Here is a 576716-nt window from a genome sequence, read left to right on the forward strand (position 1 = left end):
CTGTAAATAGCAAAAGACACAACTAAAGGTTCAGATTATTTTATCTGTCAAGTTTGGTTTAAAAATATTGAACGGTTTCTGAGTTGTGCTCCGGAAACAAAATGATTACGGACGGACAGACAGACAGACGGATAGACTGACGAGGCGTTGACTATATCCCCCGCATTACATGACTGGGGGATAAATAAGAAACGCATAGGTAGTATTAACTTTTCGGATTTGAATCACAGGTGTCTATGTAATCAGTATATGTATGGTGAACACTGTCTGCAAACACTTAGAGTTTGAATCCATTGTCATTGAGCATAACTCACCAAAATGCTCCAAATTCTGTTTTCCTCAATAAATGCAATAAATTGGGTACCGGAAGAAATTCATGCGTTTCCATTTTTGCTCGCACATTCCCTGCATCATTTCCAATAAAACTCTGGGGGTTTCAATGCTCTTGCGGTAGTAGTTGACAACCTCAAATTTGATGTTAAAGTCATGCCTAGACATACTGAGGTTCAGCATTTGGAGGCTGGGGAGTCTCAGTCTGCGATTGCAAGGCAACTGAATGTGTCTCAGAGTACCATAGCAAAACTTTGGCATTGCTACCAGCAGCAAGGGTCAACATGTGATCGCCCCAGGTCAGGTTGATCCCATGTGACCACGTGCGCTCAGGACAAGTATATTCAGTTTTGACACTTGCGGAACAGCTTCACCACAGCATCCTCCATAAAATTGGTAGAGCCAGGACAATTGCTGATCAGACTGTGAGGAACCGCTTACGTGACGCTGGTATTTGTTCCAGAAAACCTTTGCGAGGACCTGTCCTTACACGTCAACACTGGCAACAACGCAGACAGTGGTGTCGTGAACATCTCCCATGGCCATTACAAAGGGGGAGACTGTAATCTTCAGTGATGAGTCACTTTACATGTTGCGAAGTCGAGACTGAAGAGCATGTGTATATTGATGTCGTAACTAACACCACGCTGCAAACTGTGTACAGGAAGTGGACAGACTGCTCTGCGACCTTAACCTTGGAACACTTGTCATTTGTGATGTACTGTTTCTCGCAGCATTGGACCGTTAATGTTCATTTAGGTTTTCTTCATGACTGCCCTGTATTACTGAACCTAAAGTGTATAGTTCTTGCATTGGACCTTTTCGAATGACGTATAAAAAAATACCTTTTTGAGCAGAACCGAGTAAAAGTACTAAACAAAAGTGACAGCAAGTTGACTTTTATTTGTGGATGAACACAGTGAAATATTTAAACAAACCAGCAGAAAATTAAAACAAGTAGATTCACATAAAACAGCTAAAGTACATGTATGACGTGAGTTTTTGTTAATCTTCTGTTACAAAATGAGAGAACAAACGTGTAACATTTAAATTCCCTTTCACAATCATAAATATATAGTACAGTATATTTTGTAACAAAAAAAGGAACAAAGGTCCATAACGCACTTGAAATTTTTCCGAATTTTTAGCAACATAATGATAAGCTGATAGAAGTAAGAATAGCAAAGGAACCAAGTACTGTGGAAGCTGTCTAATTCGGACTCGACTGGGACCGACTTTTGTGTCCAAATTATGAGGAGTCCGAATTGGACTGGTGAGAGTCAAGAGTTAGCTCCCTTGGCCAGGAGATACGCACGCACGGTACTTTTACCATGGTGTGACGTGTTTTCGGAGTAATAGCGCAAAAGATGATCATGGACATTATTGCGTATCAGTAGATTATCAAAACTGTAATTTCATCAATAAATATCACCTCATCTTTTATAAATAATTTATTGTTAGAATGCTGTGTCGTCCGTGGTTTCCAATGCAACGCACATTTCGTGTCTTGTCCATAAGCACGAGCACTAGAAGTGACGTACCATGTTTTCATGTTACTCGCTATTTTGCGGGGTAATGCCCTTGTATGGAAACGTATGTGATTCAATCTTCTCCACAGAAATCAACAAATACAATGTATCATTGGTTCAGGCATTTTGTCACTGATGAGAAAAACTGGAGTATCATCTTTTTATAACAAAATCGCATACCATCAAAATGACACTGAGTGAGTCGTGTCTGCTTGCTGAACGTCTTTGTTAATTCCTTTTGTTAATTGGTTATCATCAGACCTGATAATCCGTTTGAAGTCGGTTATCGGCTAACTACAAAGCACTTCCGTCTCAGGCAGTCCTGCTAGTCCGAGTTAGTAATATTTTCATAGTAAATTACCTTGAAGGGCGGACATTTCAGTCGGAAATCCGAGTTACATGAAGTCCGAATTAGCCTATATGATATGTAATGATAACTTACTTAACTTCTGTCGGGACCAACAATTCAGTCTGAATTATATAGAATACTGAGCTACTTAAAGTCCTAGTAAGACAGCTTCCACTGTAATTTCAAACATGCCTACATCTGTGCTGAATACCAATACAAAAACAATGGATGAGGACCATACATTTTCAGTCATGAAACTGAACTGAAGCATTGCAACTCACCTTGATGTGTAGACATTAGTCAGTGAATACACATTTCAACTTTTACATCATGCATGAAATAATTCTGAGCTTCAACATCCAAAACAATAGACCTCCATACAATGCAAGAGATGCATTGGTGTCAGTAATGACTGTATGCAAGGCAAACGGAAGAGAAAACCTCTGTGTTTCTGAAGGATGAGTTACAAAATACTTATGACATCTTGATTATATAAGAAGCCAGTGTTGTCCTCAATGTGATATGTCTTGGTCATATATAGCCAATCACTATCTTGCAGCCAGACTAAGACCCTTGTCACTTCTTGCATTTGTGTTTTTCATTGATGTCAATTTGGTCCATTTGTTCTCATCTCATCACAATAGTTTTGGAAGTGTTTGTTTCCAGACTAGAGAAAAATCGAGTCAGGCTTTCTGCTGTAATATAAAGTAAGGTGAGCAGAGGTAGGGTTCACAATCAGTTGTTTTAAAACAGTCAACACACAGTCTCTTAATTTATGAAAATTTCTGAAAGCTTTGATAAAACAAAAAAAAAAGAGTCCTCAGAAGATGACATATTCCCCGACCCCCACACATTTAAATGGACAAATCATCTGACAGTTACTTGATGTTTTCTTAGACTAAGTTTGAATTGTTTCCATGGAAGTCATGAACAAGAGTCATCAGAAGATGACATATCCCCCCCGACCCTACATATTTGAAAGGACAAATCATGAGACAGTTACCTATTGTGTTTTTAGACCAAGTCTGAATTGTTCCCATGGAATTCAAGAAAAATATAAATGCCATATATCTGTCAAGATCTGTCTCGTATATATCTGCCAAGATCTTTTGAAAATTGCTTTTCAAAATGGTTTTCAAGCTGTGCTACGGAAACGAAGTCAGCAACGTGTTCATGGAACCGAGAAAATAATAAATCATAAAAACCTGTAAAAAGGCGCCACTTTAGGGCCTGCCACACATATCTACCAAGTTTTACTGACAGATATTAAGAAGTTTTTGAGTTCTGCTCCAGAAAAGAAACATATATGCAGTAGGACATAAACTATTCCTTTCATCATGTTACATGAATTCTGTCATTCTCCTCAAACAACTCTTTCTGACAGTTTTTCTCGTCTTCGAAGGAACTTGCGGACATTCCATTCTGTATGGTTCATCATGTGAGGGCCACTGTAAATTCCAAGGACTGTCATATTGTCTGCATACTCCAGGTCTGGCAGGAGCTGGAACAGTTGCAAGGAAAACTATGATTTGAGGTGTCAACATTGTCTGGCCCACATCTCTGTATTTGTGACAAACACTCCATTATGAACAGAGTAAAACTAAGACCAAAATGTTCCATGGAAAAACAAAAAACAAATAAAAATGCCCAAAATCTGTAAATCGCAAAAAACAACCAAAGGTTCTGATTATTATATCTATCAATTTTGGTCTAAAAATATTGAACGGTTTTTGAGTTATGCTCCGTAAACAAAATGATTACAGATGGACTGACGGACGGACAGACAGACGCAGTATATATAAAGGTGGCCACTAGGAGTGTGTAGGAAGTCTGAAGACTCTCAGTTTTGCACCGTAGGCAATCCTAGTTTTAGTGTTGAATGATTTTTCAAACTCTTTCTTCTAGAGAAGTCAGTAGCTGACATACATGCCATTTTCTTGCTGCTAGCTGATACACCTCTGTCATTTGATTTGATAATTTCAAGAAAGTATCCTTTGTTAACAGCCATTCTACCTTGGGTGTCAGCAGAAAATACTGAGAGGTGGACTTTTTACAAACTGTCTGGACAACCAGCTCAAACACTTTCCTCTCGTTGATAGGATCCATACCCTGGAAAACAGGAAGTGAGAAATGTATGTATATTACAAAAACAAACAATTTAGCATACTGTCATGAAATGATAATTCACACAAAAATTCATTATTAATTGTAACCAGTACAAGCAATACATTATCAATTTTTAGGAAAATATCAATATAGAATATTAGTTCCATCATGTATCATAATAGCTTAGATAAAGACTCCTGTCAAAAGCAGTAAAACTTATCTCACAGACATTCTGTTGAAAAAGGTATAAGTTATGACCACACAATTTCACAGATGTTCTAGAGTTAAATCCTAGTCTGAGGTAATCAGAACTCCACTGTAAGACAAACCATTCACTAAGACAAAGGTTATGTCTAGACAGGTTAATTAATTGCTTTGATGAGTACACGATGCCATTTAGGAAGTGGTCAAATGCAACATATGTCATATTTGGGATTTCACTTCTTCAGTAAAGTACAAATTCTAGTACTTTTTTGGTTCAGTCCCATTCGGGATTCGAACCCACACCCTCAGAGTCAGGCACCTAATCGACAGCACACAAAGTCAGCCGCCTAACCCGCTCAGCCACCGCGACTTCCACAAAAATGAAAGTTGGACAACTGGTAGTCTAGACTGCATACTTTGTGTACCCCTCTGATAAGTGTGAATTGGCACGGCTCCCACGGCGGAAAGCTATGATTACACGATGCCATTTAGGAAGTGGTCAAATGCAACATATGTCATATTTGGGATTTCACTTCCACAGAAAAGTACAAATTCTAGTACTTTTTTGGTTGAGTCCCCTTATCAGAGGGGTACACAAAGTACGCAAACACCAGTTAAGGGTCATTAAAGATCCAGCTCAGAGTAATCACTCAAGCATCCAGTAAATGTGCCAACAAGATTAATGCCACTTAGAATAGTGTTAAAAGATTAAGTACTCCCCTTGTCTGGTCATTAAAGTTGTTCTGGTAGGACACACCCCATTTTGTTTATTAGTTAAATAGTCTCTACCTCAATCTGTCCATCAGTAGGGTTTAGACTCCCAACACAGGTCAGCTCTAGCCTTCAGGACAGAGGGTCGTACCGACTCTCTGTGGCAACCTTTGTTATTTTATCTCTTGTAAATAAAAAAAATTGTAATTAGCTTCTTGTGACTTCGGACTCTTTGATGAGTTCATTCCCCCAAGCACGCCAGTTAGATAAGGGAGATCACTGGTACCCTTACATGGACCAAGACCCGTATCAAAACAATACATTGAAAAAATATGAACTTAACAAGAAAGGCTTATGCATCACATTCTGCAGCTTACCTACATATTTGTTCGTGCAAACACATCTGTACCCAGTACATAACAAGTGTCCAAACTGACAGCAACATGGGTTCAGAAAGATTGGTACTCATGCATCCGTGCGTACAGGGTGATCATGAATGCTATCTGATTCCCTACAAAGTATTATTTGGGAAGTTTTCATTGATTTATTCATAAAATGTAACAAAAAAGAAGAAAAAGTCATAAATATTCCCAGTAATGGCAAAATAATCTTCTCAAATAACTAAAACTACTAATTATGATTTCAGTATGTCAATGTTTCGGTGTGCAATTGGCAGATTGGAAGGAGAGAACTGAAAGTTATATAAACCTAAAGTACGTTTCTCACTGTATTAGGTCATCTCTTGTTTACCCAGAATAACCGCATTTGAGGTTTTTGTTTTGGAGGGACAGGTTTTATTTTTCGCTAGAAAGACCTCTTCCAAGGTTTTACTTTTCCTAACTTTATATGCACATCAACATTCAAATGATACATGAGTGTTTGAAATCAATTGATAAATATTGTTCAAGATTAAACTCACAATACAAATGTTTTCTGAAGCAGGATTGGAACCGCATATCTCTCATCCGTAGGCTACCGCATTGCTACCAGACTGACGAAGGTGACTGGTTTGAATTATCTAGGTATATAGAACGCTTTTTGAGTTCTGCTCCGGAAACGAAGCCTGCCCCATCACTAGACTAACACCAAAATGTTCCATGGAAAAACAAAAAAAATAAAAATGTCAAAACTCTGTAAATAGCAAAAGGTACAACTATAGGTTGAGATCTTTATATCTTTCAAGTTTGGTCTAAAAATATTGAGTTATGCTCTGAAAACAAAATGATTACGGATGGACGGACAGACGAGGCGTCGACTATATCTCCCCGCATTACATGCTGGGGGGATAAAAATAATGTGCTCATCTAAATGGTAACCAAACAATGTTATTGCCACTCCAACCATCAAACTAAGAATTGACACCTTTTACCACTCCGTCCAAATAATCATGGAATTTTTTTGTAACGGCCCATTTGAGAGCAAGAAACTCTAATTTGTGCGCTGAATAATTGCGCTCTGACCGAGACAGTCCTCGGCTAGCATAGGCTATCACTCGTTTGTTACCCTCCTGTGTCTGATATAAAATTGCACCAAGGCCTTCACTGCTAGCATCAATATGCAATTTGAAGGGACGAGTAAAGTCGGCATATGCCAAAACAGGAGCGCTGCTGAGCTTGCTCACAAGTTCACTGAAGGCAGTCTGTTGCTGTGGACCCCAACTCCACTGCATATCTGTCTTACTCTTGCTGGATTTCTTTCCACAAAGTCCAGCTAACATATTTGTGAGAGGTTTGGCAATTTTGGCATAATCAGGAACAAAACGCCGGTAATATCCTGAGAAACCCAAGAAACGACGAACATTGTCTACATTTTGTGGAACTGGCCACGTCTGAAGGGTTGCAATTTTCTCAGGATGTGTAGTGATGCCATCCTCAGAAATGATGTGACCCAGATATTTCACTGAGGTCTGCAAGAATTGGCACTTCAAGGGTTTTAACTTGAGGCCATTTTCACGCAATCGTTGAAAGATTGCTCGTAATCGATCCAGATGCTCGTCAAAGGTCTTAGAAAACACAATGACGTCATCAAGATAAATTAGGCATTGCAAGAGATGCATATCGCCCATACACCGTTCCATGAGACGCTGGAAAGTTGCTGGAGCATTTGTGAGACCAAAAGGCATCGAATTACACTCGTAAAATCCTAATGGACCTACTGTAAAAGCGGTACGAGGTTTGTGCTCTTCTGCAACTTCTACTTGCCAGTATCCTGACTTTAAATCAAGACACGAAAAGTACTGAGCGCCATGTAGTGCATCAAGGGTCTCCTCTATCCTTGGTAGAGCATATGAATCGCGAATGGTGCGCTTGTTCAATTTTCTAAAATCAATGCAAAATCTCAGAGAGGAATCTTTCTTCCGTACGAGTACCACAGGAGAAGCATAGGGACTTGTAGAAGGGCGTATGACCTTAGCATCTAACATTTGTCTAAGATGATCCCTAACCTCTTGATACATAGAAGGCGGAATGCAACGATGTCTTTCCTTAAATGGTTGTTCGTCTGTGAGCTCAATCCTATGTGTCACTAAGTCTGTGTGTCCCATATCTAAATCAGACTTACTAAAAACATCCTCAAACTCAGATAGGAGAGACTTCAACTGGGAGATTTGTTTCGGGGTATAAGACGAAGAAAGAGAAGATAGATTGAACAAAGTAAGTGGTTCGGGAGATCCAGGAATAGTCGGCCCATCATCGGATGGAAGACCTTCAAGCAAATCAACTTGCTCCAAGCAGCAAAGAACTGTCTTGGATGGAATGGTGATTGCTTTAGAAGAAGGATTCGCGACTTCAACCTCAACCCTAGTTGTTGACTGACTGGACTTAAAGTTCACAATACCATTAACAAGGTTAAGAGAACCAGGAAGTGTAGGAGAAGGAGAGGCTAAGAAGTGTTTTCCTTTTTGTGGTGGCTTACCCCTGCAAATACCAGTAACAATCTGATTGCAGAAGGCAGGGATAGTAATTGAACTTGTTGTTCGCACACTTTCAACACGATCAAGATCAGCCTGAGAATTAACAAGCCACTGATGTGCCCGAGTCCATGCTGGCGAGGATAAACTCGAAATAGGTGAACCCAGTAAACGGCAAGCATAATCCATAACATTTGTACCAAGAACTAAGGGCACTTTGTGGTGATATTGTGTTGTAGGTACGATGAGAATAGGGGAGGGTACCTGTACAGCTTCACCAAGAAAGTCACTTGGAACATCAATGACTGTATTAACATACCCAAGATAGGGTAGCTTACAATCCCCAGCACATTTTAGATCTAAAAGTGACCCAAGGTCCAGAATAGGAAGATGTTTGAGATTCCGCTGATGGAAGGCTTCCGACATGCTCGAGATCTGGGATCCCGTGTCCAAGAGAACACTACAGGAAATACCTTCAACTTCCACAGTAGCTACATTAGATGGTCCCACAAGATTTGACGGGATTGGATTGGAGCTATTTTCAGAGTCCAACACTCGCTCCATAGTTTGAACTCTTAGGAGTTTAAAGAACAACCATAATGCCCTCTTTTAACACCAGGAGCCCCACAATCAAAGCAATATGTCTGACTGGAAATTGGTTGTGAGGTAGCTAAAGAACCTGAATAACCAGATGAACCAGTAACAGGACCAGAGGAACCAATAGAAGGACCTGAGGAAGTAGTGTGGGAACGAGAAGAGGAATTCCCAGAGGGTTTGGACTTATTTATGTAACTGTTTTGTTTTGTCAATGTTTTATGTTGAGAATTGCCATGGGCATGGTTTTCCAATGTCTTTACCCTTTCCCCTAGGACTCTAAGATCCTTACTCAGTTCCTTTAAGCGAGAAATCACATCATCCATCTGCTGGCTTGTTGGCTGCGATGAAGATGATTGCATCAGATGCGCTTCTCGAGGGGATGTCAACTCTTCTTCAACTCGGCGAACAGCAAGCAAGAGCTTGTTAAATTCTAGACCCGAATCAAAGTGGTGACGAGTTGCCTGCTTCAGGTCATCACGAGAAAGACCCATCCAGAAACGGCTTCGAAGCAGACCAGTAGCTGCAGTAGGAGGGAGTGTGCCAGATGTCTCAATCTTTGAGATCAACTCGCAGAGACGACAACTCCACTCAGCCACTGATTCGGTCCCAGCTTGACGAGCAGTATAAAACTTCTCCATCAGAGTCTCGCCAGGCATGACGTTTCCAAAGACCACATCTAACTGCTCAAGGGCAGTGTCCAAGGAAACAGACTCTGATAGCCCACAAAGTAAACCAGCCGCTGAACCCTTAGCAGACCTCCTCATAGCATTAAGTATTGCAGTGTCAGAATAAGAATTCTCCCTGCGACAACCAACAATCTCCAAGCGCCATTGTGAGTATCTCACCTCACCCTTAGCCCCATTTCCTGAAAAGGAAGAGAGTTTTGGACTGGGTGAATTTATAATGGGCATGTATGTTGTCTGACTAGTTTGTAAAGGAGGAGGACAACGAACACTGGGTTGATGAGAGCCTATGTGAAGTGGTGTTGGAACTGGTGCTGAAAGCTGAGGCCAGTCTGCAGTATGTACAGTGGTAGAGTATGGTGTGGTACTCTGAGGGTATGGTGTCGAAATGCCCTGAGGGTAAGGTGTTGATGTGCCCTGAGGCGGAACAAGGCGTGGAATGGGAATAGAGCCCTGCGACCTGGATAATGATGCAGGTAAATTCAGCAAGGGACTCTCCTCCAACTGCATGATTGGGAAATCATCCCCAGAACTCCTAGGAACTGTAGAGAACTGGGAGGGTCCACGAGGCAGTGGTGTGTTCCTGTAAGCTGGAGGTGGTATAGAGTGAGTCACATTCATTGGGTGCCCACCTTCAGCCCCGATACAGTAAGTATTTTGCATTTGATTGGAGATATCATCTGCTAGCCGATGCAGAACTCCAGTACGTAAGGACCTAGGAAGATGTTGCAGACATTCCATAGCTTCGACAACGTCTGGGTCTACACGTTCCAAACTGTGTTCAGCCATTGTGAAGCAGTCCAAAGCAACCAGGTAAGTGTAGTAATATTCAAGCTTAATGCACAAAGTGTAATGGTGTAATGTTGAAGTATCAAAAGTAACTGATGATAACTGAGTATGTACAATGTACATAACTAAAGGCAAAAAGAATCTCACAAGTTAAGATCCAACAATTTGCAACATTACTTTCTAAGCCTAAGAATAGTAAATGTCGTGGTGAAGATGAAGAATGTAATTCCTCCAGAAAGGATACAAGATGGGATGCAAGAGACTGGAATATATGGTTATGACTAAGTTTGGATGTATAAAGTTAATAAGTGATTATGCTATGTTGTGTCAAAGATCAAGGTACTCTGCAATGCAGAATATAAAGTGACAAACTATGCCAGATATATAATCTGAGACACAGTTAAAATGTTTTTCAGAAATGTGTGTCCTCAAGGACAAGAGTGTATTTGTACCAAGGTGTGACTGTCAGGGACAAGCGCCAAGCGAAACGCCGAAGTGAGACACCAAAGTAATATGGAATATAAACAGGAAGATGTCACCAATAAATGTAAACACCTAGGTGTAAACAGGAAAATTGAAGATACAATTGGAATGCAATCACCAAGATGTCAACAAATAAAGCATAACCACCAAGGGCAACCAATATGAACAAGGGACTGTAGTAACTCCAAGGCAGGAACAGACCAACAAACTTACCAACAGTCAAAACATCAAAAGTGATGTCAACATATATACATATCAGATGTAATCAAGATGTAGCCAAGGTGACAGTAACTCACCACACTGTGAGAATGGTATGATGAATATCAATGAATGAAGAAACAAGACAACACAAGATGTGACGTGATATTATTCGCGAAAAGCAGGGAAGGACAATCTCCAGAGCGGTAGAGAACACGCGGGAGAAAACCCCGAGAACGCCGAGAGAAACAGTCAGAGGAAGAAGAGATCAGAGAGTGAATAAGGTGCAATAACTTTACCCTTATACCAGTAAACTAATTTCTGATTGCTATACTTGATAACTGTTTGCTGCAAGTATTTACTGAAACTGTGATATAAGATGTTTTAACTTTTACAACAAATTATTTACTTGATTAGAATAAAATCTATGAAAATCAATGAAAGTTACAGCTGCAGAATCTGTAAAAGTATAGATATATGGACAATGTAAAAATATAAATCTATTCAACCTTGTAGAAATAGAAATCTGTTCAAAGTTATAGAAATAGAAATGTGATGAAAATTGTAAATAAAATGCTTGATTTTTTTTTTTTTTTTTCAGGAAGCCATTGAATGACACATAATCATGACAAGAATGATAAATCAATCAACAGTTCATTCCACATATATAGTCAGCAAAAGTTCATGGGGCACATATATGGATGTGAAGGAAACAGTTCTCCATGGATAAGTACAGTCTTAAGTATCATGTACGGTCAGCTTGCTGCTGAACGGCAGTCATATATTGTGGGCTCACAGAGTCCCTGCACAAACAGTACTTACTGCCCAAGAGGAATCGTCAATCCATGAAACACACATCCAAGAATAATCCCCAGAAAATGTCAATTTGTGCCACCTCAGAATGCAATACAAAATGTTCATCACCATATAGTCCTCCTAATAGAGTTCATCCATATAGGCTCCACTCCAATGAAGATGAGTATGGAGGTGAAAGATGAGTCTTGAAGTCAGCAGCCCCACGTTGGGCGCCAAATTGTAGCCGTGCTTGTATGGTTTGGCTCTGGGCTGTGACTCAAGAGGACAGACAATGATGATGATGATAATATGATTTATTGCAGTGCTGGATGAGGCTGTTGTTGAGCCAAGCTGAGGAAGGGAAATATGTTTCCAGCTCAACAACAGCAAGTGGAGTCATAAAATCTTTAACCAAGTAAATAATTTTTAACAAATATTAAATAGTTTTAAATATCACAGTAAGTTATGCTAAATATATTATCTAAGATATCAGAGACCAGGTAAAAGATATTGCACTATGGAATAAACTTTGAGCACATGGCATCAGCCATGTTTAAATATACACCAATTTTATAATTTAATATTTTTAACTCAATAAATATGATTATCAATTAAATAATACTTTTGTTATTATACTTTTATTATTTGAAGGACATTTTGCACCTTTTGATAGAGAATTATGAAATATAGAGGCAGATGGAAACAGATAGAAAAATGGCCATACCTGAGGAAGGGAAATATGTTTCCAGCTCAACAACAGCAAGTGGAGTGAGGTGGAAAACAGGTGGCCAAAGGAAGTAAGAGGTCAGAGGACACAATAGCCAATAAGGAAGTAGGTAGCACATCAAAGGAAGTCTTTGATGTGACCTATAAATAGAAAAGGGAAAATCCCAAAGAATGGGTTACCTGGCTAAGAATAGAGAGGAAATTAAGGGAAATCCCTGTTGACAGGGCTCCAGGAAACAGAAGGAAAAGGTTATGTTATAGAGGCGGCATTCAACGGCAAAGACTGAGACAACATGGAACAGATAATGATGTTTATGAAATATGATGTTTGATTTGATCATGATCATGATGAATTATGATTGAACTTATGAGTTTTACGAATATATATAACACTGCTACATACATAAACTAGATAAGTTATCTGAATTTACACAGCTATGTTTCGAACTATGAACAATGCCCGAATATGGCAACTATTTTTCTTAATTCACAACAGTGCAGATCCACACTGCATTTTTTTACCCTACAACTCACCGTCCAAAGCGCATATACACGACCCTTCACATGCAAAAACCGAAAATGCATGAGGTTGCGTCTTGATGTAATGTACATGTTTCTTGAAAAGGTGTGTTTTGGCTAATGTTTTTCACTTATCAGATGTATGAACTAAAGTTACTATCATTCTCTTCAAAGCACTACCACAAAATTCAGTTGAGGTTGAACTTGTTGCAATGAAAAAGAAAAAGAAACATTTTATTGAAAAATCCCAACCTACTGAAAGGCACCAGTATATAAACAGACCTATCTACGCGCCGAGTTTGGAGAAGAAATAGCTAATGGTTCTAAAGTTCTGCTTCGGAAAACAGCACAACCACCAATTTCAGTCGAAGTCAAACTTGTTGTCATGGAAACCACAAAAATTAAAATTCACACACTGGTGTAACCCCTAAAAAGCACACCTAATAATCATGGTGAACATAGCAAACAAGTGTACCAAGTTTGGTTGAGCTGTCATAAACAGTTTAGTTACAGTTGGGTCAAGAGAAGTAACTCTATCTTTGTGCTGACAGAAAAGGAAAACTTGGTGGGTCTTCAACAGCATCTGAATAAGTATGTGATATATAGAACATTACAATACCGGGATACACATGTATGACATATCCCCCGGTCCTCACATATTTGAAGGGACAAATAATCTGACAATTACTTGATGTCTTCTTTGATTAAGTTTGAATCGTTTCCATGGAAATCATGAACAAGAGTAGTAGTATATACTATGGGGTTTCTAAATCACTTCAAAATAAATAAGTATTTAATACCAATAACAAAGATCTAGACCCCCCATTTCAAAACACCAGACCCAAAATGACACAACCCGTCTCCAATTAACACAAGCTCACAGTGGAAACAGTGAGCCGACCTATTCCCTTTACTACACGAATGTCTAAATGGAGAACTGGGTCACATCACAGCAGTGTGCGCATTTGATAAAGTATTCACTGTTGTGTCTGTCCCCACTAGACTTCCTTTTTGCATCTGGGTATTTATACAGAACAACCCTATAAGTTAAGGGATTAGTGCCGTATTTTCTTCTGACTTCATTTAGGAAGACTTTAACATATATATGTAAGTCTTCTTGCATGATGTCAATCAGGAAATCCTCCATGAAGATATCTTCTTCAAATAGCAACAGTTAATTGATAGGCGTTATACCTTAATTGTTTGATTTTTTTAACAATAAGAGGCTCAATGTCAGCCAGAGATATGAGTTCAGCTCGCCACAATTCCATTATTAAACATAGGTGTGAACAAATCTCTAATAGTGTGAATAAGCAGGTGGTGTAGAGGCTTGCAGTTGGTTGGGGGGGTATGGGGGTCTCCCCTATTATATTGATTTCAGTGAAGCAGTTTAATGTGTATCTTCTATTATACCATTGTTTTTTGTAATAAATGCCTGTTGAGCTTGTTGTATCCCTTGTTTTATATACTTTTTTTTCTCATCCTCACTTATGGAATATATTTTATGAACCTTCGATCTAATTTCATTTTTAATTTTGTTGTATTTTTCTAAGTTCACCTATGATTAAACGAAACTCCTCTTCTGAGATTTTAGTGTCATTGAGTGTGGTTGAAACATGATCTTCTATCATGTTTAACTTTGATACTGCAAGTATTCTAACTTCATCATGTTTCTTTGCTTTACGATTCAATTTGCTGGATACAAATTTAAACACTGACCCAAGTGTTCCTGCCACTACAGCCGCTAATTCAAGACCTACCACCACCGGCGCGGCTACGACTGTTGTCAACAATCCAACTCCTACTGCTCCTAATCCCATACTAGCTGCCATTAGGGTGGTATCAGCGCCATCTATGTAGTTTAAGGCTCTATTGTATTTTTTATGTAGTGATGCCCAGGTATTGCGCTCTTGTTCTAGCTAACATTTTATTTCACATATCTGTTTCAGTCGAAATCTGTCTGCACTTCCCTTAATATTTCCTTCTTCATCTACGGCCGGATACAGCCCCTTTCTGTTTGTCTACAATATAGTTTATAAATTAGTTTTTAATTATATGTCATTTAATTTTTGACTGATATATTTTAAGCCTATAAGGCTTAAACGTTTGGTTATGTACATACGTTTTAAACTTAAATTTTTAGAACAATCAATGATAACACCATCGAGGCTTGTTGATGGTAGATAGCCTTTTCTATATATGATTCGGGAAATTTTATTGTCCTGTCTTTTATCCAAAGATATGGAACAGCAACTTAAAAGCTCATGATAACTGGTGCTCCCTGCGAGATATACATCTATAATTACTGTTGAGTGTGGTTTTATAGCATAATCTTTATCTAAAAAATGATCCTGTGGGTGATCGTTTATTTCATAAAAATGTAAATAACTAACATCTTCGACTGGTGCTAGCATGTTGCCAGTATGACCAGTATTTGTAACACTTGCACAAAATAAAAATCATCTGCAATGGGACTAAGGGTCGTGAAGAGGATGCCATTGTTAATAAGTTTGGAAACGAATCCATTTTGATGAAAAACATTGTAAGGGTTGGTTAGTGTTATTTTAATTATCCATTCAAGATCTGCTACTGGCATTCGTTTGTATACTCTATCTTCATAGTATAAGATGTTTGGGGTGTATTCCTCACCAGGTAAATTGAAATCCTCTACATCTTCTAGATCACCCAGTGTTACATTGAATGCCATTGTTTATATATCTGTTAGAAAATAATTTCCAACAGTTTTTCTGGTAATGCCTCATCTATGAACTTCATACCAATAAAATTGACGTGCTCGGTCAGGAAAATCTTGGTTAGAGATATAGTGTCTTCCACTGTCACTGTGACACCTTGCAGACTGGTGTGTGTGTGTCGCATACCACCCGCATGTAAATTGAGCAAATGTTATCTTTGTGTCTTTCAGCCCACCAGAGTTTGATTCCTTTCACGATCTCAATATCGCTCTGCTGTGGTTCCCCTTGGAAGACTTGCATGGCCAGCGTGGTACCATCCACTAGGTTTTCTAGGAGGGTAGTCACACCATCGAATTCAGACACCAACTGTAATACTGCCTTCTCACCAGGTTTACACGACAGCATAAAGACTAGTCTATTCGAGATTGGTGTGATGATTACACTGCGTCTTTGTGATGGGACGTAAGCCACATGCATGATTCCACTGTTTACGACTTTGTTTATGTAGCGGTCTTTGTTTTCTATGAAAACGTATGGTGAAAATAGTGTTGTGTTGAGAAGCCAGTTGATTTGAGCTGGTAACATCATCCACTTGTCGTCATCAGTGCGTATTAGATGGTATCGTTTGTTTTGTTGAAGGATTGTAGGCCTATTAAAGTTTTCTAAATCAAACAATTTACCACTGAATGAAGGGTGTATTAACCATTCATAAGCATTGTTGTGAACTATATCATATCATGGGTTGATGTCAGATCCTGATGTATCTAGGTTAAAATTACCACCAGAAGCGGCAGCAACTTCAACGCATCTGTAAATATTGTGTACAAGCTTAAAAGCGTATCTTTTACCATCTGTTCCTGTGTCATCAAACCCCTGCGAAACTCAGTTCATGAGTTCATGAAGACTTCATGAAGACTTCATGAAGTGTTTATCAACTTTAGCTTAAATCTTCATGAACTTACTTCATGAAGACACACTTCATGAAGACTTATTTCATGAAGACTTCTTCAACTTCATGAAGTTATTTCACACTTCATGAAGTTACATGTTACTTCATGAAGTTTTTGTTCATGAAGTAAGTCTAATCTTATTCACTACAAATTTCCAGAGTAAACTACATTAAAAAGAAAATACAGAATAAATATTTCAAGCTACAATACTTTTATTCATGTTAGATAAGTTTTTATGTAAACGATTACAGATGAGGCATAAACATACTTTCAACATATTTAATTAAGTTTAAATTATCTGTAAATCCTATCTCTCGTGGCATTACTAGTATTTGTCTAGTAACTTTTGTTGTTGTTTCATAATATATACAACAAACAATGCATGAAAGAACGCTAAACGATTCCGTGCCTAACAGGAGTTGTTTTAGTAACAGGGACAGTTTAAGTTAAAACTTACCTTCTTAAAATAGCTGCGTAACCAGTTGGTACTGTGGAAGTTTTCTACTTGTCTTCCTTATTCATATTTACTCCATAAAGTAAAGTTTTCCTGTCAAAATCGTCTCATTTCTTTGAATTTCTCCCGTGATTGCTCACGATCGGACATGCATGCAGATACTTTACTATCGCAAGAATGTCTTCCGCAAAGTTTATAATGAAGCAAAAACATAAAACAGTCAAAAACATTAACAGTCGACTCAGTACTAGAAATAAAAGAAATGTGGAAAAATATTTTGATAATGCCATGCTTCTGACAGCTTTCTTCACCCGCAAGTTGATCTTCTCGTTGAAAACATTCAATGCTCTCGATTTTAGAACACATTCCACTGTCACTCCCTGTCCAGCACGATATGACCCTAAAACTACGTCAGTTTAGACTAATGAAATAAAATTCACGACCGGGGACATGTGCATAAACTATTCTTCCAAGTTATGATCGACAACGGAACGTGAACTCAGAACATGTTTTTACGGGATCACCGCCGTTGACAATAATACGACATGTTTATTGACAAGTTCTATTGTAATTCTTGCCATTAATTGTTCATGAGATGAGAAATTATACACTGTTGGTATGATGAAGTAACTTTCGCGCCAAAACTCTTCCGAAATCTATTGCTACTTCAAGAACGGATAACAATAATCATCAGTTTATTTTATTTATAGACACGATTTATTTCTGATCTAAGGGTTTATATTTTCACTTAATCTTTCTTTTCTATCAAAAAATGTCTTTACTTCAAACTTGCAACATTTGATATGGAAAGACGCGACCGTTTCCTGGCATGACACCATTGCTGCTGTCTTCGAGCGCGAAAGTGAGGCAGAAGGCGCCAAATGCATCTTTGGAAACAGACAACGATTCAGGCGATGAATATCACTAATGAATTTGTAATTCGCGCATTTCATGGATAATACAACGATGGATGTCAAGAACGATGTCAAGAACTGACTCAAGATAAAGGAATCGACTAGATTAGCTGCCTATGGATGCATCCCAAGTTGATTTCCATGAGCGGTACGTAAATAACAACAATTTTGAAATTATTTTGAGTGCCGGAATATGCATATACAAACATAGGTGAAGGGATAAACAACTCTCTTTGAGGAGAATGACAGAAACATTTTTTAAACATATAGCAGTGTATCAAGTGTTGTGTTTACACAGTGTATGTCTCTTAGTCTCAGAAGGAAAATCAGTAATGTGTACTGAATGACAATGTGACCTGTGTACGATGGGACTTACATAGGGGCATGTACCGCTGGTGACTTAAAAATGTTTAGTCATTTATTTGAGTTGGAAATAGTTTCAGTTACATGAATATACGTTTTTCTATTTTATGATGTGCTGATTATTTTCAGTGTTGGGAAATGCAGATATTTTAGAACATATTTGATTATGAATGTAGACTAGTGATTTAGAAGACAGTTTTATTACTTGATATGGACTCTTTGTATTAAAAATAAATAACAAGGTCATCAGTGTAAAATTAAATTATTAAATTATTTAAAATAGTTTAATTAATCAGGTGAAAAATTATCTGAAACAAGTTATATATACTTAACATTTTGAGCAATTATTTTTTTTTAAACTACAAAGTTTCAATATTTGCTTTAGACCCTTTGAAATGGAAAGACTATGATTAAATGTTGGTTACAATGTTTTTCAGATTTCCACTGGGGGATTCTGAGGAAATGGTCCTAATCATGCAAATGTTGAAACACAAAGATGAAGTTCTCCTCGATGATTATATTCCTGAGCCAAAGTGTTCACACTTCACACTGAAGACTTGGGTTTGATTCGTCACATGAGTACAATGTATGTAGCCCTTCTCTTGGGTTCCTTGTCGTGATATTGCTGGAACTCAACTCACTCAGTCACTAACCATTCTTAAACCAATGTGGGCATCTTCAGTGAATCGTTACCATTGCTCTTCCTGAAGGTTCTTCCATCCTGTTTCTTCTGAGATGAATTGTGATGCCCCATGTACAACTTCCAGGTATATGATTATAGGCCTTGTTGTAAATTCTCTGTTGGTTGTGACTTTCATTGTCTACTTAAAATACAAATAGTCTGAAGGGATTACACTTTCTGAAATTGTATATTACAATCTACTGCATGAAATGGTGTTCCTAATAGGTTCATTTTCCTGGATACAGACTGATTGACATCCAAGCTGTAGTAAAGATAGAACAAGTATATATGGATGACAGTTTCTTTAATTCTAGAGCACAATGTTTGGATACAGGTTCTTGTGTTGTTTTTAAATAATTAATCAGAATTTTCTGCTGAAGATTTGAATAAAAAGGAAATCCCATCAAAATCTAGTTTTTTGTTTGTGTCCTCTTTTTCTGCTTGATATTTAATTTATGTTACATCTATTGGTGATGAATTTATATGTTGCCAGCCAGCTTGCATGGCATAGTCAGATTATGTGACTTGTGTTGCTGAAAAAGGCTGAAAAGGCTCTTTAGGATATCTTCATGAACACTTCAGGGGGTATTCATGAACTCTTCAGGAAGTCTTCATGAAATAAATGTCTCATTTAATGTTCATGAACTCTTCATGAAGTATCTTCATGAACTCTTCATGAAGTAGATATCTCATTTAATGCTCATGAATTCTTCATGAACTCTTCATGAAGAAACTTCATGAAGCCTTCACGAAGAATTCATGATCTTTTCCACAGGGAACCCTCTAGTATCACCTAGCTCTGATAAACTTGTATTAACACATTTTTTTATTCGCATTCCTGGTCCTTGATTACTAGCCATTTGGTATGTGCAGTGTTATGCTTAGGTACCCTATATTTACAGTATTATTTCTTATATCTAAAATCGATACTCTTAATTCGGGAACAATACTGCTTGTTGATTTTTTATACTGACACAATGAAAATGACTTGGTGCAACCTTCATTGCATTTTTCTTTTTTAACCGGGACAGCCCTCAACAACGTGGAAGGACACTCACTTTGTATATTATCCGTTGTGCTAAGCTGGTCGAGATGAAGGTATAGCTTGTGGTATGGAATTAGATCTGGTAGATCCATACCATTGATGCTCTGGCCAGGATCTATTTCAAGTGATGTCAGCCACAGCGTCTCCGCCAACCTGTTACTGAGTATCAGTCAGCAATACGACCAGAGTTGATATAATGAAATGTAATGCCGTCAGAACACTGGCAATGGTGATGCCTTGCTCACGGAACAATATTCGAATCCTGTTGGGTAAGGCTGTATCCTCATTCAGTATTCTATCGATTCTTTCTTTTATCTGTAGCTGATCTGGGATTGAAGCTGTTCACGATTTGAGGAAGCAGATTTATATTACTGTTACAAAGACCTGTAGAAAAGTAAGGTAGAACATGAAAACAACATATACTAGGGATTGGGCAGCAAAAGATCGAATAGGTTACATATCGGGTACGCCTTCACACCAGAAGAGACAACCAGACAGTCGAATAGTGAAAAAGCAATCGCTGAAGCGTACAGGAACAGGTTTTATATCCCACTTGACTTTGAGTTGTTAACCTCACACGCGCCGTTTTACCAGGCCGCATTGAGTGACAGGTTCGAATACGAACTCACATTCAATGATTACAGACAAAGTCGTGAGTACTCCAAAGGGTGATGACGGTAGTTATGAGATAGACAACATAATGTTGGAGTATGACATGGTGACTAGTCTGGATCTTGCCAGGCAGATTCGAAACCAGTACTCTGGGGAAAAAGACCTTCCTCAACGATAGGATACTGTGTCACAGTATGGTATTGCGTGACAAAAGCAATACTGTTTGGAATATCAATTTAAATGTACCAGCGCGATTGATGAAAGGAATATTGATCATACCCGTTGAGCAATACGAACCACTCGAAAGAGACATTCTTCAATCCAGAAATCACCAAAGTAGAAGTGACCATAGAGGGAGTTCCTAATCAGTTATTTAGCATACCAGCAGTGGGATGAAATATAGAAACTGCCGGCGATCAGACGAAACTCAATAGTAGACGTGACCTGTGAATTGGATCTATACTCCGTTAATATTGGTGGTTACTTAACAACAAAGTATGCGTTATGGTTGGATATGAGATCGACAGCTGATAACAGTCTACACGGTAGTGGGCATCGCATTGAAAATGGAAGTGAGGGGATAACCATTCAAATAACGAAGAGGGCTCAATCATGTGGGAAATTGAAATTATATTTATATGTAATTATGGACGCACTACTTAATATAGACAATGGGAGATTCATGCAAGCCATCTATTAGTGGGGGAACCCCTGTGGGGCAAAGCCCCACACCCCATACCAACAATAAATCTACTGGGAGGTACCAGTCTACTGCAGGGTGTAGGGTCCTCCCCAACTCATTATATGCGCTATTATATGCGGGCAGACAGGTTGTGGTAAGACTGTTTTTGTATTGGATATATTGGAGGGGTGTTATAGGGAAGTATTTGATAAAATCGTTATATTGTGCCCTACTATAAACATGAATAAAACGTACAAGGAAAGAGCTTGGGTGACGACGGACGCGGACGTACATAGAGTTGGCCCGGGGACACAGCTGCAAGAGTATTCAACCTTGTTTCACAACAAATTTAAAGGAATACCGACGTTCACCCTTGATGATTGCAGCGCTAACAGACAAAATAACAAAAAAGAGAGACATGCTGTCGTATTTAGTTTTCTCTGGCCGCCACGCAAATCACAGCATATGGGTGTTGACACAGAAATTGAACTCGGTGTTGGGTGGCATTATTTCACTGCAAGGACAGGGATTTGTTCGAGGAGTGTTTGAGAGAGAACCTGATGAGTAAACCTGAATGGGAACGGGTGAAAAAACTGCTGAAACTAAGCACGCCAAGCTAGTATTGAAAACCGACCAGCCAGTGGAGTGGTGGGTGGTGACTCCACCAATCCCCCAATATTTAGTAATGACCTGCGGTCAGCCTAGTAATGTTTTGGTAATAACCTAATAATTATTAGTAATGTTTTAGTAAATGTTAGTAATTTTTAGTATTGTTGGTTTTAGAATTTCTAGGTAGGTGTAATCTAACCTTTATCTCTGTGTGTTTAGTGCATATTGGTTATTATTTTTTAAAAATAAAAACTAAAGTAAATATAAAAATGGAGGCGGATGAATTACTAGAGCAGATGCTAGTTGCAGAGGGAAAAAAGGACATCAAGGAGCGTTATAGACTGATAATAAATTATACGCTAGATGCGAGGCACAACTCGGGTTCTTCTAGAGTTGTGACGATTAATCGATACGCAAGTTATCGCGATTCAAGAGCTGCACGATACGATACATCGATAAGATTGTCGTGTATCGATTCAACACGATACTTACATACTTAGCAGTCTACGAAAACACCCTCTCCCTTCTATTTAGATTTTCGTGGAAAATATTGCCATGGACATGCTCCGACTGAGATAATTTTCGCAAATTTATTTTCTTATCTGTGCAAAAAAGCCAGTTGTGCCAATGTTGATCCCTGCTGTTCCATTTTTTTGGAAAACACTACTTCACTGACACATGCTAACATTTTTAATAAAATGTCTTTCATGATGACGCGTTTGAATTATCTTGGGAGAAGAATACCTTCCCTGAAATGATAACATAACAGCACATTATTTCCAGTACTTTTATTTTTCTGTATACATGGACAAAATATCGTGATACGTGATACATCATATCGTATGTATCGGACTACCAGTATCGTGATACGCATTGTATCGTGGCATGGACGCATTTTACACCGGCATAGCGTCACACTTTTTACTGATCCTACCGGAACGTTGGCTCTGTTTGTGGGAGGATTTAGAGAAGGACCCATTTATCAATAATGCCTTGAGTTATATCAGTTGTGCTCTATACCACAAATATGGCATGTATCTGTCTCCGATGATGGCAGCGATTATCATGGCAAAGCATTGTAAATTTAATAAACCAAATAATAACAATAATATTATACAAGATGGTGAGTCATGCGGACAGCAAAGTTAATAGTGCTGCGGACAGCAAAGTGAAGGTGGAGAAATCCCAGGTGGATACACACCAAGTAGGGTCACCCAAGGAACCAGTGACGCAAGTCACCAAGAAGAACCCAAAAAGAGTTGAGGCTGGTAGAAAAAATGCCACAATAAGACACAATAAACAAAATATGTGGGGTCCTGTGGACAGCCGAATGCAAATCCCCATGTGGATAGCCGTAGGTGGTGTAGCAGCTGTTGTTTCATTATATGTCCTGTGGACAGCCTACTACAAACCCCCACCACAGACAGTTGCGCAAGTCACCCACACAAGTCCACTGGGGGGTGTAGTGTCCTGCGAACAGTTGACTTCATGTCCCCCTCACTACTGACCCTCATATTATGTTATAATTGAAACAATATATTATAATATATTATGTCTGGGGGGAAAACATTCGTTAAAAACGCCTACTGCGCATTAGTGGTTTCCGGGTTAGCAGTAGGGTACGCTCGGGTGACTAAAATGATTATAAAACAACCGACTATGAAACTCGACTTTGACATGCAAGACATGTTTATGCTTACTATGAACATTGGTATGGCAATGGCCACCAAGGATGTCTTGGTAAATACCTGAAGGTATTATACCTGAAAATATTTTAAAGTAATATACGAGGGGATGTCAATAAGTTTTGAGCCTTGCATAGAAAAATACAAAATATTGGTATGAACCACATTTATTTTTCAACATATAGTCCCCTTGTGAGTCAAGACACTTGTTCCATCTTTTCTGCCAGGCGCTGATGCCATCTCTGTAGAAGGTGCCATTTTGGTCCTCAAACCATGCCTCAGTAGCAGCAATAAGCTCATTATCATCCTGAAATCTACGACCATGCAAGTGTTTCTTGAGATTTGGGAACAGATGGTAGTCACTTGGTGCCAGGTCTGGAGAGTAGGGGGGATGCGGCAAGATTTCGTACCCGCATTCTTGTACAGCAGTGGCTGCGACGCGAGAGGTGTGTACTGGAGCATTGTCTTGATGTACAAGAATACCACGTGTGATCTTGCCCTGCCGCTTCTCCTTGATTGACTGTTGCACTTGCCTCAACAAGTTAGCAAAATATTCCCTATTCATTGTTCTTCCTTTTGGTAAGTAATCTATGTGAATGACTCCTTTGCTATCCCAGAAGACTGTCGCCATTACCTTCTGCACTGATCTGGAGGCTTTGAACTTGTTGGTCCTGGGAGAGGTGACATGTTTCCATTCCATGGATTCTTGTTTGCTCTCAGGATCATAGTGGAGGATCCAGGTTTCATCACAGGTTACTAGCCAAAAGTGAAAATCTTCTGGATTCTTGTTGTATCTGGTTAGCATGGAGTTGCTTATGGTTTTTTACTTCATTTCATCTGTAAGCATTCTTGGCACCCATCTGGCACACACCTTAGACATGACGAGATGTTCATGAAGAATTGTCTCGATGCATCCGTGTGAAATGCCTGTGGTCTCCTCTAACTCGTGGAGTGTGATTCGACGATTTTCCAGCACAAGTCTATGCACTCTGTCAATGTTTTCCTGACTAGTGCTTGTTGCTGGGCGACCTGGACGGGGCTATCTTCAAGACTCTCTCTTCCAAGCTTAAATTCATTGACCCATCGTTTGATGTTAGCAGATGTAGGGGAAGACTTCCCATAAGCCTTTCTTCAATGTTCTTCGCCAAGTATCCTTCAAGAACTAAAAACTTAATTACTGCTCTATACTCAATTTTATTCATTTTCACTGCTGTGAAGGGGGTCTCTTTCTGTCAATGTGAGCTGTTCAATAACTTCTGAGAGTAGGATACCAAAACTTATATATCACATCAGCTACACCCCAAGGTTCAATGTCGTACCATAGGCTACGTTGACAGCACCAGCACTGGGCTGGATTCGATCGACTGCGGCATTCCGTGGGTCAGAAAACTTATTGCAACATCTACATGTCATTTTCTCGACAGTAAGCAAACATTTTCACCAAAATCGCTGGCAAACCTACTCACTTGTCGGCCATAAGTGACCTTGACATTCAAATAACTGAACAGATCCGTGCAAACAGACTCGGGCCATCCGATTGGCCACTGCCACTGTATATTTTATTTCCCACCAATCGGATGGAACGAATATGTTTGCGCGGATCTGTTCGAATCCAGCCCAGTGCTGGTGCTGTCAACGTGTCTGGAATTAATAAAATAATTTAAAAGGTGAGTTTTCGCCTTATTTGGTGATCCATGATTTTGGCGTGAAATCGCGGAGGTAGCATTTGTGGCGTATAACTTTTGAAATAATGATCTGATTGTGACCATTTATGGCTCGTTTTGTAGGGAAATCATCTGGCGTTCGATCCGTTGGCCTCGATGTTGCCTTAAAAATATTTTACCCAGTGACATGTAACTTTGATCGAACAAGGGGTGGTCTCTTTGTTACATCCCTTTCCTTTTATATGGTACTAGGGTAGGGTCTATACACATATATGTCTTTCGAGTGCTGTTTCTAAGCGATACAAGTCCCTGTGGTTACTTCACGATTCATTGAGTCAACCACATGAGGCAGTCGTACTACCAATTCAGTATTAGGTGGGGGGACTTGCAGTTGGTTGTCTGCAGGACCCCCCACTAAGTCACGTGAGTATTGTGAGCTAAGGAGCGATTGAATCTCTCGGCTATGGCTTGACTTCTATATTCACCAGCTGCACCCCTCCATATCTCGACATTGTGTTGAGTCAACTTGCAACTCGGAAGGCCAGTTCAGCTGACTGCGTTTATATATGCATTCAAACCCACATGCAATTTGTGTCGCCTCCTTGGCGGTTAATGGTTCGGCTTCCTTGTAGCGACTGGCTACATCTACAATGGTCAGTGCATACTTGTATGTTTAACCTCTGACCCTATTGTGTGGAAGAAACAACAGGTCAGCTTGGTAGGGATATGAATACCAAATTTTCTCCTGGGTATATATCTCGGTGGTGGTAAGTATACTTGCCATATAGCTTGTTTTTTTAAACAGGCTTTGGCCTTTTCTTCAGAAACACCTGCGGCTTTAGCTAATTTTTTTATAGTGTCTGCCCCTTTCCAATATCCATGTGGACTATAGTATATTCTCTCCATTATATATATGTTATTTAAATATCTTTAGTGGGGTGACCTGCGGTCAGCTAGGGGGTATGGGGGGGTCACACCATGTGGCCGTAAGCATAGGTATTGACACCATCCGCGGCTATCAACTGTTTTGTGTCCAGTGGTGATGGAGATGTCTTTTTCAAATTCAACCCGTATATCTTATGCCCGTCACTACGGAGTATGTTCATCTGGTGTTTGAATGTTTTTTTCTCGAATAGGGCCTGCTTGTATAGGGTATGCTTGATATGTTGTTTCACCACATTCTTTTTCACACCCTTAGCCATTCTTATTTCAGCGTCGTCTGCTTTCTTGACAGAATACATCTTAGGTCTCAATCCCACGTATTCAGCAATTGGTGTGCCTGCACATTCATCTTTCATCTTGCCTATGACTTTTTTATAGGTTTAACTGTGCATGGGGTGGTCTCTAGGGTAGTCACTGGTGTCGTACATGTGTATATTGTTTTTCATATCCTCATACACATCCCCAGTTTGAATTTCCATTAGCAGGGAGTCAGTATCCGTATACAACACCTCACACGTGGGGGCACCCCCTACACCCAGATACTGCTTGTTAAACTCGTTACAGTAGAACTCATACATCAGATGTTTGGAAAGGTCTAGAATGCTCATGCCAACAAAGACCGGTTGATTAAATTTAATATGGCTCTTTTTCATATGAATAGCCGCCAAGTCATCACTGTTATGAGATTGGTGCAATTCCTCTAGGTCTTGTAAGTCCACTTCGAGTATATAACCCTTATCAGAATCAGGTGCAATACTCAAAACATCCAGCTGTCCACAGGACTCCCATTCAAATGCCCCTGTTGGTAGATATTGACTCATACCCACAGGTTGTTAGCATCGAGATAGAGTAGATGAGTTGGAGGTTTATTAGGGTTATAGCCTTCCACATACTTGTTGTTAGCTTTACGTAACGTTTAGATACCATGGAAATACCACCAAGTAACCTTTTCTCAATAAATAGATGCATATCATAATCAGTGAATAATTTTAACTCCACACCTGTTTTCTTTAGTAAGGCATCCCACGATAGTCCAGGTGATGAAGAATACCATGCCGGGTCCAACCCATATTGCTTCAAACACATTTTTCTGAATATCTCAAACACATCTGCCAGCAGCAACACGTCCGTTTTCAAATATAAATCGTGGTAATCACCTAGCATCTTACAGCCTAGTTGTTCCCATACATTTTTAGCGTGTTTGTAATTGTCTTGTGAGACAGACATGTCAGTCAGCTTGCTGTAGAAACGGTCAATGGGAGGTAACTCTGTCTCATTAAACCTAGACCAGTCATCCATATATTCATACAGGCAAAATACCCTTACGTAGCAGCAATACTCTAGTTTTCACTACTGTGTATCGATTAGTCGTCTGGGTTATTAGCCTTTACCAAGCTGTCTAGAGATGACAACAGAAACTGAACACTATCAATGAATCTTGACCCATTTAGTGAAAAGGATATATATCTCTCCATACTGTTTGGGATACAGGATATCTTGCCTTTAACCTTTGAAACAGCCTGCATAATCAAGTGTGAATCATACCCTCGTAAATTGTGAAACACCACCAGGATATGAATAAGCTTGGGGTTGATCTGAAGCTTCAAGTTACACTCATTGTGAGCCGCACCTCTGTATTTCCTTGTCACGTGACAATGGTCTCGCACTGAATCACCATTTAAAGGTTTACAGCATACATGACAGTGAGTGCTTTTCATATAGTCCTCCCTGTCTGCTTGGGTCATATGCATTGGTGGTATGGTATATAATTTTTTCCTGATCTCTCCCTCCTCATGCTGTAAATATTGGAGAAATTTCTCAGCCGCGTCTGGGCCTCTATAAATGACGGGACGATTAGCTTGGCAATCACAACAAACGACCACAAATCCAAAACCACACGCTTCGTGCTGCTGATATTTTTGTGTGAAACTTTTATCAGGGGATGGGGCTACCATATTGATTGGTTTATTGATAGCTTCAAATTCGGCATAGATAATGTATGGTACTGGCATCTGATTTTTATATATAAATTTCAAGATATTGTTGTTTTTGGTTGGCAAATCTACCAAGTAGATCGGCTCTAGAAAGCCCATGAAGGCACCTTTCACAAAAGTGTTTCTTTTCCTTGTGTTTCGTTTGATTGAACACCAATCGACTGAAATGTGTTATCAGTATATAGTGACATTGTTCACCTTTTTGTATTAGAAATACATTAGCTGCTTTTCTACCCTCCTTATACAATAAAGGACTTATCCTGTGGACTTTAAGTTTATTCCCTTCATGCCCAAATACGTTTTAAGCCAAATCTGGATTCTGATTTTCTATTTTTGTGAACTGGGGATAGGGGTTGGTTCATCTATACCATCCCAAATAATATTATCATCTACTGGATAACTGGAAATCTGCATGGATTTATCTCAGTTGGAAATTTGATAATCCTTAATGATATCCTCATAGAATTTTCCCCTTGAATATTTGGAATATTAATCGTAGCATGTTTGTCTGCAAAATATGTAGGGGTTGGTAAATGTTTCCTTCCTTCCAACGGTTCATAGTTTGCTATATCCAGGTAGATCATATTAACCTTATCAACCTCGCAACCAGACCCCCTATTGCTGTAATGGTTCTAGTGATTCACAAATTCTTTCAAATGACCTGTCAATAGAAGAGTTGATAGTATCTGGCTGTGTTGTAACTTCCTGATTACCTCTGAAGTAAACAATGGTCTGGTCAATTGTTTCATTCCCTTGCTGTTTCTCTAGTGTCATCTTTAACATGAGTTGAAATTTAATACCTTTTTAAATCATTCAGTTCTCCATTCACTTTTTCAAATACCAATTGCCTTATATCTTTAACGTCTATGTTTCTTTGAACTTCCATCTTCCACCCTCTCAAATATTTCCCTAAAGCACGCTCAGTAGGTGTGAATTGTAATTGTATTGGGGCTTGTTCATTGAGCAATTCAATGAACTCAAGACTTATTCATGCGTGAATAATTTCTCAATCCCCTTTCACGCGCTTGTAATTTTAAATCTTTCACAGCAGGAGATTTCTGATATGTTACACCTAATAAAGTTTGTAATTCAGCCTTTTTCATACGAGAGTAACCCCGCATACGAAGGCCCCTCACCCTCTTTCTGAGTTCACGCACTGTCAGCATATTTCAGGTTTCATACCTTATGTAAATCATTTCTCGAATAGGTTGTTAGCCCTCGCACTGCTGTGACCCAGTTCTCCATTTAGACATTCGTGTAGTAAAGGGAATAGGCTGCCTCACTGTGGCCACTGTGAGCTTGTGTGAATGGGAGACGGGTTGTGTCATTTTGGGTCTAGTGTTTTGAAATGGGGGTCTAGATCTTTGTTATTGGTATTAAATACTTATTTATTTTGAAGTGATTTAGAAACCCCATAGTATATACAAAACATGATCTGAAAATGATCAGCTGATTCCACCTCGCCTCGCTTCGAACTGCCATTTTGCGAATCATACTTGCAAAGTAAGCCGTCATGCCTATCCAAAGTGTGTCATAGAATCATGGAATAAACATTTTAGGACATAACACTTGATACTGTAAATCATTAAATTTTTGCGAGCATGATATTTTTGTGGAAGTTGCGAATGACTTGAGCTCGCAAAAATATCATGACTCAGTTTGCTGGTAGAATTCAATGAATAATCAGCAAACAACCTGTCCTATCCTCGCTTTATTATTCACCAGTAAATATATTTAACAATAGATCTAGACAATACATATATTAAGCAATGACAACAACGCAAAGAATGACTAATTACTAGCATTACTCGTATTCACGTGTCACCTGTCAAACAATGGATACCCGAACAAAAGTTACTCAGTCATTACGTCCGATAGTCCAGACAGGCGCCAACCACGCAGCACACATTTCTTCGAGACTGTTTGAAAGGTCGAGACCATCCCTTGGGCGTGGATAGGTTTCATGACGCTTATCTGGAGATCAACAGCTTCGCCGACACTAACTAAACTGGTCCTTCATCAGTGCAAATTTATTAGAGTCACTCCATTTAATTTAATCCCTTTGAACTGTTTTAACCTTATCTGGCCTATGCAGCAAGTGTTGTTTTAGGAAAACATCACTGACTGCATACATGCGGAAGTACTTCACTGAATGGTGTTCAAAATTCGCGGCAAACTTTAACATGTGACTGGATTTACTTCAGATAAATCTTTCAGATGCAAGTAAGCTTTGAAACTGTCAAACTAAACTATATTTTGAGAATTAGGCAAATAGCTAAAATATCGTGACGCAAACACGTCTGTTGGTAGCCACTTGCAAAAATATTATGACGCAAAAATTTCGTGATTTACAGTATATCATCGTAAAAGTGAAAAGATATTCTGTCCATGCACTGGCGTGAACGTTACCGGTGAAGGTGAAAGCCATACTGGTTAACTGTCTCTAAGTGTAATGGTAACACTTATGACTCACATCGCGCACACGACATGCGCTGTCAGTTTAAGGTTGGACCGTCCAGATCAGCACACCTAGCGGATTAGTGAAGGGAAGATAAATTCAAAAAGATCGCCCATTCTGGGAACGAAGCCCATCCCTCCATTTTGAGACTAAGTCCGAAACTCTTCCATGGAAACCAAGAAAATAATAAACCACAAGATCCTGTACATAGCAAAAGGCACCACTATAGGTTCTGATTGATATATCCACCAAGTTTTGTAGAAAAATATTGAATGGGTTTTCAGTTCTGCTCTGGTAACGAAGCCCATACCTCCATTTTGAGACTTACTCCGAAATGTTTCCATGGAAATCAAGAAAATGATAAATCACAAAAACCTGTAAATACGAAGAGGCACCACTATACGAGGGAATGTCAATAAGTTTTGAGCCTTGCATAGAAAAACACAAAATATTGGTATGAACCACATTTCTTTTTCAACATAGCCCCTTTGTGAGTCAAGACACTTGTTCCATCTTTTCTGCCAGGCGCTGATCTGTCATCAGAATAAGTCACCATTTCAAGATCTGTCTCATATATATGCCAAGATCTGTTGAAAGATATGAAATGGTTTTCGAGTCGTGCTCTGGAAATGAAGTCAGCAACATGTTCATGGAAAAGAGAAAATAATACATCATAAAAACCTGCAAATAGCAAAAGGCACCACTTTGGGGTCTGCCACACATATCTACCAAGTTTTATTGACAGACATTAAGAAGTTTTTGAGTTCTGCTCCGGAAATGGAACACACCTCTCACTTTTGAGAGAAATTTCAAGACTTTTCCATGGAAAGCGAAAAAATAATAAATCACATAAACCTGTAAGTAGCAAAAGGCACCACTTTAGGCTCTGATTGATATATCTACCAAGTTTTGCAGAAAAATATTGAACAGTTTTTGAGTTCTGCTCCGGAAACGAAGCCCATCCCTCCATTTTGAGACCAAATGTTTCCGGGGACTCAAGAAAATTTGAAATCACAAAAACCTGTAAATACCAAAGGGCACCACTTTAAGTTCTGACTGATACATCTACTAAATTTTGCAGAAAAATATTGACCAGATTTTGAGTTCTGCTCCAGAAATGAAGCCCATCCCACCATAAGATGAATACCAAAATGTTCCATGGAAAAACCAAAAAAATATAAATGCCAAAACTGTGTAAAGAGCAAAAGGCATGACCATAGGCTGAGATTACTATATCTATGAAGATTGGTCTAAAAATATTGAACAGTTTCCGAGTTATGCTCTGGAAACAAAATGATTACGGATGGACGGACGGACAGACAAGGCATCGACTATATACCCCTCATTACATGCCGGGGGGATAAAAAGTGACAAGATACTGATTTATTATAATGTATACACTTGCAGTTGAATCCCCTCAAATATTTATGAAGATGGACATGCCTATATTTGTTTTGAATGCAAACGAGGTTCAGAAGATTGATAATGGGCGTGACTCTATAAAACAGGTTGTCCAATGATATAACAGCGTAATAGTTTGTTTTACACTTGTCACTGGACAAAACTTAATGGCTTTCTCCGGAAATGAAGCCCATCCCTCCATTTTGAGACTAAGTCAGAATCGTTTCCATGGAAACCCAGAAAATAATTAATCACAAAAATCTGTAAATAGCAAAAGGCACCATTTACGCTTCTGATTGGTATATGTACCCAGTTTTGCATAAAAATAAAGAACGTATTTTGAGTTCTGCTCAAGAAACAAAGTCTATCCATCCATTTTGACACTAAGTCCGAAACGTTTCCAGGGAAACTGAGAAAATAATTAATCACAAAAACCTGTAAGTACCAAAAGGGACCACTTTAGGTTCTGACTCATGTATGTAACAAGTTTTGCAGAAAAATATTGAATGCTTTTTGAGTTCTGCTCTGGAAACGAAGCCCATTCCTACACTTTGAGACTAAGTCCAAAACGTTCCTATGGAAACCAAGAAAATAACAAGAGTCATCAGAAAATGACATATCTCCCTGGCCCCCACATATTTGAAAGGACAAATCATCTGATAGTAACTCATTGTGCTTTTAGACCAAGCCTGAATCATTTCCATGAAAAATATAAATGCCATATATCTGTCATCAGAAAAAGTCACCATTTCAAGATCTGTCTCATATATCTGCCTAGATCTTTTGAAAGATATGAAATGGTTTTCGAGTTGTGCTCCGGAAACGAAGTCCACAATGTGTTCATGGAACCGAGAAAATAATAAATCATAAAAACCTGTAAATACCCAAAGTAACCACTTTGGGGTCTGCCGCACAATTCTATGAAGTTACACTGACAGATATTAAGAAGTTTTTGAGTTCTGCTCCAGAAACAAAACACACCTCCCACTTTTGAGACTATGTCAGAAACGTTTCCATGGAAACCGACAAAATAGTAAATCACAAAAACCTGTAAATAGCAAAAGGCACCCCTTCAGGTTCTGACTGATATATCTACCAAGTTTTACAAAAAAATATACAACGGTTTTTGAGTTGTGCTCCAGCAATGAAGCCCACCCCACAATTAGACTAACACCAAAATGTTCCATGGAAAAACCCCAAAAATAAAAATGCCAAAACTCTGTAAATAGCAAAAGGTACAACTACAGGATGAAATTATTACATCTATCAAGTTTGGTCTAAAAATATAGAACGGTTTCTGAGTTATGATCGGGAAACAAAATGATTACGGACGGACAGACAAACAGTTGAAATTATTACATCTATCAAGTTTGGTCTAAAAATATTGAACGGTTTCTGAGTTATGATCGGGAAACAAACGGACGGACAGACAGACGAGGTGTTGACTATTTCCCCCTGCATTACATGCCAAATAAAAAATAAATATGCCCCACATCTGTAAACAGCAAAAGGCACAACCACAGGTTCAGATCATTGTATTTGTCAATTTTGCCCTCATTATATTGAACAGTTTTTGAGTTATGCTCTGGAAACAAAATGATTATGGATGGATGGACAGACAGACAGATGAGGCTGCACCATCCAGAGTTGCAAAAGCCTAATCAGACAAAATAATACGCTTTAAGTTATTAAAGCTTTGGTGTGTAACGGACTGGCATGACAATGCATGAATAATAGACATCAATTGTATGTCTGTCTCACCTGATTGATTTCATCCACACATCTGAAAGGAGATTTAGCTAATTCTTGTAGCGCCATCATGTAAAGAACAGTAGCCACACTCCTTTCACCTCCACTCTGATGATGAGGGGTCAGCTCTCTCAGTGGTTCACCATCACGATATTTCACTTTTATCCTGACTCCGTATTTTTCATAGTCTTCCTTAAATATATAACAAATGTATCTTTGAGGATTTGTTCCACTCTGACAATGAACTGATCCTATTATTCACTGACACAGCAGTTTCAGACATAACCATTATGTCCTTGTTTCTCATTTGACCAGGCACTGAAGTGGGAGGTGGCTTGAGAGTTCAGAGATGCATCGGTGCATCATTTGTTATGTATCTGACCTTATATGTTTCAGTACACACAGAAATTTACCTTGAGTCCTGTGGGATGGTATCAAGAAAGAGGTAATTTCCTGAAGAATTCAAAACTGTGAAGCATATTTATGAGCATGATATACTTAGATTTTCACTCAACTTGAAAGTGAGAAAGGACATTTATCTTACCTGACACTTAAGGGCTCTTCTTTTATTTTCAATGTATCTCACTTAGAAGGTACATTGCAGTATACCCCGCTGCTAATAGCAGCTCATTCGATACTTCATGGTAGTAATTCTCTATCTTGAACAGCATTGATATACATATGATATACAGAAATTAACAATGTTTTGCAAATGCAAATCGAGGGGAGGGAGAACTCTAAATCTGTTTTTCTTGTAAGCAAAATCTAGCAACAGCTACAATGAATACTGTACATGACAGGAACTGAAACACATGTTGCAGTAATTGCTACGTGTGATCTTCTAACATGTGTAAATGCTAAATGCAGATATTGGAATTAGTTTCAGGAAAAAATATCTGAACAATACACAAAATATACATCATAATACTGAAAGTGTAATCAGAAGGACAGAGTGATTGGTTTCACTCTTTCAACCGACCTTCACCTCAAAGTAATTGCCTAATAAGTGCAACAATTTTGACATGTAACATCACAACCAATGACTGATTTCTTACAAAATGACTGCCTCGCTGACAAGGCTTTTGCGAGGACTGAATTGTTTCAGGGATTGTTTGTACATTGCTACGAGAGTGTATTTTCTGTAAATTGTATTATTGATTTAGTGACAATTATTACTGGGTCTCAATGTTTAGAGTTTTGAGTGATAGTTATTATGGATCACATTTCGTATCATAAATGTTCAGTGCCATAAGTGTTTTAGTGGCAGGCCTTTAAGGTAGTGCTTTAGAGTTGCCTCCCTTGACTAGCTGTGTCTACTTTCGGGCGTCTGCAAGAAAGTTCTCAGTTGGTGGCAATATGGTCGCAAAGTGCTCGAATATTCAGGAATCAGAGACTGTATATCAGCCTGGTTATTCTGTTGACGATACACACACAGACTACTCTTGAAATAACTGGAGTACATTATTTGGCCTACTTACAGCCTGCCATTTGTCTGATCGCTTGCTGTGTAACATGCAGTATATGTGTTTCTCACTGTAAACCAAGACTTTGGTGAGCTGATATCATATTTGTGACCAATTACTTTAAGTTTGACTCAGTTGCACATAAATGTATTAGAATCCTCTACTGTGATTCTTTGTATCTTGCTCTTTGGTCAATACATGTTACTGAATATTTTAGATTTATCAGTGTTATATTTTGTTGGTTTTGAGGGGGTTTCTTATACCTTTTGTCATGGCAAATCTTTCACTTTAACAAAATAAATATGCAATGTAAGTTATCAGTTAACTACCTGTTAATTGCTATATGTTCTTTATTGTTTTCATTTGAAATAAGCAAAGAAATGGTGATAACTGCTGTTGTCATTCAACGTGATTTTGCATCACTCTTCCCCTGCATATTCTAAGTGTACTGAGCCATAGTAAGCAATAATTAGACAGTTGGACGTCGGAAAATTTTCGAAAATGCTTCGTAGTGTGAAATTGGAATTTTTCTTTGCTTACATTTCAAACAAGCACAGTCTTTCGAGCACAGCGTTCGTTTTCACACTCAGTATCTTACATTTCGTTTTGTCTAGACAGTTGGTACTGGTACAAAAACCATTTGTAATTTAATTCTGAAACATATAGGGAAATGAATGATAAATTTGTGGCAGCTGACTATGAAAATACATGATGTAATTGGCGTCTAAATAACAGCCTCCACTTACAGCTGACTATGAAAAACAGTTGATGTAATTGTAATTGAAAGTGCACTTCGGCGTTCATGTAAGTGTATTTTCGAATATATCCAACTGATTCTGGGTTCATTGGCAATGTTTCAGAATTATCATGAGCAGTTACATGAAAAGTTGATATTAGAGATCATTTATATGCTATTTTGAAATTCACTACTCCACAAATTATCAGATTTTCAATGTACAAACAAGAGCCATCAGAACATGACATATCCTCTTGGCCCCAACATATCTGAAAGGACAAATCATCTGAAGGTTACTTGATATTTTTTTAGTATTGTTTGGAGATGCTCTCAAGGCTGGGTTGGACAGTAGCACTGAGAGAATTAATCTATCTGACATTCAACATTTCTATTCCTACTGGTCACAAGTTCAAAACAGGATTTTACAACTTGAATATGTCAAAGTGCTTGGAAAAATACGACAAATAAAAAGGAATACTAACTGGATTTTCTGGAATACTGATATCAACTTCTCCAGTGCACTTCATACATGTGAAGAAATAACCAAAGTTGTCATTTATCCGATGAATTAGTTCTCTGAGAGGCCCCAGCCAGTTGCGCTTAGCCTCCTCAATTTCATGATGGTGATTATCACGTTCTCGTGTTCGTTTTTCAAGATCACATTGCAGGCGATGTATCTCTTTCTTACGTTGCTGGAACTCCCTCACAACCTGAAACAGAACTCTCAATATCAGTACTAGAACCTGTAACCCTGAGCTTTAAGGCAATGTTAAACAAAATGGAACTTTCTTATTTGTTAATATCAAAGTTTGACAAGACTAATCAGAAGAAAACATATCCCCTACACCGGCCCCCACATATTTGAAAGGACAAATCTGACAGTTACTTAATGTGTTTTTCAGTTTGAGTTTGAATTGGTTCCATGGAAATTGTGAGAAATATAAATGCCATATATCTGTAAACAGAAAAAGGCACCACTTCAAGATCTGTCTCATATATCTGCCAAGATCTGTTGAAAAGACATCAAATGGTTTTCGCGTTGTGCTCCGGAAACGAAGCACATCCCTAATTTTTTAGACTAAGTCAGAATTGTTTCAATGGAAACCAGCAAAAATAACAAGAGTCATCAGAAGTTTTTTAGATTAAATTTGAATCGCTTCCATGGAAGTCATGAAAAATATAAATGCCATATATCTGTAAACAGCAAAAGGCGCCACTTCCAGATCTGTCTCAAACATCTGCCAAGTCAGACTTGTTTCAATGGAAACCGGGAAAAATAATAATGCCAAAACATTGTAAATAGCAAAAGGCACCACTTTGTGGTCTGCTTCAAATACCTGCCAAGTTTTGCTGTAAAATATTAAATAGTTTTCTAGTTGTGCTCCAAAAACGAAGCCCATCCATCCCTCCATTTCGAGATTAAATCCGAAACATTTCCACTGAAACCGAGAAAATAAGTACCAAAATGCACCACTTTAAGTTCTGACTGATGTATGTAGCAAGTATTGCAAACAAGAGTCGTCAGAAAATGACATATCCCCCCGGCCCCTACATATTTGAAAGGACAAATCATCTGACAGTTACTTATTGTGTTTTCAGACAAAGTTTGAATTGTTTCCATGGAATTCATGAAAAATATAAATTCCATATATCTGTAATCAGAAAAAGTCACCATTTCAAGATCTGTCTCATATATCTGCCAAGATCTGTTGAAAGATATGAAATGGTTTTCGAGTTGTGCTCTGGAAAGGTAGCCAATCCCTCCCTTTCGAGACTGGGTTGTTTCCATGGAAACCAGGCAAAAAATAGAAATGGCAAAAGGCATCACTTAAAGGGATACGATTCAATTTGTGGGATACAAATTGAAACACCGACCCAAGTGTTCCTGTCACTATAGCTGCTAATTCAAGTCCAAACACCACACGTGCCGCTGCGATTGTTGTCAACAATCCTACTCCTACTGCTCCTAATCCCATGCAAGTTGCCATTTGGGTGGTCTCAGCACTTTCTATGTAGTTCAAAGCTCTATTGTATTTTATGAAGTGATGCCTGGATATCATGCTCTTGTTCTAGCTGGTGTTTTATTTTATATATCTGTTTCAACCGAAATCCGTCTACACTTCCCTTTATATTTCCTTTTTCATCTACGGCTGGATACAGACCCATTCTATTTGTCTATAATATAGTTTATAAATTATTTTTTAATTATCTATCATTTAATTTTTTATTGATATATTTTAAGCCTAAAAGGTTTATATTATTGTACAGGTAAATGGGTGAGATATTAATAGGTGTGTTTTCATCTATAATATGAACACCATTGAGGCTTATTGATTGCTTATAGCCTTATTATGATTCGAGAACATTTATTCTCATGCCTTTTAAAACAAAATATTCTAAGACCATCCAAAAATATTCTTGGCTTGGAAATTTCTAAGAGATATACGTCTATAATTAGTGTTGTGTGTGGTTTCATACCATACGAATCCAGAAAAAAATCACGTTGGTAATCAAGAAGTTGATCATCCATAAAATTTGTTCCTTCACCTTTAGCTCATCAACTGCTAAAATGCCTCTAAAACAGTTTATTCGTCGTCTTCATGGAGACTTGGCAATCCAAACCATCAACCCCCTCAGCCGCCTGGAAAAGAAGCATATCCAAGCCAGCAACCACCTCACTTTCCTGATGAGATGCAGAGACCTAAACGTCGTCCCCCACGGCCTGAAACTCTCATCACCTGACAACTCGCCAGGAGGCAGGTCCATTTTGAACACCGCCTCCAAACTACTACTGAAGGAGCACATCCACCACCATGGCAAGACCAAGGTCATAACCCTCCACAGCATCACCAGTCACCCTCAGCTCCACCCTTGACCCTGACACCTTCTCCTCCCTCCGTGCAGCTCAGTCAAACAACCTCCTTGACACAAAGACCAAGACAACTCATCTCAAGAAACTCCAACTCCTCAAACCAACTGCCGACAAAACAAAACGCCTCAGTAAGTCATTATCTGAAAAAGACTACTATAAACTTAAGTGACAAGAGCCTGATCTAAGACCAGACCAACGTCTTAGCCAAAGGACTGAAGTTTGTCCCCACCTTACCTCAATAGAACCATGATGAGTTCATCATCAACATAGAGAAAGGCCTCTAGCAGTTAGTACCCAGAGCTAACATCAACTTCCTGTGCTACCAGATTACCGACATCCTCCAAAAGTCCAAACCACAACAACCAAACATCACCAAGACCGAGAGAGAAGCCCTAAAGTACCTTTGCAACGATGACTCCATCACCATTGTGTCTCCAACGACAGCACAAGGCGCACCAGAAGAAATTACGTGACAACTAAGAGATAAGCTATCAGCTCTATCAAAAACTTTGTCATCCACAAGCCCTATATGCAAAATGTAAAAATACATAAGAATCCACCCAAAGCCAGACTCTTAGTGTGCTCACGTGACACTGTGTTCTATAACACTGCCCAACATCTGACGAAAGTTAGCCCATCTTGGCAAAACTGCTTACTCTTACATCTCAGATTCTGCAGAATTCTGTGAAAAATTAAAAACTGTCACTGATCCAGGAAACATTGTACACTATGATGTTGCTGATCTCTTTACCAGTGTTCCGATTAATGAAACCCTGCACATTCTCCGTAACCGCCTTGACACTCCTCTTGACACAAACCTTTCTTCTGACTCAATCCTGCAGCTCATCTCTCATCACCTTCACTTGCTTCACCTGGGATGATGATGCACTCTATGAGCAAATCCATGGCCTTCCTATGGGATCCCCTCTCTCTCTTATCCTTTCTGAAATCTACATGACCTCCTTTGAGCAACAACCTCTCAGCACCTCACTAATCAAACCAACCTGCTGGTTCAGGAAGGTTGCTGACACCTTTGTTATTCTCCCACACGACAACGACCCCTCTAAACTTCTTCAACATCTTAACCAACAGCACCCCCGCATCCAATTTACTGTTGAAACTGAAAACAACTCACAACTACCCTTTCTTGACGTCCTTGTCATCTGCAATTCTGAAAACACTATCCAAACCTCTGTCTATCATAAACCTACCCACACTGACCAATACCTCCACTTTGACTCTAATAACTCTCTCAGAACTAAAACCGGCGTTATCTCCAATCTCACCTGCCATGCTGTAAACTTATCCTCTCTACCCACTAAACCTGAACTAAATCATCTCAGGGACGTCTTTACCCAACTCAACAACTATCCCACTAAACTTGTTGACTGCATCATCAACTCCACTATCAACCGAGCACCTAAACCCAAAACTACTAAGTCTGACTCAGCTAATGTTTGCATCTCACTTCCTTCCATTGGCAAAACATCACTTCACATTAGCCGTCTACTCAAGCAACAAGCAGGCATTGACACATACTTCACCACAGCCACACCCATCAAAACAATCATCAGGGCAAATGGTAGGAAACATTCCACAACAAAACAAGAGCCTAAGGGTGTGGTATTCAACATCAGCTGCAACTGTGGCAGCAACTACATTGGGGAAACATCCAGACCACTAAACATTCGCATCAAAGAACACAAGACATCAACAAGCCATTTTCACCAAATTTCCTGACCACAAAATCAACTGGGACACTATCAAAACACTCTCCAGCAACAAACATGATTACAAGCAGAGAAAATTGGTAGAACCTATTCACATCCGCAGACACAACCCTTCCATAAACAGGGATCAGGGTATATTTCTACCTAACCGATTCGACACTTTAATCAAGAGATATTAATCTCTGGCTTCCGTCACTAATCCTCCATTAACTGGTCCCCTTAACGCTGTAATCCCCCACCCCACCCCTGGCTTCACACTAATTACTGGTCATATCAACAACTCTAGTTATATCCTTTGATGTTTTTGTTATCTCATGTCCTCAATTATGTTGTTGTTACCATTAATCTAATCAGCTATAGCTCATGTACCTGTATATAAACTGTTCCCATATGCTTGAAAATGGTATAAGAATCCATACCAAAACGTCGCCATTGTGAAAATAAAGAAGTCAATCATCCATAAAATTTGTTCAACCTTTAGCTCAGCAACTTAAAACAGTTCACGTTGGTAATCATATATACTGTGAATGACTAAACTGGCATTTGAGTCGACTGGAGCTAGCACGTCAGTGTGACCTGGTATTCGTAACACTTGTATAGAATTAAGAAGGGACTAAAGGACTTGAGAAGGATGCTGTTGTCAGTAATTTTGGAAACGAAATCATTTTGATTAAAAAAGATGTAAGGGTTGGTTAGTGTTACTTTAATTAACCATTCAAGTTCTGTAAAATCTGCTAGTGGCATTCGTTTGTATACGGTATCTTTAAAGTAAAAGAGGTACGGGGTGGAATCTCTTTGTGTCTCCTAGATCACCGAGTGTTACACTTGAGCTTACCATTGTTTATAAAACTGTTAGAAAATAGTTTCCAATTGTATTTCTGATAGTGTCTCATGTATGAACTTTAAACTAATAAAATTGATGTGCTCGGTTGGAAAAATCTTGGTTAGAGTTACAGTGTCTTCCACTATCACTGTGGCATCTCTCAAACTGCTGTGTGAATCACCACCCACCCAAATGTAAACTGAGCAAACGCGGCTCTGGTGTTTTTCAGCCCACCAGAGTTTGATTCCTTTCACCATCTCAATATCGCTCTGCAATGGTTCACCTAGGTAGACCTGAATGACCAGCGTGTAATTCGCGAGAGGCTTTCCAGGATGGCTGCCACACCGTCGAATTCAGTTACCAACTGTAATACTTCGTTCCCTCTGAGTTTACACGACAGCATGTGGGCTGCTCTACTCGAGACCGGTGTGATGGTTACAATGCGTCTTTGTGATGAGACGTAAGCCATGAGGAGGATTCCATTGTTTATGACTTTGTTTAGGTAGTGGTCTTTGTTTTCAATGAAAACATATGGAGAAATTAGTGTAACGTTGAGAAGCGAGTTGATTTGAGATTGTAACATCATCCACCTGTTGTCGTCAGTGTGTATTAGATACTATGGTTTGTTTTGATCAATGTTTGTTATCCTGTCAAAGTCTTCCAAATCAAGCAATTTACCACCGAACAATGGGTATATTCTCCATTCATCTGCGTCGTTGCGAACTATATCGTATCGTGTGTTGCTGTCAGATTCCGATGTATCTAGGTTAAAAGTATTACCAGATTTATCGACAACAGGGACTTCAACATGTCTGTAAATGTTGTTTATAACCTTAAAAGCGGATATTTTACCATCTATTCCTGTGTCATCAAACCCTCTAGTATCACCTAGATCTGATAAACTTGTATAAATGCATCTTTTTTTCCCTTGATTGCTAGTCATTATTATATATGCAGAGTTATGCTTAGGTAATCTATCTTTATAGGATTATTTTTTGCATCTGAAATTGACAATTTTAATTCAGAAATATTACCATTTATACTGATGTGATGAAAATGACTCTGTGCCGCCCTCATTGTACTTTTCTGTTTTAACTGGGATAGCCCTCAACCACGTGGAATGACTTTCATTTTGTATATTATCCGTTGTGCTAAGCTGATTGAGATAAATTTATATCTGGAACTAGGTCTGGTAATTTCGTACCATGCATGATCAGGCCATGGTCTAATTCATATGGATTCAGACCTAGTAAAACTTGCCCCTTGAAGTTGTCTAACACCACTCTTCCGTTTGAGTCATTTGTTTTAAGTTCAGCTCCTAAAGGTTTGAAAACTTCGTCGTTGAGAGAACATACGCTGTAGTAACCAGCGTCTATTCTGTTTGGCTGTCCATGCCAAACTCATAATATCTTTTGTTGATGTTTGTCCATCGCGGGTAGTAGGTGATATTGCATAGTGCTATTTCGAGTTGGCCAGAAGTATTATCAATGGCACATATAATTTGAATGGTCTCACCATTTGTTATATCAGGAGGCATAATGTACATACTATAATATATATTATATATAATAATAATATGTATAAACCTAAAGTACATTACCCCCAAAAAGAAAAATATAGGTGCCTCCGACTTTACACACATAAAAATCTTGGTTGATGCAGATGGGTCATATTTCAAAACCCGATTCACGGATGTGTTTGAACATTATGGGTTTTCTGTCATAAACGTGAAAACGGTACATGCATGGTTTAACAATCTGATGCAATTCTGGCAGAATCAATTCAATTTCGCTGTGTGGTGTGCGATGACTGGATGCAACTTGATTGAACTGAGTAAATCTGTGTTTATATTTGATATGTACTACCATATCAGACGTATTCTCAGAGAAATAAGCGCACCAATACCTCAGGATAAGGCATGGAATGCAAAAAACAATCCATACGATACATGGGCATACGAAGGAGTTTGTAATGAATTTCGTGTTGATCCGAAGATGGACAGGCATTTACCTGCGCCAAATCACAGATTAGGAATTCCTATTGTTCACAATCAGCCTCTGGCAGAAGCCAGCTACAATGTGGTTAAAAAATGGGTTTACAAGTCATTTCACTACTTTAAAACAAACGAGTGGGACAACCGTTTCTTTGCTGTTGATGGTGTCCAATCAACATCACATCAATCGTAAAACAGCGATGGTTGTCGGAGGTGTTGCGGTCAGCTTGTGTCTCATTTGGCTAAAAATTCCCTAGCCGCAACATACACCAGCCCAGCCACAGCGACGATGAATGCCCACAGATTTTGGCCAAGCCATGTGGCAGTTTTACCCAACATGCTGAGCAGCCACGATACAATACTTCCTAGGATACCGGACAGGGCTTCTGCAGCCTCACCAGCGAGTTTAGCCAGTTCCTCTTCAAGCGATTTCAGATGTTTTTTTATCCAGCCTCTGGTGTCACCACTCGGTGTGGGGTGTGGTGGAACCCCACTGGTGGAACCCCATCCAGTAACAGATACAATAGTACAATAGTTGATATGATGAAGCCCAGTGCCATCAGAACACTGGCAATGGTGATACCATGCTATCGGAACAAAATTCAGCCAACATGTCAATCCTGTCGGCCAAAATGGTTTCCTCGTTCAGTATTCTATTGATTGTTTCCTGAATTTTTCAACACTATGGGGGATCACCCAAACCCCCATTCTGCTGGTCATGGCTGGCTGCAACAAGTACGGATCTGGTAGTTTGCAGATCTTGCCCTACATTTGGGGGTAAGCTGTCCGCAGGACCTTTGAGTTTTGCACCACCATAATTATGTATGTTTAGTTTTTCGGGCAACGACAAACGGGACCTCGTGAATAATGTGGATCATGCTACAGTCAAGAAAACAACAAGGCGCTTAGCATAGACGAAAGTGATATATATTACCGTTACACAGACCTCTTGGAACAAGAAAACAACGTATACCAGGGTTTGGGCAGCAGAAAATCGAATAGGTTATGTGTCGGGTACGCCTTCATGCAAGATGAGTTACCCAAACTATCACATAGCGAAAAAGCAATCGCTGAAGCATATGGGTTTTACATCCCGCTTGACTTTGAGTTGTTAACCTCTCATGCACCGTTTTACCAAGCCGCACTGGGTGACTCTCGTTCAATGATTACAGCAAAGTCGTGCGTACGCTGAACAGTGACAAGGGTAGTTACGAGATTGAAAACATCTCCTTGGAGTTCGACATGGTGACTAGTCCGGATCTTGCCAAGCATATTCGAAACCACTACTCTCGAAAAATGACCATCCTCTATGATAGGATACTGCGTCACAGAATGATTCAACGTGACAAGAGCGATACAATTTGGAATATCAATTTAAACGTACTGGTGCGATCGATGAAAGGAATATTGATCATAAGAGTGGAGGAATACGGCGCAATCGAAAGAGACAGCAAGAGATTCCTCAACCCAGAAATCACAAAAGTGACCATAGAGGGAGCACACCAGCAGTGGCAAGAAAAGAGAAACTACAGCGATAAAACGAAACTCAATAGTCGACGTGGTCGGTGAATTGGATCTATACTCTGTGAATATCGGTGATTACCTAACCAGAAGTATGTGTTGTGGTTGGATATGAGATCGACATATGATAACAGTCTACACGGTAGCGGGTGTCGCATCAACAGCGGAAGCAAGGGGATAACCATTCAAATAACGAAGAAGGCTCAAAGAGCTGGGAAATTGAAATTGTATTTATATGTAATTATGGATGTGCAACTTAATATACACAATGGGAGATTCCTGCAAGTCATCTACTGACCTGCTGGTCGGGCAATTTTGTAACCCCAGGGGAGTGAGACCCCCTGCTCTCTCCCACTCACCGCATTGCGCTATTACATGTGGACAGACGGGTTGTGGTAAGACCGTTTTCTTGCTGGATTTGTTGGAGAGGTATTATAGGGAAGTATTTGATAAAATTGTTATATTGTGCCCTACTATAAACATGAATAAAACATACAAGGAAAGAGCTTGGGTCATGACTGACCTGGGAGTACAAAGAGTAGACCCGAGGACACGCCTACAAGAGTATTTAACAGTTTCACCAAAACTTTAAAGGAAACAGATGTTGTAGTAGTATAGGGAATGACAGTTCTGGACCACTTTCAAGAAATGTCTCTACAAAGCCTTATTTACTAAATAAGGCTTTGGTTGGGTCATTAGCTCTTGCTACTATTACCCCTACTACTTAACGTGTGTTGGAGGTAACACTGTGCCGTACGGTACGATCAATAATTCTTCTCTTACAAACCCCCTACCCGGCCCATCCCTCAAGTAGTATAAGTTAGGTTCGTCGGCTTTCATATCCACTTTATCTATGTTGTAAGTTTTGACTGACCATATAGGATCGGTGGCCCGCTTACGGCTATCACCCTCGTGTTCCCCCGGCTGGTATAGATACCTCACACTATAAAAAGTTGGCGGCCTATGTCATGTTTATATCGATGAAACAGTTTAACGTGAACCGCCTACGATCTCTTTGGTGTTCATAATAAAGGCTTGCTGGGCTTTTTGTATCCCCTGTTCTATGTACTTTTTTATCTCGTCCTCGCTGATAGCAGACTTACGAGACTTGGATCGAATATCTTGTTTCATTCCGTTATATTTTTTGAGTTCAGAGAGGATTGAACGAAACTCCTCTTCTGAGATCTTACTATCAGAGAGTGCCGTGGAAATACGCTCACTCACTGTGTTCAGCTTTGCTTCGGCCAGAACCCTGATCTCGAGACCTAAGATGTACTCCATACTGAAAGCCGACAATAGTGAGATCCGGAAGGCTAAGGGGGTTAAGAAGTATGTGGTGAAACAACACATCAAACACGCCAGATTCAAGGAAGCCCTGTTCAAGACCCGTACCTTTAGACATAAAATGAACACACTTAGAAGTGATGGACATAAGATATACGGACTGACTATAAACAAGACGTCCCTGTCGCCTATGGACACGAAACGTTGGATAGCTATTGATGAGATAAACACATACGCGTATGGACATGAAAAAATTTGAGGCTATTTACTACAGCCCGCGTGGGTACTGGAAAGGAGCTAGCGCAGTAGATAAGCTAGCTAAAATAGCGCGAGTACCCCCGGAGGAAGCCAAAGCGTGGCTTGAAAAACAAGCCCTGTGGCAGATCTATTTGCCGGCACCACGCTACGTGCCTAGAAGGAGGTTCGGTATTAACATACCTAATAGCGTTCACCAGGCAGACCTACTGTTCCTACCCCACGACAAGAGGTACAAGTATGCCTTAACCGTAGTGGACGTAGCCAGTCGTTACAAGGAAGCCGAACCCTTGACCACGAAAGATTCGGCCCAGGTAGCCAGAGGATTCGAACGCATATACAAACGCAGTCCGCTGACGTGGCCAACAGAGCTGCAAGTTGACCCCGGACGGGAGTTCATGGGTGCCGTGTCACAACTGCTAGCCAAACACGATACAAAGGTCAGGCGTGGCACGGCCGGAGCCCATCGCAGCCAAGCCATAGTTGAGAGATTTAATAGGACTTTGGCTGAGCGCTTGTTCGGCCATCAGTATGCTAGGGAGATGGTCACCCCTGGAAAACGATCGACTGAATGGGTCACGAGGTTACCCAAGGTGGTGTCGGCAATCAATCATGAAGTCACCCGTCTCACCGGTAAGAAACCGGCAGACGCTATCAAACTAAAATCAATAGTTGCAGAGTCGGCCGCTCCATTGCGTGGGAAGGAGAAACAGATACCAGATAGGGCCCTAGTGAGGTATCTATACCAGCCGGGGGAACACGAGGGTGATAGCCGTAAGCGGGCCACCGATCCTATATGGTCAGTCAAAACTTACAACATAGATAAAGTGGATATGAAAGCCGACGAACCTAACTTATACTACTTGAGGGATGGGCCGGGTAGGGGGTTTGTAAGAGAAGAATTATTGATCGTACCGTACGGCACAGTGTTACCTCCAACACACGTTAAGTAGTAGGGGTAATAGTAGCAAGAGCTAATGACCCAACCAAAGCCTTATTTAGTAAATAAGGCTTTGTAGAGACATTTCTTGAAAGTGGTCCAGAACTGTCATTCCCTATACTACTGTTGTTCATCCTTGATGATTGCAGCACTATCAGAGAAATAACAAAGAAGAGAGACATGCTGTCGTATTTAGCCTCCTCTGGATGGCATGCTAATCACAGCATATGGGTGTTGACGCAGAAATTCAACTCGGTGTTGAAAGACTTGAGAGAGCAGACACGATGGGAGGCATTATTTCACTGCAAGGACAGGGATTTGTTTGAGGAGTGTTTGAGAGAGAATGACGTGATGAGTAAACCGGAACGTGAACGGGTGAAAAAACAGCTCGCTGAAACTAAGCACCCCAAGCATTGCACTTTTAGTATTGTCATGTATATTTTGCGTATCGTTCAGATATTTTTTCATGAAACTGATTTCAGTATCTACATATATCCATGTTCAACATCATATATGTGGATATAAGGTATGTGTTTTTATTCTTTGAAAGCTTTTGATTGTTTGAATAATATTTACATGGGAAAGTGACTCAATAAGTGTACTATACCACATTTTAAGCCTCTACACAAGTATTGGAAGATCACATGTAGCCATTACTGAAACATGTGCTTTAGTTCCTGTGATGTACAATATTCAGTATGTTGGGACAAATATTGCAGTTTCATATGAACAGGTTAATAAACAGCGATTTAATTCCAACTTATAAGTAAAACTGATAATATTAATGAAAAGGTTTGTGCATTTTGTAGAGGCACATATATTTAAAGGAATGGTTTTGTTCATTGCATTGGTTTGTGTCGTTTTTATAGACGAAACAATTATGAATATTGATTGACCAGGTGCGAGTTTGTCAAAAATGTTGTACGATTCATTATCATTTTTTCGATAATAAAGTCAATTCAAATTCAATTAAAATATATCTGATGGCAGAATATCGAACTCAAACAATATTTATACGAAAATTGTTAAAATATATAAACCATGTCATGTCTTAATTTGGACAAGCCTTACGTCCATATTCTAATACTTCTGTACTGAAAAAGCGATCTCTTTGTACCTTTCATTGCATTACCTGCTTTTTGAAGTAGTATATTGGCATCTTTTCCTAAAAATTTTGAAACTACCAAAAGGTATTCTCTCACAAAGTGTGGAACTTTGTATTGGAATAGTTTGGTTCAATGTGAACAAAACATCACGAAAATATACTGTCCGTATCCACAGCAAATTCTTTCCATGTGATCTGAGTTACACTGACCTAATGTAAACCGTAGCGGAGTTACGCCCCCTTATCTCGTCGATGTTTGACGTCATAGAAGAAAATCGATTTTTGACATTTATTGCAGGTCATTTTTGATTTTGTGAGTATGACGTTATGCAATAGCACATACTTCCATTTCATATACACTTATGTCGTTCAGATACAAAGCTGTATTTTCTTCGCTCACACTTTCCGTAAAGATGCCAAATTAAATAAAATTGTAGCAGAGTGCTTTTATTGGTGCACGATAAAAAACAGAGAAATTTACTGTTTTTCAACACAAAAGTTTTGGACAACTTAGCAGTGTCTATTTCTCAAACCCTTGCAGTAGCCGCAGTTATATTTATACCAATGGATAGGAAGTTAAATATTCTACATATCGGTGCAATTTTATAGCCGTACACAGATCAAGGACCACGCGAGTGCAAATCTCGCACAATGTTCTCTTTTCAAACCTTACGAAAATGTGCACCTGAAAAAAAACCCTCGGCATTCAGGGGTTAAACAACTGACTATAAAGCTCGACTTTGACATGTAAGACATGTTTATGCTTACTATGAATATTGGTATCGCAATGGTCACCAAGGATGTTTGGGTAAAGCAAGGTATTGTACCAGAAAATATTTTGAAGTAATATAAAACATGGACACGGTAGCAATGATGGTTGGTGAGGCTCTCATGAATGCCGTAGCATTTTCCGGGAGTAATTTCCTGTTTCCACAAATGAGAGAGTCAGACACAGCTGAGATAGACGCGGAGAGAAAGCGACACAATATAGCCACAGAGAAACAACAGGCCGCACAGGCTGAATATGCAAAGAGGCGTTTGAATAGACTAGATTCGTCGACGAAGCTATGAAAGAACACTAAGACGGGTAAGAAACTGGAACCATTAAATGAACCAACCATGATACAGTATTACACTCCTTCAGAGGGTCAGAAAGATCGCGAATTGATCTTCGTCATAGGTGGTTTAGCAGTGACAGTGTTAATCGTGAAACAATTAAGACTAATCACACATATTAGTATATAACAAAATGAGACATGTTTGCACCTGGGTACTTATGAGGAAAACAGACATTTGTGGTAAAATGAGCCACGGCCAGGGTTACTGTTCTTATCACCGTACAGATAGTGTCAACTACACATGTTCCGTGTGTGGTATCGGGGTGAAAGGTCATTATAGTTTATGCAAAGAGCATGGCGCGGAGAGAAAGCGGTTTCAGCTTATTTACGAGAAGAAAAAGGATTACATCAAAGAACGCAAACACTCGTTAAAGATTGAGGTATGATTTGTAATTCCTCGGGTACAAATCCTCTACTCGGCCCATTTACCAGAAAGTACAAATTTGGTTCCCCGGGTTTAACATCCACTCTATCGATATTATATGTTTTCATAGACCAGATAGGATCTGTAGCACGTTTACGGGTGTCTCCCTCGTATTTACCTGGTTGATATGAATATCTAACAAGTGTGCGATCTGGTATCTTTCTTTTGAGTGGGGGAACCCCACACCCCTGTGGAACTTGCGGACGGCTTAAGGGGTGCCGCTGTGGTCTCTCACTGAATCACCATTCAAAGGTTTTACAGCAAACATGACAACGCATGCTTTGGTAATAGGCCTCCCTATCTGCCTTGGACATATTCATTGGTGTTATGCTGCTCAATTTTTTCCTGATCTCTACTTCCTCATGCTGTAAATATTGGAGAAATTTCTCAGCCGCGTCCTTACCTCTGTAAATGACTGGAGGGTTTAGTTTTACCATCACAACGAACAACAACATAACCAAAACCACATGCCTGATGTTCTTGATTCTTCTGAGTGTAACTTTGATTAGGGGATAGAGCTACTGTATCAGTTGGTTTAATAATAGCTTCAAAGTCTGCATAGATAATGTATGGTACTGGTATCTGATTTTTGTGGTTGATAAATTTTAAGATATTGTTTTCTCTTGGCAAATCTACCCGTATAGCCCTCTCCCCTACACCTCGACAATCATCCCTGTGTGAATTGAGTAGATCGGCCCTAGAAAACCCATGAAGGCACCTTTCACAAAAGTGTTTCTTTTCTTTGTGTTTCGATTGATTGTACAACAGTCGGCTGAAGTGCTTCATCCATGTGTAGTGACATTTTTCACCTTGTTGTATCATAAATAAATTGATCGTTTTACGACCATCCTTATACATTAAAGGGCTTATCCTGTGCACTATTACATTATTACCTTCGTGTCCAAATACATTTATGGCTAAGTCAGGATTCTGTTTTTCTATCCCGTTGACCTGAGATATGTGTTGGTTCATCTATACCTTCCCAATTGATCCCATCATCTACCAGGTAACTTGATAGTCAGTCTGAAATTTAGCAGATCGTACCGCTATCCTCATACAATTATCACCACGATTTTTAACATTAACCATAGCTTGTTTGGTCTTACAATATTTAGGCAGGGGTAAGTACGATATACCTCTCAATGGTCTATAGGTTGCTATATCCAAGTAGATCACATTGACCTTATCAACCACCCAACCAGACCTCATAGTGAAACGTTCTAGTGATTCACAAATTTTTTTGAATGACCTGTCAATAGAAGTGTTGATAGTATCTGGTTGTATTGTAACTTCCTGATTAACTCCGAAGTAAACAATAGTCTGGCCTGTTTCATTTCCCTGTTGTTTCTCTAGAGTCATCTTTAACGTGAGTTGAAATTTTAATACCTCTTAAATCATTCCGTTCTTCATTCACTTTATCAAATACCAATTGGCTTATATCTACAATGTCTGTTTCTTTGAACTTCCATCTTCCACCCTCTCAAATATTTCACTATAGTACGCTCAGTAGGCGTGAATTGTAATCGTATAGGAGCCTGTTCATTGAGTAATTCATTGAGCTCAGACTTTCTCATGCGTGAATAATTTCTCAATCCCCTTTGACGCGCTTACCTTTTTAAATCTTTCACATTAGGTTTTGGATGTGTTATACCTAATAAAGTTAGTAATTCAGCCTTTCTCATAAGAGAGTAACCCCGCATATCAAGGGCCTTAGCTGTGAATCTCATCCAACGCACTGTTTCTCTAATTTGTTGTCACCAGCTGAGAGCTGATGCGACAGAGAGCACTGCTGTGACCCAGTTATCAATCGATTCCCCATTTAGATAATGTATGGTACGATCGATTCCCCATTTAGACGTGTGTGCAATAAAGGGAATACAAGCCCACAGAGGTTGTCGCCCTTACACTGTGGGCTTGTGTGAACGGGAGACGGATTGTGTCATCTGGGGTTTAGTGTTTTTGACAGGGGACCGAGATCTTTGTTATTAATATTTATTACTAATTAGTTTGAACTGGTCTCATATCCCCATTACTACTACTACTTAACCAAAAAGTACACGTTGTGGCTGGATATGAGATCGACAGATGATAACACTCTACACGGTAGTGGGCATCGTATCACCAGTGAAAGCGAGGGTATAACCATTCACTGCGCTATAATATGTGGGCTGACAGGATGTGGGAAGACCTTTTTCGCGTTGGATTTGTTGGAGGGGTATTATAAGGAAGTATTTGATAAAATCATAATCCTGTGCCCTACTATAAACATGAATATAACGTACAAGGATAGAGCTTGGGTGATGATGGACCCAGACGTACACAGAGTCGATCCGGGTACACGGCTACAAGAGTATTTAACATTGTTTCACTACCAATTTAAAGGAAAACCGACGTTGTTCATCCTGGATGACTGCAGCGCTAACAGAGAGATAACAAAGAAGAGACATCCTCTCGTACCTGGCCTTCTCTGGCCAGCATGTAAATCACAGCATCTGGGTGCTGACACATTTGAAACATTTAAAGGAGCAGACACAATGGGTGGCATTATTTCACTCCAAGGACAGTGATTCGTTCGAGGAGTGTTTGAGAGAGAATGATGTCATGAGTAAATCAGAACGTGAACGGGTGAAAAAACAGCTTGCTGAAACTAAACATGCCAAGCTCGTGTTGAAAACAGACCAAGCAGTGATTACCAAGTAATATTTTAATGGTCAGTGGCCTTTGTTTTTAATAAAATTTTAGTAATGGCCTGCCTTTGTTTTAGTAATTTTAGTAATGTTTTAGTAAATTTTAGTAAATTTTAGTAAATTTTAGGAATTTTTAGTAACGTTTTAGTAATTTTAGTAATGACCTGCGGTCAGCCTTTATTTCGGTAATACTCGATTTTTGAAGTTCAAATGCAACCTAACCTTTATCACTCTGTGTTTAGTGTATGTTGGATACTATTTTTCAAAAATAAAAACTAGAGTACTATATTATAAAATGGAGTGTGAAGAATTAATAGAAGAGATGTTAGTTCCAGAGGAACAAAAGGACAACAAGTTAGACTGATAACGCAAGTCATGGGTGGGAAGGGAAAACAATATTTAGGAGAAAACATCACTGCTGACAAAATTCAGAAAATGACAGATGAGGAAACCAATAACTTATATGTTAGGTATGAGGCACAACTCGGGGCTGAGATGACAAAAGTCAGGTTCTACTATTACCCAGATTTACGCCTTCATAGCGTCACACTTTTTACCGATCCCACTGGAACGTGGACTCTATTTGTGGGAGGACTTAGAGAAGGACCCTTTTATCGATAATGCCTTGAGCTACCTCAGTTGTGCTTTGTATCACAAATATGGCATGTATCTTAAGCTTATAAACAACATTTACAGATGTGTTCCCGTTGTTGGTGGATCTGGTAGTAATTTTAACCTAGATACATCAGGATCTGACAGCAGCACAGATATGATATAGTTCGCAACAACGTGGATGAATGGAGAATACACCCATCGTTCGGTGGTAAATTGTTTGATGTAGAAGATCTTGATAGTCCAACAGAGACTTATCAAGACATACCGTACTATCTAATATGCACTAGCAGCAACAAGTGAACGATGTTACCAGCTCAAATCAACTGGCTTCTCAACATTACACTAATTTCACCATACGTTTTCATGGAAAACAAAGACCACTACCTAAACAATGGATTCCTGCTTGTGTCTTACGTCACATCACAGAGACGCAGTGTAACCATCACACCAGTCTCGAGAAGTGGAGTCCACATACTGTCATGTTAACCTGGGGAGACCGTGGTATTGCTCAATTTACGTACGGGTGGGTGGTGATTCACACACCAGTTTGTGAGATGTCACAGTGATAGTGGAAGACACTGTAACTCTAACCAAGATTTTTCCAACCGAGCACATCAATTTTATTAGTTTAAAGTTCATACATGACACTATCAGAAATACAATTGGAAACTATTTTCTAACAGTTTCATTAACATTGATAAGCTCCAATGTAACAATCGGTGATCTAGGAGACACACACAGTTTCAATTTACCCGGTTGAGGAAGGCACCCCATAGATATACAAATGAATGCCACTAGCAGATTTTACAGAGCTTGAATGGTTAATTAAAATAACACTAACCAACCCTTACATTGTTTTTAGTCAAAATGATTTCATTTCCAAAATTACTAACAATGGCTTCCTTCTCGCATCCTTTATTCCCTTTAAAGATAATTCTATACAAGTGTTAAGAATACCAGGTCACACTGGTAACATGCTAGCACCAGCCAACTCGAATGCCAGTTTAGTCCTTCAAAGTATATATGATTACCAACGTGATTTTTTTCTGGATTCATTTGGTATGAAAACACACATAACACTAATTATAGACGTACATCTCGCAGAGAATTTCGGTCAAACAATACTTTTAGTTGGAGTTTTAATATTTCGGGATAAAAAACATGAGAATAAACGTTGTCGAATCATAATAAGACAAGGCTATCCACATGAACAAGCCTCGATGGAGTTCGCATTACGGTTGACACATGTTAATAGCTTACCCATTTACCTGTACGATAATGTAGGCTTAACATACATCAATAAAAAAATTAAATGACATATAAGTAAAAACTAATTTATAAACTATATTATAGACAAACAGAATGGGGCTGTATCCAGCCGTACATAAAGAAAGAAATGTTAAAGGAAGTGTAGACGGATTTTGACTGAAACAGATATGCGAAATAAAACACCAGCTAGAACAAGAGCATGATATCCATGCTTTAAACTACATAGATGGTGCTGATACCACCCTAATGGCAACTAGCATGGGCTTAGGAGCAGTAGGAGTTGGGCTGTTGACAACAGTCATAGCCGCACCGGTGGTTATAGGACTTGAATCAGCAGCTGTAGTGACAAGAACGTTTGGGTCGGTGTTTAAATTTGTATCCCGCAAATTGAAATGTAAAGCAAAGAGACATGATGAAATTAGAATTCTTGCTGTATCAAAGTTAAACACAACAGAAGATCATGTTTCCACCACACTCAATGACAATAAAATCTCAGGAGAGGAGTTTCGTTTGATCATAGGTGAACTAGAAAAATACAACAAAATGAAGACTGAGATGAAATCAAAGGTTCGTAAAACATATTCTATAAGTCAGGATGAGAAAAAAAAGTATATAAAACAAGGGATACAACAAGCCCAACAGGCATTTATTACGAAAACAATAGAAGATACACATTAAACTGTTTTGCTGAAATTAATATAGGGGGTCCTGTGGTGGGGACACCCCACACCCTTGTGGACAGCCGACTGCAAGTCTCCCCACCACCACCTGTTTATAGAGAGTAATTGAAAGAATTTTTAAACTCCTTATTAGAGATTTTTTCACACCTATGTTAATAATGGATTTGTAGCAGGCTGAAAATATGTCTTCGACTGATACCGAGCCTCTGATTGCTAACAAACTCAAAGAATTAGAGCACGGCATCTATCTATTGACTATCGTTATTAATGAAGATGTCTTCAAAGAGTATTTTCTGACTGAATTTATTGTTGATAGTTTACATATGTGTATATCCATTTACCTACATGACAAGACAAGAATACAACACTGAGCCCATAATCGATATAGTTACTCTGAACATAGCACATGATTACAGATAAGGTTGTAACCAACTCTCAGCAGACACATCGCGCACTGTGTGACCCAGCTCTCAGCCAGTATTGATCGATTCACATGTAAACATTTGAGTAGAAAAGGAAATAGGCTGGCCCACAGTGGAGGAAGCCCCCACAGCGGGATTGTGTGAATGCACAAGGGTTGTGTCTGTTTTTTCACAGAGTTTGTGAATAATGGGGTCTAGATCACGTTATTGATATTATATAGCTTATATATTGGGTGTGGTCTAGTGCAACCATTACTTATACTACTTACCCAGGATACTGTGTTCATATGTGAACGCTGGTGGTGTTGTGGGATACCCCGTGGGGCTCTTTGTCCCCACACATTTAAACTGTAATTATTTTATAGAGTGGGGAAATCCCCCACACTCCGTTTAAACGTAGTTTCCACCACTATGTGTGAATGTTTCTTGCAGACGAAAAGTAGTTGTATAATTAGGCCCAGATGTGGTGTACCTTTGGTTTCCCCTGCAATTCTGCAGGGGATCTGGAATGTCGTCCAGAACCGCTATCACTTACACTACTCTATAAGACTTTCCTAGACAATGAATGAATGGCTCCAGCATGTTCCAGAGCCAGGGCAAAAATGAAGACCTTGCAATACAACCCAACAAGAAACAAGATGCATTCAGTCCCTGCCACCTAAAGATCTTCCAACCTGGTCATTGAGAATATGACTCAGGCTGGTTAGGGATAGGACAGAGTGTCTAAATGTACATTTTGATTTTTCTTGCGTTTAGTCCCCTTTCCGTCACACATTCTAAACATTTAGGTTTTGAAAACACTTAACCCTGCTCCTCGAAAAATGGTAAATAGTAACTATAATTATGCCATGTGTGCAAGTGGTTTATGTGCTTGTAAGTGGGCACGTCATTCCTCTCTGAAAACAGAGAGATCGTGACAGGATTTTGTGATTTGTGACAGTGCATCTTCGCAACACTGAAACACAGACATATACTGCTGACAAGAAATAAGGGAACTAACGAAATAATAGCGAATTGGAAACTGCTTTAAATATCCACTAAATCAATTTTAGGCGTCATTGAAACACAGACATATACTACCGACAAGAAATAATAATAATCCAATAAGGATAATAAGGATGTTGTGTTTGGGAGATACGCCACGATAACGGACCCTGTCACAGTCAAAGTCATCTACATTCAATTTCTTGGTTCCCTTATTTTCTGTCGGTAGTATACTATGAGGACAATGTGATGTAAATATAGGTGGTAGTTTTTAAAACAACGTTTATGATGAATAAAGAGAAATCAACTGACTGACTGATTTTTGTTTTATGTCCAGGTGGTGTTGAGATAACTGAAGTGAACATATATTTGAATGTATTATGTCATATTTATAGAATCATCGATCATGTGGACATCATTATGGTAATCACTGCATGCTAATACATAACTATAGCCACACAGATTCTGATTCACTGAAACTTACGGAATATGGTTCATGTTTTTAATAGAAACAGAAATCAGTGGGAAACCTAATTGAATTAAGTAACGGAAACCAACTGAAAGCAGAGGATAGAGCAAACCCAACGGAACCTCTTTGGAATGTGTGTAACTGAAACCCAGTGGAAACTTACCGGAATCTGGGTAACAGAAACCAACTGCAGCCTTACAGGGATCTGGGTAACGGAAACGCACTGGAGCCTTACAGGAATCTGGATAACGGAAAGGCACTGGAGCCCATACTGGAATCTGGCTAACGGAAACCCACTGGCGCCCTACCGGATTGTGGGTAATTTGTGAGAATTCCATTTTGCGGAAACTTGATTGATAAAGAAATGATCCAGGAACCTACATGTAACTTAAGTTTCCATTTTGTTTCAGTCAGGTTTCCGGTGTCTGGAAACAAAGGTACTTTTGCTGTGGAAGTTTTTGAGTTGTGCTCCGGAAACAAAACACACCAATCTGAAGTGTGTCCATGGAACCAAAGAAAATAATAAATTACAAGAACATGTAAATAGCAAAAGGCACCACTTTAGGTTCCGATTGATATATCTACCAAGTTTTGCCGAAAAATATTGAACAGTTCTGGAGTTCCGCTCTGGAAACGAAGCCCATCCCTCCATTTTCAGACTCAGCCTGAAACGTTTCCATGGAAACCAAGAAAATAAGAAATCACAAAAACCTGTAAAAAGCAAAAGGCACCACTTTGGGGTCTGCCACACATATCTACCAAGTTTTACTGACAGAAGTTTTTTACTTAGGAAGTTTTTGAGTTTGGCTCTGGAAATGAAACAAGCCTCTCACTTTTGAGAGTAAGTCTGAAATGCTTCCATGGAAACCAAGAAAACAATAAACCACACAAACCTGCAAATAGCAAAAGGCACCACTTTAGGTTCTGACTGATATATCTACCAGGAAAAATATTGCACGGTTTTTTAGTTCTGCTCGGAAACAAAGCCCATCCCTCCATTTTGAGACAAAGTCTGAACGTTTTATGGAAACCGAGAAAAGAAATAAAAGAGACCTGTACATAGCAAAAGGCACCACTTTGGGGTCTGCCACACATATCTTCCAGGTTTTGCAGAAAAATATTGAACGGTTTTTGAGTTCTGCTCCAGAAAACGAACCCCATCCCTCCATTTTGAGACTAAGTCCAAAACGTTTCCATGGAAACCGAGAAAATAAGAAATCACAAAAACCTGTACATAGCAAAAAGTGCTCCAGCAACAAAATATATGGATGGACAGACACTGACTATATCCCCCGCCCCCACCCCGCCGCATGTCCCCTCATCCCTTTTGAGACTAGGTCCCAATCACTTCCATGGACAATGGGAAAATGATAAATCACAAAAATCTGTCAATAGCAAAAGGCACCACTTTATTGTCTGCCTCACTTATTTGGTATGTTTTGCTGAAAGATATCAAGAAATTTCTGAGTTCTGCTCCGGAAAAGAAACACACCTCTCACTTTTCAGCCTAATTCCAGTGTTTATGAAAGGTGTTTAAAAGTTATAGTCCACATGTACACAACTTTTGATGCCCACATGGGGTGACCAATGTTAGAGGTGTTTAAAATGAAGATACATGACTAATACATGTATCAAGTTTAAAGCATGATATACTACCGACAGAAAATAAGGGAACCAAGAAATTGAATGTAGATGACTTTGACTGTGACAGGGTCCGTTATCGTGGCGTATCTCCCAAACACAACATCCAATGACAATGGAATTTCACATAATGCATGCCCAGCACTTGCATACAGAAGTTAACTCCTGTAAATGTACTGGAGAAGTCGCAATCACTAATGCAATAGAGATTGACACTTACTGACAGAAATGCCTCCGAGGCAGTATCTCGGTGAAGCAAAAAAATGGAGAATTGTGGGGATGATAGAAGGGAGGACATCATTATGTGATGTTGCCCATAAGCGCCAAAGATTGGCATGGGCTAGGCAGCATCAGGGACGGGCTATGCGCCACTGGCGTTACACCATGTTCTCTGATGAGTCAAGGTTTTGCCTACGATTCACAGATGGCAGAAAAGGTTGTTGGCGTTGGAGCGGGGAGCGATATGCCAGAGCAGCAATTCTTGACCATGATCGATATGGAGGTGTTAGTGTCATGGTGTGGGGTGGGATTACACATGACAGACAATCACATTTGGTCATCATGACTGGTCAGCGATACGTTGACCAAATATTGCGTCCTGTTGTGGCTCCATTGGCTAGAGTTATCGGCTGAAATTTTGTATTCTAAGATGATAATGCTAGACCACATCAAGCCCGAATTGTCTCCGCTTATCTCCGACAAGAAGGTATCCAGACATTGGGCTGGCCCTCTAAGTCCCCAGACCTGTCCCCAATTGAACATCTCTGGGACGTTCTTGGTCGAAGGGTGTACGCCAGGGACCCAGGACCCGCCCACCTGGCCCAGCTTGGTGCAGCTCTCCAAGAGGAATGGCGGGCAATACCACAGACAACCATCCGGAAATTGATTAACAGCATGCCATCAAGGTGCCGTGAATGTGTTGCCCAACATGGTGGACACACCAGATATTGAACTTGACGCCTAAAATTGATTTAGTGGATATTTAAAGCAGTTTCAGTAATTCGCTATTATTTCAGTAGTTATTATTATTTCTTGTCGGTAGTATAGCAATCACATATAAGCAAGCTATTGACTTTTATGGCAGATTTCAAAAGTTGCCCGACGCTGTTTCCCTAAAAACTGACACGTAATTAGTTGTTAGGTAATATTACGTGTAATCCAATATGCCCGCACTTATTGTCTATACTGTTGCTACAGAGGATGATGTCACTGATGACATCAGAAACCACTAAAAGCTGTGAAAGTTCAATTTCAATCAAAGTAAGCATGGACTTTTTTGAGGTCAAACACACGGTGCATAAACGTAAGAAATGTAACAAAAGGATCATCAGAACAATGTAAATATTCCTTCCTCACGATGTACTCCACAAAATAACTATCATACAATCCTTTCCCTGTTCAATACCTGGGCAGGGATGCTTTCGCTGCTCTCCACGTACTCTCAATTTTATTAGGGCACACACCATTCTCTGCTTTCACAAATTCCTTGCTAAGATTTATTGTCACATGCTCATATCCCATCTCATTGAGTCTTGCATACGCATTCCAACAATCTCAATGAAGTACTGATCCTGGTCGCACCCACTTTCTCAACACACTCCAAAGGGCATCCTCATCATGCTTCTACACAATTTCCAAAAACATCCTTTTACTTTCTTTCTCGACGAAGTTTTAAATTGAACTTTTGCCAGTAAACATGAAAATGATCTCTAAATTCGTGTAAAATGCCTCCTAACGAATATCAGCTCATTCTGTAAGACACATTGTGCGCGTTGCTAACTGCCGAAGGCGCAAGCACATACTATAGAAATATATTTCTACTTCCGGGTGCCAGCTGAAGGCAGGGCCCGTAAAGTGCAGGTGTCCCTAATAAATGATTAAGAAAGCAACCCAAATCACATTGTTTCATTCATTATCTTGCTCCAAATGGCATAACAAATTTCCCAATGTGAAGACATGCTTAATACTCAAGCTTCATGCACAGTCTAATTCTTTGGAAAACTACCCTATATTACTGTGTATAAGCCGAATTTTGAGGACCAAAAAAGTTGTTTGTAGAAGGGGGTCGGCTTATCTATGAGGCACAATTTCACGAAAGTATTTTACAGGTCGTCAGTGCCCTCTTCCAGGTTAGCGGTACACCTGCTAGGAAGTTTACGAGGTGCCAATCGGATCAGCTGTTTCCTGTCAATTCACATACTGTGATTGCTTCCTGTTGTTTCATAGATGCCACACAAGCGATAGGGGTCTGATTGCTATTGTTTTGTTGTTTGCACAAGCACTTTCAAGTGAGCGATTGTTGGAGTAGGGGCTTTCATTTGTAACATGTCATTATATCCCCCAGCTGACAGCCACAATGCGATACTGCTAAGTTTCCCTTCACCCATATATATTTTGATTTTCATGTAATTGGAAAATTATTACTATAGATTTCTCAAATAATATCTATGGTCATCTTTTCCCTAATGTCGATGGCTTTCCGCTCGGTAACGGGATAGAACTGGGGCAAATACCCCCGTTTTCGAAATTCCGTAAAAGTAACATGTGAGGTGGCGATTCGTTTGATGGTGGGTATTGTTCGAAAGCTCAAGCACCCCATCAACCTTGCTAAGAGTATTTTCCAATTTGTAAGAAGCACTCTTATTGGATAAAAACTAGTTTCCAATGACACTTATATGCCACAGTCTGCTATAAGAATCGTGAATGGTCAAAATCAAACGCGTGACCTATGGCAGCCAATCACATAACAGCAATGGATCATTAATGGCCTTTGCAAACTTATAGATTCTGACGCAAGTTTTGAGTAAAATCATGCTATTCTGAACGTGTTAGAACAACACACCACCATTCATACATGCATTACGGACCTTAGTGCATGTATTGTGCTTGGTTATGAACTTTGACATGCTTTATGCACATTATTTATCATTAAACATCGTGTCCAAGCGAGAAGTTTGAGGCGACGAAAGAAGAAATGTCACTTGAAGTATGGCACACAATATCTCAAAAAAGATGGATGTAGTAAGTAATAATGTTCATTTGACAACTTTTATGAGTACTGTTGTTCGGCTTATTCGCTTTGATTATCTCCCCAAAACATTGTTACTTTGCTCTTTGACAACTTGATGGTATGAACCCGTTGATGATGCACGTATACAAGAATTTTTTTCCAATAAAATAGGAAAAAATAGTTTATAATTCTAATTCTGTCGGATTGAACATATTTTTGCGGATATAGAACGGAAAACAAACACAGATTTTTAGAATAATGGTCAGTATAGATCTTTATTAGATATTATTCTCACTTTGCATACTTACGTTTTACATCCAAGACTGTAACTGCGAGATGCCTTGTGGTGTGGATTGACAGCGATCATACTTACGTTTTACATCCAAGAATGATGCAGGGGGTCGGCTTATGCACGAAACATACCATTTTGACACCGATTTGGGGCAGGTCAAGTTAGGGGGTCGGTTTATCTATGGGGTCGGATTATACTGTCAATGAGTCAATGGCAAAATGCCCAAGGAAATCAGCTCATGAGAGAGATATGAGGTCAATACAAACCTTGTCAACCAGCATACTTGACATGGTTTGTATATTCTGCCCTCCTGGAAGATCCAACAAGCCATCAAACACAAGGTAACCTCTTACACAGTAGAACTTCAAGCTGATATCACAATTAGAAAAGCTGTATTTGAGAAAGAAGACAAGAGGCTCTCACCCCTTGAAACAATGATAGACCTTGTTGCTGCAGAGGCCTGGTATCACAAGTCGTGCTACAATAAATACACTAAAGGAAAAAGAAAAACAATGCATGAGGGTATAACACCAGACAAATTTGAAGACCAGGAAGATAGGAATTACAAAGAAGCTGAAGAAACTGCTCTGGATCATTTATTCCACTCTATCAGGAGAGATATGTTTGAATTTGATAGTAGTGCCTCTAACAGATATGACACATTTTGTCTCGAGCAAGATAAGAGAGTTAAGTGTTCTACATATCAGGCAAACGACAAGAAAGCACATCAAGTGGAAGCTGCAACAAGAATTTGAGTCAGCTTGCGGTTCACCATCTCCAACACAGTAAAAGTTCTGTTTTCCCAGATAAACTGAGTAGAGAAAAGCTCGTAACAGAAAATCAAAACTTGAGAGGAAGACCTAGCTGAGATCGCAAAACTTTCTTCAGAAAACTCAGACTTACAGTTGGTAAAAGCAGCTAACTATCTGAGAAATGCAATAAAACTGTATCATTCACCAAGTATGTGGCCATTTATTCTTCACAAAATGAAAGAAATGTTCAAGATCCCATCACTTATGAAAACATTCTTTTGCTCAATTTTCACTGGAGAACCATCACCAAGTTCTATGTCGCAGTGTTCTGAGTGTCTCATTGATTCATTAAGTCAAGACATGGTTTATGCTGTGAGCTGTGGGGCAATAACCCCACATAAACACATCTTGCTGCCAAATGCTGTGAAGAATCCAAGCATCATCCATGCTTGCAACAGACTTGGACATGGGATTTCCTACACCACCATGGAGAAGAATGAAACATAGCTAGCACTCTCAAAACTGTCAGGGTATCACAGAAGATGGGACTCTGGGAACCTATGAAGCCACATGTCTTTACTACTTTGTCTTGGAATAATATTGACAGGCTAGAGGAAACATTGACTGGTGCTGGTATCACTCACCATGTGAATGATACTTGTGTACAACCCCTGGTTCTTGGACTTGAGACCTTAGCCTCTCCCACAACAACAAAATCAAAATCAGGAAGAAGAAGCATTGACATCCTTGAGCACCAACTACAAGTCTGTCTGCAATGCTGGCAGGGCAACAGGGCCCCCTGTTGTTCTGCAAGATGAAGACAACAGAAGAGAAGAGGTTTCTAGGGAAGCACTGGACAATACATTAATCTGGATGATATGGAGGCTTGGAGATTCACCTAATCAGGTTGTCACAAGCTGGACTGACTTCAAGATCATGACAACGAATGAACATCCTGTTGTCCCTGATGAAGTTACTTACCTTCCAACAATCAACACTCCTGCCACTGACATGTCAACTGTTACTGAGATTCTCTCCCGCTACCTGGCCATCAAAGATTGTCTCTACCTTCAAAACATTGTCATTGTATTTGATCAAGCTTTGTATGCAAAGGCAACTGAGATAGTTTGGAAGAATAAGGAAAAGTTCAAGTATGTCATACTACACATGGGAACCTTTCATACAATTATGAACTTTCTATCCATACTTGGTTAACGCTTTCAGGATGATGCAGGCTTAAGAGATATCCTCATAGAAGCTGGAACACTTGCACAAGGCTCTGTCTGTGTCAGCCACCATGGATGGATGTCATTACAACAGAGGAGTCAGAGTTCACAAGTATATGATGGCAGCACCTCTTCGTCTTGCTTGGAAAGGCTTCATTCCCTGGCTAAACACAAACTATCAGGAAGGGATACCCATCGCACTCACTGGTCTTGACATTTGTAAACCATCTCAGTGAAATATTGATCAAGAGTCTTTCAGTGCAACTATACAAGATTGTTCTGTGACCCAACTGATTGAAGATTTCAACAAGTATTTGTCATTTCTGAGGGAGGGGAATAATGATCTGTCTGCATTTTGGATGAGCTACGTGGATATGGTTGCAGGTGTTATGCTGGGTCTTGACTCGAGAATCTCGAGAGGTGACTTGGAGCTACAGATGTCTTCAAATGACCCCTTGGTGTTTTTCTGATTACAGAATCATCTATGCCAGATACCTGACTGCCCACTTTCCTGAAATGTCACTGTTGCCGTCAATGCATCCTGATGTCTACAGTCAATTTAAAGAAGGAAGAATTGCTGTTCAGTTAGCAGACAAGAACACCTTTGGAAGAATTCCTGTGGATCAAACAACTGAAGAAACTGTGAAGAAAGACACTCAAAATGCAGGAGGTACTTGCCGCTTCAGCACCACAAGTCAGGTCCAGTCAAATGATTTTACCTTATAGCAGAATATATGCACCTGTTCAGAAGTATGCTTGGACTTACATCAAGATCATTCAGTCACAGAGAGTTGCAGAAAACAAAAAATCAAAAGGATGAACAGGCAGTTTCCAAACTGGTGCATGTCATAGAAGAGATGGTAAATCCTTTTGATGTACATCAAGATCTTGGGCTAATCAACACTGCTAGTGCAACTTTAGCTCCATCTGATGTCACAAAGGATCTAATGAGAGCACAAATACCAGGGGCAGATGCTTATGATGATTTCAAGAAAGAGAGAATGTCTTTGAGAAACGTTCAAAGCAAAACTTGAAAACTTTAAGTTTTCAATCTGCAATTCAAGAAAAATGAAAACAAATGGAAGAGAAATTAAGCTGCAGACAACCGCAAACATTTTTGGCACAATGCTTATGATGGTTCAGACAAGAAAGCTGGACCATTCCAGTCGTTAACGACATTACTCAATATCACCAAGCATGCATACTGGACGGGCTACATGCCTTCACAGGATGTGACTCAGTTAACGCATTTGCTGGCCAGGGAAAACTATCAGCTATGAAACTCATAAGAAGTGACCTGCTTTGGCAAGGCACATTCAAAGAACTTGGAAGTGATATACAATTATCAAATTATCTTCAGAGTCAGCTGGAGGAGTTCACTTGCCTCTTGTATTCAGCCAAGACTAACACAAAGAAGGTGAACAAACTCAGGTATGAAATGATCGTTAGCAGAAAAGAAAAGATTGAGCCCCAACAACTGCCATATGCTGATGCCCTTCAGAAACACATTCAAAGAGCCAACTACCAAAGCACCATATGGAGGAACAGTCCTGCGCAGATATCAGTAATGCCATTACCAACTGGTCATGATGGAAACTTCAAAATGGAAGTCTTATTTTTGACTGAATGGATGGAAGTTCTGCACCTGAAAGTGTCCTGGAACTGATTTCATGTCCATGTCATAGGGATTGTTCTCTGCCTCAAAACATTATGAAGAAGATAATGAAGAAGGCCATCCTTTTTCAGGAGAAGACAGCAAAAGTGACGAGGAGTTTGCCCAGTAACAGAAGTGACTGTATAATTGTGAGTGGATGTACAAGTGATCCTGCAGCCCCCCCATGATAATAGGTGATCTACTTTCATGTTGATATTTGGTATCATTCTCTCTGAAAATGGATTTGTTTTAATCAAAAGTATCAAATGCTTACAGATTATTCTCAGTAATTTGAACTTCTTTCCACTGAAAGATATGGCATCAATCTCAGTATTCGATATTCATATAATGTCATTGAGCTGGTGTATTACCAAGCCTTTCTTGCTTTCATGTTATGTAAGCATGTATAATATTTTCTCTAATAAGCACAGGGGGTAAATTCTCACTAACAATTAATTACTCCCACTAGCGCACCAAGTGATGGATCTGGAAATCCCGGCACTTATTACAGGAAATACAGGAAATAAGTCTAAATATCCTCACTAAATATGATTATTTAACATCCGTTAAATCTTTTTTAGAAATGATTTCTTAATAACTACTGCATGGGAATTCTATTGGTTGTAGTGCTCTGAAAATCATGTTGCGGACGAGGTTTTCCGTTTTTTGGGTACCCATATTCTAGAAGTCAGGGAAAGTGTAAGCTTTGTCACCCAGCTTGTTATAATGTTTTTTTTATTAAACTAAATGTATTGAGCTTCCATAAAAATACAACAAACCTTGGCGACCTCAAATGGTGCTGATAACTCAATTTTCAAGCTGTACCTCACATGGACTATAACAGGACATTCGGTCCTGTAAGTTTCAGATGTCTGTCTGACCCATTGAAAATTCACAGGACCCACAGAATAAAATTAAACACACATTTCAGATTTAACATTCCTCATAAATGGCACTGAAATTATTAACATTATATGATGACAAACATTATAAACATAAATTTATAAACAGTGAACAAGTGTCACATGTGACAAATAAGAACTTCAGACAATATATTCAGTCAGACACTGGGGCCAGCAGGGTGGGGACTTCTGTCTGACCATTGCCAAACCTGCCATATTTGTCAGAGGGTCAGACACTATTTGTGAACACTGTGTCTGAAACATTTCCATGCAAATCATGAAAAATATAAATGCCATATATCTTGTAAAAAGCAAAAGGCACCACTTCAAGATCATGGAAACCAAGAAAATAATGAATCACAAAACCTGTAAATAGCAAAAGGCACTACTTTAGGTTCTGACTGATATATCTACCAAGTTTTGCAGGAAAATGAACAGTTTTTGAGTTATGCTCCAGAAACAAAATGGGCTGACGGACAGACAGACGAGGCATTGACTATACCCCACTGCCTTACATGCCAGTGGGATAAAAAGGCTTTCATTCAAACAGAGAAATTTCAGTCATTTAGGTATTACTACTAAAGCACTTACTATATGACAAAGGTTTGGTATGTTGTTGGCACATAGCAAGCTCACAAAGGTGTTTGATGGTGCATGTGTTTGATGCGATAGCCTATCGATATAAATAGTGGCACAGAGAGTGCTGAATACTGCTGTTAGAAACTAGTAGTAGGAAACTAACCCTCTCATCCACCTGAAAGGTACAGTCTGCTCGTGCCTGTTGCTCATGTATCTGAGCATCTATTTCATCCAGATGAGGAGGACACTGTTCAAATGCCTGAAACCAAATAAATGTTCAGGAAAATAAAAGATTTCTTGTGATTTCTGAGAACAATTACATTGAAAAGAATTAAAACAAATGGGAAATCAATAGAAAACTTTCATAAACACATAAACAAAGCATATTAGGTTTTTTCATAGAAAATGTAAAATAACTAATATATCCCCAAATAACAAAAGGCTGCGGTTAAGTGGTAATGATAAAAGTTTGATCAAGTGACATCAGACAGTTTCGTCTCTTAAGCTCTTGAACACAGCACTGATGCTAAACTGCATTCACTTATTCGTTTCCCATTTAACAGCATTAGTTTTTACCAATGTTATGAGTGGATCCATGATACAGTATCCATACATAACAAAGAGACATCACACAACAATTTAAAACCAGAGACCACAGAAAATGACAAATCCCTACTGAAAGGACAATTCATCTGACAGTAACTTCTTTTTGGACAAGTTTGAATTGTGTCCATGGAATTCATGAAAAATATCAATGCCATATATCTGTAAACAGCAAAAGGCATCATGTCAAGATCTGTCTCATATATCTGCCAAGATCTGTTGAAGGATATGAAATGCTTCTCGAGTTGTGCTCCAGTTTGAGTCCATATTGTTTCAATGGAAACCAAGAAAATTGAAAGTGCAAAAACGTTGTAAATAGCAAAGGCACCACTTTGTGGTCTGTGTCAAATATCTGCCAAGTTTTGCTGAGTTGTGATCCGGAAACAAAGCCTATCCCTCCATTTTGAGACAAAGTCCGAAACATTTCCTTGGAAACTGAGAAAATAATAAATTGCAAAAACCTGTAAATAGCAAAAGGCACCACTTTAGGTTCTGACCGATATAACTACCAAGTTTTGCAGAAAACGGTTTATGTGTTCTCCTCCGGAAACGAAGCCCATCGCACCATTTTAAGATTAAATCAGAATCGTTTCCATGGGAAATGGGAAAATGACATATCACCAAAATCTGTAAATAGCCAAAGGCATTACTCTAGGTTCTGACTGATATATCTACCAAGTTTTGTGGGAAAATATTGAACGGTTTTTGAGTTATGTTCTGGAAACAAAGCCCATCCCTCCAGTTTGAGAGTAAGTCCGAAATGTTTCCATGGAAACCAAGGAAATACTCCATATTCACGCCACGGCCATGTTGGCAACGAAAACGAGGCTCGGAACGCAAGCCTTTCGACAGCAACATTCCCATCCTGCTTGGCCTGGTCAAAGTGTCTTCGTGGTGTTCCATCTTTAACTCAACAATACGTTGACAAATGGGCATAGACAGACAGCAACATACCCAAACGAAAGCGACGAAAGGGTTATTCCTTGTATCTTGAGGGGTACTTACATGATGTTGAAGGTAAGTTTGCGAAAATATCCTATGCTTCTGTTTTCGCGCATCGGGCAACTGGTTAATAATTAATATTTAAATGCCTATAGCAGCTACGATTTGTATAGAAACGAAGGTAAGGAACCGTTTAAAATTTATGGCTAGATGTTAGAGAGGGGGCGGTGGTGATTATTTTCATGGAGGAGCATGTGCAATGTGAATGACCCAAACCCAACCCACGTACGTGCATGTATGTGTAAAACATTGATCATCCCACCCCACCCCACCCCACCCCACCCATGCATTATGAACAGTCCCTGAATATATCACCTAGGGAATTGTGGTCAAAGAAAACAATAATCAGAATAAATAGATACATTGTTTCCTAAGCATATTTTGGATATATTGAACATATCATTAGGTCTCTATGTAAGCACGTTTCTACAATAATGGAAATCGTGCACAAATTATTAGTGACAACTAAATAACAGCAAAATCCTAAGTCATCAAATATCATTAAGCATATCAACAAACAACATCTTTCCTTTCTTTATTTCTAGTTTTCCCCTCAGGTTTTGCACACTAAATGTCAGAATTACTTTCTTGTATTTGCAGTGAAGACAGAAGGCAAGGAGTGTCGCATAGAGGCAAAAAGTTTTCCAGCATTACGGAAGAATGACAGCCCTTGTAGACTGATGGTTTGTATACTACACACCAGTGTTGCTTTATGTATTTTTCTTAATGTATTTGAAGTTTCTTAACAGTTTTATTGACATTAAAAATTATTAAGAAACTGAAATGTTTCATGTTATGTTGGTTATCTCACAATGCATGCCAATTGCTTGTTGATTCAAATGTAAATATGTTGAATTGTTAGCATGTTGTCATATTTGTGGACTTCATTTAAATTAATATTATTTTTTTATTAATTTGATTTTTTTCCCAAAGCACTGCAATACAGCATGTTCATCTCGACAAATGTGACACACACTTAAGGACAGTCCATCATGGCTATCACATCAAGAGGACATGTCCAGCAAAGATGGATGCTTCACAAGAACAGCAGGAGTGAGGCTTAAATGTTGGCTATTCATAAGTATGAAGCAAAATTTCTAAGCATGACTTAGAGATGTTTGTACATGCCTGTATGCAGAACGATTGTACCTGCTTCTGTAAATATTGCTGCTTACAACTGAGGGGAGGGGGGACTACTTATCAACATTATTATGGAGTGAGTGAGTGAGTTTAGTTTTACGCCGCACTCAGCAATATTCCAGCTATATGGCGGCGGTCTGTAAATAATCGAGTCTGGACCAGACAATCCAGTGATCAACATCATGAGCATCGATCTGCGCAATTGGGAACCGATGACATGTGTCAACCAAGTCAGCGAGCCTGACCACTCGATCCCGTTAGTCGCCTCTTACGACAAGCATAGTCGCCTTTTATGGCAAGCATGGGTTGCTGAAGGCCTATTCTACCCCGGGACCTTCACGGGTCACATTATTATGGAAAGCATCAGATACCAGTATATATTTACATTATAAAGTTGTAATGTTTTGGTCACATTTTGAGCCATGGGTATTTATTCAAACACTTTCTAATTTTAGGTAACCATGTCATCCAAAGGGTCAACTCGAATTAAGAAGTGCTCTTGTGAATGCAAAGCTGGAAAATGGCACTGCTCTCACTGCCTAGCCCTCCTGTATTTGATTTGCCAATTTCAAAAGCAGGAGTTGTCCTGCATCCCTCCTGTTCAGAGTAGAACCTCTCGCCCACAGGTGTGGAACATTCCACAAAGGACTGATGATATTCAACCCAGCACTGTAGATTCTATACAGATTAACAAGGTGAAGCCTTCCACAGACAGGAAAATGAGAAAAAGAAAGCAGAAAGTAACTGAAGGTGTTATACCAAAAGTATACTGTCCAGTGCAACAGCCTATTCCTCACCAAGACTTTTGTGACAAAATCATCCAACAACTGTCTGCCATTGGGAGTGATGCACAGATTCTACGGTTAAAACCGTATCAGATTGTGACAACAGATTCACGGTTTGGTCCTGTTCCTGTGGGATCCATTCTGTCATATCAACAGAAGAAGATACCTGTACAAGAAGACATCATTCACCACACAAGTCATCCTGCTTTTCCTGATTTTCCACTGCCTCATTTGACGAGTACTTATTCAACAGTGCTGGGTCATGGAGAAACTGAAACTTTATATGGATTACTGATGAACTAACCAGGTGAGTGAACTACTTTAACTAGTGTGACAAGTTGACAGTTATTCACTCCAGGGAAAACCACTGGGTCTGTAGTTGTGAAAATTTGAATGTTGAAAAGTTTCCACATGTCCAGGGTTTTACTTATTTATAAGTCTGAAATTATATTATATGGTTTCAATGCATGACCCCAGAGTGGGGTTAGAGGGTCACATTTCATTCCTATTGCTCACGGAACCTGTACACAGGATTTTAGCCTTGTAGGGCTTTCACTTCTGGAGAAAAAGCCTCAAGCAAATTTTTGGAATATGACCACAGTGAGAAGTTGAAAATGTGAAAAGTTTGCTGTCAGATGCCTTGCAATCCTTAAGACTACTGTACCTTTGACGTGTTATGAGCTTAAAAGAAAATCATTTAGGGAGATAATTTCATTGTTTACACTTTAGTATTCAAAGTTACTAACTTTATTCTTTCTTTTTGATGTCACAGAGAAATTGAGAGTTCAACTCATATGCAGAGCCACAACAGAACATGGCATGATGTAAGGAGGCACAGGCTTACCTCATCGATATTCAAGATGTGTGTGCACAGAGGGCTGATCATCAAAAACTTGCAAGTAGACTACTGTGTTCCAAAAACATTCAAACAGCTCAAATGAAGTATGGGATTTCTGAAGAACCTAATGCAGCTAAGCTGTATGCTGAAGTGACTGGGAACAATGTGTTTAGCAGTGGTTTTGTAATAAATCCTAGTGCTTGTCATCTGGGTACCTCGCCTGACTGCAAGGTGTTTGATCCAAACAGCGATCCATGCTATGGACTCTTGGAGATCAAATGCTCTATTAAAGATAACTGTGCATTGTGTGATTTTCTGAAAGAAAATAGAGATGGCACCTTCAAACTAAAATGTACTCACAGATATTATTATCAAGTAATGGGGAAAATGGCCATAACAGGCGTGAAGTGGTGTGATTGTCTTGTGAAGTGCAAGCTTGATTTTCACAAGGAACGAATTTACTTTGATGATGACAAATGGCATCAAATGAAATGTTCTTTGGATTCATTTTTCTATCAGTATCACCTTCCAGCTATTTGTGCTGGCAGTGATTAGTTTCTCTGAAACTGAATTACTTTCTTACGGAACTTCCCCTACCACCATTTTGAGACAAATTTTACTTAAGTCCCACTTCATTGAAACATTGCCAAATTTACTGAAGTAAAAAAAAATATGCCAATTTTCGGGTGTATTTGTTGATAAACTTACAGACTGAAATAAGAAAATGCAATATTCAGGTAAATATTTCCTCAAATATTCATTTTCACAAGGCTGAATAGTTTGTGTGAGGGTGGGGTGTTTGGCCCCAAATCCCTAAAACAAGTACTATTTTCAAGCTTTTGCTACTTGTACAGAAATCATTGCAAAGTGTTAATGTAATTGAGACAAGTTTTATTTTCTCAATTGACATTCATCATCAAAATTACCTATTTCATGGTAATGTACATTTTGACTTCACTGAACAGTAATGACAGTATATTGTGTAAATTACAACAGTGTTTACGAATTATCTCAAGTACTCTGTAAAATTAAGAGCTCGCGTCATTATGTCCGCCATGCTGCTGGGCCTTAACTCATTAAGGCCGAGAGCCGCGTATATGCGGCAAATTAATTAGCTTCTCACAGCGAGAGTCGCTTATTGGGGGTAATAAAAAGCACCTCTTATTCAGCGAGAGCCGCATATTGGGGGTTACGAAAAGCACCTCTCATTCAGCGAGAGCCGCGTATTGGGGGTTTACATTTAAATTCGTACTGTACCTATAATTTCAATCAGTTTAGCAGTAATGATCAAAGATTAGCTTTTTGTACGAGAGAGGTCACTTTCTGTGTTAATCAGAAGAACTATTAATGTGTTTTGATAACAATTGCTTGCAATGTCGGGGGCTTATACAGGCAAAGGAACACATGTCTGCGAGAAAAGGGATTATGAGTTGTTGTTACAGGAGATACGTGTTTGTTACTCGTCATTGGGAGTGAATGCTAAGATACTATGTTTGCACATTGATTGAATTAACGGTGACAAGGTTACAAAACCTTCTTCTAAATTTAATCATTCATTCGTTCGTTGTAATAGTCCATATAATGAATCGTAGACATAAATAGCAATACTGTATTACACTCATCTTCATGTTGATTTGAAATAAACCAAGTTACTAATTTAGACCTAATTCATTTGCGACTATTGATTTTTAAAGTTGACAATAATATATATTCGAATATGAAGTGATAACTCTAGCATCTACTCATAATATACATATATAGTACACATCAACCATACAAAGGTAACTAGGGTATTTTGTTCAAGCTGTTTCATGCTTGTTTGAAATGTGATTTTTCAATGCAATTTACATAAGCATTGTGTAAAAAACATTTGCATTTGATCTCTGTAATTATATTATCCTGTGTAATGATCACGTGTATCAGATCCATCGTCAATAAAAGGAGGAGAATATATCAGTTACGGAATTAATGCGTATAATCATTCAATCAGACAACACTAAATGAGATATGTGAACACCTCTTTCAACCTCAAAATAACAGCCTCTGGCCGAATTCATGTCCAGGTAAACTTTTGTCCCGTGACAAGTGTAAAACAAACTAATGCGCTGTTACATCATTGGACAACCTGTTTTGTGGAATCACGCCCATTGTCAATCTTCTGAACATCGTTTGCTTTCAAAACAAATATAAGTATGTCCATCTTCATAAATATTTGGGGAGATTCAACTTCAAGTGTATACATCACAATAAATCAGTATCGTGTTACTTTTTTACATTCTATAATACATGTACTTGAATTATGGTAGTTATTCGTAACAATGTGCAGATTAAATTGAAATGTTCAGCGAACCATTATGTTTGATGTACAAGTAGTGTGCGCAAAAAGTATATGCAAATAAATACTATCTCTACTCAATGATTGGATTGGGTTATCTGGGGTAAAAATAATCGGATTGTAGCGCTTTGATCGCTTCAAAGAAAAATAAACTCGTCAAAGTGCTTGTTAGTTCTATGTGTACATTTCAGGCATCCTTACGATTATATATGTTCACGATACACAAACTTTTCATGATGGCTAGAATTGATAAAGCCAAAATATAGCATATCGATTGGTCAACGATCTTACCAATAGTCAATCTGTATCCAAGCTGTCTAGTGACCGAACGTACTCTTCAGAAATTTAGCCCACGCCCATCACCTGTCATTTCCAATGTGACAGGTATCTCATGATACGATTGGTCATAGATAACAAATCTGGGAGTATATTGAACAGTTAAGATACAAAACGACCTATTCGGGAACTTTGATGACGCCCACCCCATGACCCTTTGTCTTATGTATGTGCAAGGAATAGCAGTATACAATATGCATACATGTATGTTCGTGCGATAACGTATATTTTCTGCTTTAAATCTAGACGAACCAAAGCGACAAACTGTGAATCTGTTATATGTAAGTCACAGACTAGCTTATTAGTACTTTCCTTAAAATATTCAGTAAACACTAGCAATGTATCAGCGAAAATGCTTCTTTCATAGATTATTAGGCATGTGCGTAAATTCGTCTTTACTGCCATTGACATAGATGTTTTGAGCAATTTAATCTCACACAATGATATGAGTGGGACATCATTTGGTTTAAGTATGTCTTACATACAAAGATTCCAAACATGTGTGAAGAAAGGCACACTTACATAATCCCTTACGTTATGTGCTATTGAAAGTTTCTTGACACTTCTCTGTAATTATCACGTGTAGCAACGAATTCCTTTGATCCATCATCAGTAAAAGCAGGATAGCATATTAGTCATGGTATTGATACCCTTGCGTATCATCATTCAGACTACAGTAATAAGATTATTTAGCGCTACTATTGGTCTTGAAACAACAGTCTCCGGTAAAATTTATACGTGGCCACGCCCCTACTCCCATATTCAACGGACTGTCCCGGGACAAGCGTAAAATAAACATGTGTTGTTATTTTGTCGGACAACCCACTTGATGGTGCTATGTACGCTTCATTCTCTGTACTGTATATGCACATATGGTTGCAGTCTGGTGAACCTTGATAGCGATACGATATCAGACAATACACAAATTGTTACATGATAGTTAGAATATACAACCAAAACACAACATATCCACTGGTCAACAATACAATAAAAAATCAATGTATCCAATCTGAGTGACCAAACGTGCTCTTCAGAAATTTAGGCCACGCCCCATCACCTTGCTCTTCCTATGTGACAGGTTCTCACGATACGACTGGTCAAAGTATCAGCCAATATAATAAGTAAGTGAGATATAATGCGTTACATTCGGGATATTTTATCCCATCACATGACGGGAAGCTTTGTTTAGCATCGAGTAATGATAAATGTATCATGCAGTATGTATGTGTATGAATGGTGATGTATGTTTACAGCGTTAAGTTAAGATGAACAAAGCGACAAACTATAAATTTCTATAGGCTCCATGTTACTTACACACCTATTGATACTTTCCTTGAAATAGTCAGTAAGCATGAGCAATGTATTGGCAAAAAATGTAGACGATTATAATGCAAGTTCTTCCCTTTTTTTAAACTCTATTATAAATATTGTATTTTAATTCAGTCCATACGATGAGAGAGACAGGAGGAATTTGTATATTTGTTCATCTCGTACGTAGAAAGTCTGTGTAGGTGTCGATAAAAATGCAGCACACACTGGCGGCAGGTCTCGGATATGACAGGACACTGTCTAGTCTCACAAACAAGTACTGATTATTTAATTGTGTCGTAAAGATGTAAATGGAAAAGAGGCTGATGTGAATACATATATTACAGCATTTCATGTAATTTATTACCTGTGTCTCTCATACCCCTTTGCCAGTGTGTGCTGTATTTTTATCAACACCTACGCGGTCTTTGTACGTACGAGATGAACAAATATACAAATTCCTCCTGTCGCTCTCATCGTATGGACTGAATTAATATATGTATTCACATCGGCCTCTTTCCCATTTACATCTTTACGACATAATTAAATAATCAGTACTTGTTTGTGAGACTAGACAGTTTCCTGTCATATCCGAGACCTGCCAGGGAAATCAGGCATGATTAGCACTAATTAGCCTCGTCGCAGCAATCAGGCAGTCAGCGAGGGGTGCCAGGTGTTGGGCAGTGGAGCGGCTCCAGGGCTTAATGAGTTAAGTTCAGATAATCTAAGCTTGTACAGCTTGTAAGCTTGTAATTTGTCGTTGTAGAGAAAGTACATAGTTTGTTTGCCAGTTCATGGCTGGGTGATGATTGAATACCCGACCTGCTTTACCTTGATTACAAGATGCCATTTAGAAATTGGTCAAATGCAACATACATCATATTTGGGATTTCACTTTCTCTAATTTCTCAAATTCTAGTACTTTTTTGGTTGAGTCCCATCCGTGATTCGAACCCGCAACCTCAGAGTCAGGCACCTAATCGCCAGCACGCAAAGTCAGTCGGCTAACCCGCTCAGCCATCGCGACTTCCACAAACAATAAAATGAAAGGCATTTCACACTTATCAGAGGGGTAAACAAAGTACGCAGCTAGACTACTAGTTGTCCGACTTTCATTTTTTGTGGAAGTCGCGGTGGCTGAGTGGGTTAGTCAGCTGACTTTGTGTGCTGGCAATTTGGTGCCGGACTCTGAGGGTGCGGGGTCGAATCACACATGGGACTCAACCAAATTTTAAGTTCTTGAAGAATCACAGTTGATGTATTGCTGAAAGTTCCATACTCAAGTTGACTCCCAAAAGCGTGTCCATGACACCTGGGAATCATGATTTTCATGACTAGGGCAAAAACTGCATTTCAAATGATCTTAATCTATGTTTACACCAGAGTGTCAAAAATGTTATACAAGTAACAATTATGACAGTGTATCATTGTACATTAATTCAAATGAAATCATAATATTACATAACTGTAATTATCAAATTAAACTGTGAGTCCTTTTTTCCTGCTTTATGATGTCTTTATGTAACAGAAGTGATTGTGAGATCACCCCAACCTGGGACCACCAAGTCTGATTCTCTAACAAAGAAGTCAAGACACATTATTTTTATAAGAAATGGAAAACTGGAAAGTTCAATTTTAAAGAGAGAAAGTTCATGTCCTGTAGTGTATATCTCTCCAATACTTCATCAGTGACACATATGCTGTAATCAGTGATTAACACCTTGTATATCCAAAATAAAGGGCCACGGAAGTTTGTGAGAATAGCACATACAGTCCATATTTGGTTGATTGAAGACGCAAGGTTGAGAGGGATAACTCCGTCAAAGACATGAAACTCTTTAATTCGCATGATGGCCTTTTCCACATGAATTCTCAATCGTGCAATATCATGAGTCAACTTTACTTCATCCTCACTAAATTGTCCTTTCCTTTCCAAAAAGGGGGGAATGACAAGACTGGCATGTTTGTCCATTAATAGGTCCTGTATGATGGATCTTTTGTCAGCCATAACTTGGTCCCTGGTTCAAGCAAGTCCAGTAAACCACACTTTGCTGTAATGTCTTTATCAGAAGTGCATCCGGTGTATAGGGAACTTACAAATGAGACATAGCCACAGGGCATGATGCGTATAAGTCCCTTTAAGGTTGTGTGGCTCTTGTAGTAAGAATAGAAGTTAGAGTTGAGAACTCTTGAACTGGGCGTCTGTACTTGCAACTCTGTACAGTCAATGATAACTCTTGTCCTTGAGTAATTCTTTTTTAATTCCTGTGGCATGTTATTATCTATCTGTGTACGTGATGGCCATATCTGTAGACTACCCAACATGAAATATAAATAGTTTGCCCATGTTATCAACATACGGCTCACAGATGCTTGGGACACATTGAATTTGATGGACAAATCTAGTTCCGGCAGTCCTTGGTGAACTCTGCACAGAAACATGGAGAACTGGTCAATGAGAGGTAAGGCTTCTTCTCTGAAAGCATTTACCTTGATGTTGGCAGTGCTCGAAGACAAATGTCTCTGCATTTGATTCCATCTGACCATAGCCACTGCTGTTGGTTGCAAAGCTGAAAACACCGACTTCAAAGTATCATAGTCCTTAAACCCATTATAGAAACTTATAGTCTGGGGGTCACAACAAAAACAATCTAAGAAAAACAATTTATTCTTCGTTTCCTCAAGTTGTTGACGTAGATTATTGACTTCTTGTCTTGCTGCTTCCAGCTGATCTGCTATGGGTTGGGGCGTGACATGATAATCATGATCAGGACACACAAGTGGCACCATATCCCTCTTGGTATTGTGCTCTCAGGACTCACATGTACTTGATTCAGTGCTGTCATTCAAGATTTCTTTTGGTATGCTGGTTGTCTCTCTGAAATTAGGAGTGAAAAATGAAGAGAAACAAAAAATTTGTTCATAAAACTATGTACCTTTTCACATGAGGTCCTATATGACTTCACACTAAAAATGATAAAGCAACATTTATGATTTTTACTGCTGCAAAACTTGTTATCTTAAATTGAAAAATAGTGTATGACATGTATTGTGATATGAAACCACTGTAAAATTATTCACAGTCTGTTCAAAATAAGACTGGATAGTAAAACAGGTAAACATACCTGATGATTTTGAATAGAAGCATAAACCTCTTTTCAGAAAACTGTCAATTGTGAGTATTAAGACATACCGATGTAAATAATATAAATAACTATGATATATATGTCACTTTGGGATGATATTGTAATGTAATTTTGGAAGTGGTTTGAAATCACACATGTATTATAAAACATGCGGACATCCAACTATCAATCTATAATTGTACAATAGTCTGTAAATACCAATGATATTAACAATAATGTCAAGGGTGTATAGCAGGCACTTAGCTGGTTGATTAACTACCTCATCCCAAGATTGCTTAGACAGGGATTGAGATAGAGAACTTCGTCAATGGGCCATTTGCAGGATTATCAGACAGTTTCTGACTATAGAATGGGTCAATCAACAGCAAACTTCAAACTTAATGGGCCATTTTTTATTCTAATGTGCAAAATGGCCTATCTCCCCTGCCTTTCCCAACCCCTGCTTATAACTAACACCCCCATCCAACCCAAATGCTTAAACAATAATGTACACTATAAATTGATCTTTATAATATCAATGTAAGTAATATAGTATCAAAATGGACTCACATACGAGCTCTCTTTTGATGACTGATTTGCACAGATGGTGTTTGTGTCCAAGGAAACAAAGTGGGTAAACTCCCCGGCCTAACCACTCTCTTCCCATTCAAGGTCCTTTTGAAAGCACTTGATTCAAAGTGAGATGAACATACTCGTGTCGCATGACTAAGCTGAAAAACACAGTTGTTATGTTATTATATCGCTTTGGATTACTAACCGATGTTTTCGTTATCGAAACCAATTACAAAAATATCAATGACATGCTCAACTGATTTATTACTAATTTTGTCTACAAAGCACGAAAACTGCAGCGTAGATTTAGCTAAATGTCAGTTATATCTACTTACCTGAAAATGTGGGCCTAAGTCCCTTCTGATCTTTATGATCCACTGTTTCCGTAGCTTACTGTCTGTGGGGAACTTGTGAAACGATAAAGACTTATCCGCGTTGTATCGAGAATCATTTGTGCACTGAGGCACACAGCAGTGATACGCCACCATATTGATTGTTCTGTTTGCGTTCCCAGCCTCGCTTTCAGTTTCAAAATGGTGTCGCGTGAATAAGGCGTATAATAGCCTTTTTGCGATTTACAAAAACCTGTAAATAGCAAAAGGCACCACTTTACGTTCTGATTAATATATCTACCAAGTCTTGCAGAAAAATATTGCATGATTGTTTAGTTCTGCTCCTGAAACAAACCCACACCTCCATTTGTCTTAAACCAAAACGTTCCATGGAAAAACAAAAAATGCAAAGAATCTGTAAAAAGCAACAGGCACAACCATAGGCTGAGATTACTGTATCTATCAATTTTGGGCTATTGTACAGTTTTTGAGTTATGCCCGGGAATCAAAATGATAACGGACAGACAGACGAGGCTTCGACTATATCCCCCTGCATTACATGCCGGGGGTTATAAAAATACATAATCTCATGGACAAAAGAAGGTGAACACTTTTCATTTTTTTGACAACATTGTCCAAGTTCATAAAATCCTTATAGGCCAAAACAGTCCGCTCAGACACTTACTAATCATTCTTCTAAATGCAGCATGCTGGCTGTGTAGAAGCATTTCGGTTATTGTTCAAAATGCCTGTTGAGAAATGGTATAACAAGGCAGCTTATCTGTGGCGATACATCTAAGCTGACAGAAAACCACTAAAGTTATGCCAAGGTTAACAGTGCAAGAGTGAGTGGGCCATAGGTATGAAGCAGATGGGCACCAACAACAGCCAGGACAATATATTTTTGCCAAGACAGTGAACACATGGTACCATAATCAGGCTGTTCCAGCATTTCAGACAGACTGGCAATGTCTACATGCAGGAGGTATCAGAGCTTGACATCCCCTGTGTGGAAATCAGGAACATCATGGGCGTAGGTCACAGTAGGCAACAACTATGTTGCTGCCTGGTATGAAATTGGTAATGAGTGGCTTGTACAGTCGAAAGTCGATTCACCATGTTCCACGATGACTGTATGTTTTGCTTTGATTTTATTGGTCATTAATAAGGGTGTTCACTTTATTTTTAAAAATAACATGATGCTCAGCACTTTGATTCAGTTGATTCTGTATTTGTGACCTTTTGACATGCATGTGATAGAAACTGTGCAATAGTTACAAGATATCAAAATTGGTTATAAATTGTATAATATGTACCATTCTCTTCACAGCTGTACACATTTAACTCATTAAGCCCTGGAGCCGCTCCACTGCCCAACACCTGGCACCCCTCGCTGACTGCCTGATTGCTGCGACGAGGCTAATTTGTGCTAATCATGCCTGATTTCCCTGGCAGGTTTCGGATATGACAGGAAACTGTCTAGTCTCACAAACAAGTACTGATTATTTAATTGTGTCGTAAAGATGTAAATGGGAAAGAGGCCGATGTGAGTACATATATTACAGCATTTCATGTAATTTATTACCTGTATCTCTCATACCCCTTTGCCAGTGTGTGCTGTATTTTTATCAACACCTACGTGGTCTTTGTAGGTACGAGATGAACAAATATACAAATTCCTCCTGTCTCTCTCATCGTATGGACTGAATTATAATATATTTGTAATAGAGTTTAAAAAGAGGGGGGCTTGCATTATAATTGTCTAGTTTTTTGCCAATACATTGCTCGTGCTTACTGACTATTTCAAGGAAAGTATCAATAGGTGTGTAAGTAACATGGAACATATAGAAATTTATAGGTTGTCGCTTTGTTCATCTTAACTTAACGCTGCAAACATACATCACCATTCATACACACACATACTGCATGATACATTTATCATTACTCGATGCTAAACAAAGCTTCCCGTCATGTGAAGGGATAAAATATCCCGAATGTAACGCATTATATCTCAGTTACTCATTATATTGGCTGATACTTTGACCAATCGTATCATGAGAACCTGTCACATAGGAAGGGCAAGGTGATGGGGCGTGGCCTAAATTTCTGAAGAGCACGTTTGGACACGCAAAGTGATAGGGTAGAGATTGATTATTGGCTTTATCGTTGACCAATGACTATGTTGTGTTTCGGCTGTATCAACTATGATGCAACAATTTGTGTATTGTAAACATAACATCAGTTACTGTAATGATGTATGAAAGAAACACATAAGACATATGGGAGTAGACTGACACTATGATGAGTGTATTCGTTCTCAGATGGTGAACACACAAGTCTTAGTATTTTGGAAATGTGAAACAATAACGACTGAAATGCAACAGTTGAAGAGAATGAGTGAATTTAGTTTTACAGCGATTTTAGCTATATTCCAGCAGTATCGCACGGGCTTCACACATTGTGCCCAACAACTGACAAGAATGGTATACGGTACCATTTGTACAACACAACTAGTGCCTAAAGCATTATCGTCCTTGGAACAAGTCTTTATGGTAGGCCTCAAAACAGTCAACGCACAAAAACACATCACAGCTTGAACATCTGCATTTGATGTCTCGACGTTTGCCAGTCCGTTTCATTGTATGTAAGACATACTTAAACCAAATGATGTCCCTCTCATATCATTGTGAGAGATGAAATTGTTCAAAACATCTATGTCAATGGCAGTAAAGACGAATTTACGCACATGCCTAATAATCTATGAAAGAAGCGTTTTCGTTGATACATTGCTAGTGTATACTGAATATTTTAAGGAAAGTACTAATAAGCTAGTCTGTGACTTACATATAACAGATTCACAGTTTGTCGCTTTGGTTCATCTAGATTTAACGCAGAAAATATACGAACATATATGCATACATATTGTATAATGCTATTCCTTGCACATACATAAGACAAAGGGTCATGGGATGGGCGTCATCAAAGTTCCCGAATAGGTCGTTTTGTATCTTAACTGTTCAATATAGTCCCTGATTTGTTATCTATGACCAATCGTATCATGAGATACCTGTCACATTGGAAATGACAGGTGATGGGGCGTGGGCTAAATTTCTGAAGAGTATGTTCGGTCACTAGACAGCTTGGATACAGATTGACTATTGGTTAGATCGTTGACCAATCGATATGCTAGATTTTGGCTTTATCAACTCTAGCTATCATGAAAAGTTTTGTGTATCGTGAACATACATAATCGTAAGGATGTCTGAAATGTACACATAGGACTAACAAGCACTTTGACGAGTTTATTATTCTTTTCTACGCGCTCAAATCGCTACAATCCGATTATTTTTACCCCAGATAACCCAATCCAATCATTGAGTAGAGATAGTATTTATTTGCGTATACTTTTTGCGCACACTACTTGTACATCAAACATAATGGCTTGCTGAACATTTCAATATAATCTGTTCATTGTTATGAATAAATATCATAATTCAAGTACATGTATTATAGAATTCAAAAAAAATAACACGATACTGATTTATTGTGATGTATACACCTGTAGTTGAATCTCCCCAAATATTTATGAAGATGGACATACTTATATTTGTTTTGAAAGCAAACGAGGTTCAGAAGATTGGCAATGGGCGTGACTCCGCAAAACAGGTTGTCCAATGATGTAACAGCGCATTAGTTTGTTTTACACTTGTCACGGGACAAAAGTTTACCTCGACATGCATTCGACCAGAGGCTAGCACTGTTATTTTGAGGTTGAAAGAGGTGTTCATATATTTAGTGTTGTCTGATTGAATGATTATACGCATCAATTCCGTAACTGATATATTCTCCTCCTATTATTGACTATGGATCTGATACACGTGATCATTACACAGGATAATATAATTACAGAGATCAAATACAAACGTTTCTTACACAATGCTTATGTAAATTGCATTGAAAAATCACATTTCAAATAAGCATGAAACAGCTTGAACAAAATAGCCCAGTTACCTTTGTATGGTTTATGTGTACTATATGTGTATATTATGAGTAGATGCAAGATTTATCACTTCATATTCGATTATGTATTATTGTCAACTTTAAAAATCAATAGTTGCAAATGAATTAGGTCTAAATTAGTAACTTGGTTTATTTCAAATACGATTCATTATATGAACTATTACAATGAATGAATGAATGATTTAATTTAGAAGAAGGTTTCATAACCTTGTCACCATTAATTCAATCAATGTGCAAACATAGTATCTTACTATTCACTCCCAATGACGAGTAACAAACACGTATCTCCTGTAACAACATCTCATAATCCCTTTTCTCGAAGGCATGTGTTCATTTGCCTGTATAAGCCCCCGACATTGCAAGCAATTGTTATCAAAACACATTAATAGTTCTTCTGATTAACACAGAAAGTAACCTCTCTCGTAAGAAAGGTTAATCTTTGATCATTACTGCTAAATTGATTGAAATTATAGGTACAGTACGAATTTAAAATGTAAAACCCCCAATATGCGGCTCTCGCTGAATGAGAGGTGCTTTTCATACCCCCCAATATGCTGCTCTCGCTGAATAAGAGGTGCTTTATATTACCCCAAATACGTGGCTCTTGCTGTGAGAAGTTAATTAATTTGCCGTATATATGCACTATACCAAAGAAAATACAGTACTCGTGTAAATATTTCAATAGTTATATCCTGATTATGGTTGCCTTGAGTAGATCAGAAGATATACTTGTGGGTGCATCCTGATTGTTGTGAAATCCCTTTGCTCAGCTTTAAATGAGATATCCTTGATACGATATTCCAAGATGATCTAACAGCTGTTAAATTTTGAAACCATACCACTACAAGATACATGACTAACATCAAAAGATTTAATTGACAACAGGAGTAGAAATTAGCTTTCCTTGATATGACAAAACAAAGACTTTCAGAAGGTAAATGATCAGACATCACTTCCTCACAGAAAGGCGAAGGCAGGAATTTCTGGCATGGTGCAGGCTCTGAGAAAAAGACATATAACCAGATGTTCCAGGCAGTAGAGCCCTTTGGTGGTGGCTCAGTGATAGGGTGATTTTGTGTTTTTTGATTGGGAAGCTAGATATCATTACTTTCTGAGTCCCTTGCCGGGATATGAATTCTGGACCTTCTGATCTGAAGTTGGACGCCTTGTCCACATGACCAAAGAGGCTAACCCCATCAGCAAGTTGATAAGGGAAGGATGTCGTCTGTGGGACGATTCCACGCCCTGTTACATACTACCCTGCCAACAGAAGGAACGTCCCAGGCAGCATAGTTGGATACTTGGACCTGTTTTGCTCAAATTTGATATGCACATGCTCAGCTCCATGTTGGGCGCCAACGTTGTGGCCACAAAATTTCCGAGACCTGTGCTGGGATTCTAACCATGAACCTTCTGATCCGAAGTCTGACACCTTGTAACATGACAAAAGAGATTAACCCCCTGTCAGCAAGCTGACAAGGTAACAGTGTCATCTGTGGGATGACTCCACGACCTGTTACATTATCAACAATACTGGATAAAAGAGACAAGCCATATTTTGATAACCAGCCCCTTAACACTATGCTAGACCTCACTCTTCTCCAGCTGCAAAAGACCATTTACAGGATGCCAGGAGCATTTGAAGGAGCATGGAGCCCCGATACGAACTCCATCAAACATCTTCAGAACCTTCTTGGATGCAGGATGCAATGGCAGAACATTCTGATGCTGAGAATTTGATGCTTTCTGGCATCGTTGATATCACTTTTTGATTATTCCTCCCTGACTGAAATGTAACTGTCATTTTTAATTTTGTTTGAAATTGAGTACAATGTGTTACAGTTACCATGTAAATACATGGAAATTAAGTGTTCAAAATGTGTATTATTGGTTCATGGGCTGTCCTTTGTAATGATTTATTCAACAATTTAAACTACCTTCTTCAAATCTGGTGACAACTCTTCATTTGGTCCAGTGCCTGTAGCAACTTTGGCTCTGTCTAACAATGTCTTCGCCATTGCACGTGTTCGTTTCAAGCCCTCCTTCAACTCCTGCAGATGTCTCTATCAATGGGGAAAAAAAAATCGATTCAGAGCAAAAATAGACACACATTTAATTCAATCTATGAATCAAAGAAAGATGGCCCATACATAAGTCTCAGTGGAAAGCCTGATTATGATCAGTTAACCTGTAAAGGGGCATTAGTGCAGAGCAATTTCTGTGGACTGATTGTTTCTTTTGCTATTATTTTTCCCCAGTGAGTACCTGGATGACATGCCAGAATTCATGACTGTTTTGTGACCTCTGCTGCACCACTCGTATACGCAGTTAATAGTTTAAATATTGACCGATAACAAACATGAAGTCATTTTTACGTCATTATCATAAAAAAAATTAAACACTTTGAAGTTCAATCATCTGATAGTGGTAAAAAAACCCTGCTTGTACTGAAAAATAACAATGCCAATGTATGTCTTTATCTTTTGTGTATTAGTTTATTTTCACATTTGTATGCATTTTTAATGTTAAAACAAGAATCATCAGAAGATGACATATCCCCACAGCCCCAACAAATTTGAAAGGACAATTCATCTGACAGTTACTTGATGTCCTCTTAGACTAAGTTTGAATCGTTTCCATGGAAATCATGAAAAACATAAATGCCTTATATTTGTAAATAGCTGAAGGCACCACGTCAAGATCTGTCTCATAAATCTGCCAAGATCTATTGGAAGATATCAAATGTTTTTCGTGTTGTGCTCTGGAAACAAAGCCTATCCCTCCAGTCAGAAGTAAGTCAGAATTGTTTCAGAGGAAAAAATAAAAATGCCAAAACATTGTAAATAGCAAAAGGCACCATTTTGTGGTCTGCTTCAAATATCAGCCGGTTTTGCTGTAAGATATTAAATAGTTTTCGAGTTGTGCTCCTGAAACGAAGCCCATCTCTCCATGACTAAGTCAGAACAGTTTCCATGGAAACTGGGAAAATGATAAATCACAAAAATCTGTAAATACAAAAAGGCACCACTTTAGGGTCTCCCCTACATATCTGCCAAGTCTTGCAGAAAGATCAGTAGACGTTTTTGAGTTCTGCTCCAGAAATGAAGCTCATTCCTCCATTTTGAGATTAAGTCCAAAACGTCATTACATGCCGGGGGGATAAACATCACGAAATCCTGCCAACAGTAAAAGGCACCACTTTAGGTTCTGACTGATATATCTACCAAATTCTGCAGAAAAATACTGATGGTTTTTGAGTTCTGCTCCGGAAACGAAGCCTACCCCACCATTAGACTAAAAACAAAATGTTTCATGGAAAAAAAAAAAAAAAAAAAAAAAAAAAAAAAAATTATAAACGCTAAAAAACTGTAAATAGCAAAAGGCACAAGCATAGGTTCAGGTTATTACATCTATCAATTTTGGTCTCAAAATATTGAACGTTTTTTGAGTTATGCTCCGGAAACAAAATGATTACGGATGGACGGGCAGATGGACAGACGAGGCGTCGACATTACATGCCAGGGGTATAAAAAAGCACATGTATGCTTATACTTACAGTGAATTTATAACATGAATGTAGTATCTAAACCTTGTACAGATTGCTAACATGAATCCTATTTCACACATGCCCTATGTGCAACCTTGTGTATACTCAACCGGAAAAGTTTAGCATGCTCGTATACAAAATGACAAATCATATTATACCAAAAAATAATATGTATTTGCAAATCATACTATTGTTGCATTTCAAATATCAGCTAGAAAATCACCTCTTGCCAAGAATATCCCAAACATGCTCTCTGGGTCAAACATGCTCTCATGCATCAATGCCATGAGATTTGTCAGTGTAAACTTTTGAATTTCAGAAATGTTGGATCAGGATTATCATTTTAAAGTCTCATTTACACCCGGGTGCTAAACTTTTTTGGTTCAGTATATGCTGTCTGTAATACAGATTCTGCTGAAATCTATAACAAACAAATCAACAAATGCAAATATTAAATTTAATACTGTCTAAAGTTATCGCTACATTCATCTGTAGCTTGTAAATAAGCCTGCTCTATATCATGTGTCTTTCAACAGTCTAATATGCAAAAAAGTGTTTCAGGTTTTTGACATTGGTGTATATTCTCAATGGTCACTCAAGATAACACATGTGGCAACTAAATGTATTATGTCCACCATTTGAAGAAATTTAATTAGCCAATAATGAGCAATCAATCAATCAATCAATCAATCAATCAATCAATCAATCAACTTACTGACAATTAATGATTTGCAGAAAGGCTGTTGCTTTTACACAGGTACTTTATGAAGGGTGTAGTGAGTATAGATAAGTAAATCTACACACGTAAACACTGCATTTTGACAAATCCACTGTGGACGGTAAAGAAACTAATCAATCAGTAAGTGTTTCAGTGTTGTTATGTGAGTGTATTTTCTATAAATTATATCATTGATTAAGTGAGAATTTTTTTTTTTTAATTTATTTTTCACACAGTAGCATTGAAATGCAGCAGAGAGGGTTCGGGTGGTCCTGGCACAGTCAGGCTGGTAAAGCTTATCATCGGCTCAGGGTCCTCACCCCCTCTACACGCAGCCCAGACAGTGACTTTCCGGAGAATAAAGAGGCTCCCCAAAACTGCAGCCTTCTGCATTACCCAGATTGTTAGAAGGGCTGTGCTCCTGATGGAGAACCCAGGCACTCTCCTAATCTGAGCCAAGAGACCAGGAGGTACCAAACCAAGGGCACCGAGAACAATGGGAAGCTTGACGACAGTGTACTTGGGATGCAAACGAGTCATTTCAAAGGCAAGGTCCGCATATTTATCATGCTTTTCCTGAATCTTGCCAATCTTGCTGTCAAAAGGGACAGAAAATTCAATGATATACATATAATCATTGGCTTTATCAAAAAGGACAAGATAAGGTTTGTTGGCAGAAATTTTTCTGAGACTGTATATGGGCTGATTCCTTAGAAGTTTAAAACTGTCATTTTCCAGGATGCCCTGGACATGTTCAGGGTCGTACCATGGATGGACCTCGGGGTCAAAGCCACAGCCATGGTGGAGATGATAGTAAAATCAGTGAGCCATGCCATCATATTTTCTAAGATATACTGTTTGTGCCAAGGAAGGGCACCCACTGACAAGGTGTTGGACAGTCTCTCAGTCTAAGTAAACTTAGTCTCAGTACTTTTCGTTATACTCCACCACTGAGTCTAACAAAACCTTATGGGAGGTCGCGTCAGGTAACCTTTGAGATTGACCAATCAGAACACAACTTACCAAATCGCAAAAGTGCACATTTGCACATACCTTATGAACTTTTTATCTTGAAAAGGTTCGTGAACGATTCCGAATGTGGCCCCTGCAAAATTCAGTTCATGAGTTCATGAAGTCTTCATGAAGAGTTCATGAAGTGTTCATCAACTTTAGCTTAAATCTTCGTCAACTTCATGAAGTAATTTCACACTTCATGAAGTTTTCTTACTTCATGAAGACATATTTCATGAAGACTTCTTCAACTTCATGAAGTTATTTCACACTTCATGAAGTTATATGTTACTTCATGAAGTTTTTGTTAATGAAGTAAGTCTAGTCTTATTCACTACAAATTTCCAGAGTAAACTACATTAAAAAGAAAATACAGAATAAATATTACAAGCTACAATACTTTTATTCATGTTAGATAAGTTGTTATGTAAAGGATTACAGATGAGGCATAAACATACTTTCAACATATTTAATTAAGTTTAAATTATCTGTAAATCCTATCTCTCATGGCATTACTAGTGTTTGTCTAGTAACTTTTGTTGTTGTTTCATAATATATACAACAAACAATGCATAAAAGAACCTAAACAATTCTGTGCCTAACAGGAGTTGTTTAAGTAACATAGGGACAGTTCAAGTTAAAACTTACCTTCTTAAAATAGCTGCTTAACCAGTTGGTACTGTGGAAGTTTTCTACTTGTCTTCCTTATTCATATTTACTCCATAAAGTAAAGTTTTCCTGTCAAAATCGTCTCATTTCTTTGAATTTCTCCCGTGATTGCTCACGATCGGGTATGCATGCAGATACTTTACTATCGCAAGAACGTCTTCCGCAAAGTTCATAACAAAGCAAAAACATAAAACAGTCAAAAACATTAACAGTCGACTCGGTACTAGAAAAAAAAAGAAATGTGGAAAAATATTTTGATATCGCCACACAGCTTTCATAACCCACAAGTTGATCTTCTCGTTGAAAACATTCAATGCTCTCGATTTTAGAACACATTCCACTCTCACTCCCTGTCCAGCACAATATGACCCTAAAACTACGTCAGTTTAGACTAATGAAATATAATTTATGACCAGGGACATGTGCATTATAAACTATTCTTCCAAGTTATGATCGACAACGGAACGTGAACTTATAACATGTTTTTACGGGATCCCTGCCATTGACAATAATACGACATGTATATTGACAAGTTGTAATTTCGATATTGACATTGTAATTCTTGCCAATATTGTAATTCTTGCCATAAATTGTTCATAAGATGAGAAATTATACACTGTTGGGATGATGGAGTAACTTTCGCGCCAAAACTGCCACGCCCTTCGTTCTTCCGAAATCTATTGCGACTTTAAGAATGGATAACAATAATCATACATCTTATTTTATTTATAGACACGATTTATTCATGATCTAAGGTTTATATTTACACTTAATTTTTCTTTTCCATCAAAAAATGTCTTTACTTCAAACTTGCAACATTCGATACGGAAAGACGCGACCGTTTCCCGGCATGACGCCATTGCTGCTGTCTTCGAGTGTGAGAGCGAGGCAGAAGGCGCCAAATGCAACTTCGCCAACAGACAACGATTCAGGCGATGAATATCACTAATGAATTTGCGATTCGCGCATTTCGTGAATAATACAACGATGGATATGTAAAGAGCTGACTCAAGATAAAGGAATCAACTTGATTAACTGCCTATGGATGCATCCCAAGTCGATTTCCATGAGCGGTACGTAAATAACAACAATTTTGAAAATATTTTGAGTGCCGGAATATGCATATACAAACATTGGTGAAGGGATACTCAATTCTCTTTGAGGAGAATAACAGAAACATTTTTCCAAAAATATAGCAGTGTATCAAGTGTTGTTTTTACACAGTGTATGTCTCTTAGTCTCAGAAGGAAAACCAGTAATGTGTACTGAATGATAATGTGAACTTTGTGTACGATGGGACTTACACAGGGGCATGTAACGCTGGTGACTTAAATCTGAGCACATACAGATGGTGTCAGAGTTCAAGGTGCTAGTTTGGTGCTAAGTTTGTTTGGCTTAGATTATAAACAACAAAATAAATTCAAATGAAAAGGGAGATAATTGCTATAGGCACTTTCAGGGATGTTTCAATTTCTCTGTCATTTTTGTATTCAGTTTTGGAATAATTACCGATTATAAATTAAAAGTGAATATGCCACAATGTTTAGTCATCTATTTGGGTTGGAAATATGTTCAGTTACATGAAGATATGTTTTTCTATTTTATGATGTGCTGATTATTTTCAGTGTTGGGAAATGCAGATATTTCAGAATATATTTGATTATGAATGTAGACTAGTGAGTTAGAAGCCAGTTTTGTTACTTGATATGCACTCTTTGTTTTAAAAAAAATAAGTGTAAAATTAAATTACTAAATTATTTAAAATAGTTTAATTAATCAGGTGAAAAATTATCTGAAACAAGTTATATATACTTAACATTTTGAGCAATTATGTTTTTTTTTAACAACAAAGTTTCAGTATTTGCTTTAGACTCTTTGAAATGGAAAGATTATGATTAAATGTTGTTGGTTACAATGTTTTTCAGATTTCCACTGGGGGATTCTGAGGAAATGGTCCTAATCATGCAAATGTTGAGACACAAAGATGAAGTTCTGCTCAATGATTATATTCCTGAGCCAAAGTGTTCACTCTTCACACTGAAGACTTGGGTTTGATTTGTCACATGAGTACAATGTATGTAGCCCTTCTCTTGGGTTCCTTGTCATGACATTGCTGGAACTCAACTCACTCAGTCACTAACCATTCTTAAACCAATGTGGGCATCTTCAGTGAATCGTTACCACTGCTCTTCCTGAAGGTTCTTCCATCCTGTTTCTTCTGTGATTAATTGTGATGCCCCATGTACAACTTCCAGGTAGATGATGATAGGCCCTGTTGTAAATTCTCTGTTGGTTGTGACTCTCATTGTCTACTTAAAAACATATAGTCTGAAGGGATTACACTTTCTGAAATTGTATATTACAATCTACTGCATGAAATGGTGTTCCTGAATAAGTTCATTTTCCTGGATACAGACTGATTGACATCCAAGCTGTAGTAAAGATAGAACAAGTATATATGAATGATAGCTTCTTTAATTCTAGAGCACATTGTTTGGATACAGGTTCTTGTGTTGTTTTTAAATAATTAATCAGAATTTTCTGCTGAAGATTTGAATAAAAAGGAAATCATATCAAAATCTAGTTTTCTGTTTGTGTCCTCTTTGCTGCTTGATATTTAATTTATGTTACATCTATTGGTGATGAATTTATATGTTTCCTGCCAGCTTGCATGGCATGGTCAGATTATGTGACTTGTGTTTCAGAAAAAGGCTGAAAAGGCTCTTCAGGAAGTCTTCATGAACAGTTCAGGGGGTCTTCATGAACTCTTCATGAAGTCTTCATGAAGTAGATGTCTCATTTAATGTTCATGAATTCTTCATGAAGTTTTCATGAACTCTTCATGAAGTCCTCATGAAGAATTCATGATCTTTTCGACAGGGGATTTAGCTTGCTTCCAGGTGATGCACACGGCTTACGTACAACCATGACAACGGTGAGTAAACAGTCGCTGAAAATGGTGTTTTGGGCAATATTCAAGGATGTCATCTTGCGGAAATATTAGCTTATGGTAACCATGTCAACAGAAACCCCAAAGCGTATATACTGCAGGTAAAATAATTGTGTTATATGTGGATTTGTTTGTGGAGAGATCTGTGTCAGTGACCTGAATGTTTTGAAAGTCCCTCCGATCCCTAAATAGTAGCCGTTGTCTGATTGGTTAAATCTATTTAACTGTCTCGCGTTTGATTGGATGGTCACTGGTCGCTTAAATGTTACCTGACGTGACCTTCTACTAGGTTTTGTTAGACTCAGTGGTGGAGTGTAATGCAATACACTGAGACTAAGTTTACTTAGACTGGACAGTCTCTGCTAATTCATTGCACATTTCAAGACACATTTCATGAAGACTTCTTCAACTTCATGAAGTTATTTCACATTTCACAGTTACATGTTACTTCATGAAGTTTTTGTTCATGAAGTAAGTCTAGTCTTATTCACTACACATTTCCAGAGTAAACTACATTAAAAAGAAAATACAGAATAAATATTACAAGCTACAATACTTTTATTCATATTAGATAAGTTGTGATGTAAACGATTACAGATGAAGCATAAATATACTTTCAACATATTTAATCAAGTTTAAATTATCTGTAAATCTCGTGATTGGTTTTCTGTCTTTCTTAGACACAACCCAACATTGTCAATCAAAACACCTATGCAGCTGGCAAAGGAAAGGGCCATGGTTACAAAAGAAAAAATAGACCAATGGTTTGACCAAAGTATTTAAATAAAAATGCAGATTCGCAGTTGCTAAGCGAACCATCATGCATTTTCAATGCTGAGTTCAATGCAAAGTTCTTGCAGAGAAAGGATGCCAAAATGTATATAATTTCTCATCCTCAGACAAATCCCAGGTAACGGTTCTGGCCTGCGACAGTGCGGCTGGGACGTATGTTAGCCCTATGATAGTGTATCCCGTGAGTAGGTTTCATTATAATCCACTAGAGGGATTTGAATCTGCAGTTTTGGGCAGGAGTGAGAGTGGGTGGATGGACTCAGAGCTGTTTGCTTCTTGGCTCCACACAGTGTTCATACCACATGTCAATCGCTGTGGGGTCAAGAAGCCAGTAGTTCTGTTTGTTGATGGCCACTCCACTCACCTCACTCTTGATGGTTTTCAGGGGTGCGTGGGAATTGTCAGCCACTGCTTAAAATGTCTTTAAAGGTTTTAACCAATCCGGCCTCTTTCCATTCAACAAAGCTACAGCTACATCTAGCTTAAAACTGGCCCCAAGCAATGCGTTTCAAGACAAAACTCAGGAAACTATGTCTTCACCCTCCCATTCAGGAATATCCCCTGGCTCCCCTCATACAACACCCAACCCCTCTGATGCAACAACCAATCCCACTGATATTCCAAAGAGCAACACCACTACCCCGAATAACATTGATAGACATCTCGCTCTCCCAAAAGTCGTAAAGCGACCCAACAAGAGAGTAAGGACTCTCCTACCAAAATCTGTGTCGGGGCAGGACATCAGAGAGATGTTGCTTGAAAAACAAAGGAGAGTTATTGCTGAAAATGAGATGAAAGAAAGAAGGAAAAAAGAAAGAGAGGAGAAGAAGAAACAGCGAGTGGCTGACAAAATTGCACGCCAAGCAATTCGCAATGAGAAAAAGATGGAAAGAGAATTAAAAAAAGGAATTGCTGAACAAAAGAAAGCTTGTTTCCTGGAACAACTCGAAAGACGTGAAGCAGCTAACTTGGACAGTGACCAGGACATGTCAGATTCGCAGATTCCCTACAATGATGACGAGGACGAGGATGGTGATGTGTATGCTTTGGAGGAGGAGGAGGACATTTGTTCCGTGTGTTTGTTTGAGGACATTGAGGGCGATGAGTGGGTTGGATGCTCAGATTGTCCTCGTTGGTTCCACCAGAGCTATGTTAATCTTGACACACTAACCAACTCATTGATGCTGACTTCAAATGTCGGTTGTGCTAAACATGTGCCCAGCACATTTCGTAATTTTGTTGGAGAATGCTGAATATTTGAATGCCCATAGGTTATTACTAACTTAATGTTAGCAGTTTGTATGACAAAAAGCCCATTAACTCACACTGATTATCATTTGTTATATTTTAAACTGATGGACTATCCGTTCAAAGTTCTGTACAATCAACTGCATGCCTACAGTGGGCCGCCAGGAATGTGAATAAATACGAATAATACACATTCAGTACCAAACCAGTTGCTGTATTTTCATGTATAACCGGGTAATTGCATTTGAGCAAATATTAGCAATGATGCGTTTAATATTGTGATGGCCATCACGAAGATTGAGAAATTATTTTTTCCAGTTAAATTGCAAAATTCATAAGTTACAAAAGCTTGTATATGTTAAGGCATTACGAGATATCTTTTTATGTATTTCCCTTTTGTAATTTTTATAGTTAATGGCAGTACAGAAATTATTACCATAATTACTTTTGCGAGTATATACTAATATTATTGGCAACCTTGTTTTCACGTAATTCAGTGTTTTGAAATCTCTTTTTGGTAAGAAATCTGTCAAAGATCATAGCATGTTGTTTCAAGCATTATAATGTATTGTCATTCGTAAAATATCATAAGCTATTGCCATCACATTACGCTATTGGTTTAGAACACAGTTGTACTTTGTAAGAGTCAATGTCAACAACGTCGCCTGTCAAAACGATCTTGTTTATTTACATTTTCAAGCACTTTTGAATTGACCGCACTTCTTTATATTTCCTTGTTCTAAGCATCTAGTTTCGAAAACTGACTATCAGATATGGATTAATCTTACCTTGTCCTTCGACAAACTGTGACATAATCCCTGTGACACTTGATAATTAACCATTCTTTGGTGAATTTGTGATCTGGGCCGAGCTACGTGTTTTCGTGACGCCCGTCATTTTAACTTTGTGAAAGCCCGCCTATGTCGCAATGGGGTTACCGCTACTTTTGACTCAGATTAGTGTTTTGCATTATAAAGTTTATGTAATCTTGTGAATTACGAACAGATGAACCCTGAATTGTATTTGATGATATGTCAGCTCATCTTGCAAAGCCGATGTTAATTCTGATAACGGGAACTATGTGATTCCCACTGTTGTATTCATACGCGATGTTCTGCATTATTATTTATGAACATGTTTTCTATAAACACGACTTCCAGTGCCACTGTCAAATTGTACGAGCAACTGAGTCATGTTGTTAAACATCGTATGTGTCAGATAAGCTCCAATTGCCTCCTGACATATGTAATCTTCCTCTTTGAATTGTCCATCATAGTTCCCAGTCAACGTCACTTATTGTTATTGCGTCCCCCTGAGCAGGCAGCAAGGATGTAGCAGGATGTAGAGAGACGCAATTGTTGATCTTATGATATTGGAGGGCATTCAATGAATAAATTACGTGTAATTAATTGGTGGGTAAAAATAGTCATTTTCGTACTAGATTACCTTCTGAGGTAATGCGTCTTCCCCTTTATTTCAGTGGTTTCATGTTGTGAAAGTAGATCCCTCAAAAGAATAAGGACGTAACGGGGCGTAATATCTTGTGATTTGATTGGTCTAGAACTGACGTGACAATTTTCTCGCACCTATAAATACGATGTGATCCAATTTGGGTCATTCTGACTTTGGCAGTCTATAGGTCAGTCTCAAACTAAGGGCAGATAATTTAGCCTGAAAGTTCCCCTTGTCCTTACAATTATAATAGCTGATGCTATAAATAGACTGCACTTTTCGAACACAGACACAAATTATTATCTTAATAACCATCGAGTTATTCAGATTACCAAACAATTAAGCCATCACTATATCTACATAACAGTGACTACCACTGAAGCCACTGGTCATACTTTTATTGCCCTACCACTGGTCCATGCACATAAACCTTAAGCTTGAGAGGGATCTACTTAGTGAAAAAGAGCATAATGTGCTGAACTACATTTAAACCCATGAATAAAAAGCTATTTATTCAATGAAAAGAAGTGTTTGAAAACAAGACTGACAAGGTTTATTGAAAGTTTGAGTCCCGGCCGCCACAATATCACAGTATATCATTAATGAAATTCGAAACATAGTGAAAACTTGAGAGAGACATTTCAAACTTACAGCTATTGACAAAGCTATCGACATGAAATATCGTAGTAGTAATGAGGTAGTGTGTTTATTATACGTGTTAATCATGACAACACAAAATGAACTTTTCTCCCACTTTATTATAGGTATCACATTTTTCTTGTGAAACAGCTGCCATTCATGGCCTTGAAGATGTTAGATAGGAATGCTATCAAAATCTCAACATACCAGAAGCATATGAGATACCAAGCCTATTCATAAATGCTGAGGTAGGGCCAGAGCCAAACAGACAGATCGTACGCGATATCGTTGGAGCCATTGTTGGACAATTGACATCAGTATTTGGCCCACTGTTTATGGACAATAAAATATTAAGTATAACACCCTTTTACACGGGTAGAATGTCACACAGTGGCCCAATCAGTGGTGGAGGTCCAAAACTTAATTGTTTCTATGTAATTTGTGTTTTGCCGGAAAGGCGCATATTGCAAGAAGTTATTGAAAGTTTAAAGAATGCAGGAATTGACAGGGACAGTGTTTGGTGTTAGTTACTTCTGACTGGAATGTACTGATCTTTTCCGTGTGATCGTTTCCGACAGCGTCCGGTTACTACAGAATAAGTTATTACACTAGTAGTATGAATATCAGCTTGAATAAGGCGCGTGTACTGTCTTTACGTTGTTTAATAATACACAGCAGCTATCTCCCTTCAAATCGTATACGTTTGGTGCACATTGATGGGTTTTGCTGTGAGTTGTCCAGTTTTCAAAGGTTATATGTCTGGCTACTGCCGCTACCGCTCTACTCCAATGGAATAGAAGAGGACTGGCACAGAAAAAGTATTGGTATCCCACAATCATATACAATCATATTGAAAAGATATTTGCAACTTATACACAAATAATATTACATACATTAATACAGTCATGCACGGTTTATCCCAACACCTGTGTTTTTATTGAAATTGTCCGGATAAGCGAATTTTTGGATATCTGAACCATTACACTATTAAACCGTTTGTGCAATGACATCTTTAGCTAATTTTATGAACTGAGTGTCATGAATTTCCAAAAGCCTGGGCCTCACTCCACTGGTGTCAAGGGTAGCTCTAATGATATACGAGATAACTTTCTCACAAGTTGCAGCTATTTGGTGTACAAAAGACAACATTCAAATACAAAAATAATCAATCTCTATTTTCACTAATGACAAGCTACAGTATGGTTCACATATCAATAATATTTGAGGCTCAATTATGTTCAATATTGTTATGAAGACTAATTAAATTAATTAGGTCGAAGCCACAATGTCTCTCCTGTAATAACAGTAATTTTTATATTTTTCTTAATAATGCATTGATACATAAAGATATTGCATTGTATATTCCACCTTACCTGTTATTTTGTTACACATACTTAAAAATTCAGTTCTATGATTGTATGTTTATGAAATAAACCTGTTCTACACTGTGTCAGATGGAAAAGTGAAATCTGTTAGTACTTTTCAATACTCCTGGTATCCCCTTAACTGTCTCTCATAAAGTGATTTGAAGAGAATATTTTGATACTTCTGATTGATTTCTGGCAATGTCTTACTCTTTAGATCATAAAACTTTACTTTCTAGTCCTGTTATACCAAGGGTAGTATCTTTATGCCAAAGACACTCTATGTTACTGGAAAGAAAATATGTCACATAAATTTGAAATTTAAATTTAATTGTAATAAAAATCTGTAATAAAAGAGTCCTTTGCCTGTAAGTGTTACATGTTATATCCATATCTCCAAATAAGGTGACTAAGTATGACACGCTTATTACAGAGAAGACAATTCGATTGTATATTTGAGTTAGGACAAGAATACATCAGTGGCATTGATGATAAACTATGTTCATATCAATCAGTTTCTAAAAGTTTTGTTTTTACCATACTTGAAGTGCATAATATATAGTATATATTTTAGAACTTTGCCAATTTGTTACCCTAAAGGCATGTCAGCGTTAATGAAAGACGTTTCAGAACAAGTTGATGGAAGGAAAAGAAGCTTGAAATTCTGATTAAATTAAATTCATTGTGCTTTAATTAACAACAATGAGGAGGGGGGCAAGAATTAGCCTTGAAACGTCGTGTTAAAAGAATTAAAGAAGTTGTCATCCATAATAGTGTCTTGTATTACCTCACCAACTTCTAAATGCCTTTGAAGAATTTCAACAATTAAAGTTTTGATCATCTTCCTCAAGCTGTCAAAGTAACCAATAAAACAACAAACTTAATCTCTGTATTTGTCATACCGACCTTGCCAGTTCTGAAAAAGATACAGAAATGAATGTTTCACTGATCTTTTTGTTTTGGATTATCACCCATTAACTTTATTTAGGAAACTTATTTTCAACGCTTTGATGATTTTGCAGACTGATTATTATGCTGTCATATCGTCAGTTACACAATGTCTTTCAAATAACAGTCTTTAAAATGGATATAAGCATTCAAAGTTTCAAGAACAGACTTCTTTGTTGAGCATAAGATAATTTCATCTCATATATTAATGCACACCCGATTCAATCAGGAAGGAAAATACAAAAATGAAATATCATTAATGTTAAACTGTCTTTGCAGTAACAAAGTCCTTTAAGTAACAGCTATTTTTGAAAGATGTGAAACATAGAAAGTGTTAAGGAAAATACATGTTGTATACATAAACTTAATGGTCCTAATATGAGTGCATAGGAAATCCAGATGAACAAAGACCTACCAGATATATTAGGTATTTTCAAATTTGTATTGAATTGTCTTTGCAGTTACATAATTTGTCTTTCCAATAACATGTACATCCTTTTACAAAAATAAGTGTAGCTGCATTCACAAGAGAAAGTGTAAAACATGCTTCAGTTTCAGCATATATAAACTTTAGATCTTTATCACAATTCAGCTGTTAATGCCATTGACATTAAAGTACAAAAAATATTTGACTAATCAAGATATGTTTCTTTGAAGTAACACTGATGGTCTTTCCAATAATAGCTATTACAGAAAAGACTGTTATATGAGGGACAAACTGTGAAAGTAAATTCAGGAAAAAATAATGACTAGTCCCTTTCCCATTTCAGATAACGTCCTTGTGTTGTAATTATGGTTCCAAATGCAAAGAGAAACACATATTTTTGGAAAATTGTTTGTTTCTTTTGTTAATTGATGCTACTTAAAAGCTGCAGATACAAAATACTTGCAAATGTTTACCTTTTCAACTTGATTTTCTTTGAAAATTTTGAACTTAACACCACATATTTATCATTCTCAACCAGAAGTTGTTAATGAGCATCATAGGGAATTTCACTTTCACAGGATGAGAGATCATTAATTATTCCATACTTTTATGGAACTATTAGAGGAAAGACATTTTTCTAGTATACAAGAGAAAAAGGTTGTTTTACACTTTAAAATTCAGCTTGAAAGTCATAAACATATACCAGGAATGGGAGGGAAAAGGTCTATTCTTTTCAACTACTCCAGAGACAATATCTTCTTAAATGAAATTTAGTGCAAAGCAGACACCTGATGTCAGGTTTTTTAACCTGGATACATGAAAAAAGTGCATATCTCTTGTTGCAAAAAGGTATAAATTATGAACTATTTGGTCATTTTGTTTATAATCAAAAATTCCCATGCTAAATTAGATATTGCCAATGAAGGAGATATCAGACATTTGACACACTGATAAAATTTGAAGTTTAGTTTTAATCCTGATACATGAAAAAGCTGCATCATTTGAGAATGACTCATATATGAGTGGTCAGATTTATAGCTTATTCCTATAGAACTTGTTTTAACTACTGATAAAAGGTCTTTGTTTCATAGGTGATTTGTCTCCAAGTGAACTATTTTATGAGACCGCATTTTCTGTAAATTTTATTACTGATTATTATTGGGTCACAATGTTTAGAGTTTTGAGGGATAGTTATTATGTGTCACATTTCGTATCGTATGTGTTCAGTGCTATTAGTATTTTAGGGGCAGGCCTTTAAGGTAGTTCTTTAGCGTTACCTCCATACAAACTTACCCTACTACAAACTGTTTTAAAGGGTAAAGACTTTGGTGAGTTCATAACATAATTTTCTGAATAAAATTGATATTTGCTTCTTATCCTGACTCATGCTAATTGCTTATCTCCTTTTCCCTGGTGAAGGTAGTGGAACACCTGGAATCCCTTGAAGTTCCCTTCTAGAAAGAAGCGGACGTAAAATACACTCACCCATGTGTAGCCTCCCTTTTCCTGGGCCCTTGGCCACATGACCGGCCATGCTTGTTACTCTCTCCTTTTATATTGGCTGACATGCGAATATAGGAATTCAGCGTGCCTGAGTGGGGTGGCTGGGAGGGCTTTTGTCATGAGTCAGGATAAGTATAAAGTATCAATTTTATTCAGAAAATTACATATTTTTCCTTATCCTGACTCATGCTAATTGCTTACAGAATCTGACGGAAATGGCAGTGGGTCAGGCCATGCTGGATTCTGCTGGCTGTCAAAATTACGTCCAATAATTTTATCCCCCAAATGGGAAATTTTAACAGCAATAATATGGTCCTGCTCTTCTAATATTCATTGTAGATTCTGGGGGGATCACATCCTGTTGAACTTATCTTCAGCCGAAGGTTTTGCTGACTGGAATGTGTGACACTGAAAGTAACTAGCATCCTGCTAGTCTCTGATGCAACTAATTGTCGAGATATTGAAATCAAGACTAGTTGTGACCCTTCCTCATGTACAAGTATCATCATTACAAGTACAGGGTCATAATCACTCATGCTAGTCTGTTTAAGACGTGTGCATGGACTTTCCACCATTATACTCAGCAGAGCGTCTGGCTTCCACATGTCACATGATAAAACGGGTGAGTGAACTCAGCGATTTCAAGGAACTGTTAGTTGCTGAGCAACAATAAGAAGCCTGAACTGATGAATGCCAGAGACGCCTTCCGTGGCTATGTCTCGTAGGTAGTGGTTGGCAAACACCGTGTTTGACTTCCAAAAGCAGCCCTCCATTATAGTTGATAGCTAGCAATTCGCATGTAACGTTAGAGTAAGCGACCAAGACTCTGACTTCATGTGGGTTGGAGGCTCGCGGAGGTTCCAATCCTGCTGCTTTATTGGCTCTCAAAGTAACATATCTGATCCACACTGAGGTAGTGTTGCAGGATACTTCCAGAAGTGTCTCAGTATATATAGGGATAAACAGGCGCTTGAAACGTTGTCTTCTAGACTTGGTATGTGCGATGTATATCTTCAGTGATCTGGACATGATGATAAATCTTGAGTATCATGGGGTGCAGGGATTGAAGATAGTGCCAGTATGTGGAATTGTCAATCTGGTTGACCTGGCAGTTGATTTCTCGCAAGAAAATCCCATCGCAGACCCAGATGAGCTGTCTGATGATGACTTGCATCAAAACTCATGCAGTTGAAGTCTAGAGCATGAATTTCTGACATTCGTGCAACTTTGTAGCCAAGGCAAGTCAAAATGGCATCTTCTGAGTTGGCAGTTCAAGTGAAGTCCGATCAAGCGGCTCGTACGCATCACTTGTGAGATGTTGGAGTATGATGTTTAGATCCCATGCTGGAGCTCTAAATCTATGTCGTTGATCTTCCAACTTGATGGAGCATAAGAAAGCAAGTAGCTCGGGTACTTTAGTCAGCTTGGTCCCCATTTCCATGGCTGATGACTGAGCTGAGGGCTGCCAAGTATGTAGATAATGTAGAGCATATCAGACCTCTGGAATATCGTAGGCTACATAAATATAATGCTATCTGTGGATATGTTGTCTTCAAGCCTTTCTTCTTGGTGTATGTCTCAAACCGCTTCAACTTGTCATCATAAAGGGTGCAAGTGAATTTCTGTAAGGGTAAGGTAACTGCTTTTGCTGCGCTTGTCTAGTATCCTCTGTATTTTAAACAGGTTTTGATATGTTTCACACGTTAAGTCGGAACGCAGATGGGTTGCTGTGTGCCTGTTTCATGTGGGGATTGACTAGAAAATTTTTCCAATCTGGCAGTTGTAGTGGTGGTTGTCCTAACTCCTCTATGAGTGCTGGAAACCAATGTCGTGTTGGCCAGTAAGGCGCGAGCAAATTCAGTTGTAGCCTCCTGATCTGTTTTATTTTCTTGTTGACTTTTGGTAGCAGCACTGGAGGGGGGAAACGCGAATGCGTTTAGTCCTACCCATGGGATGCTGACATGGTCTGTTACCCAGACTAACGGATCTGGTACCAGTGATACAAAGGTTTTTTGTCCATTTGTTGAACCTTGTTGCAAAAAGGTCTATTTGCAGTGATCTGAATGTCTGGCTGATTAGTTGAAACTCCTCTCAATGCAGCATCCACTCTGTTGGTGATGGACAAATAGGATGAGATAAGGCGTCTGCCATGATGTTGCACAGTCTTGGTATGTGACATGCTTTTATTTGGAGAATCAGACTGTCGACCATGTCGAAGAGTTGAAATGCCAGGTGTAGTAGAGATGGCGATCACATTGACCCTTGCTTGTTTATGTAGAAAGCCACTGGTGAGTTGTGTGTGTGGATCATCAGTAGCTTATCTCTCAGTGTTGACGATCAGTGATAACATGCATCACCACTTTCATCTCCCACTGGTTGATGGGAAGAGCATTCTTCCTTCTTTCAGCTTCCTGCTGCAGCCTTGTTATTTAGATGGGCACCTCATCCTGTCTACAAAGAGATGGTTGTTGAATGCCAACTGTAACTTAGAAGTTTCTGCCCAGGCCCTCGACTGGGGAGTCCACCAAAGCGGGTATGATCTCAGATGTCCAGCGTCGTAAACCAGTCAAGACTTGAAACCGTGACTCAGGAATCGCTGTCACAGACGTAGCTGTAGGCGTCTTCGTCTAGTCATGTCTTGAGCTGATGTGAGCAGACCGAGTAGACGTCACTGTTGTAGTGGTAACGGAGAGAGTAGAACTTGTTCTAACATCGGCTTGACCTTTGACCCACAAAGGCCCTCTGGGACAACGATATATTTCAACGCAGTGATGAATCTAATCCCAAGGAATTCAGATTCACATAGTGAAGTCCACCTGCAGACTGAGTTGACTTCTCTCACAATGAGCTTGTATCCCGTGATGATGTGCCATTCTTCGTCTTCAGATCCTCAACCATGCTAATTATGAGCGCGTTGACATGCGAGGGGAGTCTGTTTATAGCTGGGCGCCTGTCCGATCAGAAACTGTCATTCATTGCTGCAGATCTTCTGATAGGCAACATTGGATCTGCAGTTAGAAGATGTCTATGCCGTCTGAAGAATCAAATGACACGGTAGACTGCTAATCTAGTATGTAATTGACATCTTTCCATCGTTCCAAGTGTGAAAGTTTAACGTAGACGACTTCCTGACACTGTGACAATAACATCACATTCTGTGCACGGCATGATCTCTTGGGGACCAATCAGATTGAAGACATGATGTCACCAGCAGGGTGTTGTCTATCTGGGGTCAATCAGGTTGTAGATGTGACGTCACCAGTGTAGCAGTCAACTGATCATTGTGAATTCTTGTTCAAATGGTGATGCCCTTTCTAGCACTCAGGCTTGTCCGTAACCCTGCTGTTTGGTGAGCATGTGTCTAGATGAGTGAAGCGCATGAAGAAACTTCCGCCGCTTGAAGCTGATGTAGACAGACTGTCTTCAAGGTAGATGTGATGGAATTCTTTCCCCAAAAATAATACTGTCAGCTCTTGTGATCGAAGGTGTAGTTTGCAGTGGTATCTTGTAGTCGTCTCGAAGAACTTTGTACGAGGTAGATTCAGTCCTGCACTAGTTGAGGCGAGGTGTTCAGGCATGAACTGCTGATCCCTCATCTGAGTGACGAATACTGACAGGATCATTCTCTTTTTCCTGTTGGCAGGTTTGCTGGACTTTGCGATGAGAGTCTCGTTGATGGCTCTAATCCGAAAAAAAAAAAAAAATGTGCATCGTAGTTGTGTTGAGCTGAGCAAGACTCTCCATAGATAACATCTCAGGAGTAGTAGATAACGGCGAGAACATCAACGTCGTCATCCTTCATCATGTAAGCATTAGCTTCATTAGAGTCCTTGGATGGTGAAGCTAAGTCACGTCCATTCGTGATCCATGATGTAACTTCAGAGTCCGAAAATAGGGCTTCCTCCGATGACGATGCTTGATAATGTCTATCATGCCTCCATGAGTGAAACATTCACTCCGTGTTGACGATCCCTCCCTGATATACAGGGGATGACACGCAGGACCCCAGACAAGCCAGACATTTCACTGGAATGAATCTCAGTAGACGTAGTTAACAAATTATCCGAATTTAAATCACTTGACATGACTAATGCAAGCCAATGTTGCTTGTCCCTAGCACATCTGTAAACAGACCGCGTTTAGAGAGTAAATTCTGAATCAGACAATTCTACGCAAAATTTACGATTATTAGAAAATTAAATGAGGATCAACCGCCGACAGCCGCAATCTACACAGTAGACACAATTTCATCAATTGGGACTAAGTCACAAGTGAAGAAATACATGCTTAATATGAAATAATTATGACAAATCTGGTAACATATAATGCATATACAAATCCAAATACTGTATAAGAGCAGAATTTAGTTTAAAGACCAAAATAAAGAAAGAACTTATCGTTGTATCGGGACTCTCAGGTGCCTCCAGCCACCCACGTCGGGAGATAAGGAGACAGTGACAAGCATGGCCGGTTACGTGGCCTAGGGCTTAGGAAAAGGGAGGCTACACATGGGTGAGTGTATTTTACGTCCGCTTCTTTCTAGAAGGGAACTTCAAGGGATTCCATGTGTTCCACTACCTTCACCAGGGAAGAGGAGATAAGCAATTAGCATGAGTCAGGATAAGGAAAAATTTATACTTGTGACCCATTACTTCAGATTTGACTCAGTTGCATTGCACTAACAACATCTATAGCAAATCTGTGTATCTTGCTTTTGTTTGCTCAATGCATAATATTGAAGATTTTAAACTTGTCAGTGTTCTACTTTGCTGGTTCTGAGGGGATTTCTTATACCTTTTGTCATGGCAAATTATTCACTGTAACAGTGTGTTATCGGTTAATCCTTTGATCAATGTTTGCTTTTGTAACTCAGTTGATCAACCCTCTTGCATCATCTACATGTACATATTACGTAACATGTAATACATTTGCCACATCAGACAGGACACTCCAGAAAGGAGAAATGCCAAATGTGAACCTTTCTCCAGCAATCTGAGTGGTGTTACCTAAGAAACTTTTCTTACCAAGCGCAAAGTCTTTGTTATTAGTTTACAGATTCAAATAAATCAAATCTGTGTTTTTATTGTCATAGATAATAGACCAGGGGTATAGCTACCAAATATTACACATATTATTTGCTTTGAAAGTTGTGCCAACCCTCAATAAAATCTAAATACAAAGCTTTGTAATCTATTGGACTTCCACAAAACAAATGGCTTGCTACTTGGCTGTAGACATCATATTTTTACATGAAATGGTTAACTATCAAGATGAATACTGTAAATCATGAAATTAATGCGAGCATTTTAGTAATGCGAAAAATGAGTCTGTACATGTGTCGCATTATTAAAATGACGCATTTCAGTCTGGGGGTGTACTTTTGAATAAACATCAGAAAACGGATATCTCTTCTTGTCTTTATCATGTTTTATTGTCTTCAATACAATCAATACAGAATGAAACAACAATTTAGTCATCTTGTATAACATTAATTGACAATCGAGCACTCGTTTCATTGACACTACTTGTTCATCGGCAAATTTTCTCACTAAGCAGAAGTGTTGACACTACACACTACACCAGTCAATACAGGTCACTTCCTCAAGTCAGTTATCACTGGTTACAGTAATCACTGTCAATTGTTCAAAGTCATTGAAGCACATCAGCCAGACCGGACATTCTCCAGCCACTCAGGATCGTTTCGTGATCTTTGCTCACCTTTGCAATCGCGGCCTCCATCCATTTGGCATGCAGAGGCTTCATCACACTTATTCATAAGACCACATGTGTGTCCTTTTTGGAACCTGTCAAATTGTCTGACACCTTGTTGGCGTACCAATTAATAAATTGGTTCTTCATGGCCACCTTGAATTCACCATTCACCGACAAATCCATGGGCTGTAACTCTCCCGTGCATCCTGCGGGCACAAATCTTACTTCAAAATGTTTTTTTTTCAATCGATCCAGGACATTTTCACACCTGTGCGCTGCGAAGACATAAAAAATCAATAACGATTTTTGTCTCACTCCAAGTCCAAGTTGTTTTTTAACTTTCTTTGTGTGTGGGATTAGCACATTGTCTATGTAGGTAAGCATAGTTTCCTCTGTGCTCCAATGATTGGTCGAATGAGTCACGTGCCACTCCTCTGGAAAGTTGTGATTGGCCTGACACTTGTTTGTGGTACCCTGGTAAATAACTTGCGGGGGGAGTAAGATCCCTGAAGCGGAACTGCCAAGGACTATGGTGATTTCCCGTTTGTCTTCCACTCCGACTACGTCCACTTGTTTTGCACCCTGTTGTGTTAACGTCCAGCCTGACACAGGCACAATTTTGACAACGGTCTGGTCAAAGTTTATGACAAGGTCGGCTGGAATCGACTTTGACTTGATGGTCTCCCCTACCGCTTTGATGAACTCTTCCTTCTTTTCGTCAAAATCAACTGGGAGTTTCCTTGCTGCTTTAGTGGCCTTCCTTTTCACAAACTTGTAGCGATTTAGGAATGAATTCGACCATGATCGGTCTAGCTTAATGGGACCTCCATTTTCTTCAAGCAAAGTACGGTTCTCATGTAACACAAATGCCCCTAGCAGTAGCCAAAATGATGTTTCGATTGACAATTCCACCCGCCGCTCTGATCTCCTTCACGTGTTCATATACAAGTATGTCCAACTCCCCTAGCAGTAATGGACGGCCACGTGACTTATGGTCGAGTTTGGTGATGTCTTCATCAGGCTTCACTTTACTCTTTGCAACAATGTATGCTTTCTTCATAACACGAACGGCACTTTCCCCTAAACTAACGTCTAACACCTTTCTAAAGTGCTTCGCTGCACGTGTGTTGCCATGGTCCACTGCATACTTGGCAATCTTGGCTCTTGTCTCCGGTGAATAGTGGTTGTTGATTATTTTCCTCTTCACAAATCTGCGAGATGTAATAGCATCGGAGTTGTATTCAGATATCTTCATGATTTCTTTGTTGGCTGACTCCATTCGTGAGGCTTTTTCAGGTGTCTTGGCTGTCGCTGGGTCTGGAAGGCCAACAGGCTGGCGCTTGGTCATGGTAACGAACTTCAGCATGATTTTGCCGTTGTGACATTGCACAATTACCAAGGTTTTTTATACGTTAACATGTGTCACCTCAAATTAATTTGAGCAAATCCTTTCAACAGAAGTCTTTCAAGTCGGATTACATTTTTAATTGTTGTCATAAGACAAGTAGTAGCAAGCAATCACGTGATCAAACATGGCAGTGTAATCAAAACATCATCAGCTCCATTCCATTCAATGCTTAACAAGTTCAATTCAGGTCACTACTAGTGTGTGGTAATAAGAAATGAACTTCAAAGAATCAGGGTGTCGCATTTTCTGATCAAAACAGCTACCTGAGCTCGCATTAATTTCATGACGCATTTTAGACAAGACCTTTGCACTCGCATTAAATTCATGACGCATTAATTTCATGATTTACAGTAATGGGACCAAACTACAAAAAAACTACACTGCTGGGACACTTTATTACAATCAGACAAGGAATACTAGGGATATTTTCAAATAACAGCGCAGGTGATGGGCATCCACCCTTCTCACTGTTCAGATTGAAGAAATTATGCAAATTCTGACAGCAGCCTAATTCCTGTGTCCCGTCACCGTCGAGGGAGAAGGTGCAGACCAACTTGCAGCTTGGTTTTGTAATTTGAGTTTTGGCGAGAAACATTAATTGTTCTGCATCAGTGCTCCTGTAACCTTCTCACACACAAAATTGAAATTTTACTCCTTGTACTTGATTACAATCAAACAAACTTTTTTCTAAATATGAGCACTCACAGTAGTTATATACATAAAATGTATGTTTTTGGTAATACCTATTCACACATAAAATGGGAATTATGGGGGCAGTTATGGTTCTGAGCAGGACTACATAAATCTATGCAATGTCATGTTTGACAAATGTTCAATCTGGATTAACATGTCACATATGACTTTTCTTCAGTACATTAACTATAAATGGTCAGCTGTCCTTGACCTTCAGATGTCAAAGGTGCAAATACAATGGAGAAAAATCAAAGAAAAACCTTAAACATCGTCATGTCTATGGGGCAACTTACTGACATGATTGAAAACTTAAATGTTGGAAGTACTGACCTCCGCTCCCTGTAATGATTGGCTTTGGTCTCTCAGCTCTGCTTCAAAACTTGTATACTCATAAATTGCTCCAGAATGCTTCAGACTCAGTTGAACTTTTTCTTGACTCAGTTCAAAACATTTCTGTTGATGAGAAATAACAAGATTTTATATACATCTACACTATATTGATGACAAGGGAAAATAAGTTGGAAAATATGATCACCTGTAGAGTTCCCTGTAAAGTGAAATAAAGGGAATGTTACAGGTGACCAAACTGCATGTACATAAGTTTCAAGACAAGAAAAAGTATAAATGGCCTTCAATGTTATACTATTTTTATCACTTGAGTTAATGATGAGTTAATGAGAACAAGAGTCATCAGAAGATGACATATCCCCCCCGCCCCCACATATTTGAAAGGACATATCATCCGACAGTTACTCATTGTTTTTTCAAACCAAATCAGAATTGTTTCCATGGAATTCATGAAAAATATAAATGCCATATATTTGTCATCAGAAAAAGTCACCATTTAAAGATCTGTCTCATATATCTGCCAAGATCTTTTGAAAGATATGAAATGGTTTTCAAGTTGTGCTCCGGAAACGAAGTTCACAATGTGTTCATGGAACCGAGAAAATAATACATCATAAAAACCTGTAAATTGCAAAAGGCACCACTTTGGGGTCTGCCACACATATCTACCATGTTTTATTGACAGATTTTTGGAAGTTTTTGAGTACACACCTCTCACTTTTGAGAGTAAGTCCGATACGATTCCATGGAAACCGAGAAAATAATAAATCACAAAAACCTGTACATGGCCAAAGGCACCACTTTAGGTTCTGACTGATATATCTACGAAGTTTTGCAGAAAAATAACGGTTTTTGAGTTGTGCTTCGGAAACGAAGCCCATCCCTCCATTTTGAGACTAAGTCCGAAACGTTTCCATAGAAAGGGAGAAAAGAATAAATCAGAAAAACATGTAAATAGCAAAAGGCACCACTTTGGGGTCTGCCACACATATCTACCAAGTAACACTGACAGATATTAAGAAGTTTTTGAGTTCTGCTCCAGAAACAGAACACACCTCTCACTTTTGAGAGGAAGTACGAAACGCTTCCATGGAAACAGAGAAACTAAGAAATCACAAAAACCTGTAAGTAGCAAAAGGCACCACTTTAGGTTCTGACTGATATATATGTATACCAAGTTTTGGAGAAAAATAACGGTTTTTGAGTTGTGCTCCGGAAACGAAGCCCATCCCTCCATTTTGAGATTATGTCTGAAACGTTTCCATAGAAAGGGAGAAAATAATAAATCACAAAAACCTGTACATAGCAAAAGGCACCACTTCAGCTTCTGACCGATATATCTACCAAGTTTTGCAGAAAAATATTGAAAGTTTTTTGAGTTCTGCTCCGGAAACGAAGCCCACCCCACCATAAGACTAACACGAAAATGTTCCATGGAAAAACAAAAGAAATATAAATGCCAAAAATCTGTAAATAGCCAAAGGCACAACCATAGGCTGCGATTACTATATCTGTCAAGTTTGGTCTAAAAATATTGAACATTTCTGAGTTATGCTCCGGAAACAAAATGATTACAAACGGACGGACAGAGGAGGCGTCGACTATATCTCCCCGCATTACATGCCGGGCCGATAAAAAGCGAGTTTGATACTAAATCTGTAATAGCAGTTTTATAAAACTGGTATTTCGCAGAAGTGAGTTGTATTCTGCTTATTATGCTACACATAAAGTAACAGTAACTGCCTACAGTGTGATTACTTAACTATTCATGAGTCAAGCAAGGTCTAACATCATTGTGACAGAGGTATTGTGATGTCATAACTGTAAACCCTTATGATGTCATACCTCTATCATCACTCGATGTGTTATTATACATTGTAGATTTAATAAACAGTGACATCTTCAACGGGTGAGAGATAAAAGTTAATACTTTATTACCTGTGAATGAATTTTGTGTACATCAGAGGTATATGACATAAAATCGCAATACAGACATGTACACATAAAGAATATTATGATCCATACAGTGAAACATAACTGAGTACATAAACATGTTGCACACGTGTAATAAACCCTAAAACGAATTTCATTGGTCAGTTATCCGACCATGACCTCCATGACCCCATTGGAATGTGGAACTACTTTTTTCATTCATAACTTTTTACTACAAATTTACTACGAATGTTCAGTCTCGCTACTACAAGAACAAACCAATGAAATGCTATCAAATACAAAACGTTACAATTTTTCACACATCACGTCAGCCTGCCATGTTTCCATGCTCGCGTCGCACGTCTTCAATCATTCTGTCATTGGTAGTTTGTCCGAAACAAATCTAACATCCCCATGCATGTCGTATACAAACATGAGCAAAGCCTTGTCTAGTGATGTTGTTCACACTATCTTCAGAGGTCCAATATACCGGGGGACATTCCACATCCGAGCTATTACAAACAGTCGCCGTGTTGCTCGCTCTCCTCTCAGTGACTCTTCTGACGACGAATAATTTTCCCATTAACAATGTTTCCAGTCATACAATTCTTACAGTTACTTAAGCTAGACTAAATTTCAATTCAAAATGTGTTTGTATTTTTTGTCTTCGTGCAAGAGTAGCTAGTCAATATATCACGCTCTTTTCTTAGTAGCATTACACGGGGAGTTTACGTCCTTAGTGCCGTATCACTGTATTCTTACACGACCTTGACCTTTATGTCAAGTGACAACAGCTGATTTCATTTTACATGGAGTTGTTTAGAAATAAAAAGTTAGATACAAATGGATAATAAAGAAATTAACACTCTCTCGGGAAATATGTATTTTTGCTGACACTCGTTTTGTAAAAACAATATGACACACTCGCTTGTGTATTAATCCCTATATATTTAAGACATCAAAAGATAGAGCACACTTGGAATACGCTGTCTTAGCACTCACCCGCTTTCAAAAAACAACGGTGAGGATACAAGGCTCCAGTTTATCGTTAAAATGGTAATCTTCATTTGTAAGTATGAAAGATATAGGGTAAAACTAAAAAGTACAAAACACAATAAGTAAAAAGTTCCAAAAGTTAGACATACACTCAAAATTTTCTCTAATGGAGTAAATTTCCCCAAATATGCATAAGTCACAATAATTGCTGAATAAATGCATAAACATCTGAAACCATCAATTTGTTACACTGTCACATGTAAATGGGAATGATATAACTTCAGTAGATGCACAGGAAGTAACTCTGTAATGAATGACAATATAAATAGGTTAATCAGTCCACAGGTATGGATATATTACGAATGCTTAAAAAAACTTCAGTATACCATTTCTAGCCCAAAGAAACCTAGGTATTAAACTAACGAAAGCAGTAAACATACATTTCCTACATTTAACATACAATAAAACATTCCACAATACAAAGCAAAACTAACAATAAAGGCATTTGAAAATAGTTCAATGTTTACCCTGCCACATCTAATATATTAAATACAGTCAGGCCGCGTTAGTCCGGACCCCGACAATCCGATTCCCGCGATATCCGAACAATAGCTAGCTGTAACCAATCTTGTTTACTATGTAAACTCATTACCTGTTGATTCAGTAATCCGGTGCTTCACTTTCCGTATCCGAACATTAATCAGCGGTAACAGATAAGCTAATTACACATACTTTTGCTTCATTAATCCGGCAGTACATCAAAAAGGTTGGGATAATCCCTTCACACCATGAGCCCCATTCAGTGGTAATTGTTCAGTGACACTTGCGAGTTGAAGATGTCGTTAGTTTGTGATTTTGAACAATTAGTAGGTCTCACTTTTGGTTAGTTGGAGTAATACCTGTCATGCTTACTTCCTGTATAAAACACTGATTGTGTCAAAATGAGGTGTCAAAATCACCTGATGCTTGTCAGTCATAATGGCAAGTCCCGCCCCTAGGCGTAAAAGATGTGAAATTACTGCAGCACACACACACACACACAAAAAGAGAACACCCTAAAGCCAATTTTGATCTTATGTGTAAACATTTTGGTCAAGAATTCGGACAGTCTATCTGCAAGAGCACAATTTTGGACATCGGATATGTTTTGTGATTGGCTATGATCATTTGACAGACAGATGCAATCACGTGGTTGACACGTGATCTTACTTCGTAACAATGCTGCCAGTCACAAGTATGTCAATGTCAAACTGACCAACGTGAAAGATTTCTTGCCCCCAAACACCACATCGCAGATGCAGCCAACTTGTATACGTTCGTATGTTTTTGTATTGCCATGTCATAGGGAAGTAACCCTACTGTAGTTGTGTTCATAAAAGTTCGTTTCAGTAGTCTGTACGTTTCACAATCCGAACGTTTTTGATGAAAAACAGAAGTGTTCGGATTAACGCGGCCTGACTGTACAGCAAATTATTTACACACAAACTGCCTAAATAATGGAATTGAACACATATTACAATATGCAAAGAGCTGCAAATTTGAAATACATACACTTTGTAGATTTGCAGCCCCAAAATGGAAGAGATTCCTGGCCAAGCTGCTTTCCACCTCAAAATTTCAAAAACTAGAGGCACGAGGAAGGAGATACCACAAAAAAATATCTGGGACAAACAGTGCAAGTTAAAAAGTTCCCTGGTGAAATACAGCACAGTTAAACATAAGTTATGACTCTAACTACAAGCCTAACACAACAGAATATTTAAAATTGGTTTAAAATAGATATACTAACAGGAATAAAAGATTGCTTTGCTATATAATGCAAATAAACTGGAATGCTGTCAGTTTAACATGGAAAGTTTCAGTCTTTCAGATTGTGATACTAAGCTTTACGAAGGGCTAAATTTTCCATTTCATGTTGAAGAGAACTCCAAAAATCTCATGATTTTTGTTTTTATTGTTATATTTTTACCCTTCATTACATACTGCATATTGCTTTTATCTGCAGAAATTCTTCTGGTCCTGCATGGCTTGTGTTATGTAATTTTGCAAATGTAATAAACTAGATGTAAATTGTAATATAAATGTCAATTTCATGCAAATTGTAATAAAACTTGACCTAAATTGTAATAATTTCAGTCAAGTCAAAATGTAATAAATATTTATGTAAATTGTAATAAGAACTTAAATCACTTATGAACATGTGTGGATTTGTTTTTCGTTGCATTTCATACATCATAAAAAATTGTTATTGTGGTAACTCAAGAAAGAAATGATGGATTTTGTTCAAATGTGGTACTTAGGTGTATTAGCCAGATTCACAGAAAACAGTTACCTTGAGACACCAGTGACCTTGAGACCTTTCGGGTCACAACAAAGATTCTTGGGATTAGATCGATATGAATGCACAGTTCGCGTTACAGAATGAGGTTGGGTAGTTTCAAGCCAGTAATGGTGGTTTGTGGTGGAATCTCATTCACCGGCAATCAAAGCATTCTGGCCAGGGATAGTCTCAGTCTAAAGTTGGCTTTCCTGTTGTTCCATAGCACAACCATCCCGTTCGAGGTGTTAATTTTTAGTTTGACTCCCTGCAGTTTGAAGATTTAGTAGTAATAACCATGGGATAGGAGCAGTCCCTGCTGGACGACAAACTGTCTGTTACTGTGGTCGTCGATGTTGGCCCATCGTGGGTAGAAGGTGAGATTGCAGAGGGCCACCCAAGAGTTCAACTTGTTAATGACCACATGGGACATGGGGCCACCACTCATGATTCCCGAGAGGGTGACGTACATTTTAGACATGAGACACTGTCATATACATTCAATATGTCCACAACCAAGTTTACACTGAGTTTGTTTTATCCTGAAAACAATATAAATGTCACTGTTGCCGATCTCACGCATGTGAAGATCGTGGTGGATGCCAAGACTGGTTCCCAGCTTCAAGCACGATTTATTGATGTCTTTGACAAGTATAGGTTTTCAGTAACGAACATAAAAATGATGAATGCTTGGTTTCAGAATCCAATGCCATCCTGGCAAAATCTGCAAGGATTACTGTACTTGAAACTTTCATCAGAGGTAAGTTGATTTATCAATGGCCATCCAACGATACCAATAGATGTTAGCATTTGCCCATTCCAAAGTCGACTACGTGTTTGGCGTGGGGTTGTACATGACTCTGAGTGTCATGCAAATGAGGACCCACAAAGTGGTGGGATACAACAATGAAATCGTCATTGCGACAGCCAATCACAAAGTTAGGAATCAACCCCGAGATGTCACTTAAGTCAAATTGCCACACGTACTGGTGAAACAGGGATTGCAGAGCCAACCCTGCTGCCGCCAGTTGTATACCCACAATAGCAGCAGCCTAATCCTCCGCACCTGCAGGCAAACTATTGGAAATACCTTGACCGTAAAACAGCACTCATGGTTCGGGAAATCGCAGTCAGGTTGTGCCCCGCAACCAGGACATGATGCTGCCTAAGATGCCAGCTAGGGCTTCAGTGGTTGTGCCAACAAGTTTTGTGAAAGCTTAACAGAGCGATTTCAAATGTTTCTTGATCCAATCTCTGACATTGCCACTGCCTCTCTGGAGTGGGGCGGTGGGAGTCCACCACCTGTCAATGCCAGGACCTGGGTCGATATGATGAACCAGCCATCAAAACAGCAGCAATGGTGATACCATGTTCCCAGAACAAAATTCGGATCCTGTCAGCCAACGAGGTGTTTTCTTGGAGGACTATGGTTTCGCCCACACTGCTAATCTGGAATCAAAGCTGTTCTTGATTTGAGGAAGCGGATTCCAATCGTGTCAGTCTCTCGTCTTTCCCTATGTTGTTCACCAGTTCTCCACTAACGCTTTGCAATGCCCTGTCTAGTCTTCGCAGTTCCTGAACAGGAAATTTGAAACCTGGCAAAGGCTTGTTCCAGTATGTGTCCAACAGTTTTTCGATACCGTCCTATCTTTCTCAGATTGTGTCCAACATTGCCGAGTTCGGTCCTTGCATTTTGCAGATCTTGGATGATGTTGGGTTCATGAGATCGATCTTTGGATCCGCTCTCAATCGCAGCATGCCCCTACCATCAGTAACAAACTTGGGATAGTCTTGATATGGTGGCTTGACATAATTTTTATCTTGTTTCAAACCATCGTAACAATCACTGATGGTCTGTTTTATGAGTTTGTAGCTCAAGACATTGTTTGTACTTGTCACCACAGTCTTCAAACAATGGGACTCTATCCACAGGTCCTCGGGTCAGTGCAAGGATTAAAGACTATTTTTAAAATATGAAATTTTTGACATGACATCCAACTTGAAACGCTTCACAGTAAAATATATCTAGACAAGGCCAGACACTTCAATGTACCCTACCCACCTGCTTCGCCGATTGCTATGCTACAATTGCGTGGAAACGATAAAAACTTCATCTAAACATAGGCACGGGTGATCGGCCTATCAATCACCACTCATGACACCTACCAGTTCTTTATTGTTATTTCTACAAGTCGACTGAATGCTGATTTTGACCCTCAACTAAACGATCTTGACACAAATGGCGAATGACTATAGCCAGGTGATTTTGAGTGGCAATAGTCGCAGCTACAAAATCAACAATATTTCGTTGGAGTTCAACAAAGTCATGAATCAGGAATAAGATTCACAACCAGTACTCTAGCACATTAGCCATCTTGTGCGCTCACATGCTACATCACTGAAGATCATTGTGAACAAGAGTGATTGATTAAGGGCATTTTGATCCTGCGGATGGAAGAAGAGTCAACGAAAAGTAATGAAAGCCCGAGATTAGCAAAGTCAAGGACATTGTCGAGGGCATGTCAAATCAGCTGTTCAGCTAAGGCATTCTCGTTTACCATCAGTACCACGAGATCCAAAAATTACCGGCGAAAAAGCGCTCAATGGAAATCAATGTGATCATCAAGAATCTTGGTCTTCCCACTGTGATGCTTGGAGAGTACCTGACGACCAAGTAAGCACTGTGGATCACTTCCACTGCAGCTGACGTCGCATCGACAATGGCAGTGAGGGGATTACCATCTAGATCACCAAGAAGGCTCTGGTAAATTAAACCGGTAGTAAATTAAACTTTTATTTGTGTGTGATTATGGATCCTCAGATGAATATAGACAATGGACAATTTGTGCAAGCTGTCTATTAATGATATCATGCTACCTTGTGATCCACATTGCGCCATTGAGTGCACTCCTATGGGATGTGGGAAGAACATGTTCATCTTGGACATGCTGGAAGGGTACAATCAAATCATAATCAAACGTACAGAGAGAGAGCGTGGGTAATGGATGCGGAGGTTTTTAAGATGAACCCGGGAGTGTGTTTACAGGACTGCTTGTGAGCCATACACAAGAAGTTCGAGGGAGAACTGACGCTATCCATCTTGGATGCTTACCGCACGAACAAGGAATTCATCAAAAAGAGAGACATGTTATCGTATTTAGTGTTTTCTGGTTGTCACGAAAAAAAACTTGGGCCTGAAAGACCTCAGGGACCTACACAATGAGTTACCCTGTTTCAATGCAAGGACAGGGATTCTTTCGGGGAAAGTTTGTGGGAAAACGATGTGATCACAACCAAACAAGAATGTGATCGCGTGAAAAGCAAGATTGCCCAAACTAAACATGCCAAACTCTTGCTGAAAACGACCAACATGTGGCTTATGCAGCAGCCAAACCAAGTGCACTGCTAAGCAAATTACATCAGAGGATACCGCCAAAGCCTGGCTTAAAAAAAACAAGCCATATGGCAAGTGAACCTGGCTCCCTGATACATCCTGAGAAAAAAGTGTGACATTGCCATACCCAAACCTACCGATGAAGCTGACCTGTTTCTCCCACACGACAGGGTGAGAAACAAAACGCGTAAGTACGGCCTGACAATCATGGACGTTGCCAGACGCTACAAGGAAGTGGAGCCGTTAATGACCAAAGATTTGAGTCAAGTTGCTAGGGCGTTCTATAGATGCTTTACCTGGCCGACAGAATTACAAGTCGATCTTGGACACAAGTTCATGGAAGCCGTGTTACAGTTGTTATCGAAACACAATGTCTAGGTGAGACATGGTGCAGTCGGAGCTCACTGAAGCCAAGCCATAGTTGAAAGATTTAACAGGACTTCAGTTGAGCATTTGTTCAGACTTCAGTATGCCAGAGAGATGGTCAATCCCGATAAACAATTGATGGGTGGCACACTTGATGCGAGTTGGCAAGAAGAAGAGACCCATTTTGATATCCGCAGGGTACAATCGATCTAAAGATGGGCCGATTTTTGATGGTCACCATGTTTCTCTGGAAGGTCGTCCCCAAGATCTGGAAGCACAGCACCAAAACACACCAGTCGAACGAAAGGTACATGAGAAGGCAGTAATGCCCAAACTAGTTTCCATGTTCCATCCCCACTACACGGAGTAGAAAAAAAGTGTGTACACATTTGGAAATATATTGTACTGTGTATATGATTGTACATCTCAAGCATGCATATTGCATAAAACAGAGGAAATCCACCTCGCTTGCCCTTGCAAACAAGCCCCGTGTGGAATACAATTCCTTGGAAGATCTAGAAAACAGAAACTCCTACCTTACTTGGACATATTTCTCCAGAAACAGCCAAAAAGTGGAAGAACTGTATTAGAAGTTTGTATCCAGTAGCCCATCATGGGAAGATTTTGTTCTGCACTTCTACTGGCCCTGTCTTGTAGACCTTGCAATTTCTAGCATGCAGAATCTATCGTACTTTTTCTGCATTGTTCTTTCCGGTTTGCTAATGGTGCAGAGAATTGGAGATTCGTTGTTTCGGACAGCATTGTGTCCTCCATGCTGTTCGTAAGCCACAGTATGGTTCTCTCATTGATGGTAACAAAAAGCAATCACACCGGAGAAGTCAATCAGTAATGTCTAAATACACATGCAGTTAGCATGAAATTCACGTGCTGACTCAAATGCATGCTTTTCATGCTAAAGTTCTGTCATGGTACAAGCAATTGAGGGGTATAAAAAGGTGACATGAAGTATTCTCATCGCTTTCTTATCGACGCATCAATAAGCAAACAGTGGTGAAATTGAACCTTTTTGGACATGCTGTGGTGTAGGCTTTCTGAAAACATCAGATGGCAGATTATTGGTATGCATGAAGTTGGTTTGTTCTGTCGCAGTGTTGGGTCCAGATTGAATATCAATCACACAGTCATTAGTCACCTTATAAGGTGTGGCCACTGGTTACGTCAAGCATTGGCCACAATCAGGAAGGTCGAGAATGACCACTCCCCGTCATGACCGTGCTCTAGTTTGCCTAGTGAGACGCAGGCCTATGACCAATGCCAACGATCTTTGAGAACAATGGAGAGTGGGTGTTTGTCTGTCAACCCGCACCATCCAAGGGAGGCTCAGGAGGCTGAGGACATGGTGCAGAATCCATTGGTCCAATGAAAGCCATTTTCTTCTTCATGTTACTGATGGCTGTTGGCGAGTTTGGAGAAGGCTTATCAACAGCGGATGATCCATACAGCTGAACCCTTTGGTGGTGGCTCTGTAACGGTATGGAGTGCATCTCCTATGACTAAGCTGAATCTTTTCACCATTCAAGGGACACTCAATGGTCAGATATACCAACAGGAAGTACTAGAATCTGCTGTTTGTCCGTATTTTGATAATCAACCCCTCGCCAGTCGGCCAGTATTTATGGACAAAATGCTAGGACCCATTGCTCAAGAGCTGTTATCGCATACTTGCAGAACAATGCACTTTACAGATTACCTTGGCCTGCGAGAAGCCCTGATCTCAACCCAATTGAACATTTATTTATAAAATACAGTCAAAAGTAGCAGCAGTGTTGTAGTTGATGGATTGACACTTTAGATGGTTCAGTTAACGAAATTTTGACCATGTGCTTGGTTTTCATATCATGAATGACCAGTGTGTTATGCTAAACACAATCTTATAGCATGAAAATGGGTGGTGCTTAATTAATGCTAATATGTATAAATGTTGTTTCGATGGCTTTTGTTGGCTTTGTTTCTTCTACTGACTTTTGTCGTGGTCTTTAAAGATCGCTGACTGCCGATTTCGTAGCAATTGCTTGGCGAACACATTCTTCTATAGCATCAGGCAGTGATATGATAGACTCTCTATTCCAATAGATAGAGACAGCTTTTTTCTTTTATGAAACTCCTGCTACGTTCAACGCAGAAAGAAACAGAGTCGAATACATTTTGTTTGCGGCTGTGAATTGTGCACTGTTGTCAAAAAGGTCGATTTATGGTAATTAAAGATCGAAATGAGCAGTTTTAATGAAGGGGTTTAATTTATAACGATGTCAATGAGTGATTTATGCATTTGCACCCCCTAGAGTATATGTGATCTTTAATTATGATAGTTCAGGATAAAACTATACTTTATTACAAAACACAACGGGTACAGCAAACTTTATTTCTTAAACAAATTATTTCCACTACTTGAGCTTAGCATAATTGTTCTTCCTACCCTGGTATTGACGCATAATTGTTTCAGGAGGCCACACTTCAGGAAAGCGATCTCTTGAACCATTTTCCTGGCTTTTTCAGCTTCGATGTCCATGTCAATGGTCTCAGCTTCAATCCGTTGAATGCTTTAAGAAAGAGAGTTTACACTGAATATGTTTGAAGTAAGACAGGAGATAAAAGGAATGACAACTACATTTCAATATATGCAATGGTTTGGGACACTGGAAATAGGCTTAACATATATTTTTTCATGTAAGGAACCAAATATAAAGAAAAGAAAGATGAGCTATAAGCTTAACCTCTGTGGCACCTGACCACTCCTTATAACATAAGAACAGACATGGTATAGCAGCAGAAAATAATACACTGAGAGCTTATGATTGAGGATACTAGAACTACTAGAGATAGGAAATGTAGAACAAGAGTCATCAGAAGATGACATATGTGCCCAGCTCCCACATATTTGAAAGGACAAATCATTTAACAGTTACTTGATAATGTTTCAAACTAAGTTTGAATTCTCTCCATGGAAATCATGAAATATATAACTGCCAAATATCTGTAAACAGCAAAAGGCACCACTTCAAAATCAGTCTCAAATATCTGCCAAGATCTGTTGAAAGATATGAAATGGATTTTGAGTTGTCCTCCGGATATGAAGCCCATCCATCCTTTTTGAGACTAAGTCCAAACTGTTTCCATGGAAACCGGGAAAAATAACAAGAGTCATAAGAATATGACATATCCCCCCCGGCCCGCATGTTTGAAAGACAAATCATCTGACAGTTACTTGATAATTTTTAAAACTAAGTTTGAATTCTTTCAATGGAAATCATTAGAAATATAAATGCCATTTATTTCTAAACAGCAAAAGACACCACTTCAAGATCTGTCTCATATATCTGCCAAGATCTGCTGACAGATATGAAATGGTTTTCGAGTTGTGCTCCAGAAACGAAGCCCATACTTCCCTTTCGAAACCAAGTCAGAAACGTGTTTATGGAACCCGAGAAAATGGTAAATCACACAAACCTGTAAATAGCAAAAGGCACCACTTTGGGGTCTGAAACACATGTCTACCAGGTTTTACTGACAGATATATAGAAATTTTTGCGTTCTTCCCCGGAAACGAAGCCCATCCCTCTATTGTGAGACATCCCTGTATTGTGAGACAAAGTCGAAAGCATTTCCATGGAAACTGAGAAAATAAGAAATCACAAAAACCTGTACATAACAAAAGGCACCACTTTAGGTTCTGACTGAAGTATATACCAAGTTCTGCAGGAAAATATTGAAAGGATTTTGAGTTCTGCTCTGGACAAGAAGCCCACAACTCCAAGTCTGAAACGTTTCCATAGAAACCAAGAAAATGATATATCACAAAAACCTGTAAGTACCAAAAGGCACCACTTTAGGTACTGACTGATGTATGAAACAAGTTCTGCAGAAAAACGTTAAACGGTTTTTGAGTTCTGCTCCAGAAACAAAGCCCATCCCTCCATTTAGAGACAAAGTCCTAAACATTTCCATGGAAATCGAGAAAATAATAAATCACAAAAACCTGTTAATATCAAAAGGCTCCACTTTGGGGTCTGCCACACATATCTAGCAAGTTTTGCAGAAAAATATTGAACTGTATTTAAGTTCTGCTTCAGTAACGAAGCTCACCCCACAATTAGACTAACACCAAAACTTTACATGGAAAAACACACAAAAAAATTTAAAATGCCGAAACTATGTCAATAGCAAAAGGCACAACTATAGGTTGAGATTACTATAGCTATCGAGTTTGGTCTAAAAATATTGAACAGTTTCTGAGTTATGCTTCAGAAACAAAATGATTATGGACGGACAGATGAGGCATCGACTATATCCTCCCCTATATAAAGCTGACAGATGGATGTGTTCAGTACCTTTCTTTTTTGGTATTAATCTGATACTGCAGGCGCTTCTTTTGGTCTTTCCTCTTATTAACATCTTTCTGCAAAAGAAAGGATTATAATTAGAAGTATCTTTCATGAAACTCTCTTGCGGTGCTGCCAACTGCAGTACATCATTACCATATAAAAGTAAAAACTGAACATGACTTCATCCACCACAACATTAATATAGCAATAAAATGAATAACAAGAAGATTGAGTCATCAATATCCCCTGCAATACTGTTCATGAATATATCAACAAGGTATGATTATGTCAACTGCTTTTGCAAGTATTAGCAAAGAGGAAGGAGAGCACTGAAAGGTTTTCAATTTCTGCTCCAGAAAGGAGCTAACAGCAACTTTGGTTGTTGCCCTGGAGTCACAACTAGATATGTGTATGTACAAAATGTGAAGAAACAGTGAACAATTCAATGGTTCTGTTCCAGAAAAGAGCTCTACCACCAACTAGAGTCAAATGCCAAAAATCTTTAATTTAGAATTCCAAAACTACCAAAAGTCACCAATGCACCACCAGAAATACTGAACAGTTTGAAAGATACGCTCTGGAAAAGAAAAATGTAGTAGTATATACAATGGGGGTTTTAAAACACTTTCAAGAAAAGTCTCTACAAAGCCTTATTTACTAAATAAGGCTTTGGTTGGGTCCTTAGCTCTTGCTACTATTACCCCTACTACTTAACGTGTGTTGGAGGTAACACGTGCCTATGTCACGTTTATATCGATGAAACAGTTTAACGTGAACCGCCTACGATCACTTTGGTGTTCGTAATAAAGGCTTGCTGGGCTTTTTGTATCCCCTGTTCTATGTACTTTTTTTTCTCGTCTTCGCTGATAGCAGACTTACGAGACTTGGACCGAATATCTTGTTTCATTCCGTTATATTTTGTGAGTTCAGAGAGGATTGAACGAAACTCCTCTTCTGAGATCTTACTATCAGAGAGTGCCGTGGAAATACGCTCACTCACTGTGTTGAGCTTTGCTTCGGCCAGAACCCTGATCTCGTCGTGTTTCAATGCCTTACGATGCAGTCTGCGTGATACTAACTTAAGCGCCAACCCTGCAAACCCTGCCACCCCAGCTGTTATTTCAATACCTAGCACTATAGGTGCAGCCACGATGGTAGCTAACAACCCAACGCCTGCCGCCCCTAGTCCCATGCTGGTTACCATAAGGGTAGTGTCAGCCCCGTCCACGATATTGAAAGCTCTATTATACTTCTTACATAGTGCTTTCCGCGTGTCACGGTCTTGTTCTAGTTGGCGTTTCACGTCACATAACTGCCTCAAGCGGAACCCATCTACGGTTTCCAGCGTCTTCGCTACTTCCTCTACGACTGGGTACAGACCCATCCTATAATATATATTTTGAAAGATATTTTAATTGGGTTTCAGTTAAAAGTCTATCAATGAATTTGAAGTCTACAAGTTCTAGACTACCACTCAGGGTAAGAGGTGAGAGGCTAATAGACTTTTCTGTTGTAATAAAAACCCCACTGAGGCTTATTAAGCGGGTTATAGGACCCCTGTGGGTATCCTGTTGTATAACAATACGACAATATTTGCGTGCGTGTTCATCAAACCAGTGTATTGACACCCCGGGTAAAATTTGGTGTACTCTTGAGGTGTTTTCATTGTCTGAATGCAAGAAGACTTCTATGATGAGTGTGAAAGGGGAGAATATATCAAGATATATGTTAAAAGAATAATTGATAAATGCTAATTTATTTTTTACTATAGTCTTTAACCTATTTTTTTCAGTATTAGTAGTTGCTATGAATACCCTATCCGGAATGAAATCCCCGGCCCAGATACCGTTGTTCCTAATCTTAGTGATATACCCCGCATCTGCGCCTAATGTGATATAAGGTGAGGCGAGTGTTAAGTTGATCAGCCATTTGGGCTCTTTTAAATCTGATAACGACACCAGTCTGTACACGTTGTCTTTGAAGTGCAGGATGTATAATTCATCTTCCTCACCAGGCTGATCGAATCCCTCCGTATCTCCTAGGTCGTTAAGCGTAGTGTTGGGATGACTGGTCATTATTATACTATTACGATATAATTTCCAACTGGTTTTCTGATAATAATTCAGGGGTGAACTTCATACCCATGAAGTGTATGTTGTCAGGCAGGAAGATCTTGGTTAGTGATATCTTGTTTTCCACGATCACGTTGACCCCCTGCAGACTGGTGTTGGAGCCGACACTCACCTGCACGTAAACGTTGCAAACTTGATACTGGTGTCGTTTCACCCACCCGAGTTTGATTCCCTTCACGATCTCGACATCATTCCCCGATGGTTCCCCTAGGTAGACTTTGATGATCAGTGTTGAGTTTGCCGGTAGACTCTCTAGTATACTGACCACGCCTTCGAATTCAGACACCAACTGCAATGTCACGTTTTGTATGGTCGGTTTACTCGATAGCATGTGGGCTGCCATAGTGTTGAGTGGGCTGACGACTACGCTACGTCTCAGAGTTGGGACGTAAGCCACGAGCAGGGTTCCATTGTTCACGACTTTGTTTAGGTGGTTGTCTTTGTTATCAGTAAACACGTAAGGGGAGCCGAGTCTAATATTGAGAAACCAGTCGTTATCGGGTAACAACACCCACTTGTCATCTTCGGTGAAGACGAGCATATATGGCTTGTTTTGGGCAACGGTAGTGCTCTCAACATCGTCTAAGTCGAACAGTTTACCCCCAAACGATGGGTATATTATCCAGTTATCACCGGTGTTGACAAGGGCGTACTTAGTGTTGACTGTTGCTCTTGTGGTATCTACTATATCACTTAGGGTTCCACCGGAGGGGACTTCAACGCGTTTGTAAATGTTGTTTTTCAGTTGCAAGGCGTACGATTTACCATCTACTCCGGGAGCGTCGAAACCGCGCGTGTCTCCAAGGTCGGAGATCCCGATATTGACGCATTTTTTCACTCCGGGCCCTTGTGCGCTGGTCATTTTACATGAAGCGTTAAGCTGAGGTATCCTATATTTACAGGATTATGATTTATATCTAACACCGATATTATCAGCTCAGGTATGTTGCCCTGGGTTAATCTCTTATACTGCCGTGGTGAAAACGACTCGGTTCTACCGTCGTTGTATTTCTCAGTTTTCACCGGCACTGCTCTCAGTATAGTGGAAGGGTGACCTCCTTGAATGTTGTACGTTGTGCTCACCTGACCGAGATGAATGTACAGCTCTCGGTACGGTACTAGGTCGGGTAACTTCGTGCCTGTGACGGTTGTTGTTGGTTTTATCTCGTCAGGAGACATACCGAGTATCCTCGCTAATGGTCGGCCGAGCCTCAAGGGGTTTCTTCCGTTGTTGATTAACACCACTGTGCCGTTTGAGTCGTTCATCTTGAGTTCGGCTCCCAGGGGTTTGAAGACCTCGTCGTTTAGAGAGCACACGCTGTAGTAGCCGTCAGTTATTTGGCTGCGAGTTCCACTGACGAACAGCTTATTGTTGCTGGCGTTGATGTTAGTCCATTGCGGTAGGTAGGTGATATCGCAGAGTGTGACTTCGAGTTGACCTGACGTGTTATCGATCGCGTGCGTCAGCTGAACGGCCTCACCGCTCGTTATTCCTGGAAGTGTTATGTACATGTTAGAGTATATATGCTCATTATATAAGAGTTTTAAAATGTTGTTTTACCCTAAACTGGACGTAGATTTCTCCCCCATGAAGATCGTGGTTGCTCCTGGGTTGTATTTCAATGCCCAGCTTTTAGATGTGTTCGATAAGTATAAGCTTTCGGTGACTAACGTCAAGGCAGTCCACGCTTGGTTCAACAACCCTATGCAGTTCTGGCAGAATCAATTAAACTTTGCCGTGTGGTGCGCTACAACGGGGTGTGGTGTGACATTGACCGACACTCGGCGTGGACCGCTGAGTCAGTCTGTGTTCAAGTTCCACGTGTACTACCAGGTCAGACGTATCCTTAAAGAGATCAGCGCCCCCCTCCCACAGGACAAAGCGTGGGACGCAACAAACAACCCGTACGATAGACGGGTCTATGAACGTATTTGCAATGAATTCGAAATAAACCCGAAGACGGATTGGCGTTTGCCGGGGCTGAACCACAGGTTGGGTATTCCTTACAGCGATGGGCTCACAGTAAAAGCATTTAAGAAAGATTTACTAACAAACTTTATGAAACGAAAAATGTTTAGTACTGAGAATTTTTTCCATGTATTAGATGATATTGTTCCTAAACCTACCAAATATGGACCAAAACCAGTGAAAGATGCAAGTGATGATTTAGTGAAACGAGGTATACTTAGGCAGGACTTTGCTTTGTCGAGTAATGAATGGAGGGATGATCGTATGAATTTTGAAGGTGGTGTTGCTTTCATAATCCAGAAAGTGGAGCAGTCAACCGCAGACGGGTGGAAAATGTTTATGCTGGATACGTCGAAAGGATTCACTCGTGCCGGGGTAGTCAGGTTGAACGACTTGATTCGAACGTACGTGTGGGCGCTGTTGGGTGCGCAGTCGATGACGCGTTCCAACATCCTCGGTAAGGGAACTGCTTACGACGCTCAGAAACCGTTCGTTGCCAACGTTGAGGATGCTATCAATTCTCCAGTTGATCTCCCGCGGGCCATCGACCGTTACCAAAACGTGTTAGAATACGCAAGATCGAAAGTCAATTACGTGTTCGGCGTGGGGCTGTACATGGCTCCGAGTGATATGCAACTGAGAGTAAAAAAAGTGGTGGGTTATAACAACAAAATAGTCATAGCCACGAAGGATCAAAAGTTGCGTATCAACCCCGATATCAACACCCCCTATATCCCACACATTCCACCACGTGAAACGGGTATAGTGGCGCCACCCCCGGAGTCTAAAGTTCATGTGGGGGTACCCCCCACACACCCCCATATTCAGGCCTCCAATCACATCGACTGTAAAACGGCCCTGGTGGTTGGTGGGGTAGCTTTGGGACTTATTTGGTTAAAAATTTCTTAGCCGCTACGTACACCAGACCCGCCACGGCGACGATGGCTGCCCACAGGTTTTGACTGAGCCACGTGGCAGTTTTAGCCAGAGCACCCAACAACCACGAGACGATGCTACCCAGGATGCCGGGAAGGGCTTCGGCGGCTTTACCAGCCAGTTTAGCTAGGCCTTCCCAGAGTATTTTTATCCAGTCTTTAACACCACCGGCAGGTGTGGGAGTTCCCCCGCCGCCGGCAGGCCCCACAGTACCCCCTGTCAGTGACACCACCAGGGTTGATATGATGAAACCCAATGCAGTCAGAATGCTGGCGATGGTGATCCCTTGCTCCCGGAACAATATCCGAATCCTGTCTGCTAACGTGGTGTCTCGGTGGAGGACTTGATTGATGGTTTCCCGCACACGGTTGGTCTGGGATCTAAGCTTTTCTTTGTAGCCGGACGCTGTCTCCAACCAGGTCTGCCTTTCATCTTCCAAATTACGTATTCGTTCCTCGATGGTGGCTTTCATAGACTCGTCCTCAGTTTCACCGAGTTTTTTCTTTTCATAGGCGATGTGGTCGTCTATCTCACTCATTTTGGCCGTGCTTTTCCAGAGCTGACCACGAATGGTTTGCATCAACAGGTCCAACCCCTTCAGTTCCCGAAAGGTAATTTCGAGACCCGGGAAGGGCTTGTTCTTGTAGTCGGCCAACACCTTTTCAATATCATAAGTCATGTTTTGATCCGATGTGGCGTCCCTGATGTCTTGCAGACCTTGACGGACCTTCGGAGGAAGCTTAGGTCGCGCGCCACCGTAATCTTTGAAGCCTAGTTTCTTGCTGACAAAGTCACTCCCATATCGACTGCTCAGTGTTGATAAAGCAAGCGGTTCTCTCGTGTGTTTATGCATGAGATCGATCTCCGGGTGAGCCTTCAAACGCAGCGTGCCATTGCTATCGAGGGTAAACCTGGAATAGTCTCGCCACGGCTGCTTGAGTTTGGATTTATTTTCAACTGCGTTGTAATAATCGTCGACGGCGCCCTCCATGAGTGAGCCACCTTGCGAGAATGAGGTCTCCTGGTCATCATTGAATGCCTGGGCACTATCGTCCCACATATCATCCATAGGTATGTCTTCATCCATTAGTATTAAAAATATATTTCCTTTATATAACAATGTACGGCAGAAAATTAGATCCTTTCAGAAGATTGAGAGAGCCACTAGGCGCCAGAGCCGTGCGCCAGTCGGTGACCATCACCAACAATCCCAGCAAGATAGACCAGAATCAAACTCTGCTGGTTAGATTTCCAAACCTTGGTGAGAATGACCTTATTGTACCAGGCACTGTTCGACTGGCGTTCAATATCACGTTGACCTCCGACAACGACAAACGCGAGCTAGTGCGGAACGTGGGTCGAGCTATCATCAAGAAAACGACCGTCAAGATCAGCGGTAACAAGGTGTTGAGTATCGACGACAGCGACGTGTTTCACTGCTACGAGGATCTCTGGAAAAGCGAGGGAGAACGAGTCAATGATGTGTACCAGGGCATCAGCAAATCAACCCGGTCGCGCATAGGGTATGCCTTCACGACAGACCAGCTAGACAAGCTATCGGACGGTGAAAAGGCCATCGCTCGAGCATACGGGAATCGATTCTGTGTGCCGCTCGACTTCGAGTTGCTCACGGGACACGCGCCGTTTTACCAGGCCGCGCTGGGTGATAGGCTCGAATACGAGCTCACGTTTAACGACTATAGCAAAGTAGTGCGTACGACAAACGGTGATGAGGCCAGTTATGCCATAGACAACATCTCTCTGGAGTTCGACATGGTCACTAGCCCGGAGCTGGCCAGGCAGGTTCGAAGTCAGTACTCTGGGAAGATGGCTATCCTGTACGATCGCGTACTGAGGCATAGATCAGTCGTGCGAGATAAGAGCGACACTGTGTGGAATATCAACCTGAACGTGCCGGCGCGATCGATGAAAGGTATCCTGGTCGTCCCCGTGGAGGATTACGAGCCATTCCGGAGGGACAGCGAGAAGTTTTTCAACCCCGAGATTGAAAAGGTGGAAGTGACCATCGAGGGCGTGCCCAACCAGCTGTTCAGTCATGGTATGAGACCACACCAGCAGTGGGATGAGATAAAAAAGCTACCAGTGGGGGATTACATAACAAAGGACCTGGACCTAGGCTCCGTGCAGATCGGTGAATACCTGACCACCAAGTACGCCCTATGGTTGGACATGCGATCCACGGATGATGATAAACTGCACGGTAGCGGGCGCCGTATAGATAACGGCAGCGAAGGGATAACCATCCAGATTACTAAGAAGGCTCAACCCGCTGGTAAGTTGAAATTATATCTGTACGTTATTATGGACGCGCAACTTAATATAGACAATGGGAGATTCGTGCAAGCCATCTACTGATGGGGGGTACCCCCCCACACCCCCCAACAATAAACAGTCCCCACTGCCCCACCTCCCCACTGACCCACACTGCGCCATAGTGTGCGGGCAGACTGGCTGTGGGAAGACCGTTTTCGTGTTGGATATGTTGGAGGGTTACTACAAGGATGTGTTCGATAACATCGTTATCATGTGCCCTACTCTGAGCATGAATAAAACGTACGCGCGACCTTGGGTGATGACAGACCCGGGCGTACACAAAATCGACCCTGGAACACGCCTGCAGGACTGGTTGAAAGCTCTTCACGAGAAATTTAAAGGGGAACCGACGCTGTTTATACTGGACGACTGCAGCGCTAATCGCGAGATAACAAAAAAGAGAGACATGCTATCGTACCTGGCCTTCTCCGGCCGGCATGCAAATCACAACGTCTGGGTGCTAACGCAGAAGTTCAACTCGGTGTTGAAAGACCTCAGGGAGCAGACGCGATGGGTGGCCTTATTTCACTGCAAGGACAGGGATTTGTTCGAGGAGTGTTTGAGAGAGAACGATGTGATGAGCAAATTAGAACGGGAACGGGTGAAGAAACAGCTCGCTGAAACTAAACACGCTAAGCTCGTGCTCAAGACCGACCAACCAGTAGCATATAGGGTGTGCTAAAGCTAAGCAAAGCTAAGCAAAGCTAAGCAAAGCTAAGCTAAAGCTAAGCAAATGCTAAGTATAGCTATGATATTTGAAGTGTTTGTCGTGTGCAACTTAACCTTCATTTCTCTGTGTTTTTTCTGCATCGGGTATTATATAGTTAAAACTAAATCTTACTTGTTATATTATAAGATGGAGTGTGAGGAATTGCTCGAACAATTGTTGGTACCTGGGGTAGTGGATGATGATAAGCGAGAGAAACTGGTGGCGTTGGCTGTTGGCGGCAAAGCCAAACATTACTTTGGAGACTACACTCCGGATAAAATTCACAAAATGTCAGCCGAAGAAATCAATAAGCTGTACGCTAGATACGAGTCCCGGCTCGGAGCAGAAATGACAAAGACAATCGGATCGGCTATGACCCAGATATACACCGGTATTGTGTCATACTTCCTTCCCATTCCACCAGAGCGCCGACTTTACCTGTGGGAGGACCTCGAGAAAGACCCTTTTATCGAACACGCCATGAGCTCTATCAGCTGCGGGCTGTACCACAAATATGGTATGTTGTTGGCTCCAGTGACGGCGGCGATTATCACGGCAAAGCATTGTCAATTTGAGAGAAAAAACAATAATGGTATAGATGGATGCTGCTCCCGAGGTGATACCCCCCCCAGTGAGGGAAACCCCTCCCGAGGTGAGGGAAGTGACCCCTTCACAGGAGACCAGGGAACCAGTGGGGGAAGTGACCCCAACAGTAACCAGACAGAAGAATCCTAAGAGAGTAGCTGCCGGTAAAAAACGGTGGTGTAACCAACATAAAATTATTACAGTGACCAACCAAACCCGACTGTTGTTGGCTGTAGGCGTAACTGCTGCCTTGGCTATCTCGTGGTTATATAGTGAGGGAAACCCTCACCGTGAGGTGGTACCCCCCAACAGTGAGGTAACCCCCACTGTCGACCCGCATATCATGTTATAATTTAAAATATTTTTATATATACATAATGTCTGAGGGGAAAACGTTCGTCAACGACGCATACCACGCCACAGTGGTCGCCAGTCTAGCAGTAGGGTACGCTCGGTTGACTAAAATGGTGCTTAAACAACCAACTATCAAGCTAGATTTCAACCTGCAGGATATGGGTATGCTCATAATGAACCTTGGTATGGCGATGGCCACAAAAGACATCCTAGTAAAACAAGGGATAATACCTGATAATATAATGAAATAAATATAGGATGGCCACGATAGCTATGATGGTCGGTGGGGCGTTAGTGAATGCCCTGGCATTTTCCGGGAGTAATTTCCTCTTCTCGAAACTACGAGATGATCACGCGGCTGAAATACAGGAAGAAAGGAAGCGGCACGATCTCGCTACTGAGAACTTACAAAAGGCACAGGCCGAGTACGCTAAAAAACGCCTCCAGAGGATCGATTTTATTAACGAACAACTCCAGCGTGAAAACCATGCCGTTCAAACATTCAACGATGTCGATGAAGCAATGAAAGAATACTACCTACTAACTGGTAAACGATTGGAACCGCTCAATAAACCCACACTCGCTCAGTACTACACACCATCCAAGGGACAAATGAATCGTGAACTGGGCTTCATAGTGTTGGGTATAGCAGCTACTGCGTTGGTTGCGAAGCAATTAAATTAAATACCTATATAAGTAAACATGAGACCCGCTCCATACCGATGCGAATACATACTTATGGGGAAGACCGAGGCCTGTGGTAGGAAATGCAGGAATCAGGGGTTCTGTTGTTTCCATATGGGAAGTCCTAACTACACGTGTTCTGTGTGTGGTATCGGGGTTAAAGGACACTACTGTCTATGTAAAGCTCACGGAGCGAACGTAGTCAGACATCAACTCATCTACGAGAATAAAAAGGACTACATAAAAGAACGTAGGCGACTGCTCAAGATAGACTCCAAATAAATGTTTTACTCAGCCACATATTTTTTATCAAGGGTTACCTCCCTTTACTGTGAACCAATTAGACATTGGTTATGTTAGGTGTAAACACTATGACTACTGTACGCGAGCTTAAGCGGGTCGCAAAACAGAGAGGTGTGATCGGGTATTCTCGAATGCGGAAGTCAGCATTGTTGAGATTACTAGGTTTAGAAGCCCCTCCTACGGTAAAACAATTAAAAGCTCAAGCAAAACAGCTTGGATACACGGGTTATTCAAACCTGGGGAGAGCCGGGTTAGTAGAATTGTTATCACATACCCCCGTTCCCACTGTAAAACAACTGAAAGCCGAGGCACACGATTTGGGTTTAGGTGGATATTCCCGTATGAGGAAACCACAACTTTTAGAATTATTACGACAGAATAGAGCTATTGACCTACAGTTCGTGCGCACTGAGCACGCTGTAGGCAACTATTTGAGAAGTTGGCGCATGCACGTTGATAGAAACATAGACATTACAGATATCAAGCCTCTGATAGCTGATAAGGTCAACCAGGAACTAAATAACCTAGGAAGTATCAAGTTTCAGATCACAGTGAAAATGTCGCTCGATAAGCAGGTTGGGAGTACCACTGAATATGTTCAGCCTTACTTCCGAGGTAAACAAGAGGTCGTCACACATACAGAGACCATTGACACATCAATCGATACCAGTTTTCAGCAGATACGAGAATACCTAGAACGCTACACACACTTGGGGTCCGGGTGGGCTGTAGATAAAATCGATAATGTCTATCTAGACATAGCTAACTACGTGCCATTCAGAGGCGGGTCATACCTAGCCTTGCCCCCCTACTATAGGAACAAACATGCCATAGTAAACGTTAAGAATAGAGGAAACGATTGCCTGAGGTTAGCTATCAGGTCAGCCTTATTTCCAGCTGACACTAATCCGAACAGACCTTCTAATTATCCTCAGGATGATGGGCTCAACTGGGATGGTATAGATGAACCCACCCCCATATCCCAGATCACTAAAGTAGAAAAACAGAATAATCTGGCTATAAATGTCTTTGGACACGAAGGTAACACAACAATAGTACACAGGGTCAGCGAAGTGAAGGATCGCCAAGTTATCAATATATTCATGATCCAGCGAGGTGACAAGTATCACTACACATGGATAAAACACTTTAGCAGGCTGTTGTATGACCAATCGGCACACAGAGAAAAGACCCACTTCTGTGAACGATGCCTACATGGCTTCACACGAGCTGATTTATTAGAATCCCACCGGGATGATTGTCAAGGTGTGGGGCAGACGGCCATACGAGTCGACATGCCTAAGGAAGGTGATAATATCCTAAAATTCGGTAACCACAAGAACCAAATGTCTGTGCCTTATATCATATACGCCGACTTCGAAGCCTTGGTGGTGGGGGATACCCCCAGTGGTAGCTTTACCCACAAAACACAAGAGCATAAAGCCTGTTCGTTTGGATACATTGTCGTCCGTTGTGACGGGGAAACGAAAGCTCCGGTAGTGTATAGGGGCCCTGACGCGGCTGAAAGGTTTCTAAAGTGTTTGCAGGAGGAAGAAAAAATTATTAGGAATGCATTGTATAGAATCGCTCCCATGCGTATGACCCGAGTCGACAGGCTAGCTCACGCTAGTAGCACTAACTGTCACGTGTGTGACTCACCACTTAACGGTGATTCGGTGAGAGATCACTGCCACATAACTGGTAAGTATAGAGGCGCCGCTCACAGCGCGTGCAACCTCAAGCTTAAAATCAACCCTAAGACAATAAACATCCCCGTTGTCTTTCACAACTTGAGAGGGTACGACTCACACTTGATCATGCAGGCCATCGCGAAAATCGATGGTAATATAACGTGCATCCCCAACAACATGGAGAGATACATCTCCTTCAGCTTAAACGGACTTAGGTTCATTGACTCGTTTCAGTTCCTCCTGTCGTCACTCGACAGTCTGGTCAAGGCCAACAATACCTTCCCTATCACCGATCGATACACAGACGCCGAGACTAGACCCCTGCTTATGAGGAAGGGTGTGTACCCCTATGAGTACATGGATAGTTGGGTCAAGTTCACCGAGACCAGACTACCCCCTATTGACTGCTTTTATAGCAAGCTGAATGAGGCGTCCGTCTCACGAGATGATTACTCGCACGCGACTAACGTATGGAATAAACTGGGTTGTAAGAACCTGGGTGATTATCACGACCTGTACTTGAGGACAGATGTACTGCTGTTAGCCGACGTGTTTGAGACGTTTAGGCGAACTTGTTTCAAGCAGTATAAACTCGACCCCGCATGGTATTACACCAGCCCAGGTCTGTCGTGGGACGCCTTGCTTAAAAAGACCGGAGTTAATTTGGAATTGCTCACAGATTACGACATGCACCTATTCATTGAGAAAGGCTTGCGAGGTGGGATTTCCATGGCATCCAAACGATACGCGAAAGCAAATAATCAATACGTGAAAGGTTACGATCCTAACAAGCCAACCAATCACATTCTCTACCTCGACGCAAACAACCTGTACGGCTGGGCCATGAGCCAGTATCTACCTACAGGGGGATTCGAATGGGTACCCCACGTTGACGTTATGGGGGTTGCACCAGATTCGAACAAAGGGTATATCCTCGAGGTTGACTTAGAGTATACCAAGGAATTACACACATCACACAACAGCTACCCCCTGGCCCCCGAACGTATGAGGGTTAACCCAGACTGGATGTCTGAGTACCAACATAACTTGTTAGGTGGGCGTGTGACAGACGTTGAAAAACTCGTTCCTAACTTAATGAATAAGACCAAGTACATCGTTCACTATCGCAACCTACAGCTGTACCTGTCATTGGGTATGAGGCTGACCAAAATACACAGGGTGCTCATGTTCGACCAGAGCCCATGGATGGAGCCCTACATCAGAATGAACACAGACCTACGAAAAAAAGCCACCAGTGATTTTGAGAAAAATCTCTACAAGCTCATGAACAACTCGGTGTTTGGTAAGACTATGGAGAACCTGAGGAAACGCGTGACCGTGAAGCTGGTTCGGTCGAGTGAGGAAGACAAGCTCAGGAGATTGATAGCCAGTCCGGCATTCAACCGTAGTAAGATATTCACAGACAACCTGGTTGCCCTACACATGAAGAAAAGCCACATAAAATTCAACCGGCCTGTTTACGTGGGGATGAGCATCCTCGATTTATCCAAACACCTGATGTACGACTTTTACTACAACGAGCTCAAGAAACAGTACGGCGACAGGTGTGAAGTGCTGTACACTGACACGGATTCCCTGCTGATGGAGATTCGAACCGAGGACGTGTACGAGGACATGAAAAAACACCTCGATTTATACGACACCAGCGACTACCCCAAGACCCATGCCATACACAGTACGGTAAATAAAAAGGTCCTAGGTAAGATGAAGGACGAGTGTGCTGGCACGCCCATAGCCGAGTACATAGGTTTGAGACCTAAGATGTACTCCATACTGAAAGCCGACAATAGTGAGATCCGGAAGGCTAAGGGGGTTAAGAAGTATGTGGTGAAACAACACATCAAACACGCCAGATTCAAGGAAGCCCTGTTCAAGACCCGTACCTTTAGGCATAAAATGAACACACTTAGAAGTGATGGACATAAGATATACGGACTGACTATAAACAAGACGTCCCTGTCGCCTATGGACACTAAACGTTGGATAGCTATTGATGGGATAAACACATACGCGTATGGACATGAAAAAATTTGAGGCTATTTACTACAGCCCGCGTGGGTACTGGAAAGGAGCTAGCGCAGTAGATAAGCTAGCTAAAATAGCGCGAGTACCCCCGGAGGAAGCCAAAGCGTGGCTTGAAAAACAAGCCCTGTGGCAGATCTATTTGCCGGCACCACGCTACGTGCCTAGAAGGAGGTTCGGTATTAACATACCTAATAGCGTTCACCAGGCAGACCTACTGTTCCTACCCCACGACAAGAGGTACAAGTATGCCTTAACCGTAGTGGACGTAGCCAGTCGTTACAAGGAAGCCGAACCCTTGACCACGAAAGATTCGGCCCAGGTAGCCAGAGGATTCGAACGTATATACAAACGCAGTCCGCTGACGTGGCCAACAGAGCTGCAAGTTGACCCCGGACGGGAGTTCATGGGTGCCGTGTCACAACTGCTAGCCAAACACGATACAAAGGTCAGGCGTGGCACGGCCGGAGCCCATCGCAGCCAAGCCATAGTTGAGAGATTTAATAGGGATTTGGCTGAGCGCTTGTTCGGCCATCAGTATGCTAGGGAGATGGCCACCCCTGGAAAACGATCGACTGAATGGGTCACGAGGTTACCCAAGGTGGTGTCGGCAATCAACCATGAAGTCACCCGTCTCACCGGTAAGAAACCGGCAGACGCTATCAAACTAAAATCAATAGTTGCAGAGTCGGCCGCTCCATTGCGTGGGAAGGAGAAACAGATACCAGATAGGGCCCTAGTGAGGTATCTATACCAGCCGGGGGAACACGAGGGTGATAGCCGTAAGCGGGCCACCGATCCTATATGGTCAGTCAAAACTTACAACATAGATAAAGTGGATATGAAAGCCGACGAACCTAACTTGTACTACTTGAGGGATGGGCCGGGTAGGGGGTTTGTAAGAGAAGAATTATTGATCGTACCATACGGCACAGTGTTACCTCCAACACACGTTAAGTAGTAGGGGTAATAGTAGCAAGAGCTAAGGGCCCAACCAAAGCCTTATTTACTAAATAAGGCTTTGTAGAGACTTTTCTTGAAAGTGTTTTAAAACCCCCATTGTATATACTACTAATGTGCCCACATGCATGGACAGATATAATGTACATGGATGGAGTCCATTTTAACATCCCCTGCAAAACATGTTTAGGGTATAATTTTTGGGGCTTCTTGACACAAGGTAGAAAACTTCTTGTTATTCATGGTGTTTTTATTATTTATTATTCTGTCAGAATTTGTACCACTTGTACACATCACTGCCTGACAGAATCTGTCGAAAAATTTCATGTGGATGTGTACCCAGATGAAGTTGTTTCTGCAGAAATCTCAAAGCTCTTGGCCCAATAGTAAAGGGCACATAATTCAAAATTAATTTGAAAATTTCCATTTCCAAAGCAATAATCTCCGGAACTACATGTCCAATGAATACCACATTTGTGGGACAGCTCTGGAATCCAGTTACCTTCAATATCAACTGCAGGACCAATGGGGCTAAGAGGCACTGTTGGGCCACTATATTGGATTCAAAGAAACTTGACGTTTTTGATGGGTAGGCATTTCTGTAATCCATAACTATGAATGTATGATGTCTAGCACTTTGCACATACCTCAAATATAAATAATCTAAAGCTATGTTGTGATACATTTTATTACTTAGGGATATATAGATTTTTGCTTCTCTTGTTTATTTTTAACTCAAAAGTATTTTGAAATAAAAGCACTGGGCCTTTTCTATTTCAACTATGCAACTAGTATCTAGCAGCATGCATTAACTTGATGAGCTGAACAGTTTTCGTTCTTTGATACAAGTCAAAATATGAATTGTTTGGTGGCCATACTGGATTTTTGCAGATTCTGTTCGTATGTGGTTCCTGTTTTTCAGTCCACCACAACATTCACTTAATGATGAAAACATGCCATATAAGGTTTCCCTATGCATAGAAGTTATTGAGAAAATCTGTTCCCATTAGGGCTAGCGTGAACCGAGTCAAGCAATCATAACATTCCAGAGATGCCAACCTTAAAGTGTTGCAAATAGTAGTTTCAAGTTTGACCATAAAATTAATAGTCAACTACATAAACAAAATTATGATGGATTCTGAGTAAAAATAATGATATTATGGTCACGTGGTTAAATTGCTTCCCCCAGAACAAAATGTGTCAAGTCACAAACATATTCAAATCATCTTCACTAAAATTATGTTTGTTACTTGCAATCACTCCAGTTCAAATAGGTCATAAAATTTGATGAATGGAGGGTACTTTAAGTCCAAAAAGGTATTTCATCGTTCAAAATGTATGTTTTGCTATATATATCTGAATTTTAATGCATTTTAATCAGACAGAGATGCCAACCCTATTTTGATCCCATGTGTAATGATGTTGATGACAGAGTGTTATTTGGGGGGTTAGAAGTGTAATCTTTATCTTTATTACTGTAGAGAAACATATGTTGCCTTCTTTGCTTTCTGCAAAAGATTCTTATCTGGGATTTGTTCATAGCATTTCAACTGTTCAGCTCCCATGGGTGATTTCCAAATCATCATGGAAGAAAGTGCTTATACAGATAGATTTGGCCTAAAGTCAGTCTTGTTTTTCCTCATTTGAGAGAAAATTCTCTCACTATCAGCATTGCTGTGTGGTATTACACATATACCCAGCATCACTTGTGGCAACAATTTGTACTTCATCTGTCCTTTTGGGGTTTTAAGTAATGATACTAAATTCCAAGCCTCATCAATTCTCTCTGACTCCTCATTCAAACTGTCTACTTGATAACTGAGAAATTCTGATTCCAAACTGTCACTGACATCACCAGATTCAGCCTGCAAGGATTTGGTCAGAACTGGGAATCTAGTGATGAAATACTCCAAAGAGAGAAACTCTGTGGTAGTTCTCAATGCAATGTCTAAAACTTCAGCATGCTGAAGAAGGAAATGATTTCAGCGTGTAGTTACATGAATTCACAAAAACTGTCTGACTTCTCTCTAGAAATCTTCTACTATCTCAGATTTTATTCCTGCTTCAGTTTGGTCTTTGATGTAAGTCCTGGCTGCAGCTCCAAGAACTATCTCCTCTCTGGTTTCTTCTATTCTCAATGTCAATACTAAAAATGTCCTTACCTTCTGACACAGCTTTTGGAGTTAAGAATCTCACATAGAGATCTGTCAACACTCCTTGTAGAATCCATCTCATTTTATGGATTTGTGGAGACTCCATTTGTAAAGCCAGATTGGTTTTGTTGAAAACGGGCAAAATGTTTATCAGAAAGAGCATGTACAGTTTGGTTCTGGGGTCCTGAAAACCTGCCTGTATTCTTGTAATCCTTGACCGACTACCTTGACTTTCCTCCAGAGTCTCACTTCTACTTTGTTTCTTCTTCTGAACTTTTGATCTTGCAGCCTGTCCAGAGGAAGAACTTTCACTTTTCTCCTTTTGCTTCAAATTCTTTTGTGATCCTGATTGGTATTTAGTTGTTTCCTTTGCTGTTTCAGCATGATCATTTTTCTTTGAGTGTTGCTGCTTTATTTCTTCCTTTGTTGAATGGTTATGATTTTCTTACTTTCACTGTCTTTTAGTTTATTCTGTTTTGATTTTGGTACTGGCTGTGACATGAAATATTCTTTCAGAGGTTCCCACAGTTCTACAAGTCTCTTGACACAATCTTCCAGTGACAGCCATCTAGTTGACACATGCTTTATCACTCATTTTACTTTCATTCCATATTTCTGTTGCAGTTCTTGCACTTCATGTTTTCTTTTAGAGCTTTTGTCAAGATAAAAATAACAGTCGATCAAAAACTCTTTAATGTTGCTAGTCAAAGCTTTGGATCCCTTCTGTGCAGCTAGGTGGATTAAATGACAAGGACAGCCTTGTATGTGAACATTTGGATTTTTGTCTAAAACAAACTTTGACACACCTTTGTGGACTCCCATCATGACTGAGGCATTATCTGATCCAAATGTAATTTTCCCAAGGAATGTTTCTCTGACTCAATTCAGTGTCCATAATTCTGAAAATGTTTTCACCATTTGATTTCCCATTGCTGTCAGGCACTGATAACAAGACAGTCACAACTCTGCCAAGCTTACTGTAATGTCAAAATATCTTACAACAACTGGGTACAACTGACTACTAGTCCCATCATTGCTGCCATCGGTACAAACTAAAAATGGACCCACTTTCATATGTTCTGACAATTTCTGTGTTTTATCTTCTGCTAAAGTAATCATAACTGCAGTAGTTTTACTTCTTTCACATGCGTATTCCTTTGCTATTCGTGAATCTGGAAACATGCTCTTGAATAATTTTGTTGCATGGTCAGACGCTGCAATCGGAAGATTGTGTTCAACCAAAAACTGTGTAAAAGAGCACTTTAGCATTTGTAATGGAATTAACTTCTGTCTCTTGCTTAAAGAAAGTTGACGAACTTTTATTACTTTGATAGACTGTAGCATAATCGGTATGTCTTTTCGTTTCAACATGTCTTTTGCAGTTGTAATGGCCTCCATGAGAGATTGAAAAGTCAACTTTACACAATGTACAGAAAACATGCGTTTCACCTAATCGTGACGGTTTCAGACATGCCCATTCCTTACTATACTCCTGTCTGAACTTTTGAACTAATTTCTTTTGCTTTGTTGAAGATTCCGTGCCTTCCATGTCGAAACTCTTTCATTTTGACATCTTGATCGCGGAATCACGAACAGGAAGTACTGAGATGCAGCGAACACATGCACACAGCTCCTTACTTTGAAATGAAACATCACATGACTTTTACTATCTAACATAATGTAGGAATCGTCTGGAATGCCATGCGATGCTGAGATTGCTTAAGCATTACGGTGATTCTGCAGTTTGTTCCCTACAAGTGGTGTGTTAGCAACCTGTCGCCACTGTTATTTGGCGCATAACAGACTATCGGTGATTTTTTGCTTAAAAATCGTAGTTTTTTTAATGTGAAGCGTAATAGCGTAAAATGGGCGTGAAAATCGTAATTATTACGCCAAAAGCGTAATGTTTGGCATCTCTGTATGATGATGTAAAGTGTTTTCACAAAGTGGAAGGAGATTAGTGAAAGTTTTTTATTCAGAATTCCAAAACTACCAAAAGGCACCAGCACTCTATCAGATCTATTTATCTGATATTTTTGGTATAGAAATACTGAAAGGTTCTACAGTTCTGCTCTGGAAAAGAGCATATCCACAAAATTCAGTATTCAAAAACTATACAAAGGCACCAGCACACCACAAGATCTATCTATGTCTCTATGTTGGTGAAGGAACAGTGAACAGTTTTGATCTTCTGGTCCAGAAAAGAGCACTCCCACCAAATTCAGTCTAAGTCAAACTTGTTTCCATGGAAACGCAAAAAAAATATTTTATTCACTATTCAGAAACTACCAAAAGGCACTAGTGCACTACAAGGTCTATCTATGTGCTAAGGTTGGTGAAGAAAATTGAATTGTTTGAAATTTATGCTCTGGAAAAGACAAATGTGTACTAACACACGAACAGAGTCCATTTTAATACCCCCAGCAAAACATGTTGTGGGGGATAAGAAGCATTGGTACTGAGTTGACAAGAATTATAGCTCCTCTTGTAGACAAGCAACTGGTACATAGTTGCGTTATGCAAATGCTGGATATGATTGTTAAACTGACCAAGAACAAGCCAAGATTTTCAAAACGTGTTGATGGCAAGAAAATCAACGCCATTATGAGTGGAAAGTTAGGGATGTTGTATTTATGGAGGTTTGAAGAGCATCTGACTAACATATGAAAAAAGAAAAAAAACAAACCCCAAAACAACAACAAAAAACTGTCATGCGAAACTGGTATTTTGGAAAGTTGTGAAGAATTTGCCAGCAGATCGGAAATTTGTGATTGAGTGAGTTTAGCTTTACGCAACATTCAGCAAGATTCTAGCTATATGGCGGCGTATAGATAATTGAGTCTGGACCAGACAATCCAGTGATCAACAGCATGAGCATTGATCTGTGAATCTGGGAATTGATGACATGTTTGTCAATCAAGTGACCCTGACCATCCGATCCCGTTACCAAACTCGTACGACAAGCATAGTCATAGCCTTTTAAGGCAAGAATGGGTTGCTGAAGGCCTATTCTTCCCCGAACCTTCACCAGTCCAGATAATTTGTGGATTAGAACAGGTTACCAAATTTTCAGATGAACAAGCATTGTCACTACAGGGACATAATCCCCCACTGCAAATTATCAAATCAAACTTAAAAAGTAATGAAACTGATGGTCGTAGTTTAAGCTGAAGAAAAATGTGAACAAAAATATGACCTGTCAAACTCTCTTGACATTTTGCTCTGTACTTGTTATGCTCCTATTTATCTTTCCATTTTGGTGATTTTGGTTCTGTTTTGGTTTATATGAGTTATGTTTTGTTGATTTGTTCACTGTTTGTATGGTAGGCCTGGATATAGTCAACACCTCGTCATGATCAGTCTGTCTGTTCCATCCGGTTGTAATCATTTCATTTCTGGAGCATAAACACACAATATTTTTAAGGCTCACTTTGACCTTGACATGAATATCATGCAGGGACTGGGAAAGATCCCCTGCGAAATTCAGTTCATGAGTTCATGAAGTCTTCATGAAGACTTCATGAAGTGTTCATCAACTTAAGCTTAAATCTTCATGAACTTACTTCATGAAGACACACTTCATGAAGACTTCGTCAACTTCATGAAGTAATTTCACACTTCATGAAGTTTTCTTACTTCATGAAGACATATTTCATGAAGACTTCTTCAACTTCATAAAGTTATTTCACACTTCATGAAGTTATATGTTACTTCATGAAGTTTTTGTTAATGAAGTAAGTTTAATCTTATTCACTACAAATTTCCATAGTAAACTACATTAAAAAGAAAATACAGAATAAATATTACAAGCTACAATACTTTTATTCATGTTAGATAAGTTGTTATGTAAACGATTACAGATGAGGCATAAACATACTTTCAACATATTTAATTAAGTTTAAATTATCTGTAAATCCTATCTCTCGTGGCATTACCAGTGTTTGTCTAGTAACTTTTGTTGTTGTTTCATGATATATACAACAAACAATGCATGAAAGAACCTAAACGATTCTGTGCCTAACAGTTGTTGTTTAAGTAACATAGGGACAGTTCAAGTTAAAACTTACCTTCTTAAAATAGCTGCTTAACCAATTGGTACTGTGGAAGTTTTTTACTTGTCTTCCTTATTCATATTTACTCCATAAAGTAAAGTTTTCCTGTCAAAATCGTCTCATTTCTTTGAATTTCTCCCGTGATTGCTCACGATCGGACATGCATGCAGATACTTTACTATCGCAAGAACGTCTTCCGCAAAGTTCATAACAAAGCAAAAACATAAAACAGTCAAAAACATTAACAGTCGACTCGGTACTAGAAAAAAAAAAAGAAATGTGGAAAACTATTTTGATATTGCCACACAGCTTTCATAACCCACAAGTTGATCTTCTCGTTGAAAACATTCAATGCTCTCGATTTTAGAACACATTCCACTGTCACTCCCTGTCCAGCACAATATGACCCTAAAACTATGTCAGTTTAGACTAATGAAATAAAATTTACGACCAGGGACATGTGCATTATAAACTATTCTTCCAAGGTATGATCGACAACGGAATGTGAACTCAGAACATGTTTTTACCGGATCCCTGCCGTTGACAATAATACGACATGTATATTGACAAGTTGTAATTTCGATATTGATACCTTAATATTGTAATTCTTGCCAATACTGTAATTCTTGCCATAAATTGTTCATAAGATGAGAAATTATACACTGTTGGGATGATGGAGTAACTTTCGCACCAAAACTGCCCCGCCCTTCGTTCTTCCGAAATCTATTCCGACTTTAAGAACGGATAACAATAATCATACATCTTATTTTATTTATAGACACGATTTATTCATGATCTAAGGTTTAAATTTACACTTAATTTTTCTTTTCTATCAAAAAATGTCTTTACTTCAAACTTGCAACATTCGATACGGAAAGACGCGACCGTTTCCCAGCATGACACCATTGCTGCTGTCTTCGAGCGTGAGAGTGAGGCAGAAGGCGCCAAATGCAACTTCGCCAGTAGACAACAATTCAGGCGATGAATATCACTAATGAATTTGCGATTCGCGCATTTCGTGGATAATACAACGATGGATATGTAAAGAGCTGACTCAAGATAAAGAAAATCAACTTGATTAACTGCCTATGGATGCATCCCAAGTCGACTTCCATGAGCGGTACGTAAATAACAACAATTTTGAAAATATTTTGAGTGCCGGAATATGCATATACAAACATTGGTGAAGGGATACTCAATTCTCTTTGAGGAGAATGACAGAAACATTTTTTAAACATATAGCAGTGTATCAAGTGTTGTTTTTACACAGTGTATGTCTCTTAGTCTCAGAAGGAAAATCAGTAATGTATACTGAATGATAATGTAAACTTTGTGTACGATGGGACTTACACAGGGACATGTAACGCTGGTGACTTAAATCTGAGCACATGCAGATGGTGTCAGAGTTCAAGGTGCTAGTTTGGTGCTAAGTTTGTTTGGCTTAGATTATAAACAACAAAATAAATTCAAATGAAAAGGGAGATAATTGCTATAGGCACTTTCAGAGATTTTTGTATTCAGTTTTGGAATAATTACCGATTATAAATTAAAAGTGAATGTGCCACAATGTTTAGTCATCTATTTGGGTTGGAAATAGGTTCAGTTACATGAAGATACGTTTTTCTATTTTATGATGTGCTGATTATTTTCAGTGTTGGGAAATGCAGATATTTCAGAATATATTTGATTATGAATGTAGACTAGTGATTTAGAAACCAGTTTTGTTACTTGATATGCACTCTTTGTTTTAAAAAAAAAATAAGTGTAAAATTAACTTAATAAATTATTTAAAATAGTTTAATTAATCAGGTGAAAAATTATCTGAAACAAGTTATATATACTTAACATTTTGAGCAATTATGTTTTTTTTTAACAACAAAGTTTCAGTATTTGCTTTAGACTCTTTGAAATGGAAAGACTATGATTAAATGTTGTTGGTTACAATGTTTTTCAGATTTCCACTGGACGATTCTGAGGAAATGGTCCTAATCATGCAAATGTTGAGACACAAAGATGAAGTTCTGCTCAATGATTATATTCCTGAGCCAAAGTGTTCACTCTTCACACTGAAGACTTGGGTTTGATTTGTCACATGAGTACAATGTATGTAGCCCTTCTCTTGGGTTCCTTGTCATGACATTGCTGGAACTCAACTCACTCAGTCACTAACCATTCTTAAACCAATGTGGGCATCTTCAGTGATGTTACCACTGCTCTTCCTGAAGGTTCTTCCATCCTGTTTCTTCTGTGATTAATTGTGATGCCCCATGTACAACTTCCAGGTAGATGATTATAGGCCCTGTTGTAAATTCTCTGTTGGTTGTGACTCTCATTGTCTACTTAAAAAACATATAGTCTGAAGGGATTACACTTTCTGAAATTGTATATTACAATCTACTGCATGAAATGGTGTTCCTGAATAAGTTCATTTTCCTGGATACAGACTGATTGACATCCAAGCTGTAGTAAAGATAGAACAAGTATATATGGATGACAGCTTCTTTAATTCTAGAGCACAATGTTCTTGTGTTGTTTTTAAATAATTAATCAGAATTTTCTGCTGAAGATTTGAATAAAAAGGAAATCCCATCAAAATCTAGTTTTCAGTTTGTGTCCTCTTTGCTGCTTGATATTTAATTTATGTTACATCTATTGGTGATGAATTTATATGTTTCCTGCCAGCTTGCATGGCATGGTCAGATTATGTGACTTGTGTTGCAGAAAAAGGCTGAAAAGGCTCTTCAGGAAGTCTTCATGAACTCTTCAGGAAGTATCTTCATGAACTCTTCAGGAAGTCTTCATGAAGTAGATGTCTCATTTAATGTTCATGAATTCTTCATGAACGATCTTCATGAACTCTTCATGAATTCTTCATGAACTCTTCATGAAGTAGATGTCTCATTTAATGTTCATGAATTCTTCATGACCTCTTCATGAAGAAACTTCATGAAGTCTTCATGAAGAATTCATAATCTTTTCGACAGGGATGGGGGCCATGGGCCATTTTGCACATCCTTGTCAAAAATGGCCCATTAAAATTTCGAAGTATACTATTGATAAAAGGGCAGTGGCCCATTCTGAATTCTGAAACTGGCCCCTTGTCAAAGTTCTCTTTCCCAATCCTTGGTCATGGTGTACAAAATAGTAACAAAGAAATTGCTAAAACACTCAAGGTAAGTCTTGAAAGTGTTACGAGTGTGTATTTTCTGTATATTTTGTTATTAATTAAGTAATAATTATTATTGGGTAACAACGTTTAGTGTTTTGAATAATAATTATTATGGGTCACAATTCGTATAATAGATGGTCAGCATTTTTATGGTAGCAGGCTGTCCGGAAATTATCTGCCCTTGGTTTTCTATTTGTTACTTCCGGGAGACTGCTAGAGATTTCTACAGTGTTGGCGATAGTCGTATGTGCCCCATTGTTTGTCATGGCAAATTCTTAACTGTAACAAAATTGGGGGCTTGTCTGGGAGTGAATTCATTTGACATTTGAGACCATTTGTGAAATTTATTTCAAATTTCTGCAATTTTGCAACAAGTTAATTTTGGAACCAGCAAATTATTAAAACCTAAATATTTTAGATATTTAAATACTTACCTTGCCATAGGCCTTATGCATATCACCTCAAGCTTCGCTAAACGAGATCAGACAGTTGTTGATTTGTCATTCCCATGAATGGCTACCTCATGTATCGACGAATGTATAGGCATGGAAGTGACGTGATCTCCGTACTCGCGCAAGTGTGGGCCATCCAAAATTCACTTTTACTGAAAACTTGGTCCTTGGAGCCAAGAGTGGGGAGGAGCGTCCAGCAGTGGGAGGGAGTTACCACCCTATGGTAAGGTAAGTATTTAAGTATCTAAAATATTTAGATTTTAATACATTTTAACTTACCATAGGTCTTATGCACATGGATTCGACAGACGGATGGTGATGTCGGGCTCCAGAGGACCAATCCAACTACCAAAGCACATGCAACTAGGACCCGAGAAACTAACTGTTGTCAGGATCAGGAAGCCCTGAAGCAGGAAAACTCAAGGAACTCAATGTAAACCAACACATTCAACAATATGAAGGCAAACCATGAGATCAAATGGTAAGCATAAGTGGGTACCTATTTGGCGGCAGGCCAGGTGAACTGCTAGACAACTACCAGCGGCCAAATGAAATCAGACCCTCCACGTCCTTGTCAAATCTCGCAAGTGATGGCTGGCAAAGACTGTCGATGACTTCCTGGAACACCCTTCCATGTATATTGGGGTGGTATAGTTCCTATGGAGAGCCACGGTAGAGGCCAATGCCCTAATTCCCTGAGGGTTATTGGCTGAAGGATTAGGTAGAACTCATGTGTCCAAAGCGGCCAGGATGGTCGAACACATCATGTCAGGACTGGTCACATCATGTCAGGACTGACACCCTGGTGACATCAAGTGCAGAAAGTCTTACTAATGCTAGCTGCTATGGCCAGTGTCAGCAGAAGAACTGTTCTCCATTAAGTAAGTCAATAGTGCAGAACCTTTAACTCCCCAGTAAGCTGTAAGTGACACAAGTTGTCTACTACTTGAGAAAGTGTGGCTTCAAAGCAGTGAAGCCCTACCGCTTGGTATATGTCTCAAATCGCATCCATTATCAACGTTTATAAGGTGCAAGTAGATCCACTTAGAGCTAAGGTGACTGCCTCCAAAGCTCTAGCAGAATATCCTTAATGTTCCAAGCAGGCTTCGATACAATTCAGACATGATGTTTGAGCAATGTCTGAGTGCTCGTCTGGTGTGCGGATTGATGAGTAAGTTCTACCATTCTGGGAGTCTCAGTGAAAGTTGTTCTAGTTAGTTGATGGGAACTGGGACCATTTACTGTCTAGCCAGTAGGCATGACCCAAGTCAGACACAGCATCGTTGTCTGTCCTTCCGATGGCTTCCGGTAGGAAGACTAGATGTGGAAACGCGAAAGCGTTCATCCTTCATGCAAGATGCTTGGAGAGAATGCTGCCAACGCAAACGGATCTGGTAGTGGAGAAACAAATGTAGGTAAAGACACAAAAGCTGAAGCAAAGATCAGCGCTGGCGTTGGCGTTGTTGTCGGGGTCGGCGCAGGCATCGGCGTACATAGTGGAGACATCGGCACTGGTTTACAGACCCTGGCACTTAAGACACAATGGCTCAGATCAGTGCAAACAATAGGCAAGTCCCAATATGCAAAACAGACCAACAAAAATGGCTGCCCCCACACTGCGAGTGACACGTGCCAAAAAACAACAAAATATATCAGACATTGTGAGAAAAAAAACACAGCTGAACCACGGAATACGTAAGAGAAGAAGGCCAAGAGACTAGCAACTTCCCAGATACCTGTATAATCAAGAAAGAACGACATGGGAAACACCCACGTCGAAAGAACAACACGAGGTAGCCAGGTCATTGAATGAACTTCATCTTTGCACTTGAAAATAGGAAATAAGAACCATACCTACCATAGAAAAAGTGACTAACTTTAATTCATCAAACATGGGTGGTCTGAAAACAAACTAACGATACGTCCTCACTCGAGGACACTTGAAGTAAAAGTAAAATTTGGATGGCCTGCACTTGCGCATCACATCACTTCCATGCCTATACATTTGTCGATACATGAGGTATTCATGGGAATGGCGAATCAACGACTGTCTGATCTTGTTTAGCGAAGCTTGAGGTAATATGCATAAGACCTAGGCAAGGTAAGTTAAAAATATGGTGTTTGAACTTGAGAGGTTTGTATTGGCCCCTGACTCCTCAGTTGAGGAAATCAGATTTGTTGCAAATTTCTTCCTCATTTGACATTGCAAAGCATGCTAGGCTTGTACCCCATTTTAATGAGAAAGAAGTAGACAAATATTTTCTACATTTTGAGAAAGTTGCTGAAACTCTTAAGTGGCCTAGGGAGTCATGGACTATGTTATTGCAAACTGTTCTGAAGGGTAAAGCTCAGAATGCTTATTCAGCCTTGTCAATACAGCAAAGCACAGATTATGATCTTGTCAAGAGTACAATTTTGAAAGCTTATGCATTAGTGCCTGAGGCTTATCGTCAGAAATTCAGAAATGCTCACAATAGGGACAATGAGACTTTTGTAGGGTTTGGTAGAGAAAAGGAAACATTGTTTGATAGGTGGTGTGGGTCTAAGGAGGTCACAGATTTTGATGGTTTGAGACAGTGTTGATGTAAGATTTCAAGCAGAGTGTTCATGCTGACCTTAAGATTTATTTGGATGAACAAAAGGTTGATGACTTACATAACATAAACACATGATTATTGCTTGACTCACAAGAGTTCTTTTAAGTCTCCGGGTAAAACAAAGTTTTCTGGCCAAAAGGGCTTTTCCTCAGTTAAGTCTTCAGGACATGCTGGTTACAGTGGTGTTAGAACAGGTTAAAATTCTAGTGGCAAGCAGTCACATAATTTTCAGTCTAAGCCAAAGACTACCAGTGGTTCTGATCCTGTTTGTGCATATTGTAAGAAGCAGGTCATTTGATTTCTGCATGTTACAAACTCCAGTTTAGAAATCAGGCTACAGGTTCCCCAAGTGCTTTTGTGTCCATCGCACCTAAGCCTTTCTTGCCAGGTGGTTCTGAGGAGAGTTATGTCTGAGAGAGTCCCCACATTCTGTAGTTCGGAAGGAGTTGTTGCCCTTTGTGTCTAAGGGTTCTGTGTCACTTATGGGCTACCCCACGGCCTGTTATTATCTTGAGGGATACTGGAGCTCTTCAATCTCTGATTTTGAGGGATATTTTGCCATTTTCTGATGAGTCTTCAGCTAACTCAGATGTTTTGCTTTAGGGTATAGGTGGCAATTCTTCTGCTCCTCTCCATTTTGTGAACTTGACTTAAGATCTGATTTTAGGTGATGTGAAAGTTGGGTTCTTGACTCTCTCCCAGTTCTGGGTGTCGATTTGTTGATCGGTAATGAACTTATGGGGGCCAAAGTTCCAATTGTCACTGTTTAGCCGGACAGTTCAGTTAGTACAGAAAAGTTGGAGGATGAATTTCCGGGTATTTTTCCTTTTTGTGCTGTGACTCCTTCAATGTCAAAAGGCATTTCTTCCAAGACTTCATTGCAGAATGATACCATTTATGATTTGTCAGGAACATTCATGGATCAATCTTTGTGTGAGGCAGAGAGACGGATGACTTATCATTCAGAGAGTAGTAGCTTTTCAGGACTTCTTGATAAGTCACATAGTTGTTCAGGTGGTGAACACATTCTTTCCAGAGAGCAGCTTATTAGTGCACAGGGTGGGGATGTTAAGTGCAGAAGTTGGCTAGTAAGGCTGTTTCTTTTGAGGAGATTAGCAAGGTTCCTGTTTGTTATTACTACAAGGATGGTGTTCTGATAAGGAAATATAGGTAGCCGGATGTTCCTGCGGAGGATGATTGGAAATTGTACCATCAAACTGTGGTACCGAAATTATTTCGAAAACATGTACATGAAAGTCTCATGGCAGATCATTTGGGTGTAAACAAAACTTGTAAGAAAATTTTGGCACATTTCTTTTGGCCCAGTTTGAGAAAAGATGAGGCTGAATTTTGCAAGACCTGTCATGCATGCCAAATTGTTGGAAAACGAAATTAGAAAATTCCTTCTGCTCCCTTGACACCAATACCGGCTTTTGGGGAACCTTTCAGTAGAGTTATTGTTGATTGTGTTGGTCCACTACCTAAGACTAAGTCTGGTAATCAGAATTTACTCACAATCATGTGTGCTTCTAACATATTACCTGAAGCAATTCAGCTTCATGGATTGTTGCTCCTGTGATTGTCAAGGCCTTGATCAAGTTTTTCGCCTTAGTTGGTTTGCCAGATGTTGTTCAGTCTGATCAGGGCTCTAATTATATGTCTAAGGTGTTTCAACAAACTATGTACCAGTCAGGCATTAAGCAAGTAAGACTAGTGCTTATCATCCACAGTCACAGGGAGCTTTAGAATGGTTTCATCAAACTTTGAAGAATATGATCAAGACTGTTTTGAGACATAGAAAGATTGGGATGAGGGTGTGCATTTGTTGTTGTTTGCTGTCAGAGAGCCAGTTCAGGAAAGTTTAGGGTTTAGCCGCTTTGAACTTGTATTTGGTCACAGCGTGCGTGGGCCACTAAAACACTTAAAAGAACAATGGCTCAATGACAGATTATGTGTCTACATTTATGGACAGACTATCAAAAGCAAGTGGATTGGCCAGAAAGATATCAAGGTCCATATGTTGTTGACCAAAAGGTTAGCGACACAGACTATGTCGTCCTGACGCCTGGTCACCGTAAACAGAAGAGATTGTCATGTCAACATGATTAAGAAATATCATGGCAGGTTAGAAACCAAGCATGTCAATTGTATTGCCACACTCCCCAGTTACGGATTGTACTAAAGACAATTGTGAAAATGTTGACAACATTGATGATTGTGTTAGCAATATGAAGTTTGATGATCTTAATGTTTCAACAAAGTTGAAAAATTTTGATGTGTTAGATCACCTTGATGAGAAACTCTCACATTTATCCCGTGAGCAGAAAGTTCAAATGTCAGATTCGATTCATGAGTTCTCTCACTTATTTCCTGATGTGACTGGTCGAACTGATGTTGTTAGCCATGATATAGATGTAGGTGATGCTGTGCCTGTGAAACAACACCCATATCGGATGAATCCAGTGAAATGTGAAGTTCTGCGGAAAGAGGCGATATACTGGATAATGACATTACTGAACCCAGTCACAGTCTGTGGAGTTCACCATGTGTTCTTGTGCTGAAGAGTGGAGGTGGTTGGCGCTGTTGTGCTGACATTGGTCAAGCTCAGTATATAAGTTTGACTAACTAAAGAGCTTCTGGCAGATTCCACTTACAGACTGTGCTAAGAAAATATCGCCATTCACTACACCAGATGGACTGTATCAATACAAGGTGATGCTGTTTGGTCTGAAGAAAGTTCCAGCGAGATTCCAGAGACTCGTCAACAATGTCACATCAGGCCTTGATCGTGTCGAGGCTTACATGGATGATGTCATCAATTCGACATGGAGTGGGATAACCATCTGAAAAGGATTCGTGCTTTCTTCAAAAGACGGGAAGGCACAAGTTGAATTTTTAGGGCATGTTCTAGGGCACGGCCAGGTACAACCAGTTCATGCTCTAAAGTTGAGGCAACTGTACATTTTCCAGTACCTCAATCTAAGAGAGAACTCATGATATTCTTTGGTATGGCTGGCTATTACAGAAAGTTTTGTCAAAACTTCTCAGATGTATCTCCAAAAAGGTAAAATTTCAGTGGGATGGCAGTCGTCAGACTGCATTTGAAAAAGTCAAAGCCATACTCATGAATTCTCCAGTATAGCAGGCACCAAATTTTGAGAAACATTTAAGTTGCAAATTGATGGAAGCGATGTTGGTGCAGGTGCTGTCCTGATTCAAGAGGATGATTCAGGAATTGAACTTCCAGTTTGTTATTTTTCAAAGAAATTTGACAAACACCAAAGAAATTATTCTACCACTGAGAAAGAGACATTAGGTCTTTTGTTAGCTTTATAGTATTTTGAAGTGTACCTTGGTACCACTGCTTTGCCAATTGAAGTTTTTACTGATCACAAGTAATCGAGTGATAAAACAAAGGCAAAGACCATGTTTGTGCTGATGCACTTTCCTGGGTGTAAATGTAAATGATGACTTGATGATGCTATATGTATGTAACTGCATTTTGTCATAGCAATTTTGCAATAAGTTTATCATGTTACTCACATTAGGCCACCCTCTTTTTATTTATTGGATTACGGATCCGCACGGACTCTAATTTACAGGAAAATGAAAAAAAAAAAAAAAAAAAAAAAAATGGAAATTGTCTCCTTTTTCCCCCCTGCTGATCTTACCTTTTCATGCTGTCTGTTTTTTAAACAAAACTAAAAAAATACTTTGGTAAAATTTTCTGTCGTCTGCAAATGGTGCGTCTGACAAGTTTCAAGACTCATTGAAAAACAGTTTATCGTCAAGATGTCAGAAGTTTTCTGCTTTTGTATAAATTCAAAGGAATCAAGAATATTACGTAAAGAACTGAAAACCATCCCGGATTTGACAATCACTGTCGGCAATTACATTAATGAGGAACATAGTTTGCATGATGAAGAGTCGATTTTGTCCACATGCGCTTCAACAAGTGAGACAAATTTAACTGATTTGACAATCGACATGGCCACATGCAAATTCCAAACACTACTGCAATTTGGCAACAAACGGTACATAATTATATATCAGTTACTGACAGAAGCATCGACAGCAAAGGGAACAGTGGAGTCATACTGTCAGACGAAACTGGGACCCCTCAACCTAAGAATGTGTTTGACATAATGAAGAACATGTCAAGGCAGTATTCCCACTTGCCGGAAAAAAGGTGCGTAAATTTTATCATTTTCTTTATTTCAAAAATCAATCGATGCAGTCACCTCAGTAATTATAATTAAATATATTTTCAAGACTGAAATAAGTAGATCGTCTGCAACAAAAGTTCCGGCCAAACCTGTTTACGTAGTTTATAGAAAGTCCATGTGCTATAGTAAAGAGTTACCTCCCTTTGGGCCAACTGGTTTCGGATTACCTCCTTGCTTACATTGAGCTGTCAACACGATGTCAAGTGTCAAAAGAAAGAGAAAATGCAGGTTCCAGGAGAAATTTAGATATAAAAACAACTGTATGTGACTAGTAAAGTACGTCAATAGAGATCAGAAAGTAATGCCAAAGTCAGTCTTTACAATTTACAAATTGCTGCGGGACAGAAACGTCAAGTTTTAAGTTGGCAGTCGAGTTGTAAAATCTCTCACAGATATTTTCTGATACTTAGACCCCATCAAGAGAAAATTCAAGAAAGAGCTTTCCGTATCCCCAAAAACTTCCAGCAATTCCAGAGCTTTTATGATTGGGCAGCTGAGCATAAGAAGAAACCACAGGTTTGTATTTTGTGTTTTTAATTTTATTGTTAGAATTCATATTACAAATTAAGATTTCTGAAAATAGACTGAGTTTAAAACTGAACTGAATATTATCAGACAGTGCACATAAATATTTTTGGTTTTGATATTTTATATCTAGTAATACCAACAATTCCGTCCATCTGTCTGTCCATCCTTCCGTCCGTCCCATATTTTGTCCGACCTATTTCGGAAAAACTATTCAAATGATTCCATTGAAATATTGGTAGACATGACACACACTATAGTGAGAGGTGCAGTGCGAAGTTTGAGATGAATTCGACAAATTTTTTATTTTTCCTGATTTTATTGTTCATTTTTAAACTTGGTCATTTTCAGACATTTTTCTTTGTCCTACTGCTTAGATAAAAACTATTCAACCGATTCCATTGAAATTTTGCACACGTCACACATTTTATTGAGAGGTGCCGTGCGACGTTTGAGTGAGTGAGTGAGTGAGTGAGTTTTAGTTTTACGCCGCACTCAGCAATATTCCAGCTATATGGCGGCGGTCTGTAAATAATCGAGTCTGGACCAGACAATCCAGTGATCAACAACATGAGCATCGATCTGCGTACTTGGGAACCGATGACATGTGTCAACCAAGTCAGCGAGCCTGACCACCTGATCCCGTTCGTCGCCTCTTACGACAAGCTGAGTCACCTTTAATAGCAAGCATGGGTTGCTGAAGGCCTATTCTACCCCGGAACCTTCACGGGTGCGACGTTTGACATTAATTCAACTATTATTAAATTTTTTCCTCAATTTTTTCTCATTTTTGAACATTTTCCGACCGGTTACATGATGACAATGGAACTAATGACATTGAAATTTTGCCTATATCTCATATACCACAGGGATAGGTGCACTGTGAATTTTCAGATAACTTTGACAGTTTTTTAATTTTATTTATTTTCTTATTTTATAACTTAGTTTAACAAAAGTTTATCATACAATCATTCTGAAATTCCAATATGATCCTGCCAACATGTGACAGCATGATGTGGGCAGGTCGGGGGTATAGTGAACCATGTACACTTTTTCACTTGTTTTAAAAAGTGTTTAAATACTTTGATATACTAACACATACACATAGTAAGGTAATGAAATCATATCATCATTGATTGTTATCATCTAACAATATATGATAACAAGAGATTAGAATTTATTAAGTTTCCACTGGATTTCACATATCAAAGTATTTGAAACTTTAAACACTATTTCAAATATATATATAGGATTGATCATGTTAGGGATGTAGAACGCATTTTTTATAAAAAGTATACTTGTCAAGATTATTTTGAAAAATGATGTTTGTGTAGAACAAGCTGGTTTACCCTCCACCCAGGGTTTGTCCAGACCATCATGGCGTAACTCCTGAACCATTCAATATTATTTCACCACATTTGGTATATCAAGAGATCTAATGGTGTAGATGTGCCATTTGATATCATGATATCAATATATTTATCCACCCCTAGTAGGTGTCCTCAAAATGATTTGTTGAAATTTTAAAATTTGATACTTATATACATATCCTCTACTTTTTGATATATAGAAAAAAAATATTGCATTCTACAGCAATTGATAACATGAAATTGAATTAGAATAACATGCAGTGTTTTATGAATTTAATTATTGTTTTTCAGATTTCGACTGTAAAACTGTCAGGGACTATTGAATGATGAATTCACAGTTCAGTTCCTTCAAGCAAGATCTTGGCCAGCTTTTGTCGTCACTTTAAAAGTATCGAGGCAACCAAGACAAAACCTGCTATCATACGCAGCTTGTACAAGTTGATCACACAAGATGCTGCAGGACCAGAAACTGTAAAACAAGCAGAGTGTGATGATAGAGTTCTCAACTTTTTGTTAAACTCTGATGATCCCAAACTTTCGTTTGATCTTCGAAGCTACAATGGGAGACTGACTGATTAGATGTTCAATGATTTTTGGACGGAATTGGAAAAATGCCTGAAGGAGAAACCTGTTGTCCATGAAAGGAGGCAAAATGAATGTGGATAAATGCCATTTGTAGTTTCTGTGCCAGATCTTATTCAGCAAGTACAGGAAAGGCTACCAGAAGATTCTGCAATTCCATCAAAGTCATGGGTTTGACTCAACTTTTATCCTTCCAATCCTCACACCAAAAGTGCTATGAATTACACCGGTCGCTTAAATATGAAGTACAAAGTACAACAGCGACTTCTTCGCACAGAACACGAAGATTCTGGGTTTGCATTTCATCAATACCAAATGCTGAAAGAGATGCTGTGCAGTGTAGAGATCATGCTGTTTGCATAGCTGTTGACAAAGCAATAATTCCCGTTGGTGAACCAAACAAAGCTGTGTCCACTGGAGCACGTCCTCACAATCAAAGTATCACTTCATCATCAGAGTGCCCATTCTTAGCACTGAACCATGATTACATTGTGTGCAGTATTGTTCCACCTATGTTGTTTCACAAAGACATTCCAGAAAATCCCAATGACTCCTTTTATGATGGAAATGTCCATGTGACTGTTAAGGAGAAAATCCTTGAGCCATCTTCACCTCTCCTCAGGGAAACAAGTTCAGCTGATGGTGTGAACGGAGACAAGCCAATAATGTTTGTGTATTCTCATATGCGGTCCTGACCATAGAACCACATATGAGAGTGTTCAACTGGCAGGAGTGGCTACTTTCATTGCCTTGGATTTGGATATGTATATCGCTGTATGCACAACACCCTGTCAGTCGTCAGAAAGAATTATGAGCTCTCTGAACTTGGGTTTACAACATGTTTCCCTGTGCAGAAAGGAGATGAGTGACAACTCTGAGTTAAAAGTGAAGAGAAACATGTAGTGTACGGCACTTAAGAGTACATAAAGTTAACAGTCTAAGGGAGACAACTCTGTTGGACTTAATGCCAGCTCTAATGCTAGTGTCAACTAGAGTGATGTCCCTTGAATGTAGGGTGGTTGAATAAAACATGGCTGCTGTTAGCACATGAACTGTTGTTCTGTCACTGACTAAGGTCAATCACAGTGGATACACGACAGAATAAATGGCGACGAGGATGGGATTTTATTCACCAAGCCAAGACAAATTGGACTAAGTGTTCAGAAGGGTCCTAAAACAGGGTGAATATTGATTTGAAGTTCAATGAACTGACATTCATGAAAATGGCGGGAAACCCATGTCAAATTTCTGCAAGTGTTCAAGTGACATTGCAAGTGATCTTAGGATCAGAATAAGTGAACTAAGTGTTCCAAACCACCATAATCAGCCAAACTATGTGTTTCTGATTATAAATTCAATCCCTATCACAATAAGGACAGTTTCTGTGACTTTGAATGACAGTGGCCTAATTTCACCATGGCAAATCAAGAAGCAGCTCAAAATTATGGATTCTGTGTAATAATTCCCAAGTTCTCAGGCAGAAAAGAAGATTTTTCATCATATGCTGAAAGGTTTGAATCAAGTATGGCAGCCAACAATGTTGTTGATCAGAAAAGAAAAATCCATATCTTCATATCATCCATGGGAGATGAATTGTACAAGCTTGCTCATGATCTATTTTCCCCAAAAGAAAGTTAGCGATCAGTAGTTTGAAGATGTTGTAAGCCAACTCTCTCTTCATCTCCACCCACCTCCAAACATCATTACTGCACACTGTAACTTCAACAGAACTGTACAGAGACCAGATGAAAGTATCAGTACATTTGTTGCTAATCTGAGAAGAATTTCAGAAGATTGTGATTACGGCCAAAACTTGATGTGGTTGAGAGACAGATTTGTAGCAGGAGTACACAGTGAGACAATTAGGCGTAGATTACTGCAAGAGAACTCAACCATGACCTTTGACCTTTGACCAAGCATACCAAATAGCCTTGTCAATGGAAACAGCAAACAAGGTAGCTAAAGCCATCCAAAATCAAGGTACAAGCACAAGTTCTGTACACAAGTTGTCACAACCCAAGGGAAAGCAACAACAGAAGAAAACTCCCAAGAGGAAACCCAGTAATTACAAACCATGCATCAGGTGTAACCTACAAGACCACAAGCCTCCAGACTGTTCCTATGTAGCAGTGTGTTTGATGGTTCGGCTCTGGGCTGCTGCTCAAGACGACACAAGGCAATGGTGGTGAAGATGAAGATTTATTAAATGGAGAATGAAGCTGTTGCTGAGTCAAGTTCTGGAAAACTAAATGGTGCTTCCACCTAAGCAACAGCAAGTGAAGTCATAAAACTCCAGAACCAAGTAAATAATTTAAATATTAAATAATTCAAATTATGACAGTACTGTCAGCTAGTGTATATATCACTATTCAATATTCTGTTACAGTACCTGCATAAAGTTGTTCAAACATTCAAAAGCACATGGTCAAAGCCATGTTTACAATTTACCTTAATTAAAATGTATATTCCTAAACTTGTAGAATTATTGAATAAATGTTACTTTTAATTATATTTTGCTACTGTTTAAAAGACATTTTGCACCTTTTTATAGAGAATTATGAAGTAAAGAGGCAGATGGAAATAGATTAGAAAATTGGCCATACCTGGAAAAAGAAATGGTGCTTCCACCTCAGCAACAGTAAGTGAAGCGAGGTGGGAAACAGGTGGCCAAAGGAAGTCAGGACAGGGCACAACAGCCAATAAGAACATAGGTAGCACATCAAAGGAAGTCTTTGATGTGTCCTATTAATAGAAAAGGGAAACTCCCAAAGAATGGGTTACCTGGCTAAAAATAGAAAGGAAGTGAAGGGAAATCCTTGTTGAGAAGGTTCCAGAAACAGAAGAAAAAAGTGAAGATGTACAGATGTGGCATTCAACGGCAAGCCACCATGGAACAAATGAACATTGAACAGATAGTGATGTCTATGAAATATGTGATGAATGATTTGTATGAATTATGCTGTGAAATACAGCATTAATAACATACTGCTACATCTCAGCAACTTGTAACAACTGTAAGATCTATCCATAGTGGTTGTCGAGGGAAATGGAGCTTCACTGGTAGGCAGAAACTGGCTCAAGTACATGGAACCATGGAGTATGCTCTCCATCAAAAGTATCAGTCTGGTAGACACCACAGCTGATACACAAGATGACTTGTTGATAGAATTTTTCCAAGTGTTTGATAAGGGATTAGGCCACTTGTGGGAATGTGAAGTCTCGCTAGAAGTAGAAGACCATGCTCACCCCATATTCTGCAAGGCTCGCACAGTCCCACTGGCACTCCGGGAGAAGGTCGAGAAGGAAATCGACAGGATGGAGGAGGAAAACATCATTGAACCAGTGAAATACTCATAATGGGCAACTCCGGTCGTTCCGGTACTCAAGTCATCAGGAGAAGTTCGTCTATGCGGAGATTACAAGATGACACTCAACAAGTACTTTAAGGTGGAAACATATTCCTAGAGTCGAAGAGCTACTTGCTGAACTTAGTGGAGGGAGAGAATTCACCAAGCTGGACCTGAAACATGTGTACCAGCAACTTCAACTGGATGAGAAGTCGCGCAAGTTGACCACGATCAACATAACGAAAGGACTGTACCAGTTCGGAAGATTACCGTATGGTGTAAGTACGGCACCAACATTGTTGCAAAGAACAATCGAGATGATACTGAAGGGCATCAAAGGCGTCGTAGTCTTTATGCATGACATCTGCGTCACTGTAAGAAATCGAGCAGAGCACATGTAAAAGCTACAGGAAGCAGGACTCAAACTGAGGCCAGACAAATGCAAGTTTTTCTTGAAGCAAGTCCAATTCCTAGGGTACATTATAGATGAGAAAGGAATCCACCCAACGAAGGAAAAGGTCACAGCAATCCAGCAAGCACCAGAACCCAAAAATGTATCTGAATTGAGGTCCCACCTCGGAATGCTAAACCACTAACTTATCATCGCCCACTGCTCCGACTGTTCTCACCGACGAAAGAAACTCCAGTCATGGCGGCGTCACGAATCAAGAGATGGGGACTGATTCCTGCTCCATTCGACTACAAGATAGAGTATCAAACATCCAAGCAGAATGCGCCAGCTGATGGGTTATTGAGATAGCCACAGGCACCGCCGAAAGATGAAACCACAGAAAACAACACAGAGTTGATTCTACTGGTGAAAACATTCAACGAAGAATTGCCAATCACAGCAAAACAAGTGGCAGTAGAGACCGCAAAAGATCCGGTACTGAGATGACTTCACCTCCAGGACTGGACCACAAGATTGAAAACAAAGTCAAACATTGCCTCGACTGCCAAGAGACCGCGAATCAACCTCCCGCAGCTCCACCTACCAACTGGAAATGGCCTTCATTTCCATGGTCCTGACTTCCCATTGACTTCGCATGACCATTCCAAGGACACACATTCTTAGTGGTCGTCGACGCGCACTCCAAGTGGATGGATGTCATACCACTTCAATCAACAACATCGACTGTCACCATCAAGCACCTGAGAAAACTATTTGCTTTCTTCAGGCTACCAGAACACATCATGACTGGTAATGGGGCCCATCGTGTAATCAATGGGGCCCAGTTTACGTCAGAAGAATTCCAAGAGTTCCTCAGAATGAACAACATTCGTCACACTTGCACAGCACCAAGCATCCAGCTACGAACGGACAAGCTGAAGAAAATGAAGAATCAACCAGGTGACACCTCTGACAAGCTACAGAGACATTTGTTCTCCTACAGAACAACCCCACATGCAGCAACAGGGAAAACCCCAGCAGAATTGCTCATGCGGCGACAACTACGAACACGATTGTCAGCACCTTCAAGAGAAAGTCTGATGTCCAGCAAAGATGCACCGACTGAGAAAGCTGCACAATTCTTCAATGCAGGTGACCCAGTATTCGTGCTGAAGTTCGGAGGTCAAGGTGCCCGGTGGGTACAAGGAACTGTTCTAGAGAGACACGGTGACAGAAACTATCATGTGTCAGTAGGGCAGCAAGTCTGGAAAAGACACATAGATCAAATCAGGTAACGTCCAGCTGATTTGATCCCAGAACTCACTAAAGGTCACAGTGACGTACCTGAAATTCCAGTGACTCTAACCCCTGCAAATCAGCAAAAAAGTTGTTCATAAACCTGCAAAACCAGCATAGAAACCTGATGTCTCAGCTCCACAGAGACGATACCCACAACGAGACCGACATCCACCATAGAGGTTCGAAGTCTGAGTGTGACCTGTGAAAAAAACTCTATTTTCTAAAGTTATAGTTCTAGTGTTAAAATTCCTACAGGAAATTTGTGTTAGGTTTACAAAAAAATAAATAAAAAAAAATTGTCCAGAGACTTATAAAGATGTAGGCTTTACATCGCTTTCAGTTAATCATTTTAAAGTTCACTAAGAAAGTCAAATCCCAAATTTGACATATGTTGCAATGCAAGTTTATTGTAAAATCAAGTTTTTAAGTGTTAAAAACTTAGGGGAAAGTGGTGTAGTGTATGGCACTTATGAGTATATAAAGTTAACAGTCTAAGGGAGACAACTCCGTTAGACTTAATGCCAGCTCTAATGCTAGAGTCAACTAGAGTGATGTCCCTTGGATGCAGGGTGGTGGAATAAACATGGCTGCTGTTATCACATGAATTGTTGTTCTGTCATTGACTAAGGTCAATCACGGTGGATGTCTCTGAAGAACCTTTGCTTGGCTGCTGTGCATGATGTGCAATTGAAAACCGATATTATGGACTTGGTGGAACCAACTGTTGCATGCATAAAACAAAGATTTTCACGTTTGATTAGAAAAGGTTCTCGAGTGCAAGTACATGATGCTGCAAAAACATCAGAGTTGCAAGATGTCTTAGACTGTCTAACAGTGTTGAACAGAGGTGACTCAGACAGATGCCCAGACGGCACCAAAAATCAATAACTTCAAAGGTATGGAGGAATTCATGAACAAGCATTGCCAGCCTCCACATTACACCTTTCAGGTCTGTATATTGAACATTGAAAGAAACTATTAGACCGCCCTAAATTTCAATGCCAATTATGGGGAAGATGTGGCGCTGTGGTAGAGCGTTTGGTTTCCACATGCGGTAAGTAAGGTTCGGATGCAATGCTACACTTAAAAAAAGTGCAGTACCATCCATGGTTTCACAAGTTTGCTAGTTCCAGTTGATGCTTGCAGGTTTCACCACAGTACATACCACGTTGGTACTGCTGATTTTACTCCTGCCCTAATTCTAGGCCTTGTGTTTTAAGTGAAATGAATCTTGATATTATGGCATGTAATTATGCAGTGGTATTAATTGCCTCTCTTAAGATTTTGCTGCAACAAAATTTTCATCTAAAGTAGTCATATTAGATCTTAGTAAATGATCTTTCATTTTCTTATGATGATATATTTATTCATTTAATGTTGTTAATGTTAATGTTTCTACGAAACTTTCTTTTCCTCAAGGGGGAGTGTGTTATGAGTGTGTATTTTCTGCATACTTTGTTAGTAACTAAGTAACAATTATTATTGGGTCACAACGTTTAGTGTTTTGAATAATAATTATGATGGGTCACATTTCGTATGATAGATGGTCAGCATTTTTAAGATTTTGGTAGCAGGCTGTCCAGAAATTATCTGCCCTTGGTTTTCTATTTGTTACTTTCGGGAGACTGCTAGAGATTTCTACAGTGTTGGCGAAAGTCGTACGTGCCCCAACTTTCAGGAAATGACTGAGTACTAGAATATATATATATATATATATATATAAAGGCTAGTTGCCGTGTTGAGACTGGGACACACATCTGGAGTATATACATCATCACCAACAAATCCGTCATCGCCTGAAACTGCTGTCAGACTGATCGCTGTGTTACATTCTGCATAACTGTTTTTCTCTCGTACTAAGACTTTGGTGAGTTTGCTTTACTAGGGCTCCTTGCTGCTAAGCAGGAGACCTATTGTAATTGTTCGTCTTTGTATTTTTTACAGTTTAGAATTGAAATGCAGCAGAGAGGGTTCGGGTGATCCTGGCACAGTCAGACTGGTCAAGCTCATCATCAGCTCAGGGCCCTCGCCCCCTCTACACGCAGCCCAGACAGCGAATGGGACTTCTCCCAGGAAACACTGAATAGTCGAACCCACCAAGAACTTTCAGAGAATATGGAGGCTCCCCAACACTGCAGCCTTCTGCATTACCCAGATTGTCAGAAGGGCTGTGCTCCCAGTGGAGAAACCGGGCACTCTCTTGATCTGTGCCAAGAGACATGTTCAGGGTTCATGGATGGACCTCGAGGTCAAAGCCACAGGCATGGCGGAGACGACAGTAAAAGCAGCGAGCCATGCCATCATGTCAAGATAAGCTGTTTGTGCCAAGGAAGGGCATCCACTGACAAGGTGTTGGACAGTCTCTGTAAATTAATTGCAAAGATGACATTTCACATTGATATTTTCTTTAAGAATCACATTCTGGCGATTGCGAGTGGGAAGTAACTGGTCCTGAGCAGCAAAAAGGAAGCCCTCAGTTTCACAGCAATCCAGCCGACTTCATCCAGATGAAGGAATCGGCTGGATTGCTGTTCTGTTCCACACACTGCATATACACACGATGCAATGGCTTCTCAGATAAATTCTCCACAAAGGACCGACTCTGGGCAGACTTGGTGAAGGACTTCACCTGGTTTACTCCCATCACTGTACCGTCCAGCAGTACATTGCCATCAACAAAATCAACTTCAAATTTCAGATTGTGTCCAACAACCTTGGCACGCTTTGAATAGCTGTGGAATTCCTTGCTTTCATCATGAGTCTTGACGTGCATCGCCAGAGGATCATCCGATAAATAAATATGTGCAAAAGTACACAATAAAATTCTGTCATGAAGAGCTTCTACATTAATCAAACCCCAACCTCCTGAATTGATTGGCATTATTAAACGATTAAGAGAGGAATAAGGGTGGTTATCTGTTATCAGACATGATCCTTCTGGTCTGGCAGTCAAGACCATGGATGTCTTTTTTTGACCGATCAACTACTCCAAAGGAATAGGACAGGACTGGCACAGCAAAAGTATTGGTGGCTTTGACTTTGTTTCGAGCATTTAGCTCTGAGCTCCAGATTTTTTATACTCGGTCCGAAGTTTATCTTGAATCTGGGCACTCTGGAGCTTGTCTCGAACTTGCATTCCAAGATACGTGTAGGCCTGATCTTACACGAGATGCTCAATAACTCCTCCCCATTGTAACTTGACCGATCCATCATTACTTACCTTGCCACATTTCAAATGAAGAGTATTACATTTCTCGAGTCCAAATGTCATGTCAATATCCTTAGAAAATGAGTCGACAAGGAGAACCTGTTCTTTCAAATTGTCTCCCATTTGGCAAGGAGCTTGATGTCATCCATGAAGAGGAGATGAGTAAGAGGTGTTGGGGATCTGTGCTGAGGAGGTCCGGGATGGTATCCTTCCTCCCTATTGAGCTGAAAACTCAAAGGATTTAAAGACGGACAAAAAAGCAAAGGACTAAAGGAGTCCCCCTGAAATATTCCCCTTCTGATTGGAATAGATTCTGAAGTCTGCACCTGCCCTTGCGAGTACATCTCAAGTTGAGTCGACCAGCAACTCATTAAAGACTTTAGTAAATCAAGAAGTCGCTCAGGGAGGTCAATACACTGAAGAGACTTCAGAATCCATTCGTGAGGGACAGAGTCGTATGCCTTTTTGTAGTCTATCCACCACATGGAGAGATTGCGGTGATACGTTTTAGCCTCTTCCAAAATCATTTTCTGTACAAGAAGTTGATCCTTGCACCCCCAACATCCCTTTCTTGCCTCCTTCTGCTCTCCGTAAATTATGTCATTGGAAGAGCAGTAAGATGACACGAGGCTTGTCAAACACCCTGTGAATAATTTGTATTGAGTATTTAGACATGTGCTAGGGCGGAAGTTTGGGGGATCAGTCAAGTCTCCTTCTTTGGGAAGGAGTATTGTGCGACCTTTGCAGAACCATGGAGGAACATCACCTGTGTCCACAAGAGAATTAAAACAGTGAAATAATGGTGTTTGGACGCAGGGAAACAGTTCCCAATACCGGTTTCGAATGCCATCAGGCCCTGGAGCTGTATTAGATTTGGACTTTTTAATGACACTTTTCAGGCAATCTGGTGAGATGTAACACACAAATGACCTAGTTACTTTCTCATGCATTGCACGGTCATAATCACTGACCCATGGTGCCTCCAGGTTACAGTTGCCGGGTACAGACCACAACTGTTTCTAGAACCTTTCATTGGCATCCATGGGAGGCCGTTTATCATGCTCACCATCACCACTTGTTTTAAGTTGCCTATAGAATTGCTTCACATTATTTTTAAAAAGTTTATTTTGTTTAATAAATTTGTTTTTCTTTTCAGATTTTTTCTTTCTTTCAGTCCCGTCCCAACCTTTTAGTTTTGCCTTAAGGGAATCGACAATTTGGAGCAGTACCTTTTCTTTTGTTGTCTTGTACTGTAATTTTAATTTTCTCCAAATTGCCTTTTGTCATTTAGACATGGGATTCCCTATCATTCCCTAATGATATTACAGATTAGAATTAAAATGCAGCAGAGAGGGTTCGGGTGATCCTGGCACAGTCAGGCTGGTCAAGCTCATCATCAGCTCAGGGCCCTCGCCCCCTCTACACGCAGCCCAGACAGCGAATGGGACTTCTCCCAGGAAACACTGCCTAGTCGAACCCACCAAGAACTTTCCGGAGAATATGGAGGCTCCCCAACACTGCAGCCTTCTGCATTACCCAGATTGTCAGAAGGGCTGTGCTCCCGGTGGAGAACCCGGGCACTCTCCTGATCTGCATCAAGAGATCAGGAGGTACCAAACCAAGGGCACCGAGAACAATGGGGAGCCTGACGACATTGTACTTGGGATGCAAGCGAGACATTTCAAAGGCGAGGTCCGCATATTTATCATGCTTTTCCTGAATCTTGCCAATCACATTGCTGTCAAAAGGGACAGAAAATTCTATGATATAAATAATTTCATTGGCTTTATCAAAAAGGACAAGATCAGGTTTGTTGGCTGGAATTCGTCTCAGGCTGTATATTGGCCTATTCCAGAGAAGTTTGTAGCTGGAATTTTCCAGGACGCCCTGGACATGTTCAGGGTCGTACCATGGATGGACCTCGGAGTCAAAGCCACAGGCATGGCGGAGACGATAATAAAAGCAGCGAGCCATGCCATCATGTCTTTTAAGATATGCTGTTTGTGCCAAGGAAGGGCATCCACTGACAAGGTGTTGGACAGTCTCTGTAAATTTATTGCAAAGACGACATTTCATATTGATATTCTCTTTAAGAATCACATTCTGGCGATTGCGAGTGGGAAGTGACTGGTCCTGAGCAGCAAAAAGGAAGCCCTCAGTTTCACATTTGAGACCAGCCGACTTCATCCAGGCGAAGGAGTCGGTTGGATTGCTGTTCTGTTCCACACACTGCATGTACACTCGATGCAATGATTTCTCAGAAAGCTTCTCCACAAAGGACCAACTCTGGGCAGATTTGGTGAATGACTTCACCTGGTTTACTCCCATCACTGTACCGTCCAGCAGTACATCGCCATCAACAAAATCAACTTCAAATTTCAGATTGTGTCCAACAACCTTGGCACGCTTAAAATAGCTGTGGAATTCCTTGCTTTCATCATGAGTCTTGACGTGCATCGCCAGAGGATCATCCGATAAATAAATATGTGCAAAAGTACACAATAAAATTCTGTCATGAAGAGCTTCCACATTAATCAAACCCCGACCTCCTGAATTGATTGGCATGTATAAACGATTAAGAGAGGAACGAGGGTGGTGTGCTCTGTTATCTGACATGATCCTTCTGGTCAGACGGTCAAGACTCTGGATGTCTTGTTTTGTCCAATCAACTACTCCAAAGGAGTAGGAGAGGACTGGCACAGCAAAAGTATTGGTGGCTTTGATCTTGTTTTGAGCATTTAACTCGGAGCTCCAGATTTTCTTTAAACGAGATTTATACTCGGCCCGAAGTTTATCTTGAATCAGGGCATTCTGGAGCTTGTCTCGAACTTGCATTCCAAGGTACGTGTAGGCCTGATCTTCCACGAGATGCTCAATAACTCCTCCCCCTTGTAACTTGACCGATCCATCATTAGTTACCTTGCCACGTTTCAAATGAAGAGTATTACATTTGTCGAGTCCAAATGTCATGCCAATATCATTAGAGAAGGACTCGACAAGGAGAACCTGTTCTTTCAAATTGGTATCTCCTTTGGCAAGGAGCTCGATGTCATCCATGTAGAGGAGATGAGTAAGAGGTGTTGGGGATCTGTGCTGAGGAGGTCCGGGATGGTATCCTTCCTCCCTATTGAGCAGGAAACTCAAAGGATTTAGAGACAGACAAAAAAGCAAAGGACTGAAGGAGTCCCCCTGGAAAATTCCCCTTCTGATTGGAATAGATTCCGAAGTCTGCGCCTCTCCTTGCGAGTACATCTCAAGTTGAGTCGACCAGCAACTCATTAAAGACTTGAGTAAATCAAGTAGTCGCTCAGGGAGGTCAATACACTGAAGAGACTTCAGAATCCATTCGTGAGGGACAGTCATATGACTTTTTGTAGTCTATCCAGCACATGGAGAGGTTGCGGTGGTATGTCTTAGCCTCTTCCAAAATCATTTTCTGTACAAGAAGTTGATCCTTGCACCCCCAACATCCCTTCCTCGCCCCCTTCTGCTCTCTGTAAATTATCTCATTGGACGAGCAGTAAGATGACACGAGGTTTGTCAAACACCCTGTGAATAATTTATATTGAGTATTCAAACACGTGATAGGGCAGAAGTTTTTGGGATCAGTCAAGTCTCCCTTTTTGGGGAGGAGTATTGTGCAACCTTTGCAGAACCATGGAGGAACATCACCTGTGTCCACAAGAGAATTGAAACAGTGAAGTAATGGTGCTTGGACACAGGGAAACAGTTTCCAATACCGGTTTCGAATGCCATCAGGCCCTGGAGCTGTATTAGATTTGGACTTCTTTATAACAGTCTTCAGGCAATCTGGTGAGATGTAACAGACAAACGACCTGATTAATTTCTCATGCATTGCATGGTCATAATCACTGACCCATGGTGCCTCCAGGTTACAGTCGCCGGGTACAGACCACAACTGTTTCCAGAACCTTTCATTGGCAGCCATGGGAGGCCGTTTATCATGCTCATCAACACCACTTGTCTTGAGTTGCCTGTAAAATTGCTTTTCATTATTTCTAAATTGTTTATTTTCTTTGATAAATTTGTTTCTCTTTTCCCATTTTTTCTTTCTTTCAGTCCAGATTGCCTGATGAAGTACGCCTCTCCGTGGTGGGCCTAGATAGGGGAATTTTATTCCCTGAACCAAACGTACATCACCCAGTTAGGGCTGACCCCCCGAAGCTGGTTTCACACTGGGTTACCAACAGACAAGAAGAATATAATCTTTCAACTCCGCAGCCCAGTCAGCCTTCCTCCGGTAATGCCACAAACCATACTGGAGATGGGACTTGCCCCAGGGGAAGGCACAGAACCCGACCAAGAATATCTTGGTCAAACCATCTCAAATCCACACTACTAGAGTGTGCGACAGCGACAGGATGGCCTGATAATCCACGCATAAATGGCAAGTCGCTTAAGCTGCATTGGGACAATGCCATGCCCATGTATGCTTACCTGACTGAGCAAAATCTCCGAGATCAACTCCGGCGGCTAAAACATCTTATGCCCAGTGAGCCAGTTCAACCCACAACTGGTGCCCGTCAGGAACCTTTGCATGAGCAGGATGCTCAAGTGGCAGCAGATCCCAAACTTCTTATGGACGTCCGCGTGAACCTCTTTCCTCTTCCCGAAACAAACTCTTCCGGCGTAGAGCCAACTGGCCCCGAAATTTTGGACCCTCACTCTTCCTCTTCCTCAATTGCTGACCTTTCAGAAAACCCTGTGTATATTTTGTTTCACTCTATTTATGATGAAATATCTGTTGTACCTTTGGAAAAACGGAGGCCAATCAAACAAACCAGTCAGTCTTTTCCCAAAACTGAAATTGATTTATTAAATGACATTATTTCTATGAAACTTTCTGCGGACTGTTCATTACATGAAGTAAATTGTTGTGTCTATGCTGCTGCTCGAACCTTGGAGGAACTTCACACAGTTTCCAAAGAAAAGTCTTCTAATACTAAAAACAATAAACCAAGAAAAAACCGGTTTCAAGTAAAATTAAGAGAAACTAGAAAATATATTTCCTGGATAGAGCTGTGCCTGAAATTAAGATCATCAGGGAATCCCATGTCTAAACGACAAAAGACAATTTGGAGAAAATTAAAATTACAGTACAAAACAACAAAAGAAAAGGTACTTCTCCAAATTGTCGATTCCCTTAAGGCAAAAATAAAAATCTGCCCTAATGATATTATTATTATTATTATTATTATTTATTATTCCGCCGGATTTTGTACCAGAGCTACAAAGAGCACCAGTGGACAGAATTGCTTGAAAAAAATCAGGCAGATGCCCATCGAGGTGTAGATATTCCCCATTGAAATCTCAAGGCTGTAGGCCCAATAGTAAAGGGGAGATAAATCAAAATCAATCAAATTTTTTCAATTTCAAATTAAAATATCTCCAAAACTACTGATCCTATGAGTCCCAGATTTCTTGAGCAGATGCGCAATCAAAATGTCTAGAATTTTGCCTGGACAGGTCGAGTCGCTAAAATGCACCGTTTAACTATTTTGGATTCAAGTTTTTGGTGCTGTTTTCAAGCAAAATCCTGACTGCTTTGCTCTCAAAATCTGCTCCACTCAAACTACAAGAGCTACGGTTTTCAAACTTTCCAGACTTTGTTTCTATCTTGACAAGTCGAGTCACTAAAGTGCACCCTCAACAGTGCGTGCTTTTACTAAAAGATCAAAATGACATTTGAGACGTGCCCCAAATGAAAGAAAAAGAGTGCGAAACAAAGTTGGTCACAGCTTCAGACAGCCAACAGCGGTAATCGTGCAAAATTGCTTGAAAGAATGTACCAGTTATGGTAAGCAATATTGGCTCTCAAAACCCACAAGTTTCGGCAGATTAAGGAAATAGGCACTTCTTTATATCACCGACGGCCCATGGATACGTGAGGGAATGTTTGTGAAGTTCCAGGAGATTACCCTCACTAAGCATATGACGATTATAGCCGCTTCTTCAATCACTCTGGCGAGCTGTTTCATGGAGGCAAGTTAGAGGACTACAAACCACCACTCAGCATAGTCTGCATGTTCAAAGTTGAGTAATATATGTATAAATATATGTACTTTTGTGTATGTAATAGCAATTCCGATATTTAATGTGTGAATGGGCTGATACACCAGCAGTTTAACGAGGGGGGCCCTTCCGAGGCGCAGTTGGTGTAATCAGGGAGCCTATCTGGATAGTTGTTGTAGAGTGTCCCTGATGTAATCGCTAATACACTCGGAAGAGTATGGAAATAAACTACTTACCCCTCATTTTGAAAAAAGAGAGATAATGGTCATGTTTGTAACTGATTTTTGCAATTTAAATTGTAAACCTTTACTGGTACCAATCCCTCAAGCTGCCTAAATGCTGACTCAGTAGTTGTACATTTCATGTCTATTCTTATCCGACGCATGATTCTGCAGGTATTTCTCGTGCAGGCATGTGCATTTCTCCTCTCGTAGTGTGGTGGTATCACCGAGTTGGCGATATGTATGAGTACTTTATGCACATAAAATATGCTGGATAAAGTTTAAAATGGTACAAACGTTGTGATTACTGACAGTTAAATGTGATTCACAACTTGTAAAGTACGTTTCGGCATGCTATGTAGATGAAGAGTATAACAATGTAATGTGTGGAAAAGAGCTAGTAACAGTAAGTTTTGAATGCTTTGAAAACATACTGATCAGCAGATATTAGTAATCGAGCAGATTCAAACATCAAGCAATTTTATGAAATAAACAGGAGCAGTTTGATTTACACATTTATATGAAAAGGTGTATGAATCTTGTATTGACTCGACGGTTAGCACATGTGTTGTTTGTGCTCACTTCTTAGTTTGGGCCATGATCCATGCTTCATCACTGTCTTGGACACGTTTGAGTGTGGTCAATTGTACCTGGGTAATATTTCCAAATGAGCTATTTACATAGTCAAGTCCTGCTTCTTCCGGTAATAACTGTCGCTGCTTGAATTGTCAAACGGGCTAATAGAATTACCTCTGATAACAATATTCCACTTACATCCTAAACTGTATATGAAGGAAAAAATGTTGTTACATTTCCTTACATATATTTGGTCATGGATATTATAAACCAAACTTTCTTAGTAACACATCTATGTTGAAGTTGACCGCAGCTGTTCCAGATGCAGAGGAGCTAGACGGTGAAGAGCTTTAAACAGTAGTTTCTGGAAGCCTTATGAGATGGGCGTAATATGCTTATGTCTGCATGTTACTTTTATCAATCTTGCTGCTCAGTTCTGTACCTTCTGAAGGCAGGCATAGTTAATTGATCCAGACAGCAATGAATTACAATAATCAAGCCATAATGTCACAAAAGCATGGACAAGTGTCTCAGCTTCCGCAGTGCATACATACCACTTGATTTCAATGATAATTCGCAGGAGGTAGTAAGCAACTGTGCTTCATGTACTGTAGACAAAATGGCATCCAATAAAAGGCATTCATCACTGAAGCTGATATCATTGGCCTGAACTTAAGAGACAACTCTGTATCATCTGCATATTAGGGAAAGTTGTTCTGCTAATAAATGTTCTAGTTTTGTGACTGTTTGAACAAAGATTCCCTTTCTTTTCAGATTCATGATACCTAAGTGATATTTTTCAATGAAAGAAAAAAGGTTTTGAGTTTGAGTGCAGCTTCTAGAAACTTCCAGAAGTTCCAATCGAAGAGCATTTGACTATTAGTGATATCATTCACATTAACTAAACATTACTACTTTCAATGTTAACATGTGAGTTACAAACAGCTGAGTTGTCTTGAACGCAAGGAGCCCTCATCGTTGCTTGCAACTATATTTGTATTTTGTGACCCACTGCCTTAGATTTTGTCTAATTTGTATTGTATTTGAAATTAGTATTGTGAAACTGACTTGTGACCTTGTATAACTTGCTCTCTTGCTTAGATCTAATAATACAGAATCTGAATGTTTCAGACTTGTCTTTGTTCTGTTTTGCTGGTTCACAGGGGGTTTCTTACATCATTTGTCACGGCAAATTCTTAACTGTAACAAAAGTCCACGAATAAAGTTCAGTGAATGGTTCTTGAGATATCACGCTGACAATCTTAACATGCAGTTTAATACTGTAAATTGCGAAATTTTTGCGTCATGATATTTTTGCAAGTGGTGACCAACAGATGTTTGTTTTTACTTCACGATATTTTTGCCACTTGCCTAATTCTCAAAACATAGTTCAGTTTGACAGTTTCAAAGCTTACTTGCATCTGAAAGCTTTATCTGAAGTAAATCCAATCACATATTAAAGTTTGTCGCTAATCTTAATGTTATGCAATCAGTGATGTTTTCCTAAAAAACAACAGTTGCTGCACAGACCAGATAAGCTTAAAACAGTTCAAAGGGATTAAATCAAATGTAATTACTCTAAAAAATTGGCACTGATGAAGGACCAGTTTTGTGAGTGTTGGCAAAGCTGTAGATAAGTGTCGTGAAACCTATCCAGGCCCGCTGGATGGTCTTGGCCTTTCAAACAGTCTCTAAGAAATGTGTGTTGTGTGGTTGGAGCCTGTCTGGACTAACGAACGTACTGATTGAGTGACTTTTGAGTACGAGTAATGCAAGTAATTAGTCATTCTTCGCGTTTTTGTCATTGCTTAATATATGCATTGTCTAGATCTATTGTTAACTACTGTAAATCACTAAATTTTTGCGAGCATGATATTTTGGGGAAAATTGCGGATGACTTAAGCTCGGAAAAATATCATGACGCAATTTGCTGGCAGAATGCAATGAATAATCAGCAAACAACTTCTCCTATCTTCGCTTTATTATTCACCACTTCATATAAATTAACAATAGATCTACACAATACATATATTAAGCAATGACAACAACGCGGAAAACGACTAATTACTAGCATTACTCACGTGTCACATGTCAAACAATGGATACCTGAGCAAAAGTCACTCTATCAGTACGTCTGATACTCCAGATAGGCGCCAACCATGCAACACACATTTCTTGGAGACTGTTTGAAAGGCCGAGACCATCCATCGGCGTGGATAGCTTTCATGACACTTATCTGGAGATCAACAGCTTCGCCGACACTGACTAAACTGGTCCTTAATCAGTGCCATTTTTTTAGAGTCACTCCATTTAATTTAATCCCTTTGAACTGTTTTAAGCTTATATGGCCTATGCAGCAAGTGTTGTTTTTAGGAAAACATCACTGATTGCATACATGCTGAAGTACTCAACTCAATGGTGTTCAAGATTAGCGGTAAACTTTAATATGTGATTGGATTTACTTCAGATAAAACTCTCAGATGCAAGTAAGCTTTGAAACTGTCAAACTAAACTATGTTTTGAGAATTAGGCAAGTCGCAAAAATATTGTGACGCAAAAACGTCTGTTGGCCGCCACTTGCAAAAATATCATGACGCAAAAATTTCATGATTTACAGTATATGAACTGGTGAATAATAAAGTGAAGATAAGACTGGTTGTTTGCTGTTTCATTGCACTCTACCAGCAAATTGCGTCATAATATTTTTGCGAGTTCAAGTCATTCGCAATTTTTGCAAAAATTTAAAGATTCACAGTATAATGCAGTCTTCAAAGTGTCACTGTCTCCTTGATAATTATGTGAAGGTCACCAGAATCCACTGGGCCATGCACCTTCCCTAGGAGTTGAATACAAAGAAAATCGGTTCTTGAGATATCTCGCTGACAACGGTAGAAATGTTAAAGTTCCTTTCTGACCTTGAAAAGTTCAAAGAATCCTGTCAATGACTTTTAAAATATTCCATTTCGTACATATGCAAAACATACAGCGGGAAAGAAAAATACTTTTACATTAAATTTTAGGTACTTGTTTCTGATGACTTTATCTTTCATTCACCCTGTCTTTTAATGCAATTTCCTAGTTTTCTCCTTTAACAGATATATACTGCGAAAATGTGAAATCCAATCAAGTAAAAGACACAAATATAACTATCGTGAAAGTGAATTTTCTTCAGGAGCCTTGGGTCTAAACCAGGGCCCACTTGCACAAAACGATCTTAAGGCTACAATTATTGTAAATCCTTAAGATCGCGATCTTAGGCTTCGGCTACAATCTCCATCCACTTGGACAAAGCGATTGTAGGCGAAGATCATAGTAAGTTACTATCAAAACTTACAATTGGTCGGAACCAATTGTAAGGAGCTAAGATCATTGTAGTCAGTAGCAAAATGGCGTTCAAGTTGTTGTCAGTTTCACGCAAATAATTAGCTTTGCATTTGGGGATTGCTTTTATATTGCATAAAACCGTATGATTCGCCTCGACACTTCAACAACACGGAGAATGCAACATCGATTTAACGCCTGAAATATCGTTATTTGAGGTAGTGAACAACATCATTATCGAGTCGATATCATAGAGTACAATTCTCACCCGATTCAGTATGAACAACATACCTTTTTTATCAAAGGAAAGGATAGTAACGAAAGGTGTCTGCATGCGATTAGCAGTGGCCATGACCTTTTCAATAACTCAAGGGCAGGTAATCTTAGTTTTTATGCAAGATGGGAGTGGTTTCCCTTTGCATATTATACCGTTGCCGTAAAATCTTCCATGCCCAAATACAATGCATGTTCTGTTGTGACAGAACAGATCTCCACATGTTTCTTTTCGGTTAGTGATTTTGTCTTAGTTTATCACTGAAATAATCTACAGTTGGATAACGTGCAAAATTATTTTTTTTCTACTTGTAAAAATTGAATCTGACGAGAGACAAGAGATGTAATCTATGCATTTTAAATATAATACAAGTATTCTTCAAACGGGAAAAATACACTTGCAGGGGTATGTGAAATTTGCATAAAACGTTTTTTTAACAAAACGAAAAAAAAAAATAATCAACAAAATAGCATAAAGTAATTAATATACTGTGGATGAGCATTCAACAACACACACAAAATAATAACTTTTTCATATTTCCCTGTCATGAATTTTTCCACAACACTCCCACAGTCATGCCACATTTTCATATCTTTACAAATCTAATGCTTGTGGGATATATTTGGGATTTTACTCTAGATAACACCTATGAGATGCCAAACTATGTTCAACTGACAGCCACTGACAAATCATGGTACATTTAGGTGTTATATCATAAGGAAAGTTTATTTATGTGCTATCTTTTAATTTCGTGATTATTAGGTCAATACTCAAGACCCAATTTGTTAACGTATTTGTTTGTATTTCAATACTTGCATAAAACATGATATTTCTGTGGTTGCAGTATCACATGTTTAGTTCATAAAAAATTAGAATGTAGAAAAATTAGAGAATAACCCCTGAGGTACGAGTGATTGTACATGTTACCTTCCACGTTATCGCTTCCTTCTTCAATGTTATCATTTCCTTCAAAGATTTGTGGTTTGGGTTTTTTTTGGTTTTGTTTTGTTTTCATGAAAAATCTGCAAGGTGCTTATAGGAAGGGATGTCATTTGCGCGCAGTAACCAGTTCCACGTTTTTTTGCCCTGCATGCTATGCGCACTTGAAGACAACTGTAGACAGGAGTCGGGTTTAAGAAATTTCTAACTCCAACGTTGAAGAGTTCCATCTTAGTTAAGATTGCGATCTTAAATCCATGCTGTCTTAAGATCGTGTTTGTGCAAGTGGATTATAGCAATTGTACGGTGATTGCAAAGTTGATTGTAGGGGCCTAAGATCGATTGTAACTAAGATTGCTTTGTGCAAGCGGGCCCAGATCTTTGGTGTGACTATCGTTCTCTGCCCTTTATATTATCACAAGTAGTGAGTGAGTGTAGTTTTATGGCACTTATAGCAATATATCAGGGCAGGGGACACCAGAAATGGGCTTCACACATTGTTCCCATATTAGGGGAGCAGTGATTTTAGGAAACATGGCCAAATTAAGGAGTTTAAAGACCCCCATCTCTTGTATGGACATATAACTGCTCTTTGGAAGGCTTACTGTACCTACTTAAACTTATAAATCTCACTCGATTGTTCTCTGGTGATGCTTTTTTTCGTTATTTCCCTTCAACTTGATACAATCTCACTTCCTTGGGCAATTATCTACATAATCAGGATTTTTGCATTGTCTTAATCATTGATAAACCTGGCTCAGAAAACGTGAGATAAAATCTCACATGGGATCAAAAACATGAGAATTTTCTGAGATTTAACTGTTCATGATTGTTCAGAAGAAAAAGAATACGAGACAAATAGGACATTGTCATAATCAATTTCAAGTCAAGCAATTGCAATGAATTACTAGTCTGTAGATCTACTAACATCACCATTGGTGTCTGCATTCTGGTTGTCATCAAGGTCAACGATTTAACCCTTTCAACACCAGTCAACCAGAGGATTATACTGCCATGACACTGAGTTCCTAGCTACTCTGAGGTCATAGATGAAGTTTATGTTTATCAAGAGGAAATATCAACACATAAATCATTATTGCTACTAAATATCATACACCAGCTGAAAGGTCTAATCTTACTGTTTATAAATATGAAAGTTGTTTTTTTTCATATTGTCACGTAATACAACTATAACTTATATAAGCTAATTTTTAATGAAAACGCAGGCATACATATTTATATGTCCAGATGAACCACGGAGGAAGAAAAAACTGGAACGTTTTTTTTTCCATTTGTAACAAGTCACTTTTTCTTTCATATGTTCATTTATACACGATCAGAAAATTATTCTAGAAAGATGTCTGAAGTAATATGTATGGTTGTGTATTTCCCGATATCAGTGGCATTTCACGTAGTAGTGTGATACAACAGCGTGAGAAACCTCCCCTTTAGAATCTTCGTCTGATAATGAATAACAAGTGAGGCGATTCGTTAGATGGCGGGTATCATTTGAAAGCGCTGAACATCAACAAAATGACTGTATCCTTGCCTAGAGCATTTTCATAGTTGAAAGAAGCGGACTTATTGGATAAACATTGGTTTCTAATGACGCTTTTTAGCCTCAGTCTGAAGTAATTGGTCAAAATCAGACATTTGACCCAAGTCAGCCAATCAGATAATAGCAATGGATACTGTTTCCCCCGTAAACGAAAAAGAATGCGATGAATAAAAGTTTGAAATAGTAAATTATAATGTTAGACAATTTTTATGGGAACTGTTGTTGATTTTATTCTTCAGTTTATGTGATTTATTTAATTACATCCTCTATGCATTGTTAATTTACTCACTGAGAACATGGATGTGGACCAGTTGCCGAAGCATGTGTGTGAGAATAGTTTTTTTAAATAACATTGCAGAAAATAGTTTACAATTGTAATATTGTCGATAATATATGGCCAGTTGAAATGCAATAAGTATTGACAGGCATTATGAAGAGTGATAGATTTGATAAATGAATCATATGTTAGTTTGGTTCATAAAAATATAAATCATTTTGATACTACTACTGAGTGGTCGATTTTTCGACCTACAGTGCCTGGGGACTGATGATGTCTTGGCCAATTTTTCAGCCTACAATGTTGAATGGGTCAAATTGTTTCTTCGTTTTCATTTGTAGTCTTTAAGAATTTAAAGATTTTAATATTGAATGAGATGTTTTCTTTAGTAGCTGCCCTTTGTGAGACGTTGCAGAACACAACTTCTGAATGCGAACTATGTACACCGTCGCACAGTGCATAAACAACACAGTACTGCGAGGTTCAGAGTTTGCCATACAACTTGCAGCGCAGCTCATTTTGTGCAGCACTGTCTACGATGTTAGACGTTCCATATCACAAGTTATGTTTCGAAGATTAAAAAGAGGTAGAAAGCAACGGGAATATCTTTGACAGAACAAAATTACGACAAATCCTTTCTCAGTAAAATAGATTTAAAACCTTTATTTTTTCTTATCACACCAGTGAGCAGGATGCGATTTTTAATCGCTGCAGGCAGATTTGAGTGTGATTTTATAGCTACTGATGCGAGAAAATTGTGATATCATTGCCCAAGTCAATCCCTGCTTAAAATGTCGCTCTGACTCAGACATAATCTTGATTATCTCTGCTTATGAAATTTCAATTAACCCTTGTTTTGACGATGGATACAACTTTGTCTTGCCATCACTGAATATGATTGTAAAATATGACATTACTGACAATTTACAGCATGTAATGTCGACTTATGGTTTCAAACCCGTAACCCTTCGCTTACTGGCTTGGCGGTTTTATTCACTAGGCTATGAAGCAGGGCCCGTAAATTCCACTCATCTGCTTCTATTGACGAGTAAAATGTGTCTTGGGCAAGTGGAAATCAGAATTTGCTCATCCTAGAGGACGAGTACGTTTTCTGACCTGACTATTCTTTAAAACAATAAGTTGAAGTTTTAACATAGTCATTCCAGAGTAGTATTTTCAACTTCCCCGAATACCGCAAACTTTAAGTGTTGATTGCTTTTGGTATCCATTTTGAGGAGATTTCATGTTGCGTGGTTTTCGTAACCTAAAGGCTCCTAATATCGTGATTAGCTGCTATACAAAAACTGACCAGTGAGAAAAATCATCACAACATGAATGTTATGCTATAGAATCAGAATAAGCTTTACTATATGGAATTCCCTGTTTGTGATTACCGATTATTTATCATTGTCAACTTTTCCTCTTTCTGATATTTTTTTTTATTCTTACACAAAGGTAATTTCCAATTCAGATGAAATACTGGTTATTTTATCACGTACACTAAACTGAAAATCACATTAAACAGACGAGTTGGGAACTTTGATTTAGCCTTATGTTTTAACAACTCTGACATTTAGTAAATGCACTTGCAAGGCATAATTGATATTTTCCATGAGGTAATTTCACCAATTCATACTTTGTTGGGTTTACAGTTTCCATTACGGTGAGTTTTAATCCACTAGTCTTCTCAAATATTTCAAATCATAACTGCGCATTGTCTTTCAAAGCCAAAGGAAGTAATTAGGGCTAGTTTTGATGTTATGAGCGGCCTGTTGTTATTCACATTGAACTGTAACTGATGACAACAAGAGTCATCATCAGAGGATGAGATATCCCCCCCGGCCCCCACATGTTTAAAAGGACAAATAATCTGAGAGTTACTCATTGTTTTTTTAGACCAAGTTTCAATTGTTTCAATGGAATTCATGAAAAATATAAATGCCATATATCTGTAACCAGCAAAGTCACAAATTCAAGATCTGTCTCATATATGTGCCAAGATCTGTTGAAAGATATGAAATGGTTTTTGAGTTGTGCTCTTGGAACGAAGCCCACCCCTCCATCTTGAGACGAAGTCTGAAATGTTTCCATGGAAACCAAGAAAATTATACATCACAAAAACCTTTAAAAACCAAAAGGCACCAATTTGAAGTCTGCCACACATATCTAGAAAGTTTTACTAACAGATGTTAAGTTTTTGAGTTCTGCTCTGGAAATGAAACACACCTCTCACTTTTCAGACTAGGTCCAAAACATTTCCATGGAAACCGAGAAAATATTAAATCACAAGATCCTGTACATAGCAAAAGGCACCACTATAGGTTCTGACTGACATGTCTACCAAGTTTTGCAGAAAAATATTGTACGGTTTTTGAGGTCTGCTCTGGAAACGAAACACACGTCTGAGACTATGTCTGAAACCTTTCCATGGAAACCCAGAAAAAAATAAATCACAAAAACCTGTACATAGCAAAAGGTACCACTTTAGGTTCTGATTGATATATCTACCAAGGTTTGCAAAAAAAATATTGAACGGTTTTTGAGTTCTTCTCCGGAAACGAAGCCCACCCCACCATAAGACTAACACCAATGTTCCATGGAAAAACAAAAAATTATAAATGCCAAAAACCTGTAAGTAGCAAAAGGCACAACCACAGGCTGAGATTACTATATCTGTCACGTTTGGTCTAAAAATATTGAACGGTTTCTGAGTTATGCTCCGGAAACAAAATGATTACAGACGGACGGGGGACGGACGGACAGACGAGGCGTGGACTATATCCCCCTGCATTACATGTCGGAGGGATAAAAACAGGCTACTCACGCTGAACTGTAACTGATGATGAATCGTCTATGTTGGATATTAGGAAGTTTCTTGTTGGTCGGGGTGACGTTGAGAGGAAAAAGGAGATTATGTTTGCTAAACAAGTTGGTAACAAGAGTAATCAGAAGATGACATATCCCCCTCGGCCCCCACATATTTCAAAGGACAAATCATCCGACAGTTACTTATTGTGTTTTTAGACCAAGTCTGAATTGTTTCCATGGAATTATTGAAAAATATAAATGCCATGTATCTGTAATCAGAAAAAGTCACCACTTCAAGATCTGTCTCGTATATCTGCCAAGATCTTTTGAAAGATATGAAATGGTTTTTGAGCTGTGTTCCAGAAACAAAGTCAGCAACATTTCATGGAACCGAGAAAATAATACATCATAAATACCTGTAAATAGCAAAAGGCACCACTTTGGGGTCTGCCACACATATCTACGAAGCAACACTGACAAATATTAAGAAGTTTTGAGTTCCACTCCGGAAACGGAACACACCTCTCACTTTTGAGACTAAGCATGAAACGTTTCCATGGAAACAGAGAAAATAATAAATCAGAAAAACATGTAAATAGCAAAAGGCACCACTTTGGGGTCTGCCACACATATCTACCAAGTAACACTGACATGGAAACCCAGAAAATAATAAATCACAAAAACCTGTAAATACCAAAAGGCACCACTATAGGGCCTGCCACACATATCTACCAAGTTTTGCAGAAAAATACTGAACGGTTTTTGAGGTCTTCTCTGGAAATGAAGCCCGCACCACCGTTAGACTAACACCAAATCGTCACATGGAAAAACAAAAAAAAAATGCCAAAAGTCTGTAAATAGCAAAAGGCACAACTATAGGTTGAGATCATTATATCAAGTTTGGTCTAAAAATATTGAATGGTTTCTGAGTTATGCTCCGGAAACAAAATGATTACGGATGGACAGACGGAGAGACAGACGAGGCGTCAACTATATCCCCATGCATTCCATGCCAGGGGGATAAAAAGAAACTTAGTCAAAAGAAATGACACTCGAAAATGAAAGCTTTCTGTTCAAACAGGATTGCTGACTGAGTTTGCCAAGATGAGCACCTGCTAGAGTCCTTGAAGTGTTTCCCTTAGTTTTACCATGTTTCTCTTTTCTTTGATGTTCTACGATCTTAAATTGTGAACGAATTCAATTTTGTCATGGTCAAAGTTTGTACGTATTTAGGAGACAAAATATGTCATGTTCATTGAGGTTTTATACCAAGCAAACATTTTGAAATAAAATAATTTAAACCTGTATTCATTGTGATACATGGTCTGTTGGGCAATACAATTTTAGAAGGATGAGTGGAAAGTTCATACCACTTGCCCTGTAGTGCAGATTTTAAAATTTTTCGAGCCCTGTGAAGGATCGCTGTGAAGAATGAGATTGTTTCTCAGTATGAACAGTGTGTTTCACTGAAGACAGGTAGTGTGAGCAGCACATGATTAGCACATGCAAAGCACGTGCATTATGGATGCAAGGTGAAGTGTCAACTGCCAGTCTCATCCCGGTTTATTTCATCAGTGAATACCAAATACTGAAATTATATCTAAAGTATATGTTCAGTCGGTTTATAAGTTGGATAAAACAGAGACCATATAACAGAGGGATGGCCCTCAAGTCAAACCATCACTGCTACGACTTGTACTGCGCAGCCTATCCGAAATCTGACTGAATTGTGCGTTCACTTCAGTCATCAATTTCTCAAATTTTCATTACAAAGGTAATATTTAATTTTTCTCATTTATTCTAAGGTACATACTTGCATCCGCAACAGTGCATCTGAGGTTTACTGGGGGTGCTAAAGCATATACATGTACATGTGTTTGTATTTGATAAAATGCTGTCATATGTGATAGTTATTCTGTGAGGACAATGGCGGCAGCCATAAAATTGGCTCAAGTCCAGATTTTCAATAACAGTTACCAATTCTCGATACTAATCCTTAGTTACTGGGGTGTAATAAAAGCAGATTAGATCAAGTTTGGTTAGTGGCATTAATTAATCTGTGGCGGTCATGTAATTTGTTATTTTGACTCCTGCAATACAATGAAATAAGAATGTTTTCTGAAATATTTACTATATAACACTTGTGTTTCACATGCTTTCACAACAACAGTTTACTACTAGCATTTTCAAAATAAGTATGAGAACAATCACAGTGATTTCCTCTTTTGCATGGTACAAAATTTATATGACTATGATTGGTATTTTATGTTTTAAGATTTTCTTATGTAATTTCCACATTTGCATCATCTGCTGCACATTTCAATTACCATCTGTATCCTTACACAACATTCATTTTGTTTGTTAATATGACCCAAACATATCTTAATTCATTCTACAAAAGTCTCATGCACTTATTGGTTGAAAATAAATGTACATATTTCCATTTCTGTTCATTGTGATGATTATGCTTGTAACAAATGTCCTTATTTATGATGAATTAGTATATTGCTTTTGCCATTATTCTTCCTATTGAAGTTTACTTATGAGTTAAAATACCTTATTCAAAATTATATTTATATCATTACACTAATCATAGAAAAAAATTATCATTTCTCTTGTAGATGCCCAGGAAAAAGTTCAATGAACAGTTCTTCACCATTGCAGGTAATTAATAATGGAAGTAATATATTCAAAATTGATGTCTGTTAACTAAGGGTTCAAATCACTTTATTAAATGAAAAATTATTGATAAAAAGTTGATAATTTGCAGTTATTGGTATTTATTTATTCTTATTTGTTTATTTATTTGTATTATCTGTTATCGAAGAAATATGTTTACTGTATCAAAGTGTTTGTATAATCAATAATAAATACTGTTTGTTTTCTTATGTAAGTGCAATATTCCCATCTTGAATAACTAAACAGAGGTTTGACAACCAGCTATTGCTATTGCAATAGATATATATCAGAAACATTCAGGCAAAATATGTTAAGTCCAACAATCAAAATAGGCGTCATCACATGCATTCCAAAAGCTAACAAAAATAGACAGTTGTTAAAAAACTGGCGCCCAATTTCCCTACTAAATTCTGTGTATAAAATACTCAGTACATGTACAGCCAATAGAATTAAAAAAACTTAGAATACACTAATTCATGAAACTCAGACAGGGTTTATCCCTGGAAGATGTATTAGTGAGAACATTAGACTGTTATATGATAATATGTTTGAAGCAAAATTACAGGGTAAAAAGGGACCATTGTTACTTATTGACTTTGAAAAAGCTCTTGACACTGTCTCTAAAGAATATAATTCTAACAATAGGAAAATTTGGCTTTGGACCTAATATGAAAAAATGGATCAAAATATTAATCAGTAATCCTACATCTTGTGTTATACAAAATGGTCATCTATCTCAGTTTTTTCACAATGAAAGGGGCTGTAGACAAGGCGACCCGGTCTCTCCCTACATATTCCTTTTAGTGGCAGAAATTTTAGGAATAATGATCCGTAACAACAGTGCAATAAAAGGAATGATGTTGAATATAAAATAACATTGGATTAAAACATAAAATTGGACAATATGCAGATGATACTGAATTATTTCTTGATGGATGTGAAGAAAGCTTAAGCATAGCCTTTGACACCCTAAATAATTTCTACAAAATGTCTGGTTTAAGAATAAACGTACAGAAGACTAAAGCAATATGGATAGGCTCAATGGCAGGTAGTAACATGATATTATGTCAGGATCTTAAGCTTGATTGGCACAGTGGGGATTTTGATGTACTAGGAATAAAGCTTAATCCTAACTTAAATAACCTTTGGGTAATTAATACAAGAAAAAGACTAGAAATTATTAATAGAACTCTAGGGAATTGGAGAAAAAGAAATTTGACATTAATAGGGAAAACAACGGTTATTAAAACTTTAGCACTCTCATCATTAGTGCATATATTCACTTCACTCCCAAATCCTCCAAAGGAATTCATTGATAAATTAAACAATATATTTTATAAATTCATCTGGAATGATAAGCGCGATAAGATAAAGCGAACAACACTTACTAGAAAATATGAAGAAGGGGGACTCCGAATGGTTAATGTAGAGGTATTCATTAACTCATTAAAACTGTCAGTATTAAATAAATATCTCCAAAATAAAAACACTAGCCCTAGTACCTTTCCATTCAAGGATATATTTCTGCTTGTAGCCAACATTGAAAATTATGTGAAAATAATTAATCCCTATTGGAAAGATGTGTTGGCAGCGTGGGGACTATTTTATAGAACACATAAAACTGATTTTACAGATATTAATCAAATCTTATCTGAACCCCTTTGGTTCAACCATCAATTCCAAAATAGTAATTGTATTATAAGACATTGGTATTTTAAGGGTATTCACTCTATAAGAGACTTGTGTAATGATCAAGGTATTTTGTCATTTAATGAACTTAAGAAAACTTGCAAAATCAAAGGCACAGTTCTTGATTACTACCAGGTTCTTTCAAAATGGAAAGATACTATTAGAAATAATCTATTGATTGTTCATAATCACTATCTCAGCACAACACTGATATGTTTACTTTCAGCACCAAAGAGGTCAAGATATTTCTATGATAAGCTTATAAGTACTGAAAAATGGCAACAACTCTTTGACACTGTAATCCCATGGGAATATATTTTTAAAGATTATAGAAAATGCACAAAAGATACTAAATTGATTGACTTTCAATTTAAAATTATTCATAATATTATATACACAAAAAAAGAATTACTGAAAATGAAATTAGTTGATGATGAACTTTGCTCTTTTTGTAACTTAGTGTCTGAAAATTTGATACATATTTATTGGGAATGTGAATGTGTGAAAACATTCTGGTTGAAACTGAAAGAATATATTGACAATAAAACAACAGAAACATTTACCCTGACAAAATATACAGTCTTAATTGGTGGAAATAATACTGACTTAATGAACCATATACTTCTTGCTGGTAAAAAATACATTCATGTATCAAGTATTAAAAACACCAAGTTATCACTGGACGCATTTCTAAAAATACTGGGTGATATTTTCAAAACTGAAAAGTTTATTGCTACTAAGAATAATAAAATGTTACCATTTGACAGAAAATGGTCACCACTGCTGCCATATATCCAGTATGTATAACTTTTAGCCATATGAACTTTTGTCTTATTGTGTACTTGTGCTGTTGCATCATTTATTTGTGTAACTGTCTACTGAGTTGAATGGATAATAAAAAAACAAAACAAAACAAAAATAACAGCTATTGCAAAATTTCACTAAGTATTTAGAGCGCTTCATTGGGGTTGATGTGCAAAGGACAATTCAAGTTAAGAATCTAAATTATTGCCCAAACAAAACATATATGTTGAGGTCTATAGTATAATAATCATGCTTGAACCAAATTGTTGAGTTTCTGTGACAGAGACGCATCAACACAGTATGACTGTTGTTCGTGTTGACTTGATGTCAAACTTCAATTTAGCGTTCCAAATCTTAAATATGCAATGCTTACACAAAATCAGAACACAATTCTATCTCTGCCACTGGTTTGAATAGGAACTCACCTTGATTTCTCTCAGTTTATTCATATGAGATTCCAAGTCCTTTGACTTGCTCTGAAGACTGCTGTACTGTTCTTCCAAACCTTGCAACTTGAGCTGACATGTCTGTAACAACAAATTTAACATATAGTTCCAGCACTACATTTTTTTCAATTTGCCATCAACTTCAAGGCCTTGTATTCTGAGGGGAAGGTAACCTGCATGCCTGAAGAACTGCATGATTGTGCACCTGTCTTGATGTTTTCTAACAGACTTTAAGTCTAATGAGCTCTGGTTGCCACAAGTACAAAAATGATGGCCATCATATTCTCACCAAAGGTAACTCGGTTAAACAGCATTGATAAACACAGTGCAAGAAATAATCGACAATAAACTGAATCCCTCATAGGATACATTCCCTTTCATGAAGAACTCAAGTAGGATTAGAACAAAAACCTTATCTGTGTGCTGTGTTCCCCATATATAAAACTGAAGTGTGCTTCTCACTATATATCTGGTCATCTCTTCTCTTCCAAGAATAACTGCATTTGAGGTTTTTGTTTTGTTAGTAAGACTTCTTTCCAGGTTTTGCTTTTTGTTAGTAAGACCTATTCAGGTTTTATTTTTTGTAATTGGCTTTTCCTAACTCTACATGAACATCAACATTCATATGATATATAAGTGTTTGAAATCAGTTGAAAAATATCGTTTAAGATTACGCTCAAAGTGCAAATATATTCCAAAACAAGACAGAAACTGCAACTTTCAGATATTAGACAGACGCTCTACCACACTGCAACGTGGCCGACAAAAGAAGTGGGGATGTATTATCTATGTATAGTTACTGTCATTAAATTGATTTTACTTGAGTCTCAGCTTTTGTTATGTAGCTTCATTAAATGATCATGTACATTGTAATTATCCATCATTAGAGAAAACACTTTTCATTGGTTTTGGTAGACAATGTAAAACCGCTGGGGGAGGGAAATCCTGTGGGGCAGAGCTCATCAGCCCCGAGGAATTTCCCTCTCCCTTCAGTTTAACATTGTCGACCCAAACTGAGAAGTGTTTTCTCCTATGCACAGGTATCTCTGGTCAGCAGAATGTGTTGTTGATTATATTCATTAGTTTATTCAATTTGTTTAATTATATCCCCAGAACATCATTACTTTGCTATTTTGACAACTTTGATGAAGAGCCATTGCCAAAGAATATGTCCGAGAATTGAGTACTATGTATCATTTTGATGCCACTACTGCCTGGATGGATTTCCTGTCTATGGTGTTGAATGGGTTAATGATTACTGAAAAGAATCTTCTCACCTGTATCTGTTTCCTCAACTCATGCTGTCTCTGAGCATCCATCGACACTGCCAGAAACACAGGTTCTCTAAACAGCAGAATACTAGCAGTTTGTGAAACATGTTGGAAGCACCCACAAAAATAGAAAGGTGTTTGCAGAGAACTAGGTTTGGTGTGTCCTGGATCTACTGAAGACATAGAGCAAAGTTAAGTGTGTTCTGGATATGCTGAAAACACTAGAACTAAGTTTGGTATGTCTCAGATACAGAGTGAGTGAGCTTAGTTTTATGCTGCACTCATTAATATGACAACTCTATGGCATCAGTTTGTAAAGGATAAAGCCTGGACCAGGAAATCCAGTGATCAACAGCACAAGCATTGATCTAAATGACTGGGATATGATAACATGTATCAGTCAAGTCAGCAAGTCTGACCACCTGATCCGGTTAGTAGCCTCTTGTGACAAGCATGGATTACTTAAGATCAATTCTAACCCAGACTGATTAAGAACTAAGTTTGGTGTTTCAAAAATGAGCTAAATATACAAACCTTAGTTTGGTGTTTCTAGCAGATATCTCTTTGTTTCCATATCGAGACCTTTTAATTGTATACTGTAATGAAACAAAATATGGGTGAGAAAGGGTTCAAGAACACCTTGTGGATATGCAATTGTACAAAACTTTAGAAGTTGATGAGTCAGTGACAAAGATTACACTTAATCCATGGACTAGCTGTGACTTTTTTAAAAAAAATGTGAACGCCTGACTCTTCACGAACATGTCAACTAGTTATGACAAATGTTACATTGTTCTTCCAACTGACCTAACAAAAACATATATGAGGATACTAGCATGCTTATATCAACAATAGAGTGCTTCCACAGTTTATACTTCAATTACGTTGATACTGGAAACACAGTGGTACCTTTGATTTAAAGGAGAATGCTAATGCAAACCAAAATTTTCACATAGCAAGGCATTCTAAAAGTAACCTTCCTTATCACAATTGAACAAAAAGTTTCAAAAATTGCAATAAATACACACACAAAAAAACTTATTCTTATTTCTGCCAAATACAAAAATACCTCACAGCTAATAAGCAGTGTGTGTGTGTGTGTATGTGTGTGTGTGTGTGTGGGTGTGTGTGTGTTTTATCTTGTGACATGACAAATGAATCATCTGACTGTTACATAAACTCCAGTATGATGGGTTTTTTCCTGAAGTAAAAATCATTTCCAAGGAAATCATGAAAAATATCTGTAAATTTAATCTGTAAATGCACCACTTCAAGAACTGCCTCATGAATAAGCTAAGTTCTGTTGAAAGATACTTCAAGGTTTTTAAGTTGTCCTCTGGGAATGAAGCCCGTCCTTCCCTTTTGTGACTAAGTCTGAAATGTTTCCATGGAAACCAAGAAAATTATACATCACAAAAACCTTTAAAAACCAAAAGGCACCACTTATGCCACACATATCTAGAAAGTTTTACTAACAGATATAAAGTTTTTCTGTTGTTCTGCTCTGGAAATGAAACACACCTCTCACTTTTCAGACTAGGTCCAAAACGTTTCCATGGAAACAGAGAAAATAATAAATCACAAGATCCTGTACATAGCAAAAGGCACAACTATAGGTTCTGACTGATATATCTACCAAGTTTTGCACAAAAACATTGAATGGTTTTGGAGTTCTGCTCCGGAAACGAAGCCCATCCTTCCATTTTGAGACTATGTCCGAAACATTTCCATGGAAACTGAGAAAATAATATATCAGAAAAACCTGTAGAGAGCAAAAGGCACCACTTTGGGGTCTGCCACACATATCTACCAAGTTTTACTGACAGATATTAAGAAGTTTTTGAGTTCTCTCACTCTTTAGACTAGGTCCGCAATGTTTCAATGTACATAGCAAAAGGCATCACTTCAGGTTGTGACTGATATATCTACCAAGTTTTGCAGAAAAATATTGAACGGTTTTTGAGTTCTGCTCCGGAAACAAAACACACCTCTCACTTTGGAGACTATGTCTGAAACATTTCCATGGAAAGTGAGAAAATAATAAATAACAAAAACCTGTAAATACCAAAAGGCACCACTATAGGTTCAGATTGATATATCTACCAAGTTTTGCACAAAAACATTGAATGGTTTTTGAGTTCTGCTCTGGAAACAAAGCCCATCCCTCCGTTTTGAGACTAAGTACGAAACGTTTCCATGGAAACCGAGAAAATAAAAAATCACAAAAACCTGTAACTAGCAAAAGGCACCACTTTAGATTCTGATTGATATATCTAACAAGTTTTGCAACAAAATATTGAACGGTTTTTGAGTTGAGGCCCACCCCACCATAAGACTAAATGTCTTATGGTGGGGTGGGCCTCAACTCAAAAACTCAACTTAAAACACCAAAATGTTCCATGGAAAAACACCAAAATGTTCCATGGAAAAACACCAAAATGTTCCATGGAAAAACACCAAAATGTTCCATGGAAAAACAAAAATAATATAAATGCCAAAACTCTGTAAATAGCAAAAGGCACAATTATAGGTTGAGATCATTATATCTATCAAGTTTGGACTAAAAATATATAACGGTTTCTGAGTTATGCTCCGGAAACAAAATGATTATGGACGGACAGACAGACGAGGCGTGGACTATATAATGCGGGGGGAAAAAAAATCTGTAAATTGCAAAAGGCACCACCTCATGCTCTGTTAGTTATGTCTACCAATTGTGGTTGAAAAATATGGAGCTGAAATGAAAATGATGGACGGACGGACGGACAGATGGACAGACAGACAGACTATGTTTATGATATTGCTTCAGATAATAGAAATGATCTGCTACAAATATTACACAGGTCTAATTCTGTTGAAGATAATTAGGGTCGTCTTTGTCATTAACGAAGTAAGAAGTTTGAAGTTTCCCTGAAAGATCCAAGCCTGGTAATTCTATCATGGAATAATAATTTATACAAGAATTCATTTTTACTTTTTTCTCACTTATTTTTATGATTTGGTTTTCGTCTCTCCTTGATAACAGAACTATTCTCATGTTTGGGATTTCAGTTTTCTTTGACAACAGAATAAATGTTGTAGATAGACATTGTATCAAAACAGAAACTATGTGTGAAACATTTGACAGTGTTGGTGTATGACGAGCATACAGTTACACACTACCAATACCTGCTGCATGTTTGTTTGATTACCAATTTATGGATTTTGATGTCAATTGAAATATCAAAATACAGACTGGCAGTGGATACTTTTGCTGCAGCTCTCCATTCCAAACATTCATATAAATTTGCACTTTATCTACATTTCTTCAAATTTAGATACAGTCGAACCCCTTTTACCCGGACCCCACATATCAGGAAACCCCATCGAAATGATTTTTATGCGAAACGAAACTTATGTTCATTAATTGTACTCACTTAACCGGACCCTGCGCTTCCGGACCCGGACAGCGAATTGTCAAACCATTCCCATACATTTCCATCGAAAAATGATCCAGTTGTCCGGACGGAAAGATCTGTGCAACGTGCATGTGTATGTGTCATGTCAATACCGTTTACTACACGACTATGCGATTTCTTAATCTATCACAAAGCGTTTGGTGTGAATTGATTAAAGGGGCACTGATGCGGAGCGAATAATGTTTCTCGCCAACGGTCTAATTACGAAACCAAACTGTAATTTGGTCAGCGCCCGCTCCTTCGACCGTGACGGACAAAGGAACTGGGCTCCTGTCCATATCAGCAGAATTTTTTCACGTAAACAGTCAGGAGGCCGGATGCCCATCATATGCCATTTGTTTAAAAATATCCATGGTATTCCTTGTCCGATCGTAACCAAATATCCCAGCAGTGTAGTACTTTTAGGATGCTTGGATGGTATAGTTACTGATCCAATTTGATCCTATTTCTGCGTTTTTAACCTCGATATTTAATCATGTTACATCAAAATATGATGTCTACAGGTACGTAGCAACCCATTTGTTTCAGTACGGAAGATTGCAAAGCTTTATATTTAGGTAGTTTTGAGTGTTGGTTGAGCTGTGATAGCAAATATCATACGTAAATTTTGGTAGCTATGGTAGCTACAGTGGTTTCTTATTTATGATAATAAAAACACAGAGTTGATTTATTTGAATTCGTAAACAAAAAACGATGACTTTGCCTTTGGTAGAGAAATCTGAAAATTTTCTTACGTAAAAAACCCCTTATTTCACCTATTTACCAAAGTACACAGCAAATGCCAGTGTGTATTCCTTATGTAACGAAATTCCGTTGGTATCCTCAAAACAGTTTCGGCCCATAAGTGTTTTCAGGTTGCATGCGACACAGAGATTACATCTTCCTTGCTGTAACTCGCGCTTGATGGTGTAAACCTACACGTGTTATTTGTCATCATTCCCTTAATGATTTTTTAACAGGTATAATTAGTAGTAACACCACTTCGGTTACTCAACAAAAGGTTCCCATTTGGCATTTCTCCTGTCTGGAGTAAATACTCAACATTATAAATTAAGGTGTGTAATGGCAAATGTATTGTATGTTATGTAATATGTGCATGTAAGTGATGCAAGAGGTTTTATCAGATGAGTTACAAAAGCAAACATCGATCAAAGGATTAACCGATAACACACTGATTGATTAATTACTTTTATCTTCTAGCGGATTTGTCAAAAGGCAGAGTGTGTAGATGACAACACCCTGTCGTAAAGTGTGAGTGCAAAAACAACATCCTCCCTTCAAAGAATTAACCACCTTGCGTTGATTGATTGATTGCTCATTATTGGTTAACTAAATTACTTAGAATAGTGGACATCATACAATTAGTTGCCAGGTGTGCTATCTTGGGAGACCAATGAGAGGTTTATCAGGTTTTCACCAACGAAAGACGTGAAACGATGTGTTACTTTTTCGCAAATGAGACAGTTGTAAGACACGCGACACAGAGCAGGATTATTTACCAGCTGCAGATGAATGGAATACGATTTCTTTTACGTGGATATTGATGGATACACTCCTGAACAAGGTAGTAGCCTGACATTGTTGCTATAAAATTAGTCTGTTTTACATTCAGTATTTGCATTTTGTTTTAATGTATAGGTGTGCTATCTTGGGAGACCAATGAGAGGTTTATCTGGTGTTCACCAACGAAAGACGTGAAACGATGTGTTACTTTTTCGCAAATGAAACAGTTGTAAGACACGCGACACAGAGCAGGATTATTTACCAGCTGCAGATGAATGGAATACGATTTCTTTTACGTGGATATTGATGGATACACTTCTGAACAAGGTAGTAGCCTGACATTGTTGCTATAAAATTAGTCTGTTTTACATTCAGTATTTGCATTTTGTTTTAATGTATTTATTGTAGCATTCAGCAGAATCTGTATGACAGAAAACAGACACTAGATCACGTATGTGTGTGAAATAGGATCCACATTGGCAATCTATACAATGTATAAATGTTGCTGTTATGTTAGAAATTTACTATGAGTATAAGCAGATTGTGTGTTCTTTTGTTAATTTTCAGAATCATACAAATATGACAATAAACTAATTAGGGTTATGAGGCAAAATATAGAGACGTACATTGGCTTCGTTATTTTTCCGTCCTAATAGTTTTTTACCATTTCTACTACTGGCAGATGATTAACCTTCAAAGTGTTTCATTTGTTTTCATAATACATTTGTAATGAAGTAAAAAATGACTTCACCTCAGTTGATCTGTCTATAATTAAACTATCAGTTGCGCCTATGGACTGCGCAGCAGAGGTCACGAACCAGTCACGAATTCTGGGATATCATCCGGGTACTCACGGGAGAAAAACAATAACAAAAGTTTACACCAGTCCACGGAAATTGCTCTGCATTAGTGCCCCTTTAATTAGCCATCAAAACACTAGTGACGCGTGTCACTCAGCTTGTTCATTAGGATTTGGCGTACGTGAGAACATCTCATCAGTAACGAAAACATACGTTAAGTAGGATTAAGGGAAACTACACTGTAATTGTACTGTATGTAAAACTTATAAATCGACCCCTGCTATCTGTCGCGATGCAAGTTAAAAATAGCCAGCCACATGATCAAGTCATGTGATCCCGTCCGGATGTTTACTGTCTGTAGACAGCATAAATTCGATACGATGTCGTATGTTTTTAGGGCATTTGAAATTAACAAAAGAATATGCAATTGGCAAAATAGAAACTTTTTGTCATCGATTTTTGTTTTTCATCTAGCTTACCATCTGAGGCTCCACACGCTACACGATTACGTCCGAGACAACCTGACAAATGGTAACCTACGTTCCACCTTCCATGTATTATCGGTACACTTATATGTTATGATGATTCACTGTTATTACAACTGACTGTTGATTTATTGATAGACGTACGTGAATATTTTTTGCTTTCACTTAATTTTCACGTTTTGAATGTTTGATCCAGTTAACCGGACGTCCCGCTATCCGGACGATTTTCGAGTGAAACCAAAACGTCCGGGTAAACAGGGTTCGACTGTATATGTATAGTACAGTCAGGCCACGTTAGTACAGACCCCGACAATCTGATTCCCGCGATATCCGAACAATAACTAGCTGTAACCAATCTTGTTTACTATGTAAACTCATTACCTGTTGATTCAATAATCCGGTGCTTCACTCTCCGTATCCTTATGTTAATCAGCGGTAACAGATTAGGTAATTACACATAGTTTTGCTTCATTAATCCATTGATACATCAAAAAGGTTCGGATAATCCCTTCATGCCATGAGCCCCATTCAGTGATAAATTCCGAGTTGAAGATGTCGTTAGTTTGTGATTTTGATCAATTAGTAGGTCTCACTTTTGGTTAGTTGGAGTAATACCTGTCATCCTTACGTCCTGCATAAAACACCGATTGTGTCAAAATAAGATCAGTTGACGCTTGTCAGTCATAATGGCAAGTCCCGCCCCTAGGCGTAAAACATGTGAAATTACTGCCGCACAAAAAAAGAGAAATTTGTAGATACAAAGAGAAAACCCTTAAGCCATGATTGTATGCATTGATTGGTTATTATATGAATATTCAAGTTGTTATGTCTACAAACTGTAATAAAGTCTTTTGAAACTTGTATACGTTCGAATGTTTTTGTATTGCCATGTCAAAGGGAAGTAACTCTACTGTAGTTGTGTTCATAAACGTTTGTTTCAGAAATCCATACGTTTCACTATCCGAACGTTTTTGATGAAAAACAGAAGTGTCCGGATTAACGCGGCCTGACTGTACTCGTGTTTCATTGATGCCATTGTATTGATATTGTGTTGCGGAGATATCCATCCCAATCCTGAGGACCTAAATGTCTAAAATATTTAAAGATTGTCCACTTAAACGTCCGTAGCCTCAAAGAGAAATTAGATATTTTAAGACTATGATGTAATATACTAGGAGACTATGATGTAATATGCCTAACAGAAACTTAGTTAACTTCAGACTCAAACAACATTGGTGTAAGAATCCCTCGCTTCTTTAATGAATGATCTGGACGGAGTCAGGCTTGAGGCAATATGGATACAAATTAAATGTAAAACAAAAATCTATGTGACTGGAACATTTTATTGCGCGTTCTGAATATTGGAATTTGATAAATGAATCGATAGGTAACGCAGTTGATCTTAATATGCAGACAATCATAACTGGTGATTTTAATACTGATATTCTTAAGTGTAATAATCAAAAGTAGACTATGTAGAAAGTTATTACGGTCATTGGCAAATAATAAGAAATCCTACTAGGATAACCCCAAATAGCAAAATGTTGATCGACTTAATATTTGTATCCCACGTCGACATTGTCAGAGATTCTTGTGTATTAGAGCCTGTATGTAGTGACCACTGCCTGGAATTTCTCAGTATAATAGAAGCCGTACAGAACAATAATTCGTTTAAAAGGAAAATCTACGATTATTCCTCAACAGATGTCAATGGTATGAATGAAAGTATCAAAGGGAAAAACTCAAATACGCTTTCTTCTTCGCAGAATGTTGATAACATTACGGAAAATCTCACATCCCTAATATTGTATACAAGGGGATGTCAACAAGTTTTGAGCCTTGAGCATTTTTTATACCCAGGTCTCACAGCCTATGGTACGACGAAGTTTTGGTATCCTACTCTCAGAAGTTATTGAACAGCTCACATTGACAGAAAGAGACCCCCCTCACGGCAGAGAACATGAATAAAATTGAGTATAGTGCAGTAATTAAGTTTTTAGTTCTTGAAGGAAACTGGGCGAAGAACACTGAAGAAAGGCTTTCAGCATTTTGTCTGAAGTCTTTACCCTCATCTGCTACCATCAAACGATGGGTCAATGAATTTAAGCATGGTAGAGAGAGTCTTGAAGATGACCCCAGTCCAGGTCGCCCAACAACAAGCACTAGTCAGGAAAACATTGACAGAGCGCATAGACTTGTGCTGGAAAATCGTCGAATCACACTCCACAAGTTAGAGGAGACCACAGGCATTTCACACGGATCCATTGAGACAATTCTTCATGAATATCTCGTGTGCGCAAGATGGGTGCCAGGAATGCTTACAGATGAAATGAAGCAAACAAGGGTCACCATAAGCAACTCCATGCTAACCAAATACAACAAGAGTCCAGAAGATTTTCACTTTAGGCTCGTAACCTGTGATGAAACCTGGATCCACCACTATGATCCTGAGAGCAAACAAGAATCCATGGAATGGAAACATGTCACTTCTCCCAGGACCAAAAAGTTAAAGCCTCCAGATCAGTGCGTCATCCACATAGATTACTTACCAAACGGAAGAACAATGAATGGGGAATATTGTTGAGGCAAGCGTGACAGTCAAACAAGGAGAAGCACCGGGGCAAGATCAGATGTGGTGTTCTTGTACATCAAGACAATGCTCCAGTACACACCTCTCGCGTTACCGCCACTGCTGTCCAGGATTGCGGGTACGAAGTCTTGCCGCATCCCCCCTACTCTCCAGACCCGGCACCAAGTGATTACCATCTGTTCCCAAATCTCAAGAAACACTTGCGCAAACAAAATGGCGCCTTCTACAGAGATGGCATCAGCGCCTGGTAGAAAAGATGGAACAAGTGTCTTGACTCACAAGGGGACTATGTTGAAAAATAAATGTGGTTCATACCAATATTTTGTGTTTTTCTATGCAAGGCTCAAAACTTAGTGACATCCCCTCGTAACATGAATGAATATATCCCAAATAAAACTATAACAGTTAGAACTAAAGATCCAGCATGGATGAATAACAAAATCCGATCATTACTAAGGAAACGCAATCATATACATTTCACTGCAAAAACACGAAACCGTCCTAATGATTGGTTTAAGTTCAGAATGCTCCGTAACAAAATAGTTTCAAGTGTTAGAAATGCAAAACGTTCCTATGATGCTTAAGTTGATGAAACTATAAATAACTCTGATAATCATGGTACTAAAATGTGGTGGCGATTACTTAAGAGTTATATAAAAACAAATAACGAAACATCAGTTCCATCAATTGTAACCAACGACATCGTTTATGAATATAAACAAGATATCGCTGATGTACTCAACTCATTTTTCTCAAAGCAATCGAAAGTTGCTGATACTAACACCAATCTGCCTGATATCAAACTGCACGAAATCGGTCATGCCTGGGTAACAGTTACAATAAGTAATGGAGATGTTCGAGATATTCTGTTGAGCGTAAACACATCTAAAGCCATGGGGCCTGATGGTACTGGAAAAACTGTGTTAAAATTAAACTCTGACTCTCTAACGCCGTTGTTAACAAAGTTATTTAACCTCTCCATTCGTAATAAAATTTTCCCTTCATTTTGGAAATTAGCCTCAGTAATACCGCTCCATAAGAAAGGTGATGAATATGTGTGTTCAAATTATAGGCCTGTTGTGTCGCTAAAGTTTTTGAAAATGCGTTTTTAGATATGTCTTCAACTTCTTCAGAGATAACAATATTCTGTCAAGCTTACAATCTGGATTTATGCCTGGCAATTCTACAGTAAATCAGTTAACATATCTCAATAACTTTATGCTGGTGCAGTAGACCAATGAAAGGAAATTAGAGCCAAGTTTTACTGACAGATATTAAGAAGCTTTTGAGTTCTGCTCCAGAAACGAAAGACACCTCTCACTTTTGAGAGTAAGTGAAAAACGTTTCCACGGAAACTGAGAAAATGATAAATCACTAAAACCTGGAAATAGTGACAGGCACCACTCTGGGGTCTGCCACACATATCTAGCAACTTTTACTGACAGTTATTAAGAAGTTTTTGAGTTCTGTTCCAGAAACGAAACACACCTCTCACTTTTGAGACAAAGTCTGAATCGTTTCCATGCAAACCGAGAAACTAAGAAATCACAAAAGCCTGTAAATAGCAAAAGGCACCACCTTGGGGTCTATAAAAATGCCAAAACTCTTTAAATAGCAAAAGGCACAAGTATAGGTTGAGATTAATATATCTATTAAGTTTGGTCCAAAAATATTGAACGGTTTGTGAGTTATGCTCCAGAAACAAAATGATTACAGGCGGACGGACAGACAGACAGACGAGGCGTTGACCATATCCCCCGGCAAAATGCAAATAATTAATTTAAAACAGACTAATGTTATAGAAACAATGTCAGGATACTACCTTGTTCAGGAATGTATCCATCAATATTCACATAAAAGAACGATATTCCATTCATCTGCAGCTGGTAGATAATCCTGCTCTATGTCTTGTATCTTAAAACAGTCTAATTTGCAAAAAAGTGACACATCGTTTCAGGTCTTTCACATAGGTGATCATTGGTCACCCAAGATAGCACACCTAGCAACTAATTGCATGATGTCTGCCATTTTAAGTAATTTAGTTAACCAGTAATGAGCAATCAATCAATCAACGCAATGGTGGTTAATTCTATGAAGGGAGGATGTTGTTTTTACACTCGCACTTTATGACAGGGTGTAGTCAATAAAGATTAGTACATCTACACACACTGCCTTTTGACAAACCCGCTGTTGAAGATAAAAGTAATTAATCAATCTGCATGTTATCGGTTGATCTTTTGATCGATGTTTGGTTTTGAACTCAGCTGATAAACTCTCTTGCATCACTTACATGCACATAGTACATAACATACAACACATTTACCACTACAGACCTTAATTTATAATGTTGTGTATATAATCCAAACAGGAAAAATGCTAAATGGGAACCTTTGTTGAGTAATCTGAGTGGTGTTAACACTAATTATACCTGTTACAAATTCATTAACTGGCCATCAAGTGAATGATGACAAATAACATGTGTAGGTTTATACTATCAAACACGGATTACAGCAAGGAAGATGTAATCTCTGCGTTGCATGCAGCCTGAAAACACTTATGGGCCAAAACTGTTTTGAGGATACCAGCGAAACATCATTGTTACATAAGAAATACATACAGGCATTTGCTGTGTACTTGGGTAAATAAGTGTAATCAGTTTTTTTTTCATGAAAGAAAATATTCAGATTTCTCTACCAATGGCAAAGTCGTTGTTTTTAGTTTACAAAATCAAATAAATCGACTACCATAGCTACCAAAATTTACTTATGATTTTTACTATGACAGCTGGGACAAAAAACCCTCAGACAAAAGCCCCCTGGGACAAAAGCACCCACCATGTAGGACAAAACACCCAAAAGCTCCAAATGAATAATGAAGATTGTTTATCAGTCACAGTCAATACAGCCAATATCACTTACATGTTATGAGCACAAGCACAATCTGGGCCCATAACAATCTGAGCACTAATCTGCCTCATATCTAAATACTAAGTTGATTAATTAAGCTTCAAATACTCTTGAATTCAGTTAACCCTAATCTATAATGAAGTTTCATCCTCAATAATGTTTATAAACAAAATACTAAGTTAATCAATAAAGCCTATTAATCCCTATCCCTTATAACCTCTATTACTGATTCAACAAAAACATGTCACTTAATTTCAGCATAAAGTGTTGATAAGAGGGTGGGTGATTTCAAACAGTCAGTGTGTCACTAAATAAGGAACAGCTGAAAAAATATTCAGCTCATTAATACTAGACAGAAAAATAAACATTATCAAAAAATATCCAGATCATTTCAAACATACAGATACTAATTACAAGACAAACATAAATAAAGTAAATTTTCCTGAATTTACCTGAATTACTTGATGTGTTTTGCATTAGGAACCGAATAAATTGTCCAATTAGCGCAAACCGATTTCAATATTCTTACTATTGACATTTCATAAGTATGTGACTTTAGTTTTGTATTCTTGTATCGGCAAATATCTGCGCGACGACAAATCAAATCTGAGAAAAAATAATCGAAAACATTCCTCGTCATGTCATGACCGGTCTTACTGAAATGGTTACATGATTTAGAAACATTCATGAGTGCAAATTTACAGTGTTATGGTTCACTAATTTTTGCACAAACCCGCAAAAAGACAGTGTTAGATCACATTACACGTACGAAAAACAAACATGGCGTGCTTCGTCCAACTCCTACATAAAATATAGCTTTTTTGGTCAGAAGAAAATTTACAGAACTCTTTTGTGTGAGACCTGGTGCAAGAGGGAGAATTTCTCATTCTACAAGTGGTTCGTGTATCATTTTCCGTTTATAAGACGAGAGAAAGATGAAAATTAAGATCATGAAATCTAACTTGTTTTCTAGTAAGTGCAAAGGTCACCGGATGTGATGTCACAGACAGCGATTGCTTGATGAAATTCATTCACAATTGAATATTAACAGAAACGTTGGGGATATTTCGTCTGACAAACCCAAAATTAAGACAAATAACTGTTTAGAATAATTAATCAGAGCTCATAGCAATTTCTGGGTGTATTTTTGACTATATAATTCACACATAGCTGAAACAGTTTGATCTTGTATGCTCTCGTGACCTGGAAACAGTAGTCGATCAACACTACAGATGTAGTGAAGTTTTTCAGCATCTTTAATTTGAATTTTTGTTCACATTAAGCACATTACTTTATTGTCCACTGAATATAAAGATAGCAAAGATATAATAATTGTGATGCACGTTGATCCTAGCTTGTTTTTTTTATCTCATGGGCCGACACAAAAACGCTTACAAACATCAGCCTAAACAACAGGTGTGCGGATATGGGCGTGGCATTTGTGTTTCAAAATAACAATCATGCTTTCCTTTTTCGCAGTAGCAACTGCACGATTCATGTTTTATAAACTAAATTATATTTTCAGTTATAGCTTCACATGAAATCGGGGATGATTCAATAAATATTGGGTTCATATTACATGTATGCTGAAACCATATGTCACACTTCAGAACAAGTTGAATTACATTCATAATTTTATACAATATGAATTAACGTGGCTGCTGAATAATTATGGTAGATTTGTCAATGCTTTATGTTTCATAACTGGTTACAACTTTAAATCTTTTCACATATTTTCATATGTTAATTGATATTAATCATATGACAGGTATTTTTCCCAAATAGACATGGGCAAAGACACTCAGGATCTGTCAATGCATTAGCATCGTGTAAATAACCAAATTTTAACTAATGTCTTTCAGTGATGTGGAAAACTGACAATGTAACACAATACTTTCATACTACGGTATACTCAACTACATGTATAGAATAAAACATATGGATGGATGTTTCATATTATTCGGTGTATTTTATTTCTTTATGATATCTTGCTAAAATGTACATCAAATACAAATGGGGGATGAACTATTTTTGTTTTCAAAGTACATCTTTGTTTGGTGAATTAGTTTGAATCACACATGACTAATGTCATTTATGTTGTTGCAGTAACAGTATATTTATCAGAAAATGTTATCATTTGATAAGAAAGGAAACCATATACATATAAGTTATATTGTCTCTGGTGAAAGTAAACAGGTTTCATATTCTGTAAACAGAAATTATCCTACCTAATTGTCTCTTCCTGGGTTTAGGAGCAATGTCACAATATGATATGAATCTGTTGAACTCTCATGGATTGTTTCTGTTTGCTGAAGTGTCTGATAATGATATATTCCAATTATTTAGTGTTCAATAGCCTAGTCCATCATAAAATAAGAAATGTCAAGAACGGTCTTCTTTGAATAACAAAATGCCAAGGACTGTCTTTTGTTTCGGATCTGGAAGCATTTGATATATGTCCTTGCCACATACATATGGCAATGAAAAATTCAAAATTGAAATCTTAATAAAATAGCTCCAATTTGGACAACAAAAAAGACTCACTGTAGAGCTCAGTATGAGGAAAAAGAAATATATTTGTCTCTGGTGCCACCTTATATGATTACCTTGATGGGACAGACTAACAAAGGTTGCACCTCCTGCTCAACATTTAATTATCTGTCACTTGTAGTTTTGATATTCCATATTCAAAACATCACTACAACAAAATCATTCTGGCTCTTTTATCACATGAAAAAATGAGTCTCTTTCAATCACTGTCAGTGTAATCATTGCTCCAAGAGTTTGGATCATCAGTCTGTTTCCCAGATGAAGTCGGTTTTAAAAGTAAAAAATGAACATAGACAGTGTGCAAGTCGGTAAAAGCATGGCCATAAATATGAGGTTACATTTTGCAGTTCAGGTTGCACTAGTGCAATGTGTAAAAGCTGTATGAAACCACGGACTGAGTTACATGACATGATTTTTTTTATACAAATATGCACACACATCAAACAATTTGATCTGAAACATTACCTGCAGTAAAATTTAACTTCAAAAGCTCTGCTTTCTGAAGTAACAGCATAATTTCATTTTTGCTCCAAATTCGTACACAAAAGATGTGCTGTTTAGCTGTTTTAATGTCTAAAATAAGTACTTATTCACACAGACAATGACAGTTTTTTCTAAGCAGTCGTTAATTTTTATAAAATCCATTTATGTTACATTCTCACACTAGCTCTGGTTTTCATTTGTTTCTGCGAAAGGAAAAAAGATTTCATCTTAAATCATCCAAATTGTACTTCTTGTGACGACATACACAGAACAATATACTGTTAAAGTTATGACACATGGCAATTTATAAGTCTCCCCATGTCAGAACATTCTTTGAAAAATACCGACCGCGAAAATCATCACCTTCAGATTTGCTAAACTACAGATCAACACATCGGCGGCTATCTTGAGGAGGAAAAATACTACAAAACAAGCAACAAATGAACACAACTAAAACAATTGAAGATGATTGATAGTTAATTCTGGTGTAAAGTATGGATCTTACAGGACTTTGAATCAATTTAGAAAATGTATCAATGGTCGTTTTCCAACTCGTTTATAGTTTGCCTCCATGAGTGCCATGCTGTGTACGTGCTTCCGGTTTCATCAGGGGTGAGTACAATTAAAAATATTGTGATATTGTTTCATGATCAGCATTATATAGGTATTGAGTAGTTTTCTTTCAATGTTCAGATTCATTATTATGAAAGCATATTTTCAAACATCCTTTGTGTCTTGACACTTAGAAAAACTGTGAGTTTGGCCACGCCCGTTCGGGTCACCTATGGCTGAGAACATCATGAATGTTGGAAGGTTTATCAAACAAAATCAAAATAAACTCGCTTAATATGGTAATTTCTGTGTAAAGACAATAAAATTTACCTATTCACACCATGTAATTAATTCTATATAAAATAGTAGATATATCAAAAAGATGGCACATTTTCTTCAGCAACATGATGCATGTGGAGTATGTTTACTGCCGTTGCCATGATCGTTCCTGTTCATCCAATCGATGATGTAACATTGATATTAGTTTTGTTTATAATTATTTAAGCCGAAAGTTACCAATTTTTAGAAAATGGGAAACTTATGACCTTTCTTGTCAATGAACAAAAATATTGATTAAACTATCAAAAAATATTTTATTATGAAGAAAATACTAAACTGGGTACCACTAAACGAGGAGTGCATGAAGTCAACAATGGCTGTTATTTTCGACTGCATGCCGAGAAATCTGGCCATCACATTTTTAATTCACAGGCATTTAGTTTCAAGGTGTATAAACGTATTGAAGATCATATATTTATAAAGCTGAGAATTAGTAATTTCCATATATAATTCATATGATACGTAAATCCGACTCATTGATGAATTTTTGCAAGTTTTATTTGGAGATGTCATTATCTTGCACTCCTGTCGAATGGGTTCGACTGTAGCATTGAGAGGATTAAGCCAATCACTCAGTAGTTAAAACATGTTTGGGGGTTTTGTCCACAGGTCTTCATTTGTTTTTTTTTGTCCTTACGGGGTTTTGTCCCAAGGGGAGCTTGTCCTAGGGTTTTTTGTCCCAGGGTTTTTTGTCCTACAATCCCAAATATAAAGCTTTGCAATCTTTCAGACATACGTGAAACAAATGGCTTGCTACGTGCCTGTAGACATCATATTTTCACATGACATGATTAAATATCGAGGTGGAAAAAGGACAAAATTGGATCAGTCACTATACCACAAACTAGAACTAAGTCATATGGTGACAGATCTTTCTCTAGAGCGGGACGCTTCCTCTGGAACAACTTACCATCCTTCGCTCCGAAATACAACTATCAAATTAACTATTAAAAAGTGGCCTCAAGACGCACCTATTCACCTCTGCACATGGATAAAGTGGACTCAGTAATTTTGAGCAATTGCACTGATAAAAAGCGCTTTATAAGTGTGTGTGTGTTTGTGTGTGCGTGTGTGTGTCTGTCTGTCTGTCTGTCTACACTGCTGGGATATTTTGTTACAATCACACAAGGAATACCATGGATATTTTTAAATGGCATATGCTGGGCATCCTGCCTCCTGACTGTTTAGGGTGAAGAAAAATTCTGCTAATTTGGACAGGAGCCCAGTCCCTTTGTCCTTCAAGGTCGAGGGAGTGGGTGCTGACCACTTTGCAGTTTGGTTTCTTATTAGACCGTTGGCCAGAAACTTTATTTGCTCCACATCAGTGCCCCTTTAATGTAAGAAGTGCCTCATGATTTGCATTTGTAATTAGGGCTCCAAACCAGAACTAACGTTAAGTTGCGAAACATTTTCATAGCTTATGTGAAATGACTTACTGATATTGATAATATTTATCATGGGTACCAGTCAAACTGCTCCAGCTACAAAAAATAGCACAGCAAATTTGGTTGTTCATCCCAATTTGGTCAAATGTACTTAAAATCATTAAATACCCACTAGTTTAAAGAACTGAGCACTTTTACAGTCCGTTATCCTTGTAGGGGATTTTGCATTTTTAAGTATATAAAAACAAGAGTCATCAGAAGATGACACATCTCTCTGACCCCCACATATTTGAAAGGACAAATCATCAGACAGTTACTTATTGTGTTTTTAGACCAAGTCTGAATTGTTTCCATGGAATTCATGAAAAATATAAATGCCATATATCTGTCATCAGAAAAAGTCACCATTTCAAGATCTGTCTTGTATATCTGCCAAGATCTTTTGAAAGATATGAAATGGTTTTCGAGTTGTGCTCCGGGAAATGAAGTTGGCAACATGTTCATGGAACCGAGAAAATAGTACATCATAAAACCCTGTAAATAGCAAAAGGCACCACTTACGGGTCTGCCACACATATCTAACAAGTAACTCTGACATATATTAAGAAGTTTTTGAGTTCTGCTCTGGAAACCAAACACACCTCTCACTTTTGAGACTAAGTACGAAACGCTTCCATGGAAACCAAGAAACTAAGAAATCACAAAAAACATGTAAGTAGCAAAAGGCATCACTTTAGGTTCCAATTGATATATCTACCAAGTTTTGCAGAAAAACATTGAACGGTTTTTGAGTTATGCTTCGGAAACAAAATGATTACGGACGGACGTCGGACGAGGCATCGACTGTATCCCCCTGCATTACATACCGGTGGGATTACAAGAGTCATCAAAAGATGACATAAGTCATGAAGTCACCATTTCAAGATCTGTCTCATATATCTGCCAAGATCTTTTGAAAGATATGAAATGGTTTTCGAGTCGTGCCCTGGAAACGAAGTCAGCAACGTGTTCAGGGAACCAAGAAAATAATAAATCACATAAACCTGTGAATAGCAAAAGGCACTACTTTGGGGTCTGCCACACATATCCATCAAGTTTTACCGGTGGATATTCAGAAGTTTTTGATTTCTGCTCTGGAAATGAAAGACACCTCTCACTTTTGAGAGTAAGTGAAAAAACGTTTCCATGGAAACAGAGAAAATGATAAATCACTAACACCTGGAAATAGCAAAAGGCATCACTTTTGGTTCCAATCGATATATCTACCAAGTTTTGCAGAAACATATTGAACGGTTTTTGAGTTCTGCTCCGGAAAGAAGCCCATACCTCCATTTTGAGACAGTCCGAAATGTTTCCATGGAAACCAATAAAATGATAAATCACAAAACCTGTAAATAGCAAAAGGCACCACTCTGGGGTCTGCCACACATATCTTCCAGGTTTTACTGACAGATATTTTGAAACACAACTCTCACTTTTGAGACTAAGTCCAAAATGATTCCATGGAGACCAAGAAAATAATAAATCAGAAAAACCTTTAAATACCAAAAGGCACCGCTATAGGTTCACCAAAATGTTCCATGACACCAAAATTGACACCAATATGTTCCATGGAAAACAAAAAAAACCCATATAAATGCCAAAAATCAGTAAATAGCAAAAGGCACAACCATAGGCTGAGATTATTATATCTATCAAGTTTGGTCTAAAAATATTGAACGGTATCCGAGTTATGCTCCGGAAACAAAATGATTACGGATGGACGGACGGAGGGACGGACAGACGAGCCATCGACTTAATCACCCCGCATTACATGCCCGAGGGATAAAAAGTATGCAAGATACAATAGACTTATCAGGTTTTAAGTGATTCTTATGCATTTTATATGCACTCCCTCATTTGTAATAATTTAGTAAAAGTGATTTTTTTGGAGTAAAATACGCAAATACATGCCTTAACTGGAGCTCTGATTCTGACATTATGTTCTTCACATACAGGCTATTATTAGGAAGGCTATATTTCAGATAATGTTCCATTAGTAACTGTATATCTTTTATATAACAAATCTAATATCAACATTGACAAAAACTATGCACTTATGGCACACATGTAAATAAATTAGAGCATTCTGATTACCCCGAGACAATATGAACAAAAATCCAAGGCAATTTGACCAAATTTTCTGCTGAATTTCACAGTTAGGGCAATTCAACTAGTCTCTTGCGGGTACTAACTTATTCTCATGAAATATGCACCATTTGTAATTTTCTCCACATTACCAAAAATAAATTCATGTTACAGATTTCACATGTTATTTTCATGCCTATATTGTGACAGGCTTGGTAGGTATACAAGACATAGAAATTGTTAATGATCTGTATTCATTTGTGTGAGTCAGGGTAAACAATTAGTCAAAATCTCCAAAATGTGCATGTCTCCAATGATAGTGTAACATTTTAAGTGAATATTTCAAAGTAATCATCTAGTGTGAACATTACATTTTTGACATTAAGTACTGTCCCTTTCGTCAATATCCACTCAACTGTTATAGCTAAAGTAAGAGGACTATTGTGTCCGAGTGCTTTAACATAAGAATATTTCAGGGCAAAAGGGTACTTTATTACACTATACAAGGTGGTGGAGTGAACTGTATTTCTTTTCTCGGATGCCAAGTTTAATACAATACATTTAAGGCAGAAAACAAACAGAAAAAGCCTGTGTCGCTGAACTATAATAAAGGTCACATGCAAAGTAAAACACAACTTCTGATTCTGATACCTTTTGGTATGCAGTTACCGAAACAAATCATCAAAAATGTCAATTCAACCCATAAAGTTGAAAAAAAAAACGCGATGAAAAAAATGCCTGTGAAATCAGAGTTCAACCGATTCACTAAATTTCCCCCAGCGCAGTCGAAAAAAGTGGTTTCAACAGCTGTGCAGCGCCGCGCCCATAACGCATGCGCAGTGGATAGGTTCACGGAGCTTGAAACAGTTATAATGCATGCCCGGAGTATGAGGTCATGAGCAGTAGTTTAACCTTGGTTGTGTACACAAACAAGTAAATAATCTACGCATTACATAAAAAGACTTGTTGATTGTGGGAAAGCAGCCTCTGTCACAGAGAAAGCTCAACGTCTGGTTTATTGACACCTACATGTCTGCCTGCCTGTCTGCTAAAGACAATATGCAATACACAGTTTCAATCATTGACCACATGCAATTTAAACTTAACACCTACCAGGCTATACGCCATAAACAAAATAAATTGATTTATGACTCATGCACCTGAGTCCTGTCTCTGCCACATCATGTAATTAGGCAGGTATGATACTTAAACTAACTAAAAATGCTTTATGGTTTGACTTTATTACACAAGGTCACAACATTTCGAGGCAGTTCCTAGTCTCTTCTTGTCTTGAAAAGTTGTGACCTTGTATAATAAAGAAGCTGAGCCATAAAGCATTTTTAGTTTGATTCCAACTTCTAAATGCCTTTGAAACAAGGTATGATACTTGTACACAAGACATGTTTCTATGTCTGTGGCTTGCAAAGGAACTACCTGTACATCCATTTTTCTCAGATGACTGGATCTGACGGAAACTTGTCAGTTTCAAGTTGTGTTTGTACTTGGACGAATGACACTTTCCAGTAGTTCACCATCTCTGCTGAGATGATTTTTCATTGGATCGAACAGGAATTCAGGGAACATGTATTTATAAACCCAACAATTCTACATGCATTCTTTATGGCTAACAACTTCTTCTAGTGTTCATGATTTTGTTTGACAACGGTATCTGAATCCATACCGAAACGACGCATCAAGTACAATAAAAGAAATTGTTATCCATAAAGAATCGTACTTTCTTGTGACTTGCCATACTTCTAAAATGCCCATCGAGCAGATCATCTTTCTGAACACACTATGAGTCCTCGGCGTATAAGCAAATGAACCGGCCAAGCAGAAGCCGTTATTACACTTGAGTGCACATCCACCCGCTATGCCTGGGTTCGGTTTCCTGACTGCTTCGTTTCGAGGGGTCAGAGTAAGCCCAAGTGCAAAATGTTGCACTTTTGAATCGCAATTGTACGCTCATAATTTTGTTAATTTGTCTTTTACAAGCAGCAAAGTTGTATTAGTAATGGGGGTTTTGGCTCACCCCGCCAAATCCCTGCAAATTTGCAGTGAAAACCAGAGGTGCACCACATCTGAGATTAATTATACAACTAGTTTTCGTCTGCAAAACCATTCATGTATAGTGGGTGGAAAACCCTCAACTATGTTTAAACGAGAGTAATCAGAAGATGACATATCCCCCCGGTCCCCACTACGTTTAAACAGGGGTGTGGGGGAAACCCCACAGACTAGAAAGATCAGAAAGAATTAAAAAAGAGTGAAAGAGGTCCGTTTGTGGTCACAGTCCCCCAAGGGAGAATTTAAGAAAGATGGAAGGTGCAATCTACCAAGGGGGGACTACGTCGGTGCCTTCTCTCACTGAGAGAGTGCCCCGCTCAGCTAGGCCCTTTTCAGAGACCCAACTTACGTGATCGTGATCCCTTGCTCATGAAATTCTCAAGGGCCGCTTGTCGTTTGCGTCACGAAATTGTGCAAGGGAGTCAATCTGAGGCAACGGCGGGGTACATACTCACAATGCACAGCTACGTAACTGTACAAAATAAGCCCGCACTTCAACCGATTGAGCTACTCAGGACCGAGAGCAATAATCTCAGTTTAACGGGTCTATCCTGTTATGAACATTACGATCATGTGATAGCTCTATGGCAATGGTGGTATATTACTTCCTTGATGTGCCTCACACGATGGATAAAGTCTGTTGATCTCAGTAACTGGCTGAGAGCTGATTACACACAATGACAAACAATTAGAGAAATGTTTAACAAATATTATGAACACTCTAACATGGTTACAGAGGAATGAGTTGAAAAAGCAAGCACGTGACCTTGGATTGAGAGGGTATTCTTGTATGAGAAAACAAGAGTTACTAGATTGATTAGGTTTAAAGTATAAAAAAACACCTTCTTTGAAAGAGCTAATAAAGGAACCTCATGACCGTGGAATGCAAGGGTATTCCTGAGCCTGAGCTCACTGAATTACTAAAGTAACAACAACCTATAGAATTCACACCAACTGAGCATGCCATAGGAAAATATTTGAGAGGTTAGAAGATGGAAGTTCAAAGAAACATAGATGTTGAAGATATAAAAATAATTGGTATTTCATAAAGTAAATGAAGAACTGAAAGATTTAAGAGGTATCAAATCTCAACTCACATTAAAGATGGCACTAGAGAAACAACAGGTGAATGAAGCAACTGACCAGACCATTGTTTACTTCAGAGGTAATCAGGAAGTTACAACACAGCCAGATACTATCAACTCTTCTATAGACAGATCATTTGGGAAAATTCGAGAAACACTAGAATGTTGTACTAATAGGGGGTCTGGTTTGGTTGTTGGTAAGATTAATGTGATCTATCTGGATATTGCAAACTATGAACTGTTGAGAGGTGGATCATATTTACCCCTGCCTGAGTATTTTAAGTACATGCTATGGTTAACCTTAAAAAACATGGTAACAACTGTATGAGGACAACGATAAGATCTGCTAAACACTTTCCTGAAAGGTGCCTTCACAGGTTTTCTAGAGCCGATCTGATCAATTCACACAGGGATGATTGCCTAGGTGTAGGGGAGACAGAAGTGCGGCTAGATATGGCAACCAAAAACAACAATATCTTGAAATTTATCAACCACAAAAATCAGATGCCGGTACCATACATTATCTACGCCGACTTAGAAGCTATCATTAAACCAATTGACATAGTGGCCCAATCCCCTAATCAAAGTTTCACGCAAAAAGTTGAACAGCATGAAGCGTGTGGGTTTGGGTATGTGGTTGTTCGTTGTGATGGCCAAACTAACCCTCCCAATATTTATAGAGGCCCAGATGCGACTGGGAAAGGACAAGGTATGATAAGGGTGGTTTTTGGCCCACTAACAGAATTGGCTGAAAACATGTTATTTGTTTAGAGACAAGTTAGCTTTGCATAAAAATGCTATATTTTATATGTTCTGAGGTGTAATTTTTCTGCAGAGGGGCCCAAAATGGGTTTTATCAGTTCCCATGAAAAATAACAAGAAGTCTGAAATATCAGTGTGCCATAATGGCTTATTTACAACTGTTATTTTATTTACATACAAATTACAGCAGTTTTATGATAGGTAGTCATGCTGAAAAACATGTCAAAGTCAGTCATAATGTTTAAACTTCAAGGGGCCCAATTAGGGTTGCAAAACATTGTTAATTACTTGCCAGTTGTGTCCCCAAAACTCAGTCATTATCCACAGCATTCTTTGCAAATGTAATCCATGGGTCCATTGTACAACATGTAAGCATGATAACAATCATGTTGCACTAAGAATCACAGGGGCCTGTTTTGGGTGAAGCTTCATTTTGGGCACAGCTTCATTCTAACTAGTAAGTGTTACAAGTCTGCATTTACAACCAGTTTTAGCAAATATACAGTTAACATCTCAATCATCATATGTTATTACAATAGCCAACCATGTTGCACTAAAAATCACAGGTCTTGACCACAAAGGGGCCCATTTTAGGTGAAATTTCAATGTCAGTGCAGGTTCATATTAACACCACGCACATGTTAAAGTCAGTATTCAAAAGACTTCACAGAGTAATTATTCAGTACTTATCCACTTTAAAGATATAAAACATCCACTATTACTCTTCATTCACACAGTCATCAATCTCAGTATCTGAGTAGTATAGGGAATGACAGTTCTGGCTCACTTTCAAGAAATGTCTCTACAAAGCCTTATTTACTAAATAAGGCTTTGGTTGGGCCATTAGCTCTTGCTACTATTACCCCTACTACAAAAAAGTTGGCGGTAATTACTGTGCCTTGGTAGGAGGTAACACTGTGTCGTACGGTACGATCAATAATTCTTCTCTTACAAACCCCCTACCCGGCCCATCCCTCAAGTAGTACAAGTTAGGTTCGTCGGCTTTCATATCCACTTTATCTATGTTGTAAGTTTTGACTGACCATATAGGATCGGTGGCTCGCTTACGGCTATCGCCCTCGTGTTCCCCCGGCTGGTATAGATACCTCACTAGGGCCCTATCTGGTATCTGTTTCTCCTTCCCACGCAATGGAGCGGCCGACTCTGCAACTATTGATTTTAGTTTGATAGCGTCTGCCGGTTTCTTACCGGTGAGACGGGTGACTTCATGGTTGATTGCCGACACCACCTTGGGTAACCTCGTGACCCATTCAGTCGATCGTTTTCCAGGGGTGGTCATCTCCCTAGCATATTGATAGCCGAACAAGCGCTCAGCCAAAGTCCTATTAAATCTCTCAACTATGGCTTGGCTGCGATGGGCTCCGGCCGTGCCACGTCTGACCTTTGTATCGTGTTTGGCTAGCAGTTGTGACACAGCACCCATGAACTCCCGTCCGGGGTCAACTTGCAGCTCTGTTGGCCACGTCAGTGGGCTGCGTTTGTATATACGTTCAAATCCTCTGGCTACCTGGGCCGAATCTTTCGTGGTCAAGGGTTCGGCTTCCTTGTAACGACTGGCTACATCCACTACGGTTAAGGCATACTTGTACCTCTTATCGTGGGGTAGGAACAGTAGGTCTGCCTGGTGAATGCTATTAGGTATGTTAATACCGAACCTCCTTCTAGGCACGTAGCGTGGTGCCGGTAAATAGATCTGCCACAGGGCTTGTTTTTCAAGCCACGCTTTGGCTTCCTCCGGGGGTACTCGCGCTAGTTTAGCTAGCTTATCTACTGCGCTAGCTCCTTTCCAGTACCCACGCGGGCTGTAGTAAATAGCCTCAAATTTTTTCATGTCCATACGCGTATGTGTTTATTCCATCAATAGCTATCCAACGTTTCGTGTCCATAGGCGACAGGGACGTCTTGTTTATAGTCAGTCCGTATATCTTATGCCCATCACTTCTAAGTGTGTTCATTTTATGTCTAAAGGTACGGGTCTTGAACAGGGCTTCCTTGAATCTGGCGTGTTTGATGTGTTGTTTCACCACATACTTCTTAACCCCCTTAGCCTTCCGGATCTCACTATTGTCGGCTTTCAGTATGGAGTACATCTTAGGTCTCAAACCTATGTACTCGGCTATGGGCGTGCCAGCACACTCGTCCTTCATCTTACCTAGGACCTTTTTATGTACCGTGCTGTGTAGGGTATGGGTCTTAGGGTAGTCGCTGGTGTCGTATAAATCGAGGTGTTTTTTCATGCCCTCGTACACGTCATCGGTTCGAATTTCTAACAGCAGGGAATCCGTGTCAGTGTACAGCACTTCACACCTGTCGCCGTACTGTTTCTTGAGCTCGTTGTAGTAAAAGTCGTACATCAGGTGTTTGGATAAATCGAGGATGCTCATCCCCACGTAAACAGGTCGGTTGAATTTTATGTGGCTTTTCTTCATGTGTATGGCAACCAGGTTGTCTGTAAATATTTTATTACGGTTGAATGCCGGACTGGCTATCAATTTCCTGAGCTTGTCTTCCTCACTAGATCTAACCAGCTTCACGGTCACGCGTTTCCTCAGGTTCTCCATAGTCTTACCAAACACCGAGTTATTCATGAGCTTGTAGAGATTTTTCTCAAAATCACTGGTTGCTTTTTTTCGTAGGTCTGTGTTCATTCTGATGTAGGGCTCCATCCATGGGCTCTGGTCGAACATGAGCACCCTGTGTATTTTGGTCAGCCTCATACCCAACGACAGGTACAGCTGTAGGTTGCGATAGTGAACGATATACTTGGTCTTATTCATTAAGTTAGGCACGAGTTTTTCAACGTCTGTCACACGCCCACCTAACAAGTTATGTTGGTACTCAGACATCCAGTCTGTATTAACCCTCATACGTTCGGGTGCAAGGGGATAGCTGTTGTGCGATGTGTGTAATTCCTTGGGATACTCTAAGTCAACTTCGAGGATATAACCTTTGTTCGAATCTGGTGCAACCCCCATAACATCAACGTGGGGTACCCATTCGAATCCCCCTGTAGGTAGATACTGACTCATGGCCCAGCCGTACAGGTTGTTTGCGTCGAGGTAGAGAATGTGATTGGTTGGTTTGTTAGGATCGTAACCTTTCACGTATTGATTATTTGCTTTCGCGTATCGTTTGGATGCCATGGAAATCCCACCTCGCAAGCCTTTCTCAATGAATAGGTGCATGTCGTAATCTGTGAGCAATTCCAAATTAACTCCGGTCTTTTTAAGCAAGGCATCCCACGACAGACCTGGGCTGGTGTAATACCATGCGGGGTCGAGTTTATACTGCTTGAAACATGTCCGCCTAAACGTTTCAAACACGTCGGCTAACAGCAGTACATCTGTCCTCAAGTACAGGTCGTGATAATCACCCAGGTTCTTACAACCCAGTTTATTCCATACGTTAGTCGCGTGCGAGTAATCATCTCGTGAGACGGACGCCTCATTCAGCTTGCTATAAAAGCAGTCAATAGGGGGTAGTCTGGTCTCGGTGAACTTGGCCCAACTATCCATGTACTCATAGGGGTACACACCCTTCCTCATAAGCAGGGGTCTAGTCTCGGCGTCTGTGTATCGATCGGTGATAGGGAAGGTATTGTTGGCCTTGACCAGACTGTCGAGTGACGACAGGAGGAACTGAAACGAGTCAATGAACCTAAGTCCGTTTAAACTGAAGGAGATGTATCTCTCCATGTTGTTGGGGATGCACGTTATATTACCATCGATTTTCGCGATGGCCTGCATGATCAAGTGTGAGTCGTACCCTCTTGAAAGACAACGGGGATGTTTATTGTCTTAGGGTTGATTTTAAGCTTGAGGTTGCACGCGTTGTGAGCGGCGCCTCTATACTTACCAGTTATGTGGCAGTGATCTCTCACCGAATCACCGTTAAGTGGTGAGTCGCACACGTGACAGTTAGTGCTACTAGCGTGGGCTAGCCTGTCGGCTCGGGTCATACGCATGGGAGCGATTCTATACAATGCATTCCTAATAATTTTTTCTTCCTCCTGCAAACACTTTAGAAACCTTTCAGCCGCGTCAGGGCCCCTATACACTACCGGAGCTTTCGTTTCCCCGTCACAACGGACGACAATGTATCCAAACGAACAGGCTTTATGCTCTTGTGTCTTGTGGGTGAAGCTACCCCCACTAGGAGGTGTGGGGGAATCCCCACCCACAACTAAGGCTTCGAAGTCGGCGTATATAATATAAGGTACAGACATTTGGTTCTTGTGGTTACTGAATTTTAGGATATTTTCACCTTCCTTAGGCATGTCGACTCGTATGGCCGTCTGCCCCACACCTTGGCAATCATCCCGGTGGGATTCTAATAAATCAGCTCGACTGAAACCGTGTAGGCATCGTACACAAAAGTGTTTTTCCCCATCGTGTTTCGACTGGTCGTGCAACAACCGGCTGAGATGTTTTATCCACGTGTAGTGATACTTTTCACCTAGTTGGATCATGAATATATTGATAACTTGGCGATCCTTCACCGGGCTGACCCTGTGTACTATTGTTGTGTTACCTTCGTGCCCAAAGACATTTATAGCCAGATTATTCTGTTTTTCTACTTTAGTGATCTGGGATATGGGGGTGGGTTCATCTATACCATCCCAATTAAGCCCATCGTCTTGGGGATAACTAGAAAGCCTATCTGAATTCTTGCCAGCTGGAAATAAGGCTGACCTGATAGCTAACCTCAGGCAATCGTTTCCTCTATTCTTAACATTTACTATGGCATGTTTGTTTCTATAGTAGGGAGGCAAGGCTAGGTATGACCCGCCTCTGAACGGCACGTATTTAGCTATGTCTAGATAGACATTATCGATTTTATCTACAGCCCACCCGGACCCCAAGTGTGTATAGCGTTCTAGGTATTCTCGTATCTGCTGAAAACTTGTATCGATTGATGCGTCAATGGTCTCTGCATGTGTGACGACCTCTTGTTGACCTCGGAAGTAAGGCTGAACATACTCAGTGGCCCCTGTGGGGCCCCCAACCTGCTTATCGAGCGACATTTTCACTGTGATCTGAAACTTGATACTTCCTAGATTATTTAGTTCCTGGTTGACCTTATCAGCTATCAGAGGCTTGATATCTATAATGTCTATGTTTCTATCAACGTGCATGCGCCAACCTCTCAAATAGTTACCTACAGCGCGCTCAGTGCTCACGAACTGTAGGTCAATAGCTCTATTCTGCCGTAATAATTCTAAAAGCTGTGGTTTTCTCATACGGGAATACCCGCCTAAACCCAAATCGTGTGCCTCGGCTTTCAGTTGTTTTACAGTGGGACGTGCTACGGGGGTATGTGATAACAATGCGGTTAACCCGGCTCTCCCCAGGTTTGAATAACCCGTGTGCCCAAGCTGTTTTGCTTGAGCTTTTAATTGTTTTACCGTAGGAGGGGCTTCTAAACCTAGTAATCTCAACAATGCTGACTTCCGCATTCTAGAATACCCGATAACACCTCTCTGTTTTGCGACCCGCTTGAGCTCGCTTACAGTAGACATCGTGTTTACACCTAAGAGAACTAATGTCTAATTGGTTCACAGTAAGGGGAGGTAACTCTTAAGTGGCTATCTTGAGCAGTCGCCTACGTTCTTTTATATAGCCTTTTTTATTCTCGTAGATGAGTTGATGTCTGACTACGTTCGCTCCGTGAGCTTTACATAGACAGTAGTGTCCTTTAACCCCGATACCACACACAGAACACGTGTAGTTAGGACTTCCCATATGGAAACAACAGAACCCCTGATTCCTGCATTTCCTACCACAGGCCTCGGTCTTCCCCATAAGTATGTATTCGCATCGGTATGGAGCGGGTCTCATGTTTACTTATATAGGTGTTTTAGTTTAATTGCTTCGCAACCAACGCAGTAGCTGCTATACCCAACACTATGAAGCCCAGTTCACGATTCATTTGTCCCTTGGATGGTGTGTAGTACTGAGCGAGTGTGGGTTTATTGAGCGGTTCCAATTGTTTACCAGTTATTAGATAGTATTCTTTCATTGCTTCATCGACATCGTTGAATGTTTGAACGGCATGGTTTTCACGCTGTAGTTGTTCGTTAATAAAATCGATCCTCTGGAGACGTTTTTTAGCGTACTCAGCCTGTGCTCTTTGTAATTTCTCAGTAGCGAGATCGTGCCGCTTCCTTTCTTCCTGTATTTCAGCCGCGTGATCATCTCGTAGTTTCGAGAAGAGGAAATTACTCCCGGAAAATGCCAGGGCATTCACTAACGCCCCACCGACCATCACAGCTATCGTGGCCATCCCTATATTTATTTCATTATATTATCAGGTATTATTCCTTGTTTTACTAGGATGTCTTTTGTGGCCATCGCCATACCAAGGTTCATTATGAGCATACCCATATCCTGCAGGTTGAAATCTAGCTTGATAGTTGGTTGTTTAAGCATCATTTTAGTCAACCGAGCGTACCCTACAGCTAGACTGGCTACCACTGTGGCGTGGTATGCGTCGTTGACGAACGTTTTCCCCTCAGACATTATGTATATGATATAAAAATATTAAAATTATAACATGATATGCGGGTCTACCGTGGGGGTGGGGGGCTCACTGTTGGGTGGTGGCTCACTGTGGGAGGGTACCCCCACGTATAACCACGAGATAGCCAAGGCAGCAGTTACACCTACAGCCAACAACAGTCGGGGGTTGGTCACTTTATGTTGGTTACACCACCGTTTTTTACCGGCAGCTACTCTCTTAGGATTCTTCTGTCTGGTTACTGTTTGTGAAGGGGTCACTTCCCTCACTGTGGGGGTTTCCTCCAGTGGAGTTTCCCTCACTGTTGGGGGTGTGGGGGGTACCACCACTGGGGTTTCCTGTGCAGCATCCATCTATACTATTATTATTATTCTTTCTCTCAAATTGACAATGTTTTGCCGTGATAATCGCCGCCGTCACTGGAGCCAACAACATACCATATTTGCTGATAGAGCTCACGGCGTGTTCGATAAAAGGGTCTTTCTCGAGGTCTTCCCACAGGTAAAGTCGGCGCTCTGGTGGAATGGGAAAGAAGTATGACACAATACCGGTGTATATCTGGGTCATAGCCGATCCTATTGTTTTTGTCATTTCTGCTCCGAGCCGGGACTCGTATCTAGCGTACAGCTTATCGATTTCTTCGGCTGACATTTTGTTAATTTTATCCGGAGTGTAGTCTCCAAAGTAATGTTTGGCTTTGCCGCCAACAGCCAACGCCACCAGTTTCTCTCGCTTGGGGGAATCCCCCACACCCCCAGTGGGGGAACCCTCCAACGACAATTGTTCGAGCAATTCCTCACACTCCATCTTATAATATAACAAGTAAGATTTAGTTTTAACTATATAATACCCGATACAGGCAAAACACAGAGAAATGAAGGTTAAGTTGCACACGACAAACACTTCAAATATCATAGCTTTGCTTAGCTTTGCTTAGCTTTGCTTAGCTTTGCTTAGCTTTAGCTTAGCTTTGCTTAGCTTTAGCATACTATATATGCTACTGGTTGGTCGGTTTTTAGAACGAGCTTAGCGTGTTTAGTTTCAGCGAGCTGTTTCTTCACCCGTTCCCGTTCTAATTTACTCATCACATCGTTCTCTCTCAAACACTCCTCAAACGAATCCCTATCCTTGCAGTGAAATAAGGCCACCCATCGCGTCTGCTCCCTGAGGTCTTTCAACACCGAGTTGAACTTCTGCGTTAGCACCCAGACGCTGTGATTTGCATGCCGGCCGGAGAAGGCCAGGTACGATAGCATGTCTCTCTTTTTTGTTATCTCGCGATTAGCGCTGCAGTCGTCCAGTATGAACAGCGTCGGTTCCCCTTTAAATTTCTCGTGAAGAGCTTTCAACCAGTCCTGCAGGCGTGTTCCAGGGTCGATTTTGTGTACGTCCGGGTCCGTCATCACCCAAGGTCGCGCGTACGTTTTATTCATGCTCAGAGTAGGGCACATGATAACGATGTTATCGAACACATCCTTGTAGTAACCCTCCAACATATCCAACACGAAAACGGTCTTCCCACAGCCAGTCTGCCCGCATATGATAGCGCAGTGTGGGTCAGTGGGTAACCCCAGGGGGGTGTGGGGGTCTCCCCCATCAGTAGATGGCTTGCACGAATCTCCCATTGTCTATATTAAGTTGCGCGTCCATAATAACGTACAGATATAATTTCAACTTACCAGCGGTTTGAGCCTTCTTAGTAATCTGGATGGTTATCCCTTCGCTGCCGTTATCTATACGGCGCCCGCTACCGTGCAGTTTATCATCATCCGTGGATCGCATGTCCAACCATAGGGCGTACTTGGTGGTCAGGTATTCACCGATCTGCACTGAGCCTAGGTCCAGGTCCTTTGTTATGTAATCCCCCACTGGTAGCTTTTTTATCTCATCCCACTGCTGGTGTGGTCTCATACCATGACTGAACAGCTGGTTGGGCACGCCCTCGATGGTAACTTCCACCTTTTCAATCTCGGGGTTGAAAAACTTCTCGCTGTCCCTCCGGAATGGCTCGTAATCCTCCACGGGGACGACCAGTATACCTTTCATCGATCGCGCCGGCACGTTCAGGTTGATATTCCACACAGTGTCGCTCTTATCTCGCACGACTGATCTATGCCTCAGTACGCGATCGTACAGGATAGCCATCTTCCCAGAGTACTGGCTTCGAACCTGCCTGGCCAGCTCCGGACTAGTGACCATGTCGAACTCCAGAGAGATGTTGTCTATGGCATAACTGGCCTCATCACCGTTCGGCGTACGCACTACTTTGCTATAGTCGTTAAACGTGAGCTCGTATTCGAGCCTATCACCCAGCGCGGCCTGGTAAAACGGCGCGTGTCCCGTGAGCAACTCGAAGTCGAGCGGCACGCAGAATCGATTCCCGTATGCTAGAGCGATGGCCTTTTCACCGTCCGATAGCTTGTCTTGCTGGTCTGTCGTGAAGACGTACCCTATGCGCGCCCGGGTTGATTTGCTGATGCCCTGGTACACATCATTGACTCGTTCTCCCTCGCTTTTCCAGAGATCCCTGTAGCAGTGAAACACGTCGCTGTCGTCGATGCTCAGCACCTCGTTACCGCTGATCTTGACGGTCGTTTTCTTGATGATAGCTCGACCCACGTTCCGCACTAGCTCACGTTTGTCGTTGTCGGAGGTCAACGTGATTTTGAACGCCAGTCGAACAGTGCCTGGTACAATAAGGTCATTCTCACCAAGGTTTGGAAATCTAACCAGCAGAGTTTGATTCTGGTCTATCTTGCTGGGATTGTTGGTGATGGTCACCGACTGGCGCACGGCTCTGGCACCTAATGGCTCTCTCAATTTTCTGAAAGGATCTAATTTTCTGCCGTACATTGTTATATAAAAGAAATATATTTTTAATACTAATGGATGAAGATATAGATATGACGGAGATGCCGGGCGCTAGTGCCCAGGCATTCGATGATGAGCAGGAGACCTCATTTACTAGTTCGCCATTGAACCAAGAACTCTTGGAAACAACGGTAAATGATTATTACGAAAGTTTAAGAAGAGATAAAAACTACGTTGAACCACAGGGTCGATACCATAAGAATTTTTTTATTGATACAAAGGGTGTTCTACGTCTTAAGTCTGACCCAGGGGTTGACCTCTTTAACAAGAGCAATAAAAAACCACTGGCCTTGTCAACTCTAGCCAGCCGCCATGGTGTCGAATTTATCCGTACAAATCTAAACATGAATCATTACGGTGGTGCAATACCTAAGGCCGTTAAAGAAGATCTGCAAGCTACCAGATCCCACCTCACCACTAGAGATGAAATAACACCACAGCGTGCTACAGAAGCCTCAGACAGCATAGAAAAACTGTTGAGCACCTACTGGGACAAACCGTTACCGGGGTTTGACTTTCCGGTAAGGGAACTGCGCGGCTTAGACGAAGCCGTGAAACGCGTGCGTGGAGAACTCGTGAACAACATGGGGAAACTGAACGAAATCGACGAGCACATAGCTAGGGAAAAAACCAAACTCAACGAAACTGAAAACGATGATATGAAGCGTCGTATCAATGAACGACTACGCGATTTAGAAGACGAGAGACGTACACGATTGGAATCCGCTTCCTCGAATCGTGAACAGCTTCGATCCCAGATCAGTCGTATTCGGGAAACAATCGATAGAATACTGAACGAGGATACAACTTTAGCCAACAGGATTCGGATATTGTTCCGGGAGCAAGGGATCACCATCGTCAGCATTCTAACTGCATTGGGTTTCATCATATCAACCCTGGTGGTGTCACTGACAGGGGGAACCACTGTGGGGCCTACCGGCGGCGGGGGAACTCCCAGCGGTGGTGGGGGTGTTAAAGACTGGATTAAAAAACTCGGGGAAGGCCTAGCTAAACTGGCTGGTAAAGCCGCCGAAGCCCTTCCCGGCATACTGGGTAGCATCGTCTCGTGGTTGTTGGGCGCTCTGTCTAAAACTGCCATGTGGCTCAGTCAAAACCTGTGGGCAGCCATCGTCGCCGTGGCGGGTCTGGTGTATGTAGCGGCTAAGAAATCTTTAACCAAATAAGTCCCAAAGCTACCCCACCAACCACTAGGGCTGTTTTATTATCAATATGCTGCTGATAGGGGGGTACTCCCACATGAATATAGGGGTGTGTGGGGGACACATGAACTTTAGGCTCCGGGGGTGGCGCCACTATACCCTTTTCACGTGGTTGGGTGTGTGGGCTAGGGGGGGTGTTAATATCGGGGTTGATACCCAATTTTTGATCCTTCGTGGCTACGACTATTTTGTTGTTATAACCCACCTCTTTTTTTATTCTCAGTTGCATATCACTCGGAGCCATGTACAACCCCACGCCGAACACGTAATTGACTTTCGATCTGGCGTTTTCTAACGCTTTTTGGTAGCGGTCGATAGCCCCCGGGAGATCAACTGGAGAATTGATAGCATCCTCAACGTTGTCAACGAACTGTTCCTGAGCTTCGAAAGCAGCTCCCTTACCGATGATGTTGGAACGCGTTTGCGCCTGCGCACCCAACAGCGCCCACACGTACGTTCGAATCGGGTCGTCCAAGCGTATTGTACCAGCACGAGTGAATCCTTTCGATGTTTTTGAGATCATTTTAGTCCAGTCTGCGGTTGACTGCTCCACTTTCTGGACTGTGAAAGCAACACCACCTTTAAAGTTCATACGATCATCCCTCCATTCATTACTCGACAAAGCAAAGTCCTGGCGTAGTATATCTCGTTTCAGTAAATCATCACTGACTTCTTTCACTGGTCGCCCCCCATCATAAGGAATACCCAACCCGTAGTTCGGCCCCGGCAAACGCCAATCCGTCTTCGGGTCTATTTCGAATTCATTACAAATACGTTCGTAGGCCCGTCTATCGTACGGGTTGTTTGTTGCATCCCACGCTTTGTCCTGTGGGATGGGGGCACTGATCTCTTTAAGGATACGTCTGACCTGGTAGTACACGTGGAACTTGAACACAGACTGACTCAGCGGTCCACGCTTAGTGTCGGTCAATACCACACCACACCCTGTTGTAGCGCACCACACGGCAAAGTTGATTTGATTCTGCCAGAACTGCATAGGGTTGAAGAACCAAGCGTGGACTGCCTCAATGTTAGTCACCGAAAGCTTATACTTATCGAACACATCAAAAAGCCGGGCATTGAAATACAACCCAGGAGCAACCACGATCTTCATGGGGGAGAAATCTACATCCAGTTTAGAGTAATACACACTATGGGAATACATTTTAAAACTATTATATAATGAGTATATATACTCTAAAATGTACATAACACTTCCAGGAATAACGAGCGGTGAGGCCGTTCAGCTGACGCACGCGATCGATAACACGTCAGGTCAACTCGAAGTCGCACTCTGCGATATCACCTACCTACCGCAATGGACTAACATTAATATCAGCAACAATAAGCTGTTCGTCAGTGGAACTCGCAGTCAGATAACTGACGGTTACTACAGCGTGTGCTCTCTAAACGACGAGGTCTTCAAACCCCTGGGAGCAGAACTCAAGATGAACGACTCAAACGGCACAGTGGTGTTAATCAACAACGGAAGAACCTCCTTGAGGCTCGGCCGACCATTAGCGAGGATACTCGGTATGTCTCCTGACGAGATAAAACCAACAACAACCGTCACAGGCACGAAGTTACCCGATCTAGTACCGTACCGAGAGCTGTACATTCATCTCGGTCAGGTGAGCACAACGTACAACATTCAAGGAGGTCACCCTTCCACTATACTGAGAGCAGTGCCGGTGAAAACTGAGAAATTCAACGACGGTAGAACCGAGTCGTTTTCACCACGGCAGTATAAGAAATTAACCCAGGGCAACATACCTGAGCTGACAATATCGGTGTTAGATATAAATCATAATCCTGTAAATATAGGATACCTCAGCTTAACACTTCATGTAACATGACCAGCGCACAAGGGCCCGGAGTGAAAAAATGTGTCAATATCGGGATCTCCGACCTCGGAGACACACGTGGTTTCGACGCTCCCGGAGTAGATGGTAAATCGTACGCCTTGCAACTGAAAAACAACATTTACAAACGCGTTGAAGTCACCTCCGGTGGAGCCCTAAGTGATATGATAGATACCACAAGAGCAATAGTCAACACTAAGTACACCCTTGTCAACACCGGTGATAATAATTGGGTAATATACCCATCGTTCGGTGGTAAACTGTTCGACTTAGACGATGTTGAGAGCACTACCGTCGTCAAAAACAAACCATATATGCTCGTCTTCACCGAAGATAACAAGTGGGTGTTGTTACCCGAGAACGACTGGTTTCTCAATATTAGACTCGTCTCCCCCTACGTGTTCACTGATAACAAAGACAACCACCTAAACAAAGTCGTGAACAATGGAATTCTGCTCGTGGCTTACGTACCAACTCAGAGACGTAGTATAGTCGTCAGCCCAGTCAACACTATAGCAGCCCACATGCTATCAAGTAAACCAACCATACAAAACGTGAAATTGCAGTTGGTGTCTGAATTCGAAGGCGTGGTCAAGATACTAGAGAGTCTGCCGGCAAACTCAACACTGATCATTAAAGTCTACCTAGGGGAACCATCGGTGAATGAGGTCGAGATCGTGAAGGGGATCAAACTCGGGTGGGTGAAACGACACCAGTATCAAGTTTGCAACGTTTACGTGCGGGTGGGTGTCGGCTCCAAGACCAGTCTGCAGGGGGTCAACGTGATCGTGGAAAATAAGATATCACTAATCAATATCTTCCTGCCTGACAACATACACTTCATGGGTATGAAGTTAACCCCTGAATTATTATCAGAAAACCAGTTGGAAATTATATCGTAATAGTATAATAATGACCAGTCATCACCCCAACACTACACTTAACGACCTGGGAGATACAGAGGGATTCGATCAGCCTGGTGAGGAAGATGAATTATATATCCTGCACTTCAAAGACAACGTGTACAGACGGGTGTCGTTACTAGATTTTAAAGAGCCTAAATGGCTGATCAACTTAACACTCACCTCACCTTATATCACATTAACCGAATTGGGGCGTATCTCTAAGATTAGGAACAACGGTATCTGGCCCGGGGATTTCATTCCGGAGAGGGGATTAATAACATTTAGTAATCCTGAAATAATATCCCCACCTTTCACACTCATCATAGAAGTCTTCTTTGAGTATTCAGACAATGGAGACCCCCCAATAGTACACCAAATTTTACCCGAGGTGTTAATGAGATGGTATAGCATACACAAAGGCAAATATTGTCGTATTGTTATACAACAGGATACCACGGGCCCTATAAACCACTTAATAAGCCTCAGTGGGGTTTTTATTACAACAGAAAAATTTATTAGCCTCTCACCTATTACCCTGACTAATAGTCTAGAACTTATAGACTTTAAATTCATTAATAGATTTTTAACTGAAACCCAATTAAAATATCTTTCAAAATATATATTATAGGATGGGTCTGTACCCAGTCGTAGAGGAAGTAGCGAAGACGCTGGAAACCGTAGATGGGTTCCGCTTGAGGCAGTTATGTGATGTGAAACGTCAACTAGAACAAGACCGTGACACGCGGAAAGCACTATGTAAAAAATATAATAGAGCTTTCAATATCGTGAACGGGGCTGACACTACCCTTATGGCAACCAGCATGGGACTAGGGGCGGCAGGCGTTGGGTTGTTAACCACAATCGTGGCTGCACCTATAGTGCTAGGTATTGAAATAACGGCTGGGGTGACAGGGTTGGTAGGGTTGGCGCTTAAGTTAGTATCACGCAGACTTAATCGTAAGGTATTGAAACATGACGAGATCAGGGTTCTGGCCGAAGCAAAGCTCAACACAGTGAGTGAGCGAATTTCCACGGCACTCTCTGATAGTAAGATCTCAGAAGAGGAGTTTCGTTCAATCCTTTCTGAACTCAAAAAATATAACGGAATGAAACAAGATATTCGATCCAAGTCTCGTAAGTCTGCTATCAGCGAGGACGAGAAAAAAAAGTACATAGCACAGGGAATACAAAAAGCCCAGCAAGCCTTTATTATGAACACCAAAGAGATCGTAGGCGGTTCACGTTAAACTGTTTCATCGATATAAACATAACATAGGGACGATAGCCGTAAGCGAGCCACCGATCCTATATGGTCAGTCAAAACTTACAACATAGATAAAGTGGATATGAAAGCCGACGAACCTAACTTGTACTACTTGAGGGATGGGCCGGGTAGGGGGTTTGTAAGAGAAGAATTATTGATCGTACCGTACGACACAGTGTTACCTCCTACCAAGGCACAGTAATTACCGCCAACTTTTTTGTAGTAGGGGTAATAGTAGCAAGAGCTAATGGCCCAACCAAAGCCTTATTTAGTAAATAAGGCTTTGTAGAGACATTTCTTGAAAGTGAGCCAGAACTGTCATTCCCTATACTACTATCTGCATGATTCACTCTCAAGAACTGCAGTATTCAAAAGTGTATAAACCTAAAGTAGATCAAAATGTATAAAATATGAATTTAAAATATTGGGAACAAAGGCAACTAGACCGACTTGAAAAGGCAAATGGTCAGTGTCTTAACAAAAGATTTACATGATGTTAATTAAAGCTTGTTTCACCAGTGTTGTAACATAGATTACCAAACTTAAGAAAAAAATTACAATATTTGGATTTGATGTGAAACAGTTTAGTTAAACATTGTAGACTCAATAAACAAACTTTGAAAAAAGAAAGAAGAGTTACATGGATTTGAACCTGCATGCCTGAAAACAAAAGAAACCTCCAGTCCACTATTGCAACCATTAGGCTACATATTCCTTTGCCTCCCTGTGTGAATTTAAGCTTATATATTACACTTTACAACTATGTATGACTTGACGTCTGCTTGTGTTCATCACCTGCTAGACCTTGATACAATGTTCTTATTCTAGTTAAAACATCCTTTTCATACAGTTAAGTGTAGTCATTTTGGTTAAATGAAATCTAATATGTCATTGGAAACATCAAGGTACATAAGTTCTTGGAAAATGCATATGTTTAAACATGGCAATCCTGTTGAATGACAGTGTTATTTTGACAGTGACAGGTGACTCAAAGGTGTTTGATACACAGATGATAGAAAAACTATGATCAAATTCTTACATAATAACAAAGATTTTCACCTTTACAGTACTACTTGATCATATTTTGAAAATCTTCAGACATCTTCTTACTTTTCTAGCAGAGACCAACAACCAAACACCAATGTTTACATCTCATAAATCTGTCTTGTGAGTGCCTTATGATATTGAAAATTTTAATAACGATGTTTGACATGTGTATTTTAGAGCACAAAACCATTCAAAATATAATGTATCATGACACAGATGTGTAAATGTGATGGATTGTTTTTAAAGATGTTAGTTTATGTCAATGTTTATTTTTTTAGATGTTGTATGGGGCAATTTCATAAACCGAAAAATGTACTTTTTTAAAGATTTTGATTTGAGCAAAAGCGTGACCCACCACAAATTTTTAGGTGTACATTCTAATTTACTCGCTTCATATGTGGTGAAAAAATTGGGATGGGTCACGCTTTTGCTCACACTTTTCTATCACTCTGAAAATCAGAAAATGTAGGTTTCTAGAAGATATTGTAAAATATGTTAACTTTGAGGTCTACAAAGAGGAAAACTAACAACACTAGAAACATAAAAATGCAATTGGAGGTAACTTCAACAATTAATTTAGCTCCTTTTATGCTAAAATTATCGTGTTGTAAAATTTTGATAATCATGACATGTTGTGGGCCAATAAGGGCCTCTATCATACCTTGTCCTTTCTAAAGGATTTACAACAGGACAAGAAAGCGATCAGGAAAAAATTGTACAACAAAAAACCAATGTGTATGACACAAGCAGATTGGGTGGCCCAAAACAAAAGCACACACTGTCACATGTGCCATAAACCTTCTGTTGTCGTCTCTAGACAGCTGGATAAAGGCTAATAACCAAGACAATTTGGCTATAATTAATCAGTACATAGAAGCGAAAACTAGAGCTTTGCTGCTACGTAAGGGTACGAGATATTCAGAAAAACGTGTTTGAAACAATACGGGTTGGACCCGGCATGGCATTGTTGGAGTCCTGGGCCCTCGTGGGAGGCCCTACTGAAGAAAACAGGTGTGGAGTTAGAATTATTCACCAATTATGATATGCATCTGTTTATTGAGAAAGGGTTACTCGGGGGTATTTCTATGGTATCGAAATGCTATGCTAAAACTAACAACAAGTATGTGGAAGGCTATAACCCTAACAAAGCTACAAACCACTTACCCTACCTTGATACCAACAACCTGTATGGGTGGGCTATGAGTCAATATCTGCCCACAGGGATTCGAATGGGTGCCTGAGAATAATTTTCACTGCAGGTGTGTGGGTATTCCCCACTTCTAATAAGGGTTATATACTGGAAGTGGACTGAGAGTACCCAGCGGAATTGCATCAGTCTCCTAACAGTTATCACCTGGCATCCAAACATTTGAAGGTTAATCCTGACTTGATGTCCGACTCATAGCCCACCAACATAACTTGCTTGGGGGTATATGGGTATCCCCCATTGAAAAACTGGTACCGAACTTGATGCACAAAACAAAGTATATCGTTCACTATTGTAACTTATGATAGTCAGATGATGGAGATGTCCGTGGTGAAATGACATATCAAGCATACCCTCTACAAACAAGCCCTATTCGAGAAGAACATGTTCAAACACCAGATGAACATACTTCGTAGTGACGGGCATAAGATACCCTATATACCTGTGTGTAATGCGAGTTTTTCATGCCTAGAATGAGGGGGTCAGGAAGGGGGATCGCATTATACATGGGGTATAAGATCTTGCGTTTTCCCCAGCTGTTTCACTTTCAGTTTCCACCGACAATGTCAAACGTTTGATAGTCATCCAAACACTTCACAAGAAAACTTCGCGTCTAGTCCGAAATAACTGTTAATATCCGAAATAAAGACCATTTGTATCTCGTTTCCTTGTTTTTAACGCATATTGTCTGTAAATAAAGTTGAAATGACCATCGATCCAGATTTACAAGCCAGCTGACACGGTAAACAGACACAAGAATGAAAATTGTAAAAAAAAACCACTGAAAAATCACGCTAGGTCAAGGGGGCTGCACTTTCCAGGCATTCCCAAGAAAATCTGTTCTTCACAGACGAGTCAAGGTCTTTTAGATGATCGTCATTTTCACCTCACTTGATAATGGTAGCCATTTTCCTGCGAAATCTGGTTTACCGCGGACGCAAAGGTACGGCAATTCATTCCTTATACATTACCACTAGAATAGGTTTCTGATTGTGTTGTATACTAAGAACTGGGATTCAGAAACTCGACACATCGTGTAGGTTTCATTGGTTGGCACTCTGCGTTGGAAATATAATCTCCGCACACAGTAAGCAAACACTTCTGTGTTTCACGAGTGGGATCATCTCATATTTCATTTATCTTTTTAGCATATTACTTCCATATTTTTATATATTTAACTTAAATTATCACTGCAATCACTTTCCTTCAGAAAAGTATGAGGTTACATGTCTATGCTGAAATACACAGCCAAATAGACAAACATGTAACCAGTAACGAAAATACATTTCGTTCGCTGGAGATGGTCTCTACAGCACATGAGACCGAGCGACTGTTTTGGAGTCATAGATTCAACAAACCTTCGTAGAAAAAACGCAAGAAAACACGTATTTACTGGATGTGTGCTGGTAATGTGCTTCATTCTAGGTCGTTTTGGAGTAATACGCTCCACAAAACTTCCTGTAAAAACAACGCATGACAAAACACTTTTTTATTGGCGCCGGTGACGTAGACGTAGCCAGTCGCTACAATTGAAGCTGAATCCTTGACCTTGAAGGATGCGGCACAAGTAGCCCGCGGAGTCATGCGGATATATAAACAGTCTGCTGATCTTGCACTCTGAGTTGCAAGTTGACCCAGGCCGGGAATTCATGGGTGTCGTGTCACAGCTGTTAGCCAAACACAATGTCGAGATACGGTGGGGTGCAGCTGGGGAACATCAAAGTCAAGCCATAGTCGAGAGATTCAATTGCTCCATAGCCGAACGATTGCTTGCACACCAATGTTCACGTGATATAGAACTGGGTTCCAAATTAGGGGTGTGGGGCAAAGCCCCATCAAACAGAGAATGGGTAGTGCGACTTCCACAGGTGGTTGATTTTATGAATCACGAAGTAACAAGACTACTTGGGGGTGTGGGGGAACCCCCTATGAGACCAGACAACACAATCCATATGAAATCCGTTGTAGCAGAGACAATCACGCGATTGTTAAATATTCATATCAACCAGGTGAATACGAGGGAGACACCCGTAAACGTGCTACAGATCCTATCTGGTCCATGAAAACATACAATATCGATCGAGTGGATATCAAAGACGGGGAGTCTAACCTGTACTTCTTGGAAAATGTGTCATGTAGTATTCATTTGCAAGGAATTACAAATTATACCTTGATCTTTAACAAGCATTTAACTTTGCTGATGTAGCCTTTTTTCTTCTCATAAATAAGCCGACATCGTTTTTTATCCGCGCCATGGGCTTTACATAATCAGTAATGACCTTTCAACCCTATCTTACACACCGAGTATGTAAAGTTAGTATAGCCTGTACGGTGATAATAATAACCCTCAATGCGGCTTTTATTACCACAAATTTCAGTTTTCCCTGTAAGTACCCACTGACAAATATGAGGAGCTGTTCTTATTTTTGTGATATAATAAATTATGCACATAGTCTAATTGTTTAACTATTAACACTGTCGCCGCTAAACCAAGTGCCACGAAGACCAACTCACGATCTTTCTGACCCTCTGAAAGAGTGTCATACTGAGAAATCGTTGGCTCATTACCTATGAGAATAAATGTTGTCGAATTGTAATAAGACAACGCTATAAACCATCAATAAGCCTCGGTGAGATTCATATTATGGATGAAAACGCACCTATTAATCTCACCCATTTACCTGTAAACCTTATACGCTTAAAATATATCAATCAACAATTGAACGACAGATAATAAAATATATCAATAAAAAATTAAATCATAGATAATTAAAAACTAATTTATAAACTACATTATAGACAAACAGAATGGGGCTGTATCCAGCCGTAGATAAAGAGTGAGTGAGTTTAGTTTTACGCAATAATCAGCAGTAGTATAGGGAATGACAGTTCTGGACCACTTTCAAGAAATGTCTCTACAAAGCCTTATTTACTAAATAAGGCTTTGGTTGGGTCATTAGCTCTTGCTACTATTACCCCTACTACTTAACGTGTGTTGGAGGCAACACTGTGCCGTACGGTACGATCAATAATTCTTCTCTTACAAACCCCCTACCCGGGCCATCCCTCAAGTAGTACAAGTTAGGTTCGTCGGCTTTTATATCCACTTTATCTATGTTGTAAGTTTTGACTGACCATATAGGATCGGTGGCCCGCTTACGGCTATCACCCTCGTGTTCCCCCGGCTGGTATAGATACCTCACACTATAAAAAGTTGGCGGCCTATGTCATGTTTATATCGATGAAACAGTTTAACGTGAACCGCCTACGATCTCTTTGGTGTTCATAATAAAGGCTTGCTGGGCTTTTTGTATCCCCTGTTCTATGTACTTTTTTTTCTCGTCCTCGCTGATAGCAGACTTACGAGACTTGGATCGAATATCTTGTTTCATTTCGTTATATTTTTTGAGTTCAGAGAGGATTGAACGAAACTCCTCTTCTGAGATCTTACTATCAGAGAGTGCCGTGGAAATACGCTCACTCACTGTGTTCAGCTTTGCTTCGGCCAGAACCCTGATCTCGTCGTGTTTCAATGCCTTACGATTAAGTCTGCGTGATACTAACTTAAGCGCCAATCCTGCTAACCCTGCCACCCCAGCTGTTATTTCAATACCTAGCACTATAGGTGCAGCCACGATGGTAGCTAACAACCCAACACCTGCCGCCCCTAGTCCCATGCTGGTTGCCATAAGGGTAGTGTCAGCCCCGTCCACGATATTGAAAGCTCTATTATATTTTTTACATAGTGCTTTCCGCGTGTCACGGTCTTGTTCTAGTTGACGTTTCACATCACATAACTGCCTCAAGCGGAACCCATCTACGGTTTCCAGCGTCTTAGCTACTTCCTCTACGACTGGGTACAGACCCATCCTATAATATATATTATGAAAGATATTTTAATTGGGTTTCAGTTAATAGTCCATAAGTGAATTTGAATTCTACAAGGTCTATACCACTAGTCAGGGTAATAGGTGAGAGGTTAATAGACTTTCCTGTTGTAATCAAAACCCCACTGAGGCTTATTAAGCGGTTTATATGACCCGGGGTATCCCGTTGTATAATAATACGACAATGTTGACCTAGGTGTTCGTCATACCAGCGTACTGTCACCCCGGGTACAATTTGGTGTACTCTTGAGTTGTTTTCAGTGCTTAAATAAAAGAAGACTTCTATGATGAGTGTGGAAGGGGAATATATCTCAACAATATTTACTATATTACTCAAACGATTGCTAAATGTTAATTTTTTTTTTCCTACAGACATTAACCTATTTACGGAATTAATAGACATCATGAATCCCCTCTCCGGAATGATGAAATCCCCGATCCAGCTACCGTTGTTACTAATCTTAGAGACCCACTCATTTTCGTCCATTGTTATATAAGGTGAGGCGAGTGTTAAGTTGATATTCCATTTAGGTTCTTTAAAATCTGATAACGGCACCCGTCTGTACACGTTGTCTTTAAAGTGCAGGATATATAAGGCGTCTTCCTCACCAGGCTGATCGAATCCCTCCGTATCTCCTAGGTCGTTAAGCGTAGTGTTGGGATGATGACTGGTCATTATTATACTATTACGATATAATTTCCAACTGGTTTTCTGATAATAATTCAGGGGTGAACTTCATACCCATGAAGTGTATGTTGTCAAGCAGGAAGATATTGGTTAGTGATATCTTGTTTTCCACGATCACGTTGACCCCCTGCAGACTGGTGTTGGAGCCGACACCCACCCGCACGTAAACGTTGCAAACTTGATACTGGTGTCGTTTCACCCACCCGAGTTTGATCCCCTTCACGATCTCGACATCATTCCCCGATGGTTCCCCTAGGTAGACTTTGATGATCAGTGTTGAGTTTGCCGGTAGATCCTCTAGTATAGTGACCACACCTTCGAATTCAGACACCAACTGCAATTTCACGTTTTGTATGGCTGGTTTACTCGATAGCATGTGGGCTGCTATAGTATTGACTGGGCTGACGACTACGCTACGTCTCTGAGTTGGGACGTAAGCCACGAGCAGGGTTCCATTGTTCACGACTTTGTTTAGGTGGTTGTCTTTGTTATCAGTAAACACGTAAGGGGAGACGAGTCTAATATTGAGAAACCAGTCGTTATCGGGTAACAACACCCACTTGTCATCTTCGGTGAAGACGAGCATATATGGTTTGTTTTGGGCGACGGTAGTGCTCTCAACATCGTCTAAGTCGAACAGTTTACCCCCGAACGATGGGTATATTATCCAATTATTATTACCGGTGTTGACAAGGGCGTACTTAGTGTTGACTGTTGCTCTTGTGGTATCTACTATATCACTTAGGGTTCCACCGGAGGGGACTTCAACGCGTTTGTAAATGTTGTTTTTCAGTTGCAAGGCGTACGATTTACCATCTACTCCGGGAGCGTCGAAACCGCGCATGTCTCCAAGGTCGGAGATCCCGATATTGACACATTTTTTAACTCCGGGCCCTTGTGCGCTGGTCATTTTACATGAAGTGTTAAGCTGAGGTATTCTATATTTACAGGATTATGATTTATATCTAACACCGATATTGTCAGCTCAGGTATGTTGCCCTGGGTTAATCTCTTATACTGCCGTGGTGAAAACGACTCGGTTCTACCGTCGTTGTATTTCTCAGTTTTCACCGGCACTGCTCTCAGTATAGTGGAAGGGTGACCTCCTTGAATGTTGTACGTTGTGCTCACCTGACCGAGATGAATGTACAGCTCTCGGTACGGTACTAGGTCGGGTAACTTCGTGCCTGTGACGGTTGTTGTTGGTTTTATCTCGTCAGGAGACATACCAAGTATCCTCGCTAATGGTCGGCCGAGCCTCAAGGAGGTTCTTCCGTTGTTGATTAACACCACTGTACCGTTTGAGTCGTTCATCTTGAGTTCGGCTCCCAGGGGTTTGAAGACCTCGTCGTTTAGAGAGCACACGCTGTAGTAGCCGGCAGTTATCTGGCTGCGAGTTCCACTGACGAACAGCTTATTGTTGCTGGCGTTGATGTTAGTCCATTGCGGTAGGTAGGTGATATCGCAGAGTGCGACTTCGAGTTGGCCTGACGTGTTATCGATCGTGTGCGTCAGCTGAACGGCTTCACCGGTCGTTATTCCTGGAAGTGTTATGTACATATTATAATATATAATTTATATATTATAATATGGATTTAGCACACTTGAAAATCGTGGTGGAAGGTAGTACGGGGTTTAAAACAACCTTTATTAATATCTTTGAAAACTATATCGTGTCCGTTAATAACGCGCAGGCGGTGGTAAACTGGAATCAAAACCCAATGCAGTTTTGGCAGAACCAACTAAACTTTGCTGTGTGGTGTGCGACGACAGGGTCGGGTGTGACACCAGACTACGGTATAGACGAACTGAGTAAGGCGGTCATTTTGTTTCATATTTATTATCAAACGAGACGAATATTGAAGGAAATAAGTGCTCCTCTTCCCCAAGATAAAGCGTGGAGTATGACGAATAACCCCTATGATAAACGCGCTTATGAACGTGTTTGTGGGGAGTTTGAGATTCCAACGAATAAAGACTTTCGCCTTCCTGGTGTGAACCATGGTCTCGGTATAGTTCTCGTGTACTTCTACAGGTCCGGAACATATCAGGCCGGTTCTAAAGATGGTTCATACAACCCAAACCGTCATACATTTACAGGCCCCACAACGAATGAAAAGATCCATGTCAGCTGTATAAAGCAAACCAATCCTGATGCAGCCACAGCCTGGACTAAAATGATCTCAAAAACATCGAAAGAATTCACTCGTGCTGGTACAATACGCTTGAACGACTCGATTCGAACGTACGTGTGGGCGCTGTTGGGTGCGCAGTCGATGACGCGTTCCAACATCCTCGGTAAGGGAACTGCTTACGACGCTCAGAAACAGTTCGTTTCCAACGTTGAGGATGCTATCAATTCTCCAGTTGATCTCCCGCGGGCCATCGACCGTTACCAAAACGTGTTAGAATACGCCAGATCGAAAGTCAATTACGTGTTCGGCGTGGGGCTGTACATGGCTCCGAGTGATATGCAACTGAGAGTAAAAAAAGTGGTGGGTTATAACAACAAAATAGTCATAGCCACGAAGGATCAAAAGTTGGGTATCAACCCCGATATTAACACCCCCTATATCCCACACATCCCACCACGTGAAACGGGTATAGTGGCGCCACCCCCGGAGTCTAAAGTTCATGTGCCCCCCACACACCCCTATATTCATGTGGGGGTACCCCCCTATCAGCAGCATATTGATAATAAAACAGCCCTGGTGGTTGGTGGGGTAACTTTGGGACTTATTTGGTTAAAGATTTCTTAGCCGCTACGTACACCAGACCCGCCACGGCGACGATGGCTGCCCACATGTTTTGACTGAGCCACATGGCTGTTTTAGCCAGAGCGCCCAACAACCACGAGACGATGCTACCCAGGATACCGGGAAGGGCTTCGGCGGCTTTACCAGCCAGTTTAGCTAGGCCTTTCCCGAGTTTTTTTATCCAGTCTTTAACACCACCGCCTGTGGGAGTTCCCCCGCCGCCAGGTGTGGGGGGTGTGGGGGTTCCTCCCACCAGTGACACCACCAGGGTTGATATGATGAAACCCAATGCAGTCAGAATGCTGGCGATGGTGATCCCTTGCTCCCGGAACAATATCCGAATCCTGTCTGCTAACGTGGTGTCTCGGTAGAGGACTTGATTGATGGTTTCCCGTATACGGTTGACCTGGGATCGAAGCTTTTCTTTGAAGGAGGATGCTGTCTCCAGCCAGGTCTGCCTTTCCTCTTCCAAATTACGTATTCGTTCCTCGATGGTGGCTTTCATAGACTCGTCCTCAGTTTCACCGAGTTTGGTCTTTTCATGGGCGATGTGGTCGTCTATCACGCTAATTTTAGCCGTGCTTTTCGCGAGATGTCCGCGAATGGTTTGCATCGTCAGATCCAACCCCCGCAGTTCCCGAACGGTAAATTCGAGCCCCGGGAAGGGTTTGTTCTCGTAGTCGGCCAACACTTTTTTAATATCATAAGTCATGTTTTGATCCGATGGAGCGTCCCTGATACCTTCCAGACCTTGAACTAACTTCGGAGGATACTGCTTAGGTCGCGCGCCATCGTAATCTATGAAGCCTAGTTCATCGCGGATAAAGTCAATCCCATGTTTACTGCCTAATGTTGATAAGGCAAGCGGTTCTCTAGTGCGTTTATGCATGAGATCGATCTCCGGGCGAGACTTCAAACGCAGCGTGCCATTGCTGAGGGTAAACCTGGAATAGTTCCTTCCCAACGGCTTGAGTTTGGATTTATTTTCAACTGCGTTGTAATAATCGTCGACGGCGCCCTTAAGGAGCTCGTCACCTTGCGAGAATGAGGTCTCCTGGTCATCATCGAATGCCTGGGCACTATCGCCCGACATCTCCGTCATATCTATGTCTTCATCCATTAGTATTAAAAATATATTTCATTTATATAACAATGTACGGTAGAAAATTAGATCCTTTCAGAAGATTGAGAGAGCCATTAGGCGCCAGAGCCGTGTGACAGTCGGTGACCATCACCAACAATCCCAGCAAGATAGACCAGAATCAAACTCTGCTGGTTAGATTTCCAAACCTTGGTGAGAATGACCTCATTGTACCAGGCACTGTTCGACTGGCGTTCAATATCACGTTGACCTCCGACAACGACAAACGCGCGCTAGTGTGGAACGTGGGTCGAGCCATCATCAAGAAAACGACCGTCAAGATCAGCGGTAATGAGGTGCTGAGCATCGACGACAGCGACGTGTTTCACTGCTACAAGGATCTCTGGAAAAGCGATGGAGAACGAGTCAATGATGTGTACCAGGGTATCAGTAAATCAACCCTGGCGAGCATAGGGTATGTCTTCACGCCAGACCAGCTAGACAAGCTATCGGACGGTGAAAAGGCCATCGCTCGAGCATACGGGAATTGATTCTGCGTGCCGCTCGACTTCGAGTTGCTCACGGGACACGCGCCGTTTTACCAGGCCGCGCTGGGTGATAGGCTCGAATACGAGCTCACGTTTAACGACTATAGCAAAGTAGTGCGTACGCCGAACGGTGATGAGGCCAGTTATGCCATAGACAACATCTCTCTGGAGTTCGACATGGTCACTAGCCCGGAGCTGGCCAGGCAGGTTCGAAGCCAGTACTCTGGGAAGATGGCTATCCTGTACGATCGCGTACTGAGGCATAGATCAGTCGTGCGAGATAAGAGCGACACTGTGTGGAATATCAACCTGAACGTGCCGGCGCGATCGATGAAAGGTATCCTGGTCATCCCCGTGGAGGATTACGAGCCATTCCAGAGGAACAGCGAGAAGTTTTTCAACCCCGAGATTGAAAAGGTGGAAGTGACCATCGAGGGCGTGCCCAACCAGCTGTTCAGTCATGGTATGAGACCCCACCAGCAGTGGGATGAGATAAAAAAGCTACCAGTGGGGGCCCAACATTATATAATAAAGGACCTGGACCTCGGCTCCGTGCAGATCGGTGAATACCTGACCACCAAGTACGCCCTATGGTTGGACATGCGATCCACGGATGATGATAAACTGCACGGTAGCGGGCGCCGTATAGATAACGGCAGCGAAGGGATAACCATCCAGATTACTAAGAAGGCTCAACCCGCTGGTAAGTTGAAATTATATCTGTACGTTATTATGGACGCGCAACTTAATATAGACAATGGGAGATTCGTGCAAGCCATCTACTGATGGGGGGTACCCCCCCACACCCCCCAACAATAAACTGCCCCACCTCCCCACTGACCCACACTGCGCTATAGTGTGCGGGCAGACTGGCTGTGGGAAGACCGTTTTCGTGTTGGATATGTTGGAGGGTTACTACAAGGATGTGTTCGATAACATCGTTATCATGTGCCCTACTCTGAGCATGAATAAAACGTACGCGCGACCTTGGGTGATGACGGACCCGGACGTACACAAAATCGACCCTGGAACACGCCTGCAGGACTGGTTGAAAGCTCTTCACGAGAAATTTAAAGGGGAACCGACGCTGTTCATACTGGACGACTGCAGCGCTAATCGCGAGATAACAAAAAAGAGAGACATGCTATCGTACCTAGCCTTCTCCGGCCGGCATGCAAATCACAGCGTCTGGGTGCTAACGCAGAAGTTCAACTCGGTGTTGAAAGACCTCAGGGAGCAGACGCGATGGGTGGCCTTATTTCACTGCAAGGACAGGGATTCGTTCGAGGAATGTTTGAGAGAGAACGATGTGATGAGTAAATTAGAACGGGAACGGGTGAAGAAACAACTCGCTGAAACTAAACACGCTAAGCTCGTGCTAATGACCGACCAACCAGTAGCATATATAGTATGCTAAGCAAAGCTAAGCAAAGCTAAGCAAAGCTAAGCATATAGCTATGATATCTGAAGTATTTGTCGTGTGCAACTTAACCTTCATTTCTCTGTGTTTTGTCTGCATCGGGTATTATATAGTTAAAACTAAATCTTACTTGTTATATTATAAGATGGAGTGTGAGGAATTGCTCGAACAGTTGGGGGTCTCCCCAACGCCGCCGGCAGGCCCCACTGGGGGTGTGGGGGATTCCCCTAAGCGAGAGAAACTGGTGGCGTTGGCTGTTGGTGGCGTTGGCTGTTGGTGGCAAAGCCAAACATTACTTTGGAGACTACACTCCGGATAAAATTCACAAAATGTCAGCCGAAGAAATCGATAAGCTGTACGCTAGATACGAGTCCCGGCTCGGAGCAGAAATGACAAAGACAATAGGATCGGCTATGACCCAGATATACACCGGTATTGTATCACACTTCCTTCCCATTCCACCAGAGCGCCGACTTTACCTGTGGGAAGACCTCGAGAAAGACCCTTTTATCGAACACGCCGTGAGCTCTATCAGCTGCGGGCTGTACCACAAATATGGTATGTTGTTGGCTCCAGTGACGGCGGCGATTATCACGGCAAAACATTGCCAATTTGAGAGAAAGAATAATAATAATAGTATAGATGGATGCTGCTCCCGAGGTGACGGAAGTGACACAGGAACCAGTGAGGGAAACCCCTCCCGAGGTGATACCCCCAACAGTGAGGGAAGTGACCCCTTCAGTGGAGGTACCCCCAACAGTAACCAGACAGAAGAATCCTAAGAGAGTAGCTGCCGGTAAAAAACGGTGGTGTAACCAACATAAAGTGACCAACCCAACCCGACTGTTGTTGGCTGTAGGTGTAACTGCTGCCTTGGCTATCTCGTGGTTATACGTGGGGGTACCCTCCCACAGTGAGCCCCCCAACAGTGAGCCCCCCACCCCCACGGTAGACCCGCATATCATGTTATAATTTTAATATTTTATATCATATACATAATGTCTGAGGGGAAAACGTTCGTCAACGACGCATACCACGCCACAGTGGTCGCCAGTCTAGCCGTAGGGTACGCTCGGGTTGACTAAAATGGTGCTTAAACAACCAACTATCAAGCTAGATTTCAACCTGCAGGATATGGGTATGCTCATAATGAACCTTGGTATGGCGATGGCCACAAAAGACATCCTAGTAAAACAAGGGATAATACCTGATAATATAATGAAATAAATATAGGGATGGCCACGATAGCTATGATGGTCGGTGGGGCGTTAGTGAATGCCCTGGCATTTTCCGGGAGTAATTTCCTCTTCTTGAAACTACGAGATGATCACGCGGCTGAAATACAGGAAGAAAGGAAGCGGCACGATCTCGCTACTGAGAAATTACAAAGGGCACAGGCCGAGTACGCTAAAAAACGCCTCCAGAGGATCGATTTTATTAACGAACAACTCCAGCGTGAAAACCATGCCGTTCAAACATTCAACGATGTCGATGAAGCAATGAAAGAATACTACCTACTAACTGGTAAACAATTGGAACCGCTCAATAAACCCACACTCGCTCAGTACTACACACCATCCAAGGGACAAATGAATCGTGAACTGGGCTTCATAGTGTTGGGTATAGCAGCTACTGCGTTGGTTGCTAAGCAATTAAATTAAAATACCTATATAAGTAAACATGAGACCCGCTCCATACCGATGCGAATACATACTTATGGGGAAGACCGAGGCCTGTGGTAGGAAATGCAGGAATCAGGGGTTCTGTTGTTTCCATATGGGAAGTCCTAACTACACGTGTTCTGTGTGTGGTATCGGGGTTAAAGGACACTACTGTCTATGTAAAGCTCACGGAGCGAACGTAGTCAGACATCAACTCATCTACGAGAATAAAAAGGGCTACATAAAAGAACGTAGGCGACTGCTCAAGATAGACTCCAGTGCGTGAAAGGGTTACCTCCCTTTACTGTGAACCAATTAGACATTGGTTCTCTTAGGTGTAAACACTATGGCTACTGTACGCGAGCTGAAGAGGGTCGCAAAACAGAGAGGTGTGATCGGGTATTCTCGAATGCGGAAGTCAGCATTGTTGAGATTACTAGGTTTAGAAGCCCCTCCTACGGTAACACAATTAAAAGCTCAAGCAAAACAGCTTGGATACACGGGTTATTCAAACCTGGGGAGAGCCGGGTTAACCGCATTGTTATCACATGCCCCCGTAGCAAAACCTCCCACTGTAAAACAACTGAAAGCCGAGGCACGTGATTTGAGTTTAGCTGGGTATTCTCGTATGAGAAAACCACAGCTTGTAGAATTATTACGACAGAACAGAGCTATTGACCTACAGTTCGTGCGCACTGAGCGCGCTGTAGGCAACTATTTGAGAGGTTGGCGCATGCACGTTGATAGAAACATAGACATTACAGATATCAAGCCTCTGATAGCTGATAAGGTCAACCAGGAACTAAATAACCTAGGAAGTATCAAGTTTCAGATCACAGTGAAAATGTCGCTCGATAAGCAGGTTGGGAGTACCACTGAGTATGTTCAGCCTTACTTCCGAGGTCAACAAGAGGTCGCCACACATACAGAGACCATTGACACATCAATCGATACCAGTTTTCAGCAGATACGAGAATACCTTGAACGCTACACACACTTGGGGTCCGGGTGGGCTGTAGATAAAATCGATAATGTCTATCTAGACATAGCTAACTACGTGCCGTTCAGAGGCGGGTCATACCTAGCCTTGCCTCCCTACTATAGGAACAAACATGCCATAGTAAACGTTAAGAATAGAGGAAACGATTGCCTGAGGTTAGCTATCAGGTCAGCCTTATTTCCAGCTGGCACTCATTCAGATAGGCTTTCTAGCTATCCCCAAGACGATGGGCTCAACTGGGATGGTATAGATGAACCCACCCCCATATCCCAGATCACTAAAGTAGAAAAACAGAATAATCTGGCTATAAATGTCTTTGGACACGAAGGTAACAAAACAATAGTACACAGGGTCAGCCCGGTGAAGGATGGCCAAGTTATCAATATATTCATGATCCAACGAGGTGAAAAGTATCACTACACGTGGATAAAACATCTCAGCCGGTTGTTGCACGACCAGTCGAAACACGATGGGGAAAAACACTTTTGTGTACGATGCCTACACGGTTTCAGTCGAGCTGATTTATTAGAATCCCACCGGGAGGATTGCCAAGGTGTGGGGCAGACGGCCATACGAGTCGACATGCCTAAGGAAGGTGATAATATCCTAAAATTCAGTAACCACAAGAACCAAATGTCTGTGCCTTATATCATATACGCCGACTTCGAAGCCTTAGTTGTGGGTGGGGATTCCCCCAGTGGTAGCTTCACCCACAAGACACAAGAGCATAAAGCCTGTTCGTTTGGATACATTGTCGTCCGTTGTGACGGGGAAACGAAAGCTCCGGTAGTGTATAGGGGCCCTGACGCGGCTGAAAGGTTTCTAAAGTGTTTGCAGGAGGAAGAAAAAATTATTAGGAATGCACTGTATAAAATCGCTCCCATGCGTCTGACCCGAGTCGACAGGCTAGCTCACGCTAGTAGCACTAACTGTCACGTGTGTGACTCACCACTTAACGGTGATTCGGTGAGAGATCACTGCCACATAACTGGTAAGTATAGAGGCGCCGCTCACAACGCGTGCAACCTCAAGCTTAAAATCAACCCTAAGACAATAAACATCCCCGTTGTCTTTCACAACTTGAGAGGGTACGACTCACACTTAATCATGCAGGCCATCGCGAAAATCGATGGTAATATAACGTGCATCCCCAACAACATGGAGAGATACATCTCCTTCAGCTTAAACGGACTTAGGTTCATTGACTCGTTTCAGTTCCTCCTGTCGTCACTCGACAGTCTGGTCAAGGCCAACAATACCTTCCCTATCACCGATCGATACACAGACGCCGAGACTAGACCCCTGCTTATATGGAAGGGTGTGTACCCCTATGAGTACATGGATAGTTGGGTCAAGTTCACCGAGACCAGACTACCCCCTATTGACTGCTTTTATAGCAAGCTGAATGAGGCGTCCGTCTCACGAGATGATTACTCGCACGCGACTAACGTATGGAATAAACTGGGTTGTAAGAACCTGGGTGATTATCACGACCTGTACTTGAGGACAGATGTACTGCTGTTAGCCGACGTGTTTGAGACGTTTAGGCGGACGTGTTTCAAGCAGTATAAACTCGACCCCGCATGGTATTACACCAGCCCAGGTCTGTCGTGGGACGCCTTGCTTAAAAAGACCGGAGTTAATTTGGAATTGCTCACAGATTACGACATGCACCTATTCATTGAGAAAGGCTTGCGAGGTGGGATTTCCATGGCATCCAAACGATACGCGAAAGCAAATAATCAATACGTGAAAGGTTACGATCCTAACAAGCCAACCAATCACATTCTCTACCTCGACGCAAACAACCTGTACGGCTGGGCCATGAGCCAGTATCTACCTACAGGGGGATTCGAATGGGTACCCCACGTTGATGTTATGGGGGTTGCACCAGATTCAAACAAAGGGTATATCCTCGAGGTTGACTTAGAGTATACCAAGGAATTACACACATCACACAACAGCTACCCCCTGGCCCCCGAACGTATGAGGGTTAACCCAGACTGGATGTCTGAGTACCAACATAACTTGTTAGGTGGGCGTGTGACAGACGTTGAAAAACTCGTTCCTAACTTAATGAATAAGACCAAGTACATCGTTCACTATCGCAACCTACAGCTGTACCTGTCGTTGGGTATGAGGCTGACCAAAATACACAGGGTGCTCATGTTCGACCAGAGCCCATGGATGGAGCCCTACATCAGAATGAACACAGACCTACGAAAAAAAGCCACCAGTGATTTTGAGAAAAATCTCTACAAGCTCATGAACAACTCGGTGTTTGGTAAGACTATGGAGAACCTGAGGAAACGCGTGACCGTGAAGCTGGTTCGGTCGAGTGAGGAAGACAAGCTCAGGAGATTGATAGCCAGTCCGGCATTCAACCGTAGTAAGATATTCACAGACAACCTGGTTGCCCTACACATGAAGAAAAGCCACATAAAATTCAACCGGCCTGTTTACGTGGGGATGAGCATCCTCGATTTATCCAAACACCTGATGTACGACTTTTACTACAACGAGCTCAAGAAACAGTACGGCGACAGGTGTGAAGTGCTGTACACTGACACGGATTCCCTGCTGATGGAGATTCGAACCGAGGACGTGTACGAGGACATGAAAAAACACCTCGATTTATACGACACCAGCGACTACCCTAAGACCCATGCCATACACAGTACGGTAAATAAAAAGGTCCTAGGTAAGATGAAGGACGAGTGTGCTGGCACGCCCATAGCCGAGTACATAGGTTTGAGACCTAAGATGTACTCCATACTGAAAGCCGACAATAGTGAGATCCGGAAGGCTAAGGGGGTTAAGAAATATGTGGTGAAACAACACATCAAACACGCCAGATTCAAGGAAGCCCTGTTCAAGACCCGTACCTTTAGGCATAAAATGAACACACTTAGAAGTGATGGACATAAGATATACGGACTGACTATAAACAAGACGTCCCTGTCGCCTATGGACACGAAACGTTGGATAGCTATTGATGGTATAAACACATACGCGTATGGACATGAAAAAATTTGAGGCTATTTACTACAGCCCGTGTGGGTACTGGAAAGGAGCTAGCGCAGTAGATAAGCTAGCTAAAATAGCGCGAGTACCCCCGGAGGAAGCTTGAAAAACAAGCCCTGTGGCAGATCTATTTACCGGCACCACGCTACGTGCCTAGAAGGAGGTTCGGTATTAACATACCTAATAGCGTTCACCAGGCAGACCTACTGTTCCTACCCCACGACAAGAGGTACAAGTATGCCTTAACCGTAGTGGACGTAGCCAGTCGTTACAAGGAAGCCGAACCCTTGACCACGAAAGATTCGGCCCAGGTAGCCAGAGGATTCGAACGCATATACAAACGCAGTCCGCTGACGTGGCCAACAGAGCTGCAAGTTGACCCCGGACGGGAGTTCATGGGTGCCGTGTCACAACTGCTAGCCAAACACGATACAAAGGTCAGGCGTGGCACGGCCGGAGCCCATCGCAGCCAAGCCATAGTTGAGAGATTTAATAGGACTTTGGCTGAGCGCTTGTTCGGCCATCAGTATGCTAGGGAGATGGCCACCCCTGGAAAACGATCGACTGAATGGGTCACGAGGTTACCCAAGGTGGTGTCGGCAATCAACCATGAAGTCACCCGTCTCACCGGTAAGAAACCGGCAGACGCTATCAAACTAAAATCAATAGTTGCAGAGTCGGCCGCTCCATTGCGTGGGAAGGAGAAACAGATACCAGATAGGGCCCTAGTGAGGTATCTATACCAGCCGGGGGAACACGAGGGTGATAGCTGTAAGCGGGCCACCGATCCTATATGGTCAGTCAAAACTTACAACAAAGATAAAGTGGATATGAAAGCCGACGAACCTAACTTGTACTACTTGATGGATGGGCCGGGTAGGGGGTTTGTAAGAGAAGAATTATTGATCGTACCGTACGGCACAGTGTTACCTCCAACACACGTTAAGTAGTAGGGGTAATAGTAGCAAGAGCTAATGACCCAACCAAAGCCTTATTTAGTAAATAAGGCTTTGTAGAGACATTTCTTGAAAGTGGTCCAGAACTGTCATTCCCTATACTACTTCAGCAATATTCCAGATATATGGCGGCAGTCTGTAAATAATCCAGTCTGGACCAGACAATCGAGTGAACAACAACATGAGCATCGATCTGCGCAATTGGGAACCGATGACATGTTTCAACCAAGTCAGCGAGCCTGACCACCCGATCCCGTTAGTCGCCTCTTACGACAAGCACAGTCGCCTTTTATGGCAAGCATGGGTTGCTGAAGGCATATTCTACCCTGGGACCTTCACGGGTCTCGTAGATGAACAGACAGCTTTCGATTGAAACAGACATGTGAAATAAAACATAAGCTAGAACAAGAGCGTGACCTTCGGGCATCACTACATAAAAAAATACAATAGAGATTTAAACTACATAGATGGTGCTGATACCACCCTAACGGCAGCTAGCATGGGGTTAGGGGCAGTAGGAGTTTAGTTGTTGACATCAGTCATAGCCACACCGGTGGTGTTTGGACTTGATTTAGCAGCTGTAGTGACTGGAAAAGTTGGGTCGGTGTGACAGATAGGCAGCTGACTTTGTGTGCTGGCGATTAGGTGCCTGACTCTGAGGGTGCGGGTTCGAATCCCAGATAGGACTCAACCAAAAAGTACTACAATTTGTATTTTACTAAGAAAGTGAAATCCCAAATATGACGTAAGTTGCATCACACATACTGAATCGTAAAGCAAAGAAACACGTTGAAATTAGAATACTTGCTGTATCAAAGCTAAACACGATAAAAGATCATGTTTCCACTGCACTCACTGACAACAAGATCTCAGAAGAGGAGTTTCGTTTGATCCTAGGTGAACTAGAGAAATACAACCAAATGCAGAAGGGGAGTCGATTCAAGGTTCATAAAACATCTTCTATAAGCAAGGACGAGAAAAAAACATACATAATACAAGGGATACAAGCCCAACAGGCATATATTACGAAAACCAACTGTAAAATAGCAGATACACGTTAAACTGTTTCGCTGAAGTCAATATGGGGGATACCCCCCCAACTACCTGTTTATAGAGAGTAGTGTAGGGAATACTTGAAAGGATTTTTTTAGACTCCAAAGTCACCATCCTCAGAATACGGATGTAATCACCCTATTAGAGATTTAAAATCTATGCATAATAATGGACTTGCTGAAAATATATCTTTGACTGATGTCGAGCCTCTGATTGTTAACAAACTCAAAGAATTAGGGCACCGCATCTATCAACTGACTATTGTTATTAATGAAGATGTATTCAAAGAGTATTTTCTGACTTAATTCATTGTTGATAGTTTACATATGTGTATATCCAGCTACCTAAACAACATATGACAAGAATACGACAATGAGCACATGTTCGACATGGTACTCGGAATATAGCATGTGATTACTGAGTCCATACAATTAAGGAGGGGAACCCCTGTTTAAACGTAGTGGGGGTTTTTCCCCCACACCCCTCTTTAAACGTAGAGGGGGGTTTCCACCCACTAAACATGAATGGTTTTGCAGACGAAAACTAGTTGTATAATTAGTCTCAGATGTGGTGCACCTCTGGTTTTCACTGCAAATTTGCAGGGATTTGGCGGGGTGAGCCAAAACCCCCATTACTAATACTACTCAGCAATGTACATTATATGTCATGAATAAGTGATAATTGTGTTTTAATTATGTTCGATTTTTTAGTTGCATGTGACCTTTCACAATTCTCATACAGAGAGATGACGAAGCACTTCTTGACTTCTCCTTAAGTATTGATCAAACCTTAAACAATTTTTTAATTTGCCTTATTAATTAAGTACAAAATGTTTTGATACCTTTAACTCATTAAGGCCGAGAGCCGCATATTTACGGCAAATTAATTAGCTTCTCACAGCGAGAGCCGCGTATTGGGGGTAATAAAAAGCACCTCTTATTCAGCGAGAGCCGCATATTGGGGGTTATGAAAAGCACCTCTCATTCAGCGAGAGCCGCATCTTGGGGGTTTTACATTTTAAATTCGTACATTACCTATAATTTCAATCAATGTAGCAGTAATGATCAAAGATTAACCTTTCGTACGAGAGAAAATACTTTCTGTGTTAATAAGAAGAACTATTAATGTGCTTTGATAACAATTTCTTGCAATGTCGGGGGCTTATACAGGCAAATGAACACATGTCTGCGAGAAAAGGGATTATGAGATGTTGTTACAGGAGGTACTTGTTTGTTACTCGTCATTGGGAGTGAATACTAAGATACTATGCTTGCACATTGATTGAATTAACGGTGACAAGGTTACGAAACCTTCTTCTAAATAAAATCATTCATTCATTCATTCATTGTAATAGTTCATATAATGAATCGTAGATATAAATAGCAATATTGTATTACACTCATGTTCGTGTAGATTTGAAATAAACCAAGTTACTAATTTAGACCTAATTCATTTGCGACTATTGATTTTTAAAGTTGACAATAATACATAATCGAATATGAAGTGATAACTCTTACATCTACTCATAATATACATATATAGTACACATAAATCATACAAAGGTAACTGGGGTATTTTGTTCAAGCTGTTTCATGCTTATTTGAAATGTGACTTTTTAAATGCAGTTTACATAAGCATTGTGTAAGAAACGTTTGTATTTGATCTCTGTAATTATCTTATCCTGTGTAATGATCACGTGTATCAGATCCATCGTCAATAAAAGGAGGAGAATATATCAGTTACGGAATTGATGCGTATAATCATTCAATCAGACAACACTAAATATATGAACACCTCTTTCAACCTCAAAATAACAGCCTCTGGTCGAATGCATGTCCAGGTAAACTTTTGTCCTGTGACAAGTGTAAAACAAACTTATGCGCTGTTACGTCATTGGACAACCTGTTTTGTGGAGTCATGCCCATTGCCAATCTTCTGAAATTTGTTTGCTTTCAAAACAAATATAAGTATGCCCATCTTCATAAATATTTGGGGAGATTCAACTACAAGTGTATACATCACAATAAATCAGTATCGTGATACTTTTTTTAATTCTATAATACATGTACTTGAATTATGATATTTATTTGTAACAATGTACAGATTATATTGAAATGTTCAGCAAGCCATTATGTTTGATGTACAAGTAGTGTGCGCAAAATGTATACGCAAATAAATACTATCGCTACTCAATGATTGGATTGGGTTATCTGGGGTAAAAATAATCGGATTGTACCGCTTTGAGCGCTTAGAAAAAAAATAAACTCGTCAAAGTGCTTGTTAGTCCTACGTGTACATTTCAGGCATTCTTACGATTATGTATGTTCACGATACACAAAGTTTTTCATGATAGCTAGAGTTGATAAAGCCGAAATCTAGCATATCGATTGGTCAACGATCTAACCAATAGTCAATCCGTATCCAAGCTGTCTAGTGACCGAACGTACTCTTCAGAAATTCAGCCCACGCCCCATCACCTGTCATTTCCAATGTGACAGGTATCTCATGATACGATTGGTCATAGATAACAAATCAGGGACTATATTGAACAGTTAAGATACAAAACGTCCTATTCGGGAACTTTGATGACGCCCATCCCATGACCCTTTGTCTTATGTATGTGCAAGGAATAGCATTATACAATATGTATGCATGTATGTTCGTATATTTTCTGCATTAAATCTAGATGAACCAAAGCGACAAATTGAATATGTTATATGTAAGTCACAGATTAGCCTATTAGTACTTTCCTTAAAATATTCAGTATACACTAGCAATGTATCAGCAAAAACGCTTCTTTCATAGATTATTATGCATGTGTGTAAATTCGTCTTTACTGCCATTGACATAGATGTTTTGAACAATTTAATCTCTCACAATGATATGAGAGGGACATCATTTGGTTTAAGTATGTCTTACATACAATGAAACGGACTGGCAAACGTTGAGACATCAAATGCAGATGTTCAAGCTGTGATGTGTTTTTGTGCGTTGACTGTTTTGAGGCCTACCATAAAGACTTGTTCCGAGGACGATAACGCTTTAGGCACTAGTTGTGTTGTACAAATGGTACCGTATACCATTCTTGTCAGTTGTTGGGCACAATGTGTGAAGCCCGCGCGATACTGCTGGAAAATAGCTAAAATTGCTGTAAAACTAAATTCACTCATTCTCTTCAATTGTTGCATTTCAGTCGTTATTCTTTAACATGTCCAAAATACTAAGACATGTGTGTTCACCATCTGAGAACGAATACACTCATCATAGTGTCAGTCTACTCCCATATGTCTTATGTGTTTCTTTCATACATCATTACAGTAACTGATGTTATGTTTACAATACACTAATTGTTGCATGATAGTTGATACAACCGAAACACAACATAGCCAATGGTCAACGATAAAGCCAATAATCAATCTCTACCCTATCACTTTGAGTGTCCAAACGTGCTCTTCAGAAATTTAGGTCACGCCCCATCACCTTGCCCTTCCTATGTGACCGGTTCTCACGATACGATTGGTCAAAGTATCAGCCAATATAATGAGTAACAGATATAATGCGTTACATTTGGGATATTTTATCCCTTCACATGACGGGAAGCTTTGTTTAGCATCGAGTAATGATAAATGTATCATGCAGTATGTATGTGTATGAATGGTGATGTATGTTTACAGCGTTAAGTTCAGATGAACAAAGTGACAAACTATAAATCTTTATATGTTCCATGTTACTTATACACCTATTGATACTTTCCTTGAAATAATCAGTAAGCACGAGCAATGTATTGGCAAAAAATCTAGACGATTATAATGCAAGACCCCCTCTTTTTAAACTCTATTATAAATAATATATTATAATTCAGTCCATACGATGAGAGAGACAGGAGGAATTTGTATATATGTTCATCTCGTACGTACAAAGACCGCATAGGTGTTGATAAAAATACAGCACACACTGGCAAAGGGGTATGAGAGACACAGGTAATAAATTACATGAAATGCTGTAATATATGTATTCACATCGGCCTCTTTCCCATTTACATCTTTACGACACAATTAAATAATCAGTACTTGTTTGTGAGACTAGACAGTTTCCTGTCATATCCGAGACCTGCCAGGGAAATCAGGCATGATTAGCACTAATTAGCCTCGTCGCAGCAATCAGGCAGTCAGCGAGGGGTGCCAGGTGTTGGGCAGTGGAGTGGCTCCAGGGCTTAATGAGTTAAAGGAATTCTCATTAAGCAAAGCCAATATATCTCCTTTCCTACTGATAAACAGTTTTGAAACCTTTATTACATTTTTATTTAACTGCTTGCAAGTACATATTTCGTGAGCAAAATAACGTCCACTCTTTCACTGACAACACCTCCATTCTTTCAGCAATAATTTTATAATGGAACCTTAATTTGTGTAGCAATAACCATAATAGATGTTTGGATGTTACAATGTAATGTTCGATCTCCATGTGCTTTTCCAAAACTTGCAAAGAACAGAATTTATTTTGGCCTTATAACCTCCTTTTTGTGCAACACAAAACATGACAAGAAGCATGCGACAAGAAACGCAAATGTTTGGCATAATCTGGGGGTTGCCTACTGTGTAACAATGGGGTCGTGTTGACTCAGCCAGGATTATTGAAATGTCCTGTGGTCAAAGGGACCCGTACTTGTGACTGAGAGGGACATACAGGTCCTAGGGTCTTATGACCCGTATGATCCCTGTTTAAATTTGCTCCTTGTATGCCAAAAGCCTTCCATGCTCTAAGTAGGGAGTAGCTTGTGATGCTCAAATGGGGTTGGAACAACCAAGTGCCACCAAACAAATATCCTGGTTTTCGACGATGTAAGGCAAAAACATAATTTTCATCTTTAATATCATCTAAAGTTTTAATTTTGCCAACCTTGAGTGATAATGTTATATTCATCTATTTCACACAAAAATATGTGTTTCCTACAAAAATACCGCTGATGACATCATATCGGCAAAAGTGTAGCCACTTGCCACATCCAGGTATTTTGTATGTGTTTTTGACAATGAGCCATACTTTTCCCTCTGTACTGTGAAAGAGTGTTTTGATAACGTGGCTTCCGGTTTTATATATCACATATCACTAGCAGACGACTGATCTTGCTGCATTTCGCGTGCTATATTTTTGTTATACAGGCAACTGATTTTGCATCAGAAGTGGTATTAACGACACTGCATAATTTAACTTCAGGATTTCAATTGTCAATAAAATATCTCACAACTGGAACTGGGCATCCGCCCTACTGATGAAACTGTTTGAGCACTCCGATCGCGCACATACTTCCATGTTATAGCGCTAGCAATGCAGTCGTCGAAATCACCAGAGTGTCGAATTCAGCTCGCTTTGGGATATTAGAGATATATTAGTAGTAATACGAGTAATATAATAATATCATATAGCAGAATGAGCTGTGAGAGACAAGTTGTAGATTTGGCACAGGTATAGAAACATCCTATAACAAACACAACATAGCATAGTATGTAAACCTTGTTAGACATGTCAACATATGACGCACATAGTTCAGAGTTGTGACGATACACCCATGCCACGATATGATACGTATCACGATACTGGTAGTCCGACACATATGATACGATACGTATCACGATATTTTGTCCTTATATACAGAAAAATAAAAGTACTGGATTTAATGTGCTGTTATGTTATCATGTCAGGGAAGGTATTCTTCTGCCAAGAAACATAAAACATATCATCATGAAAGACATTTTATTAAAAATGTTTGGCATGTTTCAGTAAAGTAGTGTTTTCCCCAAAAATGGAACAGCAGGGATCAACATTGGCAAAACTGGCTTTTTTGCACATATAACAAAATAAATTTGTGAAAATTATCTCAGTCCATGTCTCATGTCCATGGCAACATATTCCACGAAAATCTTAATAGAAGCATGATAAAACTGCTAAACTCACAACATTTTCAAATATTTTGTAATAAACATTGGAAAATTGACAATTTCAAAATGTGACAGTTACTCATCATTCAAGATTCAACATTAATGAGAACTTAACCACATTAAACATAATGAAAAACCACTTGTCAAGATAAGTCAAGTTTTAAATTATTGAACTGGCATTTCACAAACATTTGTGGAATATAGCAGAACAGCTGTTCCCTTTATGTGATGCAAGGTAGGGTTCCAAAGAATTAGAAGATATATTTTCTATTTGGAATAAAATGATATTCTTGTAGGAAATCCCTAAAACCACAATATCTTTACAGCAAAAATAACAAAAAACACTGGTAAATTGACAATTTCAAAATGCAATGCTAGCTCATCAGTCACCTTAAAATTTAACTTAAGAATACGCTATCAAAGTTCAGTAGCAACTTGATATTTTCAAACATGGAAAACTTGAACATGAAACAATAAACCCTTTCACATCGATCTGCAAAAAACTTGGAGCAGGTCAAGTCAAGTTTAGAAATGGTGTTTGACATTCTTCTTCAGAAATATCGTTTTGTCTACATGTTTCCAACTGATGTTGGCTCGCTGTCCTGTAACAGTATCACCTGCAGCAGAGAAAACCCTCTCAGAAGGGACAGACGTTGCAGGAATGCACAGAATGGATTTGGCAAACTGGGACAGCATTGGGTATATATGTTCATGAAATTTCCACCAATCCAACATATTAGAATCAACATTCAAGGGCATCTCCCTCACATATTTCTCAATCTCCTCCTGTGCACTGAGTAGAGAGGACTTGGTCTGCTCTTGGTGTGGAGGAGGGTCCATCTTTACTACGTACACAACAGTTTGGACAGGCTACCTGAAGAATCAGTTTGTTTGGGAACTTGAACAGGTTCCTGCTTCACAGGAGCACCAGTGTTGGATAGATTTGGTAAGTCAGGTAGTGGTGTATCATTGATAGCCGAGGGGTCCTGAGGCTCTTCCTTCACCAGTGTTGGAACCTGGAACACATATCATGTATTGTTAAAACATTTGTTCTGTTTCCTGATTCACTGTAAGTACAAGTAAATTGACACTGAAGCTGAATGAATTAAATCAAATTCAGATATAAAGAACTTTTGAAGGCAGCAGATTCATATATACTAACATATTACTGTATTCCATTTTACATACAGTTCAATATTTCTTTAACTTGCTACTTATACTATGTTTCATTTTGAAAAAGAAATTAAAGCATATTACACAGCAAGAATACATACCTTGTGTCTGTCGCTGTACTCTGCCACAGTTGTAGCTAGATCAGCAAACACACTGCTTTTCTCTTCATCTTTAAGAAATGGTAGTGTTTTGAATCTGGGATCAGTGGCTGATGAGTGATGTAGGATCTGTTTCACTTCGGTTGAATTGTAGCGCTTCCCCAAATCGGTGAGAATGGCTTCTTTCACGTCTTTTATAAGACCGGAATCTCCTTCTTGGGGAATCATCTGGCTACGAATTAAATGTAGCATGGGAGCTACAATTGATATGGTTGGTGTCTTTTCCTCACAAAGGACTTCTGTTGCTCCCTTCAGTGGACGAAGAATTTCTAAGAGTTGTTCTAGGTTTCGTACATCACCCTCAGAGAGTGTGTTGACATCACTCTCATTTCTCTGGACATCCTTGGAGACCAGAGTCGCATATATTGCCGACTGTAACTGCAGGTAGCTCACTAACATGTCATATGTGCTATTCCAACGGGTGACGACATCCATCTTTAGCTTGGTCTTTGGAAGATCAAGACGAGCTTGGTTTGTCTTCAGGTGAGCAAGGGCCACTGTGCTTCTGTGGAAAAACGCAACTACTTTGCGAACACGACTCAGTAGAGAAGATACCTTGGAAAGCTTCATTCCTCTTTGGGTTGCAAGGTTCAATGTGTGAGCAAAGCAATATATGTGTGGTGACATGTCTCCAACCTCTGCTGCCACACGCATATTGGCTGCATTGTCAGTCACAAGAGCTGGTTGTTTGTCTCCAATTCCCCACTCCAACACAGCATCTTTCAGAACTTTACCAATATTAACTCCTGTGTGGCTTTCTTGTATGACACGAGTTTGCAGCACATATGACACTATCTTCCAATCACTGGATATGTGTTGACTGGTAATACTGACGTATCCCTGGGTTGAACAACTTGTCCATCCATCTGTCGTCAAAGCAATGTTTAAACATGTGGCGAGATCTGACAACACTGCTAGTTTTGAGGTTTCATGCAATTCTGGTATGAGTTTCTGTGACAGAGTTTTTCTATTTGGCAACTTGTACCCAGGTTCGAGGGTAGCAACGAACTTCACAAAGCCATCATTTTCTACGAGAGAAAATGGCTGTAAGTCAGTAACCATAAAATAAGCCAGAACCTTGGTAAGCATTTGAGTCTGCATACTCCCAGCAGGGAACCTGCGAGTGTTCATGAAGATATCTGGTAAAGTTGCACACTTCGATACAGTAGTTGGTATTTGATTGCTTGTAGCCAGTTTCACTTTCTTATGCCTTTGATCGCCATCTGTTGTGATGCTCGGATGGTGCCTCTTCAAATGCATAGGCATATTTGTTGTGTTACTGCTATACCCAGAAATTGTTCCACACAGCGTACAGCACACCTTACCTGTGTCTTTAGACATAAGGAAGTGTTTCCAAGCTTGGTTTTTAAAAACTGCTGGCGGTTTCATGAAATCTGAAGGTGGCAGTTCGTTCACTGCATCCGCCATTTTTTTACCTGTAAATACCAAGAGAGTTGGCGTTGCATAGCAACCTGAAACATGGCCGCCCCTCGCTGTCGACTTGTTTATCATAACGATCTTATTGACTGATTTTTTTTCAGGTATGGTATAGAGTTATTTTTAGGTATATAGGTATCGTGTTGAATCGATACATGACAATCATATTGATGTATCTTATCGTGCAGCTCTTGAATAGCGATAACTTGCGTATCGATTAATCATCACAACTCTAGCATATATATACACATTCTATAAAGAGCACTATAATAAGAACATATAGTAGATCGTGCAAGCCTTGTTAAACATGTTGCTAATAAATGACACAGGTACATACAGATATTATGGAGATGTGGCAATGTCTTAGATACAGTGTAGAATGTCCAACAAGGGATGACATGATGCTGTTCTTGCTACAAGCACAGTTGTATGCGACACACAGACTTGTGGGTGTACCTTAAGGTGGCTTGTGAAGTTCTGATATATATACCTTAAAAATTAGTATGAATTCCACCTTCCCATAGTCTTTATTAGGTGGTGTCATGGTGCTGGTTGTGAAAAAAAAGTGAAATAGAAATTACCCACCAGAAGGGATCCGTCTTTGACACTTTTAAGATAATGCTACATTTCTTATGTGGTGGTCAAATCTCATGTTATTGATGGTGATGTTCACATTAGGATCGAAGTTCCCCGCATATGTGAACTCTCAAAGGAATCCAAAAAAAGATGTCAGACACATACACTCCATAACAAGATCATTGTACAGACCAAATACATTGGTCCTGAGCTGCTTAATGATGCTCAGCAGCACACTGTAAGTAATGGGGAGTCTCTTCCTCTGATCAAGTGTTTGTGCATATCTGTATCCTCCTAATAAGGTTTGGAGTAAGGATTCAATGCACCTGTAGATATGTTGTCAAATAGTGTCCTCACGCCAGCTTGCAGATAAATGGCAGGAATCTGATTCATATGTTTCAACCACATAAGGTTTTACTTTAAGGGCACCAAAGCAGTGAGCTATGAAGTACTTTGGTATGCTTAAAGGGGCACTGATGCGGAGGGAAAAATGTTTCTCACAAAAGGTCTTATTACAAAACCAAGCTGCAAATTGGTCAGCACCCACTCCCTCCACCGTGACGGACAAAGGGACTGGGCTCCTGTCCACATTAGCAGAATTTTTCTTCACCCTAAACAGTCAGGAGGCCGGATGCCCAACATATGCCACTATTTAAAAATATACATGATATTCCTTGTCTGACTGTAACAAAATATCCCAGCAGTGTAGTTTTACTATCTGATGCCTGGATGGCATAGTGACTGATCCAATTTGATCCTATTTCTGTGTTTTTAACCTCAATATTTAATCATGTCATGTGAAAATATGTCTACAGGCACGTAGCAAGCCATTTGTTTCATATAAGTCCGAAAGATTACAAAGCTTTAAATTTAGATAGTTCTGAGGGTAACGGCCCAGCTGTCATAGTAAAAATCATACATAAATTTTGGTAGGTATGGTAGCTACCCTGCTTTATTATCTATTATAATAAAAACACACAGTTGATTTATTTGAATTCGCAAACTAAAACTGATGACTTTGCCATTGGAAGAGAAATCTGAATATTTTCTTACGTGACACAAGAGTCATCAAAAGATGACATATCCCCCTGGCCCCCACATATTTGAAAGGACAAATCATCTGACAGTTACTTGATGTTTTCTTAGATTAAGTTTGAATCGTTTCCATGGAAGTCATGAAAAATATAAATGCTATATCTGTTAACAGCAAAAGACACAACTTCAAGATCTGTCTCATATCTGCCAAGATCTGTTGAAAGATATGAAATGGTTTTCCAGTTGTGCTCTAGAAACGATTTCATCACTTTGTGGTCTGCCTCAAATATCTGCCAAGTTTTGCTGTAAGATATTGAATAGTTTTCGAGTTGTGATAAGAAATCACAAAAACCTGTATATACCAAAAGGCACCACTTTGGGGTCTGCCCTACATATCTACCAAGTTTTACCGAAAGATATTAAGAAGTTCTGCTTAGGAAATGAAACACACCTCTCACTTTTGAGACTATGTCCAAAACGTTTCCATGGAACCCAAGAAAATAACAAATCACAAAAACCTGTAAATAGCAAAAGGCACCACTTCAGGTTCTGATAGATATATCCACAAAGTTTTGCAGAAAAATATTGAGCGGTTTTTGAGTTCTCCTCTGGAAATGAACACCAAAATGTTCCATGGAAAAAAAAAAAAAAAAAAAAAAATGCCAAAACTCTGTAAATATCAAAAGGCACAACTATAGGTTGAGATTGTTATACTTATCAAGCTTGGTCTAAGAATTATGAGTTATGCTCCGGAAACAAAATGATTATGGACGGACGAATGGACAGACGAGGCGTCGACTTTATCCCCCTGCATGGATAAAAAACTGATTACACCTATTTACCTAAACACATAGCAAATGCCGGTATGTATTTCTTATGTAACAACGAAGTTCCGTCGGTATCCTCAAAGCAGTTTTGGGCCATAAGTGTTTTCAGGCTGCATGCGACAGAGATTACATCTTCCTTGCTGTAACTCGCGTTTGATAGTATAAACCTACAGGTGCTATTTGTCATCATTCACTTGATGGCCAGTTAATGAATTTATAACAGGTTTAATTAGTGGTGACACCACTCAGATTACTCAACAAAGGTTCCCATTTGGCATTTTTCCTGTCTGGATTATTATACTTCATTATAAATTAAAGTCTGATGTGCCAAATGTATTACATGTCATGTAATATGTGCATGTAAGGATTTATCAGCTGAGTTACAAAAACAAACATTGATCAAAAGATTAACAGATAACACGCAGATTGATTAATTATTTTTACCTTTGTCAAAAGGCAGTGTGTGTAGATGTACTAATGTATACTGACTACACCCTGTCATAAAGTGTGAGTGTAAAAACAACATCCTCCCTTCAAAGAATTAACCACCATTGTGTTGATTGATTGATTGCTCATTATTGGTTAACTATATTACATAAAATGGCGGACATCATGCAATTACTTGCCAGGTGTGCTATCTTGGGTGACCAATGAGAGGTTTATCAGGTTTTCACCAATGTGAAAGACCTGAAACGATGTGTTACTTTTTCGCAAATTAGACTGTTTTAAGACACATGACATAGAGCAGGATTATTTACCAGCTGCAAATGAATGGAATATCGCTCTTTATGTGGATATTGATGGATACATTCCTGACCAAGGTAGTAGCCTGACATTGTTGCTGTAACATTAGCCTGTTTTAAATTCATTATTTGCATTTTGTTTTAATTTACTTGTTGTAGCAGTTAGCAGAATCTATCAGAAAACACACACTAGATTGCGCATGGGATCAACATTGGCAGCCTATACAATGTTTAAACGTTCCAGTCATTTTAGAAATTTACTATAAGTATAAGCAGACTGTATGTTCTTTCATTAATTTTCACATACAAATATGACAAGAAACTAATTTTGGGCCTACCTTTAGAATACAGCACCACAAACTTTAAAGACACGTCATAATACTATTTTACGTAATTGCAGGTGATTTTGTTCAAAAGCATGTTCTTGAACCAATACCCTATGACGCTGGCATAGCAACAAGGTTGTAAAGCTCAGTGAGTGTGTATAAGCTCCGCTCACTGATGTTTCATATCTACCAGCCATGTCATTACACAAACCCAACGATGTTGTGAGTTTCCAGTGGTAGTTCCCGGCAGATGCGCAATTTTAAAATATTTTTTCTTTTTTGACTAATATGCTCATATTTCTTTGTATTAAGAGGTGCTGAGGTGTTATATTTTGAGTATTTATATATTTTGTATTTTTAAATTTAGTAAGAATGACTTACATTGGTCATATTGCGCCATGTTTTATTATTCACAGTTTTGGTCAATTAAAATAATCTAAACATATTCTATATTTCAGTTTCAAACGTAACTATTTGGATCAAATGAATTATAACTGTAAACTAATATACATATATATCTTTGTCATTCAGTAATTTGCACCACTACAAGGAAATATTTATTTTTCGAAGCGGTAAGACTACACTGGATTCGTCAGCCATTTTCGTGCTGATTCGGTGAGCATATGTATTAGAATTATTCCAAGGGTTAGGGTTTGGATTAGGATTAGGATTAGGTTTAGGTTTAGGTTTAGGTTTAGGTTTAGGTTTAGGGTTAGGGTTAGGGTTAGGGTCTAGGGTCTAGGGTCTAGGGTTAGGGTAAGGGACCTAATCCAAAATAGTAGGTAAATGCATGAGTACCAATTGTTTTCCTTTTCCATTTTTAATACTTTGTTCACAAAGAAAAACGGGAGACCAAAAACATCAAAAGTTAAATAAACAATGAAATGGTTTAATGTCGAAATTTTGGGCTGGGGGAAATCAGCCTCCAGCAACTTTCACCTCTAGATCTACACATTTTCCATAATGATTCGAAGTCTAACTCACACTCGTGCCATCACCAAACATGCCCATGTCTCACTCATTCCTTAGCGCGATCCACATTATCCTTACTGTGTTCCCTACAACACTTTTCTGTCATGAAAGCACACAATCATTTTTACACAAACATGTCGACCATTCATGCATGCACCATGAAATCAACGTCTGACGCCTGACGTCAACAATCGTTTTCAATTCAAACCATATTGGCTCATTCAACACAACATGGTATCTTGTAGATTAAGGAATGGGACGATCGGGCCAAATGATATCGGGACCATTCAGCAACCATCAGTAGATTGAAAGCACGAGGCACCAAGTCTACCCATAACCTTCGTAATTGTCCGTAACCAATTTGACTCTTTCCGTTCATTTCTGTGACATCACAGGAATGACTAGCTAGATTTGCACATTGTGCAACAGTGTGGACGTAGCTCAGTTGGTTACCTGTCGGGCTTACAATCCGAAGGTCGCGGGTTCGCGTCCAACGGGTTCTCACAAACTGGTTGCCTGTCTCACTGACATGTGACCTACGGCTGGGAACGTCCTTACGAGAAATTGTGGTGCTGTATTCTAAAGGTGCTCCTGATTTAGGGTTATGAGACAAAATATACAGACATACATTTGCGTATTTTTCCGTCCTAAAAGGTTTTAACCATTTCTACCACGGGCAAATGATTAACCTTCAAAGTGTTTCATTTGTTTACATAATACATTTGTAATGAAATAAAAATGACTTCACCTCAGTTGATCTGTCTATAATAAAACTCTCAATTCCGCGTACTGGAATGAACCAGCCATGAATTCTGGGATATTATCTGGGTACTCACAGGAGAAAAACAATAATAAAAGAACAACCAGTCCACGGAAACTGCTCTGCATAAGTGCCCCTTTAATTCCTTGGTGGAAGTATGTTGCTATTGATCAGTGTGAAATAAAAGCTGAACCTAATCTTAAGCCTGGAAACTTGTAGAGTTCTTGTGTGTTGGTTGACTGCTGCAGAACACAAGCCTTCAAGGTATCCAAATGTCTGTTTAGGTCCACATTACTTGTGAGCTGGGGTGGCAGGGTGTTGGATGAACAACTGCATGTGGTGCTAGGGCATGGAATTTCTGCAATCTTCTTAGACCACTTGTGTCCAAAAGGAATGGTTAATACCACAATAGGATAAACGACTCTAAAAAGGCCATAGATTGTGCTGATTCTGTAAAGTTTATAACATTGCGGGGACACAACGGTGCAAATAATGCCTCATTGAGGCATCCTTCATGTCCTACACCACAAACTGCATCAGTGAACAAGTTGAAATCCCCTGATGAAGTTATTTGTTCATCATAGAAAAAAGAATGCCACTAGTTCAGAAACTTCTCTCAAATTTGCTTCTCTATCTCCTAGATTCTTTTTAACAATTTAAATTTTATTCCTGAATCCCTGTTACAACAAAAACTAAGCAGCCAGGGGACTGCTCAGTCAGAGGATATGCAGTGGTGTAAGGAATACAGGCATAAATGTTCATGAAACAAGACAATTCATTCAAACACTCAAACACAAGATAATTTATTATTTGACAAATTAAGTATATAGTTAATTAAGTCGTCTTAAATAAGCTCTTATGTAAAAGCCATCTAGAATAAAATTCTAAATTCATTTACAGCTTTGGTTAAGTCTTTGAAGGGCTTTGGTTAACTCATTAAGCCTGAGAGCCACTTCACTGCTCAACACCTGGAGCCCTGTGCTGATTGCCTGGCTGGCTGTGGCGAGGCTAATTAGGGCTATTCACGCCTGATATCCCTGACAGGTTTCGGAGATTACAGGAAACTGTCTCATCATATGAGGAAGTCCTGATTGTTTAATGGCGTTGTAAAGGTATATGTTGAAAGAAAGCAGTTGTGAATACATATCATATATGTAACGTTTTGTATCTCAACTATTCAATTTTTGTCCCTAATTTGTTATCTATGACCAATCGTATCATGAGATATCTGTCACATAGGAAATGACAGGTGATGGGGCGTGGACTAAATTTCTGAAGAGCACGTTCGGTCACTAGACAGCTTGGATACAGATTGACTATTGGTTATATCACTGACCAATCGAGATGCTAGATTTCGGCTTTATCAACTCTAGCTTTCATGAAAAACTTTGTGTATCGTGAACATACATAATCGTAAGGATGTCTGAAATGTACACGTAGGACTAACAAGCACTTTGATGAGTTTATTTTTCTTTAAAGCGCTCGAAGCGGTACAATCTGATTATTTTTACCCCAGATAACTCAATCTAACCATTGAGTAGAGACTGTATTTATTTGCATATACTTTTTGCGCACACTACTTGTACATCAAACATAATGGCTTGCTGTACATTTCAATATAATCTGCACATTGTTACGAATAAATATCATAATTCAAGTACATGTATTATAGAATTCAATTCAGAGTCATCAGAAGATGACATATGCCCCCGGCCCCCACGTTTGAAAGGACAAATAACCTGAGAATTACTCAGATTACTTGTAGAATAAGTTTGAATTGTTTGAAAAAGTTTGAAAATTATAAATGCCATACATCTGTAACCAGCTAAGTCACAATTTCTAGATCTATCTCATATATCTGCCAAGATCTGTTGAAAGGTATGAAATGGTTTTTGAGTTGTGCTCTTGGAACGAAACCCGACCCTCAAAGTCCAAAAGGTTACCTGGGAAACCAAGAAAATAATAAATCACAAGAACCTTTAAAAACCAAAAGGCACTACTTTGGGGTCTGCCACACATATCTAGAAAGTTTTACTAACAGATATTAAGAAGTTTATGAGTTCTGCTCTGGAAATGAAACACACCTCTCACTTTTCAGACTATGTCCAAAACATTTCCATGGAAAAAAAGAAAACAGTAAATCGCAAAAACCTGTAAATACCAAAAGGCACCACTATAGGTTCTGACTGATATATCTACCAAGATTTGCACAAAAATAGTGAATGGTTTTTGAGTTCTGCTCCAGAAACCAAGCCCATCCCTCCATTTTGAGACTATGTCCGAAAAGTTTCCATGGAAACCGAATAAATCACAAAAACCTGTACATAGCAAAAGGCACCACTTTAGGTTCTGACTGATATATCTACCAAGTAGATATATTCAACGGTTTTTGAGTTCTGCTCCGGAAACGAAGCCCACCCCACCATTAGACTTTCACCAAAATGTTCCATGGAAAAACGAAGAAAATATAAATGCCAAAACTCTGTAAATAGCTAAAGGCACAACCATAGGCTGAGACTACTATATCTATCAGGTTTGGTCTAAAAATATTGAACGGTTTCTGAGTTATGCTCCGGAAACAAAACGATTACGGATGGAAGGACCGACAAGGCATCGACTATATCCGCTCTCATTACACGGGGGATAAAAAGTTACACGATACTGATTTATAGTGATGTATACCCTTGCAGTTGAATCTCCGGAAAAATGGGCATAATTATATTTGTTTTGAAAGCAAACGAGGTTCAGAAGATTGACAATCGGTGCGACTTCACAAAACAGGTTGTCCAATGATATAACAGTGCAGTAGTTTGTTTCACACTTATCATGGGACAAAACTGTACCTGGACATGCATTCTGCCAGAGGCCGAAGAGGTGTTCATAGATCTCATTTAGTGTTGTCTGATTGAATGATTACATGCATCAATTCTGTAATTCTCCTTTTATTGATGGTGGATCTGATACATGTGATCATTACACTGGATATGATAATTACAGAGATCAAATACAAACGTTTCTTACACAATGCTTATGTAAACTGCATTGAAAAATCACATTTCAACTCAACATTAAACATCTTGAACAAAATGCTCCAGTTACCTTGGTATGGTTTATGTGTACTATATATGTATATTATGAGTAGATGTAAGAGTTATCACTTATATTCGATTATGTATTATTGTCAACTTTAAAAATCAATAGACGCAAATGAGTTAGGTCTAAATTAGTAACTTGGTTTATTTCAAATCTACACGAACATGGGCGTAATACAGCATTGCTATTTATGTCTACGATTCATTATATGAACTATTACAACGAATGAATGAATGATTTAATTTAGAAGAAGGTAACCTTGTCACCATTAATTCAATCAATGTGCAAACATAGTATCTTAGTATTCACTCCCAATGACGAGTAACAAACACTTACCTCCTGTAACAACATCTCATAATCCCCTTTCTCGCAGACATGTGTTCATTTGCCTGTATAAGCCCCCAACATTGCAAGCAATTGTTATCAAAACACATTTATAGTTCTTCTGATTAACACAGAAAGTAACCTCTCTCGTAAGAAAAGCTAATCTCTGATCATTACTGAAACACTGATTGAAATAATAGGTACAGTATGAATTTAAAAAGTAAAACACATATGCGAGTCTCTCGCTGAATGAAAGGTGCTTTCTGCTAACGACCATGCGCAGCTCTCGATGAATAAGAGGTGCTTTCTACTACCCCCCCAATACGCAGCTCTCGCTGTGAGAAGCTAATTAATTTGCCGCACATACGCTTCTCTCGGCCTTAATGAGTTAATTGGTGTTTGCATTATATTATTTTAATGTAGATGGCATGTTTACCTCATCAAAGCAGTTTATCAAACTCTCTACGCAAAACCCTTGTCTTCCTGAATGGTTTGTCTTACAGTGAAGTTCTGAATACCTCAGGCTAGAATTTGTAAACCAGTAAACATAGGACAATGATTGCTACACATTTACGGAGAACACAAGATGAAGAAGTGTGAACAAAAAGATAGGAGACATACTTGTGTATCTTTGGTGTAGAAAACATGCAGTTCAGGGTTTTTCTGGATGACTCGGTTGACATTGGACTTGACCCGCTCATCTCCAACAACAATTTTATGCACCTGGTACTGCATGCATAAGAAACGCATCACTGCATCAGGACAGTCAAACAGATCTTTCAGAAAGCTGGAAAAGCCAAATTTGCTGCAAAAATAAACACAAAACATATACAAGTGTTTGTCTCTAGCATGGCAACGTCCTGTATTGCTAAAGAAAAGTGAAATACAACAAGTATATTTCAATGTTGACAAAAAAAATTTTTTTGTCACATATAAGATTATCTCACGTGTGATACAGTTTTTACTCATGGTCACTTTGCAGAATATTCTCCGTTCTCTGATGATATTTCAGGACCATAGTAGATTTGAATGTATAGATGCAGATGCATCCACTGTCAGTATCAATGCTGCATTAGGGTTGGTATAGGTCAAATTTTTTTACCCAGAACCCTACCCACTAATTATGCTAATTTTTTACATGAAATTTGTAACAATGACAATATTTTCTTACTCAGGTGAGAGGGTAAAATTTAGCGCAATGTTTAATAAAATATTGGTCTTACATACATTTGAAAATAAATCAATGTGACAAGGTGACCTTAAAGATCACCCATATTAAGTTGTGTTTGCGTAGTCCCCAATGCCAATGTAGGCTGTCACCAAATTTGAAGATTTTGAGTAGAAGAGTGCATGAGATATCGCTGTAACAAGAGTAAGAAATGTGATCAAATGTCAAGGACAGCAAAATTCACTAGTAATATAGGAAATAATTGTCAGAGATCAGGTCCCTTATAAGGGATTTTTACAATACACTACCAGTGTGAGAGTAAAAAAATATTGCTGGAATGATGGTGGAGCATCAATCGGGGTACATGCAAAATGTCACGAAAATCGATTAATTAGTATAGGCAATATTCACTTTCCAATGAGCATGAGGCTGGTCAGGCAAATGGGTAACTATCCAACATATTGCCACACTTGTTATAAAGTAGCAAGGTGTATGCCCCTAAGCCAAGAGCATGATTTTGCAAGCTCCTGGTAAAATGTGACGGTTGCTCGAATTGTGACGTCATACATAGAAAACTTCAGTATTATCGCCAAGGGACTGCCTAGTTTGATCAGTTGTTCTCAGTTTATTAACTAAAGCGTGCTATCAGACTTGGTGAGTTTGACGTTGGTTCCGAAGGGCTCGAAAATTTCATTGCTTAGCTTGCACATGTGATAACCACCGGTCAACACATTGTGTACATTACTGATTAACAGTTTGTTGTTTTTCTCTGCGCTCATGTTTGACCATCAAAGGTAATGTTGCAGGCCACAACTTTGGGCCGCCCCGACATGTTGTCGATCATGTGGTCGATCATGTGCAGCAGTGGAACAGGCTTGCCACTCGAGATTCCTTGGAGCGTTAAGTACATGTTACATATATACAAGTCCCTGTTGTATACGTTCAATATGTACACATTGGGAATGTTCTACTCTAAAATCACTGTCAATCTCGCACAATTAAAGATCATGGTGGAAGTTGAGAATGGTTCCCACTTTCGAGCATGATTTATCGATGTATAGGTTTTCCGCCAGGAACATAAAAAGCAGTGCATGCCTAGTTTCACAACCGAAAACAATTCTTTCAGAATCAATTAAATTGCACAGTGTGGTGCGCGATGACCAGTTTCTGGATGACACGTGTTGTAATGAACTGAGTTAGTTTGTATTTACATTTCACGCTTTCTACCAGGTCAGGCACATCCTGAAAGAAATTGGCACACTGCCTCAGTCGGACAAGGCATGGTACAAACGCATTTGCTGTGAAGTCGACATCAATCTGAAAACGGAGTGGTACTTGCCGTATCTAAACCTCTTGTGAAAGCCATCAAACAGCCTGTGAAAGATTGGGATTACAAATCATATCATTACATAATGAAACAATGGCGCTAACGGCGACGATGTTGCTCCTCCTCCTCCTCCCAATACGATCAAGGTTATGATTAAGCCCAAAGTTGCCAGAACGTTGGTGATGGTTGTCCTTGCTCTCAGAACAGAGTTCGGATGCTGTCGGCCCACATTGTGTCTTTGTTTGGGACTCGGTCAGAAGTATAAACAATGGGGATACGGGACCACCCCATATAACCCATGGAATAAAAAACTATCCTTCCCTCAATCATATTAATTTATATACCCCATAACACGACTACTTTTCATCTCCCCGTAAAAACAGTCTTCCTAGTGAGATGAAGACTGTTGTGTATTTATATAAGACAGGGGACTTTTTCATCATTTATTAATTCATACAAAGTATCTTTATATTTATCTTCACCCTTTTCCACAATCGCAGTTTGTAATTTGACACCAAGCGAAGTACCAATACTACCAATACATAAAGAACTAACATCAACCACCCCTGAATATTTTGAACCTCTAACAAGAAGTCTATGAATATTATTCTTATCATGTTCTATCCCATTTTCCATTAATGGATGATAACCAGATATTTTTCCTTTTATTAATATTGGCTTACTTTTATCGTATAATTTCAACTAATCAACAAATTGAGAAGAAATAGGTAATTCATGTATTTTCATTCGGAGAATAGGATCATCTAAAGGGATACCATTTTTCACAGTTGTTTTAGTTTGTGAAAACATTTGGGTATTATAAACTTTGATTCCATTCCGTGGTATTTCTGAAGATTGTTTCGCAATTTCTTTTTTAACTGCCTGAGAAAGATATCAAATAGCTTTAAATAATGAAGACTCTTGTAGGCTTTGATCTGAATCTGGAATTGCATATGTTTTTCTTATTGAAATAGTTAACCCATAGGGTCTGTCTGCTTTCGGCAAAATTCTGTTTGCTTGAATTTTATGCGTGAATCTAAGTGTAAGTAGTTTCTTTTTAAAACAGATTTTTATATAACTTCTTTCATGTCTTGTTACTGACAGATATTAAGAAGTTTTTGAGTTCTGCTCTGGAAACGAAACACCTCTCTCACTTTTGAGAGTAAGTCAAAAACGTTTCCATGGAAACTGAGTTTTTGAGTTCTGCTCCGGAAACGAAGCCCATTTTGAGACTAAGTCCGAAATGTTTCCATGGAAACCAAGACAATGATAAATCACAAAAACCTGTAAATAGCAAAAGGCACCACTCTGGGGTCTGCCATACATATCTACCAAATTTTACTGACAGAAATTTTAAGTTTTAGAGTTTTGCTCCGGAAATGAAACACACCTCTCACTTTTGACACTATGTCCGAAACTTTTCAATGGAAATCAAGAAAATAATAAATCACAAAAACCTGTAAATAGCAAAAGGCACCACTTTAGGTTCTGATTGATATATCTACTAAGATTTGCAGAAAAATACTGAACGGTTTTTGATTTCTACTCCGGAAACAAAACACACCTCTCACTTTTCAGACTATGTCCGAAACGTTTCCATGGAAACCGAGAAAATAATAAATCATAAAAACCTGTGCATACCAAAAGGCACCACTTTAGGGTTCTGATTGATATATCTACTAAGATTTGCAGAAAAATATTAAACGGTTTTTGAGTTCTGCTCCAGAAACCAAGCCCATCCCTCCATTTTGAGACTATGTCCAAAACGTTTCCATGGAAACCGAAAAAATAATAAATCACAAAAACCTGAACATGGCAAAAGGCACCACTACAGCTTCTGACTGATATATACACCATGTTTTGCAGAAAAATATAGAACGGCTTTTGAGTTCTGCTCTGGAAACGAAACACAACTCTCACTTTTGAGACTAGATCCGAAACGTTTCCATGGAAACCGAGAAAATAAGAAATCACAAGAACCTGTACATAGCAAAAGGCACCACACCCTCTGACACAATGTACAGGCGAGGATGCATTCCACAAGGAGGCCAAGAGTAGCACCAACTCCCAACATGCTACTCCGTACTTGTAATGGGTTGCTTTGAAAACCCCTTGGCTAACATGGCACAAAAACTCTTGGGAGTGCTCCTAAATAAATGTGGTTTCAGCCACAATTTTTGCTAAGCAAAAGGACGCAGTTTGGCAAGGAATTAACGCTGCCACCCCACAATTTATTTGGAGACCACAGTGATCTGGCACGGCCTTGCTTCGAAACTACCCCCACGGCCGTTAACTCATTAAGGCCGAGAGAAGCGTATATGCGGTAAATTAATTAGCTTCTCACAGCGAGAGCCGTGTATTGGGGGTAATAAAAAGCACCTCTTATTCAGCGAGAGCCGCATATTGGGGGTTATGAAAAGCACTTCTCATTCAGCGAGAGCCGCGTATTGGGGGTTTTACATTTTAAATTCGTACTGTACCTATAATTTCAATCAATTTAGCAGTAATGATCAAAGATTAGCCTTTCTTACGAGAGAGGTTACTTTCTGTGTTAATCAGAAGAACTATTAATGTGTTTTGATAACAATTGCTTGCAATGTCGGGGGCTTATACAGGCAGATGAACACATGTCTGCGAGAAAGGGGATTATGAGATGTTGTTACAGGAGGTAAGTGTTTGTTACTCGTCATTGGGAGTGAATACTAAGATACTATGTTTGCACATTGATTGAATTAACGGTGACAAGGTTACAAAGCCTTCTCCTAAATTAAATCATTCATTCATTCGTTGTAATAGTTCATATAATGAATCGTAGACATAAATAGCAATACTGTATTACACTCGTGTAGATTTGAAATAAATCAAGTTACTAATTTAGACCTAATTCATTTGCGTCTATTGATTTTTGACAATAATACATAATCAAATATTTAGTGATAGCTCTTGCATCTACTCATAATATACATATATAGTACACATAAACCATACAAAGGTAACTGGGGTATTTTGTTCAAGCTGCTTCATGCTTATTTGAAATGTGATTTTTCAATGCAATTTACATAAGCATTGTGTAAGAAACGTTTGTATTTGATCTCTGTAATTATCTTATCCTGTGTAATGATCACGTGTATCAGATCCATCATCAATAAAAGGAGGATAATATATCAGTTACGGAATTGATGCGTATAATCATCCAATCAGACAACACTAAATATATGAACACCTCTTTCAACCTCAAAATAACAGCCTCTGGTCGAATGCATGTCCAGGTAAACTTTTGTCCTGTGACAAATGTAAAACAAACTTATGCGCTGTTACGTCATTGAACAACCTGTTTTGTGGAGTCATGCCCATTGCCAATCTTCTGAAATTTGTTTGCTTTCAAAACAAATATAAGTATGCCCATCTTCATAAATATTTGGGGAGATTCAACTACAAGTGTATGCATCACAATAAATCAGTATCATGTTACTTTTTTGAATTCTATAATACATGTACTTGAATTATGATATTTATTTGTAACAATGTACAGATTATATTGAAATGTTCAGCAAGCCATTATGTTTGATGTACAAGTAGTGTGCGCAAAATGTATACGCAAATAAATACTATCGCTACTCAATGATTGGATTGGGTTATCCGGGGTAAAAATAATCGGATTGTACCGCTTTGAGCGCTTAGAAAAAAAATAAACTCGTCAAAGTGCTTGTTAGTCCTACGTGTACATTTCAGACATCCTTACGATTATGTATGTTCACGATACACAAAGTTTTTCATGATAGCTAGAGTTGATAAAACCGAAATCTAGCATATCGATTGGTCAACGATCTAACCAATAGTCAATCTGTATCCAAGCTGTCTAGTGACCGAACGTACTCTTCAGAAATTTAGCCCACGCCCCATCACCTGTCATTTCCAATGTGACAGGTATCTCATGATACGATTGGTCATATTTAACAAATCAGGGACTATATTGAACAGTTAACATACAAAACGTCCTATTCGGGAACTTTGATGACGCCCATCCCATGACCCTTTGTCTTATGTATGTGCAAGGAATAGCATTATACAATATGTATGCATGTATGTTCGTATATTTTCTGCGTTAAATCTAGATGAACCAAAGCGACAAACTGAATGTGTTATATGTAAGTCACAGACTAGCTTATTAGTACTTTCCTTAAAATATTCAGTATACACTAGCAATGTATCAGCGAAAACGCTTCTGTCATAGATTATTATGCATGTGTGTAAATTCGTCTTTACTGCCATTGACATAGATGTTTTGAACAATTTAATCTCTCACAATGATATGAGAGGGACATCATTTGGTTTAAGTATGTCTTACATACAATGAAACGGACTGGCAAACATCGAGACATCAAATGCAGATGTTCAAGCTGTGATGTGTTTTTGTGCGTTGACTCTTTTGAGGCCTACCATAAAGACTTGTTCCAAGGACGATAACGCTTTATGCACTAGTTGTGTTGTACAAATGGTACTGTATACCATTCTTGTCAGTTGTTGGGCACAATGTGTGAAGCCCAGCGATACTGCTGGAATATAGCTAAAATCGCTGTAAAACTAAATTCACTCATTCTCTTCAATTGTTGCATGTCAGTCGTTATTGTTTTACATTTCCACAATACAAAGACATGTGTGTTCACCATCAGAGAACGAATACACTCATCATAGTGTCAGTCTACACCCATATGTCTTATGTGTTTCTTTCATACACCATTACAGTAATTGATGTTATGTTTACAATACACAAATTGTTGCATGATAGTTGATACAGCCGAAACACAACACTACCATTGGTCAACGATAAAGCCAATAATCAATCTCTACCCTATCACTTTGAGTGTCCAAACGTGCTCTTCAGAAATTTAGGCCATGCCCCATCACCTTGCCCTTCCTATGTGACCGGTTCTCACGATACGATTGGTCAAAGTAACAGCCAATATAATGAGTAACAGATATAATGCGCTACATTCGGAAAACTTTATCCCATCGCATGATGGGAAGCTTTGTTTAAAGTTGAGTGTTGATAAATGTATCATGCAATATGTATGTGTATGAATGGTGTGTTTGCAGAGTTAAGTTCAGATGAACAAAGTGACAAACTATAAATCTCTATATGCTCCATGTTACTTACACACCTATTGATACTTTCCTTGAAATAGTCAGTAAGCACGAGCAATGTATTGGCAAAAAATATAGACGATGATAATGCAAGACCCGCTCTTTTTAAACTCTATTATAAATAATATATTATAATTCAGTCCATACGATGAGAGAGACTGGATAAATTTGTATATGTGTTCATCTCGTACGTACAAAGACCGCGTAGGTGTTGATAAAAATACAGCACACACTGGCAAAGGGGTATGAGAGACACAGGTAATAAATTACATGAAATGCTGTAATATATGTATTCACATCGGCCTCTTTCCCATTTACATCTTTACGACACAATTAAATAATCAGTACTTGTTTGTGAGACTAGACAGTTTCCTGTCATATCCGAGACCTGTCAGGGAAATCAGGCATGATCAGCACTAATTAGCCTCGTCGAAGCAATCAGGCAGTCAGCGAGGGGTGCCAGGTGTTGGGCAGTGGAGCGGCTCCCCCCTGCGAAACTCAGTTCATGAGTTCATGAAGTCTTCATGAAGTTCATGAAGACTTCATGAAGAGTTCATGAAGTGTTCATCAACTTTCGCTTAAATCTTCATGAACTTACTTCATGAAGACACACTTCATGAAGACTTCGTCAACTTCATGAAGTAATTTCACACTTCATGAAGTTTTCTTACTTCATGAAGACATATTTCATGAAGAGTTCTTCAACTTCATGAAGTTATTTCACACTTCATGAAGTTATATGTTCCTTCATGAAGTTTTTGTTCATGAAGTAAGTCTAGTCTTATTCACTACAAATTTCCAGAGTAAACTACATTAAAAAGAAAATACAGAATAAATATTACAAGCTACAATACTTTTATTCATGTTACATAAGTTGTTATGTAAATTATTACAGATGAGGCATAAACATACTTTCCACATATTTAATTAAGTTTAAATTATCTGTAAATCCTATCTCTCGTGGCATTACTAGTGTTTGTCTAGTAATTTTTGTTGTTTCATAATTTATGCAACAATGCATGAAAGAACGCTAAACGATTCTGTGCCTAACAGGAGTTGTTTTAGTAACATAGGGACAGTTCAAGTTAAAACTTACCTTTCTAAAATAGCTGCGTAACCAGTTGGTACTGTGGAAGTTTTCTACTTGTCTTCCTTATTCATATTTACTCCATAAAGTAAAGTTTTCCTGTCAAAATCGTCTCATTTCTTTGAATTTCTCCCGTGATTGCTCACAATCGGACATGCATGCAGATACTTTACTATCGCAAGAACGTCTTCCGCAAAGTTCATAACGAAGCAAAAACATAAAACTGTCAAAAACATTAACAGTCGACTCGGTACTAAAAAAAAAGAAACATGGAAAAATATTTTGATATCGCCATGCTTCTGACAGCTTTCATAACCCACAAGTTGATCTTTTCGTTGAAAACATTCAATGCTCTCGATTTTAGAACACATTCCACTGTCACTCCCTGTCCAGCACGATATGACCCAAAAACTACGTCAGTTTAGACTAATGAAATAAAATTTATGACCAGGGACATGAGCATTATAAACTATTCTTCCATGATCGACAATGGAACGTGAACTCAGAACATGTTTTTACGGGATCCCCGCCGTTGACAATAATACGACATGTATATTGACAAGTTCTAATTTCGATATTGATACCTAAATATTGTAATTCTTGCCATTATTTGTTCATAAGATGAGAAATTATACACTGTCGGTATGATGGAGTATCTTTCGTGCCAAAACTGCCCCGCCCTTCGTTCTTCCGAAATCTATTGCGACTTTAAGAACGGATAACAATAATCATACATCTTATTTTATTTATAGACACGATTTATTCCTGATTTAAGATTTATATTTACACTTAATTTTTCTTTTCTATCAAAAAATGTCTTTACTTCAAACTTGCAACATTCGATACCGAAAGACGCGACCGTTTCCCGGCATGACGCCATTGCTGCTGTCTTCGAGCGCGAGAGCGAGGCAGAACGCGCCAAATGCAACTTCGCCAACAGACAACGATTCAGGCAATGAATATCACTAATGAATTTGCGATTCGCGCATTTCGTGGATAATACAACGATGGATATGTCAAGAACTGACTCAAGATAAAGGAATCGACTAGATTAACTGCCTATGGATGCATCCCAAGGTGATTTCCATGAGCATTACGTAAATAACAACAATTTTGAAATTATTTTGAGTGCCGGAATATGCATAAAGAAACATTGGTGAAGGGATAAGCAACTCTCTTTGAGGAGAATGACAGAAACATTTTTTAAACATATAGCAGTGTATCAAGTGTTGTTTTTACACAGTGTATGTCTCTTAGTCTCAGAAGGAAAATCAGTGATGTGTACGGAATGATAATGTGAACTTTGTGTACGATGGGACTTACACAGGGACATGTAACGCTGGTGACTTAAATCTGAGCACATGCAGATGGTGTCAGAGTTCAAGGTGCTAGTTTGGTTTTTTTGGCTTAGATTATAAACAACAAAATAAATTCAAATGAAAAGGGAGATAATTGCCATAGGCACTTTCAGGGATGTTTCATTTTCTCTGTAGTTTTTGTATTCAGTTTTAGAATAATTACCGATTGTAAATTAAAAGTGAATGTGCCACAATGTTTAGTCATCTATTTGGGTTGGAAATAGGTTCAGTTACATGAAGATACGTTTTTCTATTTTATGATGTGCTGATTATTTTAAGTGTTGGGAAATGCAGATATTTCCGAATATATTTGATTATGAATGTAGACTAGTAATTCAGAAGCCAGTTTTGTTACTTGATATGCACTCTTTGTATTAAACAAAATAATTTAAGGTCATCAGTGTAAAATTAAATTATTAAATTATTTAAAATAGTTTAATTAATCAGGTGAAAAATTATCTGAAACAAGTTATATATACTTAACATTTTGAGCAATTTTTTTTTTAAAACAACAAAGTTTCAGTATTTGCTTTAGACTCTTTGAAATGGAAAGACTATGATTAAATGTTGTTGGTTGCAATGTTTTTCAGATTTCCACTGGGCAATTCTGAGGAAATGGGGGCGATTCTGCAAATGTTGAAACACAAAGATGAAGTTCTCCTCGATGATTATATTCCTGAGCCAAAGTGTTCACTCTTTGCACTGAAGACTTGGGTTTGATTCGTAACATGAGTACAATGTATGTAGCCCTTCTCTTGGGTTCCTTGTCGTGATATTGCTGGAACTCAACTCACTCAGTCACTAACCATTCTTAAACCAATGTGGGCATCTTCAGTGATGTTACCACTGCTCTTCCTGAAGGTTCTTCCATCCTGTGTCTTCTGAGATTAATTGTGATGCCCCATGTACAACTTCCAGGTAGATGATTAAAGGCCCTGTTGTAAATTCTCTGTTGGTTGTGACTCTCATTGTCTACTTAAAAAACATATAGTCTGAAGGGATTACACTTTCTGAAATTGTATATTACAATCTACTGCATGAAATGGTGTTCCTAATGAGTTCATTTTCCTGGATTCAGACTGATTGACATCCAAGCTGTAGTAAAGATAGAACAAGTATATATGGATGACAGCTTCTTTAATTCTGGAGCACAATGTTTGGATACAGGTTCTTGTGTTGTTTTTAAATAATTAATCAGAATTTTCTGCTGAAGATTTGAATAAAAAGGAAATCCCATCAAAATCTAGTTTTCTGTTTGTGTCCTCTTTGCTGCTTGATATTTAATTTATGTTACATCTATTGGTGATGAATTTATATGTTGCCTGCCAGCTTGCATAGCATGGTCAGATTATGTGACTTGTGTTGCAGAAAAAGGCCGAAAAAGCTCTTCAGGAAGTCTTCATGAACAGTTCAGGAAGTATCTTCATGAACTCTTCATGAAGTATCTTCATGAATTCTTCATGAACTCTTCATGAAGTTTCTTCATGAACTCTTCATGAAGTAGATGTCTCATTTAATGTTCATGAATTCTTCATGAATTCTTCATGAACTCTTCATGAAGAATTCATGAAGAATTCATGATCTTTTCGCAAGGGCCAGGGCTTAATGAGTTAAAGGAGGAGTAGCCCAGATACTCAACTAGTTTAACGTTCTCTACTTACAAAGGTGAGAAAGGACCTAGAAGCGAATGCTTCGAAAACCGTTAGGTTATCGGAATTCAACGCTTCACTGATGTGACTGATCAGAGAGTACAGGTCAATAAGCGGAGTGTCGATCATCTCTGCACGTGCACAATAATGCCTATCCAGCCATGGGTAGACAGTGCACTATGCCCTAGTTCCCTAGGAGAGAATGATCTAGGCCATTTGAACAAAGTACATACGATATGGATAATATCGACATCGCGGAGATGCTCATCTGTGTGGATCGGTCAACGACACCTGCTGCACGAGGACCAATGGACCGAATTGATGAAGGCCTTTGATGTCCGTTACTGATACAATGAGCGGCAAACACAGTATCTGACTTCCAAAAGCAACCTTCCATAATGGCTTGTAGGGAACAGTTCCTATGGAGCGCCATGGTGGAAGCAAGCGCATGTCTCATGTGGCGTTGTGGACAAAGGTGGTGGCAAATTTGCAAAGGTGTGTTTGCAGAATCATGGATCATAACCAGAAAGCCAAGGTTTTACGCGATACTCCTGCTTTGGAAGCTGTCGAAAGCGGTATGAAGAGCCTCTTGCGTAGTCTGCTGCGGTCGTTAAAGGCAGGTACAAGGATAAATCTTCAGTGTCTTCTGGATCCAGGATAGATGACAGCGGAGGAATACTGAAGGGATGATCCGACTGTCCCGGTAACAACCAACACATGCAACTCGGATATATGCGCGGTTGTAGCCAAGGCCAGAAGGAAGAAGGTCTTGAACGTGACATGCTCAAAATCTTTCTCAGTCAATGGTTCATATTCATTCGATGTAAGATGAGCCAAGACAACGGACAAATCCTAAGCCGAAGGTCAAAACTTCCGTGTTTCATCCGACAATTTATACGAACTCAACAGGGACTGGAGCTCAGGGACAGTACACAACCTTATTCCCGACACCGCATAGGCTTTGCGATCGTCCCATGGAATTGCAAGGGCGTCTAGTCCCCAGGGTAACAGATCCAGAATCGGAGACACAACCAGCGGCAGTTGATGATTGAATCCGGTGGCAAACAGGTCTATTGTCGGGTCCGTCGGTGGGAGGCAAACAGCCCTGAACACCTCTGGATGCAGCTTCCATTCCATTGGGGACAGACGCTTCAGACGTGAATGGAATGGAATGTGATTGGCTCGAACCGCTAGCTATGCTTAATGAGTCTACCAGGTTGAAAAACTGTTGAGTCCACCTCAGAAATTGGGTCGACCCCGTCGATCCCATGTGATTGATGAACTGACCGCTGCATTGTCCGACCATATCATGAAACCTCTTAGTTGCTCGTGCCAATGAGTAATCGCCAAAAGTACTGCCCTGACTTCCAAGACATTGATGTGGCACGCACGATCTGTGGAAGACCACTGCCCTGCCACTTGCTGATCGAGAAGGTGAGCTCCCCACCCATGTAGTGACACATCTACATACACGTGGTGAAACGGCACCTACGGCTCTCAACATTCGATTCTTGCAAACATTCGATTCTTGCATCCACCATAGTAGATGAGAATGAAGATCCCTGGGTAACATGATCAATTTGGACAGGTTGCCCGTCCTGATATGAGGAGCAAGAAACATTTGCATGGGTCGAAGCTGAAGTTGACCCCTGAGAGTGAGAGCCTAAGCAGACGACAGTAACCCCAAACGCTCCTGCCACTGCCGGAGTGTCCTGGGCTGAGACAAGGCAAGGGGAATCAGACGTAACATCTTGTCGAACCTCTCCCTCAGCACAAACGGTTTGCTGGGCTGAGTGTTGAATACTGCCCCAATGAACAGCACACGGCATGTAGGGATCAGTTCCGACTTCTTTAGATTCACCAACCAGCCTAACTGGCAAAGAAGCCGCATCACAAACTCCATGTGAAGTAGCAGAATGCCAGCGTCTTTCCGAGCCTGGATGCAGTCATCTATGTAAGCCTCGAACACAATCCCCCTGCCATGCAGAAATTTGGTGATCGGCCTTGTGACTCGTGTGATTAGCCACAGGGCCAAAGAAATTCCAAGAGGGAGCACAAGCCACTGGCAGTGAATGCCCTGGAACACGAATCACAGAAACTTCCGATGTGTTGGGCAAATCGGAATGTGCAAGTAGGCGTCCTGCATATCCAGACTGACCATAAAATCTGCCGGTTTGATAATAGTCTTGAGCAACGCTACAGACACCATTCGAAAATGAGGAGGGGTCTGTAGGTAGTTCTTGTTGAACACCTTCATGTTGAATATTAGTCTCAGCTTGTCTGAGTCTTTCCTCAGAACCAGAAAAATAGGGGAATAAAACCCTGGATCCACTGACATTGCCCCTAAAGACTCTATCGCCCGCTTCTCCAGTAAGGTGTCTATGGTGACTCACAACACTTGTAACTGTTGAGTCAGGTAAGACCTTTGCACCAGTGACCTGGTCAGGGGAAGCCTCCCCACAATCAGCAACTAATACTCGTTGCACAGAATGGACATCACGAATGAATCTTCTAATTCGCTGCATAAATCCCCAAATGGATGGTTACAACTGGAGGCGGAAGAACCCTGTTTTTGATGTCCTTGAGTCACTGCTTGGCTGTCTTCCTGGGGTCAGCCTGGCCAGACCCCCACTGGGTCTAGGTGCATCACCTGATCGCCTCTGTCGATTAGTACGGCCCGTTACCTCTACCTCGAAAGGATGATTTGACACTTGCATGCAAATCCGGATTGGAGGGCTCATACCGGGCGCATCAATGCTGTTTTGCAGACTCCTCTATCTGCAATCTCTAGTACTTCAAAAACTCCACTGACACCTGCAGGTGCGCGTCTTGGCTCACCCTGTTAGCCACTTCCCTAACAGCGCTGTTGAAAAACATCCTGCCTGACCATGTTTGACAGAATAGGTCCTCCCACGACAATTGCAACGGACCCCTTGACAGACATCATGATAAAAGTAGACAATGTATCATCCAAAGACGTACTACGCTGTAACTGTAGTTTGTCAGCGATCCACACAAGCAGTGAGGACGTATCAACCTCATCAAAACTCCCATCAGAACTCAAAGAACAGTCTGACGACAGAGACGGTGTAGCTGACCTCCTAAGTCTAACCAACTCATGAGACGCTGTAGTCTGTGACGTGGTTACAGGCAGCGAGATGGGAGTCGCCGGATCCTGACGCCGAAGCGCCACAGCAATACAAAATCATCAAAGTCCATGGGCTGTGACATAACTGCTTCCAATCCTGGAACCCATGAAACTGGTAAGCTAGGCACAGCAGTTGAATGTGGTACACCATATGTTGGTCCCGTAACTCCTGAATACCCCGTCGAACAGGTGCCCTCACCGGTGAAGTAAGCACATGTGGAACTGACATAGAAACAAGAGGTGCACTCCCGCACCCCACACTCCCGAAACCGCTTGCACTCAACCCAGCATGTTGAGTCACTACCCTGTGAATTGGTACGGAACCGAAACCACTCTGATGAATCGAAGCAGTGATTCCACTTGGCACACCCGTAAACAAAGTACTACTTGCCATTGGTGAATCGAAACGCCAATGCACTGGAACGAATCAGTTGGGGAATCAATGGAGTACGATCGACGCAAGGAAGCGCTGAACCATGCTGCCGAATAAGTGATGTCCCAGAACAGGTTGTCGATTCACACACCGGAGGTGAGGTGAACGCTGTCGCATTGTGAATCGCCGCAACGATTCCATGAGGTTAAGTGAACACATCATGTTGTTGAAACGCTTCCCCTTGAATCAAATCGCTACCACGCAGAGGATGGAATAACCCTCTCAAACGATTCCCTTTGTCCGACTCACTCAAACATTTTGGGATGTCGAGGCGGTAAAAGAATGCTGATCCATCGGCTGAATCGACAAGTGATCCGGAATTGTGATCCGGAACGACTGACATCGGGTGGGAAACGACTGGAGGTTGAGAAAGCACTGCCATGCATGGTGGTGACGAAACTACGCTAGCATCCCTGAAACTCCCCGAAGTCGACAGACGCAATAACTGCCTGAGATCCTCACTAAGATAAGAATCCGGTGCCTCCTGTAAAATGTCTTCATCTGCCGACCTAGATGCAGAATGCCCTGCCACCAACTTAGGGCGGTCTTTTTTTGCTTTCTTAGGCGCTGAAGAACCATCTTTGGCCTTGCGCCTATCATCTAATCCCATACACAAACTACATCTAGATGACCTCTCATACACCCCAATACAGTCAACACAAGAATTGTGCAGATCTGCCGACGAAAAGTTGCAGTTACATTCACCACAATGCTTGCATTTTTTAGAAGTACTCTTCTCTATAGAACCACCCATTGTCAGTCACAAAATCAAGCTATCAATTCTCTCGCAAAACAACATGTCCAGCCTGTAGTGTGACAAGAAAGAGAATGACAAGCAGAGGACTTCACAAGGTCGGCTGCGCATGCATGATGATTGACAGCCGTCTATTGCAGGGGCAGAGGTCGGGTGGTCAGTGGCCAAGAAGATTTGATTCAACTTAGCTAACAGCACGTTTCCACACTGGGTCAAAGAAAGGAAGAGAGATGCATAACGTGAGACAGGATAAGTTTAAAATTTGGCATGTTTAGTTTCAGCGAGCTGTTTCTCCACCTGTTCCCGGTCTAGTTTACTCATCACATCGTTCTCTCTCAAAAACTCCTCAAACAAATCCCTGTCCTTGCACTGAAATAATTCCACCCATCACGTTTGCTCCCTCAAATCTTTCAACACCGAGTCAAATTTCTGTTTCAGCACCCAGATGCTGTGATTTGCGTGCCGACCTGTAAATGCTAAATACGATAACATGTCTCGATTTTTTGTTATCTCTGTATTAGCGCTGCAGTCATCCAGGACGAACAATGTTGGTTTTCCTTTAAATTGGTTGTGAAAATTTTTTAAATACTCGTGCAGGCGTGTTCCAGGGTTGACTGTGCACGTCCTAGTCCGTCATCACCCAAGATCTATCCTTGTCAGTCTTGTTCAAGTCTACAGTAGGACATAAGATAATGATGTTATCAAATATGTATTTATACTACCCCTCCAACAAATCCAGTAAGAAAACGGTCTTACCACAACTCGTCTGCCCATACATATTAAGGAGCAGTGCGGATTGCATGGTAAATGAATAGATAGTTTGCACAAATCTCCCATTGTCCATATTAAGATGAGCGTCCATATTTACACATAAATATAATTTCAATTTACCTTTTGGTTGAGCCTTCTTCGTTATTTGAATGGTTATACCCTCCCTTCCATTATCGATGCAACGCCCACTACTGTGTAGGGTGCCATCATCTGTCAATCTCATATCCGACCATAATGCATACTTTGATGTTAAGTAGCTTCATTATTTCATCCCACTGCTGGTATGCTCTCATTCCATGGCTAAATAACTGATTGGGCACTCCGTCTATGGTCACTTCTACTTTGGTGATTTCTGGGTTGACAAATTTCTCGCTGTCTCTTTCGAATGGACCATATTCCTCCCTTTCATCTATCGTGCTGGCAAGTTCATGTTGATGTTCCATACAATGTTGCTCTTGTCACGTACTATCATTCTGTGTTGCAGTATCCTATTGTATAGGATGGTCATTTTTCCAGCGTACTGAATTCGAATCTGCCGGGCAAGAGCTGGACTAGTCACCATGTCAAACTCCAAGGATATGTTGTCGATCTCGACAGGGCACATGCCCAGTTAGCAACTCAAAATCTAGTGGGATACAAAATCTATTCCCATATGCATCAGCGATTGCTCCTTCACTATCCGGTAGTTTGGTTACCTCCTCTGCCAAGAAGGCATACCCGTTATGTGTCCTATTTGATTTGCCGATTCTCTGGTACACGCCGTTGGCACGTTCTCCCTCACTTTTCTGTAGGCCTGTGTAACAGTAATATACATCGCTGTCATCTATGCTAAGCACCTTGTTTCCGCTAATTTTTGCGGTGGTCATCTTGACCATAGCACGGCCCACATTATTCACGAGCTCCTGATGGTCGTTGTCTGAAGTCAACGTGATGTTAATCGCCAATCGTACCGTACCTGGTACTATGACGTCATTCTCACCTAAGTTTGGGAATCTAAAGAACAGTACATGGTTCTGGTCTATCCTGCTGGGGTTGTTTGTAATAGTAGCCTACTGACACACGGCTTTGATGCCTAGTGGTTCTCTTAAACTTCGAAAAGGATTTAGTTTTCTACCGTATGACATCATTACATATTAATATAATATAATTTCAAAAATATGGACAATATCCACACGGATGATTTTGGAGCTACTGCCCCTCCTGATGTTGATTACAATGAAAATACTTCGTTTACTAGTTCATCATTGAGCAACCAACTTTTGAAAACAACAGTAGACAATTATTACGATGGATTAAAAAGCGGTAAAACTATGTCAAGCCTCAGCGTCCACATTATTTCAAAGTTTAAGGATAACCTGGAGGTTGACATCATTAACAGGTGCACTAGAAAAATACTTTCCTTGTCAACTCTAGCCAGTTGCCATGGTGCCAATTTTGAGCGCAATGAACTAAACATGCAGGATTATGGTAGTACAAAACCTAAGATTCCACTGGAGGTCGTTCACGATCTGCAAGCTCTACCAAATCCAAAGTAAGTAGTAGTGGTGACATTACACAGCGTGCTACAGAAGCGTCGGACAGCATCGAAAAACTGTTGGGTATGTGCTGGGACACACCTTTGCCTGAGTGAAAATTTTCAATGAGGGAACTGTTCAGCCTAGATGAAGCTTTGAAACATGTACGCTGAGAACTCGTAAACAACATGGGGAAACTTAACGAACTCGATGAGCACATCGCTAGTGAAAAAAACAAACTCGACGAAACGGAAGACAATGTTATTAAGCGTTGTATCACGGAACGATTTTGCAATTTAGAATTACCTATGATAACAGAGTGCGTCTGCAATTGAGCACTGAGAATAGCCCACACGTACATTCTAATCGAATTGTTTAAACCGATAATACCGGCGTGAGAGTATCCTTTTAATATATCCAGTATAAAGTTTTTCCAATCATCACCTGGACCTTGTTTAAACCTCCAAACGAGTAATCCTTGCAGTCGTTGAAAGCCAAGTAACGGTCGTCCCACTCATTTGTTTTAAAGTAGTGATATGACTTTTAACCCCATTTTTTAACCACGTCATAGCTGGCTTCCGCGAGAGACTGACTGTGAATGATAGGAATTCATTATCCATGATACGGACCAGGTAAACGCCAGTCCGTCTTCGGATCAACACTGAATTCATTATAAACTCGTTCGTATGCCTGTCTATCGTACATGTTTTTTTTGCATTCCAAGCCTTTTCCTGAGGTGTTGGTGCTCTTATTTCTTTGAGAATACGTCTGATATGGTAGTACATGTGAAACGTAAACACAGATTTACTCAGTTCATCACGTCTAGTGTCTGTTAACGACAAGCCATATCCAGCTGTCACACACCAAACAGGGAAACTGAATTGATTCTGCCTGAATTGCAGTTATGAAACCATGCATGCATCGTTTTAACATTTGTGACAGAAAACCCATAATGTTCAAAACACATCCATGAATCGGGCTCTGACATACAAACCATCCACATCAACCAAGATTTTGATGTGTGTGAAGTGTGAGGCATTTATGTTGTCTTTTTGGGGGCAATGTACTTCTGGTTTATACATACTATTATATAATATATAAATATAATTTAGACTATATCGTGTACATTATGCTTCCGGTTATAACGAGCGTTGAGGCCGTTCTCTTACACACGCTATTGATAACATATCTGGTCAACTCGAAATAGCACTATGCGATAACACATACTATCTGCGATGGACAAAAACATCAACAAAGATAATAAGATGTTTGTTTGTAGAAACAGACACATAATAACCGATGGCTTCTACAGCATGTGTTCTCTCAACGACAAAGTTTTGAAACCTTCAGATGCTGAAACAAATGACTCAAACGGAACAGTGGTGTTGAGTAACGGCAGTAAAATCACATTCAGACTCGGTCGACATTCATCTTGAACAGCTTAGGACAACACATGATGTACAAAAACGTCGTTCCACGTTGTTGAGTCCTGTCCCAGTTAAAACAGAAAAATATAATGAGGGCTGCACAGAGTCATTTTCATCGCGTGAGTATAAAAAATTAATAAATGGTAATAATTCTGAATAAAAATATTAAGTTTTGATGCAAAAAATAATACTATGAACATAGAATACCTAAGCGTAACACTACATATACAAAATGGCTAGTAATCAAGGGCCAGGAATGAGAATAAAATGATGCATTAACACACAAGTTAGGTGATACTAGAGGGTTTGATGACACAGGAATAGATGGCAAAATGTACGCTTTTAACCTTATAAACAACATTTACAGGCACGTTGAAGTTCCCGTCATCGGTGGAACTGCCAATACTTTTAACCTAGATACATCAGGATCTACCAGTTACACACAATATGATACAGTTCGCAATGACTCGGATGAATGGAGAATATACCCATCGTATACCCATATACCCACATAAATTTTATTGGTTTGAAGTTCACGTCTGAGGCATGCTCAGGAAAAACAATTGGAAACTATTTTCTAACAGTTATAAACAATGGTAAGCCATCACTCCAATGTAGCACTCGGTGGTCTAGGAGAGGCAAAGCAATTCAATTCACCTGGTGAGGAAGACACCCCATACCTCCTAGACTTTAAAGACCATGCATACAAACGAATGCCACTAGCAGATTTTACAGAGCTTGAAAGGTTATTTAAAATATCACTTACCAACCTTTACATCTTTTTTAATCAAAATGATTTCGTTTCCAAAATTACTAACAATGGGATCCTTCTCACACTCCTTAATCCTTTAAAAGATAATTCTATACAAGTATTAAAAATACCAGGTCACACTGCTAACATGTAAGCTCCAGTCAACTTGAATGCCAGTTTAGTCATTCACAGTATATACAATTGCCAATGTGATATTTTCAGATTCAAATTATGGTATGAAACCACACACAACACTAATTACAGACGCATATCTCTCAGAAATTTCCAAGCCAAGCATACTTTTAGATGGTCTTAAAATATTTTGGTTTAAAAGACTCGAGAATAAAAGTTGATGAATTATAATAAGACAAGGCTATGAGAAATCAATAAGCCCTGATGTGGTTCGTATTGTAAATGAAAACACACCTATTAATATCTCATCCATTTACCTGCACAACACTCTAAATCTTATAGGCTTTAAATGTATTAATCGAAAATTAAATTACAGGTAATTAAAAAATCATTCATAAACTATATTATAGACAAATAGAATGGGGCTGTATCCAGCCGTAGATGAAGAGGGAAACATAAAGGAAAGCATGGGATTAGGAGCAGTAGGAGTTGGGTTGTTGACAACCGTAGCAGCCACACTAACGGTATAAGAAATTGAATTAGCAGCTGCAGTAACAGGAACAGCCGAGTCGGTGTTAAAATTATATCCAAAATGGAATAGTAAAGCAAAGAAACATGATGAAATTAGAATTCTTGCTGAAGCAAAGTTAAACACGATAGAAGATCAATATTTCCACCGCACACAATGATAATAAAATCTCAGAAGAAGAGTTACTAGGTGAACTAGAAAAACAGAACAAAATCAAAGAAGAGATTCGATCAAACATTCATAAAAAAAGTTCTGCTATCAGCGAGGACGAGAAAAATATATATATAAAACAAGGGATACAACAAGCCCAACAAATATATATTATGAAAACCAATGCCATAATAGAAGGTACACATTAACCTGTTTTGCTGAAGCCAATGTTTTAAATTAATTCCTGGTCTCATATAAATGCCAAAAACAGTCTTCATCTCACTAGGAAAACTGTTTTTACAGGGAAGATAAAAAATAGTCGTGTTATGGGGTTTATAAATTAATATGAGTGAGGGAAGGATAGTTTTTTTTCCATGGGTTATATGGGGGTGGTCCCGTACCCCCATTGTTTATACTACTCGGTCAATGGTTTCACACATGAGACTGATTTGGAATCAAAGGGCTTCTCAGTTGGTGGAAGTGGCTTCCATTCAAGGCGATTTTTCCTCTTGCAAGTCACGCAACCTCTCCTTGCTGCGACTTCCACTGATCTCATCATCATCATCCTCTGCTTGTTCCGGTTTTGTTTTTTTGTAAGTGATGTGGTCATCAAGCGCATTCACTATGGTGATGTTGTTGACCAGCGTTCTGCCCATGGTTTGCATGGCTTTGCCCAGCGATAACAGTCCGTGAAGGTCGTAAGGGGCTTCATTCATTGTGGACAAGATGTCGTTAAGTCAACATGTGGCATGTCTCTTATATCGTCTCAGTGCACATGATCACCATGGCACTGATTCGGTTTACACGGTTTGCAGGGAGGCAGTGGTCTGCGCTGTAAAGTATGGCCAGCAACGACAAAGCCAGGGTATTTCCCAAGAGGATGTCAATAGTGAATATGTTTGAGTGTCGTAACAATAGTTCCCAGTCATTTTCAATAGTTCTTCATCTTCAGTCATTGACTTCTGACAATGACAAGCGCGAAGTCATGCTGAACCTCGGTCATGTCATCGTCAAGAAAACCACCATCTAAATCAGCAGGAACGAGGTGCTGAGCATTGGCGACAGTGACATGTTTTTACAGTTCTGGAGAATGGAAAAAAGAAAGAACACTTGGACTACGCATACAAGGGCATCAACAGCAATACCAAAGCAGCTTGGTTGTGCGTGGGGTACAGTTTCTTGCCCGAACACCAAGTATTCGCTGTGGCTGGACATATGATCCACAGATTACAACAGCGGACGTCGCATCGGACAAGAACTACTGGGGGTGTTTTCAAATGATGGCATGTGAAGGGCATGCACCATTCCCTATATCCGGCTCTTTAGGGTGGAGAAATTCTGACAGAGTGGACAGTAGTCCAGTCCCCATGTCCGTCATGGATGAGGGAACACATGCTGACGAACTATCAGCATGTTTTCGTCACTGACAGTTGATGATGAATGTTAATCATTCTGGAGCAGTGTCATCTGCATATCCTCTATTTCTCTGTTTCAACAATCAAAATTAAGAAGGAAAACATTTCTCAAAATCCTCTAGTCACAACTACATGTGCAGACTTACAAACGAAGATTATACAACACTGGATGAAAGGCTATACCCTAACCAGGTCAATTATTTGTCATAACAACCTGTGCACTTCCAAATTAGGTTCGTGTTGGTACTGGTCCATGCCCCTGCACATGCACACATGCATCCACACATGCACACATGTATGCACTGACACTTAATTCAGATTTGTACAGAATATGTAAATGGGCGAAAAATCTAGCTAGAAAAATCTAATGTAAGCAAATCAGAAACTATTAAAACTTCTCGTAACCTGAACTGAACTTTCTACCTTGTTTGCCATCTCCAGCACAATACTCATTGTACGAATGGACAGCCTTATGCACAATATGCAGTTTGACCTATGAGAAATGATAGAGACAAACCAAACTATCTCAGCGAAATGAAGAGAATAATTATAATTATCTTGTACAACATTATGCATAAATGTGTACCTAATGTGTATTATGGGGTAACGTTAGTATTAGTCATCAGAAGATACCATATTCCCTGGCCCCAACATATTTGAAAGGACAAGTCATCTGACAGTTACTTGAACTTTTTTAAGACTAAGTTTGAATCATTTCCATGGAAATCAAGAAAAAAATAAATGCCATATATCTATAAACAGTAAAAGGCACCACTTCAAGATCTATCTCATATATCTGCCAAGATGTGTTGAAAGATATCAAATGGTTTTCGAGTTGTGCTCCGGAAACGAAGCCCATCCCTCCATTTTAAGACTAGGTCCAAATTGTTTCCATGGAAATAAGAATGCCAAAACTTAGTAAATAGCAAACCGCACCATCTTGTGGTCTGTCTCATGTCTCAAATATTTGCCAAGGTTTGCTCAAAGATATTAAATACTTTTTGAGCTGTGCTCTAAAAACGAAGCCCACCCTCCATTTTAAGACTAAGACAGAATCATCTCCATGGAAAGTGGGAAAATGATAAATCACAAAAAATGTAAACAGTAAAAGACACCACTTTAAGGTCTCCCCCACATCTCTGCTAAGGTTTGCAGAAAGATATTTAGAAGTTTTGAGTTGTGCTCCGGAGACTAAACTCATCCCTCCATTTTGAGACTAAGTCCGAATCGTTTCCATGGAAACCCAGAAAATGATAAATCACAAAAAACTGTAAATAGCAAAACGCACCATGTTGCTATCTGCCACATATAGCTACCATTTTTTTTTGCTGACAGATATTGGTAAGTCTGCCACACATATTTAAGAAGTTTTGCTAAAAGATATTAAGATGTTTTCAAGTTGTACTCCGGAAACAAAACACACCTCTCACTTTTGAGACTAAGTTCGAAACGTTACCATGGAAACCAAGAAAACAAGAATTCACAACAAGTGTCATCAGAACATGGCATATCCCCCCGGGCCCCATATATTTGAAAGGACAAATTATCTGAAAGTTACTTAATGTTTTCTTAGACTAAGTCCGCATTGTTTCCATGAAAACAAGAAAAAATAAGAATCCCAAAACTTTGTAAATAGGCACCACTTTGTGGTATGCCTAAAACATCGGCCAAGTTTTGCTGAAAGATATTAAATAGTTTTTTAGTTGTGTTCCAGAAACAAGGCCCTTTCCTCCATTTTGGGACGAATTGTTTCCATGGAAAACCAGAAAATGATAAATCACAAAAACCTGTTAAAAGCAAAAGGCACCACTTTGGGGTATGCAACACATATCTGCCAAGTCTTGCTAAAAGTTATTAGGAAGTTTCTAAGTGGAAACCAAAGAAATCATAAATAACAAAAACCTGTAAATAGCAAAAGGCACCACTTTAGGTTCTGAAAGATATTAGGAAGTTTTTGAGTTGTGCTCCGGAAATGAAGCACACCTCTCACTTCTCCAAAGATTTCCATGGAAATCGAGAAAGTAAGATATCACAATAACCTGTAAATAGCACAAGACTCATCAGAAGATGACATCCCCCCAGCCCCCACATATTTCAAAGGACAAATCATCCGACAGTTACTTATTGTGTTTTTAGACCAAGTCTGAATTGTTTCCATGGAATTCATGAAACATACAAATGCCATATATCTGTAATCAGACAAAAGTCACCATTTTAAGATGTGTCTCGTATATCTGCCAAGATCTTTTGGAAGATATGAAATGGTTTTCCAGTCAAGTCAAGTCAATCCCTCCCTTTACGAATCAGTTCCATGGAAACCGAGAAACTAAGAAAACACAAAAAACTGTAAGTAGAGAAAGGCACCACCTTAAGTTCCAGTTGATATACCTGCCAAGTTCTGCAGAAAAATATTAAATGGTTTTTAAGTTCTGCTCTGGAAACAAAGCAAATCCCTCCATTTTGAGACTAAGTCCGAACCGTTTCCATGGAAACTGAGAAAATAATAAATCACAAAAACCTGTAAATAGCAATAGGCACCACTTTAAGGTCTGCCACACATACCTACCAAGTTACACTGACAGATATTAAGAAGTTTTTGGGTTTTGCTCCAGAAACGAAACACACCTCTCACTTTTGAGACAAAGTCTGTATCATTTCCATGGAAACCGAGAAACTAAGAAATCACAAAAGCCTGTAAGTTGCAAAAGGCACCATTGCAGCTTCTGATTGGTATATCTATCAAGTTTTGCAAAATATTGAACAGTTTTTGAGTTATGCATCGCAAACGAAGTCCACACCACCATTAGACTAACACCAAAATGTTCCATGGAAAAAATAAAAATAAAATTGCCAAAACTCTGTAAATAGCAAAAGGCACAACCATAGGTTGAGATCATTATATCTATCAAGTTTGGTCTAAAAATATTAAACGGTTTCTGAGTTATACTCTGGAAACAAATGATTACAGACGGACAGACAGACGAGGCATTGACTATATCCCACGCATTACATGTCGGGGGGATAATAAAAATGCCAAAAATCTATAAATGCCAAAAGGCACAACCATGGGTTGAGATTACTGTAACCATCAATTTTGGTCTAAAAATATTGAATGGTCCGGAGACAAAATGATTACGGATGGACGAGCGGACGGACAGATGAGGAATCGAATATATCGCCCTCCTCATTACATGCCGAGGGGATAAAAAACTGTAACTAGCAAAAGGCACCACTTTAGGTTCTGAAGGACATTTTAATCAAGGTTATCTAGAACATGTGTTTCTTGTCGCATGCCCGCAGCTGGATGCATTCCATGAGGAAAGAAGCCTTGCGTATCGCATCTATCTCATTCTTTTCATCCTGAGCTCGTTGTGACCGCAGAAGTCATTTTGCTAATTTTTTTAGACACGTTGAACATTTTAGCCTTTTCTAAAATGACCCCATGCACTTTCTATTTCAAAGTCAATACCTCGAAAACTATTCAGGCAATTTTAACCAAATTTTGCATGCAACTCAGTAGTAGTAAAGACAATAGTGGTATGAGATAAGAGAATTCTTAAGGGCCCAAATGGCAAATTAAAGTATTGCAAACACAATAATAGGAACTTGTGCCTCTGTCTCAACACCATATTTGAACTGTAAGATATGATGCAGAGATGAGAACCAAACCTCCACATGTTCCTGTATTATCGGTTATCCTTGTGCACACTTCTTGCTATCCAACTACCATACTTGTTCCTTAGTAACAATTCTATTGGTTGTTCGATGCACCCAAGTGTGCTGGAGCCATAAATATCAAATCTACTGATTGCCAGGTTGTGAAATGCACCCAAGTGTGTTCCGGCCCTGTTTCTTAACTCACCTGTATTCTGCTAGTGAATGGGGAGGTTGGAATGATTCCACTGTTTCTACTGGCATCTTGACCACATTTACTTTCAGCCTCTGTTCATCTCTCATAGTTGACATGAAGAGATCCAAATCATTAGGATCTTCGCACACAAAGGCTCTCAGGTCATTGAAACTGATGTGATTTTCAACATACCTTGCATCACCAGCATTCTTCATGTTAAGCTGAAATATCAAGGAAACTGGTCAGTGTACATTGACAATAATAAGGGTAAACATCTTTGCACTAAAGAAACAGAAATTGGATGCTTTCATTCAGTGAATATATTCAGTCAAACACAAGGTCTCGGATGTGAAACTGAGGGCTTCCTTTTTGCTGCCACTCGAAATCGCCAGGACGTGACTCTTAGAGAAAATATCAATATGAAATGTCATCTTTGCAATGAATTTTACAAAGACTGTCCAACACAGTAGTAGAACGAATGGGGGTTCTAAATCACCCAATATAACTCATAATATAATAGCCTATCCTTCCCTCACTCACCTTAATTTTTAAACCCAACAACACGACCACTTTTCATCTTCAATGTAAAAGTTTATGATTAGTGATAAAAATACACACTGAGTGGTTCTGGATCACCCTATATAATCCATAATATATTTATAAGATCAATTTAAAATATTGACTTCAGTGAAACAGTTTAACGTGTACCTTCTATTATGCCGTTAGTTTTTGTAATAAATGTTTGTTAGGTTTGTTGCATACCTAGTTTTATATATTTGTTTTTCACATCCTCTTTTATTGAACTTTTTTTAATTTTTGACCTAATATCTTCTTTCATTTTGTTGTATTTTTCTAATTCACTTAGGATCAAAGAAAAACTTTCTTCTGAGGTTTATTATCATTGCGTGCAATGGAAATATGATCTTCTATCGTGTTTAACTTTGATTCAGCAAGAATTCTAATTTCATCATGTTTCTTTGCTTTACGATTTATTTTGTGGGATACAAATTTTAACAACATCCCAACTGTTCCTGTAACTATAGCTGCTAATTCAAGATCTAATACGACTAGTGCAGCTGCGATTGTTGTCAACAACCCAACTCCTACTGCTTCTAATCCCATGCTAGCTGTCATTAGTGTGGTATCAGCTGCATCTATGTACTTTAAATTTTGTATTGTTGTTTTTATGTAGTGATCCACAAATATCATGTTCTTGCTCTAGCTGACATTTTATTTCACATATCTGTTTAAGACGAAATCCATCTACACTCCCCTTTACATTAACTTCTTTATCTGTGGCTGGATATAGCCCCATTCTATAATATATTTTATAAATTATTTTTTAATTATCCATTATCAAATTTTTGATTCATATATATTTGAAGCTTATAAGGTTTAGATTACTGTACAGGTAAATGGGTGAAAATATTAATAGGTATGTATTTATCCATAATACAAAATCCATCAGGGCTTATCAATGGTTCATAGCCTTGTCTTATTATGATTTGACAACGTTTATTCTCATGTCTTTTAAACCAAATTATTCTCAGTCCACCTAAAAGTATTCTACCTCAGAAATCTCTGCAAGATATACTTCTATAATTAATGTGGTATTTGGTTTCATTCTATAATTTGAATCCGAAAAAAAAATCACGTTGGTAATCGTAAATACTGTGAATGACTAAACTGGTATTCAAGTCAACTGGAGCTAACATGTTACCAGTGTGACAGGGTATTCGTAATACTTGTATAGAATTATCTTTCAAGGGATTAAAGGAAGTGAGAACTACCCCGTTGTTAGTAATTTTGGAAACGAAATCATTTTGATTAAAATAGATGTAAGGGTTGGTTAGTGTTATTTCAATTAACCATTCAAGCTCTGTAAAATCTGCTAGTGGCATTCGTTTGTATGCATGGTCTTTAAAGTCTAGGAGGTATGGGGTGTCTTCTTCACCAGGTAAATTGAAATGCTTTGTGTCACCTAGATCACCGAGTGTCACATCAGAGTGATTGCTTACCATTGTTTATATAATTGTTTGAAAATAGTTTCAAATTGTTTTTCTGATAATGTTGCAGGTGTTACTTTCAAACCAATAAAACTTATGTTATCCGATAGAAAAATCTTGGTTACAGATATAGTGTCTTCCAAGCTAACGTGTACACCTTATATGCTTGTTCGTGCTTCATGCACAACCCTCACATAAATAGAGCAAACCTGATTCTCATGGGTTTTTTTTATCCCAAGCGAGAGTGATTCCCTTTATGATCCAAAAAGGTTCAAATCTTGGTTGACCTAGGTAGACTTGCAAGGCCAGTGTTGAATTCTCTGGGAGTTTTTACAGGAGGGTGGACATATCGTCAAATTCACTAACCAACTGCAATGCCGCGGTCACTCCGGGTTTACTCGTTAGCATGTGGGCTGCCATAGGCAGGACAGGTTTGATGATTACATTGCGTCTATTTAATGGGACGTAAGCCATGAGCAGGGTTCTGATATTTACAACTTTGTTTATGTAGTGATCTCTGTTTTCCATGAAAACGTATGGTGAACTTAGTGTTATGTTGAGAAGCCAATCGATTCGAGATGGTAACAACACCCACTTGTTGTCGTCAGTGTACATTAGAAAGTACGGTTTGTTTTTTCAATGTTTATTCTTTCAAAGTCTTCTAAATCGAATAATTTACCACCGAAAGATGGGTATATTATCATGAAATGATAATTCATACCATGAAATGATAATTCATACCAAAATTCATTATAAATTGTAACCAGTACAAGCAATATATTAGCATTGAAATACAGTAGAACACGGATATAACGAACTCCAAGGGACCAAGGGATTTAGTTCGCTATATCCGTTGTTCGTTATTCACCTTTGACCGCCATATTGGCTTATAGAGATGAAGAGACACGTATATACATGGGCTATATATTTTTATTCTTGTACATTGACATTAAAATTCTGATTTCATTGTTCAAATACATTATCTAGAACATGTTTAACAATCACAACAATTTCAACAATATAACACTTAACTGCGTTTAACATAGTCCACAATTTTGCTCTGCACGCCACGTCCAGCCGATTTCATTTTGTTGACTGCTGCACATACATCTGCTTTTAAACACGATGTGTTTCTTTTGTTAATTAATTAATGACTATCAAACAATGTTGATTCACCGCCAACGAGGTTAAACAATGTTGATTCACCACCCACAAGGTTGATGTATACCGCTAAGTTGCTGAGTTGACACTGAGCTGACACTGAGTGAGTTCGCTACTCACGTCGTTAATTGGGCTTTGGGTCAGGAAATCAGTTCGCTATAACCGTTAATTCGCTACTCACGAGTTCGTTATTCACGTATAATTTTAATGATACTATAAAGGGACCATTGACGGGACTTTTAAATTTGTTCGCTATATCCGTTTGTTCGCTATATCCGTGTTCTACTGTATTAGGAAAATATGAATATAGAATATTAGTTTCATCATGTATCAGTAATAGCTTAGACAAGACTCCTCTCAAAAGTAGCAAAGCTTATCTCACAGACATTCTGTTGAAAAAGGTATATGTTATGACCACACAATTTCATAGTTAAAATCCTAGCCTAAGGTAATCAGAACACCACTGTAAGACAAACCATTCACTAAGACAAGGGTTATGTCTAGACAGGTTAAGAAACTGCTTTGATGAGGTAAACATGCCATCACCTACAGTAAAATAACATTATGCAAACACCTGTTAAGGGTCATTAAAGATCCAGCCTAGAGTAAGCATTCAAGCATCCATTAAATGTGCCAAGATTAATGTCACTTAGATAATAGGATTAAAAGATTAAGTACTCCCCCCGTCTGGTCACTGAAGTTGTAATGGTAGGACACACCCCATTTTGTTTATTCTGTATTTCATTGGCTATTGTAGGTTACACCCATTTTTGTATCAGTCAGCAAATCAGAATCTTTGTACTGTTTAAATTGTAGTTAAATAGTTTCCAAATTCATTTGTCCATCAGTAGGGTTTAGACTCCCAACACAGGTCAGTTCTAGCCCTCAGCCCAGAGGGTCGTATCGACTCTCTGTGGCCACCTTTGTTATTTTATCTCTTGTAAATAAAATTGTAATTAGCTTCTTGTGACTTCGGACTCTTTGCTGAGTTAATTCCCCCAAGCAAACCAGCACGCCAGTTAGATAAGGGATTTCACTGGTACCCTCACTTGGACCCCAGACCCATATCATAACAATATTCTCCATTCATCCTCGTCGTTGCGAACTATATCATATCGTGTGTTGCTGATAGATCTTGATGTATCTAGGTTAAAAGTACTACCAGAATCACCACCGACGGTGGGAACTTCAACACGTTTGTAAATGTTGTTCATAACCTATAAAGCGCATATTTTACCATCTATTCCTGAGTCACCAAACCTTCTAGTATCACCTAGGTCCTGGACCTTGATTACTAGCCATTATTGTTGATGTAGTGTTACGCTTAAAGGTCACATGCAACGAAAAAATCAAACATAATTAAAACACAATTATCACTTATTCATGACATATAATATACATTGCTGCTTGTTAAAAAAAAAAATAAACAAAATTATAAGCGTACAATCGCTTTTCAAAAGTGCAATATTTTGTACTTGGGCTTACTTTCCTCGAAATGAAGCCCTTGGGAGACTGAACCCAGTCATAGCGGGTGGCTGTGCACTCAAGGGTAACGACAACTTCCGACTGGCTGGTTCATTTGCTGATACGCTGAGGGCTCATTGTGTGTACAGAAAGATGATCTGTTTGATGGGCCTTTTATAAGTATGGCTAGTCATGACATATAATATACAAAGCAGTACTTGAAACTGACAAGAGTTTGCACCAGTTTCCCTCAAATCCAGTCATCCGAAGAAATGGCTGTAGTTTGTTTGCAACCCACAGACATAAAAACTTGTCATGTGTACAAGAAGTATCACACCTGGCTAATTACATAATGTGGCAGAGACTGGACTCGGGTGCACAAGTCATAAATCAATTTATTTTGTTTATGGCGTATAGCCTGATAGGTGTTAAGTTTAAATTGCATGTGGTCAATGATTGAAGCTGTCTCTTGTATATTGTCTTCAGCAGACAGGCAAGCAGACATACAGGTGCCAATAAACCAGACATTGAGCTTTCTCTGTGACAGAGGCTGCTTACTACAATGTGTACACAACCAAGATTAGATTACTGCTCACGACCTCATACACCGCGCATGCATACTGTTTCACGCTCTGCGAATCTATTCACTGCGCATGCATTATGGGCGCAGAGCAGCACAGCTGTTGAAACCAGTTTTCCCACCTGGAGGAAATTTAGTGAATTGTTTGAACTCCGATTTCGCTGGCTTTTTTTTCATCGCGTTTTTTTTCAACTTTACAGGCTGAATTGGAACATTTCCTAAAGGTATCAGAATCTGCAAAGTTGTGTTTTACGTTGCATGTGACCTTTAACTCATTAAGGCCGAGAGCCGCATATATGCGGCAAATTAATTAGCTTCTCTCAGCGAGAGCCATGTATTGGGGGTAATAAAAAGCACCTCTTATTCAGCGAGAGCCGCATATTGGGGGTTATGAAAAGCACCTCTCATTCAGCGAGAGCCGCGTATTGGGGGTTTTACATTTTAAATTCGTGCTGTGCCTATAATTTCAATCAATGTAGCAGTAATGATCAAAGATTAACCTTTCTTACGAGAGAGGTTACTTTCTGTGTTAATCAGAAGAACTATTAATGTGTTTTGATAACAATTTCTTGCAATGTCGGGGGCTTATACAGGCAAATGAACACATGTCTGCGAGAAAAGGGATTATGAGATGTTGTTACAGGAGATACGTGTTTGTTACTCGTCATTGGGAGTGAATACTAAGATACTATGTTTGCACATTGATTGAATTAATGGTGACAAGGTTACAAAGCCTTCTCCTAAATTAAATCATTCATTCATTCGTTGTAATAGTTCATATAATGAATCATAGACATAAATAGCAATACTGTATTACACTATTTGAAATAAACCAAGTTACTAATTTAGACCTAATTCATTTGCGACTATTGATTTTTAAAGTTGACAATAATACATAATCGAATATGAAGTGATAACTCTTGCATCTACTCATAATATACATATATAGTACACATAAACCATACCAAGGTAACTGGGGTATTTTGTTCAAGCTGTTTCATGCTGATTTGAAATGTGATTTTTCAATGCAATTTACAGAAGCATTGTGTAAGAAACGTTTGTATTTGATCCCTGTAGTTATCTTATCCTGTGTAATGATCACGTGTATGAGATCCATCGTCAATAAAAGGAGGATAATATATCAGTTATGGGATTGATGCGTGTAATCATTCAATCAGACAACACTAAATATATGAACACCTCTTTCAACCTCAAAATAACAGACTCTAGTCGATTGCATGTCTAGGTAAACTTTTGTCCCGTGACAAGTGTAAAACAAACTTATGCGCTGCTACATCATTGGACAATCTGTTTTGTGGAGTCACGCCCATTGCCAATCTTCTGAACCTCGTTTGCTTTCAAAACAAATATGAGTATGCCCATCTTCATAAATATTTGGGGAGATTCAACTACAAGTGTATACATCACAATAAATCAGTATCGTGTTACTTTTTTAATTCTATAATACATGTACTTGAATTATGATATTTATTCGTAACAATGTACAGATTATATTGAAATGTTCGGCAAGCCATTATGTTTGATGTACAAGTAGTGTGCGCAAAATGTATACGCAAATAAATACTATCTCTACTCAATGATTGGATTGGGTTATCCGGGGTAAAAATATTCGGATTGTAGCGCTTTGAGCGCTTCAAAAAAAAAAATAAACTCATCAAAGTGCTTGTTAGTCCTACGTGTACATTTCAGGCATCCTCACGATTATGCATGTTCACGATACACAAACTTTTGATGTGATAGCTAGAGTTGATAAAGCCGAAATCTAGCATATCGATTGGTCAACGATCTAACCAATAGTCAATCTGTATCCAAGCTGTCTAGTGACCGAACGTACTCTTCAGAAATTTAGCCCACGCCCCATCACCTGTCATTTCCAATGTGACAGGTATCTCATGATACGATTGGTCATAGATAACAAATCAGGGACTATATTGAACAGTTAACATACAAAACGTCCTATTCGGGAACTTTGATGACGCCCATCCCATGACCCTTTGTCTTATGTATGTGCAAGGAATAGCATTATTCAATATGTATGCATGTATGTTCGTATATTTTCTGCGTTAAATCTAGATGAACCAAAGCGACAAACTGAATCTGTTATATGTAAGTCACAGGCTAGCTTATTAGTACTTTCCTGAAAATATTCAGTATACACTAGCAATGTATCAGCAAAAAACGCTTCTTTCATAGATTATTATGCATGTGCGTAAATTCGTCTTTACTGCCACTGACATAGATGTTTTGAACAATTTAATCTCTCACAATGATATGAGAGTTACATCATTTGGTTTAAGTATGTCTTACATACAATGAAACAGACTGGCAAACGTCGAGACATCAAATGCAGATGTTCAAGCTGTGATGTGTTTTTGTGCGTTGACTGTTTTGAGGCCTACCAAAAAGACTTGTTCCAAGGACGATAACGCTTTATGCACTAGTTGTGTTGTACAAATGGTACCGTAAACCATTCTTGTCAGTTGTTGGGCACAATGTGTGAAGCCCACGCGATACTGCTGGAATATAGCTAAAATCGCCGTAAAACTAAATTCACTCATTCTGTTCAATTGTTGCATTTCAGTCGTTATTCTGTTACATTTCCAAAATACTAAGACATGTGTGTTCACCATCTGAGAACGAATACACTCATCATAGTGTCAGTCTACTCCCATATGTCTTATGTGTTTCTTTCATACATCATTACAGTAACTGATGTTATGTTTACAATACACAGATTGTTGCATGATAGTTGATACAGCCGAAACACAACATAGCCATTGGTCAACGATGAAGCCAATAATCAATCTCTACCCTATCACTTTGAGTGTCCAAACGTGCTCTTCTGAAATTTAGGCCACGCCCCATCACCTTGCCCTTCCTATGTGACAGGTTCTCACGATACGATTGGTCAAAGTATCAGCCAATATAATGAGTGAGATATAAAACGTTACATTCGGAAAACTTTATCCCATCACATTTGATTAACGTTGAGTGATGATAAATGTATCATGAAATATGTATGTGTATGAATGGTGATGTATGTTTGCAGCGTTAAGTTCAGATGAACAAAGTGACAAACTATAAATCTCTATATGTTCCATGTTACTTACACACCTACTGATACTTTCCTTGAAATAGTCAGTAAGCACGAGCAATGTATTGGCAAAAAATATAAACGATTATAATGCAAGACCCCCTCTTTTTAAACTCTATTATAAATAATATATTATAATTCAGTCCATACGATGAGAGCGACTGGAGGAATTTGTATATTTGTTCATCTCGTACGTACAAAGACCGCGTAGGTGTTGATAAAAATACAGCACACACTGGCAAAGGGGTATGACAGACATAGGTAATAAATTACATGAAATGCTGTAATATATATATTCACATCGGCATCTTTCCCATTTACATCTTTACGACATAATTAAATAATCAGTACTTGTTTGTGAGACTAGACAGTTTCCTGTCACATCCGAGACCTGCCAGGGAAATCAGGCATGATTAGCACTAATTAGCCTCGTCGCAGCAATCAGGCAGTCAGCGAGGGGTGCCAGGTGTTGGGCAGTGGAGCGGCTCCAGGGGTTAATGAGTTAAGCATCCTATATTTGTAGTATTATTTTTTGTATCTAAAATTTTTAATTCAGAAATATTACGATTTAATTCTTTTTATACGGTCTCGATGAAAATGACTCAGTTTGTCCATCATTGTATTTTTCTGTTTTAACCAGGAAAGCCCCCAACAATATGGAAGGGTTTTCACGTTTTATGTTACACGTTGTGGTAAGTTGATTTAGATGAACATATAGCTCGCGATATGGAACTAGCTCTGATACTTTCCTGCCGGTGATGGTAATATTGGGTTTTATTTCTTCTGATGGTAATCCTAGTATAGTCGCCAACGGACGGCCTAGTCTCAGTGGCGTTGGACTGTTGTTAATCAACACCACTGTTCCGTTTAAGTCATTTATTTCAAGTTCAGCTCCTAAGGGTTTGAAAATTTCATCGTTGAGAGAACATACGCTGTAGTATCCATCGGTTATTAAGTGTCTGGCTCTGCTGACAAATGTCTTATTATTATTTTTATTCATGTTTGTCCATCGCGGGTAGTATGTTATATCACATAGTGCTATTTTGAGTTGGCCAGACATGTTATCAATAGTGTGTGTAAGTTGAACTGTCTCACCATTCGTCATATCAGAAAGAGTAATGTACATATCATTATCATATAATATAAATATTTTAATATGCATAAACCCAAAGTATGTTACTCAAAAAACAATAACTTAAATGCCTTGGACTTCACACATATGAAAATCTCAGTTGATGTGGATTGTTTGTTTTTCAAAACCCACTTCGTAGATGTGTTTGGAAAGTGTTATTAAAATCTAAATATTTTAGATATTTACATACTTACCTTACCATAGGGCTTATGGATATTATCTAAGCATCGCTTAGAAGAGATCAGACAATCGTTGATACGCCATTCTACGGAATGGCTACCTCATGTATCGATGAGTGTATAGGAACGGAAGTGACGCGATCTCACTAAACGCGCATGTGCGAACAATTCAAAACTTCACTTTCGCTGAAAACGAAATGAGTCGGAAGAAGTCCAGAGAGGGGAGGAAAAAACATCCATCGTTGGGTGGGCATAACCTCCCTATGGTAAGGTAAGTATGTAAATATCTAAAATATTTAGATTTTAATAAATTTTTAACTTTCCTTACCATAGGGCTTATGCATAGGTCCGAAGGACTGGAATCCCTAAACATATTCGACAGCAACATCCCGAAGGTAATGGAAAACTGTGTTTTCATAATTGCTGGAACAGAACAATTCCTGTGGAAAGCCATGGTGGACACCAAAGCTCGAATTTCATGTGGGTTGCTGGCCGACGGATGCGGTAGGTGTTGAGCATCATAAGCTGCCAGAATAGTGGCCCGTAACCACAGCACTATTGTATTCCTGGACACCTCTGCTTTTACTGACGCAGAAAATGGAGAAAAACAGTCTTTTCCGAGTCCTTCTTCTAGATGCTGACTTGGAAATGTATGGTTTCAATGCCCGCACAGGACAAAGTAGTAGTTCGTCAGAGTCCTGAGGGCTTACAATGGTTGACAACGGAGGAATAGAAAACAATCTGTCCGGTTGTCCAGGGAGCTGATTCTGTGCGACAAAATATCATAAGAGCCCTAAGTAAGCCTGAAGAAGTCTGCTCAAACTTGACATGGGTGACATCCAAAGCGTGAATTTCACTGACTCTAGCCGCAGTGGCTAGCACCAACAGAAAAACTGTCTTCTTCGAAAGGTTCTCAAAAGAAGCTTGCTCCAAGGGTTCATAAGGAGGGCCACGGAGATGGTCTAAAACGATGTTCAAATCCCAGGTAGGAGGATGAAACTTCACTTTTAGATCCTCCAACTTAAAAGCTTTTAACATGGCGAGGAGTTCTGGCATCTTGGAAACTTGCCAGTCACATTTGACTGCTAAAATGGAGTTCAGTGCTGATAAATATGTCGCAATGGTACTACCTCACAAGTGTATAGACCTTCTTAGGTATAGACAAAATTCTGCCAGAAACTGAGGAGAAGCTGATAACGGATTCTGCTTCCTAAGTGTACAAAATTTCTCAAATGACGTCCACTTGTTGTCATAAAGAGATGTCATAGATACCCAGGTGCGTAAGCGCAATGATCTTTGCCACCCGAGTAGAATAACCCTCAGATCTTAGAGCTTTCTGCAAATGGTCCAGACGTGAAGACAAAACCTTGCCGGATCGGTATGGGGGAGACGGCTGTGTGGATGACGGAGTAACTGCGACCAATCCGGTAGTGCTAGGGGGTCCCCATCGGTGAGACGACGCAAGTCGGGGAACCACGTTCTGGCCGGCCACCAGGGGACGACCAAAAGCAGATGAATCCGCCGGGTCTGTTTGATCTTGGCCACCACTGCTGGGACATGGCGTCTGTCGCCCAAGCCTGCGGATCTGGTAGACACGCACAAGGGAAGTTGATTGTTGAGTCGTGTCGCGAACAGGTCAATGAGCGGCTGACCGTGTTGTTGACACTACAGACTAAACGTCTCCAGGTGTAACATCCACTCTGTTGGCGATGGTCTGCCGGGTCTGGAGAGGGCGTCTGCTAGTATGTTTCTGCATCTTGGGATGTGAGGAACCTGAACTCGGACATTGCCATCGTCGAGAATGTTGGCCAGATGAAACATCTGCTCCAACAACCGTCGAGATCTCGTGGTGCCCTGATTCTGAATCATGCAGACGACCGTGGAATTGTTGAACGCTATCAGTAGGCTTGTGTTCGGCAAAAATGACATCCAATGCTGAACCGCGAGAATGACCAATTGAAACTCCAGGCTGTTGATGTGCTACCCGCGTTTGACGTCGGACCACAGCCCTGAGACCGTCTGACCACTGAGGTGAGCGCCCCAACCTAGAAGGGGAGCTTCGACAAAAAGTTTGTGGTCGGGTTTCAAGTCTGTCAAGGAGACGTCGACGCAAACGTTCGACTCTTGAGTCCACCATCGAAGATACCAGTGAAGATGGTCTGATAGAGGGAACTTGATGCGAAGGTTGTCGGCTCGTATGTACGGAAGGAGAAAGCACTGCAATGGCCGAAGCATCAGACAACCCCGTAGCATCAGGTCTTGAGCCGACGTGAGAAGGCCTAGCAGGGATTGCCACTCCCTGAGAGACATAGGCTGAGTGAGTCCATGCTCGGCGAAAGCAGCTATCTTGTCCCAACGCACCAGTGGGATTCTGACAAGGCTGGAGTGAGTCAGAAACAGGCCCCCGATGAACGTCAACTCCTAGGATGGCTCCATATGGGACTTCTCTTTGTTGACGATTTACCCCAGTTGTTCGATGAGATGCGTGGCAAACGCCAACTGTCTGTGTAGTCACTGAGGATCGGCACAATTGAGAAGACAGTCATCTATGTAAGGATCAAAATCGATATTCCGGAGATGGAGAAAACGGGTGATCGGCGTTGTGATACGAGTGAATAGCCACGGGGCAGTGGAAATACCAAATGGGAGTACCTTCCATTGGTAGTGACAGTTGTCGAACACAAACCGCAGGAACTTCCTGTGCCGCCAGTAAATCGGGACATGGAGATAAGCGTCCTGCAGGTCTTGACTGGCTAGCCATGACGTGGGCCCGAGCTTGGCCCACAGTTGTCCCAGAGAGATCATGTGGAAGTGCCGTGGGTCGTGAAGGTACAGCCTGTTGAACGTTGCCATGTTGTGTATCATGTGTATCTTGTGTCTTATTTGGTTATAAATACCTTAGCTTTACTGTAAAGCACATCAACCCATCCACAGTGACGATGAATGCCCATAGATTTTGACTAATCCACGTGACGGTTTTACCCAGTGTGTTGAGCACCCACGATACAATACTTCCTAGTATATCAGGTAGGGCTACTACAGCCTTACTAGCGAATTTAGCTAGGGTTTCCACAAGTGATTTGAGATGTTTTTTTATCCAGTCTCCGACGTCACCACCACTCGATGTTGGGTGTGGGGTAGTCCCACTGGGGGATCCCCCTCCAGTAACTGATACTACAATAGTTGACATAATGAAATCTAATGCTGTCAGAACGCTGACAATAGTGATACCTTGCTCACGGAATAAAATTCTAATCCTGTGTTCTATATTACTAATTACTTCTGTGATGGAACGTTTCATATCATCATCTTCCTTTTCCCTGAGTTTAACTTTTTCAATAGTTACGTGTTTGTCAAGTTTGTTCAGTTTCCCCATGTTGTTCACGAGTTCTCCAAGTACGTGGTTCAAGGCTTCATCTAGGTCGTACAGTTCCTTCATTGGAAATTCAAATTCCAGTAATGGTTTATCCCAGTGTTTAATCAACAGTTTTATAATACTGTCGGATGCTTCTGTAGCACGCTGCAGCACTACTACTTAGTTCGGATCTGGTAGTTGGCAGATCTTGAACGACCTTCGGGGGTATGGGGGAAACCCCCATTTTAGGTTTTGCATTGCACCACCATAATTCTGCATGTTTAGTTTTTGGCGGATAAAATTGGTACCATGGCGACTGGCTAGAGTTGATAAGGCAAGTGGTTTTCTAGTTCGCCTGTTAATGATGTCAATCTCCTGGTTATCCTTAAGATGTAGAATTCCCTTATTATCTATGGTAAAATTCTAATAGTCTCGACCTTGAGACTCAACATTGTTTTTATCGTTTCTAAATCCATTGTAATAATCACCTACTGTTGTTTTTAATATTTGTTTACTCAATGAGAAACTACTAAACGAAGTATCTTCATCGTAATCAATATCAGGAGGAGCAGTAGCTCCAAAATCATCCATCTCAAAATCGTCCATATTTTTGAACTTATATTATATTAATATAAATATATAATAATGTCCTACGGTAGAAAGCTAAATCCTTTCTGAAGATTAAAAGAACCTCTAGGTGTCAAAGCCGTGCATCAGTTGGTTACTATCACAAATAATCCCAGTAAGATAGACCAGAGCCAATTACTTGTGGTTAGATTCCCAAACTTAGGTGAGAAGTACCAGGGACGTTTATATCACGTTGACTTAAAAAAATAACAGACGTGACCTTGTGAATAATGTGGGTCGTACTATAGTCAAGAGAGACCACCATAAAAATTAGTGGTAATAAGGTGCTTAGTTTTGATGGTAGCGACGTGTATTATTGTTACAGGAACTCCTATACCAGGGACTCGGTAACAAAACATCGAATAGGTTACGTATCGGGTACATTTTCATGGCAGAAGAGTTAACTAAAATAACGGTTAGTGAACAAGCAATCGACAGAGCGTATGGGAACAGGTTTTGTATCCCCCTTGACTTTGAGTTACTAACTGGGCATGCACCGTTTCACCAAGCCGCACTGGGTGACAGGTTGGAATACGAACTCACATTCAATCATTACAGCAGTGTGTACACCAAATGATGACAATGGTGGTAGTTAAACAACATATCGTTGGAGTTTGACAAGGTGACTAGTGCGGATCTTGCCAGGCAGATTCGAAATCAGTACTCTGGAAAAATGACCATCCTGCATGATAGGATATTGAGAAAAAGAATGGTTGTACTCGATAAGAGCGACCCAGTATGGAATATAAATATGAATGTTCCCGCTAGATCAATGAAAGGTATTTTAAACATACCCATGAAGGAATACAAACCATTCACAAGAGACAGCAAGAAATTTTTCAACCCAGAAATCACTAAAGTAGAAGTGACCATAGAGGGAGTGCCTAATCAGTTATTTAGAAGCTACCAGCGATCAAACAAAACTCAATAGTTGATGTTGTTAGTGACCTGGATCTATACTCTGTTGATATCGGTGATTACGTAAACACAAATTATGGGTTATGGTTGAATTTAAGATCGACAGATGGTAACACTCTACACTGTAGCGGTCGTCGCATCGAAAATGGAAGCGAGGGTATAACAATTCAAACAACAAAGAAGAATCAACAATCTGGTAAATAAAAATTATATTTATATGTAATTATAGATGCGCAACTTAATATAGACAATGGGAGATTCATGCAAGCTATCTACTGGGGGTGGGTGGGGGTAATTTACCATGTACTCCACACTGCGCCATAATATGTGGGCAGCTGTGTTGTGGTAAGACTGTTTTCGTACTGGATTTGTTAGAGGGGTACTATAAATACATATTTGATAATATAGTTATATTATGCCCTACCATAAATATGAACAAGACTTACAAGGATAGATCTTGGGTAATGACAGACACAGACGTGCATAAAGTCGACCCGGGTACACGTTTACAAGAGTGTTTAAAAAATTTTCACAACCAATTTAAAGGAATACTGACGTTCATCCTGGATGACTGTAGCGCTAATAGAGATAACAAAAAAAAGAGACATGCTATCGTACCTAGCATTTTCAGGTAGACATGCAAATCACAGTATCTGGGTGCTGACACAAAAATTCAACTCGGTGTTGAAAGATTTGAGGGAGTAGACGTGATGGGTGGCATTATTTCACTCCAAGGACAGGGATTCGTTTGAGGAGTGTTTGAGAGAGAACGATGTGATGAGCAAAACAAAATGGGAACAGGTGAAAAAACAGCTCGCTGAAACTAAACATGCCAAGCTCGTGTTGAAAACTGACCAACCAGTGGATTACCAAGTAATGACCCAGCGGTTAGGCTTTGTTTTTTAATAAAATGTCAGTAATATATTAGTAATATATTAGTAATATTTTAGTAATTTTTAGTAACATTTTAGTAATTTTTAGTAATGACTGGCCTTTGTTTTTAATAAGATTACAGTAAATTTTAGTAACATTTTAGTCATTTTTAGTAAATTCTAGGATACATGTCGGTTTTTGAAGTTCAAGTCTGGTGTAACCTAACCTTTATCTCTATGTATTTAGTGTATGTTGGATATTATTTTTTAAAAATAGAAACTAGATTACTATATTATAAAATGGAGTGTGATGAATCACTAGAACAGATGTTAGTTTCAGGTGAACAAAAGGACAAGAAGAAGTGAATAGAGTGGTAACACTAGTCGTGGGTGGTAAGGGAAAGCAATATTTAGGGGACAACATCACTGCTGACAAAATTCAGAAAATGTCAGATGAAATCAATAAATTATATGCTAGGTATGAGGCACAACTCGCAGCTGAGATGACAAAAGTCAAGGGTTCTACTATTACCCAGATTTATACCAGCATAGCGTCACACTTTTCACCAATACCACCACAATGTAGACTATTTGTGGGAGGACCCATTTATCGATAATGCCTTGAGCTATATCAGTTGTGCTTTATATCACAAAACCGGTATGTATCTTGCCATGTATCAGCAATCATCATGGCAAAGCATTGTAAATTTAATAAAACAAAATATAATAATAATATTATACAAGATGGATGCTGCCCAAGAGATAACCAAAGAGGAAACACCGAAGACAAGTCCTGTAGATAGTCCCCAGGAACCAGTGACACAAGTCACCAAGAAGAACCAGAAAAGAGGTGAAGCAGGTAGAAAAAACGCCTTAGCAAGGCATAATAAACATAATTACACGTGAGGGTACCCCACACCCCTGTGGGTGAAAGTAGGAGGTGTAGTAGCCACTGCTGTTGTTTCATTATATGTCCTTTGTAGGCGACCTGAAATTCCCATACCACAACCCCAGTCAGTCAGCTGTCCGCAGGACCCCAGTGGGGGTATGGGGGTTTCCCCATTGATCCTCATATAATGTTATAATTAAAAGTATACATTTTCCTTAATACATATTACGTCTGAGGGAAATACATATTAATAAATATAATATGGCTTCAATAGCAATGATAGCTGGTGGGGCTCTTGTGAATGCACTAGCATTTTCTGGGAGTAATTTTCTATTTTCACAATCACGGCTGAGGTAGACGCGGTACGAAAACGACATGATATGGCCATAGAAAAACTACAGGCTGCACAGGCTGAATGCGCTATGAGACGAATGAAGAGACAAGATTTTATCAATACTCAACTCCAATGCAAAAATCATTCCATTAGAACTTTTCATGACGTAGATAAAGCTATGAAAGAATACTATGTGTTCACGGGTAAACAACTAGAACCATTAGGTAATGAACCAACGATTTCTCAGTATTACACTCCTTCAGAGGGGCAGAAAGATTGTGAGTTGGTATTCATGGTACTGGGGGTAGCAGCTACAGTGTTAATTGTTAAACAATTAGACTAATTGCACAAATTATTATATCAAAAATGACAACAGCACCATATACTTGTCAGTGGGTACTTATGGGGAAAACTGATATTTGTGGCAAAGGAAGCAAAGTTGAGGGTTATTGTTATTTTCACCATAAAGGTTATACTAACTACACGTGTTCTGTGTGTGGTACAGGAGTTAAAGGTCATTAGCGATTATGTAAAGCCCATGGCGTTGATAAAAAATGATTTCAGCTACTTTATGAGAAGAAAAAAAACCTATATCAGCAAAGTTAAACGTTTGTTGAAAATAAAAGTATAAATTTTTTCATCATTGTGGGATAATTTGTAATTCCTTGCAAACAAATCTTCTACGTGGCCCATTTTACAAGATGTACAGGTAAGGTTCCCTGTCTTTCATATCCACTCTATCGATACTGTACGTTTTCATAGACCATATAGGATCTGTAGCACGTTTACGGGTGTCTCCCTCATATTCACCTGGTTGATATAAATATCTAACAATTGCGCAATCTGGAATTTTTTTATTTTTTCCACGGGGTGCAGCGGCCTCCGATACAACGGATTTCATATGGATTGCTTCAACTGGTCTCTTACCTAGTAGTCTTGTTATTTCGTGATTCATAGAGTCAACCACACAAGGAAGTCGTACTACCCATTCAGTATACACTAGCAACGTATCAGTGAAAACGCTTCTTTCATAGATTACTAGGCATGTGCGTAAATTCTTTACTGCCATTGACATAGATGTTTTGAACAATTTAACCTCACACCATGATATAAGAGGGACAATTTGTTTAAGTATGTCTTACATACAAAGAATAAAAACATGTGTTAAGAAAATACACATGCACACGCCACCAAAAGTCTACAAGAGAAAGTGTAATAAAATTACGTAAAACGTTACATATATGACATGTATTCTCTCCTGCTTTCTTTCAACATATATCTTTACAACACAATTAAACAATTAAACAATCAGGACTTCCTCATATGACGAGACAGTTTCATGTAATCTCCAAAACCTACCAGGGATATCAGTCATGAATAGCCCTAATTAGTCTTGCCACAGCCAGCCAGGCAATCAGCACGGGGTTCCAGGTGTTGAGCAGTGAAGTGGCTCTCGGGCTTAATGAGTTAAACACCAAATGAATACACTTCGTAGTGATGGGTATAAGATATACGGGTTGACTTTCAATAAGACATCTCTATCACCAATGGATTCAAAACGATGGATAGGCTCCTATGGTATTAATACCTACGCTTACGGACACTCCTTGATCTCTGGGGCTGTCTGCAGGACCGGTCATAAAAATATTTAAATAACATATATATAATGGAGAAAATTTACTACAGCTCGCGAGGATATTGGAAAGGAGCAGACGCTATTAAAAAATTAGTTAAAGCTGCACATGTTTCGGAAGAAAAAGCAAAAGCCTGGTTACAGAAACAAGCTATATAGCAAGTTTCCTTACCAGCACCAAAATATATACCTAGGAGAAAATTTGGTATTCATATACCTTATCAAGTTCACAAGGCTGACTTGTTGTTTCTTCCATGATACGGTTTCTTCCACATGATAGGTAAATCCTTTAAGTATGCCCTGCCCACCCGCTATAAGGAGGCCGAACCCTTGACCGCGAAGGATGCGTCACAAGTAGCCCGCGGATTCGAACGTATGTACAAACGCAGTCAGCTGACTTGGCCTTCGGAGCTGTAAGTCGATCCAGGTAGGGAATTTATGGGTGCCGTGTCACAACTGTTAGAACACACTACCAAGGTAAGGAGGGGTGCAGCCGGAGAACATTGAAGTCAATCCATAGTCGCGAGATTCAATCGCACTATAGCCGAACGTTTGTTTTCACACAAATATTCACGTGATTTAGAATTGGGACCCCCACACAGAAATACTGAATGGGTAGTACTTACCTTAAAATATTCAGTATACACTAGCAATGTATTCAGAAAATTTTAAGGTAAGTACTAATAAGCTAATGTGTGACTTACATGGAACAGATTCACAGTTTGTCACTTTGGGTCTACTAGATTTAATGCAGAAAATATATGTTATCACACGAACATACATGTATACATATTGTATAATGCTATTCCTTGCACGTACATAAGACAAAGGGTCATGGGATGGGCGTCATCAAAGTTCCCAAATAGGACGTTTTGTATCTCAACTATTCAATTTTTGTCCCTAATTTGTTATCTATGACCAATCGTATCACAAGATATCTGTCACATAGGAAATGACAGGTGATGGGGCGTGGACTAAATTTCTGAAGAGCATTTCGGTCACTAGACAGCTTGGATACAGATTGACTATTGGTTAGATCGTTGACCAATCGAGATGCTAGATTTTGGCTTTATCAACTCTAGCTTTCATGAAAAACTTTGTGTATCGTGAACATACATAATCGTAAGGATGTCTGAAATGTACACGTAGGACTAACAAGCACTTTGACGAGTTTATTTTTCTTTAAAGCGCTCAAAGCGCTACAATCCGATTATTTTTACCCCGGATAACCCAATCCAACCATTGAGTAGAGATAGTATTTATTCGCATATACATTTTGAGCACACTACTTGCACATCAAACATAATGGCTTGCTGAACATTTCAATATAATCTGCACATTGTTATGAATAAATATCATAATTCAAGTACATGTATTATAGAATTCAAAAAAGTTACACGATACTGATTTATTGTGATGTATACACTTGCAGTTGAATCTCCCAAAATATGGGCATAAAAGATGGGCATACTAATATTTGTTTTGAAAACAAACGAATTACAGAAGATTGACAATGGGTGCGACTTCACAAAACAGGTTGTCCAATGATATAACAGTGCAGTAGTTTGTTTCACACTTATCATGGGACAAAACTTTACCTGGACATGCATTCTGCCAGAGGCCGAAGAGGTGTTCATAGATCTCATTAAGTGTTGTCTGATTGAATGATTATACTCATCAATTTCGTAACTGATATATTATCCTCCCATTATTGATGATGGATCTGATACATGTGATCATTTCACTGGATATGATAATTACAGAGATCAAATACAAACGTTTCTTACACAATGCTTATGTAAACTGCATTGAAAAATCACATTTCAACTCAACATTAAACATCTTGAACAAAATGCTCCAGTTACCTTGGTATGGTTTATTTGTACTATTTATGTATATTATGAGTAGATGCAAGAGTTATCACTTCATCTTCGATTATGTATTATTGTCAACTTTAAAAATCAATAGTCACAAATGAGTTAGGTCTAAACTAGTAACTTTGGCTATTTCAAATCTACACGAACATGGGTGTAATACAGTATTGCTATTTATGTCTATGATTCATTATATGAACTATTACAACAAATGAATGAATGATTTAATTTAGTAGGTTTTGTAACCATTAATTCAATCAATGTGCAAACATAGTATCTTAGTATTCACTCCCAATGACAAGTAACAAACACTTACCTCCTGTAACAACATCTCATAATCCACCTTCTTGCAGACATGTGTTCATTTACCTGTATAAGCCCCCGACATTGCAAGCAATTGTTATCAAAACACATTAATAGTTCTTCTGATTAACACAGAAAGTAACCTCTCTCGTAAGAAAAGCTAATATTTGATTATTACTGCTAAATTTATTGAAATAATAGGTACAGTATGATTTAAAATGTAAAATGCATATGCGAGTCTCTCGTTGAATGAAAGGTGCTTTTTATTACCCCCAATAATTAGTTTGCCGCACATACGCGTCTCTCGGCCTTTATGAGTTAAAGGACCACTAAACTCAATTTTTTGGTACTCTTTTTATCACTGCATGTGAAAGACTTCTGGTTAGTCATAAACGAAACACCATTTTTTTCTAAAAAAAACCCCTTGTGGTCAATTAATACCAAGCGCTTAAAAGTTGGTAAAACGCTGTCTGCTTCTCTCTCTCCCGCAAACGAAACCACAGACACCGTTACGTAACACTGTCGCCAGAGAACTGGGTGTGACGTAATAGAAGGAACGATTTCCAATTAATTATATATAAAATGTGTAGCAAGCTTGTCATTTTGCTGATTTCTCAACGTCACCAAAGATATGCCGAATTGTTGTGTTGCCGTCAGTTGCTCCTTGGGGTCGGGTGTTGGTGTCACCGGACCCCGTAGTTTGTGCTTAAATTGGTTGTTTGTGTGTGCAAAGCGAGCATGTGGAAGCCTGTGGTATATACTAAATCGGATGGTTCGCCCCCTACCACGCTTCCAGGATAGAAAATGGGAGTACAAGTTTCATCGAGTTTATAAAATAAAGACTGCTTACCACACATTGCTGATCAAAAGGATTTTGCACGAATATAACGCTTTCTTCCTCGGGCGCGAGGTTGATGTCAAAGTGCCAATATTATCGTAAATAATATCATACTGACCCCCACCTCGATTTACTCGAAGAGTGAAATTGTTATGTTATAAGCAATGTCATGCAAAATTCTAATGTCCATCAATAAAATACATATTTTACTACCAGTGAAAAGTAATTTTGACTTTGTAAGTCAGTGAAAAGAAACTTAAATAGCATTTATCTTCAGACAGGGTGTCGCCATTTTTTAAAATGGCACGGGCTAAAAGTCGGTTAGGATTATTGAGATTATGGTTTGTTTTCATCAAGTTAGAAAATCCAAACTACTTTTTACCAGTAGTTAAATGTGTATTTGAATCGTGGCCAAAAGGATTTTGCATGACACAACTTGTAACATAACGATTTCTTCCAAGGAAACAAGGTGGGGGTCAAAGTGACAATAATATTGCTAATTATCTTGCCCCCTACCTCGGTTCCAAAAGTGAAATTGTTATGTTATAAGCAATGTCATGCAAAATCCTATTGTGCATCAATAAGATACATAATTTACTACCAGTAGAAAGTAGTTTTGCTTTTGTAAGTCGGTGAAAACAAACTTAAATAGCATTCATCCTAAGACAGGGTGCCACCATTTTTGAAAATCATGAAGTCAAATTCATTTGAATTAATGAGATTATGGTTTGTTTTCATAAAGTTAGAAAATCGAAACTACTTTCTACCAGTAGTTAAATATGTATTTGAATGATGACTCGAAGAGTGAAATTGTTATGTTATAAGCAATGTCATGCAAAATTCTAATGTCCATCAATAAAATACATATTTTACTACCAGTGAAAAGTAATTTTGACTTTGTAAGTCAGTGAAAAGAAACTTAAATAGCATTTATCTTCAGACAGGGTGTCGCCATTTTTTAAAATGGCACGGGCTAAAAGTCGGTTAGGATTATTGAGATTATGGTTTGTTTTCATCAAGTTAGAAAATCCAAACTACTTTTTACCAGTAGTTAAATGTGTATTTGAATCGTGGCCAAAAGGATTTTGCATGACACAACTTGTAACATAACGATTTCTTCCAAGGAAACAAGGTGGGGGTCAAAGTGACAATAATATTGCTAATTATCTTGCCCCCTACCTCGGTTCCAAAAGTGAAATTGTTATGTTATAAGCAATGTCATGCAAAATCCTATTGTGCATCAATAAGATACATAATTTACTACCAGTAGAAAGTAGTTTTGCTTTTGTAAGTCGGTGAAAACAAACTTAAATAGCATTCATCCTAAGACAGGGTGCCACCATTTTTGAAAATCATGAAGTCAAATTCATTTGAATTAATGAGATTATGGTTTGTTTTCATAAAGTTAGAAAATCGAAACTACTTTCTACCAGTAGTTAAATATGTATTTGAATGATGACCAAAAGGAGTTTGCATGACATAACTTGTAACGTAACATAAGCGAGGTAGGGGGGTCAAAGTGAAAATACTGCGTGATAAATTCCTACACTTGCTAATTTACTTGGTTTGTAAACCTTCACTCACCAGTATGTAGACACTTGTCAGTATACGTCTTTATATTTGGTCTCATGATCCTAATTACTTTATAACCATACTTTTATGGATTTTGAAACTTAACAGAAAGAAGCGATCTGCGAATGTATAACAGGAATGTTATATCTAGACATTTTATAGTTTGCCTAGATGAATCATAATTTGCATGCACGCCCTAGTGTATGTTGTCCGTATCATTACAACTTAGCCACGAAAACAATGATTCTGTTGAAAGTTACGACAATTTAATAAAAACAAAATGCAAATATTAAAATTAAAACAAGTTATAGGAGCAATGTCAGGCTCTTACCTTGTTCGAGGAATGTATCCATCAATAACTACAAGAACGAGTGATATATGAACTCTTCTGCAGATTTCCCAAGTGACGTGTCTTTCAACAATCGAATATACGAAATGTATCGTTTCAGGTTTTTCACATTGCTGTATAGTCTCATTGGTCACCCAAGATAGCACACCTGGTAACTAATTGCATAATGTGTGTCATTCTTTTACAAAAGTAATTAGCTAGCCAACAGTCAATCAATGTATTGGTGGTTAATCCTTCGAAAGAAGGGTGTTGTTTTTACATAGACACAGACACGACAGAGTGTATTCAAGATAGATTAGTAAATGTTCATACATAAACAGTACCTTTTGACGAATCCCCCATTTAAATCTGCATAAAACTAATTAATCAATCAGCGTGTTATCGGTTAATCCTTTGATCGATCCAGACACAAGAAATGCCAAATGGGGGCCTTTGTCACGTAATCTAATTGGCGTTACCACTAATTATACTTGTTACAAATTCATTAACTGAGCATCAAGTGAATGATGACAAATAACGTGTAGGTTTATACCACCTAACACGGATTACAACCTAGCAACACCAAGTGATTTTGACAGAATCATCCATGAAAACAAGGGTTGTAACTCGAAAACTAGGCAAAGCGGGAGACAAAACTAAGTCATAACAGATTGTGAGAACATGTAGCTTTCATTTCTCAAAACAGCTGTCACGATTTCAGATTTGTACAAACCTGTAAACAAAATAATTTACCCCTTGAAATGTAGATGAATTCTGCACAGACCCTCATTTCTATGCGCCACTCTGGTTGAAATTTCGTTTGCGGCTGAGAATTGTGCACTGTTGACAAAAAGGTCGATTTAAGGTAATCAAAGATCGAAATGAGCAGTTTTAATGGCGGGGTTTCATTTATAACAATGTCAGCAATTGGTTTTGCATTTGTACCCTATTAGAGTATATGTGACCTTTAAACGTTTTCTTCTCAAACAGAGCCTGTTTGTATAAGGTTTGCTTAATATATCGTTTTACCACATTCTTTTTCACACCTTTAGCCTTCCTTATTTAAGCATCATCTGCTTTCTTGATAGAATACATTTTTGACCTCAATCCCAAGTATTCAGCGATTGGTGTGCATTTATCTTTCATCCTGCCTGAGACCTTTTTGTTGGCCTGGCTGTGCATGGGGTGGTCTCTCGGGTAGTCACTGGTGTCGTACAGGTGTATGTTGGTCTTCATATCCTCATACACATCTTCGGTTTGAATCCTCATACACATTAACCAGTTTTTTTTTAATCCTCCATTGTTTTTCCAAACACCGAGTTGTTCATGAGTTTGTACAGGTTTTTCTCAAAGTCGGTAGTAGCTATCTTTCTCAGATCTCAGGGACTCTGATTCAACTTTAGTATCCTATGTACTTTAGTAAGCTTCATACCTAACGATAGATACAACTGTAAGTTACGGTAGTGAACGACATACTTTGGGATTTTTCATCAAATTAGAAACCATTTTTTCTACATTTGCTAGCGGTCCATTCATCAGGTTATGTTGATACTCAGACACCCAGTCTTGGTTAACGCTCAACCTTTCAGGAGCTAAGGGGTAGCTATTGTGAGATATATGCAATTCCTCTGGGTATTCTAAGTCCACTTCGAGTATATACCGCTTGTTTGAAGTGGGGGTTACCCCCACACACCCAGTGTTTATTATAGATTAAAAATTACACTCAGGCACCCATTCGAATCCACCCGTTGGTAGATATTGGCTCATAGCCCAGCCGTACAGATTGTTGGCGACGAGGGTTTCCTAGGATTGTAGCCTTTTACACACTTGTTATTAGCTTTAGCATAACATTTTGATATCACGCAAAATACCACCACGTAATCTTTTCTCAATAAACAGATGCATGTCGTAATCAGTAAATAATTCTAATTCAATACCATTTTTTTCAGTAAGGCATCCCACGAGAGTGCAGGACTTGAATAATACCATGCTGGATCCAACTCATATTGTTTCAAAGACATTTTTCTAAATTTCTCAAAAACATTAGCTGACAATAACACATCTGTTTTCAAATATAAATCATGGTAATCACCCATATTCTTACAGTTTAGTTTTTCTCATACCTTTTTAGCGTGTTCGTAATCATCTTGTGAAACAGATGCATCAGAAAGCTTACTGTAGAATTGGTCAGTTGGAGGCAACTGTGTCTCATATAACTTAGACCAGTCATCCATATATTCATATGGGTATATTCCCGTACGTAACAAAGATCTAGTTTCTTTCTCTGTGTACCGATTAGTTATAACCAAGTCGTTTGGGTTATTAGCCTTGACCAAGCTGTCTAGAGAAGACAATAGAAACTGAACACTATCTATGAATCTCAACCTGTTTAGTGAAAAGGATATATATTTTTACATGCTGTTTGGGATACATGACATGTTACCTTTGACTTTTGAAATAGCTTGCATAATCAAGTGTGAATCACACCCATGTAAATTGTGAAATATAACTGGAATGTGAATAAATTTAGGATTTATTCGTAGCTTCAAATTACATTCATTGTGAGCTGCACCTCTGTATTTACCAGTAATGTGACACTGATCTCTAACTGAATCCCCATTCAGAGGCTTACAACAAACATGAGTGAGTGTGTGAGTTTAGTTTTACGCCACACTCAGCAATATTCGGGCTATATGGCGGCGGTCTGTAAATAATCGAGGCTGGACCAGACAATCCAGTGACCAACAACATGAGCATCTGCACAATTGGGAACCGATCACATGTCTCAACTAAGTCAGCAAGTCTGACCACCCGATCCCATTAGTTACCTCTTACGACAAGCACAGTTGCTTTTTATGGCAAGCATGGCTTGCTGAAGGCCTATTCTACCCCGGGACCTTCACGGGTCCCGTTCATTTAATCAATGTGCAAACATAGTATTTCAGTATTCACTCCCAATGACAAATAACAAACACTTACCTCCTGTAACAATAATCCCCTTTCTTGCATACATCTGTTCATTTACCTGTATAAGCTTATGACATTGCTAGCAATTGTTATCAAAACACTTGAATGCTTCTTCTGATTAACCCAGAAAGTGACCTCTCTCATGACAAAAGCTAATCTTTGATCAGTCCTACTAATTTGATTGAAATAATAGGTTCAGTACAAATTTAAAATGTAAAACGCACATGTGCATCTCTTGCTGAGAGGTGCTTTCTGCTGACGAACATGTGTGGCTCTCGCTGAATACAAGGTGCTTTTTACTACCGCCCATATGTGGCTCTCACTGTGAGAAGGTAATTAATTTGAGTCTCTCAGCCTTAATGAGTTAAAACAAAAAGATACATGAAATTTTAATTAACCTACAAGATGCTGCAAGCAACATTTGTTTGTGATGCAGACAAATTAAGACCTCAACATAAGCACATTTGAACAAAAGGTTCAGGTGTGTTTAGAATTTTTTAAGACTATGATCATCTTGTATATTAAAGGTCACATGCAACCAAAAAATGAAACATAATTAAAACACATTTATCACTTATTCATGACATATAATATACACTGCTGCTTTTAAAAAAACAAATAAACAAAATTATAAGTATACAATCGCGATACAAAATATTTTGTACTTGGGCTTACTTCCCCCAAAACGAAGCCCTCGGGAGACCGAACCCAGTCATAGCGGTGGATATGCACTCAAGTGTAACGACGGCTTCCGATTGGCTGTTTCATTTGCTGATATGCTGGGGGCTCATTGTGTGTACAGAAAGATGATCTGTTTGATGGGCATTTTAGAAGTATAGCCAGTCACAAGAAAGTAAGATTCTTTATGGATAACAACTTCTTTTGTGTACTTGATGCATCGTTTCAGTATGGATTCATATACTGTTGTCAAACAAAATCATATACACTAAAAGAAGTCGTTATCCATGAAGAATGTATATAGAGATGTTGGGTTTGGAAAATATCTGTTCTCTGAATTTGCGCTCGATCCAATAAAAAATCATGTCAGTAAAGATGATAAACTACTGGGTGGCTGGAATCTGTCATTCGTCCAAGTACAAAGCAGGACTTAAAACTGACAAGAGTTTGCACCAGTTTCTGTCAAATCCAGTCATCCGAAAAAAAATGAACGTAGTTTGTTTGCAACCCACAGACATAAAAACATGTTATATAATTGTTTCAAGCTCCGCGAACCTATTCACTACGCATGCGTTATGGACGCAGCGCAGCGCAGCGCAGCTGTTGAAACCAGTTTTCCCCCCAGGGCTGGGGGGAATTTAGTGAAACGTTTGAACTCCGATTTCGCGGGCTTTTTTTTCATTGCGTTTTTTTTCAACTTTATAGGTTGAATTGGCATTTTTTATGATTTGTTTCGATAAGTGCACACCGAAAGGTACCAGAATCTGCAAAGTTGTGTTTTACGTTGCATGCGACCTTTAAGTATTCCAAAACATAAGACAAAACAACTGAAAAAGCTGTAGGACCAGTTATTGAGCTCAGCATACTCACACATAATATCATAGGTTCATATATTTTTTTGCAAAACAGATTCTTGTTCTCCCTCAGCCACATCACAGCATCATATGTATGTCTGTGTCTCTGACGAAGTGTCTCTAGCCGCCGTCTACTGATGTCTTGTATCTGATTTAGCTCCTGTTGATTGCCTACAATCACAAATAAAGTTGTCATTCTCAAAGAATATGGTTAGTTGTTAAAAGAAGTAACACATTTTGTGACGAATTTGACAATCTTTTGTTTCCGCATTCAAAGTTACAACAAATACATGGACTTGACCTTGTATTTCCCTGCGTATGTTGTCCATCTCCATGCGTATAGTATTGCCGGAATGCTGCACCTGTGTCATCTCTTGGTTTACACCCCGCATCTCCTGAGCAAGCTTTTCAGCTTCTTGCTGTAGGATAAATAAAACAATATGAGTTCAGCTTGTCAAGTTCTCACCAATTCTTATGTCCTGTTGTCATAAATGATTAAGATAGTTTATGGATTAATCTTCTTGAATCTTTTCCACACAATAGGACATAAGTTTATTTGAACAGCACTGCCATATCCAGTTCACTGCTCTGACAACTTACAATGATAAAAGTCACATATGACGCTAACAAGAAACAAAATAATTTTGTTCTATAACTCACTGTTTTCCATGTTAACTTTGATCATGGTTTATTCAAACAAGCAAATCAAGATGTGACAACCTTGTATTATGGCATCCTGATAAATTTATCAAATAATATCATAATGCAGGCGAAACATACAGTGTCACTCCAAAAAAGTTCACCTGGATATGAAGTCAACAGAAAAGACAAAAGAAAGGCAGACACTGATCAAAATCAGTCTGCTCTTATAAGCAGTTGTCGTATACCCAAATGCTCTGGACTGATTCTTATTTTACAAAACAAGCTGCAAAATGTGTAACAATCACTGCAGCCAAATTTGTTTCTCTCTTTTAATCATTCAATAAATATCACTCCTTAATCTTACGTATCACCTGGCTTTGCAAATATTTCTCATGCAGTAGGAGCATTAGTATTATCCATTATCAGGCCTACCATACAAATGGTGAACAGATCATCCAAACTTAACTCATATACACCAAAACAGAGCAAAAATCACCAGAAACTGCCACAATATCCTCTGAAACCGAAACAAAACCCCTTAACAGAAAACTAATCATTGGAAATGGAAACAAAACTTCCATATCAGCTATAACAGCTCCTGAAAACGGTCGCCAAGCACACAAAACGGCAGTCACAGCATCCAAAAACGGCAACCATAGCATCCCGAAACGACATAAATATAATCGGCCAGTGGCAGCCATTGAGGCGAACAGGCTGTAGTCAATAATGTTTTCCGTCACCATGAAACTAATCTTGTAAATTTGATATCAGAATGTAGCGCATCAACCCCCTATTGTATTAAACTTAAAACTTCTATGTTCATATTTCACAGTGTCAGGCTTGCGATTCTACAATGAGCCACAAAAGTATACCTCATATTCAGTGTTTTCAAATGGTGTTTCAAAGTAACAGGACATTGGGTCCTGTAAGTTTGAGATGTCTGTCTGACCCACTGAAAATTCACAGGACCCACAGAACAAAATTAACCATATATTTCCGATTGAACATTTCTCATAATTGGCATTGAAATTATTAACATTATATAATGACAAACATCATAAACATAAATTTATAAACAGTGAACAAGTGTCACATGCCACAAATAACAACTTCAGACAAAGTTATTGTAATATATTCAGTCAGACACTGAGGCCAGTAGGTTGGGGACTTCTGTCTGACCATTGGCAAATCTGCTAGATTTGTCAGAGGGTCAGACACTATTCGTGAACACTGTCATATTATGTCACAGAGATTCAACTCTCTGATTAGTTGAAATTTCGTTTGCAGGACAAAATTGCCGTGGTGATTGCCTGGCTGGTTGTGGTGAGACTAATTAGGGCTATTCACGACTGATATCCCTGGTAGGTTTCGGAGATTTCAGGAAACTGTCTGGTCATACGAGCATGTCCTGATTGTTTAATTCTTTAATTGCGTTGTAAAGGTATATGTTGAAAGAAAGCAGGAGTGAATACATGTTATAAATGAAACGTTTTACGTAATTTTATTACACTTTCTCTTGTAGACTTTTGGTGGCCTGTGTATTTTCATAACACATGTTTGTATTCTTTGAATGTAAGACAGACCCGTGAAGGTCCCGGGGTAGAATAGGCCTTCAGCAACCCATGCTTGCCATTAAAGGCAACTATGCTAGTCGTAAGAGGCGACTAACGGGATCGGGTGGTCAGACTCGCTGACTTAGTTGACACTTGTCATCGGTTCCCAATTGTGCAGATCGATGCTCATGTTGTTGGTCACTGGATTGTCTGGTCCAGCCTCGATTATATACAGACCGCCGCCATATAGCTGGAATATTGCTGAGTGTGGCGTTAAACTATACTCACTCACTTACTCACTGTATGTATGACATACTTAAACAAATTGTCCCTCTCATATCATTGTGTGAGGTTAAGTTGTTCAAAACATATATGTCAATGGCATTAAAAAAGAATTTACGCACATGCATAATAATCTTCTATGAAAGAAGCGTTTTCGCTCATAAGTTGCTAGTATATACTGAATATTTTAAGGTAAGTACTAATATGCTAATGTGTGACTTGCTTTAAAGCGCTCAAAGCACTACAATCCGATTATTTTTACCCTGGATAACCCAATCCAACCATTGAGTAGAGATAGTATTTATTTGCATACACATTTTGCGCACACTACTTGTACATCAAACATAATGGCTTGCTGAACATTTCAATATAATCTGCACATTGTTATGAGTAAATATCACAATTCAGGTACATGTATTATAGAATTAAAATAAGTTGCACGATACTGATTTATTGTGATGTATACACTTACAGTTGAATGTCCCCAAATATTTAATAAGATGGACATACTAATATTTGTTTTGAAAACAAACGAATTACAGAAGATTGACAATGGACTCCACAAAATAAATGAATGAATGAATGATTTAAGTTAGGAGAAGGTTTTGTAAACTTGTCACCGTTAATTCAATCAATGTGCAAACATAGTATCTTAGTATTTACTACCAATGACGAGTAACAAACACTTACCTCCTGTAACAACATCTCATAATCTCCTTTCTCTCAGACACGTGTTCCTTTGCCAGTATAAGCCCCCGACATTGCAAGCAATTGTTATCAAAACACATTAATAGTTCTTCTGATTAACACAGAAAGTAAACTCTCTCGTAAGAAAAGCTAATCTTTGATCATTACTGATACATTGATTGAAATAATAGGTACAATACGAATTTAAAATTTAAAACCCCCAATACGCGGCTCTCGCTGAATAAGAGATGCTTTTTATAAACCCCAATACGCAGCTCTCGCTGTGAGAAGCAGATTAATTTGCACCACAAACGCGTCTCCCGGCCTTAATGAGCTAAGGAGATAATTTTATTTGTTCGTCAAGACTGGTGCAAAAGGTTATGGTTTCTTTCACACTGTCACAACTGATTGTGTGCATCCATAATCTGAATGTCTGCATTCTGTACACTGTCAGCAGTCGCAACTGAACTTGTGAACACAGACCAAGCAAATACGTTGGGAGTCCACATAACACCTGGAAACAGGTCACTTATAACCATAAACAAACAGAGGACCAATCAGTTGTTGCTAAAAGTGTACTGCTGTGTGGGACATAGGAATGCCAGAGAGTGGTGGTAGTTGTTGATAGATTTTACAGGCTATTCCTTCAGCTAGCATCATAGCTCAGTTATCCCCCTTAAGTTTTACCATTACCCAGAAGGAAAGTAGGAGAGTATGGTGCCGTGTACAAATGGGCTGTTCTGAAAAAGATATAATTCTGTCTTTAGCAGGTCATGGCTTGCCTGTCCTTAGGTGTACAGTCAAAACAATTAGTGTTCTGGAATCACCACGTTGGTAACACATCTGGTAACTTTGAGTTTGAAAAACTTGTGAAGAGGTTTTTGAATGTTTTGAAAAGAACATTGGTCTGGACAAAGCCGTCAATATGGTGGCCAATGAAGGCACATCCTGGTACTCTTTGTGCAGAATTTGCACAATGGTTACTGGTCATCAGCTACAGAAAGTTTGGAATGTCTTGAGCTGATGACCTGATCAGCCAAAATTGTTGGGAATTCGAAAGTGCATCTGCTTAAGAAATTTGGAAGTCTTGGAACCATTAGTTCTGGAGATATTTGCTGTCAAAGTTTGAAGTTTTGGAATTAGTTTTGAATTATCTGCCCTTTGTTTGGGGGCCTAGAGTCTTGGGTTTATGGCTAAATCAACTTCAAGCACTGTGGGCACCTTGGTGCTTTTATAAAAGCGATTCTGAGCACCAGTTTAAGAGTTGTGTTTGGTACAAAAATCAATGGAATAATGTGTGACTTTCGTTTTATGCTGTACTCAGCAATATTACAGCTTTATGGACCAGGCAATCCAATGATCAACAGCATAACATCATTCTCCACAACTGGGAACTGATCACATGAGTAAATCAAGTCAGCGAGTCTGACCACCCAGTCCCGTTTCACAAGAAAAAAATGATTTACAAAAATTTACAAAATTTAAATGTCATATTTACAAACATTTACGATTGTAAAGGTGGTGTTTACAAGGCTTGTAAACTTTTGTAAATTTAGGAAGGATTTTACTGCTACTTCTTTCAATTTTGAAATTTCTCAAGAATCCCCATGACTCTGTAAACTTACTAATTTATTATTTCTTTTGTTCTGTTAGAGTTCTTACTGTTGATATGCATAATGGATCTTGCTTGTGACATATTTATTCATGAAAACTGAAGGAATAAGCCATATTTTGTATAGTCCATTTGTGCTTTATATCAATGCAACTGCGTCTGGTGCGTGAAAACATGAAAGTTGATGTGTACGGCCAGCATTGATCTATATACCAAATACTTGTGCCTGTTAAAACAGATGTCTTGCCTTTGTTCGAGATCATCATCCCAAGCTCATTCCGGTGATTTTACCACTCTACTCCGTGGGAACTATATGCATTCTCTAAATAACACCTGTCACTAGACCTTTTATGTTGGTGCTCATTAACGGTGTTATGCAACTGGCGTATTCAAGAAATCTCATAAACATGTCAATAGATAATTGGTTGTGATGTCAGTACGTGTGGATTGGAGCAAATACTCAAATGAATTAATAAAAATCATTGTGTAACAAGATTTATATAATCATTAACAAGAAGTATGTTACAGAATATTTAAATGGTGCGTGTCGGTCTATCATTTGCTTGTTTATGGTCGGCGTAAATAAATTTTTAATTTATCATTCATACATAAAACATAACTTACATAACTGTACACTCTGCTTTGCATTTGGTAACTTTCGTAAATATAAGAAATTCTTAAAGTGCTACACAATCATACATCATCAGTGTCAACAGTGATAGTTCACTTCATGCACAACTGACTCAACAAGATGGGAAAAAACTTTTCCATACTCTGTCACGGTCTTCCTTTCTGCTTGAAGATGTTTTCTGTCTTAAGTCTATGGTTACTTCGGTGAGCATCCACAATTTTACCATCAAGACACCAAAAATAATTATCTTACCAATAACGTTCTCATAAATGCTCTATATTGATACAATTAGTTTGTATGTGTGGAAAGCACTTCACAAAGGTAAATAAACCAAAGTTCTAATGCACGAGGTTAATTCTTCAATCATATTTAGTATCAAATCGAAGAGGTAGGCAGATCTTAAGATGGACAGATTATTACGATCAGATAATTCACTATTTCCATAAAAGATTGTCTTCAAGCTTTACCCATGTTTGTAATTCAAATTTATACACATATGTGACAATACATGCTGCATTTAAATTTTGTATTGTATGTTGTATGGTACCGGTGTTGATATAAACTGTAAAGCTGTTCACAATCCCATTTCATTTTTTATCAATAAAAAACAAACACAATAATTAAGTAAAACAAAATGAGATGTGTAAATCATTCCCTCTGCTGGTGATGGCTGTGTGGGATTAGTTAAACGACCAAACCCAGTTGAGCAATGCCTTATAATCCTCTTACTCTTAAAATAAACAACTTCAACAAGAAAGAGGATACCACTAGTGGGATTACTTGGCTGATTTGAGTTAGTGTTTTGATAACGCTTAGTCTTGATGAACAATAGTCTATTTCAAGTACATGGTCAATTGGTAAAATTCATATTAAAGTGACATAACTTTATTTACATGTTTCACAAACCGTTGTGTACACGTGCACTGTCCATTGTATTTCTTGGTTGGAGAAGTTACAGAGAGGAAGAGTAAATCAAAGTAATTTGATGACCTTTTGAGATCTAAAATACACATATGAACACCCGATGGGAAAATGCAGTTGATCATTGCACACCAACATACGGACATTTTTGCTATCGTGAATTTGAGACTTTACATCTACAAAGCCGTTCAGAATGTCTGTCAGCGATATTACTTCAGAGGGCACATTCAGCTCAGGTGAGTATATTGCAGATAACGCAAGCATATCATTTGTAAAATCAGTAAGGCAATCCTGATGATGCCATGTGTTCCTTCAGCAGAATGGTAGTTGAGAAATTGTACATTCAAGACTACCATATCATTTAGCAGGGAGCTCAATACATAGAGTCGTAGAGTATCCCTGCCATTCAGTAAGTGTTTAGTATATTGAATCACGATATGAGAACAACAGCCCGACTAATTGGCTGATCAAAGGTTTACTACGTGTCATAAATATCCTTCCTGGGACTTAATCAGGCTATGGGGGTGGAATATATTCCCCAGTTAACACCAGCTGTTTTATGTGGTTGAACTGAAGGATTACCTGTTGCATGTAATTTCAATTATAATGTATAATTAGTTTAAGACTGATTTTGGATGGATTCTTACAGACGTAAAACGTTCTCTTTTATGTTTTAAGAGATAGGTTTCATCAAAAACAACAATGACGGAGGAATACAGACTAATCCCAGTATTCATGCATATACATATTTTGGGTTCCCATATCACACATTATTACATGGATGGAATAGTGGCTTTAATAGATATATCCCTTTCAAAATTGCTAAGGCATTTCAAAATCAAATTTAACACAAATATATTTTAAAAAATAAATTGATTGTTTATTTCTTTGTAAATGTTTGTAACGTTTTCAGACAAGATATTCTTATACGATGTTGTATTAGCAGTAATTCGACTTTATTTAAGACTTTAGTTGTAATACCTGCTAGTCATTTTGTTAGGTTTTTTCAAAATGCTAATTGCATTTTTCCCATGAATTTACTTTCACAGACAACTGTGAGGCAGGCTCTACAGAATGCTGAGTCTGTAAATCCACAACAGACGTAAGAATATACTTTAATATGATTTAAATACAGTAACTGCAAGAGTTTCAATGCATTAAACCATTCATCAAGTAAAACTTCAGGTGTTTCTACAATAACCTCGACATGAATTTATCTTCATTGTGCTGACAAAAAACTTAGAATTGTATTTTTTCAGGTTGGAAACAGGACAGAATAAGGACGCTAAGGCAGCTCTCCCTGTTATTCCGTACGCTGAGTTTCAAGGTATTGCGGTTCTGCTTAATGCTCTGTCCTATATACATCAGTGTACAATAAAAAATGAACACAACCCACTGTCATATAAATAAGAATGCTCATTTCTTGAGCTCCAAACGTGACTTTTGTTGCACAGTAAAATTATGCAACAAAATGTGATGTTCATGGGCGATTTTGTTCAACCGTTTGAATCGGGTGCATGTGTTTGGTGACGACTTCTTGTTATAATTCTGTAATCACTGTATAATATACGTCAGTTTTATTGAAACATAAAGTTTCTGTAGGGGTATTGTATTTTGTTTATTGTATTTTGTTTGTTGCAGCGGTGTTTGCAGACAAAAAAGGAAACCGTCTCAAGAAAGAAAAACAACCAAAACAAACACAATCATGTTCCAGAAGAACTACAGTAAGTAAAACATGAAAACCAATTTAACTAGCTTTCGGGAATCAAGAATTAGATGAAACTGTTTTAAGAGGATGCACTATGTAACTTAGCTTACCATCAATTAACAAGGAAGAAGGCATGTTAATTGATGAATCTTAACTGAGATGACATCAATTAACAAGACATTAGCCCTTGTTAACTAATGAACCCTTACTGACATGACTTGCTCATCAGTGAACAAGGGATTAGGCCTTGTTATGTGTTGAGGCTTTGTTCAGGTCTGGGAGATACAGTAACAATCACCCCACAGTATTAATTTGTGTGATCTTTCAAAGGAGAAAAATGGTTGTACCATACAACACCTGTGTTCTAATGCACTAAATACACAAGTATCAATAATACTTGCTATGAGATTATGAGAATAACCATTGATTCTATTTTCACATTGGTTTACCATTCACTTAATGCAAGTATAATCATACTGACTGTTTTCTTCAGAAATCGAGTCAAAGGGATGCAACAGGCAGACCTCCCCGGCCATAAGAAAGCAAAATATGAACAAGTATTAAAGAATGCACAACTACAATGCTACCGCATTGTTTTTGATTGTATATTTGATAATAATGTGCAACATATTTTCCGTAAATTTGTAAATGGAATGTTTTTGTAGGAAATTTAATCTTCCTCTTTCTTGTTGTAATCTGTAAATAAACATCTAGTGTAAGCCTGACACTGTCTATTTGTTTTGGGATAATTTAATTCGCATGAAAGACGGTAGTATTATAAAAGTGAAACAAGTTCAGCATTATAGAATACCATTTCCATCAACAGTGCAGTATTGACCATGGAGCACTATCAAGCAAACATCAAATTTATTTCAATGTTAGGATATGCTAAATTCCTTGTTCACGCATCATAAACCAAATTCAGCACATTACAACTTTCACCACCTAAACAACCCACTCCTCAGTGCGATGATGACACGGCAAGATATCAAACCAGCCTACAACTCATCAGAAACAATTTCAAAATGTTTTTTATCCAAGAAAGATGCAGTAGAGTTGCGGGGGAAATGGAAGCAGTGTGACTCGCCACACCTCAAATATGGTTCCTATGCCATGTGAATAAAATGACAATGCACAAAGTCAAACGAAGGCCATTCTGTGTTTTTACAGGGACAAGGTGCATAAGAACTTACTAGTATTTGGCGTTACGACTATTCATCACGAGATACCTCCCCCCCCAAAAAAAACATATGAAATATCAACATGTCAAATATTCAACCACTGTAAGTACTAGTAACATATATTCTCCAGCCCCCACATTCCACTCTAACAGACAACACAACACATTATATCAACACACGGCTCGTTGTGCGCTACACGGCCAAGAGATTGAGTTGATATAATGTGTTGTGTTGTCTGTTAGAGTGGAATGTGGGGGCTGGAGAAATGTTATTTCCTTCGGTTGAAGAATGAATGAGAAGGAAATTGCTTTCTCCAGGGTATGTAACTCTGGACAGGGTAGTTGTGTTGATTGGTAGATGGCGCTGCAATGTGGATATAAAAAGGTAGTGTAAGCCGAGTACGTCATTCTCGCTTCACGTGCAGCTACGGTCAGTTGGTTTTTCGAATTGACAAATTTTATAAATTTGTAACATTTACATAATTGTGTGAATAACATAATTTCCTGTATTGCAGGGATGTGTTTCCTGTTGGCTGAAGAGCCATGAGAATACTTGGCGTCAGTTATGCATGTGTATTTAGTTTCCTGACAACAAGAATTTGGACTGGTGCTGAAGAGCCATTATAATACTGCGTCTATGCAATTTTTCTCTGTAAAAAGCCAGAGAGCAGTATGTTGAGAGTGAATGAAATTATTGTTTACTTTAGGCTGTGGAGGCATTATAATACTGAGTTGATAGTCACGTCCTAGTTGGAGAAAACCGTTTCTAAGGCTGAAGAGTGCTGTGATACTTCGCTTTGATTGAATGCAATTCACGGGCTGAAGAGCCGTTGTAATACTAGGTTGTGATTGAACTGCACGTGTAACAAGGGCTGAAGAGCCGATATAAGACTGCTCTGATATTCATGTAGCATCTTTGACATTGTATTAAAGTTGGGTTTATCAATATGGCATGTTTGAACTTGTATTAATGTTGGGTTGTTTCAATACATATATATTTTGTGTATCTCTATATTTAGTTATGAAATGTGTATATATGTTTGATTCTACTCAGTTACTGTAAACCCTCCAGTCATATGCTGCTGCATCGTAGAGGGAACACGGTTCCAGAGTTTTTTTTCAAAAAGTTTATCTATGGTTTTACGTGTCGGGCTTCAGCATTGTGTAACTGTGACTTGTTAACATTCAGGGTATAAGTTTATTGTGGGTAAACTGAGATGATGATGTTGATGTTGATGTTGATGATGATGATGATTGTAGTAATAATTTCGGTCGTGTAGCGCACTGCGACGACGATGAGGATGGCGGTGATGATAATGATCATCATCATGATGATTGTAATAAATCTCTTGGCCGTGTAGCGCACAGCGAGCCAACCAATCTCATCTTCATAAACGTCATGAAACACGCCTGTAACAGGGACATCAACATTAACGAAAATCAAGCAACAGTGCTAACATGTTAAAATTTAAATCGTGTTCACCAAACAAACATCCCCTTATCCTACTAGCAACATATGCTTCTCTTGACCTTGGCAGATATATGCAATCTTTCACTTGTGGTATGTATTGCGATTGTGAACACAGTATTGGCCAGAAATTAGACGACTTCCACTCTGGAACAACAAGCGTGCCAACAGCCTTACATTCAGCCATATATCCAATAACCCTGGGTATCAAACACACAGGGGGGACAACCCAGTTCATGACTCCTCTCCAACTCACAGTGAAGCAATCTACAGCCGAACACCCTGGATTGCTATAACGGGAGTTAAAAGTAGTCAGCTTCGCACTGTAGTATGAAGCACATCGATCAACCTGGTGTGGTCCCCATTTCTTGTCAATACTCTGAAACACACCTTCACTAATCCCACAGTCGTTATGATCCTCCAGTCGACTGAGAAAATCAGCTTCTTCATTTTCATTGCGAGGGATCCACTGGATTTGCAAGTCTATGTTGTTGTCAAAACAAATATTGAAAACTTGCAACGCAATAGATTGCAGATTTGATTTCATGCTACCTCTTTTAACTATGTTTACCACATTTTGATTATCAGTGAACCACTTGACCCTTTTATGTCTTAAGCCTGAAGCTAAACTGTTCAAAACCATGTTCACTGCTTGAAGTTCACGCCATGTGGAACTATAACCACGCTCTTCTTCAGACCACTGGCCATGTGACACCACCTTGTTCACATCTACACTGAATACACTAACTTCCTCATACCTGCTGATTGAATCAAACGTCTTGACACATATCGCCAAATGTTGTCCAGCCAAAACTGTAACTGATGCTTACTGCAGTCAGTGAGTCTTATTTTACTCCTCCAAGACCTAGCAGTAACAATATCCATACTCAAAGATCTAGTCATTAATTGAGCAAGGCCACCAAGCACTAATTTCATAGAAATGATCTGCCCTATAACAGAAGCTACACTCCTCACTGGTACCAGACTCGAACTAAGACTCTGTACATGACGTATAGTAGAGACAAGCTTGTCAATTTTCCTGTTAGGCACACTCAATGACATTGTTGTAGTATCAATGCTAAAGCCTAACCACTCCAAAGATTGTGAGGGAGACCACAAGGACTTTTCTACCTTTGGTACAAAACCAGAGGCAATAATATCTTCTTTGACTGTAGAACCTAGAGCAAGTGTATGCATATTCGAATCTCCTGATAATATGCCATCATCCAAAAAAGTGACAATTCTGTAACCTTCTGCCCACCATTTCTTCACAAGCTGTCTCATAACCTTAGTAAATACGTATGGTGCCGAAGTCAAGCCAAATGGCAACACCAGAAATTTGTAGAAATGTATCCTACCAGTACTATCTGGCCAAGCAAAACCAAGAAACTCTGTATGGGACGAGGAAATGTCAAAGTGGTGATAGGCCGAATGTATGTCAAATTTAACTAAATAGTCATTCTGACGTATATAAAATAAAGCCATTTTCCAATCCTCATATTTCACACTAGACTTTAAAACATAATCATTCACTTTCGACAGATCCAAAACCAAACGTTTTTTGCCTGAGGACTGCACTGATACAGAAAGAGGGTTGACGACAACAGGGGGCGTGTCGCATTCACAAATCAATTTTTTCTTCTTCAGTTCATCAATAGTTTTTGTCACAAAACTTGCGTACTGTATTGCCGACTGGTTGTTTCTGGAAAACATATTAGGAGGTCTGGTTAAAAAAGGAATTTTATAGCCATTTTCAATTATATCTAGTACAAATTTTGAGGAACCAATAGATTTCCAAAATGCAAAACACCTTTTAAGTCGACCCTTAACCAAAATCTCCGACATTCCCTGTTCATATTCTGCATAGTTTTCAGTAAGACTTTCAGTATAAACATCACCGACTGCATCTGAACATTCGTGAAAAGTACACTTAACTAATAAGTCCTGTCTCTGCTCACTAGGCCGACTGGCCTGCTGTACTTCCGGTTTGTGTTCCTTGACTTCCGCCACAGGTATAGGGGCAGTCTCTCCGGAAGTGGGTAAACTCGCCACAGGCAAAACATGCTCCTGAACGCTGACCTCTGGTACGAAAGGGCCAGTTAACTGACTGGATATTCTGAGGACTGTTAGAAACACTAGCCAGTTGCTGCACGGGTCGAGTAACCGTTGAAGTCCTGCGAGGTGCTACTTGCATACGGGGCGTATCTTCCACGCTTCTGTCGCAATTCCTTACAGCTCTACTGTTCGCATGGAAAATTGCCCGATCATCGTCAGAACTGTCGGCAAGTTCATTAGAAACATATTGCCTCACTGTCTCCCTGCCGCCTTCAGAAGAATCCGCAATCCTGATATGTTTGTTTCTCAGTTTTAAGCGTTCAATTTCTGATCTGATCATGGCCTCAGCATCTTCCAGCATCTGGTTGTGAACAGATGCGATCGCATGTTGTAAGCTCTGAATAGTCTCTTCGTTAAAATTGTACTGGATTTTGTTACCTTCCTTCGACCAAACATAGTCCTTGTCAGCTTTAAGTTTCTTGAGATCAGTTGTAGTTTGAATTCCTCTCTAAGGGCCGATATCTCGATCTCCATATCTTGATCGAGATCCCCCCCCCCCCCCCCCCCAAAACATATGAAATATCAACATGTCCAATATTCCACCACTATAAGTACTAGTAACATATATTCCATTATATCAGTTCTGCTGTTTGTAAGAAAATAAATAAACTTACAAGCGTACAGAAGTGCAATATGTTGTACCAGGGAGCCTATATAGAGTATTGTAGAGTATCCCTGGTTGTACTTGTACTTTCATCACTCGTAACGAAGCCAGCGGTAGACCAAACCCTGTCACAGCTGGTGGATGTGCACTCAAGTGTAACGACGGCTACCGATAGTCTGCTTCATTTGCTGATACGCCGAGGGCTCATAAGGTGGGGCCCATAGTGTGTTTAGAAAGGTGATGTGTTTGATGGGCATTTTAGAAGTATGGCGAGTCACAAGAAAGTAAGATTCTTTATGGATAACAACTTTTTGTATTGTATATGATGCGTCGTTTCAGTATGGATTGATATACCATTGTCAAACAAAATCATATACACTATGTTGTTATCCATAAAGAATGTATGTAGAGATGTTGGGTTTTGTAAACCCATCTCTGAATTTGCGTTCAATCCAATCAAAAATCATCTCAGTAGAGGTGGTGAACTACTGGAAACTCATTCGTCCAAGTACAAAGCAGGACTTGAAACTGACAAGCGTTTGCACCAGTTTCCGTGAGATCCAGTCATCCAAGAAAAAAGGATGTAGTTTGTTTGCAACACATAGACATAAAACATGTCATATGCAGAGATGCCAACCCTATTTTGATCCCACGTGCAATGACGTTGATGAAAAAGTGTAATCTGGGGGGTTGGAAGTGTAATGATAAAACAGTTAAGTGAGCTCACCTTTATTTTTATTACTGTAGAGAAACATATGTTGCCTTCTTTGCTTTCTGCAAAAGATTCTTATCTGGGATTTGTTCATAGCATTTCAACTGTTCAGCTCCCATGGGTGATTTCCAAATCATCATGGAAGAAAGTGCTTATACAGATAGATTTGGCCTAAAGTCAGTCTTGTTTTTCCTCATTTGAGAGAAAATTCTCTCACTATCAGCATTGCTGTGTGGTATTACACATATACCCAGCATCACTTGTGGCAACAATTTGTACTTCATCTGTCCTTCTGGGGTTTAAGTAATGATACTAAATTCCAAGCTTCATCAATTCTCTCTGACAGTAGGATCTCCTCATTCAAACTGTCTACTTGATAACTGAAAAATTCTGATTCCAAACTGTCACTGACATCACCAGATTCAGCCTGCAAGGATTTGGTCAGAACTGGGAATCTAGTGATGAAATACTCCAAAGAGAGAAACTCTGTAGTAGTTCTCAATGCAATGTCCAAAACTTCAGCATGCTGAAGAAGGTTCTTCTCCAATGGAAACGATTTCAGCATGTAGTTACATGAATTCACAAAAAACTGTCTGACTTCTCTGTAGAAATCTTCTACTGTCTCAGATTTTATCCCTGCTTCAGTCTGGTCTTTGATATAAGACCTGGCTGCAGCTACAATAACTATCTCCTCTTTATTTCTCTGGTTTCTTCTATTTTCAATGTCAATATTAAATATGTCCTTAGCTTCTGCCACAGCTTTTGGAGTTAAGAATCTCACATAGAGATCTGTTAACACTCCTCGTAGAATCCATCTCATTTTATGGATTTGTGGAGACTCCATTTGTAAAGCCAGATTGGCTTTGTTGAAAACGGGCAAAATGTTTATCAGAAAGAGCATGTACAGTTTGGTTCTGGGGTCCTGAAAACCTGCCTGTGTTCTTGTAATCCTTGCCTCACTACCATGACCTTCCTCCAGAGTCTCACTTCAACTTTGTTTCTTCTTCTGAACTTTTGATCTTGCCGCCTGTCCAGAGGAAGAACTTTCACTTTTCTCCTTTTGCTTCAAATTCTTTTGTGATCCTGATTAGTATTTGGTTGTTTCCTTTGCTGTTTCAGCATGATCATTTTTCTTTGAGTGTTGCTGCTTTATTTCTTCCTTTGTTGAATGGTTATGATTTTCTTACTTTCACTGTCGTTTAGTTTATTCTGTTTTGATTTTGGTACTGGTTGTGTCATGAAATATTCTTTCAGAGGTTCCCACAGTTCTACAAGTCTCTTGACACAATCTTCCAGTGACAGCCATCTAGTTGATACATGCTTTATCACTCATTTAACTTTCATTCCATATTTCTGTTGCAGTTCTTGCACTTCATGTTTTCTTTTAGAGCTTTTGTCAAGATAAAAATAACTGTCTATCAAAAACTCTTCAATGTTGCAACTCAAAGCTTTGAATCCCTTTTGTGCAGCTAGGTGGATTAAATGACAAGGACAGCCTTGTATGTGAACATTTGGATTTTTGTCTAAAACAAACTTTGACACACCTTTGTGGACTCCCATCATGACTGAGGCATTATCTGATCCAAATGTAATTTTCCCAAGGAATGTTTCTGACTCAATTCAGTGTCCATAATTCTGAAAATGTTTTCACCATTCGATTTCCCATTGCTGTCAGGCATTGACAACAAGACAGTCACAACTCTGCCAAGCTTACTGTCAAAATATCTTACAACAACTGGGTACAACTGACTACTAGTCCTATCATTGCTGCCATCGGTACAAACTAAAAATGGACCCACTTTCATATGTTCTGACAATTTCTGTGTTTTACCTTCTGCTAAAGTATTCACAACAGCAGTAGTTTTACTTCTTCCACATGCGTATTCCTTTGCTATTCGCGAATCTGGAAACATGCTCTTGAATAATTTTGTTGCATGGTCAGATGCTGCAATCGGAAGATTGTGTTCAACCAAAAACTGCGTAAAGAGCACTTCAGCATTTCTAACGGAATTAACTTCTGTCTCTTGCTTAAAGAAAGTTGACAAACTTTTATTACTTTGATAGACTGTAGCATAATCGGTATGTTTTTTCGTTTCAACATGTCTTTTGCAGTCGTAATGGCCTCCATGAGAGATTGAAAAGTCAACTTTACACAATGTACAGAAAACATGCCTTTCACCTAATCGTGACGGTTTCAGACATGGCCATTCCTTACTATACTCCTGTCTGAACTTTTGAACTAATTTCTTTTGCTTTGTAGAAGATTCATTGCCTTCCATGTCGAAACTCTTTAGTTTTGACATCTTGATCGCAGAATCACGAACCGGAAGTACTGAGATGCAGCGAAAACATGCACACAGCTCCTTACTTTGATATGAAACATCACGTGACTTCTACTAACATAATGTAGGAATCGTCTGGAATGCAATGCAATGCTGAGATTGCTTAAGCATTTCGGTGATTCGGCAGTTTGTTCCCTACAAGTGGTGTGTTAGCAACCTGTCGCCACTGTTATTTTGCGCACAACAGACTACCGATGATTTTTTGATTAAAAATCATAATTTTTTTTAATGTGAAGTGTAACGTAAAATGGGCATGAAAATCTTAATTATTACACCAAAAGCGTAATGGTTGGAATCTCTGCATATGTACAAGTATCACACCTGCTTAATTACATAATGTGGCTGAAACAGGACTCGGGTGCACAAGTCATCAATCAATTTATTTTGTTTATGGCGTATAGCCTGATAGGTGTTACGTTAAAATTGCATGTGGTCAATGATTGAAGCTGTTTATTGCATATTGTCTTTAGCAGACAGGCAGCCATACATATAGGTGTCAATAAACCAGACATTAAGCTTTCTCTGTGATAGAGGTTGCTTCTTACAATCAACATGTTTTTTTTTATGTAGCGAGTAGATTATTTACTTGTTTTAGACTACTGCTCACGACCTCATACTCTGGGCATGCATACTGTTTCAAGCTCCGCAAACCTATTCACTGCGCATGCGTTATGGGGGCAGCGCAGCACAACAGTTGAAACAACTTCTTCCCCCCAGCGCTGGAATTTAGTGAATCGCTTGGACTCCAAATTCGTGGGTTTTTTTCCCATCACATTTTTTTTCCTTATTATCATCTCGAAAACGTTGGGATGGGCTTTTCTAACAAGTTACCAGTTGCCAACCTCCAACCTGTTATTTGTCCACGGCACATTTCTGTCACGGGGTTCCATTCCTGAAGGTTATTGTTTAGTTATGTTAAAAATAGCAGTATGTGTTAACTGCAACTAGCCCGTGTACAACAGGTGTAGTACCACGAAGCCCAAAATTATTCAGTCAGGTACAGTTCATTTGGCTTATGGGACTTCATGCTTCAATGATTTTATGGGATTATGGTGGATTGTTGCTTGGCTGACCACAGAAAGGAAGAATCAACAGAAACAACAAAAATCAAATATGATTGTGAAATATTTCAAAAGTTGATCTATCCCATCTGTATCACTGGTACTACTGGTAAAGGTTGGATCGACCACATGATTCATAGCAATATATACAGTCGTGTGTTATGTTATCACAACACAATCTCTGTCATTTAGCATATTATCAGAGGTGACAAGGTGATATTGTTTATGGTTATTGTTATTCACTGTTCCCAAACACAAAATAAGTGGGATAATGAGTTGGAATTCTTTTCTAAACAGCTTGCGCATAGTGAAAGAAACACCAATGCATTTTCACTCCACCGAACACTGTGGTAAGAGCATCAGTATCCTACCCCTAACAGAGTGACCACTCTCCACTGAACAGTGGTCTGTCCCACTCTCATTTCACGCCCCAATTACCTCATTAATTATGTCATGGGGTCAAACTGTAATTAGCCTTTGGGATTTATTTCGTGTGAATTTGAGGCCTTGCGGACCGTTTTACCATCACCCACCAGTTATCTCCCCTTGTGGATCTTTACAAATTGTAAATGTCTTGTAAACATCATCTTTCCAAAATTGTAAATGTCTTGTAAACATCATCTTTACAAGACATTCACAAGCTTGTAAAGGTGAACTTTTTTTCTAGTGATTTGTTGCCTCTTGCACCTGTATTCATGGGGACATGCTGAACAATTATTGCAAGTTTTATTTGAGTGAATATCAGTTTGCTACTCTCTTGTCAAATCTGTTCACTACAAGCATGAGAGAATTAAACTGAAACCTTCGTCAAGCAACTGGTCAGATATTTCTTGTCAGTTTCTAAGTCAGCTTTTGATTCAGGAGGAGCAAACACAGTACAACGCAGTACAACGACCCGGCAAACTCATGAATTTTTGCCTTGAACTCCAACCAAATAAACAGGCTTATATTTCACAAACATTATCAATATTTGCTGAAAAAGTATTTTGCTAAGGTCCAAGATTGGCATTTAAACCTAGTTTGAAATTACACGACTGGTTAGCATTCTGGGTGCCAAGAGTATACCACACTCAACAAAAACTGTGACGATACTAACAAAGTAAGTTTTTCACTCACACATCATTTATTCATCTGTACTAACGTTTTTAACATAGCCACCAAATGGAAGGGATCACAATCAAGGCAGCCAGCCAGCACAATACATTTATTCATGACTTCACAAGACAGTAGACAAAATATGACACTTATGCATACAAGCTGCACAGATGACTCGCTAACAAGTCTCAGACCTGACTGGCTCACTTTGTCATGTGTGTGATGCACGGGTATCTCAATATTCAATGGGACTCATGTTTACATCTCACAGTTAAATGCCACTGGCACACAGTACGTGCCGGACTTTAAGAAACAGACTGCACAACGTTCACCTGAAAGCTTCCATGCCAGCTGTGCATCCTATACAGCTTCAAGGAAGCTTGGAACTTGCACATTAGCATTGAGTGAGTTGAGATTCTGTCTGGACTTCCAGGATGGTCATAGATGTGTGGAGGCAGCAACACAGCCAGAGCCTGGTAGCTTAGCACAATTGATTTGGGGGTGGCTCCATTGTATGGGGTGGGATCACACTTGCAGGTCACAAGGACATAGCAGCCATTTGACGTAGTACTCTAAATGTTATCTGATACAGGGACGAAATTCTCTACGTGTAACTTAAGGTTTATTGCAGGTGCAGTTCAACCAGATTTTATTCTGCTGGAAGATAATGCCCAAACTCCAAGGGGAAAAAACCATTAAGTGAATGGTGTGGCCTGCCCTCTCAGCAAACTGAATCCAATCAAGAATACAGGGGACCAACTCCAGCATCAACTTTCACAGCTTTCAAACCAACCACTGATACTGGATGAGCTTGAGAATGCACCAAGACAAGAATGGAATAATATTGTGCAACAGAACATTGTGGATCTGGCCCTGAGTATGCAGGCTGTTCTTGGAGCAATTTATGGCTTTATACACTTTTTAATTAGACTTTAAGTCAGATCTGCACACTCTTTAATATTTAATTTGTCCTTTGAACAGGATCTTTTAACATCAGTCTATCAGTTTTAAGCAATACACCTTAAGAATCACAAAATGGTATCAACGTTCTCATTAAATATTGATGAAAAAAATTATCAGCTTTGATGGTTTAGACTCTTCAATGCATGCAAAAATGCAAATTTGGAATCAATGAAAGAACCCATGATGTCCAACTTACTTTGTCTGGTACATACCCTGACTTATGTAATGTAAAACTATAAAATTTATTCAAAACTTCATCCATTACTGTTTACCTTAATTCAGCAAAGTCATGTGTGTACTGTATTCAGACAGTTTTAGATAAACCTCTAAACGATGACGTCACTTGGCGCACTTGTATTGCCATCATTTCCGTTGAGAAGTAAAACGGAGTTGAAGTTCTGGTGCCTTGCTTGTGTTAATTTAGCTATGTCGATGAAGCATAACAATATGTGAACAGATTGGAAGATCAGACAAACTTGCCATCATTCATAGCAATGAAAATCAGTTTACCACTATTGGTGCTTCGAAATGAAAGTTAGTTGTCAGAGAGTTGACACATATATCATAGATGTAATAATTTCACAGGTTCAAAGTTATATTTGTTATAGTTTGAGTATTAAATGACAGCATATTCTTTTCATGATCTAATGTAGCAAATCATCAAGGAACATCTACCACTGAGTCGCCAAACTGTTCCAAACATAAAACATAGTTGCAAGCAACAATGAGGGCTCCTGGCCTTTTATTACAATCCAGCTATTTGTAACTCACACGTTGACATTGAAAGTAGAAATGGTTTGTTAATATGAATGATATCACTAATAGTGGAATGCTCTTCGACTGGAACTACTGGAAGTTTCTAGAAGCTGTTCTCAAAACCTTTTTTCTTAGATTGATAAAATATCACTTAGGTATCATGAATCTGAAAAGAAATGGAAGGGAAACTTCAAACAGTCACAAAACTAGAAAATTTATTAACGGAACACGTTTCCCTAATATGTAGATGATACAGAGTTGTCTCTCGGGTTTAGGCCAATGATATCAGCTTCAGTGACGAATGCCTTTTATTGGATGCCATCTTGTATACAGTACATGAAGAATCTGCTTACTACCTTCTGCGAATTATCATTGAAATCAAGTGGTATGTATGCATTGCGGAAACTAAGACCATGCTTTTGTGACATTATGGCTTAATTATTGTAATTCATTGCTGTCTGGATCAATTCAATTATGGCTGTGCAAAATTCAGAAGGTACAGAACTCAGTGGCAAGATTGATAAAAAGAACACGCAGACATAACCTGTAACCTGTAACCTGCAACTGTAACCTGGAGGCAGCATGGGTCAGTGATTATCAGTGTTCACGAATAGTGTCTGACCCTCTGACAAATCTGGCAGATTTGCCAATGGTCAGACAGATGTCCCCAACCTGCTGGCTGCAGTGTCTGACTGAATATATTGTCTGAAGTTGTTATTTGTGGCATGTGACACTTGTTCACTGTTTATAAATTTATGTTTAGAATGTTTGTCATCATATAATGCTAATAATTTCAATGCCAATTATGAGAAATGTTAAATCTGAAATGTGTGTTCAATTTTATTCTGTGGGTCCTGTGAATTTTCAGTGGGTCAGACAGACATCTGAAACTTAAAGGACCCACTGTCCTAAACACTGGATTATGACCATGCAATGCACGAAAAATTAACCATGTCGTTTGTCTGTTACATCTCACCAGATTGCCTGGAGACTGTTATAAAGAAGTCTAAATCTAATACAGCTCCAGGGCCTGATGGCATTCGAAACCGGTATTGGAAACTATTCCCTTGTGTCCAAACACCATTACTTCACTGTTTTAACCCTCTTGTGGACACAGGTGATGTTCCTCCATGGTTCTGCAAAGGTCGCACAATACTCCTTCGCAAAAAAAGAGATTTGCCAGATCCAAAAAACTTGCCAGATCCTATCACGTGTTTAAATACTCAGTACAAATTATTCACAGGGTGTTTGACAAATCTCATGTCATCTTACTGCTCTTCCAATGAGATAATTTACAGAGAGCAGAAGGTGACGAGAAAGGGGTGCAAGGATCAACTTCTTGTACAGAAAATGATTTTGGAAGAGGCTAAAACGTACCACCGCAACCTCTCCATGTGCTGGATAGACTACAAAAAAGGACTCTGTCCATCATGAATGGATTCTGAAGTCTCTTCAGTGCACTGACCTCTCTGAGTGACTACTTGATTTACTCAAGTCTTTAATGAGTTTCAGGTTGACTCAACTTGTGATGTACTCGCAGGGCAGGTGCAGACTTCAGAATCTATTCCAATCAGAAGGGGAACCTTTCAGGAGGACTTTTTACAGTCGTTTGCTGTTTTGTCTGTCTCTAAATCCTTTATCCTGCGCAATAGGGAGGAGGGTTACCATCCCCCACCTCCTCAGCACAGATCTTCAACACCTCTTACTCATCTCCTCTACATCAATCAATCAATTAATCAATCAAGTTTATTTCGTAGTAAGGCCTTAGGCCCAAGTACAATACAAAATAAATAACTGTAATTGTAAGATAGTGGCAATTGACAGTCAAGTTCATATATATAAAGAACGCAATGACAATGCTTCCTTAATGTAGGAAGAACAATTAGTTGCTGTTGAGAAGTTAGGGCATGATACTGTAGTGCGGTAGTGCTTTAAAATACTTACAGCGCAAGTCATGATACATTTTACATTCAAATAAATAGTGAAATTCATTTTCAACAAAATTATCATTACAAATATTACAAAGTCTTTGGTGCCTCAGAACTCCGTCAAATCTACCTGTATTTTTATATATTGGAAGTGCACCGATTCGTAACATTGTAATTTTACGCCTCGCATCTTTAGATTTCAAAAACGTTAAATACGGCTCAATGCAAAATACACTTTTAATACTGGAATAAACATCAAGCGATGAGCATTTGTGCATTTATGAAAATATTAATTGCTTTTGACAATCACTAACTCTTAAATAAAAATCTTTCAAAAAATGTTCTGCGTTGCCTACTCCTTGGGCTTTTCAAACAAATCCAAAACCGTAATTGAACAAGGTATTCCGGACAAAACATACCCACGTTTTGCGACAAACTTTATCTAATTTGTGCAACATAATATAGCACTGCTTTGGATTTCTATCCTTTGATAAGTGTAAAAGTTTGAACCAATACTTCATAACACGTAATAAATTATCATCACAAATATAATAGACCGATCCAGTCTGTCAATCAAAGCTGGCGCATGCGTCGATTTCGGCCAATCAGCAGGCATTGTGGATTTGTCAAACTTATTTCTGGGGTCAAACAAAGCCTCCGAAGCGATGAGCTTCGAATTATGCCGTTCACACTCGCTGTATCTATTATACATTGCTGTGATTTGATGAGTACCTTCAACAAACCTTTTGGGTGAAGACAAAAAAAAACTGAGACTGATTAAGGGATGCGATAGGCCTCACAATCAGTTAATTGTCGGTACCGTCGTTCTGGAAACCTACGTCTGCTCTAAGTTGAGAAATTGCATGAATTTCCACACTTTCGCACATGTGCAAAACCAATACCAATTAGATGACAACAACTAGCAGTTTAAGGATTTGCAAGTGTCATAAACACAGACATTTTTTGTAGCTACAAAATTGTTTTTGCTTATCGTTTTAGTCAATACTGGGCATTGGTTTGGTTAGACAATAAAGCTGAAACGAGACGGGCGAGAAGGCTGTGACACAATGTAAACAAATCTGATAGTGATCTGATTTCGGTTAGGGACAACCAACATGGCAAAACTTGTTACATTAAAAAAACAATGTGATAATATGGTTGCCTTCGATCTCAGATATTCTTAAATTTGTCACACATTTTATGATGTTGTCAAGTTTCAAAAGCACAATCTGAAGGGCTACTGTGCAGTAAACTATCTGTTAATAACGCAAAATATTTGAAGAGTAATATAAGTTATCACATCGTGTTGAGGGAAATATGGGGTTTTATCAGTCCCGAGTAAGGTTGTATTCCCCGAGCCGGAAGCGATAACGCATTTATCTAGCTGAATGTTTTCACTAAATCAAAACAAAACAACACGCATCGAATCGACTTGCTGCCATGTTGACACCAGCTGATCATTTGACCTCAATGCACCGCACGTTATTAAAGGCTTGTCGATGCACACTTTTCTCACTTCTCACGTCGTCACCGAGGCGTAGCTGGAGGATATGACTTTCGCAGCGGGAGTATAAAAGTCGTATACTTCCGCTGGCGGACCGTGATGGATGTACATGGTATTTTATCAGTCACGTGGACCAATCAAAACACGACATTCTTACATGAGGCTAGATAATATTTTTTATTCAAAGGAACAGTGTAAGCAGGTGTTTATCACGCAATATCCAAAATATGAAAAGCATTTCAAATGAGTGTCTATAAAACCATGCCTTAAATATTTCGGAATTTCCATAAAGAAATGTGGATCGAGATGAAAACTATGCGAGAAGAATAGTCTAGTGACTTTCTGGAATATTGGAGGGAATTAAACCAAATATTATTTGTTTCTAATTTTTGTTGCAATATATTTTTTTCACGTAGGAGTGGTACATTGGTACACTTTAGGAATAATACAGTCAGTAAAACTGTCATTTTAAGTACTTCAAAGGAAATGATAGCAAGATATCTTTTAAGAATCTTGCATCCTTTAGTAAACGTAGAAAGGTAATATAATAAATAGTAACATAGTCAATTATAAGTATACCTGAGTGACATATGCGATTCATGTGATTTGAAAGCAGAATCAGGCATACTTAGACAAGACTACAGACATGTCATGGCAGAGAAATAACTTGGCACTAGTTTCTTGGCTCTTTAGTAACTTAGTTTCTGCTTTTAGATGTTTTTTAAAAAAATAATATATTTGCTAATAAGATTAGTCTGAAAGTGATTACTCGTATCGTCACTCATATAAAATTTACTTCAACATCCAGAGAGTTTGAAAGAAAGGTAATGGCAACTGCTACGTTTAGGCCACACCCTGGTGAGGCATTATTCAGTCTTGTAACAGAATAACTTACAAAATCACAGTTGACTGTTCATGTATATTGAAACACACATTTAACACAGATTTTATGTGATGCTTCTTAGAAATCACCAGCTTTTGAGGAGGTTACCAATATGACTGAGCCAAAATGGTGTTTATCAAAATGGACAAATTGTTCAAGGTGTGTTGATGAATAGTTATTTGGAAAATTAGCTTCATTCTAAATTGCACACTGGTTTGCAGGATGTGAATGCTTTAGGTAGTTTTCCTAAAGTTTTGTTATGACTTTTACCACTTTTTCAAACAACTTTAATATGTTTTGATGACATTAGTAAGTATTCCAGAAAAGGAAATAGATCAGATTTCGTGTTATGTCCTCTAGGGATATGGTCTCAGATATAATAAAACAAGGATTACTAGCGTCATTGTTTAAGAGGCAATGATGTACATATGTAATTTTATTATTATTATTTATTTTTACGTACATATGTAATTTTTTGGACAAAACACTTTGAATTTTGGAGATATCCTTTGCACCTTATGTCCATTAGTAATTATCTCTGAAGAAACCTAGTTAACTGTTTTGGTAACTGTGGATCCTCTGTTCAGGGATTTTATTGTTTCTGAAAGATGGGTCAGTGTACAGGTGCAGAGTGTATCTTGGATCTTCAGTGTTATGGGGGTGTTATGTACCTGAACATAAACGCTAGCAGTTCATGAAGTCCAGGAATTATGAAACTTTGTAAATTAGGATTCCACAACAAAGTACACACATAAGAATAAATTTAATAGGATGAATAAAAAAATATATTTTCATACATTAAGTGTCATTTTAGGATGGTGTACAGATTTGAGGAGGGAAATTTTATTGAGATTTACTGAAGATTAGCTGCTGAATATTTGCTTCTCAGTATGTTTCTACTAGTGTGGAAATATTTTTCTGGTTTGTTACTCAAAGGTATAAACCCATGATTTCACATAAGTGATTGAACTAAATTTGAACATCGGAGAAGAGATCGAACTGAAGGCTCCTCGTGCAGTGTTGACAGTGCTATTTATAGATACCGAAACAATCTGCAACTTGAACATGTGGTTGGGGTCCCAGTTATTATAGAATTACAATGGGAGTCTAGAGGTAAAAAAATAATAACATACTTCAGTTTCACTTTCCTGCTAGTATCTTAGACGGACGTGAAATGCCAGATAGATTAATCATTTCGACAAAAAATACACTTCCAACACGCAGCCGCTGGCCGAGACGATTTTTCATCGGTCATATAACTCATTTTCACTCCCTAATTAAAGTCTGTCAAATAAGATATATTAAAAATAAAATATGTAATACATTCCCCTTTAAATATCATTCACAAACGACGGATACCAAAGAACCACAAAGAGAATTCATCAACACAGTTCTCAATTAAGTACGTTTCGCCGGAGGTGACGCCATTGTCAGAGGTTGTCCCCCCAACGTCAAAAAAGGAAGTGGACGGGGCTTATTGGCCCGGACTGGATCGGTCTATTCACCACATTCAACCAAGACAGCCGCGTTAGAGCATTTATAGTTTACGTCCAACACATACATATGAAACCTAATATGAAACTGTTCAATAACATGCCATTTCTGAAAACCCCATATTTCCGAAGTATACAAAATTATCAGCTTTATCTGAACATCAAAGCTTTTGAAAAGAATAGTTGGAGAAATATTTTTAAGCCTCCTCCCAAAAATCTTAACTGATTACAAGGCATCATTCGCTTTATTTACCAGATTTGGAACTGATTTAGACCATGAAATTCTAATGGAAAACAGTAAACCCAAATAATTATAATATGTAGAAACATTTAACTTGTGATCATCAAAATGCCATGATTCATATCTCCTTAATTTACCACCATTTCTAAAGACTAACACCTCTGTTTTCTCAAAATTTACGGATAAACCCCTCTTTTTACACAAGTCACACAAACATCGATCTTCTTCTGAAGACTGATGAAGGAATTTGCAAACAAACATAAGTCATCTGCATACAGAAGTAAATACAATTCCATAAACTCTGGATCAATACATACACCCCTAGCTGTCACAACTAGTAATTATACAACTGATTAAGAAACAACGCAAATAAAAGAGGACTTAAAGTACAGCCCTGTCGAACCCCACTCAAGGACTCAAAATATTCCCAAACTTTCATATTATTGAACTTAACACTAGCCTTTGTCTTTCAATACATGTCTCTAATGATATTGAACATAGTCCCATAGATACTATTAGACAACAGAACAAACCACAAAAGATCTCTATTTACTGAATCGAATGCCTTACGGAAATCAACAAATAAACAATAAAATCTACCTCCTGTTTTCGACAAATATTTCTGTAGAACGCTTTGAAAAGTAAAATATTATCTACCGTAGAATAGCCTTTACGAAAGCCACCTTGGCATTCAGGGTACAGATCTAACACGTCAAAGTCTTTCAAACGCCTGTTCATAATGGAAGTAAAGATTTTGCCACGAATATTCATATGAGAGAAACTACGATAGTTATTTACTTGGTGAATGCTTCCTTTTTTATGCAATGGAACTATAATACTAAGAGACCACTGATCTGGGAACGTACTGGACCCCAAAATGCCATTAAACAAAGTACATAAATACGACTTCAAAACAGTTGTAGTACCCTTAAACATCTCTGGTGGAATACCATCTCGACCAGCACTTTTATTAGGCTGTAAACTACAAAGAGCAAACTCCACCTCATCAATACTTATGTCCCTGTTCACAATATCATTTATATCACCATCAGTACAGGTTTCACAGACGGATTCTTGCACGTCATGATTTACAATGAAATCCTTTGTACAGGATAAAAAATCTTCAATATAAATGTCTTGAACATTTAAAACGTCTTTAAAATATTCAACCCATGACAAACAGTCAATAGATGCAACCGATTTACATGAAGCGCTACTTAAATGTCTCATATGAGACAAAAATGATTTAGCCCTTTTACCACAAGAAAAATCTGTTAATATGGAATTGGTTATTGATATTGTATATTCCTCCTTCTTATGACGACAAAGTTCTCTAATTTTGTTTCAAACCCTAGGAAACCCATGAAGATAAGAAAAATCCCCAGACAAACAAAATCTATCCAAAAGTTCATATTTATGATGTTTTAAGTTTTCACAGTCTTGATCAAACCATTGCTGCTTGTGATTATCACATCTCCTCACCAAGTTTGACTTCATTCCACAAGAGGATGCGGTTTCTTGGATAATGTCAGTCAGCATTTTTGCACCCAGAGATCGATTATCAAAGGTAATCTCATGAAACACATCAAGGGGTAGTGGGTCTAAGTTTGCTTTCAAGGCAGCGTCAAACTTGTCAGCGTGGGAAGGTCTCCATTTATATTTCTTTATCGGATTTGTATTATAAGGCTCTGAATCAACTGTCCCCTGGAGGAAACACTTTAGTTGAGAAACAATAGGCAAATGATCAAATTCCACTGATGCACAAACACAAAAATCACTGAGTTAAATAGATGAGTAGAACATAATGCATAGTCAACGAGACTATGTCCTTTATTTGCAATACATGTATATGCTCCATGTGGATCACTCTTTGATCTGACATTGAGGATGTGTATTCCATAACTGCAACATAGATTAATAAGTTCTTAATCATAACAAGGACTACACCTTTATTATTGTAATAATTGCTGTAATTATCAAAATTGTTCAAAACCAACTCCTTGTTTACATTGCTCCAAACCTCCAGAAATCCAATAATATCAAATTGTGAACAGTATTTAACCTTTAGCCTGCTGAATAATTTCAGCATAAGGAGCTGATAAGAGGGTGGGTGATTTCAAACAGTTGGTGTGTCACTAAATAAGGAACAACTGAAAAAATATTCAGCTCATTAATACTTGATAGAAAAATAAACATTATTATCAAAAAATATCCAGATAATTTCAAACGTACAGATATTAATTATAAGACAAACATAAATAAAGTAAATTTTCCTGAATTTACCTGAATTACTCGATTGACAGCCGGATGCGTTTTATATTACGTACCGTATAAATTGTCCAATTATCGCAAACCAATTTCAATATTCTTACTACTGATATTTCATAAGTATCGGATTCTAATTTCATATATTTGTATTGGCAAATATCCGCGCGACGACAAATTAAAACTTAATTCTGAAAAAAAAATAATCGAAAACGTTTGTCGTAAATAAATAATATTTTCGATGTCATGACAGGTCTTACTGAAATGGCACTATTACGTTTATTTAAACGTGTCATGTCATGAAAATAGCAGAATAAAATAGATGATTTAGAAACATTCTTGAGTGCAAATTTGAAGTGTTATGGTTCATTAATTTTTGCACAAACCCGCAAAAAGCCGGTGTTAGATCGTGTTACAAGTACCGAAAACAGACATGGCGCGCTTTGTCCAACTCCTACCACAGGAACCCGATATGTAGGTGTGTGGGATGTGTGGGATAACGTTCACCCCAGAGGTGTTTTGGTTCGATTTTCGAGTTTGTGGATGTATTAAAGTTAATAAAATGGGTGTTATGTCGTGGAAATCGGACAGGATGTGTGGGAACATGTATAATTGAGAGGTACGTGAGCATAGTTTCAAATGTCACCGAATTCTTAGCGTACATTTCAACTTGAAATCAGAACGAGTCGATGTCTGCACGACAATCCAATATGGCAGCTGCTGCTCCTTTACTTTATTAATATATTTGACATGAGTATATATCTATGATCTATGTTTAACCTACAGTGCGATATTGGGTTCCTGTGACTCCTACATAAAATATAGCTTTTTTGGTCAGAAGAAAGATTACAGAACTGTTCTGTGTAAGACCTGGCGAATGAGGGAGAATTTCTCATTCTTGTTCCATGTATCATTTTCCGTTTAGTATGACGAGAGACAGACGAAAATTTAGATCGTGAAATCTAACTTGTTTTCTAGTAAGTGCAAAGGTCACCGGATGTGATGTCACAGACAGGGATTGCCTGATGAAATTCATTCGCTATTGAATATTAACAGAAAAGTTATTTCGTCTGACAAACCCAAATTTAGCACAAATAACTGTTTAAAATAAGTAATCAGAGCTCATAGAAATTTCTTGGTGTATTTTTGACTATATAATTCGCACATAGCCGAACCAGTTTGACCTTGTATGCTCCCGTGAACCCAGAAACAGCAGTCGATCAACACTGCAGATGCAAGTTTTTCAGTATCTCTTATTTGAATTTTTGTTCATATTAGGCACATTACTTTATTGTCCACTGAATATAAAGATAGCAAAGATATAATTGTGATGCATGTCGATCCCAGCTTATTCTTTTTTTCACATGGTCCGACACAAAAACGTTTACAAACATCATTCTCAACAACAGGTGCGCGGATATGGGCGTGGCATTTGTGTTTCAAAATAACATTCATGCTTTTCTTTTTATGACGATGTAGTGTAGTAGGAACTGCAGTTTACATGTTTTATAAACTAAAATGTAATTTCAGTAATAGTTTCCCATGAAATCGGAGATGATTTGATAAATATTGCGCTCATATTACATGATTGGAAAAATTATATGTCTCACTTCAGAACAAGTTGAATTACATTCATAATTTTATGCAATAAATTAACGTTCTTGTTGAATAATTATGATAGATTTGTCAATGCTATATGTTTCATAACTGGTTACAACTTAAAATCTTTTCATATATTTTCATATGTTAATTGATATTAATAATATGACAATTATTTTTCTCTCCAAAATAGACAAGGGCAAAGACACTTAAAATCTGTCAGTGCATTAGCAACGTGTAAATAATCAAATTTTAATTAATGTCCTTCAGTAATGTGGAAAACTGACAATTTTACACAATTCTTTAATACAACTCCATGTATGCCATAAAATATATGGATACACGTTACATATTATTTTGTGTATTTTATTTCTTTTAAATATAGTGCCAAAATGTACATCAAATACAAATGGGCGATGAGCTATTTTTGTTTTCAACAGTACCTAACTTTGTTTGCTGAATTATTTTGAATCACACATGACTAATGTCATTTATGTAGTTGCAGTAACACTATATTTATCACAAAATGTTATCATTTGATAAAAAAAACCCAAACATACACATATAATAAGTTATATTGTCTCTGGTGAAAGTAAACAGGCTTCATTTTCTGTAAATATATATTATTCTACCTTATTGTCTTTTCCTGGGTTTGGGAGCAATGTCACAATATGAAATGAGTCTATTGAACTTTCAAGGATTGTTTCTGTTTGCTGAAGTGTCTGATGATGATATACTCCAATTATTTAGTGTTCAATAGCCTAAACCATCATAAAACAAGAAACATCAACAACAGTCTTCTTTGAATAACAAAATGCCAAGGACTGAGCAGTCTTTCGTTTAAGATCTGGAAGCATTTGATATATATGTCTTTGCCATATAAATATGGCAATGAAAAAAATCCAAATTGAAATCTTAATGAATAGCTCCAAACTGGACAACAAAAAACACACACTGTAGAGCTCAGTATTCGGAAAAAAGAAATCTATTTGTCCCTGGTGCCACCACATGATTACCTTAATGCCACAGACTAACACAGGTCACACCTCCTGCTCAACACTTAATTATCTGTCACCTGTAGTTTTGATATTCCATATTCAAAACATCACTTCAACAAATTATTCTAGGTCTGGTATGATAATTTCATATTACTTCATGAAATTTCATCACAAGAAAAAAATGAGTCTGTCTTTAAATCACTGTCAGTGTAATCATTGCTCCAAGAGTTTGGATCATCAGTCTGTTTCCCAGATGAAGTCTGTTTTAACTGTAAAATATGAACATAGACACTGTGCAAGTAGGTAAAAAGTATGGCCATAAACATGAGGTACATTTTGCAGTTCAGATTGCACTAGTGCAATATCTAAAAGATGTATGGAGCCACAGACTGAGCCACATGCCATGATTGTTTTTATACAAATATGCACACACGTCAAACAATTTGATCTGAAACATTACCTGCATTATACTAGGTAGAATTAACTCCGAAAGCTCTGCTGTTTGGAGTAACAAAATAATTTCAATTTTGCTCCAAATTCATGAACAAAAGATGTGATGTTTAACTGTTTTAATGTCTAAAATAAATACTGATTCACAAAGACGATGACAGTTGTTTTCTAAGCAGTAATTAATTTTTATGAAATACATTTACTGTATGTTACATTCTCACACTAGCTCTGGTTTCGTTCGTTTCTGCAAAAGGAAAAATGATTTTATTCATGACATCTTCAATCATCAAAATTGTACTTCTCGTGACGATATACAAAGACCAATATAATGTTATTGTTATGACACACTGACGATTTATAAGTCTCCCCGTGTCAGAACATTCTTTGAAAAAAATAGACCGCGAAAATCGACTTCGGATTTGCTAAACTAAAGATCAACACATCGATGGCTAACTTGAGGAGAAATACTACAACACAAGCAACAAATGACAACTGCTATTGAACACAACTAGCAGTAAATAACTGAGGATGACTGAAAGGTAATTTAGTGTATAGTATGGATCTTACAGGAATTTCAATCAATTTAGAAAATGCATCAATGGCTGTTTTCCAACTTGTTTTTATTTTACCTCCACGAGTGCCATGCTGTGTACGCGCTTCCGGTTTCATCAAGGGTGGGTACAAATACAAAATTATTGTGATATTGTTTCATGATCTGCATTATATAGGTACTGAGTCGTTTTTTTTCAACGTATATGAGTTCACATTCTGCTTATGAATGCGTATTTTCAAACATCCTTCGTGTCTTGTCACTTAGAAAAACCGCAAGGTTGGCCATGCCCTTTCGGGTCACCTCCGGCTGTCAACATTGTGAATGTTCGAAGGTTTATCAAACAAACTCAAAATAAACTCGCTAAATATGGTAATTTCTGTGCAGAGACAATAACATTTTACTATTCACACCATGTAATTAATTCCAGATAAAATAGTTGGATATATCAAAAGGATGACACATTTACTTCGGCATTACAATGCATGTGGACTTGTTCGTTTACCGCCGTTGCCACGATCGTTCCTGTTTGTCCAATCGATGATGTAACATTGAGATTGGTTTTTTAACTATTTAATCCGAAAGTTACCAATTTTTAGAAAATGGGAAACTTATGACCTTTCTCTTCGTCAAAGAACAAAAGTATTGATTAAACTATCAAAAAATATTTCATTATGAAGAAAATATTAGACTGGGTACCACTCGACGTGGTGTGCTTGAAAGTCAACAATGGCCGTTATTTTCGACTCCGTGCAGAGAAATTTGGCGATCACATTTTTAATTCGCAGGCATTTCGTTTTAAGGTACATATACATATTGAAGATTATATATTTATAAAGCTGAGAATTGGTGCATTCCACACATAATTCATATGACACGTAAATCCGACTCGTTGAATAATTATTGCAAGTTTTATTTGGAGATGTCATTATCCTGCACTCCTGTCGAATGGGTTCGAGCGCAGCATTGAGAGGATTAACAAGATCAGGCATGGACAATTTAGACTGTAGTCCTTGCATGTTCCATGTGAAAAGGGACATAACTTCAGCATGGTGAGCCCGGCCCCAGTCCCAGGTCAGTGTGGAGTCTTCATCACGACGACTGCTACCCTTCCTGGAGAACACAGCTTTATCCTCCTGACTGTTCCAGCTCACAACCTCTCCGACCTCAAAGATTAGTTTATCGAATCTAAGTTTTGATCTTCGACCCTTTTGTCTTTCGGAATCCATTATAGTATCCATTATATGTAACAATAGATCAGAAATCAAAGTTATCGACACAGAGTACTCGAAGCCAGTGTTTTTGTTGGTATCGTTGTTGTTGATGATGATAGGTGTTGTACGAGCGCTTCTTCCGTACAACCCTGAGTGAGAGAGTGAGTTTAGTTTTACGCCGCACTCAGCAATATTCCAGCTATATGGCGGCGGTCTGTAAATAATTGAGTCTGGACCAGACAATCCAGTGACCAACAACATGAGCAACGATCTGCGCACTTGGGAACTGATGACATGTGTCAACCAAGTCAGCGAGGCTGACCACCCGATCCCGTTAGTCGCCTCTTACGACAAGCATAGTCACCTTTTATGGCAAGCATGGGTTGCTGAAGGCCTATTCTACCCCGGGACCTTCACGGGTCCGTACAACCCTGAAGTGGCCAAGTGACGAATTGGTAAACACAACAGTTCATGATCATTAGTCAAATAATGTAGTTGCATGGGTGTATATCCACACTCATTTTGTGATGGAACGCAATACATGAGTTTGCGAGACAGTTACCCAGAATCCACACCGTGGACAGAACCTGTCATTTTGAGCACAGGTTGTACGTACAGATCTTTTCAACTTGTTTCAAGCCTCTGGGGTGGCTGAATGTTACTGTCCTGGATCTCCATTGTGCTATGGTGTCTCCCATCTTCTTTGAACTGGTTTTCAACATATAACGTTGTGTTTTGTGTGTTTTACACACAAAGTTGTCACAGACTGTTTACACTCACGCCCATTGCTGACGCATGCGCACTATCTATTTTATCCTCTACATGGATGAAATCGAGCTCTTTGCCAAAGGAGAGACCAAGTTCGAGACAAGCTCCAGAATGCCCAGATTCAAGATAAACTTCGGGCCGAGTATAAATCTAGTTTAAAGAAAATCTGGAGCTCAGAGCTAAATGCTCGAAACAAGGTCAAAGCCACCAATACCTTTGCTGTGCCAGTCCTCTCCTATTCCTTTGGATTAGTTGATTGGACAAAACAAGACATCCAGGGTCTTGACAGGCGGTCAACAGAGCACACCACCCTCGTTCATCTCTTAATCGTTTATATATGCCAATCAATTCGGGAGGACGGGGTTTGATTAATGAGGAAGCTCTTCATGATAGAATTTTATTGTGTACTTTTGCACATATTTATTTATCGGATGATCCTCTGGTGATGCATGTCAAGACTCACGATGAAAGCAAGGAATTCCACAGCTATTTTAAGCATGTCAAGGTTGTTGGACACAATCTGAACTTGGAAGTTGATTTTGTTGATGGCGATGTACTGCTGGACGGTACAATGATGGGAGTAAACCAGGTGAAGTCCCTCACCAAGTCTGCCCAGAGTCGGTCCTTTGTGGAGAAGCTGTCTGAGAAGCCATTGCACCGAGTGTACATGCAGTGTGTGGAACAAAACAGCAATCCAACCGACTCCTTCCCCTGGATGAGGTCGGCTGGTCTCAAATGTGAAACTGAGGGCTTCCTTTTTGCTGATCAAGACCAGTCACTTCCCACTTGCAATTGTCAGAATGTTATTCTTAAAGAAAATATCAATATGAAATGTCGTCTTTGCAATGAATTCACAGAGACTGTCCAACACCTTGTCAGTGGATGCCCTTCCTTGGCACAAACAGCATATCTTAAGAGACATGATGGCATGGCTCGCTGCTTTTACTATCGTCTCTGCCATGCCTGTGGCTTTGACCCTGAGGTCCATCCATGGTACGACCCTGAACATGTCCAGGGCGTCCTGGAAAATGATGCATTTAAACTTCTCTGGAATAGGCCAATATACAGCCTGAGACAAATTCCAGCCAACAAACCTGATCTTGTTCTTTTTGATATAGCCAATGAAATTATTTATATTATTGAATTTTCTGTCCCTTTTGACAGCAATGTGATTGGCAAGATTCAGGAAAAGCATGATAAATATGCGGACCTTGCCTTTGAAATGTCTCGCCTGCATCCCAAGTACACTGTCGTCAGGCTCCCCATTGTTCTCGGTGCCCTTGGTTTGGTACCTCCTGATCTCTTGGCGCAGATCAGGAGAGTGCCCGGTTTCTCCACCAGGAGCACAGCCCTTCTGACAATTTGGGTAATGCAGAAGGCTGCAGTGTTGGGGAGCCTCCATATTCTCCGAAAAGTTCTTGGTGGGTTCGACTAGGCAGTGTTTCCTGGGAGAAGTCCCATTCACTGTCTGGGCTGCGTGTAGAGGGGGTGAGGGCCCTGAGCTGATGATGAGCTTTACCAGCCTGACTGTGCCAGGATCACCCAAACCCTCTCTGCTGCATTTCATTTCTAATCTGTAAAACATAATAATAATAATGAAAACACAAAAAAAATACAATAGGTCTCCTGATCAGCAGCAAGGCACCCTAAATAGTTCCTGTTGTTCATCAAGGTGTTATACTATTGGCTGTTATAGTCACATAAGGACCTTGATACAGTTATTCAAGTAACCCAATATTGGATTAATGCCTTCATAAACAATGGTCTCTGCTCTATGGACTAATAGTTTAAAAAATAATGGTCTCTGCTCTAAACCACAAGGGCCCACGGCAGCTTTGCCATTGCCTGTCACACAACCTACAATACTACAACTGAATGAAGTGAAACATATAAAACACACACATGCAAAAATCGAGTGCATTATCCTGATGTGAACATCACAGAAACACAGACTCAGAAAATAATATCATCACAGACTAAAGATATACTGACTTTGTTAGTTATACATAAATATCTGATCTTACCTGATGGTCTTGCACATCATCAACTTGTGCCAGTTCACTCTCCATTGCTTGGAGTTGATTTCTCATGTCTGCAGCTCTGATGAAGACATACGGACAACAGTAAAACATCTGCTGCATAAGAATATGAAAGTAATCTCATTAGAACGCAAACAATTTCACTAAAAACAAACAGGTAGCAAGTTGTTGATATTGGGTGATTATTTCTGGTAGCAAAATAGGATTTTGAAAAGCAACTTTGCCACCTCAAAGTGGTAATTTTGAACTCTACCAAAAAAATATTGTCATCATGAAGTAGTATCTCTGCACTTCAAATAGTCAAATAAGAGTCATCAGTTTTTTCAGACTGAATCTGAATTGTTTCCATGGAAATCATGAAAAATATAAATGCCATATATCTGTAAACAGCAAAAGGCACCACTTCAAGATCTGTCGCATATATCTGCCAACAGATATGATATGCTTTTTGAGCTGTGCTCCGGAAACGGAAGACTAAGTCCAAATCGTTTCTATGGAAACCCATAAAATGACAAATCACAAAAAACTGTAAATACCAAAAGGCATCACTTTAAGGTTTCCCGCACATATCTGCTAAGTTTTGCAGAAAGACATTAGGAAGTTTTTGAGTTGTGCTCTGGAAAAGAAACACACCTCTCACTTTTGTGACAAAGTCCAAAACGTTACCATGGAAACCGAGAAAATAATGAATAAAAAAAAACCTGTAAATAGCAAAAGGCAACACTTTAGGTTCTAACTGATATATCTAGTTTCGCAGAAATATATTGAACGTTTTTTGGCGTCTGCTCCGGAAACAAAGCCTGCCCCACCATTAAACTAAGACCAAACTGTTTCAAGGACAAAAAAAAAAGAAAAAAAAAGAATAAGAATAAATATAATTGCAAGCAATGATGAGGGCTCCTTGCCTTGAATACAACTCAGTTGTTTGTAACTCACATGTTGATGTTGAAAGTAGTAATGTTTAGTTATTAATATGAATGATATCACTAATAGTCAAATGCTCTTTGACTGGAACCACTGGAAGTTTCTAGAAGCTGTTCTGAAAACCTCTTTTCTTAGATTGATAAAATATCACTTAGGTATCATGAATCTGAAAAGAAAGGGAATCTTTCTTCAAACAGTCACAAAACTAGAAAATTTATTAACGGAACACGTTTCCCTAATATGTAGATGATACAGAGTTGTCTCTCGGGTTTAGGCCAATGATATCAGCTTCAGTGACAAATGCCTTTTATTGGATGCCATCTTGTATACAGTACATGAAGCACGGTTGCTTACTACCTTCTGCAAATTATGATTAAAATCAAGTGGTATGCATGCATTGCGGAAACTAAGACACTTGTCCATGCTTTTGAGACATTATGGCTTGATTATTGTAATTCATTGCTGTCTGGATCAATTAATTATGCCTGTGCAAACTTCAGAAGGTACAGAACTCAGCAGCAAGATTGATAAAAGGAACATGCATAAATGAGCATATTGCGCTCATCTTTTAAGGCTTCCCTGAAACTGATGTTTGCGTTTAAAGCTCTTCACCGTCTAGCCCCTCTGCATCTGGAGCAGCTGCGGTCAGCTTCAACATAGATGTGTTACTAAGAAAGTACATCTGTTCAATTCGTAATGAAATGTAACGACAGTTTATCCTTCACATACAGTTTGAGATGTCAGTGGAATATTGTTATCAGAGGTAATTTTATTAGCCCGTCTGACAACTCAAGCAGCGACAGCTATTACCAGAAGAAGCAGAACTTGACTATGTAAATAGCTCATTTGGAAATACTACCCAGGTACCCCAGGTACAGTTGCCCACACTCCAACGAAGCATGGATCGTGTCCCAAACTGAGAAGTGAGCACAAACAACACAAATGCTAACCTTCGAGTTCCATACAAGATTCTTACATCTTTTCACATAAATGTGTCAATTAAACTGCTCCTGTTTATTTCATAAAATTGATTGATGTATGAATCTGTTCGGTTACTAATATCTGCTGATCAGTTTGTTTTTAAAGCATTCAAAACTTACTATTACTAGCTCTTTTCCAAATGTAGCAGGGCGTGCAGTCCCCCCCACAGATGACATCCTTACCTTGTCAGCTTGCTGACGGGGATATCCTCTTTGGTTATGTGGACAAGGCGTCCGACTTTGGATCAGAAGGTCCGTCATTCGAATCCCATCACGGGACTTTTGTGGCCGCTACACAAACATTACATTGTTATACTCTTGATCTGCACTGGATGCCGAAACGTACTTGACAAGTTGTGAATCACATTTAACTGTCAGTAATCACAAAGTTTGTACCATTTTAAACTTTATCCAGTAAGCGATAGTACTTTTAACTTTTACGATGCGCATATTTTATATGCATAAAGTACTGAAACATATCACCAACTCGGCAATACCACCACCATACTACGAGAGGAGAAACGCATGTCCTTGCACAAGAAATACATGCAAAATCATGCGTCAGATAAGAAGAGACATGAAATGTACAACTACTGAGTCAACATTTAGGCAGCTTGAGGGATGGGTCCCAGTAAAGGTTTGAAAACAATCTGAATTGCAAAAATTTTAAATATGTTAAATATCAGAATTGCCATTACATATACAAAAGCATATACATTTATACATATATTACTCAACTTATGAACGGAATTGTTGAACATGCAGACTATGGTGAGTGGTGGTGTGTAGTCCTGCGTAAAGATCTCTAACTTGTCTCCATGAAACAGCTCGAAAGAGTGAAGAAATGGCCATAATCGTCATATGCTTAGTGAGGGTAATCTCCTGTAACTTTTCACACATTTCCTCGCGTATCCCTGGGCCTTCGGTGATATAAAGAAGTGCCTATTTCCTTAATCTGGCAAAACTTGTGGGTTTTGAGAGCCAGTATTGTTTATCTTGACTGGTACATTCTTTCAAGCCTATTTGCGTGATTCTCGAAATCGGCTGCCTTGAGCTGTGACCAACTTTTTTCAGACTCTTTTCTTTCATTTGGCGCACGTCTCAAATGTAGTTTTGTTCTTTCACTAAAAGCACCCTCTTTTAGAGGCCAGAAGGTGCATTTTAGCAATGTGACATGTCAAGATAGACACAGAATCTGGAAACTTTGAAAGCCGCAGCTTTTGTAGTTTGAGTGCAGCAGATTTTGGGAGTAAAGCAGTCGGGATTTTACTTGGAAAACAGAACCAAAAACTTGAATCCAAAATAGCGGCCAAACGTTGCATTTTAGCAACTCAACCCATCCAGGTGTAATTCTAGACATTTTGATTGCGCATCTGCTCAAGGAATTTGGAACTCGTAGGATCAGTAGTTTTGGAGATATTGAAATTGAAAAAATTTAATCAATTTTGATTTATCTCCCCTTTGTTATTGCGTCGACAGCCTTGAGATTTTAATGGAGAAAATCTACATCTCAAGGGGCATCTGCCTGATTTTCTACAAGCAATTCTGTTGACTGGTGCTCTCTGTAGCTCTGGTACAAAATCCGGCGGAATAATTAAAACTACAGTACAAGACAACAAAAGAAAAGGTACTTCTCCAAATTGTCGATTCCCTTAAGGCAAAACTAAAAGTTTGGACTGAAAGAAAGAAAAAATGGGAAAAGAAAAACAAATTTATCAAACAAAATAAATTATTTACAAATAACGAAAAGCAATTCTACAGGCAACTCAAGACAAGTGGTGTTGATGAGCATGATAAACGGCCTCCCATGGCTGCCAATGAAAGGTTCTGGAAACAGTTATGGTCTATACCCGGCGACTGTAACCTGGAGGCACCATGGGTCAGTGATTATGACCATGCAATGCATGAGAAATTAACCACATCTCACCAGATTGCCTGAAGAATGTTATAAAGAAGTCCAAACCTAACACAGCTCCAGGGCCTGATGGCATTCGAAACCGGTATTGGAAACTGTTTCCCTGTGTCCAAGCACCACTCCTTTACTGTTTCAATTCTCTTGTGGACACAGGTGATGTCCCTCCGTGGTTCTGCAAAGGTCGCACAATACTCCTTCCCAAAAAAGGGGACTTGACTGATCCCAAAAACTTCCACTCTATCACATGTCTAAATACTCAATACAAATTATTGACAGGGTGTTTGACAAACCTCGTGTCATCTTACTGCTCTTCCAATGAGATAATTTAAAGAGAGCAGAAGGGGGCAAGAAAGGGATGTGGGGGGTGCAAGGATTGACTTCATGTACAGAAAATGATTTTGGAAGAGGCTAAAACACATCATCGCAACCTCTCCACATGCTGGATAGACTACAAAAAGGCATACGACTCTGTCCCTCACGAAAGGATTCTGAAGTCTCTTCATTGTATTGACCTCCCTGAGCGACTACTTGATTTACTCAAGTCTTTAATGAGTTGCTGGTTGACTCAACTTGTGATGTACTCGCAAGGGCTGGTGCAGACTTCGGAATCTATTCCAATCAGAAGGGGAATATTTCAGGGGGACTCCTTTAGTCCTTTGCTGTTTTGTCTGTCTCTAAATCCATTGAGTTTTCTGCTCAACAGGGAGGAAGGTTACCATCCCGGACCTCCTCAGCACAGATCCCCAACACCTCTTACTCATCTCTATACGGATGACATCGAGCTCCTTGCCAAAGGAGAGACCAATCAGAAAGAACAGGTTCTCCTTGTCGAGTCCTTCTCTAATGATATTGGCATGACATTTGGACTCGACAAATGTAATACTCTTCATTTGAAACCTGGCAAGGTAACTAATGATGGATCGGTCAAGTTCCAAGGGGGTGGAGTTATTGAGCATCTTGTGGAAGCTAAATGCTCGAAACAAGGTCAAAGCCACCAATACTTTTGCTGTGCCAGTCCTCTCCTATTCCTTTGGAGTAGTTGATTGGACAAAACAAGACATCCAGGGTCTTGACCGCCTGACCAGAAGGATCATGTCTGATAACAGAGCACACCACCCTCATTCATCTCTTAATCGTTTATATATGCCAATCAATTCGGGAGGACGGGGTTTGATCAATGTGGAAGCTCTTCATGATAGAATTTTATTGTGTACTTTTGCACATATTTATTTATCGGATGATCCTCTGGTGATGCACGTCAAGACTCATGATGAAAGCAAGGAATTCCACAGCTATTTCAAGCGTGTCAAGGTTGTTGGACACAATCTGAAATTTGAAGTTGATTTTGTTGATGGTGATGTACTGCTGGACGGTACAGTGATAGGAGTAAACCAGGTGAAGTCCCTCACCAAGTCTGCCCAGAGTCGGTCCTTTGTGGAGAAGCTTTCTGAGAAGCCATTGCATCGTGTGTACATGCAGTGTGTGGAACAGAACAGCAATCCAACCGACTCCTTTGCCTGGATGAAGTCGGCTGGTCTCAAATGTGAAACTGAGGGCTTCCTTTTTGCTGCTCAGGACCAGTCACTTCCCACTCGCAATCGCCAGAATGTTATTCTTAAAGAAAATATCAATATGAAATGTCGTCTTTGCAATGAATTCACAGAGACTGTCCAACACCTTGTCAGTGGATGCCCTTCCTTGGCACAAACAGCATATCTTAAAAGACATGATGGCATGGCTTGCTGCTTTTACTATCGTCTCTGCCATGCCTGTGGCTTTGACTCCGAGGTCCATCCATGGTACGACCCTGAACATGTCCAGGGCGTCCTGGAAAATGATGCTTTTAAAGATTCCAGCCAACAAACCTGATCTTGTTCTTTTTGATAAAACTAATGAAATTATTTATGTCCTTGAATTTTCTGTCCCTTTTGACAGCAATGTGATTGGCAAGATTCAGGAAAAGCATGATAGATATGCGGACCTTGCCTTTGAAATGTCTCGCCTGCATCCCAAGTACACTGTTGTCAGGCTCCCCATTGTTCTCGGTGCCCTTGGTTTGGTACCTCCTGATCTCTTGGCGCAGATCAGGAGAGTGCCCGGTTTCTCCACCAGGAGCACAGCCCTTCTGACAATCTGGGTAATGCAGAAGGCTGCAGTGTTGGAGAGCCTTCATATTCTCCGAAAAGTTCTTGGTGGGTTCGACTCAGCAGTGTTTCCTGGGAGAAGTCCCATTCACTGTCTGGGCTGCGTGTAGAGGGGGTGAGGGCCCTGAGCTGATGATGAGCTTTACCAGCCTGACTGTGCCAGGATCACCCAAACCCACTCTGCTGCATTTCATTTCTAATCTGTAAAACATAATAATAATAAAAACACGCACAATTACAATAGGTATCCTGCTTAGCAGCAAGGAGCCCTAAAAATACTAAAAATCTGTAAATAGCAAAGGCACAGCCATAGGTACAGATTATTATATCTATCAGTTTTGGTCTAAAAATTTTGAATGGTTTTTGAGCAATGCTCCAGAAACAAAATGATTACGGACAGACGGATGGATGGACAGACAGATAAGGTGTCGACTACATCCCCCCGCATTACATGCCGGGGAGATAAAAAATAAATGTACCAAAAATCTGTGAACAGCAAAAGGCACAACCAAATTGTTCAGGCTATATTTATCAACTTTGGTCTAAAAATACTGAATGGTTTTTGAGTTATGCTAAAGAAACAAAATGATTATGGATGGATGGACAGACAGACAAGGCGCTGACTACAAAACATGTATTACATGTCTGGGGGATAAAAATGACTTCGTTAAATTGCTTTAAGCCATCCATCGATCAACCATTGACATATCTAACTAATATGTCATACTGGTTGGCACCAGAAAATACTTAATCAAACCATTTCAGATGTTTTGCTTGTTCCTCTGTTGACAAACTGACCATTGATATCATGAATGTCCATCCACCTAATTGTCATCACCTGATAATAATGTGGAATCACATGATTTGATCACACATGACAATCCATGAACATGTTATTCCGAGGAAATTAATCAATTACTTGATCATTGCACTTTCTGAGTACACTGACCCTTTCCCAACTTGGCTCAAGTTTTCCTTATATATTTGTCAATTGTATGTAAGTTTTTCAACTTGCCCAGTTATGCTTACTTTCTCTTGCGGGAGTCCTCTTCCTGTTGTTTGTAGTCAAGGTCTTTTTGAACATCTGCAATCTTCAAAAACATTCATAAATAGTTCACTGCATATCATTTGAAAATACAATATGTAATTCTTTCTGTTGTGACCTTTAAGCAAGAGTGAATAAACAAAAGATGCACTAAGTATCATATTTGACACATTTAACACCCTGTCCTCACAAGCGCCCCAGATCACAATTTTGACTGAACAGAAAATACACTTTTTTAGCATACCCCTTTGGAGGTTTATTTACAGTGTACCATAACACCGCAGTGATGTGATTATGATACGTATCACAAATATTGGGTAGTGAATATGAATAAATATCCATGAACACAATATTTCCAGCACTGTGCCCTGTCAACACAATTTTGTATTGTCATGGGTGCAAAAATAGACTTTGAAAAAGATTATACATGTGCAGGAAACTTACAATAAGAAAGCAGTCGACAGAGAATTTCTGTTCCATTATTAGAAACATTTGTGTCTTAAGCAGTTGTTGTTCAGGGATAACATAAATTGTTATCATATTAGTATGACGCTTTTTTCTATTAACACAGTTAACAAAATAATTAACATAGAATGTGCACTTTGGGTACATGGGTGGATACATTTTACATAGTTTGATAAGTCAACGTTGACTTTCTACAGTACATGCCACTTTGCAAAACACAATGGCAATTAATTGTCAAACGTAACTTCTGATTCAATAACTCAGATCTCAGGGTCCAAGGATGACTAGGCGGTAATTGTTAAGAATAATCAGAAACTGATGCTATCACGGTAGGAGCGAGAGGCACACCCTAATGAATAAGGCAAGCAGGAACTGATGCTATCACGGTAGGACCGAGAGGCACACCCTAATGAATAAGGCAAGCAGGAACTGATGCTATCACGGTAGGAGCGAGAGGCACACCCTAATGAATAAGGCAAGCAGGAACTGATGCTATCACGGTAGGACCGAGAGGCACACCCTAATGAATAAGGCAAGCAGGAACTGATGCTATCACGGTAGGAGCGAGAGGCACACCCTAATGAATAAGGCAAGCTGGAACTGATGCTATCACAGTAGGAGCGAGAGGCACACCCTAATGAATATGGCAAGCAGGAACTGATGCTATCACGGTAGGAGCAAGAGGTACACCCTAATGAATATGGCAAGCAGGGACTGATGCCATTTCACATATTCTCAGAGATGTTGGTGACAAGTTACTGTCAATTAAGAATCGGGTGAAGTATCATGAAATGATAATTCATACCAAAATTCATTATTAATTGTAAGCGGTACAAGCCATACATTAGCATTCAAATATTAGGAAATATTATCAATATAGAATATTTGTTTCATCATGTATCAGTAATAGACTCCTGTCAAAAAGATTAATGCCACTTAGAATACGATTAAAAGACTTAGTACTCCCCCTGTCTGGTCATTGAAGTTGTTCTGGTAGGACACACCCCATTTTGTTTATCCTGTATTTCATTGGCTACTGTAGGTTACAACTTACACCCATTTTGTATCAGCTCTAGCCCTCAGCCCAGAGGGTTGTACCAACTCTCTGTGGCCACCCTTGTTATTCTATCTCTTGTAAACAAAATCGTTATTAGCTTCTTGTGACTTTGGACTTTTGCGGAGTTATTCCCCCAAGCAAAACAGCACGCCAGTTAGATCAGGGATTTCACTGGTACCCTCACTTGGACCTGAGACCCATATCATAACAGAAGGAAGCCTTAATCTGAACAACTGTGAGAACTTCATCAGTATTTTCCAGTGTGAAATATGCTGATGCTGGTTTGCCACATACTAACTTTGAATTCTGGCAGTGCTTCTTTGAATTCACATGTTTACAGCAATCATCTCTCCTGCTGTACGAATTGAAATGTCTGTATGGCAAAGTTTTAAAAATGCATAGTGATCCCCTAGTTTTGAACACTCTATCCCTGCAAAAACTTCATACTCAACTTTATACTTTTGACAATTTTTCTTGTTCACATTTTGTTTCCTTTGAAACTGACTATGACATGTCATCTGTGGAAAGCCATGCCATGAGTAAGTAAACAAAAACTGGTTTGTACTAAGGGATGCAACTCTTCCATGCCACGAGACACATGAATTCATGTATGAGTCATTCTCAAAATATGCAGCTTTTTCACGTATCAGGTTTAAAACATCAATATAAACATCAGATTTTATCAATGTGTCAACCATCTGCTATCTCCTTCATTAGCAATATCTAATCTAGCTTGGGATTTTTTTATTACAAACAAAAGGACCAAATACTTTACACTTTATTCCTTTTTGTAACAAGGGATATGCATTTTTTCATGTACAGGGGTGCAAAAACCTAACATCAGGGCCCGCTTGCACAGAGCAATCTTAGTTACAATCAATCTTAGGCCCCTACAATCAACTTTACAATCACCATACAATTGCTATAATCCACTTGCACAAACATGATCTTGAATTTAAGATCGCAATCTTAACTAAGATCGAACTCTTCAACGTTGGAGGTACAAATTTCTTAAACTCGACTCCTGTCTACAGTTGTCTTCAAGTGCGCATAGCATGCAGCGCAAATAAAACTGGTTACTGGACGCAAATGACACCCCTTCCTCAATCGCACCTTGCAGATTTTTCATGAAAACAAAACAAAACCCCAACCCACAAATCTTTGAAGGAAATGATAACGTTGAAGAAGGAAGCGATAACGTGGAAGGTAACATGTATAATCACTTGTACCTCAGGGGTTATTCTCTAACTTTTCTACATTCTAATTTTTTTATGAACTAGACGTGGTACTGCAACCACAGAAACATCATGTTTTATGCAAGTAATGAAATGCAAACAAATACGTTAACACATTGGGTCTTGAGTTATTGACATAATAATCATGAAATTAAAAGATAGCACATAAATAAAATTTACTTCTGACATAACGCCTAAATGTACCATGATTTGTCAGTGGCTGTCAAACTATGTTCGGCATCTTGTAGGTGTTATTTGGAGTAAAATCCCAAGTATATCCCACAAGCATTAGATTTGTAAAGATATAAAAGTGTGACATGACTGTTGGAGTGTTGTGGAAAATTCATAACAGGGAAACATGAAAACGTAACTTATTTCGTGTGTGTATGTGTTGTTGAATGCTCATCCACAGTATATTAATTACTTTATAATATTTTGTTGGTAATTATTTTTTCGTTTTGTTAAAAAAACGTTTTATGCAAATTTCACATACCCCAGCATGTGTATTTTTCCCGTTTGAAGAATACTTATTTAAAATGCATAGTTTACAACTCTTGTCTCTCGTCAGATTCAATTTTCACAACTAGAAAAAACATAATTCTGCACGTTATCCAACTGTAGATCATTTCAATGATAAACTAAGACAAAATCATTAACCGAAAAGAAACACGTGGAGATCTGTTCTTTCACAACAAAACATGCATTGTATTTAGGCATTGAGGATTTTACGGCAACGGCATAATATGCAAAGGGAAACCACTCCCATCTTGCGTAAAAACTAAGATTAGCTGCCCTTGAGTTATTGAAAAGGTCATGGCCACTGCTAATCGCATGCAGACATCTTTCGTTACTATCCTTTCCTTGTTTATCAAAAGGGCGTGGTGTTCATACTTTTTCCAACACTGAATCGGGTGAGAATTGTACTCTATGACATCGACTCGATATTTCTGTTGTTCACTACCGCTAATAACGATATTTCTGACGTTAAATCGATGTTGCATTCTCCGTGTCGCTGAAGTGTCGAGGCGAATCATACAGTTTTATGTAATGTGAAAGCAATCCCCAAACGTAAAGCTAATTATTTGCGTGAAATTGACACCAACGTGGACGCCATTTTGCTACTGACTACAATGATCTTAGCTCCTTACAACTGCTTCCGACCAATTGTAAGTTTTGATTGTAACTTACAATGATCTTAGCCTACAATTGCTTTGTGCAAGTGGATGGCGATTGTAGCCGAAGCCTAAGATCGCGATCTTAAGGATTTACAATAATTGTAGCTCTAAGATCGTTTTGTGCAAGTGGGCCCAGGTGTCTGCTGTGCACTAAAATTCATTTAAGAAGATATTGTTTCTGGAATAGTTGAAAAGAGTAGACCTTTTCTCCCATTCCTGGTAGATGTTTATGATTTTCAAGCTGAATTCTGACGTAAAAAACAACCTTTTTCTCTTGTACGGTCTTGATACTATTTTCCTGAAGAATCTGGCTCAGTAAGTTGATGAGCTTCTTCCTGTCTGATGAGTTAAGACAGAAAGTGATTTTTTCTTGGCAAGAAGGGCATGTTTTCAAGGACGTTCACTTGTGGACCCATGACACTTCCAGTTCGTCTCATGTGTGCAGTGCGTCAAAGACGAAAATAGGAATTGAATATTTTCTTACAACATAATCCAGATAGATGTTGCAGATTACACTGAATGTAAGATTTCTTGGCTATGGAATTCTTTGAAGGAGAGATCCATCATCAACTACATAAATCATGGTTTCCAGTTGTGGCAGTGGTTGGTCAAAACCCTTTCCTACTGCTGATTTTGCGCCTGCGAGTATAGTTTGTTGGCTTGTTGTAGGAGAACACATGGTTCAAATAAGGCAGAAGGAAGTGTGCTAAGTTCATACTTGAAGACATCTACAACATTCTCAGCAGGTTCTCTTGCAACTGTAACAAAATGCTGAAATAGCAGCTGGGGTTTACTTTAATTGTGTCACCATCAGTCTGTGCAGCAGATTTGTGGCCAATTGTCACTACTTGGTTCTCTCTTCTTTAAAGAATGTTCACAAACACGCATCAAATCAAGGACTCTGTGATGTTGATGTCAATTTCTTTTGCTCTGTCAGCAGCATTAACTGCACAATCAGCTGTAACCCCAGTGATAATGTTGCGAAGAGTGGGATCAGAATTAGATGGATCCTTTACTTGCGAAAAAAAATAGTTTCATTTTGTCCTGTCAGTCCCGTATTTGTCTGGCATCAGTCATATCATTGTGCTGTTCACTTGTGACATAATCTGTCTCTGTCACTTCCTGCAGGGCACTGTTGATATCAATACAAGCTGGCATGGATTACAACCACTGTACATGTTGTGATTCTGTCAACCACCTACCCCTTGTTTTCATGTTTCTCATCAATACTTGTTCAATGACCAAATCAGGCGACAGGCTAGTCCAGTATCTGTTGCTACGATGGATGACATCAATCATCTCCATATACTGTAGCCACAGCCGTGTGTGAGGAATAATGTTTTCATTGTCAGAGGCTTCTGTTGCACAGCATCAAGAAACCCATGTTAACAGACAAGATTGGAAGCGATTTCCACATGCAGCAGGTGATGAAAGAGACTGTGTTCTAGGGAGTTCTTTACTGTGGATAGTTTGATCTGTGGATGGTGACTTGCAAACGTCTTCTGATGTTCTGTCAGTATGTTCTGTTAGTATGCCATGGTCATGCCTGTCACTTCACTGGATGAACACATTCCTGTTTGACACGATGGAAGATTGAACGTCTTCACTACAAGTATAGCATTTAGTACTGCATCCAGAAGTAAATGACCCCTGACTGCTCTTGCTAATGCCTTTCCATTGAGCATGTGAACTACCATGTTTGCAGCATACACAATCTCCAGTAGTTACTATAGGCCTGGGCCCCGTTTCACAAAACTCTCGTAAGCTTAAGATCTCGTAACTTCTCTCGCAGCATTCCCACTACCTATGTTACAGTATAGGCAGTAGGAATGCTACGAGAAAAGTTACGAGATCTTAGGCTTACGAGAGTTTTGTGAAACGGGACCCAGATCTATACAGCCAAGGTAACTCATTTCCATGTGGAATCCTCCATGGCGTAGATCAAGATACATGTATTTCACTGGGCTGTCACATGGTTCACTCTTTACAATCAGCAGCTCTTTCTACCATAGTAGCTGATCAAACGTCAGAACAGGATGTACATTTTGACGCTTTGCTTGCTGGAATGTGGAGAAAATACATGTTATGTCAGTTGTACTGATATCAATCACTGGCATAAATGAGATTGATGATTTCCTTGGATGAGATCCTTGGGTTACTGTCTGCATCATTCCAGACCACCAGAGTCTGGGAGGAACAATGAACAAAGAGGCCATACGACTTTCTACAGGAGGTCCAGTTTCCAATTTGGGTCATCACAACTGATATCTTCAAGTGCATCATACATCAATGGAAGATTTGCAAAAGATGAAGACTTGAAGAAACGAATGTCAATTTTTGCCATTTCTGTTATTTTATTATTTGTTCCCTTGAGACTGTAATTCTGCTTTTGACACCAGGAGTAATAGATGCAATAATGCACATGCCATATAAAGTATTGCATTCATCCAAAGTGCTAATGCTGTTGTCAACACTGGCATCTATGTACTGAATGAAATGGCCTTGAACATCTGATTTACGATTGACAAGATCAACACCTTTGATTTGGGTGTGCAAGATCTATAATGCTTCATCTCTGAGTAACAAGGAAAGAACCCATGGTTGTGAAGGGAATCATTAAGAAATTCAGAGGCAAAACGCTGATGCATCTGAACAGCTAATCCTATCTGAAGTGGAGCTACGATGACTCATGGTCAAGTGCCCTGCATGACATTGGAAATGCTGCACATGAACAAGACCCAATCCTTTTTGTAAAACTGGGCCCTTGACAAGGGCATGATCCAAAGCCATCACGATTTATACTGCTGACATTGAGAAAGAGAGTTATCAGAACATGATATATACCCCCGGCCCCTACATATTTGAAAGGACAAAACATCTGACAGTTACTTAAAGGGGCACTGATGCAGAGCGAATAATGGTCTAATTACGAAACCAAACTGCAGATTGGTCAGAGCCTGCTCCCTCGACTGTGACGGACAAAGGGACTGGGCTCCTGTCCACCTTAGCTGAATTTCTTCAGTCAGCAGACTGGATGTCCATCATATGCCATTATTTAAAAATATCCATGGTATTCCTTTTCTGATCGTAACAAAAGATTGCAGCAGTGTAGTTTTTTTTTTCGGATGCTTGGATGGTATAGTGACTGATCCAATTTGATCCTATTTCTGTGTATTTTACTGCGATATTAAATCATTTTATGTGAAAATATGATCTCTTACAGGCACATAGCAAGCCATTAGTTTCAATCTGAAATATTGCAAAGCTTTATATACAGAGAGTTTCGAGTGTTGTCCCAGCTATGATAGCAAATATCATACGTAAATTTTGGTAGCTATGGTTGCTACCCTGGTTTACTATCTATGATAATAAAAACACACAGTTGATTTATTTGAATTCGTAAACTAAAAACAATGACTTTGCCATTGGTAGAGACATATGAAAATTTTCTTACATAAAAAAACCCCTGATTACTCCTATTTACCCAAGTACACAGCAAATGCCTGTATATATTTCTCAAGTAACAAAGTTCCGTTGGTATCCTCAAAACAGATTCGGCCCATAAGTGTTTTCAGGCTGCATGCGACACAGAGATTACATCTTCCTTGCTGTAACTCGCGTTTGATGGCATAAACCTACACGTTATTTGTCATTATTCTCTTGGTGGTCAGTTAATGAATTTATAACAGGTATAATTAGTGGTAACACCACCCATGTTACTCAACAAAGGTTCCCATTTGACATTTCTCCTGTCTGGATTATATACTCAACATTATAAATTAAGGTCTGTAGTAGCAAATCTATCGCATGTTATGTAATAAGTGATGCCACAGGGTCTAACAGCCGAGTTCCAAAAACAAACATCGATCAAAGGATTGACGGATAACACATTGATTGATTACTTTTATCTTCTACAGTGGATTTGTCAAAAGGCAGTATGTGTAGATGTACTAATCTTTACTGATTACACCCTGTCATAAAGTGCGAGTGTAAAAACAACATCCTCCCTTCAAAGAATTAACCACCATTAAGATGATTGATTGCTCATTATTGGTTAACTAATTTACTTAGAATGGTGGACATCATACAATATGTTGCCATTTGTGTTATCTTGGGTGACCAATGAGAGGTTTATCAGGTTTTCACCAGTGTGTAAGACATGAAACGATGTGTCACTTTTTCGCAAATTAGACTGTTGTAAGAAACACGTCACAGAGCAGGATTCTTTACCAGCTTGGAATATCATTCTTTTATGTGGATATTGATGGATGCATTTCTGAACAAGGTAGTAGTCTAACATTGTTGCTATAAAATTTGCCTGTTTTACATTCATTATTTGCATTTTGTTTTATTTGTTGTAGCACTCAGCAGAATCTATATGACAGAAAACACACACTAGATTGCGTATGTGTGTGTAATAGAATCCACATTGGCAGTCTATACAATGTTTAAATGTTACAGTCATGTTAGAAATTTACTATATGTATAAGCAGACCGTGTTTTCTTTTATTAATTTTCAAAATCATACAAATATGACTATAAACTAATTAGGGTTATGAGACAAAATATAGAGACGTACATTGGCTTCGTTACTGTTCCGTCCAAATAGTTTTTACCATTTCTACCACTGGCAGATGATTAACCTTCAAAGTGTTTCATTTGTTTACATAATGCATTTGTAATGAAGCAAAAATGACTTCACTTTAGTTGATCTGTCTATAATTACACTATCAATTGCACATACGGACTGTGCAGCAGAGGTCACGAACCAGTCACGAATTCTGGGATATCATGGGGGTACTCGCGGGAGAAAAACAATAACAAAAGTTTAAACCAGTAAACGGAAATTACTCCGCATCAGTGCCCCTTTAATGTTTTTTAGACTAAGTTGGAATCGTTTACATGGAAATCATGAAAAATATAAATGCCATATATCTGTAAACAACAAAAGGCAACACTTCAAGATCTGTCTCATACATCTACCAAGATCTGTTGAAAGATATCAAATGGTTTTCAAGTTGTGCTCCAGAAACGAAGCCCATACCTCCATGTTGAGACGAAGTCCAAATTGTTTCCACGGAAACTGGGAAAAATAAAAATGCCAAAACTTTGTAAATAGCAAAAGACACCACTTTGTGGTCTGCCTTAATTATCTGCCATGTTTTGCAGAAAGATATTTAGAAATATGATTGTTGTTCTACGGAAACGATGCTCATCTCTCCATTTTGAGACAGGTCAGAATCGTTGCCATGAAAACCAACAAAATAATAAATCACAAAAACCTGTAAATAGCAAAAGGCACCACTTTAGGTTCTGACTGAAATATCAACCAAGTTTTGCAGAAAAATATTGAAAGGTTTTGAGTTCTGCTCCAGAAACGAAGCCTTCACCTTTATTTTGAGACTAAGTCTGAAACGTTTCCATGGAAACCAAGAAAACTGTAAATCACAAAAATCTGCAAACAGCAAAAGGCACCACTTTGTGGTCTGCCTAAAATATCTGCCATGTTTTCCTGACAGATATTAAACAGTTTTCGAGTTGTGCTCCAGGAACTGAGGCCCATTCCTCCATTTTGCGATTAAGTCTGAATTGTTTGCATGGAAACAGAAAATGTTAAATCACAAAAAGCTGCAAATAGCAAAAGGCACCACTTTGGGGTGTGCCACACATATCTGCCAAGTTTTGCAGAAACATATCAGGAAGTTTTTGAGTTGTGCTCCGGAAACGAAACACACCCTATCAGGTTTTACTGAAAGATAATAACATGCTAGGGGGATAAAAATTAATAATGCTGAAAATCTGTAGATAGCAAAAGGCACAACCATAGATTCAGGTTATTATATCTACCAATTTTGATCTAAAAATATTAAATGGCTTTTCAGTAATGCTCTGGAAACAAACTGATTACAGATGGATGGACTGACGAGGCATCGACTATATCCCCCTGCATTATTTTGCTCAGGGAATAAAAAGGGGTTTTATTGATAGTTTTCAAAGAAAATACCCTGGATGTACAGATGCAATGTACATGGTTGCAATGTAAGTTCCCCTTAACTCATCAAGCCCTGGAGCCGCTCCACTGCCCAACACCTGGGACCCCTCACTGACTGCCTGATTGCTGCGACGAGGCAAATTAGTGCCAATCATGCCTGATTTCCCTGGCAGGTTTCGGATATGACAAGAAACTGTCTAGTTTCACAAACAAGTCCTGATTGCTTAATTGTGTCGTAAAGACGTAAATAGGAAAGAGGCTGATGTGAAAACATATATTACAGTATTTCATGTAATTTATTGCATGTGCCTCTTATACCCCTTTGCCAGTGTGTGCTGTATTTTTATCAACACCTGTGAGGTCTTTGTATAAATGAGATGAACAAATATACAAATTCATTCTGTCTCTCTCTAATCGTATTGACTGAATTATAATATATTATTAACAACAGAGTTCAAAAAGAGAGGGGACTTACATATGCATTATAATCATCGACATTTTTTTGCCAATACATTGCTCGTGTTAACTGACTATTTCAAGGAAAGTACCAATATATCTTAACTGCTGCAAAAATACATCACCATACATACACATACATATTGCATGATACATTTATCATCACTCAACGTTAAACAAAGCTTCCCAATATGCAATGGGATAAAGCTTTCCGAATGTATCTCATTCATTATACTGGCTGATATTTTGACCAATCGTATTGTGAGAACCTGTCACACAGGAAGGGCAAGGTGATGAGGCGTGGCCTAAATTTCTGAAGCGCACGTTTGGAAACGCAAAGTGATAGGGTAGAGATTGATTATTGGCTTTATCATTGACCAATGGCTATGCTGTGTTTCGGCTCTATCAACTATCATGCAACAATTTGTGTATTGTAAACATAACACCAGTTACTGTAAAGATGTATGAAAGAAACACATAAGACATATGGGAGTAGATTGACACTATGATGAGTGTATTTGTTCTCAGATGTTGAACACACATTTCTTAGTATTTTGGAAATGTAAAACAATAACGACTGAAATGTAACAATTGAAGAGAACGAGTGAATTTAGTTTTACACCGATTTTAGCTATATTCCAGCAGTATTGTGCGGGCTTCACACATTGTGCCCAACAGCTGACGAGAATGGTATATGGTACCATTTGTTCAACACAACTAGTGCATAAAGCATTATCGTCCTAGGAACAAGTCTTTATGGTAGGTCTCAAAACAGTCAACACACAAAAATACATCACAGCTTGAACATCTGCATTTGATGTCTCGATGTTTGCCAGTCTTGGAGCACTGTCAGTATCGTCCCCTCTTCTCAAACGTCGACGGCAAGTGGGACGTCCCTGCTTCATCCTTGTTAGATGTTCTCCTCCTCTTTCTCATGCCCTGGAACTGGCCGATCAGCTGTTTAGACAAGGCGATGCGGAATTGCAGCATGGTTCTTGGCTTGGTTCTCTGTGATTCTGTCATCTGGCGGTGGGACTGAGAGTCTCTCATGAGGACGAAGGCATTGGCGATGGCAACGTCAAAGGCAAACCAGAAGAGATAGTGCCACCACTTCTTACTGGTACAGTAGGTGCTCAGCTCTGTCCGGATCCGGTCTGCACGGTCAACGCCATTCATGTGGTCGTTGTAATGATTCGCGATGGCAGGACAGAGGATTTGGACCGCAGTGCCATCTTTCTTTTTTCTTGAGACAGTTGAACGAATGTCAACAGTATCGTCAGCTGTCAAAAGCAGGTTCACAACCTGAAATAGAATGTACAAAATGAGTTACAAGAAATATTGAAATTGAGAGAGCTGTTAAATGCTCAGAATATATATGAAGATGGGCGTGTCTGTATTTATACTGAATGCAAAGAAGGATTCGTAGGATAACAGATGTGCAGGTATGCATAAAACATTACAGACAAGGGCCTGGCACCATCAAGTAGGCTGTCCAATGATGTAACAGCGTATATGTTTATTTTACACTTGCCGCGGGACAAACCTTTTAACAAGGGCATGGCTACATATGCATTCTACCGGAGACAGCTGTTTCATGGCCAAAAGAGGTGCTCAATAATCTCATTACTACAATCTGATTGAATGATGATAGGTATGTGTATCAATACCGTAACTGATTCATGATCGTGTTTTTATTGTTGATGGATTAGTAGAGACTAAGTTTACTGATATGCTTGGTAATTACACCGGATAAGACAATTATGGACAGGTTCCAAGATCTTTTAGTAAGAGATTGCTATATGTACGAAATCTGCAAGCTTATATTATGCTTTTTGATTTTATTTAAACGTGAATTTAATTTTACATACCTTTTTGTAGTTCCATGCGACTGCCACCAAATCCCCCTTCTGTGTGACACACTTTGAGTGCAGTATGGAACTCAGAAAGTCCTTCCTGTTGCTCCTGACAGTGCCTCTTGCATATGTGCCAACATCAAGTAGACTCCGACATAGCTGGGGACTCATAAAATAATTGTCACAGTTCACTATGTGATGCCTGTTCTCCATGCCGGAGATCATGTCCATAACTACTCTGGAACCAAGTCCAACTTCTGCCGTACGGTTCTCCTTGCCGGTGTACACTTGAAAATCACTGACGTAACTGTACTCTGGGTCTGCCCTCATCCACATCTTGATTCCGTACTTGGTGGGCTTGGCTGGCAGGTATTGTCTATAGGCAAGTCTACCCCTGAATGCCACCATAGCTTCATCTATACTAATGTTCTGGTGAGAGTTGTACTGGGAACGGCACATGTCACGAACAGTCTCCAGCACAGGAAGAATCTTCTGCAGCTTGTCAAGTCCTTCCCACGTTGGTGCTGGAGTTTGCCACATAGAGGTACTGGGATATTTTATTCATTGTGTCCCTCTTCATGATGGCTGCTACACTGTGACCACCAAACAGATAATCCTCTGACCAGTACATATCAATGTTAGGAAGATGGTTCACAGACATGAACACTCGATCGCCCAGCCATGCTCGGAATTCTTCCTTGGTAACAGGAACCAAGTTTTCATCTCATCCGTGTCAATCTCTCGCATGCTGAGGTTGATGTCTGTTGTCGAGCCTGATGTGGGTCCGGTGAAAGCAGTCTTCGGCACTGAAGTGAGATGATCCCCTGTCTTCCATGTGTCCTGTGTGTCTTGATGCTCTTCTGTGTCACTGCTGCTGGATTCTTCAGACGTATCACTGAATAAAACGCCACTGTTGCTCAGCTCTAAATTTAGCTCAAGGTCACTGTCGCTGTCGTTCAGATTTGACATCGTGAATGATTCAATGGAAAGGCTGTAACTATGCCCTACATGATCTTTTATATGATTCGATCGTGTGTTTGATTTCTATTGGCTATATCCTACACGTCCTTAGATGTCTCCAATTCAAATTCACGTGCAAACAAGCTGACTGCATACAAACTGACTGAACTTCTTGTCCTGTTTTCACACTGGTTCTCACTAAAAAGCGCTTTGTCTTTTACACATTCACCCACCGCCTTCCGATAATGTAATGTAAACAGATCAAATATTTCATACATCTGAGCAGGAACAGGTTTACTTCAGTCTCCTCATGACCTCAAACCGCTAAACATTATATCTAATCCAGTCAGTGTGCATAGAAAGTATTTTAGTGTCCACTCTCAAGAGAACTAATAACTTCCTTCTGTAAAAAATGTCCTAATCCCCTTTCTCGTCAACATGCGTTCACTTACCACTAATAACTGTGTTCATTACACTGACTGGTCATTTGTTCCCAACAGCCAGTTGTGAGTTAACTGTCACACAGGAAGGAATGGGTGATGGGGCGTGGCCTAAATTTCTGAAGGGCACGTTTGGTTACTCAGATTGGATACATTGATTTTTGATTGTATTGTAGTAGTATAGGGAATAGGGGTTTTGGCTCACTTTCAAGAAATGTCTCTACAAAGCCTTATTTACTAAATAAGGCTTTGGTTGGGCCATTAGCTCTTGCTACTATTACCCCTACTACAAAAAGGTTGGGTGTCTATGAAACAGTTTACCGTGTGTTGGTAGGAGGTAACACTGTGCCGTACGGTACGATCAATAATTCTTCTCTTACAAACCCCCTACCCGGCCCATCCCTCAAGTAGTACAAGTTAGGTTCGTCGGCTTTCATATCCACTTTATCTATGTTGTAAGTTTTGACTGACCATATAGGATCGGTGGCTCGCTTACGGCTATCACCCTCGTGTTCCCCCGGCTGGTATAGATACCTCCCACTATAAAAAGTTGGCGGCCTATGTCATGTTTATATCGATGAAACAGTTTAACGTGAACCGCCTACGATCTCTTTGGTGTTCATAATAAAGGCTTGCTGGGCTTTTTGTATCCCCTGTTCTATGTACTTTTTTTTCTCGTCCTCGCTGATAGCAGACTTACGAGACTTGGATCGAATATCTTGTTTCATTCCGTTATATTTTTTGAGTTCAGAGAGGATTGAACGAAACTCCTCTTCTGAGATCTTACTGTCAGAGAGTGCCATGGAAATTCGCTCACTCACTGTGTTCAGCTTTGCTTCGGCCAGAACCCTGATCTCGTCGTGTTTCAATGCCTTACGATTAAGTCTGCGTGATACTAACTTAAGCGCCAATCCTGCCAACCCTGCCAACCCTGCCACCCCTGCCGTTATTTCAATACCTAGCACTATAGGTGCAGCCACGATGGTAGCTAACAACCCAACGCCTGCCGCCCCTAGTCCCATGCTGGTTGCCATAAGGGTAGTGTCAGCCCCGTCCACGATATTGAAAGCTCTATTGTACTTTTTACATAGAGCTTTCCGCGTGTCACGGTCTTGTTCTAGTTGGCGTTTCACATCACATAACTGCCTCAAGCGGAACCCATCTACGGTTTCCAGCGTCTTCGCTACTTCCTCTACGACTGGGTACAGACCCATCCTATAATGTATATTTTGAAATATATTTTAATTGGGTTTCAGTTAAAAACCTATCAATGAATTTGAAGTCTATAAGTTCTAGACTCCCACTCAGGGTAATAGGTGAGAGGCTAATACATTTTTCTGTTGTAATAACAACCCCCAGGAGGCTTATTAAGTGGTTTATAGGACCCGTGGTATCCCGTTGTATAACAATACGACAATATTCGCCTTTGTGTCTGCTAAACCAGTGTATTAACACCCCGGGTAAAATTTGGTGTACTATTGGGGGGTCTCCATTGTCTGAATACTCAAAGAAGACTTCTATGATGAGTGTGAAAGGGGAGGATATTCTATCAAGATTACTGCTAAATGTTAATTTATTTTCGAATGAAGACGATAACCCATTTTTGTAAGTTTTTATTAATCCCCTCTCCGGAATGAAATCCCCGGGCCAGATACCGTTGTTCCTAATCTTAGAGATACGCCCCAATTCGGTTAATGTGATATAAGGTGAGGTGAGTGTTAAGTTGATCAGCCATTTGGGCTCTTTAAAATCTGATAACAACACCCGTCTGTACACGTTGTCTTTGAATTGCAGGATGTATAATTCATCTTCCTCACCAGGCTGATCGAATCCCTCCGTATCTCCTAGGTCGTTAAGCGTAGTGTTGGGACGATGACTGGTCATTATTATACTATTACGATATAATTTCCAACTGGTTTTTTGATAATAATTCAGGGGTTAACTTCATACCCATGAAGTGTATGTTGTCAGGCAGGAAGATCTTGGTTAGTGATATCTTGTTTTCCACGATCACGTTGACCCCCTCCATACTGGTGTCGGCTCCAACACCCACCCGCACGTAAACGTTGCAAACTTGATACTGGTGTCGTTTCACCCACCCGAGTTTGATCCCCTTCACGATCTCGACATCATTCACCGATGGTTCCCCTAGGTAGACTTTGATGATCAGTGTTGAGTTTGCCGGTAGACTCTCTAGTATCTTGACCACGCCTTCGAATTCAGACACCAACTGCAATGTCACGTTTTGTATGGCTGGTTTACTCGATAGCATGTGGGCTGCCATAGTGTTAACTGGGCTGACGACTACGCTACGTCTCTGAGTTGGGACATAAGCCACGAGCAGGGTTCCATTGTTCACGACTTTGTTTAGGTGGTTGTCTTTGTTATCCGTAAACACGTAAGGGGAGACGAGTCTAATATTGAGAAACCAGTCGTCGTTATCGGGTAACAACACCCACTTGTCATCTTCAGTGAAGACGAGCATATATGGTTTGTTTTGGACGACGGTAGTGCTCTCAACATCGTCTAAGTCGAACAGTTTACCACCGAACGATGGGTATATTATCCAATTATTATTACCGGTGTTGACAAGGGTGTACTTAGTGTTGACTGTTGCTCTTGTGGTATCTATCATATCACTTAGGGTTCCACCGGAGGGGATTTCAACGCGTTTGTAAATGTTGTTTTTCAGTTGCAAGGCGTACGATTTACCATCTACTCCGGGAGCGTTGAAACCGCGCGTGTCTCCGAGGTCGGAGATCCCGATATTAACGCATTTTTTCACTCCGGGCCCTTGTGCGCTGGTCATTTTACATGAAGCGTTAAGCTGAGGTATCCTATATTTACAGGATTATGATTTATATCTAACACCGATATTGTCAGCTCAGGTATGTTGCCCTGGGTTAATCTCTTATACTGCCGTGGTGAAAACGACTCGGTTCTACCGTCGTTGTATTTCTCAGTTTTCACCGGCACTGCTCTCAGTATAGTGGAAGGGTGACCTCCTTGAATGTTGTACGTTGTGCTCACCTGATCGAGATGAATGTACAGCTCTCGGTACGGTACTAGATCGGGTAACTTCATGCCTGTGACGGTTGTTGTTGGTTTTATCTCGTCAGGAGACATACCGAGTATCCTCGCTAATGGTCGACCGAGCCTCAATGAGGTTCTTCCGTTGTTGATTAACACCACTGTACCGTTTGAGTCGTTCATCTTGAGTTCGGCTCCCAGGGGTTTGAAGACCTCGTCGTTTAGAGAGCACACGCTGTAGTAGCCGTCAGTTATCTGACTGCGAGTTCCACTGACGAACAGCTTATTGTTGCTGGCGTTGATGTTAGTCCATTGCGGTAGGTAGGTGATATCGCAGAGTGCGACTTCGAGTTGGCCTGACGTGTTATCGATCGCGTGCGTCAGCTGAACGGCCTCACCGCTCGTTATTCCTGGAAGTGTTATGTACATGTTAGAGTATATATGCTCATTATATAATAGTTTTAAAATGTATTCCCCTGGTGTGTTTTACCCTAAACTGGACGTAGATTTCTCCCCCATGAAGATCGTGGTTGCTCCTGGGTTGTATTTCAATGCCCAGCTTTTAGATGTGTTCGATAAGTATAAGCTTTCGGTGACTAACGTCAAGGCAGTCCACGCTTGGTTCAACAACCCTATGCAGTTCTGGCAGAATCAATTCAACTTTGCCGTGTGGTGCGCTACAACGGGGTGTGGTGTGACATTGACCGACACTCGGCGTGGACCGCTGAGTCAGTCTGTGTTCAAGTTCCACGTGTACTACCAGGTCAGACGTATCCTTAAAGAGATCAGCGCCCCCCTCCCACAGGACAAAGCGTGGGACGCAACAAACAACCCGTACGATAGACGGGTCTACGAACGTATTTGCAATGAATTCGAAATAAACCCGAAGACGGATTGGCGTTTGCCGGGCCCGAACCACGGGTTGGGTATTCCTTATGATGGCGCGCGACCAGTGAAAGAAGTCAGTGATGATTTACTGAAACGAGATATACTACGCCAGGACTTTGCTTTGTCAAGTAATGAATGGAGGGATGATCGTATGAACTTTAAAGGTGGTGTTGCTTTCACAGTCCAGAAAGTGGAGCAGTCAACCGCAGACGGGTGGAAAATGTTCATGCTGGACACGTCGAAAGGATTCACTCGTGCCGGGGTAGTCAGGTTGAACGACTCGATTCGAACGTACGTGTGGGCGCTGTTGGGTGCGCAGTCGATGACGCGTTCCAACATCCTCGGTAAGGGAACTGCTTACGACGCTCAGACACAATTCGTTTCCAACGTTGAGGATGCTATCAATTCTCCAGTTGATCTCCCGAGGGCCATCGACCGTTACCAAAACGTGTTAGAATACGCCAGATCGAAAGTCAATTACGTGTTCGGCGTGGGGTTGTACATGGCTCCGAGTGATATGCAACTGAGAATAAAAAAAGTGGTGGGTTATAACAACAAAATAGTCATAGCCACGGCGGACCAAAAGTTGGGTATCAACCCCGATATTAACACCCCCTATATCCCACACATCCCACCACGTGAAAAGGGTATAGTGGCGCCACCCCCGGAGTCTAAAGTTCATGTGCCCCCCACACACCCCCATATGCATGTGGGGGTACCCCCCTATCAGCAGCATATTGATAATAAAACGGCCCTGGTGGTTGGTGGGGTAACTTTGGGACTTATTTGGTTAAAGATTTCTTAGCAGCTACGTACACCAGACCCGCCACGGCGACGATGGCTGCCCACAGGTTTTGACTGAGCCACATGGCAGTTTTAGACAGAGCGCTCAACAACCACGAGACGATGCTACCCAGGATGCCGGGAAGGGCTTCGGCGGCTTTACCAGCCAGTTTAGCTAGGCCTTCCCCGAGTTTTTTTATCCAGTCTTTAACACCCCCACCGCCACTTGGAGTTCCCCCGCCGCCGGCAGGCCCCACAGGGGTTCCTCCCACCAGTGACACCACCAGGGTTGATATGATGAAACCCATGCAGTCAGAATACTGGCGATGGTGATCCCTTGCTCCCGGAATAATATCCGAATCCTGTTGGCTAAAGTTGTATCCTCATTCAGTATTCTATCGATTGTTTCCCGAATACGACTGATCTGGGATCGAAGCTGTTCACGATTCGAGGAAGCGGATTCCAATCGTGTACGTCTCTCGTCTTCTAAATCGCGTAGTCGTTCATTGATACGACGCTTAATATCATCGTTTTCAGTTTCGTTGAGTTTGGTTTTTTCCCTAGCGATGTGCTCGTCGATTTCGTTCAGTTTCACCATGTTGTTCACGAGTTCTCCACGCACGCGTTTCACGGCTTCGTCTAAGCCGCGCAGTTCCCTTACCGGAAAGTCAAACCCCGGTAACGGTTTGTCCCAGTAGGTGCTCAACAGTTTTTCTATGCTGTCCGAGGCTTCTGTAGCACGCTGTGGTGTCATTTCATCTCTAGTGGTGAGGTGGGATCTGGTAGCTTGCAGATCTTCAACAACGGCCTTAGGTATTGCACCAAAGTAATCATTCATGTTTAGATGTTCACGGATAAATTAGACACCATGGCGGCTGGCTAGAGTTGACAAGGCCAGTGGTTTTTTATTGCGCTTGTTAAAGAGGTCAACCTCTGGTTTAGCCTTAAGGCGTAGAACACCCTTTGTATCAATAAAAAAATTATCAAGGTATCGGCCCTGTGGATCAACGTAGTATTTATCACTTCTTAAACTTTCGTAATAATCATCTACCGTTGTTGCCAAAAGTTCTTGGTTCAATGGTGAACTAGTAAATGAGGTCTCCTGCTCATCAGATGCCTGGGCACTAGCGCCCGGCATCTCCGTCATATCTATGTCTTCATCCATTAGTATTTAAATATATTTTATTTATATATAACAATGTACGGTAGAAAATTAGATCCTTTCAGAAGATTGAGAGAGCCATTAGGAGCCAGAGCCGTGCGTCAGTCGGTGACCATCACCAATAATCCCAGCAAGATAGACCAGAATCAAACTCTGCTGGTTAGATTTCCAAACCTTGGTGAGAATGACCTCATTGTACCAGGCACTGTTCGACTGGCGTTCAATATCACGTTGACCTCCGACAACGACAAACGCGAGCTAGTGCGGAACGTGGGACGAGCCATCATCAAGAAAACGACCGTCAAGATCAGCGGTAACGAGGTGCTGAGCATCGACGACAGCGACGTGTTTCACTGCTACAAGGATCTCTGGAAAAGCGAGGGAGAACGAGTCAATGATGTGTACCAGGGCATCAGCAAATCAACCCGGTCGCGCATAGGGTATGCCTTCACGCAAGACCAGCTAGACAAGCTATCGGACGGTGAAAAGGCCATCGCTCGAGCATACGGGAATCGATTCTGCGTGCCGCTCGACTTCAAGTTGCTCACGGGACACGCGCCGTTTTACCAGGCCGCGCTGGGTGATAGGCTCGAATACGAGCTCACGTTTAACGACTATAGTAGTGCGTACGCCGAACGGTGATGAGGCCAGTTATACCATAGACAACATCTCTCTGGAGTTCGACATGGTCACTAGCCCGGAGCTGGCCAGGCAGGTTCGAAGCCAGTACTCTGGGAAGATGGCTATCCTGTACGATCGCGTACTGAGGCATAGATCAGTCGTGCGAGATAAGAGCGACACTGTGTGGAATATCAACCTGAACATGCCGGCGCGATCGATGAAAGGTATCCTGGTCATCCCCGTGGAGTATTACGATCCATTCCGGAGGGACAGCGAGAAGTTTTTCAACCCCGAGATTGAAAAGGTGGAAGTGACCATCGAGGGCGTGCCAAACCAGCTGTTCAGTCATGGTATGAGACCACACCAGCAGTGGGATGAGATAAAAAAGCTACCAGTGGGGGATTATATAACAAAGGACCTGGACCTCGGCTCCGTGCAGATCGGTGAATACCTGACCACCAAGTACGCCCTATGGTTGGACATGCGATCCACGGATGATGATAAACTGCACGGTAGCGGGCGCCGTATAGATAACGGTAGCGAAGGGATAACCATCCAGATTACTAAGAAGGCTCAACCCGCTGGTAAGTTGAAATTATATCTGTACGTTATTATGGACGCGCAACTTAATATAGACAATGGGAGATTCGTGCAAGCCATCTACTGATGGGGGGTACCCCCCCACACCCCAGGGGTACCCACAACTACCCACTGACCCACACTGCGCCATAGTGTGCGGGCAGACTGGCTGTGGGAAGACCGTTTTCGTGTTGGATATGTTGGAGGGTTACTACAAGGATGTGTTCGATAACATCGTTATCATGTGCCCTACTCTGAGCATGAATAAAACGTACGCGCGACCTTGGGTGATGACGGACCCGGACGTACACAAAATCGACCCTGGAACACGCCTGCAGGACTGGTTGAAAGCTCTTCACGAGAAATTTAAAGGGGAACCGACGCTGTTTATACTGGACGACTGCAGCGCTAATCGCGAGATAACAAAAAAGAGAGACATGCTATCGTACCTGGCCTTCTCCGGCCGGCATGCAAATCACAGCGTCTGGGTGCTAACGCAGAAGTTCAACTCGGTGTTGAAAGACCTCAGGGAGCAGACGCGATGGGTGGCCTTATTTCACTGCAAGGACAGGGATTCGTTCGAGGAGTGTTTGAGAGAGAATGATGTGATGAGCAAGTTAGAACGGGAACGTGTGAAGAAACAGCTCGCTGAAACTAAACACGCTAAGCTCGTGCTAAAGACCGACCAACCAGTAGCATATATAGTATGCTAAAGCTAAGCAAAGCTAAGCAAAGCTAAGCAAAGCTAAGCAAAGCTAAGCAAAGCTAAGCAAAGCTATGATATTTGAAGTATTTATCGTGTGCAACTTAACCTTCATTTCTCTGTGTTTTGTCTGCATCGGGTATTATATAGTTAAAACTAAATCTTACTTGTTATATTATAAGATGGAGTGTGAGGAATTGCTCGAACAGTTGGGGGGTACCCCCAGTGGGGGTGTGGGGGATTCCCCCAAGCGAGAGAAACTGGTGGCGTTGGCTGTTGGCGGCAAAGCCAAACATTACTTTGGAGACTACACTCCGGATAAAATTCACAAAATGTCAGCCGAAGAAATCGATAAGCTGTACGCTAGATACGAGTCCCGGCTCGGAGCAGAAATGACAAAGACAATAGGATCGGCTATGACCCAGATATACATCGGTATTGTGTCATACTTCCTTCCCATTCCACCAGAGCGCCGACTTTACCTGTGGGAGGACCTCGAGAAAGACCCTTTTATCGAACACGCCGTGAGCTCTATCAGCTGCGGGCTGTACCACAAATATGGTATGTTGTTGGCTCCAGTGACGGCGGCGATTATCACAGCAAAACATTGTCAATTTGAGAGAAAGAATAATAATAATAGTATAGATGGATGCTGCTCCCGAGGTGACGGAAGTGACACAGGAACCAGTGAGGGAAACCCCTCCCGAGGTGATACCCCCAACAGTGAGGGAAGTGACCCCTTCACAAACAGTAACCAGGCAGAAGAATCCTAAGAGAGTAGCTGCCGGTAAAAAACGGTGGTGTAACCAACATAAAGTGGCCAACCCAACCCGACTGTTGTTGGCTGTAGGTGTAACTGCTGCCTTGGCTATCTCGTGGTTATATACACGTGAGGGAAACCCTCATCATGAGGTGGTAACCCCCACTGTTGGGGGTGTGGGGGGTACCCCCACCGTCGACCCGCATATCATGTTATAATTTTAATATTTTATATCATATACATAATGTCTGAGGGGAAAACGTTCGTCAACGACGCATACCACGCCACAGTGGTCGCCAGTCTAGCCGTAGGGTACGCTCGGTTGACTAAAATGGTGCTTAAACAACCAACTATCAAGCTAGATTTCAACCTGCAGGATATGGGTATGCTTATAATGAACCTTGGTATGGCGATGGCCACAAAAGACATCCTAGTAAAACAAGGGATCATACCTGATAATATAATGAAATAAATATAGGGATGGCCACGATAGCTATGATGGTCGGTGGGGCGTTAGTGAATGCCCTGGCATTTTCCGGGAGTAATTTCCTCTTCTCGAAACTACGAGATGATCACGCGGCTGAAATACAGGAAGAAAGGAAGCGGCACGATCTCGCTACTGAGAAATTACAAAGAGCACAGGACGAGTACGTTAAAAAACGCCTCCAGAGGATCGATTTTATTAACGAACAACTCAAGCGTGAAAACCATGCCATTAAAACATTCTACGATGTCGATGAAGCAATGAAAGAATACTATCTACTAACTGGTAAACAATTGGAACCGCTCAATAAACCCACACTCGCTCAGTACTACACACCATCCAAGGGACAAATGAATCGTGAACTGGGCTTCATAGTGTTGGGTATAGCAGCTACTGCGTTGGTTGCGAAGCAATTAAATTAAAATACCTATATAAGTAAACATGAGACCCGCTCCATACCGATGCGAATACATACTTATGGGGAAGACCGAGGCCTGTGGTAGGAAATGCAGGAATCAGGGGTTCTGCTGTTTCCATATGGGAAGTCCTAACTACACGTGTTCTGTGTGTGGTATCGGGGTTAAAGGACACTACTGTCTATGTAAAGCTCACGGAGCGAACGTAGTCAGACATCAACTCATCTACGAGAATAAAAAAGGCTACATAAAAGAACGTAGGCGACTGCTCAAGATAGACTCCAGTGCGTGAAAGGGTTACCTCCCCTTACTGTGAACCAATTAGACATTGGTTCTCTTAGGTGTAAACACAATGTCTACTGTACGCGGGCTCAAGCGGGTCGCAAAACAGAGAGGTGTGATCGGGTATTCTCGAATGCGGAAGTCAGCATTGTTGAGATTACTAGGTTTAGAAGCCCCTCCTTCAGTAAAACAATTAAAAGCTCAAGCAAAACAGCTTGGATACACGGGTTATTCAAACCTGGGGAGAGCCGGGTTAACCGCATTATTATCACATGCCCCCGTAGCAAAACCTCCCACTGTAAAACAACTGAAAGCCGAGGCACACGATTTGGGTTTAGGTGGGTATTCCCGTATGAGAAAACCACAGCTTGTAGAATTATTACGACAGAATAGAGCTATTGACCTACAGTTCGTGCGCACTGAGCGCGCTGTAGGCAACTATTTGAGAGGTTGGCGCATGCACGTTGATAGAAACATAGACATTACAGATATCAAGCCTCTGATAGCTGATAAGGTCAACCAGGAACTAAATAACCTAGGAAGTATCAAGTTTCAGATCACAGTGAAAATGTCGCTCGATAAGCAGGTTGGGAGTACCACTGAATATGTTCAGCCTTACTTCCGAGGTCAACAAGAGGTCGCCACACATACAGAGACCATTGACGCATCAATCGATACCAGTTTTCAGCAGATACGAGAATACCTAGAACGCTACACACACTTGGGGTCCGGGTGGGCTGTAGATAAAATCGATAATGTCTATCTAGACATAGCTAACTACGTGCCGTTCAGAGGCGGGTCATACCTAGCCTTGCCTCCCTACTATAGGAACAAACATGCCATAGTAAACGTTAAGAATAGAGGAAACGATTGCCTGAGGTTAGCTATCAGGTCAGCCTTATTTCCAGCTGGCGCTAATTCAGATAGGCTTTCTAGCTATCCCCAAGACGATGGGCTCAATTGGGATGGTATAGATGAACCCACCCCCATATCCCAGATCACTAAAGTAGAAAAACAGAATAATCTGGCTATAAATGTTTTTGGGCACGAAGGTAACACAACAATAGTACACAGGGTCAGCCCGGTGAAGGATCGCCAAGTTATCAATATATTCATGATCCAGCGAGGTGACAAGTATCACTACACATGGATAAAACATTTTAGCAGGCTGTTGTATGACCAATCAGCATACAAAGGAAAGACCCACTTCTGTGAACGATGCCTACATGGCTTCACCCGAGCTGATTTATTAGAATCCCACCGGGATGATTGTCAAGGTGTGGGGCAGACGGCCATACGAGTCGACATGCCTAAGGAAGGTGATAATATCCTAAAATTCTGTAACCACAAGAACCAAATGTCTGTGCCTTATATCATATACGCCGACTTCGAAGCCTTAGTTGTGGGGGATACCCCCACACCCCCCAGTGGTGCCGCCGGCGAGGCTCCCATCACCCACAAGACACAAGAGCATAAAGCCTGTTCGTTTGGATACATTGTCGTCCGTTGTGACGGGGAAACGAAAGCTCCGGTAGTATATAGGGGGCCTGACGCGGCTGAAAGGTTTCTAAAGTGTTTGCAGGAGGAAGAAAAAATTATTAGGAATGCATTGTATAAAATCGCTCCCATGCGTCTGACCCCAGTCGACAGGCTAGCACACGCTAGTAGCACTAACTGTCACGTGTGTGAATCACCACTTAACGGTGATTCGGTGAGAGATCACTGTCACATAACTGGTAAGTATAGAGGCGCCGCTCACAACGCGTGCAACCTCAAGCTTAAAATCAACCCTAAGACAATAAACATCCCCGTTGTCTTTCACAACTTGAGAGGGTACGACTCACACTTGATCATGCAGGCCATCGCGAAAATCGATGGTAATATAACGTGCATCCCCAACAACATGGAGAGATACATCTCCTTCAGCTTAAACGGACTTAGGTTCATTGACTCGTTTCAGTTCCTCCTGTCGTCACTCGACAGTCTGGTCAAGGCCAACAATACCTTCCCTATCACCGATCGATACACAGACGCCGAGACTAGACCCCTGCTTATGAGGAAGGGTGTGTACCCCTATGAGTACATGGATAGTTGGGCCAAGTTCACCGAGACCAGACTACCCCCTATTGACTGCTTTTATAGCAAGCTGAATGAGGCGTCCGTCTCACGAGATGATTACTCGCACGCGATTAACGTATGGAATAAACTGGGTTGTAAGAACCTGGGTGATTATCACGACCTGTACTTGAGGACAGATGTACTGCTGTTAGCCGACGTGTTTGAAACGTTTAGGCAGACGTGTTTCAAGCAGTATAAACTCGACCCCGCATGGTATTACACCAGCCCAGGTCTGTCGTGGGACGCCTTGCTTAAAAAGACCGGAGTTAATTTGGAATTGCTCACAGATTACGACATGCACCTATTCATTGAGAAAGGCTTGCGAGGTGGGATTTCCATGGCATCCAAACGATACGCGAAAGCAAATAATCAATACGTGAAAGGTTACGATCCTAACAAGCCAACCAATCACATTCTCTACCTCGACGCAAACAACCTGTACGGCTGGGCCATGAGCCAGTATCTACCTACAGGGGGATTCGAATGGGTACCCCACGTTGATGTTATGGGGGTTGCACCAGATTCGAACAAAGGGTATATCCTCGAGGTTGACTTAGAGTACCCCAAGGAATTACACACATCGCACAACAGCTACCCCCTGGCCCCCGAACGTATGAGGGTTAACCCAGACTGGATGTCTGAGTACCAACATAACTTGTCAGGTGGGCGTGTGACAGACGTTGAAAAACTCGTTCCTAACTTAATGAATAAGACCAAGTACATCGTTCACTATCGCAACCTACAGCTGTACCTGTCGTTGGGTATGAGGCTGACCAAAATACACAGGGTGCTCATGTTCGACCAGAGCCCATGGATGGAACCCTACATCAGAATGAACACAGACCTACGAAAAAAAGCCACCAGTGATTTTGAGAAAAATCTCTACAAGCTCATGAACAACTCGGTGTTTGGTAAAACTATGGAGAACCTGAGGAAACGCGTGACCGTGAAGCTGGTTCGGTCGAGTGAGGAAGACAAGCTCAGGAGATTGATAGCCAGTCCGGCATTCAACCGTAGTAAGATATTCACAGACAACCTAGTTGCCTTACACATGAAGAAAAGCCACATAAAATTCAACCGGCCTGTTTACGTGGGGATGAGCATCCTCGATTTATCCAAACACCTGATGTACGACTTTTACTACAACGAGCTCAAGAAACAGTACGGTGACAGATGTGAAGTGCTGTACACTGACACGGATTCCCTGCTGATGGAGATTCGAACCGAGGACGTGTACGAGGACATGAAAAAACACCTCGATTTATACGACACCAGCGACTACCCTAAGACCCATACCATACACAGTACGGTAAATAAAAAGGTCCTAGGTAATATGAAGGACGAGTGTGCTGGCACGCCCATAGCCGAGTACATAGGTTTGAGGCCTAAGATGTACTCCATACTGAAAGCCGACAATAGTGAGATCCGGAAGGCTAAGGGGGTTAAGAAGTATGTGGTGAAACAACACATCAAACACGCCAGATTCAAGGAAGCCCTGTTCAAGACCCGTACCTTTAGGCATAAAATGAACACACTTAGAAGTGATGGGCATAAGATATACGGACTGACTATAAACAAGACGTCCCTGTCGCCTATGGACACGAAACGTTGGATAGCTATTGATGGGATAAACACATACGCGTATGGACATGAAAAAATTTGAGGCTATTTACTACAGCCCGTGTGGGTACTGGAAAGGAGCTAGCGCAGTAGATAAGCTAGCTAAAATAGCGCGAGTACCCCCGGAGGAAGCCAAAGCGTGGCTTAAAAAACAAGCCCTGTGGCAGATCTATTTGCCGGCACCACGCTACGTGCCTAGAAGGAGGTTCGGTATTAACATACCTAATAGCGTTCACCAGGCAGACCTACTGTTCCTACCCCACGACAAGAGGTACAAGTATGCCTTAACCGTAGTGGACGTAGCCAGTCGTTACAAGGAAGCCGAACCCTTGACCACGAAAGATTCGGCCCAGGTAGCCAGAGGATTCGAACGCATATACAAACGCAGCCCGCTGACGTGGCCAACAGAGCTGCAAGTTGACCCCGGACGGGAGTTCATGGGTGCCGTGTCACAACTGCTAGCCAAACACGATACAAAGGTCAGGCGTGGCACGGCCGGAGCCCATCGCAGCCAAGCCATAGTTGAGAGATTTAATAGGACTTTGGCTGAGCGCTTGTTCGGTCATCAGTATGCTAGGGAGATGGTCACCCCTGGAAAACGATCGACTGAATGGGTCACGAGGTTACCCAAGGTGGTGTCGGCAATCAACCATGAAGTCACCCGTCTCACCGGTAAGAAACCGGCAGACGCTATCAAACTAAAATCAATAGTTGCAGAGTCGGCCACTCCATTGCGTGGGAAGGAGAAACAGATACCAGATAGGGCCCTAGTGAGGTATCTATACCAGCCGGGGGAACACGAGGGTGATAGCCGTAAGCGGGCCACCGATCCTATATGGTCAGTCAAAACTTACAACATAGATAAAGTGGATATGAAAGCCGACGAACCTAACTTATACTACTTGAGGGATGGGCCGGGTAGGGGGTTTGTAAGAGAAGAATTATTGATCGTACCGTACGGCACAGTGTTACCTCCAACACACGTTAAGTAGTAGGGGTAATAGTAGCAAGAGCTAAGGGTCCAACGAAAGCCTTATTTACTAAATAAGGCTTTGTAGAGACATTTCTTGAAAGTGGTCCAGAACTGTCATTCCCTAAACTACTAAAGTGGTGCTAAATAATCTTATTACTGTAGTCTGAATGATGATACCCAAGTGTATCAATACCATGACTAATATACTATCCTGCTTTTACTGACGATGGATCAATGGAATTAGATGCTACATGTGATAATTACAGAGAGGTGTCAAGAAACTTTCAATAGCACATAAAGTAAGGGATTATGTAAGTGCACCTTTCTTGACACGTTTGGATTCTTTGCATGTAAGACATACTTAAACCAAATGATGTCCCTCTCATATCATTGTGTGAGATTAAATCGTTCAAAACATCTATGTCAATGGCAGTAAAGAAGAATTTACGCACATGCATAATAACCTTCTATGAAAGAAGCGTTTTCGCTGATACATTGCAAGTGTCTACTGAATATTTTAAGGAAAGTATTAATAAGCTAGTCTGTGACTTACATGGACATGGAACAGATACACAGTTTGTCACTTTGGTTCATCTACATTTAACGCAGAAAATATATGTTATCATACCAACATACATGTATACATATTGTATAATACTATTCCTTGCACATATATAAGACATAGGGTCATGAGATGGGACGTCATCAAAGTTCCCGACTAGAACGTTTTGTATCTCAACTCTTCAAAATAGTGGCTGATTTGTTATCTATGACCAATCGTATCATGAGATACCTGTCACATTTGAAATGACAGGTGATGGGGCATGGGCTATATTTCTGAAGAACACATTTGGTCACTAGACAGCTTGGATACAGATTGATTATTCCTAGATCGTTGACCAGTGGATATGCTGGATTTCGGCCTTATCAACTCTAGCTATCATGAAAAAGTTTGTATATTGTGAACATACATAATCGTAAGGATGCCTGAAATGTGCCTACAGGACTAACAAGCACTTTGGCGAGTATATCTTTTCCTTAAAGGGCTCAAAGCTCTACAATCCGATTATTATTATTATGATAACCCAATCCAACCACTGAGTCAAGATAGCATTTATTTGCATATACATTTTGCGCACACTACTTGTACATCAAACATAATGGCTTGCTGAACATTTCAATATAATCTGCACATTGTTACAAATAAATATCATAATTCAAGTATATGTATTATAGAATTAAAAAAAGTTACCCGATACTGATTTATAGTGATGTATACACTTGCAGTTGAATCCCCCCAAAATTTATGAAGATGGGCATACTTATATTTGTTTTGAAAGCAAACGAGGTTCAGAAGATTGATAATGGACTGACTCTACAAAACAGGTTGTCCAATGATGTAACAGCGCAGTAGTTTGTTTTACACTTGTCACGGGACAAAACTTTACCTGGACATGCATTCTGCCAGAGGCTGTTATTTTGAGGTTGAAAGAGGTGCTCAAACATCTCATTAGTGTTGTCTGATTGAATGATTATACGCATCATTTCCATAACTGATATATTATCCTCCTTTTATTGACAATGGATCTGATATACGTGATCATTACACTGGATAAGATAATTACAGAGATCAAATACAAACGTTTCTTACACAATGCACAAAGTGCATTGAAAAATCACGTTTCAAATCAACATGAAACAGCTTGAACAAAATGCTCCAGTTACCTTGGTATGGTTTATGTGTACTATATATGTATATTATGAGTAGATGCAAGAGTTATCACTTCATATTTGATTATGTATTATTGTCAACTTTAAAAATCAATAGTCACAAATGAGTTAGGTCTAAATTAGTAACCTGGTTTATTTCAAATCTATACGAACATCGGTGTAATATAGTATTGCCACTTATGTCTATGATTCATTATATAATCTTTGTAATTTTTGTAACCTTGCCACCATTAATTCAATGTGCAAACATAGTATCTTAGTATTCACTCCCAATAGCGAGTAACAAACACTTACCTCCTGTAACAACATCTCATAATCACCTTTCTCGCAGACATGTGTTCATTTGCCTGTATAAGCCCGACATTGCTAGCAATTGTTATCAAAACACTTTAATGGTTCTTCTGATTAACACAGAAAGTAACCTCTCTCGTAAAAAAAGCTTATCTTTGATCATTACTGCTAAATTGATTGAAATAATAGGTATAGTACGAATTTAAAATGTAAAACGCATATGAGTCTCTCGCTGAATGAGAGGTGCTTTCTGCTGACGACCATATGCGGCTCTTGCTGAATAAGAGATGCTTTTCATTACCCCCAATATGCGGCTCTCGCTGTGAGAAGCTAATTATTTTGACGCAGATACGCGTCTCTCGGCCTTAATGAGTTAGGTCAGCTGAATGATGAAGGGTGTCATGTCATGTACTCTGGGTTTGACCAGTTATATTTAGTCTTCCATTTTCAAAATCGAAAACACAAGACAGCTCGCTATTCTATATGACCAACATCACTGGTGTACATGTGGCCACATACTTCAGTTAACTGTTCTATTCTAGATGTTGCAAAAGTTTCTATACAGTATAAAAGTACTGTTTACACATGAACTGATGTATTGTAAAGCAAATTTGTGACAGTGAAAAGATCATTGCCATGACCTCAATAAATGATGGAACTTTGAAAATTTGTGAATTCCAGAGATTGGGAAAGGCAGGGGTCATGGGCCATTTAGCACATTGGAATAAAAAATGGCCCATGAAAATTTGGAAGTTGCCTACTGATACAAGGACTGTGGCCCATTCTAAATTCAGAAATTGGTGTATCATCCTGTAAATGGTCCAATGTCAACGTTCTCTTTCCCAATCCCTGAATTCTTAACACAACTTTACATGTAAAAGCAGCTGTTCACATACACAATATTTGCACATGCTTTTCAGCCATTTGATGCATGACTCTCATGCAATTTATGTGCATAATGTTTCTAGTTGGTTCCTGCAAGTTACTGGAGAAATTTATTTTCAATGTAACCATATATAATGAGTAGTCAATGTGGGTAAAAGTTCTTTTGACAGGTGAAGAGAAGCTACTTAAGTTGTTTAACTGTTTCTCATCTTGATATACTGCAAACTTATCAAACAGAAGGCATCATCATCTGCAGTTTGTGATGCTAAACTCAAGGCTTCTGGACAAGACTTCGTCAAGAACTCATATTACACACAAGAAGTATGTCCACCTCACAGTTTGAACATATGTGTCAAAGTGAATAATTTGGTATTCCACTGTAGATGTGTTAACATTAAAAAGAATATCCTTACATACAGTGTTTCGATGAATTTTTTACCTGGACAAACAGGAGTATGAAAAGGATGGACGGGGGGTGGGTCACCTTAGGCAAAAGGTAGAAAGAAGGGGGTTGCTACATCAGGTTGTTACCTATAGACATACACCAATATACAGTACTGCGTATTTGACTACATACATTTGTTGCATGGACTGATAAAGACAGGACTCTGCTTACCTTGTCTGTGAGGGATTCCAGTTGTTGACTGCTGTCTCGCACTTTGTTCGCACAATCTTTGATTGAAGTTGACTAAAATGAATAAGAAGACTGAGAGAAACAAGAGTCACCATAAGATGACGTATACCCCGGCCCCCACATATTTGAAAGGACAAATCATCAGACAGTTACTTGATGTTTTTTCAGATTAAGTTTGAATCGTCTCCATGGAAATCATGAAAAATATAAATGCTATATCTCTATAAACAGCGAAAGACACCACTTCAACATCTGTCTCATATATCTACCAAGAGATATTGAAAGATATCAAATGGTTTTCGAGTTGTGCTCCAATACAAAGTCAATCCCTCCCTTTACGAATCATTTCCATGGAAACCCAGGAAAAGATTAAGATATACAGTCATCAATATCCCCCGCATTACATCCAATTTCAGTCGAAGTCAAATTTGATGCCATATTTTATATTTTATTCAGAATCCCAAAACTATCTACACCACTAGACCAATCTATGTGTAAAGTTTGGTGAACAAATATTGAATGGTTTTAGAGTTCTGCGACATACAGACGGACAGGGTTCAAAGGGGATAAATAACATTATACCAAAAAGACCAAAAAGACCAAAAAAAAAAAAAAAATGCCCCAAATCTGTAAATACCAAAAGGCACAACCATAAGTTCAGTTTATTATATTTAACAATTTTGGTCTAAAAATATTTTTGAGCTCTGGAAACAAAATGTTTACGGACAGGTGAGGCGTAAAAAAAAATCACAATGAATTGTTCATACAAACTCTTTACCTTCCTTTTCATTTGTGCATCAAAGTCATCTTTTGCCCTCCTTGCCGTCTCCATTTTCTCTTGGAGTGGTTCATGTTGCGATCTTGCCTGCTTTACTTCTTCCTCCTTCTCGTCACGCAGTTTCTTCTCTTCTAAATACTGCTTTCTCTTTTCTTCATATTCCTAAACCATAAGACAGAGGGATAAAAGCTGTCTCTACTTGCTCTGCTGGTAAATCATGACACTAACCATCTACCAATCCTCCGTACACATGCCAACACTTCCTTCAAATTTCCATGCTCACTTACCACCCAGGGTCTTTTCATTTTTAGAACTCTGACTTTCTCAAGATGGATCTGACGTTCTTCAAAATTTTTCACATCCTGTTCGAGTCGTGAGTTTTTTTGCTGCTCCTGCTGAAGGCGTCCCTCAACACTCTCACAGCTTTGCTCCATCTGTCGACTATCCTTCCTAGCTTCCTTAAGCTTTTGGTGGAGCTCATACAGGTCTTCACTCACCTAAAGGCAACAAAAGTCATCAGATGATGACATATCTCCTGGCCACCACATATTTGAAAGGACAAATCATCTGACAGTTACTTGATGTTTTTTTAGTCTAAGGTCGAATCATTTCCATGGAAATCATGAAAAATATAAATGCCACATGTCTGTAAACAGCAAAAGGCACCACTTCAAGATTTGTCTCATATATCTGCCAAGATCTGATGAAAGTTTTGCAGAAAATCATGGTTTATGAGTTATGCTCCAGAAACAAAATGACTACGGATGGACGGAGAGACAGACAGACGAGGCATTGATTATATCCCCCGCATTACATGCCAGAGGCATAATAATATTTCCCTTGAAGTCAGTATGTATATATCTAAAATACTTAGATTTTACCAATTTTTTTACTTACGAGGGTTGGCTGAAAAGTTCTAAGCCTCACTGTGAAAAAAAGTTACAAAGTCCACATTTGTAATTTATTTTTCTACATAGTCCCCTTCCAAGTTCACACACTTTTGCCAGCGATGCTGCAAGGCCCGAATCCCGGTCAGGAAGAAATCTTCTTCAGCTACCCTAAAAATATCAGTCACAGCGGAAATGACGTCATCATTACTTGCAAAATGGCGACCGGCAAGTTCCTTTTTCATTTTGGGGAACAGGTGGAAGTCAGAAGGAGCCAAATCAGGTGAATAAGGAGGATGGTCAATGAGTTCAAAGCCACAATTGCGGATTGTTGACATGGCCACCACCGATTTGTGAACAGGCGCATTGTCTTGGTGGAAGAGGACACCTTTAGCGATCATCCCTCGTTTGGCTTTGATTGCTTCTCGCAACTGGTTCAGTAGATCAGCATAGTATCTGCCATTGATAGTTTGACCTTTTTCAAGATAATCAATGAGCAGAATACCCCTGGAATCCCCAAAGACTGATGCCATCACCTTTCCAGCTGACGGAACAGACTTGGGTTTCTTCGGAGCTGGTGAATCAGGATGCTTCCACTGTTTTGACTGTAGTTTTGTTTCTGGTTGAAAGTGATGTATCCAGGTCTCATCCATGGTTACAAATCGTGCCACAAAATCATCGGGATCTGCTTCAAAACAACGCAAATTGTCAAGGGACATCTGGAACCTGACACATTTCTGTTCTGCTGTCAAGAGCTTTGGCACCCATCTTGCAGAAACTTTCGTCATTCCTAATTCGTTGGTGATAATATGCTCAACCCTCTCATGAGAGATGCCCACTACACTAGCAATATGTCGAGTAGTCAATCGTCGATCATCCATCAACATATCGAGCCCTCGCGTGATGTTTTCCGGAGTGGTTGCTGTTGAAGGCCTTCCTGAGTTGGGTCATCATCAAGGCTTTGTCTGCCACGCTTAAATTCTGCAGCCCACTTCTTTACTGTGGAAAATGAAGGAGCATCATCCCCTAGAGTGGAGATCATGTCAGCATGTATCTGTGTTGGGGACATCCCTTTCGTTTGCAAGTACTTGATGACTGCCCTGTATTCAGTTTTGTCAATTTCTGATGATTTCAGAGGGTAGGTTTACCAAAAGAGCTGTAGTTGAGATAAAACTATTAGTACGTTTGTAGTTCTTGTGTCGATGATTCACTAAATGATTGTCCTCATTGGTGGCAAACACCTGTCTCTACCTGGTGGGGGAAAACCACTCAGGCTGAGAGCTTTTCAGCCAACCCTCGTACCTCTTATCATCATTCTATGCATCTTATCTGACAAAACTGGAAGGTGGGAAGTTCTCACCAATGGACATCCAAACAGTCCAGTGTATCAGACGGAAGAGTGATAACTTGGGGGTCTATAAGTCAACCAAAAACCGACTGCCTCGTAGGCACTGAGGATTGTTGTCCATAACCAGAGAGCCATTGTTTTCCTGCTGACCTCCCCTTTGGAAGCTGACGACAAGGGATGAAGAGACATTTCCTCTCCTTACGACTACAAGATGACTTGGAAATGTACTCCTGCAAAGCTCTCTCCAGACTAAGTGCATTCCTACTACAGTGGAGGAGGTGGGATGGTGAATCTCCGATCTGGTTGCCCTGGTAACTGATTCTATGACCCATAAGAGTCCCAAATGGACAGCACCATGGTGAGACTGCTCAAAGAGGATTCTCATGACATCTTGGGAGTGAATTTCACTAACTTGTGCAGCTGTGGCCAAGGCTAAAAGAAAGACTGTCTTCCAGGATAACAGGTCAAAAGATGCCTGACCTTATGGTTCATACGGGGCCCCTCGTAAGTGTTGCAAAACAATGTTGAGGTCCCAAGATGGTGGACGAAATTTCACTTTCTGGTCCTCAAACTTGCACTGAAGGTTTTCAACATAGCCTGCAACTCGAGGACCTTAGACACCTACTTATTCCTTTCCACTGCCAGCATGGAATTGATAGCTGTGAGGTACGTTGCGACGATGCCACCTTTAAAATGATGAGAATTCCATCGACAAAAATTGAGGCAAAGTCGTGAGCGTTCGCACAGGAAGGGGTAAAAAGAACCATTTAAATGTAAGCCATTTGTCATTGTAAAGCCCCCTTGACTAAACTCGATGAGCATGAGAGATGATTCTGGATGCACCAACTGAATAACTTTATGCCCTCAAAGCCCTCTGCAGATGACCCAAACACAAAGATTGAATTTCTCCGGGTCTGGCTGAAGTTAGTTGCTGTGAGGATGCCACAGCAGCTTTTTCCACCCTGGCAGTAAACTGGGTTTGCGTTGGCCAGACGTTTTAGTTGGGGGAACCAGGGTGGCCACCAGGGAGCCAATAAAAGCAGTTTCAGTTGATGGGTATGTCTTATCTTTTTGACGACCTCGTAGTAGTATCGGTGAAGTGAAGGCACAGGCACAGAGATTCTTCAAAGACTCGGAAATGGCGTCCACTGCTCACATCAATGCACCCAGGACTGGAGACACGTAAATTGGAAGGTTCTGGCTCATATCAAACAAGTCTAACATGGGCCTGTGCAAGGACACGCAAATGAGAACGTCTGGATGGAGATGGATTATTGCAATCAGAAATGTGCCTTGCTCGAACTAAAATCTGAGCCAGATCCAGTATCTCGAATAAATGGAACGTTTGACAGAGAAGACGAAGAGAGTCTGTGGTCCCCTGACTGCGTATCACCCAAACCGTCAAATTGTCTGTGATGATGAGGTGGTTGGAGCCAATAAGGTGCTCCTGCCCGTGAGACACTTCAAGGATCACTGCCTGCAGCTCCAGATGTTGATGTGCTAGACTTGCTGCTCTGCTGGCCACAGCCCTGAGGCTGTAACACCACTAAGATGAGCTCCCTAGCCCTGCAGAGAGGCATCCATAAAGAGCTAGTGGCCCAGAGAGAACACGTTCAAGACTCCTGCACAGATGTTCAGTGGGCGAGTCCACCAGTGAAGGTACTGATGTAAATGCAACTGTTGCTGAATTCTGGTTTTGAGATAGTCTCCGTCCATGAACAGTTTCAAGAAACGTTTGAGAGGACAGAGCATGAGTCTCCCCCTGATTGTTAGGTCTTGTGCCAACGTCAACAGACCGATAATGACCTGCCAATCTCTCAACTGAAGGACCTGGGTCAACATGTTGTGGACACGGTCCAATACCTTCACCCATCTGTCGGGATAGATTCTGACCTGGCCGGTGAGGAACAAACCTCCTATGAAGGTGAGCCTCTGAGAAGGCTCAAGGTGTGACTTCTCTCAACTGATCAACCAACCTAGTTGGCATCCTGGATATCTAGGCTGATAAGCAAATCTCCTGATGAGGTCTTGGACCAAAGCTGGTCCAATTAAACCATGTGAAAAGGAGGAGGTTCCACAAGGAAGATTGTTGAACATGACCATATTATGAACCATTCTAATTTTGTCTGTTTTTCTTGGGGATCAGGAGGATCGGTGAGTAAAACACCAGATTGGCTTGGTTGTCGAGGAGAAGTTGAACATGAGCATTAATTAAGCACCACCAAAACTAATTGTCGATTGTAACACAAAGGGATCAAAACAGAGAAGTCAACCAGTTATATCTAAATACACATGCAGTTAGCATGAAATTCATGTGCTGACTCAAATGCATGCTTTTCATGCTAAAGTTCTGTCATGGTACAAGCGACTACGGGGCATAAAAAGGTGAAATAAAGTATTCTCATTGCTTTTTCATTGACGCATCAATAAGTGTACAGTGCAGAAATTGAACTTTTTGGGACATGCTGAGGTGTCGGCTTTCTGAAAATATCTGATGGAACATTATTGGCATGCATGAAGCTGGTTTGTCTTGCTGCAGAAGTGGGTCCAGACTGAACATCAATCACACTGTCATCAGTCGCCTTGTAAGGAAACACGTGGCAACTGGTTACATCAAGGATCGTCCATGATTGAGAAGGCCGAAAAAGACCACTCCTCGTGATGACCGTGCCATAGTGACACGCCTAGTGACACGCAGGCCCATGACCAATGCCAAAGATCTCAGAGAACAATGGAGAGTGGGTGTTCCCCTCTTAAGCAACACCATCTGAAGGAGTCTCAGGTCTGCTGGACTCTGTGCATGTCGTCCAATCAGACGTCCCTTACTCACTGATAGACACAATGCTCAACGTTTGGCATGGTGTAATCAGTTGTTTCAAAGGCATTTAGAAGTTGGAGGAATCAAACTAAAAGTGCTTTATGGTTCAACTTCTTTATTATACAAGGTCACAACGTTTCGAGACAGATTCTAGTCTCTTCTTCAGGTGAAGTGAGGGTAAAACTAAAGGGTTGCAGTATATATACACATAACAGTAGACTGATAACAATGGGTAACAAGATATACAGGTTTCTATTAATTGATGTACAGGCTTCGATTGATAGATGTACAGGCTTCAAATTATGTACAGGCTTCAACTGATTGGTGTGCAGGCTTGTGTTGATAAGGTTAACGAGTTACAGGTAAAGATGTTTGGATAAAGATTAGTCACTGAGGATAAGGTGTTCCATGCATTAGGTAAGTAAACACCTCCGTCTCTGTTGATTGAGGGATTGTTCCGCTTGATTGCAATGGCTTCTAGGAGCTTCCGTTTTTTTAAGTCATTGGCGTTCCTAACTAATGTCCTGGTGTTGTCCCAAACAATCTTGTGATTGGGGTTGTGCATGATGTGTTCACATTCAGCAGACTTCTGATCCAAATTTTGAACTGATGTTTTGTGTTCTTTTAACCTGATAGCCAGTGGTCGACCAGTTTCACCAATATATGTCTCTTTACAACTGCATTGGATCTGGTAGATGCATCCTGCTGGGTTGTTGCATTTGGGTGTTGTTGGCCCACGTCCATTAGCTGATAGTAGCGTTTTCAGGTTGGTGTCGCTACGGAAGGTGACGTCTATTCCTGTTGTTTTCTTGATGAGACAGTAGATGCGATGACTTATCTGGCCATGGTATGGTATGTTAATTCTGATGGGGGAAGGTTCTGGTTTAGTTGACTTGGGAGTTTCTTTCAGGGTCTTGGTGATGGTGTTGCTGACTAGATGGGGTGGATACTCGTTAAGGTCTTGGAAGGTTGATTTCATGTGTTTTAAAGAAGTTTGAAGAAACTGCCCTGAAAACTGCACCATTCACCCCAAAGCATTGGTTCCGCAAAGTAGATGATGTCCTAGCTCTCCTGGACAACAACCAAGGTCCAGAGGCCCTGCTGCAACACATGAATTCCCAACACCCAAGAATTCAGTTTACAATGGAAGAAGAGACACAGCAACAGCTTCCCTTCCTGGACATTCTTCTCCACCGACGCCAACAATCCATTGCCACCAGTGTTTACCGTAAACCGACACATACGGATCAGTATATTCATCACCAGTCCAACCATCATCCCCAGATCAAGAAAGGCATAGTAGCTACCCTGGCACGAAGAGCAAAAGCGGTCTGCAGCCCAGACAGCCTCCACAGCGAATTAAAACACCTGAAATCAACCTTCCAAGACCTTAACGAGTACCCACCCCATCTAGTCAGCAACACCATCACCAAGACCCTGAAAGAAACTCCCAAGTCAACTAAACCAGAACCTTCCCCCATCAGAATTAACATACCATACCATGGCCAGATAAGTCATCGCATCTACCGTCTCATCAAGAAAACAACAGGAATAGACGTCACCTTCCGTAGCGACACCAACCTGAAAACGCTACTATCAGCTAATGGACGTGGGCCAACAACACCTAAATGCAACAACCCAGCAGGATGCATCTACCAGATCCAATGCAGTTGTAAAGAGACATATATTGGTGAAACTGGTCGACCACTGGCTATCAGGTTAAAGAACACAAAACATCAGTTCAAAATTTGGATCAGAAGTCTGCTGTATGTGAACACATCATGCACAACCCCAATCACAAGATTGTTTGGACAACACCAGGACATTAGTTAGGAACGCCAATGACTTAAAAAAACGGAAGCTCCTAGAAGCCATTGCAATCAAGCGGAACAATCCCTCAATCAACAGAGACGGAGGTGGAACCACCTTATCCTCAGTGACTATTCTTTATCCAAACATCTTTACCTTTAACTCATTAACCTAATCAAGATAAGCCTGCACACAAAAAAAGTTGAAGCCTGTACATAATTTGAAGCCTGTACATCTATCAATCGAAGCCTGTACATCAATTAATAGAAACCTGTATATCTTGTTACCCATTGTTATCAGTCTACTGTTATGTGTATATATACTGCAACCCTTTAGTTTTACCCTCACTTCACCTGAAGAAGAGACTAAAATCTGTCTCGAAACGTTGTGACCTTGTATAATAAAGAAGTTGAACCATAAAGCACTTTTAGTATGGTGTAATCAACGGCAAAACCACAATCTGAGGACATGGCGCAGGATCCATTGGTCCAGTGAAAGCCGTTTTCTTCTTTGTGTTACTGATGGATACCAACAGGTTGTACTGGAAGCTGCTGTTGTCCCGCATTTTGATAATCACCCCCTTGCCAGTCAGCCAGCATTTGAGGATAATAACGCTAGGCCCCCATCGTTCCAGAGATGTTATCGCATACTTGCAGAACAATGCAGCTGACAGATTACATTGGCCAGCACGAAGCCCTGATCTCAACCCAACTGAGCATTTATGGGACCATCTGGGGCGTCAAGTTCAAGTAAGGGAGCCATCTGTTCAAAATTTACAGGAAGTAGCCCAGGCTCTTCATGAGGAATAGCAGCGGATTTCAATGATGCGCATATGGCGTTTGATCCAGTATGGGGAGGCTTGCAGCAGTTATCCATGCGAGAGGAGGATACACCAAATACTGATGTCACCATTACTGTTGGCCTAGGAATGAACAGTGAACATTTTTAGAGAACTTTGTGTACACTCGTCCACAGACATCAGTCAGTGTGACCATTGTTTTTGGACATGATTATTGACAACGTTTTTAGTGCCCCCAAATGACCATCAATAATAACAGCCAAAAGTAGCAGCAGTGTTGGTAGTTGATGGATTGACACTTTAGATGGTTCATTTAACAAAACAATAACCATGTGTTTGGTTTCCATATCATGAGTTGTGTTAAACACGATCTTATAGCATGAAAATGGTTGCTCTGGGGTTGTAAACAGGGAATGTTCCTCGTAGATCCCCCTAATGGCTGACAAAGCAACTTTCTGGTAAACTATGGCCCTCAAGCACATGTAGAGAGAAAGCCAGATCAACGCAATGCAGCAGGATTAGCTAATACCACTTGCACGTTATCTGCCATGTCACCTAGAGTGCGAGAATGCAATCTCATCATCATCATAAGATGATCAATCCAGGAAATATTATTTTCTTTCAAGTCCTGAGAGATAACCTGTGACAGTAACAGAGTCTAAGGCAAACAGAGGACTCAACATCTCTTCAACTCAGAGTCAATAGCAGTCAACTTTAGAGTCAGGAACTCGATATGAGGAGGCAGGAGTTAGAGGAGGGACGATCTAAATCCTTGTCATGAGCCGCGGCCTGGCCTGAGAAGTCCAAAGAGTGAATAGGATAATCACTTCTGTGACCTTCAGCAGCCTTTAAGTTATGGTTTAGAGACAACTTAGAAGAACTCTTGATCAAGTGTATCTTGAATCTTCTTGGAGCAAATCAAGCCTAAAGGAGATCTACTTCTGTCAGCACCCCTGGAACCCTTATTGTCTCTTTTTGAGGACACGAGGACCTATTAGAGGTAGTGGAAGTAAGTGGAGATAGAGAAGTACACTGAATGACCATCCCAAGCGTAAAGGGACGAGACTGTTGAGGGGATGAAGACAAGACAGGAGGAGCAGGAGGGGCAGGAGGCCTCATCTGGGTGTGTTGATGTGACTAGTTAAACACTGAGTTTGTATAGTTGTATACAACACTTGGGTCAAAACCTTGAATTCGAGGGGCACCATAATACCAAAATTCTGGAACACAGGTGAGTAATTCCCTAAGTTCTGCAGCACACGAGACCGATAAAAGTCCATCTGGTTCCATAAGTCACTTCTTGGTCCTGTAGACAACTGCTGCGGTATGCCAGACTCACGTTGCAGACTGCCCTGCTGCTGTGTAGATGGGCACCACTGCCAGTAGATACATCCCCAGGGATATGTGCACTCGCCGGTGGAGGAAGAGATCAAGAGAAAATTACGCAACATAACCCCAATGCGCATGACCAAAGCAGATAGGAAGGCCCACACCAAAAGCACACATTGTCATGTGTGTTATAAACCTCTGAATGGTGATTCAGTGCGAGACCACTGTCACATGACAGGGAAATACAGAGGTGCACCTCACAATGAGTGTAACTTGAAGCTTTGTATAAACCCTAAGCTTATTCATATCCCGGTTGTGTTTTACAATTTACGAGGGTATGATTCACACTTGATTATGCAAGCCATTTCAAAGGTAGAAGGCAACATATCCTGTATCCCAAACAATATGGAGACATATATATCCTTTTCGTTAAACAGGTTGAGATTCATAGATAGTGTTCAGTTTCTGTTGCCGTCTCTAGACAGTTTGGTCAAGGCTAATAACCCAGATGACTTGGCTATAACTAATCGATACACAGAAGAGAAAACTAGAGCCTTGCTGCTACATAAAGAAATTTACCCGTATTAATATATAGACGACTGGTCTAAGTTTAATGAAACTGTTACGAGTCTGTATTTTCTGTATACTTTGTTTTTAATCCAGCAAAATTCAGGAATGACTATTTCATTGTTGTAGTCCATTATTTTATTGATTCTCAGACGCATGTCACTGGGAGCCATGTACAATCCCACACCGAACCCGTAGTCGACTTTTGACCTGGCTTATTGTAACATGTCCTGGTGTCGTTTTGTAGAACTAGGTAGATCTACCGGTGATGCAATAGCATCCTCAATATTAACCACGAACTGTTTCTGCACGTCGTAAGCTGTTCCACGACCTATGATGCAGGAGCACGTCTGCGATTGAGTGCCAAAAATAGCCCACACATACGTTCCAATTGAATTGTTTAAACAGATAACACCGACTTGAGTGTATCCTTTTGATGTATCCGGCATAAATTTTTTCCAGTCATCACCTGGTCCTTGTTTAAACCTCCAAACACAGTAATCCTTGCTGACGTCAAAAGCTTGTAACGGTCATCCCACTCATTTGTTTTAAAGTAGTGATACGACTTATATCCCCATTTTTTTATCCACATTTCTTTGAGAATACGTCTGATATGGTAGTACACATGAAATGTAAACACAGATTTACTCAGTTAATAACGTCTAGTAACTGTCAACATCAAGTCGTCGTGCACCACACAGGGAAAATGAATTAATTCTGCCACTGCCAGAAGTGCATCGGGTTGTTAAACCATGCGTGTACCGTTTTCACATTCGTGACAGAAAACCCATAATGTTCAAACACATCCAAGAATCGGGTTTTCAAATATAAACCATCCGAGCGTTGCGACCCCACACCCCTGTGGACAGGTGACTGCAGGTCAACCACAATTTTGATGTGTGTGAAGTTGGAGGCGTTTGTGGGGTACCGTACTTCGGGTTTAATCATATTATTATTATATCTAATTTATATCATAAAATGTACATTACTCTTCTGGATATAACAAACGGATAGACCGTTCAACTTAAACATGCTAAAGATAACACATCTGGCCAACTCAAAATAGCATTATGCGATGGACAAACATCAACAAAATAAAAAAAATATCATAAGATTAACATCAGTAATCATATAGAGGATGGTTACTACAACGTGTGTTCTCTCAATGATGAATTTTCAAACCCACAGGAGGTGAACTTAAAATAACTGACTCAAATGGAAGAGTGACATTTGATAACACGAAAGGAAAAGAAACGGTGGGACTCATTGAACAGTTGGCGAATACGCTAGGGATGAATCCAGCTGTAAACCTGGGGAGAACACAGTATTGCAGTTGGTTACTGAATTTGATGGTGTAACCACCGTCCTAGAAAGCCTCTCTGATAATACCACGCTGGCCATGCAAGTTGTACAAGGTTAACCACCGCAGAGCGATGTTGAGGTCATGAAAGGAATCAAACTCTGGTGGTTAAAAAACACCTGGGTCGCATTTGCTCAATTTCCGTATGGGTGGGGGGTGTTTCACACACCAGTTGGCGAGATGTCACAGTGATAGTGGAAGACACTGCAACTCTAACCAAGACTTTTGTAACCGAGCACATCAGTTTTACTGGTTTGAAGTTCATGCACTAGACATTATCAGAAAAACAATTTCAAACTATTTTATAAGATTATTGTATAAATAATGGTATCCAATGTAACACTTGGTGATCTAGGAGACACAAGTGAGTTCAATTTCCCGGGAGAGGAAGACACCCCTTACCTCTTATACTTTAAAGATAGAGTATACAAATGAATGCCACTAGCAGATTTTACACAGCTTGAATGTGTAATTAAAATAACACTAACCCACCCTTACATCATTTCAAATCAAAACAATCTCATTTCCAAAATTACTAACAATGGCTTCTTTTTCACGTCCTTTAGTCCCTTTAAAGATAATTCTGTACAAGTTTTACAAATACCAGATCAAACTGGCAACATGTTAGCCCCAGTCAACTCGGAAGCCAGTTTAGTTATTCATAATATATACGATTACCAACATGATTATTTTGTGAGACGATATTATTTTGCAGGATATTTTATAATACCACACACAACACTAATTATAGACGTATATCTTGCAGAGAGTTCCACCGATTCAATAAAACTTTTTGAAGGTCTTTCAATATATTGGGATAAAAGGCATGAGAATAAACATTGTTGAATAATAATAAAGAAAGGTTATCCACCATCAATAAAGCATGATGGGGTTGGTATTCATTATGGTGATACCTACATGATAATTTAAACCTTATAGGCGTAAAGTATTTTCTTTCAAGTTGTCAGATAATTAAAAAATAAATTTATAGACTATATTATAGACAAACAGAATGGGACTGCATCCATCCGTAGATGAAGAAGGAAATATAAAGGGAAGTGTAGATGGATTTCGGCTAAAGATATGCAAAATAAAACGCCGATACTCGGGCATCACTACATAAAAAATACAATAAAGCTTTAAACTACATAGATGGTGCTGATACCACCCTAATGGCAACTAGCATGGGGTTAGGAGCAGTAGGAGTTGGGCTGTTGACAACAGTCGTAGCCACCCCTGTGGTGTTAGGACTTGAATTAGCAGCTATAGTGACAGGAACAGTTGAGTCGGTGTTTAAATTTGTATCCCGCAAATTGAAATGTACAGCAAAGAAACACGAAATTAGAATACTTGCTGTATCAAAGTTAAACACAATAGAAGATAATGTTTCCACCGCACTCAATGACAATAAAATCTCAGAAGAGGAGTTTCGTTTGATCATTGGTGAACTAGAAAAATACAACAAAATTAAAAATGAAATTAGATCAAAGGTTCATAAAACATATTCCATAAGTGAGGATGAGAAAAAAAAGTATATAAAACAAGGGATACAACAAGCCCAACAGGCATTTATTACGAAAACAATGGTATAATAGAAGAGACACGTTAAACTGTTTCACTGAAATAAATATAGTGGGGCAACCCCACACCCCTGTGGACAGCTGACTGCAAGCCTCCACACCACCACCTGCTTATAGAGTAGTTGAAATAATTTTTAAACTCACACGATTAGAGACTTATACACACCTATATTAATAATTCATCTGTGGTGGGTTGAAAATATGTCACTGACTAATGCAGAGCCTCCGATGGTTAACAAACTAAAAAAATTAGGGTACAGCATCTATCATTTGACTATTGTTATTAATGAAGATGCAAGGATTTACCTTGACTTCTAAATTTGAGTGTCCCAGGGACACAGGGTTATAAATATTGGGTGTCCTGGGCTAAAAAATGAGTGTCCCATATGATGACAGTCACATCTGAATTGATTTTAGTTTTTTCAATGGTGTACTTTGTAATTTAATAAATAAACAAGGACATAGCTTTTTAAAGCAGTTTTCCTTTCTTTAGTTTCATTTAACTGTTAGTGCTTACACAAAGATAGTCAGACTAACTCATAATATGTATAGATTGTATTTGACTACTGAATACATGTATTACTATTGAGTCTTAAATGACAGTCTGCCTTAAAGAGTTCACATTATGACATATTTGAAAGCTTAAACTGTTGAATGTTCACTGTCACAGACTTTGACAATGTAAGTTGTAACCCAAAACATTAGCAATTAGTTAAAAAATTAGATCATATAAAAACTGACCTGTAACCTTGTTGAAAGAACTTAAAACTTCTGGTAATTACCAAGTTGCATGACACAGTTTGAGTTCACTAGATAGATGATATCATGTTGAGTGTCTAATACACACTCTATCTCTATCTTTCATGTTAGTGAATAACCTAGCAGCAGCAAGGAAGTCAAAGTCCTCAATGTTTGGACCCCAGGTTTTATGAACATCAATCGAGTCTGTTTCTAACTTTAGTTTTAACAGCATTCTGGACTGTTCACCTGATCATGGTATTGATTACATAGCCTGTGTAACTGGTCAACACCGTAAGTATTAAGATCTGCGTGATTGTCTGGGTACCTGCTTGGGTTGAGTTTTGTCAAAATACTCTAGTATATCAAGCTCATCTTCTGGAAACCTATCCTCTAACTTCTGAAGCAGACTTGTTAAGTACACATTTCTAATGTGGTTAAACCTATTTCTCACTGGTTGATTGTCAACAATATCAACACCTGTGTAAGTTTTTTCTGTCCTGGTATAGGGCCGTCTCCTATTCTCGTGGGTTTCCTATCCTCACGGTAAACACATTTTCTGGGGTCACCGATGCATGATACTTAGCAGTTGTTTACATCATTGACCAGTAACTAGAAAGTGACCCAAGTCTGTGAATTACCAAAATTTTGCAATGTAATGAATATTCGTGAGTTTTAACCAACTTCGAAAAATCGTAGCTTTCCCCCGCCCTTCCTGATAAGATTCCCCTTCCTTACACCCAATAACCTTACTTTCTCGTTGTACAGCGAGAATAGGAGACGCCTCGAAAAGTCAGCGGCGGACGACCATGTTTTTCATCGAGCTGAAGTGAGATAATACACTTGATGGATCAAGCAGTTGATTAATGCAGATGTTAGAGTGGGAATCTCTTCATTTAAAAACAACAAGCATACATACAAAAGGAACTGTTTATATTATTTTTTCAGCTGATATTCGTAAGTACCGTGAAAACAGAAGACGCCAGTATACTGGTACATTGCCAAGCTCCATCAGTACCTCATCCACCTTATTAGATCCATTCCCTATTACTCTTATTGTAGCTTTGCTTGAGGACACACTGTGTTTCAGAGTTAACAAATTTACTGTGGCCTTCTGGAGTGTTAAACTCAGTACTCCCATCACTGACAGAACATCAATGAGTAATGCTGTCATCAACACAAACAGACTGTTCCCTATGAACTTCAATAATCCATCAGCTTTTCTAGCTTTTTCCCCCTCAAGGGACAAAACAATAGCACATGAAAGACCATCTTTACAGCTGCTTCAACTGACAACCACCGCACAGAAGTAGGCTCAGTGATTTGTTTTGCTTTACCATGTAGAAGCATTTGTGGTTCACAGAGCTTGTCGTATCTAACAGATGACTCAGCATAGAACTGTGTATCATGGAGGGATATTGTTGGCAATAGTAGTGTTCCCCTAGGCACATTTAGGAGGCCGCAGCACCCTGTCCTTTGACTTTTGCGCCCTGCCCTTTGACTATTGTGCCCTGCCCTTTTTCACCTCAATCGCAGTCGTTTACTATGATGCGTGTGTATTTTCCAGATCTGAAATGCTTTTCTCAAATTCTAATCTTAAAATACAAACTGAGAAGAGTAAAAATGAACTTTAGAATTGAAATTATAAGACAATTTGACTTTTTATACATTTTGTTGTGTTTTAAATAATCCTCACCAGCATGCCCTTTGAGGTTATGAAGTGCCCTTTTCCATGAATTTACCCTGCCCTTTCTGAACCCTAGGGGGAACACTAAATAGTCAATATCTCTCGCTGCCTGTGAGACAGCCAAATTTAGGCGATGTGCAATACAATTCACTTAACCAAACGTCCATTTCTTGCTTTGAGTTTTGCACCTAGACCATTATGCCTGTCATGACTGCCGCTCCATCTGTTCCCAGGCCATAGAGACGTGAAACACTGGCATCAGAGATTCCTTTCTGTGTAAGAAAATTAACGAGTGCATTTTCTATCCCACCCGCCGTTGCATCAGTGATATGTTCATTTCCTAGAAAGGCAACCTGTGCCTCACCATTCACAACAAATTTGACATAGATAGCAAGCTTCTTCTCTACAGTAATGTCACATGTTTCATCCAGCATTATCCCAAAATATTCACTTTGATTTTTTCAATCAAATCTTTTTCTACTACCGATCTGATGCACTCTTCAAACTCCATGACCACTTGCGGCCTTTTGTTGTAGTGGTCACATTTGATCCCATTCAACACTTGCAAATGCATGAAATCTGTAAAAACATCAGCAGCGATATCACGTTTATCATGAGATAAACAGTTCTGAGCTGTTTTACACAAGACTGAATTTTCTCACTCTCCACATCACGTTGAAGATTTGCCACATTTCTGCGTGCAATTTCAAGTTGAGAACAAAGTTTTAATTTCATTACGCCATCAATGTGAGACTTTGATTCCTGGTGGCGAATTAATGTAGAGTTTTGATAACTAGTACAACTCTCATCACTGTAAATGGGTCAGAAACATTGCTTCTAAGGCAAATATCACACTGCATGCCATCATAGTTTGTCTTTCGTAACCACACGTATCAAGGAAACCACTCGTTTTTCAAAGTTCTGTTTTTCTTCTTAACTTAACTTGACACTAGTCACATCTTATCAGAATCCATTTCTGAATTCGCCCCAAGATCGGAATTCGATGGTGTACTTGCAGTTGCATCAATACTGGACTCAGCACTTCCACTGAAGAACTTTCTCAAGTCACCTTGCTTAGATTTCACCATTATGCCTAACCAAAATCTTCGATCGATAATCCGCTGACAGCCGTCATTGACTGCAGATTTCTTTGCTATTTTTAGACTAATGCCGCCTGCCCCAGAGCTTCAGCCAGGATTTCATCATAGTGTGCCACATTATAAATCACAGAAAAAGTAACACTGGAGTCATCAATATGAACATTCCCTAGAAAGAATGTATGTTGATGCATATTTTGGTCAACAGTCCTTGCATAGATGATCAACATTTTGCTAACTGTAATATCTGTAGTATCATCAATCATAACTGCAAAATGTTCTGCTTCTGATACATGTTTGTCAATATCTGATTCTATCACACAACAAATTGCTTTCTGCATATCTTCTGCAGCCTCCCAAAAAGTGTATGTAGCATTTTTTCCTGCATACAAACTTTTAAGTTGGTCACACCCTTGCATTTCACAAAATTCCATCAAAGACTTGTATTTAATAGTCGACACTCCTTCCTTTGCCAGCCAGTACACCTATCTCATAGCAGCAGTAAGTGCATCAGTTTTCTGTGCAAAAGCATTCTTAGATTGAATAGAAAAGTCATCTTTCAAGGCACTTCTCTCAACGCATGCTTATGATCAGTACAAGTCAGGTTATGCTTCAGTGTCAAAGTTCTAAAGCAGTTACTTCCAGTCGTCAGTGCATTTTCTTTATTCATCCCTTTGCACGTTTTACAGTACATTAATCCAGTAGATGTTTCATACTCTAACCACGAATATGTTTGTCAACCAAGACTCCTGAAAACGATGTTCAAACTTTTTAGATTTCTTAGCAGACGTCTCTGCACATGCACTGTTGTCGGTTTCTTCATTCGTTTCGTCCAATTCTTCTTCATTACCGGTATATGATTCGTATTTTGGTCTGCCAGTTTACAAAAATAATCAGTAATTTTTCGTTTCATAACGACTGAATCAGAGAAAACGAAGGGAAGAAATTAGAATTCAGTGTGTGTCTGTAAAGGAAGTTATGGAAGATCGCTACAGAGCATGCGCGAGCCAAATTCCATTCCTAATTGATCGATTATTTCCTTAAAGTATATTGTATGTAATTATAGACATGGAAATCGATACGGAAGTGAGATCGTTTATATATTTTAATCGGACTTTGTCATTCTTCTTAATATACAGAAATTAGTAATTTAATTATGGTTTTCAGTCAAATCTGTTCTAAATTATTTTCTGCCAACACATACACAATAGATTTAAAAATAAGCGCCAATTTATATCTTTTATATCATTTCCCTGTTCTCAGATCTAACTTAGCTACATTTTGAATTGACATTTTGATATAAAGTCAATTCCAGGATGAATGGAGGGACAGATGACGGAGTAGAGAATGGTATCAATTTTGTAATGGAAGTCATTTGCATATGTCATTTTCAGTCACAACTTTTAGGAGTAAGATAGGAAAATGATTTCATGCATGATAACTATCTGATGCCTATGTTTATAATAGCAAATGTTACAGATGCCTTTACCTGTGCATGATTATACGATATTTTGGTGGCATGTATCGGTAAACATACCTGCTGATCAATCATTTCTCCAATACTCTCAAAATCCTTAAATGAGAATATACATTAAATCATTCCACAGGAACAGGTTGGCTAACAGACTTTTCAAAATTGCCCATTTACCCACCGCTTTCTGAGTATTCTCAAGAAGCTCCTGCTGTGTCATTTTGGCAAACTCTGCAACACGATCCTGTGGAAGGAACTGGCACAGGTTGCCAACCTGAATATTCAGGTTACTGACCATGAGCTCCACCTGCAAATATCAAATACGCATGACATCTTTAGTTCAATATTACTGTCAAAGAGGGCATTGTCAGTTAATGCTTCACTTAATGCTGTTCCCTCTATATAACTGCAGCCGTTCTATTATGAAGTCTGGACCACATGTTTGTGTTGCAATTTAGAAGCCTGGACCAGAGATTCCAGTTATCATATTATATGGACTGACAAATACAAAATCATAAAAACAAAGTCTTGCAATGTAACTTTTCCAACCCTCCCACTTGTATGTCTACAGATGTAACAACAAAAAACATTCAAAATACACTTTAAACAAAATTACTTTATATATAAAGCATTGTCACTTAGGTTACATAATGATCATTTCTAGATCTGACTCATATATCTGTCAAGATATGTTGTAAGATCTCAAATGGTTTTCGAGTTGTGCTCCAGAAACGAACCTGTAAAAGGCGACTATGCTTGTCGTAAGAGGCAACTAACGGGATCGGGTGGTCAGACTAGCTGACTTGGTTGACACATGTCATCAGTTCCCAATTGCGCAGATCGATGGTCATGTTGCTGATCACTGGATTGTCTGGTCCAGACTCGATTATTTACAGACCGTCGCCATATAGCTGGAATATTGCTAAGTGCGACGTAAAACTAAATGAAAGCCCATCCACTTTGAGACTAAGTCAAAAACATTTCCATGGAAAACGAGAAAGAAATAAATCACAAAAACCTGTAAATAGTTAGTGAGTTTAGTTTTACGCCACACTCAGCTATATTCCAGTTATATGGCAACGGTCTGTAAATAATCGAGTTTGGACCAGACAATCCAGTGAACAACAACATGAGCATTGATCCACGCAATTGGGAACCGATGACATGTGTCAACCAAGTCAGCGAGCCTGACCACCAGATCCTGTTAGTCGCCTTTTATGGCAAGCACAGTCGCCTTTTATGGCAAGCATGGGTTGCTGAAGGCCTATTCTACCCCGGCAACTTCACGGGTCTGTAAATAGTAAAAGGCAACGCTTTAGGTTCTGACTGACATATCTACCAAGTTTTCCAGAAAAAACATTGAACGGTTTTTGAGTTATGCTCCAGAAATGAAGCCCTCTCCTCCCATTAGACTAAAACCAAAACATTCAACAGAAAAACAAAAACGAAAATAAAAATGCCAAAAATCTGTAAATAGCAAAACGCACAACCATAGGTACAATTTATTACATCTACCAAATTTGGTCTAAAAATATTATAAGGTTTTTGAGTAATGCTCCCCATTATATGCCAGGGATAAAAAGCCAAAGTGTGAAAAAATATGTCATGAAACAACACATCAAACACACCCATTTAAACAAGCTCTCTTCAAGAATCAAACGTTAGCACATCAAATGAATGCATTGAGAAACGATAACACAAAATCAATGAGATCACTCTAAATAAATATAACTGTTGCCCATGGATACCAAACCATGGATCGCCATTGATGGTCTCCTTACTTATGCACATAAAGTAGAAAACAAATGCAAAACTTATTTAAAACAGATTCAACATCAAACTCTCGTTCTAAACGCTGTGGCCCTGTATCAGGCGTTGGTAGGTTAGGCAGCCATCTTGCTTGCCTTGGCAATGAGGGTCTAGGTCAGAACCCAATTTTTAGGTTGGGTGGTCATCTTGCCTGCCTTAGTAGTGAGGCTCCAAATAAGAACCCCATTGCTAAGCTGATGATGTCACACTGTTTATTTATCTTGGTCATCGGGTGCCAAGTAGACATCACAAAAGTTTCCAACGCTAACCTGGCGCAAATTCCACCTGCTGGATTACAAGTCCAGTGCTCTAACTATCAGGTTGTCGGGACGGCTGACAGTCATAATGCAAATTTTACGGGTCCAGGCTGGTGAATTAGTCTGAACACCGAAAGATGGCTCCTGCTTGAGAATCATCAATTTGCATCTGATTTCACACCCTGCAGGACTGGAATTAGCCCTGTAGCATGGTAGCTGTAATAGAACCATCACCATAAATACTACTCAGTGGATGATATTAGGCACATTATTTTTATCATCAACTTACACTTTTTATGTTAGCTTTTCGCCCATTCACTGTCCACAATGATTTATCCTTAAGAATCTCTCGCTGGATGATATGGTTCTCACCCTTAGGATTGTACCTGCAACATAAAAATGTATTAGCAATGCAAGTTATACACTTAACAAAGGAATTACAGAACATTCCAACTGTCGGCATAATTAGAAAAGCATCTTTTTATGTACCCAAAGAAAAGTGATTTACTCATTAACATATGAAAAATGTAATTTTTCTGAATAAAATTGATATTTCATACCTATCCTGACTCAAGCTTAATTGCTTTTCTCCTCTTCCTGATGAAGGTAGTGGAACACCTGAAATCCCTTGAAGTTCCCTTCTAAATGAAGCGGACGTAAAATTCACACTCACCCATGTATTATCTCCCATCCTATGCATGGTCAGTTGAACAGCTATGATACTTCTTCAACCTTTCTCCATGATCAAATATCTTCATAATGAATACAAGGTCCTAATCACTCATGCTAGTCTGTTCAAGACGTGCGCATAGACTTTCCACCAAAATACTCCGCAGAGCGTCTGCTGACTTGCACAAATCACGTGACAAATCGGATGAGGTAAGTGAGCATTGTCGGGGAACTGTTAGTTGCTGAGCAGCGACAAGTGGCCTAAACTGATGAATGCCAGTGATGTCCTCTGTGGCTATGTGTCGCAGGTAATAGTCGGTAAACACCATGTTTGACTTCCAAAAACAGCCTTCCATAATAGTAGATAGCGAGCAATTTCCATAGAGGTTCCTCCGCAGACATTCGATCGGCGAGTCCTCTTTTGTTGAGATGAATCGTTGTAAGGGTCGCAACTGCAGTCTTCTTCTTCTGGTCATATCTTGCGCTGACGTGAGGAGACCTAGTAGACACTGCCACTGTCGAAGTGTTAACGGAGAGAGTACAGCTTGCATTATCATTTCTTGAATCTTGATCCACTGGCCCTCCGGAACTACAATCTGATTCAATGTAGTGATGAAACGAATCCCGAGGAATTTGATATCTTGTTGAGGTTCCAGTTCCGACTTTACATGATTCACTAACCAACCCAGTTGTGTTAGTAGTCTGAGTGTGAAGTCTAATTGTAGTCTGAGTTGATTTTTCCATTGATGTGCTTGTATGCCATCATCCAGATAAAAAGCACTGCGTAGCTCCCCGAGGTGTAGAAAATTGACGATGGGTTTGGTTACCCGTACAAATAGCCATGGGGCCGAAGATATTCCAAATGGTAGGACTGTCCATTGGTAATGCTGGCCGTTGAAAAGGAAGTGCAGATATTTCCTCGATGAATCGGGATATGCAGGTATGCATCTTGTAGAACTATGCTGGCTAGATATCTAGTCTGCTGGTCAGATGAGGAGTCCTAATTGAGGAAGATGTAAAATCTTGAAATGTTCTGGTTTTCATAGAAACTTTTTGTTGAATTCCTTCATGTTGTAAATGAGTCTGAATTTCTCTCTGGAATTCTCCTTCGGTACTAAGAAGATTGGGGAGTAAAAGCCGGACATTAGATTCTGTGGCTGTTACTTCTACTGCTCCCTTTTGCAACAGTGTTGATATATGTCTAGTTGATTGTCTCCGTAGATGATGGGAGTTGGTAGTTTTGTGAGCGGTGGTGTATCTTCCAGGGGAATCTTGTGGCCATCTCATAGAATATTCATGACAGTTGTCGTTGAGGATTCCCCAATTTTGCCAGAAGAGTTGAAGACGTCCACCCACTTGAGATGGCTGTATGGGAACGGCTGGGGGTGGAAGGCTCCAGTTATTCCGGACGGCATACAAGCACATCAACGGAAAAGTCAGCGTTTATTCCTCCACCGCACTTAGACGATCTTCCAGGAAGAAGACAATTTCTCCCTTCGATCGTTGAATTTCTTGTCCCTTGATCTTTGAACTTGAACTTGAACTTGAACTCGCTAGTGTAATGCTGATTTGTCCGTTTAAGGACAGACGTCAAAGTGTCGATGGATTTTTATCATCATAACTTCCCTTGAATCTTGAGTAACCGATCTTGCTACCTCTTCAATCTTTCCGTCAAAAACAGGGGCTTGATATAAAGACTTTATGAAGTTCTCACTCCATGATGCGGCAGACAGGAACCCCTGTCTCTGAAGTAGATTAATACCCGCAGTAGTAGAGGCTAGATGTTCGGACATAAACTGTTGATCCTTCCTCTGTGTAATAAGAGCAGACAGGATCATCCTCTCTCCCTCAATGGCAGGATTGCTGAATTTTGTGATGCGAGTCTCGTTGATGGCTGTAGATCTAGCTAATCTGAAGAAAGTTCACCTCATAGTAGTGTCAAGTTGCGCCAGTCTTGTCTTCTACTTTGTAAAATCTGCTGCGAACTGAGTTGATAACTTCATAACCTTCGTCAACATCAGGTGCTCTGATGAATGGCTCCATGTGATGAAGAGGGAAACGACGTGTGTTAAAAGGTGGCACATGTTGCTGTTGAAACTTGGTTGCTGACCTAAATGCTGTAGACAAAGTCTCAGGGATCATAGATACTGGAGCTATCGATGGAAACGTTAACATATCAATGTCATCATTCTTCTTTTTATACGTGTTGAATTCACTGGAATGGTGAAACAAGGTTTACGCCATCCCTGATCCATGATGTGACTTCTGAGTTCTAAAATAGGGCTTAGTCCGGTGACAAATCTTAATGGTGTCTAACTTCATTCTTCCTAGAGTAAGACGAATTTATAGATTGCTGACGATCCCAAATGTGTGAGTCTAAGTCCGAAGGGGAGGATGACTGCATATGGCATCTTCTACGAATAGGGGAAACTGAAGGAGACCTTCTCCGTTGACGAGTCCATCCACAAGTGTACTCACGCGAGAACGTGACATCACTTGCCCGAGTATAACTACTCATGCGAGTGCACTCACTCGGTATGGGGGTCTCCTTCTCTGTACTACGCTGTCTATGATGCCCGTGATTGCAGTCAACATCTGCTATGTCTGCTGTTGATGAAAAGGCTTCTGAGGCGTTGATGATGCTATCAGTGTCAATCTAGTTGCCAATGTCCGTTGACTGATGTCTTCACTTTGTATCATCAACGGAGACGCGTAAAAAAATTTACGTTCTTCTAAGAGGATGATCTCTTCCCCGAATGATTTCTTCATCAAAGAGGGATGATTCTGTGATGATCTTACAGATTAAGACTTCGACTTTGATGACTTCTTGGGCTGTGACGACCCTGCCTCAACAGACAGTCTCTTCTGAGTCTTGGGAGGGGCCTCGCTCAACCCTGGACACAACCTCGGAGATGCGGCTGGCATATCACTGGAATGAATCTCAGCATCAATAATTAAACCGTTACCCAATTTTATTTCACCAGATTTAGACATGGCTAATGTGAGCCGACGTTGCTAATATCTAAGTCTCAGTTGATGAAACATGAGTTAGAAAAAGACAATAGGGCAATAGGGAGATAGTGAAGCATCATTGCCGATCAGCTGGCCATGTGCATAGGAAGGGAGGTAATACATGGGTGAGTGTGAATTTTACGTTCGCTTCTTTTAGAAGGGAACTTCAAGGGATTTCAGGTGTTCCACTACCTTCGCCAGGAAGAGGAGATAAGCAATAAAGCATGAGTCAGGATAAGGAAAAATTAACACTTTTCTTTCACAAATTTGCTTAGGCATTACTGATAGATTCGCTGTTGCACTATTAGCCTCAAGCTCCTCACAATTCAAGCTCTATCTTTCCTCTTTCATGTCCATACTTGATGAAGTCTGCAGGCAGACTGGCTCTACCAAGCCATGCTGTCTTCCCAGCAAGACCAAGGCATATTGCACATACTATAGTTGACTTCCCAGTACCATTAGGACCAATGATAACATTCAAGAAAGGTCCAGTGTTGAATTCAACAGAGTCATAGGTCCTGAAAAAATAGGAGTAACCATCTACATACATCCAACCTTTCGAAATGACAGAGTATTGTATATGTTTTGCAGCAAGACCATGAAAACATAAACTCACAAAAAAATGCTAATTGAGTCCAAAACGCACAAAAACAGTAAGAGGGACTCTGAACCAGCATGTGGCAATCATTCTTGATCATTCCTTGGAAATATTAGTGATATGATTGTTATTAGGTTTAAGAAAAATTACTGTTAAACCATAAATACTGTTACAGCATTTTCAATACGGGTATCGTGACATGGTTCAGTTTCTGCAATATATTGGGTCATCCAATGTTATGTCCTTGACATAGTAGCCACCCTTGATATAAAAGAGTCAAATATACTTCCATTCTGTTTATTTCACCTAGCATAATACAATGTAAGATGGCTGCTTGTAGCAGACAATACATTTTGGAGAGCATTTTTGTGATGGATATACCTTAACAGTAGGTATAATAAGAGTCATCAGAAAATGACATATCCCCCTGACCCCACATATTTGAAAGGACAAATCATCTGACAGTTACTTATTGTGTTTTTAGACCAAGTCTGAATTGTTTCCATGGAATTCATGAAAAATACAAATGCCATATATCTGTAATCAGACAAAAATCACCATTTTAAGATCTGTCTCGTATATCTGTCCTCTTAGACTACGTTTGAATCGTTTCCATGGAAATCATGAAAAATATAAATGCCATATATCTGTAACAGCAAAAAGGCAACACTTCAAGATCTGTCTCATATAATGCCAAGATCTGTTGAAAGATATCAAATTGTTTTCAAGTTGTGCTCTGAAAACGAAGCTCCTCCCTCCATTTTCAGACTGTCCGAATCCTTTCCATGGAAAACCAGAAAATGATATATCACAAAATCCTGAAAATAGTAACAGGCACCACTGTAGCATGTGCCACACATATCTACCAAGTTTTGCTGACAGATATTGGGAAGTTTTTGAGTTCTCTCACTCTTTAGACTAGGTCCGAAATGTTTCCATGGAAACCGAGAAAATAATACATCACAAGATGCTGTACATAGCAAAAGCTCCCAAAACAAAATTACGGACAGACACACAGACAGACAGACAGACGAGGCGTCGACTGTATCCCCCATAAAAATGCACAACTGACCTTCAAGATACAAAACTCAGCTGTCAGCTGGAGATATGATGGCAATAGATGCTCAGTACCTTGCAAGGTGTTTGGCTCTGCTGTACAAATGTGCCAGGCTTGAGACAGATATCAATTTCAAACTTCAAGTGATAATAATTCTCTACATTTTATAGCCTTTGCTGAAACTCATCTCTCTCAACAAAACATTTTGGAATTCATTTTAACTAAGGCCTGTATTCCACCTGGTAGATGTGAGAAATCTATACTCATGTAGATTGAAAGAACTTGGTTTGAATTCTGCAACAATACACACACAATTCCAGATCTGAGAGCACACAATCAAGGCAAAGAGGTCTCTCTGACATGATAAAGATATTGGTCTGGCACTTAAACATGTTTGAAGTCATGATTATGATTCCAAGGCATAGATGCAAGCTATAGCAACAATTATCCATAGAGATGTCTGTAGCTTACAAAAGACTATCAGGGGAACACTTCCTCCTGTCTGCAACGAACAGGGAGTACAAAAGTCATATTATCCCGGATCGCCTCGGTGACTGCGCAAAGGGAGAAAAGCGTGCATAGCCAAGCCTTTAGTAACATGTGCTGCATTGAGGTCGATCAATCAGCTAGTCAACATGGCAGCAAGGCAATGTGAACACCTGCAAGATCTGTTCACAGACATTCAGAGTTTTGGTGTCCCCATCATGATGCACTGCCAGAGTAGACATCAGGTTCAAATATCAACTGTATAGTATGTTGTGAATTTCTAAACATTTTACATTTATTCAACTTTCCAATATCTTATCATTCACATTCATTATTACATATTGTGTCACTAAGAAAAAGTTTGACAGCATGAAATTCTGAGGCAATTAATAAAAACTTTGGGAACATGAACTTTGTAGTTTGCAACTGCTAATTAAACGAAATGATTATCTAAACAGGCCGCTATAATATTTTATGCATTAACCAAGCGAAAACATGTCACTGGTGTCACATACCAAAGTAACCACAACAGAAGAATAGTTTGTTTTGCAAAACTTTATTCCTCCCCTTAAGATATAAGTAACCCCAATACCTATACTAAACTAATTCTACAGGTGCAAATACAACTAACTAATCTAACTACCTAACCTAGCTACATAAACAGTTCGGTCTACCACTTATATTGCTAAAGTTATAATAAGTCTACTACTACCAACTACACTAAAATCCTAATACCCTCACTAATATAGATAATGATTACATATAATTCCAATTGGAACTAAACAATTGAACTGAATAACAACAAAGGAATTTGCCACTCAGAGAGAACACTTTCTCTTTATAATGTAATAAGAATGTCAGTGCACTTTGGTTCCACTTGGTGACGTCATGGTATTAGTGTGGTATGTCTCACACCCAGGCGATGGTTTCCCTCACTATAACCCATTATAACCCACTCTAACAATACCATACTACATCTATTTACAGTACCATAAACTAATTATATAAACAAAATCATCTGTGATCTTGACAACTGGGACACTAACCTACCCAAGCCAAAATCAGAATGCAAAAACGCACCATAGGACAATTCCATTCTGCACTATGCACTTTTCTTGATTGGAACTATCATACTATCTGAAAGTCGTTAACTTGTATTGCCTGCCTGAGCGGTGACAACAGCATTGCATTATTTGTACATAAAATGGGTGAGATGGTTGATGAAGGCCACAGGAACTTGCACCCAGACTCAGTGATACCTCCGAGAGTTCAAATGCAGGTGACGGCCTTGGTCGCACATCACTGAGCCTCCTCTCAATCCCATAAGTGTTCTATCATGTCTAAGTCTGGACTGAGAACAGGCCATTGATGAGTTTGTACGTAGTATTAACAGAGAAAATCTCTAGTTGCTCTGGCAGTATGGGCACGTGTTGTCCTGCTGGAAGATGAGGTTTGAATGATGACCAAAACATGGCACGAGGAAGGGTCTCTGTGTTTGATAAATGTAGGAGTCAGATGTTACACCATTTCCTCTACCTGGACTAATATTCTGGAACACCATAAGGCCTAGTTTGTGACTGAGAGCAATAGCACCCTTACATCATTATGATCGGACCTATGCAGAAGTCTCTTTCCTGGACACAATCATCTGCTAAAGGCTCGCTGTGTCATCACCACATTCTCATTCTGCCATCAGCAGTTGAGACAGAATACCTGCTTTCGTCAGAGAAGACGACTGTTCGCCACTTCTGGAGACACCAATTCTGATGATGTCTTGTCCACTGGAGATAAGCACAACGATGTCGAACAGTGAGGATCAGACCCCCGTAAGGAATGCATCAAATGTCTCTGCACTGTGTCAGCGCTGATTTGTCTCTGGTGATGGCCAATGGTTGTCCATGCAGTTAATGCAGACCTACTGAAACGATTTTGCAGGTGATGACAGATAATCTGCAGACTTTGCCTCAACGTTGTCATAAGTTGTCTTCCACTGCGATAACGGTTGGCTGTGTTGCCAGTGGATTTGACTCATTGTTGCAGGCAGTATATCGTTTGAACAAGACCATAAAAAAACTTGCAACATGTCTTGCAGTCTGGAAAGCATTCCTTCTTCCCTAGATAATCATGGCAAGTTGCTACTGTTGAAAAGTGAACGATTTGTGCATGTTCATTGGCCCTTCTTATTGGGCTGACACCTCAGTGTCTATTCTAGGACGCATGATTGTGTGATTCGCGCTAATAATGATCAAATAGCCCCTCATAAAAACAACAGAGCGCGAACAGTCGCGCACAGTAATTTGCACCCTCCCTAACTTCCAAAACACATATGACAAAAGCTTTATGTTGACAAGGAATGACTTTTTAAATCGAAGTCGGATACAGAGTCAAGTTCGAGTGACAATGTGTAAACATAACAGAGTAACCTCCCTTGGTTAAAACCACTATCGGCACTGTGGAAACGACATTCCATTCATATCAGTGTGAAAATAGATCATAATGCATGTGTACAGCACTTGCAAAACACAGTTTAGTCGATCTTTTTACAGAACATCAGTTCGTTTTAGCTTCGTTTTGGAAATCATACAATATTATCACTTGAAGACGACAAATGAATACGAAATTCTTATTTACAACGGTATGTGGTAATTTGGGGTGATTAATGGCATGCAAAAGAATGAAAATAACTGACATTTTTGCACAAAATACCATTAAGAAAGCTACAGTGTCAGCCATGTCTCCCCAGACCAATACTTCAGTCAAGGAGACATGTGAATGAAAAGGCGAGCAAAACCTCCGACTCTAAAAAAACCCAAACAAACCAAGTGTTTTCAGAAAATGGTTGAGAAAATGGCCATGGCTCTCTCAAAATGAGCTTGGTGCTATGATATGTGACTGTTGTAGCCAAAATAAAATGAGCAATAGTTTCACTGGTGGTTGCAATGACTTTCGTACATCCACACTATTTTGCAAGACGGTAATGCAGGTACTCAACCTACATTTTTCAAATCCCCCTCCTTTTTTTTTGAGGGGGCAAGAAATCACCACTAGATTTTCAGTTCTAGAATAGGCACTGATTAAATACGCACTGATTAAATACCCATCATTGTTTTAGTGACTGCGTCTTGACATGTTCTTTGTATCAAATACAGAATCTGAAACAAAATTTCCTTGAACATTGGCTACAAATGTGGAAAAATATAATTAAAATTAAGATGAAACATATCTAGCAAAAGCGAAATTCTGTTAATAATTCTAGTATATATCAATATATAAATATCATTTGGGATGAGAAAACAGGAGGAATTCTTACCTGCAAAACTTTTGGTAGGGTGACCTTTTTTTGCAGCAGCACATTTAGAATACTGCACCATTAACTTCTCGTGAAGACGTTAGAGTTATGTTAACCCAACCTAACATAGCATAACCAAACCTAACCCTGACCCTAATCACCTACAATTACGTAAAAGAGTATTATGAGGTGGTGTATTCTAAAGGCGGGCCTTTTTGCCGTTGAGATATAAAAGACCACCATACACAGTAACAGCTGTTTCAAAGTGGATAAGACCACAATCAGCTGAACAGGGCCAACTACATAAGGTTTCAGTTTGGGGGCTGCAGAGTGTGGACTGTTTCGCCGTGTAGGTTACAGTATACGTTTATGTATTTTGATGCTGTTTAGGGTACATTTCTAGATACAGAAACGTACCTGGGGTACTTTTGAAATAACACTCGCAACTTGTCAAAACGACCATCATCTGCTTGAGTGAAAAGCCAAAAATAAATATCACATGACTTGAATGGAATGTTGCCGCCATAATAAAAAAGCTATTGAACACCGAATTGGTCATTCCTTACATCCCTTTTTTTCCCATGCTGCAGAAATTGTACTAGGCTTGTGACGACTGGGTTCATTTAAAATACTACTGAGACATCACTATTCTGCGCAGAAATGACATATTTCATTGTCCCTACCATGCCATGCAGACAAGAAGAATGAATGTGCATATGATTGAATAACTTACCTGTAAATATGACATGGTGTAACATGTTTTTGGGGTAATAGCGCAAAGATGATCATGAACATTATTGCATATCAGTAGATTATCAAAACCGTAATTCGGTAAATAAATATCACCGCACCTTTTATAAATTTATTGTTAGAATGTTCTGTCGTCCTCTGGTTTCCAATGCAACATACATTTCGTGTCTTGTCCGCAAGCTCGAGTGCTAGAAATGATGTACGATGTTTTCGGGTTACTCGTTAATGCACAGGGTAACGCCCCTGTATGGAAGCACATTAGATGAATTCTTTTCCACAGAAATCAACAAATACAATGTATCATTTTAATTAAAAGCCAAGCAAACTAGTAATATTTATCTTGATTATTTTAATGGGGTTTTTGGTGAAATGTGTTAAAAATAAACTTATTTACAGGTAAGTTATTCAATCATTTGTACATTCATTCTTCTTGTCTGCATGGGCCACCATGACAAGGACAATAAAACTTATCATGCCTGCACAGTATAGTATCATCACAGTAGTATTTTAAATGAACCCAGTGGTCACATGCTTGCTGCACGAAAAAAATATATGTAAGAGATGACCAATTTGGTGTTCAATGTTTTTTTTATTATGTCGGCAACATTCCATTTGAGTCATGTAATATTTATGTTTGTCTTTTCACTTGAGCTGACGATGGACCACTTGACAATTTGCGAACGTTATTTCAAAAGTTATGATCAAATTTACAAAGGTTCTCAAAGTGCATTACATTCCATGGTAGAATTTTAATACTTTGACAGAAATTAGGCCACAACTTCCGAGAAAACTGAACATTTCAAACATTTTGTGTTGCGATTGCAATGGAAGCTTCTGCACACGAGACAGTGTTTACAGGTGGTGCTGTCATCTCCGTGCACGCAAGAAATTACGGGGAAAAGAAATACCCCGAAAACATGGTTCCCCAAAACATGGTACCGCATGATTGTATTTTTAACAATTTTCTAAAAAAAAAATACATTCAAACAATCAAGAAATATATGATCAGTTTACTTGGCTTTAAATTAAAATAACATGCTATATTTGTTGACTTCTATGGAGAAAAATGCATCACATGTGCATCTGTACAAGGGCGTGACCCTGCGCTGTAACGAGTAACCCGAAAACATGGTATAGCAACCACAGCCGCCGCTAGGGGCACTGGTGTCGCTATTTTAAGAATTGCGTACAATTTTGGGCCACGGACAGGCCGACGTTTAAGGTCCAAATACGCATATTTTGAAGAAATGCATGTGATGTTTCTTGATGGTGTTGTGTTGTACACACGTTCCAGTGCGTGTATTTTGCAGAACTAAAATCTGTCAGCGAAAGATGAAGAAACAATGGTAAGTTAAACTTTGCTCATTTTTACACGTATGTCAAACATTGTAAAAAAATTATTTTCTTGAAGTATGTGCAAATACGCTCAATATAATCATTGATTTACATGCACACAAACTTTGGTAATTTTAGGAAGTATATAACTTACTGAAATGAGACCTTAAACTTTCCTGGTGCCACTGCCACGAATCTGCGTAGCTCGTCATTTAGAGTTATCTGCCCTTGATATGAAGCGGGGAAAGTAAACAAAGTATTTTCACCGCCAAAGTTTTTATAAATAACGTTTTTGTTACTACGGTTTCCTGGATTTTCCTGTGCATGAAACAATTGTAGTGTTGACGCAATTGTATTTGAGCAAGTAACACTGAACTGAAGGAGAAATAAACAGGAATTTGTCACTCGTTTTATTTCCAAATTGCAATTTAGTAACCACAGTAACCCGAGTACATTTTTCAAAGTAAATGCATGAAAAAAAATCCCTGTGTCTCAACAAAGACAAGCTTCACTCCATGTTCATTTCAGTGTGTTCAAATAGTTATGACTAAAGTCCAGATATGTCTACTTTGTAAATGTCAAAATTTTGGAAACCAGAATGAATGTTTGAATAATACATAAAAATTTGTAAAAATGTTATGCATTGAATACATGTTTAGTATTTGAACATGAATTATTTTGGTTTCCTTTCTGACGAAAATGTATGCAAAAATACTGACAAGCAAGCCACCACACCAAAGTGTTTATAGGTCACAACCAGTCATCCCTAGTCACTTGGGTGGTAGCTTGAAAAGCACAAGATGCCTGTAAATAAAAAATCAGACATGTTACATACTGGATTGGAGTCGTTGTGTTTTAAAGATTCCTGCTTGGAGTGTTCCTTGTCTGGCAGAAAATCCTGTGGAAGATAAATATGAAACATTCTCTGTCCCCGTCTTTCTCTCTCTGATAACATTTAATGTGCAACACATGATAGATGTGGCACAGGTTTAAAGTATGTAATATGTCTCATCTCCATGTCAAGTCATAGTGGATTGTAAAATCGTGGCACCTACTATGTAATAAAATAATTTTATATGAGTATTCTGGAATCATCATGCGACTAAACATATATTTGAAAGAAAAATCAAAAGCCCATCCATTTACTAAATACTGGAATCACAAGGGTTTGAAGAACGTGGCAAAAAATAATGCATGAAGACAAAATTCACGATTCCAAGCTGATGTCATGTGTAGGTATTTATAAATTTGGTCTTAATGGTGCTGGTGTGATTGCCACTGTCTTATGTAGCTGTTTGATTGTACTCTCAAATATTTTCTGAAGATACTTCTGAAACCGATGGGAAACATCCAAGGCAGGTGCTGAAACTGAAACTTAAGACATTAGAGTGACTGAAAATGACATTTTTTACGTGTTTAATCCTCTATGTTTTATGTTTCATTTCAAGTATACTTTGAACATACGTATCAAATCCTGTAACATAATTGGATTATGGACATCTTTCAACAGTCATATGAACTATTTACTGCATTGATGACAGATCTGTGACATACTAACAACAAGCATCCATTATGTTTTAAATATGTATAAAAATGCTAAGATTTTTCATATCTGATGAAAAAGTTTAAAAAATCTAATGAGTGTCTATGCTAATATAATTTCATCTTGAATGTTAAACAGTAGTAAAGAGGATTTGGAGCACCTTTAGAATTCAGCACCACAGTTTCTCGTGAGGACGTTCCCAGTCGTAGGTTACACGTCAGTGAGACAGGCAACCAGTTTGTGAGAACCTGTCGGACGCGACCCCGCAACCTTTGGATTGTTAGCCTGACAGCTAACCGACTGAACTACATCCACATTGTTGCACAATGTGCAAATTTAGCTAGTCATTCCTGTGACGTCGTGGAAATGAATGGAAAGAGTCGAATTGGTTGCGGACAATTACGAAGGTTACGGGTAGACTTGGTGCCTCGTGCTTTCAATCTACTGATGGTTGCCGAATGGTCCCAATATCATTTGGCACGATCGTCCCATTCCGTAATCTACAAGATACCATGTTGTGTTGAATGAGCCAATATGGTTCGAACTGAAAACGATTGTTGACGTCAGGCGTCAGACGCTGATTTCATGGTGCATGCATGAATGATCGACGTGCTTGTATAAAAATGATTGTGTGCTTTCATGACAGAAAAGTGTTGTAGGGAACACAGTAAGGATAATGTGGATCGCGCTAAGGAATGAGTGAGACATGGGCATGTTTGGTGACGTCACGAGGGTGAGTTCGAATCATTATTGAAAATATGTAGATCCAGAGGTGAAAGTTGTTGGAGGCCGATTTCCCCCAGCCCAAAATTTCAACATTAAACCATTTCATCATTTATTTAACTTTTGATATATTTAGTCTCCCGTTTTTCTTTGTGAACAAAGTATTAAGAATGGAAAAGGAAAACAATTGGTACTCATGCATTTACCTACTACATTGGATTAGGCCCCTTACCCTAACCCTAAACCCTAACCCTAACCCTAACCCTAAACCAAACCCTAACCCTAACCCTTGGAACAATTCTAATAAATAGAATACGCTCACCAAATCGACACGAAAATGGCTGACGTATCCAGTGTAGTCTTACCGCTTCGAAAAATAAATATTTCCTTGTAATGGTGCAAATTACTGAATGACAAAGATATGCATGTATATTAGTTTACAGTTATAATTCATTTGATCCAAATAGTTACGTTTGAAACCGAAATATAGAATATGTTTAGATTATTTTATTTGACCAAAACTGTGAATAATAAAACATAGCACAATGAGACCAATGTAAGTCATTCTTACTAAATTCAAAAATACAAAATATATAAATACACAAAATATAACACCTCAGCACCTCTTAAGACAAAGAAATATGAGTATATTAGTCAAAAAAGAAGAAATATTTAAAACTGGTGCTTGCGAAATATTACGCATCCGCCGGGAACTACCACTTGAAACTCGCAACATCATTGGGTTTCTGTAATGACATGGCTGGTAGAGATGAAACATCAATGAGCGGAGCTTATACGCACTCGTTGAGCTTGACGACCTTGTTGCTATGCCAGCGTCATAGGGCATTGTTTCAAGAACGTGCTTTTGAACAAAATCACCTGCAATTATGTAAAATAGTAATCGTATCAATTGTAAAATAGTATTTAATAGTCTCTAAAGTTTGTGGTGCTGTATTCTAAAGGTAGGCTGAGGATTTTTTAGAAGATTTTACTCAAAAACCTTGGTAAAAGCATTATGATAAAAATTCTATTTTTTTCTTGTATATTTATTAAAAGACATGAAAAGGAAAAAGAAAACCTATTCTGAATTGATATTCACAACAATCAGTGAAACTGTACACAGGGGGGAAGAAGAAAATGCAACATGTTAATATATGTGATTATGTGACTTTTCAATGTCTCTGTTTTTGATTTAAAGGGGCACTGATGCGGAGCGAATAATGTTTCTCGCCAACGGTCTAACTACGAAACCAAACCGCAAATTGGTCAGCGCCCGCTCCTTCGACCGTGACGGACAAAGGAACTGGGCTCCTGTCCATATTAGCAGAATTTCTTCACCTAAACAGTCGGGAGGCCGGATGCCCATCATATGCCATTTGTTTAAAAATATCCATGGTATTCCTTGTCTGATCGTAACCAAATATCCCAGCAGTGTAGTTCTTTTCGGATGCTTGGATGGTATAGTTACTGATCCAATTTGATCCTATTTCAGTGTTTTTAACCTCAATATTTCATCATGTTACATGAAAATATGATGTCTACAGGCACGTAGCCATTTGTTTCAGCACGGAAGATTGCAAAGCTTTATATTTAGGTAGTTTTGAGTGCGGGTTTAGCTGTGATAGCAAATAGCATACGTACATTTTGGTAGCTATGGTAGCTACAATGGTTTATTATTTATGATAATAAAAACACACAGTTGATTTATTTGAATTCGTAAACAAAAACCGATGACTTTGCCATTGGTAGAGAAATATGAATATTTTCTTATGTAAAAAACCCTTATTTCACCTATTTACCCAAGTACACAGCAAATGCAGGTGTGTATTCCTTATGTAAATTCCCTTGGTATCCTCAAAACAGTTTCGGCTCATAAGTGTTTTCAGGCTGCATGCGACAAAGAGATTACATCTTCCTTGCTGTAACTCGCGTTTGATGGTGTAAACCTACACGTGTTATTTGTCATCATTCTCTGGATGGTCAATTAATGAATTTATAACAGGTATAATTAGTAGTAACACCACTTCGGTTACTCAACAAAGGTTCCCATTTGGCATTTCTCCTGTCTGGAGTAAATACTCAACATTATAAATTAAGGTCTGTAATGGCAAATGTATTGTATGTTGTGTAATATGTGCATGTAAGTGATGCAACAGGGTTTATCAGCTGAGTTACAAAAACAAACATCGATCAAAGGATTAACTGATAACTCACTGATTGATTAATTACTTTTATCTTCTAGCGGATTTGTCAAAAGGCAGTGTGTGTAGATGACTACACCCTGTCGTAAAGTGTAAGTGCAAAAACAACATCCTCCCTTCAAAGAATTAACCACTCTTGCGTTGATTGATTGCTCATTATTGGTTAACTAAATTACTTAGAATAGTGGACATCATACAATTAGTTGCCAGGTGTGCTATCTTGGGAGACCAATGAGAGGTTTATCTAGTTTTCACCAACGAAAGACGTGAAACGATGTGTTACTTTTTCGCAAACTAGACAGTTGTAAGACACGCGACATAGAGCAGGATTATTTACCAGCTGCAGATGAATGGAATACGATTTCTTTTACGTGGATATTGATGGATACATTCCTGAACAAGGTAGTAGCCTGACATTGTTGCTATAAAATTAGTCTGTTTTACATTCATTATTTGCATTTTGTTTTAATTTATTTGTTGTAGCATTCAGCAGAATCTGCATGACAGAAAAAACACACTAGATCGCGTATGTGTGTGAAATAGGATCCACATTGGCATTCTATACAATGTATAAATGTTGCTGTTATGTTAGAAATTTACTGTGAGTATAAGCAGATCGTGTGTTCTTTTATTAATTTTCAGAATCATACAAGTATGACAATAAACTAACTAGGGTTATGAGACAAAATATAGAGACGTACATTGGCTTCGTTATTTTTCCGTCCTAATAGTTTTTTAACATTTCTACCACTGGCAGATGATTAACCTTCAGAGTGTTTCATTTGTTTTCATAATACATTTGTAATGAAGTAAAAATGACTTCACCTCAGTTGATCTGTCTATAATTAAACTATCATTTGCGCTTACGGACTGCGCAGCAGAGGTCTCGAACCAGTCACGAATTCTGGGATATCATCCGGGTACTCACGGGAGAAAAACAATAACAAAAGTTTACACCAGTCCACGGAAATTGCTCCGCATCAGTGCCCCTTTAAGACAATGTTTTCACTCAGACATGTGCCCATAGCTTTAAAAGTTATGAATATTTTCAAAGGAAACTTTGGGGAATCGTGAATTAGCATCTGATCAATTGACTGGAACATGTTTTACATGAAAACTTATATTCCCTTGGAGCAGTTGAGTGGGCAAAAATGGTTTGTGAAAATGCAAAAATCAATCACAAGAGTGGCTTCGGTTGGGGACCTCTTTGGGCTAAAATACATAAATTTTTGTAAAAGAAATATCATTTCTTTACTTTTCAGTGGTTGCTAGAACTTAAAAAAAATAAGCAAAAAAATATTCTTTGTATCTCAAAATTTAGTCTGCGGTCCCTACATGGTAAGTTACTTTGCTAGCGCTCATGCTATGTCAAGACACGAAATGTTTGTCGCATTGGAAACCAGCGGACGACAGAACATTCTAACAATAAATTTATGAAAGTGAGGTGATATTTATTTACGGAAAACAATTTTGATAATCCTCTGATATGCAATAATGTTCATGATCATCCTTTGTGTTATTACCCCGAAAACATGTTACACCATGGTAATGCCGACAACGACCACTCCAGCCCAATTGTAAACTGCAACACAATAATTCTCCGACTTACAATATATTTTCTAATTTGATGCGCACGATGGCTCCTTCCACAAATCCCAGATCTTTCTTCACCGTCTTTTTACCAGCTGTATTGGATATATTGACGTTATTTTCGTTTTCCTCTTCCATCAAATGCCGCTTCTTACTCGAATTCATCTTCCCATTCGCGCGATAGACAGTACTCTCGTCATAATGATCTCGTGAAAAGCGAGAGTTATGACCGGGTTGCTGGGAATTTTTTTCACTTGTAGCAAGACAATTTTGTGTCTCTCATAAAGTAAATGTGGATCGTGAATGTTTTCACTGATATCTATTCAACACAGAACATAATAAATTTAGACTGGCGTGCCTGCCCTTGCGCGATTGCGGCCTTCGCACTCACAATAGACTGGTTCCCCTTGAGGGCCAGTCAAATCGCCCCAGCGACAAAACGCCCCAGCAAATTTGGTCAAATCGCCCCAGATATTTGGTCAAATCGCCCCAGGGGGGTAGTCAAAACGCTCCAGTTTATTCAAAATGGTCTGATTATATGCCATGAATGCATGGTTTTGTCAACTTCAATACTATATTCTTCACATAATATTATGTGTTATATTATTAGTGATATCCCATGCCTAGGCATGGTAAAGAATTACAACCTGAATAAACTAAAAGGTTTGTATAAAATATTTATTGTAACTGCTGTAAATGCATAGTTGTTTGTTTGTCATTGTGTAATGACAATGGTAATGACAATGGTATAATACTTACATAAAAACAGTCTAGATCTTTGTCAACATATTAATACCAATTATTTGGTAAAGAAATACAATCTGAATGAAATAAATGATTTGTATGAAATGTTTAGAGTAAATGCTGTGCATGCATAGTTGTTTGTTTGACATTGTGTAATCATATTAAGTTTGGTATAGTACTTAAAAACAGTCTACAGCTTTGTCCCCTGAGATATTATAATCCTCATAAAGAAGTTCCTCATACAGGAAATCACATGTCTTTCTTATTAAATTTTGTCTGTTCCACAGAGTCTGTGTGTCCAGCCTTCACACGTGTCACACGAGATTGCCCCTTGGCCTTCACGTACTTCCAAAAAACATTTCCTGCAGTTGGTGGTCATCTTGTCAGTTGGAAGAAATGAATGACTTACCCTTAGTCCAAATCAATTTATCCAATGCAGAGCCTCAACTCAAGATAAACACAACACTGAATATCAATTAGTTAACATGTTTTAATAGCCTGTTTATATCCACGCTATTTGACAAGACTAATTTACAAAAGAGCTAAATTATTTCGATAAGTATTATACTATACTCGTTGAGAAAACCAATGCATTTACGGCCTCACTTTTTGACAAGAGTAATTAAGAAAAAACCCAGCAAATTGTTTTCATAAGTATTATACTGTACTTGTTGAGAAAACAAGTTCCAGCTGGTTCATATGGTAGCATCTGGAGTTGCTCATTTGTGTCACAATATGATTTGAATGACGTCACCACTGTTGATGACACAAGAAAACAATTGTTTGCGATGTTTCTACGTGTTAATACGCAGTGAATAGTCTTGCAGTTTTTGGGAATCTAACACCATTTGATCATGGTTTTCAACCTATCAGATTACAGAACACAGTGACTTTTGGTTTACAATGACTAGTTAAATATTTTTCAGAAACATTACTACATAGTATTATGTGAAGGCTGTAACATGGAAGTTTTATACCGATTGTTATTCTTTACCAAATAATTGGTATTACGGTGTTGCCTAGGCATGGGATATTACTAATAATATAGCACATAATATTATGTGAAGAATATAGTATTGAAGTTGACAAAACCATGCATTTGTGGCATATTTCAGACCATTTTGAATAAACTGGAGCGTTTTGACTAACCCCCTGGGGCAATTTGACCAAATCTGGGGTGATTTGACCAAATATCTGGGGCGTTTTGTCGCTCGGGCGATTTGACTGGCACCCTTCCCGTTCGTTGCTCCGACTCGCCATGCCCGAAGACCTCAAACAGGGACCTGAGCCCAAACAGGGACCTTTGCCCCGAGAGAGATGGCTGCACCTCAGTTCGGCTCACTCCAAGTGATTTAGGAGAGTAAGTTCTGTACTACATGGTTATTATTTAATGTTTTGTGATGCCAATCCTTTTCTGAGAAAGAGAGAGAGAGAGAGAGAGAGAGAGGGGGCGGAAAAGGATCGGCATCACACAACATTAAAGAGAGAGAGAGGGGGGGAGGAAAAGGATCGGCATCACACAACATTAAAGAGAGAGAGAGAGAGAGAGAGAGAGAATATATATATGCGTCTTTCCTTGGACGATCCAGTAAGAATATGTTTACAGGTCCATGAGCAGATGAGGGAACCGGTCTATACAGGAAGCAGGCTTATATCACAATGTGCGAAGTTTAGCGCGCGCAAAGGGAACCGGGAACCAGCTTAACCTCCTCTATTGCTGCCTGATCGCCAGTTGAGAGGAGTGAGTGAGCGAGTTAATATTTAACGTCACATCGGCAATATTTCAGCCATATCGTGAGTGAGTGAGTGAACATTTAATGTCACATCGGCAATATTTCGGCCATATCGTGACTAAAACAATTTATAAATCCACCAGAAATACATGTAAATTAAAAAAAACTGTTAAGAAGGACAGATAAACCAACTAGCATAGAAGATACCCATTTCACTTCCAGAACAAACATACTTCAACAAAGATATCCATTTCTCACCTAGTATAAACGTCCACTTCAGTTCAGTTTGCCCAGATGGACCCTCAAGCTAGAAGTGATGCTTTTTGGTCTGAAAGAAAACAACGATGTGAAAATGGTTCTGAGAGTGGAAGAGAGACAAACCCCGCAAAGGCATGGTATCAACTGCAAAATACACTGTAACTGTCCCTCTGTCAAAGTCCGGACAACGTTTGAGTGAGTGAGTGAGTTAATATTTAACGTCACATCGACAAATATTTCAGCCATATCGTGACGGGAACATAACATTGAAATGGAATATAGAAGTATTATAAAAACCTGTCGACAAAAAACAGTAAAACCACTAGAATATCACAGAAAAGAATGTAAAACTAGTAATTATACCTTAAACAGTTTATCTATAGGGGACAATATAATATAAAATGGGTGAGTGAGTAAATATTTAACGTCACATCGGCAATATCTCAGCCATATTGTGACGAGAACATTTAATACTGAACTGAAATATATGTCTATTATAACACCTGTCAACGAAGGACAGTAAAACAACTAGAATATCACAGAGTAGAATATTAAACTAGTAACTATACCTATAACAATTTATCTATACAGGACAATACAAGACAAAAATGGGTTATAGATTGCTAACAACTGAAGGTAGATCACCACACTAGGGACCATAGGGACTTACAGTACCTTTGCTACCTGCATGGACCCTAGCTGGATTTACATTATCCCCTCAGCCGTCAGCAATTTGGGAAATCTAGCCATGCAAATAAAAAGGCACTTATGCTACGATTAAAAACGTAGAAAGTTTGAATTTACTTTGAATGTTTCTGGACTTACGCACCCTCACAGGGGGACAATAGTTTTACATTACTTCAACCCCATTTGAGGATACAGCCACTAACAAGCACAGTTATGAATTTAAACTTCCAATAATAAAATATTTATCTATTTACAATTCAGTCAATAAATCTAATCCTTTTAAAAATGCAATGATTAAATGAGAGCTTGTGTTATTAAAACGATCCTTCAGAGTTCGTGAATTAAAATACTGATCCCTTGTGATGGAATACTCAACACAGTCAAACAGGATATGCTTGACTGTAATTCTTCCATCACAAGGGATACAAAACGGAGGATCCTCACCTTTAAGCAAATATTTATGTGTATATCTTGTGAGTGAGTGAGTGAGTTAATATTTAACGTCACATCGGCAATATTTCAATACTGAAATGAAACATGCATACATTATAAACACCTGTCGTCAAAGGACAGTAAAACAACTAGAATATCACAGTTATAATTAATATAATTACCTTTCCTACTTGCATGGAACCTAGTTGGATTTACATCATCCCCTCAGCTGTTGGCGATTGTAGGGAAATGTAGCCAAATTAAAATCACAAAAATACTGTGTTTAAAAAAATTGGTAAGTTTAAATATGACTTTGAAGGTCTTGAGACTTTCGTACCCTCTCAGGGGGACAATAATTTTACGATACTTTAACCCCCCTTGAGGGTACAGCCACTAACAATCGCAGTTGCTAATTCATACTACCATGTTTAAAATACGAACTTTCTATTTACAGAACATATTATTCACAATTTATGTAATAATTCTATTTCCTTTAAAACAATTCAATGATTAAATGATAATTAACATTACAGATAAGATTCTTCATTGTTTTGACATTAAAATATTTATCCCTTGTGATGGCAAAATCAATACAGTCAAGCAAGACATGCTTGACTGTGATTCCTTCATCACAAGGGATACAAAACGGAGGATCCTCACCTTTAAGTAAATATTCATGAGTGTATCTAGTATGGCCAATGCTACATCGTCGTACAATGACCTCCTCAAATCTGGACTGACAACCCAAGTAGGTGTAACCAATATACGGTTTTATTTCATGTAATTTATTGATATCTTTCTGGGTGTCCCACTTCTTCTGCATCAGATCACGGATATACATTCTAATTGTAGCTGTATAGTCTGAGTATGGAACAGGAAGTGGTGTCACAGATTTGTTGACTGCCGCCTTGGCAGCAAGATCGGCCATTGTGTTCCCGGAGATTCCTGGGTAACCAACAAAAGACGATGTCACATTGGCCAGTAGCAAGATGATTATATAACTCAATAATTTCTATTAAAAGTGGATGTTTACAAGATAAGTTTTTAATAGCCTGAAGACAAGAAAGAGAGTCAGAAAAGATTATATATTGTTTATGTTTAGGATGTCTCTGAATATATTTGAGAGCTGTTAATATTGCGTTTGCTTCAGCTGTGAAAATAGAGCTGTTATCCAATAATCTAGAAGATATTGTTTTGGATCCAGTGACCGTGGCACAAGCAACTGCGCCACCATCCTTGGACCCATCAGTGTATAAGGATTTGTATGCACAGTATTTACTTTTTAATTGATTATATTCTTGTTTGTATTGTAATTCGTTAGTTTCTGATTTTCTAAACTTCGTCAATGTAAGGTCAACTTGTGGCCTAACTAACTGACAAGGAGGAGAAGAAAGAAAGACGGGAAGGAGATACGTTCTCTAACTTGATGTCAGCAGCAGAAATATACTGTTGGATTCTTATGCCTAGAGGCGGAACAAGTGAAGTTTTTTTATTATACAAAGAGGATTAAAAACACAGTTATGAGCAGTATTCATCTGAATATAACTTTGTAATATATTGTAAAGACAATGTGATACGGCGAAGCTTTAAAGAAGGCTCATCGACCTCAACGTAGAGACTATCAAGGGTAGATGTTCTGAATGATCCAAGACACAGTCTCAGACCTTGATGATGTACAGAATCTAATAGCTTCAATTTACTTTTGCAGGCCCCACCATATACAATGGATCCGTAATCAAGTTTCGATCGGACCAGAGATCTATATAAATGAAGGAGGGTAGTCTGGTCCCCACCCCATTTTGAATTAGTCACAACTTTTAACCAATCGAGTCCCTTCAGGCATTTGGCTTTGAGATACTTAATATGTGGCAGAAAGGGTAGATGCGAGTCAAAGATGAGACCAAGAAATTTAGCTTCCTTCACAACTTTGATGGGTGTGCCATTTAATAATAATTCGGGGTCTTCGTGGGGTTTGTATTTCCTACAAAAATGTATACAATTAGTTTTAGTTTTAGAAAATTTAAACCCGTTTTCAAGACACCAATTTTTAATTTTGTTTGGACAAATCTGTAACTGTCTCTCAATAGTTCGCATATTTTTACCGCGGCAAGATATATTAAAATCATCCACAAAGGGATTCATCTATTGAATCACTTAAAACCTTTGAAAGACTATTTATTTTAATACCAAATTACGTGACAGACAAAATACTGCCTTGTGGAACACCCTGATCCTGATTATAATGATCAGACAGGGTTGACCCCACGCGGACTTGAAACTGCCTGTCAGTTCAAAACTGTGATATAAAAAGAGGCAAACGACCTCGCAAACCAAAATCATGTAAATCTTTTAAAATTCCATGTTTCCATGTAGTATCATATGCTTTTTCTAGATCAAAGAATATAGATACTGCATGTTGTTTGGTAATAAAAGCATTTTTGACAAAGGATTCTAAACGTACTAAATGATCAATAGTACTTCGATTCTTCCGAAAACCACACTGAATATTTATAATGAGGTCATTGGTTTCCAGATACCAAATTAATCTGTTATTTACCATTCGTTCCATGGTTTTACAGACGCAGCTAGTTCAAGAAATCGGTCTGTAATTTGATGGATCCGTGTGATCCCGGCCAGGTTTGGGTATTGGCACGATAATTGCATTACGCCATGAAGGAGGAAACTTCCCAGACGTCCATATTTTGTCAAATATATCTAAAAGCGTCTCCAGGCATGATTCAGGCAAATGTTTCAGTAGCTGATAATGAATAGTGTCATCACCAGCTGCAGTTTCATGGGCTTGGTTCAGAGCAGTGTGGAGCTCATGCATTGAAAACACTTCATTATAGTCTTCACCGTTATCGGAATCAAAATTAACTTTTATCTTCTCCTGAAATTCAGGGACATAATTTGCCGAGGAATAAATTTTGGGCAGGAGTTTCGCCAATTCTATTTGCAATATCAGCTTTATTAGTTACCAATTTGTCACCATCTTTAAGATGGTGAACAGCAGATTTTGAGCCTTTGCCTTTTATTCGCTGAACCATGTTCCACACCTTAGACATGGGCGTGCGTGAATTAATTTTTGATACATAATTTCTCCAAGATTGGCGTTTGTTTTGCTTGTATGTACGCCGTGCCTTGGCACTAGTAATTTTTACACTGTTAAAGTTATGAACAGTAGGATGTCTGCGAAAATATTTTTCGGCTTTCTTCCTACGTGTTCGTGCTTGTTTGCATTCGTAAGTAAACCATGGTTTACGAATATTAGGAGTTGCAGAGGACTTAGGAATTGTTTGATCAGCAATTTCATTCAGTTGTGCTGAAAAAAAACTGGATGGGATCTGCTACATGACTGAAGTGCTCTGGTGTTAGTTTTTCAACACATAATTGTTTATACAAAGGCCAGTTTGGTTTCATGAAAATCCAACGAGATAAAGGAGGATTATCATCTGGTCTTATAGCTTCAAGGGCAGTAGGGAAGTGATCGCTGCCACAAAGGTCATCATGAACAGACCATTCAAATTCATTGTAAATGTTTGACTCAGTCAGAGCTAGATCAAGTGAAGAATATGACCCAGTGGCTGGATGCAAATACGTATTTGAATCATCATTAAAAACACATAAATTATTATCAGAAATAAAGTCTTCAATAACTTTTCCCTTATTGTTCGTAAGGATCACGGATGTAAGTTCTAATGCTAGCTTTATAATCAGAGTATGGAATAACAAGTGGTGTCACAGATGTGTTGAGTGCTGCCTTGGCAGCAAGATCGGCCATTGTGTTACCAGAAATGCCTACGTGGTTGGGTAACCAACATAATACGATGTCGTATTGGCCAGTAGCAAGATTATTATACAATTAAAAAATTTCAATTAAAAGTGGATGTTTGCAAGAAATATTTTTAATAGCCTGAAGGCAAGAAAGAGAGTCGGAATATATTATATATTGTTTACGTTTGGGGTGTCTTTGAATATATTTAAGAGCTCTTAATATGGCGTTAGCTTCTGCTGTACAAATAGAACTGTTATCTGGTAATCTAGACGATATTGTTCTGGATCCAATGACAGTGGCACAAGTCACAGCGCCACCGTCCCTGGACCCATCTGTAAATCTGTAAGGATTTATAATTGCTATATTTATGTTTTAATTGATTATATTCTTGTTTATACTGTAATTCATTCGTTTCTGATTTTTTAAATGTCGTTAATGTTAGGTCAACTTGTGGCCTAACCAACTGCCAAGGGGGAGAAGAAAGGTGACGGGAAGGAGCTATGGTTTCCACCTCAATGCTGACAGCAGAAATAAGTGGTTTTATTCTTAAACCAAGAGGCGGAACAAAAGAAGATTTCTTATTGTATAAATCCTAATACAGAGGATTGAAAACACAGTTATATGCAGGGTTTGACTCATTTGAACATAGTTTTGTTACATACTGTAAAGCTAATTTTATACGTCGCTGCTCAAGAGGTGGTTGATCAGTCTCGACATACAGGCTGTCAACAGGTGAAGTTCTAAAGGAGCCAAGACAAAGTGTTAGACCTTCATGATGGACTGAATCTAATAGTTTTAAGCTGCTTTTGCAGGCTCCACCATAGATAATGGAGCCATAATCAAGTTTAGAACGCACGAGAGATCGATATAGATGGAGAAGGGTAGCTTGATCCCCTCCCCATTTAGAATTTGAAACCACTGTCAGCAAGTCAAGTGCTTTCAGGCATTTAGTTTTAAGTGACTTAATATGCAGTGAAAACGTTAAGTGTGAGTCAAAAATGAGACCCAAGAACTTAGCTTCCTTCACAACTTTAATTGACGTATTAATCTAGAGATAGTTCAGGGTCTTTATGTGGTTTATATTTACGACAAAAATCTATACAGTTTGTTTTCGATTTAGAAAATTTAAAGCGGTTTTCAAGACACCATTTATTAATCTTGTTTAAACACAACTGCAGTTGCCATTCAATGGTATTCATATTTTTACCACAACAAGAAATATTAAAATCATCCACAAATAACGATCCATGAATTGAATCATTTAAAACCTTGGATAAACTGTTGATCTTAATGCTTAAAAGTGTGACTAACAAAATACTGCCTTGTGGGACATCCTCTGAACCATTCTGATTTGAAATTGCCTGTGTTTTAAAAAGTTATTGAGGCAAACGGCCACTCAATCCAAAGTCATATAAATCCTTTAAAATACCATATTTCCGAGTAGTGTCACATGCTTTTTCGAGATCAAAAAAGATAGACACAGCATGTTGTTTATTAATTAGTGCGTTTTTAACAAATGATTCTAAATGCACTAAGTGATCGACAGTACTTCTGTTTTTACGGAAACCACATTGTATGTCCGTTATAAGGTTATTCGTTTCCAAGTACCAAACAAGTCGATTATTTATAATTCGTTCCATGGTTTTGCAAACACAGCTAGTTAGTGAAATTGGTCGATAATTAGAAGGATCGGTAAGATCACGTCCAGGTTTAGCAATTGGAACAATTATAGCATCACGCCATGAAGAAGGAAATTCCCCGGATGTCCAAATACTATCAAAGATATTTAAAAGTGTCTGTAGACACGAGTCTGCTTCAGGGGTTGATAATGTATGTTATCGGCACCTGTAGCAGTATCGTGAGCTTGGCCGAGAGCTTTATGAAGCTCGTGAATAGAAAACAATTCATTATAGTCTTCCCCATTATCCGTGTCGAAATTAAGAGGTTTCTGTTCTTGTTGCAGCTGATATTTTTTAAATTGGGGATCATAGTTAGAGGAGGAAGAGTGTTTAGCTAAAGTTTCACCTAATTTATTTGCAATATCTGAAGTATCTGTTGATACTTCATTGCCATTTTTAAGGTGGTGGATGCCAGGTTTAGAGCCTTTACCTTGATTTTTTGTACCATATTCCACACATTCCATGGGCGTGCGCGAATTGATTTTGACTCATGATTCCGCCAAGATTGACGTTTACTTTGTTTAAACGTACGTCTAGCTTTCGCATTTAAGATCTTAAATTTATTGAGATTATGGACCATGGGATGGCGACGGAAATAGTGTTCAGCCTTTTTCCGTGCCTTTCTTGCTTGTTTGCAGTTGTTATCAAACCATGGTTTTCGTATGTGAGGAACATCAGAGGTATACATATATCAGCAATTATATTTAGTTCATCCGAAAAATATTTTATGGGATCAGGAGTGCCCATTAAAAGTTCCGCTTTCAATTTGTTAGTGCAAAGAGTTTCATATGAATGCCAGTCAGCTTTTTGGAAATTCAACCGTGATGATCCTCCTACTGGAATTTAACGTTCTGTGTACAGAGACAGTAACTTCAGTGTTCGCAAAAAGTGAACATTTCAAAAGAATGGTTGCTTGCTGCTGTCGTGCGCACTCTACTAAATGAGCACCACTTTTAGATTCTACAACAAGAAATCTTGCCCAAGAATTTGAAGTTTGTGGAAGAGAAATATCATCATCAGAAGACAATATCTCACCCTCCAAAAACGTCTCTTTTTCTCATTTCGGTTAGAACCAGAATAATTGTGAGCCATGATTATGTGGACGACATTCGGCAGCCCTGCTCCCCATCCACCATGGAGTGTCAACAAGGACAGTGTCTAACTGCATCGGGTCTCCAGCATGCAAACACCAGGGATACAGGAATGCTATACTCCAGCGAATATGGCATGAATAGCTATATCTGTTTACAAAGTTTCTTGTCAGGCTGGTTCTGTCCATATCAATAACTTTGAAACGTATAGAATACAGTGGTCAACATCACCAGATTGGCCCGTGAGCCACCGCCTTCTGGCACGGGACTCTAGGCAATATAACATCAGGAATAATTGTAATTTCAAAAAGCCAAGACCAAATAACATATTAAATGTGTATAATACTCCTCACTATGCGCAGGGCCTGGCATGACCAGCCCATTGATAGAACCGGGCCCATTCTACCACCTGTCTAGGTGAAGCCAGGGCCAAAGTGGTGTGTTGAGCAACAGGAACACGGTTCCAGGAACCTATTGCCCTCAACCACCAGGATCCCCTCCTCCACCGACACAGGGCCGCAACTCACCTCAAACAGGTTGGTGGACCACTATGCCCCCGGGTCCACTACGGGGCAGTTGGCGAGCTCTTGGCGTTACCCAGCACCCACCACGAGGAGGTGGCTCGCCACGGGTGCCACAGATCTTGTGCGTGTTGATGGCAGGATAACAGGTGTGCGATATTGTGACGAGATCGTGAACCCGATTGTAATCCCCTTGGCGCGTACAGCAGGTAGAATGCTCGAGTTCCAGCATGATAATGCCTGCCCTCACATTGCTCATGTTTGTTGGGACAGACTGACGGCTGCAGGTGTTCGGGTGTTGCAATGGCCAGCCAAAGGTCCTGACCTTAACCCCATCGAACATCTTTGGGATGTTCTTGGCCGCAATGTTTGGGACAGACCTGTTCAACCCAACAATTTGGATGAACTTTTCGTGGCTGTCCAGGAAGAATGGCGTAGGATTCCGATTGGTACCGTCCGTACACCCATTCGCAGCATGCCACGACGATGCCAAGCAGTTCTCCAGAGACATGGGGGACACACCCGATATTGATTTTCATCACTTGACATAAGCTTTTTCATCTGTATGAACTTTTCTCTTACTGATTCAAAGATTAAAAGTCTCAGCTATTTCATGCATTCCCTTAAATTTGTCCATGAGTATATTTAAATTATGCATCGTGGGATGGCCGCCTTGATGATGGAGGAACATCAGATGGAGTTACCGATTTTAGTATAGTAGGAAAATGGTCACTTTCACAGAGGTCATCGTGGACTGACCATTCGAATTCTTTTAGTAGTTCTGAATTTGTGAGTGACAAGTCGAGAGCAGAATAGGTCCCTGTACCAGGGTGTAAATATGTGTTGGAACCGTCATTATAAATACATAAATCATTGTCAGAACAAAAGTCCTCCAACAATTTACCTTTAGTGTTTGTAGCTACACTACCCCAGAGTGGGTTGTGCCGATTTAAATCTTCCATTATAATACAGGGCTTCGGGAGTTTATCATATAGAGCTTGAAGATCGGTTTTGGCAAACGTCGAAGACGGCGAAATGTAAAGAGAGCATAGTGTAAACGCTACATGCAACAGCCTGCATATTAGTAATAAGTGAAACAGGGCTTTGAATAACGTTTTGTCTGACTAGAATGGATGATGCGCCAGTGGCCCTATCACCCGGAGGTGCAAAACAATGATATGCATTAAAATGACGAAGGTCAAATGTATCTGTTTGTTTTAAATATGACTTTTGGGGACATATCGCTAAGGTGAAACATTTTGGACTAATAGCTGTAAATCATGTAAATTAGTCCTCAATCCTCTGCAGTTCCACTGTACAATATTATTGGAATAAACTATCTTTTGAGGGGATTTATTGGGGATCTACCCCACTCTTTTGGAGGGCGACAAGCTATGTGCCCTAGAATGGACGTTTTCAGAAACGTCCACGTCCTCGAGAGACCCATATTTGTTAAACAACTGAATTTTGTTTTGTGACCCTTTGGGGGCTCTGCCATTTTGTTGTTTTGAAGCATCAGGCTTCTGCTTAGGTTTACTTTTAACAGTTTGCTGACTATCAGCAGTCGATTGAGACTTTGACAGTGACTGAGATGATGACGATTTGTGACCAGAAAAAGACTTTGATGTACTAGGAAGTGATTCCTCAGTCTGAGATGATATAGCAGGGTACAAAAGCTGTGGAGAGTTGCAATTTATTCAAGTCAAGGTAGTTCGACAGCCAGTGGTTGATGTTGTTATGTTAGAGCTAGACTCAGATGATGCTTTTGCTACTGTATCATGACTTTCTGTAAGATCAGATCTCTTTACCAGTCTTTTTGCCTCAGAAAAAGAGACAGTTTGAGTAAATTTAATTTGTTGATCTCCATTTGCTCTTTCCAAATTGAACACTGTTTAGAAAATGAGGAATGGTCGCCTGAGCAGTTGGTGCATTTTTAAAAATCACTGTCACAATCTTTTGTTGTGTGTGTTTTCTCACCACCGTGAGCACACACAACAGACAATGTGCAAGTATTTACACCGTGTCCATATTTCTGGCATTTAAAATACCTGAGCGGGTTGGGAATGTAGGTGTCAACTTAAATGTTACAGTAGCCTGCCTTCACTGATTTGGGTGCATTTGGAGATGAAAAAGTAAACGGATGCGTATTTCATTTTATCGTCTCGTTGTTTTTCCGAGTTGAAAAACGTTTGACATAAAGCACGCCTTGATCCTACATTTCTGATACTATATCAAGGTCCGACATATCATCAAACAATCGATCACGATCTATAACGACACCTTTACTTGTGTTCAAGGTTTTTGTGAGCATAGACCGTGACCGGAATGCCCACGAAAGATGTAATGTTCATGAAGTTGGTTGATTGTTGCTTTCTCCCGCATTCAACTAGCAGCGCACCCGAACGTAAGCGTCTAATGTTTTAACATCCCCAGCAATACCTCGAATACCTTTGGATACAGCAAAGGGGTTCAGCTTTAACGGTGTCTTGTCTTGTCTCAATCACAAGGAAACGCGGCCAATACTCAATCAATGCAGGTACTGTAAGTCCTCATGGCTCACTTTCATATGGTGTCATCAAAAGTAGTTTTCTGCTTTAAAAATACATGCTAGCTAGTTTTAACTCTTGCTGTGATACACAAGTTATTTTACACTCCGTTGATGACCGGTTCTTTGTATATCTACACCATTTCTCGTCACTACATGGCTGCAATATTGCCGATGTGATGTTAAATTTTAACTCACTGTCTCACTCCTTTTTGCATTCCTTGTGATGAAAGAATCACGGCCAAGCATGTTTTGTTTGACTGTGTTGAATATTCCATCACAAGCGATAAATATTTTAAATCACGAACTATGTAGTATCTTTTTACTAATATTAGTTCTCATTTAACTATTGCATATTTAAAGGAATTAGATTTGGTAACTGATTTGTAAAAAGATAAATATTGTATAATTGGAAACTTGAATTAGTAATTAAGACTGTTACGGGCTGTACTCTCGAGGGGGGTTGACGTATTAATTATTGAAGTAAAATTATTGTCCTCCTGAGGGTACGCAAATCCCAAAACTTTTGATGTAAATTTAAGCCTACCAGGGAAATAGAGGTTCTGGGCCCCAGGGCAAAATCGCCTGCATATTCATGTAGGGGGTGTGGGGCTTTACCCCACTGAAGGTTGCTGTACCTCCAATTTAAAATATGAAAAGGACAGGGAATAGAAAATGCCTGGAACCAACTTATCACGGGAAACTTATGCTGAGATCCGATCAGCTAATTTATCCTTTCGGGAAGCAAAGAAAAATTATCACATATCACAAGCTAGATATAGGAAAATTTGAGGGGCCTCGGATAAGGGGGGTTCCTCTCACTGCCCCCCCCCCCCCCCCCCCCCCCCAGGACCGCTCCCAAGACCAAGACCTATACCAATACTATACCAATACCTGGGATTCCTGGTATAGTATTGGGATTTCTTTTCTATATGGACATTTTTTTGTAGGTATAAGTAGGTATAAAATACCGCTTATACACAAATTCCATAGGTTAAAAACCGCTTATACACAAATTCCATAGGTTAAAAACCGCTTATACACAAATTCCACAAATTCTATAGGTAACAACCGCTTTAAACTGTAGGTTCACATTTACACATTCATATAGGTTCAATCCATAAATACCACTCATAAAAGAAATTCTTGCAGTTTTAATGTATACCAAGATCACATGACTCATAGCATTATAATGATGCAAAGAATTTTTTACATTCTAAGTTCATATCCAATCACATGAAGTGTTACGTACATGTTATCCAATCAGCGGACATACCTGCTATACAATTTTATCACAAACCACAAACGTTTTACTCCTTTCATACCAGTGTCAATTCCAGCTTGCTGCAAGAAGGTACTGACAATTGTTCACCGCTTATAACTCCAGTATGGCACGGAAAACTTTAGATATGAAACATGATGCTTTTTCAACAACCAACACACATTCAGATGTGACACCCCAACTAAAAGATATACTTGATACTCAGGTCTATCTGCATGAACTTATGATGAGAACCAGCATACTGTACAAATCCATATACTTGGATATGGTAGAGAAGATGAAGGGATTGGAAGGAAAACTTCAACCTCTATCTCCTGTTTTTCTGAGATCGCTGTTGGATTATACTGATAACATAGCTTCTTCCTCACCTATGGATATCAATACTAAGAATGCAAAACTTCCGACAACATCAGTTCCAAACAAAAAGAAGAGAACCAAAAAAGAGCACAATAATCAACTGATTGTAAAGAAGTCAAAGAAGCGGAAGTCTACACAACAGCAAGACATTCAAGAAACAAAGTAAGTAATTGTCATAAATGTTTGTGTCAACCCTATGCTCATTACTCTTAGTATGTATCATGCATGTGTTTGAGATTTATATCTGTTTTCTTTCTCTTTATTGATAGGACAACCTCCATCAATGGTCAGAAACTTACTCCAACTTCATCCCAGTTACTTGATGACAAAACTCAAAGTAAAGCTACTTTACATGACTCCCAACCTGACATGGTCTTGAATGTCAATGAAGACACCTTGTTAGTTGACTGGCAACCAACGGAATCGACTGCAGTGGAACCTACAACAACTCACTCTCCACTGGATGAATGGAATCCAAATGTGTTTTATTTTGATGGCAAGTGGATGGATAATTCTTTGTTAGAAGATCCATTTGAAGAAAATAAATTAACCCCTCTACAGAGAGGCTGTCTCCACAATAATATGTTGAGACATATGAGTTGTCACAGCGGTCAAGTTCAGTGTCATGTATGCTGTATGGATCTGATGAACTGTATGTGTTATCACGATCAAGAGGGGATGGTGGATGAAGCAGTGGCACAAGACTTTGAGGGACATATTCTCACTGTTTGAATGTTGCTCAATTTATCTGGAGACAGTGAACTGTACAGACTGTAAAACACCATGCTGAGAAGAAGAAACTTTATGAAGTTGTTGAGAAAGAGAAGGAACGATGGTGACACCTTGAAGAGACCTCTGAACGCTATCCAGTGATTAATTACTTTGTATACAGATGACACTGCTGACAAACTGGAGGAAGCCTATGATTTGTTAACAGAAGAAATGGTCAAGGACATAATGTGGAATAATCGTTTGTGTCCACGGAAATGTGAACAGGCTGGAATATAGGCACATGACAGAGTGGACATTGTGAGAAACGTATTCAATTATCATCACCCATCTGGACCATTCCCAGGATTTGATTTTTATGCTGTAGAACTTTATAAGAGTTGGCATGATAAAACCTCATGATTGTCATAAGGAATGTGAATCAGTGATCAACGCTTAAATCATGTATGTTATACTTGTAGTTGGTGATGTATATATCTATGCATGTTCTGAATAAAAAGCGAAAAGTAAACTTGTTGTGTTGTATAAAGATTGATAGATGTATGTTTGCTTCACTTCATCATGAGTGCTCTGAAAGAGAAGACATTAAAGAAGCAAGAGCAAGCTTTAGAAAAGTAATTTTTTAATCCTAAAAACTCAGGTGATTTTTATGGCCCAAGCAAACTTCGTGATGAATTGAAGGAAAGCAAGCAAGATCTTATCAAGTTGAGAAATGTGAAACGGTTTGTCAACAGTCAGGATGCTTACAGCCTGCACAAACCTGTCAAGCATAGGTTTAAAAGATTACAAGTAAGAGTACAAAAGATGAATGAGGTTTTTGGAGCAGACCTTGCAGATATGAGCAGGTACATGTCAGAAAACCAGAATATCAGATATTTGTTGGTAGTTGTAGACATATTTTCAAGGTATACCTTTGTTCTTCCATTAGAGAACAAGAAGCCAACAACCGTGTTGAAAGCTTTCAAAATCATACTCAAAGAAAGAAAACCTCAAAAGCTTCGTACTGATGCTGGATCAGAGTTTCGTGGTGAATTTGATTCCTTTTTGAAGAAAGAAAACATCACTCACATCATCACACGTAATGAAAATATTAAAGCCAATTATGTGGAACGATTCAACAGAACACTCAAGGCGCTTATCACTCGCTATATGACGCATAAAAACACCAAAGAATACCTTTCTGTTTTACCTCAACTGGTGTACAACTACAACCATACTTTACATTCCTCACTGCCACATTTATCACCTGCTCAGGTCAATATAAGTAATGAATTGAAGGTATGGCAACATCTGTATGTGAAACCATTATTGAGAAAGCTTAAAAACAAACAGAAGTATCCTGTAAAGAGATTTAAATATAAGGTTGGAGATATTGTTCGCATTCCATATTTGAAAAAACCTTTCAGCAAAGAACTTGATTTACGCTGGACTCAAGAATTGTTCAAAATTGCTCATCGTTACAAAAAGCAGGAAATACCTTTGTACACAATTAAAGACTTTCATAATCAACCAATCAAAGGGTCATTTTACACACAAGAACTTCGAAGAGTGAACAAAGGAGAGGACATTGAATGGCATGTGGAAAAAATCTTGAAAAGAAAAAGGAGAAGAGGTAAAACCTATGCTCTTGTACGCTGGTTAGGCTGGCCAAGTTCTTTTGATTCTTATGTGGAAGAAAGTCAGTTGAAAGATTTGTGATGGAAAAATATATTTTTCTGAGGTCCTCCGATTCAAAACACAACTATTTTAAGGATAACAATTCCTATCATTTCCGTGTGAAGCTGAATCAAAGGCTTGTGTTTGAAGGATATTGGGTAGTTTCACTCACAGAAATTAATTTTGGAAAACTGAATGGTGTGGACAAACTCAAAGACTCATATGTCAACATATTGTGCAACTGTGTGATACATCTTTTACGGGAGATGTTCAGTTACCTTTGTTGAGACGTATTGACTTAAGAGCTGGTCCTAACTATACATTTGCAAACGAATATAATATTCATGTGGTAGTGAAAGAGTCGCCTGACATAGAAATTGTTATAAAAGCAAGTGATGAAGTGTCACAGACATTCTTGAGCGAGGACACTACAGCAACACTTCACCTGCAACGATATCCATTTGCAAGCTGAGATGGAAGACCAACCAATGTATGTACATGACTTTGAAAATTGGAAACATTACATTAAGAAACTGAGCGAGAGTAAACAACCCTATCACAATGGAAAATTATTACCTAAAGTAATACAGTCCCATGCACTTAACAGAAAAGAAGGAGGAGGACCTGCTATCGAATTACAAATAACATCCGAGACCCAAAACACAGTGGAAAAGGCAGATGCTAGAGAGAGACGACGCAAGTCCTTAAAAAGAGCTGCAGGTGGACAAATCATCACTTCTAAGAGGATACGTCAGACAGACAACACTACACTCTCTAAGACAGCTAAAGCTTTGAAGTGTACTCCTGTGGAGGAAAACGATATTTTTAGTTAACACCATGTCTCTCTTATCCAGCAACAACTTTTCCGAATATCTTCCGGATTCCTACTCTATCTTCACGCTACCTAGTTATAGCACAACTACAGAGCATTTCTATTTCAATGATGTGCGACCATTAAGTCAAATCAATGACATGTCACCATTGGAATTCAGCATCCCTAATCAAGGCAGTGAGTACATTGATTTGAAGAGAACAAGATTGCATGTGAAACTGAAAGTGGTACATGATGATGGTACACCACTGGTTGAGAATGAACATGTTGCTCCGACCAATCTGTTTTTAGCATCAATGTTTTCACAAGTTTCTGTTTCCCTAGGAAACCAATTGGTATCCAGCGCCAATAATCACTATCCCTATAAGTCCATGTTCAGGACATTGTTAGATTATGGAGCGGATGCCAAGAGTTCCCAGTTAACATCACAGTTGTTCTATAAAGATACAGGTGTCAGCAATGATGACATTGAAGACACTGATGCAGTTGCAGGTGGTAACAAGGGATTGTTGATACGAGGAGACTTTATAGTTAAAAGTAAAGAGTTGACAATGGTTGGGAATTTGTTTGAAGACGTGTTCAATATGGAACGACATATGATTAATGGTGTAAAATTGAATGTAACCTTGTATAGGTCGGATCCTAAGTTTTGTCTCATGAGTGGGGTTGCTAATACAAAATACAAAATAAATATTTTAGATGCAACTCTCAAAGTGTGTTATTTGAAAGTGAACCCAGCTTTGATCCTTGCTCATAATGCATTGTTTGAGGAGAAGACAAATGGAAAACCAAACAATGCACTGTATCCCTATGTAAAGACTGAAGTCAAATCTACCACTATTCCTGTCTCTACTGAATCATTCACGATTGAGAATATCTCAAACCCTGTTGCTCAACGATACACAGTTGGGTTTGTTGAGAGCAGCAGTATGACAGGTTCATATGATAAGAACCCATTTAACTTTCAATCAAGCATGATTAAAAAGGTGACACTGAACATAAATGGTGTCAGTCTGCCAGGGAGAGCATCCAATGCAGACGATGTGAACACTTATTATAATCTTTTTGATGGTGTCAATGTGAAGAGAGAAAGTAAAGGAAACTTCATCAGCAGAAAGGAATTTTTACTAGGGGAGTGCACTGTTTGTTTTTGAACTGGGTGACACTGAGGTAGAGCATCTCAATCTAGTAAGACGAGGAAATGTCTCACTTGAAATTCAGTTCAATGCTGCCTTAACCAAAACACTGAGTTGTCTTATCATGACAGAGAGAACCTCACTCATAGAGATTGATCAGGCTAGAAATGTATATGTCAAGTGAGTGACAATGAAAGAGTCAGAATTGTTATGTGCTATTCAATGTGATTCAGTCCTTAAAAATCATGTCATAGGTGTGTATGCCAGAGACAATTTACCTGTGCTTACATCTCAAATGTTGTTGAGAGGTGTTGGACTTATTGTGAATACAGACAAGAAAGGAAAAGAAGGTCAACACTGGATTGCAATGTATTTTAAAGACAACAGAGCGGAACTGTTTGACAGTCTTGGTGAACCTGTACACAAAGATTTTGTTAACTACCTAATGTTGTATGCTGAGTCTTATGTATCCAATCAACTCCAGTTTCAAGCTTCTGATTCCAATCTATGTGGATTGTATTGTTTATATTATTTGCTTTGTAAATTTCAAGCTTTTATGACATTAACATCTATTTCTAATCAGTTTGATTTGAAATATTTGCTGTGGAATGATATGTTCATATCTCAATATATATGTCATTATTTCAAATATTGTCACCCACCTTGTATGAATTGTATATAATCTATCATGAGAATAACCATGAAAAAAAAAAAAATAAATAAATAAAGTTAGTTTAGTTGAAGTCATGAGTTTGTGTTGTCTTTGATATAAAGATTGCTACAAAATGATATTCAAGTCATTATTCAGAAATAAATTGAGTCGTTTACATCCACCATCATGGAAGAAAAGAAATGTCTGATACCATTTCACACACCTTCGACACTGACAGTCCTTGGAGGTTCAAGTTCAGGGAAGACATATTTTGTTTCGGAGCTCTTAAAAAAGGTTTCAATGATGTATGATACACCACCTAACTTGATTGTGTATTGTTATGCTGTGTGGCAAGACATCTATGCTGATTTAGAAGGAAGTGTACACAATATCCAATTTCGTGATACTTTGCCAACAGAAGAGGAGCTGAAATCCTACTCACAAAAATCGGATAAGCAAGTGTTACTTGTCTTTGATGATAAAATGGGAGAAATTTGTAAGAGTCAACTGATTTTAAATCTGTACACAACGCTGTCACACCATCTTGGAATTTCAGTTATTTCCATACAACAAAGTGCCTATCCTAAAGGTGAATGTAGCAGAACAATTTCGTTAAATACACATTACTTTATACTTTTATCAAACCGACGCTGTTTCAATGAATATAAAATCTTAGCATCACAAATATTTCCGGGGCAAATGAAATATTTTACTGAATCATTTCAAGATGCTGTTGAGAATAAAAGATATGGTTATTTACTTGTAGATGTCAGTCCATTTACAAATGAAGATTATCCCCGTTTAAAAACTTCCATATTCAGCAATGATGCATGTATGGTGTATTCGCCACAATAAAACACATGTTGTGGCTATAACTTGATCATTTTTATACGGAGTTCAGCTTGAAAGCATTATACTAAAATGGATGTGTGTGGACGTCTTCTTGATGATGAAGTGGTAACTGACTGTGTTGAAGTATCTCCCTTCAACAAACGTTATGGACAGAAGTTTGTTGACAGAATAGCTTCATTTAAGACTTGGCCTATACAAATGAAACAGTCTCCTAAAGCCATGGCTGAAGCAGGATTTATTTACACTGGCAATTCTGATAAAGTGTACTGTTTCAAATGTAAACTTCATGCATCACAGTGGATACCAGAGGATGATCCTATGAGTGAACATTTTAGACTGTCTCCACACTGCAGCTACATTCAGATGGTTGCTGAACCTCAAGATGTCAAATCAACTTAACATAAACGTCTATAAATGAAGTTATTCTTATTGAATTTTCTCCATTTTAATCACAGACTCACAGAGTGAAGTATCATTACAATGAGTGAACTGATAAAACAACATTCAACATTTCTTCACATGTTGGAGATAAGTTCAACAAGACAAAGAAAGGCTTTGTTGGAGCATGCAACACAGAAACAGATTACAAGCATCTTAACACTTCTATTTAACATTTTAAAAGGAATCATACCACTAAATGATGGTGATAAAAGAAGACTCTCCAGACATAAGAGCTGCATTCGATCTTTGGCTCACAAGACAGTAAGTAAACATCGGAAACGTCAACTTCTGATTAACCACCAGACAATTCTACCTGTTTGTGTGAGAGCCTATTGGTTATATTCATCATTGCTAGCACGTGAAGTTGATAGTTATCATCATGAGCAAACCAATGATTCTTGTGCCCAAGGAGACCTATCAAAGGTTAGTGGCCAACAATCAGTGTTCACCTCAGACAGGAGATATGAATCATCAGAGACAAACAGCGAATCCGGAAGTGAATCAGACACTGAATCCACCAGTGAATCCTCCACAGGAGGAGAATCCAGTGACAGCGAATGATCAAAGTGATACTAGACCAAGAGAAGATAATACTTCATCTCTTCATGCTGATGAAAATGTGATGCTTCGAGTACCTGATCAACTTATTCAAGACATTTCATCTGCAAATGCTGTTGGCAAGCTCTTATCCATGTGGTTCTTTTTGAAAAACAATATTACAACTGGGAAAATTGGATTAACGCAAAATTTGCAACTAGTGTTAGAGAATGGAAAAGTGTTGTATGGAACTAACATTGTAGACTTAATTCGTTTTGTCATACTGTCTCCTCAGAGTAAATCTTCACCACCAGGATATACCAAGTTTCATAAACTTCTAAAGTTCTTGCATGTACCAAAACAACTAATGAAGAAAAGAAAAACAAAAAGACAAAAAACAGTGGTGAAAACTTTATACATGAAAAGAAAGGCAGCTCAGGGTGTACCTGGAGCAACAAAGTTGAGAGCATTAGAACCTCTATGGTAATGTGCTTCTTGAATAAATATTGAAATTTTCATTTCTCTGTGTTGTCCTCCTCTGCTCCATATGGATAAATTGTCACATCACACAGAGATCCTCTCTTCACAGATATATCATGGCAAACACACATGTTGTATACATAGCGCTGAGCACAAAACAGATAAGAATATTGGTACATTTGAATACCAAGAATTCAGTCATTATGGTATGACTTATGACAAGTGCATACCCGAGGTTTAGTCTTGTACTTCTTCTTGTGCACTTGTATCCTCACAAGACATTTGTCTTTGTGTACCATAACTTTATGGTACGTGTGTTTGAGTTTGTTGTGGCAATAAACACATTCAAAAAGTCCACAACTGTCTTCACCATTGGTATCAACTGGCAAAAATCCACTGCAGCTTCCACAGATATATGTTGTTTGTTCCATCTATGGAATAAAAAGAATAATGGGAACAGAGGTGAAAACACAATGTTCAATCTTAAAATTAGTGTTCATGTTTAGTAAATGTTACTATTATTATTATTGTCTGAAGAGAAAATGATTCAATTTATTAAAAAGAAGGATGCATACCTCGACTGCTTCATCAATGGTTTTCCCACAGACACCATATGAATCTACTCTGGTGAATAATCATAAGGAACACTATGTATTCCATCCTCTAAAATGAAGCGTTTGTTGTCTATTGCTGTCAATGCCACTTTGGTGTGATGTTGAGTATACAGTGTGTTATTATGTGATCTGATGAGATTGAAAGAACATGAAAAAGATTTATTTTGAAAAAGACACTCTCTAAACATTTCATGTCTGAGAACTTTTTTGATCACAGATTTCTTTATACCTTTGGCAGTTTTCTTTTCCACATTGTCTTTGTCTGTTTTCATTAAAAAAGAGTACATCTTACTTTTTAAACCACAGAATTCTAAGATAATTTTTCCACCTGCTTCATCCTTCATTTTTCCTGTTACCTTCTTATTATGCAGTGAATACAATCCCTTAGAATCATGAAGTGCATAATTAGAAGTGTCAAATAAATGGAGATTATGCTTCATAAATACATAAGGATCAAGAAGGAAAGTGTGTGGTGGAGCATGGATTTGCATGAACAAACTGTCTGTGTCAGTCATTAGCAAATCCATGTGTTCATGTCCATACTGGTCTTGCATGACATCATAGTAAAAGGAATAGATTTCATATTTAGCCAAATCTAAAATGCTAAATCCAACTGCAATGGGTTGATCTAAACGAACAGATAGCTTTTCCATTTCCACTGCTACCACATCCTCTGAATAAATTTTTATACTTTTGAAGTTGGATTTTGCAGCAAGTTTTTGTAACTTTGCACGCTGGGTGACTAAATGTACTGTTTTATGTTTGCGCTTATTCATACAGAACCGACCGAACACACAGTTGTTCATCAATTTGTATCGATCTTTATCGCAATCATCTTTTGCCTGTTTGCGATTCCGTAGATTGAGTTCTACATAAGGTTTAAACCATGCTTTCTGAGAGAAGCTTAATACTTTGTGTATGCGATCTAACACTAAACCATGCTTCAAATATAATTTCAAGGTTTTGAAATGAACCACATAATGGAAGCGATCTTTCAATGTGCAAAAGAGTTTTCGACCAGATGATTTTTGAGGCATATTATCAATTGGATTTTGGAAGAAATGAGCCAACTGTTCTTTGTGTTTCTCTGAAAACTCTTCAAAAGGGATATCATCATGAGCGGGAGCCATGGGGAAAGCTATGTGTTTTTTGTGTAAGTGATGAGGATACAATAAATCCACCTCCAAGATGTATCCTGTGTCACCTTGTGTATCAACATTTTGCCAAATGATAGAGTTAAACCCTTCAGGTTTCATGAACTGAAAGTTTCCAACAGGTAGGGGTTGCAGCATAACTGTAGCATATAATGAATTGACATCAAAATAAAGAAGAGTAGATGTGTCTTTTTCTGGATCAAAATTGTCACCCATGTGTTTGTTGTTGGCTTCCGCATATTTCTTGCCAATGACTGACACCCCACCTCTGATAGAATTTTCAATGAAATTGTAAGAGTCTACATCTGTAAACAGATCTAATTTTGCTCCTGTGATTTTCATAGCTGCATCTAGACAGAATCTTGGCATACTATAATAGTGTGCTGGATCAAGTCCATAGTCATTCAAACAACCGGTTCGAAATGTTTCAACAATATCTGTAAGCAGTAATACGTCTGTTTTGACATAGAGTTTTGTGAAGTCACTGATGGTTTTACATTGAAATGTTTGCCATAATTTCTGAGTATAAGCATATTCTTCATCACTGATACCTTGTTCATTGAGTGAGCTGTAAAATGCTTCCTTAGGTGGCAGTGATGTCTCCTCTAAAGTTTCCCATGATTGCATATATTCATAAGTAAAGTTTAGTTTTCTTGTGAGAAGATGTGCTTTGTCTCCAAAATGTTCATTTAGATACACAAAGGTATCTGCTCCTTTGTCTAACTGATTTTTTGTCAATTTATCTAATGAACTTTGTAAAAATTTATATGAATCAAGAAAGATGAGATTTTTGTCCACAGTAAAAGATAGAAATTGTTCAGCAGTATGAGGTATGACTTCAATTTCGCGATCACCAAATTTTTGTGCCACCTCCAACAAAAGATGTGCATCATAATGTTCCAAATTGTGAAACATGACCACCACCTTCTTTCTAAGCTGAAAATTTAGATTGCATTTGTTATGTAAAACCTGACGGAATTTGCCTGACAAGTGATCATGATCCAACACTCTATCAGTGCCCAGCAGCTCACCACATAAACCACAATGAGTTGTGTTAGCTATTATAAGGTGCTCCTGATTGGTAAGCTGCATAGGTTTAACTGAATCAAACAAATTCATGATTTCATCATATTCTTTCAAAATAGTTTCAATAAAATGTTCTGCTGCATTTTCTCCTACATAAGTTTGAATAGGTTTAGAATACTGCTTGTCAGTGCATACTATTTTGTAGGCATAAGCACAGGGGACATGCTTATTCAAAAGGTTCTTATCATTGACTTGTTCCGCTAGTAATAAACTGTCGAAGTCGGCCAAAATCAAGACCTTAGACCTTTCACTTTTGCTTTGTGATCTTAAACCAAACTGATAAACAGCCTCCTCTTTTTTAGGTAAATCAACTCTTTGTGCCTTTGTGTAACAGTAAGGTTTGTGATTTTCTAATACTCTCTCAGATGAAAATGAGCATAAACACTTTCTACAAGTATGGTGTTCACAATCGCTGTGAGTGCTTCTGATTAATCCAGACAAATTGTTGATGAGACAAAAGTGTGTATTTGGCAGACTATCAATCTCCATGACTTCCTCATGATCTTCCATCCCTAATATGCCCTCAAAATCATCTGGTTGACTTTCTTCTGACAAAAGCAATAAATCTATTTGTCTGTCAACTTGTACATTCTGTACATCACTGATGTACAGTGGATACAATGTCCCATCTTCAAATCCATACACATTGATGCTCAACTGGTTTACCTGTTCAAAACGTGGGATTTGTTTTAATGTCATGGGGAAACTAAAACCTTCCAAGTTCAACTGATTCAAATATGGAAGGTAGTGTGTCTGTCTCTGTTTATTCTGACGAGCTGGATACAATTTGACAAGAATGGATAAAGGAAAACATAAATCATTACCCTCATTTTTTATATTGGTTATACAATGAGTATGTTTTGCCAGTGCTGGTGGGAGTGGGATGTAACTACCTCCTCTAAAGGGGTTGAACTTTACTACACTGAGTTTCAAAAGGATAATTGCAGAGACATTTAATCCTGAATGAACTCCTTCATAATCATCTAATGTTTGAAGCATTTTGTTCATAGCTTGAACATATTGTTCCAGTAAATCAGTACTTTTTGTTGCAATTTGCATTTCTGATCTAAAGTAGGCTTCATGAAAATGTGAAGGAGCATCTTCACTTGGTTTCTCCATTTTGATGTGTAAACACAAACTCCATTTAATTGACTTCTTCTCTGCTATTTCAGATTCAAGAGCAACTATAACATTGTTCTGTTCACTAACAAGAAATTCCAAAACATCAGAAGCATTTCCACCTTCAAAATCGTATACTCTAGCTTCACCTTTTAAAGATTCAGAAACACATGGTTTTGAATGATCTTTGGGTTGACTAGATTGTGTAGAAGTAGAGGGTGGAGAGGTTAGAAGTGATGAATTGGGAGGTGCTACTGACACAGTTGCTGGCTTAATTTTTTTCTTAGCCTTGCCTTTGCCATGTCCTATCATATGATGACCTGATTGGCTTTTGTGCATTTGCAAGGCTTTAGATGTAGGAAAAGATTGATGACATGTTTGACAAATGTGACTGGTGTTAGCATTTGAACCGGTTGTGCTGTTTGATGTTACACAGTGATGATTTTGAAAATCAGTCTCATTTAGAAAATTGTGAAAGCAGTGTGAGCATTGACGGCAATAGATAAATCGCTTTTTGCAGGTTTTGACATGTTGATGCAAGTTATCTTTTTGATTAAAAGTCTTTTCACAAAACTGACAGGTAAATAACGAACCTGTTCTTCCACAATTTTTAATATGACGTACTAAACTGGATTTATAACTGAAGCGATAATTACAATGTCCACAAATGAAGACTGAACAAGTTGTATGATTTGACATTATTAGGTTATTTGTCCAGAATAATATGCATGACAGCGTGGATCTAAGTGAAAAAAAAGAATAAATTAAATACAATATTTTACTAAAAACAACATCTATATTGCAATCAATACATTGCTCTTTTCTATATTTCTAAGATGATTTTCAGCTGATACATTGTTAGACATGTTACACTAGTGATAACTGATGGTGAAACAATGTTGGTCTTGGTAAAGTAAAAGTAGAGTTAACTGAGAATGGTTGAATATTCAGTTTAACAAAAAACTATTTCTCATCATGATTAAAGGAACAATATAACAAATTTCAGTCAATAAGCATATGAAAAAATGACAAAGACTTACCTTTCTGTTCTCTTTCTGTTGTTTCAAATATAGAGGGATAGAATGTCTTCAAGCATATGTGATGAAAAATGGTGAAGTCCCACCTTTTATACCTTCATATATGTGATGGGTTACGAAAGAAATGCTTCGAAAGAAACCAGACAGCCTGTAGCATGGTTATGCTTGAAACGTCCTAACGGTAATGTCACCTTGAGAAAGACAAAACACCATCAAATATACTTCCATAAACCATAGAGCATGTTTTATGATGTCATTTTGCATCAACTGAAAACATGATGTCGTGACAAAAGTGTCGTGAAATTTGAATAGTTATCTCATGTGATTGTGATTAAGTAAGTTTGGTATGTAAAAGTGACTGGCAATAAAACCGGTTGAAGCTTTTTCGTAACCTTTTCCTTATGTAAATGTCACTTTAACGTGTTTGTGACGTCATATACCCGACTTTCTGTCTTTGACATGATGTAAAGTAGCTTATATAACATGAAGAATCAGCACATTTCAAGGTGAAAATCAACATTATGTCTATCACATGACGACATTAGGTTATATAAATGAATAATTAACAAATTTGAAGGTGAAAAACAACATTTCAGAATATTTCAAACATCACATGATGAAACTGTTTGAGTATAAATAGGTTTGTGGCTCTGCTTGATAGTACAACTTCTTGCATCCACTAGAAGCTACAACTATATATTCAACAAGCTATATTCATCATGAGCAGAACACCATCAGAAGTCATCTACCAATTCAATTACTTCAATGGTGTTGTATATGTGCATCTATCGAACTGGAATGCAAAAGGGATGAAAAAAACAATATCTATGACGTCGGAGGTTTTCAGAAACTTCATTGCCACTAACAACGATTACATCACTCAACTTGACAAATATGAAAACAACATTCAAAATGACGAAGATGTGCCCCAGCCTGAGTTGCCTCAGCCTGAAATGATGTCAGCAGCTCGGCAGCCTCCCTCTGCTGAGACTGGTGCACGAGTAAGGTCACATGGACCACTGGATGGACATACACAGTCAACACAACTCCTGTCTGCTGGGGTTCAGGGTGGGTTTATGCCACCTGCAGGACATGGAAGAGGGTATCAAATGAACCTCATGTCTCCGCCGCCTTATCCTAACCAACAATAGGCTGGTAAGTCATTATACATTTATAATATTTGTGATTAGGTTTAATTAATGTACTGTGACTATGAGCATTATATTACAAGTTCAAGGGACAGTTTTACCAGAAGTATTTTTGTGGTTAGATAAACGCCAAATGTCTTATTAATCAAGATTAAGTGTTTTGACTGAAAATACCACAATTTTGTGGTGTGCAAGATATTGTGCAGACTGTGGTGAAGTAATACCTGTAAGTTGGAGCATATGAGACACACCTAAATATGTTTAACACACTGTTTTCAAAACTGAGCTGATTTCATATCTGGTGAAATTTATGTTGTATAATTTCTTATCTGGTAAATGTAACAGCAACTTTGACTAAGTTAGTGTAAATCATATTTTAGTTTACGCTATAATTTTTAAATAGTTCCTTGAGATACTGTCTATGCTGAAATGTATGACATTAAGTCATTTAATTATATCTAATAGTATCTATGCAATCATTTCAGATGATGAACTTGGGAACATTGACTCACTTGGAACATTGACTCACTTGCTGTGGCTCACTCAGAAAAGAAAAAAATAAAGTTGTAAAACTTTAAATGGATGCTTTCTTATGTTTATACATATTATAAGTAATTACATGTGAGAAACTGACCATTTATGACATACAAGCAACATGAAATATTGAGATATTCGCAAAGTTAAAAATATACAAGTTCTTAATTTGATACATAATAATTGCTAAAACTACATTTTTATTTTTATGATGTATTTTTTATCTATGCGAATATCTCAATCAACATGAGACTGAACAATAATAGGTGAAAGAAAGACAAGGAGACTAAATGAACATTTATTCAAGATACAATGGATAAAATGAATACATGGGTTATTAAGATGTGTTGATCACTGACATTTATCAAAGAGATAATTCAAAACTAATTATTTCTACTTTATAGCACTTAAGCTTATATGATCTGTGATAATGTGTCTTCAGTTTTTAATAGTATGTTGTATTTGTGTAATTCATAGACTTAATTACACTCACCAATTCATACATGAAATATTGGAAATGGATCCATGCTGGGATACTACACTAGTTGGCATTGTGTGTGTGTAAGAAGATAGTGGTGGTTCTAGTTGTCAGAGTCAAAGTCAGACTCATACATGTCATCAGAATCATAGTTAGATAAGCTGGAAGCCAGGAGGGAGTGTGATGAAGACGGTTGATGGAATGCACAACCTGAAGAACGCACCAACAACATGTAAGATGTCAAGTGTAAGCAAGTTTCAAAAAGTTTCAACAACAACAAACCTCATACATGAAGTACATATTGTGGAATAAAAAATATACAAAAAGAAAATTTAATAAACATTTCTCCATTTGTACAACAATTGTTTGGAGGCTCTAACTCGTTTGATCTCATGTCATTCATGGTATCCTCATTGGAATTTACTACAAAGTGAACTGATTTAGAAGCAGATGTCTGGATGGGCTTAGATGTTGTGATTGGAGTAGCGTCGGTCGTATGCGTCGCTGTCATAACAGCTGCGTGTAGCAGCCACAGTCTATCGAGTAGTCTCACCTGCAGCTGTTGGGATAAACTGTACGTGAGGGGGATATGGAGAGCGGGTGGTGTATATTGGCGACTGTAAACGGCTTCGAAGTACGTTCATCTCCACCTCGGGTTCAAGATTATGTTGACGTCGATGAGGAAGGTGACATCTATGGATGATTTCTTGTAGACGTTGTCTATTTCTTCTTATCAACCATATCAAAGCGCTCAGCAACATGAGTGACACTATACCCAAAATTGCTGCCAATATCTGACCTGAAACGAGGTAAACTGTAAATAAGTGAAACTAAAATATGAGTATGACTTTTTTTCAAAGATATCTAAAATGTGACTAAGTATGCCTATATAACTTTAAAACTAGATATCATTCAAGTTTTACTGAAAATTTTACAAAGGTACAATGTGGTTCATGTTTTGCTGTACCTACCAGTTGTATCAATTGCAGTTCTAACACCTTCAATGTCATCACCACCATCATCATTAATGTCATAGTTGTCATCTGTATGCTGAACTGAAGGAGAGGACGAGTTGATCCATGGATAAAGTAAAGGAATTTATATGCAAATATATTTGAATATTGTTTTGTTTGTCATGATGATACCTTACTCATGATTTATCCTTTTTATATCTTTCAAAATTTGTCTTCAACTTGAACATTATATCTTACTACATAAAAGTTTATTGACAGGGCTCCTGATCTCGTATTTTTATGCATAGTCAAAATAATACAAAGTACAGCGAACCAAAATACTGTGATCAGCAGCAGCAGCAATACCTGTTATATACTTATCAGTTGAAGTTGAAATAGCTGTGGTTATGATTGAGGCTGTGGACGTTGTAGTAGGCTCCTGACTAGTGCTGATGAAGGCAATAGTTGTCCTATGTGATGCATGTTTTAAAGTAGTAGTGCGTGGTGTAGGTATCAAAGTGGTAGGTGTCCACTTAGTTATTGTGGAGGAAACATGTGTAATTATTCTTGACAGTCGTGTTGTGGTATGAAGTGTGGACATATTATATGTTGTATGTGTTAAGGTAGTAACAGAAGTAAGAGTATTATCAGTACTTGTTTGTGTAGTAGTCAAGGAAACAAATGGTTCATTGCTTGTAGATGGAATTGGAGATCTAGTAGAAGTTAACGTAGTATTAACTGTAAAACATAAACAAACAAGTAAAGTGGAAATAACAATTTAGTAAATAAAACTAACATGAAACGATAATTGAAATAATATTTTATCAATATCATGATATCAGATGTATCAGATAAATAAGTGATAAAATAAACATGGTAACTCAATTAACAAGACAAAACGTTCATGATAGTGAAGCATGAAGAACTAAAAACTAATATTTATGTGAAATCTTTTGGGTATAAATTGATTGATATATTGTCCTTGCAATGTCAAAGTGTCACTAGATGGGATTGGAATCCTCCTCAGGAGACAGAGTTGTAATGGGCGAATCATTCCTCCCTCCCTCCCTCCCTCCCTCACTTGACCTGTCTGGGATGTAGACGGGAGGGTAGAAAGATGAGTGTGTAATGTTATCCATTATCAAGTCGAGGGGCTGGGGGTTATCTTATCAGTAAAATGTGTTTTAAAACAAATTGTTCTTTGACAAGCAGTAAAAATTAAAAAGAAAGCTAGGATAGACTCCCATCAGAAAATGGAAGTGATAATTATAGTTTTAAATAAGAAATATTTGTCCTTTGACTAAAAAGTAAGAGAGTAAAATGACATAGTGCATCATCGATCTCTTCATAACATTTGACAAAATATTGGTGCAATGAAATACAAAATACCTACAGATACACTTCTTTCCATTTATGGTAATAATCCTGGAGACATCAGACTGTAAAGACAGTACACTTTCACATGAAGCCTTCCCGCCTGTGATGGTCTGTTAAATAAATTATAATTTCATATTTTGCACTATCCTTTAAAATTATCCTTTGCTTACATCTTATGAGTTAAACTAACTCATGCTTGATAATTAAAGCCAGAACATGAATATTGATTCAATCAAATGTTTAAATATCGAAGATGTGCTGCTAAGTTCTATTATGATGTTCATGTAAATGTTTTTTCAACAAATTTGATGTGATAGAAAAACATAATAAACCACACAGAATTAATTTATGGAGTGAAACAATAAGGTTACAGAAGTTAAAGGTGCATGGTTGGAGTTGTCTCTCTTTCAGCAAACAAAAAATTCGTTTTCAATCATCTACAAAGTACCTACTTTTATTTTCAGAGAGGTTCACAATATTGCTTGGATGCATAAAATCTTGAACGATACGACATAAATGTGATGAAGAAATATGTTATATCTACCATTACCAGATCACTGATAAAAAAAAATAAACAGTGACGTGTACCAATTACTAAAATGTTATTGTAAACTTGATCACTTATAGATAAATTGAGTATTGATTAAGAATAAAAAATCAAGCTGTAATAATATGAAAGATAATAAATCGTGTTGAAATTAACTTCCTACCTTCAAAACTGGAAACAGCAAGATGTCTATTCTTATATCCATGAATGATGATTGTAATATTAGATATTTTGCTTGAGTATAATTGTTTCCAGTCTGATGAATTAACATGTGCGTTGTCCCTTCACATACAATCACTTGACTAGTCTGCATAGCACAATAACGCGAGAAATATTGGGATTTAGCCTCAGCACAGGTGAAAATCGTCAACAGTATAATCCAGACATTTGACATTGTCACAAATGAATTGGAAACTTTCTGCTGAATATGAATGACAGATTCAATGTTTGTCAATGAAATTGTGAGCACGTGTATTATAGGACAACAATAGTATCCAGTGTCAAAATTCACATGTGCGATCCTAAGACAAGAAACAACCACAACGGGAAATACGCTTCACTGTGTTCCACAAAATATGAGGAATATGATTTTAAAATGGTTGAGCTGACATTAACGTCACGGAGAGTCTACGCCTGTCATGTTTCTAAATTCATCAAGTTGAAAATCGTGATACACTAGCTTTAAAACTTTCCCTCCCTATAATTCATAATGCAAAGATGACATAAATGTCATTGAGTGAAGACGGTATCACCTTTATTAAAGATAAATGACACAAAATAGCTTCAACTATGTTAACTTTACATATTTGTGAAATTTGTGTATAAGCGGTTTTTAACCTATGGAATTTGTGTATAAGCGGTTTTTAACCTATGGAATGTGTGTGTAAGCGGTATTTTATACCTACTGGTATAGTATATACCCAGAAATCTATGCCACCCAAAAGAGACTTGTCTTCGGAGGACATCAAAGAAATATGCTCCCTTCACAGTATGGTCACTCCAAGCGAGGTCAAAAAACGCTTTGGTATTGCATCCACATGGCTGTACGAGATACGGTGAGATCCTGAGGTCTTGCCTGCTGACAAGAAAACTCCAAATCCGACAGCGCCCTCTAGCGCTGGAGTATTGCCTGATGCAGGACCTTCGACCCTCTTGCTCGCTATTGAGACACCTCCAACCATCCAGAACTTCTACGATCATCTGTGGAAAACACGAAAATGGTGTCAGCTCTTGTGGAGCAAACCGCGTTGATTTTGTCGGCTCGGGCAGAGCAAACAACGAATATATTGGTCGACATCTTGTCTAAGCTGGACCAGGAAGAACTCCAAGAGGATATGGAAGACGAGGAGAACATAGAAGACATTGAGGAGGAACATTTTGATATACAGAAGCTTGGGCAGAAGGTAGAATCAATCCAGAATTTTGTACATATTTCAATGACTGCCTTTGCTCGTGTCTTGTGCACGACCTGGAAGCACTGCACATCAGCCAAACAAGATGATTCACAGTTCATGCACCCCGCCACACAGCATGGCGTGAAGGCTTCTAAGGATCCCTTCCACATGAATAAAAATGATGCATCTTACACCTCAAAATATTCTTAAGTCGTCTTTTGTTGTTCCTATCATGAAATGATAATTCATACCAAAATTCATTATTAATTGTAACCAGTACAAGCAATACATAGGCATTCAAATATTAGGAAAATGTCAATATAGAATATTAGGTTCATTATGTATCAGTAATAGCTTAGACAAAGACTCCTGTCAAAAGTTGTCAAACTTATCTCACTGACATTATATTGAAAAAGGTATAAGTTGTGACCTCACAGTTTCACAGAGTTAAAATCCTAGCCTGAGGTAATCAGAACACCACTGTAAGACAAACCATTCAGTAAGACAGGGGTTATGTCTAGACAGGTCAATAAACTGCTTTGATGAGGTAAACATGCCATCACCTACAGTAAAATTACATTATGCAAACACCAGTTAATCCAGCCCAGAGTAAGCAATCAAGCATCCAGTAAATGTGCCAACAAGATTAATGCCACTTAGAACAGGATTAAAAGGTTAAGTACTCCCCCTGTCTGGCCATTGAAGCTGTTCTGGTAGGACACACCCCATTTTGTTTATCCTGTATTTCATTGGCTACTGTAGGTTACACCCATTTTTGTATCAGTCAGCAAATCAGAATCTTTGTATTGTTTAAATTGTAGTTAAATAGTCTCCACCTTCATCTGTCAATCAGTAGGGTTTAGACTCCCAACACAGCTCAGCTCTAGCCTTCAGTCCAGAGGGTTGTACCGACTCTCTGCGACCACCCTTGTTTTTCTATTTCTTCTAAATAAAATTGTAATTAGCTTCCTGTGACTTCGGACTCTTTAATTCCCCCAAGCAGACCAGCACGCCAGTTAGATAAGGGAGTTCACTGGTACCCTCACTTCGACCCAGACCCATATCATAACATTGCCCCGGGGAGGTTTGGAAGCAGCAACTCAACTTCTCTATCCTCTTGCCTTTTTGAAATAGGGGACCGACATATTTCCCTGAGCTTACATAGAAATGGCTCATTCACAAGCCGTAAGCGTTCTATCCCCCGTCATCTTGAACTGCTTCTTGTATCTGGAAGCCATAGACTGGAAATATCTCCCCACTTGATGATTTAAGAATCAACAATAGTCTGTTCTCTTGTTCATATTTAGTTACAGCAAACTTTATACATGTATAGTTCCCTGCTGGAACATCATAAGCTTTTTTATGTTTACTGAAGGGTGGGGCTGCTGGTTCCAACCCTTTTGGTCCGCCGTAGTTCGGTAATTGGTGATGCATAATTTTCAAAATAAACCCTTGAGTGGGTTCTCATTCACCTGATTGTAGCCAGTAAATACATTGATCTTACATGTGCAATTCTTTGCTAAATTTCTAACGAGTTTTGTATATCTTAGGGCCCATCCAACACAGGCCCGATCATATAAATTTTCTATATTTAGGAAAAGTCCAGGTTTGATTAGGCATTCTGGAACGTCAAGTGGGAGACGACTCTGAGGTGTGTAGTCTATGTCTTTGTTTTTCCATGAAACACATTGCTTGCTTCCAACAGTATTGTTAGTTGCACCACATTTACATGTTGAGTTTTCTCCATCAAAGATTATAAGGCGGCTTTGGTTAAGAGTGAAGCATTTATCCCCAGACTCCGAGCATTTTGAGAGTATGGCTCTCAGTTTTCCATTAACTGTGTGAAATTGGTTTGGTTGGTAGGGGTTAACGAAATCAATTAATTCCCCGTCTTCGACATACTCACGGAAGACTCACAAATAGAGCTCTATAAATTGTTTTGGAATTTGGTATCATTCGTAGAATATGTATCCTGATTGCTCCAGGATGTGTTTCTCGCGGCCAGAGAGAAATACATGTGACACACCTACATTTTTTTCTACTTCAGAAGCGGTCCTTGTGAGGGGCAGTGAGAGGAAGCCCCCTTCATTCAAGGTCCCTCAAATTTTCCTATATCTAGCTTGTGATATGTGATATTTTTTCTTTGCTTCCCGAATGGATTAATTAGCTGATCTGATCTCAGCATAAGCTTCCCATGATGGTTTGGTTCCAGGCATTTTTTATACCGTGTCCTTTTCATATTTTAAATTGGAGGTATACCCAGTGGGGTAAAGCCCCCACACCCCCTACATGAATACGTGCATACACCTCTGTAAATTTATATGTGAACGGTATTTGGAGACGAAATGTAGTTGTATAATTAGTCTCAGATGTGGTGTACCTTTGGTTTTCCCTGCACATTTGCAGGCGATTTTGCCCTGCGGCCCAGAACCCCTATTTCCTTTACTACTACTAAAGGATCACGGCAGACAGGGCAGAGGGCATAGTCATCCTACCAAATTGACCAACTTGACGAGTACAAGAAATACCTTAGTCAATGGGAATAGTTCTGTGTAATGGCATCTAACCATCCTTTGGATGCAAATCGTGTTGTAGTTATTGAAGTTTTGACAGAATTTTATGACAAAACGTATGGTCACAGTGCTATTAACACAACCAGAAGAGCATCAGTGGTGACATTACTATCAGGTCTAGATCTGCTTATAGGCCAATACCCACGGGTAGAGAGATTTGTTCGAGAGGTATTCAGTTCCAGACCCTCTTTACTCAGATACAAACAGACCAGGGCCCACTTGCACAAAACGATCTTAACGCTACGACTATCTTAAGCCTATATAGGAGAATGGGAGTTACAATCATTGTAGCGCTAAGATCGGTTTGTGCAAGTGGGCCCTGGTATGTGATTGTTGTGTTAAGAGGGAAAAGGTCTCAACTGTAATCTGACTCTGACTAAGTGTTTAAAGGTTGACAACATGACCGGGCTGAAACCAAGGTATTGCTTGTAATGACTGACTTACTGAAGCAGTCAAAGCCTGGATTTCATTGAAAACCGATAGAGTTTGTTTGTTTTAAAAGGCAGCATGTGTGAACTCTTGAGGACTGCTGGCCAAAGATCACAAACACAATTATTAATTAGTTTCTCTAAAACATCCAAACCAGTTAGCACAGAAACAATACCAAGATGGCTAAAAACTGTCATGCATCTGGTATATAAATTTAGAGGGATCAGTGTTTTCTGAACATAGCACGAGATCTGCCTCGACCAGTGCAGCTTGCAATAGAGGTGTGCCTAGGCTTCAAATCATGGCAGCTGCTGAGTGGGCATCAGAAAGTGTTTTTGCTAGATTATATTCAGAGCCAGTTGCCCCCAAGTGCTCTTTTGGCAGCGAGGTTCTGTCATCAGTTGGTAGTGGTTAAAGTGGAATAGACTTCATGCTCCTTACTGGTTAGTCTTAAAGCACTGAAGTCAGGGAAAGAGGGTGCAAACTGGTTCAATTTTCCCATAGTATTTTGGTTTAGCCAAGTATATTTAATATACTGTTATACTAGACATTTGTATAGCGCCGATATCCAATTCATCAGTTCAACTGCTCAAGAGCGCTTTGCTTTCCCTGCGATTATTGGATGTCCATCACAACGACACATCGTATCGTCAATCTCAACTTCCTGGGGATCATACAACTCTTGCACCCCTACTAGGCGCACCGAGGTAATGTGGCTTAATCATCCTTAGTAGGTCTAACTTACTTCCTTACTTACTTACATCCTTCACAGCTGGGTGGACTGGGACACTTGGTGACAGTACTTTGTCCATTTTTACTACACGTTGCTGTACCCGCAACTAGTTGATTGCACCTATTCGTGTGGCCATCATTCGGTCATCTACAAACGGATTCGTGGGTTCTTTTAAGTGCATATGGTTGTCTACTGCACATCAGAGGTTGTGACAACACTGGAAGAGTCTGCAGACAAAGTTGACTCAAAGGTCTTTTACGTCCGGTCATAGGTGGGCTCGATCCCGGCACCTTCAACCTCGCTGGGTTACTAGCCCGGCTCCGTAGACAGCTCGCCCACCGCGTCCCCAAATCAGACTGAACTCAGGGAGAGAGGGCGCAAATTTAGTCTCTGTGAGCTATCTTCTTTGATATCAATATATGTTATCGTACAATAGTTTGTTTTTTTTGTTTTCAAAGCCTCAAATTGTTGCCACAAGCAACAGTAACAATATTCTCAGAATGTTTATCTTTACCATAATGAGCTGTACTATAACAATCATTACTGGACTGACTTACTAAATCGGTCAGTTGTTTCTTACTTCACAACATGTCTGTCCATTACTGGACTTTATGACATGTGCTCACCATATTTCCATAATATATGTTCTTGTTTTGTTGTAAAATGTTTTCCTATTGGTTCTGTGAAATTTATACTGTCGACTAACTTTAAAATCTCTGGTCTCTCATGTTACACGCCGAAGAATTTTATTTTTATAACATTATCAAGATTTGTGCGGATTTGTCCATTAGATAGCGCTGCCATTGAAGTGATAAGTAAAACAACATATTTCTCTACCCGGCGTAAGTAATAAAATTTCGGTTTACTGCAAAATCTGATGATAGTTAAGGCGAGAAGATGAAGCTGGGTCCTATTTCAATATGTTCAGTTCAAAGTTCAGGTCTTTTATTGGTTCATATTGGTTCTGCTGACTAACTGACTAAAACACATCCATTTTCAAGGTTCCAAAGTCAGACCTTGCTGATCTGGTAAAAATGACCGGAAGTGTCTACTGAGATTGCTAAGCGCACGTGTTGGTCGCCAAATACCTATGGCGTCATCAGTCAACTCCAACAGAAATATCTCTATCTGGACGGATCACCTGTATAAGCCAACATCCTTGGGTTTAAACCCTGGATTTAGAGATGTTAGCAGCAGAGATACTCGACAATGAAGCACAGATTTCAGTCACACATATCATTTATTACAGTATATATGTGAATATTGAATACATATAGATGCCATGCAGTGTACGCGTGCCCTCCTAAGGAGTTATTACACGTACAAAACTTCTGTACAGTGTAATATTCTTCATGCGAAAGGTAATACCCGATTGGAGAACAGGGAGCTTAATCAACACGAATCTGACACTGTCAGGCAATGGCAGAAGATACAATGAATGACAAAAAATGCTTCGTTGAGTATATTGGACACGGATCCATTCACAGGTTAACTGACTAAAAAACCCAGTGAAAATGTACTTTTTTCCAAAATACATCCCGGACATCCAACCCTTTCCTTCATACATAGTGAGGCTCTAATCATTTACTCTGCAGTAGCCGTATAGTCATTTGATATGAAATGCGAAATGATCATTAACATTCCAGTGTTATCGAAAATAGGGTGAATTCAGTCAGGATTTTTTTTCCATTTTACTACGTGGAAATATATTTCACGCACATGTTTTATAATTACCTCAGTCACGGAAAAGAAGATAGATGTTTGGGCTCGTGCGTGTTTCGCTTTTTGCGGCTTATGATTTACCAGAAACGTATTTCTCTTGCAGTATAAGATATATTTACACTTATCGTATTACAAATAAAAACAATTGTCCAAAATGCCAAATGATACATGTGTTATACTACTTAAAAGGAGGTACCTGAAAGCACTGATATCGACCCAGAACCCATGTCTGTATGTTGAATTCAAGACGTTGTTGATATGACCTGTTTATAAGCATGTTCTGAGCCCACCCTCCTTGTCTGTGTGCATTTTCTTGTACATTCAAATGGTCATCGTCGGTACACTGTCTATGCTGCGCCTTTAAATGTTTATACAATTTTTTAAGTGAGGACATGCAAACAGGATTGTGGTTTAGTGGCATTATATGTAATACTGTTTAACACTGATCCAACAATGCAGTGATTCAAATTTCAGTTGTATCGAATTCATCTTTGTAGTTCCTGTGTATGCATGGCTATGTGTCTGCGCAGGTCACTATTTCTGCGGAAGATCTTGGCACACACCATGCAGGAGTACTGCTTTTCATTGGAATGAGTAAGCAAGTGTGTCTTCAGGCTGCTCTGCTGACTGAAGGACTTCTCACAGCTTGGACACGAGTGACCGGGAAGACTCTGTGTATGTAGACAAAGAGAGAGAAGAAAACACGGTAAAGAAGAGCAAAGTATTAATAAGCTCATTCTACTAACCTAGCTATCTAATTGACCAATGGAGAGTTTGAGGAGAAACAATAACCGATGCATCTAAACTTGTTTGCACTATGAAAATCAATTTCTGTGTCGTGTATTCCGCATGGGGCCATTGTACTCACATAGATTTTTTATTCTGTTATCACAAGGAAGGGAAGATATTCATTTTTGAAAAAAACCCAAACAAACGAATGGTCCCATGCTGAATCCATTGGACAGAAATCAGTTTTCAAATCGGTATATTTATCTTTGATATATTTTGGACCTAATGAAAGGTCTGCATGATAGGCCCAGTTCTGACAATTTATGACCAATGGAACAGCGTCAGATATTTTTGCCGGTCCACAGATACAGCTGATTTTAAAAATACATCTCTACACCTGAAGCTTGTTCACAATAGTGGAGGATGAAACTGACGCAACACCATTAGCAGTTTGAACATATTTTACCTGAATATGAAGAGCCTTGTGAACAGCAAGTGTACGGGACTGGCAGAAGCCCTTTCCACACTCCATACACTTGAAAGGTTTCTCTTTGGAGTGGATATACCTTAAAAGCGACAGAATACATTTCTGTGTGCATCATTTCCTGTTAACATGACCTAGAAACGAAAACCCCCAAATACATTACAGAAAATGAGGGTCACGATTACGTAATCGGATTTAAAGTTAAAACAAAAGTAAAACGGCTTTGATCACAAGAGAGGAATAGCGATATATACTTACAGGATGTGTATATTTGATATTATATGTGAGTAGAAGCACGAGATTGTTTGTGATAACAAAAATGTAAATATGTACTGGTATGTAGCTGTATTGTGTCACCCTTAATTGTTCAAACAATTGACATGAACGATCTCTCAATGTATAAAGAGCATATCATTCATTGTTCAGGAATTTAACATGTACACTGGCATTCTCCTACTTTCAGAACACCATATCAGTCAATTCTTTGAATGTCATTTAGAAGTGAAAATACATAAGAATGAAGATTTTTATGGATATCAACTTCTTTATGTGAGAACACAACGTTTCGGAGTTAATGCTTACTCCTTCATCAGGTGATTGAGAAAGGGGATACAGAGGTGTATTTATATGTACAGGTAAAACAATAACAAAGTAACAAGTGGAATGAGTTAACGAAAGCTGGAAGCCAGTATGAACATGCACTGATAGGAAGCCGATAGTTATGATAACAATGATGGAAGCCAATGGTAATGCATTACAGTTGATTGGATATGTTTACATAACACAGATACGGGGTAAGGACGATGTACATGATTGGGGATAAGGATGGAAGCCAATGGTGATACATTACGCATGATAGGATGATGTACATAGCACACGATAGGGGGTGAGCATGTTTACATGAGGGTTGATGATGTACAAACACAAGTAGGTAAGGATGTACTCGGGTAGACTGGCTATACATGAATTACATAGATAGAATGTACACAGATAGATGAGATTAATTTATCAATAAGTCCCAGGCACTTGGTAGGTACACTCCTTGGTCGCGGTTGATGGCTGGTTTCTGTCTCCGGATCTCGATGGCCTCTTGCAGTTTCCTTTGGCGCCAGTTGTTGTTGTTGGTAGATAGTATCCTAGTGTCCTCCCATCGAATTGAGTGTCCAGGGTTCTTGAGAATGTGTTCAGAGATGGCCGATTTCTGGTCGAGTTTGCTGACTGAGGTCTGATGTTCCTTCAATCAACACCTACTTGTGTTTGTACATCATCAACCCTCATGTAAACATGCTCACCCCCTATCGTGTGCTATGTACATCATCCTATCATGCGTAATGTATCACCATTGGCTTCCATCCTTATCCCCAATCATGTACATCGTCCTTACCCCGTATCTGTGTTATGTAAACATATCCAATCAACTGTAATGCATTACCATTGGCTTCCATCATTGTTATCATAACTATCGGCTTCCTATCAGTGCTTGTTCATACTGGCTTCCAGCTTTCGTTAACTCATTCCACTTGTTACTTTGTTATTGTTTTACCTGTACATATAAAAACACCTCTGTATCCCCTTTCTCAATCACCTGATGAAGGAGTAAGCATTAACTCCGAAACGTTGTGTTCTCACATAAAGAAGTTGATATCCATAAAAATCTTCATTCTTACCATATCAGTCATTGTTCAAGCAGTTACCATGTACACTCTCAACTTAATTACGCCACGTCATTTGTTGTTCAAGCAGTTACCATGTACAATCTCAGCTTAAGAATATCACATCATTCATTGTTCAAACTGTTAACATGTACCACCTCCCATGTTAAGATGAATATACGTATATTGTCAATACTGTATCAGCAACAGAAAGGAATTTTTGGTACATTGTACAGCTTCATATTTGGTTGAGGACCGCGATAGAATGCAAAGCACCAGTGACCTAAAACTTCATATCCAATTACATGTGAGAACAACAGTGTTGCCTAAGAGGGACCAGGTTTCCATATTATACTGACATGAGCTATCATTTGGTAGGATATCTAAAGCCCGATGTTAACAGGTGCAATGTTGCAAACTGTCAAGTGATGACCTCGATCTGGTAAATGCATGACTACTTGAAAAAGTTTACATTCTCTTCTAATTTTAGTGTATGTAATGACTCTTTTAAAGCTTAGAAGCAACCACAAAATAAACATGAGTTAAAACACAATTATCATTTATTCATGACATGAAATCTACATTGCTGATTATGAAAATACGAAGCAAAAAAAGTTGTAAGCGTACAATCACAAATTAAAGGTGCAATATTTTGTGCTCTCGAAGCGAAGCACTGGGATACCGAACGGGTGGTCGAGCAATCAAGTGCAAAAAAACGGCTGATTCATTTCAAGATACCCTCAGGGCTTTTCGTTTATGACATATAGTCTGATAGATGTTAAGTTCATTTTGCATGTGGTCAATGATTGAAGTTGTGAATTGCATATTGTCATTAGCATACAGGTAGGCAGACATATATGTGTCAGTGAAAGAGACACTGAGTGACTGTGTCAGAGGCTGTTTATCACAATCAACATGTTTTTTCATGCAACGAACAGCTTATTTACTAGACTGTGTACACAACTAAGATTAGACTACTCCTGCTCAGGACCTTATAATCCGCTTCAAGCTGCGCGAACCTATTCATTGCACAGGCGCTATGTGCGCAGCACAACTGTTGAAACCACTTTTCACCCTAGCTGAGATGAAATTAGTGAAGTGTTTGAACTCCGATTTCACTGGGCTTATTTCATCGCGTTATTTTTCAGCTTTATAATTTGCATTTTGATCATTTGTTACTGTAAGTACAGAGAGGTATCACATTCTGCAAAGGTTTGCGTTGAGTGTACGCTTTAGAAGAAAACAGCGCCATGTTAGTCAGAAATTAGTACTCAAATCATAATACCCACTAAAAGTGTATCCCATTGTTGACACCATTCGCTCTGTGTGTGTCATTGTCTTTATCGGTCTTCTTCACACGGATACCCAGCCTGGTTCCCTGGGTCTGATGCCCCTGCTAACGCCCCGACACTGACCCAGGCAACCACTGCCACATGGCGGCGTTCACTGCAGGGAGACGCGCCATACATTTACTATAGAAAAATCCGAGGACGGGTGCCTAGAAGTTTTTCATAGCATTTTCATCGATACTATGGCAAAGTGTACGTCACCAGAACAACGGCCATCTGTACTTTCAGTGTTGGAAAACATTATTTAAGCAGTTTCGAGACACGAAAATCGTCGTTACATAGGCTATATGTAAACAATGACACACCTCCTACTTTCATCACCGACATGTGCTTTGATATTTCGTGTCAGCTCGCTATTACCACGAAATCGTACAAATAAAACATAGATCTGAACGACCACACTGATTGGAAATAGTTAGCATCTTCATTTTAGCACGTTTGATTACGAAAATATCGCCCATTACATCCCGTGTCATCCATCGCGTCAGGGTAGGTTTAGCGGATATATTTTTTGACGGCCTTGTGAAATTACAATGTAAAGCGCTTAGACTGATATGAATGAGGTTAATGACAGCTAGGGTTTGGTATTCTGATATTTAGCCTCTACAAAAGAAAATGAAACAGTTAACGTATACGCCAGTATCATTCAGAAATGTTTATGATTATAATAAACATAGTGAATCAAATTATCAATCTACAAAAATACACACACATATACAGCTCAAAAAATGAATTTGGTACTTTATATTCCTAAACTGAATACACAAAAGTAATGGTATCATTAGTATCTTAATACATTGGCATACATATAAGGGAAGAGCTTATACGATAGATAAACATTCCAATGTTACTGAATTGTTGAATTAAGGGTGATTTTTTCCTATGAAACCTGTCATGAGAACTGTATTTTTTGTGGCTTGAAGCCAGTATCAGTGTACTTTGATTATTTTGAGCATGATAACCCTGGTGTTCTTAGAGTACATCTGATACAAATCATCTGACATGAGCAATTATTCAGATAGATATCATTTAATACATAAAATAAAAAAGTTAAAGGCTGCTCTGGACTTTTTGCTTTACTTTATTATACTTTACATCAGTGCATGCCTACATAAATTAACTCACATCAGTGATTTTGCTTTTGAATTTTGAGTAATTTGCTCAGTACTTGTTAACCAGTTCATTATTGTGATTATATTTTTTTACATCTTAATTTTATGGTGTGTATCTAGAAATTATATCTTGATGTAGATACTGGGTAGTATGTTAAAACCTAAACTTATTTGTACTAAAGCACTAACTACTCTTGGTGCACACAGTAAAAAGGATGTTATGGCATTGCACACATGTCAAAAGAAAGTTGAAAATAAAATAACTTCAAGATTAATATGATATTTAATGCTATGATTGTTCCTATGGTGTGTAAGTGTGCAGAAGTATAGGAGACCTCATGCCGCAAAATTATTGAAGATGTACAGCAACAACGTGTGAAAGGTTTCTCAAAACTGCAAACAATGCTATTGTTTGAGGAGAATGTGGCAGAACCCCTCTTCAAGATAAAAAAGCTTGTGCACACCAAAAGGGCTATAAGGTATTGGTGCAGACTACTTTAACTGGATGAACCCAAACTGTCTCGCCAGGATGGGCTGCTCATTAAAATATTCTGTTTAGATTTGAATTTGAACATATGTGATTAGCACAAGGTGTGAAGATAATTATTCACTTTTCGAAACAAAGATCATTTAAAAACCTACAGCAACAATGATGTAGTTCTATCAATAGTTTGTCTGATTCCTTCTATTAACAGCATTTTAAATCACTGTTGAATGTGGAAAAGAATCTTACATTGCCTATCCCTATATATTTTAGACCACCCACGGTTCTTTTCAGGTGTAGTAGGTTTAAACTTCCAGTTGATTTTGGAAGACACACAAATGTCCCAAACACTGAATGACTGTAAATTTTGAATATTTTTGTATATTAAGGGGAAGATATTTTGTTGAATATGCATGTATTGCTTGTATGTGACCACTACCCAACCATAAGAATTTTGTATGTATCTTAAACAATTATATGTACAGTTCTGCATTATAACATTTTTTAGAGCTGAATGCAGCCTTAAACAACAAACCAACCAACATCTTTTATCTGAAAACTTTGACAGACAGACCTCTGATGCTGTAGATAACTCATGTCTATATTTATGTTAAAAAGCCAAGGGAATTGTAATAGATTGCTTCAGTGACATGCTTGTGTCATGCAATCCAGCATTGTCTGTATTAAACTGTTTATTGTGATTTTAATAACAAGAGGTAACAAAATTGAATGTATCCCTCTCCCCACCCCTCCCCAACCCCAGATATAGCTACAGTGTTTTTATGTAATAGGAAATGGACACATTATGAAATATCAATGACTGTTTTTTTACTTAACATGTCTTCAACAAACATGAGCCCCATCTTGGAGTGTTGTGTATCAGTGTCTTTTAGACAAGCACACATTCCTTTTATGAATGGGCTCTTTCAAAACAAGCTAATACACACACAGTTATGAATATTTCATATTGTATCTGTTTTCCTATTGTATACAAAACTGTAGCTATATATGGGTTGGGGAATTGGGTATATTCAATGTTATATATAATGCTCAAATATGTAATCAACCTCCCAGTAGCATCACCCAGATATTGCCATACCATGAGTACTGTTAAACTTTTGAAGATCAATGCAACTATGATGTGGCCCAGTGTTATATTGAAATTATATATACCAAATGAATACCAATAATAGATCAAATGAATACAAATAATAAATGCAAAAACATTGTTCAGTGAATCATTTATGTGTTTCAAAAGTGTTAGATCTAATTATTATTACTTATAATAATGTAACGTAAAAACCATTTTCTAGTTACAATGACTTGGCTTTCAGTTTGTTTCCAACACACATAACAGGAGAGAATAGGACCAAATCAACGAATTACACGTCATCAAATTGCCCAAAGATGAAGATGCTAACTATTTCCAATCAGTGTGGTCGTTCAGATCTATGTTTTATGTGTACGATTTCGTGGTAATAGCGAGCTGACACGAAATATCAAAGCACATGTCGGTGATGAAAGTAGGAGGTGTGTCATTGTTTACATATAGCCTATGTAACGACGATTTTCGTGTCTCGAAACTGCTTAAATAACGTTTTCCAACACTGAAAGTACAGATGGCCGTTGTTCTGGTGACGTACACTTTGCCATAGTATCGATGAAAATGCTATGAAAAACTTCTAGGCACCCGTCCTCGGATCTTTCTATAGTAAATGTATGGCGCGTCTCCCTGCAGTGAACGCCGCCATGTGGCAGTGGTTGCCTGGGTCAGTGTCGGGGCGTTAGCGCAGGCGCATCAGACCCAGGGAACCAGACTGACGGATACCTTAGTACATGGCATAAAAACCAACCGTCATTCAGACATTTTCGAGATGCGAGTCAAATTCAGTCTATTTGAGCTATAAATGCTTCACAGATATAGTATAACATCTGTGAGATATTTGTAAAGCAATTTCTAACACCTGAATAGCAGTATGACGCGATCGTATTTCACGAGATTGCATGAGATTTTATTGGAAAACTTGCTTCATGATTTGTTTTGGCCACACTTACTTGTCACGAGTTTTGTATTAACAACTGCAGCTGGTGCATCTTGTGTCTCCATTTCACAAATATACATAGCATGCCGTCCAACGTTAAGTTTTCTGATATTCATACTGTACATTATAGAACAGTCTTGGAAACTCTGCAGACAGTTTATACCTTAATGTACAGAAAATGACCATTGCCTGATGGTCCTTCCTAACGTTGCCTCCTCTAATGAGTGCATATAGGTATTTTGGTCATTATCTTTCACTTGTACAGGCATTTGTATTGCAGTTGACCATGACCTTCAAAGTGGACTTTCGGTTGGAGGATACCACCTTTCAGAATATAGAATTAAGAGATATCAATTCTGTTACCGTTATCTAAGATAATTGAATAAGCTGAGCATGGTACAGATTTAAATATCCTAGGTGAAGTGATAACAGCAATGAATACATGTGAAAGAAGCGAACAATGAAGGATGAATATGGCGAACAGGGAACGCAGGGACACACAACGGGGATGGCAGGATTGACGTGATGGCCCATTTGCTCAATCAGTAGGTTGGTGGGAAACATCTGATCTTTTCACCAAAACAAAATATGTGAGAAGCAGTCTATCTTCGCCATCATAAACCATCAACTTACAGTGTTCAAGGCTAGTTTATTCCACTAGTGCAAAGATAACTTACTTGTGATCTCGGAGATGATCCTGCCTCCTAAATGCCTTGCCGCAGACGTCACATGAGTATGGCCGCTCGTCAGTGTGAGTACGTTCGTGTATCAGGAGGTTGTACGACTTGCTGAAGTGTCGGCCACAGTATTTGCATATGAACTCCTTTTTCACTCTAAAACATTGAGATTATCTGTTTTAATTTCGGCGTCACCGTTATATGTTAACATCACAAATAACTATTCAATGTCAAGCATTATGCGTGTTAAGTTTTAACCTGCCATGACAAGTCATGTTATTGTTCCTTAAGTCCAAATGCCCAAATTACTGATTGGATTACAATGGTTAGTTGTACTAGATAGCTTATACAAACCTAGGTCCATGTCTCCGTGATTTTTTAACAAGTGATGGGTTCGAGAAAACACAGTACTTGCTACACGTCTCTTCCTTGTGACTGAAAGTATACTTGTATACTTATAGACACACACACACACAGACACATTACATGACACGGATTTTCGCAGTAGTATAGCTGGAATCCTCAGAAACAACTTTTGGTTGATCTGATAATGTATGCAGGATAACTCATCTACAGGGTAATATACTAGTAGGCATGACGTCACAGGTCAGGAAAGGTTAATGAAAGGTAGATGTTTTAATGCGTTCATGCTTTCTTGCAGAAACCCCATTATGAGATGAGAAAACAAAAGAAAAGTACAAAGATAGATATATGTATAGCGACTGCCCTGAATACTGTTAGACAACAGCAACTGTCAGCCCAGTCTGAATTAAGCGGGCTTGACAAGTGCAACCTGTTTTGATGAATATGGGGTGTGTGTTGAAAATACACCATAGCAAAATAGGAATGGATTGCATCAACATTGTTTGGGAGTTGGAATGTGCAAACCATTTAAATGTAGTTGAATAACTTTCACACAGAACGTGTCCTGTACAGGTGTAACACCATGAAAGTAGTGCACAGCTGCCATGTTTAAATGTTATCAGCATAGTTCCTTACTCGATTTTCTGTGACATGAGAAATAAATGATTTTGACCAATGTACACTAACCTTATGAATACAATTTCAGTTTTACTTCAGACTGTGCTATTTTAGAAATTCATACTTTGAAATACATTTGGATAGAAAACTGATTAGATATGTAGCAGTGGAAGAGCACGAAGCTGGCAAGTTGGGAAAGAGAAAGAAGTAATATATCAGACATGTAGAAGCAGTTAAATAAAAGCAGTAAAACATGTAAAGCAGTTATTTAAACAGTTATAATCATGCCCCGGTCATGCATAATTCCATTTCTCAGAACAGTGACTGGTTCTGTTCAAAGCGATGTCTCTCGATTGCGTCTCAGAAACAGGTTTTGTAGCATGACGTCACAATGGACATTCTTGTGGTTAAAATATGGAAAAAAACTGTGGTTTATTACTCACCAGGTGCAAGATACCGAAGTGTTATATAATTATGACAATATTACACTAGTGAAATAAGGCTAGACATATGAAATCATAACGGTTTTCAGGAGTCTAATAAACAGAGAACTAAACTCGCTTCATTGAAATACCATTTTTAGCTCGCTTTCTTTCGTTTGAAACCAAATCATAAATTTGTTCAACAGAAATGGCATTAAAGGGAAGGTCGTTTAGTATTATTTATACATCTTGCCACCCGAATCATGCAAAGAAAAGCATCCAAAAAAAATTAGCAAGGCCTATCTGCATGATTGTGTCACAAATACCGATACAGCCTGGTTCCCTGGGTCTGATGCGCCTGCGCTAACGCCCCGACACTGACCCAGGCAACCACTGCCACATGGCGGCGTTCACTGCAGGGAGACGCGCCATACATTTACTATAGAAAGATCCGAGGACGGGTGCCTAGAAGTTTTTCATAGCATTTTCATCGATACTATGGCAAAGTGTACGTCACCAGAACAACGGCCATCTGTACTTTCAGTGTTGGGAAACGTTATTTAAGCAGTTTCGAGACACGAAAATCGTCGTTACATAGGCTATATGTAAACAATGACACACCTCCTACTTTCATCACCGACATGTGCTTCGATATTTCGTGTCAGCTCGCTATTACCACGAAATCGTACACATAAAACATAGATCTGAACGACCACACTGATTGGAAATAGTTAGCATCTTCATCTTTGGGCAATTTGATGACGCGTAATTCGTTGATTTGGTCCTATTCTCTCCTGTTATGTGTGTTGGAAACAAACTGAAAGCCAAGTCATTGTAACTAGAAAATGGTTTTTACGTTACATTATTATAAGTAATAATAATTAGATCTAACACTTTTGAAACACATAAATGATTCACTCAACAATGTTTTTGCATTTATTATTTGTATTCATTTGGTATATTATTGGTATTCATTTGGTACATATGATTTCAATATAACACTGGGCCACATCATAGTTGCATTGATCTTCAAAAGTTTAACAGTACTCATGGTATGGCAATATCTGGGTGATGCTACTGGGAGGTTGATTACATATTGGAGCATTATATATAACATTGAATATACCCAATTCCCCAACCCATATATAGCTACAGTTATGTATACAATTGGAAAACTGTGTGTGTATTAGCTTGTTTTGAAAGAGCCCATTCATAAAAGGAATGTGTGCTTGTCTAAAAGACACTGATACACAACACTCCAAGATGGGGCTCATGTTTGTTGAAGACATGTTAAGTAAAAAAACAGTCATTGATATTTCATAATGTGTCCATTTCCTATTACATAAAAACACTGTAGCTATATCTGGGGTTGGGGAGGGGTGGGGAGAGGGATACATTCAATTTTGTTACCTCTTGTTATTAAAATCACAATAAACAGTTTAATACAGACAATGCTGGATTGCATGACACAAGCATGTCACTGAAGCAATCTATTACAATTCCCTTGGCTTTTTAACATAAATATAGACATGAGTTATCTACAGCATCAGAGGTCTGTCTGTCAAAGTTTTCAGATAAAAGATGTTGGTTGGTTTGTTGTTTAAGGCTGCATTCAGCTCTAAAAAATGTTATAATGCAGAACTGTACATATAATTGTTTAAGATACATACAAAATTCTTATGGTTGGGTAGTGGTCACATACAAGCAATACATGCATATTCAACAAAATATCTTCCCCTTAATATACAAAAATATTCAAAATTTACAGTCATTCAGTGTTTGGGACATTTGTGTGTCTTCCAAAATCAACTGGAAGTTTAAACCTACTACACCTGAAAAGAACCGTGGGTGGTCTAAAATATATAGGGATAGGCAATGTAAGATTCTTTTCCACATTCAACAGTGATTTAAAATGCTGTTAATAGAAGGAATCAGACAAACTATTGATAGAACTACATCATTGTTGCTGTAGGTTTTTAAATGATCTTTGTTTCGAAAAGTGAATAATTATCTTCACACCTTGTGCTAATCACATATGTTCAAATTCAAATCTAAACAGAATATTTTAATGAGCAGCCCATCCTGGCGAGACAGTTTGGGTTCATCCAGTTAAAGTAGTCTGCACCAATACCTTATAGCCCTTTTGGTGTGCACAAGCTTTTTTATCTTGAAGAGGGGTTCTGCCACATTCTCCTCAAACAATAGCATTGTTTGCAGTTTTGAGAAACCTTTCACACGTTGTTGCTGTACATCTTCAATAATTTTGCGGCATGAGGTCTCCTATACTTCTGCACACTTACACACCATAGGAACAATCATAGCATTAAATATCATATTAATCTTGAAGTTATTTTATTTTCAACTTTCTTTTGACATGTGTGCAATGCCATAACATCCTTTTTACTGTGTGCACCAAGAGTAGTTAGTGCTTTAGTACAAATAAGTTTAGGTTTTAACATACTACCCAGTATCTACATAATTTCTAGATACACACCATAAAATTAAGATGTAAAAAAAATATAATCACAATAATGAACTGGTTAACAAGTACTGAGCAAATTACTCAAAATTCAAAAGCAAAATCACTGATGTGAGTTAATTTATGTAGGCATGCACTGATGTAAAGTATAATAAAGTAAAGCAAAAAGTCCAGAGCAGCCTTTAACTTTTTTATTTTATTTATTAAATGATATCTATCTGAATAATTGCTCATGTCAGATGATTTGTATCAGATGTACTCTAAGAACACCAGGGTTATCATGCTCAAAATAATCAAAGTACACTGATACTGGCTTCAAGCCACAAAAAATACAGTTCTCATGACAGGTTTCATAGGAAAAAATCACCCTTAATTCAACAGTTCAGTAACATTGGAATGTTTATCTATCTTATAAGTTTTTCCCTTATATGTATGCCAATGTATTAACATACTAATGATACCATTACTTTTGTGTGTTCAGTTTAGGAATATAAAGTACCAAATTCATTTTTTGAGCTGTATATGTGTGTGTATTTTTGTAGATTGATAATTTGATTCACTATGTTTATTATAATCATAAACATTTCTGAATGATACTGGCGTATACGTTAACTGTTTCATTTTCTTTTGTAGAGGCTAAATATCAGAATACCAAACCCTAGCTGTCATTAACCTCATTCATATCAGTCTAAGCGCTTTACATTGTAATTTCACAAGGCCGTCAAAAAATATATCCGCTAAACCTACCCTGACGCGATGGATGACACGGGATGTAATGGGCGATATTTTCGTAATCAAACGTGCTAAAATGAAGATGCTAACTATTTCCAATCAGTGTGGTCGTTCAGATCTATGTTTTATTTGTACGATTTCGTGGTAATAGCGAGTTGACACGAAATATCAAAGCACATGTCGGTGATGAAAGTAGGAGGTGTGTCATTGTTTACATATAGCCTATGTAACGACGATTTTCGTGTCTCGAAACTGCTTAAATAATGTTTTCCAACACTGAAAGTACAGATGGCCGTTGTTCTGGTGACGTACACTTTGCCATAGTATCGATGAAAATGCTATGAAAAACTTCTAGACACCCGTCCTCGGATTTTTCTATAGTAAATGTATGGCGCGTCTCCCTGCAGTGAACGCCGCCATGTGGCAGTGGTTGCCTGGGTCAGTGTCGGGGCGTTAGCGCAGGCGCATCAGACCCAGGGAACCAGGCTGCACTTTTGGGACCAATTTTGGATATAGTTTAACATTCTTTGAATTTTTATTGTGGCTTGGGCAGCAGAGGTTGAGGAGGTCCAAAATGAGATATCATCTGCAAATTTTGCTGTAGAAATTTCGGGCCATTTGTCCGGAAAAGTCATTAATCATAAAGTTAAATAAAGTTGGGGAGATTATGCTGCCCTGTGGGGTTCCATTTTCTAATGGATAAGGGTCCGAAAGTGTGTTGTGAGTTTTGATAAGTATTTGCCTTTGATTAAGGAAACTGTGAATGAAATTTAGAATTCTCCCGTGTATGGCATTTCTTATAATTTTTTGAGGAGGCCGTTGTGCCAAACCATGTCGAAAACTTTACTAAATCAATGAAAATGGCCAAAGTGTATTGTTTTTGTTCTTGGACTACCCTTATATCTTGCTCCAAATGTAAAATATGGTCTAAAGTTGGTCCATTTGGAGTAAAACCGCTCTGTTCCTGTCTAATGAGGTTATGGGTTTGAATATGGTGTTTGAGTCTGTTGTTTATAATTGTTTCCATTGTTTTGCAGATGTGGGACGTTAGTGAAATTGGCCTAAAGGAGTCGGGGGAATTTGATGGTTTGCCTGGTTTTAGGATCGGCACCACCTTTGCTGTTTTCCCAGATGTGGGTATGGTTCCTTGGGTCCATTGCGCTAAATAGAGTTACTGTGAGAATTAATATATTAGTGCGTAGTTTGTTCAGTATGGTGTATGTGATGTGATCTGGACCCGGGGCTGAGGCTGAGTTTTTGTGTTTAAGTGCAGATTTTAATTCGTGTATGTTTATTAGTTTGTTGATTTGTAAGTGGGCGTGTGGTGATTCTGAAGGAAATGGGGGTGTTTTTCTATGATGTTTTGGAAATGTGTGTAGTTGGTGGAGCTGCTGGTTTCCGAAAAATGGGCAGCTACCGCATTTGCTTTATCTTTTTTAAGGTTAGGATGAATGATTGTTTTGGAGTTGCCCTGTATGGCTTTAAATTTGTTCCACAGTTTCCGAGTATTTGATTTGTTGAGCCTGAGGGTAGAGCAGAAATCTTGCCAATGATGTTTTTTAGCTGCCCTGATGGTTTCTTTTGTTGAATTTCGTAGTTTTTTTAGTCAAATGTAATTTTGATGGGTCCCTCTTTGATTGATTGAGGGCCCCTTTTCTTGCCTTTCTGGCATTAATAATTTCGAGGCTCCACTAGGGGACTGTGTTTGGTGCAGAGGTGGGCCGAAAGGTGGGAATGCATTTGTTTGAGATGTCTATGATGGTGTTTGTGAGGTTTGTATTAAAGGTGTCTATGTCTGGGTTTTGAATGTTGGATATATCTGCGTGTTTCCATAGTTGTGTGAATTTAGTCCAATCTGCTTTTTTAAAATTGTATTTTATTTCTGTGTTTGTGGGGGGAGTAGTGTTTGCGGGTGTTGAATGCTGGGTGAGTAGGTTATTTATGGTGGGCGGCGTGGGAGATGGTAGGGGTTGGGCGGTGGGTTTTGTGGGCGGGGAGGGGGGAGGGGGGAGGAGGGGCGACGCTAGGTGCGGGGTTTGGATGGGCGTGGGGGTGGGTGGTATGAGTATGTGGAGGTGTTTGTAGAGTGAGAAATTTTACTGGATGTAGAAAGGGATAGGAGGGAGTGGTGTGTGATTGGGATGGATGCTGGTTTGGGTAGATCGGTTTGTTTGAGGTGCTTGTTAGTGTGGAGTATCTGTTTTTGTTTTACGGGACAGGTGTTTTGGTTTGCGGAGTGCCCATGTAGGTGACAGTGTATGCAGTATGTAGGGTGAGTGTAGTGACTTTGGGTGACTTTGTATGTGAGTGCGCCAAATGTGATGTGTGCAGGAAGTGTAGTTGATTTGAAGGTGAGGAAGGTTACTTGTGTGTTTGGTTTGCTAGAGGTTGATGGTTTGGTGTTAATTGTTTTGTAGTCTATGATTTTGGGTTGTGATGTGATGGTGTTTGCTATTTGTATGTATTCTTCAATGTGTGATTGTGTTTCGCGTGTGTCGATGTGAATGACCCTCTGTGTCTGAGACTGCCACCTTGGTTTTTCCCATTTTATTGTTTTCCCATCTATGAGTGTTTGTTTGAGTGTGTTGTTTAGGTGAGTTTGATAAACCAAACAGCACTCAATTACTGGGCTGGGGCCCAACACAACCCTATCTACAACCTACTCATCACCAAATACACTAACTGTAAGAAATCAACTCTTAAATTAAATTCAAAAGGAACCCAGCTATAGCTCCACTACTCTACCACCTCACCAATCTGCTACAAGCACAACAGTTAAACACCATACAACACACACCTCCCATCACCACCTACATCCACGACAAACCCCCACCCACCACTGACACCACCCTGGCATCCATACTTCAAGATTACCCCCTAAAATCTGACATTAACATCAAAACAAACCTTTAAAAATCTCACCTCAACAATACATACCCACACCACACTTACAGCTACACCAACGCATCCATAGGAACAAATGCAATTACAGACATTTGCATCCATGTAGAACAATCACCCCCTATAACCACAAACCTACACTATACAAACCACACAGCAATCACCACAGCAGAACTTACAGCCATCGTATCAGCCCTTCACCTTGTCCCCACCCTTCCCTCCCAAAACTTCCCGATCCTGTCCGACTGCCTCAGTGCCATAACAAGCACTCACAATCACGACCAGATTTAATACACCAGATAACAGAACCGATTCTGATCATCTGAAGGTTTTATGCAGTTTTGACAATCTTCTTACGCCAGAGTTACAAAAAGAGAAACCCAAAGGAAGCACCATTAGTATTGCCCTCATTACTGTTACTAAGTACACTTACGAAAGATAGAATTTCATTTTACCAGGGGTATGTTTGCAGCAGAGAAAGCATTCATAAATTTGAGGATTTTATTTCTATGCCAGCCACATAAAGAAACGGTACATTGTCAAAATATTATCCCAGTTGATAAGTACGATAACAATGCCAAAGGTACATATAAACTTCAGTGGTGGGATCATGAGACCATAACAAGTCGGGAGAATTTCAACTGAAAAGACAATCATAATGACGTCACAAGCCCACAAGCGGGACAGGGGTCAAACGACAATGTCACAAGCTCAATAACGGGTATATCCACCATCGGCATTGAGACCAGCAGTTCATCGACGACGCATAGAGCCTATCAAACGTGCAAGGAAGGCTTGTGGGATGTCACACTAGATTCTGTCAAATTCTCTTGCAAGGTCAAGGACGTTATCTGGCGGATGAGGAAGACGGCGTAGACGTCGAGCCATTTCGTCTCAAACATGCTGTATCGTGGAGGGATCCGGTGAATTTGCAGGCTAAGGCAGTAAGTCAACGTTGTGGTGTTGCAAGAATCCATAGCAACCCTTGGCGTATGAGAGCAGGCAGTATCATGGTGGAATGGAACCCCGGGCCATGACGTTGCAGAAAAGGAATCGCCACTGGTCGAAAAAGCTGATCCCTGTAGCCCACACAAAGATAAGTTGTCCTGAACAGTCACCAGAGGAGTTCTTTAGCGTGCTGTTTCTTACACCCCAAATGATCACGGAACCACCACCAAAGCGATTTCTCTCCAAGACACTGCCCTGTACATAACGTTCTTCCACGTGTCTCTAGGCACGTTGACGTCCATCACTATGGGAAATGTTATACCTGGACTCATATGTAAAAACAACATTTCTCCATCAAAACAAGGCTCTGCAGAAATGATTTCGGCACCACATTCGGCGAGCTTGTCGATGACTTTGTGTCAGGATAGGTCGTATGGCGGGACGTCGTGGTCTGATCCCGTGATGACGTAAACATTGTCGAACTGTGCTGAGGTGAACACGGCGAAGTCCTGAGATGGTCCGGGCAGCCATCACTGCAGTCTGAAACCTGTGGCGAAGATGGGTCACCCTTTTACATCTGTCCTGTCACGTGAACGTCCAGAATGTGGTCGATCGATGACGTCATTTGTGTTCTGGTAGCGTCTCACCGGCGAAGAAATGGTGTTCTGGTGGCACTGGAAATGTGCAGCCACTTGTCGTTGAGACATTCCCCTACGGACCATCCCAATGGCCTCATGACGCGGTGCAGACGTTAGCCTTGGCATGCTTTGCATTGTAATAGCCGTTTATCTTTTTGAATGATCGCGAGGGCAGGGTTGAGCTTTCAAAAGTGACAGTATTGAGTGGCATCCATTTGCTCTGTTTCTCTTTCCCGGAATGTACGTGCAACAACGTATTGCACGTTTCAAGAACGAAACCACTGACATCACGGAGCGTGGCACGTGCATGCATGTTGGATACATGTCACTTATCTCGGAGTTTAAATCCATATGTGTCCACACAGGTTTTATAAATTTAGAGTTTAAATTTTTGTATGTACAGCTTCTTGCCTAGTATACTTTACAAACTGATGTAAATGCTGCAGTTAAGACATTAGTTGTACTTATTTACTGTGTTGAAAAGGCGGGTGCAGTTTGTAGATGGTCTTGAAGTGAACATTTTAAATCACAACCGAAATGTTTTGATGCCAAGTGCAGTCAACTTAAAAAAAATACATGCTATGAAAAAGACAAATGTTATTGTTTTCAGAAAAGGGGTATTCTTAATAAATTTGAAAAATGTACGTACTGTAATAAGGAAATAAGCATTGTGTCACGCTACAAATATTTAGGACTGATTGTATCGTCCAGATTATCATGGTCAGCAGCCTGCAAGCAGCTAGCTTTGCAAGTGTCTATAGGTATATCTCACTGGTATATCTACCAAATCTTGCAGAAAAATAATGAACGTTTTTTGAGTTTTACTCCGGAAACGAAGACCAGCCCTCCATAAGTCCAAAACATTTACATGGAAACCGAGAAAATAATAGATCACAAAGTCCTGTAAATAGCAAAAGGCACCACTACCACACATATGTACAAAGTTTTGCTGAAAGATATTAAAACGTTTTTGATTTCTGCTCCGGAAACGAAGCCCTTCCTATTATTCGACTAAGACCAAAACATTCCATGGAAAAGCAAAAATAAAATAAAAGAAAAATGCAAAAATCTGTAAATAGCAAAAGACACAACCATAGGTTCAGATAATAATATCTATCAATTTTGGTCTTAAAATATTGAACGGTTTCTGAGTTATGCTCCGGAAACAAAATGATTACGGACGGACGGACGGACGGACGGACAGACGAGGCGTCGACTATATCTCCCACATGCCGGGAGAGAATAAATTTATCTTTCCCAGTTGTTTCTAAATTTTGGATAGAAAAATAGCCCCAGTTCTCCTATATTGTTCCGAATATGGGGAGTTAAATATAATGACAAATCCACGCTTTATATTTTAAACATTTCCTAGGTGTTGGTAAGCTATTTCAGGAGAAACTGGTCGCACTGGTCTCTTTGTTGGAACACAGCTAAGGGCTGCCAAACATTGGATAAAGCTACTTCGTACGAATTCGGATAGATTTACCGTTCAATGTTATAACATGTTAAAAAGATTGGATGATAATGGGAGGAATTCTTGGGTGTCTGATATATGAAATATTCTTTTTATGTCCGGTTTTTCCCTTGTTTGGATATCTCAAAATTTTGGAAATGATAAATTATTTACTTTTATCCTTAAACACACATCTATCTATCATTTTTTACCTTGAAAACGCAAATGACACGACGTGGAAATAGGCATTTTAAAAGATTTAATGGCTTCTGATTGGGAGGCCGTTTGCCTCAATTTATAGCCAACTTATACATGTAAATGACAGGCAATTTCATGTCCGCGTGGATTCTACCTTGTCTGATCATTAAAATCAGGATCAGGCGGTATTTTGTCTGTGACCTTTATTTCGTATAAAAGGTTTTAACCGATTTAATCGATGCATCATTATTTGTGGATGATTTTAATATTTCTTGCAGTGGGAAAATATGCATACTATTGAACGACAACTACAGTTGTGTTTAAACAAAACACATAAATGTATCTAACGGCTGAAAACGGCTTGAAATTTTCTTTAAAAAATGTATACACCTTTTCCGTAAACACAAATCACATGAAGACCCAGACCTATTTCTAAATGGCACCCATCATTAAAGTTGTCAATGAGACTAGGTTCTTTGGGCTTATTTTCGATTCACATTTGACCTTTTACCGCATATTCAAGCAATTTGCCTGAAGACACTCGATTTGTGAAATGTTGTTTCTAATTCATAATGGGGAGAGGATCAAGCTACCCACCTTCAATTCACTTATATAGATCACTGGTGCGATCGAAACTTGATTATGGTTCCATCTTATATGGTGCTTCTGCCCACCACAAGGCCCCAAGACTTTGTCTTGGGTCTTTCAGAACTGCACCCGTTGACTGTCTTTACGTCGAGGCCTATGAGCCTTCTCTTAACCAACGCCGTATAAAACTATCTTTACAATTTATTGCAAGATGGTCTTCTAATGAGTCTAATCCTGCATTTAACCGTGTCTATAATCCCCTTTATGAGGATTTGTGTAACAAAACGCCTTCTGTTGTTCCGCCACTTGGACTCAGAATTAGGCCATTTGCTGTAGTGTCTATCTAATTCAGGACAGCCATCGTCCAAATATTAAACTTCAGAACTACACCCGCTGACCGTCTTTACGTCGAGGCCGATGAGCCTTCTCTTAACCAACGCCGTAGAAAACTATCTTTACAATAATATTGCAATATAGCAATAGACTATTAAATATATTATAAAACACCAGAGACATAAGCAATATATAATCTGTTCAAACTCTCTTAAGTTCCTTCAGACGATTGAAAACTTATCGTGTAAACACCTAATAACAATAGAAATTATTGAATTATATAATGATCTTGGTACTGGAAATTACGACATCGTCTTTTGTTGGTTACCCACGCATTTTTGGGAATAGAATGGCAGATCTTGCTGCCAATGCAGCACTGAACAAATCTGTTTCGCCACGATGTCGTATTGACCATACCAGATAGCCAAGTACTTGTTAAAAGGTGAAAACCCTCCGTTTTGTATCCCTTGTGATGAGAGAGTCACGGTCAAGCATATCCTGCTTGACTGTGTTGTAATTTTCGATCATAAGGGACACATATTTCACTGTAAAAACACTTAAGGATCTTTTCACCTTTTTTAATTCTCATGTAATTATTGGTCTTCTAAAACAATTGATTTCATTGATGAATTCTGATTATTACGTACTGTAAATAGATGTATTTTAATGCTTGGTACTTTAGATTAGTAACTTCGGTTGTTAGTGGCTATGCCCTCAAACGGGGTTAAAGTATTGTAAAATTATTGTCCTCCTGAGAGGGTACGTAAGTCCCAAAACTTTCAAGTCATTGTAAAATTACCAGGCTTTTTCAATTTAATATTCGTGTTGCTTTAATGTTGGCTAACATTTCTTACAATCGCTAGCAACTGAAGGAATAAAGTAAATCCAACTAGGGTCCATGCAGACCCCCTTGGTCCCTAGTCTGGTGATCAACCTTCAGTTGGTAACGGTCTATAGCCTATTATTATATTGTATAGTGATATTTTCCACGCTAGTGTTAATTCTAATTGTGATATTCTAGTTGTTTTACTGTCCTTCGTCAACGATTTTTATATATATATATTCCATTTCAGTGTTAAAAACCTCGTCACGATATGGCTGAAATATTGCCGATGTGGCGTTAAATAATAACTCACTCCCTCACTCATGGAAGTACAAAGAATTCACAGTCAGTTTGAACTTCCGCCTTTTTATCACAGCATCTTTCGTAGCATATTTGTTTTTATTGCATGGCTTGATGTGTCTAAGTTGCTAACAGATGAAGGGTTGGTGTAGATCCAGCTAGGGTCCATGCAGAAAGCAAATGTACTGTAAATCTGCATGGTCCCTTCAGTTGCTGGCAATCTAGAGCACGTGTTTTATATTGTATTGTCTGCTTTAATGAAATGTTTTAGTTTTCCATTCTAGTTTTATATCCATATCTCTGATACCCTATTATATTTATTGTCCATGGGCAACAGGTTTCACTTTTCTAGAGCGACACACAAAGTATAAAACACCACAAAATGTGTTGGAGGACACAGATTGTGTATAATTATATTAATAATCAGATACTGTATGTAGGAGGGCACACGCTGTGTATAGAGCATTACATGTTGTGTGTAGGACGGACAGACATTGTATGTCAAACATTACATACTCTGTGTAAGAGGACACACACAGTGTATGATAAATTACGTACTGCGTTTAAGATGACACGAACTGCGTATAAAACATTACATACTGCGAGTTAGAAGACACTGAGTGTGTATTATACATTACATACTACGGACACACACAGTTTACAATGCGTTACGTACTTTAGCTCGTGACAAACCAAAATTATTTCACGAGGGACATAAACTTGATACGAGGGACATAAACTTGATATGAAAGGGGGACGAGTTTTGTATCCAACATGTCACAATTTAATTCTGGACTCACAAAAGTCCAGAAACTCTCAGCACTGTGGCCACTCTCTCACAAGGGATTTGGCAAAATTAAACATGTAGCTGTTATGGATATGTGCTAAGGATGAAAAAATGAAAAAAATTTTTTTCGAAAACTCAAAATTTAAACTCGCTCGCCCATGGGCATGCCCATGGGCGAACAGTGGCCAGTGGCCAGGCCCATGGGTGAGAGTGTTTAATTTCGTCCAAAATGAATGTTTTGGAGGTTGGAAATGAATGAAAAATATTAATAAGTATCATGACACAAATTTCAGCTTGTTGGGACTTGACTCTGCTAACTGACAGTGATTTAAAAAAATCTCGCCCATGGGTGAAAAACATATTGGCCCATGGACGAGAATAATTACTTTCATTGAAAATACATGCTTTTTCCATGCTTTGCAGTTTTTAAATAAATGAAGGTGTATTTATTAGTGTTGTGACATGAAATTAATTTTATTTTGACTTAATTCGGCTAATTTAGAGTGATTTTTCAAAAAAGTCTCGCCCATGGGCGAAAAACATTTGGCCCATGGGTGAGAATATTTACTTTTCCTCAAAATACATCTTTTTCCATGTTTTGGAGGTTGTGAATGGATGAAAGTATGTTCATAAGTATCATGGCACAAATTTCAACTCATTTTGACTTAATTCCGTTAATTTAGAGCGATTTAACTAAATCTCACCCATGGGCGAAAAACATTTTGGCCCATGGGCGAGAATATTTCCTTTTACCCCAAATACATCTTTTCCAATGTTTTGGAGGATGTAAATGAATGAAAGTACATCTATGAGTATCATGACAGAAATTTCATCTCATTTTGACTTAATTCCTCTAAATGAGAGCAATTTTAAAAACTCTCGCCCATGGGCGAAAAACATTTGCTCCATGAGCAAGAATATTTCTTTTTCACTCTAAATACATCTTTTCTAATGTTTTGGAGGATATAAATGAATGAAAGTGCCATTATGAGTATCATGACACAAAATTCAACTGATTTTGACTTAATTTTGCGAATTCAGGACGATTTTTAAAAAATATGCCAGGATAATTACTTTTACTCAAAATACATCTTTTCCTGTGTTTTGGAGGTTGTAAATGAATGAGGATATATTTCTAAGTATCATGGCACAAAATTCAACTCATTTTGACTTAATTCCGCTAATTTGTAACAAGTACAAGAATGTGGACTTCCACTTAAATTTTCATAGTTTTTTTTATTATTATTGTCTTGGAGGTTGTAAATTTATGAATGAAAGTGTGTTTATAAGTATCATGACATGAAAAATGAAATCATTCCGGTCTTAATTCGACTAATGTCGCTTGTGGACGAAACTATTTTCGTTTGCTTGTTTTCTTTATTTTGCAAACATGTGGTTCAAAAATAGATGAAATTCTAATGACAATTCGGTTTAATTTCGTGAGTTTAGTTTTATGTCGCACTCAGTAATATCCCAGCAATGTGGCGGCGGTTTGTAGATAATCGAGTTTGGACCAGACAGTCCAGTGATCAACAGCATGAACATCGACGTGCACAATAGGGAACTGATGACATGTGTCAGCCAAGATCTTCACGGGTCCCGAACACAGAGCTTTACTCCCAACAACATATACAGTACACTTAGAATACTAAGCCATGAGATTCTTTTGAATTTAGCTATATATAGGTATTCTATAAATATAACAAAATTCAAGCTATATCTATGAAGTTGAAGTTATTTGTGAAAGCCCTAATCAAGAGTGGCCGAACTCCAGTGAGTATGCTGGGACACATTAATAAACAGTGTTGTGAGATCTTTTAACTGTATTGAAATATGTCTTGTCAATCCCACTGACATTCGCCAAATGTACCTACCTAATAGTTTTAAGTGTACCTACCCAGTTTAGCATGTTTCGTTTTAATAGTGTGGTCTCCAGTTTTAGTAATTCCCGTTTGCCCGTCCCGGCTTTTCTTCGTCCGAGGTTTTATGGGGTATTCTCCTTTTTGTCAGACCAGAAATAATCTACAACAGGGACAGGTCACTCGCTTGTTTTCTTTACCATTTGTACTAATTAGTATGCGCCTCGTCATGCTCCAATGCACACAGTGGCCTGGTTCGCTTCGTTTAACAGTACTTCAGCCAGTTTACTGTATCAGTCGAAATCTTACAATGAATGAATGAATGAATGAAGAGCAAGAGGTATATGTGAATGAATGAAAGAAATTATAACAGAAGTGCATATGTGAATGAATGCGAAAGAAATAATAAACGAAGGAAGTACACATGTGAATGAATGAAAGAATAAATGATACACCACTGCCATCCCTTCCAAAACCTGCTAAAGAACGCAAAGCTATCGTTGGAACACATGTGTTAACATCAGCTTGTTATTGTCTCCCTGGTCAGACATAACAATTGTTAGACAGGTTAAAACAACAAACTATCTGGTTGACTGCACAGATGCCCGTTGACGTAGTATACCCACATCACCTACTTTTCCTGCGTAACCTTCATCTACATCACCATCCTTAATATATTGAGCAGAGAGCACAGAAGGCCGTGTAGCTGTAACCACTGAACCGTGGCGTCTCTCTGCTCCCAAGTTCTCAAGTGGGGGTGTCCTTTTCTACCTCTTCCGTCAATCTTTAAAACATCTAACAAGTTCAACGCATGCATCTTTTTTACTTAAATGTGATGTTATACATAATCATAAAAGTATTTTTATGTATTGTTAAGTTGATAAATTATTATTTTATGATACATATATGTATGACATGCTGGACAGGTATAGGGCATTTTGTGTTAATTTATCATTCCCATTTTCATAATGCTTAAGAAAGACACTCATTAATCTATCACTGAGTTTTGTCATTCTTTCACTCCAGCATGGTTGCTAAATTCCCTATCATCATAGTTTATCGACTCTCCCAATTCACCTAATCCTGAGAAATCAACCAGGCATGAGATACCCACATCGCCTAATTAATTTTTCGTACCTATCTAGTGAAAAATACATAAAATGGGAGGACACCCTGTTAACTAATGGGAGTGAGCCTTGTAGGGAGTACCCTCACTCTCACAAACCCACATATTGAGGAGAAGCGGCCGTGTTTGCCTAGGATTCTTCTGGCTTTGCTAAATAAATCGTACATAGACATGTAAAATATTTTGCTTTGATTCTGTAACTACCCACATTATGATATTGAGACCATTCTGATTTATCGAATAAAATACGATTGAATAGTTTTGAGTTTGAATCTTGGCATATTTTACCGGTTTGCCGTCGGTTCCAAATGCATTCCCGTGCTTCAAATACTCAATAACACCCGGAAATTGGCCAACACATGATGTTTACCTCCTAAATAACATGTGCATACATATCATTACATCAAATACGACTATCATATAAGTAAACATGAAAAAGAGAGTTACGGTTGAAACTTTCTTTGTAGAAACACTGAACATTTGTGAGAAGGTTTTTGACAAGTTAATTAGTTTCCTGTTAACAAATTAAACATCAAGCTTTGTGTTTTATGATAAACTCGTGGACGGATTCAACTATTTTCTGGTTTTCACAGTAAATAAGTTTTTTTTTCCGTTCACCGAAGTCATCATAGACCACAGTGAAAATAGGTCAATCTTTTGTGTATTCCGTCATATTGTATAGTACTGGTTGCTTGCTAAACGAACCAGATTCTTTGAGAATCAAAATATGTTTTAAGCCCATTTCCAAAATTGAAATACAGCATGCACACAATAACTAAATTGGAAAGAATATCGTGCCGGACAAGGTTTTCCAGAGCACATGCACATAAATGTCAATGTCTTTCTAAGACTAATATGTGCAGGTCTTGCAAAAGGACAAAGCAGGTATGCTTGACAGAGTTCTTGCAAAGGAGGTTTATACACAACACCAAAACCAACTGGTCAGCTCGACGCCTTATAAAACAATCAATTCGAGATTTCCTTTGAATGTGAGATATTTGACTGCGCGTCTTGCACAATCAGTCTTTTTCATCCATATACGCTCACGAACACCTGTTCATTTCAAAGCTGGTGTCACCTTATGACCTAATGTGATCCATGGATGAATTGTGTATATGACAAGTAAAATACACTTTAAAGCGGCAGCTGTTTTACTCCAGTAAACAAGACCAGCGGACGAGACACGACTTTTTCGGCGCAAATTGTCGTAGGCGCTTTGCGGAAATTACATAAGTGAACGCGGCAGAAACAGAAAGCGTCATCGTTCCACTCAGTTTTCATTGTCTTTGCGAGTTATGCTGAGATACTCAACAAACTGAGATAAAAGTCAGAATGATGAAAAAGTGGAAATCAGTGTGTGGATTAGAACTTGAAAATCACTCATGAAGTCTCTGACAAAGTAATATCTGTTCAGGTCATGTCATTTGTTAAAAAAACAGTGAAAGTTCTATGGATATACAACTTCTTATAAGGTAACCAGCATTTCGGCGTAGCTGTTAAACTCGTTATCAAGAAATGGATGTCTACGGGGTAGTCCTGCAAGTTAAGCCTTTGTTTCGAGTCAAGGTCAAAATCGTTAGGTGTAGTGACAACGGTGTTGTTTTAAGGGATTAGACACAGGTTTTCTAAAAAAGTAAAATGTGTATCCTCAGGAAACGAAATCAGACACGTGTACCAAAATGTAAGTGAATCGATTTTAGCGAGTTCAACCTGTGACTTCAGTTAATAAAATGGACTTTCAGTTCACTCCTTCCATTAGTAATGAGTCATTTGGTTTCTTGATAAAATTGCTTGCAAGGTAAATGTTGGAAAAGACAGTTTTCATTATCATAGTAACAACTTCAGTTATGGCAAATGCGCTGCTATACTTCACGTGTCGTCCTACTTATTTTACAGGAAGACGTGTAAACGCTTATATGTTCATTTTGAGAAACCGTAAAAGGGAGAATGTATCTCGTGAAACTGAATTTTGAAAGACTGCAGATCAACAGTTCCAGCTGTCTCAACAACATAATTTCGAAAATACTTAGAGACCACAATCACGAAAGCCAAAGTAAATCTTTTCGACTGTAGCAAAAATAGTGAAAATGTATTTAAAAAATAGAAAAGTAAACGCAAAATCAGTCTTGATTACATTACGTATTCCTCATAGCCCAAGATTACACATTAATAGTATGGATACTTTAATCTATAGTTTAAACTAATCTCCTCAAGTAATCGTGACTGGATTGGCAAGCATAAACCTGCATATCAATGCCACTCCATACCAATAATATAATTACATAACATACATGATAATAACACTTCATGCTCCGCTCGTCAAACGTCAGAATAAATTTACAGTTATGAAAGCACACTAGCAGGGCCACTAGCAGTAAAAAACAAAACAAAACAAAACAAAAACAAATAAATCAATAAATCTAAACGAATAGATTGAATACTAAAAACCACCAAAATATGCACGACCCCTTTAAAAAGGTAAAGTGTAAAAGTGGCAAAAAGGTAAGATATGCCAAGATTCAAACTCAAAAATATTCAATCGTATTTTACTCGATAAATCAGAATGGTCTCAATATCATAATGTGGGTAGTTACAGAATCAAAGCACAATATTGTACATATATGTACGATAAAATGATAATTTATTAACTGAATAATACATAAAATGCTCTTATGATACGTATAACATCACATTTTAGTAAAAGGTTGCATGCGTTGAGCTTGTTAGATGTTTTAAAGATTGATGGAAGAGGTAGAAAAGGACACCTCCACTTGGGAACTTGGGAGCAGAGAGACGCCACGGTTCAGTGGTTACAGCTACACGGCCTTCTGTGCTCTCTGCTCAATATATTAAGGATGGTGATGTAGATGAAGGTTACGCAGGAAAAGTAGGTGATGTGGGTATACTACGTCAACGGGCATCTGTGCAGTCAACCAGATAGTTTGTTGTTTTAACCTGTCTAACAATTGTTATGTCTGACCAGGGAGACAATAACAAGCTGATGTTAACACATGTGATCTAACGATAGTTTTGCGTTCTTTAGCAGGTTTTGGAAGGGATGGCAGTGGTGTATCATTTATTCTTTCATCCATTCACATATGTACTTCTTTCTTTTATTATTTCTTTCGCATTCATTCACATATGCACTTCTTTTATTATTTCTTTCATTCATTCACATATACTTCTTGCTCTTCATTCATTCATTCATTGATTGTAAGATTTCGACTGATACAGTAAACTGGCTGAAGTACTGTTATACGCAGTCGAAGTTGCGATGGAAACGAACCAGGCCACTGTGTGCATTGGAGCATGACGAGGCGCATACTAATTAGTACAAATGGTAAAGAAAACAAGCGAGTGACCTGTCCCTGTTGTAGATTATTTCTGGTCTGACAAAAAGGAGAATACCCCATAAAACCTCGGACGAAGAAAAGCCGGGACGGGCAAACGGGAATTACTAAAACTGGAGACCACACTATTAAAACGAAACATGCTAAACTGGGTAGGTACACTTAAAACTATTAGGTAGGTACATTTGGCGAATGTCAGTGGGATTGACAAGACATATTTCAATACAGTTAAAAGATCTCACAACACTGTTTATTAATGTGTCCCAGCATACTCACTGGAGTTCGGCCACTCTTGATTAGGGCTTTCACAAATAACTTCAACTTCATAGATATAGCTTGAATTTTGTTATATTTATAAAATACCTAAATTCAAAAGAATCTCATGGCTTAGTATTCTAAGTGTACTGTATATGTTGCTGGAAGTAAAGCTCTGTGTTCGGGACCCGTGAAGATCTTGGCTGACACATGTCATCAGTTCCCTATTGTGCACGTCGATGTTCATGCTGTTGATCACTGGACTGTCTGGTCCAAACTCGATTATCTACAAACCGCCGCCACATTGCTGGGATATTACTGAGTGCGACATAAAACTAAACTCACGAAATTAAACCGAATTGTCATTAGAATTTCATCTATTTTTGAACCACATGTTTGCAAAATAAAGAAAACAAGCAAACGAAAATAGTTTCGTCCACAAGCGACATTAGTCGAATTAAGACCGGAATGATTTCATTTTTCATGTCATGATACTTATAAACACACTTTCATTCATAAATTTACAACCTCCAAGACAATAATAATAAAAAAATCTATGAAAATTTAAGTGGAAGTCCACATTCTTGTACTTGTTACAAATTAGCGGAATTAAGTCAAAATGAGTTGAATTTTGTGCCATGATACTTAGAAATATATCCTCATTCATTTACAACCTCCAAAACACAGGAAAAGATGTATTTTGAGTAAAAGTAATTATCCTGGCATATTTTTTAAAAATCGTCCTGAATTCGCAAAATTAAGTCAAAATCAGTTGAATTTTGTGTCATGATACTCATAATGGCACTTTCATTCATTTATATCCTCCAAAACATTAGAAAAGATGTATTTGGAGTGAAAAGGAAATATTCTTGCTCATGGAGCAAATGTTTTTCGCCCATGGGCGAGATGTTTTTGAAAGTGGTCTCAATTAGCAGAATTAAGTCAAAATGAGTTGGATTTTGTGCCATGATACTCATAAATATATCCTCATTCATTTACAACCTCCAAAGCACAGGAAAACATGTATTTTGAGTGAAGGCAAATATTCTCGCCCATGGGCCAAAATGTTTTTCTCCCATGGGCGAGAGTTTTTAAAATTGCTCTCATTTAGAGGAATTAAGTCAAAATGAGTTGAAATTTCTGTCATGATACTCATAGATGTACTTTCATTCATTTACATCCTCCAAAACATTGGAAAAGATGTATTTGGGGTAAAGGGAAATATTCTCGCCCATGGGCCAAAATGTTTTTCGCCCATGGGTGAGATTTAGTTAAATCGCTCTAAATTAACGGAATTAAGTCACAATGAGTTGAAATTTGTGCCATGATACTTATGAACATACTTTCATCCATTCACAACCTCCAAAACATGGAAAAAGATGTATTTTGAGGAAAATATCGTTAAAATAAAGCAGTATTTAGCTTTCCTAAATAGAACCATGTAACGCGGATTAATACATCATATTGGTGATTGGAATGTCAATCGCTTCACTCCAGGAAAACGTATTTCCTATACGGCGCCTAATCACAAGAAAATAAACAAATTAAGTCAGAATCAAGTCGTAATCAAAATTTTATTCTTTTCAGTTGAGGATTTGTGTTCAAAAGCAATAATGCAATTCATCAAAACACTTGCGAAGTGTAAATATTTTGAACTTGACTACGTGACCTAAATCTAGCCTGAACGTCAGTCGGCCATCACTGTCGGGCTAGTCGTCATGTGGAGAAGTGTTCCCTTAGAAGAAGATTCTGGGGAGCATTTAATTAGAAGCTACAAACTCAACAGCTAAGATGAATGTGAATAACAGAGAACTGTATGTCTCAAATAGTGGAGCTTAATGTTCTTCATCAGAGGACGAGTTACTGTAAATGATTTGGCGACGCTTTGCGCAGGATGCCAGTGACGCCTTCTCATCTCGGCTTGGAATTCCCACTTGTCGAGATTCGACGTTTATGTTGAAGGTTCCATCGAAAATTGGGTCTGAAAACACAGCCTACAACCTCGAACGAAGACGATTTCAAGCCTATTGTGTTCAGATTCTGGGAAGTGCTTTCGACCCCTACATAAGAAACCACAGGAGGCAAGGCAGTGACAATATGTTTGTGCGGGAGGACGCGAATGGATGCGGCTGACAGTGGCAGTGATAGAGATACAAGAGCACCACTCGTCTTTTGATGTTGTGTGTTACTATGCAGTCCTGACAACATACAGGCAGAAGGTATTCAATCTCTTGATAACATTCACAACTCTTCCAACCAATTGTCCCTCAATTTTGACGAAATCAATAACTTTTACGGGCGACGCCATATTTGTATACACTCATGAGAGGCCTACTAGATGTATTTGTTTACGTATTTTTATGGATTGTTTTATTTTCGTTTTTATCACAGAAACTTGAGTTATCATAGATTTGAAAATAATGCTTGTAACCACGATAAATGAAATAAATTTGATCTAATTCCATAGAAGTGTTTTCGTTTTACAAATTACTTGCTCAGGTGTGAAAACTTGAATGAAAATCATGAATAGAATGAGTGATGAAAGTAGTACCAGTAATGTCAAAGTTCACGTATTAGCCAATCAAATCACTCGAAGGTGTTATGACACATACGTGTCATGACACTTTGTTATGAAACACCTTTACGAAGTACCACGTGGGTAATAAAAGACTGTACACACTGTATCCTGGACGGATCAAGTCGTTTAGAGATGAAAACCACTTCTAAGCTAGATCTTCACAAGTCCACATTGTGACACCCCATATTTAGTATAGGACGGTGTGTGACAATGCATATTGTGTATAGGATTGTAAAAAGTATAAAGTCTGTGGATGTGACAGTACATACTGTGTATAGGACGGCAAAGTCTATGACAAAACATATTACATGTTGACCGTAGAAGCCTCTGTATGTCACAGTACATGTGTATATAACGGAAAAGTATGTGAATTTGACAGTACATATTGTGTAGAGGCCGGTAAAGTCGTTGCATAGGATGATACATTTTATTCAGTGTATTTCACAATTCATATTTAGCATTGAAAAGGTTAAGTCTGCGTTTGGACAATGGTAAGGTAAGTGTATGTGACAATACATATTGGGTTATAGGTCAATAAAGTCTGTGCATGTAACAATGCATATTGCGTTAAACGACGGTAAAGTCTGTGTTTGTGACAAAACACGTTGTGTATAGGATGGTAAAGCCTGTGTATATGACAATACATATTGTGTGTAGGACGATAACGTTTGTGTATATGGCAATACTTATTGTGTACAGGCCGGTAATATCTGTGTGTGTGACAGGGCATGTTGTGTATAGGACATTAAAGTGTGTGTGACAGTATATATTGTGCATAGGATGGAAAATCTCTCTGTGTCACAACACACATGGTGTGTAGTATGGTAGAGTAGTATGCCTGTCACAGTAGATATTACGTATAGGACGGTGAAGTCTGTCTATGTGACAATAAAGACTATGTAAAGGATGGTAAATTCTGTCTATGTCACAGTACATATTCAGCACAGGACGGTAAAGTTTGTGTATGTGACAATACATATTCTATTGAGGATGGCAAAGTTTGTGTATATGACAATACATTGTGTGTAGACAACAGTAGCCCCACTGTATATCACAGTGCATATGGTATATAGTATGGTAAAGTCTGCATATGTGACAATGCATATTGTGTATAGGATGGTAAAGTCTGTATTTGTTACAATACATATTCTGTATAGGACAGTAAAGTCTGTGTATGTGACTATAAACTTCGTGTATAGGACGGTAAAGCCTGTGTGTGTGGCTATGCATATTGAGCATCGGACTGTAAAGTCTGTGCATCTGAAAGTACATATTGAGTATGGGACCGTAAAGTCTTTTGATGTGAGAATAGATATTGTGTATAGGATGGTAAAGTTTGTGTAGATCACAGTACATGTTGTGTACATGTCTGTGAGGACGATAATGTGATGATAAATATTGTGTATAGCACGATACAATCTGTGACAAAACATAATGTGTCTAGGACGGGACGCACCGTGTGTAAGACAGTGCACTCTGTACAGGACAGTACCCACTTTTGATAAATATATAACGAACGGAATAACATAGGATCGATGTATATGTGAAACAAAACATGGGCAAAGGTTAAGCCAAGGAGATGCAAATGAATAGCACATGTACCTGGCGCCGCAGCAGTTTGCCATCACGTGACTTATTATCTGGGCATCCCTGTTCTTGGGCACTGAGTGAGTCTTGTAGTCGCTTTCTTCAGACACTGATTTAGCCAGGTGAGCGAAGTCGAATCTTGCTTTACTTTTTTCTTCGTCAAAACCTGTGTGCGAGTGGACCAAAATCGAGTAATATGTTTGTCATGGAAAAAGGAGTGAATACTTCTGCAAGTAAATACGCATTCAAGAAACATATATATCAAATAACACACTGTGTTGCGTTCAAGATATAATAGTGTGATTCCAAACAGTACGTTTCTTAGACCTGTGCCTGTTAGTGGAAGAGTATGATTAGTCGTTACTTGTAACATAAGCTTTCCATGTGAAGGAGCTTGTCCATGATGATATTTTTCACGTGTCAAGCCGTCTTATATATTACGGTCGGTAGCAATTACCAAAAGCTCTCAAACAATCCTTTTAATAATGCGTAGCTACACACGGAAGGTTTACTTGCTTTTTAGTTTTGTCACATGGTAATTTATCCTATCATTTATGTCCATACATATAACGATAAAGTTAAACAGTAGCTTTGAACCTCATTCACTACTATTTACATCCGCTGATTTGGATCCATTCCTCATTTTACTGTTTCATACCGAGACAGATTTTGAGGAATGCTATTTATGATAAAAACCCAAACATTTAAAGATCTCCAAGAAATATAACGCAACACTGCAGAATAATTCTTATTCAGAAAACTTTGTATGTTTGTATATTTGATAGTGGACTGAACGTTTGTAGAATCTTCTCCTAACTGACTGGAGGCTACCTTGCTGGGCTGCATTGCAGTGTTTGGAAGATGCTGAGAGGTCCATGGCCAAGGTGCCTGTTGAAGATGGTGGTACCCGCCAGTGAGACCAGGTGCTGACGGTGTAGCTGCTGACATACTGAGACGGCGCCGTGTAGTAACACTGTCCGTGGAGGTCCGTATGTAACGAGGGTGTTGATGGGGTAGTAGTCCAAGGGTAGATTGGCACGGGAATGCATAGGGATGGATACTGGGGAACCGGCATCGCTATCACACCTGCCATAATTCAGGCTTTGGGGAACCTTGAACAATTTCATTGTAAATAACATTATGAATCATGCATGGCAGCAACAGTTACAATATGTGCAATACACGCTCTTGTATTGATATTTTTGTTTCTCCGTTTATATGAGATCTCTACTTCTGCATTCGTTCACGATCTTACGTCTAGTATGGTGATCTACCTTCAGTTGTTGGTGATCTGTAGCCTGTGTGTATGTTACATAGTGTCCCATTACTTTTATCTGTACATGTCAGTTATAATTTTCACTGTGATAGTGTAGTTGTCTTACCGTCCTTTGATGACAGCTTTTATAATAAATATATATTGTATAAATGTCCAGTTGGTCTCGTCACGATATGGTCCCTAGTATGGTGATCTACCCTCTGTTGTTGGCGATCTATGGCCTGTTTTCATATTGTACTGTCCAAATAGTGATACTATTATTTTTTAAGTTTCCACGCTAGTTTTAATACTAACTGTGATAGTCTAGTGGTTTTACTGTCCTTCGTCGACAGGTTCTTCATAATATGCATATATATTCTTTTTGTCACGTATGTTCTCGTCACGATATGGCTGCAATGTTGCCGATGTGACGTTAAATATTTACTCACTCACTCATTCATTCTTGGTCTTACGAATGATGTCAAACCAAAACATGGCTCTCATTAACCTATTCAGACAATGATCTACTTTCCTGCCACTTCGAATTTTCTCGTGTGAAAGTGAAAATCGACATCACAAACAACTATGATTACACTAACTTCTAATTCCCCGTTTCATAAGAAAATGGTATTTACAAAAGGATTTTAATATTAATCTTTAATAACATCGTATTTCTATATTGTATGGCGAGGTGTAGGCAGCATGACCTCAACCGAGACGTCACAGGCTGGTCATGTTTGAGGAGGTCGTAAAATGATTCCCAATGCACTATTCCATGTAGTTCCGTAACGCATAATGTGACTGATATATCAGTTCCGTACCAGACCGTCAAACGTTTCTATCGTTGACATGTCAATATTAATCTTCTAGCGCCTCACGGTACAAACGGTTCCTTGGAAACCGGGAAAAATAAAAATGCCAAAACGCTGTAAATAGCAAAAGGCACCACTCCAGGTTCGGCCTCACATATCTGCCAAGTTTTACAGAAAGATATCAAATGGTTTTCGAGTTGTGCTCCGGAAACGGAGCCCAGACCTCCATTTTGAGACTAAGTCCGAATCGTTTCCATGAAAAACATAAATGGTTCCAGCTTCATTATTATTGCTAAGAGCGATGTAAACCGAATCCCACTCACTTAATGGGGTTGTTGCAGTGATTTTATTTTAGGATGAATGTTTGGATGTGGTTGAATACACCCTTTTAGGTTGCGCTTGTGCTATCACAATGCCTTATTTGTCATTAACCAACTTCCTCAGTAATAATAATTGGTTGATGTCATTAAGTTGGTTAAGACAATTCCAGTTCAGTGATGGCATAAAATATGTAATGCCTTCAGTCACTTCACAAAATGAATGTTTCCGGTATTTCACATTCAAATAGTAAGCCAAAGGAAAGTCTACATCTATCTTAAATTTCTCTAAATGTTAAGTCAAACAATGCCAAGAACATTACTGAAAACCATTTCATACTACTGAGAAACTACGAATGGTGATTAAGTTCCAGTTTGTAGTCTTTCATGTCCAGAAAGAACTGAATTGTGGGTAATATCGCTTTCTTGCTTCCTTGCTCTATCGCTTTGTCGCACAATGATATCGCTTTCTGGCCTCATGCTATCGCTTTCTCGTCTTGCGTTATCGCTTTCTCGTCTCGCGATATCGCTTTCTCCAAAATTTAAGGCAAGACACATCGGGCTTCACACATTGTACCCATGCGTAGAATCGCCTTCGGCGTGACGAGCGACCGTTTTAATAATATGGACACCCCTTTGTCTCTATGATTTAGAGCTGTAACGTCTCATACCTACAGAAAATTAGGAGACCACACTTCATACTTGTGGTCATTTAGAGAGACCATGGCTCATACATCTCGTGATTCAAGTACGCCCACACTCCTATGCACTAGAATTATCCAATGCAACCCACGACCCCCAACCCCTTCTGTCGATATGTGTGTGACTTGTACGCCCATGCCTTCTCTGTTTGTGTGTGGATTCTACGCCCATACCTTTTCTATCTGTGTGTGGATTGTACGCCATACCCTCTCTATATGCGCGTGGCTTGCACGTCCAGACCTTCTGTATCTCTGTGTGGATTGTACGCCCATACCTTCTCTATCTGTGTGTGGATTGTCCGCCCATAACCTCTCTATCTGTGTGTGGATTGTACGCCATACCCTCTCTATCTGCACGTGGCTTGTACGCATATACGTTCTCTATCTGTGTGTCGCTTGTACGCCCATACCCTTTCTATCTGCGCGTAGCTTGTACGTCCATACCTTCTCTATCTGCGTATGGCTTGTACACCACACCCTTTCTATCTGTGTGTGGATTGTACACCATACCCTCTGTATCTGCGAGTGGTTTGTACGCCCATACCCTCTCTATCTGCGCGTGGCTTGTACCCCCATACCCTCTTTATCTGCACGTGGCTTGTACACCCATACCCTCTCTATCTGTGTGTGGATTGTACGCCCATACCTTCTCTCTGTGTGTGGATTGTACGCCAATACTTTCTCTGTCTCTGTGGAGCTTGTACGCCCATAACGACTCTATTTGCGTGTGGCTTGTACGCCCACACCCTCTCCATCTATGTGTGCATTGTACGCCACACCTTTTCTATCTGTGCATGGCTTGCACGCCATACCGTCTCTGTCTCCGCGTGGCTTGTACGCCAATACCCTCTCTATCTGAACGTGGCTTGTACACACATACCATCTCTATCAGTGCGTGGCTTGTACGCCAAAACCTCTCTATCTGTGCGTGCCTTTTACGCCCATACCCTCTCTATCTGTGCGTGGAGTGTACGCCCGTGCCATCTTTATCTACGCGTGGCTTGTACGCCATACCCTCTCTATCTGCGTGTGGCTTGTACGGCCATACTCTCTCTAACTGTATGTGGATTGTACGACCATACCTTCTTTATTTGTGTGTGGATTGTACGCCACACCCTCTCTATCTACGCGTGGCTTGTACACCCATGGCTACTCTATCTGTGTGTGGATTGTACGCCCATACCCTCTCTATCTGTGCGTGGCTTGTACGCCCATAGCCTCTCTATCTGTGTGGATTGTACGCCATACGCCCTCTATCTGCTCGTGGCTTGTCCGCAAATACCCTCTCTATGTGTGCGTGGCTTGTACGCCCATACCTTCTCTATCTGTGTGTGGACTGTACGCCCATACCTTTTCTATCTGTGTGTGGATTGTACGCCATACCGTCTCTATCAGTGCCTGGTTTGTACGCCACAACCTCTCTATCTGTGCGTGCCTTTTACGCCCATACCCTCTCTATCTGTGCGTGGAGTGTACGCCCGTGCCATCTTTATCTGCGCGTGGCTTGTACGGCCATACTCTCTCTAACTGTATGTGGATTGTCCGACCATGCCTTCTTTATTTGTGTGTGGATTGTACGCCATACCCTCTCTATCTACGTGTGGCTTGTACACCCATGGCGTCTCTATCTGTGTGTGGATTGTACGCCGATACCTTCTCTGTGTGTGTGTGGATTGTACACCCACACCTTCTCTGTCTGTGTGGCCCTTGTACGCCCAAAACCTCTCTATCTCCGTGTGGCTTGTACGCCCACACCTTCTGTATCTGTGTGTGGATTGTACGCCCATACCTTTACTTTCTGTGTGTGGATTGTACGCCATACCCTCTCTATCTGCTCGTGGCTCGTACGGCCATACCCTCTCTAACTGTATGTGGATTGTACGACCATACTCTCTCTATCTGTGTGTGGATTGTACGCCCATACCTTCTTTATTTGTGTGTGGATTGTACGCCATACCCTCTCTATCTACGCATGGCTTGTACACCATAACCTCTCTATCTGCTCGTGGATTGTACGCACATACCTTCTCTGTCTGTGCGTGGATTGTTAGACCGTGCAATCTTTATCTGCGCGTGGCTTCTGCGCCCATACCCTCTCTATCTGCGCGTGGCTTGTTAGCCCATAACCTCTCTATCTGTGTGTTTTGTACACCATGCCCCCTCTATCTGCACGTGCCTTGTACACCCATACCCTCTCTATCTGTGTGTGGACTGTACGCCCAAAACTTTTCTATCTGTGTGTGGATTGTACGCCATACCCTCTCTATATGCGCGTGGCTTGTACGCCCATACCTTCTCAATCCGTGTGTGGATTGTACGACCATACCTCCTCTGTCTGTGTGGCGCTTGCACGCTCATACCCTCTGTATCTGTGTGTGGATTGTACGCCAAACCCTCTCTATGTGCGCGTGGCTTGTACGCCCATACCCTCTCTATCTGCGCATGGCTTGTACGCCCATACCTTGTGTATCTGTGTGTGGATTGTACGCCCATTCCTTTACTTTCTGTGTGTGGATTCTACGCCATACCCTCTCTATCTAAACGTGGCTTGCACGTCCACACCTTCTCTATCTGTGCGTGGATTGTACGCCATACCCTCTCTATCTGTGCGTGGCTTGTACACCCATACCCTCTCTATCTCTGCGTGGCTTGAACACCCATACCCTCTCTATCTGTGCGTGGCTTGTACGTCATACCCTTTCTATCTGGACGTGCCTTGTACGTCCATACCCTCTCTATCTACGCGTGGCTTATACGCCCATACTTTCTCTATCTGTGTGTGGATTGTACGCCATACCCTCTCTCTCTTCGCGTGGCTTGTACACCCATACCCTCTCTATCTGTCTGTGGCTTATACACCCATACCCTCTCTATCTGCTCGTGGCTGGTACGCCAATACCCTCTCTATCTGTGTGTGGATTGTACGCCCATACCTTCTCTGTCTGTGTGGCGCTTGTACGCCCATAACCTCTCTATCTGCGCGTGGCTTGTACGGCCATACCCTTTCTAACTGTATGTGGATTGTACGCCCATACCTTCTTTATTTGTGTGTGGATTGTACGCCATACCTTTTCTATCTACGCGTGGCTTGTACACCATTACCTCTCCATCTGTGCGTGGTTTGTACGCCCATACCTTCTCTATTTGTGCGTGGATTGTACGGTCATACCCTCTCTAACTGTATGTGGCTTGTAGGCCCATACCCTCTCTATCTGTGTGTGGATTGTACGCTCATACCTTCTTTATTTGTGTGTGGATTGTACGCCATACCCTCTCTATCTGCGCGTGGCTTGTACACCACTACCTCTCTATCTGCGAGTGGCTTGTACGCCCATACCTTCTCTATCTGTGCGTGGATTGTACGCCCGTACCACCTTTATCTGCGCGTGGCTTCTCCGCAGATTAGCCTCTCTATCTGCGTGTGATTGTACGCCATAACCTCTCTATCTGCGCGTGGCCTGTACGCCATACACTCTCTATCTGCACATGGGTTGTACGCCCATACCTTCTCTATCTGTGCGTGGATTGTACGCCCGTGCCATTTTTATCTGCGCGTGGCTTTTGCGCCCACACCCTCTCTTTCTGCGCGTGGCTTGTACGCCCATAACCTCTCTATCTGTGTGAATTGTACACCATACCTCCTCTATCTGCACGTGCCTTGTACACCCATTCCCTCTGTACTTGTGCGTGGCTTGTACGCCCATACCTTCTCTATCTGCTCGTGGCTGGTACGCCAATACCCTCTCTATCTGTGTGTGGATTGTACGCCAAACCCTCTCTATCTGCGCGTGGCTTGTACGCCCATGCCTTCTCAATCTTTGTGTGGATTGTACGGCCATACCTTCTCTGTCTGTGTGGCGCTTGTACGCCCATACTCTCTCTATCTGTGTGTGGCTTGTACCCCCATACACTCTCTATCTGTGCATGGCTTCTACGCCATACCCTTTCTATCTGCGCGTGGTTTGTACGTCCACACCCTCTCTATCTGCGGATGGCTTGTACAGCACACCCTCTCTATCTGTGTGTGGATTGTACACCACACCCTCTGTAACTGCGAGTGGTTTGTACGCCCACACCCTCTCTATCTGTGTGTGGATTATACGCCCATACCCTCTCTATCTGCGCGTGGCTTGTACCCCCATACCCTCTTTATCTGCGCGTGGCTTGTACACCCATAACCTCTCTATCTGTGTGTGGATTGTACACCCATACCTTCTCTCTGTGTCTGGATTGTCCGCACATACCTTCTCTATCTGTGTGTAGATTGTACGCCCAAACCTTCTCTGTCTCTGTGGAGCTTGTACGCCCAAAACAACTCTATTTGCGTGTGGCTTGTACGCCCACACCCTCTCCATCTATGTGTGCATTGTACGCCACACCTTCTCTATCTGTGCATGGCTTGCACGCCATACCGTCTCTGTCTGCACGTGGCTTGTACGCCCACACCCTCTCTATCTGAACGTGGCTTGTACACACATACCGTCTCTATCTGTGCGTGGCTTGTACACCCATGGCTACTCTATCTGTGTGTGGATTGTACGGCAATACCTTCTCTATGTGTGCGTGGATTGTACCCCCGTACCATCTTTATCTGCGCGTTACTTCCACGCCCACACCCTCTCTAACTGTGCGTGGAGTGTACGCCAAAACCTCTCTATCTGTGCGTGCCTTTTACGGCCATACCCTCTCTATCTGTGCGTGGAGTGTACGCCCGTGCCATCTTTATCTACGCGTGGCTTGTACGCCCATACCCTCTCTATCTGCGTGTGGCTTGTACGGCCATACTCTCTCTAACTGTATGTGGATTGTACGACCATACCTTCTTTATTTGTGTGTGGATTGTACGCTATACCCTCTCTATCTACGCGTGGCTTGTACACCCATGGCGTCTCTATCTGTGTGTGGATTGTACGCCGATACCTTCTCTGTCTGTGTGTGGATTGTACGCCCATACCTTCTCTGTCTGTGTGGCCCTTGTACGCCCATAACCTCTCTATCTGCGTGTGGCTTGTACGCCCATACCTTCTGTATCTGTGTGTGGATTGCACGCCCATACACTTACTTTCTGTGTGTGGATTGTACGCCATAACCTCTCTATCTGAGCGTGGCTTCTACCCCCATACCCTCTTTATCTGCGCGTGGCTTGTACACCCATACCCTCTCTATCTGTGTGTGGATTGTACACCCATACCTTCTCTCTGTGTGTGGATTGTACGCACATACCTTCTCTATCTGTGTGTGGATTGTACGCCCATACCTTCTCTGTCTCTGTGGAGCTTGTACGCCCATAACAACTCTATTTGCGTGTGGCTTGTACGCCCACACCCTCTCCATCTATGTGTGCATTGTACGCCACACCTTCTCTATCTGTGCATTGCTTGCACGCCATACCGTCTGTGTCTGCGCGTGGCTTGTACGCCCATACCCTCTCTATCTGAACGTGGCTTGTACACACATACCGTCTCTATCTGTGCATGGCTTGTACACCCATGGCTACTCTATCTGTGTGTGGATTGTACGCCCATACCTTCTCTATGTGTGCGTGGATTGTACCCCCGTACAATCTTTATCTGCGTGTTACTTGCACGCCCATACCCTCTCTATCTGTGCGTGGCTTGTAGGCCAATAGCCTCTCTATCTGTGTGGATTATACGCCATACACCCTATATCTGTGCGTGGCTTGTCCGCCCATAAACTCTTTTTGTGTGCGTGGCTTGTACGCCCATACCTTCTCTATCTGTCTGTGGACTGTACGCCCATACCTTTTCTATCTGTGTGTGGATTGTACGCCATACCCTCTCTATCTGTGCGTGGAGTGTACGCCCGTGCCATCTTTATCTGTGCGTGGGTTGTACGCCCATACCCTCTCTATCTGCGCGTGGCTTGTACGGCCATACTCTCTCTAACTGTTTGTGGATTGTACGACCATACCTTCTTTATTTGTGTGTGGATTGTACGGCATACCCTCTCTATCTACGCGTGGCTTGTACACCCATGGCGTCTCTATCTGCGTGTGGATTGTACGCCGAAACCTTCTCTGTCTGTGTGTGGATTGAACGCCGAAACCTTCTCTGTCTGTGTGTGGATTGTACGCCTATAACCTGTCTATCTGCGTGTGGCTTGTACGCCCATACCCTCTCTATCTGTGTGTGGATTGTACGCCCATACATTTACTCTCTGTGTGTGGATTGTACGCCATACCCTCTCTATCTGCGCGTGGCTCGTACGGCCATACCCTCTCTAACTGTATGTGGATTGTACGACCACACCCTCTCTATCTGTGTGTGGATTGTACGCCCATACCCTCTCTATCTGTGAGTGGATTGAACGCCATACCCTCTCTATCTGTGCGTGGCTTGTACACCCACACCCTCTCTATCTCTGCGTGGCTTGAACACCCATACCCTCTCTATCTGTGAGTGGCTTGTACGCCATACCCTTTCTATCTTGACGTGGCTTGTACGTCCACACCCTCTCTATCTACGCATGGCTTGTACGCCCACACCCTCTCTATCTGTGTGTGGATTGTACGCCATACCCTCTCTCTCTTCGCGTGGCTTGTACGCCCATACCCTCTCTCTCTGTGTGTGGCTTGTACACCCATACCCTCTCTATCTGCTCGGGGCTGGTACGTCTATACCCTCTCTATCTACGCATGGCTTGTACGCCCATACCTTCTCTATCTCTGTGTGGATTGCACGCCATACCCTCTCTCTCTTCGCGCGGCTTGTACGCCCATACCCTCTCTATCTGTGTGTGGATTGTACGCCCATACCTTCTGTATCTGTGTGTGGATTGTACGCCCATACCTTCTCTCTCTGTGTGGCACTTGTACGCCCATGACCTCTCTATCTGCGTGTGGCTTGTACACCCATACCTTCTCTATCTGCGCGTGGCTTGGACGCCCATACCCTCTCTATCTGCACCTGGCTTGGAGGACCATACCCTCTCTATCTGCGTGTGGATTGTACACCCAAACTCTCTTTATCTGCGCGTGACATGTACGCCCATCCCTTATCTATCTGCGTGTGGCTTGTACGCCCAAACCCTCTCTATCTGCGCCTGGCTTGGACGCCCATACCCTGTCTATCTGAGCGTGGCTTGTACCCCCATTACCTGTTTATCTGCGCGTGGCTTGTAAGCCCATACCTTCTGTATCTGTGTGTGGATTGTACGCCCATACCTTCTCTGTCTGTGTGGCGCTTGTACGCCCATAACCTCTCTATCTGCGCGTGGCTTGTACGGCCATACCCTTTCTAACTGTATGTGGATTGTACGCCCATACCTTCTTTATTTGTGTGTGGATTGTACGCCATACCTTTTCTATCTACGCGTGGCTTGTACACCCATGGCGTCTCCATCTCTGTGTGGATTGTACGCCGAAACCTTCTCTGTCTGTGTGTGGATTGTACGCCCATACCTTCTCTGTCTGTGTGGCCCTTGTACGCCCATAACCTCTCTATCTGCGTGTGGCTTGTACGCCCATACCTTCTGTATCTGTGTGTGGATTGCACGCCCATACACTTACTTTCTGTGTGTGGATTGTACGCCATAACCTCTCTATCTGAGCGTGGCTTCTACCCCCATACCCTCTTTATCTGCGCGTGGCTTGTACACCCATAACCTCTCTATCTGTGTGTGGATTGTACACCCATACCTTCTCTCTGTGTGTGGATTGTACGCACATACCTTCTCTATCTGTGTGTGGATTGTACGCCCATACCTTCTCTGTCTCTGTGGAGCTTGTACGCCCATAACAACTCTATTTGCGTGTGGCTTGTACGCCCACACCCTCTCCATCTATGTGTGCATTGTACGCCACACCTTCTCTATCTGTGCATTGCTTGCACGCCATACCGTCTGTGTCTGCGCGTGGCTTGTACGCCCATACCCTCTCTATCTGAACGTGGCTTGTACACACATACCGTCTCTATCTGTGCATGGCTTGTACACCCATGGCTACTCTATCTGTGTGTGGATTGTACGCCCATACCTTCTCTATGTGTGCGTGGATTGTACCCCCGTACAATCTTTATCTGCGTGTTACTTGCACGCCCATACCCTCTCTATCTGTGCGTGGCTTGTAGGCCAATAGCCTCTCTATCTGTGTGGATTATACGCCATACACCCTCTATCTGTGCGTGGCTTGTCCGCCCATAAACTCTTTTTGTGTGCGTGGCTTGTACGCCCATACCTTCTCTATCTGTCTGTGGACTGTACGCCCATACCTTTTCTATCTGTGTGTGGATTGTACGCCATACCGTCTCTATCTGTGCGTGCCTTTTACGCCCATACCCTCTCTATCTGTGCGTGGAGTGTACGCCCGTGCCATCTTTATCTGTGCGTGGGTTGTACGCCCATACCCTCTCTATCTGCGCGTGGCTTGTACGGCCATACTCTCTCTAACTGTTTGTGGATTGTACGACCATACCTTCTTTATTTGTGTGTGGATTGTACGGCATACCCTCTCTATCTACGCGTGGCTTGTACACCCATGGCGTCTCTTTCTGCGTGTGGATTGTACGCCGAAACCTTCTCTGTCTGTGTGTGGATTGAACGCCGAAACCTTCTCTGTCTGTGTGTGGATTATACGCCTGTAACCTGTCTATCTGCGTGTGGCTTGTACGCCCATACCCTCTCTATCTGTGTGTGGATTGTACGCCCATACATTTACTCTCTGTGTGTGGATTGTACGCCATACCCTCTCTATCTGCGCGTGGCTCGTACGGCCATACCCTCTCTAACTGTATGTGGATTGTACGACCACACCCTCTCTATCTGTGTGTGGATTGTACGCCCATACTTTCTTTATTTGTGTGTGGATTGTACGCCATACCCACTCTATCTACGCGTGGCTTGTACACCATAACCTCTCTATCTGCTCGTGGCTTGTACGCTTATACCTTCTCTATCTGTGCGTGGACTGTACGCCCGTGCAATCTTTATCTGCGCGTGGCTTCTGCGCCCATACCCTCTCTATCTGCGCGTGGCTTGTACGCCCATGACCTCTCTATCTGTGTGGATTGTACACCATAACCCCTCTATCTGCATGTGCCTTGTACACCCATACCCTCTCTATCTGTGCGTGGGTTGCAAGAAAATACCCTCTCTGTCTGTGTGTGGACTGTACGCCCATAACTTTTCTATCTGTGTGTGGATTGTACGCCATACCCTCTCTATCTACGCGAGGCTTGTACGCCCATACCTTCTCAATCTGTGTGTGGATTGTACGGCCATACCTTCTCTGTCTGTGTGGCGCTTGTACGCCCATACCCTCTCTATCTGTGTGTGGATTCTACGCCATACCCTCTCTATGTGCGCGTTTCTTGTACGCCCATACGCTCTCTATCTGCACGTGGCTTGTACGCCCATACCTTCTGTTTCTGTGTGTGGATTGTACGAGAATTCCTTTACTTTCTGTGTGTGGATTGTACCCCATACCCTCTCTATATGCACGTGGCTTGCACGTCCATACCTTCTCTATCTGTGTGTGGATTGTACGCCCTCACCTTCTCTATCTGTGTGTGGATTGTACGCCCATACCCTCTCTATCTGTGAGTGGATTGAACGCCATACCCTCTCTATCTGTGCGTGGCTTGTACACCCACACCCTCTCTATCTCTGCGTGGCTTGAACACCCATACCCTCTCTATCTGTGCGTGGCTTGTACGCCATACCCTTTGTATCTTGACGTGGCTTGTACGTCCATACCCTCTCTATCTACGCATGGCTTGTACGCCCACACCCTCTCTATCTGTGTGTGGATTGTACGCCATACCCTCTCTCTCTTCGCGTGGCTTGTACGCCCATACCCTCTCTATCTGTGTGTGGCTTGTACACCCATACCCTCTCTATCTGCTCGGGGCTGGTACGTCTATACCCTCTCTCTCTTCGCGCGGCTTGTACGCCCATACCCTCTCTATCTGTGTGTGGATTGTACGCCCATACCTTCTGTATCTGTGTGTGGATTGTACGCCCATACCTTCTCTCTCTGTGTGGCACTTGTACGCCCATGACCTCTCTATCTGCGTGTGGCTTGTACACCCATACCTTCTCTATCTGCGCGTGGCTTGGACGCCCATACCCTCTCTATCTGCACCTGGCTTGGAGGACCATACCCTCTCTATCTGCGTGTGGATTGTACACCCAAACTCTCTTTATCTGCGCGTGACATGTACGCCCATCCCTTATCTATCTGCGTGTGGCTTGTACGCCCAAACCCTCTCTATCTGCGCCTGGCTTGGACGCCCATACCCTGTCTATCTGAGCGTGGCTTGTACCCCCATTACCTGTTTATCTGCGCGTGGCTTGTAAGCCCATACCTTCACTATCTGCGTGTGGCTTGTACGCCCATACTCTCTCTATCTGCGCCTGGCTTCTACGCCCAAACCTTCTCTATCTGTGTGTGGATTGTACGGCTATACCTTCTCTATCTGTGTGTGGATTGTACGCCTATACCCTCTCTATCTGCGCGTGGCTTGTACACCCATACCCTCTCTATCTGTGAGTGGCTTGTACACCCATCCCCTCTCTATCTGTGTGTGGATTGTATGCCCACACCTTCTCTATCTGTGTGTGGATTGTACGCCCATACCTTCTCTATCTGTGTGTGGATTGAACGCATATATCTTCTCTATCTGCGTGTGGCTTGTACGCCCACACCCTCTCCATGTATGTGTGCATTGTACGCCACACCCTCTCTATCTGTGGATGGCTTGGACGCTATACCGTCTCTCTCTCCGCGTGGCTTGTACGCCCAGACCCTCTCTATCTGAACGTCGCTTGTACACACACACCGTCTCTATCTGCACGTGGCTTGTACACCCATGACTACTTTATCTGTGTCTGGATTGTACGCCCATACCTTCTCTATCTGTGCGTGGATTGTACGCCCATACGCTCTCTATCAGTGCGTGGCATGTACGCCATAACCTCTCTGTCTGTGCGTGGAGTGTACGCCCGTGCTATCTTTATCTGCGCGTGGCTTGTACGACCATACACTCTCTATCTGTGCGTGGGTTGTACACCCATGTCTTCTTTATCTTTGTGTTGACTCTACGCCCATACCTCTGTACCTGTGTGGATTGTACGCCCATACCTTCTCTGTTTGTGTGGCGCTTCTACGCCAATAACGTCTCTATGTGTGTGTGGCTCGTACTCCCAAACCCTCTCTATATGCGCGTGGCTTCTACGGCCACACTATCTCTCTCTATGCGTGGATTGTACGCCCATACATTCTTTATTTGTTTGTGGATTGTACGCCATACCCTCTCTATCTACACGTCGCTTATACACCCATGGCTTCTCTATCTGTGTGGGGATTATACGTCGATACCTTCTCTGTGTGTGTGTGAATTGTACGCCCATACCTTCTCTGTCTGTGTGGCGCTTCTACGCCCATAACCTCTCTCTGCGTGTGGCTTGTACACCCATACCTTCTCTATCTGCGCGTGGATTGTACGCCCATACCCTCTCTATCTGCGCCTGGCTTGGACGCCCATACCCTCTCTATCTGCGCGTGGCTTGTACACCCATACCTTCTCTATATACGCGTGGCTTGTACGCCCATACCCTCTCTATCTGCGCCTGGCTTGTACACCCATACCCTCTCTATCTGCGCGTGGCTTGTACGCCCATACCCTCTCTATCTGCGCCTGGCTTGTACGTCATACCCTGTGTGTCTGCGCGTGACATATACGCCCACACCCTCTCTATCTGCGCATGGATTGTACGCCATAACCTCTCTATCTGCGCGTGACCTGTACGCCATACCCTCTCTATCTCCACATGGCTTGTACGCCCATACACTCTCTATCTGCTCGTGGGCTTTACACCCATGGCTTCTCTATTTGTGTGTGGATTGTACGTCCATACCTTCTCTGTCTGTGTGGCGCTTGTACGAACATAACCTCTCTATCTGGGTGTGGCTTGTACGGTCATACCCTCTCTAGCTATATGTGGATTGTACAAACATACCCTCTCTATCTGTGTGTGGATTGTACGCCCATACCTTCTTCATTTGTGTGTGGATTGTATGCAATACCCTCTCCATCTGCGTGTGGCTTGTACGGCATAACCTCTCTATCTGCGCGTGGCTTGTACGCCCATACCTTCTCTATTTGTGCGTGGATTGTACGCCCGTGTCATCTTTATCTGCGCGTGGCTTATACGCTCATAACCTCTCTATCTGTGTGGATTGTACACCATACCCCACCTATCTGCACGTGCCTTGTACATCCATACCCTCTCTATCTGTTCGTAGCTTGTACGCCCATGCCTTCTCTATCTGTGTGTGGACTGCACGCCCCAAACTTTTCTATCTGTGTCTGGATTGTACGCCATACCCTCTCTATCTGCGCGTGGCTTGTACGCCATACCCTCTCTATCTGTGTGTGGCTTGTACGTCGATTCCCTCTGTATCTGTGTGTGGATTGTACGCCCATACCTTTACTTTCTGTGTGTGGATTGTATGCCATGCCCTCTCTATCTGCACCTTGCTTGCACGTCCACACCTTCTCTATCTGTGTGTGGATTGTACGCCAAACCCTCTCTATCTTCGCGTGGCTTGTACGCCCATACCTTCTGTATCTGTGTGTGGCTTGTATGCCCAAACCCTCTCTATCTGCACGTGGCTTGTAGGCCCATACCCTCTCTATCTGTGTGTGGATTCTACGCCCATGCCTTCTGTATCTGTGTGTGGATTGTACGCCCATACCTTCTCTATCTGCCCGTGGCTTGTACGGACATACCTTTTCTATCTGTGTGTGGATTGTACGGCCATACCTTCTCTATATGTGTGTGGATTGTACGCCTATACCCTCTGTATCTGCACATGGTTTGTACACCCATACCCTCTCTATCTGTGCGTGGCTTGTACGCCCATACCTTCTCTATCTGCACGTGGCTTGTATGCCCATACCCTCTCTATCTGTGTGTGGATTGTACGCCTATACCCTCTGTATCTGTGCGTGGCTTGTACACCATACCCTCTTTGTCTGCGCGTGACTTGTACGCCCATACCCTCTCTATCTGCGCGTGGATTGTACGCTATAAGCTCTCTATCTGCGGGTGGCTTGTACGCCATACCCTCTCTATCTGCACATGGTTTGTACGCCATACCCTCTCTATCTGCGCGTGGCTTGGATGCCCACAACCTCTCTATCTGTGTGTGGATTGCACACCCATACCCTCTTTATCTGCGCGTAGCTTGAACGCCCATACCTTCTCTATCTGCGCGTGACTTGTACGCCCATACCCTCTCTATCTGTGCGTGGCTTGTGAACCGAAACCCTCTCTATCTGCACGTGGCTTGTACGTCCAGACCCTCTCTATCTGCGTCTGGCTTGCACGCCCACACCCTGTCTATCTGCGTCTGGCTTGTACGCCCATACCCTCTCTATCTGCGCGTGGGTTGTACACCCATTCTTTCTCTATATGTGCGTGGCTTGTACGCCCATACCCTCTCTATCTGCGCCTGGCTTGTACGCCCACAACCTCTCTACCTGCGCGTGGCTTGTACGCCCATACCCTCTCTATCTGCGCGTGGCTTGTACGCCCATACCTTCTGTATCTGTGTGTAGATTGCACGGCTATACCTTCTCTATCTGTGTGTGGATTGTACGCCCATACCCTCTCTATCTGTGCGTGGCTTGTTCGTCATACCCGGTGTGTCTGCGCTTGACATGTACGCCCATACCCTCTCTATCTGCGCGTGGATTGTACGCTATATCCTCTCTATCTGCGCGTGGCCTGTACGCCATACCCTCTCTATCTCCACATGGCTTGTACGCCCATACACTCTCTATCTGCTCGTGGGTTTTACATCCATGGCTTCTCTATCTGTGTGTGGATTGTACGTCCATACCTTCTGTATCTGTGTGTGGATTGTACGTCCATACCTTCTCTGTCTGTGTGGCCCTTGTACGCAAAAAACCTCTCTATCTGCGCGTGGCTTGTTCGGTCATACCCTCTCTAACTGTATGTGGATTGTACAACCATACCCTCTCTATCTGTGTGTGGATTGTACGCCCAAACCTTCTATATTTGTGTGTGGATTGTACGCCATACCCTCTCTATCTACGCGTGGCTTGTACGCCATAACCTCTCTATCTGCGCGTGGCTTGTACGCCCAAACCTTCTCTATCTGTGCGTGGATTGTACGTCCATACCCTCTCTATCTGCGAATGGCTAGTACGCCTATACCCTCTCTATCTGCGCGTGGCTTGAACGCCCATACCCTCTCTATCTGCGCGTGGCTTGTACGTCTATATCCTCCCTATCTGTGTGTGGTTTGTACGTGTATGTCCTCCCTATCTGTGTGTGGCTTGTATGTCTATATCCTCCCTATCTGTGTGTGGCTTGTACGTCTATATCCTCCATACCTGTGTGTGGTTTCTACGTGTATGTCCTCCCTATCTGTGTGTGGATTGTACGCCCACACCCTCTCTATCTGTGCTTGGCTTGTACGCCATACCCTGTGTGTCTGCGCGTGACTTGTACGCCCATACCCTCTCTATATGCGCGTGGCTTGTACACCCATACCCTCTCTATCTGCACGTGGCTTGTACGCCTATACCTTCTTTATCTGCGCGTGGCTCCTACGCCCATACCTTCTCTATCTGTGTGTGGATTGTACGCCTATACCTTCTTTATCTGTGTGTTGATTGTACGCCTATACCCTCTCTATCTGTTTATGGCTTTGACGTCTACATCCTCACTATCTGTATGCGTCTTTTACGGCTCTATCCTCCCTAAATGTGTGTGACATGTATGGACGTACACATCTATATCCTCCCTATCTGTGTGTGGATTGCACGTCCACATCCTCCCTATCTGTGTGTGGCTTGTACGTCTATATCCTCCCTATCTGTGTGTGGTTTGTACGTGTATGTCCTCCCTATCTGTGTGTGGCTTCTACGTCTATATCCTCCCTGTGTGTGGCTTGTACGTCTATATCCTCCCTATCTGTGTGTGGCTTGTACGTCTATATCCTCCCTACCTGTGTATTACTTCTACGTCTATGTCCTCCCTATCTGTGTGTGGCTTGTACGTGCATATCCTCCCTATCTGTGTGTGGTTTGTAAGTGTATGTCCTCCCTATCTGTGTGTGGCTTGTACGTCTATATCCTCCCTATCTGTGTGTGGCTTATACGTCTATGTCCTCCCTACCTGTGTGTGGTTTGTACGTGTTTGTCCTCCCTATCTGTGTGTTGATTGTACGCCCATACCCGCTCTGTCTGTGCTTGGCTTGTACGCCATACCCTGTGTGTCTGCGCGTGACTTGTACGCCCATACCCTCTCTATCTGCGCGTGGATTGTACGCCCATACCTTCTCTATCTGTGTGTGGATTGTACGCCTATACCTTCTTTATCTGTGTGTGGATTGTACGCCTATACCCTCTCTGTCTGTTTGTGGCTTTGACGTCTCTGTCCTCCCTTTCTGTGTGCGTCTCTTACGGCTCTATCCTCCCTAAATGTGTGTGACATGTATAGACGAACACGTCTATATCCTCCATATCTGTGTGTGGCTTGTACGTCCATATCCTCCCTATCTGCGTGTGGCTTGTACGTCTATATCCTCCCTATCTGTGTGTGGTTTGTACGTGTATATCCTCCCTACCTGTGTGTGGTTTGTACGTGTATGTCCTCCCTATCTATGTGTGGATTGTACGCCCACACCCTCTCTATCTGTGCTTGGCTTGTACGCCATACCCTGTGTGTCTGCCCGTGACTTGTACGCCCATACCCTCTCTATCTGCGCGTGGATTGTACGCCATAACCTCTCTTTCTGTGTGTGGCGTGTACGCCATACACTCTCTATCTGCACATGGCTTGTACGCCCATACACTCTCTATCTGCTCGTGGGTTTTACACCCATGGCTTCTCTATCTGTGTGTGTATTGTACGTCCATACCTTCTGTATCTGTGTGTGGATTGTACGTCCATACCTTCTCTGTCTGTGTGGCACTTGTACAACCATAACCTCTCTATCTGCGCGTGGCTTGTACGGCCATACCCTCTCTAACTGTATGTGGATTGTACAACCATACCCTCTCTATCTGTGTGTGGATTGTACGCCCAAACCTTCTTTATTTGTATGTGGATTGTACGCCATACCCTCTCTATCTACGGGTGGCTTGTACGCCATAACCTCTCTATCTGCGCGTGGTTTGTACGCCCATACCTTGTCTATCTGTGTGTGGATTGTACGCCCGTGCCATCTTTATCTGCGCTTGGCTTCTACGCCCACACCCTCTATATCTGCGCGTGGCTTGTACGCACACAACCTCTCTATCTGTGTGGATTGAACACCATACTCCCTGTATCTGCACGTGCCTTGTACACCCATACCCTCTCAATCTGTGCGTGGTTTGTACGCCCACACCTTCTCTATCTGTGTGTGGACTGTACGCCACTAACCTTTCTATCTGTGTGTGGATTGTACGTCATACGCTCTCTATCTGCGCGTCGCTTGTACGCCCATACCTTCTCAATCTGTGAGTTGATTGTACGGCCATACCTTCTCTGTCTGTGTGGCGCTTGTACGCCCATACCCTCTTTATCTGCGCGTGGATTGTACGTCGATACCCTCTGTATCTGTGTGTGGATGGTACGCCTATACCTTCTCTATCTGCGCGTGGATTGTACGCTATAACCTCTCTATCTGCCCGTGGCTTGTACGCCATACCTTCTCTATCTGCACATGGTTTGTACGCTCATACCCTCTCTATCTGTGTGTGGATTGTACACCCATACCCTCTTTATCTGTGCGTGGCTTCTACGCCCACACCTTCTCTATCTGCGTGTGGCTTGTACGCCATACCCTCTCTATCTGCGCGTGGCTTGTACACCCATACCCTCTCTATCTGCACGTGGCTTGTACGCCCATGCCCTCTCTATCTGCGCCTGGCTTGTACGCCCATACCCTCTCTATCTGCGCGTGGCTCCTACGCCCATACCTTCTTTATCTGTGTGTGGATTGGACGCCTATACCTTCTTTATCTGTGTGTTGATTGTACGCCTATACCCTCTCTATCTGTTTGTGGCTTTGACGTCTATATCCTCCCTATCTGTGTGTATCTTTTACGGCTCTATCCTCCCTATATGTGTGTGACATGTATAGACGTGCACGTCTATATCCTCCCTATCTGTGTGTGGATTGTACGTCCACATCCTCCCTATCTGTTTGTGGCTTGTACGTCTACATCCTCCCTGTGTGTGGCTTGTACGTCTATATCCTCCCTATCTGTGTGTGGCTTGTACGTCTATATCCTCCCTACCTGTGTATTACTTCTACGTCTATGTCCTCCCTATCTGTGTGCGTCTTTTACGGCTCTATCCTCCCTAAATGTGTGTGACTTGTACGTCTAAATCCTCCGTATCTGTGTGTGGCTTGTAAGTGGATATCCTCCCTATCTGTGTGTGGATTGTACGTCCATATCCTCCCTATCTGTTTGTGGCTTGTACGTCTACATCCTCCCTGTGTGTGGCTTGTACGTCTATATCCTCCCTATCTGTGTGTGGCTTGTACGTCTATATCCTCCCTACCTGTGTATTACTTCTACGTCTATGTCCTCCCTATCTGTGTGCGTCTTTTACGGCTCTATCCTCCCTAAATGTGTGTGACTTGTACGTCTAAATCCTCCGTATCTGTGTGTGGCTTGTAAGTGGATATCCTCCCTATCTGTGTGTGGCTTGTACGTGTATGTCCTCCCTATCTGTGTGTGGCTTGTACGTCTATTTCCTCCCTACCTGTGTGTGGTTTGTCCGTGTATGTCCTCCCTATCTGTGTGTGGATTGTACGCCCATACCCTCTCTGTCTGTGCTTGGCTTGTACGCCATACCCTGTGTGTCTGCGCGTGACTTGTACGCCCATACCCTCTCTATCTGCGCGTGGACTGTACGCCATAACCTCTCTGTCTGCGCGTGGTCTGTACGCCATACCCTCTCTATCTGCACATGGCTTGTACGCCCATTCACTCTCTATCTGTGTGTGGATTGTACGTCCATACCTTCTGCATCTGTGTGTGGATTGTACGCCCATAACCTCTCTCTCTGCGCGTGGCTTGTACGGCCATACCCTCTCTAACTGTATGTGGATTGTACAACCACACCCTCTCTATCTGTGCGTGGATTGTACGCCCATACCTTCTTTATTTGTGTGTGGATTGTACGCCATACACTCTCTATCTATGCGTGGCTTGCACGCCATAACTTCTCTATCTGCGAGTGGCTTGTACGCCCATACCTTCTGTATCTGCTTGTGGCTTCTACGCCCATACCCTCTCTATCTGCGTGTGGCTTGTACGCCCATAACCTCTCTATCTGTTTGGATTGTACACCATACCCCCTCTATCTGCACGTGCCTTGTACACTCATACCCTCTCTATCTGTGCGTGGCTTGTACGCCCATACCTTCTCTATCTGTGTGTGGACTGTACGCCCATAACTTTTCTATCTGTGTGTGGATTGTACGCCATACCCTCTCTATCTGAACGTGGCTTGTACGCCCATACCTTCTCAATCTGTGTGTGGATTGTACGCCCATACCTTCTCTGTCTGTGTGGCGCTTGTACGCCCATACCCTCTCTATCTGCGCGTGGACTGTACGCCATAACCTCTCTGTCTGCGCGTGGTCTGTACGCCATACCCTCTCTATCTGCACATGGCTTGTACGCCCATTCACTCTCTATCTGTGTGTGGATTGTACGTCCATACCTTCTGCATCTGTGTGTGGATTGTACGCCCATAACCTCTCTATCTGCGCGTGGCTTGTACGGCCATACCCTCTCTAACTGTATGTGGATTGTACAACCACACCCTCTCTATCTGTGCGTGGATTGTACGCCTATACCTTCTTTATTTGTGTGTGGATTGTACCCCATACACTCTCTATCTATGCGTGGCTTGCACGCCATAACTTCTCTATCTGCGAGTGGCTTGTACGCCCATACCTTCTGTATCTGCTTGTGGCTTCTACGCCCATACCCTCTCTATCTGCGTGTGGCTTGTACGCCCATAACCTCTCTATCTGTTTGGATTGTACACCATACCCCCTCTATCTGCACGTGCCTTGTACACTCATACCCTCTCTATCTGTGCGTGGCTTGTACGCCCATACCTTCTCTATCTGTGTGTGGACTGTACGCCCATAACTTTTCTATCTGTGTGTGGATTGTACGCCATACCCTCTCTATCTGAACGTGGCTTGTACGCCCATACCTTCTCAATCTGTGTGTGGATTGTACGCCCATACCTTCTCTGTCTGTGTGGCGCTTGTACGCCCATACCCTCTCTATCTGCGCATGGTTCTACGCCATACCCTCTCTATCTGTGCGTGGCTTGTTCGTCCATACCGTCTGTATCTGTGTGTGGATTGTACGCCATACCCTCTCTATCTGCGCGTGGTTTGTACGCCCATACCCTCTCTATCTGCGCGTGGCTTGTACGCCCATACCTTCTGTATCTGTGTGTGGATTGTACGCCCATACCTTTACTTTCTGTGTGTGCATTGTACGCCATACCCTCTCTATCTGCACGTGGCTTGTACGTCCATACCTTCTCTATCTGTGCGTGGCTTGTACGCCCATACCCTCTGTATCTGTGCGTGGCTTATACGCCACACCCTTTCTATCTGCGCGTGGCTTTTACGTCCATCCCCTCTCTATCTACGCGTGGCTTGTACGCCCATACCCTCTCTATCTGTGTGTGGCTTGTACTCCCATACCCTCTCTATCTGCACGTGGCTTGTAGGCCCGTACCCTCTCTATCTGTGTGTGGATTATACGCATATACCTTCTGTATCTGTGTGTGGATTGCACGCCCATACCTTCTCTGTCTGTGTGGCGTTTGTACACCCATAACCTCTCTATCTGCGTGTGGCTTGTACACCCATACCTTCTCTATCTGCACGTGGCTTGTACGCCCATACCTTCTCTATCTGTGTGTGGTTTGTACGGCTATACCTTCTCTATCTGTGTGTGGATTGTACGCCTATACCCTCTCTATCTGCACATGGTTTGTACGCCGATACACTCTCTATCTGTGCGTGGCTTGTATGCCCATACCTTCTCTATCTGCACGTGGCTTCTAGGCCCATACCCTCTCTATCTGTCTGTGGATTGTACACCCATGCCCTTTCCATGTGTGCGTGGCTTGTACGCCCATACCTTCTCTATTGGCGTGTGGCTTGCACGCCCATACACTCTCTCTCTGCGCCTGGCTTGTACGCCCATACCCTCTTTATCTGCGCGTGGCTTGTACACCCATATCTTCTCTATCTGTGTGTGCATTGTACGCCTATACCTTCTCTATCTGTGTGTGGATTGTACGCCTATACCCTCTGTATCTGTGCGTGGCTTGTACGTCATACCCTCTTTGTCTGCGAGTGACTTGTACGCCCATACTCTTTCTATCTGCGCGTGGATTGTACGCTATAACCTCTCTATCTGCGGATGGCTTGTACTCCATACCCTCTCTATCTGTACATGGCTTGTACGGCCATACCCTCTCTATCTGCGCGTGGCTTGTATGCCCATGCCCTCTGTATCTGTGTGTGGATTGTACACCCACACCCTCTCTATCTGCCCGTGGCTTGTACGCCCATACCTTCTCTATCTGTGTGTGGATTGTACGGCTATACCTTCTCTATCTGTGTGTGGATTGTACGCCTATACCCTCTCTATCTGCACATGGTTTGTACGCCGATACACTCTCTATCTGTGCGTGGCTTGTATGCCCATACTTTCTCTATCTGCATGTGGCTTCTAGGCACATACCTTCTCTATCTGTCTGTGGATTGTACACCCATACACTTTCTATCTGCGCGTGGCTTGTACGCCCATACCTTCTCTATCTGCGCGTGGCTTGTACGCCCATACCCTCTTTATCTGTGCGTGGCTTGTACGCCCATACCCTCTCTATCTGAGCGTGGCTTGTACGCCCATACCTTCTCTATCTGGGCGTGGTTTGTACGCCCATACCCTCTCTATCTGCGCGTGGCTTGTGCGCCCATACCCTCTCTATCTGCGCGTGGCTTGTACGCCCATACCCTCTCTATCTGCGCGTGGCTTGTACGCCCATACCTTTTCTATCTGTGTGTGGATTGTACGCATATACCCTCTCTATCTGTTTTTGGCTTTGACGTCTATGTCCTCCCTATCTGTGCGCGTCTTTTACGGCTCTATCCTCCCTAAATGTGTGTGACATGTATAGACGTACACGTCTATATCCTGCCTATCTGTGTGTGGCTTGTACGTCCATATCCTCCCTATCTGTGTGTGGCTTGTACGTCTATATCCTCCCTATCTGTGTGTGGATTGTACGCCCATACCCTCTCTATCTGTGCGTGGCTTGTACACCCATACCCTCTCTATCTGTGCGTGGCTTGTACACCCATACCCTCTGTATCTGTGCGTGTCTTATACGCCACACCCTTTCTATCTGCGAGTGGCTTTTACGTCCATCCCCTCTCTATCTTCGCGTGGCTTGTACGCCCATACCCTCTCTATCTGCACGTGGCTTGTAGGCCCGTACCCTCTCTATCTGTGTGTGGATTATACGCATATACCTTCTGTATCTGTGTGTGGATTGCACGCCCATACCTTCTCTGTCTGTGTGGCGCTTGTACACCCATAACCTCTCTATCTGCGTGTGGCTTGTACACCCATACCTTCTCTATCTGCACGTGGCTTGTACGCCCATACCTTCTCTATCTGTGTGTGGTTTGTACGGCTATACCTTCTCTATCTGTGTGTGGATTGTACGCCTATACCCTCTCTAACTGCACATGGTTTGTACGCCGATACACTCTCTATCTGTGCGTGGCTTGTATGCCCATACCTTCTCTATCTGCACGTGGCTTCTAGGCCCATACCCTCTCTATCTGTCTGTGGATTGTACACCCATACCCTTTCTATGTGTGCGTGGCTTGTACGCCCATACCTTCTCTATCTGCGTGTGGCTTGTACGCCCATACACTCTCTCTCTGCGCCTGGCTTGTACGCCCATACCTTCTCTATCTGGGCGTGGATTGTACGCCCATACCCTCTCTATCTGCGCATGGCTTGTGCGCCCATACCCTCTCTATCTGCGCATGGCGTGTACGCCCATACCCTCTCTATCTGCGCGTGGCTTGTACGCCCATACCTTTTCTATCTGTGTGTGGATTGTACGCCTACACCTTCTTTATCTGTGTGTGGATTGTACGCCTATACCCTCTCTATCTGTTTTTGGCTTTGACGTCTATGTCCTCCCTATCTGTGCGCGTCTTTTACGGCTCTATCCTCCCTAAATGTGTGTGACATGTATAGACGTACACGTCTATATCCTGCCTATCTGTGTGTGGCTTGTACGTCCATATCCTCCCTATCTGTGTGTGGCTTGTACGTCTATATCCTCCCTATCTGTGTGTGGTTTGTACGTCTACATCCTCCCTACCTGTGTATTACTTCTACGTCTATGTCCTCCCTATGTGTGTGCGTCTTTTACGGCTCTATCCTCCCTAAATGTGTGTGACATGTATAGACGTACACGTCTATATCCTCCCTAAATGTGTGTGACTTGTACGTCTATGTCCTCCCTATCTGTGTGTGGCTTGTACGTCCATATCTTCCCTATCTGTGTGTGGCTTTTACGTCTATATCCTCCCTATCTGTGTGTGGTTTGTACGTTTATGTCCTCCCTATCTGTGTGTGGCTTGTACGTCTATGTCCTCCCTATCTGTGTGTGGCTTGTACGTCTATATCCTCCCTACCTGTGTGTGGTTTGTACGTGTATGTCCTCCCTATCTGTGTGTGGATTGTACGCCCATACCCTCTCTGTCTGTGCTTGGCTTGTACGCCATACACTGTGTGTCTGCGCGTGACTTGTACGCCCATACCCTCTCTATCTGCGCGTGGATTGTACGCCGATACCCTCTGTATCTGTGCGTGGCTTATACGCCACACCCTTTCTATCTGCGCGTGGCTTTTACGTCCATCCCCTCTCTATCTACGCGTGGCTTGTACGCCCATACCCTCTCTATCTGTGTGTGGATTGTACACCATACCCTCTCTATCTTCGCGTGGCTTGTACGCCCATACCCTCTCTATCTGTGTGTGGCTTGTACGCCCATACCCTCTCTATCTGCACGTGGCTTGTAGGCCCGTACCCTCTCTATCTGTGTGTGGATTATACGCATATACCTTCTGTATCTGTGTGTGGATTGCACGCCCATACCTTCTCTGTCTGTGTGGCGCTTGTACACCCATAACCTCTCTATCTGCGTGTGGCTTGTACACCCATACCTTCTCTATCTGCACGTGGCTTGTACGCCCATACCTTCTCTATCTGTGTGTGGTTTGTACGGCTATACCCTCTCTATCTGCACATGGTTTGTACGCCGATACACTCTCTATCTGTGCGTGGCTTGGATGCCCATACCTTCTCTATCTGCACGTGGCTTCTAGGCCCATACCCTCTCTATCTGTCTGTGGATTGTACACCCATACCCTTTCTATGTGCGCGTGGCTTGTACGCCCATACCTTCTCTATCTGCGTGTGCCTTGTACGCCCATACACTCTCTCTCTGCGCCTGGCTTGTACGCCCATACCTTCTCTATCTGGGCGTGGTTTGTACGCCCATACCTTCTCTATCTGCGCGTGGCGTGTACGCCCATACCCTCTCTATCTGCGCGTGGATTGTACGCCATAACCTCTCTATCTGCGCGTGGCCTGTACGCCATACCCTCTCTATCTGCACATGGCTTGTACGCCCATACACTCTCTATCTGCTCGTGGATTTTACACGCATGGCTTCTCTATCTGTGTGTGGATTGTACGTCCATACCTTCTGTATATGTGTGTGGATTGTACGCCCATAACCTCTCTATCTGCGCGTGGCTTGTACGCCCATACCTTTATTTTCTGTGTGTGGATTGTACGCCATACCCTCTCTATCTGCACGTGGCTTGCACGTCCATACCTTCTCTATCTGTGTGTGGATTGTACGCCCATACCTTCTCTATCTGTGTGTGGATTGTACGCCGATACCCTCTCTATCTGTGAGTGGATTTTACGCCATACCCTCTCTATCTGTGCGTGGCTTGTACACCCATACCCTCTCTATCTGTGCGTGGCTTGTACACCCATACCCTCTGTATCTGTGCGTGGCTTATACGCCACACTCTTTCTATCTCCGCGTGGCTTTTACGTCCATCCCCTCTCTATCTACGCGTGGCTTGTACGCCCATACCCTCTCTATCTGTGTGTGGATTGTACACCATACCCTCTCTATCTTCTCGTGGCTTGTACACCCATACCCTCTCTATCTGTGGGTGGCTTGTACGCCCATACCCTCTCTATCTGCACGTTGCTTGTAGGCCCGTACCCTCTCTATCTGTGTGTGGATTATACGCATATACCTTCTGTATCTGTGTGTGGATTGCACGCCCATACCTTCTCTGTCTGTGTGGCGCTTGTACACCCATAACCTCTCTATCTGCGTGTGGCTTGTACACCCATACCTTCTCTATCTGTGTGTGGATTGTACGGCTATACCTTCTCTATCTGTGTGTGGATTTTACGCCTATACCCTCTCTGTCTGCACATGGTTTGTACGCCCATACCCTCTCTATCTGTGCGTGGCTTGTACGCCCATATCTTCTCTATCTGCGCGTGGCTTTTGCGCCCATACCCTCTCTATCTGCGCGTGGCTTGTACGCCCATACCCTCTCTATCTGCGCGTGGCTTGTACGCCCATACCCTCTCTATCTGCGCCTGGCTTGTAGGCCCATACCCTCTCTATCTGCGCGTGGCTTTTACGCCCATACCTTTTCTATCTGTGTGTGGATTGTACGCCTACACCTTCTTTATCTGTGTGTGGATTGTACGCCTATACCCTCTCTATCTGTTTTTGGCTTTGACGTCTATGTCCTCCCTATCTGTGCGCGTCTTTTACGGCTCTATCCTCCCTAAATGTGTGTGACATGTATAGACGTACACGTCTATATCCTGCCTATCTGTGTGTGGCTTGTACGTCCATATCCTCCCTATCTGTGTGTGGCTTGTACGTCTATATCCTCCCTATCTGTGTGTGGTTTGTACGTCTATATCCTCCCTACCTGTGTATTACTTCTACGTCTATGTCCTCCCTATGTGTGTGCGTCTTTTACGGCTCTATCCTCCTTAAATGTGTGTGACTTGTACGTCTATATCCTCCCTATCTGTGTGTGGCTTGTACGTCTATATCCTCCCTATCTGTGTGTGGTTTGTACGTGTATGTCCTCCCTATCTGTGTGTGGCTTGTACGTCTATATCCTCTCTGTGTGTGGCTTGTACGTCTATATCCTCCTTATCTGTGTGTGGCGTGTACGTCTATATCCTCCCTACCTGTGTATTACTTCTACGTCTATGTCCTCCCTATGTGTGTGCGTCTTTTACGGTTCTATCCTCCCTATCTGTGTGTGGCTTGTACGTCCATATCCTCCCTATCTGTGTGTGGCTTGTACGTCTATATCCTCCCTATCTGTGTGTGGTTTGTACGTGTATGTCCTCCCTATCTGTGTGTGGCTTGTACGTCTATATCCTCCCTATCTGTGTGTGGCTTGTACGTGTATATCCTCCCTACCTGTGTATTACTTGTACGTCTATGTTCTCCCTATCTGTGTGCTTCTTTTACGGCTATATCAACCCTAAATGTGTGTGACTTGTACGTCTATGTCCTCCCTATCTGTGTATTGCTTCTACGTCAATATCCTTCCTATCTGTATGCGTCTTTTACGGCTCTGTCCCCCCTAAATGTGTGTGACTTGTACGTATGTGTCCTGACTTTCTGCGTGTTGTTTGAGCGTCGATACCCCTCTCTATCGTATAAGACGTGTACTTCCATAGCACTCCGTAGCCCTTTTCGCCTATAAAGTGATACCTGAAAGTGTGACTGGCACGTCGCTAGTTCCCTATCTTCGTAACAGGTATTTTTATCTCTTTCAAAGTCATTACATGCTTGCTTGTCGTGGGAAAATAATATCCTCCTTTGTCCCCCTCCCTCCTCACTATCGCTTTCCCCAACCCCCTATTTTCCTCAGCTGTCACACACCGCTCCCTTCCTCGTCTGTAGCCTATCAAATTCGGGGAGGGGAGCGGGTACTCATTTTCGTGCTGCCGACCTGTACTGCCTCGAGGGCCAAGTTATGGCTACGCTACCCAGATAAGTGGCGCTTCCGAAACACGAAATACTCAGTATGATAAAGTAGATCTGTTCGACATCAAAGGAAATGTTTCGGGCAGTCACACTGCACGGGCATCCATGTGTAGCAATCTGTTATATTGAGGGTTAATAAAGTATGTATGTACATGATGAATTCTTTAGGTTTTGTCTAATATGGTCATTCACGTTTGAAAAAAATAATTTCACTGTGTTGCAACCTGATTACAGATTCATGTGATTCAGCACGTAACGTAACCAATAAAGGAAGTCAGGGTCGTATGATTTGTTATTTTTCCATACGTTAAAACCACCTTACAACTATATCCAAAACAACCAAATGAGTAATTACACTATTTCGTTTCTACAGGTTTACTTCAACAACATAGCGTTTAGTTTCATATGATTCAAAATGTGCGTCTGTGATGTCAGTCAGAAGAAATGTAACTGATACCTATATAAATATACACACATGCTCTAGTGCATTTCTACGAAGAATAAAACCCGAAAGGCTGCTGTGGTCGGACAAAACATACAACCATATATTCATTAACCACCAGTACATAACCTTATGCATGTTTGCATCAGTGTATCTTTGTGCATAACGTATAGCAAATGTTTGTTAAGTAATACATTACATAGACGAAAGGTACTCAGATACACTGCAGATTGGCAGAAGCAACTACATGACTATTACATACGTTTACAGGACATTGTGACAGGCGATGTTTTTAGAGCGTATTTTAAGTTCATATTAACTGATAGCGTCTTATTACCTGACCAGCTTTTCCGTAGGAAACGTTATATGTACATGATATCCGACTGTTTCTTGCAAGTATGCTTATCTCTGTTCCTTAACCAAGTGAATAAAAGGCGATCAAGGTTTTCTACATAATATTTAACCAGGGAAGTTCTTTGATTGACTGCTTTTCGTTTAGTTTTTGTTCAGTGTAACATAATACCTTTTTTCGCATAATAACTGCTTTTCGTTGATCAGTATATTTGCATGCTGCTTACATACCTGTACTTCACTGTCGTCCAGAAAAGCGTCCACATTAAATGTAGTAAATGGACATAGTACTGAAAAGGTACTGATGGTCGACTGTTCGGTCTGTTTGCTGTGGTAGGCAGTGCTGCCCCACGCCGCGTCTCGCTGTCAACTCTTCCCCCTCCCTCCACTAAAACAATGCAATTGGAATTCCACACTAGAAACATGATATGCCCGCTCATGAAAGTACAAGTGGCTTTCGGAGGCCGCAATTAATGTTTAATCAGAATACACGGTTGGGTCTAGCACGATATGACAGTGCAGAGGGATAGGCCGGGACCCTTCATTCTCACAGCTTCCATCACGTCTGGCCCCACCTACTCCTCATGACGTGAAGATACTGTGTGCTGGGCTAGCCGTATGCCGTATTTCAGTGGTCATTTGAATTCATCCAAAGTACTTTTCGTTACTGCCCATACCACCAACCTGATGCTTTTCCTTTAGTGGGAAAATGGATGCAAGGAATCACAACTGGTCCTGAAATCTTGCCTTCCAGACCGATATATGTTAGGAGCGATCATATTGTCATTTCGAATAATGTGGCCTATGTACCTGAGATACTTGTTCCTTATAACACTTGTAGGTTTTTGTGCCTACCCTTTCAGTTTAAACCATGTTCTTAGGTAGATTCTGCATTAAAAGCACTCTTGTGATTCAATAAAACCATGTGCATAACAACGCAATTATTAGTTAAAAACAACCATTGTGATAAATAATTATGATCTACTTTGGTAGTGACAATTCCATTATACACAAAGCAGTTTTGCTGATGCAGCGAATGACACATGATTCAAGGAATGAAGACACTGACAAGGGATTCATTTAGTGGTTAATTCTGATACGAAGTGCAATGACTTGGGAAATCTAACATGTGGTGCAAAGAGGTGGTAAGCTTAAACGACTGCAGAAGATCGATGCTTGAGTCAGTTAGTGGAGAATACTGATGCGTGACTCAACAAGAGGAGAATAGTGATGTGTGAGAAAACTCGAGGATATTGATGCGTGAATCAACTGGTGGAAAGTACTGGCGGGTACTTAACACTGGTGGAGAATACTGATGCTTGATTCACCTCGCGGAGAATACTGATGGATGACTCAACTAGTGGTGAAAAGAGAAGTGTGGGTCAACTAGTGGAGAAAATTGATGCATAGGTCAACATTGGAAAATACTGATGCATGACTCAACTAGAGAAGAATACTGATGTGTGAGTCAACCAGTGAAGAATACCGATGCGTGACCCAACTAGTGGAGAATACTGATGTGTGACACAACTCGTAGAGAATATTGATGTGGGAATCAACTGGTGAAGCGTGAGTAAACTTATGAAAAATACTGGCGGGTGGCTCAACTGATGGAGAATACTGATGCTTGACTCACCTCGTGGAGAATACTGATGCGTGACTCAACTAGTGGGGAACACTGATGTGTGAGTCAACTCGTGTAGAATATTGAGGCATGATTCAACTGGTGGAAAATACTAACGCGTATGTCAACTCGTGGGGAATACTTATGCTTGAGTCAACTAGTGGGGAATACCGATGAGTAAGTGACCTCGTGGAGAAAACTGGCGCGTGACTCAACTCGGGGACAATACTGTTGCTTGACTTAACTAATTAGGAATACTGGTGCCTCAGTCAACTAGTGGAGAATACTGTTGTGTGACTCAGCTAGTAGAGAATACAGATGTATGAGTCAGCTGGTGGAGAATATTGATGCATGACTCCATTGGTGGAGAATACTAGCTGATGCATGAGTCAACTCGTGGAGAATATTGACGTGTTACACAATTAGTGGAAAATACTGATACTGAGAGACAACTCCTTGAGAATACAGATGCATGAGTCAACTAATGGAAAACACTGGCGAGTGACTCAAATGGTGGAGAATACTAATGCACGAGACTTCTAGTAAAGACTACCGATCCCAGATTCAACTCGTGGAGAATACTGGAGCTTGACTCAACAAATGAAAAAAAGATGTGTGCACCAACTCATAGAGAATACTGATGCGTCAGTCAACCCGTGGCAAATACTGGTTCGTAAATGAACAAGCGGAGAATACTTATGCTTGAGTCAACTCATGGGGAATACTGACTAGTGGAAAATACTGAGACAATTCCTGGTGAATATTAATCCATGACTCTATTGGTGAAGAATAGTGATGCATGACTCAACTCGTGGTGAATACTGACGCATGGCTTAACTAGTGGAAAATACTGATGTGTGAGTCAAAAGATAGAGAATGCTGATGCTTTACTCAACTAGTGGAGAACGTTGATAGATGAGTCATCTGGTAGAGAATACTTATACTTGTCAATTCGTGGGGAATACTGGAGCGTGACTCACCCAGTGAAAAATACTGATGTATGAGTCAACACGTGAAGAATACTGATCGTAGGTCAACTAGTAGAGAATACTGATGCGTGAATCAAGTAGTGGAGAATAGTGATGCTTGAATCACCTCCTGGAGAATACTGATGTGCAACTGAACTAGAGGAGAATACCGATGTGTGAGTCAAGTCGTCGAGAATAGTGATTCATTACTCAACTGATGGAGAATACTGATGCGTGAGTTAACAAGTGAAGAATACTGGTGCTTGAGTCAACTAGCGAAGAATACTGATGCGTGAGTCAACTCATGGGGAACATTTGTGTGTGACACAAGTGGTGGAATATATAGATGCGTTAGTCAACTCCTGCAGAATGCTGAAACATGAGTCAACTAGTGGAGAGTGCTGATGCGTGACTCAACTGGTGGAGAAAACTGATGCTTGAATCACCTTGTGGGGAATACTGATGCGTTACTCAACTAGTGGAGAACAATGATGTGCGAGTCCACTCGTGAAACATACTGGAGCGTAACTGAACTTGTGGAGAATTCTTATGCTTGATTCAACTAGTGAATAATACTGATGCGTGAGTCAACTCATGGAGAATACTGGTGTGTGAATCAACTCGTGGCGAATATTAATGCATGACTAGTGGAGGATACTGATCGATACGTGCCAGCTAGTGGAGAATACTGGAGCTTGAGTAAACTAGAAGAGAGACTGATGAATGAACTGGTGGGTTACTGAACTACTGGAGATTACTGATGTGTGACTTAACTTGTGGAGAATATTGGTGCGAGACTCAGCTAGCGGAGAATACTGATCGATACTTGTCAACTAGTGGAGAATACTGATGCTTGAGTGACCTAGTAGAGAAAACTGATGCGTCAGTCAACTGGTGAAGAAGACTGATGAATGAACTAGTGGAGATTACTGTTACGTGACTTACCTAGTGGAGATTATTGATGCATGACTCAACTGGTGGATAATACTGATGAGAGACTCAGCTAGCGGAGAATACTGATCGATAATTGTCAACTAGTGGAAAGGACTGAAACGTGACTCAACTTGTGGAGAATATTGATGCCTGGGTCACCTTGTGGAGAATACTGATGCATTAGTCAATTTGTGGAGACTACTGATGCATGAATGAACTGGTGGAGAATACTGATTCGTGATTTAACTAGTGGAGAATATTGATGCATGACTCATCTTGTGGAGAATACTGATGCGAAAATCAACTAGTGGAGAATATTGATGTTTGAGTCAACCCCTTGAGAATATTGACGCGTGGTTTAACTGGTGGAGAATACCGGTGAGTGACTCAACTAGTGAAGAATACTAATGCATGATTAATCGATTGGGGAATATTGATCCATGAGTCAACTAGTAGAGAGACTCGGGAATAACGACACTTGATCAAACGAGATATTAATACTGAGATGCTTACTGCACGTTGCCGTACCCGAAACCAGGTGTGTGCACTTGTTCATGTGGCCATTATCTGGTCATTTACAAATGGAAGTGTGTTCGTTTAAGTGCACAGGGTCGTGTTCTGTTCACTGGGGGTTGTGAGAACACTGAAAGAGTCTGCTCTCAAAGTTGACACCAACGTATTTTAACAACCGGTGTCAGGTGGGCTCGATTCCGGCATCTTAAGCTCACGGATTCACTTGCCTGGCCCATTAGACACCTCGCCAACCACACCCTACATACGTGATGTACTAAGTTTAAAACATTGAGTCAACGACTTGGGAACTCTGACGCAGGATGCATCAACATGGAATAGTGAAATAGGATTCAAACACTTGGGAATACTGACGATGTAGTGGTGATACAACCGTATTGAATTACCAATGAGCCTACCCCACTCCATCCCGTTTTCCTTACATTCCTGGAATATTACTTTAATAGGTTTGACTGAGACTTGAAATACGTAATTACATACAGAATCACACTGGGCCATATATGAACATATACAGCCTGTTGACTAGAACTTTGCGGACGTTAAATAGCTGAGTGAAAGAGCTTTATTGGGTTTAACAGGCTGTTATCGCAGCCACTTAACAAGTATTAATTCACGTTTCTTCTTACAAGATCCACAATTATAAGGTAAAGTGGTTGGACAACAACTCGCCTCTTGAAGAACGTTTCTCACAAGACAATATCAACACCGGTATATATGGTCCAGCAAGTGCTATGCTATACTGACTTTCCATGATAACTGTTAAGTTGTTTACTAAATAAACATAGATACTGGGAGGGCATAACCAGGTATAGGAATGTATGACTAAATGCATTGGCTGACAAGGTAAACGGCTGTGTAAGAAATTAGTCTCTTCTGACAAGAAGCTCGTTGACTGCACTTGAGTGACGTTGATCTCGAGCATGACCTTGGGCCTTTCACCTTCTGTCGAACAATAAACACTTGACACTTTCAAGAAAGTGAATGTTTAGTGGTGAACAACAAAGGCAGACGGCAATTCAACCAGTTGCTGCATTAATCACCGCAGGGTGGTCGTGATAGGGAATTCATTCAGGTACACGCTTGTTGTGGCCACTTCTAGTCTAAGGGAGCGCGGGAAGTAAGTAGCCGTTGTGATTAAACCAAAGGTCAGGAAAACCTGACTGTTATAAAGGGGTCTATCCTGTAGTACATAGTGCAATAAGATGAAGTGTTGTGCTCCTCTCTTTGTGAAGCACCGTGCCAATGCACATGCTTGCCTCTGTGATGGCGAGGAGTTCTGATACAGGTATACAACTTATAACTCATGTTGTATTTGGTATTACACTTTAATGGTAAAGTACAAATTCTAGTATTTTTTTTAGTTGAGCCCCATTCGGAATTCGAACCCACACCTTCAGAGTCAGGCAGCTAATCGCCAGCACACAACTACAATTTCCACACAAAATGAAAGCCGGACAACTGGTAGTCTAGACTGCAGGCTTAGCGTACCCACCTGATAAGTGTTAATTGGCACGGCTCACACGGCCGAAAGCTATGATTACACATAGTTAGTAAGTGGCCAAATGTAAGATATGTCATATTTGGGATTACACTTTGTTGGTAAAGTACAAACTGTGGAATAGGTCAGTCTTCTGAAAAGTTTAATACAGTAAGATAAACAAAGAGCATAATGTGAGCGTAACGTAAAGTGAGATGCACGGCAGCAGCCTGCAGTCCAGTAGTAAGCGTAACTGGGCTATGGATAATATTCTGTTTGATAAGAATGGAAGACCTGCCAGTGGCCTGGGGTGATAAGCAATGAAATGATCTGTCTGATATAAGTCTCCTGCAGGCAGAATGCTGATGGTGTACAATCCTGGACCAATAACAGTAAATCATTGTAATTATTTCTTAATCCTCTGCAATTCAATTGTATGATGGAATTTGAATAAACTCTCTTCTGGGGGCATTTATTGGGGATCCACCTCATACTTTATGGAGGGCGACAAGCTCTGTGCCCTTTATAGAATGTTTGCGGACACGTCTACGTCTTCAAGTGATCCATATTTGTTATAAAGTTTAATTTTATTTTCAGATCCTTTTGGGGCTCTGCCACTTCCTTTTTGGAATAATCAGGCTTAGATTTATTTTTTCCTTTACTGTTGTTCAGTAGATAATGATTGAGACTTGACTGGATGAGGAATGATCGGACTCTGACTGACTTTGGAACATGCCAGAAAGTGACTCAGAAGTCTGCATGGATACTGCAGGTGAGAAAATCTGTAGACAATCTGTTTTCACCCAAGTCAAGTTTGTATGACAGTCTGACAGAGTGAGTGAGTTACGCATTTTAGTGGTTGCCTCAGATCGTGTTCTGGTTTTCTAAGCACAAGTTTCTGGTATGTCGGATCTTTACATCAAATGTTTTGGGACTCAATTATTTTATAGTACTTCAACCCCTTTTGAGGGTACAGCCACTAACGATTTGAGTTACTAATTTAATCTTCCAATTATAAAATATTTATCTATTTACAATTCATTTAACAAATCTAATTCCTTTAAAATGCAATAATTAAACGAGGACTATTATTGCTAAAAAGATCCTTCATAGTTCATGAATTAAAATACTGATCCCTTGTGACGGAATACTTAAAGAGACTAACACATTGTCAGTGGATGTCCTTGGCACAAACAGCATATCTTAAAAGACATGATGGCATGACTCACTGCTTTTTCTGTCTTCTCGGTCATGCCTGTGGCTTTGACACCGAAAATGATGTTTTTTAAACTTCTATGGAATAGGCCAATATGCAGCCTGAGACGAATTCCAGCCAAGAAAACTGTCCTTTTTGATAATGCCAGTAACGTTATACATATCATTGAATTTTCTGTCTCTTTTGGCAGCAGTGTGATTGGCAAGATTCAAGAAAAGCATGATAAATATGCGCACCTCGCCTTTGAAATGTCTCGCTTGCATTCCAAGTACACTGTCGTCGGGCTCCCCATTGTTCTCGGTGCCGTTTAGTATCTCCTGAACTCTTGGCACAGATCAGGAGATTGCCCGGGTTCTCCAACGGGGGCACAGCCATTCTGACAACCTGGGTAATGCAGAAGGCTGCAGTGTTGGGAAGCCTACATATTCTCCGGAAAGTATTTGGTGGGTTCGACTAGGCAGTGTTTCCTGGGAGAAGCCCATTCACTGTCTGGACTGCGTGTCGAGGGGGCAAATGCCCTGAGCTGATGATAAGCTTTACCAGATCAATGATACGCATTGAAATGAAGGAGGTCAAGAGTATCTGTGTGTTCAAATATGTTTCCTGTAGACAGATTGCTGACGGTGTAAAATCCTGGATTAAAAGCTGCAATTCATTAAAATTAGTCCTTAGTCCTCTGCAATTCCACTGAATCATATTATTCTGATAACCTATCTGTTGGGGGGATTTATTGGGGATCTACCCGCACTTTTTGGGTGGGCGACAAGCTGTGTGCCCTAGAGCGGACGTTTTCAGACACGTCCTTGTCTTCGAGTGATCCATATTTGTGGAATATTTGGATTTTATTCTCTGAACCTTTTGGGGCTCTGCCGCTAAGCTTTTTTAAAAGAATCTGGCTCTTTAGTTTTTGTTTAACTGCGTTGAGACCTTGTTGATGACTGAGAAGATATGTCATGATCAGGGGATGTTGCTGATTGAATTTGAGGGTGTACCAGGAAGTGATTCTGCAGTCTGAGTAGATATGGCAGGTGACAGAGGTTGAGGGGAATCCGTGTTCACCCAAGTGTGTCTGAAAGCTTGCAGATAATTTCATTATTGTGGATGCTGCTTCTGGGTTTGGTCTGGCAACGGAAGCATAACTTTCTATTTGTACTGAGCTCTGGACCATTTTTTTTAAAGTGAAATAGATACAATTCATGCACAGGGCTTGGCATGACCAGGCGATTGATTGGACCGGGCCCATTCAACCACCCGTCTAGGTGAATTCAGGGCCAAAGTGTGTGTTCAGCAACATTAACGCGGTTGCAGGCCCCTATTGCCCTCAACCACCAGGATCCTTCCTCCACCGACATAGAGCCACAACCCACGGCAAACGGGTGGGTGGACCAAATATCCCCCCTGGTCCACAACGGCTCTTAGCGTTACCCAGCACCCACCACGAGGAGGTGGCTTGCCACAGGTGCCACCACACGATAGAACTTTAAGAAGAACGTTCTGTAAATGACGAATATCACTACACAATTTTAATGTTAGAAATCTTAGAAAGAAAACTGTACATGAGAAATATAATAGTTTGTGTAATTTATGTAATGAAGGCTATATCGGGGATGAGTTTCATGTCAAGATTACCAGGTTCTTAGAACCAGATACCTCCCTATGATCTCAACTGTGTACAACGATGAACAACAAATGAAACACCTGTTAAATCCAAGAAATATAGCTTTAATAAAATCCGTTTCAATATTCCTAAAATGATTTTTGAAATCAGACAGTAATATATGTATGTATATTTATATATCCATGTGCCTGTGTAATGTAAAAATATACAACAACTGTACTCTAGGTCATATGGCCTGAAATACTGAATAAACTTCTGTCTGTCTGTCTGTTTACATTCCAAACCCACTGGGATGATGTAGCTGCCAAAAATTTGGTCATGTGCCATGTCGTGCAAGTGTTCCTATCTGTGTCCGTTGCGGTGAACTCAGGAGAGCTCGGAGTGAACAAATGTCGACTGTGATGGAGAACATTCAGCATCATCTAAATCCTGTCCCAATTTTGAGTATCAGTCCAAAATCTTAAACGAAAATATACCAACAACATCTCTTTTGCAGAAGCCAAACAATTAGTTCCAACGCAGAACCAAACAACTGTTTCTTCCTACTCTGCAGCAGTATTTTCATCTTGTCATGTTAAACGTTCACAGCAATCTGTTTCATGTCATGGGTGACAAACATGCCATCTTGGATAAATCTATCCCATCTTCAAATGTTACAAAGACGACATCAGCTTCTCAGACAGAGGATTCATCAGAAACACTGACTGCGCCATCATGTGACCAAGAAACTGAGACAATTCAACTGTCAAAAAGTAAACGGAAACAGTTAAGGAAAAAAGGTAAAACGCTACGGAAGCCCATGTAACGGTTCACAACCCATTTGAACCGCTTCACATGGATGTCACTCCATCACTTCCTATACATGGGAGTGATGATTCCACCCACTTTTGACCCCCACTTGAGCCTCCATGAATGGCTCCAACACTGCTTCTGTAGAATTGCAGAGGACTCGGGAAGAATTTAAGCGAGATACAGTTATTAGTGCAAGATTTTCAACTATCAGCACTGTGTCTCCATGAGACACAAACAAACAAACGATAACTTTCGTTATAACTTTCTAATTTCAAACAATACAACTGTTATCATTTTTTTTTCTCCACTTGGAAATAAGGCTTCAGGAGGATCTTCAATATCGATTCGACATGGAGTCATTTCGAGCCCTATTGGCCTTAAAGATTACATGTGCTCAAGGGGGTGCAAATACATAAATCACCTACTGGCATCGTTTTAAATAAACTCCGTCATGAAAACTACTCATTTCGATCTTTAATTACCTTAAATCCACCTTTTGACAACAGTGCACAATTCTTATCCGTGGACGAAATTTCAACCAGAGTGGCGCGTTTCCGTAATATGAGGTGTAGCTATGAGCTCCTATGCAGAATTCATCTACATTTCAGAGGGTAAACTATTCGTTTACAGGTTGTACAAACCGGAAATGGCGACCGCTGTTGTGAAAAATTATTTTGTTTCGTCTCCGTCTCCTGCTTTGAGTAGTTTGCGAGTTACAACCCTTATTTTCATAGACGATTCTGTCAAAATCCCTTGGTATAAACCTACACGTTATTTGTCGTCAATCACTTGATGCTCAGTTAATGAATTTATAACAGGTGTAATTAGTGGTAAAGCCACTTCGATTACCCGACAAAGGTCCCCATTTGCCATTTCTTGTGTCTGGATCCCCATATCTTCTATATGGACCTATAACACGCTGATTGATTAATTACTTATATGCAGATTTAAATGTGGATTTGTCAAAAGGTAGTGTTTAAGTATGTACATTTACTAATCTAAACTGACGATCAAAAGATCACCTCGAAATTGCGAATAGTCCCAAAACGGATGAGAACACATGACTTATGGAAACACTGCATACGAACACAATCAACCCATTTGCAAAGAACCCAGCTCATGCACCCGTCAAAGCACGTGCTGCGACCCTAAAATCAAAATTATGTTTTTCGCTTTTCTATGGAATCTCCATGCAAATACCACTATATATTTCACTCCAAATGGTCACACACTGTCACATCAACCAAAAACACATCACAGCGATGTCACGTTCAAGTGCAGTAGAGAGGGAGAGAGCCACTGGCATGGCCATGACGGGGACGCCAAAGACACGTATTGCAAGAACCTTTGGATGCTCACGTCAGACCATCACTAAGTTGTTCCAGCGGTACAACCAGACTAGCAGAACCTGTGGCAGACCACGCGTCACAACACTCGGAGAAGATAGACATCTACGCACATTAATCTACGCAACCGGTTCCTGACAGTGACGGAATCTGCATCAACGGCATTGGGTCACCGGGTAAATCGACACACAGTGAGGAGACGACTTGGTCATGTGGGGATCAGGGATGAGGGACCCTTCCGCGGAATGGCGCTGACCGCCCAACATCGCCTCGCCAGACTACAGTGGGCCCGACGTGTACGATGTTGGCAGCGGCGAGAATGGTAACGTGTCCTGTTCACTGATGAGAGCAGATTTAATATTTTCCATGCAGACGGGAGAGTCCGGGTGTGCCGCCGTAGAAATGAAAGACTGGCCCCAAACTGTGTGGAAAATGTCCATCCGCAAAGAGGGGGTCTCATGGTGTGGGTTTATGATGACCAGAGGACGTAATTGGTTGTTATCCGTGGCAACCTGAATACACAGCGGTATATTGACGAAGTCCTGAGACCGGTTTCAGTGCCATTCCTGCAAGGGGGATCCTTCTGCGAAAAGACAATTTAGATATAGCCATAACTTTACATGCCAGGTTTCGCCGAGCATATAAGCAAAATAAACGTCAGGCCTTCAGCAAACCATACTTGCCATAAAAGGCGGCTATGCTTGTCGTAAGAGGCGACTAACAGGATTGGGTGGTCAGGCTTGCTGACTTGGTTCCCATTTGTGCAGGTCGATGCTCATGCTGCTGATCACTGGACTGCCATATAGCTGGAATACTGCTGAGTGCGTAAAACTAAACTCACCCACTCACCATGACATGACCATACCAAATACCTTGTTTTGTGCCTAAGCCACTACTCTAGAAGGGACAAGTATCAAAAACATCAAAAGTATCGACTTTGGATGCGAATGGAAACATTCGGTTTTAATTTTATATGTAAATGTCAGTGCTAAAAGGCAACACACGATGATTCAAGATGGCAGCCAAAATTAACTTTGAGGTGTTGTCGGGCAGCAAACCAAATGTCAGGAAAATGGTCGCAGACCCTCACCACTTAAAATGGTCTGTGAAAAAAAGGATACCACAATTTAAGAGTATTACAGGCCTTTCCATGAGCCCAAGACATCATACTAACTGGAAATAGTGTCAAACCAAATCAGTACTATTTCTAGGCCCCTTTTGAGATTCTCCTCCTGGAGCAGTTGGGTACATCAATGACTTGGAGCAAATGCGTCAGATTCACAGGTTATGATGAGATCCAGAGTATGGCCACATCTGAGAGTGTGTCTTGTAACTAGTTGGCGAGGATTGTACTGGGTAAGCAATACTTTGAAAGGCTGTGCTTGGGAATTTGAATCCACATCAACGTGAATACTGAAGTCGCTGAGAATTGCAAGATGACCTTGATCTGTCACAGCTTGTTCCAAAGCATCAAAGAACTCATTGAGGAAGTCATCAAATGTGACCTTATGTTTTCTTGATATTGGCGGGCGATAAATACATATCATCCTCACAACGCCATTCATCAGATTGAAAGTTGAATGAATATAATCGGAGGTTTTCCGTGATTTGAAGTCAGTAAGGTTTGAAGTACTGCAACACCTCCTCCCCTCCCGACAAGTCTGTAAGATGTCATACCCTTCCGGGAGAAGTTCTGCCAATACATATTGATAGCTATAGCGATCTTTGAGGCAAGTCTCTGCCAGCATAAAAGTGTCATAATCTTAATCGAGGATTTGATCGTGCAAAGTAAGTAATTTGTTTTGGACAGATTGTGCATTTAGAAGGGAGAAGTTAGAAGCTTGTGTTTTAGAATTTCCTTTGTAGATTTCTTTGGCAGTGGGTTTAGGACAACACATGCGCATACCTCCTCTTGATCCACGTTTAGCACAACGCACATTTGCAATTCCCAGTTGTGTGAGACGTTTCCACGGTCCTGGTTGAATATATCTTGTGGTATTTAGTTTGAATTTCTTACGCTCATTAGATGTATCGTTGTGATAAAGTAAGGTGTCAGTGGCCACACAAGTCCTTGTTTTCACAACAATAGACAAGAGTCCCTGGCTGGTGAGTGATCCCAAGCCGACTGCAAAAAATTTCACACAACAATGCAGAAAGCCACCAAAGTAAATCCAAATATCATTTTGATCAGAGCTGATAGAGATCAAAGAAAATTGGTCATGGTTTGCAGAATATCCTGCTCCACATGCTGTTCAAATCGTGTGGTCATATGATACCAATAAACCTGGAAATTTTGCAAAAATATGGGAGCATCAAACACTGCTGCTAGCCTGTACAGGCTAGGACCCGACTTCTGTTAACCGGACACACACAGTTAATCTCAAACTTGTCCGTTGTAAACGAGGCGATGGAGACGCCATTGATCTGCATTACATGAGTGAGTTCTGTCTAGAAGAAACGTTTGGGCATCGCACAGAGGAAGAGGTTTCAATTTTCCCACAAGGCTTTGTGAATGATATTTTTTAAAACAACATCGCCGATTACACAACTAAACATGATTGCAACTATTATGAATCCTGAACCTTGGCACCATGAAAGGGCCGTATTAGAACAGAGGTTACGTGGGAAGATATGACTTGAGTAACTTCTTTGTGGGAAGAGAATGAATGCCGTATGGTTGATGTAAAAATGGCAAGGTGACTTTATACTTGCTGGTGAACCACATTTCAAATTTGAAACCTAAATTGACCAGTCCTTCTGTACAGTTAAAGTTACTTATAAATGGCAAAGCTCGTCATCACCGTCGTCATCATTTGGAAGGGGAAACAAAAGTCATTTTTTTCTAATTACTAGCTCACTCAACGTAGGATTGGTTCGTTCAGACTTTAATAATATAGCCAGTAAGAATGTTCACCTGTGTCGAAAACGGTGTAAGGTGCCCCAATACCTTTGGAAATCATGTAAACATAAAATGGGAAGTAGCTGGTATAGTCATACCAGCGAGGGTGTCCGAATATTGCTCAGCATGTTTGATAATAATAATAAATGGATAGCATTTATATAGCGCTGATACTTCAGACAGTAACACCAAGAGAAGCTGGCATCACCACGGGGATGATCTGTGTGTTACCAAATCAAAACACTGCCAAATATCATGATGAAGTTAGTACTTCTTGTGTTCAAAGATTAAAAAGAGTGTGTCATTCCTCTGAGAGACTGTCAGTTCAGATATCACCTTCAGCAGTATGTCAAAGAACAATCCAGCAAGTGATATGGATAAGGAAACATGAGAAGTCATGAACTGTGACCAGGGCATTGATTTGCATTTGGATTTTCCTATGTTTTTAGTAAACTGTTGAACTAGTAAACTAAATCCATTGATTGCTCCCTATGAGTAAAATATACCAATCAACGTTCATATACAAACAAAATCTTGACTTGTGTTCATCACTCCCAAATGCACTTTGAAGGACCCATGATGGCATAAAGTTAGGTCATAGTATATGCTAGAATGCTTCATATTTTCAACAGAATGTCCCATGAAACTATAGCCCTACAGGTCAATTGTCAATCTGTATCAACTGTGTGGTGTCGTTATGTGGTTCCTATATGTCAGGTTCGAATAATTCTTTTGAAAAGAGCTCCGCTAAAGGTATGTCGAGGTTCAGGTCATGTTGTTCTGCAAGGCCCCTCTAAGGCCAAAACTCTGAAGGTCGGGTACGTAATCGTATATGACTTCCACGTGGTCTAAATTTAAATGATGGCGTCACGGACTGGTGATGAATAAAATGGTTTAATTCAAAAGTAGTTATTCACATCAATCACGCCACCACAATGAGAGTTCACTTTTCACATTATTTCTATTTCTTGTGTTGTGTTGTCAAGAAATATAAAGGTATATTTTTCATGAATTTAGGATAAATATATGGTGAGTGAAGTTTCTATGAAACCAAGACTGTTTTCCTTTAGTATGATAGTTTATAACTGGCATTGTTGCTCGGATAGCTTTAACACAGTGGTGAATTGCTGTTTATACTGTGCGTGGTATTGGTACTAAATAAACCCTCTCGGGATATTATGTACACCCTATCAGATGAACTGAAGGTACGTGATGTATTCTTTGTTATAAAACGGTTTGTCATGTAAGCTGTAATATTATAAACAAATAAAACCAGAAAATGTATGGGTTGAGAGGATATTCAAGACTGAGAAAAGTCGACCCCTTTATTGTACAGAGATGACTACTGGGACTAAAACAGAGAGTGCAAATGTCATCGATCTCAAATCCATACCAAAATGTCGAGACGCCTGTTAGTGATACATTCCTGAATTAGATTAATCACTGTTACCTTTTCTTGACCCTGTATCTTGTATATACATGTAGCACACATGGCAGCAGAAGACTGCGCTGCGACCGTTCATCTTACATGGTAAACAGTCTCCCTACTTCAGTAGCCAACGCCTCTAAAACTTTCTTCCCCTTCATCCTATTCTTTGACGTTTGCCACACCGGTGACCCAGCAGTTAACAGACAGCTCACCACCGTTGACCTTTAAAGCTGGTAGTGGTGACCATCAACAAGACTTTATCTCTTTCACGTCCTTCTGTTTTCTCTGGCCGTGGCAATTGCTAGGGGTGATGGGTTTAGATTGTCTGCATCTGGAAGTTGTTTTATGTCAGATGAGGACAAAACAGGAATGTTGCTGGGTGATTGTTGTTTGGGTGATTTCCATGTATCCCGTTACAGTTAAGTACAAAAATGTATTTTACCAAAATGACGTCGCGTAATGTTTACTAGCGGGAAAAAGTTACTTTGCTTCATATAAACCTAACGTGTGCTCCTCGCTTTCTTTCACAGAATAACCGCAGAATTTTGTTTTGTAGACACAGGTCTTACTTTTCGTTAGTAAGACCTCTTCCCGTGTTTTACTTTCTGCAATAATCTTTTCCTTACTCTATATGAACATCTACATTCAAATGATATATGAATGTTTGAAATTCTTATCAGTTGAAGCTATTGTTTTTCCTTACAGTTTTCTATCTGCAATTCTCTGATGTGTAGTGAGTGAGTGAGTGAGTTTGGTTTTACGCCGCTTTTAGCATTATTCCCGCGATATCACGGCGGGGGACACCAGAAAATGGGTTTCACATATTGTACCCATGTGGGGAATCGAACCCGGATCTTCGGCGTGACGAGCGAACGCTTTAACCACTAGGCTAGCCTACCGCCCCTCTGATATGTAGACAGACGTTCTACCACGCGGCCACCGGGCCGTCGAAGGAAGTGGGGTTGAATTATCTATTTATATTTACTGTCATTAACTTGATTTTTCGTGCATTTCAGTTATTGTTATGTAGCTTCATTAAATGCTCATCTACATCGTAATTACCCGCCATTGACTGTATATATTTTAGAGAAAGCACTGTTCCTCGATTTGGTAGACAATGTAAAACCATCGGGGTCGGGAAATACTTCCCTTCCGGTTTTACGTTGTCTAGCAAAACATCGGAGGCGTGTTTTCACAACACGGTCAAAAGGTGATGCTATTTAGTTTGTTCTAACAAACCCATTGGCAAAACCCGTACCTAGAAATAGGAGGAGTGAGTGAGTGAGTTAAGATTTAACGTCACATCGGCAATATTGCAGCAACACATACATTGTAAAACCCTGTCAACGAAGGACAGTAAAATTAACTAGAATATCACAGAGTAGAATCTAAAACTAGTGAATAGACCTAAAACAATGCATCTATAGAGGACAGTACAATATAAAAATGAGCTATAGGTTGCTAACAACTGAAGGTAGATCACCATACACATGGGGACTTACAGTACATTTGCTTCCTGCATGGACCCTAGTTGGATTTACATCATCCCTTCAGATGTTAGCAATTTAGACAAATCTAGCCATGAAGTAAAAGCACACTTATTCTACGATTAAAAAGCTGGAAAACTGAAATTTACTCCAAATGTTTGAGGACTTAAGTACCCTCTCAGGAGGACAACTGTTTTACAGTACTTCAACCCCCGTTGAGGGTACAGCCACTAACGATTTGAGTTACTAATTTAATCTTCCAATTTTAAAATATTTATCTATGTACAATTCAGTTAACGAATCTAATTCCTTTAAAAATGCAATAATTAAGTGAGGGCTAATATTTTTAAAAAGATCCTTCATAGTTTGTGAATTAAAATACTGATCCCTTGTGATGGAATACTCAACACAGTCAAGCAAGATATGCTTGACTGTGATTCATCATCACAAGGGATGCAGAACGAAGGATCCTCACCTTTCAAAAGATATTCATGAGTATATCTCGTATGGCCAATACGACATCGCCGCAAAATGACCTCCTCAAATCTGGACTGACAACCCAAGTGGGTTTAACCAATATAAGGTTTTATTGCATGTACTTTATTTACACCCACCTGGTTGTCCCACTTCTTTTGCATCAGATCACGAATATACAATCTAATTGTAGCTTTATAATCAGAGTATGGAATTTGAAGTGGAGTCACAGCTTTGTTGAGTGCTGCCTTGGCAGCAAGATCAGCCATTACGTTGCCAGAAATGCCTACATGGCTTGGTAGCCAACAGAAGACGATGTCGTATTGGCCAGTAGCAAGATTATTATACAATTCAATTATTTCTATTAAAAGTGGATGTTTACATGACAGGTTTTTAATTGCCTGAAGGCAAGAAAGAGAATCGGAATAGATGATATACTGTTTATGTCTAGGATGTTTTTCAATATATTTAAGAGCCCTTAATATTGCGTTTGCTTCCGCTGTGAAAATAGAAATGTTATCTGGTAATATGAAAGATATTGTTCTGGATCCAATGACAGTGGCACAAGCCACTGCGCCACCGTCCTTGGACCCATCTGTAAATAAAGATTTGTATGTATTAAAGTTACTTTTTAAGTGATGATATTCTTGTTTATATTGAAATTCATTTGTTTCTGATTTTTTAAACTTTGTCAGTGTTAGGTCAACTTGTGGCCTCACTAATTGCCAGGGAGGAGAAGAAAGAAGACGGGAATGAGATATATTCTCCATCTCAATCCCAGCAGCAGAAATGTATTGCTGGATTCTTATCCCAAGAGGAGGAACAAGTAAAGTTTTATTATTGTACAAATTCTCATGCAGAGGATTAAAAACGCAGTTGTGAGCAGGATTGGATTCATTTGAATATATCTTTGTAATATATTGTAAAGACAATTTGATACGGCGAAGTTTCATGGATGGCTCATCGGCCTCGACGTAGAGGCTGTCAGTGGGAGATGTTCTGAAAGACACAGCCTCAGACCTTGGTGATGTATAGAATCTAATAGCTTTAAGTTGCTTTTGCAGGCTCCACCATACACAATGGAACCGTAATCAAGTTTTGATCGAACCAGAGATCTATATAAGTGAAGGAGGGTAGTTTGGTCCCCTCCCCACTTTAAATTATAAACAACTTTTAACAAATCGAGCGCCTTCAGGCATTTGGCTTTGAGGTACTTAATATGAGGCAAAAAGGTCAGATGTGAGTCAAAGATGAGACCAAGAAATTTAGCCTCCTTCACAACTTTGATAGGCGTGCCATTTAATGATAATTCGGGATCTTTATGGGGTTTGTATTTCCTACAAAAATGTATACAATTAGTTTTAGTTTTAGAAAATTGAAACCCGTTTTTCAGACACCATTTATGAATTTTGTTTAGACACAATTGTAACTGTCTCTCAATAGTTCGCATATTTTTACCACAGCAAGAAATATTAAAATCATCCACAAATAATGATCCATCAATTTAATCACTTAAAACCTTTGAAAGACTATTTATTTTAATACTAAATAGAGTGACCGACAAAATACTGCCTTGTGGGACACCCTGATCCTGATTATAATGAGCAGACAGGGTTGAACCTACGCGGACCTGAAATTGCCTGTCGGTTAAAAACTGAGATACAAAGAGAGGCAAACGACCTCTCAAACCAAAATCATGTAAATCCTTTAAAATGCCATGCTTCCACGTAGTATCGTATGCTTTCTCAAGATAAAAAAATATAGATACTGCGTGTTGTTTGGTGATAATAGCAGTTTTGACGAAGGATTCTAAACGCATTAAATGATCAATAGTACTTCGATTCTTCCGAAAACCACATTGAATATTGGTAATGAGGTTATTGGTTTTGAGATACCAAATTAATCTGTTATTTACCATTCGTTCCATGGTTTTAGAGACGCAGCTGGTTAAAGATATCGGTCTGTAATTTGATGGATCCGTGTGATCCCGGCCAGGTTTTGCTTTTGGCACAACAGTTGCATTAGGAGGAAACATTCCAGACATCCATATTTTGTCAAATATATCTAAAAGTGTGACCAGGCATGGTTCAGGTAAGTGTTTTAATAGTTGGTAATGAATATTGTCATCACCCGCTGCACTTCATTATAGTCCTCACCATTATTGGAATTGAAATTAACTTTTGTCTTTTCCTGTTGTTTTTGGTAACTCTGAAATTCAGGGACATAATTTGCCGAGGAAGAATTTTTTGCAAGAGGTTCGCCATTTTTATTTGCAATGTCCGCTTTGTTAGTGACTAATTTCTCACCATCTTTAAGATGGTGAACAGCAGATTTTGAACCTTTGCCTTTTATTCGCTGAACCATGTTCCACACCTTAGACATAGGTGTACGTGAATTAATTTTTGAAACATAGTTCCTCCAAGATTGGCGCTTGTTTTGCTTACACGTACGTCGTGCCTTCGCACTAGTGATTTTAACATTTTTGAAGTTATGAACAGTAGGATGTCTGCGAAAATATTTTTTCTGCTTTCTTCCTACGTTTTCTTGCCTGTTTACACTTGTCAGTAAACCATGGTTTACGAATATGGGGAGTTGCAGAGGACTTAGGAATGGTTTGATCAGCAATTTCATTCAGTTGTGTTGAGAACATCAGAATGGGATCTGGTACATTACTGAAGTGATCAGGTGTTAATTTTTCAACGCATAACTGTTCATATACAGGACAATTTGCCTTAGCGAAATTCCACAGCGATGAAGGTGGATTGTCATCTGGTGTTATAGATTCCAGGAGTGTAGGGAAGTGATTGCTTCCACAAAGGTCATCATGTACAGACCATTCAAATTTGGTGTAAACATTCGCATCTGTGAGGGACAGATCAAGTGAAGAACAGGTTCCAGTGGCAGGGTGTAAATAGGTGCTGGATTCATCATTAAACACACATAAATTATTATCAGAAATAAAATCTTCAATGACCTTGCCTTTACTGTTTGCACTTGTACTTCCCCATAGAGGGTTGTGTCCGTTTAAATCGCCCATGATGATGTGGTTATCGCCACAGTGTTGACAAGCTACGGAGCGAGTACAAGTCTTTGATCCGTTGCCAAACTTCTGACATTTAAAGCATCGGAGTGGAGTGGGGACATACACCTCCACTCCGATGTTGACATAACCAGCTTTGATAGAGTGTGGTAATGAAGATCTGGCAAACGTAAACAAGTACGTATTTGTTGGTTCTATTGTTGAATCTTCCTTCCTCCGAGTAAAACGTTTAACAGGAGACACTCCTTGTTGTTTTAATTCATCAGTTATTTCAAGGAACGGGTCCGGTCACGTACTATGCCTCGGCAGGAATTGAGTGTCCTGTGTTCAGAAACAATCACCGGAATATTGGCAAATTTAGTGATGGATAACAGATTGAGGGATTGTTGTTTCCTCACACATTCTACCAGTAGGGAGCTAGAGGGGGTTCAGTTTAATTAGTAAGTGGTCTTCAGCTTCTATCACGATGAATCGAGCCCAGGAGTCAAAATCTGGAATACTCTCGTCAGAAGAAACTGATTCTAGATGCCTGCGTTTTGAACCAGTGTGATTATGAGCCATGATGACATATATATAAATTCAACAACCCTGCTCCCCACCCACCACGGAGTGTCAACAGGGACGGTGTCTAAGTGCATCGGGTGAGTGAGTGAGTGAGTGAGTTCATATTTATCGTCACATCGGCAATATTGCAGCCATATCGTGACGAGAGCAAGTAATATTGACAGTGTAGAATGAATGAATAAAACCCTGTTCACGAAGAACAGTAAAACCACTAGTAAATATCACAGATATCCATTTAAGACTAGTAATTAAATCTAAAACAGTTTAACTATAGAAGACAATACAATCTAAAAATGGGCTATAGATTGCCAACAACTGAAGGTAGATCACTATACTAGGGACCATGGGGACTTACATTACTTTTGCTACCTGCATGGACCCTAGCTGGATTTACACCATCCCCTCAGTCGCTAGCAATTTAGGCACATCTAGCCATGTATTTAAAAGGACACATATACTACGATTAAAAAGGCGAAGAGTTTGAATTTACTTTGAATGTTTGTGGACTTACGTACCCTCTCAGGAGGACAATAATTTTACAGTACTTTAACCTCCCTCGAGGATACAGCCACTAACAATCTTAGTTATCAATTTAAACCTTCAATTATAAAATATTCATCTATTTACAAGTATGATATCAAATCTAACTCTTTTAAAAATGCAAGAATTAAACGAGAACTAATGTTACTGAAAAGATCCTTCATAGTTCGGCATTTGAAATATTTATCCCTTGTGATGGAATATTCGATACAGTCAAGCAAGACATGCTTGACCGTGATGATTTCATCACAAGGGATGCAGAATGGAGGATCCTCACCTTTCAATATGTATTCATGAGTATATCTCGTATGGCCAATACGACATCGCCGCATGATGACCTCTTCAAATCTGGACTGACAACCCAAGTAAGTATAACCAATATAAGGTTTTATTGCATGTAATTTATTTATGCCCACTTGGATGTCCCACTTCTTCTGCATCAGATCACGGATATAAGATTTAATGGTAGCTTTATAATCAGAGTATGGAATAAGAAGTGGTGTCACAGATTTGTTGAGTGCTGCCTTGGCAGCAAGATCGGCCAGTGTATTCCCAGAAATGCCTACGTGGCTGGGTAACCAACAGAAGACGATGTCGTATTGGCCAGTAGCAAGATCATTATGCAATTCAATAATTTCTATTAAAAGTGGATGTTTACAAGAAATACTTTTAATAGCTTGAAGGCAAGAAAGAGAGTCCGAATAGATTATATACTGTTTATGTTTGGGGTGTCTTTGAACATATTTAAGAGCCGTTAATATGGCGTTAGCTTCAGCTGTGAAAATGGAGCTGCAATCTGGTAATCTAAAAGATATTGTTCTGGATCCAACTACAGTGGCACAAGCTACTGCGCCACCGTCCTTGGACCCATCGGTAAATATGGGTTTGTAATTGCTATATTTACTTTTTAATTGATTATATTCTTGTTTATATTGTAATTGATTAGTTTCTGACTTCTTAAACTGTGTAAGAGTTAAATCAACTTGTGGCCGCACTAGTTGCCAAGGAGGAGAAGAAAACAAACGCGAAGGAGATATAGTCTCCAGCGCAATGCCAGCACCAGAAAGGAATGGTTTAATCCTATGCCCAAGGGGTGGAACAAGAGAAGATTTCTTACTATATAAATCCTCATAGAGGGGATTAAAGACACAGTTAAAAGCAGGATTAGACTTGTTAGAAAAAAGTTTTGTAATATATTGTACAGATAATTTTATACGGCGTTGTGAAAGAGATGGTTCAGCTGCCTCAACGTAAAGACTGTCCACGGGAGAGGTTCTAAAGGACCCGAGACTCAGTCTAAGACCCTGGTGGTGGACAGAATCTAATAGTTTTAAGTTGCTTTTACAGGCTCCCCCATATACGATGGACCCATAATCAAGCTTTGAGCGGACCAGTGATCTATATAGGTGAAGCAGAGTAGCTTGATCACCTCCCCATTTTGAATTGGAAACAACTTTTAGTAAATCCAGAGCCTTCAAGCATTTATTTTTTAGATATTTAATGTGTGGAAGAAAAGTTAAATGGGAGTCGAAAAATTATACCCAAGAACTTGGCCTCCTTGACCACTTTGATGGGGGTGCCATTTAGAAACAGTTCTGGGTCCTTATGTGGCTTATATTTTCTACAGAAGTGTAGACAGTTAGTTTTTGACTGAGAAAATTTGAATCCATTTTCGAGACACCATTTATTTATTTTGTTTAAACACAACTGTAGTTGCCGTTCAATAGTATGCATATGTTTACCGCGACAAGAAATATTAAAATCATCCACGAAAAGCGACCCATCAATTGAATCATTTAAAACCTTGGACAAACTGTTAATCTTAATGCTAAACAGTGTGACAGACAAAATACTGCCTTGTGGAACACCCTGATCCTGATTGTAATGATCAGACAGGGTTGAACCCACTCGGACCTGAAATTGTCGGTCATTTAAAAAGTTGGATATAAATTGAGGTAAACGACGTCGTAATCCAAGGTCATGTAAATCTTTTAAAATTCCATGTTTCCATGTTGTGTCATACGCTTTTTCTAAATCGAAAAAGATTGACACTGCATGTTGTTTATTAATTATGGCATTTTTCACAAAAGATTCTAAACGCACTAAATGATCGAGAGTACTTCTGTTTTTACGGAAACCGCATTGTATATCTGTTATTATGTTATTTGTTTCCAAGTACCAAACAAGTCGATTATTTATCATGCGTTCCATGGTCTTGCAAACACAGCTAGTTAGTGAAATGGGCTTATAATTAGAAGGATTAGTGTGATCACGTCCAGGTTTAGGAATAGGAACAATAATAGCATCACGCCACGACGAAGGGAATTTTCCACTTGTCCAAATGTTATCAAAAATATATAACAGTGTCTCCAAACATGAGTCTGGCAAGTGTTTCAGGAGTTGATAATGTATACCATCAGCTCCAGAAGCAGTATCGTGAGCCTGATCCAGAGCAGTGTGAAGTTCATGTATCGAAAAAGTTTCATTGTAGTCTTCTCCATTATCTGAAGTGAAATTAATAGGTGTCTTTTCCTGCTGTGTTTTATATTTTTGGAATTCAGGTACATAATTAGATGAAGAAGAGTGTTTGGCCAACGTCTCACCAAGTTCATTTGCAATATCTGATTTACTAGTCAATAATTGGTTCCCATCTTTCAGATGATGGATACTAGATTTTGATCCCTTACCCTTGATTTTCTGGATCATATTCCACACCTTTGATATCGGCGTGCGCGAATTAATTTTTGAGACATAGTTCTGCCAAGAGTGGCGTTTACTTTGCTTGAACGTACGCCGAGCTTTGGCGTTCAAAACCATAGGATGGCGACGAAAGTAATGTTCGGCTTTCTTCCGTGCCTTTCTAGCCTGTTTGCAATCATCTGTAAACCATGGTTTTCGGACATGAGGAACTGGAGAGGACTTTGGGATACATTCATCAGCAATTTTATTTAATTTATCTGAAAAGCATTTTATGGCATCAGGAATATCATTAAAAAGTTCAGGTTTGAGTTTGTCAGTGCAGAGAACTTCATATAATGGCCAGTTGGCCTTTTTAAAATTCCATCTTGATGATGGAGGAACATCGGATGGCGTCACAGGCTTTAGTATTGTCGGGAAATGGTCACTTCCACAGAGGTCATCGTGGACTGACCATTCAAATTCACTCAATAGGTTAGAATCAGTAATAGATAGATCAAGAGATGAATATGTTCCTGTGCCAGGGTGTAAATACGTATTTGAACCATCATTATAAATGCATAGATCATTATTTGTAATGAAATCCTCCAGTAATTTACCTTTCGTGTTGGTATTACTACTGCCCCAGAGAGGATTGTGCCCATTTAAATCACCCATGATTATACAGGGTTTAGGGAGTCCATCATACAGAGCCTGAAGATCAGCTTGCTGAACAGATGATGAAGGGGAAATGTACAAAGAGCAAAGGGTGACTGCAACATGCAAAGTAAGCCTTACTGCAACAGCCTGGAGATTTGTTTTAAGTAGAACAGGGCTGTGAATTACATCATTCCGAACGAGGATTGAAGATCCTCCAATGGCTTTATCACCCGGAGGAGAAAAACAATGATATGCACTATATTGACGTACTTCAAAGTGATCTGTCTGCTTGAGATATGTCTCTTGTAAGCAGAATGCTGATGGTGTAAAATCTTGAACTAAAAGATGTAAATCATTCAAATTTGTCCTGAGTCCTCTGCAGTTCCACTGTACTACGGGTGACGAAGTTATCTCTTCGGGGGATTAACAGGAGAACGACCCCTCGCTCTTCTCGAGGGTGACAAGCTATGTGTCCGCAAATGGCTGCTTTCAGACACATCCATGTCCTCGAGTGATCCAAACTTATTGAACAGTTGGACCTGATTATTTGACCCTTTTGGGGCTCTTCCACTAGGGTTCGGTTTTGCAGATTCAGCTTTAGATTTCGATTTAGTTTTTGTAATTTGTTTCACATTTGTGGCAGATTTGGACAATTGAGTTGAGTGTGATAATGACTGTACCTGAGTTAAAGATGAATCCTTATCACAAGACGCCTGAGACTGCATGATTGTTTGACTTGAAGGAATGGTTTGTGAACAAGAGCTTTGTTGAGAAGGCCTCGCTTGAACTGCTGTAGATATCAAAGTAGGTGCAGACGTCTTTGTCCATGTGTAATCAGTCTGGCAAGCAATTGTTTGAAGAGATGTATGGTTTGTCTTTGGGTCTGAAAGTCGTGTAGACACAGTGGTGGCATACGTAGATCCTGGCTGTTCTTGAGCTAGAACAATCTTCCGTGCTTCCAGAAAACTTACATTACGGTCATGCTTTATTCGAGAGATTCGAGATTGAAGTTTCCATGTAGGACATTCCTTTGACGAGGACGGATGGCTACCGGAGCAGTTGACACACGAAGGAGGATTTGTACATGACTTGCCATCCTCGCATGTTCCACCACATCGATGACAAGCGGCTGGATTACGACATGACTTAGATCCGTGGCCAAACCTCTGACAGCTGTAACATCTCAGAGGATTCGGAATGAAAGCATCTACCCATAAGTTACAGTATCCAGCCTTAAGTGATTCAGGACGAGCCGGAAGACCAAATGTAAACAAATATGTGTTTGTCTTGACCGTTTCATTTTCTTTCTTCATTGTAAAACGTTTCACGTCAATAACATTTTGTGATTTTAGTTCTGAGACAATTTCAGCTTCAGTCATGTCCGAGAGACACCGTATTGCATCCCGAACAATCCCCTTGCTGCTGTTCAAAGTCCTGTGAGGAGAAACTTGGACAGGAACATTCGCTAAAGATTTGGTGGAAAGGAGAATCTGTGACTGAATGTGTTTCCTGCACTCAATCAAAAGACAGCCAGAACGTAACATTTTAACTTCTTTAACTTCCCCAGCTAAACCTTCGATACCCTTTGCAATGGCAAATGGATTCAGCTTTAGAGGATTGCCATCAGTGGAAGACATGACTAGAAATCTAGACCAGTGATCAGAGTTCATTTTGTGTGTTGAAGGATCGTCATCTTCGGAAGAGAGTGAATCTTCTGGTTCATGAGTACGTTTTTTGTAAGGGGGTGCCATGGTAATAGTAGTTATGTTTCATCCATCTGGCTCCCCACCCACCACGGAGTGTCAACAAGGACGATGCCTTACATCTGTGGATCTCCAACAGATGGCACCAAGGATACCAGGTGGATATACTCAAGTAGAAACATATCTAAAAAAGATATATCCTACTAGATTGGCCCATGAGCCACCGCCTTCTGGCATAGGACTCTAGGCAATGTAATTCTATGACAAGATAGAACATACAAAGTCAAAATGGTCAAAATTGTTCTAACCCTTTTCCAGTTATCTTAAATAATATCCATGCACAGGGCACGGCGTGACCAGCCGATTGATAGAATCGGGCCGATTCTACCACCTGTCTAGGTGAAGTAAGGGCCGAAGTGGTGTGTTGGGCAACAGGAACACGGTTCAGGCTCCTACTGCCCTCAATCACCAGACTACCGTCCTCCACCGACACGGGACGCAACCCACGGCAAACAGGTTGCCCAATTTGGTCGCTCCTTGCGACCAGCAATGGGGTGCTATGGACCTATTTGACCCGGGTCCACACGGGGGTTCGAACGGCTCTTTGCGTTACCCAGCACCCACCACGAGGAGGTGGCCGTTCACGGGTGCCCTAAGTGCATCGGATTTCCAGCATGCAAACACCAGGGATACAGGATTGCTACACTCCAGCAAATATGACTTGAATAGCAATACTTGTTTACTAAAATGATTGTCAGGCTGGTTCTGCCCATAACAACTATTTAGAAACAGACAGTATTCAACGGTCAACATCGCCAGATTGGCCCATGAGCCACCGCCTTCTGGCACAGGACTCTACGCAAACGGAAAGTATATAATTTCAAATACAAAAAAAAAACAGTCAGTTTCAGAAAAATGCACAATAACATGCAATAGGTGCATTAATAATGTTGTCTATGCGCAGGGCATGGCTTGACCAGCCGATTGATAGAACCGGACCAGTTCTACCACCCGTCTAGGTGAAGTTAGGGCGAAGTGGTGTGTTGAGCAACAGGAACACAGCTGCAAGCTCCTATTGCCCTCAACCAGCAGGAACCCCTCCTCCACCGACACAGGGCCGCAACCCACGGCAAACGGGTTGGTGGACCAAATATCCCCCCGGGTCCACTACGGGGGTGTCGGCGAGCTCTTGGCGTTACCCAGCACCCACCACGAGGAGGTGGCTCGCCACGGGTGCCAGAAATAGGAGGAGATACATAAGAGAAGGTTGGTTTTACAGCTCAGTTAACACAAAATATTTATACACGGTGTGAAGAAGTGAGGCAGCATCGAATTATTAACGACACCGGATGTTGGAAGACAGGTTGGTGATTGTTGTTTCAAAAGCGAACTACAAATTGGCCCAAATGAATATTATTACCGGACTGGTATTGATTTTGGTCCTTTCGTAGGTGTCGACCATCCAATCCAGATATGTTGACCATCCAATCCAGATATGTTCTCTGGTTTGATAGGTCAGGAGAAACATGAAACCACTCTTTGACCACCTGTGTTGAATGCGTTTAGGTATGAGGTGTTGTCAGAGCTATAGATTATTTTTGTAGGAAAAGACCTTCACTGCAAAAGAGCGTCATAAGTCATGTCCCCGGAGGCTTCCGATGTTCAGACGTAAACAACCTCCAGGCCGAGCTTGTTTCAAGTATTACCGACATTGCTTCCGATAGGGCCGTTGTGTTTATGTTATTACAGCTAAACTACCGATATCGCTGCAATTGTTGCGGGAGTGGGGTGCGTTAGTTTACACTTCAGATGCAATTCCTTCAAATTTGCCGTAATTTCTTCAATTACTTAGTGGGACCTGTTCTCTGATGATTTGTTTGGTTTTCTCAGGAAAGGCTTGTTCGGCCTTCTGCTCCCGTTGTTCCAAGAACTTTAACTCTCAACTTCGCTGCAGACGGTGCCTTTACGAGACTTGGTTTGAATCTCTTGCTTCATTCTGTGTTATTTGCGAGTTCCGAGAGAACCAAACGAAACTCCTCCTCAGAGATTTAACTGTCCATGAGCGTGGTGGAATATGATCTTCTGTCGTGTTGTGCTTCACTTCTAATTTCGTTGTGTTTCATCGCTTTGTGTTGAAGTCTGCAAGATACGTACTTGAATGCCGATTCCGCTTACCCTGCCACTCCAGACTTTATTTTGATGCCCAACACCGTTCCATGAGTTCGGCAACGATGGTGGACAACAGCATGCAGCCCACCGCACCTAATTCCATGCCGGTCTTCATTAGGATGTTGTCAGCACCGTCCACGAAACTGACGGCCCTGTGGTATTTTTTATTATGCGCTCTCCGCGCATCCCAGTCTTCTTCAGTTTCGCATAATTGTCACAAGCAAAACTATCTGTGGTTTCCAGTGTTTTCGCCACATCGTCCACGACCGGGTACAGTCCTATTCTGTGTTTTCTTATTGAATTGGTCCTCCATCGATCGTAGGTGAATACACTTTAAACAAATAAAATAAAAATAATAACAAAATACACTTTAAACAAATAAAATAAAAATAATAACAAAATACACTTTAAACAAATAAAATTAAAATAATAACAAAAATGGCGTCGCATGTAATGAGTCTAAGTTGAATAACCTTGACTCCATCGAGGTTTGTGGTGGAGACTATTCTGTTTGTACATATATATGACAACGTTGATTTCGAAGGAGTTTATGCCACCGTATGTATATATAATCCACTCAGAAGTTTCACCTCTTTGTGGGGGAATTTATAAGAAAACTTTCGATAATAAGTGTTGAACCTTGTGTCGTACGTACCCAAAAGTCTGGGGCTTTATTAATATGTTTAAATGCATCGATTCTTTATTACGTATAGATGGCCATGAGGCCAACTGTACTCGTACAACATGTTTAAAACAGTGAGGTAGAAACATACATATGCGCCACACTGTAAATGAGGATCTTAGTACAATTAATATGATTATATATTCACAACTTATTTGGTTTCGATCGGAATACAAACACTTTTTTAAAAAAGATACATAGTCTAAAAAGTCTATTTTTATCACTTGTTTTCATCAATTCAAGAAACATTTGGACATAAGGGTGTGTATGACAATATTCAGGTAAATATCTAGCACGATATTCATTGTAAATGCATCCATTTCTTCCGTATTTCGTAGTTTCTTTCTTCTTCAACCGGAATAAAACTATCCAGTAGAATCCCCTTGTTTTTTTTAGTTCTGTGACATTGCGATACTCATTCATGACGAGATAGGCTAAGGTTAGGACCAAATTAATGGTCCAGAGCAATTGAAATTCGACGATGCCTTTTTATCGTGCAGCCATGTTGTTTTATTAGGTAAAAACTTCATCAGCTCAGTTTTATTATCCAAGGTAACCATGACGTCTTTGAGACTCTCGTAAGCGTTGACGTTTTTCTGTATATAAATCGATCATACATGATTTTGATGTATACTCCCATTATAATTTCGATATTTTGGTTGGGCGATGCCTTCTCGAGAAATACTTCCATATAAAGCGTGAGATTGTTTTGTATCCATTGCATGAAATTTGATATGTTTTCAAATTCAAACACCAACTGCAAACTCGTATTTTGAGTATCCTGTGAACTCGCTAGCAAATGACCCGCTTTATTCTGGATGACTCTCATGAGCACACTCCTTCATTGCGTAGGGACATATGCCGCGATGAGAATCCCATTATTGAGGACTTTCGTAAAATAATGACCCCTCGACTCCACAAACACGCAGGGAGAAGTGAGTGGGATATCGAGTAGTGAAATCTATTGGGATGAAATCAACGTCCATTGGTTCTCATCAGTTAGAACAAACTGGTACAAAGTGTTTTCAGAGAGGTCTCCAGTCTCGACATCGTCAAAATCTCCTATGCTACCCCCACCACCGCGGAATTCCGCTTGCCTGTAAGTATTGTTTTTTAATTCAATCCCATATACTAGTACCTTGCCCTCCATCCTGGGGTCGTAGAAGCCGCATGCGTCCACGAGGTCAGAGGTCACGAGGATAAGACAATATGTCAACCTTGAGTGTCGGTCGTCGTTGTTGTATGTGCAGCGTGATTCTTAGGTATTCTACATTCACGGGATTATGGTTAATGTCTAACACTGAAATGTTCGATTCCGTGATGGCGCCTCAGATTAAGTTCTTGTACTGCAGCGACGAAAACGATTTGGTACTTTTCCATTTTTACCTGCATGGCTCTCAGCAGGGTCGAAGTCTGCTGCCCTTGAACGTTGTCTGTCATACTGATCGAGATGAACGCAGCTCACGATATGGAACGAGGTCAGGTAATTTTGTGCTGGCCACGGTGTCTTTCTGTCATAGTACTTTGTTTGACTTAAACCCAAGCAGTTTCACATCGGGCCGACTGAGTCTCAAAGAGTATTTTGTGATCAAAGGGCTTCTTGGTTAGTGGCTTCCATTCGTGCCGATCTCTCCTCTTGCAAGTTGCGCAACCTATCCTCGATGCGACGTCTGCTGATCTCATCGTCGTCGTCCGCGTGTCCCAGTTTAGTTTTCTTGTACGTGTTGCGGTCGTCGAGCACATTCAGTTTGGCGATGTTTTTGACCAGCGATCCACACATGGTTTGCATGGATTGTCTAACCATCGCAGTTCATAAGGGGTTTTGTTCAACGTGGACAATATGTCGTTTAGTCCTCCCGATGCTTCCTCAGCGGCTTGCGGCACGTCTCTCAAATCGTCGGGATCCAATGCGCTCGCCGTGGCACCGAGTGTGGTTCGCGAGGTTTGCAGGGCTTCCGTGGTCTTCCTGGAAAGACGTTGGTTGCAATCTTGGAAATTCAGTTTGACAAAGAGAGGGCATTTCCCGAGTGGACACACACAAGAGTGGTGTGAGATTCCTTCGTTTCGCTGTCGATCGTGAACTTGGCATAGTTGCAATACGTGGGTTTTTATCTCGCTTCAGTGCGTCATAATAGTCGTTCACGGTCGTCTCCTGGAGCTCCCCATCATGACTGCAACGCACATGGCGGGAGAGGTTATCTTTTCTATTAAAACCTTTCCCGCACTGTGGACAGGTGAATGGTCTGAAAAGATACATGAATGCAATGTTTTCGACCCTGAAGTATGAGCAGATGAAACGATTTCACGGAAACAATAATTTTAAGAATTAGATGTATTAAGTTCCTAACGTTATAATGGGTAATTGAAAACACATGTACACTTACGCGTTTGATGAATCCGTGTTCAGTGCTGAGATGCGATGTTGATGTTTTTTGCTGACAGTTGAAAGTGAAATGACGCCCTGATATTCGGGATGGTGTTTATAAACAACGTTTATCTTCTATGACGAATGATTGACATATAGTAACTGACCATTCAAAGTATCTATATATCTCGCTGGAAGCACGACTGACAACGTGGTATAAGGACCACCCATGTAGATGCCATCTGTCTGATCGCTCTCACGGCTTCAACATTGGGCAATTCAGATATTATTCTGTCTTCACTGAGTACACTTTGAGAAGCTATGGTTTTCAGTCTGAATATCCAGTCTAAGTAAACTCAGCCTCAGTGTATTTCGTTACACTCCGCCACTGAGTCTAACAAAACCTAGTGGAAGGTCGCGTCAGGTAACCTTTGAGCGACCAACGACCATCCAATCCCATAAGGTTTTGTTATACTCAATAGTGGAGTGTAACGAAAAGTACTGAGGATAAGTTTACTTAGACTGTCTGAACACCTCTCTGTAACGTGATGTTATGTACAAGTCTCTCAAATTTCTCTGAAATGTGCTCAACTATCTTATAATGTGATGCTATGTACAAGTGTAACTGTGATTAGTTATTTTCATATCTACTGTAGTTATTTCATATCTTTTTGCGAGTGTAATATTTAATTTAGGTTAAAGTAAAACTTTATCTTTGTATGAGTTGATAAGTTTTGCAAAAGCAATTTGAAAATGATGAGTTGGACGGGTGTCCTTCCAAAAGTGTAAATTTCTAAACTATGTGCACTCTTGCGAATAAGGATGAAGATCCTAAACATGAAACACGTTGCTTGCCATTAAAATGTCTTACGGATTACTTAATTCCGTCCCAGCAAACTTAGCTATATGCCCTCACACTGATAGGTGGCTAAACGGTTTTCTGAATGACAGAGAGAGATGCCATGTCTATTTCGAACCATTTGTTTTTAAAACATCATACTTTGACTGCAGTCCTGAAATAAAACTGAAACTGGATACATTTAACTGGAAATTTTAGCATGTCATAACGTCTAAACATCAACTTTCCGAGTCGGGACAGAGCTGAAAAATTCTTTACAAAGGGCTAAGAAACGGCGCTCGTCCTACCGAGTGCGGCCGATTTGAAAGGATGGCCCCCGGGAACGCGCTCAATTCAAACTGGGCTGATAGGTACTGTCTGTATGTCTATTCAGGGAAGCACCACCCTTCACTTTTTGTTTTCTTATGAAAAGGTTTTCTGCATTTATAAACAAAAAAGCTTTCATTCCCTCCCTCTTCGCCTTTAACGGGCTCTTTATTGGGCACCTGGCGGTGATCACGTGACTTGGCTCAGCCAATCAATTCCCCTTAAACTTCCCTCAGCCAAAAGGGGTGCCTGGCGACCTTTATAATACTACTGATGATGACGAGGATGATACTAAAAGCATGACGCTAAGCCAGAGAGAGTGGTGGCAGCTGTCGGCGGCAACGCCAAACACTTCTAGGGTGGTGGTGGCTACCACACTCCCGATAAAATTCACAAAATGTCCGCCGAAGAAATCGACAAGCTGTGTGTGAGATACGAAGCCAGACACGGCACCGAAATGACAAAATTCATAGGTTCAGTCCTGACGCAGACATACTTCCTTCTCCTTCCGCCGGAATGTCGACTTTATCTGTGGGAAGATCTCGCCAAAGATTCGTTTATCGAACACGCTCTGAGCACTGTCAGCTGTGTGCGTACCACAGATACGGCATGTTTTTGGCTTCAGTGACGGCGTCGATCATCACGACGGAGCATTGTCGATGTCAAGAAAAGGAATATAATGATGGTAATAGCAACACCACGCAAGACGTCGTCGTCGGAGAATGCCGTTCCCGAATAGCAACAACTACAGACGACGGAGGAAGAAGAACAACATTGATGAAGTGATTGATACCGTAACCCGGAAAAAGAGAATCCAAAAAAAAGTATCCGCCGGTCACAAAGGCTGGTTAGTTAAACAGCAGAAGAAAACAAAAACTCATTAATGGATCCCATACCTCGGAGGTTTGCCGAGGCGTGGGACAGACGGCTGTCCGAATCGACACGCATGACGTCAACGTTTTGAAATTCGCAAACCACAAACATGAAATGTTCGTGCCTTACATCATTATATTTGGTGTATCTGACAACGTGCTGAATATGTATATCGTGTATCTTACAATCTGTATATAGTCTACATTTCGTGCATCCAGCTGACAGTGTGTTGGAAGTGTATATCGTGTATCTTACAGTCAGTATAGTCTATATTTCGTGCATCCAGCTGACAGTGTGTTGAAAGTGTATATCGTGTATCGTACAGTCAGTATAGTCTATATTTGGTGCATCCAGTTGACAGTGCTTTGGAGGTGAATTTCGTGTATTTTACAGTTAGTTTAATCTATATTTGTTGTATCCAACTGACAATATGTTAGAGGTGTAGTCGTTTCTCTTGCAGTTAGTTTAGTATACAATCGGTGTATCCAACAGCCAGTGTGTTGGAGGTTTAGGCCATGGATCTAAGAATGAGTGTAGTTTACATTCGCTGTATCCAGATGACAGTGTCATGGAGCTGAGGTGTAGGCCGTGTGCCTTCTAGTTGGTTTAGACCACTCTCGGTGTATCCAACTGTCAGTGTTGGAGATGTAAGTCGTTTATCGTACAGTCAGTTAAGTCAGAGTGACTCTACATTCACCGTATCCAGCTGGCAGTGTGCTGGACGTGTTGTACCTTACAGTTAGTTTAGCCTACATTCGGCGTATCCAACTGACAGTGTGTTCAGGTGTAGGCCGTGTATCTTGCTGTTAGTTTAGTGCATCCAACTGACAGTCTGTTGGAGATGTAGGGCGTTCATCTTACAGTTAGTTTAACCTACATTCGGCGTATACAACTGACAGTATTTTGGTTGGAGATGTAGGTGGTTTGGTTTATTTACAGTTAGTTTAGTCTACAATTGGTGTATTCAGCCGACAGTTCTTTGGAGGTGTGTGGGCCATTTTAGCCTACAACCGGTGTATCCTACTGGCAGTGTGTTAGTTTAGTCTATATTTCAGGTTAGTCTATATTTCATGTATCCAAAGTGTGTTTGAGGTGTAGGTCGTGTATCTTACACTCAGTTTAGTATACGGTGCATCCACCTGGCACTCTGCTGGAGGTGTAGACCATTTGTCTTACAGTTAATTTAGTTTACATTCGGTGTATCCGACTGGCAGTGTGTTGGAGATGTAGGTCGTGCATCTTTCATTTAATGTAGTTTACATTCGGTGGGTCGAACTGAGAGTGTAATGGAGGTGTAGACTCTGCATCTTACAGTTGGTTTTGTCTACGTATAGCCAGCTGACAGTGTGTTGGAAGTGTATATATTGTCTCTTATAGTCAGTATAATCTACCACCTCCTCGTGGTGGGTGCTGGGTAACGCTAATTGCTCGATCCCCCATTGTGGAGCCCGGGGGATATTTGGTCCACCAGCCCGTTAGCCTTGGGTTGCGGCCCTGTGTCGGTGGAGGAAGGGATCCTGGTGGTTGAGGGCAATGGGAGCCTGCAACCGTGTTCCTGTTGCTTAACACACCACTTTGGCCCTGACTTCACCTAGACAGGTGGTAGAACTGACCCGGTTCTATCAATCGGCTAGGCAACGCCATGCCTTGTGCATAGGATGTATTTTTCTTTTAAAAATCCAATAATTAAATGATAATTAACAGTATTAAAAAGATCCTTAACAATTTTAACATGGAAATATTTATCCTTTATGATGAAGAATTCCACACAGTTCTTTCAACTGTAACTCCTTCCGCAAAATCTTACTCTGCAGCCGTGTCTTCCACTGCTCACAAAGTGGATAATGGCTGCCAGACTGCAATTTCCTGGATATTGAACAAACAAATCAAATTGTATTCCATTTCTGGTGAATCTACATCGGAGACTCAGGCTGAGACACCTCCGAAGCCTATACCAGAGACACCTGCTGCGTCCCAATCTGCCGAGTCCCAACCAGCAACAAACACAGAACGGTTAACGAAAAGAGAAAGGAAGTCGTTAAAAAGAAGAATCAAGAACTCTGAAACATGTTGAGGTCCCACTGCCCTTGACGGTCCCTATGGAGGTTCATAATCCATTTAAATTTTGAACCTTTACACATGGATATCACTTCGCAGATTAGTGAGCGGAGTAGAAACTGCCCCAGATCTCCTGTAGAGTTCTCAAACAATATTACAGTGGAACTGTAGAGGCATAAGGAATAATGTTAATGATTTACAGCTTTCAATTCAAGATTTTAAACCATCAGCAATATGTTTACAGGTAACATACATCAAATCCACAGATAATTTTGATTTAAGGCACTATGATGCCTACAACTGTTTCTCCCCTCCAGGTGATAAGGCTACTGGTGGGTCCTCTATTTTAGTGAATCATGGAACTATCCACAGCACTGTTCCTCTCAATTCCCCTCTCCAGGTTGTTGCAGTGTGTGCTACTCTGCATATTGTTGCCACATTGTGTTCATTATATATTCCCCCATCATCGTCTCTGCAGCATTCTGATCTTCAACCGCTTTATGACCAACTCCCAAAACCTTGTATTATCATGGGGGATTTAAATGGTCATAATCCGCTTTGGGGTAGTAATAATACCAACACAGAAGGAAAGATTCTTGAGGATTTCTTCACAAATTCTGATTTATGTATTTTCAATGATAAGTCTAACACATGTCTTCACTCTGCAACTGGATCATACTCATCTCTAGATTTAACAGTTGCGGATACCAGCTTATACAATGAATTTGAATGATCATTTTCTCACTATACTTACAGCCATAAACCCCGGTGATGCTACACCGTCGTCTAGGTGGAACTTTAACAAGGCAGATTGGTTTTTATTCGAGACCTTATGCACGGACAGATTAAAACCCGATATCATTTTAAATGTCTGATCCTATTCAGTTGTTTAATGGGGAATTAAATATGATTGCTGATGACTGTATTCCCAAATCCTCTATGGTTCCACACATTCGTAAACAATGGTTTACCATTGATTACAAACAAGCTCGAAAGGCTAGGAAAAAAGGCAGAAAAATATTTTCGCAGGCATCCAACAGTCCACAATTTAAACCAATTTAAAATTTCAAACGCCAAGGCTCGTCGTACAGCATAAACGACAGTCATGGCAAAACTATGTTTCCAAAATAACCTCACGAACACCTATTTCTAGGGTATGGAATATGGTGAAAAAGATTAAAGGTAAAGGTTCCAAATGTAGTGTGCACCATTTTAATGAGGGACATATTATTGTAACAGAAAAATCTGATATTGCTAACAAGTTTAGTGAAACGTTACTTAAACATTCCTCATCAAATTATCCACCAGCCTTTCAGAAGTTTAAAAATCAGCAAGAAACAAAATCAATTAATTTTAGTTCAGATAATGGAGAGGCACCCATGAAGAGCCACCTCCTCGTGGTGGGTGCTGGATAACGCTAAGTGCTCTTCTCCCGTGTGGACCCGGGACAGAATGTGTCCACAGCACCCCATTGCTGGTCGTGAGAGGCGACTAAATTGGGCAACCTGTTGGCCGTGGGTTGCGTCCCGTGTCGGTGGAGGACGGGAACCTGGTGGTTGAGGGCATTAGGGCTTTTAACTGCTTTCCATTTGCCCAACACACCACTTTGGCCCTTACTCCACCTAGACGGGTGGTAGAACTGGCACAGTTCTATCAATCGGCTGGTCACGCCAAGCCCTGAGCTGCAACTGTGTATGCTCACAATTTATGAAATTGTTAATTTTATGTTTCATGCTTAGTCCTATCTTGAGACTGTTATTTCAAATCTATCATGTTATGTATGTTTTTGCTTAGAGTCGTAAGCCCAGAAGGCGGTGGCTCATGGGCCAATCAGGTGGAATAATTACTTTTATATTATTCTGCTTGAGTATATCATCCGGGTATCCTTGGTGCTGCAAGCTGGAGATCCGCTTGTTTTTAGCATTGTCCTTGTGATACTCCGTGGTGGGTTGGGAGCTCGGATGATGAAATCTAAACCCTAAACATGGCTTATGAAATCCCCACCAAAAAAACCAAACGTCCTCTTGAAAATGATGTTGATGATGATGACCTTCGACCGTCCAGAGCAATTGACTTTTGGCCACGCTTTCTTGTGATTGAAACAGTTGATAAAACACCTCTAAAACTGAACCCGTTTGCAGTTGCCAAAGGTATTCAAGGTATTGCCGGGGAAGTTAAGAACATTAAACGGTTACGTTCAGGTGCACTGCAGATTGAGTGCGGGAAACGGCAGCAATCAGTCAATTTGTTGAGTACAGAATCGTTTGTTGGCATTCCAGTTACTGTTTCTGCTCACAAGACGTTAAACACGAGCAAAGGTATCATCAGAGACCGTGATCGGTTATTTTCTGACATGACAGAACTTGACATCGCGACTGAAATGAAAGACCAAGGTGTACTCTATGTAAAACGCTTTTCAACACGTAAAAACAATGAAACTGTTCCAACAAATACCTACCTGTTTTCCCTTTCGTCACCAACTGCTCCCAAGTTCTTGAAGGCAGGTTACTGTAATATCACTGTTGACACCTACATTCCCAATCCGCTGAGATGCTTTAAATGTCAGAAGTATGGCCATGGTGTGAATACGTGTACATTGTCTGTTGTGTGTGCTCACTGTGGTGAAAAGACACACACAACTGAAGATTGTACAAGTACTTTTAAGAAATGCACCAACTGTTCAGGTGATCATTCCTCTTTCTCTAAAGAATGTCCAATTTGGAAAGAACAAATGCAGATCAACAAGATCAAATTCACCCAGAACATTAGTTTTTCTGATGCCAAGAAACTTGTACAGAGATCTGAGCTGACAGAAAGTTATGCTTCAGTAACCAAAACACCAATCGAGCTAAGCCCTAAAGTATCTAAATCAACTACAAGCTGCCAAACAAACTTGACTTGGATAAAAGGCAACTCTCCACAGAATCTATATCCTGCTACATCATCTCAAACTGCGGAGTCAATACCTAGTACGTCAGAGGAAGTTTCACAACCGTCATCTAATCATACGTCGTCTTCTCAATCAAGTTCACAGTCTCAGTCATCATCTGATAGTCAGCAAGCTGTGAAAAGCAAAACTAAACTGAAGCACGATGCTCCCATAAAGAAAAGTGGCAGAGCCCCAAAAGGCTCGGAAAATAGAATTCCGCTATATAACAAATATGGATCTCTCGAGGACATGGACGTCTCCGAAAACGTCCATTCTAGGGCCCACAGTTTGTCGCCCTCAAAAAAAGTTCGGGGTAGATCCCCAATCAACCCACCTTCCAACAATATAGTACAGTGGAATTGTAGAGGATTAAGGACTAATTTTAATGAATTACACCTATTAGTCCAAGACTTTGCACCATCAGCTGTCTGTCTACAGGAGACGTACCTCAAACAGACAGATACTTTTACTTTACGTCAGTTTGATGCATATCATTCTTTCTCACCTCCGGGTGATCGAGCCACCGGTGGATCATCGATCCTTGTTAAGCAGAATGTTATTCACAGCCCAGTAACACTACAAACTAACCTTCAAGCCGTTGCAGTGAGACTAACTCTTCATATTACTTTTACAATATGCTCACTGTATATTCCGCCTTCTTCCACACTTCATTTGTCTGATCTTCAAGCTCTTTATGATCAACTTCCGAAACCCTGCATTATAATGGGTGATCTTAATGGCCATAATCCACTGTGGGGTGGTACAAATACCAACACTAAAGGTAAAACACTGGAAGATTTTATCTCCAATAACGATTTGTGTATATACAACGATGGTTCGAGTACTTACCTGCAACCGGCACCTACTCTTCTGTGGATTTGTCTCTTGCAGACTCTACTGTACTTAATGGATTTGAATGGTCAGTCCACAATGACCTTTGTGGAAGTGATCACTTTCCTACGATACTATCAGGAACTTCTCCAACTGATTCTGCATCTCACACACGATGGAATTTTTCCAAAGCAGATTGGTCCTTATTTCAAACCTTATGCACATCTAGACTAAGACCCGAATGTTTCTTGGATATTGCTGATGCTATTCAGGTGTTTTCTGATGCCTTAAATAAAATTGCTGATGAGTGTATACCAAGGTCCTCTACAGCTCCACATGTACGGAAACCATGGTTTAATGCAGACTGCAAAAATGCTAGGAAAGCAAGGAAAAAGGCAGAGAAATATTTTCGTCAACACCCAACTGTCCATAACTTAAATATATTTAAAATACTAAATGCGAAGGCACGTCGTACCTTTAAGCAAAACAAACGGCAATCCTGGAGGAACTATATTTCCAAAATTAATTCACGAATGCCTATGTCCAAAGTATGGAACATGATTCAGAGAATAAAAGGCAAATGCACAAAATCGGCTGTTCACCATCTCAAAGATGGTGAGAATTTAATTACGGATAAATGTAAAATTGCAAATAAAATTGGCGAAACTCTTGCCAAAAATTCTTCATCAGCAAATTATGTTCCTGAGTTTCAGAGATATCAGAAACAACAGGAAAAGACAAAACTTAATTTTGAATCAAATAACGGTGAAGATTATAATGAAGTGTTTTCATTACATGAGCTACATACTGCTCTTGAGCAAGCTCATGACACTGCAACGGGTGATGATAATATACATTACCAGTTACTGAAACACTTACCTGAGCCATGCCTGGTCACACTTTTAGACATATTTGATAAAATATGGACGTCTGGAAAATTTCCTCCTTCATGGCGTAATGCCATTGTAGTCCCAATACCCAAACCTGGCAGGGATCATACCGATCCATCAAATTATAGACCGATATCTCTCACTAGCTGTGTCTGTAAAACCATGGAACGTATGGTTAATAATAGACTAACTTGGTATCTTGAAACCAATAACCTGATCACAAATATTCAATGTGGTTTCAGAAAAAATCGAAGTACCATTGATCATTTGGTACGTTTAGAATCCTTCGTGAAAAATGCTATGGTCACTAAACAACATGCAGTATCGATTTTCTTTGATCTCGAAAAAACTTATGATACGACCTGGAAGCATGGTATTTTGAAGGATTTACATGACTTTGGGTTGAGATGCCGTCTGCCTCTTTTTATATCAGAGTTTTTAAAAGACAGGCAATTTCAAGTACGAGTAGGTTCAACCCTGTCTGATCATTATAATCAGGATCAGGGTGTTCCACAAGGCAGCATTTTGTCGGTCACTCTATTTAGTATTAAGATCAACAGTTTGTCGAAGGTTTTAAACGATTCCATTGATGGATCACTTTTTGTGGATGATTTTAGTATTTCTTGTCGAGGTAAAAATATGCATACTATTGAACGACAACTACAGTTGTGTCTAAATAAAATAAACAAATGGTGTCTTGAAAACGGCTTTAAATTTTCTAAATCCAAAACTAATTGTTTACATTTTTGTAGAAAATATAAGCCGCATAAGGACCCTGAATTATCTTTAAATGGCTCTCCCATCAAAGTTGTAAAGGAGGCCAAGTTCTTGGGTTTAATTTTCGATACTCATTTAACCTTCTTACCGCACATTAAATCCCTCAAAGCTAAATGCCTGAAGGCACTAGATTTGTTGAAAGTTGTTTCCAACTCCAAGTGGGGAGGGGATCAAACTACCCTCTTACACCTATATCGATCACTGGTCCGTTCAAAACTCGACTATGGCTCAATCGTATATGGTGGAGCCTGCAAAAACAACCTTAAACTTCTTGATTCTGTCCACCATCAAAGCTTAAGACTTTGTCTGGGGTCTTTCAGAACTTCACCAATTGAAAGTCTATACGTTGAGGCCGATGAACCATCTCTTACACAACGTCGTATAAAACTGTCTTTACAATACATTACTAAATTATATTCTGATGAATCTAATCCTGCGTATAACTGTGTGTTCAATCCGCTTTATCAGGATTTGTATCACAAAAAGGCTTCTCTTGTTCCACCTCTTGGTCACAGAATTAAACCATTTATTTCTTCTGCCGGTATTGAGCTGGAACGTATATCGCCTTCCCGTCTTCTTTCTTCTCCTCCTTGGCAATTGGTTAGGCCACAAGTTGACCTAACATTAACATCATTTAAAAAATCAGAAACAAATGCATTACAATATAAACAAGAATATCATCAATTAAAACATAAATATAGCAATTACAAACCCTTATTTACAGATGGATCCAAGGACGGTGGCGCAGTTGCTTGTGCTACTGTCATTGGATCCAGAACAATATCTTCTAGATTACCAGATAATAGTTCTATTTTTACAGCAGAAGCTAACGCCATATTAACAGCTCTCAAATATATTCAAAGACACCCTAAACGTAAACAATATATAGTCTATTCCGATTCTCTTTCTTGCCTTCAGGCTATCAAAAATATTTCTTGCAAACATCCACTTTTAATAGAAATTATTGAATTGTATAATGATCTTGCAACTGGCCAATACGACATTGTCTTCTGTTGGTTACCAAGCCATGTAGGGGTCTCTGGTAACGCATTGGCTGACCTTGCTGCTAAGGCAACACTTCTTATTCCATACAGTGATTATAAAGCTAGCATTAGAACTTACATCCGTTACCTGATGCAGAAGAAGTGGGACACCCAAGCGGGTATAAATAAATTACATGCAATTAAACCTTTTATTGGTTATACCCACTTGGGTTGTCAGTCCAGATTTGCAGAGGTAATCATGCGGCGATGTCGTATTGGTCATACTAGATATACTCATTCATACCTATTGAAAGGTGAGGATCCTCCGTTTTGCATCCCTTGTGATGAGAGAACCACGGTCAAGCATATCCTGCTTGACTGTGTTGAATTCTCCATCACAAGGGATAAATATTTCAAAGTAAAAACAATTAAGGATCTTTTTAACACCGTAAGTTCTCATTTAATTCTTGGATTTTTAAAAGAAATTGATTTCATCTTTGAATTTTGATTATGTTCTGTAGATAGCTGCATTTTAATTCATGGTAGTTTAGATTAGTAACTTGAATTGTTAGTGGCTGTACCCTCAAAGGGGGTTGAAGTACCGTAAAATTATTGTCCTCCTGAGAGGGTACGTAAGTCTCAAAACATTTCCTGTACATTTAGACTTCCACTGTTTTTAATCGTAGTATATGTGTATTTTTAATTTTTGGCTAGATGTGACTAAATTGCTAACAGCTGAGGGGATGATGTAAATCCAACTAGGGTCCATGCAGGTAGCAAAGGTACTGTAAGTCCCCATGGTCCCTAGTATGGTGATCTACCTTCGGTTGTTGGCAATCTATAGCCTGATTTTATGTTGTATTGTCCGAATAGTGATATTATTTTTAACTTTCCACACTAGTTTTAAACATACTTGTGATATTCTAGTTGTTTTACTGTCCCTCGTTGACAGGTTTTTATAGTATCCATATGTTTCACTTCAGTATTAAACGTTCTCGTCACGATATGGCTGAGATATTGCCGATGTGACGTTAAATATTAACTCACTCACTCAGATAATGGAGGGGATTATAATGAAATCTTTTCGATTCATGAGTTCCGTACTGCTCTTGGGCAAGCTCACAACACTGCTTCAGGACCCGATAGTATTCATTATCAGCTCCTTAAACATCTACCTGACTCATGTTTAGAAACATTTGACAGTATCTGGACTTCTGGTAATTTCCCACCATCATGGCGCAATGCCATAATCCTTCCTATTCCTAAACCTGCCCGGGATCATACCGATCCATCTAATTACAGACCAATTTCTGTGCTTGCCAGACAATGGAACGTGTGGTTAATAGTCGTCTAGTTTTGTACCTGGAGACCAACAATCTCATCACTGACATTCAATGTGGTTTCCGGAAAAATCGTAGTACCATCGATCATTTGGTACGCTTAGAGTCTTTCATCAAACATTCCATGCTAAATAAACAATATGCTGTATGGATTTTTTTTCGATCTTGAAAATGCTTATGATACGACATGGAAGTATGGCACTTTGAAAGGTCTCCACGATTTGGGTTTGAGGGGTCGTTTACCCCTTTTTATTTCACAGTTTTTAGAAGACAGACAATTTCAATTCCGTGTGGGGTCAACCCTGTCTGATCATTACAGTCAGGATCAGGGTGTCCCACAAGGCAGTATTTTGTCTGTAACATTGTTTAGTGTTAAGACAGTGACAGTTTGTCAAAGGTTTTAAAGGATTCAATTGATGGATCTCTTTTTGTGGATGATTTTAATATTTCTTGTCGTGGAAAACATATGCATACTATTGAACGGGGCAACTGCAGTTGTGTTTAAATAAATGGTGTCTGGAAAACGGTTTTAAATTTTCTAAAACCAAGACTAATTGTATACATTTTTGCAGAAAATATAAACCGCATAAAGACCCTGAACTGTTTCTAAATGAAGTTGTAACGGAGGCAAAGTTCTTGGGTATAATTTTTGACTCACATTTAACGTTTCTACCACATATCAAATCCCTCACAACTAAATGCATGAAGGCACTTGATTTGTTGAACGTTGTTTCACATTCCAAGTGGAGAGGGGATCAAGATACCCTCCTACAACTTTATCGATCATTGATCCGATCAACACTTGATTATAGCTCCATTATATATGGTGGAGCCTGCAAAAGCAACCTAAAACATTTAGATTCTGTTCACCATCAAGGTCTCAGACTTTGCCTTGGCACGTCGAGGCTGATGAGCCATCTCTTAATCAACGCCGTATAAACTTAACTTTGCAGTATGTAACAAAATCAAACCCTGGATATAACTGTGTTTATGATCCTTTGTATGAGGATTTGTATAACAAGACGTCTTCTCTTGTTCACCCTCTTTGCATAAGAGTGAATCCTTTCCTTTCTGTTGCTGGCATTGAGCTAGAAAATATAGCTCCTTCCCATTTACTTTCTTCTCCTCCTTGGGAACTGGTGAGGCCACAAGTTGACCTTACACTCACAACATTTAAAAATCAGGGACTAATGAATTACAATATAAACAAGAATTTAATCAAACAAATAGTAAATACAAAACGTATAAATCCTTATTCACAGATGGATCCAAGGATGATGGTGCAGTGGCTTGTGCCAGAGTCATTGGGTCGAAAACAATCTCTTCTAGATTACCGGATGACAGCTCTATTTTAACAGCTGAACCAAAGGCCATTATTTAACAGCTCTTAAATATCTTGAAAGGCACCCCAAACATAAACAGTATATAATCTATTCAGACTCTCTTTCATGCCTTCAGGCTATAAAATATTTCTTGCAAACATCCACTATTAATAGATATTATTGAACTGTGTAATGCTCTTGCTATTGGCCAATACGATATCGTCTTTTGTTGGTTACTCAGCCATGTCGGCATTTCTGGGAACACAATGGCTGATCTTGCTGACAAGTCAGCCCTCAACAAATCTGTGACACTACTTCTCAGTCCATGCTCAGATTATAAAGCTACCATTTGATCTTACATCCGTGATCTGATGCAGAACAAGTGGGACACCCTGGTAGGTATAAATAAATTACATGCTATAAAACCAAATGTCGGCTACACCTACTTGGGTTGTCAGTCCAGATATGAAGAGGTATACCACGTATACGCATGAATATCTTTTTGAAAGGCGAGGATCCTCC

General features: G+C 39.9%; 2 protein-coding genes and 2 long non-coding RNA genes across 4 annotated transcripts; all 4 read right to left on the reverse strand.

Annotated features, from left to right (window-relative positions):
- Positions 1-1213: 1213 nt before the first annotated feature.
- LOC137278141 (structural maintenance of chromosomes protein 5-like) lies at positions 1214-429786 on the reverse strand. The gene is made up of 25 exons (XM_067810312.1): positions 429612-429786; positions 416344-416538; positions 412629-412725; positions 410455-410580; positions 393071-393280; positions 392784-392945; positions 391988-392059; positions 360397-360458; positions 353390-353465; positions 317442-317559; positions 317157-317311; positions 289474-289682; positions 263475-263658; positions 187946-188007; positions 187418-187484; positions 186120-186221; positions 122451-122518; positions 120539-120662; positions 109079-109201; positions 85605-85730; positions 67434-67529; positions 36506-36733; positions 33837-34016; positions 4222-4317; positions 1214-3709 (listed from the first exon to the last, which is right to left on the reverse strand). Exons 1-25 carry the CDS (start codon positions 429755-429757, stop codon positions 3572-3574), a joined length of 3222 nt encoding a protein of 1073 aa, XP_067666413.1. The 5' UTR covers positions 429758-429786; the 3' UTR covers positions 1214-3571.
- A 22141-nt stretch (positions 429787-451927) lies between these two features.
- On the reverse strand, positions 451928-457571 carry LOC137278144 (uncharacterized). The gene is made up of 2 exons (XR_010956644.1): positions 452587-457571; positions 451928-452442 (listed from the first exon to the last, which is right to left on the reverse strand). It is a non-coding gene; the product is annotated as an uncharacterized lncRNA (long non-coding RNA).
- Positions 457572-458939: 1368 nt separating this feature from the next.
- Positions 458940-460875, reverse strand: LOC137278143 (uncharacterized). Its single transcript, XR_010956643.1, has 3 exons — positions 460501-460875; positions 460153-460236; positions 458940-459980 (listed from the first exon to the last, which is right to left on the reverse strand). It is a non-coding gene; the product is annotated as an uncharacterized lncRNA (long non-coding RNA).
- Positions 460876-468408: 7533 nt separating this feature from the next.
- Positions 468409-532308, reverse strand: LOC137278142 (protein odd-skipped-related 2-like). Its single transcript, XM_067810313.1, has 7 exons — positions 532065-532308; positions 502608-502888; positions 501792-501942; positions 477793-477873; positions 477439-477594; positions 470105-470204; positions 468409-469580 (listed from the first exon to the last, which is right to left on the reverse strand). Exons 2-7 carry the CDS (start codon positions 502867-502869, stop codon positions 469395-469397), a joined length of 936 nt encoding a protein of 311 aa, XP_067666414.1. The 5' UTR covers positions 502870-502888; positions 532065-532308; the 3' UTR covers positions 468409-469394.
- Positions 532309-576716: the final 44408 nt, after the last annotated feature.

Source organism: Haliotis asinina, chromosome 3 (genome assembly GCF_037392515.1).
Source record: "Haliotis asinina isolate JCU_RB_2024 chromosome 3, JCU_Hal_asi_v2, whole genome shotgun sequence".
NCBI lineage: Eukaryota > Metazoa > Mollusca > Gastropoda > Lepetellida > Haliotidae > Haliotis > Haliotis asinina.

What these genes read in the sequence shown, in the direction of transcription:
- LOC137278142 (XM_067810313.1), bottom strand. Translation starts at nt 502,869, where the DNA reads ATGGCAGGTGTGATAGCGATGCCGGTTCCCCAGTATCCATCCCTATGC. An exon ending in GCAAACTGCTGCGGCGCCAG is followed by an intron (nt 477,874 to 501,791) that starts GTACATGTGCTA and finishes GTATACTTTCAG; the next exon opens with TCACAAGGAAGAGACGTGTA. An exon ending in TCACGGAGACATGGACCTAG is followed by an intron (nt 477,595 to 477,792) that starts GTTTGTATAAGC and finishes TCAATGTTTTAG; the next exon opens with AGTGAAAAAGGAGTTCATAT.
- LOC137278141 (XM_067810312.1), bottom strand. Translation starts at nt 429,757, where the DNA reads ATGAATTCGAGTAAGAAGCGGCATTTGATGGAAGAGGAAAACGAAAAT. An exon ending in ATGATGTGCAAGACCATCAG is followed by an intron (nt 317,560 to 353,389) that starts GTAAGATCAGAT and finishes TTTATCCTACAG; the next exon opens with CAAGAAGCTGAAAAGCTTGC. An exon ending in TCAGTATTCCAGAAAATCCA is followed by an intron (nt 34,017 to 36,505) that starts GTTAGTATTCCT and finishes TATATATTTAAG; the next exon opens with GAAGACTATGAAAAATACGG.